At 52.4% G+C, this 559982-nt stretch overlaps 16 protein-coding genes, 1 long non-coding RNA gene and 1 pseudogene across 20 annotated transcripts; 10 read left to right on the top strand and 8 right to left on the bottom strand.

The window, feature by feature from the left end:
* Positions 1 to 4632: 4632 nt before the first annotated feature.
* On the bottom strand, positions 4633 to 208293 carry KATNIP (katanin interacting protein). Its single transcript, XM_054714549.1, has 29 exons — positions 208273 to 208293; positions 172723 to 172778; positions 140893 to 140969; positions 130535 to 130704; positions 128800 to 128897; positions 118651 to 118782; positions 115587 to 115715; positions 95462 to 95729; positions 88048 to 88179; positions 70518 to 70696; positions 69455 to 69520; positions 67660 to 67766; positions 65803 to 65905; positions 61591 to 61806; positions 50830 to 50967; positions 34920 to 35793; positions 29077 to 29796; positions 28135 to 28334; positions 26167 to 26245; positions 20821 to 20998; positions 16361 to 16526; positions 13233 to 13390; positions 11756 to 11820; positions 11100 to 11210; positions 9407 to 9546; positions 7694 to 7795; positions 7059 to 7219; positions 6886 to 6974; positions 4633 to 6297 (listed from the first exon to the last, which is right to left on the bottom strand). The coding sequence occupies exons 1-29, from the start codon at positions 208277 to 208279 to the stop codon at positions 6242 to 6244; spliced, it is 4977 nt and encodes a 1658-aa protein (XP_054570524.1). The 5' UTR covers positions 208280 to 208293; the 3' UTR covers positions 4633 to 6241.
* A 238-nt stretch (positions 208294 to 208531) lies between these two features.
* On the top strand, positions 208532 to 295374 carry GTF3C1 (general transcription factor IIIC subunit 1). The gene is made up of 37 exons (XM_028134129.2): positions 208532 to 208781; positions 216577 to 216786; positions 220959 to 221135; positions 222025 to 222168; positions 230188 to 230284; positions 234282 to 234405; positions 251502 to 251669; positions 253475 to 253590; positions 254696 to 255011; positions 255578 to 255792; positions 258264 to 258400; positions 260157 to 260310; positions 263515 to 263618; positions 264339 to 264523; positions 266161 to 266436; positions 266671 to 266816; positions 269229 to 269326; positions 269833 to 269929; positions 270043 to 270220; positions 273443 to 273593; positions 273988 to 274123; positions 274582 to 274663; positions 274798 to 274986; positions 276431 to 276588; positions 278651 to 278793; positions 280759 to 280840; positions 282543 to 282655; positions 284229 to 284291; positions 285030 to 285123; positions 285975 to 286147; positions 287321 to 287608; positions 288248 to 288507; positions 289771 to 290051; positions 291220 to 291766; positions 292433 to 292478; positions 293324 to 293516; positions 294327 to 295374. The coding sequence occupies exons 1-37, from the start codon at positions 208561 to 208563 to the stop codon at positions 294534 to 294536; spliced, it is 6372 nt and encodes a 2123-aa protein (XP_027989930.2). The 5' UTR covers positions 208532 to 208560; the 3' UTR covers positions 294537 to 295374.
* A 5312-nt stretch (positions 295375 to 300686) lies between these two features.
* On the bottom strand, positions 300687 to 334816 carry IL21R (interleukin 21 receptor). The gene is made up of 9 exons (XM_008157684.3): positions 334691 to 334816; positions 314774 to 314836; positions 312822 to 312924; positions 310305 to 310504; positions 307405 to 307550; positions 305545 to 305722; positions 305004 to 305103; positions 303631 to 303712; positions 300687 to 302049 (listed from the first exon to the last, which is right to left on the bottom strand). The coding sequence occupies exons 2-9, from the start codon at positions 314820 to 314822 to the stop codon at positions 301276 to 301278; spliced, it is 1632 nt and encodes a 543-aa protein (XP_008155906.2). The 5' UTR covers positions 314823 to 314836; positions 334691 to 334816; the 3' UTR covers positions 300687 to 301275.
* Positions 310294 to 312172, top strand: LOC114228404 (uncharacterized). Its single transcript, XR_003614547.2, has 3 exons — positions 310294 to 310428; positions 310805 to 310919; positions 311032 to 312172. It is a non-coding gene; the product is annotated as an uncharacterized LOC114228404 (long non-coding RNA).
* Positions 334817 to 374490: 39674 nt separating the features above from the next.
* On the bottom strand, positions 374491 to 411322 carry LOC114228405 (interleukin-4 receptor subunit alpha-like). Its single transcript, XM_054714551.1, is given in 11 exon segments — positions 374491 to 376185; positions 376187 to 376981; positions 377785 to 377834; positions 379148 to 379226; positions 381000 to 381099; positions 383105 to 383261; positions 387655 to 387806; positions 389033 to 389184; positions 390763 to 390904; positions 392413 to 392500; positions 411239 to 411322. Coding segments are annotated over 10 exon segments (2442 nt in total). The 5' UTR covers positions 392483 to 392500; positions 411239 to 411322; the 3' UTR covers positions 374491 to 375440.
* A 23403-nt stretch (positions 411323 to 434725) lies between these two features.
* LOC103300821 (interleukin-9 receptor) lies at positions 434726 to 441648 on the bottom strand. The gene is given in 9 exon segments (XM_028134164.2): positions 434726 to 434770; positions 434772 to 435275; positions 437412 to 437496; positions 438685 to 438790; positions 439214 to 439415; positions 439838 to 439983; positions 440885 to 441063; positions 441168 to 441315; positions 441582 to 441648. Coding segments are annotated over 9 exon segments (1482 nt in total).
* Positions 441649 to 446012: 4364 nt separating this feature from the next.
* POLR3K (RNA polymerase III subunit K) lies at positions 446013 to 450687 on the bottom strand. Its single transcript, XM_008157683.3, has 3 exons — positions 450500 to 450687; positions 449795 to 449882; positions 446013 to 448244 (listed from the first exon to the last, which is right to left on the bottom strand). Exons 1-3 carry the CDS (start codon positions 450608 to 450610, stop codon positions 448117 to 448119), a joined length of 327 nt encoding a protein of 108 aa, XP_008155905.1. The 5' UTR covers positions 450611 to 450687; the 3' UTR covers positions 446013 to 448116.
* A 141-nt stretch (positions 450688 to 450828) lies between these two features.
* Positions 450829 to 453266, top strand: SNRNP25 (small nuclear ribonucleoprotein U11/U12 subunit 25). The gene is made up of 5 exons (XM_028134217.2): positions 450829 to 451110; positions 451899 to 451989; positions 452198 to 452303; positions 452580 to 452654; positions 452921 to 453266. Exons 1-5 carry the CDS (start codon positions 451069 to 451071, stop codon positions 452976 to 452978), a joined length of 372 nt encoding a protein of 123 aa, XP_027990018.1. The 5' UTR covers positions 450829 to 451068; the 3' UTR covers positions 452979 to 453266.
* Positions 453267 to 453988: 722 nt separating this feature from the next.
* Positions 453989 to 468894, bottom strand: RHBDF1 (rhomboid 5 homolog 1). Its single transcript, XM_054714552.1, has 17 exons — positions 468768 to 468894; positions 460344 to 460684; positions 459192 to 459405; positions 458594 to 458803; positions 458395 to 458517; positions 458159 to 458316; positions 457518 to 457775; positions 457307 to 457418; positions 457109 to 457183; positions 456861 to 457022; positions 456197 to 456297; positions 456011 to 456074; positions 455552 to 455646; positions 455252 to 455327; positions 455081 to 455181; positions 454814 to 454967; positions 453989 to 454683 (listed from the first exon to the last, which is right to left on the bottom strand). The coding sequence occupies exons 2-17, from the start codon at positions 460658 to 460660 to the stop codon at positions 454264 to 454266; spliced, it is 2640 nt and encodes an 879-aa protein (XP_054570527.1). The 5' UTR covers positions 460661 to 460684; positions 468768 to 468894; the 3' UTR covers positions 453989 to 454263.
* A 5362-nt stretch (positions 468895 to 474256) lies between these two features.
* On the top strand, positions 474257 to 482997 carry MPG (N-methylpurine DNA glycosylase). Its single transcript, XM_008157681.3, has 4 exons — positions 474257 to 474379; positions 476365 to 476586; positions 479163 to 479367; positions 482559 to 482997. The coding sequence occupies exons 1-4, from the start codon at positions 474356 to 474358 to the stop codon at positions 482933 to 482935; spliced, it is 828 nt and encodes a 275-aa protein (XP_008155903.2). The 5' UTR covers positions 474257 to 474355; the 3' UTR covers positions 482936 to 482997.
* NPRL3 (NPR3 like, GATOR1 complex subunit) lies at positions 482975 to 521681 on the bottom strand. 4 transcript variants are annotated; one of them, XM_008157677.3, is made up of 14 exons: positions 521268 to 521681; positions 517148 to 517217; positions 512282 to 512320; positions 508563 to 508692; positions 507169 to 507243; positions 502723 to 502876; positions 500766 to 500847; positions 492613 to 492750; positions 491259 to 491415; positions 488422 to 488528; positions 487763 to 487892; positions 485586 to 485775; positions 484782 to 484974; positions 482975 to 483886 (listed from the first exon to the last, which is right to left on the bottom strand). In XM_008157677.3, exons 1-14 carry the CDS (start codon positions 521383 to 521385, stop codon positions 483721 to 483723), a joined length of 1749 nt encoding a protein of 582 aa, XP_008155899.1. In that variant the 5' UTR covers positions 521386 to 521681; the 3' UTR covers positions 482975 to 483720. The 4 variants fall into 4 exon arrangements, with proteins under 4 accessions (XP_008155899.1, XP_008155900.1, XP_054570528.1 ...); XM_008157678.3 differs by lacking the exon at positions 512282 to 512320; XM_054714553.1 differs by lacking the exons at positions 507169 to 507243; positions 512282 to 512320.
* Positions 521682 to 522432: 751 nt separating this feature from the next.
* LOC103300784 (60S ribosomal protein L9-like) lies at positions 522433 to 523381 on the bottom strand (annotated as a pseudogene).
* A 4637-nt stretch (positions 523382 to 528018) lies between these two features.
* Positions 528019 to 529067, top strand: HBZ (hemoglobin subunit zeta). The gene is made up of 3 exons (XM_008157676.3): positions 528019 to 528113; positions 528585 to 528789; positions 528939 to 529067. The coding sequence occupies exons 1-3, from the start codon at positions 528019 to 528021 to the stop codon at positions 529065 to 529067; spliced, it is 429 nt and encodes a 142-aa protein (XP_008155898.2).
* Positions 529068 to 533535: 4468 nt separating this feature from the next.
* LOC129148668 (hemoglobin subunit zeta-like) lies at positions 533536 to 534387 on the top strand. The gene is made up of 4 exons (XM_054714144.1): positions 533536 to 533559; positions 533610 to 533692; positions 533904 to 534108; positions 534259 to 534387. Exons 1-4 carry the CDS (start codon positions 533536 to 533538, stop codon positions 534385 to 534387), a joined length of 441 nt encoding a protein of 146 aa, XP_054570119.1.
* A 698-nt stretch (positions 534388 to 535085) lies between these two features.
* HBM (hemoglobin subunit mu) lies at positions 535086 to 535864 on the top strand. The gene is made up of 3 exons (XM_008157675.3): positions 535086 to 535250; positions 535425 to 535629; positions 535736 to 535864. The coding sequence occupies exons 1-3, from the start codon at positions 535159 to 535161 to the stop codon at positions 535862 to 535864; spliced, it is 426 nt and encodes a 141-aa protein (XP_008155897.1). The 5' UTR covers positions 535086 to 535158.
* A 2032-nt stretch (positions 535865 to 537896) lies between these two features.
* On the top strand, positions 537897 to 538758 carry LOC129148685 (hemoglobin subunit alpha-like). Its single transcript, XM_054714210.1, has 3 exons — positions 537897 to 538027; positions 538208 to 538412; positions 538531 to 538758. The coding sequence occupies exons 1-3, from the start codon at positions 537933 to 537935 to the stop codon at positions 538657 to 538659; spliced, it is 429 nt and encodes a 142-aa protein (XP_054570185.1). The 5' UTR covers positions 537897 to 537932; the 3' UTR covers positions 538660 to 538758.
* A 3681-nt stretch (positions 538759 to 542439) lies between these two features.
* LOC103300780 (hemoglobin subunit alpha) lies at positions 542440 to 543301 on the top strand. Its single transcript, XM_054714211.1, has 3 exons — positions 542440 to 542570; positions 542751 to 542955; positions 543074 to 543301. The coding sequence occupies exons 1-3, from the start codon at positions 542476 to 542478 to the stop codon at positions 543200 to 543202; spliced, it is 429 nt and encodes a 142-aa protein (XP_054570186.1). The 5' UTR covers positions 542440 to 542475; the 3' UTR covers positions 543203 to 543301.
* Positions 543302 to 545208: 1907 nt separating this feature from the next.
* Positions 545209 to 545883, top strand: HBQ1 (hemoglobin subunit theta 1). The gene is made up of 3 exons (XM_008157673.3): positions 545209 to 545303; positions 545438 to 545642; positions 545755 to 545883. The coding sequence occupies exons 1-3, from the start codon at positions 545209 to 545211 to the stop codon at positions 545881 to 545883; spliced, it is 429 nt and encodes a 142-aa protein (XP_008155895.2).
* Positions 545884 to 559982: the final 14099 nt, after the last annotated feature.

Raw genomic sequence — 559982 nt, forward strand, 5'->3', positions numbered from 1 at the left:
AGCACTTCCAGGCAGGCTGTCGAGTGCCCCAGTGGGTCCCCACGGAGGGTGACTGGGAGGCTCGCTTCATGCAGGGAGCACGTGCCACTCCCGGATCTGGGAGGAGGGAGAGCCAGCTGGTTTGAAGGCAGGGACGCCTGGGTGAGCACGGAGAACCTGGCTGGGGAAGCGAAGGCCCCTCCTCCGGCCCCTGCCGCTTCCCCCGCTCAGCCCCGTGCCCGTGGACATGTTCTGGCCGCTGCGTGGCTGAATGGTGCTGGCTTCGTGTGTGCGCGCCTTTCATCTTGACCCCCATACGTTGGCCTGATCCACAGCCCAGAGCGGTTCTCATGTTCTGCTCTGGGGACTTGCACCCAGTGTCCCTGTGGTCACGTGCCCTGGGCTTGAGCGCACACGCCAGCCTGGACACATCTAAGCGCAGGATGCCGCTCTGCATGTACACGTGTACTAACATGTGTCCTCAGCATTCGTCATGCTGTGTGCCCCCGTTGGACCCATACACTTGGGTGCACGTGTGTCTGCACTGACCCGGTGCCCTGAAATGGGGCTCTGCCCTCTCATTTGCCCATATCACCCCTGTGTCCCCAGATCGGTCCTTCCCTAGGCGGAGGGCTGATGGGCAGGCCTTTCCAGTCTCGGGCGGAGGGACATCAGCCAGTGGCTGTGATGAGCAGTCATCCCGCCACCCCCACCGAAGCCAGCCGCCCGGCCTCCGGTAATGGAAACGTCAACTTGATTCATGGGCATTCGTCAGCGGCAGCCAGGCCTGAGGACAGGCATGCTGGGGGGCCCATCCCCTGGGAAGAGCCGCTGCTGCCAGTGCTGACCCCTTGCTTAGGAGGAAGTGAGGGTGGAGGAAAGCATCTGGGGCTGCCAAGTTAATTCTGACAACAAAAATGTCACTTCAGACTGTGAGAAGCCCTGCGGAGGTGAACCGAGGAGGGGCCTGATTGGGACCGGAGGGGGAGGGCAGGCCTCTCAGCGGAAGGGCCATGGCAGCAGGGACAGAGGATGAGGAAGGAGGCGGCAAGGGGTGTGGGCAGAGTCACAGCATGTGCAAAGGCCCTGGGGTTGAGGGCAACGCTGAGAGGCTCTCTGACAGGACAGGCTGCTTGGAGCTTGGGGCGCGAGGTCTGCTGCTGAGGGGTCACTGCAGCCAGGGTGTGGGGATCTCGTGGATCATAACAAGGAGTGTGGCCTCACCTGGGGCCACGGAGCCATTGACAGGAGGGCTCTTTGTTTGTTTGTGTCCAGTCACAATATTGTATTTTGGACCAAAAATACTAAAAAAAATTGAACTATATTAACTGAATCTCAAAGAAAAGTGAACAGCAACACAGTAGAAGCTCAGCATGGGTGATAGTAACAGGGGTGCAGGGGGTGTTAGGAGGTGGGCGTGATCAGCTCTGCAGCCTGGGGGTGGGAGCGGGGCAGAGGCGGGGTGACCAGGGAGGGAGCGGAGCAGGTCCCGGTGGACAGTTGGGGCCTAGGGGTGCCGGCACTGGGGACGGGAGTTGCACAGTGTGGCTTGGAGATGAGTGGGGAGTGAGGGGCCTGGGGCGCTAGGCCGGCTGGGCGTGGTCAGAGGCGCCTGCCTGGGCTCTGACGCTGTGCAGTGGGGACACGGTGGGCCGCACGGGCCTGTGGGAATCAGGAAGAGGTGCCCTCGCGTGGGTGAATCAAAGAAGTTCCTGCCCCCAAACCACAGGAGGTGCGGCCCGGAGCACACGGCTCGAGGGCTGGGCTTCCACTCCATCGCCCTCGGCCCTGGCTGTGGCGAGAGCAAACCGCACGGCTGCTCCCGTGGACGGCCGGCGTGGGACTGAGGACAAACAGCCAGCGGGGAGCATCAGTCCTGAGGAAAACCAATCCCCGCGTGGGATTTACTGCGTGGACAGCCAGGAAAGCACAAGCCGACCTCTGCCCTCCCCGCACGCCCAGCCCCTGCTACCCGGGCAGCTGCCTCCCGGGCCACACTTCATCCTGGGCTGACGCTGTCTGAGCCTTGCCTTGGGGGAGGCGGGGCCAGCACCGCAGAGTGGTGGGGGCTGGACTTGCTCCTGGCCGGCCAGCCCCGGCACGGCTCCCCGTCACCAGTCACCAGCGTGCTGGGGAGGGCACCTCCGAATGAGGCCTCCGCCCAGCAGGATGTGCGCCTTCAGCGACGCAGCCGCAGGGCACCGCCCGGGAAGGGCTCCGTGTTTGGGGGCGGTCATCAGCTTTGTTGTTAGGATCACAAATGTGGCTGCCACAGCTGTCCCTTCCGCAGGGCTGGGGGCCTGGAGGTGCTGGCATCCATGCCACACGTGTCTAGCCATGCAGACAGCCCCACGGCTCATGGGGACACGTGGCCCATTGGGCACAGGCCCCACCTGCCTCCTCCAGACCCCACCTGGGCCTGTGGCCTGACTCGGTGCCGGTCTTGGGTCCGAGGGCCCGGAGAGCCCTCTGCATGCCCGAGTGGCTGGGGCCTGATTCCCAGGGGCAGAGTCCTACCTACTCTGGGCCCCACAGTGTCACTCATCCCCTCCTGCTCCCCCATTCATGCCCTGCCTCGGTCTCAGGGGCGAGGCTCAGGTGCGTGTGGGCTGTGAAGGCAGTGCCAGCGAGGGAAGCAGTGGGGAGTGCGGTGGTCTGGGCCCAGGGCCCTCCAGTTTCTCCAGAGACCTGGGGAGCCACACAGACCAGCACAGCCAGCCCCGCCTGCGAAGGCGGAGCCACCAGACTGTGGCCTGCCCTTCACTCAGGGCTGGATGGGGCGGAGCCTCAGAAAGGGACCCTCCTGGCCCCAGGAGGGATGGAGGTGAGGCCTGGCCTGGGAGGGATGTGGGCAGCTGCCACCTGTCAGGGCAGAAACGGCGTGGCAGGCTCTGGCTCCTCTGAGCTCGGGGAGCCAGTGCGGGACCGTCTGGAGACAGACAGACAGACAGACAGACAGAAGCAGGCCCTTCACACTGCTGGACAGAGAAAACAGGCCCCCAAGGGGACAGAGCCTGGGGAGGGGTTCCTCTGGGAACCCCAGCCTGCTCTTCCCTGACCTCTTGTCCGCTGTGGCTGATTCCTTCCCAGGAATCCACGCCTGGGCTCGCTGGCACCCAGGGCCTGGCGGCTGCAGCTTGGGGCCGACTTACTCGGTGCGTAGGGCTGGGGTGGGATGGAGGTGCGGAGGGGGAGCGCGGCCTCCCACCAGGGTGAGGGTGAGGGTGGGGCCTGCCACCTCGAGCATGTGCAGGTCACCCCACTGACCCGGCAGCTCTGGGGCTGGGGGGCAGGGCGAGGGTCCAGGACTGATCTTCCTCCTCTTACCCGCTGGAGGGCCGAGGAGGGTGGAGCCACAGGTGAGGGCTGCGCCCTCTGGGGCCAGGGACGAGGGCAGGTGGGAGCTGGGTGGCTACACAGCACTTGTCACCGTTTTGTGGGACACCCCCCGGGGGAGAGTTTGCTGGGTTAAGTTGAGCCAACGTTTGAAAGTTAGATTTCACATTAAAAGGAAATAAAGCACCCGAGCGTCTGGCTTCTCTCAACTGCAAAGGCCCGGCGTCGCTGGGCCATTGGTGTGCGCTGCCCTGCGGACCAGGCCTCCCAGCCAGCTCTGCTCCGAGCGACAGGGGCCCGGGCCAAGGCACTGGCTGCTGGCTGCGAGACCTACTGTGGCTGAGAAGTGGGGTGCCTCACTCGGTCTCCCTCCCCACAGGGAGGGTCTCCCACATACAGCCCCAGAGGGAGGAGGGTGGCTCTCCCACGCCAGGTCTGGGCAGAGCAGGCCCCGCTGTCGCCCCAGGAGCTCAGAGGGGCAGGGGCAGGGGCAGGAGTGGCTGCAGAGGCCCTGCCATCCTCCGTCCATGGGGTGGGACGGACAGAGGGACGCCCTCACCTGGCACAGGGAGCGAGGTGGGCTTCCTCAGGGCCTCTGGCCCACCGCCAGGCAACTGCTGGCACCCACGCCGCAGTGCAGCCGCCCACCCCTCACCTGAGCCTCCTTTCCACTCAAGCGCTGCTCTATCCAATGCCAAGCGCTGCCACAGGCAGGGGCGTGGGGCCCGAAGTGGGAGGCCAGGAATCAGCTCTGGTGTGGGCTCCGAAGGCGACTCCGCGCCAGAGGCCGGGGCTTCGTCGCGCCTCGCTCTCCCCTGGTTGTCCCGGGGTTTGGGCCGGGACTGGTCGTCTCAGAGCTGTGCCTCTGCGCGTCAGGTTCCTTGTCGACAAGAGAAGGGCCCTGCAGTGCCCACCCAGGTGCTGCTCCATGAGGCAGATGGGTGAGAGCCAGGCACGGGATACCGCTAGGCGTGTGGGCTCCTAGCACCACATACGCATGGGCTTCTCACCCAGCACCAGGACAAGGCACGGGATACCACTAGGCGTGTGGGCTTCTCACACAGCATCTGGACCAGGCACGGGATACCGCTAGGCGTGTGGGCTCCTAGCACCACATACGCATGGGCTTCTCACCCAGCACCAGGACAAGGACCCCCACTCGCAGGTGGGGAAACGGAGCTCAGAGAGGGACATGCCCGCGCCCCTGGGCCAGCCTTCAGTGGACTCTGGCTCAGTTCCGGGAGGCAGCATGGATTACCTCTGACCCCAAACCCAGTGTGGCAACGTGTTCTTAATAACATCTCTTATTGATTTTGCAAGAGAAAAAAATAGAAATTTATTTTAGAGCTAACGCCTGTCAGCCTTTCTTTCCTCCGAAATTGCATGGTGCACACAATTACTATAAACATCAGCTGAGACCCAGGGGCGAGTGTGCGGGGCCTGGGCAATGTTCCCGGAATCTGACCCGTGCCCGTGCCTCGGGCGCGGACGGACAGCGGCTCCCTGGGAAGGCCTGGCACTGTCTCGGGCACCGGGAGTTGGACTGATCAGCCCCAGCGGCGTCAGCTCTCCTGGGAGCCCGGTCCCAGAGGCGCCCCACGTCTGGGAGGTGAGCAGAGAGGTGGGGGCTTGGAAGCTACAGAAATGATGGATTTTCTTGGGGAGAAACAAGTCCTTATCTTCACATGGACCCCGCGCTGCGAATGAAAAGCGCATTTGCACAGCTGCCCGGGGAGGCCGCGCAGCTCGGGAAGTGTCTGCAGGCTCTCGGTTGCATAGGAACGCCTCGCAGTACAGTAATGCGGCCGGGCTGGGCGCCAGGAAAACAACGGATTAATATTGGGAACGAGAAATTACCCACCACTGGGAAAGCAATTAGGTCCCTGATCCGAGCTCGTTACATAGATGGAAATAGATGTGGTCCGGGCTCTGCTCGGCGGGGCGCAAGGCACGTCTCCAACTTGCTGGGAAGCCGCTGGAAGAGGGAGGGGCGTGGGGGCCTGGGCAACGAGAACCCCGCTCCTGGCTCCGAGGGGGGCCAGGGACCAAAGAACCAGCGAGAGAAGCCTGCGGACTCTAGCCGGGCAGGGAGCGGTGAGGCCTCACGGGGAAGGTGAGCCTCTGGGGCTGAGGGTGGGGCCGGCCTGGTCCTCCGCTCCCTGCCTTTCAGACAGAGGCGTCTGGAGGGGCCCCGCTGGCCCCTGGGTCTGCAGCTGCCTGCCTGCCGGTCCTATCTGGGCAGGACGAGTGCCCGGCATGCCAGGTGGGCCCGGCGCTGCACGGTGGGTCCACTCCCTTCCTTTCCTCAGCGGGACACGTGCCCTTGGCCAGCCCCTTCTCAGCTCGGCGAGGGGACAGAGCCTGCAGAAGCGGTTCCTCTGAGGGATCTGTGGTTTCCCGCGGGCGCCGGCGGGACGAGTGAGGGTGGCAGCAGTCCTGGCTGGACATGAGGGTCCAGGGAAGAGTCCACCCTCCCAGGCAGCTCCGCCAGCCCCCAAAGGAGGCAGGGATGTGCCTGGGGAGGGGCTGCTGGTGGAGCCCCTGGGCTCACCCCTGGAGCGCTGGTGTCTGAGGCCTGGGCTCCAGGCTGGCTCAGCCTGGCTCCAGGCTGGATGGAGGCCTCCCCAGCCCACCTCCCTGTCCCGGCCCAGCCAGACCTGGCTCAGGGAACCGGGACGGGGCTGAGTGGATGCTGCCCGCTGTGCTGGATCTTACGGGAGAGCGGAAGGCCCTGCCCCTGCAGCAGCCCTGCCTCCTCCGCCTGTCGCCCGTCTTCCCCAGGCCCTCCACCCTCGAGTCCCTTCTCCCCAGCAGCTCCCCTCCAGCGCTGGGGTCTGGGCTGCACTGAGGCCCGAGGGGGCATGGTGCTGAGCGGGGCCAGTGAAGGAGCCCACGCGGGCTGAGGACCAGTGCCCCCTCCTTCCGGTCAGCATCGCCGCCGTCTTGCTGTCTCCTCGCTCAGGCAGGTTTTGGGGCGTAAGGCTGTGGAGGGAGAGCACAGGGGGGTCAGGGTACCCAGCTCCCCCCGAGGGCTGCCCCACGTGCTCAGGCTGAAATCTGAACTGCCTGCGTTTCCACCCAAGGCCCGTGGAGACGTGGACACTCCTGCAGCTCCCAGCGCCTCGAGCCGGCACTCCTGCACACTGACCCCCAACCTGGACAGGCTGGCCACCCCTCCAGCCGCCGCCCTGCTGCTTCCTCTTCCTGGCCAGCCCTGCATCTTTCAGGGTGCGGCTCAAACACCACCTCCTCTGAGAAGCCCTCGCCCTGTGTATCCTCCATGGCTCGCCACGGCCCAGGGAGCCCCCTTCGATAATGCGCTTCTGCCCTTCACGGCCTTGCCCTCTGCACGCGAGGCCTGGGTCCGGGAAGCAGTGCCAGCCACGAGGGGCCCGCAGGAAGAAGGCGCATGGGGCTCCGGCCCTGCCTCCTCAGCCCCTCCAGCCCCAGCCAGGCTCCTGGGTGGGGAGGGGGTCTGAGGGCGGGCAGGCGCCAGAGGGATGTGATGCCGGCAACTCGTCCCTATTCAGCCCAGACTCCTGAGGGGCTCAGGCAGAGAACCGAGCGGACCTGGGTCGACGACGCTCTGCTTCCTCTTGGCGTTGGTAACGATCTGGTTCTCGTTCATCATCTGGACGTCCTGGTCCTCCACGTGGCCGCTGCGGAGGGGAGACGGGAGACGTCAGGCCCGCTGTCTGCCCTGTTCTCGGCAGGGCTGCCGGGGCTGCGGGCGGCTCGCCCACCTGATGGTGGTGTGTTTCTCCTGGTGGTAGATGTCCATGTCCTGGGTGAAGAGGATGGTGTGGTAGGGCAACGTGGGCTCGCACGTGGGCAGGATGCCCCCCACCAGGTGGCCCACCATGGCCAGGATCCCGTTGTACACGAGCAAGTCGTCCACCAGGAGCTGAACAGAACAGGAGGGGCTGGCGGCACGGCTGGGGGGGCCCCTCCCCACATGTGACTGGGCAAAGTGCGTCGCTGCACAGAGCCTGCCTGCTGTGGGCCTGGGGAAGGCCCAGGCCGCCGGCCGCCCGCCGCCGAGGAGCTGAGGCGCCTTAGCATGAGGCAGCGCTGGGCAGCCCCAGGCCCACTTTCCCCAACCCAGGCCCCGGCACAAAGAGCTCCCTAGGTCAGTCCGACTGGAGGAGAGAAGAGGAGCGGAGAGAAAAGCCACTTTCTGTTTTCAGGGTGAGGATCCCAGCCCCTGGGAGGAGGTTTCCGTTCACGGTTGGCTGGGAAGCCTCCCTGCACGGAGGACCTGGCATTGTGTCTAAGGCTGCAACAGAGGAGCCAACTGAACCGCATCACACGGTAACTGCCGGTGGCCTAATTACCAACGAGCACAATTCTCTCAAAACACCCGCTAATAAGCACTCACGCCAAACTCCTTCACCCCTCGATGGGGTGTTTTCGCATAATTCCACAGTTTGATCATCGACACGGTGGTAGGCAGATCGAAAATCACATACACCCGGTTCACCTGTCGGGGAGAAGAGCTAATTAACAGGCTTGTTTGCAAACAGAGGCTCTGGGCTGGGTGGGGGCGCCTGGGCTGCTGGGCCACGGCGCAGGGGTTCCCACGGCCTTTCATCTCCTCGAAGCCCATCGACAGTCAGGTCACGTGTGGCTGCGTTTGCAACAAAACGCTGAGCTGGCTCGCGGAGGCCGGCTTTCCTGGGCTGGCGTGGCCCCCATTTAAACCCCGCCGAGAATTGGGCACCTTCCCTTGCCCGCAGGTCAGGCCAGAAACACAGTCTGGGGCAACGAGGCCAAGGCACAGGCCTCGACCCGAGTGCAGGAGCACTGCCCGGCAGTCAGCACAGCCTCCACCCGTTTGTCCTTTCCCGATTGTAAACGGAAAGCACAGCGGACAGGCCCTGAGGCACCACTGGGTGATTTTCAGGACCAGCGGCTTTGAATCTCTGTGGGGAGCGGGGAGGGGGTGGCTCAGATCAGCGGCAGAATCAGCTGGTAAAGTGGCACCTGATCGCCTCCCCTTCTCCCTTCCCAACAGACTCTCGAGTACCAGGGGCTCCTTGGAAGAGAGAATGAAGCAACGCGCACCCAGCGGGCCCCGGGCCCCGGCTGCTTTGCCCAGTGCGGCCCTGTGCTCACCTGTGGCCATCCTCAGAGTGGGAGTGAAAGACGAGGGCGCGTGCACTGGCCACACTCAAGCTGGCAGCAGGCTGGGCTGCCTGGGGCCACGACCTTGTGGCCGGGTCTAAGGCTGATGCATCTCTGCACTCCCCTCAGTAATGGGGGGCTGGGGCTAGGGCGCTGGCCTCCACTCAAGGGAAGCTGATGGACCCTTGATGGTGGGGAGGGGGGCAATTTGGGGGAAGGACCTTTGGAAAACCTCCCTCCCAGAACTGAGAGAAAAATGTACCCCCTTACCCTCCTGCCCAACCCCATGGAGTGGAAAGGGGGACGTGTCAGTAGTCACACGGTCACGCAGACACTGCCACACATGACTGGCTGGGCATCAGGCCCTGCGGCTGAGGCTGGCGGGTGCTAAACCACCTGTCCCAGCTCCTGGCTGTCTCCTCCCGCCCTCCCGCCACCATCCAGGCCCTGTGGGCGAAGCCCACCCCAGGTTCTCCGTCAGGCATTGGAGCAAAAAGGTCAGGAGGACCAACTGCAGGGTCTGTGGTTGGGGAAACTGAGTCAGTTGGCTGGAGGAGATGACCAGGCAGCCTTGGTGCCAGAGAGAGGGCATGATTGAGGTCAAGTGCCCGGTGACATAAGGAAGGAGCAGAAAGAGTGAGTGTGGAGAGGAAGGAGCTGGGAGGAGGAGGCCAGAGAGAAGCAGAGGCAGAAGAGGAGCAGAGAATGATGCCCGCAGGGAGTTGCACTGGGGCCCCCAGCTTCAGAGTCCCATGTGGTCCTTCATCTCCCCCGTGTCCCTTAAATGACCCTCCTGCCCCTCCCCACAGCAAAGAGAAAGAACCGCTGGCCCAGAAGAGCTGACTCCTGCATGGTTCCCTGTATCCTGACTTGCTGCAGATGAACTTGGCCTGGAAGGAAGATGTGTCCCCGAGCCCGGGGACAGGAAGTCTCCATCCACCCAGGGTCGAGAGCCTCCGGAACCCACCAGGCCAGGCAGGATGGGGGCCAGCCACATGTGCCGGCCATCACTGGTGTCGTTCACTTGGTCGATGAGTTTGTCAGGGGTCCGCACGTCCCCACACACGCCCTCCAGGGAGTTCACGCTGTCGGGGAAGGCAGCGATGTCTGAGGAGGCCTCTAAGCTGCCATAACGTGAAGAAATGTGCTTGGACCCGCGCCACCCGCCAGCCTCCATCACACTGTGGGCTCGGGGACCGGCCTGGCAGGCAGAGCAGCCTGAGAGGTGACAGCCAATTGGACAGCTTCTGGGGAAATGCGAGCGTGAGGCTGAGGGGAGGGGGGCTGAGTGAGGATGGGAGCCCCAGTTTCACCAACTGCTAGAGGAAGGAACAAGATACGTGGCTGCCGCTCTGGAGAGTGGAGGGCAAGCTCTGCGAAGGGTTTCTCTTGCAAGGCGATCGGTCACGGCTGGGCTCTGCCTTGGGTTGTGAGGACCGGGCAAGGCCGGAAGGGCTGGAGGGGCCTGGCTCAGCGGCAGCCGCTCCCTGACGGGCATTAACCTGGGGCCAGAGAACCTGATTCCAGCTCTGGCTCTGTCCTTCTGACCCAAGGTCTTGGGCAAGTCTCGGACGTCTCTGGGCTGGTTCCTCATCTATAAAATGGGTATAACCTTCTCCAAGTCCCAGAACTGATGCGAGGATCTCAAAGGACCCCGGATGTGAGCTCTCCCAGTAAAACCATGGAACCTAATGATCAAAACCAGCAAGAATCATTTATCCCAGGTGAGGAGGATGGTGACACCAGGGAAGGCAGAAAAGGATGCCACTGGAACCCAGGGACCCCAGAGATGCAAGGCAGCTTTTGGGGTTTGACCTGCCCTGGCAGGCCCCTAACTGTGGGGTGTCGGGTTCCCAGAGGGGTCAGGCGGGGTCCATCAGAGAGACATGGCAGCTCAGTATCAAGAGCATGGTCTCTGGAATCAGACTCCCAGCTCCACCACGCACTGGCTGTGTGACCCTGGGCAAGTTACTCAACCTCTCTGTTGTGAGGGCAAATGAGGTACCATGCGGCAAGCCCTGGCACAGAGGAGCCCTCAGTAAATATTAACACTGGGTTTGGGGGCCTGGTAGATAACAATAAGGACTGAGGGCTGAGATCAACTAGAAAGACATGGTTGGCGGGGATATTCCTGTCCAGCCCTCTTTACTGTTCATGATTGTGGCCTGGCACTGCCAATTTCTCAAGAAAAGCTAAAGATAGGGATTTTCACATGAAAACTAATTTTTTAAAAATACTAATTTAAAACAGTTAAAAACTCATTGGGTAAATCCTTGTGTGGCATTCCATGATCACAGGGTTCCAGGGTCAATACATTCAGGACACACTGAGGTGAGCACAGTGTGACAGGTCGCTCCCTACAGGCCTTGTCAGAGCCTTTAGAACTCCAAGGGGCCTGCAGCTGGTGGGCCTCCCAATCCCGCCACCGACTCTGTGCTGTGGAACTCCTGCTGCGGGTCCTGGTTAGGCAGGGCCGGAGCCGCTCGCTGCTTTGCCCACCCCCACGGGTCAGCGTCTGACTGCAGGCCGAGCCCACTGGCACGTTTATTCCCAGGTCTGGCCCCTACAGCGCCATTTCCCTCCACAGACAAGGCTTCTGCTCCTTCCACCCTCTGCGCTCCCTGCAGTTGGGCGGAGCCCCTCCTGCCCAGAAAGGATACTGTTTTCCGACAGAGGGATCTTCTCTCCCCGCTCATCGTACAGTTCGAGGCCGGTGAGACCAATGTAATAGGGGTCACCCCAACTGGTCAGGAGCTGAAACTGAAAAATGACTGGGGCACGCTATTAAGGAAAAACAGGCTTGATTTCCTGAGATCAAAGGAAAACAATGACAAAGATAACACAGGGGTATAATGTTTTGGTTTGTACAGATGAACAAGAGCAAAAAATGAATTTTTCTCTCACTGAAACTGAATCCTGGCAAACTGATGTGGCATCAGACTCTCTTTCATTTGAACTGTGTGTGTGTGTGTGTGTGTGTGTGTGTGTGTGTGTGTGTGTGTGTGTGTGTGAACTGAAACCTTTCTCCGGGCCCAGGAGACGAGGAGCAGGAGGGAATAGTGCTCTCCAGGAGCTAAAAGGGTGGGGACACATTTGTGTCACAAACTCATTATATGGTGCTGAACAAACTGACCGGCCTCACACTGTCTCATGCCTCAGTTTCCCTGACTGCAAAGTGCCAAGAGCAGAGAACCTGTTCCCTCCCCGTCCGTTCAAGTATGTGGTTGTCCCGAGGAGTAGGGCACGTGAGCTTTACAGAGGATGGGCTGCGGCAGGGCTGCAGGCCAAGGGTGTGCGGAGGGTGGGAGAAGGATACAGCCACAGGGCATCAGCGGGGCCTCGTAGTCCATGCTCGCCCGCTCCAGGCTTTTTGTGTCGAGCCTAAGGAAACACAAGACAGAACACAAGGGCTCGGATGGCGGGTCAGCTATTCCCAGTCACAGACTATTCCAGAGGGGAGGGTGGGGAGGGGGGGCGCCACGGCGAAGCTCCTGCTCGCATGGAGCTCCCGTTCTACTGGGGAGGCTTGGACACAGCCAACTCGGACACCGGCTTGACTGACGTGGACTCTCCTATGCCTTAAACTACCCGAGTGGTGGTACTCACATCCCAGGGTGAATGAGGAAAGTGGAGCTCAGAGCAGTGAAACCTCCTTCCTGCTCAAGGCCACACAGCTGGCAGGAGGCAGAACTGGGGTGTGACCCGAGGCTGTCCAGCTCCAGAGTTCCCTTAACCACACCACCTCCCGAGAGGCACCTGACGGGCCCCGGGGTGGAGACGGGGCCCCGGGCAGGAAGGCGATGACTGAGCTAAGGAGGAAGCCGTGGGAAGAGTGAGAGCCATGGCTTCCCAGCACAGGGGCAACAAGAACGAAGGCCCTTAGGTGGGAAGGGGCTGGGGGCGCTGTTTGCCACAGGAAGCAGCTGGGGGGGAGGAGGAGGAGCTGCAGTGGAGAGTGGGGGCAGGGCAGGGAGAGGAGGCCGGAAGGTGGGCCGCACCCTGAAGGCTTGGGCTTCTTGATCCTGAGCAAGTGGCTTCACTAGCTGGGCCTCAATTCCCCATCTGTAAAATGGGCAGAATCGCCCCTACCTGAATGAATGTGAAGCATGTGGCACAGAGCAGGTGCTCTGGAGGGAGAGCCCTCTCCTCCTCCATGCTCCTCCCCACGGGGCTTCTCCCTGGTCTCAGCCAGCGCACTCCGCCCGGCCTGGTTTCCCTCCATTTCAAGGGCAATGTTATCATTATGACTGTTCCCAGTGACTGGCCCAAGAGGTGGTCCCAGCCACCGTGGAGGGAAACTCATTTTGTTTTGAGAACTTGGCCCCTGGCACTGGGACATCAGGGGGTTTAAGTGAGTGGCCTTAATGTGGCATTTACAAATGGCTATGAACTGAATGCAGCTGAGAATGGGGCCAAGAAATCCCAGTGAATCCATGAAATGTGAGGCATTGTTTTCTCTGAATCTTTCAAGTCAGGAGCTGAGAGGCCAGAGAGGGAGGTTTTCCCTGAACCAGCCAGCGGCATTTCTGGAGCCAGGCGGCTGGGATGCTCTTTTCCCAGCAGGAAGCCTAACGCAGCATTTAAAAGCTCCAGCACTCCAGCCTGTGAGAAACCCAAACACCAGACCAGGTGGGTACATCCCACAGGCTTCCGGGAGAGGCTTGGCTGAGCTTTAGAAACAGCCAAGTTGAAAAGCAATGCATTTGATCACCATTTCAAACCGCTTTAGGCGGACACTTCAGAGCGCAGGCAGAGCCCGCGCGGCGGAGGGAGGGTGTGCGCGCGCTCCTCACCTCTGGGCCGGCTGGGGCAGGAGCCGAGCCTGTAGGTAGTCCACAAAGAGGATTTCTTGAGCAAAATCAAAGTGGCAGTTGCCGGGCCCCTTCCGGATGAGAAAGCCCTCTGGAGGGGAGACGCACAGGCCGTCCAGGGAGACGTGGGCGATTTTGGCCTAGAACACAAAGGAAGGCCATGCCTGCAGGGGCCAGCGTGGGGGCAGCCGCGTGTGCTCAGCTGCTGCTGGAGCTGCTGTTTGTGACTCAGAGCCCGCCTGAGAAAGAGCTGCCTCCCAGACCAGTCCACTCTCCAGTGGCATCCATCCCTTCTGTGCCCGGCTGTGTTGGGTGCTGGGCAGGCAGGAGACAAGGCAGGTGAGGCCCTGCCAGGGTGGACACGTCACCGTGGCCTGAGGTGGTATGACATAGTGGTCAAGGGCATGGACTCAGGTGCTCTGACATCCTTCCCATGCCTCAATGTCCTTATCTGTTAAATGGGCTCAATAATGAGTTCACTTATGTAAAGTATCCAGGACAGGACATGCCTGGCACAAATACATGCCGCACTGCTCCTTCCGTCAGCCCTGGCACACATCTCACCACGTGCCCCTAGCTGTCCTTCAGGGCAGTGTCCTTGGTGGTTTGTGGGTCCGCTTTGGTGGCAGAGCCCACAGCTGGACCATCTCTCCCTCTGCCCCAGGGCCTGGCACACAACAGGTGCTCACTAAGAGCATGCGGAATCACTTGGATTTGGGCCAACAGGTCCCCCTGTTCTAGGCCAGATTTTGCCAGCCAGGTGGCTGGGACCTAGTGGTAAATCTCAAAGCCCCAATGGCAGGGTGTGAGGTGGCTCAGCTCTGAGTGAGCAGAGGGGATGATAAGCCAGCACCGCCCTCCAACCACACATTTTGGCATCCAGGCTCCATGGCACCTCACTCCACCTTCATGACTAGCTATATGGGACCAGCTGCTGACCAAACGGGTGGAACTTTACTGGGAGCTCCGGGAGACGCCGCGGGCCCTCGCCCAGAGGGGACGCCTGTGCTCCTGGAGCCCTTTGTCCGTCAGCATTAGGGGAGCCCCATATGCAGTCGGTTAGTCACAGGCACATAAACCTGAGCAGGGCAGGGTGACTGCTTTGGCTGGATATGAGGGCCCAAAAGCTGTCCCCCTGTCCCCCTCTGCTTTCTTCAAACCCAATTCCCACCTGCCCGAGGCGGGACCTGTGGCCCTGGCCTGCCAACTGAGCACTCGCACCCCTGCCCTGGGCTGGTTCAGCCTGAGTGAACGGGAGCAACCAGCACCAGTCCTGGGTTAGCTGGCGCCCCGAGAGAGGAGGCCTCTCCTCTGCTGGGCTTGGCACTTGCAAAAGCCTGGCACTGCCAGGTGTGCCCGTGGAGAAGGCCCCCGAAAGCAAAGCTGGCAAGAGAGCCAAGCAGAGGCCCAGCACGTCCCTGTCCTCTTCCAGGGCCACCATCTCCTCCAGGAAGCGTCCCTGACTGCCCCAAGCCACTGCTGTTCCCAGGCGGGGGGGGGGGGGGGGGGGGGGGGGGAGAGGGTCTTTTATCACCTCATCTTAGCTAAGGACACTGGAGCTCAGAGAGGCTAAGCATCTGCCCAAGGACTGGAGTGATCGAAGCCCCGGCACCAGGAGCCCAGGCCTGGCTCTAACCCCCGCCAATGGCCCAGAGCCGGGGTGCCCTGGGGGCAGCCATCCAATTGGTTTGGGGGGGGGCACAGTTTCTTTTTTCCTTTTTTTTAAAAAATATATCTTTATTGATTTCAAAGAGGAAGAGAGAGATAGAAACATCAATGATGAGAGATAATCATTGATTGCCTGCCTCCTGCACTCCCCCTACTGGGGACCGAGCCCGCAACCCAGGCATGTGCCCTTGACCAGAACTGAACCCAGGACCCTTCAGTCTGAAGGCCGATGCTCTATCCACTGAGCCAAACTGGCTAGGGCTGGGGGGCAGTTTCCACCACACTTGCTCCAGGATCCGCCCTCTCCGACAGGGCCCATCTCCCGCCTCCCACGGTGGCCCCGAGCATGGTCGGGGGGCCAGACTGGGAAGCAGGGCTCTCTGCCCAATGTTCCCAGGACATGAAGGTCAATGGCAAAGCCGGATTCATTCAAGAGAATGTAGAGACCCAGAGGCACGAGTTGAAGCACAAGAATGTGTTTATCTGACTTGTAAACATGCTGAACCTGAGAGCGCACCTACACAGACAAGGCGGGCAGGGAGGGTTTGCAGCTGCTCCAGAGACAGCGCCAGGGGCGGGCTGCCACCACTGCGGTACCCCAGTCCTCCGACCCCCGGGGCCTGCAGAGAACTCGGTGGCGTGCAGGACGTGGTGGGGAGCCCAGACCCGGCTCACAGGCCTCAAGGCCAAGTCCTGGCATTGTCAACCTTCGCGTGGCCAAGGGTGATGACCACCCGCCTGAGGAGGTATTGTCCTCCCCGACAATTTACAGCCGCGGGCACTGAGGGCAGGGAAAGCGGCCTTTCGGAGGTCACGGGGGGTCAGGGTCAGAGCGGAAATTCAGGCGCAGGGCCCGTGATTTGGCACCCGAGCGGCACGCTGTATTATCTGAGGTGTGCTATCACCATGGCGTCCACGCGTGGCGTTTCCTGGTTCACACAGGTCAGCAGCCCGTGGGGGGCACGGCTGCTCTCCCCACACTGCGGCAGGGGCCCTGCAGCCACGGGCGTGCGCTGTGCTCAGAACCCTGGATGAGCGACTGGACTTTCTGAACCTCACTTTCCTGAAGGACGAGGGTAACAGACCTGCCTCCAGCGCCGGGGGCGAGCGCCCAATGGAATGATGAGTTCCTGAGAAGCCCTTAGCCAGGGCCTGCCCACAGCGCCCGGGGACAGGGCACCACTGACCACCCCCGAGGGCTGGGCCCGAGGACCCCAGAGCCCCCAGAGCAGACAAGGCGCCAGTTTCCCGAGTCCGCCCAGGCTCTTCAGGCTGCGTTTGCAGTTTGCAGGAGGAAACCACAGCCTGCTCTCCCGGCCGAAACCCCCATGGCCTTTGGGAAAGTTCTGGAGGATTTATGCTCCTCTCTGGCAGCCACACCAGCCATTCATCAAGGCGCCGTTTCCTTGACAGTGGGCTGAGCGGCCACCTGCCCCCCTTACCCCTCGATAGGTGTCCTCGGGAGATTTATTGTAGTTCCAGAAGCGCAGGCCCGCGATGCTCTCTGCTCTGTCGAAGCGGATCGTGACCACGTGGTCCAGCCCCGGCGAGAAGGGGATCAGCCACATATGCTCATCCTCCATCGTGATGTTGGCTCCATCAATTAACCTGCACGCAGCAGAGGGAGCGGTGAGGGGGGTGGTGGCCAGCGCGGGGTCGACACCCTCTCACCGCCCACTGCACCCCTGCCTGCTGGAGCCTGACTGACTGGAGTGAATTCAGGGACGTGAGCCTAATTAATCAACAGTGAGAGGCTACCTCTCCACTGTGAAATGAGACAAAAGAAAACAGGAAGAAAAACAACAGTTTGTGCCGTTTAAGGTGCGGTGAAGCCATCATCCGAGTTTCTTAAAAGGGGGCAGATGTGCCATTTTCCAGGACCCTCAAACCAGCGATCCCATTTCTAGGTTTCTTCCCAGGGGACATCTAGTCCACCTGCTGGAACGCCTGTCTGCACGAGACATCCCTGATCGTCTCATTATTTACATTAGAAAAGAGAGAACTGCGGCCTCAGAGCAGGGGGAGGTTAAGTAAACCTGTTCGGTTGTTCAGTGCCCACCACGGGGCGGGCGCAGCCACAGGGGAGAGGCGGGCTGCGGGCGGCAGGGCCCTGCTCTTCCTGCTGGGAAAGGAGGACCAGGACCAGGAGAGACTGCGCGGTGGGGGCGGAGGCACCCATTTCCCCTGTGAAGGCTGTGTGGACTCCGGTGCGTTTGAAAGAATCTGTCCCTTCTTTCTTGTGCTGGGAGGGACACGGGAGCCCAGCGTGAACCTGGCAGCTCGGGGGTGGGACAAGCACGGGGGTAGGTGTCTTGGGGGAGCTGTAACCCCGCCGCCTGCCGCATGAGCATCACGGGGAGCTTCCCGGCAGGAGGAGCCCCAGCCCTCGATGCTCCCCGCCGCTGCTCTGAGCTTGTCATCTTGCTCAGGTTGCTCTGTCGGGGCCACTTTCCACTTCTCCTGCTCCAACATCCTGCCTCATCCTCCTCAGCTCTGCCCGTGTTTGTCCCCAAGACCGTCCTGCCCGACCTCCCTGGACACCCAGGCCCCGCCCTCCTCCTGGGGCTCTGGCCACGGCTGGCACTGCCACCGAGAGGCCTGGGGACAGGGGCCTTCCTCACTCTCCTGGTGACGTGAAGCTCTGCCCTGTCTCCTGGTTGCACTGGATTGTATTTTTCACCTGAGCACAAGCTTCTTGATTTTTCAGAGGAAGGGGAAGGAGAGAGAAACATCAATCAGCTACCTTCCCATATGCGCCCCAACCAAGAACTAAACCCGCAACCTAGGGATGTGCCCTGACGGGGAACTGAACCCACAACCTTTCGGTGTATGAGATGATGCTCCAATCAACTGAGCCACCCAAGCCAGGGCTGTTTCCTTGACTTTAAAATAAACTTTTATTTTTTTCCTTTTCTACATTTAAAAATTTTAGATTTGGAATAAGTCTTATAGTCAAAGCGTTCATCCAAGGAGGTAATGTTCTTTGCTTTTTCTCTAAAAGGCGGTTATTAAATTGATGGATGGTGTGTCTTACAATGGCTGGCATCTTAAACCAAGGAAATTCAGCGAGTTAACAGTGGGGGGTGTGGAGTCAAGCTGACTGAGGACTACACCAGAGAACCTTCTATTTCCTTCCAAAAGCAATTCCCTCTCTGTCCTAGGCTTGTGGCTGCCTCCAGAGCAAGACTGCTGTCCAGTTCTGAGAGGAGAGAGAACTGCTGACGCGTTCACAACTGATGCGTGTGGGAGGGCCATAGACACCCTCAAGGATACCCCAATGACCCTTCCCAGCTCTGCCCACCAAACAGCCTTGAATCAATGACCAACCCAGTAGCCATGAGCAGCCCTAGAGGCCAGATTAAGGTCTCTAAACACCGTTTTCCACTAAAGGAACCGGGCTTTGTGGACAAGTGGCTGAATCCATATCTGGGACAAGAAATATACAAGATGAGTATACCTGAAACTTATATAATAAAATAATTTTTAAAAAGAAATATATAAGCCCTGACCGGTTTGGCTCAGTGGATAGAGTGTTGGCCTAAAGACTGAAGGGTCCCAGGTTCGATTCTGGTCAAGGGCATGAACCTTGGTTGCGGGCACATACCCAATAGGGAGTGTGCAGGAGGCAGCTGATCGATGTTTCTCTCTCATCGATGTTTCTAACTATCCCTCTCCCTTTCTCTCTGTAAAAAAATTAATAAAATATATATTTTTAAAAAGAAATATAAAAAATGAGCCTGGAATGACCCGTTATATCAGAAAGCAGGGAAGTTGCCAGAGACCACTGTTTTAAAAAGGATCCAGGAGCCCAGCCGGCGTGGCTCAGTGCTTGAGCATCTACCTATGAACCAGGAGATCACGGATCGATTCCCGGTCAGGGCTCATGCCCGGGCTGTAGGCTCAATCCCTACTGTGGGGCGTGCAGGAGGCAGCCGATCAATGAATCTCATCATTGATGTTTCTCTCTCTCTCTTTCTCTCTCTCTCCCCTTCATTTCTGAATGAAGATAACATATTGATTTCATTTCTGAAATCAATAACATATATTTAAAAAAAGAAATAAAATAAAGAGGATCCAGGAGCTCCCAATGTCTAATACAGGGGTGGTCTGGCCCTGTCACGGATCAGTGTGATTAGTTAAATGTTTGACCGCACATAGCAGGCTAATTTTTACGTTGATAATTTTGTGTGGCCCGCAAATGACATTATAAATATCCAAATGGCCCCAGGTCTAAGAGCATCCAGTCAAGCATCAGTAGGATAAAAACTACAACAGATTGAAACCCTTCCAAAACAGGGCATTTAAATCGATGATTATGATAACCAAAATAACCAAATGTGCCCTGGACAGTGTGTTCAGTGGTTAGAGGGTTGGACTGAGCACCAAAGGGTCAGGTTCGATTCTAGGTCAAGGACATGTACCTGGGTTGCAGGTTCGATCCCAGGCCCCAGTCAAAGAGCGTGGGGGAGGCAACCAATCAATGTGTCTCTCTCACATCAATGTCTCTCTCTCTCTTCCTCCCTCCCTCCCTCCCACCCTCCGTTCCTCCCTTCTACTCCTTCTAAAAATCAATGGAAAAATATCCTTGAGTGAGGATTAACAAAAAATAAATAAGAACAAATAACCAAATGTATTAAAGTATGCTAGAGAAACAACTTGTTTTTTTTGAAAACTAAGAAATAAAAGGAAGGAATCAAACATTTAGGCTGCCTTTCCTGTTTGACTTATACCTCAGAGTAAACAAATAATTGAGGGAAAATTTCTCTTTACTGATGAAAAAAAGAAGACAGCATCAGTGTATCACCAGTTTGCAACCCCTAATAAATTAAGGGACCTAGCCACTGAGCTTTGGCTGCCAGTCACAAAAAGCCTGACAACCCCTGAAGGGAATAAACAACATCCACACCCCAACAATCCAACCTCAGTCTGATCAGGCCTCTGGATCTAAAGGACGTCTTATAGGAAACACAGGGCCAGGCTGTGCCCCTCCCGCCATGTCCCTGTTCTATATGATGAGGAAACCAGGCAGGGGAAGACAGGATCAGTCAGTGCTTAAGTGCACGGGCATTGCTCTCCCATACCTGCCCCTAATCATGACTCGGATACCCGGCTGGTCTGAGTGACCTTCGGCCAGTTTTTAACCCCTCTCTCCCTCAGTTCCCAGGGGTACCTATCATATTAGTAAATGGATGGATATCTGTAACCTGCTTAGCACCTGGCGTTTAACAATGGCTAAAAAACATGGCAACTATAATTTCAGTTATTATTTCTATTGTTATTGAAGAGGTTAAGAAACTTACTAGCTGGCAAGGGGCAGAGCCAGGATTTGAACTCTCATCCCTCTGACTCCTGGACTCCTCTGTTCGCAGGGCCAGGCAGGGCCGCTGCCCTGAGGGGACAGTGCTCCTGGGCAGGTTATGGGCCCCATGGATCAAGGCTCTATTTCAGGCTGTCCTCTGACCGACTTGACCCGACCTGGGCTTCTGAGACCTGACCATGCAGAGGAGCGTGCGGGGACTTCCTCAGCAGCCACTTCAGTCTCAGGAGGGGACAGCTTTCTCCCTGAGAGGCGAGGCTGCTCACGAGGAAAGGCAGGGTCATCCCTGCAAAAGCTCCCTGAGCAGCCACTGTGCTGGTGGCCGGAGCTAAGCCTGGTGGAGAGAACAAAGCACAGCTCTGTCTGGAAGCAGGAGAGCCTGGCTTCGAACCCGGCCTGCACTCCAGCTGTGCGGTCCTGGGGGTGCCCTCCCTTTCTGAGCCTTGGGTTCCTTAACTCTAAGATGAGGTGACCACAGACCTTGGGGTGGCTGGGGGCTGCTGTCTGACATTTGAATCTCAAGTCTAAGATGCAGGACAGGCCCCGGTCCTGCTGCCATGAGTTAAGCTTCTTGCAGACACCTACTTGTCCAGGGTCCGGGAGTCATCCGTGTACTCCGGGAGGTCATTTAAGTCCCTGGGGGAGGCGGAGATCTGGTGCAGGCTGATGGGCAGGGCCTGGCCATCCTTGCCCACCACTTCCAAGCCCGTGAGTCCCAGGTAGTGCAGGTCCCCCCAGGAGGCAGTGAAATTCAGCTGAAGGCCTGCAAGAGGAAGGAAAGTGGTGTGAAGGAGGAGCCTAACATGAGAGGAGAGGAGGAATGGTCTTTAGCGCCTGCATTGGGCCAACTGGGAAACCCAGACACAAAACCCCGCCCCTTTCCTCAGGCTCAGCCCCGCCCCTTTCCTCAGGGTGCCTGGGGCTGGGATGCTGCTGACAGTTCACAAAATGTTTGCCGGGTGAATGGGCCAGTGCTGTTTAAACCTGTGCAGTCCTGGGTCCTTTCTCTACCCCTCAATCATGTCACCCCACTTGACGTTTAACAGCCTGGAGTGGCTTCCCATGATGCTTGGCCAACAGGCTTGCCCATCTGGCTTCTATTTCTCTAACCTCATCTTGCACCAGGGGTTCCTGGCCCCACTAAGATGGCATCCCGTCACTTTATTCTTCTCTCCCGTCAGGGCCGCTGCTCATGCTGCTCTCTCTGGAGCGCACATGCCTGGCCCCCTGGTGCTCGTCCTTCAGATGCCAGCTACCTCCTCAGGGAAGCCCCTTTGACTACACTGACCCTCCATTCACAGCTGCTGAGTCACTGTGAACTTGCCCTTCCACGCCCTGGTCGCACTGCCATCTTGCGACCCCTTGGTTCAATATGCCAGACAGTTAACCCGAGGACAGAAACCCCATCTGTTTTGCTTTGTCCCCAAAGCCCGCCACAGTGCCATTCAGTACAGGGAGAGTGATTAAACAAGTGTAAGTGGAGGCAGCTACAGCACTAAGCCACAGCACTAGGAATGGATGTTTTATGCAAATCGGCTGCTACCATGAGGATTCAGGGTAAAGGAAGAGGCCACTTCCACTCTTTTGCCCCGCCCACCTGCTCCATTAGAGACCACGCAGATTTTACAAGGGCCTCCTGTGCGCCTGCGGCACAATGGCTGCAAGTCGTCCACTGGCCCAGAAAGCTCCAACCAAATGCGCCTCTTGGTCGGGCCTGTCGGGCTTCTGGCTGGAACTTCCTTACCTACTGGTCTCCCATGAGGGTGGGACCACGCCTAGTGAGCTCCCCCACCTTGGGGGCCTTGGAGCCCATAGCACCCTTTCGGATGGCTGTGCTCAAAAGACTCATGCTCTCTGCAACGTGTGCAGCATGCCCGCCCTGCAGCGCTGGAGAAAACAGCCTGGATGTCCCGGGTCCCACCACCGGCTCCGAGGAGGAGGTGGAGCCCAGGGAGGTCTCTGGACATCCCTGTGAGGCCAAGCCAGGCCACCTCCCTGGAGCTCAGCTCCCTCTCCTAGGCCTCAGACCCTTCTGCTCGCCTGGGGCCAGGGTAACCGAGCATCTTGGGGTCAGTGAAGAAGACCTGTGACCAGCATGGTATGGGCACAGGCAGCTCTCACAGCATTGGCAGACTGCAAAATGGCCACAAACCACCCCCTCCCACCAGCCCCTGCCTCTGCAATGTGACTCAGCGCTTCCCCCAGCCAGAGGTGGAGTCTCTTCCGCTCCTTGAGCCTGAGCCCGGGGATCCGCTTTGGCCCGTGAGACAGAAGCAGAGGTACTGCAGGCAGAGCTTGCAAAGCACATGTGCACTGGGGTTGTCCTCTCTCTCCACACTTGGGGTCTGGCGACAGGCAGGAGACAGGTGAGCCCCTTCGCCCCTCACTGGCCAACAGCCTCCCAACTGCAGGACATGAAGGCATCCGAGATCATTCAGCTGCCAGCCCACTGCCAGCTGAGCAGGCTCATGAGCAGGCCCAGGAGATGCCAGCCAAGCCAGCTCAGAGGAGAACTCCCAGCCACACCACTGACACTCTCCCCTCTGAGTCTGCTCAGATGCCCTCTCCTCCGAGAGGCTCTCCCCCACAGGAGCTCAGAGAGCACCACGCCCTGAACCCTGCCCTGCCCTTGTCACAGCACCTGTCCCTATCTGACAACGCGTTCCAGGTTCACTTGCTGATTTGTTTTTCTCAGTCTTCCCCACTAGGATGGATGGCAGCTCCCTGCGGGCGGGAACTCCATGCACTCTGTGCACTGTTGTATCCCCAGAGCCTAGAACAGTGTCTGAAAAACAGATGGTCAGTGGAGGCCTTTTTCTTTTGAAATAAGTGCCTGACTGAAGAGTAGGTTTCGGTGGATACCTGCAGGTAAGTGAATCCACGTGAAATCATGGAGTTTCACCAAATTCAGCATTAATGATAAACAGGTATTTACTGATCACTTACTACGTACCAAGTCCTGCCCCTGGACCCGGAAATACAGGGTAAACACAGAGCAAAATCTCTGTAGGAGCTTCTACTGCAGTGAAGACACACAACACACACCTAATGAACCAATAAAGATGATTGTTCCTCAGCGCGCCGAACGCCATGGGGAAGATCAGAGAGCTGGGCTAGGGCGTGGCTGAGAAGGAGCGGGGCGGTCAGGGAGGGCTTCTCTGAGGGCCGACATTCGAGCTGAGACCTGGGGGATGAAGCAGGCTGCCATTCTTCAGCATGTCTGGAAGGACACTCCCAGTTGAGAGGACAGAAGGGCCATGACCCTGGGATGGGAGCCACGTGGCTGGTGGCTGGAGCCAGGCGACCGAAGGAGAGGGAGGTGGAGGGAACGACTCAGAAGCGCTGGCAGCACGTGCTTCAGAAGGTCGGGCCAGGAATGGCCACGCCATGGAGTCTGGGGTTCTCCTCTGCACTGGGGAGTAGGGGGGTGGTGGGGTCAGGTTTGAAACAGGGGTGCCCCACGTGATGTGATCTGCATCTCAGAAAGTGACTCGGTTGGACCTTAGGAGACCAGGGAGGAGGCTTTTGGATACGGATGGCCTGGACCAGGCGGTAAGTGTGACTGCAGGGGACAGGGGACGGGTTCGGGTCAGCTTTGGAGACAGCACTCACTGCCAGACTCTCAGTGGCATGTAGGGAGTGAGGGGAAGAGAAGATGCTTTTGACCCAAGTTCCAGAGTGGGTGTGGGTATCGCTCCTGAGACGGAGGCAGCCTGAGGTGGAGGAGGGAGCAGGTTTGGGTGAGGGGATCAGTGTAGGGACCAGTGCCAGCCCCACTTTGTGAAAACAAGACTTGGCATCCCAACTTGCCCTTCCTTTGCCTGGAAGAGGCTCTGCGAGGCCATTGGATTCGGGGCTGCTCGCCTGTCGGAGCTCACATCCATGCTCCACATTCATTTTCCTTTGGTGTGCCCATCAGTATTTATATACAAGGAAGTTAATTTTGTTATTTCTCATCCATGTTTCAACTCTCTCAGCTCCTTTCCTCTTCATCACTGCTGATATTTGCAAAATGTCCAAAACGCCTGTCATCTGCAGATTTGCAAATCATATATCCCTTTTCAAAAACATTAACAGGAGCCTGGCCAGTGGCTCAATGGTTAGAGCATCGGCCCAAGCACCGAAGGGTCTAGGGTTCGATTCCCGGTCAAGGGCACATATCTGGGTTGCAGATTCACTCCCTGACCCTGGTCTGGGTGAGTGTGGGAGGCAACCAGTTGATGTGTTTCTCTCACATCAATGTTTCTCTCTTTTTCCCCCTCTTCTTCCCTTCCACACTCTCTGAAAAGCAATGGAAAAAAATATCCTCATGTGAGGATTAACAACAACAAAAACATGAACAGGACTGGCTGTATGTACCAAGCCAGTAGGCCCTGGCTGGTCCAGGGGGTCAGGATTTTGGTCAGTGTGCGGGAAAGCCAAAGGCTCAGAGGCGGGAGACAGACATCAGGGCCCGAGCGTGCAGAGGGGGCTGGCCAAGAGGTTCTCTTGCCTCTGAGGTTGCACTTTCCTGCAGCAAAAAGGCCTCGGAGCCCACTCCAGGCTCCCAAAGGCACCGAGATCACGTTTCTGAGAAAGGTCAGGCGCTGGCTCAGTGGGAAGGACATTTACAGACGCATCTTTGGGGAAATCACCAGATGAGGGGGACAGAGGCTGCCCCTTCCGTCTTCTCATCACTGTACTGACCGCCCCTGGAGCAGTGCGGGTGGCTGAGCCTCAGCACGGGCTCCAGGGACGCCCTTGAGCCAGGGCTGGCCATGCGTGGTTTCCATCTCACACCTCCCTCCCCGCCCGGGGACCAGTGATTGGTTTAAAGGTGTTTGGGCACGTGATCCAAGCCGGGCCGAGGAGAGTAATTCTGGGAGTGCTGACCTTTGACAGCCACAGCTGAGTCCCCCCACTTATGGCTACCCTTGGCCTTGCCCCTCTTCCAGGCAGCCCATGTCCAGTGACATGTTGGTTTAGGCGTGTAAAGGCCTTGTCCCCTCACTCAGCTCAGGACAATGCAGGGCTGCCACAGCTCAAGCTCCCTGTGGAGCCGGCAGAGGCCTCCATGTGAGTACGAGGCTCAGCTTCTCCCTCTGCCCCGTCCTGCTTCCTGTCCTCCCCAGGAACATGCCCCAGTCAACTCCACCCCAGAGTCTGCTTCCTGGAAACCCAGTTGTAGTCGGCCCTCCACATCCAGGGATGGAGAGGGAGGAATGGAGAAGGAGGGATGAAGAGGGAGGGCACGCTGGGCAGAGGGCAAAGCTTGGGTGGGGGACAGGTGGGGGTTCAGAGACGGGTATGAGGAGGAGGACCGGCTGAACCTAGATGTCTGGCTTCGTTCTAGAGATGACGGGGGAGGCGGCAGAGGGAGCGTGACAGAAGTTAACTGGAAGGAATGAGTGCTCAGGGGGCAAGAAAGAGCAGGTGAGATGCAAGGAGCAGGTGAGCCACGAGTCTCATTAACAGGGACCAGGAGGGAGGCTCGCGCAGTCAGCAGCCACCTCTGGCCTGAAGATCCAGGGTGCAGGCAGAGGGCTGGCCTGCGCGCGCGTGGAAGAGGAGGGGTGGCTGCAGGGTCACATGGGAAAAGACGAGAGAAAGACAGTGAAGCCCAGATGGGATTTGCTCAGAGGCCACCAACAGGCAGCCAGCTGGCCGATACACATGTGTTTTGTTTGGCTCATTAGTTGTTTGAAAATATTATAAAATTAGTCACCAACATTTAAAAAGCTCAAGATTTCACATAAAAATCCAAAATCCGACTTCTCAGAAGAACTGGCTGCTGCCCACCCGGCGCAGGGAGCAAGCAGGTGTCTTAGCTCCTGCTGGTTTCAGCCCGCCAGCCGCACAGCCCACATCTGTGCAGACCCTGTCCCAGGGACCAGGGCGCCCGACCCCCGAAGGCCCCCCTTCCCCTGACACTGCCCAGGACAGGGTACTCACAGATCCCGTGGTAGACGCCCGGTTCCGGGGTGGTGACTTCGGGCACAGGGGCACTGGGTGGCAGCTCCACTTCCGGGACCTGCACGCCGGTTAGGGGAGAAGCAGAGGCAAGGGGTGACCCACAGAGCTGGCTGGCAATGTGTCCAGCTCATGCCCCAGGGAAGTCCCCGTGGCCCTTCTTGTGTTTTCTGTCTCTGTGGAGGCTCGTGACTGGTAACATGAACAGGCCCCGGAACCCTCGTGTGTCTGAGTCCTTGCCAGAAGCTCTTGCTGGTAGGGGAGGAGTTTGACGCTACCAGGGAAGGAGCCATCGATGTCTGTCTGGTCAGCTAGAGGGAGGGAGGGAGGGAGGGAGGAAGGAAGAAGGAAGGGAAGGAAGGGAAGGAAAAGAACTTCAGCTATAGAGCGTGGTTCTGGGCCTGGGCACGTGCACTTTCAGAGCTCCCAGGCTAGCCCCCGGGCAGCCAGGAGAAGGAGCCCGTGGTCTGCAGACGGCCCAGGGGGGCTGCCAAGCCTGCTTCTTGGGTCTCATGTGTGAACTTCGCTCAGGAGACCTCTGCCTCGTAAGCGTGGGTCAAAGCGCCTTCACTGCTTTACGGACAGCAAAGCTGCGATGCGAAAAGAAGTGAAGTCCAGATCTGAGTCTGGGTGAGCGTGGTGTTCCAGCCCCAAGGGCCACCTGACGAGCGCCAGGCCCCGCCCCTAGCAACAGCCTCTCACTGGGCGGAGGGTGGGGAAGGCCTTGAGGAGCGCCCCGACACAGCCAGCCTCGGGCCACCAGGGACTGTCACCGCCCTGGTGCCCACGCGCCTTCTCTTGCCCTCCCTGGCACCCTGCCCCCCCCTCCTAGGACGACCCCTGTGGATGCACTGACCTTGACACTCTCTAGGGGTGTGACCCTGATGTCGACCGCCCCCCACCCCATGAGCTCAGGTTTTCCTCTAAGACGAGAGCGTCCCTCCCTGCCCCTCATGGCTGGGTTTCCGCGCTGGGAAACCACTGGGCACATGAAGGCCCTCAAAGTCAACCCCCAGCTGGACCCCCGGATCACATCCAGACAGCAGACATGCTTCCTGGCCCACGAAGGTTGGAAGACATTTGAATCACTTGCTAACATCTTTAAATTGGGGTATTTTTACATAAAAATCCAGATACCTGGCTTCATTTGAAAAAGTCAGAACAATTGTCACCACGAGCTGGCAGTCTCGTCGGCGGAGCGGCAGCGGCCTCCCTTAGAGGTGGAGGCTCACGCCCTGAACACACTGCGTGGTCATGACCTGCGGTGGCCGGAGCCGTCCTCTGCTCCTGGACGTCCCCCCCCCCTCACCCCTTGATTGCGGGGCCTCGAGGACACCCTGGAGACCTGGGTGACTTCCCTCCAGTGCTGCTCTTCACTTGGCCCTTGGCCTGAAGGTCATCTTTCATTAAAAAAATGTTCACAGTTAAAAGCAGACTTTGGAGTCCTGTGTTGAAGCTCTAACCTTGTCACTCCCGCTACGCGCCCTGGCATGACCCTGAGCCGGGCTGAACCGGGCCAGTGGTGTCAGGAGGGACGCACAGGCCAGCTCACAATTCGCAAGCAAGAAACAATCGCCAGATTGTCATTATTTTAATTCTAAGTCTGCCTATTAAAGGCATTTTCCGTCCTCCCATCAAAAACAACCGAGAGATCAAAACGCAACCTCCAGCAGGAAGTTCCCGAAGACCTTGAATGACAGAGGGGACACAGCATGATTTCTCCCAGCTTTGATTAAAATCTGAATACTTCCTTTACTTTGGTGAAAAAATAAATAAATAAAATAAAAATCATTAGAGAATGAAATATGACACCCAGGACCGAAGACGAAGTGGAGAAATGGGAAATGTCAAAACAGCAGCACCAGCAGCGTGAAGAGATCCATCTTCATTCTCCTGCTGGGAAACCTCTCTGGGCGCTCGCCCGCCCGCCCGCCCGCCCGCCCGTCCTACCTGGGCCCACAGGCCGGCCTGGGTGTAGGGCCGCTCCTCCGTGCCGCCGTCCGCGGTGCTGGGCCTCCTCAGGGGCTCCTCGCACGGCAGGCTGCATGGGCCCCCCGTGTCCACGTCAAACGTCTCATCCGAGCGGAATATGGCCTCGAGAATGTCCTCGTCGGTTGTGAATAAGATTGTGTCTCCAAAGTGCTCTGGGGCTGAAGGGGTTAGCAGGAAGACAAGGGTCAACTCTCCCAAATCCCACTGAGCTGTAGGCCAGGGCCCAGACCCATCAGCTCTGTGCTATAAACCCCGAGCCACGGACAGTTCTCCATCTGTGCAGGGACGTGTCTTCTTCACATCGGCAAATGGATCGATGTACCGTGAGAACCACACAGGTCACAGAGCTAACAAAGGGACCTATCTGAGGAGAATCACTGAAATACCACGCGTGGGTGGGCACCGGAGCAGATGCTGTGGGTGCTCACAGATCCCCGCTGACCCCCGGCGGGGAGGGCTCGAGCCCTGTTGGAAGGACATGGGCGTTAGGCCCCTAGCGGGGAGCCTGCAGGGCTCCAACCCCCACCGCCTGCCTCAGGCAGGACAGACCCTGCAGTTCATGCTCCAGGCTGCCCTCGGTCAGGCTGCAGTGGGCTTCCCCTGACACCACGTGCTCAGCTCCCCCTCCATGTGCTGCGCCCCTCCCTGCACCGGGTTCTCCAGAGAGTGCTCCCTCAGTCAGCACCTCGCAGGAGGGTCCCCCTTTCGGGCTCAGGCCTGTCCCCAGCCGAGGAGTTTAATGAGGTCAGCGCTTGCACACCCACGCTGCAAAGGCGGCGAGCGGGCCAGGCCTACGAGGGGAGAGACCCATCGCACTGACGGCCAGTGGCTTGGTTTTCCCTCAGAGCCTCAGCGAGCAGCAGGTAGGGCTTCGGGAACACCCTCACAGACATACTGTACCTCCCGTCAGGGTTCCGGAGGCCTTGGCGATTTCTCCGTTAAAGATGCACTGTGCGTCTAACAGGATCTCGACGTCCCTCACCCCGCGGAAGGAATGTATCCGCGATTTGTTGTAATTCCAAATCCTGACCAGGGCGACGTGGCAAGGATGCGAGAAGTCGATGGAGATGGAGTGGGACTTGCCCGGCGTGAAGGGGGCCAGCCAGACGTGCATGTCGTCCTGCGTCCTGTTCACCCCGTCGACGAGGTTGCCGACCACGCGGGGGTCCTTCCCATAGGCTGGTAAAATGTTGATGTCAGGGGGGTCCGCTTGGATGCTCGCGATTTGCACGGGCTCCCCCTTGGAACTGAATATTTCTATTCCGTTCAGGCCCACGTAGTGCCTGTCCCCCCACGTGGACTTGATGTCAATGACCAAGTGCCGCCCATAAGGCAAGACGGGGATTCTAAAGTCGCTGGGGTCGCCTGCGTCTCTGCAGTCGTCCGGCCCCGCCCGGGCCTCCGGCTGCTCCCTGCAGGGGGCTGGCTGGGCGCCCTGCCGGCCGCTCCTCTGCTGCTGCAGGAACTCGTCCAGGATGTCCCCCTGCACCTCCATGTTGGAGATGCGCCCCCGGTGGGAGCGGTCAAAGGCGCTGAGGGAGCTCCAGGACTCGTGCAGCGTGTGCTCCTGCTCGCTGCGCCACTGGGGCCGCGGTGGCGGCCTGGTGCACCAGGCGTCTCCTGAAGAAAGGGCACAGGAGGGGTGAAGCCCATTAGTGACAGGTGTGGAAGTGGGACCCTTACTGTCTCATCCAGTGGCTCTCCGCTGGGTGGAGCTGCCCTCAGGGGAACATTCTAGAAAGTGGTGAGGCTGCTGTTGGCTGTCTCAATGCCCACTGAGCCTCCTGGCATGGCCGGTGGGCAGGGCTGTTAACACCCGCACTGTGCGGGGCCGTCTGGGCACAGAGCACGGTCTCCTGTCACACACATTCAGGCTGGTAGAAAATTGTTTCTGGTTATTCAAGTCTGGGGCCTAGCTGTTTTACAAAAAGCAAAGTACTTTTCAATCTGCACTGAATTCCTGAGCATGCAACCTCATGCACATCAAGGGAGGCCTACATGGTTGTGTCGGAGCCTTTGCTGGAAGTTTTCCCACTTCAGAACCTCACACAACCAGAGCGAAGCCGCTGCCTGTGGCCTCAGAGTCAGCCACCCAGGGGCCTGCGCCTCGGGCTACCAGTCACGTGACGTGCACGGAGTTTTCAAATGCTAGTGACAGGCAAAAGGCTCGGAAAAGAAGGTAAAATGAAAAGAGCCCGCTGTGCCATTTTAGAGGCGCCCATCCTCGTGTGGGCAGCTTGCACCGACGTGCTAGTGTGATCTTTCGGGGTGGGAGTAGGAAGGGCTTTTATTTTCTTGTCCCCTTATCTTCTGAGTTCCCTACATGTATTATTTTTATAATCAGAAAAATGCTGAAACAACCCAAGTGCATTGCACGGCAAGGACTTCACTTCCACACACAGCCTAGCTGGCTCCAGGAGCCGCAGCCGTGCCCAGGGCTGGCGTCTGAAGGCCCCGCTCCCCTCGCAGAACCCAAGAGCCCCAGTGCACGTGGAACAGGGGCCATCCTCGGGGCCATGCCATGGCTAAATGCCATCGGAGGGTGTCATTCTGGAAAAACAGCAGCTGGCACTGACATTCTGCTTTTTCTCCTTTCATATGGTGCCGTGTCCTGCACTCCATTTTCTGCCTGTCTCCTAGGGGCCCTGGCTCCATCAATTATCGCTTCTCTCCAGAATCTTCAATCACTCCTTCCCACCACTGCCCTCTCAGCCTGCAGGCAAGCATAAACCTCCACCCTGAAGGCAGAGGGAGGCCTCGGATCTGCGCTCCCTCCGCCCACTGCAGTGGCTGCGCCCATCGCCTCCTCCCGTCCCCTGCGACCTGCTTCCTCTGTCCAGTTACTGTTTTGCTGCCTCAAACTCCTCTTCCGCTTCTCTAGGAACAACACCCTGATTTTCCCCTGGGGACCCCCCACCTACAGGCCATTCGGATTAAGCAAATGTCAACAGCATCCTTGCAAGCTGGGCTCATGACAGGAACCAGGGGAGAGAGGGGCTCTGTGAACTGGAGCTGCTGAGCGTGGATGGAGCGGCGCTGCCTGTGGCCACCTTGCTGCCTGCGGGGGGCCGGCCTGAGAAGGAAGCAGGGCAGGAGCAGGGCAATGAGAGGCTCCTGGGGCATCACTGGGCCCTGGGATCCAGCTGTGTCAGAGGTCGCGTGCCTGGTGGCTTTCCATCCCTCCATCCATGAATCCCACAGCCCTCCACTGCAGCGGCGCCCTCCAGGTTCACAGGGACTCCACGCACGCAGTCTTCTCTCAGGGCTCGCTCCAGGCTGCTGTCCGAGGCCACGCTCCCCTCGGGCTCAGGGGACACTGCGCTGCCAGGTTCTCCACGTCCCGCCCGCAGCTCCTCCCTCCTCCCCACTCCCTACGCCTGGCCCTGGCTCCCACGCAGGCACTGCCACCCCAGGCACCACTGCCCAATGCCCCTCAGGGGGTCCAGACATGTCCACACTGTCACTTCAGACTCCATGTGCCTAAATGGCATTTGTCACATCCCCTCTGAGTGCCATTATCTCTGCCATGCTGGGAACAAGGAAAATCAAAGAAAATCCAACTTCTCACTACGCGCCAGAGCCCCGAGTTGGCCCCATTAACTTCCCCAACCGCCTTCCACCCTTCTCCCACGCCCTCCTGCTCCAGCCACGTGGCCCTTCCTCTCTGTGGACACGCCAGGTCGCATCTCGTCCCAGAGCCTTTGTCCTTGCTGTGCCCTCTGCCAGGAATGCTCTCTTCTCAGATCCCCAGGTAGCTGGCTCCTCTCGTCACCTTCCTCATGGAGAGGCCTGCTCTGCCCTGCTGCCTGCTGTGTCCCAGTGCCTGGCACAGAACCTGGCACGAGGAAGTGCTCAGTAATGTGTGCCAGCAAAGGGATGGACAGCTGGCATCACCATTACACCCGTGTTCAGACCTGGAGGCTGAGGGACTCCCTCTCCACCTGTCAGTTCTCCTGTACCTGTCCTCACCCCGCCTTCCCATCTGCCATTAAAAAACACCCAGGAGTTTCCTCCATCCTTTCCTCCAGGCATGAGGCTTAACATCTGCAGGAGGGACTTCCCATATGGATTATCAGTGCTCTGCTTACTGTGATTTGATCTCCACGGACTGAAATGAATGGCCTGGGTCAGTCCGCAAGGGCCCTGAGGAGACAGCACCCGTGTCCCGTGTCAGGGACTCCCCTGTGTGTCTGCCTGGGTGTAAAGAAAGGCAGGGCTCTGCTTTCACCTCACATCTGCTTTCTGACCTCTGCTCCCCAAGATGTACTCTGGGTTTTAAAAGCAGAGGTGTAGATCTCTGCTAGGCCTCGCAGATGGGACCACCGCTGAGGGCCTGTTTCCCTCTCTGCTGGAGAGCACTCTACTCACGAGTCCTTGGGGTCAGGGAGCTGCTGGGGTCAGTGTGTGGTCCTTGGCCAACCCCCACCTGCAAGTCTGAAGGGCAACAGAAAGCTGCTGCTTCGTGAGTCTGTAGTCAACACAGTCTGGGAGGGGCCATCGATATGAGAAGACGGGACCGAAGATGCAAAACTATTCCTTGGTTGAGACTAACATGATCTACAGTTCTGCACTTGAGTTTATAAAAATCAATGGCACCACCATGAGGTGTATGTTAATTGCTACTAAAACAGGAAATGAGAAAGTACATAGTGAGATATAACAGAGCCATGTTTATTCTCAGTGAACTGCCCTCCAGTTGTAGCTGATGGAACAAGGAGTGGACACCTGACCTGAGTCGGCCAATCAACTTCTCCACTGAGACTATGGAGCTGGCTGCTGGTGACAGACCCAGAACATTGAGTCACCCTAGGGCTGCCAGGCCATTTCCTGCTGTGTGCACAAAGGCACAGAAAGCCGACCCCCTGAGGGAGGGTGAGGGACAGGGGCCAGCGGGAAGCAGAGGTAGGGCCTGGATGGACAGGGAGAAGCTTCCTTGGTGCCGGCCAGTATCCTGGTTCCTCCTCCCAAACCCATGCGGTGAGCAAGCTACACTTCCTGCCTCTGGGGTCCAGAAGCGCCTCAAGCATTCCCCAAATATCACCTCCTTTACTGCTCAAACTGGGCTGACAGGATTTCATTCACCTGTAGCCAACTGACCCCTGATAAGGACACTTCCGAAATGCAGATGTCATTACAATGAGTTTCTCTGTTGCACAGAAAATCTCCAGACTGTCTTATGGAGCCAATTCCAGGCCCAGGGAGGAGTCTGGCGGTCATGCATCCTAGCAGCACCTATGGAGCTGGGCCTGCACCTTTCCCGAGGGCATGGCATGGGCTTTAGCTCTATGGAATGGGCAATTTAAAATTTCGAAGCGCCTTTCCCTTTTAGCATGACTGGTTTAACAAGCATTAAATCTTAAGGGCTCAGATCTTACTGTGTCACTGAGCCAACCAGTGAAATGCCTGGAAAGAAATTAAAGGGAGGACATGTCAGAATAAAGCCATCACCCCTAACTCCCAGAGGCTCTGTGGGTCTGTTTACCAGGGAAGCTCAGAACTGCCTGGCTGCCCCGGGCGGGGGCTGATGATGGCTGTGCAAACAGGGCACGTGGGGTAGTGCTTCAAGCACGGACGCTGGAGCAGGACACAGGTTCAAAGTCTGCTCTGCCCTGACTGGCTGTGACCTGAAGAAAGTTGCTTAAAGCTCGTATCTCCTTTAGCTGTAAAAGGGGCTGGCAGGAGGATGAATGAGCTGGTCTGAGTGGCGCCTGGATCAGAGTCTGGCGCCCAGCAGCCTGCCCCGTAGCCACGCAGCCATCCCACACTCGGAGGACTCACCGCGAGCAGACACCTGGGCCTGAGATCCCATCACAGGTAAGACAGTGTCTGCCCTCAAGGAGCTCCTTGGCTCTCCTCTCCTCTCCCTTTCCGCTCTCCCCGATACCCACACAGGGTAAGTTCTGGCTGGGGAGCCCCACAGGAAGACACTCAAGTCTTACGGACTTGCTCCGTGTCCTAAGCGACATGTTTCTTCCAAACTCGTCACATTTCTAAGTACAAATCTATATGTAGCAGAGTTTGAATTCAAATGTTTTGACACTTGTTGCTATGCTACACTCCCAACAGCCAAATCTGAGTGGAAATATTCAGAAGTCCAGCCTCTGGTACCCTCCTTTCACAGACTTAGAGATGATCTACTGGAAAGTTCACAGAGCAGTAGCTAAGTCACCAATGGTGAAAATTAAAATAGTCTACATTTCTGATTTCTCTAATAAAAGGAAAAGAGATCTGGCACATTGGCCTTACAGTCCTGAAAGCCAAAAAGAGCCCAAGTGAAGCAGCGTGGGCATGCGCTCCAGTTAGCCACAGTCCTCACCACTCCCTAATGTCCTTCCAAAAATCCAGGCAAGAGTCAATTGCTATTTATCACCATACTTGCGTTATTTTTCTTACAGTATAGTTAAGGATGAAGTGAAGTAATTAGAGGCCAATGTCTATCAGAGGTAGAATAACAAGGTCTAGGTTGGAAAAGTCATGTATTGAAAGAAAAATGAGCAAAGGGACGTATCTTGGTGGCAATGATAAATATATCTATGAGTTTAACATGCAAAGTATGTCTTGCCCATTTCACTCATTGCTGCCTCCCATGTGGCTCCTGAGACAGTAAATTTGTGACCCCAGGTTAAGAAGAACCCCTTGCTTTGCAGATGAGGAAACTGAGGCTCGGAGAGTTGAGTGGCTGGTGCCAGTCAGCAGCCTCCTGCAGGGATGATGAGCCCCAGTCAGACTGCTCCCGAGCTTACCTCTGCTGGCTGGTTGCCCATCACCGTGACTGCTGCCGAGGGCGTCCTTCCGGCCCCTCCTCCCACTAGCAGGGCGCTCCCTGTTGGAGGGCTTCTCAAAGATGTCAAAGTCATCCCTGCAGACGTTGGGGGTCACCCTCGGGGCTCTGTCCTCTGAGATGGCATTCCGGCTGCTGGCCCGTCCTGGCTCACGCCTGGGGCCTTCATCCCCGGCCTCTGCAGGACCCTCCCTGAAGATGTCCTCGTCCTCTGGCACAAGCCCGTCCGTCCCTTCGGGTGGCTTCTCAGGACGCAGCCAGAGGGGTTTGGGCTTCTTGCCTCCCTGCCTCCTGCCTTTCCCTTCAGGAGAGGGTTGTAGCCAGGCGGGGGTTTTCCCTGGCGGCTCAGAGACCTTTCTGCCTGGGAGGTTTTCCAGCTGCAGAGTCAGCGAGAGCTCCTGGTCCAGTGGAGGGCACTCCACTGGGGGTCCGGGGGCAGGGGCACGCTCGCCCCCCATAGAGACTGTGGCTGCTGACGAGCTGAAGTCATCCTCTAACTTGGACAAACTGTCTTTTATGCAACCAGGAGAATTGATCCTTTCACCAAATAAAGTTCCTGGTGAAGAAACCGCCACATCCCCTGCCTCTCCGTCTGGCTGCGAGCAAGTGGCGCTGAGCTCCTTGTCCCTAGCGGTGCCCACCATCCTCTGGGCACCTCTGCCTTCTTCCAAGGGGGCATTAATGCTGTTCTCCACCCCCTCAATCTGCTCATTTTTCAGGCTGACTGGGATGCTCTGGTCGGCTGGGGCCTCTCCACCTCCTTTGTCTAACTGGCCATCAAAGATGAGGCTTTTGTTGACATAAAGCTTCACATTCTTCACACCAATGTCAAGATCCTGGAAACAAAAATTAACAAAACAGAGACGCGTGGTGTCAGACTGATGTATCAAATTTTAAAGCAGAAGATGAAGAGAAATTGAATGCTAGAAACACGGGCTTGTGAAACCACAGCACTGGGATGTTAAACAGGCTCAGTCTCCTTCCTGTGTGAGGCTTACACTATAAATCAAAGGACCTTCACAAAGAGGTGCCTGATGGGCTCTGTCATCGTACCTCCTGCTGGGACATCTGTAACCACCGCTAATTGGTCTCCCTGCTTCCTGTTCTGCTGCTCCAACCTCCACCTCCCGTCGCCAGGGAGGTAGTTTCCTGCCAGAGCAGATCTGGCCGTCACCCCCTGGTGAAACCCTCGGTCTTCACTGCTGAAGCGGCTTCATGCCAGTGTGTCCTGGGCCTCACCAGGAAAGCCAACGCAGACCTGGCTCAGCGGGGTCCTGAGAGCAGAGCAGAGCCGAGGCAAGGACTAGAGTGCAGGCTGCTTACTTGCTAAGGTGCTCCCAAGAGTCAGGGCCAGAGAAAACCCCAAAAGGCCTTTGAGCTGGTCACTGCCGTGGGCGATTGGGGCTCTATTCCACTGGGGACCTCCGAGGAACCCACAGAAGGCACTCAGTGTCCAGCCAAGGCGGAGGCTGGGCGGTTATTTACTGACTCCCTTCCCTGCTGTTGAAGGTTGCCTTGGGCACTGTGGCTTCGAAGTCCCTCCCCACCTCCCCCAGCAGAAAGGCAGAGAGCCTGGGAGCACCAAGGCTGTGCCTGTCAGCCTGCCTGGCTGTCCCACCTGGGCTGCCACACCTGGGCTGTCCCACCTGGGCTGTCCTACATGGGCTGTCCCACCTGGGCTGTCCCACCTGGCCTGTCCCACCTGGGCTGTCCCACCTGGCCTGTCCCACCTGGGCTGTCCCACCTGGGCTGTCCCACCTGGGCTGTCCCACCTGGGCTGTCCCACCTGGCCTGTCCCACCTGGGCTGTCCCACCTGGGCTACCCCACCTGGCCTGTCCCACCTGGCCTGTCCCACCTGGGCTGTCCCACCAGGGTTGTCCCACCTGGCCTGTCCCACCTGGGCTGTCCCACCTGGCCTGTCCCACCTGGGCTGTCCCACCTGGGCTACCCCACCTGGGTTGCCCCACCTGGACTGCCCCACCTGGGCTGTCCCACCTGGGCTGTCCCACCTGGGCTGTTCCACCTGGGCTGTCCCACCTGGCCTGTCCCACCTGGGCTGTCCCACCTGGCCTACCCCACCTGGGCTGTTCCACCTGGGCTACCCCACCTGGGCTGTCCTACCTGGGCTGTCCCACCTGGTCTGTCCCACCTGGGCTGTCCCACCTGGGCTACCTTACCTGGCCTGTCCCGCCTGGGCTGTCCCACCTGGCCTGTCCCACCTGGGCTGTCCCACCTGGGCTGTCCCACCTGGGCTGTCCCACATGGGCTGTCCCACCTGGGCTGCCCCACCTGGGCTGTCCCACCTGGGCTGCCCCACCTGGACCCCACCTGGGCTGCCCCACCTGGGCTGCCCCACCTGGGCTGCCCCACCTGGACCCCACCTGGGCTGTCCCACCTGGGCTGCCCCACCTGGGCTGCCCCACCTGGGCTGTCCCACCTGGGCTGTCCCACCTGGGCTGCCCCACCTGGGCTGTCCCACCTGGGCTGTTCCACCTGGGCTTTCCCACCTGGGCTGTCCCACCTGGGCTGTCCCACCTGGGCTGTCCCACATGGGCTGTCCCACCTGGGCTGTCCCACCTGGGCTGTCCCACCTGGGCTACCTCACCTGGCCTGTCCCACATGGGCTGTCCCACCTGGGCTACCTCACCTGGCCTGTCCCACCTGGGCTGCCCTACCTGGGCTGTCCCACCTGGGCTACCCCACCTGGCCTGTCCCACCTGGGCTGTCCCACCTGGGCTGTCCCACCTGGGCTGTCCCACCTGGGCTGTCCCACCTGGGCTGTCCCACCTGGGCTGCCCCACCTGACCTACCCCACCTGGGCTGCCCCACCTGGGCTGCCCCACCTGGCTGTCCCACCTGGGCTGTCCCACCTGGGCTGCCCCACCTGGGCTGTCCCACCTGGGCTGCCCCACCTGGGCTGCCCCACCTGAGCTGCGCTGGAGGAGAGCCCAGGAGATGTGGTGTGGGCACTGCACGTGTAACAGGTTCTTCTGATGATTCCTTTGCACAGGAATGTGGAGACCCTCAGGCCAGTGGGATGAACTCTAACCCTCTCAGCATATGACAGAGGGGTCCCTGGCTAGGCTTCCTGTCTCCTTCTTCTCCCCAACACTTCTCTGTTCATGCTGAGAGTGAAACCACACCTCCGCCAGCTACTGCCCTGCCATCTGTCCATTCCCCTTCACATCAAAACACTTCTGAAAAACTGCTTGACTGAGGAATATAACACATACCTCACACAGAAAACTACAATTTTAAAGTGTACAACTTGGTAAGTTTTAACATCAAATCAACTTTCCAATCAAAATAATGAGCACATTACCCCCGAAGTTTCCTTGTACCCTGGGTAACCCCCAGCCCCTCCCCAGCCAACCACCGTTGGCTTTCTGTCGTGATAGATCAGTCTGCCTTCCCTTTTTAAGTAAAAGGAATCACACTCTACGGACTCTTCTTGGCCTAGCTTCTTTCCTTCAGCATAATGACTTGAAGATCCATCCACGTTGTGTGAAATAATAGCTTTATTCCTTTTTCTTGCTGAGGTACTTCATTGTCGGGGTGCCCCACCATTTTTTTTGCCTTTACAGCAGACCCTTCGAGTCACCGTCCCGGCTGCTCCCCTCCCCCCACCACCCCTGTGGCCCTGGCCCCACTGCAGTCGGGCCTTTGCCTCCCTCTGCATGAACCCACCTTGCCAAGGGCACCAGTACCTGGGTGGAAACTTCCTGTGTGTCTGGGACGGTTCAGATTTACTCCGCTGTCCTGGCCCAATCATTCACAGAACCCTCTTCTCACTCACAGTGTCCTGGTTTGGACGGTCAGTTTTAGGGCCGGCAGGGCCAGATCCACCGGGAGCTCTCAGGCTCAGGCCGACAGCTGTCAGCGGCACCTGTGCCATCGCCGCTCCTCCTCCCGAGTGTTCTTCCCCAGCTTGCAGGCCGCACCTGGCTGGGGTTCCTCCTGCCTCAGCTGCCCTGCCCGGGCTCCCCTACTCCCACCCCCCCTGCTCAGCCTCCCTGCCTGGGCTCCCCTGCTTCCCTCACCCTCCTGCTCCCCCCTGCTCAGCCTCCCTGCCTGGGCTCCCCTGCTTCCCCCACCCCCCGCCCCCCCTGCTCAGCCTCCCTGCCTGGGCTCCCCTACTCCCCACCCCCCTGCTCAGCCTCCCTGCCTGGGCTCCCCTGCTTCCCTGCCCGGGCTCCCCTGCTTCCCCCCCTCAGCTGTCCTGCCTGGGCTCCCCTTAGCTGGGCCTCGAGTGGCTGGTGGGTCCTGGGCCTCAGATTCCCGCTCTCTCACTAGGGGGTCTCGTCTAGGCCCAAGGCCTTCCAATACCATCTTTGTGTTGATGACTCATTATCATTTTAATCTCCAACCCTGACCTCTCCAACAAGCCCCTAGTGACCACATGACCTCTCTTCTAGGATATCTAACAGGTGTCTCAACCTTAACACGCCCCACACAGAATCCTTACTTCACTTTCCCAAGCCTGGTCTCCTCCCATCTTAACCCTTTGCACTCGCTTGCTTTTTTCTCGATTCCTGCTGCCGATGCTAACCGTGTCGAGTCACACTCTACATCTGAGTGCAAAAGGTTAAAAATGGTGGCCCCATTCAGTCAGTTGCCCACAGCCCAGGAGTCCTCCCTGACCCTCCTGCTCGCTCACTCACACAGCCCGGGTCCAGGATCCCATGGCTCTAACCTGCACACCCCTCCAAACCTGCCCTCTGCTCCCCGAGTGTGCTACCTCCTCGCCAGGCCACCATCTCTCCAAGAGGTTCTACCGTAACCTGCCGGTGGGCCCCCCTGCTTCCACGCCACTCCATCGCTGCGAACCCACCCCAGGCACACACTTCCTCCTCTACACAGCAGTCGGTCTTTCTTTTTAAAACAACTTATCAGGTCACGGCGCCCCTGCTTAAAACCCCTAATGATTTCGTACTACACATAAGCTCCACCCACTTCAGTGGCCAATAGACTTCCGATCTGCCCCCTGGTGACCCCTCTGACCCGACCCCTGTCACTCTCCCTCCACTCCCAACACACGGACCTGGTTGTTGTTCCCTGATCCAGCCAACTCATCCCACCCCGGACAGAGCACTTGCCCGGAATGCTCTTCCCAGAGCCCTGCAAAGCTGGCTCCCTGTCCTCTCAGAGACCTTCCCTCCCCTCCGGCCCTCTCCATCTCAGCATCCTGCCCGATTTCGTTCTGGTCTCTGACATGGTCTTATCGCCTTTTTACGTTATTTATTGTCTCCTCCGCTCAAAGGTAACCTCCAAGGCACCAGGGGCCCTTGTCCCATCTTGTCGAAGGCCCAGCAGGCACCTGGCACACAGTAGGCTCTCAACAAGGACTGTGGAATCTTAAGTGAACAAACACAGAGGCAGCATGCTCTCTAACAATGTCCTGAAAACAGCCTGCAGAGACGTGGTCACCGCCGGCGTCACTCCCGGCCATTCTCCGTCCGCTCTTGGGAGATGGGAGCTGAGAGCCAACAGGTGCCCATCTACATCGCCCCCGCCGCCCTGAGGGGAGGTGGGCAAGCTCTCACACCGGGCACCGCCGCGGAGGCTTCGGGGCGATGTGGAGTGAGACCCACCACCCTGTGCCGCACAGGCCTGGCTTCGACCCCCTGCTGCAGGATGGCAGCTGCTGTTTGCCGACTGTCCAAAGTCGCGATTCTCAAAGCACCGCTTCTGCCTTGATGTGGATGTGCTGTCTGCCTAGCAGAGGCACAGAGCAGGCGCGTGATGGGAATTAATCAGGGAAGAGCTATCTGAGAAGGACAGCACGGGCAGCTCTCAATGACTAGTTCCGCAAAATTACCGCATGGAAACATCTGGCGAGACAGAAACACTCGTCTAAGAGGAGCTGGGTGGAGGGAGGCCTTCCATCCAGCACAGGCATGAGGTGGGCAGCCTGGTTTTCATAACGGAGTCTGGCTTCCAAAATGGGCTTGTGTCCGTTCATGAACCATCTGGAGCACCACCTGACCTCCAGGGCCTGCTGCTTGGCTCCCGCCAGGAAGCGTGGCTCAGAAGGGACTGGGAGGGAAGCAGGCCAGGGCAGGGGTACAACCTCCTATGCCCACAGGGCCAGGCAGGTAGGAGGGAGGTGAGCTAGGGAGGAACCAGAGGAAGTGGTGTGTTGTGGGCAGCTGGGAGGCTCGTGTGGCCTGATGCTGCTCATCTCCGCAGGTCCCAATGTCCTGCAGGCCAAGCGAGCCACAGAAGGGGGTGGGTTTGGCCTGAGTGGGATCCTAGGAGGGGACCAAGTAGTGGTCACTTCCCTGGTGACGCCAAGTGGAAAAACGAAAAGGCTGTCCTGTCCCACAGTCCTCAGAACCACTGCACACGGGGCATAGGGCCCGTCTTACAGATGGAGACTCAGGCTCGCCCTCCTTGAGGTCACGCAGCCCTCCCTGAGGCCACTCTGGATGGCACGCCCGAGGCCTCGCTGCTGCCTCCCGGAGGTCATGCTGGGCCTGGAGAGGCCTCAGGCTGGCCACCGGCAGAATCACCTGATCCAGGGGAACTCAGCCCCACTAACCTTTCTTAATCATTCCCTGGGGACCAGCTCTCCGACCCTGGCTCCCTCCTCAGGCCACGAGGCCATCACTGTGGGCACAGGGTGGGAGTGTACATGCTGTGTCTTTCCAGGCCTTTCCTCCACCTTCATGTATTGGCTGACGGAACTGTCATCGCACCTCTTGGGCGGGGCTAGAAGCCATGGACAGGTGCGTGCAGGTACCGTGGAGAACCAGGGCGGAGGATGTGGCAGGTCCGCACCGTGACCCCACAGTAAGGCTCTGTATTGGGGATGTCTTTGGAAATGGAGGGAGGGGGAATTCTCTTGCTCCTAAAGAACCAGCCTGCTTCCTGCTTTCCAGTAACCAGGACTCAGTCCTGACGTGCATGCATGTGCGTGTATGCACGTGCGCGCGTGCACACATGTATGTGTGTGTCCTTGTTGTTTCCTTGGCACTGAGAGTTCCTTCTTGCCTAATGAGAGCTATTGTTATGCCTGCGTTGGCGCTGCCTCAGGTCCTTTTGCAGCGGATTTTCTCAAGGACATCATGGCGCGGGGAAACGGGAACATCTCTCTGGCCCATCCTGCCATATCCTTCCTTATAGTTGACCAGAACAACCATGTGGGACAGTAAGGCAGTTTAATACAACAACTGAATATTATTTTGATCTAAGACATTTACTGACGGTCAGGCCACTTTCCTCCCTGGCCCAGTGTCAGGGAGCACACGAGCTGCTCAGCAAAGACCGATGGGCCAGTTCCATTGCCACAACAACCCAAGCGAGGTGTGGACTTCGCACTCACAGGTCCTTCCCTGGTCCGAGGACAAACACCTGCCTGACACACAGCTGACAGATCCCAAAGAAAACCACCTGCAGCAAAGCACTGGCCGGGCCTGACTGCCCGCCAGGGAACGTCCATTAAAGCAAGCCCGCCATGTGCGGCTCCACCTCGGGGGAGGTGGGGGCCACGCACGGTCTCAGGACCATCCAGGTGCCCTGCACTCCGGCTCTGTCACTGGCTGGATCCCACTGGCCGCTCACAGGGTGGACATGAGCTTCTGGCCTTCACTGCTCTGTGCCCAGAAGTGCTGGCTCCAGAACAGGAGGCCTGGCGTGGGGGGCAGACTGGGAGGGACTTACCCTGCCCCTGCCCATGGATTTATCAGGGCCTGGGGGACTCTGGGAAGTGAGCTGCTGCCCAGAGAGCCACCCTCAGGCCTCGAGACCCGGCTCCTCCCGGTCTCCCCCTCCTTCCTCATGCTGAGTCATGGGTCCCCCTCTGGGCTCTGAGTTGGGCTTGCAACCTGGGTCTCTGCACGTGTCACCCGGCGAGTGTGTACACGTCCAAGCCTGTCTCCACTTGGATGGAGACCCGCAAGGATGAGGGGCAGGCCTATTCCTATGCTCATTGAGGCCTTGCTCTGGGACTAAACTTGTTCCATCCCAGAGCATCTGAACTGGAATATTGTTTATGGGGAAAGACCTCAATGACCTTTTACATGTTCCCTGGGAGAAAGACCAATGAAAACCACTCTTTGTGACACAGAAACCTAAAGAAGATGGTGAGACACTGGGACACCTGACAAGCTACCTTTAACCTACTTCCTGGGCCTCTGGGCCAACCACTGGGATTCCCAGCCCCACATCACAGATCAGGGCAGTGCCTGGGGATGGGGCCTAACAGCCTGGGTCACCAACTGAAGGCCCAACGGTTGAGTCTACGCTGGTTTGGCCCACAGAGCAGTTAAAAATGTCAGAACTAGTTGATAATATCCAAAACTTGAGTGCTTTCACAGAACAATGTGCCTTTCTGGCCTCTCTTGAGAATTCTGGCCACCTGGCATCATGAGCCAGTGCCCAAGTGCCGAGTGATGCTGCCCCAGGCAGGGCATGGCTCTCCAGCGACCACATCTCTCTCCATGGAAAGGCAGGGCTGTGCGGCCGGTGCCCGACTGCCGTGGGTGACGTGAGCAGCAGTGAACCCCTAGAATGGAACTGATCGCAGTGCCCATCTCAGAGGACGCCGTGTGGGATGAATGAGCTGAGATATGTGAAGGCCTTTGAGCACTGCCTGGCACCTACGTGTGCTCAAGAAATGGGAGCTACCATCACTGTCTTGTACCCAATCCACTGCGGGGGTGCATGTACCTGCCAAGCCTGGCTGCTCAGGGCTAGCGTGGCCAGGAACCCTGCTCCCCCAAGGCCTGGGGCAGCAATCTCCCCAGTTCCCGGTGAAGGCTGGCAGCAGGCACAGGAAGAACCCCATCCACTCTGGGGTGGGGCCTTGAATTACTCTCGCTGCCTTAGGTCACGACTCTTCTAGATCTGGTCTAAGACCTCAGCATGCAATTCCTGCAATTTCATTCAATCCACCAAATACCACAGGGCCTCTCAGGGTCCCCGCCTGAGTGGGATGCAGAAGAAGAAAGCAAGTCCACACTATGGGACCTGGCCTTGGGGTGCAGGGGTCCTGGCCATGCTAGCCCTGAGCAGCCAGGCTTGGCAGGTACACACATCCAGGCAGTGGGTTGGGTACAAGTCAGTGATGGTAGCTCACACTTCTTGAGCAATTTACGTGCCAAGCAGTGCTCCAAGGCCTTCACGTATCTCAGCTCATTTATTAAGGAGTCTACGCTCGTCTGTATAACAGGGAGTCACAAACTGAAACGCTTGTGGCACCACAGCCGTGGGGGGCGCGGGGACTGTGGTGAGCTTGAGAACCACCACACCGCGAGCCCAGAGTGGATGCCATGCTGGGAGTGTGGCCAGCTCACCACCAGCCGGTTTTCCAATGTCGTCTGATGTTCCACAAGCTGGACAACACGGTAAGGGCCAAACGAGTACCTCTCAGGATGGACTGAGCCGGGGCACCCGTTTGGGTCACCGGGGGCTCAGGAAACAGGCGCCCCGTGCCCAGAAGGGTGTGGCTGGAGATCGGAAGGGCCTGGGCAGACAGGGTGTGTGGGAGCTTGTGTGTGAAGCGAGTGTTAGCAGAACCTTGGTGCTTCTGAAGGCAGGTGTAACAAGACGGGCTGGCACTCCAGGTGCTGGGGGTGGCAGGAGCAAAGCACAGCGGAGAGAGGAGTGTGGGGGCTGGAGGGAGATACAGTTGCCTGAGTCCACAGGTTGGAAGAGCCAGAGAGCCAGTGCTGGGCCGTGCGTGCAGGGCCCAGGTGAGCATCACAGGGAGAGCTGACGGGGTGTGAGGACAACTGTGCGCTGCGCCGAGGGGTGACAGGAGCGGTGGGGACGGTGGCTGTGACTCAGCTCCACCTAAGCTCCCAGGTGTGCACGTGGCCTGGCGTCGCCAGACCTTCCAGTTTCTCAATAAAAGTAAAAACTCCATGTTATCACATAAAGCCTCCCGATATTTAAATGTTGGCAATTAATGAAAAGGATTTTGGAGACGCCACGTGAGCCCATTGGAGTCTGAGAGCTGCTGCTGGAGGGCCGGGCTCAGCCTCGGCGTCATGGTTTTCCCAGGATGCCCGAAAGCATGTGCTGGCAGGGGACTGCGGCCACCCCGAGGCACCCTGCAGCCATCACCAAACTGACCCCACTGAACTATACTTTGCTGTCGATCCCCCGTCCCTTCTGCCTGGGAGTGAGCCTGAGGGAGCAGCCTGGTGTCGGATCTGGTCCCAAGCATGGGGGCACTGATGACTCTGCTGGTGGGAGGGAGGCCCTGAGCAATGAGTGCGGAGAGCGGGGAGACACAAGGCCGCTGCCTACAGTGATGAGTCCCCACCAGGCGGCAGGCAGAGGGTGAACGAGGAGCTAGGTTTGGGAGGAGACAGGTTTGGACAATGGAAATGGTAAGACTTAGGACTGGCAGTGAGGGGCGAGAGGGGAGGAGGATTCAAAGGTGGGAGTCAGGCGCTGCTGCAGATGGCAAAGGAAGTGGAGGCCAGGATCGGGAGCGGGGGGGTGAAAGGGGGGATGCCAAGTCCCTCCGGGTATTTATCCAAATGAAATGAATCATTGTTTTGAAAAGATAACTGCTCTCCCATGCTCACTGCAGCACTATTTTCAACAGCCAAGACATGGAAACAGCCTACGTGACGGAGGAATGGGTAAAGAAGATGTGATATACAATAAGCATGTCTATGTTTATCTGAATATAGGTATATACATACATATGTACACATGTACATGTACACAACATGGAATTATTCAGCCACGAAAAGGAGGAAACCCTGCCATCTACAACAACATGGATAGGCCTTAATGGCTTCATGATTAAGTGGAGTAAGCTAGAGAAGACAGATACCGCATGATCCCACTATATGTGGATCCGAAAGACAAACACAACAAAAAACCAAACTCATTGATACAGAGAACAGGTGGGTGGTTGCCAGAGGCAGTGTGTGTGTGGGGGGTGGGCGGGCAATGGGTGAAGGTGCTCAAAAGGTACCAACTTCTAGTTACTATAAGATACGTGAGTCCTGGGGAGGCATGACTGCACGGTCACTACAGTTAATAATACTGCAGCATATATTTGAAAGTTGCTAAGAGAGTAGATTTTAAAAGTTCTCATCACAAGAAAAAACATTTTTGTAACTATATGGTGGTGGATGTTAACTAAACTTTTTATAGTAATCATTTTACAATATATACATATATCAAATCACTACACTGTACACCTAGAACCAATATAATGTTATGTGTTAACTGTATCTCAATTAAAATAAAATGAAATGCAGTTTCTCAGTAGCCACATTTCAAGTCCTCAGTAGCCGCCCTGGCTAGTGGCTCCTGTTCTGGACGGGGCAGATATGGCGCTTCCTCACATCACTGCAGAAAAGTCTACTGGGCAGCGCAAGCCAGACCACCACGCCATGTCACAGAAACATACCACCAGGGGAATTAACATGCATTCATTCATCATGCATGCATCGTAAGCTGCTTACGGAGCACATTTCTGTGCATAAAATACACGAGTGTCCGTCCTGCCTCACTCGCCGTTGTGGCCAGGCGGAGGGGCATCCGAGGGTGATGCCGTGGTGAAGATGGTGACGTGCCTGTTTTACTGAAGGCTGGTAGCAGGTCACGAGCAGGTTGTCACAAAGGAAAGTGGAAGGGTGGTGGGAGCTGCGGGAGCCCCCTTTGGACGGTTATTACATACTATAAAGGGAGACAGATGTCACTCTGCGGGGACGCAGTGCTGAGAAATCCAGCGAAAACCCAACAGACCTCAGCTCCCTTCCAAGCGCTGTCGCTTGCCACTCACTAGCTGGGCAGTCACTTAACCTGGGGAATTTAAAAATCTGTGACAAGCCTATCATCACGTCCTCCTCCCGAGCCAAGGCGGACATCACGCATCACTCATGCAGCTTCTCCTTGATGAACCAGAAGGAAGGTTCCAGATCTTTCTTACGACGGGCAGCCATTTCCAAGCAGAGTGGGCGAAAGAGACCCCATCTCTGCCTGGTGGGATCTCACTGAGCAAGCCCCAGATCTCCGTCTACATGGCGGGGCCTGACAACACGGACCTTGCAGAATCGCTGGGGTTCACTGGGGTGCTCAGGCATCAGATGTTCTCTGCGTGCCTCGCCCCTTCTCCCTCGCGCCCGTCTGCACACGCAGCCCTGGGAGAGGCAGCTGTGGCCAGCGCCGTCAGCGGCGTGCTGCCTTCCTGCAGGGATCCGAGCCTCCCGCCCTCCTCTCCCCTCAGGCCCGTCCTCTGGGCCAGCTCTCTCACCGAAGCACCTGCCGAGGGGAAAGGTGCCCATAAAAGTTAGCCTGAGGGCGTAAGGCAGTGTATTCTCTGGAACCTTCTTTTCTTCTATTCTAAATAAGCTGTGACTGGATTAGCTCTCGGTTCTCACTTTTCTTCCTTGGATTCCATACACAAAACACTGTATTAACAAGCCGTGACTCCCAGGCTGAGCTGTATTTCCATGAACTCTCATTCTGTCTCTCCTGAAACACACAGCAGCAGCATGCTGCGGAGAATATGAAATCAAGCCAACCTCAGCTGCGTTCCTGCGTGCGTTCTGCCCCCGTTCGTTCTGGCAGCAGGTGGGTGGGTGTGCCTGAGGTAGCGGCGCCCCTGCCACACTCCACTGTGTGTGGGAATGCCTGCGCCTCTCATCCCTCCAGCCCTCAGCTCTGCAACGCATCCGAATGCCACTCCGATGCCTCCTCCTCTCCTTTATGCTCAGCACACAGGGAGGGCAGAGTGCAGGTTACAGAGGCAGGCCTCGGCCCAAAGGGACCACGTTTACCTGCTCTGTCATCCAGCACAGAAAATCCGTTTTGCTCGGCCTGAGATACATATTAACGTCAGGGCTGAGCGACAGGGCGCAGGCCTGGGCAGCCAGCAGTTTCATCGCCCATTCCAGAAGATGCTGAGGACCACCGGCCAGGAAGCACCCCACGGACTTGGGCGTGAGAGGACACAGCCCTAGACGCTAGGTGCGCGCTGGGGCCATGCCGTGCTGGGGCTGCATTCAGGGTCTGGGGAGAGCCCCTAAGCACACAGGTTTTGGGGGGGTGGGGGGAGTAGGCCAGCCTGCGGGGCAGGGGAGGCTGACACTCTCCCTGCAACTTCCTCAGTTATTCCAGTGGTTTGGACTTTTCTTAAATTTTAACTTTAGGTATTTGTTTTTAAAAACTCCAAGACAGGAATCAGAGAAAGCTGTTACTTCTCTGAGCAGCGTCGTGGGTGAACAGAGCCATTAGCCTCCAGATCCCCAGAGCCTTGCACGTATTTGTTTTCAAGGTGGCTGGCCGCTGGGTGGGAGTCTCAGCAGGAAGCAGTAGGGAGGGCGGACAGGAAGGAGGCAGAGGCACAGACCTCTAAGCAACGCTCTCAGTCTCTCATCGGGATGTCAAAAAGGGCAAGACAACTGCTTATCATTCCTGGGGATGAACGCATTCATTCATCTGACAACCATGCATGTCTATTTTGACAGGGCAGTGGGGAGACGATGCAGGCCCTGCTCCCAGGAGGCCCCCAGTACTGTGGGGGAGGCAGGCATCGATCCTAGAACAGGGTGAGGGGGCATATTCGTGAGGTCCAGAGTAGTGCAAGGGTCAGGCTGGCTGCCTGGAGACAGTGACCATCTGGGTTTTTCAGGAATACGAGCTAGAGGCAGGCATTTGGAGCTGAGCAGGATGGGAGAGGCCTGGGTGTATCTAGCATGGAGGTTAGTGAGGAGCTCAGGTATGTGCTCCTTCAGGTACCTTCCCAGACCTCTCCCAGCCTGAGGCAGCCCCACCCCGCCCAACGTGCCCCAGGGGTGACAGTGTGGGGCAGGCCAGCTCCAGCCCAAAGATGAGTTCGATTTGAATTATATTATGGTTTCAACAGAATTTAAATTAGCTACTGACATTCACAAACCAGAAAGGCTCATAGCAAAATCCAATTCTCAGCTTCCTGGAAATGCTCAGAGGACCCAGCAGCGCTGGCTGGCCCTCCTACATGGCAACCATTAGTTGAAGGTCAAAAGTGGCCTGTATGTATGGCTGGCATGGCTCAGTAGTTGAGCATCGACCTATGAACCAGGAGGTCACAGTTCGATTTCCGGTCAGGGCACATGCCCAGGTTGTGGGCTCAATCCCCAGTGTGGGGTGTACGGGAGGCAACCGATCAATGGTTCTCTCTCATCATTGATGTTTCTATCTCTCTCTCCCTCTCCCTTCCTCTCTGAAATCAATATACACACACACACACACACACACACACACACACACACACACACACACACACACTAGAGGCCCAGTGCACGAAATTCGTGCGGTGGCGGTGGGGGGGGGGGGGCGTGCCCCTCAGCCCAGCCTGCACCCTCTCCAATCTGGGACCCCTTGAGGGATGTCCAACCGCCTGTTTGGGATCGGACCTAAATGGGCGGTTGGACATCCCTCTCACAATCCAGGACTGCTGGCTCCCAACTGCCTACCCTGCAGGCTTGGTCCCCCCCAACTGCCCTCCCCTGCAGGCCTGGTCCCCCCCAACTGCCCTCCCCTGCTGGCCTGGTCACCCCTAACTGCCCTCCCTGCTGTCCTGATCACCCCCAACTGCCCTCCCCTGCAGGCATGGTCCCCCCAACTGCCCTTCCCTGCAGTCCTGGTCCCCCCAACTGCCCTCCCCTGCTGACCGGGTCTCCCCCAACTGCCCTCCTCTGCTGGCCTGGTCACCCCTAACTTCCCACACTGCCCTCCCCTGCAGGCCATCTTGTGGTGGCCATCTTGTGTCCACATGGGCGCAGCCATCTTTTGTCTTGGTGTGATGGTCAATTTGCATATTACTCTTTTACTAGATAGGAGATATATATATATATATATTAAAGTGGCCTGTGCTTGCCAGTCTACCACACTCCCCACCATGCCCTAGCATCCTTCTAACAATATTGAGGCTGAGTTCAGAGTGGGGTCCCATTTAGCATCTCACTTGTCCTATAAATTGCCTTATAGTGGAAAGGGAAGTAGGACAATTTTCATCCCCATGTCTATCATAAGAGGGGGAAGAAAACAGGCTGAGGGTTCCCATCCTTCCTCAGTCACTGAGCTCCCATTGAGTCCCAGTAGCTTCTGTCTGAAACTCTCAGCACCTTGGGCTCGTTACCAAGGTCTTTGTCACACTACACTATTCCTCATTTATGTGTCTGCCAGCTGTCAGATGCAGAGTATCTCCAGGGCATGACTGTGTCTGACATCAGAGTCCTCACAATTGATCATAAAGCTTGATGGCCCCTAGTTATGTCTCAGTAGTAAATGTCAAATGAAGGGATGGATGCAAATGGATGCATGAAACACAGTCCAGTGAAGAAAGGTGAGGGCCTGGGTGTAGGGGTGCTGGGAGGGCAGAGGAGAGGAGGAGTTCTGAAACCAGAGGAGCAGCCAAGCACAGAGCAGGGTGCACGCACGAGGAGCGCTGGCACCTGGGAGCTGGTTGGACACGCCGCAGCGGGGGCACAGCCCTCGGCCTGTGGGGAAGACCCTGCGTTCTAGCAAGTCCCACGGCAGTCATCATGGATTACAGTGTGAAAAGAGCTGGCTAAGCAAATGGGCATGAAGTCTGACCTCAGGGGTTCAAATTCTTACTGTGACGCTTACTGGCTGTGTGACTTGTGACATGTTACATAGCCTCTCCGTGTGTGTTTCATTAGTTAAAATTGAGCCTCAGTTGGTATTTTTCCAGTTCCCCCAAAGGGTGACCTAAGTACCCCTTCTAGACCTCCGAGCGCAGACTCTGCCCCAGTGGCTGTGACACCCCCACAGGCACTTGCCACCCCAGCAGGGCCTCCCGGCACCCATTTTGCAGTTTCAGGAATCAGGCTATTAGGTAGCACTAGGTGCTCCTATAAGCCTAATGCCCAGGGAAGCATCAGAGCCTGGTACTTACGCCATCAGCCGTCCAGTAGTTCCAAACCTTGATCCTGGCCAGACCAAAGGCACGAAGCCTTCTCGTGCTGCGGATAACGAAGAAGAGCTGCAGTGGCGGGTGGAAGGGGCAGGTCCACAAGGAGGAGTCTTTCTTGCTCTGAAACACCAGCAAGAGAGGGGAGCAGTCAGTACATGTCTGCTTCCCCAGGCGCACCAGTAGCGACTCCACCCTAATAAAACCCCAGAGAGGGCTGAGGGCGGGCAGCCAGGCCCCTTCTCCTTTACCAGGTTAGGGAAGTTTTCTGCCATTCTTTCTTCAACGACATTCTCTATCCCTGTCTCCCTTTCTGCCTCTCTGGCACACCTACTATTCAAATATTATTACATTACATATTGTCCCACAGCTCCCTAAAGCTGTCCTCCTGTTTTCTGTTTTTCCTCTTTGGTTCTCTGATTGATTTTTTTCAACTCTGTCTTCTAATTCATTGATTCAATCCTCAGCTTCCCCTAACTTGCTGTGTATTCCTTCCAATGTGTTATTTATTTGTGCTATGTCATTCTTTATTTCTATTTTCATAGTTAGTATGTCTTTTCTCATGCTGTTGAGCATATTTACCATCATTTTTCTGAACTGTATATCAGATAAATTTCTTATCTCTATTTTGTTTAGCTCTTCTTTTGGAGAATTCTCTTGTTCTCTCACTTGGGGGTTGTTTCTTGGTCTCCTCATTTTGGCTGTATGTTTGGGTTTGTGACTGTGTATTAAGTAGATCTGCTATGCCTCTCAATCTCTAGTGCAGGACAGTGTTAAACACCGTTTCTGACTAATTAGATCAGGCAAAGACTCAAAGCCCCCAGAGACTGCTTCTACCTACAGACTGGTAGGATTCTGACTTGAATGGCTCCAGGCAATCATCTTCAGGTGTGGTGAGAGTTTTTTTTAACAGGATGGGGCAATTGCTTCTGCCTGGAGGCTAATTGCTATTCTCTTAATAGTCCTTGGAAACTCTGCACCATGGCACAAGGTGTTTTCTAGTAGGGTGGGTCAACTGTCCTCCCCCCAGGCAAAGCTGCCTATATAGAAAATGTCTGCATGAGAAAGATGATACAGCATGAGGGAATGACTCAGCACAAAAAACTGGGGTGTCTGCCTTTTGAGCTCTTATCCCAGATCCCCTGATCCTGGCTTCTGCTCACACAGCTCCAGTCCACTCTGCCCTCCCTCTGCCAGAGCACAAGGTGAGTGGCTCCACAGGAAATTTTGTGCATTGGTCCTTTAAGAGGGTGCCTGAATTTCTAGCCATCTCTCCCTGGCAGACAGCAATCCCACTACTTTTCATAGCCAGATATTATGAGGGTACCCTTCTCAGTTCTGGTGCTCTCTGCTGGGGGCCCAGCTTGGGGATTAGACCCCAGAGTGCCAGGCCCCTTCTCTACAGAATCCGGGGGTGGGGGTAGGTCTCCTATCTCTCCCCACCTGGACTGACCCTCACCCTGGCTTAAAGCTGCCACTCAGGCCTTCAGCCCCACCATCAGACTGAATTTAAAATGCAGGGCTTTGCTGTGCTTGGCCTTGAGGAAGCACTGAGGGTGGGGGCTCTAGAGAGAAGGGCAGGACAAGAGCCACCACTTGCCTTATCTGATAAACCTGGCAGAGTTTTGTTTTCTTTTGTAAAACCTTGTCAAATAAAAAACATTTTTAAATAGAAATCAACTGGCTCAGGAATTTGTTGGGATGGGGCCGTGGCACTGAGCGTGGGAGTCCTCCTGCCCCTCTCAGGACTCCAGAGTGCCGCTTCTGCCAGCCAATGGCCAGCAGGCCTAGGCCACACTCAAGGCCAAGGGCGGAGAGCAGGAGAGCCTCGCTGTCATTCTCCTTCACACCAACAAAATTCTGTCGTGAGTGCTTTTGGTGCAGGTGGAAAAGCCAAATCAGGGGACTTCTCTCAGCTCTAGTGGCCTCTCTTGTATCTTCCAATGCCCCGTGTCCTCTGTCCAGACCAACCTCTCAGCTTCTCCCAGACAACTCCACACCAGCACAGCCTCTTCCTGTCCTCCTCACCCTGGGAATTTCAGCTCAAATGTGCTTTTGCCCCCCTGCCCCCTACCCTCAAGGCATCGCTCTCCCTCCAGGGGTGCCTGCAGCTCCCTGAAATGCCTGAGGCTAGCCTTCCCCTAGGTGCCCCCACAATGACCTGCCTTCAGGTTCATGGCCCTACCCCCCACTCAGCTGGGAGCTCTTTAAGGGATGTGGTCACATCAAATTCATTCCAGAACCCTTAACATTCAGCATAATTCCTTGGCACATCATAAATGCCAAAAAAACTTTGTTGAACGAATCAATAAATGGATAAGTGACATTTACCTCCTAATATCAGTCCTCTCATTGAAACTTTAAAAAGACTGTAAACTGAATTTGGCCTACACAGCTATTTTATTTGGCTCGTGAGTGTTCTAAAAAAAAAAGGCACATTCGCTGCCAACACTTGACGATGGGGAGGATTCCGCTCCTCAGGCTGCTTCCTGCTTCTCTGCAGACCTGAAAGCCTGGAGTCGCAGCACGGGGTCCCTGACACCCATCGGCGGGTGCTCTCTGTGACCTCAGTCCCCACCACTCCCTACCGTTTCATACCCACTTCACTTCCCTCATTATGCCTCTGCCGGGACCTGCAGGCATTTGAATTTAGGGTCTCTGCTTAGGGGCTGAACAGTTGCCAGTCCCATGCGCCTATAAGCCACCACCACATCCCTGACACTGGCTGAAGTTGTCCCTTTTATTAACAGGAGCATCGCCACAGACTCCTGTCACCAGGACCGAGCCTGCGAAGTGACAGAGCCGGGGAAGGAGATTGGCTGACTGGGTTTTGCCGGCCCCAGGAGATGGAGGCCCCGCTCCAGCTGCAGGGACGAACAAAGGCGGCTTGTTCCAGTGACAACAGTGCCTTTCAGGAGGGCGGAGGCTGCTTTTGTTGAGGGGGAGAGATGAGTTCAAGGGGTTCTGACTTGTTCTGGCAAGTTTCTCAAGCTTTGCAAGGACTTCCAGTGCCCTGGCGGCTGCGAGGGCTCAAGATACACGTCTAAAATCCAGGGGGTAGTCTCATCCCTTCGCTGAGCTGGGCCTAAACTGGGTCACTGCGGCTGTTTGAAAAAGGCAGAGACTGAGGCTGACCCCGGGGTTGCCGATGATTTCCCTCACTTTCTGTCAGCAGGAGGAATAGCAGGAGGGCTAAGCGGGAATCTAGTGCTCACAGTCAGAGAACGCGAATCCAGAGGGAACTCCGAGCCTCGTTAGCAACCCAGCTTCTGATGTTTCCTTTCACAGAGCCGGAGAGGAGGGCTGGCAGGAAGCTGCTGGCGACTGACCCACAGCGTGCTGGGCAAACCCCAGGTGCCCGTCAGCAGGCAGAGCGTCTGCGCCCGCCCATCACAGGTGGTGAGGATGGCATCAGGAGAAACAGGGCACCTTCGCTTCGTGCTGCCACTGCTCTCTCATGCCTGAGAGGCGAGTCTCTGGCACATACGGTGCCACGTGGTAGAGTGCGGACTCACACCCAGGCTCTTCTTCGTTAATTCGTTAATTCGTTTGTCTTAGTCTGGATTCCCCAGGAGCAGACCCCGAGGCAAGGATTCCAGCGGAAGGCGTTTATTCAGACAGGGAAGGAGACTGAATGGAGCACGGGGAAGAGAGAGGGGAGAGGCAGCCCATAGTGTGTTACCAAGCCACTCCTGTGGGCCCTGGAGCTCGGCCCACCTGGAGTCTGGAGCTGTGTGGAGCTCAGAGGGACTCCCCCACAGGACAAGGGAGTGGGGTGCTCTCTCAAGCCTGCTCTTCCCCACCAGCTGGCACCTACTGCATGCGAGGCAACGTGAGCCCTGGAGGCCAGAAAAAAATCCTCCTTCAGAGAAGCATCGGTGCGGGTGGTCGAGCAGCGGATGGTGTGCCCCGAAGTGGGAAGGGCAGGGGAGGCGCCAGCACTGAGCTCAGCAGGCGCTGAGGGGGACACAGGTCCCAGCTCTGTGCTGGTAGGGGAGGTAAACAAGTGAAAACACAAGAAAAAACAAAGCATGGGTGCATTTGATGATGAAAATAAGAGAGAATTATTAATGGCCAATGGAAGGGCTGTTTCAGAATGCATGGTCAGGGAGGGCCTCCCTGAGGAGGTCACTTTCTAACTCCAAGACAAAGGTGCTTTCTCTTCCAGCTTAACCCAACGCAGATGCACCCGCCCGCAGGGAGATGCCGACGGCCCTCGGAAGTCAGCCCAATTAATAAAGCACTGCAATCAAAAAGGAACGAACTACTGATATACACAACGATGTGGATGGATGTCAAGGGCATTATGCTGAGTGAAAAAGTCAGTCTTCAAAAGATTACATGCAGTAAGCTTCCATTTATTGAGCATTCTTGAAATGACAAAACGTATAGGGAACAGATCGGTGGTCACAGGTGTTAGGGACAGGTGAGGGGAGATGTGACTAAGGGTTGTTGCACGGGAATTCCTCTGTGGTGATGAAGCCATTCTCTACCTCAGTGTGGTGGCGGCTATGCAAATCTACATATGATCAAACTGCAAACACACACACACACGAGTGCATGGCGGTCTGCACATTAAGCCAGTGTCAACCTCCTGGTCTGACCAGGGTCTGTGATTACAGAGGATGTTATCAGCGGGGAAGCTGGGCAAGGGCGTCTGGGATGTTTCTGTTCTTTAAAAAAAATGGAGATATAATTGACATATATAAAATCACCACTTAAAAAAAAAGAAAAAGAAGATCACCACTTAACGACTATATTTTAACTTTGTCCATAAAATCATTCAATCATTCTTTACTTACATACACTCTGACTCTATTCTATGAAAGCACAGACAAAGGAAAATGATATTTCTTTTGATGTCAATTGTGTAACATCTACATCTCCTATCAATCAGTACACTGCATGACATTTTACAGAGACAGAAACTAATCAGTGTTCTAGCATGCAAGGCAGCACTATTATGGGTCAAATAAAAAATTAATAGTAGGACTGTGGTCATTGTTGTCCTAGAAACAGTTCAATTCCAATCTGCCAGTGCACTTTCTACAACTTCCCTGAAAAATGTTAGTTTTAATGTGCTCTTTAATATTATTAATATTGTAAGACTCAGATATATTTGTATGCCTTGAAACTTTACAGTTTATAAATTGTTTGAATTGTAACATCACTTTCACTGTAATTATTTACTCATACATACCATTTTCTATGAGAAATAACAACATATACGTTTAAAATAAATATACCCCTTTAAAATTGAAAAAAAAAGAAAAAGAAGATCACCACTTAAAGGGTACAATTCAGTAGTTTTTTTTAGCACATTCATAAGGTTGTGCAACTATCACCACTATTTTTTCCACTGAACTTTATCACCCCAAAGACACCCTACCCTGTACCTTTTAGCAGCTGCTCCCCATTCCGCCTCCCCTGAGCCCATGGCAGCCACTCTCTGTCTCTGTGGATTTCCCTGTCCTGGACATTCCTAGAAGCGAGTCATACACTATGTGCCTCTGTGTCTGGCTTCTTTCACTCAGCATAATGTTTTCAAGGCTGCAGTATGTGGCACAACTTCATGCCTCTTTATGGCTGAATAATATTCCATCGTGTGCAGACACCATGTGCTCTTTACCCACTCATCAGTGGGTGGACATTTGGTCTACTGTGAACAATGCTGCTGTGAATATATGTGTACACGTTTTTGTGTGAACATGTTTTCAAATCTCTTGGGTATATATATCTAGGTGTGGAATTACTAGGTCACATGGTAACTCTACATTAACTTTTTGAGAAAATGTCAAACTATTTTTCCCAGTGACTTACACCTTACTTTTTTTAAAAAATCCTCATTGGAGGATATTTCCCCCCCCCCCCCCACCCCATTGATTTTCAGAGAGAATGGAAGGGAGGGAGGAGAGGAGGACAGAGAAAAAAATTGATGTGAGAGAGACACATCCTTCGGCTGCCTCCTGCAAGAGCCCCAACGGGGTCCAGGGATCAAACCCACAATCAAGGTACATGCCCTTGACCGGGAATTGAACCCAAGACCCTTCAGTCCAAGGACCAACACTCTAACCTCTGAGCTAAACCTGCCAAGGCTATACCTTACTTTGACATTCTCACCAGCAAGATATGAGGGTTCCACTTGTTGCACATACTCACCAATACTTGTTTCCCTTTTTCTTTTCTTTTTTTAAAGTATAGCCACCCTAGTGAGTGTGAAGTGATGTATCTTTGTGGTTTGGATTTGCATTTCCCTAATGACTAGTGATGTCGAGCATCTTTTTATGTGCTTGTTGGCCATTTGTATATCTTCTTTGGAGAAATGTATTTTGGCCATATTCTAATTGGGTTGTCTTTTCATTGCTGAGTTTAAGAGTTCTTTACATATTCTGGATACTAGACTCTTATCAGATATTTGATTTGAAAATACTTTCTCCCATTTTATAGGTTGTCTTTTCACTTTCTTGCTCGTATCCTTTGAAACGGAAATGTAATTTTATGAAGTCTGATTTATCTATTTTTTCTTTTGCTGCTTGTTCTTTGGGTGTCATATCTAAGACTCCATTGACAAATTCAAGGCTATGAAGATTTACACCTGTGTTTTCTTCTAAGAGTTCTATAGTTTTAGCTCTTAATATTTAAGGTCTTTGGTTCACTGAGTTAGTTTTTATACATGGTGTGAGGTAGGAGTCCAACCTCATTCTTTTGCATGTGGAAATCCAGTTGTCTCAATAGCATTTGTTGAGAAAATTATTCCTAACTGATTGAATGGTCTTGGCATCCTATTGAAAATCAATTGACTACAGATGTATGTGTTTATTTCTGGACTCTCAATTTGATTCCATTGACTTATACCCATCCTTATGCCAGTATCACACAATTTTGATCACTGTAACATGGTAGTTAGTTTTGAAATTGGAAAGTGCGGCCCTTACAGGTTTGGCTCAGTGGATAGAGCATCGGCCTACGGACTGAAGGGTCCCAGGTTCGATTCCGGTCAAGGGCATGTACCTTGGTTGTGGGCACATTCCCAGTAGGAGGTGTGCAAGAGGCAGCTGATTGATGTTTCTAACTCTCTATTCCTCTCCCTTTCTTTCTGTAAAAAAATCAATAAAATGTATTTAAAAAAAAAAAGAAATTGGAAAGTGTGAATCCTCCAGATTTTTTCTTCTTTTCCAATGTTGTTTTGGTTCCCTCAAATTTGGGTCCCTCAAATTTCCATATGTATTTTAGGATCAGCTTGCCCATTTCCACAAAAAAGACAACTGGAATTTTGATACGACTGCATTGAATCTGTAGAAAATTTGGAAACCATTGCCATTTTAACACCATTTAGTTCTTCCAATCCATGAACACTGGTGTCTTTTCACTTATTTAGGTCTTTAATTTCTGTCATTACTATTTTGTACTTTTCAGTGTAGAAGTCTTGCATTTATTTCTTTGGTGGAATTTATTCTTAAATATCTTATGCTTTTTTATACTATAAAAATACAATTGTTTTCTTAATTTCCTTTTCAGATTGTTCATTACTCGTGTATAGAAATACAACTGATTTTTGTATATTAATCTTTTATCCTGTAAACTTGCTGAACTTAATTTTAGCTTTACCAGTGATTTTTGTGGATTCTTTACGATTTTCTATATATAAGACCATATCACTTGCAAATATGGTTTTGCTTCTTCCTTTCCAACTTTTTTATTTTCTTACTTAACTTCCCTAGGTGGGTTCTCCAGTACAGTGGTGAACAGAGGTGATGAAAAAGCATCCTTGTCTTGTTCCTGATCTGGGGTTACGTTTTCAGTCTTTCACATTAAGTGTCACATTAAGTGTGATGTGGGTGTTCATAGATGCCCTCTACCAGGCTAAGGTTGTTTCCTTCTGTTCTTGGTTTGCTGACTGTTTTTATCATGAAAGGGTGTTCAGTTTTGTCAAATGCTTTTTCTGTGTCTATTAAGATGTAATGTGGTTATTTCCCCCTTTATTCTATTAATATGGTCTATTGATTGATTTTCATATGTTAAACAAACCTTGTGCTCCTGGGATAAACTCCATGAGGTCTTGATGTGTAAATATTTTTTTAAACTGCCAGATTCAACTTGCTAGTGTTTTGTTGAAGATTTTACATCTATATTCATAAGAGATGTTGGCCTGAAGTTTTCTTGGGAAATCTTTGGTTTTGGTATCAGGGTAATCCTGGTCTCATGAGTTGGGAAGTGTTCCTTCCTCTTCTATGTTTTAGAAGAGAATGTAAAGAACTAGTATTAATTCTTTAGTTAGTAGGATTCACCAGTGAAGTCATCTTCTGGCAACTCCCTCTTCAAGTAGCTTCTCTTCTGAACTCAGCCCTCACTCCCAATTACCTCTGTCCAGCTCTCAGCGGCCCCACCACTCACAGCGGTGCGGCCTGAGCAAGTCACCCATCTTCCCTGAGACTTGCTTTCCAGCTTCATCAGATGTGGAGAGTGATCCAGGGTCCATGGGAGGATTAGATGAGGGGTGTCTGGCTGGCATACTGTGGGTCGTTAGAGTCAACCCACAGTGAATCTAAGAGGCAGTCCTAGGCCTGGCACATGGGACCACATCAGGGAGACCCCAGGCCAGCACAGCAGGGGGAACCCAGCCCCCCCACAGCTGGACCCAGAGATCCAAAAGCCAGGGCAAGGTAGCTGCCTATGTCCCAACCTCAGGCCCAAAAGAAAACAATCCAAACCCACAAAAACCACGGGCTGGAGTCCTCGCTGCTCTCACACAGCAAAGCTCACCAGCCTCTGCTAAACAGAGGAGAAGGGAGAGCAATCATCAGAATCGGTCCCCGTCAAACTCAGTGATGCTTTTTATAGGCCCTGGTATGCTCTGCTCTGCACAGCAGCTTCCAAAATGCCACTGCTTTGGGCAAAGGGGGTTTGGAGAGGTGGCAAGGGCTGGGGCTTGCACACATGGGAGCCCGGGGACTCAAAGCAGCAAGCAGAGCAGGGCGTGCAAGGCCAGGGCACCCACACAGCTGTGACCAAGGGGACCTGTTTCTTTCAAGGTTCAGGGTCACAGAGCTGCTGCTCTTCAGGAGGGTGCAGACACCACCCGGTCCCACCTGTGGAGGTTGGGGCCTCTCGGCCATCCAGCACCTGTTCCACCTTTCTTTCAGTAACAACCCTGAGCTTCTTCAGGGAGGGTTCCCCCTACCCGCGGGCATCTTGGTTGCATTGGCATCAAGGTGGCCAGCCTCCTAGCCAAGTTGGAGCCTTCCTCTCCTGGACTCATCACGCAGAGTGATGACAAACCAACTGTCCAATTAACCAACCAACAAAACACTGTCCATCTCCCCCAAAAGACGAACCCTCGGTGCACATGCATCCAGGACGCTGCCTGCAACTGCCATGACATGGGCCTGTCCTCTCCCGGCCTGGGGGCAGTGAGCATACCAGCTAAAATGAGCCAGACTCAGTTTCTGTTACTAGAAATTAGGAATCAAAATTAGAAATCCATCTACGCACCTCCCTCTCATTTTACAGGCGGCAGAAAAACAGACTTGGAGAAGGTGCCCAAGGCCATACCTGGAACTCCAGAATTAGGGATTTCAAAGCCCCCTTTCTTGTTTCCTTTCCTTTTAAATGGGAATAGTAATATCCACTTCTTAGTGTTATTAATACTGTTAATAATAATAACAGTGAAAACACTGACAGCTGATTTTTGGAGCCTTAGGAAGATCCAGACCTGGTACTAAGCTCTGAAAATTCACATTTGATCCTTACAACATTGTGTCAAGGTAGGCATTCTTATCACCCTCATTTTACAGATGAGGAGACTGAAGTAGAGGTGAGGTGAGCTGCCTGGGGTCACGAAGCTGAAGTGGGAAGCTGTGAAGCCCGGCCTTTCCGCTCCTTGAGCCCGTGCACTCTTAGGTATAAATCAGGTCGCATGGCCATGCCTGGCACAGCAAGAACTAAGCATGTGGTGGCTGCTTTCAGTTTCCATACTTTACATGTACATGGGAGGGAACTTAAGAGGTGCCAAAGAGCACCCAAGGGAAAGTCTTCCCTGGCCCCTTTTGTGGCCCAGAGGCACCTCTGTTCCCAATCTCCAGCCCCTCCCGGAGATGAAGGATGGGAGGCACGGCACAGCCAAGATGGCGCTGCCGGGCATCCTGTCTCAGGCTAGCTCACAGCCTCGTGCCCAACTTGCAGTGGCAGGAGGAGAAAACGCCAGTGCTTTTTTAAAAAAACCTGTTAGATATTTAAAGACAAGGAACATTCCCGTTGTTGGGTACATGAACGCCATGCTCTAGGGAAGCAGGACTGTGAGGGGGTGGGCCTGGGCCCTGGACCAGGCTGGCTGCAGCATGTGCACTTGGCCCCACCACCGTCCAGCTGTGTGACCTTGGCGAAGTCAAAGCCCTCTCAAAGCCTTCGTTTATTTAGCTACAAAACAGCTACGTTTACCTCAATAACCTCTGAGGTCCCATGTTTGGCAGTGACTGTTGTAAACTGCAAGATGGAGAAAAGGGCTGAATTGGCTCCTCGTCCCCTCTCCCAAGAAAACCCCGCAGAGCAGAGATCTGGGAAGAGTTTGGGGGACAGTGTGGAGCCCTCCACCTTTGCCACAGCTCCTTCCCACACGGTCCGGATGAGTAATAGGGGAAACTGCATTGTCCCCTGCTCACACCCCACCTTTAGCGAGGACGCGTCATGGGCAGAGAAGATGCATCCTAATGCAAGGCCAAGCCTCAATGCAGTGCCGCCTCCACTTACAGCCAAGTTCCTGTTGACCAGCTGGCCCAGGTCCCCCGGCGTGTCCGCGTTACGGATATCCACGTCATGAGGTGACACGTACAGCTTTGTGTTGTCCAGGTCAAAGAACTCGACTTCGGTGAGGCCCACCCATGACGGGCTGCCCCAGTTGGACAGGATTTCCATCGTCACGTAGATGGCATCTTTCATCTCTTCTGCTTTCACCCCCAACTTGTCCTTAAAGGAGAGAAACATGATGCCAAAGATGAAGCATGGCAGGCCGACTCCAGCCCCAGCACCGAGCCACAGGCCATCCACCCTCCGTGCCGGAGGGTAAGAGCAGCACCCTGGACCGACAGTTACTATGTACCTATGGTTACCATGAAGATTAAACAAGCACATATTTGTGAAGACTGAAACACAGCTACTGTGTACATGGGCACCTAGTGTTTCCTGCTTAAAAGGCAGCATATTTGGGGGCGGGGAGGGGACCTTACAATTAATTTTTTATTTCTATTAATTTTATCCTATGCTGGTTTGTAAAGAAAACTTTTGGATTTATGTTAATCTAAGAATATAATTCCTTGTAACATAAAAAAAAAAAGGCAGCATATTCTGTCTGAACATCACGCATGCCTCTTCCGCACTACCAGGTGTTCAGTCCTATAGGCATGTCACAACTTCCGCTGAATTGGGCAGGTCTCCCCACATTCATGCTGAACCCTAACCCCAGTAGTTCAAAGTATAACTGTATTTGGAGATAGGACCTTTAAAAAGTAATTAAGTTAAAATGAGGCCATTAGGATGGGAATACATTCTGACCAATGTCCTCATCAAAGGAAATTTGGACACGTGAGAAGACACCAGGGATGCTCATGCACAGAGAAACAGCCACGGGGACACGGGGGGAAGGTGGCCATCTGCAAGCCAAGGAGAGAGGCCTCGGGGGAAACCAAACCTGCCAACACCTCACTCGTGGACTTCCAGCCTCCAGAAGTATGAGAAAATGAGTCTTATTTAAGCCACCAGAGTGTGGTATTTGTTAGGGCAGGCCCAGCAGAATAACGCAGTAGATAATACAAGACCTGGACAAGCCACTTGACATCTCTCAGTCTAGCTGAGGAACCCGAGATGACTCCATCCACCTGCCACCAAGACTAAGTGAGATATGAGTACCAGAGCAGACCCTGTCCCGAGTCCTGGCCCTGTGTGTCCATTCCCCCATTTCTCTCCTTCATTGTTGTTTTTTTCCAAGTAGGCAAAATTCATCTTTATTTATTGGTAATCCTCACCCCAGGATATGTTTATTGATTTTTAGAGAGAGAGAAACATCAATGTGAGAGGCACTGATCGGTTGCCTCCTATACACACTCCAACCATTGACCCCCAACCTAGGTATGTGCCCTGGCCGGGAAATGAACCTACAATATTTTGGTGTGTGGGATGATGCCCCAACCAACTGACCCACCTGGCCAGGGCTCTCCTCCATTGGTTTTGATGCCCGCCTCCCTCATGGGCAGGCTATTCGATCTGAGAGGCTGCGTGGATGCCATCAGTAAATGGCCACACTGTGGAATGGCCTCCTGAGGCCCCTTGGGTGGCCACGGATCAGTCACTCATAAAGTGGCACATCCCCACGTGCACATGCCCCCTGGTAATTAGCGCTGGTAAAAATCGGCACTGGTTCTGTGAGCAGGGAGCTGAGCAAGTGAACAGCAAATGTTCCCTACTTATTTTTTTTAATTAATAGCCAGCCACACGTGCTCTGGCTCTCAGCATGTGTTTGGAGGAGCCCTGATTGCCACACGCTGGGGACGAGGATGGGAGGGAGGGAGGTCAGCTCATGGCTCCCAGAAGGAACACGGGCGTTTTTATTAGCTTGGCCCACAGACCCCTCAGCCTCCTCCTCCTGTGCTGGCTTCCTGCTCCTGTGCGGTGCAGGGCCGGCTGAGCCCTCCGCTGCCCTGGGTCCGAGTCCAGGCTTGGCCAATGGTGATACACCTAAGCTGGCCTGGCTGAAGTGGGGGCTGGGAGGTTAACCAGCTTGTGCTTGTGAGAGGCACTGCCAGGTGAGCGGTGCAGGAGACGGTGTGGGAGGCCGTGTGGGAGGCTGTGCGGGAGGCGTGAAGGCGTGGTTCGGTGCACCCTGGTTGTTGGCTGCAGGGAGGAGGGCCAGATGGCCGGCGAGCCGCCTCGCAGAGGGGTGGCTAGATCTCACACCAAGTGCAATCTCAGATGTGCAAGTTCCCGCAGGGAGTTTCCGAATGAAGGAGCTGAAGGGCCTATTAACTGAGGAAGTGTCACATCTTATCAGTGCTGCAACTCCACGGCTACTCCTGCTCTGAATCGCGAGATTTAGGTCCCTCCAGAGGGTCTGAGACCAACACTGGGGTGGGGGGGGGAGGGAGGAGGGGGGAAGGCTCCGGGTCCCTGGCACTCGCTTCGGCTCTCTCATCAGGACCACTGGATTTTCCTGGGGGGAGTTACCCCTTCTCTTTCCTCAGCCCTGAGGTATCGCATGAACCCTTTCCCACCCCAGGAACCAGTGTGTCCGGTCCCCTGGACCAGCAGAAGGAATGGCTGAGTGATCTGCGGGGCAGGGTTGCCCTTCTCTCCTGACAGGGGTCTGCGGGTGAGAGGTGGGAACCGCTCCAGCTATCAGGGGCCACAGGGCAAGAGAAGAGGGCGTGGTGGTGGGAGGGGCTCAGGGATGCAGCTGACACTGAGGACAGTGTGCGCTGCTGGACCAACCCCACCTGGCCCCCCTGTGGCATTTACTACAAGCCCCGGTCATTTGTCTCCGCTTTGTTCTGGGAATCAGTTTGCCTTAAGTTTTCTGACTCCTGTAATACAAAGAGACTCGATCAACCCAGGCAGGTCTCAATGTGGCTGGTTTCAGCACACTTAGCACCTTTACAGCTAAGAAGGCAACTTCCAAGCAGGGGGAACAAAGCTTTGACTTTTCTAGATCTTTCTAGATGGCCAACTTTCCACTGATGTGTACCAGCTCCTCCCTGCCTTGTGCCAGGCGTGGAGCGTTCACTCCCCTGTCCCAGCCCACAGATGGCCACGCACTCCCAGGACCAGAGAGTCAGACACTTGTCTGAGGTCTCTCACCCTTAAATGGTGGTGCCAGACGCACAGCTGAGACTCGTCCCGGGCCGGGGGGGGGGGGGGGGGGAGGACGCGTGTGTGCAGGGCTTTCTGCGGTTGTGAGTCTTACATGCGACTTTGAGAGGCTCCATGTTAAGTCCTCATTGGCCAATCGTAAGACTGGTGACCACCAACCAAATAAGAGGGGCTTGGGTACAGGGAGGGGTGAGGAGGATGCGCCAGGACACTCACCTGCTGACACAAAAGAAAGAACTCCCATCCCCTGCCTCGCTGGGCGCCCCTGTGCAGCGGATGTCCCGCTCCGTGTCTGTGCCGTCACGTTGAACTAGACGAAGACTAATGTCACCTCTTGCAGGTACCTTGCAGCTTTAACATTTTCTATCTGGGTAATCTCCATAATGATGATTTCCATCCTTTTATACTACTGCATTATGCTGATATATCACACTTTCCTGATTACCTCCATTATTAAGACACATTTATGTTATTTTTGGGTTTTTTCCTCATTTTTCTCTACTTCCAATAACCCAGCAGCAGACACCTTTGTGCCTATAGCTTTTTATTGCTGCTGACTTCCGAGGGTGAGGAAGGGGGATTACTGGGCTGGAAGACAAGCATTGCTAAGGCTCTTTCTAAGCTTCCTAAGTCCAGCCCGTCTGCTTTTCCAGAGCGTCCACCGTCTCCTTGCTGCCAGCAGGGCAGGATGGCCGGCCTCTGTAACCTTGCCAGCACCAGAGGTTACCCTTAAGGTCACTTACTCACTCGGATGTCCCACGGGACATGCAGGCTGCTCGAGTTTGCATTTCTTGGCTACCAGCGATGCGGGGCCTTTCCTTGGGGCTCGCGTGCTGTGTATGTTCCCTGTGTGGAGAGCTGCAAGGCCTTGCTCCACCACACCTTTGTCTGTGTGCTGGGGAGGAGGGGACCTTTGTCTGTGCTGGGGAGGAGGCGACCTTTGTCTGTGCTGGGGAGGAGGCGACATGCACGCGGCAGAAAGACGCCGAGGTGGCCGCCATCAGAACAATCCCACGGAACAGAAATGATCGCACACGGGCCCTGCCAGCCTCAGCTCCAGGAGAGGCACTGAGGGCATTTACATCCCTGCGGGCCCGTTCTCACCTCTGAGGCCAGCACCTGCTCCTCGGCTGGGGAAGCCACCTGGCTGACATGGGCAGAGTCGCTTTCGATGGCCCGGAGGACTTCCAGAAGCTTCTGCTGCTGCCTGAAATGGGACTTGTTTTAGCAAGCAGGTAACACATGCTACACACAGAGGACATTCCCAGCAAAGCCCCACTTCTGTTCTACCTCAGAGACGTGGGACAACGTGAGGAGAAGGTACAGTTGACGCTTGAACAATGCAGGGGTTAGGGGCACCAACCTCCCAACACATACAGGTGGAAATCTGTGTATAGCTTTTGACTCCCCCCAAACTGAACGACAGTCCCTCAGTATCGGTGTGGGGTTGGTGCCAGGATCCCCTGCAGATGGCATACTCCGTGGTCCTCAGGTCCCTATATGAAACGGCACGGAACAGTGTGCCCACTCGGCCCTGCCTCCATGCACTCCCAGCCTGGACCACAAACACTGCTTTCCATCTGCAGTTGGTGAATGCATGATGCAAAACCCGGGATATGGAGAGCCAACTGTGCACTTATTGAAAAAACCACGTATAAGTGAACCCACGCAGTTCAAACCTGCGTTGTTCAAAGGTCGACTATACTCACCCCACATATAGTTCAAAGGGGCACACGGGATGTTTTCCTCTATAAATAATTGTAAAAGTAGTGATGAGACCAGTTAAGTAAAAGAAACCATGTGGGGCAAGATGGCCAGCTGAAGCTCACTAGTAACTGGTAAGAGTCTACAACAGGCCCTGGCCAGTGTGGCTAGGTGGTTAGAGCGTCAGCCTACACACCAAAGGGTCCTCCTGGGTTCAATCCCAGTCAAGGGCACATACCTGTCTTGCAGTTCAATCCCCAGCCCTGATCAGAGCGCAGGTGGGAGGTAACCCATCAATGTGTCTCTTTTACATCAATGTTTCTTTCTCTCTCTTTCCCCCCTACTCCCTCCCTCCCTTCCACTCTCTCTAAAAATCAATGGGAAAAAATATCCTCAGGTGAAGATTAACAACAACAAAAATCTATAACAGGGGTCCACGAAGTATAGCCTGCAGCTCAAATGCAGCCTGTGGCCTTTTAGATGGCCTGCAAACTAAGAACGGTTTTTACATTTTTAAAGGGTGGTTAAAACAAACACACAAAAGGTGAAAAGTATTTGCTATTTGGCCTTTTACCAAAAAAGTTTGCCAACCCCTGGCCTAGAGACCACTCTGCACCTTGGGTTTCTGAGGCCCCGGGTTCCAGACCCAGCAGTGTTGTCTGCAAACACCCCCACGTGTGCTGTGTAAGGCTGCACACCCCTCGCCCCCAGCCGGCACGGGCAGTGGTGCAGCCACAGTGAGCGGGCTCCGCACGGTGCCCGGGCATGGCTGTGGGCCAGTGTGTGCTTGTAAACATAGGCTCAACCTGGTGCAGCTTTCAGAAGATCAGTTTTGCCTGAAAACTAGAGGAAAGCCTTTATTTGATAATGAAACTTGACAGTTCCAATAACCGATGCTGCATGTTAATGGAGCAGAAGGCTGCATCAGAACAAGTGTTAACAGAGAAAAGAAGGGTGCTGCTCTGGACCGCCAGCCCCGCCTCACCCCAGGCCATCTGGGAACAAGCTCAGCACTGCCCTGGGGGGGGTCTTCCATGGGCACCTTTGAGGAGGGTGAAGTGTTCCCAGGTTGGACTGAACTGAACAAGCAAAGAGACACTTGCCTGAAAGAAATCGTCACTTCTGCGTTTAGGGCTAGAGTGGGGGTGAGGGAGGGTGCAGTCTAAAGGAGCGTTTTAAATGGTCTGCAGTAAGCTAGGCCCTCCCAGCTGCACTGCCATAGGTTTCTTCTTTTTGTTTTGAAGTCCTCGCAAGTACCTGCTCCCCAAAAGGCCGATTCTGTCAATGGCTGCGCTGACTGCTCTGGCTCCCCCTGCCGCCTGGGATGGCTCCTCCGTGTTGGTCTCCATGGTGATGGGAAGCAGCTGAGGATGGAAAGGCTTATTAAACAGATGTCTGGGGTGACACTCCTGGCCCAAGATACAGCAGAGCCATGGTCAAAGGGACATACTTCTCAGGTCACCAGTCCCATTGCAGGAAGCAGGGGACAGGAGTGATTGTGACAGTGTCTGGCCGGTACTGATGAGATCAAGAACTCCCTCCCGTGAGCTTTGCCAAAAGACAGGGATGTCAGTTTCTTATGATCTGGGAAGTCCCAGGAAAGGATCTGCTTCAATGAGCTATTGAAAAATTTCTCTCCGTGTGCACTCTCTCTCAGGCCCGTGCCTTTCCCCTCTTCTTCCCTCAAGGTGCGTACCTTTTCTCTTTGCCCCTCTCTTTCTCTCCGCCCTAAGCTCCAAAGAACCTTAAAAATAAAAAAATTAGATCCTGGCCGGGTAGCTCAGTTGGTTAGGATATTGCCCCGATACACCAAGGCTGTGAGTTTGATTCCCAGTCAGGGCACATACAAGGATCAACTAATGCATGCATACATAAGTGGAACAACAAATTGATGTTTCTCTTTCTCTAAAATCAGTAAGTGAAAAATAAAAATAAATTTCATCAACACCTTTCCCCATCTCAGAACAAGTGAGAGGGATACAAAGAGAAACAAACCACCACAGTGCTCTCGGTGCTGCCTGAACACCATTCTATCCCAGCTGGATGTTCTATCTGCGACAAAGTAATGGGACTCCATGGAGAATTCTAGTAACATCATTAGGCCCTTTCGCCTTTCCCCCTTTTTCAAAATATATCATCTAAACTGGAAATGTGCTCTGCTCTCTATCTGCAAATGCTTTCAGTCACTGGAAGCGCTATGGGTCGGGGTCAGGTCATCCAGAAACCTTGGAGCACAGGGCGGGCAGTGTTGCAGACCTGTCCGGACATCAGCCAGGGACGGTTTGAGATGACCAGGAAACAGCAGAACAAGTGAGAGGGATACAAAGAGAAACCTCCACAGTGCTCTCGGTGCTGCCTGAACACCATTCTATCCCAACTGGATGCTCTCTCCTCTCCTATCCCCCACCTCTCCCCAAAACCAGGCTTCTTCCTGATCTGCCAACTCATTCTCACTTCAAAGCTGCTCCCTGTTCCTCCTACTTGAAATGCTGTTTCCTGTTGCTGGCTGGCTCCTTCTTAACACACAGGGCTCAGCTCACATGGGACAACCTCCAAGGGGCCTCCTTGGACCACCTGCCGGAGAGAGCCACCATCCCATACCCAGTCAGCTTTGTCATCTCTCTGAAGTCACCTGTTTATTTATGGCTTCATTTGCTTGCTGCCTAAAAGCTTCTCAAGGCCAGGGGCTAATCTGATCTGTATTCTGAGCACACAGCACAGACTGGAGCACAACCTAAAAGACATTCCTGGGCATTTTATTAATTCCCGTCTGTCTTTGCCGAGATAGGTCTAATTGACCTAGGTAGATAGGGCTAGAATTTATTTACTCAGAACACTAAGATCTGTTTTTGGTGTTGTCTTGTCAGGAAGTAGAAATGTAACAAGAAACTGGAGTCAGCAGGCCTGGCTAAGCCCCTGCAGGACATGGAATGGGCAGGACAGCTCCGTGCCCAGGAGCAGCGAGGACCTGCTGGGTGATGTGAGGAAAGCTCTCTGGAGCACCAGGTGCTGTGGGCATGGGTTTTGCTGTTCCTCTCGGGCCTCCACTGACCTCTGGGCTCTCCTCCTGTGCCTTCAGCAGACCAGTCCACGGTTTTGCTGGGGGTTCCTCCACGCCCTGGAATGATGTAATCACATGACCTGAGGTCAGAACAAAGCCATCCACTGTCTACGCCTCACTGACAGAGGAGGGTGAAGAGGGGCAGGGACCGTCCTGTGATCTCCTACACACAGACACCAGGAAAGGACTGAGCTCCAGGAAAACACAACAGGTGCCGCTCGATGAACGTCCCAAAGAACAGGCCACATTGGAGGCTGCGAAGCAATGGGTGGTGTTGACGGGCTCCAGGCTTGCAGGCAGGCAGACCTGGGCCCCCTCCAAAGACATGGCCTGAGTGAGCCACCCTGCTTCCCTGGTGCCATCAGCACCTCTGTAGATAGAGTGATGAAACAGTGCTGCCTGTTTCAAGGTTACTGTGAGCATCCGTGGGACAAGCTAAGGTCAAAGGTTTCAGCAGCTGAGTCAGAGAGCGTGCTTCTCAGAAAGGATGTGTACGCCGAAGCACGTCAGGGCCTCCGGTACACAAGGGGCCCTGCTCACCCCACTGTTTCTCCTGCTTATTGCTCAAAGCCCAGGGCAGGAGGCACAAACTCAAACACTGTAGGGCCAGGGAGGTTTTCTGAGCAGGTGAAGCAGGCGGGCAGGACTGCAGGGGTGGGGAGGACCCAGAGGCCTGTCGGGCTCATGCTCTGGGAGTGACATCTTTCCAGAGAAGCCAGGGCTTGCCGTTTACTCCATCCTTTCTCTTACCTCCAGTTTGCAACCCTAGTCTAAGGTGTCAGGTTTGCAGAGAAATCGGCAAGGATTAGAGGCATATTGGCATTCAACTTGGGCTTTCTGCAGTAAATGGAAAATGGGAAGGTGGAGGAAATGGAACCTCTGGCAGGCGGTGAGGGACTGTGCAGTAAGCAATGAAAGTGCAGGTCAGTGTGAGGTCAAAGATGCCCACACGTCACTCTCTCCTCACCACGTGCTCGGTGCCAGCGCTGCTCAGACACCTGGCCCCGGAGTAGCAGAGTCCTCCTAGGTCCCCTCCCCCTGCCAGGGAACACACCGGCACCTGCAGCTGGCTGCTGGGGGGCTCGGCCCTTCTGCTCAGGATCGCCCTCTGCAGGGCTTCATTCTCCACCTGGATGGCTCGGAGCACAGCTGATGCGTCTTCCTGGCGGTCCTCAGCCTGGAGCACAGGTTTTCGGGCTGCTGATAGGGGTCGCTCCCGTCGGCTTCCCGGTCCTGGGGGCAAAAACAGGGGGTCTCCCTTTAGATTGCATTCTCAGAGTGCAACTTAAAAACTATCAGACTCAAGTTGAGAACAATCTATAAAACAAATGTCAAGGTCATGAAAGACACAGACAGCCTGGAGAGCTGCCACATGAAAGGAGACTGGCAGACATACCACTGCAGGCAGTGGCCATTCTGGGGCTGGACTGGGGGAGCTAGCTGTAAGAGCACCATTTAGCAAGGGGAGGAATCCAAACCTAGTCTGTAGCTTAGATAACAGCATTGTCTTAATGCTAAATTAGCCTAAATTTCATAACTTAAGTGTGCTGTGGTAACATAAAACGAATGCCCTTGTTCTCAGGAGATACAGCCAGCCCCCTGTATCTGTGGGCTCCACAGTCGCAGATTCAAATGTGCACTATTTAGTTAGGCCTGTGATCATTGCTTCTGTACTAAACGTGCTCAGTCTTTTTTCCTTGTTGTTATTCCCTGAACAATAAGAATAATAACTATTTACATAGCATTTACACTGTGTTAGGTATTATAAATAATCTAGACATCATTTAATGTATACAGGAGGATGTGCATAGGTTATATGCAAATATTACCCCATTTTACATAAGGGATTTGAGCATCGGATTTTGGTGTCCACAGGGGTCCTGGAATCAATCCCCCCCAGATACAGAAGGGCAACTATGCATACTGCAGTGTTCAGGGATAAAGGGGAATGATGTATTTTTTTAAAATCTCAAATATTAAAACACACACACACACACACACACACACACACACACACAGCAATCATAAAGCAATTGGGACCAAATGCTAACAACTGGTGAGCCTGGATGAGGGGTTTATGGGAGGTCATTTGTACTATCCCTGCAACTTCCTTTAAGTGTGACATTATATCAAAATAAAAAGTTATTAAAAATTAACCTCTAACAAAGTATCTATAAGGAATAATACATAATATCATGGAAAAAGATGAATATTTATTTGTTAATCCTCACCAGAGGATATGTTTATTGATTTTTTAAAGAGAGAGGAAGGGAGGGAGGGGGGGGATGGAGGGAGGAGAGAGAGAGAGGAGAGAGAGAGAGGGAGAGAGAGAGAGAGAGGGAGACATCTATGTGAGAGAGAAACATTGATTGGTTGCCTCCTGTATGCTCCCTGACTGGGGATTGAAACTGCAGCCTAGGTATGTGCCCTGACCAGGAATCGAACCCACAACCTTTTGGTACGTGGGACAATGCTCCAACCAATAACCCACTTGGCCAGGGCAAAAGGATGAGTATTGTGAAATATTTCTGCTTTATTTTGTTTTTGCAGGAATAACAAGAATTACAAAAAAATTACTCTTCAATTTAAGAAAAATAGTATTGCAAAGGTACAGTTGATTTTGGAAGTTCCAGTAGTGGAAAATTGGCTTTATAAAGTATAAAGTGATATGCAAAAAACATCCAATAAGACTGGCTGAATAAAATACATTATGGTATATCCACCTAATGGTAGAGTACTATATAGCTGTAAAAAGAAAAGCATGCTAAAATAGCTACAGCATAATACGATGACTTGAATTTGCCTCATAATCATCTGGGGAGTAGAGGAAATGAAATTAGCTGGTAATGGACACATGGGGCTCACTATAACATCCTCTCAATTGTTTATATTTAGATTCTTTCTATGTTTAAAAAAAATCTCCACTTAAAAGTAGAACTGCTTGCCCTGGCCAGTGTGGCTCAGTTGGTTAAGTGTCGTCCTGTGCACCGAAAGGTTGTTGGTTGATTCTGGGTTGTGGGTTCGATCCCAGGCAGGGGGTGTGCATGCAGTAGGCAGCCAATCAAGGTTTTCCTCTCATGTCAATGACTCTCTTTCCCTCTTCCTCTCTCTCTAGAAATCAATTTAAAGAAAACAAAGAAGACCCTTCAATGATTTCTTAAAACAACACTGCTCAACATATTTCTATTGGGATCTTGAGAGAGGCTTTTACCTACTGAATTTATTGAATGCTACTCTGCCAGGTCTGTTCTTGGCACTGGGGACATAGCAGTGATCAGACAGATCAAGATCCCCCACCCTTGGGGAGAGAGACAATAGCTAGAGAAAGATAAATAGTACAGGGTGTTAGCAGAAAATGACATGGAAAAACAAGACAAGCAGAGCAGGGTAAAGGAGATGGGGTGCGGGGTGGAGGGTGGGCGTCAGGGAACACCAGGGAAGCATGGCCCAGGCACCAGGGCAGAGCGAGAGGCCTGCGGGGTGTCCGTGGGCAGCAAGGCACCTCGGGCTGGGGCAGAGGGAAGGCCAGGTCACACAGTAAGGCCATTCCTCTGAGTACAGTGGGAAACCACGGAAGGGTTTAGAGCAGGGGATGACCAGAGCTGACGTAGGTGGAGAACAGACTGGAGGGAGGTGAGGGTGAACTCAGACAGGCCGGTCAGCGGCCAGTGCAGCTGTGCAGGGAGGCATGGGAGCAGAGGCAGAGGGATACGGAGCGCAGATTCTGCACATCCACTGATTTTCTGACAGCGTAGGTGCGGCTGGGGGAGAGAGAGGAGCCACGGGTGACTGGGTTTGGGCCTGAGGAAATGGACAATGGACTTGCATTCAATTGAGCTGGGGAGGGCTGTGGGGAGCAGGTTTAGAAGAAGGAGCAGGGCTCAGGTTTGGACAGGTTGGGTCCGGGATGTGTTGGCATCAAAGTGGAGCTGCTGAGTTGGCACGGCGGGGGTCATATATACATGACCTGGTATAAGGCTTGTTGAAAAACAGCGTCCTTCCATCCTCATGACCTCCAGAAACCATCACTGTTGATTCCTCTTGGAGCACTTGACCTCTGCTATGTGCTGTTAGAACGCTGTGTCTGAATGACAGTTCAAGGAGCAGCATAAGAGGGGCACTGGCAGGGGAGGGAGGGGACACGGCAGCTCCACGGGTGACCTCCAGTACAGCCAGGCGCTGGGTGATGGGGCTATGGGTTTTTACGGAAAAGCCAAACTAAAATGGGGCACTACCAATTTCTACCGGGTACCCAGGAGAGGGGCTGTGAATGCAAATGCCCAGGGACCAGAGGCAGGCGCCCCGAGTAAGACTGAATGTGGGGCTGGGCCCCCCTCAGTCAGGAGCCAACGCCCGGCTCCAGGCGACACCTGCCATATTGGCCTGTGCTCCTAGTATTTGCCATTTTATTTTTTCAGGAAAAGCTCAAATATGAAATTTTTGTGAAACCCCCTTAGTTTTATTTGTTCATAACATACTCCAGTTTTAAGAAGCATGATCAATGGAACCCAGGGGCTGGGCTGGTACTGTCCAAGCTGCTTCCCTGGGGGGGAGAGGGGTGGTGGTGGTGGTGCCAAGGGCACCCAAAGGAGCCCTCGAGCACCCATGGATGGCTGGCCTGCGTGGTAAGCAGCAATGGGCCATTCTATGACTTTGATGGACTCTGTCATTGCCCACTGCTGCTCCTGGGGACAGAAAAGTAATGAGCTGCTTGCTGCTTGCAAGGTGACCCGGGGATTCTGCGCACCCGGCCAAGGCTGCATTAACTTTCCCTGCTTGCCTTCTTATCAGCTCCTTGGCCTGCTCTGCAGTTAGAGGGATGAGAAGGTAAAGAAACAGGGCAGAGACAGTCCAAGCTACAAGGAACCCGGTTTAACGAGCTGCAGGAGGGGGATCCTCAGTGACTGAAACATGGCGGGTAATAGGGTGCCGAGGGCTACGCTGCGTCTTCCTCACTCGGGGCGAAAGGAGATCCGGCGTCTGAAGGAGCTGGGAGGCCAGAAGGAAGGAGTGAAGGGACACTAACGGACTTGGTCTTGAGCTACAGCGGAGCAGGGCTGAACTCCTGCACTGCAAACACACGACGCCCGAGGGGAGCTGAGCGGAACCCCTCCCAGCAGCGCGAAGGCAGCAGGACACCGGCTCTAGACCTGACCACGCTGTGGGATGCCATACTGCTCGGGGCTCAGGGCTACAGGGGTGGGTGCAACAGGCACACGCTGTCTTCATACTGACAACCTCTGCTATGTGCTGTTAGAACGCAGGTGCACACAGGACATGCCAGCAGGTGGTGAGTGCTGGGGAAACAAACAAAGCAGGCGAGGGCGAGAGTAGCCAGGAGGGGCAGGATGCTGAGGGGAAGGAGACACTCGGTCAGGAGGTGACATCTGAGCAGAGACCTCGAGGCAGGAAGCCTGAGAACACCCATTCGGAGAGGCTGTTCCAGGCCACGGCCCTGCGGTGGGCAGAGGTGGGCTCAGCGAAGAGTGCGGAGTGGCAGGGGAGCTGGAGCGAGGGACGAGGAAAGCGTGGTGGGCAGTGAAGGTGGAGAAGTCTTGTGCTCAGTCTCGTGCAGCCATTTAAGCCCACAGGCCTGACACTGCTTCAGGAGGCCACGCCCATCTTGCTTACAGGCACCTGGCATTATGGTTTTTGTCAAGTGAGCGATGGAAAATGATTTCAACCCCAAACCTTGTCAACCTCCGTATTTGTGCATATCACTAAAGCATATAGTTTCCTCCATCACCTGACCCTTCAGACCCTACAGAGCAGCAATTTTCAACGGGTGTGCCACGGCACCCTGGTGGGTCACAAGATTTCTGAAAACATGCAATCCTGACTATGAGTCAGGGGCACTGATCTATTTTCCCTTAGATTGCCAAATAAACAAATGACAACAGCCGTCCAGTGTGAATGAATCAAAATTATACTTATTTTAGTCATATAGGTAAAAAAATAAATATGTTTTGGTGTGCCGCAGAATTTTAGTAATTAGTTTATGTGTGCCATCAGATGAAAAAGGTGGAAAATCCTGCTGTGGATGATTCTATAAATAAGGGACTGAGATCCTGTATACAGCTAAACAAATGCGCAACACTGACACTGGGGGGGGGGGGGGGGGGGCAGGCCCCGCCCTGGCGGAGAGCTCGGGCAGCACCTGAAACTCATGAGCTCCTTCTCCATGTCCGGCATGGCGCATTTTAAATCAGTTTACAAAGATCTGCGTGGTGACCTTGGCCTTTGTACCGCCCAGGGGCCCCAGTGGTCTGGGCCCGGGTGAACAGCTGCCTGAGGTCACCAGCTGTCCTTGGCCCTGCAAGCCCACGCCGCCTCTTCTGGGAAAGGACACCGTGGAAGGCGGTCTCTCCCCGTGGACCCAGCTTTGTCCGCACAAACCCTTCTGCTGTGGCGTCTTTCGTTTGGGAGGGGAGCTCCTCCGGCAAATGATCGTCAGCGCTGCTGTGCCCTTAGAGTCATATTATGCTAAGAAGATGCTTTTCAAAATTAAATCGCCCTTTCTCCAAGTGAAGGTCAACTCCGCAGCTCCGCTGCCGGAGCTCTCCCCACCCGCGGCTTCCAGACGTCTGTCCACGGGGCCGCGTCGCCTGAATCACTTTTCTGCTGACCGCCTTGTGCTTACTGTGATCCTCACGACACATGAGGTGACACTTTAACTCTTTGTGAAGCTGTCCCTGCTCACTCGGGTGAGCCATTTCTGCAGCAGCTTGAGCACACCGGGGGCGGAGGGTGGGAGGGGTGTTCTCATCCTGGATCTGGAAAGTGTGCACTTATTCACACAATAAATTTGTGCCACCAGCAAAAGCCAAATTGCACATTTTAATTTATCCCAAACCGCTATTTTCTGGTTGAAAACCATCCCCCTGCTGTTCGCGTCACTTTCCCTTCGCTTCACTGGGACTTGGCCTCGTCTCTCTCGCAGAGAAACAAAGAGCGTGTCATTCAGGAGATTTACCATGAATACAACACATGTCACCAAGACAGGCACCGGGGCTGTTGGTCGGCTGACCAGCCAGGTAACTTGTTCCCGGCCACCAGCTGTGACTCGAAAAGCTCAAATTCAGAGTCTTGGCCAAATCACCTGGCAATCCACTGAGACATGAAACCTGTGAAAGAGTCTAGCATAGAGATCATAAGCCAGAAGTCCACAGGCCAAAACCAGCTAGCAGGTGTGTTGTGTGACTTCTATGTGTGTGTTTTTTTATTGGAAATAAATGCCAAGAATTTTTAAAAAAAGAAAAATTGGGATTCCTGGCATCTCTTGAAAAACCATTCGATCTGGCAACCCTGACTGGCATTCCCGCGTGACAATCACAAGCAGGAGCTGGGTAGCAGTGCCCCTTTAGACAATGGATAAGCTCTCAGTTTCCACAGTGCACCCCCACTCCCTGTTGTATATAGTTGAGGCTATATACAACTTTGTGTGACAAAAGGTCCAGGACAACAGCTGAGCAGAAAAGCCTGAATGGGAGTGGCAGGAGGAGCCACTTTTGTCTTGAGATGCCCACATTCTCATTTCAAATCCAACTGGGGGGCAGAAGCAGTTCACACTCTGGGACAGTGGTCCACCAGGGTCCTGCGTACTGAGTGCTGGGGACTCCAAAGCTTCCGTGCATTTTGAGATTGCTCCGCCTCCTCAGAAAATGTGCGTCCCCTGGTGCAGTGGTCGGCAAACCGCGGCTCGCGAGCCACATGCGGCTCTTTGGCCCCTTGAGTGTGGCTCTTCCACAAAATACCACGTGCGGGCGTACACGTACAGTGCGATTGAAACTTCATGGCCCAAAATGCGCAGAAGTCGGTTTTCGGCCTGGGAGAGTCTATTTTGAAGAAGTGGCGTTAGAACACTCAAGGGGCCAAAGAGCCGCATGTGGCTCGCGAGCCGCGGTTTGCCGACCACTGCCCTGGTGTAAGAGACTGACAAATGGCCACACTTTCGTGCCCTCTGGACGCGGGCCACTCAGCACGGTGATGGTGCAGCCTCTCCCGCCAGGAGATGCGGTCAAATTCTCTAGCTGGGCTTGGCCTGATGCCTTCCTTTGGCCAATAGGCCGCTGGCAAATATGACCAAGCAGAGTCTTTAAAAAGTACATACACACTGGGGTGTTCCTCTCTTGCTATCCCGAGACCATCACATCCTGGTTGATGAGACTACATGGAGCAGAGACAAGTCTCCCAGCTGAGGTCCCGGGCCGGTTGGGCTGCCAGAGGGGGAGACCATCTGAGGCCAGCCAGCCCAGCCACCCACTAGCTCACTGCAGAACCGTCAGCCCACCTGCAGACCCTGAGCAATACCAGGGCTGTTGTTTTAAACCACTACATTTTGGGGTAGACTATTAGGCAGCAATAAATAGCTGATACACACAGCTCGCAAAGGCCTGTGTTCTCATCTCTAAAGCTTTTTTGGCAACCTCTCCATTCGCAGGTACTGCCTGTGATTCTTAACACTTCTGCTGTCTCTTCTTCAGCCCAGGAACGCACACGATTTTCAAGGAAGGCAATCAGGGCTCCCCCTACCACGCAGCTAAATGACTTTTTAAATTTATTATTGATTTCAGAGAGGAAGGGAGAGGGAGAGGGGCATAGAAACATCAATGATGAGAGAGAATCATTGATTAGCTGCCTCCTGCACATCCCCTACTGGGGATCAAGCCCATAACCCAGGCATGTGCCCTGACCTGGAATCAAACCTGGGACCCTTCAGTGCACAGGCTGACGCTCTATCCACTAAGCCAAACCAACTAGAGCCCAACTAATGACTTCTACTCTTCCCTCCTGGATATTCCAGTCCTCTGCTCCATACCCTGCCTCAGAAGAATTTGCAGCAAAATGTCATGTGCGGTTAATTTTTATATGAAACTAGAGGCCTGGTGCACGGATTCATGCACCGGTGGGGTCTCTCGGTGTGGCCTGCGGGGATCGGGCCGAGGCACGTGGCCGGGGAGGAGCCCAAGCCCGAGCCTGGCACCATGCCGCTCCCGTTCATCCTGGCCCCACTGTGCCTGCTGCAGGCTTGCGCCCAGTCAATCCTGATCTGGAGAGGCTCACGGCTGGCTATCTGGTGCCCATCGGTCAGCTGAGCAGCACTCCCACTGTGGGAGTGCTTTCACCACTAGGGAGCAGCTCCTGCATTGAGCATCATCCATGTTTTCCTTCAGGAAACGCACCCCCCCCCCCCCCCCCGCCCCGTGCCATCGCCCCTCACACACACATACACACTCTTCTCAGTCTCTGTGGTTTGGATAGATCTGGCCCCACTCCTGGCTCAGCCTGGCCAATGAGAGAACTTCCTCTCCGTGACCACGGAGATTGGAGACGGCTGGGGGAGAGCTGGGTCTTGGACTCTACTGAAACTATTAGGAAAAGGAGCAGTCTCTTTCCCTGGGGGTTGCTAAGCCGTGAAAGGAGCCTGGAGCCACTGTGGGCCATCTGCAGGCTATGCCTGAGACTAGAGATGTGGTTCCCCAAGTGTGGTCCCTGTAACATCAGTGTCACCTGAGAACTTGTTAGGAATTAAAGTACTTAGGCACTGAATTAGAAACTAGGGCTGGAGCTTAACAATCTGTGCTTTAATTTGCTTTGCAAAAAAACATCTAATGCACAATTTAAGTTTGAGACCTACTGGGCTAGAGGAAAATAGAGGTAAGTAATAAAGAAACAGCTTCCTGGTGAGAACCATCTGAGCACCTGGATGCCACCACGCCTGAGGTCAGATCTAGAGTCCTGGACTTTCTGGGTCTATGAGCAATATATTTTCCTTTGTTACTTCAGCCAGTTGGGATTTCGGTCACTTGCTATTAATAATGAACACTGACAAATATAAGACTTGGCGGAATGGTCTTTCTGCTACAGGTTTTCCTGGGAGAAATGCTAACTGCAGGCCTGTCAGGGTCTTCGAATTCCCTCGCACTGAGGGGAGTTACTTTATTTCTAGGGTTGGCATCTTGTCTGGGAAACTGGTTCAAATATATCACTTCTCTAGAGCACTCTGACAACTTGGACAGAAACTTTCCACATTAAAGACTGATGTTCTTTCTCCCTCAAGAACGTAACAGGTCTCCAGAAGTTTCTTGGGAGGCTTATGGACAGAGACCAGAGTAATGCAGCACATGAGGCCTTTTCATTAGCAGCTGGGACAACTACAGTGATAAAGGAATTAAGCTCTCGTGGAATTGCACATTTAATTGACACAACTCAAATTTATCACCTTGGCCAAAGAAAAGGGGGCAAAGAGAGAAATGCCTCTTTAAAGAGTGCAGGCAATTGGTTACATTTCTGGTAATGGCAAGTGATTTAACCCAGACCAACTCTTCCCTGGAGCACAACTAGAAAAGTTGGACCAAATATTATACAATCTGTTTGGAAAAAGTTATGTTTGAAGGCATGGAAAGCAAACAGGGCTGTAACAAATTATAAGGACAACGGCAGGCTGGAGACAGAAACTCAGAGACGTGAACCCAGCCCCTGGAAGATGTTTCCCCTTAAGGTACCGCTGATTCTGAAAAGAGCTGCCGCAAAGCTGGGAAGCTGAGAAGCCCAGGCGACAAAGTCAGGGCTACGTCTAAGTCAGGGTGGCCTGGAAAGAGCCAGGCGTGAAGGGCACAGAACGGTTAATATTGTGTGAAAATCCAAAATACTACTGACTGTGTAAAATAATAAATGATGATGATAGCATCATCTAGTGAGGTTTACAATGTAGAGAGAATTAAAATGCATGACAATAATAGCATTTCAGTTGAGAGGAGGGTAAATGGAGTTTCAGAGCTGTAAGTTCCTTCCCTTGAATGAGAAGTAGTAAACTTGCTAATTTAAAGTAGACTCTAATAGGTCAAGAATGCATGTTGCAATCTTTGGTAATGACTAAAAGAATAATAAAAGAATGTGTAACTAACAAGCTAATAGAGAGGAAAAATAGGAATAATATAAAGTAATCAGTTCAAAAGAGGGCAAGAAAGGGAAGAAAAAAAACCATAAAACAGGCAGAACAAATAAAAAGCAAATAGGATAGTAGATTTAAACTCAAATATATCAGCAATTACATTAAATATAAATGGACTAAATGTGCCCATTAAAATGCATAGATTGTTAGAGGATAAAAATTTTAAAAGCATTACACGCTGCTTAGAAGAGAAAGTTTAAAAGTGAAAAAATGAAAGATACACAATGTAAACACTAACCAAAAGAAAGCTGGTAGACTTTAGGGCACAAAAAGTATTACTAGAATGAAAAAGAGACAACACCTGGTGATAAAAGGTTAAGTTCGCCAGGAAGAGGCAAAAAGGATGATTTTTGTATGCACCAAAAAGATAACCCCTACTGATATACGGTAAAGCATGTCAGCAGTCCAGACTTCGCCTGAAAAGGGGTGAGGTGGTTTGATTCCTCTCAGGAAGTCTCAGGTTCCTTATGCCTCTGGAGATGTCAGCATCCCAGTGCCCTCAGCATAATGCCAGTGTTTAAAAAGACCCATTTCCCCTGCAACCCAGACCCTAACCAAAGCTGACTGCTTCACTGGGGCTCAGCCAGGAAGCTGGGCAGTTGAGGGCAACCTGGCCTGCAGGGGAGGACAGTTAGAGGCGACCAGGACAGCAGGGGAGGGCAGTTAGGGGTGACCAGGCTGGCAGGGGAGGGCAGTTAGGGGCAATGGGGCCAGCAGGGGAGGGCAGTTAGGGGTGACCAGGCTGGCAAGGGAGGGAAGAGACTCTCTTAGGCTTGCTGAGAGGTGATGTGTCTGTATGGTGGTGTCTATACGGAGCCCTATGTGCTGCACTGGATCATCAGCTGGGTTCTGGCCACCTGCACTCTGTGTGACCTTTAGAAACTAATCCTCACTTTACACTTGGCACCACTCTAATCTCTTTTCAGTGTGAGGGTGGTGACAATGCTGTGGTTTTCAACTTTCCTTTCTTCAAATTTGGCTTATGTTGGAGCCAAGTATACTTAACAGATAAAGGCTGAGCCCCAAACCCCTTCAAAATGAAGACTCCACTTCCTCAAACAGTGTCCTCTTTAAGAGAACAGATGGACAAATTGCTCTAAGAACCAAGTACCAGGGACAACTGGCAATCTGGTTTATATGAGATGGACCAAGCAACATGCATTTTTATGTGAATATACGCTTCTTTGCCATGCTGGCCAGAAAGTTCAGAGTCATAACCGGGACCCCCTCAGGCATCGATCGGAGTGCTCATCTTATTTTCTTTCTCATGTTTTTTCTTCACCCTCATCTGCTCAGGTACTTATTAAAGTCTTGCACTACATACCATCTGGAGAAAGGCAGATTAGAAATTAGTTAATTAAGTTCTACTTCCAAAATGCTGCCTATGAACATGTGTTAAGAGTTGTTGTGTCTCCTCCAAAAGATGTTGAAATCCTAACTCCTAGTACCTATGACCTTATTTGGAAATACGGTACTTGCCAATGATCGAGTTAAGATAGGGTCATTGGGGTGGGCTTTAATCCGGTATAACTGTGTCCCTATAAAAGGGGGAAACAGGGACACAGAGACAGATGCACACATAGGACAGTGCCACGTGAAGGCTGAAGTTATGCTGCCACAGGTCACTAGGAGAGAGGCCGTCAACACATTCTTCCTGGTGCCTTCAAAAGGAACATGGCCCTGATGACACCTTGATCTTGGATTTCTAGCCTCCAGAACTGGAAATAATAAGATCCTGTTCTTTAAACCAGTCACATCGCGGATCTTTGTTACAGCAGCCCTAAGAAACTGATATAGCATTCCAAACGATTTTAGTTGATACAGGGCTTAACTTTTAAAATATTAAGTATTAAGTCATATATTTACTGGAGGCCCGGTGCATAAAATTCATGCGGGGGAGGGGGGGGCAACTGCCCTCCCCTCTCCAATCTGGGACATCCCTCTCACAATCCAGGACTGTTGGCTCCCAACCGCTCGCCTGCCTGCCTGCCTGATTGCCCCTAACTGCTTCTGCCTGCCAGCCTGATCACCCCCTAACCACTCCCCTGCCAGCCTGACCGACGCCTAACTGCTCCCCTGCCAGCTTGATTGCCCCTAACTGCCCTCCCCTGCAGGCCTGGTCACCTCTAACTGCCCTCCCCTGCCTGCATGGTCACCCCTAACTGCCCTCCCCTGCTGGCCCAATTGCCCCTAACTGCCCTCCTCTGCCAGCCTGGTCACCCCCAAACTGCCCTCCCCTGCAGGCCTGATCGCCCCCCAACTGACCTCCCTTGCAGGCCTGGTCCCTCCCAACTGCCCTCCCCTGCTGGCTTGATCGCTCACAACTGCCCTCTCCTGCCGGCCATCTGTGGCGGCCATCTTGTGTCCACATGGGGGCAGCCATCTTGGTGTGTTGGAATGATGGTCAATTTGCATATTACCTCTTTATTACATAGGATTATTATATAGGATATTAATGAGCATTAGAAAAAGCACAACAAATGCTTCAAGCCTGGGTTTAGGTGTGATTGCTGGGACTAGGCTGATGTGAGTATATAGTAAGCACATGACATGTTAGCTGGCTCAGGAAGGGCCAGGCAGTGGAGAGGTCAAGACCAGGGACTCTGCAGCCAGTTCAAACACTGGCTTCACCACTTACTGGCTGTCCCTGAGCCTGGGTTTACTCTGTACAATGGTGTTGACAACAGTGGTACCTACCACACAGGTTGTTTGGGTAAGTAAATGCAAGATTGCATTTGCCTGTACAGAGCATGGCCTGGGAGCTGGTTCGGAGCTTTGTGAATGCTGGTTCTTCATTTTTATTACTCAGACAGGCAAACTTTGGTGGTGGTGGCCTGCCATGAAGGACGGAAGTCCCAGAAAGCCCAGCAGGATGGCTGGCCACCGCCAGGCTGCTCCCACATACCTTGGTTCCATTTCTTTTTGACAACTTGTTTTGGAGGAACTTTCTGAAAAGCCATTTTTATTTTTTCAGAGTGAACACCAGCAGTACAGACTGGTGTCTTGTCAACGTGAGCAGCAGTCAGTGGAGCCGGCCCAGGTGTAGCAGAAACGTCACAGGGGACTGCCACCCACACTCTCCACCGTGGAGCTCTGAGAGGGACCTGGCCTGCAGCTTGCCCGTGGCCCCTTCTTTCTCTCCTTCCCAGCTCCCCAGCTCTTCACCTGACCAAAACGGATAGATGCCAAGTTCACCAGATTTTCCTAACACCTATGTACAAACACGACAGCTCTTTAACCTTATCAGCTGCTGTGACCTTGACATGCCCTTGTCAACATGTCACTTGGACAGTGAGTCCCTCCCCACCCTACCTTCCTCAGGCCCCATCAGGCCTCTTTCTAGGCTCTGGGTTTTGCCAAGAAGTCCCCAGGAACCAGCTTGATCCTCACTTTGCCCACTGGATCCTGGCTCTCCGTGGTGATGGGTGTGAGGACCCTGCCCTGCCTGCAGGCTGGGTTTTCCTGCCATTCCCACTGGCCCCAGCAGAGGCAGCACACAGACCAGAGGCCCAGCCTGCCTGCAGGGTCAGACCCAGACCCCAACTCCAGCTGCTTGAATCTCCTTTGCTGGTGGCACAGATTTAGAGCCCTTCCCAGCCAAGTGACAAGCCAGGGCCCCACATCACAGCCAAGTCTCAGCAAGCTCCCCACCACCCAGGTTCTTGCCCCAGGTTGTTCAGGATAAAATGTCACAACTAGTCATGCTTACAATGGACTCCTCAGCAAGCCCATTACTGTCCGGAGTCCAGCCACTGGTGACACTCAGAGCCACCACTCTCTCCACCCTGCAGTGGTCTCTTCCTTGGTCACCCCACTTCCACCCTGGCTCCCAACAGGCCATGCTTCATATGGCACCAGAGGGATCTTGTTACAGTGTAAACCAGGTCACGGCAGCCCCATCTGCAAAGCCACAGCGGTCTGCCTGGCACCGGGTCCCTCTCCTGGTCTCATTGTGTGCTCTGGCCCCTGTCCACCACTGTGACCTCCTCTCAGCCACCCTCCACTCACTCCCTGTGCTCCACCCTCCAGCCTTCTTTCTGATTCATGAGCTAACTGAGCAGCCCTTTCCCACCTCAGGGCCTTTGCACAGGCTTTCCCCTCTACAAAGGACTAGTCCTTGAAATAATTCAGGTCTCAGCTCAAGTCTTTCCTCCTCGGAGATGCCCAGCCATCACCCTGTTGCTGTCTTGGTAGTATCGTCCCTACCCCACCTTCATGATTGTTATCTATCCCTGCCCACTGACACATAAACGCCATGAGAGCAAGGTCAGTGTATTGCTCACTGGAACACCAGGGCCTGGACCAGGGCTGGCACATAGTAGGTGCTCAATACCCAGGTTCCTGGTGAGGTCTGAGAAGATGACAACCTGTTGCCAACCCCACCCAGGAGTGGACTGGGCTGAGCTGGAGCATGCCCTAACCTCATGTACCAGGGCACATCCCTGGGACACATGCTGCCAGCCCTGGACTGCTACCTCAACTCCCCAACCCAGGGCTCGTGTACTGAACTGAAAACCTGCAGCTTTAACTGCTTGAGTCACAGTTAAGCTTGGAGGGGCTCCACACCCAGGTGCCTCCAAAGCCACCTGTGGCCAGACGGCCCCAGGCAGGCAGCCTGACAGAGCTAGTCAGAGCCCGGAGCTTGAAGCCTGGGTGTGAATCCTGGCTTCGCAGTCCTGTCTGTTACTCTAAGCAGGTAACTCTCATGTCCTCGGCTCTGGTCTCCTCATCTGTGAAATGGGAGAACAGGTAACAGTCTCCATAAGGAAGTTCTGAGAGTTTGCTGCCTGTCACCCACTCCCTCTGCCTCTGCGACAGCACCAGTGTCTCCTTCACAGGACCTCCCGGACCTAAGCCAGGCAACGAGAAGCAGCTCCGAGGCTTTGCTGACAGTTGTGAGAACAGTGCCAGCTGACCCTGGCCGAGCACTTGCCCGGAGCCAGGTGCTCCTCGAAGCAGTCTATCTACCCAGCCCTTTAACCTTATAGCAACACTTGCAGAAGGGTGTTACTCTCATCCCTGTGTGGGGGAGGGGAGAATGAGGCCCCGAGAGGCTAAGGCAGTGGTCGGCAAACTCATTAATCAACAGAGCCAAATATCAATAGTACAACGATTGAAATTTCTTTTGAGAGCCAAATTTTTTAAACTTAAACTTCTTCTGACACCACTTCTTCAAAATAGACTCGCCCAGGCCGTGGTATTTTGTGGAAGAGCCACACTCAAGGGACCAAAGAGCCGCATGTGGCTCGTGAGCTGCGGTTTGCCGACCACTGGGCTAAGGAGTCTGCCCAAGGTCACAGAGCAAGACGGTGGAGGGCAGGGTTTGCACCAGGTGGTCAGGCTGCAGAGTCGGCCATGCTGGTTTCCGCCAGGGCTGCTGGGCTGGTGGGCTGTAAGCCCAGAGCTGCTGGTGGCATCGCACCACCACTGTGCGCTTGTCAGAGAATGAAGGGCACGGAGAGGAGTGCAGAGCCGAGAGCTGGAGAGAGGCAGGTGCCGACACTTTAATCACCTGGATCTGGCTGTGCCTAAGCATCACCCACATATGGACATTTTAATTACATGGGTTGATACAGACCAGGGATGGGAAACCTTTTTTTCTGCCAAGGGCATATTTATAACATCATTCGCGGGCCATACAAAATTATCAACTTAAAAATTAGCCTGCTATATTGAGGCAACATTTAATTAACTCACACAGACCAAATGGATGCTCCCCATCCCTGATAAGACTCTGCCTTACAGCCACTTTATTTTTTTTTTTAATTATCTGTCATCTAAAATGTCTTGTCTTGTTCAGTCTTTTCTCCCAGGTGGGTTTTGGGTTGTGATAGGGTTAATCAGAGAATGCCTGGGTGCTGGCACTCAGAGCCAGAGAGCTGGAGTCCACACCCAGAAGCATCCTACAACCAGAGGGAAGGGAGAGTGTGTATAGCCCAGCTGCCTCGCCCCCGGGGTGGGAGCAGCGACCAATGTGGGGGCTTGTGCTCAGCCCTGCCCCCAGATCCCCAGCCAGGTGGCACTCTACCGCCCAGTTAACTTGCTTGGTGATGAAGCCAGTTTTGGCTCCTTCCCTTTCCGTCCCCTACCAGGAGCCATCTCCCAAATAAATTACTTGCTCTTGAATCCCTATCTCGGAGTCTGTTTCTGGGAGAATCCAAACCAAGACAATATTTACACAGCATGGAACAGATGCTCACTAAGTCAGTGGTAGCTCTTGCTATTTCCTCCCCCTCCTTCCATCTGCCCTGAGCTGCTGGGAAAAACTCCAAGCTCAGGCCTCAGGCTCAGGTGCAGGGCCCACCTCTGGACCATGACTGTGGGGGAGGGGCTGGTTGCCACCAGCAGGTCACTGGGCCTGTCCCTCCAGCTCCCCAGTAAACATTAATGAAATGCCACAGCCACAGAGGTCAGGGCCCCTGACGCAGCCTGTCTAACAGAGCTGGCTGGCTGGGGCTGGATTTTGCCCAGGACACCCCAGGGCCCCAAATTCCTGACCAGGATGCCTTGAGCTCTTTGTGATCCTTTGGTCATAGAAACCAGAAGCAAGTGCCCCCCTCCCTACCACCCAGAGCCACTCCAGCCACTGGATTTGACCCAGGGTACCAGGCAAATGATTTCTCTGCAGCCTCAGTGTGTGCAGTTAGGGACACAGCAGTGAAGTTACTCCACCGGCGATGGAGGCCTCCACCTGCCACTTTCCAGCTGTGTGAATCACCTGCCCTGTGCCTCAATTTCATGTCTGTGAAATGGGGATAATCACAGGACTTACCTCGAAGGCTAGTTACAGGACTGTAATTTACTTACATGGTTTGCTTACATAAATTACATATATAATTTGCTTGCATAGGATATAACCAAGAGCTTTCGACGGTGGCTGGGTCACACTCAGTGTAGCCTCTCATTTCATTAGAAGAGCAGCAGACTGACTCTTCACCATAAGCTCCTTTGCACCTTTAGGACCTGGTGCCTTTTGCATGTATTTTTACCCACATAAAGTAAGCAAATTAACTGAAAAATAAAATCTCAATTATAAATTTTCAATTTCTTGTCATAGAACAAGAAAGTAGGTGTGATATTTATGTGTTCACTCATCTAGGCCTCAGGGAGCCCAGGTATTTGATCAAACATAACTCTGGGTGTTTCTGAGATGAGATTTTAGATGAGATTAACATTTTAATTGGTAGAATAAAGCAGATTGCCCTTCATGGTGTGGGTGGGCCTCATCCTATCAGTTGAAGGCCTGAATAGAAAAAGACTGACCCTCCCTGAGGAGAGAATTCTCCAGCAGACTGCCTCTGGACTTTCTCTGCAGCACGGGCCCTTCCTGTGCAAGGGCCTCTGAACTAGAACATTGGTTCTCCCTGCATCTCCAGCCTGCCAATCCACCCTGCAGATGTGACTTGCCAGCCGTCATAACTGCATGAGACAATTCCTTATTCTCTCCCCCACCGCCCTGCCCCCATAGGTTCTGTTTCTCTGGAGACCTTGACTAATAATACATTTGCAAAAGGTCAGCTCAGACCTTGGCAGAGAGGGTAATGAAGCTAGGCCTCCTCCATCACAGCACCCTACTGAGAGGGACCCAAGCCCTGGCCCCGCCCTGCTGGGGGGCCCCCAGAATTCTTACTTGAACATGGCCTCTCCTGGTCTGGGAACACAGTGGGGGGCTGGGGAGTCAGGTTTGGCTCTGGTTTGCTGGGAATGAGGACCTCAGCATTGTCCTTTCGCTTAGCAGACAAATTCCTTTCCTTTTTATTACCTGTAGGAAAACAATAGTTTATATGTCAAATACAGAATGCAAGCAGAGTTGGGACATTCTGCTCAGGCATCTGTTTATTTGTTCGTTCATTTATTCATTCAACAAATATTTACTGAACCCTACCTCCTGCCAGGCATCATGCTAGCTTGGAGTCAGAAATGTGGATAACGCAGACAACGAAACAAGTTTGCTGAAAGCCACCATGCATTTTGGCAAATAAATGAAATATTCTAGGACACACACAGGTTCTCAAATTTTAACATTTATGAGTAGGTGTTGGGTTTAACTGGCAGCGTGGCAGATAAAATAATGGTGCAACCGAGGCCCCTGGAGCTGAAAGAACGCAGTAAAGCACACGTTACAGCCTGCGAGGGAAGGATGGCTGGATGGAGCAGCGAGCAGGGCTGGGGCGGAGTGCTCTGGGGCCAGGGCATGAGAGCATGCAGCATGGAGGACAGCACCAGGTGTGCAGCAGACAGTCAGGAGCACCCCCGGGTGGCTAGGATGTTACCAGGGACACGAAGCTGGGGAGGGAACAGCATGTGCGAAGGCCTGACAGCTGGAAGGCATGTGGCAGGTGAGCGGCTGGGGCCTGGGCTGGTGAGTGGACAGTGAGGGCCCATAGGCCACGCTTTAGAGTCAATGTTTCCCAAAGCGGGGCACCTGGACCACTGGTGGGACAGATTATTCCAGATGCCACGTGGACAAACAATGTTTTAAGCAGTTATATGCCTGAATGTGTGTGGGAAAAATGTAACCATCATATCAACCCTTGATTTCACAAACATTACTGCTGGAACAATCCTAGAATTGTGAAGAAAAGAAAGGAGGGGAGGGAAGGAGAAAAGAAAGGTTCTGGCTAAATAACAGCGAACAGGCAGTTTGTGGAGATGGCAAAAAATTGTGAAGAGGGTTTGCAAATGGCTCAAGTTTAGGGAAAAGGGCTCCAGGGCCTCAGCCAGCAGAGTCAGAGCCGAAGGAGGAGGACCACCGGGCGGCAGGCAGTGATTGCACAGCATGCAGCACAGGCAGGGGAAGAGTTAGGCACTGGAGGCTGGACCCCTGGCCTGGAAGGCAGGAGACCTGGAAAGTACCTATTGAATGAGGTGTGATATGTACCAGCAGAGGAAGTCCTGGGGCTCATGGTGGCCCCAAGGAAAGGGAGTCCCAGAATCAAGGGTCCCACAGGATTCTTGGGAGCTCAGGGAAGATGTTGGGGACTATGTGGAGTAGGTCAGACTTGCCCTAACCCCTCCCCGCTCCCCTCTTGACTTCAGAAGGGCCCATGTTTCTCTGCACTTTTGCAGTAGCTGCTCCCTGTTGGCCTGACAGCCAGTGCCCAACGCAGCCCAGTGTGTGACGACCCCCTGTGTCCAATGGGGCAAGACAAAGCATGGGAGGGGCAAATGCCCACAAGACTGGCTCCCCAAGTGCTGAAAACACGCTAGTGATGGTAAGAGCGACAGGCTCTTGAGAGCCCAGGCACCATTAGGTCCTTGGCACACGTGTCTCATCTGCCCCCCAGCCATCCTAGCAGATAGACCGTGGGCAGGATAATGGCCCCCAAAGATGGCCACGTCCAAGCCTGGAACCTGTGAACATGTTAGGTTACGTGGCAAAGGGGACTGAGCCAGGCTAGTCAGCTAAGGTTAAGATAAGGCGATCATCATGGATTATCCCAGTGGACCCACTGTGATCACAGGGGTGCCTGGAAGAGGAACAGCTTCAGTTTGGGATGAAGAACTTCTGAAGACAGTGGTGATGACTGCACAACAATGTGAGTGCGCTTAACAGCAAGCTGCTCCTAAAAATGATGCAAATGGTAGATTCCACGTTCCGTATATTTTACCACAATAACAACAAAGAGAACACACACACACACACACACACACACACACACACACACACACACACGAGGGGCAGCAGAAGAGGAGGCCCAGGGGGAGGTGTGACTATGGAAGAAAGGCACAGAAAGGCAACGTTGCTGGCTCTAAAGATGGAGGAAGGGGCCTGAGCCAAGGAAAGCAGGGCCTGTGGAAGCTGGAAAAGGCCCGGAAACAGGTCCTTGCCTGGAGCCCCTGCGGGAACACAGCGCTGTTGACACTGTGATTTTAGCCCAGTGAGACTCACATCAAATTTCTGACCAACACGACTGTGAGACAGTAAATTTGTGTTGTTCTAAGCCTCCATGTTTATGGTAATTTATTACAGCAGCCAAAGGAAACGAATACATACTATTACAGAGCAGGACTCTGAGGCCAAGCCATTTGTTCAAGGTCAAGCGATGACCCAGCATTTGACCAGGACTGTCTGGCTCGGAGCCCTGCCCTTAACTACTTTATTCCCTATCTACGGTCCGCCTCCTCTGCATAGACAGTCCTGTAGAAACTGTGGCCAGGAGGCCTGCCTTAGCCATCAGAAGTCTGAAAAGGATACTTCCCAGGCTCCAAGGACCCAGCCTCTTGGAAAGGAACTGGGATCACTGCCGGCCTCATCTGTACCACGCTCCCTGGCCCTTCTTCTGTCCCGAGGTACACCAGCTCTTCCCTCTCCAAGCCCTTTGTGCTTGCTGTTCCCTGCATGGGATGCTGTTCCCACGGCTGCTTCCTCCTCCTCATTCCTGTCCCAGCTGAGACGCCCCCTCCTCTGGGAAGGCTTCTCTGGCCCCTACCCCCAACCAGTGGCCTGTTTTAGAATCTTCACAACTTCAGGGCTCTGAATTCCTCAGCTAACCCAGCCCTCCCCTTTCCCAGTTATCAGAAAATAACGTCTGCCCTTCCCTGTGCTGCACACTCACTGCCTCCACTCACAAGGAGGACAAATGGGATGGGTCTGGGGCCGGAAGCCATCAGGGCTCAACCCTCCTCCCTCCTCCAGCCGCCCCACCGTTCTCAGGGCACACGGCCTCCCGCTGCCATACTGATGCCGCCATGGTCCAGTCCGCCAACATCTGTGTGGTAGGGGTCTGTCTGCTTCAGGGGGCAGTCCCTAATAGCCACCCATCCAGCTCTTATCAGCAGGAAAGGCAGTAATTCGCCTTCCTTCTGTCAGAGCCCTGTGCCTCTCTCTCATTTGTCTCACAACTCAGAAGGAAAACCAGAGGGTGGGGGACTTCCGGGCCGGCTGTCGCTTTGGAACCACCTGGTTTATTTGTTTAGCCCAGTGGTGAAGAGCGCAGGCTCTGGGCTCACAGTGCGGAGACTGGACCCCACTCCGCCCCTTCCAGCTGTGACCTTGGAAGCTACGTGACCGCTCTGTGCTTTAGCTTCCCCGTCTGTAAAACAAGTCCTTGCCTGGGGTTGTGGTGAGGATTAAAGGAAGGACTAAATGTACAGCCCCTGGAATAGTGTGCTTGGTTCATGTTAATAAGAACTCGAGAAATACTGGCAATTGTTATTTATGTGTTTTCCCTGCTAGGATGAAGAGCTGTAGGAAAAGGGACTGGGCCAGCTGTCCCAGCACCCTGCCTGGGAAAGATGTGTGTCCAGTGAATGAATGAATGAATGAACGGCTCAGAACAAGCACATCTCTCCAGATTCCAGCTGACTGATCTTGAGTAAAAGCTTAGGGTTAGTTCAGAACTCCAGCCCCACGTGGGGGTCTGCAGAGACCTGACAACAGGCCGGCCGTGGGCCTCCCTCCTGCTCTTCTCAGGGCATCTGTCTCCTGCTGGGGCTCAGGAAGCCACCAGAGGGGGCTAACGAAGAGATGCTGATGAAAGGGGGCAGCTGTGGTGGCAGGAGGACACAGCATGCCCCCTCTGTGCTCACAGATCAGGCATCACCATGGTCCATGCAGGGCCTGCCAGGCAATCTAACTGTGAAAAGCAGTAAACTGTCAAGAAAGTAAAGTTCCCTCTTTGTTCTAGGCCCCAGTACCCCTCTCACACTGCATAGGGTCCACCAGCTCTCCCTCTGGGGCTGGTCCTCACACCAGGAAGTGACTTTCATGACCCCTCCCCCTCCATTTCCAGGATGGGGGCTTGGTCAGCCTCCTGACAGAGCCCCCTCCTGGTCCTCCCCACCTCCCCACCTCCCCACCCTCCCCACCCCCTGACAGCAACATACCCAGTGGGGGGACACACAGAAGCCTCAAGGAGGCTTAGTGGGCACAGCTCCTTCATTTGTTTGACAAAGATTTTCTGAGTGCTGGAATGTGCCAGGTGAGGGCTGCAGGCCGGATGCAGTGGAGGGTAAGAGCTGGCCTGTGCCCTAGCAGAGCTCATGGGCAGGGGAGAGAGACAGCTGGTCAGCGAGCCCTACAGCTGGGGTCAGCGAGCCCCACACCATGATGATGCTGTGGGAGTAGAGGAGGCACCGAGAGTAGGCCGTGCTGGGAGCGCAAAGAAGGCTTCTCGGAGGAGGCAGCCTCTGAGCTAAGTCTTGAGGAGAAAACAGGGAGCCCAGTTTCAGGGTTCAGAGGAGAGAGGAGAGGAAATGTGGTGATTTAGTCCGAGGGAACAGCCCACGAGGGGTTTGCAGGTGAGAGACACACGTCTGAGGGACAAACGTTCTCTCTGGTACATCAACCCCTGGGTGTGGCTGCCTGTTATTATGTTCCCATCAGCCTTCCGTCCTCCCCAGCCTGTGGTCCTCCCGGCCTGTGGTCTCCCCGGCCTATGGTCCCCCAGCCTTCCGTCCTCCCCAGCCTGTGGTCCTCCCAGCCTGTGGTCTCTCCGGCCTATGGTCCCCCAGCCTTCCATCCTCCCCGGCCTGTGGTCCCCCAGCCTGTAGTCCTCCCGGCCTGTGGTCCCCCCGGCCTGTAGTCCCCCAGCCTTCCATCCTCCCCGGCCTGTGGTCCCCACAGCCTGTGGTCTCCCCGGCCTGTAGTCCTCCCGGCCTGTGGTCTCCCCGGCCTATGATCCCCCAGCCTGTAGTCCTCCCGGCCTGTGGTGTCCCCGGCCTATAGTCCCCCCCAGCCTGTAGTCCTCCCGGCCTGTGGTCTCCCCGGCCTATGATCCCCCAGCCTTCTGTCCTCCCCAGCCTGTGGTCCCCCAGCCTGTAGTCCTCCCGGCCTGTGGTCTCCCCGGCCTGTGGTCCCATCAGCCTGTAGTCCTCCCGGCCTGTGGTCCCATCAGCCTGTAGTCCTCCCGGCCTGTGGTCCCCCCGGCCTGTAGTCCTCCCGGCCTGTGGTCTCCCCGGCCTATGGTCCCCCAGCCTTCTGTCCTCCCCGGCCTATGGTCCTCCCAGCCTGTGGTCTCCCCGGCCTGTGGTCCCATCAGCCTTCAGTCCTCCCCAGCCTGTGGTCCTCCTGGCCTGTGGTCCTCCCAGCCTGTGGTCCCCCTGGCCTGTAGTCCTCCCGGCCTGTGGTCCCCCTGGCCTGTAGTCCTCCCGGCCTGTAGTCCTCCCGGCCTGTGGTCCTCCCGGCCTGTGGTCCCCCAGCCTGTAGTCCTCCCGGCCTGTGGTCTCCCCGGCCTATGGTCCCCCAGCCTTCTGTCCTCCCCGGCCTGTAGTCCTCCCGGCCTGTAGTCCTCCGGGCCTGTGGTCTCTCCGGCCTATGGTCCCCCAGCCTTCTGTCCTCCCCGGCCTGTGGTCTCCCCGGCCTGTGGTCCCATCAGCCTTCCGTCCTCCCCGGCCTGTGGTCCCCCCAGCCTGTAGTCCTCCCGGCCTGTGGTCTCCCCGGCCTATGGTCCCATCAGCCTTCCGTCCTCCCCAGCCTGTGGTCCTCCCAGCCTGTGGTCTCCCCGGCCTATGGTCCCCCAGCCTTCTGTCCTCCCCAGCCTGTGGTCCTCCTAGCCTGTGGTCTCCCCGGCCTATGGTCCCCCAGCTTTCTGTCCTCCCCGGCCTGTGGTCTCCCCGGCCTATGGTCCCCCAGCCTTCTGTCCTCCCCAGCCTGTGGGCTCCCCGGCCTATGGTCCCATCAGCCTTCCGTCCTCCCCAGCCTGTGGTCCCCCTGGCCTGTAGTCCTCCCGGCCTGTGGTGTCCCCGGCCTATGGTCCCCCCAGCCTGTAGTCCTCCCGGCCTGTGGTCTCCCCGGCCTATGATCCCCCAGCCTTCTGTCCTCCCGGGCCTGTGGTCCTCCCAGCCTGTGGTCTCCCTGGCCTATGGTCCCCCCAGCCTTCTGTCCTCCCTGGCCTGTGGTCCCTCCCAGCCTATGGTCCCCCCAGCCTGTGGTCCTCCTGGCCTGTGGTCTCCCTGGCCTGCGGTCCCCCCCCGGCCTGTGGTCTGTCATGGCAGCCCGAGTGGACTGATACAGAGCCTGATTCACACATCCCCCATTTCTCTTCCTAGCTTCACTCATGCTGCCCCCCTGGCTGGGCTTGAAATCTGGTTCCTGATAGGGCACCCCAGCAGGAGGGAGAGAGGCCGCCAGCCGCCAGCCAAGGTGGAGAACAGGACTGCAGCAGGCAGGCCCGGCCCATGCCCACTGTGTTTCACTCTACTTTCCCGGGTACTGTCTGAAAAGCCTCCTCTGTGGACAGCTGTGGTTTCCGTCTGCCCATCATGCTCTCCCCGTCTTCAGATCTGCCTTGATTTTCCTTTGGAAACTGTTATCAGTGCATGTGGTTTGGGTGGTGATAACCACACCCATAGCTGGACCTGGCCAATCAGAGCCATAGTAATTGGCTCAGAGATGTGACCCACTGTGGGCTTAAAACCCAGGGCTGGGACTTTTGCTGGAGCTTTTAGGAAGAAAAATCCACTTTCTGATGGAGTTGCAAAGCCATGAGAAGCAGTGTCTCAATTCTGTGTCTGTATGCGGAGCGCCTACCTGAGAACTGTACCAAAACAAGACAAAAGGGGGCAGAGGTGAGAGGGAGAAAGGGAAGAAGAGAAGGGAATGAACAGAGGAGGGAAAGGCAAAGGAGAGAGGGGTGGGGAGGAGAGGGGAGGGGAGGGGAGGGGAGGGGAGGGGAGAGAAGGGGAGGGGAGGGGAGGAGAGGGGAGGGGAGGGGAGGGGAGGGGAGGGGAGGGGAATGGAGGGGAGGAGAGGGGAGGGGAGGGGAGGGGAGGGGAGAGGAATGAGTCCTGCTAAGCCCTGGACTCCTCCGTTATCCAAGCCAACACAGTCCCTTTTGCTTAGGCCAGTTGGCGTGTAGATGCTGCTAAACATCACACGATGCACAGGGCGCCCCCACAACTGCCAGACATGTACCACCTGGAATTTCAGGGTCATTTGAGGCCTTTGCCTCTTGCAACCAGCAGAGACCTGACTGATACATCTCTCTGGCCTGTGGGACGGTCTATCCAAGCTGAACTCAAAGTATGGCTGGAAACTTAAGTCCTACTCTTGGATGTAGAGACACCAAAGACAAGGAAACACCACACAAGGCAGAGCTTACCTCTGGAAGCCGGGTTAAATTCCAGCACCACGAGGGTGTCTGGGCCCCGGGGAGGGGATCCTGCCGTCTCCTGGTCCTCAGGAACATCCTTGTACATGGAGTCCCCCCTGGAAAGAGGGGTGCCATGTCTGGGACTGCCCACCAGGGCCTGGTCCTCAGGCTCAGGCTCAGAGACCACATCCTCTTCAATGGAGTCATACTCGTCACTGGAACAGTCCTTTTGCTTCTTTTGTAGATTTACACTAAGTTCTAGGCTTTTTCTTAGCTCCTGCCAAAGGTCAAGAAAAGTGAGAAATGAAATAGGTCACTTTGATTAAAATCATCTGAAATAGATCATTAGAACCAAAGAAATATCCCCGCCAAACTAACATTTACCCAAATCATCTCAACCCACGTGTTGTCATCACTTTGAAGACAAGAAAACAAAAGGCAGGGACACACAAGCAACTCTGAACAGAACAATGTTTACAGTATTAACTGTGCTGTTCACATGCCTGGCATGCCACTAAGAATGTGTGTGCATGCACGCGTGCATGTATGTGTGTGCACATGTGTGTGTGCATGTGAGAGAGAGAGAGAGAGATGTTTTGGTTTGGGGCTTGTTAAAACAGATTGTGGGGTCCTGCCCACAGTTTCTGCTTCAGTGGGTTCTGGACAGAGCCGAGAATTTGCATTTCTAACAAGGCGATGCTGGTGCTGCTGGCCCAGGGACCGTATCTGAATATGAAATCCCAAAGGCCTCCAGATGAGCCTGAAATTCCAGACGGTAAATGACTGCTGCATGGTTGTGGGGGCTGTCCTGTGTACTGAAGGATGTTTAGAAGCACCTAAATGTCACAATATTTAGTACTTAGCTATAACTGCTTGACAATTTTTTTAATGTGTTTTGTCTCAGAAGATTGTAGATTTATAATTTTAAGGCCAAGAATTAAAATAAGAGTGATCAGAAAATTCATCAGCAAAGCCAGGATACTTCTGAAAAAGAATATTACTACATTTACACTATGTACTATTTGGGCAAACCAGAATGTTTGCTTAGCCTAGCTATACCACTCCTGTAGCCCTCATAGTATCTAACATACGTGGGAGGAAAGGAAAGCAATCAATAAAGGTTTGGTGGTTTAATAGTGGCTGGGGTAGGCTGAATATGACTCCCCAAAGATGTCCAAGTCCTAATCCCTGGCCCCATGATTCAGTGAGGGCTTCTGAGGAAGTGAGAAGCACTGTGGAAAACGGATCATCTTAGAAAAATAATCCTACACAAACCATGACAAATATGCACATTAACGGTGCCGCTGGTGAGGAAGCGAGGAGCATGCTATGGGAGCTAGAGGAGAGGGCATCTGTTATACAGCGGCAGAATCGCAGCTGAACTGTGTTCTAGTTATGTGGTAAGTGAAACTCTGTCAATGATGGGCTTGGATATTTAGCTGAAGAAATTTCCAAACAAAGTGTGGAAGATGCAGTCTGGTTTCTTCTTGCACAGGAAAAAATGTGAGAGGAAAGAGACAGTCTGAGGGGGAAATTATTAAGTAAAAAGGGACTGGGATTTGATGATTTGGGAAACTCTCAGTCTATTTGGGTTGCAAAGACATTAAATTAGGAGATTCCCTGTCAGAAAGCATGCTCTGGAGAGAAAACCAAGGGTGTGACTGAACAACCTTTGGCTAATATTGCAGAGGATCCAAAGTTTAGGGCATTCAATCACACTGAGGGCTCTTTGAAGAGATCAGACATGGGCTCGTGGATCCCCTTAGATATCTCAGCAGGCGCCAGGAGTAGAGATGGGATTATCCAGGAAAGATCTATGGAGGAACCTCTTGTCTAATGGAATGAATTCTAGAGGCATACATAGGAGACCCATATGGTTTTTTAAAATGTCATCCAGCAGAAACACTGCCAGCTAGAAGTGAATGAGAGAGAGAGAGAGGAGAAAATAAAAGAAGGCTGTCAGACACCCAAAATTCGACAGGCAGGAAACAGGTTGATAACACTACTTCGCTGCAAGTACATTTACCCTTCAGGAAAGAAGAAGGATGACTCCAAGAGTGGAGCCACGGGCCCTGAGGGTGGAGCCCTGAGCCACACAGAATTATTCTTGGGCCTTGAGACCTCATGGAGTTGGCCCAGTGGATTTTATGATGGCTTGGGTTTGATGACATCTTTCCTCCTTTCATTTTCTCCCCTCTGTAATGGGGACTGCCGTTGCATTTAGGAGCAGATAACTGCCTTTCTAGTTTCACAAGCACACAGATGGAGAGGAATTTGGCACTAATATGAGTTATACCCAGAATCTCACCCGTACCTGATTTAGATGACAAAGAGGAGACTTATACATATTTTGGACTTGAGTTGATACGGTAATGGGTTGAGACTTCTGGGAAACTTGGGATGGGATGAATGCATTTTGTATGTAAGATGGAAATAAATCTTTGGGGGCTAGAGGAAAGACTGCTGTAGGCTGAATAAGTTGCCCCCAAATATGTCCACATTCTAAACCCTGGGACCAGTGAATATCACTTTATATGGCAAAGGTGTTAGGGCAGAAATAGAACATAATTATCCTATCTAATAAAAGAGTAATATGCAAATTGACCATACCTCTGCCACACCCACCAGCCAATCAGGAGTGAATATGCAAATAAACCCAACCAAGATGGCTGAAGCCATGGAGAGCAGGAGGGAGGCTTGGGTTTCCCTGGCGATGGAGGAAGCCAAGCTTTCCACCTGCCCTTGCCGGCCCAGGCCTCTGCTTAAGGCTACAAAGTTTCAATTATAGAAGGTAAATAAATCCCAACAGAAATGGCTGCGGCCACAGAGTGAGCAGAAGGCTTGGCTCTGCTCCAGGCTACAAAGTTTCAATTGTAGAAGATACATAAATCCCAGATACCAGGGCCTCTGCTTGGGTCACTGGGGTGCGTGGCCGGCCGACACACCACCACATGCCCCTCGCCCAGGCCGCCCCACGCCCCAAAAGAACCCCCACCCTGATCCGGGACACACTTCAGGGCAAACCAGCTGGCCCCCACCCATGCACCAGGCCTTTATCCTATCTAATAATAGAGTAATATGCAGATTGAGCATCACTCCAACACTCAAGATGGCTGCCCCCATGTGGTCAAAGATCCTTCCCCCATGTGGACACAAGATGGCCACCACAAGATGGCCAGCAGGGGAGGGCAGTTGGGAGGCACCAGGCCTGCAAGGAAGGGCAGTTGTGGGTGATCAGGCCAGCAGAGGAGGGCAGTTGGGAGGCACCAGGCCTGCAGGAAAGGGCAGTTGGGGGGGACCCAGGCCTGCAGGGGAGAGCAGTTGTGGGGACCAGGCCTGCAGGGGAGGGCAGTTAGGGGGGACCAGGCCTGCAGGGGAGGGCAGTTAGGGGCAAACAGGCTGGCAGGGGAGCAGTTAGGCATCAATCAGGCTGGCAGGGGAGTGATTAGGGGGTGATCAGGCTGGCAGGCAGAAGCGGTTAGGGGCAATTAGGAAGGCAGGCAGGCGAGCAGTTGGGAGCCAGCAGTCCTGGATTGTGAGAGGTCAGTCGGACATCCCTCAAGGGGTCCCAGATTGGAGAGGGTGCAGGCTGGGCTGAGGGACACTTCTCCTCCCCCCGTGCACGAATTTCGTGCACCGGGCCTCTAGTAAGAAATATTCATCATGCTCTGTTAACCGTGATTGTTTTGTTCTGATTAAAGAAGGCACATTCTAACCTGGTTGGGAGTTGCTCACCTGGAAATGCTGCCTATTATAATGGAAAGATTAACCTTTTGCACTCGGATGTCGAGTGTGACTCGACACGGATAGCATCGGTAGCAGCTCGAGAAAAAAGCAAGTGAGTGCAAAGGGTTAACAACCTTGGCCTAGCCAGTTTGGCTCAGTGTATAGAGCCTCAGCCTGCAGACTGAAGGGTCCCGGGTTCCATTCAGGTCAAGGGCACATGCCCAGGTTGTGGGCTTAATCCCCAGTAGGCTGCAGGAGGCAGCCAATCAATGATTCTCTCTTATCATTGACTAGAGGCTCAATGCATGAAATTCGTGCACTTTGTGGGGGAGGTGTCCCTCAGCCAGGCCTGCACCTTCTCACAGTCCAGGAGCCCTCAGGGGATGTCAGACTGACGGCTTAGGCCTGCTCTGCCTGGGGAGCAGACCTAAGCTGTCAGTCAGACGTCCTTAGCACTGCAGCGGAGACAGAGAGGCTCCCGCCACCACCACTGTGCTTGCCAGCCATGAGCCCGGCTTCTGGCTGAGCAACACTCCCCTAGTGGGAGTGCACTGACCACCAGGGGGCAGCTCCTGCATTGAGCGTCTGCCCCCTGATGGTCATTGCATGTCATAGCAACCGGTCATTCCGCCATTCAGTTGATTTGCATATTAGCCTTTTATTATATAGGGTGTTTCTATCTCTCTCTACCTCTCCCTTCCTCTCTGAAATCAATTAAAATATATTTAAATATATATATCTCCTTTATATAAAAAAAGAAAGATTAACAACCTTGTTGCAGAAACCAGAGCCATCAGCCCTTTGAAGACCCCCAGCCCTTTGCATATCACCAGCCCCTTGAAAACCCCCAGTCCTTTGCAAATCTCCATCCTGCATTACCTGTAAACTGCCCATTTGACATACCCTTTTGCCTACTTCCCCATGTGATCTTTTGTCCCTCTACCCCAGGCATCCTCAAACTACGGCCCGAGGGCCACATGCGGGTGTTTTTGCCATTTTGTTTTTTTACTTCCAAATAAGATATGTGCAGTGTGCACAGGAATTTGTTCATAGTTTTTTTTAAACTATAGTCCAGCCCTCCAAAGGTCTGAGGGACAGTGAACTGGCCCCCTGTTTAAAAAGTTTGAGGACCGCTGCTCTACCCAATATAAGCTGCTGGCTTATAGGGAGGTGCAGAACAGATTTTTGTGGATGACCTGCTGCTCTCCCAAAACTCCTGCAGTACTGGAATAAACATTCACATATGATTCAACCCTGTCTCTGCTGAATTGGCTCCAGTAGTGACAGGCAGCCCAGACCCCTTGTCCGGTTACAAAGGGACTTTGCAGATGTAATTAAATTAAGGATCTTGAGATGGGGGAGATTATCCTGGATTATCCAGATAGGCCTAATGTAATCAGGAGGGTCTTTGTAAAGGGAGGCAAGAGGATTAGAGTCAGAAAGAGAAGGTATAAGGATGGAAGCAGAGGTCAGGGAGGAGGAAAGATGTTACACTGCTGGCTTTGAAGGAGAAAAGGGATTCTCCTCTAGAGCTTCCAGAAGGAATATAGGTCTGCTGACATCTTTTTTTTTTTTTTTTTTTAATTTCAGGGAGGAAGGGAGAGAAACATCAATGGTGAGGGAGAATCATTGATCGGCTGCCTCCTGCACGCCCCCCAATGGGGATCAAGCTGGCAACCTGGGCATGTGCCTTTGACTGGAATCGAACCCAGACCCTTCAGTCCACAGGCCAATGTTTTATCCACTGAGCCAAACCAGCTAGGACCTGACATCTTGATTTTAGACCAGTGAAACTGAATTCGGATTTCTGACCTCCAGCACTGTAAGATAAACCACTAAGTTTGAGGTATATTGTGACAACAGCAATAGGAAACGAACAGAGCTGTCTATCTTTCACACCTCCTCCCTCCCATCCTGCCCAATACCAAGTACCCTGGTAGTTACTGAGCAAACAGAGCACTGCCTGGCATATAGTAGGTGCTTGACAAATATTTCCTAAATGACTATTTTATGCTGGTGACTAGGTAGTGGCCGTAAGAAGGGGTGGAGAGCACCCACGTGCCTTGGAGGTGGCATAAGATTGAGACCCTTAACAAGTTACTAACTCCTCCAATCTGCATTTTTCATCCATAAAAATGGGTTAACAAATCCCTGCCTCACAGAATTGTTTCATTAAAGTAGCGGTCTGAATCGGGGATGATTCTGACGCCCAGAGGATATGTGGCAATGACAAGAGAAGTTCTGGATCACAACAGGGCAAAGGGAGTGCCAGTGGCATCTAGTAGGTAGAGGCCAGAGATGCTGCTGAACATCCTAGAATGTACAGGACAGTTGCCCACAATGAAGAATTATCTGGCCCAGTGTCTAGTGGTGAGGGTGAAAAGCCATGCACTAAAGTGAGCACATATTCATCAATGGCATTAAAAAAGACAGTAACAAGGCCTTCCAGCTGAGGGCACTGAGGTGATCCATGCAACCTTCCCGGAAGCCAGACTGAGGTCACGGCTCATGTCTTCAACGTCTGACTGCGGTGGGGAGGTCGAGGGATTTCCTGCTCCTCCACAGGGAAACTGAGTTCCTGGGTGACCTGAAGTTTCACAGCTTCAGTTCTAGGCTCTGCATAGGTGGAGGCAAGGCCAGTGAGACAGCAGGGGCAAGCCCTCTCTCTGGAGCCCCGATATGCTTGCCAGTCATTGTGGAACAAAGCAATAAGACGGGCGCCAGCTAGCTGGGACGCTCCTCGTTGGGAGACTGCTGTCACTGTCCAGGAAGTCCCAGTCATCCCAGGGCCCACAGTCATCCTCACCGATGTCTAAGGCAGAGTGAGCCACCCAGCACAGCCAGCTCCAGGAAGGATTTGGGACATTAGGATTCTCGAATCCATGGCCAGCTGAGCAGGCTCCCTGCAGCCTCTTCATCATCGTCACAATGTTGCAACCCCACATTTTAAGTGACTGAATTTTTGGAGTCCCCCCAAACTGGAGAACTGAGGCCTACAGCCTCTTAGCTGACCCAACCTGCTAGAGTGATTGAATGGCAGAGCCAGGCCTTGTGCCCTCAGCCACGGCTCCTGCTCCCTCTGGATTACCCAAGTGTGAAACTGACTCTCCTGCATTGCCATGGCCCCGTCAACCGGGAGGGCGACGTGGCAAGTGCTATTGTTAATGTACCGCTCATGCAGGCATGCTGCGGTGCTGCGCTGGGCGCTGATGGGGAATAAGGTGGCAAAGCCGCAAGCAACCGCTGCCTAAAGAAAAAGAGACGGCATTCCAGATGTGGCCGGAACTGTGAGGAAAGGGCCTGACTGGAGACGGGTAGAGAGTGGGTGGGCAGAGGGAGCCTGAGGAAAGCTGGCCAAGGAAGGCTGGGGGATGAAGAGCCACCCAGTGAGTGTCTGGGGCACAGGCAGGGGGAACAGCAGGGCCAAGGCCAGCAGGTGGCAGTGACCGGAGGGTGGTGCACTTCGAGTGAAGGGAGGGCAGGGAGCAGGGGCCACCCAGGGCATGGCTTTGTAGGCCTCAGGGTAAAGTCTGGACTTTGCTTTATGGACACGGAGAGGCCACTGAAAGGTACTAAGCAGAAACAGAAATCTGATTTCTGTTTCTACAAATCACTATGGTGCTTGGATACCAAGTTGGCACCAGGGTGGAGAAAGGGTGAAGTTGCAACTGCGGCAGCAGGTGGAAGATGAAGGTGGGAACGGGAGATGCATTTTGAGATGTATTTTGGAGGCAGAATTGACAGAAATGACTGACTAGCAATATATATATATATACATATATATATATACACTCTTTGACCAAGCCCCTCTAAAAACTTATCCTTCACTCTCAAGTATATAGACTGTTGGAGCATCTTTATAACAGAGAATGATCCAAATGCTCACCAGTAAAAGGTGCTTAAATTAATCGTAGGCAGGCACTGCCAGAGCCTTGGACAGCCCTTCCAGAGAACAAGGCAGATAGTGTCCACTTCCTCAAAAAATAGCAAGATACACATTTAAGTGAAGAGAAGCATGTCATTATAAACCCAATTTTAAAAATAATTATTCGTTTCTGTGCATATGAAAGCTCTGGAAAAATCATCATTAAACTATTAACAATGTTCTCTCTGGGGGTGACATTATGGGGACTTTCTTTTCTATTTTGCTTTACTTAATTTTTTCTTATAAGCCTATTTCTAATTTTATAATTAGAAAATAATGATATATTTACATTTATGTTTAAATCTTGTCCCAACTCTTGCAAATAAATACATTCCCCACAGTAGTGGGAGGGACAGTGGTGGAGGCCCCTGGGTGCCCATCCCTGGAACACGTCTGTCCCCAAAGGAGAGACTCAGAAGCTGCGAGCAGCAGGTCTGACTTTGTATCCAGTCGAGTGGTCCAGACTTAAAAACAACAGGCCATCGATCCAACAGGAAGAAACTCAGGAAATATAACCCCGTGAGCCTGTCAGCAAAACACCTCCCGGAAGACAAAATCCAAACGATGGAGGTGCAGTCAGAATGAAGAGCACAGCCCGGAGCAGCGGGAGCGGACCTGGTGGTGGGCGTGGAAGCTGTAGAGACGGAGTATCCTAGACAACTGTGCACATTTGCGTCACGGAGCAAAATGCGATGTTCAAAACCCAAGCCCTCAGCTTAGCTAGCAGAAGCCAGAAGAGGGCAGGCAGAGTGGTACAGCCCTGCCTCATTTTCCGAGTCAGTGAGTCAATTCAAATCCCTCTTAAATGGAAACAGAGTTTAAAAAGATGGGCAACTCTGACCTCAATGTTTCTTTCATAATTTGTTAAACTGGTAAGATATTTTCAGAAAAATCTCTTGTAATAAATTTCAATTTCAATAATTCCTCCTTTTCCAATTTGATTTTACTTCTGTTCAATTAATACAAATTTAAATGCCATAATTGTATTTACAAAATATCCATTAAAAAGAAGCATAAATTCTGCATGGCTGGCATCTTCTTCGCAAAAGAAAATAATACGTTTGCTCACACCGGATGAGCAAACCTTAGGAACCTCTGCCCTTATAATGCCCATGTGGTCTAAAACCTTCTGTTCCGAGGGTGGAGGGGGATGAACTAAGGAGCAACACTCCCTGGAGAAAGCGCTCAAACCCTTCTGTCTGGGAAGATGTGGACCTGGGGTGGAGGCTTTGAAAGCCCACTTGCCGAGACTTCAAAGGGACCCCAGGCTGGAGCCGCCACCAGTTGCTTTGAAGCCGTCATCCAGAAATTTCTCTGTGAAAGTAACTTTATAGCTATGCTTTACAGCCTTGTTATGTGCAGTTTCAATGTTTAGTGTTTAAAATAGTTAAAGCCCTTTCAACAGAAAGCCCTTTGCCAGGAGCCCAGGTCGGAAACGTGCTGGAGGGAGTGGACGATGGGACTGCACACAAGCCGGCCCCCTCGCGGAGAGCCAGGGAGGAGGCCAGGGAGGAGGCCAGGGAGGAGGCCAGGGAGGGGGCCGGGGGCCGGTCACTGACTGAAATGTAGCAGGGTTTGCTGGCCAGTGGGTCCGGGCCTCTCATGCCTGACCTGCCTCGTTCTGCTGGGCCAGGGAAAGAGCGAACCTGGGCAACCATAAAGCTGTTTGCAATAACAGTGATAATAACTATAACACCCACAGCAGCAGCCACCAATTACCAAGCTAAGCTCTCTCCACACCTTATCCCACGGCAGCTGTTCACCACCCCAGCGGTGTCCTTTTCTTACAGGCCCAGGGCACCTAAGTACAGCCCAAGGTCACAGGGCTAGCAACAGCGGAGCCGGTTTGGATGAATAACTGTCCGACTCCAAACCCAGGCTCCTTGCCACCTGCCCACATTTATTCCTTTCCTGGCACCTGCACATTGGAAGCAAGCGGTCTCTGAGCAAGAGGAAAGTCAGGGCCCAGTGACTGTCCCCAAGGAGGAAAGTCAGGGCCCAGTGACTGTCCCCAAGGAGGAAAGTCAGGGCCCAGTGACTGTCCCCAAGGAGGAAAGTCAGGGCCCAGTGACTGTCCAGGACTTGAATGGAACTGATGAAACCTGGGGTAACAGCTTTGGACACAAAGCTGCCTTGAGGCCATTAAACATGTTAAATGTGGGTTAAGTGTTAGAAGATGAAGCACTAACCCTCTAACTACCCTCAGAAAGGGTCAGCTAGGTGTAAGTTCAGGACCTGGGTTCGGGGCCCACTCCAGCTGCTCTGTGTCCCCAAGCAAGTCTCTGAGCTCAAGCCCCCACCTCTACTGTGGGAATGGGCCCTGACAAGCTGACAGGTTGTTGAAGGGACACAATGAGAGAACAGCTATGAATCAGTGTTTCAGGATTGCTCTTACAGAGGTCTGGTTTTCACAGCAAGTTTAAAAGCGAGATGACTGCATTTCTTCTCTGTTTCTCAGATCCTATTGACTTTGCCCACAAGAAGATCAAATGTTTAGAGCATGAAGCGCAGCGGGTACTTTGTCCCAAGAGGAAGCAGCAGTCCCCGGGGAGCCGTCACTGGCCTGCAGCCAACACCCCTCCTCCCTGCCAACCCCCAGCGATGTCTCTCATTTAGTTGGCAGTTTTATAAAATTGGGATCTGAATGCCTTTAGCCCGGCATGCACTGTTAGTTGCAATAATCCCCACTAGCTCCTATTGCCTTATATGAGCCATTTTACTCATTTATATTAACCTGCCTGGCCCAGAAAGGATTTTCACCCTGCATTGAGGGGGTATAGACTAACTTGTTCTCCTTTTCTTTCATTCATTCATTATGCAACAAATGTTTATTGCTGAATGTCTTTGTCCCCATTAGCAGGTCTGACTGCTAAGTACTTGGACAGAGTAATGAACCAAACAGATAGAGTCCTTGTTCTCATGGAATTTATAATCTGGCAACAAAGACAGCCATTCTGGAAGAAATTACAAGTATAATGAGCATCAAGAACCCAACCTAGGGCTTACCAGCCAATGCCTCACGCCTGGTGGGTCCTAGATCACAAATTTCCCAGAATAAAGTGACTTGAGCCCTAACTTTTTCATTTAAAGCTAAATTTATTTATGAAGTACTTTGGAGCAGTCTCTAACATCCCATCACTATGAAGAAAAAACATCCTTGTCTTAGGCAGTGGCGTGATGTAAGAGCAAGGGCATGGGCTCAGCACACTGAGGCTGCCTGACTGTTACCTGGCTGCAAGGCCCCGAGTGCCTCTCCTCCCTGGCCAGAGCTGAGATTGGCTATAGGAAATGGAATGGGGATGGTGGGATAGAGACCAAACAATAAAGAATGCTGCTGGCAGACTAGAAATTCTGAGGAATTCCTGAAAGACAGAGACAGAGATCACAGGGCATTCATTGGGGCTACTTTTAAGGCTGCTGGCTCCCGGCTGCATTAAGTACAGAGGTGCTCACCCACCGATGGAAGCCTGGAGTGTGGGTACTGAGCCAGAAGGCAGGACAATGCCCCCCACAAGAGATCACCATCCCAAAGGCAGACTAGGAGCTCCCAGACCTGGGAGGGAAGATAAGGTGCACAGCTTCCAAGAGCATGTTATACCCGACTCCACAATCACCAGGGCTGGGTTACATCCAACAGAATGAGCGGAGGAAGTGGGAGTCTCAAGAATGAGCACACATTTGGGAAAAATCAACACCCTGAATGATAGCCACCAAATGAATAAAAGAACCAATACCGAAAGAAAGAGAGTTAACAGTATAGAGGAAGACAACACAGGACATTCATATCCCTGGAGAGATTTAAGAGGACCTTTCATCCATGAAAAAGAAACAACTAGCTCAATCAAAATCAAGCCAAACAATTTTATAAAAACACAGTACAAAAACACAAAAAGGAAGTTTGAAAGAAAAATTAAGTCAGTTGCAAAGACAGATCTGGGCCAACATTTGTCCACCAGATGCTCCAGAGGACAGAACAGACACAATGGAAGACAGTAACAATCTTCTATATATAAAAAAGCCTAAGCGACCGTTACAACCAAATGACCGAAACAATCGGAACGACTGGACGACTGGCCGGTAGCTATGACGCGCACTGACCCAGACCTTGCTGCGGGGGCTCTGACAACTCCGAATCTGGTTCACCCGTACCCCGGATCCAGACAGGAGGGAGGAGGGAGCCCGATTCCTCACAGAATCAGCCGTTGGTTAGCTAGCTGCCAAGGCCAATCTCCCACGGTCCCTCCCCGCAGCAGACCTGCCCTCCCAATCGGCCCCGATTGCTGGCCAGGCCAAGGGACCCACCCGTGAATGAATTCATGCACTGGGCCTCTAGTAATGATAATAATAATAATAATAATAATAATATTACTATTTTCCAGTGCTAAAGAAAGACACAAGCCTTCATATTGAAATGGCCCATCTACTATTTTAAATGGGATGAAGATAATGACACTGATCTAATCTAATAATAGACAAATATGCAAATTGACCGCACCTTCGCTACACCTAAGCCACGCCCACCAACCAATCAGGATGAGTATGCAAATTACCCCAACAAAGATGGCGGCTAATTTGCGTATCAAGACAGTGTCGAAAGAAGCCAAGAGCTGCAAAAGGGAGTAAAGCTTCAAAGAAGCAAGCAAGCCAGGGGGGCGGGGGGAGGAGAAGGGAGGAGCGAAGTCAGGGCCGTGGGCAAAGGGAAACGAAGGCGGGCTGGAGGAGAAGGCGGGGCCGGCGGCAAGGGCAGAGCGGAGGTGGGGCCGGGGGCGAAGGGAAACGCGGGCGGGCTGGAGGAGAAGGCAGGGCGGGCGGCAAGGGCGGAGCGGAGGCGGGGCCGGGGGCGAAGGGAAACGTGGGCGGGCTGGAGGAGAAGGCGGGGCTGGCGGCAAAGGCGGAGCGGAGGCGGGGCCGGGGCCAAAGGGAAACGCGGGCGGGCCGGAGGAGAAGGCGGGGCGGGCTGCAAGGGAGGAACGGAGGCGGGGTAGAGTGAAGCAGGAAATCCTATTGCAGGATTTTTCCTGCAACGGGAACGCTAGTATATTCATATGAATAAAAGGCACTATCTATTAGAAATTTTAAATATATGATGGAGATTTTAAATATACAAAGCAAAAAAAAAAAAGAAATATAAGAGAAAATTGACAAGTTCACGGAAATCAACTGGATTAAACAGAGAAAAATTAAGTAGGATCTATTGCAGTTTGCTAATGAGCATATGAACTTCCCAGAAGTCTTATAAGAAATGCAAAATCCAAGCATTCCAGATCCAATTCTGTGTCTTTGAGAGCAGTATGAGAATTCACATCATACCTAATAATAGACAAACATGTAAATTGACCGTACCTCCGCTACACCCACAGCCAATCAGAGTGAGTATGCAAATCAACCCAACAAAGATGGTAGTTAATTTGCATACGTAGGTGCCCAACGCCTGGGTCCCGGGAACTTTCTTGGCACCCAGGTCACTCCGAGGTAGGCCCCGCGGGGTCCTGAGCAACCTGGGAAGGGCCTGAGCCAGGGGGCTCCTGGGCAGGGCCGAGCCTTGTATCGGAGCCAAGGGGGACCCTGCCCAGGCCTAAAGCCCTGGGCAGGGGCAGAGCTGGCGATTGGAGGGAGCTGGGGGGCCCCAGCCCAGGCCCCAAGCCTGGGCCATAGGCTTGGGGCCTGGGCAGGGGCAGAGCCAGCGATCAGAGGGAGCCTGGGCAGGGGCGGAGCCGGTGATCGGAGGGAGCTGGGGGTCCCCTGCCCAGGCCCTGAGGCTTTAGGCCTTGGCAGGTGTGGAGCCGGCGATCGGTGTGAACTACAGAGGAAACACCTTTTCTGACCCTCACTGGCTAAGCTCCCTGTATGCCACTGGTAATATTCTTAGTAACTTGGGTAATAAGAATCCAAAAAGGTGATCTAGGGTTTTTTCCACCACACTCCTGGAGAAAAAAACGAAGGTCTGCTGCTAGAGGGCTAAGAAATGTCATATCCTGTCCTAGCCGGTTTGGCTCAGTGGATAATGCCTAGGCATACCGACTGCAAGGTCCGGGTTCGATTCTGATCAAGGGCATGTACCTAGGTTGCAGGCTCCTCCCTGGCTGGGGCCCAGGTCAGGGCTCATGCAGGAGGCAACCAATCAAAGTGTTCCTCTCACTTTGATGTTTCTCTCTCTCTTTTCCTTTCTCTTCCACATTCTCTAAAAATCAATGGTAACATATCCTCAGGTGAGGATTAAAAAAAAGAAAGAAAGAAATGTCATATCCTATGAAAGACACATCTTGAAAATGCCTAAAGAAAGTTGCCATTTTTTCATGGTGAAGGAACTAGAGTCCTTGTTGATGAAAACACCTTGGTGGCTGCAGAGACTAGCAGTGGCTGCAGCAGCGGGGTGATGCGGCTGGTGCCTTCCCCTGATCAGCCCGGTCGCCTCCCACAAAGGGAGGCCAGACTGCGGCTTAGGCCCGCTCCCCACAGGCCATCAGTAGGACATCCCCTGAGGGCTCCCAGTATGTGAGAGGTGGCAGGCTGGGCTGAGAGACTCCCCCCAACCAGTGCACGAATTTTGTGCACCATGCCCCTAGTTTTTAATAAGCAGCCCAGGTGATTCTGATATGGGTAGTCTGGGACCATTCTTTAAGAATCACCACGGTAAATAATTCAATGAATAGCTTGGTTTAATAGATAGATTGAGAATTTGTACCAAAAAGAGAATTATTATTCTCTCGAAATACCATGGAACATTTATAAAAATGATCTGGTAGACCACAAACAAAACCTCAGAAATGTCCAAAAAAACGTTCTCTGAAACCAAACAAGCCATTCTCTGATCATAATGTAGTAAAACTAGAAATTAACACAAAATAAAACAAAAATAGATAAAAAAAACTATTTACTTGGAACATTTGTAAAAAACTCTTCTAAATAGAGGAGGAAAAAAACCTAAAATCACAAACTAATTAGAAACAAATGACAATGAAAACACTAAATAGCAAATCTGTGGGATAAGAACAAAGCAGTGTTCAGAGGAAAATGTATAATCTTAACACTGATATATTAGAAAACAAGACTGAATATAAATAAATTAAACATTTAACTTAAGAAGCCAGGATGTGTAGTGGGAGTGGGATAGAAGCAAAGCAATAAATTAAACCAAAAAGTTTACAGAAAGAATCAAGATAAAAGTAGAAATGAACTGAAATAGAAAATAAGAAATGAATGAATGAATGATAAAATAAATTTAAAAAGTAGCCCGGCCTGAGTGGCTCAGTGGTTGAGCATCAACCTATGAACCAGGAGGTCAGTGTTTGATTCCTGGTCAGGGCACGTGCCTGGGTTATGGGCTTGTTCCTCAGTATGGGGCGTGCAGGAGGCAGCCAACTGATGATTCTCTCTCATCAATGATGTTTCTATCTCTTTCTCTCCATCTCCCTTTCTCTCTCTGAAATCAATAAAAACATGTTAAAAACAAAAACAAAATAAACAAGTATATGTGCTCAATCAAAAGCTGGGCACAGTTTGACTGGATGGGTGGAGAGAGCTATTCATATTCTACTCAGTTTACTTCTGAATTGTTTGAATCTTTTCTAATGTGAAAGCACTCATGTATTAGATGTTATACGAAATTATGAAAAATAATGTAAAAGTACCTAAGATATTCCATGTAGCCGATAAATGCAAGAAATAAAAGACATTATTTATTCCAATATTGATTCACAGGTCATTCTTTATTTTTATTAGGATTAAAAAAGATGCTGTAGTAAGTCAGATACCACCCGATAGCTTCACTTACAGAAATGTTCTATTGGGTGAAAGGATCCCCACATCTCTCCCTCCGGACCTGCCTTTCATGGGCATTTAGTGCTTGTTCAGCATCGTTCCACATGAATCATTCATGCACCTCACTGAATTGTTCCTTGTGCTGTCCGACTCTCCTGCCCAGAGCACTCCTAAGCCATCAGCCAGGTTGTCCTTTCATCTGAGCTGTCCAACTGGGCATCTCTGGGTGCATTCAGGGCACCACGCCCTTGATGGCTCTGGGTACAGAGGGGCTAATAAAGTGCCACTGGGAAGGAGAAAGACCTCTTCCTCTTGTCGGGAACCAACAAGGCTTTCATTGAACCAGGAGTTTCAAGCTGATGGTCTGAAAGCCAAATCTGGCCATTTTCTATCTTTGGTCCACAGAAAATTGTGAATTTGTTACCAAGTTTTTTAAAAAGGGGGAGAAATTGAACACAAAGAAACCCAGATACCTGGCTTCTCTTAAAACTGGAAAGCCTCATACCACTGTGCCTGTTTCCCCACAATGACAGTCAGCAGAGCTGTGTCAAGACTCTTTCCGGCATCCCCAGCACTCTATGCCAAGGGCTGTGCTTGTTATCCCGCCGGCCTTGCTCATGTCACTGAAAATATCCATTTTAATTGGCACCATGTGCCAGTGATCCCAATATTTCAGGATCCAAACTCCATTTCTCAAACTGATTCTTCTACCTCAAGCAGCAAAAAAAATTATTTGTCAGATTATGTTTCCTGACTCACAGTTTGGAAAATACTGTCACCGTAATTATGACTCAGTGATGTGATGACTGAACTCAGCTTGTGTGGGCTGCCCAGGGTGCCGAATCAACATCTATACCACACCTCACTCATGGATTCACTCAGCCAATTATTCAATCTGCTTGCCTAATAAAGATTTATTTGCAAACTAAATCTATGCCAAGCACTTTTCCAAGGACTAGAGACAGAGCAAGCAAAGAGACAGCACACATCTCTGCCAATATGAAGCTTAGATCTAGGGTAGAGAGAGGGTATTTCAAACCCCACATATAAAATTTATAAATGAGCTACAGGAGTCCTTGGATGAGTGGGGGCTCCATGAACGATTCTACTCCTATGGATTTTATAACAGAAATAGAGTTTGCCTATAAACTCAAGCTAGGATTTACAATTTCAGAGCTGACAAGCACAGGAAATACCTAATATACCCCTTCTTGTTAAAGGGGAGGCAACGGGGCCTCCGAGAGTGACTTAGCCAAGGCCCCTTCAGAGTTTACGGAAAAGCTCCAGGCTTGCGAGTCTCGGGCACCTGTTCTTTTTACTCCCTAAAACAGGGGTTACAAGCTCCAACATCTTCAGAAGACGTAAACCAGCAATGTGAGTCTCAGAGTCACCAACAGAGAGCGGTGAGGACCAGGACAAACAGGAGGGAGCATTGACTCAAAATAAAACAGTAATAATCACAACCACAGCACAACACCAGGCCAGTCTACACATTGTGAGCTGAAGCCTGGTCCTAGCAGGCATGGGTCCGGGCCCTCCCCATTTGGTCACACACTGGTCCATTCATCACTATGTTTCTACCCTTATCTTGAATTTGAGCATAATTTTTTCAAGTAATAACTAGTAAGAATCCTTTCCTACACTCCCGTTTTCTCGGGACTGTGTTTTTCTCAAGTTGAAATATATTTTTCATGTAACCAAAGTGAATAAAAATATGAAGGGTTCATATTCAATTTTTACTTAATTACACAAAATTTATTTTCTATTTATCTAAAATTAACATCTTTAAATAGTCAAAACCTAAATAAAATAATTTTCCATAAAAATATTTTTAAAAGATATTAAGACTTCCTTGCTTTCTTAAAAGAGTGTGTTGCATATAATTTAGTCTTTTCTTGACACTAATAGTCAATATCTGGATAGAAATTGATCTGTAATGCAGGAGATGCTGTCTAGAGCTATTATTCTTTTGTATCTTTCATTTTCTATTCTTTTAAGTGCCATCTCCTACCCAAGTTTCCTGAAGTGCAGGACATGAATCTGAAGACAAGGGCAGAACCCATCCCATCCCTTCCTGGCTTTTGTAAACCTTGGTGGATTTTTGTTGTTTTATTTTGTTTTTTTCACTATATTTTTACTTTGATTTGTATGGTGTAGATGAGATTTTAACTTTGAATTTTTAAATCTCTTCTCTAGTCCCAAATCCAAGCCACAAAGTCCAAATTATCTCCAAACTGCTTCCATTGAGCTGGACTCGACTCATCAAGCCTCTGGTTCAGAATCACTGGGAGTTCTTTGGTTAAAATGTATAAATTCTGGTAGCTTAAAAATTAAACCTAAAATATGCCTTTTAAACCAGTGCCCTTAGTGATTGCTGTGCATTTGAAGCTTTGAGATCCACAGCCCTATCTTTTCCTTGAACTGCTGCAAATATTGCTACAAATTATCGTCACGTGGGGTGCTTAACACAAGGTATAATGCCTGAGCCCACACCCAGGCTGAGAATCAGAACCTCTGGGTGGTAGGACCTGGGCATCTGGGCTTATTTTATTTATTTTTTTCTTTTTACTATTTTTTCTTTTGAGCTGGCTATGTATTTCATGCACCATTTGTAAGAAACAATACACACAGATCTCATGTACGCTGCAGCCAGTTTCCCCATGGTAACATCTGCGTGACCATAGCACAATAGCACAATCAGGAAACTGGCATGGATACAATCCCACTCAGCTTTTCTAAACTAGCTCTCCTTTTCGACTTTTCTCTATTTCTTCCTTTGCTGATGCTTAGCTCTAATGAAGCTTTAAAAAAAGTTTTTATTTGGGAAAAATTTAAAACAGACAATTGATCAGAATAGTATAATACCCCAAACCTCTTCACCTACAGTCACCAAATGTTAGCATTTGGCCCCATTTCTCCCTTTCTCCCTTCTCCCTTTCCTCCTCCTCAATAGGTATAACCTGTTCTTTCCTCTGGCCCACTTACGCGCTAGTGTAGACAGCATGACCGCTCACGCCTGCGCGCTCCGGCATGTGTCTCCTGAGAACAAGAGCCTTCTCTCATATAACCACAACAGAATTACCGAATTTGGGAGACTGCACAACACTACAATATTATTTATAACATAATGCAGTTAATTTTCAATTTCTCTGAATTTCCCAAAACTGTCCTTAAATTTATAGCAATTCTCCTCCCAGGACCTCACATGGCGTAACTGCAACGTCTCTGTACCCTCCTTTAGTCCAGAACAGCCTTCCTGTCTCTCCTGCCACCGATATATTTGAAGACTTCAGGCCCATTTTCTGTAGATAGCCCCTCAATTTGGGCTTATCTGGTTGTTTCCTCATTGAATTTCATTTTTGAAAAACATTTTCATCAACATTCCCAGCAACGAGGTCACAGGGGAGAGACTTGGCAGAGGAGAGGTCTTCTCGATCGTTGTTTAAAACAGTTAAACATAACTGATGGATGACCCCTCTGAACACCTCGCTCCCAGGCAGAATATCAATAATATTTACCACAGACCGTGCCCCTGTGGAGAGCTGGGCATTTTCAGAAGCAAAACCAGGTCAATGCCATTCCCAGCTTGTTAATCCCAAGGAACAGGAGTCCTGGGGTCTGGGTTTCCAGTCTGGGCTTCTCTGAGGCCTGGGCGAGCAACATCATTTCTCTACTCCTCAGTTCCCTCCAACTATAAAATGGAATGAAAATACCTGGTACTTAACTCACAGGGTGATGCAGTGATGGATGTTATGTACTCAACACAGGGCTCAGCACTTAGTAAGTGTTCATTTAATGTGAGCCTTTACTATGATTATTTCTTTATTTTGGTTAATCCTCACCTGAGGATATTTTTTCCATTGATTTTTTTTTTAAGAGAGAGTGAAAGGGAGGAATGGAAGTGGGGAGGGGGCAGAGAGAGAGAAAGAGAGAGAGAAACATCAATGTGAGAGAGACACATCAATTGGCTGCCACCCACACATGCCTAGGCCGAGAGCTGGGGATTGGACCTACAACCCAGGTGTGTGCCCTTGACAGGGAATGGAACCCATGACCTTTTGGGTCCTTAGGCCAATGCTCTAACCACTGGCCAGGTTACTATTTTTTTTAAATAACATTATTTCTCTTAGGAATATTTTTTCTGATATATCTCCTCAGGCAAAGGCAACAAAAGAAAAATAAACAAATGAGGCTACAGCATTTGTAGAAGGGGGATTGAGAGGCTGAATGAAGAAGTTGAAGAGATTAAGAAGTTATAAATTGGCAGTTACAAGAGTCACAGGGATATAACCTACAGCATAGGGAATATAGTCAATGAAGTTGCAATAACTATGTATGGTGCCAGGTGGGTGCTGGAAATATCTGGGGGAACACTTAGTCAAGTATATGATTGTCCAGCCACTATGTCGTACACCTAAAACTAATGCAAAATAATACTGAATATAAGCTGTAATTGAAAAAGAAATTTTTAAAAAATAAATCTATATGTATATGAAAAGCAAAATAAATACATAAAAATGCCACTAAGCCAAATCTCTCGTGTATTGTCTTAAATCTTCTGGTGTGTTGGCCAGAGGTTTTTTTGTTAAAGCCAAATCCTGTTGCTATCTGTAGTTTTCCCAAGTATAAAAAGGATCTCTCGTGGGGCCCACCCTGCCCCGCTGCTGGGCTACGGAAAAGACCCTGGCCCTTCATGGTTAGGATGCAGGAAAGCCGTCTTACCATTACATCCTGGATAGTTAAGAGGATCCTTGCTTTGTCCGTACTGCTTGGAAGGTCGGAATGTCCATGAGCGTTCTGAAGGGAGAAGTTAACATCACAGGGTGTGGTGCTGGTAGGAGGTTTGGAATCCTAGGGACAAGCAGAGAGAACTGGGTATGGTAAAAGCATCCTGTGTCCCTAAAGACGTGCAGGGCCCTCGTTCTCTCTATTGGCCTCCATGCCTCCATCTCTCTCCTTACGAAGCCGTTCTCTGCTCTCACTCCCTCAGCTGATCTGATCAAACTCACCCCTGCTCTACCGGCACCACTGGGGAACAAACCACTGGGACCAGGATTCAAACTCGGGCCACCAACTCCCAAAACGGTGCCCTGAGCTGCGTGGGGACCAGCACAGAAAGATGGCCACACGCATTGAATGAAAACGATGAGATTATCAAATAGTATGAAAGGTATAGTCCTCTTTATGTAAAAATAACAATAAAAAGCAAAGGGAAAAAAGGCACTCACTCAAAGGTTAATTACATGGTAATCTGAAACAGAAGTACCCAAACAATGGAACTGCCCTAAAAATGCTCCCTCATATTTTCAAGGCTCACCATTGAAATTAATGCGTACTGAAGGGACCGCCCAGGAGCCCTGATGGGGACAAGGCGGGTGGGCTGCTTCACTGGGGATGCTTCAACAATGGCACAACTGCCTAAATCCACCTACTACCAACTGGTGGGTGAGCCGTCATGGGCCGCGCAGTCTACGTCACGGGCCGTGGCAGACCTGCTGGTGGCACATTGGGTGTGACAGGTCTTTAAGTTGTCTATATGTATCAGTAAGTAACAATGGCTTTAAAAAACTAAATTGCAACTGTGGACAAAGATCCAAGTCACCCCACTCGAGGATCCGCACAGGGAAAGCTCAGAGAAGGATTCCAGAAGATGCATGCCTTCTTGTCGCCTGTCCTACTCTCAGGGCCTGAGAACTCATCTTGGGGAACTGCACTCACTCAGGGGGAATGGGCCAGGACCGGCACATTCCAGAAACAGCCTCCTCTGACATGTGCAGTTTTCAGTCCGCATGGCTGCATACCTACCTGTTCACAGTAATGATCTCAGGGCAGTGAGATTATGAAAGAACTTTTATTTTCTTTATATCATTTGAATTTTTATATTAATCATGCATTATCAGGGGGAAAAGTGTCTCAATAATAGAAATATTTATACATTTAGTTTCATTCTTGTTACTTAAATGAAGCCAACATCATTTAAATGGAGCCTTATCATCCACTGCAACATGACTAAGACCTGCCACTTTGGTGGAACTCTTTAGAGCAGGGGTCCTCAAACTTTTTAAACAGGGGGCCAGTTCACTGTCCCTCAGACCGTTGGAGGGCCGGACTATAGTTTAAAAAAAACTATGAACCAATTCCTATGCACACTGCACATATCTTATTTTGAAGTAAAAAAACAAAACGGCAAAAACACCCGCATGTGGCCCGCGGGCCGCAGTTTGAGGACGCCTGCTCTAGAGAGAGGGGCCTCCTTTTACAGGAGTTGCTAAACTGCAAACAGAACTCCCTATGATGGCTCCCCCCACCCCCAACTCAGAGTAGAACCCCTCGTCCTCACCGCAGCTCCCAAAGTCCTGTGGTCTGAGCCTTGGCTACCTCTCGGTCCTCGCCTCCCCCCGCCCCCTCGGTCACTCAGCTCCTGCCACAGTGGCCCTGGCTCGGAGCCTCCACACCTGCTGCTCCGCGCCTGGAGTGCTCTTCTCCCAATGGCTCACTCCTCGGCTTCCACGAGGCCTCTGCTCACGTGTGACCTCATCAAGGCGAAGCCCCTGCCCAGCTTCCCCCTGATGAGCCCCATCACGTCAGCTCCTGGCATGTGATACGCCTGTTGATTGTTTTACCCTCAGTGCCAGGCCCTGTGGTGAGGACTGCGCACATGGGAGCACAGGCCCGTCTAAGGGGATTGGTGCTCCTCAGCCCAGTCACTGCTGGTGCGTAAGAATGTGGCTCCCAAATCTTCCGATTTTCCAAGAGAAGCCCCAGCTTAAGACTTTGACATGGAATTTCCTGATTCTTAAATGTCAGCGAGTAATTCACACCTTGGAAAGCATGAGGCAAGTCCACGGGGTGGCGGCCAACAGGGCATGTCTGCAGCACGCCGGCCGTGAACTCAGAGCCGCCAGAAACTGAAGTCCACGGGGATGTGCTGGAGGGTGAACGGCAGGCGTGTCTCAGCAGTGAGGGCCAGGTGAAAAGCACGCGCAGACGTGCATTTCCTTTGCTCCATTTCAGGCCGCACTGCGAGCAGGGGGAGGTGGCTGAGTAATCCAGCCACACGCTTTTTTTTCTTTCCCTGTTCAGATTGCATCTCTATGGCTTCTGCCTTGGCCGAAAACTGGCGCTGCCATTTTACTCTGACTTAGCAGGAGAATAACTCCGTGGGGAAACTGACTGTGAAGCCTACGGAGTGCCCCTCATGGGGGGAGGAAAGGAAAGAAAGATACAATCAAGCACTCACAGCGGAGAAAACTCAGGGCTGGCGGAGCAGGGCACTGCCGATTCCGAGCACGCGCACACAGGAATGCTAATGGGGCTTAATCGCTTGTGAGGGGCAGGCTGCCGTGTTCAGGGAGCTTGGGAGCTCGCAAAGGAAGGAATACATGTTCTTGTAACAGGAGGTACCAAATGGTCAAAGGAGAAGAGGGAACTACCATGCCTCTTGCTTGAAGGGCATGTGCGCATTCTGTGACATGGGCTGGGGCTGGGGCTGTAACAGACGAACTTGGCTATAAACCAGCCGGTTGATGCAAAAGCAAGTGAGTGAGTGCTTGTGTTGTGTGTGTGTGTGTGTGTGTGTGTGTGTGTGTGTGTGTGTTGTGGGAGGTAGGTGTTAAAGGCAATAAAGTCCACAATTTGCTTATTGTAAAATTCCATTTCTATGGCTGGGCTAGAGACACAAGGTCATCGGTCATGCGGTAGAAAAGGACTCTTTTCCCGGAAGGAAGGAATAGTAACAGCAAGTGTCCCCACAGCTGCCGAAGCACCAAGCCGAGGGCACTCCTACCTGTGGGTGACCCCCGGAAGCATCCTTTGCAGTGACAGTCGTGTCCCCATGTGGCTCAAAATCTTCAGAGTAGTCCAGAGGAGGTTCGATATGGAGCCGCGAACCAGCTTCTGTTCTGATCTGCACAGATTTCTACACACAAAAATTCAGACCATTTCAGACACGGTAGTACAGACATCTGGATGCCCCTGGGGCGAGCACGCGGGGGCTGGCTGCAGGGCTGTCTGTGCACAGTGCCGTGGTCCTGCGCTGGCCCAGCAGCGTCCCCGGGCCACCCAGACAGCTGAAGCCCCCTCTGCTCAAAAGTCTTTACCGGTTCCTACTGCCCGAAGTGGGTTCAGGAGAAATTTTTAGTAACTTTTTAGCTTGAAATAACTTATCTATAGAATTTTGGATGTTAAACTTCTCAAATAGCTTTGTGATCAAATGTTCAGGAAACCTTGGGCATTTTTTAAGACTTCTCAGGGCCTTTAATGTGCCCCTCCCCGACCCGCCACACACACTTGTGGATATCCTAAAATAAACCCAGCGAGCAACGTCTCGCACACTTTCTGGGCCATGGAAACTGTATAGTGGGCCTCTCTTCCTCCCAGCATTCCGTGCGCCATTCTCTGGGAAGCCCACTGGGTGGTCTGATGTGGCAGACTGCGGCTGTCCCCAATGTCCATGTCCCCTCCTCCCCTGCAGCTGGGGAGCAGTGTGAACACTTACATCCAGGCCAATACGGGAGGGGGGGGGAGCGGGCGGGAGGGGGGAGGAGAGGAGCAGGAGGAGGGGTGTGTGCATCTTTGAGTGATGCCCCTGAAGGGAGGGGACAGTGTCCCTTGCCCAGCTGAAATGTGGAGGCGGTGGTGAGCGCCAAATACTGAGAGAGGAAGCAACAGCGAGAGGAGCTCAGGCCTGGGTTCCTCCGTGACCTCTCGGGGCAGGTGGCTGCCCCGCTGACCTGTCCTGTCAGAGAGACATCAACCCTGGGCCTCTCTGCTTTAGCAGCCAAACCTGTACCTAAGCCACGCACCTGGCACGCAAAGCTCTCTACAGCCGGCCCCAATCTGTCGTTCCTGCCCTGATTCCTGCGCATACAGTCACGCCCCTGACAACTGGGCCACACGGAGCTGCTGGTTTTTCAGCCCAGCATCTCCCCGTCCTCCTTTCGGGTCCACTCCCCTTGCCCCTAGTCCACCCAAGGCCCAAGGGCAGAGATGGGACTCGGGCCTGGTTGGCAGTCCATTCTGCCCTACCACACGCCCTGGCCCCTGGTCAGGGGTGGGAATGGACCTAAGGCAGCCAACGAGTAGTTAGGAGTGCTGCTAGAGCTGCGGAGAGCAGGTGCCCCACCCCCGGGTGCTAAGCTAAAGGGAGGTAGACAGAAGCTGCTGGGGCATCCTGCCCCTAATGCGGAGACAGAGAGTGGAGAGAATGAAGCAGAGTCCTGATGGGTTTGTTCAGACCCGAGTCAAGCGAAGACACTGCTTCCACACCCCCTCCCAACCCCCAATGCTGGCACGGAGCAGGCAGCGCGGGACTAGATGGGCAGGGCCGGGTATAAGCGAAGCGCCCAGGGAGCAACAGCTAAGGAGGTGCTCCCTCTCAGGTGCCCTGCACGCACACAAATCCAAGAGGGAGAGTCTCCTTAAACTTCAGCCCTGGGCCTCACCCTGGTGCGGTGCTGGTGCTGAGAGAAGGGACAGGTCCACAGAGTGGAGCGAGAGTGACTTAGACCCGTGGTCGGCAAACTGCGGCTCTTTGGCCCCTTGAGTGTGGCTCTTGCACAAAATACCACGGCCTGGGTGAGTCTATTTTGAAGAAGTGGCGTTAGAAGAAGTTTAAGTTTAAAAAATTTGGCTCTCAAAAGAAATTTCAATCGTTGTACTGTTGATATTTGGCTCTGTTGACTAATGAGTTTGCCGACCACTGCATTAGTGCAAACCATCGCCACTCCGAGTGTGTGGGGTGCATTTATTTGCTCCTTTGGTCCTCACGGTAACCCAAGGGGGAAACCAAGGCACAGGTCTTTAAGCCACTTGCCCAAGGTCACACAGCTGGGGGACCACAGAGCCTAGATTTGAACCCCAGCAGTACGGCTCCAGAGACCGATGTTGAGCAATGTCTCCTTTCAAAAGTAAATCTCTTAGGCTTTGACAGGCATATGGTCTCTGTCACAGTATTCAACTGCCCCATTATAGCTTGAAAGCCACCGTGGATGATGCCTAACAAATTGGCATGGCTGTGTCTCAAACACACTTTATTTGCAAAAACAGGCGTAGCCAGATTTGGCTCAAGAACTGGTGTTTGCTGACCGACCCCAGCTCCAAACCGCCACGCTAAACTTATCACAGGGGCGAGGTTCCAAGACCCCAGCGATGCCTGAAGCTGCACAGAGCACTGAGCAGTTGCGTTATTCTGTGCATACACGCCTATGATAACGTTTCATTTATACTAAAGTAAATTAGGAACAGTAAGGGTTTAACAATAACGAGTAATAAAATAGAACAATTATGACAATATACTGTAATAAAAGTTATGGGAATTATGACATGAAATAAGGGTCACTGGAACACAAGCAGTGTGGTGCCTCCACAGTGGATCTGATCACTGAGACGGCTAAGTGACTAAGAGGCAGCCAGCCGGTCACAGCACGAGGTGCCGGACAAAAGGATGATTCACGTCCGGAGAAGATGGAGCCGGACAGCATGAGATTTCATCTTGCTACTCAGAGCACTGCACGATTTAAAATTAGGAATTGTTTATTTCTAGAATCTTACATTTAATCTTTTCGGACCCCAGTTGACCAGGCGGGACACATAAACATGCCCAGCCTGTGCTTTACAGGGGCCTTTGGAGAACAGAGGGAAATTAAACAATTCCCTGAGACTCTAACACTCAGAAGAGGAAACAGGGACTGAGCTATCGATCATTAAAGGAAAAGATCGTAGCGAGAATACAGGGCCTGAAAAAGGCAGGCGGGTGCCACCCTGCCCGAGAACAGGGAGGTGGGAGGCGTGGAGAGGTTGCCACGGGACACTTTCCTCCTACAGGAGGTCCCCAGCTGTTTCTGGAACCGTGCTCTCCACTCTGCCTGCAGCCTCAGCGTTTTGGGCTCAGGCTCCCAGTGTGGCCTCGCTGCCTCGGGGGCTTTGCAAACTCACTCTCAGAGCATTTCCTAGCGTCAGCAGCGGGTCCGTGGAGGGTAAGCACTCTGCGGGATAGGTAAGCTGGGCTTTCCTGCCTAGGGCCAGGATGAAGCTGTAAAAGCCTTGAATTTCATCAGAAATGAATTTTCCATGACACCTTCAAAGAGAGTGTGCTCCTCCCTCCTTCCCAGGAACCACTCAATAAGTGTCCAAATGCTGAACCCGTTCAAGAGAGGAGGAGGAAGGGGAGGTGGGCATGCGGGAAGCCTACTGGGCACGGGGCCCGTCCAGAGGCACAGCCAGGCCCCGCCCTGGGCCACTGTTCCTTTACCTAGAGAGGGAGGGCTTGGACTAGGCCTTGCTATTCCACGTGCCAGCACTGGCCTCCCCTGGGGATTTGAGAAATGTCGAATTTCAGGCCCCATCTCAGAGCTGAGAACAGAATCTCATTCTGACAAGACCCCAGATTCTACGCACACGGACGTTTAAGTAGCGGGGTGGGGGGGCTCCAGAGGCTTTGTGGCGGCGCTGTTGTTTCCGCCGGTCCAGCATGCGTCTCCCAGTCTTCTGGTAAAAGCACCCTGGTTTCCTTTTGGTAAATCCTCCCCTCCCAGACCCCAATTCAAGTGTTCCCATGGAACAGTGACCAGGGGTGGGTGTAGCATGTGACCCAGGCCTGGCCCATCTGAGCATTAGATCCCGCTGGCCCACGTGACTGGGTGATTGGTTCAGGGGAATAGCAGGGTGACAGTGTAAGCGGGAGCTGCTGGCGACCATCTTGGTCCCACACAGGGCAACAGGGGAGCAGCAGAGTTGAAAGATGGAGAAGAGCCCTGCTCCACGGTCTGAGCACCTGGATCCAGCAGTGCCTGAATGGGGTTCCCACTGGCAAGTAAGAGAGCTGGAACTCACGCAGCTCTGCTGGTCTGCCCTGAATTATAAACGTGAGAAAGACCTTCCACATTCTAGGAGAAACGCTCACGTGCCCTTCTCTCTTCTGAGGCTTTCTCCTCCCTCTTTCCCCAGAAGTACCCCTCTCCCTTCCCAGGAGCTTAGCACAACTGCTCACCCGCCAAGATGTGAGGAGACAGGTTTGCAGGAGGCATTAAGGCATTTAACCAGCAAGTCCTTACTGAGTACTGACTGCATACATGAAAGATACAAAAAATTTCAAAATCAATGCCCTGGCCCGAGGAGTCACACAGCACACATAACAGAAGGAGATGTTTATGAAGCAACATGTGACAAAACTAAATGCTGAGTGGGTACCAGAGAGGGGAATAAATAGTCCCTCCATCTGGCTGGCGCTCCCATCTCAGCCCCAGGAGGCACCTCTGCCACCCCTGGGAGGTGGAGAGCGGCTCTGCCCACATGGCGGGCCCACCTCCCCATAAAGAGTACAAGGCTGGCAGGTTCCAGCCCCAGGCACGCCAGCTCCCTGCCTCCCACCTTCACGCCTCACAAGGATGATGCCTGGCTGGCTCCCTGCCTGGTACACTGTTTTACCCCCAGTGGGCGTTGCTAAGCAGCTGCTCTTTCCTGCCCACTTGCAGGGCTCGGACTTGGGTAGAGCTTTGCAATAGCAATCATAGACTAGGACAGAATTTAAAAGCCCCGCCCCCAAACACCCATGTTTCAGTCTACCAGCCCGAGGCCAGCGTGTCCTTCCTCAGCCACTCCTGGCCCGCCATGCTCAGAGTCACATGAGTGTCAGCAGCGTTCTAGGAGGTATGCACTAAAGCTCACTGTCAATTAGAAGAAAGATCAAGGCCGGCCTGCAGGATGGTGCAGCTGTGCAGTATCAAATGGCGCCCTCTAGAGGCAGGAGAGCTCTGAAGACAATGACAAAGGCAGGTTTGGGGTGGGGAGTAAATCTACCTTATTTGATATGTTCTTCCAGATTTGTCTGATCTCTTACAAATAACAGCCCTCAACACTCTGTGTCATGCAAGGCCACTGTAAAGGCCGACGCTTTATGGGCTGTTTCATTTATTGTCCTCACTGCAGGCGTTTTCAAAACTGAGAAAGGAAAACAAAGGAAAAGGCGTCCCAGGCTTCACATGCCCACTGTGAGCTTTCCTGGGGACGCCTGGGCTGCCAGCCACAACAGGAAGCCAGGTACACCGCGGAGGGAGCAACGCCGCTGCTGTAATAATGGCAATGAACTTGCTTACCCGGCCTTTCAGGAAAGCCCACCCCACAGTAAATTGCTGGAAGGCCAATCCCTTCACTACCAATTTAATGCTAAGAGCCGACGACTTTCATCAAATCTGACAACATTTTAGTAAACGACAGCTCTGTTGATTAGGCTGCTGTCCACCCACGTATTACAAGGCCAAGGAAGCCATAAATCTTAATCCTCGGATAGCAGCAGAAAGATCTAAGGCCAAGAAGCGGTGGGGGGAAGGACAGTACCGACCAGGGCCCATTTATCACCGCCAGGGCTCCACAGTGCGGGTGGCAGCTCGGAAGCCCAACAGAGCAGCACCATTCACCTGGCTGGTTCCCCACAACTGGAGAGTCCCAAGAAGGGTTTCGCAGGTGGAGCTGGGCAGCCTCTCGGCCAGCAGTTAGCTGACTCTGTGACTTGGTGGTCCAGGGATCCTCAGGCCGGTGAGCCTGAGGCAGCCCCTTCCAGCAAAGGCAGCTCTACCCAAAAGTGCTTCCTAGTTGCTGGGCAAGATCCTAAGAAGGAAAATCTGTCCTGTTCGAGGAGAAGGTTTTGAGATTGGTCAGTAAAAAGGGGATGTGTGACTCAAAGAGTTTAGGGGAGACACTGAGAAAGACGGGCAAGGAAATAGGTTGGAGAGGCAGGAATGCAGCGGGGAGGAGGTGGAGCCAGCCGGGCGTAGACTGTAACCGCTGTGTCCCCGCTGACCAGCCAGTGCAAATGCACAAGGTGACTGTGTGGCCACACCTGTCCCTCCTGCTCGTACGGGAGTAACTGAAGGACTGGGCAGGGTTGTGGTCCCTCTCCTGAGGGGGTGGCTTTTGAGAACTGGCCACCTCTAGCCATTGGAGAATGCTACCTTGACCCCTGGCTGCCTCCAAGGACAGTGGAGCCTGTTCAAAAGGGTGGAAATTGTCTTCATCTCTATCTTACACACCCCAAATCTGCCCCCAAGTACTCTCTACCATGGAGAACTTGCTTCGTAACGCCACTCACTACCTAGGGCCAAAGGAAACCAACCCAGTCTCTCTTCCTAAGACAGTAACAGTGCAGCTGGCACATCCTGTCCATTTGCTGCCCTCCTCTGTGCACTGGCCACCCGGCCTCCTTTCAGCCTGACCCCACTTCCTAGTGTCCCCACTGTGCCACTCACTGGGGCCCTCTTCCCCCAGACCTTCCCAGAGCAGCTCCCTCTCATCTTCAGGGGTCAGCTCCGGTGTGGCCCCTGGGAAGCCTCTGCAGCCACCCCTCTCGAGCATCTCTTCCCCCAGACACTGTCATCTCATTGCACTCTTCCGTCTCTTTCACACGCTTGTTTATTTGTTTGCTTACTTGCTTCTCGTCCTTGGCCTCTCCACCCACACCCCGTAAAAGCAAGCTCCAGGAGAGCGGGCCTGGCCTGCATCACTCACCGCTATGACCACAGTACCGACAAGTGTCCAGGATTTAGTAGTCGCTCATAAGTGATCACAGAATGAATGGAGGACCGATGAGTGCGGAGTGAGGAGCTCTGGTGTCCCCAGGCAGACCGCCCTCCGCACCTGCCCTGCACTGACTACAGCAGTCATGTTTGACTGATGCTTCCTCTGTGCCGGGCGCTGCTTGAAATGCTCGCCAAACACTGGCTCATTCCATCCTCGTTACCAGCCCTGTGAGACAGGAACCATCATCAACCCTACTTACACTTCAAAAACAAGTACCGCGAGGTTTAGCAACTCATCTAGGACCGTGCAACTAGTCAGTGATGCAGCCAAGGCCTTGAACCTGGGCATCGGGGTGCCGAGTCTATACTCTTAACCACTTCTCTGGACTCGTCTGTCACCTGCGGCCAAGGGCTCCTGCCTGAAGCTGATGGACCACCTGACACACTGTGAGCACATCTTTCCCAGCAGCCCTGGGAGGCTTCATTGATGAGGAGCCCAAAGTTCAGAGAGGTCACACTGTCAGCTCCAGGGCACATAGCTAGTAAGGAATTAGTCTGATTCCAAAGCCCTTTCCCTCCTACTCCTTAGGGGTCACAGGTTCAAATATCCCAAAGAGCCAGGGAAACGGAAAGATGTAAGAGAAATAGTAGCAGAGCAGATAACAAAATCCAACTCACTGGGCCTCAGCTCTGGGACCCTAAGGGAGCGGTGGGGACTGCGATGGGAGGGGGCCCAGCCTGGGGGCCAGATCTTTCCATTTTTCTAGAGAAGCAGGAATAGAGCTTCTTAAAAATTACATAAAATCTTTTGGCCCAGCCATTGTTGCTCAGTGGTTGAGCATCAGCCCATGAGCCAGGAGGCCACGGGTCAATTCTCAGTCAGGGCACATGCCCAGGTTGTGGGCTCGATCCCCATAAGAGGTATGCAGGAGGCATTCCTCTCCATTCCTCTCTCTAAATTCAGTAAAAATATATTTTTAAAAATTATATAAGATGTTTTTAATTTAAAAGTTAGCAAGTGACTAAGTCTTGTTAAACTATGCGAGTTCAAAAACATGTTATCTGGGGCAAGTTTGGCCACAGACTTGAGGTTGTTAACTTTGGATCCACCAGCCTGGTCCTCCGTGTGTTTGAAAACAGCGGTCGCATCTCCCTCCCAGTTAGCAGTTCCCACGTCCTCACGGCCGGGTCTTCCAGGGCAGGAACAGAGGCTTATTTGACTTTTAACTCCAGAGCCCCGCCCATGGTAGTAACTGTTAGATTAACGGATGATTTCTTTCATGACACGCTTCTGGTCCACTCAACTGCTGAGTGCTTCCTGGGGCCTATATCTCTGAGGGGGGGTCCCAGAGCACTGTGCGGTGGTGCAGAGTTGGTCTGGTCGGTAACGGTGGGGGTGGGTTGACCCCGGCACCCATTCCACTGTCTCCTAAGGTGCCTTCCTGTTCAGTAGAGGCGGAAAGCTAGACACTGCGTCTCGCCAGACTCCCTTCAGCTGGGGTTCTGGATGCGCCTCAGGTGAGCCCGTGAGATGGCCTCACACAAGACGGAAAGCCGCAGTGAGGTGAGGCTGTCTGTGCTCGGCACAGAGGTGGAGCACTGTGACAGCGGCGATGGGCTTTGCAGCAACACCCCACCTTGGCTCCACAGCTGTCTCTTCACCGTGGTGCCCTGGCAAGCACAGCATCACTCTGAGGCCAGCGGCTGTGGCTTCTTCATTCCTGGGTCACCGCTAAGGAGACGCATTCCGAATGCTGACCCCACACCTTCCCTACTGTGCCCCCGGCAGCAGCTTTTCTGGCAGGTCCGGCTAAGATGCTGAGCGCCATTCCTGGAGGCCCAGCTCAGAGCCCATCCTCTGCCAGCCCAGGGATTTTGTAAGCACTTGATTCCCTGCATCACATTCATTTCTGATTAAAAGAGCCTGAGTGGTCTCTATTGTTAGGCACTGGCTGACCCCTCACTGATACGGTGCAGAAGGACAATTACAGTGTTCATGGCATCAGGAAGCCAGGAAATTAGCCATGATTAGGCCCTGTGAAGTGTGGGACCACAGGGAGAGACTGGGAGGGATGCTAATTAATCCTAGGCCAAGTCTTTTAAATTGCACAGATTCTGGGGCAGCCATTAAGTCACAGTCAGGATGCAAATATGGCTCCTGATAATAGAAGGCTCTCAGAACAACTAGAAGGATGGTCTGAAGTGGGAAGTGGAGAAAGACCTCATTAATGAGAAAGTAGCATTTGTTACTCGGAACAAAGGAGGCCTCCAGCTCCGCACCCTGCAGGCCCTGCTCCCTGGCACTAGAGCTGGCTAGCAGGAACCCCCTCCCCCATTTAGTCAGAGCCCCACCAATGTCTCTGCAGAGAAGCAGAGGGCCACTGGAGTAACAGATCCAGGGTTGAATCCTCCCTCAGTAGCTGTGTGACTCTGAGCAAGTCACCTTACCTCTCTGGGCCTCAATTTCTTCCGTGGCACAATGAAGACTTACAGACCTACAGGGTTATTGCAGAGATGGGCCAAATCTACGAATTTACTCGTAGATCCATACATACAGTTCAAGGCAAATGTTATAAGCAGTACTTCCCAATCTTGGCGAGCACAGGATTAAAAAGTATATACACACCATTGCTCAAGCCTCACCTCAGACCAAATGAGTCAGAATCTCTGGGGGTGGGGCCTGAGCATCAGTATTTTAAAAACTCCCATGTGATGTGAACGTGCAGTGGGGGTTGTGACAAACAGGTCCCTGGTCAGGTATGAGTAACTGCAAGGTAAGGTATAAGGACTATACGGGCAAGAATACTGAGCTCAGGCCAAAGCTCTGGGTTTGAGTCTCCATTCTGCCCCTTCTTAGTGGTTGACCTTGGAAAGCTCACTAACTTTTCTGAACATTCATCTCCTCAGCTCCCTTAAAAGAGGAAGGAGTTGCCCTATAGATCTCCTGTGAGGGCAAAGGAAGGAGTCACACGGGAACTGAGCCCACACCTGGTACCAGTAGGGGCTCAAAAATGCAAGCTACTGGCAGCAGCAGCCTCAAGGCAATCAAAGTGGCATCTCAGGTCTGTGGGGGAGGTGCTGTCTTTTTACCCACTGCATGCCTGGCATCTAAGACCATGCCTGACACATAGTAGGTGCTCAATAAAAAACAGCTAGATGAACAAGTCATCATGACAGGGCTGTGAGTCCGACCTGTGATGGCCCAGCAGGGAAGAGCATGCCGAGAGAGAGGCTGGAGGATCCCCCGGCCCTCTGCCCCCCAGAGGTCAGTGCCACATGCAGAGAGGGCAACGCTGCCGTGAGTGCCCAGCCAGCCCACCCACTGCCCACCGAGATTCTGAACGCCCCGCCGTGATTATGTTTCTGTTCCCTCAATAGCCCACTCCTTATTCTGAAGTGCGAGCTGGGGCCACGCTCTTGACCTGGTGCCATCCGCGGCGCTGGGCTTTGCTGGGGGCTGTCCGTGAATTGCGTCTTAAAGCTTCTTCAGCTTCTCGAAACAGGGTTCTTCGTCCATAATCTACACCAGAGATGAGGGAGGAGAATCGGTGAGGCACAGGGGGCAAGTTCACAGTGACGTCAGTTTCGTAACTTACATTTAAGTACACGTGTGTGCCCACAATCCTGTATATGAAGTCATTTGCTATAGCACCATTTGTAGCAGCACAGCATTAGAAAAGCTAAATGCCCAGCAAAAGTGAAATAATAGTATCCATAATAATAAAAGCATAACATGCTAATTAGACTGATGTCCTTCCAGACGTCCTTCCTTCCAGACAAAGCTGCGGCTGGCAGGGGCCGGGGCCAAGGCCCTTCACAAATTGTGTGCATTGGGCCTCTAGTATGTATAATAATGTAGAGCCCAGTGGAGCAGGTCTATATTCAAAAGGAACACTCTCCAGGGATAGAAGCAGGATACAGGACAGTGTGCACAATAGGCCAGCATTTGTGTAAAGAGGCGGGGGAGGGGAGAAGTGTGTTGAATGAGTGAAGGTACTGCTGGCGGCCCCAGTAGAGACTCCTGTCATCTGCCCTCCCTGAAACCTGGACTCAGAGAGGCCTGCTTCTCCTAAGTAGCAGCAACTCGCCAGGTTCCTTTGCCATGAAAGCTAGGAGAGTCATCCCATTTTCCTCTTTGCCCTGGGGGCTAGGAAGCTCATGCTAAACTCCAAAATGAAGTGCAGTAACTCTCCTAGGGAAGGTTTCAGGACATCACTTTCACTGTCTATTAATGGCTGGGGATTTTACCATGCCTGTGGTAACAACACAAATCAAGATTACTGTGTGCCACAAACATTTCTTTTGCCATTTAACCTCCCTGGCAAGCCTGTAAGGTGGGCATAACGATTCCCATTTTACAGAAGAGGATACTGAGGGTCAGAGAGGACCCAATTGCCAGAGGTCTCAGAGCTAGAAAGTGGCAGAACACGGTTCCAACCCAGCTCTGCCTCATTCCAGCTCCTCTTCTTGTAACTCGATAGTACACTAGCCTCTCAGGCAAGGCAGGGCACTCTGGCACCCTGAGGTCAGGCACCCTTGTTAGTCCGATTTTTCAAGATGAAGAAACAAAGGCTTAGAAAGACAAAATGGCTCTCCCAAAGTAGCATGGCCACGGGGGGCCTGCCTCCATGAGCTCTGCCACTTCACTCATTCAACCACTGAGTCATTTTTATGTTGGGCCCGCCACCGGGCTGGCTGCTTTCTATTCTCTTCCCAGACTTTCTGTGCTTTTTACTAGAGGACACATGAAGCCCGCTTATAGTATGCCGAGTATGGAGTAACTAAATTCAAAAGTGAACAGTGGAATCAAAACAGGGGTTAGGTACAAGACACTTCGAGTGAAAATCAGGTATAATCCACATTATCTTAGGCATTTCTTCAAATTATAGGCACTTGAGAACTGGGAAGTGTAAAAGCAGGAATCGACTGCTCTGGCCACCTTTGCCCTGGGGCAGTGGAGGCCAAGACTAGTTTTAAAAGAAATAGAAAAGGATTTCTCTCTCTCACTCTCATGCTCTCTCTTTCTAGCCAAATGGGTATAGTTAACTTGCATAGGTTAACTAGTTGTTTGCTGGTAAGTTTATGTGCATACGATGCAGCTCCACTGCTTCTAATGAGCTAACAGAACTGCTGCTTGGACTGAAGGGCTGGGCTCACCCTGTGCCCCCTCGGCCTGCGAGGCACTTCTGGAGACGTGGGAGTGGACGGCTCTCCGTGGTGACGACTTCAGCTCCGAATTGGCCCCGTTGACGTAGACGGAGAAGCCCTGCTCCAAGTGCTCCAGTCTCAGCTGCACAGGGTCCTTGGCTTTCAAATGCTTTAATATCCTGGAAGAGAAGGATCACCTGATCTTCTTACAGGAGTCTGGGCCACCCCCACCCCCATGCGGAAACTGAACTGCTGCTCTGATCCTCAGAGGCTGGGGTGTGGATCTCCAGCTGCTCGCAGACCAACAGCCTGGAGGAAGCCCATTACACCCAGAGGGAAGCAGGAGGAAGACTGTTTCCCGCCCTGCAGGGATGTTTCTGATTTCATTCTGAGGCTCAAATGTGCGCACGTTAGCAACAAACCACGGAGCACATCCTTGCCCCACAGTGGCTGAGACAGAAAGCGGGCATGCGTGCGCACTGCTACCACACAGCCCGCACTCCCAGGGACCATCCCAATGCCACGCGTTTCCTCTTGTGGAGACAGCGGCCCTCGGTTCAGTGTGTAAGCAAACGTGGATTAGGGTCTGAGCCTTTGTGAGAGATTTCACAGACACACCAACAAGTCAGAAACCACTCGGCCGACCAGGCAGGCTGGTTTTTTGCTTCGGTAAATAAATGTGCTCTCAAACACTCGCCTGATGTATCAATTGTCATCATTTTATATTCTAATGCATCATTTTATATTCTAAAAATATATCAATGCGTGATTTTGTTCAAGATTAATGATGTGATTATCATAGGCTACAAGGCTCTTGGCCTGAGCACGACCAGATGGCCAGTTCAGCTCACGCCTCGGGCTGGTCCTTTCCCCACTCATGCGCCACAGACGGCATGAATGTCCTTTTCAGCCCCTCCAGAGCTGCTCCCCCTGACACCAAACCCTTCAGTCCCATAACAAACCCCCTCACGTACCCCATATCAACTAGACATCCGCACAAGAAGAAATACAACCAACCAACATGGCAGCAGGTGATTAAATAAGTTCCTTCCAAACTAGCAAAAGGTAAATTTTAGAAAACAATAGTAACCACATATAGGGTGTGTACCACATGCCAAACTCTGTTCTAAGCGCTTATATCAACAGTTGAGTCGCATTATTCTTGGTATTTACATTCTATAAAGTTGCTGCAAACCCTGAATTAGCAAACAGTGAACACAGCTCCTAGGGGAAACGCAGGTTTCGTTCCTGAGAGCCGCTGGTCAGTGTTTCCACCACCTGAGCAATGCATAACCTTGCAGTATGCGTGTTTCTGTAGGACGGCACCTTATTTAATAGAGTCGACTGACTTAACATTGAACTCGTGGCGAGCAGCACTCACACTCACGCCTGGATGAAACTTACCTAATGTGTATTTTCTCTGTAAGAAACATCAGCCTTTTCATACTTAACAACACTAGAGAGCACTTCAGCACTATGCCTGAGGCCCGTTTAAACAGCGGGATCACCAACAAAAAGCACACGAATGTGGAAAGCGCGGCCCTAAGTATACCGCGGGAAGGACCCTGTTCACAGCGTAAGAGCTGACACAGAAGGCAGGGTCGCCTTCTTCTACCGCTCAGCTGACAACGTGCAACTAAAATTTTCTGCCACTCTGCAAATGTCTCTGAATTACTGTAAAAGCACTGAAAGTATTGATTTTGGAGTTGCAAATAAATTCTAGCGAGCAGATGAATTCACAAACATGGAGTATTGTGAGCCATGAGGATTGGCACAACCACCTATTGGGTAATTGCATTTATTATCCCCATTTAATAGATAAGGAAATGGAGGCACAGAGAGGTTAAGTAACTGGCCCAAGGTCACACAGGGGGTATGGTGGTGTCAGGTAGGAAGTGAGACATGAGACATGGGGTCTGCCCTGGGGTCCTGAACAGGGGTCAGAACAACATTGCCTTCAGACAGCCAGCAGGCAGGTTCAGAAACAGCTGGTTCATGGTGCAAGCTCAGAGGAAGAAGATATGACCTCAATGCCAATGTGACCTTACTAGACCCATGGTCGGCAAACTGCAGCTCGCGAGCCACATGCGGCTCTTTGGCCCCTTGAGTGTGCTCTTCCACAAAATACCACGGCCTGGGCGAGTCTATTTTGAAGAAGTGGCGTTAGAAGAGTTTAAGTTTAAAAAATTTGGCTCTCAAAAGAAATTTCAATCATTGTACTGTTGATATTTGGCTCTGTTGACTAATGAGTTTGCCGACCACTGGTCTAGACTAATTATAATAAAATTTGCATTTCAGTTTTGACCCCACCTCCTGTGGGTTTTTCTCTATACATTATGGGTAAGGGCATGCCCAGAAAAAATATAGTTTCTGTCAATCATCCCTGAATGCAAATCAAAGTCTCCACCCAGAAAATCCCTCTTTAAAACCCAGGAGTTGGGGGCCATATGTGCTCGCACCTACCTCTCTCTCTCTCTCTCTATCTCTATCTCTCTCTCTCTCTCTCCTCTCCCTCCCTCCCTCCTCCCTCCCTCTCTCTCTCTCTCTCTCTGTCTCTCTCCTGACCTGCTCCTTGCTTGGAATGCAACTTCAATAAACCCCATTTTGTAACTGATGGGGGTTTTCATGATTCAGCTTTACTATTGCACCTGCTTTTGTATCCCGTGAAATGAGTTCAATTTCACACCCAAAACATGAGCTAAAACCACCTATGCTCTTACAGTACAGCTGTTTATAGATTTTGTTTGCTTTTGTTTCACTTCTCAGTTGGATTTAACTTATACATATTTTATACCTCTTCATAATCTTTCTCGGAAAGGGAGAATGGAGAATACAAGTATGCAAAGTTTCTTTCAGGCCTACAAAAATAATGAATATATGCCTCATAAATGGTAATAAAACTTAATTATCAAAGTTTTATAATTCATTATTAGTTAAGCTGTTTTAATATTTTCAATTAAAACTCACAGTGCAAGCCTAAATTTAAAAATAAATAAACCCCATTTTGCTTTGCTTTGCTTTTCGTTGACCTTAAAATCTTTTCTGCATTGACGAAAAGAACCGAAGTCCCAACCAGTGACCCATCGGTAACACTGGCAGGACTAAAACGCAAACCTAAGCAATTTGGCTCCAGAGTCTTCCCCACACGAAGACAACTTCTACAGGGAGTGGGATGAGGTTGAAACAGCAAAACACAGACACTGGTAGTAACTCACAGAAGCTTCTCAGAGGTAACATAAAAAACAGAAAATGCCACACGCTAGGTCTTTGCTCAGTAAGTACATTCTGGCCAATTGTTCCTGATCGGTCACAGCAAACCCTGGAAGCAGCCCGCAGGTCCAAGGGCAGGAAAGGGAGCCCGGGCTCGCACGCAGCCATTATAATTATGAAGAATCTGTCGAAACATGGGCTGCTGTTGGGCTGCTGTTGCGATCCGTTCAGTGATGAAAATGGCAGAATAAAAGTGTACATATGTGTTTAAGTGCAAAGTTGGAAAAAGGTGTGTTTGTGGACCCAGAATGGAAGGTGATAAATGTAAAAATTAAATCAGTTGTTAAGGTAGGGTGGTGGCTTTATGGGTGATTTCTTTCTTTGTTTTTAACTGTTTCTTGAGCTGCTACTACATCCATCTTTTCAACCATCGTGGCAAGAACATTTATTACAGACGGCTTATCTCCTGTCAGCTCGGGAGCCTGGGAGATGCCTGACAGTGGGGCAACAGCGTGAAACAGAAGGAAAACACAAGTAACCAGGAGACAATTTCCAAACACAGCAAGAGCCACACTCTCTGGAGCCAACAGCCACAGGGCTCCCTTGGAAAGCACGGGCAGTCTCCAGGGAGAGGGCTGCAGGGAGCCCTTGCCGCGGGAGGCCCCAACATGGGAGGAGGGAGCTGGGGGGTGAGGGGGAGCGGGGGTCAGAATCTGACCACCTGGCAGAGTGCCTGCCTCAACTTCCCTCTGGAGACCACGCTGTTTCCTGATGCTACCTCAATGGTTACGGCGGCAGCCCGTTCCCCAGAAGCTGAGGCTGGCCCTCCACGTGGGCCTCTCTTTAAGCAGGATGATTTATGAAAATGTGGATTATGAAGCTGATAAATGAGGAGATAATTATTCAAACTGTGAAAGGAATCACTAAAGGAACTCCTCTGCTGCAGCTGAGCACATCAGTAATATTCACTGGATCAAAGAAAAATGGTTTTTCAAAAAAATTGATAGACTGTTTTGCATAAAAAACTGCCCTAGGTGAAGGGGATTCAAAACAATCAGGTTGATTCCCTGCCCTTTGGGAGATGGAGGCCCTGCCCCTGCGGCCCAGTCCCACCCTGCTCTCTTGCAGGTCTGGTTGGTCTCACGTGAGGCGCAGTATCTGTGAATCCCTCTACTCCCCCTCCCACCCGTCAGGATTCAACCCATGGGCTGCAGGTCCATGCTGAGTACCAGGAACAGTGAGGGACTCTCTCAAGACCTCTTTCTGGAACAAGTGGCCCCAAGGAACTCCAGGCCTAGCAAGGAGGGAAGGCACAGGTGCGCTTCCTAACACAGCCCCGGGTACCCAACGCACAGCGCAGGCATCATTTCCATTTTGTCCCGCATCGGTCATTTGTACAGAGAGCTTTATTGTGCAGAAGAGGAAGTGGAGACAAGGTGTTGTGAGGAAGTGATGGGGAACATGACACGCTTGACGGCTGGGTGGTCGGGCACAGGCAGGGGCCCAGGTGAGAGGACTAGCCGGGCTCAAAGAGCAGGCAGTGCGCTGCTCATGAACCTGACTGGGCTCGGGACGGAGCTATCCCCGTCTGAGCGCAGAGGTTGCTGTGTGACTGTGGACTAGCCCAGTGGTCGGCAAACCATGGCTCACGAGCCACATGCGGCTCTTTGGCCCCTTGAGTGTGGCTCTTCCACAAAATACAACGTGCGGGCGCGCACGTACAGTGCGACTGAAACTTCGTGGCCCATGCGCAGAAGTCGGTTTTCGGCTCTCAAAAGAAATTTCAATCATTGTACTGTTGATATTTGGCTCTGTTGACTAATGAGTTTGCCGACCACTGGGCTAGCCCAAAGGTCACCTGAGGGTACTAAGGGTCAGGCATTCAAGGTCTACCGATGCCAGCTCAGGGAGAAGGCATGTTTAACATGAAAATGATGAAGATGATGATGAAGAAATCACACTTGGGTGGTGGGCTTACTATGCACCATCAAATATCTTGTCTCACTTCCTTCCTGGCCCTGGGATTTAAGTCCTCCCATTGGCCTATTTTATAGATGAATGTGCCCAAGGTCAGAGAGCCAAGGAAGCAGCCAGGATTTAAATTACGGTCTGCAAGGCTCAAGCCTGCCTGCCAGCCGCCTCTCTGCTGTTTCTTGTCTCCTCACCAGGTTTCCCGCCACAGGGCTCTGAGCAAGGAGGGTTCCCAGAGGAGCGTGGCTCTCAGCTGAGGAGTCTTGGAGGTGGTGGCGCTGGAGTCCAGCCTTGAAGCATGAAGCAGAGAGCAATGGTGCCAAAAGCCTGCCATTCCTTCCAGAAGCCGGTGGCCCCGGGCTCTGGTATTGGTTCTCCAGGAGGTCACCACCCAATCCACATGGGTGGAGGTGGCGCAGTGTTGAGGACAAAGCTCCACACTAGGGGCTCTGCCAGTGCCCCGGCTGCATGACCTGGGGCAAGCCCTCAGTTTCCTCTTCTGTAGAAGGAGCCAAGAATGCCTACACCTGTCTGGTTGTCAGAGGATGGAATGGGAGGCCAGGCTGAAGCTCCAGCTCAAGAGACCAGCCCGTGCGAGGCCCTCACTGGACGCTGGTCCTCCTGTTCCTTCCTTTCGCCTGAATCTTCTCTTAAGGCAGTGGGCTCACCTTCCATATGGGCAGGTTTTCCTCTAAGTTTCCCTCAAAGACCTTTTCCAAAAAGCAAATAATGCCACTGCTGGATTCCTGGTCCTGGCCACGCTCCACAATGAGAGGTGCGTGTTGCAGCCCCCTTGGCTGTGAGCTTCAGTCCCTCCGCACATCTCAGCCCTCTGCTTGCTCTCTCCTGAATCCCGTTGGGCATCGTTACATCTCCCAGGAAGGCGAGTGACCACACACTCAGTGTCCTCTGGAGGGTTTGTGCAGGGTGAACGGGCCTCTCCTGGAGCACATGGTCGCTCTGTGCTTCTTCGGCATACTGTAGGTGGCCTGGTGCTCCCGGCTGAGGCCTGGGGAGTTCCTCCAGGGCAAGGGCTGTGTGGCAGACACCTGTTCTTTCTTCCTGTCTGCCCAGGACCTCTCCCCCATCTTCCCACCACAGCCCTATGGACCCCCTACTTCTGGGAGTAATTCCTAGTTAAACCACTCCTTACTCCACATGGTGTGGGTGAGCTCACTCCACCCCCAGCTTAATGGGTGGCCAAGGATTGGCCAGTCAGACCATGCCACCTCACCAGACAAAGGGGTGATTAGCTCAGGAATGAATCTGGGGCCCCAGCCTGACCAATGGGAGCCCTTACCAGCACTTTTGTGGAACTATTAGGAAGTACTCTCCCTTCCTCGAGGTAGGATATAATGTGGGGTTTCCAGTGGCTGCCCTGGCCTCCGTGAGGGGAGTACCTGTCTGAGACGTCTCCAACATGGGAAAACAGAGCTAAGAGATGAACAATGACTGATTTCAGTGACATAATTTTTAAAAAATTGATTTTAGAGAGAGAGGAAGGGAGAGGGAGAGAGGAGAAAGGAGAGGGAGAGAGAGAGAAGCATCGATATAAAAGAGAAACATTGATCGGTTGCTTCCCACCCTGACTGGGGATGGAACCCACAACCTTGGCATGTGCCCTGACCAGGAATCAAACTGCTGACTTTACAGTGCATAGGATGACATTCAACCAACTGAGTCACACTGACCAGGGCTCGGTGACATAATCTGAGCACCTGGATCCAACCATGCCTGAAGCCAGAGTATCATCCTGGGTTTTTTTATTTCATGAGCCAGTAAATTTCTTTGTTGCTTAAAGTCCATTCACCTTGGGTTTCTGCACCTTCCAGTAAGGAGCACTAACAGTCTGTCTTCCTCAGCACACTGTTCTTCATGCTAGTGGTAATGCGAGGCACTGAGAAGGCGCAGTGAACTGAGCGAGTAAAAGAACAATGTCACCCAGCATTTGTGGGCAGCTGCGTTCTGGGCAGGTCTCTCCTGAGCACTCACACCACTGATACTGCACCCCCCTCTCAGGTCACAGGGCAACCAGACAGCAGCCTGGGTTTTCATCTCCCTCTAGGCACAGTGTAAAGCTCAGAGGCTGGTTTCCTACCCAGTCAGACAACCAAATTCTTAACTTCGTAATGAGCTTAGAGCACCTGGCTACCCTGGCAGGTTTCTCTCCTCTTGGTTATTTATGACAATGTCAAACAAAATATTATTAAAAACAACAAGAAAGCCCACTGCATGGGAGAACATATTTGCCAATGTTACCACCGATAAGTGCTTTATCTCCAACATCTACAGGAAACTCATACAACTTAACAAAAGGAAGATAAACAACCCAATAAAAAAATGGGCAATGGACCTAAATAGATACTTTTCGAAAGAAGACAGGAGGAAGGCCAAGAGACATATGAAAACATGCTCAAAGTCACTAATCATCCGAGAGATGCAAATCAAAACGACAATGAGGTACCATCTCACACCTGTCAGAATGGCTATCATCAACAAATCAACAAACGACAAGTGTTGGCGAGGATGCGACAAAAAAGGAACCCTCCTGCACTGCTGGTGGGAATGCAGACTGGTGCAGCCACTGTGGAGAACAGTATGGAGTTTCCTCAAAAAACTAAAAATGGAACTCACATTTGACCCAGTGATCCCACTTCTAGGAATATATCCCAAGGAACTAGAAACACCAATTAGAAAGGACATATGCACCCCTATGTTCATAGCAGCACAATTTACCATAGCTAAGATTTGGAAACAGCCTAGGTGCCCATCAGCAGATGAGTGGATTAGAAAACTGTGGTACATCTACACAATGGAATACTATGCTGCGGTAAAAAAGAAGGAGTTCTTACCATTTGCAACAGCATGGATGGAAATGGAGAGCATTATGCTAAGTGAAATAAGCCAGGCAGAGAAAGATAAATATCACATGATCTCACTCATTTATGGAATATAATGAACAACATAAACTGATGAACAAAAATAGATTCAGAGACAGAGAAGCATCGATCAGACCATTAAACCTCAGAGGGAAGGTAGGGGAGGGTGGGGGTAAGGGGGAGAGATCAAACAAAGGACTTGTATGCATGCACATAAGCCTAACCAATGGACACAGACAACAGGGGGATGAGGGCATGAGGGGGGGATGGGGGGATAATGGGGGAATAAGGACACATATTTAACACCGTAATCAATAAAGAAATTTAAAAAAATAAAATGTATTTTTAAAAAAAGAGAGAACGTACAGCCCAGCTGCACCACTTCCTGGTTGTATGACCTCGGGCTAATTGCACACTGCTCTGGTCCCACGTCCTCGTCTGTAAAATGGGTGCAACAACTGTATCTGCCTCATCAGGTGGGTAGTGTGCAGACAAAATGATGACGATGGGGGCAAGGCGCCTGGCACGCACTGGCCCTCCAGAAAAGGTGCCTTTAAAGCAACACTGATGACGGCTCAGGTGCATTCCCCGTTTTTCTTTTTAGGTGTTTCTTTTTAGTTTTGCCTTCTAATTTCCTGTCATCAAGACAGCTCCCTCTTGGTGACAACACAGCTCCCAAATTTTATAGCAGCTCTGTTTTAATATTTTTAATTGCCTTTGTGCTGCAACCTGGTCACTGGATATTCTCCTACACGCGTATATCAGCTGGTACCTCTTTGAGCATATACTTATTGATCCCTGATTAACAAGAAGCAATTTGCTCATATGACACTCTCCTCCCAGAGAAGTCACATGTATTTAATTAAACGATCACCCAGGTGTCAGGGGCACCATCCAGCCTGCCAGAAACTGAGTGAAAACCATCTGCTCCATGGCATTCATGAAGATGGAAAACCCACACAAGGCTCCTAGCTGGAGGTCCCCTGGGGGGCGAGGGGGGAACGAGCACAGAGCAGCTGGGCAGAGGACAGTGCCTTCCAGCAGGAGGCATTTCTGGCTGTTCCCATAGTTCTCTATTCAGAGGTTCCCCACTGGAGGAGGTAGGGCCTCACCTGGGAGCACCTGGATAGGTGGGCGGGTGCTGTTGTCATAGATACAGGGGTCTTAGTGGAATTTAGGAAAGGGGCCAGTGGGCAGGAACACTACACTCCTACAACACATGGGACTCTCTTTCACATAGAAACCTGTCCCATGAGACATGCCACCAGGGCCCCAGGAGACAAGCACCAGGAGTCCAGCCAGTCAGAGAAGGGCTGAATCCACGTTCAGGCTGACAAGCCCTACACATCTGGCCTGCAAGACCCAAGCTTATTCCCATAACACAGAGGCCCAGATTAGCCCCCAGTCCTTCCTCTCCTCTAGGTCTGTTTTAGGGGCCTGCACCACTCTTCCAATTGTTCTGCACTTTCACTTGAATCCATTACTAACATTTAAAACGCAGGAGGTTTCACAACACAAGTGCAGATTTCCAGCTTCTCTGGCAACCGTGGAGGCCATGACCCTGCCCCGTGTTCCCAAACAACTGGCCTGAGCTGAGCACTCTCCCACGGAGCTGGCTTCGCTCACTGCCTGGCCCCTGCTAGCATCTGAGTTTGCAAACCCAGCTTCCTGCAAGGTCCCAGGCCTGAAGACAGACCACGGTGAACTGAAAGTGAACTTCCAGAGGCAGCACACTCTCACAGCACTGAGGACACGGTGCCTCTTTTGAACCAGACCACACTGCTTTGACCGCGGTCACAAACACTGCGCCCACCTACTGCCGGCTTTTTCAAGAACCAGCACTCCAGAGCCCAAATTCATACTGACTTAACGTTAAGTGACATGGGGACCAACTTCAAACACAAATGCAAAATGACTCCACCTTTACATAACAAGGCATGATTACAGGCTCAGATTTCCCAGGCCCAGCACAGCCTGAAAGATCACAGCCTGGGCTCTCGCAGTGACTAATGCACAGGCCCTGCCAAATCCTAGCTTTTTATTACAAACCCACCTTCTCCCAGAACAGAAACAGGGAGGCAAGAGGCGGCACCTACACACCGAACTGTTTGCTACAGCTCAATCAAAAGTGCAATTAAGTCGGTGAATGGAGAAACAGGAGCTGGCACTGCAGAAAATACTCCTAGCCTCTGAGTGGGGTGAATGCACCCCACTCGGGTGAACCAGCGCTTGCGTGCTGCCGATAAATCTAAACAGGGTTCTGATTTGGCTCATATTAAGGGCTGCCGGCGAGCGGCTTTGTCTTACCGGTTCCTCTGCTGAAGCAATATTAAATACTCATCATGTTTCTCATCAAAGTCTGTCACCATGTCCTCAGTGTAACCCTGAAATGAAGAAACAGAGCGGTGTGATATGGGAAAGCAGGGAAGTATTCACTGAGGCCCAGCGAAGTGCACACACACAGGAGGTAGAGAGGCAGAAGGTGACCTTGACGCAGGCGTGGCTCCCCAGGCGCGTCACTCTGGAGCCCTAGAGCCCCAGAGATTGTCCGATGTCCCAATGGGTTGTGAACACACACAACTAATGATCTACGAAAAGGAGAAGCCGATTCCCCAGCGCCACCGTTCATTCCTCCCATGCCCTATAAAATCAGGGGCGTGGACAAGATTTGAGCTTCACTCTTTTCTCCCACTCGTGAACTTTTCTCAAAGTTATAACCAGATGCAACCCAAATCAGTTGATTAAGAGGGGATCTCATTTTTCTCTTGCCACCACAAGAGAAATGCATGCAACAATTCAGTTATTACAAATATCCATGACCCAGAGTGATGGTCCCTTGGGAGCAGACATTTGGGGATTTGTACCTGTCCTTTTGACAACAGAGCTCTGGATTCCCTTTGGGGAACCATTCAGCCCCTTCTCTCATCCACTGGCTGCCTTGGATGGCCTTGAAAGTTCTTTTGTTCTCCTCTAGGATCACATGACCTTGGCCTTGGCCTAGCCAGTCAACATAGAGCTTCCCATAGCCACAATGATTCACTGGTTTAAGGTTGAGACATGACCAAGCTGGGCTTTGCTGACACTCTTAGGGAAAAGCTGCTCTCTTCCCCCTGCAGTGCTAAGCTGATGAGATGCAGGTCTGAATTGCCTGAGAATGAAGTCAATAAGGACAGCAGATCTGAGAGATGGAGATTCCTAATGACATCATTTGAGCCCCTGGATCCACCCATGCCTGAAGAATTTAGTTATTGCCTTGCAAGTTTCAGCTGAGTTTCTACTATTTGCAGCCCAAAGAATTATGTCAAAAATCATAACCTGACCATATAATTTTATAGATATAATTAACGATACTACACGTTTAAAGTGACATATGAATATACTAGTAAAATTCCCATTATAATCCTATATAATAAAAGCCTAATATGCAAATTGTCCCCTGGGGCGGTTGTTCGACCAGGAGTTTGACCGGGAGACCGGGAGTTCAACCGCTTGCTATGACATGCACTGACCACCAGGGGGCGGCGCGGAACATGGTGGGCATCAGTGACGTGGCGCTGGCATCGGGCAGCAATGGAGGCACTGCCAGCCCCGATGGGCCCCTACAAGAGCGGGACTGCGGCGGGATGGTGGAGCAGGTGAGCGGGCAGGGCCAGGCCAAGGCAGGTACAAATCCCCAGGCTAGGATGGGGATCTGGAGGGCTGTGATTACTCGCCAGCTACCTGGGATTCAGGGGTGACGGGGACAGAGGTGTGCTGAGAATGCGGGGTGTCTGCAGAGCTCACTCTCACTCCCCTTGCTACCCTCCCCTGGGATGCCAGGGCTCGCACCAAGGAAGCCCTGCATCCATACAGCCTCTTCTGGGTGGGACCGCAGGGGCTGGTTGGGCTCCCCATGGGTTCGCGCAGGAGCGGGTCTGCAAGGCCGACAGGGAGAGAGCACGCTGCCCGCCCGGCTTCTGTGCAGCACTGCTGGACAGCCCAGAGGCCCACGCTGCACCCTGGCCTGCTGCAACTGGGCGCACTCACTGCATCTCCGCGTGGGGACTCGGGTGCCATGACTCAGGCGGAGGGAGGCCCATGCGGGCCGGGGGCCCAGGTGCTGCTCAAGGCCCAGAGGTCAGTTGGGACCTGCCCTTCCACACCAGACGCTCACGCTTCGATCACTGGCCAAGCCTAGGGACCGCACCCGTGCATGAATTTCGTGCACCAGGCCTCTAGTTTGATATATATTCCTCAAGATGTTTTTCTTTGTTTATAATACACATATATATATTTATAAATACACACACAAACACACATCCTTTTAAACAAAAATAGGATCACGCCATAAACAATTCTTTACAATTTTCTGTGTTCCTTAAATAACTTTTTGCCAAGAAATGTATTAAAGAGACAATATCAACTTGGTTCTAGTCACAAATTATAGGGATTAAGTTTGAAATGGCCAGTAAGACATCTGTAATAAAAATTCAATTGTGTGAAAATCCAAATGATTAACATGGAAAGAAAAAAAAAAAACTCCATTGTTCTCTTCTTAACTTGTTAAAATGTGACTTTAACCCATTATTCTACCAGAACCCTACCCAAGGATGACTGAAACCTCCTTAACCAAATGTAACAGCTCTTCCCTTCCTCATCCCATTCAGCTACTATGGGCCCTGGGGAACTGCTGACCACTCCTGGCCAAGCTCTCCTCTAGCTTCTGCAGTTCCAAATGCGCCTCATTTCCCCCAGCCTTCTGCCTGGGCCTCTCGGGCTACCCTTTCTCCTTTGGCCTCAGATGTGGATGGTCACTGTCCATCTCACCTTTCTGGGCCTCTCTTTCTCTGTCTTTACTTCTCTTTCTGATCCCAAAGAAATGGGCTGTGGAACCCACAGAGTCACTCCTAGTGCAGGGCTGAGGCTTAAGGGCACTGGGTGTGGGAGGGGCCCAGTTCCTTCCAGAGTAACAACAAGTGTATGGCGGGACAGTTTATGCAGCATTTCCATATACATGGCTCTCCTTTGATCTTCACAGCAGCCCTTGGAGTAGTTATTATTACTCCACTTAAGATACAAGGAAACCCCTTCCAGGCATCTTCCAGGAACTGGGATCCTCCTCCAAGGCAATTTACATAACCATTTTGAAATATTTAAATGACCGCTGATATATTACAGTATGGAATGAAACAGTCTATGACATTTTTAGATGAAATATGAGACTTCAAAGAGATCTCAGCTTGTGGTGGGCTGCCCTGGGCCTTCATCTCTTGCCCTCCAGAAGGAGGACGTCATCAGAGACTTGAAGAGCACAGGCATAAATCCAGCCAAACCTTTACCAGCCTGCGCCTCTCAAATGCTAATGTGCGCACCAATCACCTGGGGATGATGCTGAAATGGCGGGGTGGGGGGGTGGGGGGCTTTTCTAACAAGCTCCCAGGCAATTCCTGTGGGCCACACTTTGAGTAACAAGGCCTAGATTAGTCCTTCTTATTCCCTGCTATTTACAATACACTCACCTCTAATAGGAAGTCTTTGGACTTGAGCTGGGAAGAACTGCCAGCTTTGGAGTCCAGCCTGGCTCCAAGCTGCAGCAGTGCCATTAGTTTCCCCATCGGTGACACGGAGCGGACCACACGCAGTCACAGTGGACAGGACTAACTTAGCACAGTACCTGGCACCTAGAGAGCTCTCAGTGAACATTAGTTACATTCACATTTACAGAGCCCATTATTTAAAAAGCACCACCCCGGCCCCTCCTTACCCCCACCCATGCTCAGTCCTTCCCTAATGCCTTAATCATTCTACTCCTTTTTCCAGAAGTCCACTCCAACCCCCTCCAGTCTCCACCCAAAACCTCTTCAAGGCCCAGCTAAGTTCCGGAAGTCTCCCTGAAGCCTGCCCCTGACATTCTCAACTCCCTTCTCTTCAGCTCATTCTGAAACCCTGTAATCCTATATAATAATCCTATATAATAAAGCCTAATATGCAAATTATTCCCTTGATGGTCTTTCAACCAAGAGTTCAACCACTCACTATGATGTGCGCTGATCACCAGGGGGCGGCACAGAACATGGCAGGTGTTGATGACGCAGCACTGGCAGTAGGCGGCAGTGGAGGCACTGCTGGCCCCAATGGGCCCAGATGACAGCGGGACCACAGCGGGATGGTGGAGCAGATGAGCGGGTGGCACCAGGCCAAGGTGGGTGCAAGTGGGGGCCAAATCCCCCCACAGATGGTGACCAGCAGCAGCGGCGGGGGACAGGGCCACCGCCTGGCTCCCAGGTGCTGACAGAGCTGGGCGGGGGCCCAGCCCTGATTGATCACCCCACAGGCAGGATGGTGGAGCAGGTAAGGTAAGGGGGTGGCGCCAGGCCAAGGGGGGGTGCCAGGCGGGGCTGCGAGGCTAGGGGTGCAAGCTGGGAGGCACGAGCTGGGGCCCAATCTCTGCAGACCACCCCAAGGGACCACACCCATGCACAAATTCGTGCATTGGGCCTCTAGTTAGTAATAATTATATACAATGTGGAATTGATACCATTGTAATAATGTGGTTATCAATTAATAACTAGAAAGGAACAAAGGGAAGCTGCAATTTAGACACATGTCCAGTAACTTCTGGGTTATGTGAGAAGGTGCTTGTCTGTCAGTCATACCTGGGAACAGGTCATTGGCCAGAGTAGGCGTGTAGGTGTGGCCACTGCAAGCCCAGGAAGATTTGACATTTAAATTCCTGAACAATGGGAGTTCTCTCTTGGTGCTTTTGGTGCACCTAGCCCTCTCACACTCCTGGCCCTCTTGTTGCAGGGGGCACGCTCCCCTGCATTCGCCCACATGGCGCACAGCCATGTGGGCGCCACATAATGGGCTAATGGACATTAACCTAATGCTACATGGGACCCAGCTCCACCATGGACCAGAAACTCTGGACACTGGCTTTGCTTCTAGCTCTGCTGAAGCCCCAGCTGCATATTTTCCAGGACTGGTTTAAGGGCCATGGGGCTTTGGAAACCGAGGGGTATATTTCACACAAATAAACCTTCCTACCACATTGCATTCTCCCATGTGAGTCTTAGAAAATTCTCTTTCTCAAAGACATTGCAAGAGCCCAACCCCCCAGCTCCCAGCTCCCAGCTCCCAGCGCCTAGTGGGGACATACCCCACTTCCCACTAGCAACAGAGGAATCCCACCCGTGCAATCCTCCGATAACAGACTAGTGTATGACTAAGTGCTAAGTTGTTATCACTGAACTGTACATATTGCTCACTAATTATCTGGGGATTTGGAGACTTGGGTGTCATCCCTGATCTCCGCTTCTTACCTTCCCTGAGCCTCCGTTTCCTCCTGTGTAAAAAGAGGGTACTAATAAAGGCAACCACACAGGGCAGTCTAAGGGTTAGCCAGGAGCAGAGTGGAAGTAATTTAGGATCCTTTCTTTCTGGTTCTCCCTTAAAATCCCAGCCGGATTACAAATCCCTGGTGGATGAAAAGGGGCAGAGACCTGAAGTAACCACAGAGGATGGTCTGAAATGAAAACTTTTTAACTAAAAGCAGTTCTTGGTGGGTAGTCATGGTCTAGGGCAGTATTTTTCCCTAACAAAGCCTGTCTGTTTGCATCTAGGATAATATACTTGATAAGCATGCCTTTGCAATAAAATAATTTCCTCTTTCCAGACCCCTCAAAACACAACCATGACATCAAGAAGGAGACCTCAAATCCCCCTCCCTGTTACTGTTATCCTGTCAGTTGTTGACTGTTAACTATCCTGTACCCACCTATGTAAAAGATCATTTTACTTTTTATCCAATCCCAGAGGTCCCCCCACTGCTTTCTCCGGCCTCCCTAATCTATCACCAATGAATTTCATGTAACCCACTTACACCTCTTTTGATTGTAATGTATAAGATAAGGTGCAAAACTGCCATTTTCCGGAGCATTTTCTCAATCCGTTGAGGTTTTGCTTCCCAGCAATTGTCATCAGTTTGGCTCAAATAAACTCATATTCTTACAGGTTTGGGTGTTTCTCACGTTGACACCCTGGAGGGTAGGACTGTGGGAAAGCGAGGAGGACATGCCTGGGGAGCCTGGTCCTGGCTCACCACATCCAGCTCAGTGATGACAATCGCTGAGGCTGACTCAGCACCAACTGGGCCAACCCTCCCCGGACTCTGGTCAGACACCAAACACTGCCTCTCCAGCAGGCACGCTTCCCTTCACGGAGACTTCAGTTCTCTGGCTACAAAGTGGAGGCATTAACACTTCAAGCACCCCACAAAGTTGTGAGAACCTTGTAAAGTGCCAGCTTTATCATCATTGTCCTGCAGCAAGCATTTATCAAGTGCTTACTGTGGGGCTGTTACATCTGCAATGAGGGCTTACCAAAAGCTCTGACCCAGTGTGTATTCAGATGCCAACTTGCCAGGAGGCGGTACTCAACCACCAGTCAGGAGCTGTTCTGCAGGGCTCTGGCCCCATCCTGTCCTGAGAGGTAAGAGTGGCACCCCCTGCTGCTGTGGACCCAGTCAAGCAAACACACACTGGCCAGCGTCCCTAACGTTGGGGGTGGCCTGCTGGGAGTGCTGGAAACACCCATTGGAGTGACTGCACAGGGTATTTGTCTGAAAGTCCATAACTTTGATCAGATTACCAAAGGCATCTGAGACCAAAAACAGGAGACAAATGATTATAATAAAATGTATAAAACATGATGCCAAAGATCTGAATGAGGGAACTGGGAAGGCCCCCTTGAGGGCAGGGCCAGGCCCCCCAACCCCCACCACCATCCCTGGGAGTCATCTTCGAAGCCTGGCTCACTCTCCCACTCCACATTCAATCCATCACCTCCCAGTGAAAATTACCAGATATCCCACATCTGACCACCTCTCACCACCTGCCCCTACCACCCTGGTCAAGCCCCCTCTCCCACCTGCCGCTCCTGCCCTCACCTCTGCAGTCTGCTCTCCCTGCTACAGCCAAGGGGGTCCCTATCATGCTCTTCTACAAGGATCCTCGCAGCCACCATGCCCTGCACACTGGGCCTCCACTTGCAGCTCTGAGCCAACTCCCTCCACCCCACTCCAGCACCCTCAATACCCAGCACACCCCACCTCAGGGCCCTGAGTCACCAATCCGTCTAACTGGAGTGCTCTCCTTCCAGGGAAACAGCCAGATTCCTCACCTCCTTCAAGGCTTGCCTCATCTCACCTTCTCAGGAATGTTCCAGACGAGGTGCACACACACACCCACTCCCAATCCCCACTGGCTTAACACCTGCTTTCCCTTATTCATATGCCTTGGGCTGTCCCCTGCGCTAGAATGAAATCCTGTGAAGGCAGGAACTGTGTCGGTATTTGGCCATTTGTGTATCCCAAGCCCCTGGGCAGTGGGCACTCACTAAAAACTGATTGAGTGAAATAAATAAATAAGACATTTGAACTGAGATTTTAAAGTTGAAATGTTTTCTGGGCAATAAGAAAGGGGACAGGCATTCCAAGCAAAAGGAACAATATGGCAAAGGTTTGTGGGCCTGCAAAAACGTGTACCATTCATGGCCAAAAGTTGGATTTGATTAGAGCAGTGGTCGGCAAACTGCGGCTCTCGAGCCACATGAGGCTCTTTGGCCCCTTGAGTGTGGCTCTTCCACAAAATACATGTGGGCGCGCACGTACAGTGCGATTGAAACTTCGTGGCCCATGCACAGAAGTCGATTTTCTGCTCTCAAAAGAAATTTCAATCGTTGTACTGTTGATATTTGGCTCTGTTGACTAATGAGTTTGCCGACCACTGGCCTAGAGTGATGGGTGCTAGGAGGTGCCAGTTAAGCAGGCAAAGGGACTAAGGAGTTCGCATGTGATACAGAGGCCAAGCCTTGCTGCCACAGTTGTTATTTTTAGCATCTGTATCCATCCCGATGCTGGCTCCAGAGATGGAGCGGAATTCTATCAATGGCCGTATCATTCATTCTCTCTGGGGGAAAAAGAAATGGAATCGGGAAGAAAGAGCAAGAATCAGTTATGTCTAAAGGAGCCTGGCAGAGTCTGTATTTCAGAAATCACGTATTCCTCTGGGGCCAGAACATTGGAATTCTCCTAAACAGGCTGATTTAGTGAGTGCAGAGCCCGCGCTGCATAAACAAGCAGCTGAGGGTGGCGTCGGTTTCCAGGGCTGGCGAATATCTCAGTGTCTCGGGACCTCACCTTGCCGGTGTCAGCCCAGCAGAGAGCAATGCCTTCAAGTGCTTTAATAAGGAGACTGCGGACAACTGTGTCGGGGTCCCTCCACACACCCGAGGTACTCAGCCTCCCCCTCCCGAAGAGTCACATCGTAACCGAGGGACAACTTATGAGCAATAAATGAATGCTCCGTTGCCAGGGCCCTGCTGCAAGCCGCCCTCAGCGCCATTTATTATACTCTCTGTGGGTCATATTGTGAGTGCTGCAAAAAAGGCTATGCACCAGGACCGCTGGCTCCCTTGTGGAGAGGAGGAAACTGAAGCTTTGAAAGCTGGAGCAAATTGCACACCGGCCACAGAGCATCTACGTGGACAGTGGACATCAGTTGTGTTTGTCAGCTCAGCATCTATTCACTTTCTTCTGGATACACCACCTCAATTTTCCTTCGGGAAACCACCTCCCCTCCACTCTCAATCCTTGTGGTGGGGTGGAAGTAATACTGCCTGCACATGACCTAATCCTGGCCAACCAGGGTATTCTGTCTCCCTGGACATGTGACAAGATCAGGGCTAGGCATGCGCCCCAAGCCAGGCCAACAGACTCAACTCAGGGGCTGGCTGAATCTGCTGGACAAGTCCCTCTTCCTCTCCCCCTGGAATGTGAGCTGGCATGAGCTGAGAGCTACTAGCCCAGCCACTAGAGCCAAGGACCACCACAAAGGAAGTCATTTTATCAACGGATGAGGTTCGTCGTTACGAACATCCTCATATGTCCCAGGGAGAGATCTGTCCAAGAGCGACACCAACACAGGCAGCGGAACTGAGGACAGAGGGAGACAGACCAGAGAGCAACCACATCCTCTTAACGACACCGCGTTTAGCTGCCTGAAGCCAGCACTGTCTTGGCCTTTTTGTCATTGTTAATCCTCACCTAAGGATATTTTTCCATTGATTTTTAGAGAGAGTAGAAGGGAAGGGGTGGGGAGAGACATTGATGTGAGAGAGACACATCGATTGGTTGCCTTCCACATGCCCCCGACCTGGGCCGGGAAATGAGCCTACAACCCAGGTTCATGCCCTTGACCAGGAATCGAACCTGAGACCCTTCAGTGCATGGGCTGACACTCTGAGCCACACCAGCCAGGGCTATCTTGGCCTTTTCAGTCACAAGAGCTAATGCATTCTTTTTTTTTTTTTTAAAGTTGTGTGTGTGTGTGTGTGTGTGTGTGTGTGTGTGTGTGTTACACCTGAGTGAGTTCTCTGTGGTACAGTGGTAGAGCTAATACTCAAGACTGTCTGAATCCAAAGTCTGTGCCATGTCCGAGGGCTCAGAGAAGCACTTAGTAGAGAATTAAAATGATACCTTAACGAATAAGAGACGATCTAAATGTATCTTACAGTAAAAAAACTCCTATTCTTCTTCAAACTCTCCCTCAGGGTCAACTCCTCTGTCTTCCCAGAGCTTTTGTTCCCTGTGTCCAGTGCTGTGTAATAGTCTTCAATGCATAATGCAAGTTGAATGAAAAAGGATAGTTCTGAGTTGGCCTTTTACTGCTTTCACTGACAAATCAGATGTACTCTCAACCCCAAAACAGGGAGGATAAATACTCTGCGGTCAGTGTGCCTCCATAGCAAACAGAAGCCCAGCAATCAAGACCTAAAGAACAGCCGATACTACCCCCTAGAGGTGGAACGAAACACAAAACACTGCAGCAAAGATCCCAGTTTCTCCAGCCCAGGGTAGCCGTGGTAACAGTCACATGCCCTGCACACACCAGACAGAACACCAAGGAAGTTTGGTTTCTTCTCAAATACCTTAGACTCGCATTTATTACTACGCAACCCTGACAGGTACCCATACATGCCTGGAGATTTTATACTTAGTGTCAGCGTTTATAGAATCTCGATGCAGATCCAGATTCTAGGACTTCCTCCTGGACTCCATGGCGCAGGCTATACACTTAGAAAATGTTTTTTCTCACATAGCTATCTACAATATCATTTTCAATATATAACTGTCAGAAAAGAATTAACATGTCTTTTGATTCTCAGAAAAGATTTCTTGTGCTATTTGTATTATAAACTAACTTTTAGGCGGGCAAATATAGATTTTCTCTTTTTAAAATCTTAAATGAGTTTAAGTCAAAAAGAGACTATATATTAATGCCATAAATGGAACATCACGACCACGTGCCACAAACAGAAGGCAGACGTAAATTCCAACCCAGCACAATGGCACCTGCTTTCGTGCCACCCACACTGGGAAACTCGGGGCCAGAGCGTCATGTCCCCGCAGCCCTGCCAGGTGGGCAGCGCTGACTATTTTGCAAATGCACCCGTGTTCACTCAGTATTCACTGGACACCTATTCTGGAGGACGCAGTGAGCACATCACAGTCTGCTGCCAGGGCCTCACATTCTAGGGAACGGAGACAGGCGATAAAAAGAAGTACATTTGTTGTATGTCAGACAGCGCTAAGTGCCACCAAGATGAGAAGAGGGAGTGTGGGAAGGAGGGAGGTGCTGTTAGCCAGGGGGTCAGAGAAGGCCAGAAAACGACACTGAAGGAAGTGAAGGAAGAGAACCCGGTGGGAATCTGGCAAAGGTGGCAGGAACGGCCAGTGCAAAGGCCGTGAGGCTGGGGCAGAGAGAGCGAGGCGGGGAATGGAGGCCATGGGATGGGACACGAGGTGGAGACTCTAAGGAAGCCAGGAAGCCCTTGCAGGGGCTTGAGGGGACCTGACATCATCCCAGCTGGGTTCTAAGTAAGTCAAGGTGGCTGAGGCTGACCCCATCCTCCCTGAGAGCGGGGGATGGGCCTCAGGCCTGCTAGGAACCTGGAAGCACTTGTGAAGCCTGAATAGCCTCTCACTCGTAAGGAGAAGGCATGCAGGCTTCCGCACTCCCAGGCTGGCGCTAAACTGATTTAGGGCTGCAGTTACCTGTCAGAGACTCTCAGTCCCGCAGGACCGGCCGCTTGGCCTGATGGGAGGAGAGGCAGCCGAGGTGGCATTCACCTCCTCCACCTCTGCCTCCACCCCCTGGATTGCAGTGAACTTTTCCCTCTAAGGACAAGCTGGGTGGCCTGAATGGACACTACCCCTCTCCACGGGGGCAAGCGGGCCCTTCCTATTTATTCCACAAACTAGTGGCCCGGTGCACGAAATTCATGCAAATTAAAAGGGGATTAATTAGAGGAAATAATTTAATATTGTTATTTGCCCTTTCTCTATAATAGAAGTGTCAGAGATGAAAGAAAATTAGTAAAATGTATATGAAAACCTTCCTCCTGTCAGAGTTTGGGGCTCACCACGGGACCCAGAGTCAAGTCCCCGCCCACCCACATGTACCTCAAAATCACATGAGACCCAGACCTGGCCACCTTCCCCCCCCCCCCCCGGTGCGCCCGCCCCCCCCCCGCCCCCCCGCATTGGGCTAGATCCAGACCTGGCCAGTCCCACCCTTGTCAAGGCCTGCCAGGCAGGGGGCATAGCCTCAGGTCCCCTGGCCCAGTGCCAGGATTGGGGGGCGTGGCTTGAGGTCCCCCAGCCCAGACCGGGGTCAGGGTTGTACCTTTAGGTCCTCTGTCAAGCCCCGCCAGGTGGGGGACATGACCTGAGATCCCCTGTCAAGCCCCACCAGGCGGGGGGGTGCAGCCTCAGGTCCGCCGGCCCAGCACCGGGAGGGGGGCGCAGCCTCAGGTCACCCGTCAAGGCCCACCGGCAGGCGGGTGCAACCTCAGGTCCCCCGTCAAGCCCTGCTGGGCGGGGGTGCGGCCTGAGTTCCCCCGACCCAGCACTGGGGGTGCACCTTGAGGTCCCCTGTCAAGCCCCGCTGGGTGGGGGGGCGCAGCCTGAGGTCCCCTGTCAAGCCCAGCCAGGCAGCGGGATGCAGCCTCAGGTCCCCTGGCCCCGTGCTGGGGTGGGGGGCACGGCCTGAGGTCCCCTGTCAAGCCCCACCTGATGGGGGGTGCGGCCTGAGTTCCCCCAACCCAGCACTGGGAGTGCACCTTGAGGTCCCCCTGTCAAGCCCCGCTGGGGGGGGGGGGGCATGGCCTGAGGTCCCCTGTCAAGCCCAGCCAGGCAGGGGGGGGGCGCAGCCTCAGGTCCCTGCTGATTGCTCGTTAAGGCTCCTTATGGGAACTTGGCCTCAGCTGTGGGTGCAGCCATCTTTGTGATGGAGTGATGGTCAATTAGCATGTTCCTCTTTATTAGATAGGATATTTCCTGAGCTTCTCCTATGGATAGGGCACTGAGCTAAGTAAGGGCCAGACTAAGATGAATGCAACCTGGCTCCACCACACTCTCTGACCTCATTTACACACACACACACACACACACACACACAAGCCCCTGGCCCCAGGAGCCCTGCTGGCTGCTTCTCAGAGAAGCCATGTGCCTTCCTCCTCTTGCTGTCTCCCCACCTCTGGGCATGTGTGGCCCTTCCTGGGGCCTCTCCTGACTGCCCCAGGCCTCTTGGCCTCCTCACTCTCTGAAAGTATCTGTTTGTTGGTGGTTCCCCACTGGGATGCCAGACCCATGGAGCAGGGCTGTGCTAACTCCCACTGCTGTATCCCAGCCCCCACCAGTGCCTGACACGCATCCGGAGCTTACAAAGTACTTGTGGAAAGGAAGGAACGAGGAGAGGAAAGGAAGGCAGGAAAACAAGATCGCTGTTCTCAAGGAACTTAGTGAGGAGGCCACTGAAAGACAATGACCCCGACGCCATGGGGTAGGTGTCACCAAGAGGAAGTGCCTGTGCTGGGGTGGTGACACAGTGCACAGGTGCCTGCCATCAATTGAGGACTGGTCCCCTCTCACCCCGCCCCTCACCTACGATGTGGTCCTTTTCTCTCTCCCTCCTTTCCCACTTCCCCTCCTTTCCTTCCTATCTCCTTTCGGGTTTACTGAGTGCCTCCTATCAAACAAGTTAATTTAGGGGCAGAGAAGGGAGTGTGCTTGAAGCAAAATGGATGCACATGAGAGTGAGCAGAGTAGGAGAGACAAGAGCTGGAGCCAGGGGCAAGGGGAGCATGGGATGATACGGGGCTGGGCCAGACCACCAAAGCCGCCTGGGCTGCAGCAGGGCGCTTTCCCTTAACCCCAGACCCATGGGAAGCCACTTTGGGTTACTGGGGTAGAGGGCGGACGTTGGAATAGAGTGGAGGTGGCCCAGAGCGAGTGCTGGGGAGCAGGTAGGAGGCGGCTACAGGTGTTCAGACAAGGGGTGCCGGAACCTGGAGGAGGCAGGGAGAAGATATTTTTAAGGTGAAGGCACAGGACTTGCTAATGGCTGGAAAAAGGAGGCAAGGGAGGGGAGGTATTGAGGAGGAACCCAGAGTTTCTGGCCTGTGTAACTGGCAGCTGGTGATGGCATTCTCAGAGAGGTGAAGGCTGGGGAGAAGCAGGGCTGAGTCTGTTCGGGCACTTGTGTTGAGACTCGGAGGCACACCCAAGAGGAGCAGCTCAGGGGCTGGCAGTTGGATGTGCAGGTTTGTGGTTCAAGGCTTCATGACACTGGTAAGATGCCCCTTCTTTCCTGCTTGCCCCACCCCAGACTGCGTGACGCCCTCCCTCAGCTGTGTCCGGAAGCATCCTCACAGACGGCTCTCTGGTGGGGCACTTATCAAAGCCACCTGGACATAGGCCTAGGCACGCGTCGTGGATCCTGAGCTCGGCCCAGTAACTCGCACCCCAGCTGCCGGGAGTGGTGGAGGCCAGCAGCTCAAAGCCGAGTCCCTTCCAGAAAGCCTGTTCATGCCTACTTTCTGAAACTGGTTGATGCCAGGGTACACAGACCCAGGCTTCTTGTCTCAGCTGGAAACACCTCTGAAGGGCCACTATCCCCAGAGCTCCCTATGGGATCATCACAGCCTGCATGGAAGTTCAACTCCTCCCTCTGCCCAAGCCTGCTTTCCCCACCCCCACAGACGTTGGAAGAGTCCTCCCCATCCACCTCCTGCCCGGCTGTCTCCAGCCCAGAGCCGGCTTCCTGGGGACTAAGACAGTAGGTCTTTCCCCCTTGACCACAGCTCCTAGGCAGGGCTGAGTCTCAGTACACCAAAGGCCATCAATAAATGCACTCTGAACTGAATGGGCAATCCTGACTCAGCCAGGACTTCCCACAGGGGTCCTGAATTCAAACTGGACAGACCCAAGTCCCAAAAGTACAATGAATTCCTTGGACCACAGACCCCAATTTTTTTTTTTTTTTTAATTTGAGAGAGAAACATTGATGCAAGAGAGAAACAACAATCGGCTGCCCCCTGCATGCCCTGCCCTGCGGAACGAGCCCACAACCCAAGCATGTGCCCTGACCAGGAATCGAACTGACGACCTCCAGATGTATAGGATGACACTCAACCAACTGAGCCGCTCCGGCCAGGGCCAGACCCCAAATTTAAATTCTGAAACCTGGTTGCCATGGAGGTATGTGACATCGGCCCTCAATTCCTGGGTTTTCGATCAATAGCTGAGCAGCTAGGGAGACGGTCAGGACTCAGCTGTGGAGCCAGGTGCCAGGGCAAGAATCCTGCCCTGCTGGTGTGAGTGGAAGAAGGTACCTGTGCCAGAGTTTCCTCCACGGCCACACTGGACTGATGTCCCAGTGGTACTGTTCATAACAGCCAAAAGGTGGAAGCAACCCAACTGCCCATCAAAGGATGAATGGATAAACAGGGTGTGGTATATCCGTACCATGGAATATCCTTTGGTCATAAAAAGGAATGAAGCACTCACACGGTATGAATGAGCTTGGAAACATTTTGCTACGTGAAAGAAGCCAGACACAAAAGGCTACATATTATATGACTCCATTTATATGAAATGTCCAGAATTGGCAAATCCCTGAGACAGAAGTAGATGAGTGGCTGCCAGGGAATGAAGAGCAGCTGCTAATGGATCAGGGTTTCTAGCTGGGTGATACGTTTTGGAATTAGACAGTAGTGAGGATTGCACAGCATTGTGAATATACTAAATACTGTTTAATTGTACACTTTTAAGTGGTGAATTTTGTTTTGTGTAAATTATATCTCAATAAAAAATGCAAAAAAGGGGGATGATGACTAAAAGCATCCACCTTATACACATAAAATGATTATTAGAGCACTGCCTGGTGTATAATGCATGTTCAGTAAACATTAGTAACTAAGATGACATCAATTAGAAATATCCAGAGGTTTTAATCATGATGGTACAAAATCTGAACTCACAATTACCCTAGAGCCAGCTACCTGAGCTACCCAGAGGCATTTTATGCCACAAAGTTAACACCACCTGAAATTCACACAAAGAAAAGATGACATGACTTTTTTAAGGATGCAACTTCCCTTCTCCTCCCTTCCCGCCCCCTCCTCTCCCCCCCCCCCCCGCCCCCGCCCCAGTAGGAAGAGGCTGAGCTAGACTGTTTCTGGGGAGAGCAGCTGGGGGTAGGACTCGCTCTGCCTCCGGAGAGGGGCTGCCCTCCCACCCTGGGAACAGGCCGGGGCTGGTGACAATCAGGAGCGTCATCACCGTGGCAGGCAGAGGACGCTATGCGGGCCCTGTGCCAGAGGAGTGGTCTGCACTAATCAACACAGCGGTTTTGCAACGTCTCCACTGGCGTGTTTGTCCACAGGGGATGACTTCCAGCTGGCGAGGAGGGCTAGGAACAGAACATGGCTGACAGGGGAGAGGCCGGGGCAGGCTGCAGGAGGCGGTCCCCTCCAGGCTGAGGAGGAAGGGAAGGGTGGGAGTCTCTTCCAGCCCCCAAAGCAGCCTGTGTCCTCGCTGAATGCGCGTTCTTAAGAGCGGAACAGCAGCCCACAAATTCCACCATCTCTCAGCCTCCTGCTTGCTCCTTCCAACCCAGAGCCCGCCACTGGGCTTTGCTCTAAGACACAGATCTCCTGGCTTCCCTCATTAAAAACCTGCAACGGCTGGCTGGCGAGTGAGGTGACAGAGGCACTTTGGGGAGTCATGTGGCAGTATTCACTAAAACAAGACAAAAGCAGTCCCCACATCGCTCCCATGTCCTCTGACCCAGCCATTCCGCTCCATGGAATCTCCTGGAAAGACACACACAGGTGCGCCAGGAGGAATGTACAAAATGCTAAGCCTCCGGCAGGAAAATGGCTAAATAACCCTAGGTCTGTCCATACCTGGCTGTAATGAGATTTTTTCTTTTCAAAGGCCTAGTTTATTTTTAACGCCCAGGATGGACTTCGTATAGTTCAGGGAGGTGAGGCAAGTTACAGGTTACAAAATCAAGTTCCAGAACAACGCAGTCATCGTGACCTCATTCTGTTAAAATACACACACTCCAAAACACCACATATATTTTATGGGTACACTCGGGCACACAGACGCACAGAGAAAGTCTGGAAGGGTGCATGCCAACCTCGTGACAACAGTCATTCCAGGAGGGGCAGATGGGCTCAGGGAGAGGTAGGAATTGGCAAAAGGGACTTGAGCCTCACCTAGAAGGTCAGAAATAATTTTCTTAAGGAAGCCGTTTTCATGTGTTACTGTATAACTAATGACCTCCACCTACCCTTCCTCCCTTTTCAAAAAAGAAAAAAAAAAAATCGATGGCTCCACATCCCAAACAGACGCGCTGGACAGGCTTCCCCAAGCCCAGGTTCCCACCCGGCTGTCAGCTCCAGGTCTTGGCAGGTTTGAAGCTGAAGCCCTGATCTTCCCCGACACCTGCTCCCACCCTCTTTCCCATCTCAGGGATGACCAAAGGCTTTCTGGTTGCTCAGATCCTCTCTTTTTCTCCCACCCACATCCAGCCCAGCAAGTGCAAGTGGCTCTACCCTCGCAATGCTCAGGACCCGGCACCTCCTCTGCTCCCCCCACTGCCAGTCACCCCCTTCTCTGGGGGTCCTGCAACAGCCCACAGGGCTCCGCTCCGCCCTCACACACAGTCAGAGGGAGAACACGGTACTGCTAAATCGTTTCTGGGCTGGCCCTCTCCCACCCATGCTCCCGTGGCTCCTGCCTCACACAGACAAAAACCCAAGTCCTTACCCGACCTGGCTTTACCCTCTGTCCTCACCTCCCACCACCTTACTCCTCATTCCCTGTAATCCAGCCACACAGGCTATGCCCTCAAGGACTCTGGTCCTTGCTGTTCCCTCTGCCAAAATGCCCTCTTCCTCTCACTTCCTTGCCTTTGCTCACTGGCTCAGAGAGGCCTCCTGAGGACCCCATCCTATCTAACAGAAGAGTAATATGCAGATTGACCATCACTCCAACACACAAGATGGCTGCCCCCATGTGGTCAAAGATCCTGCCCCCATGTGGACACAAGATGGCCAGCCAGCAGGGGAGGGCAGTTGGGAGGGACAAGGCCTGCAAGGGAGGGCAGTTGTGGGCGATGAAGCCTGCAGGGGAGGGCAGTTAGGGGTGACCAGGCCGGCAGAGGAGGGAAGTTGGGGGTGACCGGGCCTGCAGGGAAGGTCAGTTGGGGGGGGGGACCCAGGCCTGCAGGGGAGGGCAGTTAGGGGTGACCAGGCCTGCAGGGGAGGGCAGTTAGGGGCAAATAGGCTGGCAGGGGAGCAGTTAGGCATCAATCAGGCTGGCAGGGGAGTGGTTAGGGGGTGATCAGGATGGCATGCAGAAGCAGTTAGGGGCAATCAGGAAGGCAGGCAGGCGAGCAGTTGGGAGCCAGCAGTCCTGGATTGTGAGAGGGATGTCCGACTGCCCACTGAGATCAGGCCTAAACGGGCAGTCAGACATCCCTTGAGGGGTCGCAGATTGGAGAGGGTACAGGCTGGGCTGAGGGACACACTCCCCCCGTGCATGAATTTTGTGCACCGGGCCTCTAGTGTAACATAACAGCCCCCCAGCACTCCCAGCCCCGCTTCTCTACTGTATTTTTTCCTCTGACACCCTTATAATTTTCTTATCTGCTTAGTGTCTGCCTTTAACCCCCAGGATATAGCTCCGAGAAAGTGCGGGTTTGTGTCTGCTGTGTTCACTGCGGAATCTCCAGGCGCCAGGGCAGGGCCCGGCACACAGCAGGTACTTGAAGGTTTATGCTAAGTAACTGCTGAATGAGTGACGTTTTCTCTATGGAGCCCGTCTGCATCAGCAGCCTCCGCGACCCCCATTCGCTTCCACACATACTCTTTGCTTCTATCACAATGAACTACTTGCTGGTCCCTCAAACTGGCATATGCGCAGGTGTCTGCACCTGTTTATCTGCCTGGCCTTACCTATCCATTAGCTTCAATGTCACCTCCTCCTGACACCCTGGCCAATCCACCTCCCCCGCCCTACCCTGCCAGTGAGTTGAAGTTCCTCCTCTGACTCCTGTACCTCCCCATTGTTTCAGAATTCATAAACTCCCACCACTGGTAGAATCAATTCCTCGGAGCTGGCTACATGGGGTTGGCATGTTTTTCCTCAATGAATCATCACAACTGATAGAGCACGAATTATTATCTCCATTTTACAGTTGTGAAAACTGAGGCACGGAGTCGCCAGTGAACAAGTACAGAGCTGGAATCTAACCCTAACTTCACTAGGCTCCAGTCCGTGCTTACCCCTGAAGTGCCACCAGGGCCCTCCACAAAGCCGGGAGTGCTGTGATGGCAGGGCCGAGGCCCCTGCCGAGTCACCAAGGAAATCAGCAAACTGGCCCAAAGGTCCCCAAGCCCTGGTCTGGGCTGTACCGGGTGAAGGCACACAGTGGGCCCTTGAGCTCCCGGCCTGAGATGCCGTCCAGCCCTCACCCACACCACCACAGAAGGCACTCTGGGACAGTGTAGCCCCGTATAAGGAGCAGAGCGTGACTAACATGAGCTTCAGCATCAGGCAAAACCGAGAAGAAGTCCTGGTTCCTCTACTTACTGCTTGTGTGGCTCCGAGCCTCCCCGTCGTTTATAACACGTGCCGCCGGACTCTGGGCATCGCCCTGCCTATGGCCACAGGTCAAGCACTGAGACTCCTGGAGGCCAGTCCAGACAGTTGTCCCACCGCTGCCCACAGGTGGCTGGACTGGAGCAGACACCTGACCCAAGCAGGGCCAACAACCCTGGGGAGTTTGGACTAAAAGGTTCAGGAAGATCTGACTATTCTCTTGAAAGGAGGAACATGAACTCGGGAGTTGCTAGTGGGATGATTTTCTGCCAGGAGAACTGAGAAACAGAGCAAGCGGGTTTGTGCCAAGTGAGAGTGACACAGATGCTGACAGTCATAGAGGTAAGAGCCAGAGAGCGACTTTCTGGGACCCCCGAGGACCCCGGCACTGGTTCACCATCTTCAAACCATTCTTGACATGTTGACACCCGGACACATCACTGCCCTTGGATTCTCTGAAGCACCCATTCTTTAGAGCCTTCTAATGAAGTAACATAGTCCCCTTCGACTAAAGTGGATTGAGGTTGTGTTTGTTTAACTGTCCTACGTGATACAAATACTTACTTTGAACCGTTATGGGAAATAGAACTAACATATGAAAACCGCTTACCTCAGTGCCTGGCCTACAGTAAATAACACCCAACTCATGGTTGCTAATAGCATCATTAGAATCAAGCCACAAGGACATGCTATTACAGGAACTGCACAAATTAATCACCTTGCCCAGTCATCTAAATAACTCTTCCCCCAAAGGGTGGCACGCCATGGCTCTGTCTTTGATCCCATCCCAGGCCATAACTTTATCAATGGCTGGATGTGGCTGTGAAAGGCTGTTTATTAATTCTGTGGATGACATTCAGACAGGAGTCACACAGAATAAACCGAATGACGAAATCTGGGTTTAGATCACCTGCTACAGGCTAGAGATGGATGAAAACAGCTTGATAAAATGCATCCCAGCCGAGGTAAAGGTCCTGTACAAGGAGAGGCTCTGGAAGGAAAGTCTGGCTTGAGAAAGTCCATGAGACAAAGGCAGGGCTTTTAGCTAATGTGCTCAGTGCGGGCTAACAGGGTGTGGTGTGGCTGCCAAACACGCCCACCCCACAGCACACCCAGTGCGTATGTTAGAAATGCTGCCAGAACAGAGAGTGGAGGGGAACTAATATGTTTTAGCACCTACTGTATGGCAGGCCCCATGTTAAACACTCAGCGCACTGTTTCAGTTGATACTCCCACTCGTCTACGGGCGAGGCGTTAGGATCATTATTCCCACTGGCTGGACAGGTGAGAAAGCTGAGGCTTAGATAAGTGAAGGGACTTGACCGAGGCAGTAGAGAGCAGTTAGTATGTGAACCCAGTTCTTTTAGAAAGTACACCCTTCCCTATATCCTACACTGATCAATTCATAGTTGGAATGTTCAGTTTGGTTCTGACACAGTGTATTTTTAGAGAAAAATGAACTTCACCAGGAAGGTGGCAACTCTAACAAGAAGTCACCTAGAGACGGATTCAAGTTGGGAAGACCAAGAGCAAGTACACACACATCAGCCTCTCCTTTCCAAGTCCACAGAAATGACACCATTTAAAATCCACAGAGCATGGAAAAACAGGGAGGGTGCCATCGGCAGATTACAAATGGTGAGAAATCCCTGAGAAATGGATGCAGACAGAGCGGGATGAATGAAAAGAAACAGGCCCCATCAGAAGTCCGGAAGGAGTGCTGTAAAAAGGGAAGGTGGTCGTGGGCTGCTCCAAACCTACAGTGGACACATTCTCCAGGGGGAGGAGAGCGCTGAGGTCAAATGTCAGAGGCTGATTGATGACTCCCACAGGGACACCAGAAGGTGGCCCTTTAATCCACACAGCTAGTAGGAGATGTGACGGGGGTCTCTGGGTCAGAAAGGCCAAACTTATCCAGAAGCCAACGGGAGATCCTGTGCTCAGAAGACAAACTATGAGCACCATCCTTCTTGCAGCAAGTTCCATCCCTCTGCCCACAGTCCCTGGCAGCGAATTAGAGTGAAAAGAAACAGCATTGACAGAGAAGAAAACAGGAGATCACAGTACATGGAAGAGCACATATTTACAAATTACTAAACACACCAGGAAAACTCACACCAGGAAAGAGAGGGACCAACCCCCAAACAGAAGAACTAACAACCAAAGAAACAGAGACAACAATGCAAGCACAGATATTTAAAATATGTTTCTCAGAGAGATAAGAAAGGGCACTGACTCCCTCAAACAAGAACAGCCTATTATGGGAAAGAATTAATTAGAAATAATAAATAAAAGATTTAATCATCACCAGGCAGGTGTGGCTCAGTGGTTGAGCATCAATCTATGAACCAGGAGGTTATAGGTTAAATTTCTGGTCAGGGCACATGCCTGGGTTGTGGGCTCAATCCCCAGTAGGGGACATGCAAGAGGCAGCCAATTCTCTTTCATCATTGATGTTTCTCTCTCTCTCCCTCTCCCTTCCTCTTTGAAATCAATAAAAATATTTTTAAAGATTTAGTCATCAGAATAGAAAATTAAAAGACACTGAATAGCAGCATATAGATATAGAGAAAATCGGTGAGCTGGAAGATCAGGCAGAAGCATTTACCCAAAACACAGGAATGAGAACAGAGTACTGGCAAAAATATAAAAGCCTGTTAATATCCAAGCTTCAGGGAGTCAGGCATTCTCATATATTTTTGGTAGGATTTGTAAAATATTAGGTTTTTCTTATGAAGCTATTTCCAGATTTCTTACCACATGGGTCAAAAAAAAAAAAAATCCCTATTTTTAAGCCAAAGGTCAGCAAATTACTGCCTATTTTGGTAAATAAAGTTTTATTGGAACACAATCATTCAAATATTGACTATGGCTGCTTTCGTGCTACAATAGCAGAGTTGAGTAGTTGTGACAGAAACAGTATGGCTCCCAAATCCCTGGTCTAGGCCATTATTAATTGGGTTTTCTGTTAATTGCAGCCAAACGCACTCTCAATTGAAGCAATGAATAGAACTGTACAAATGGAAAAAGGTCTAGGAAGATGAAGATTCAGTTGATAACTGGTTATTTCTAGGGAGAGGAATGAGATTGAGACTGGAGTAAATTTGAAGGGGAATTTGTATTTAATGCACAAACTAGAAACTTTCAAAGACAATGAATTCAAACTATTTTATAATTTAATTTTCCTAATATAAGAATAATTGGAGGTCTATACCACTGATAAAGAATAAATGGCCTGGCCGGTATGGCTCAGTAGTTGAGCATACACGCATGAACCAGGAGGTCTCTGTTCAATTCCTGGTCAGGGCACGTTGGGAGCTCAATCTCCAGTAGGGGGCACGCAGGAGGCATCAATGTTTTTCTCTCTCCCTCTCCCTTCCTCTCTCTAAAAAAATCAACAACAAAAAAATTTTTTAAATCAGTAAAAAAACATATCCTCAAGTGAAGATTAACAACAAAAATAAACGAATGATACTTTTAAAAATATGGATGAATCTCAGAGATACTTTTAATTTAAAAAAAAGTACTTACTCTGTGAATCCTAATTCTGAAATATATGTAGTTGCATTTTAAAAAAGCTAGAAGAAAATGTTAAAACAAGTGATAGTGATGATCTAGGTGGTACGATAATGACTAATTTGTTCCCCTTCCTGTGTTTTCCAATTTCTCTACACTCAGCATGCATTAGTTCTGGAATCAGAAAGAGATGAAAAAGGTCTGATGCAGGCCCCACTGAGATGGGTGCCTCCCGGTGTGAAAGACACCGATCCTGCCTCTCCCAGCTACACCAGGTGATGGAACATGGAGTGGGCAGAACCCAGTGGCAGGATTTGATGAATAATAAAGGCATACGCTTAAACAGCACTTACAGGTGTGGTTCTAATATTTTATATGTATTATTCTTTAATTATCTCAATAATCTCATGAAGAGGTATTATATTTTCAGCTCCATTCTTCAGTCAAAGAAACTGAGGCCCAGAGAGGTTATGTAACTTGCCAAAGACCACACAGCTATTAAGTGGTAGAGTCAGGATGCATCCCAGACAGTCTACCTGGCCCCTTCCCCTGCCCTTGACCACTCTTGCCATTCCATCTCCCAAGTGTGAAGCCTTCTCCCAGGGCACCAACAAAGCACAAGCAGCCCAAAGAATATTTTTTGAAAGAGTTTAGGTTTCTTTACAAAAAAATAAAAAAAAGTATCAAAGCAGTCATCCGGAAAAATAACTTTAGGACTTACTAAGCTTCCTTACACTTACTTCCGAGTTTTTGTTCTGAATTACATAATGGGGGACGAGGAGGGGCCTATAATCGCTTCAGAGGCTTCTAATCAGAATCCAGCCATCACTAACTGCATTTAGCGGGCGAAGGTGAGTATCAATCTGTCTTGGTTTCTCAGGTGAGGAAACTGAAGCTATCGTTTATTTGGTGGCCATTGCCCCGGCCTCCTATTCACCTGCCCAACCCTGTGGTCCCAGGAATGCAGGGTCCCCTCCCCCGTGGAGCTCAGAACAACAGAAGAGGGAAAGTGACCTGTATTAAGAATCCACGGAGTCCTGAGAGGGGCTGAGCTTGTGTTTATCTCCCCAACCTCAGTGAATCTTCAGATACCTGGGGAGAAAGGACCGCGGACTCCCACCTTACAGATAAAGAAACTGAGCCTGGGGATGGTTAAGTAGGTCCCAAAGGTCCCCCGGCTGCCTCCCAAAACCATCCACCTCCTCACCATTGCGCACCAGTGCACAGAGCACGGAGTTTCAGCTCGGCAGCCCTGCACTTACTGGGGAACTGGGGCGGGGGTGGCCTCACAGCTGAGCCGAGGTTTCCTCATTGCAAGGTGAGGACAATATTGCTTCCCTCACAGGGTCTTGTAGGATGGACGGGAAAGCATTTTTTAACAACTGGGCTGCTTGTCGGTTTTACCACGCTCACTACAAAGTGGCAGGGTGGTGGACAGCTGTTGTCTTTTGTCTGCCCACTATCCGCCCTCCCTTCTTCTGGTAACAGGATCCCGGTGGTCCTTAGGGAGAAAACCTCTTCCTTACCATGCGATTAATTCAGGGTTGACCCCACCCCAGCCTTGTCTTCAGGTGGGTGCACAGCCACGGGCTGACAGGAGTCTCAATTTGAACACCCGGCTGACCCTGTAGTGAGGGAGCTGCTCTAGCTTGCTGGAGTCACTGAGAGAATTATGACAGGAAGGAGAAGACGAAGAATCAGCTCCTGTCACCTCTTTAGGGTTTACTATATGTCAGGCAATCTCTAAGAACTTAATGACGTAGGTGCCACTATTGTCGCCATTCTACAGATGCAGAAACTGAGGCTCGGAGGCAGTTAGGCACTTGGGTAACTGATGAGCCAGGATTCAAACCCAGGCCATGTGACTCCAGAGCCTGTGCTTTCTCCCACGTGCTACGTGGCCTCTGTGCAGAAGCCTGGAGCTGCTGCGGCCAGCGGGCACCAAGAGAGAGCAGCCTGCTGGAGAGTGGCCCCGTCATGGAAGAAGGCAGAGTGGAGGGTGCTGAGTCAGAGCTCCTGATCCAGCTGTGCCTGCTGTGGACCAGCCCTGGTGAGGCCACCACTTCCCATCTTTGCTGCAGCTGGTTTGAGGAGGGCTTTTGTCACTTGAACTGTCTGAGAGACAGGCTTATGGACCCTAATGAAGCTGAAGTCACAGAACCATTGGCTCTTGTCAGACATGGGGACCACCGAAGTGACGGAAGCCCAGAGGAGAGCATGAGTATGCGAAGGTCAGCAGTGGTGACTTGGGACTGGACCTCACATGGCCTCACTCATGGCCCTGGCCGGGCTCCTGCAGAGGTGTCCCAGCCTGAATGAGGGGCAGTTCTCACAGGCCCACTTTCACCCAGGAGACATATCTTTCACGAGTAAGCCACAGGAACCTCCTTGTCTCAGATAGTATCATTCTCTTTCACTGTATTCCATAAAGTGATTTTGGGGGTGGGGAGGTAAAGGGAGACACCTTAAATGCAATTTCATGCCTAAGATTCAAGGATACAGGAAACTCTGATGATGCTCTGTTGAAGGGCACACTGCTGAGCCGAAACAGGCTCGGGAAGGAAAAGCTGTCAAAATTAGCTCTTTCTCATCCCAAATTGGAGCTCTCTGATCGGGGTTTTTCCTAGAGTTTAATTTTGTGTTGGAAGCTAAGCTGATACCAGGAAGGTTTTAGGCATGTCAATCTCCTTCCTGGCATTTTATCAGAAATTGGTGGATTTTGCTTCATGGCTGGCATCTTGGCCTTGCTGTTGTGCAGCTGGGGTGATGGGGTTATGTCTGCACACAGCAGCCTGGCTGCAGCCTGGAGTAGGCTGGTGAGTCAGGGGCAAGTCATTCTGATGGGAGGGCTTAGATACTGTTTCATCAGCCCAGTTCATGTCCCGCTTTTCTTGGAAAGACTTCTCGCCCACCTCTGACTCTGAAGGTATTAGCTTTTTAAGCAGGCTATTCTAACCTTGCCAGTCCTAAATTACAGTGTTCATCATTATTGAGCAGCTAGTATGTGCCATTGCCGTACTAAGCACTTCACGCATATTAACTCACTGAGTGCTAACCACAAGCCCGAGATGCAGGCTCTGTAGGCAGTACCCTTACTCTCTGCAAGAGGACGTCGAGTCACAGACAGAATAGGCAACTCTCCTGAGTGAGGACACTGGCCTAGGACCCAGGCTGTTTGGTTCCAGGGTTCCAGGCTCAACTGCTTTGCTGCACAGCTTCTAACCCTGCCATGTGACTTATTCGCCCTGCAGCAATCAGTTGTCAATGTTACCAGGACCCTCACACTCCAAATGCTCAAAGCTACAGAGACCAAGACTCAAGAAGTGGAAAGACTGACAACACTAACTTTACAACTGGGAACACGTTTGGCAGTTGGATGTAAAATGGATTTAATTCGTCTCTGCCAGAAATGTGAACTAAAAGGAAAAGTGCAGATGTGGAACGTCAGCTGTCATATCAGGCAGGTCCTTGTAATGCAGCACCACCAGCTTGCACTGTCTTTCTCTCTCTCTTCCTTTCTATTTAAATTTTTAAACAAAGCAGTTGAGATCTTTAAATATGGAAGAAGCAGCTCCTGACTCCCCAGAAGGCTGAAGTGACAAGAATACTGAGAACTGCGCTAAGGAAAGGGACGGGCTCCCTGCTTGCATGTTAGTGGACTCTGAAACTTACGGTAAGTCACCAGGTTCCCCCCGCCCTGCCCTCTGCAATTAGCCACATGCTCAGAGCTGAGGGCCCATGAGGGATGGTTTTCAGAAACAAGGTGCTGGACAAGCCCCCAGTCCTTCTCAGGACAGTGCCCTGCTCCACTCCACTCCCTGCTCAGAAAAGTGGACTAGGGAACAAGGGGGTGGCGGACGAATGGCTCTGGTGTGTGTACCTCAGCCAAGGGCAGCCCCACTTGAATCTGGCCAGGATTCTACAAGGGGGCCTGGACAGACAGCTCTGCCCCTCTCGTGCACTATTAGGAGACAAAATAGAAACATCAATATTAAAACAGCACATGCCCTTTGATCCATTAATTTCCGCTCTTAAGAATTTAACCTTTGACTCTTCCTGCATATGTGCACAGAGATGTCTGCTCTAGGATTGTCTTTAAAGTGCTCTTACAGTAGCCAAAGACCATTAATAGCTTAGACAGTCACCACCGGGAACCAGCAATATATTTATGGGCAATCCCTTATATGCAATTACTTAGCAACAAAACTGGATCGGAACTGACATGAAATTTATAGCCTTTTTTTATCCCACTTAGTATGAATATTCATATTTTCCTACAGATACATTAATGCATTTGATTACAGAGTGCTGTTCCAGGCCATACTGGGAAGGTATTACTTTATAACTTTATTTGGCCCCAAAGGTTTCAAATAAAGGATTATGCTCCTGTGCATTCACGACAGAGTACTATGCAGTCATAAAGAAGAATGAAGTCTGTGCATGTGTCCTGCTATAGAATGCCCTCCAAGACATGTTGGTATGTGAAAACAAAATCCAGGAGCAAAACAATGTGCACTGCATGCTATCATTGTGTTAAGAGGGGGCTGGGGCAGACAAGGTAGATATGGTCTGCATAGAATATTTCTGGAAGGACACACAACAATTTGATTACAGCAGTTGCCTATTGAGAGGTGTAAGAAATGGACCTCTGTGATCCATCTCCAGCATGGTCGGCTTCTGATGGAATTTGCTGAATTTCCCCAGGGCAAGCAGAATGTGGGGAGGAGGAAGAGGATGTAGGAACAAAGAACTGCACGTGGGCCAGCATTATGGTGGAAACCCTCTCCAAGGGTCTGCCTCATCTAGACAGGGGAGGTGGACTCAGCTAGAAAGGCCTCAGCCCAATTTTTTTAAATGGCCCAATGACAGACAGCAAGACCTAGGTGACATATGAGGAAACGGGTGATCTCGTAGTGCTCAGCCAATGAGGAACCGGAGGAGGGACTAAGTAAATAGGCTGTGTTCCCTGGCCCACGTGTGAGCCTGTACAATGGACGGCCACGCTCGCGAGTGTATTAAAGTCTCATTTTCGCCATGCTTCAGTTTCAGAGACCATCATTTGAAATTTGGACAGGTGAGCATTTCTCACAGAGGGAAACTGGGTGGGGGGGCTGGTGTCAGGAGCCCTCTAAACGTCCTTCAGTATTGATTAGCCAGATCGATCAGACTCTCTCTCTGGCCTCTGGACTGGAGAAGGAACAACTATTAGAGAGGTGCATCAAGACAACAGGTGCAGAGATGAGATGGGAACAGAGGTGTGCCCAAGCTGGCACAGTCAGCTGTGCAGGTCTCCCCAGCCCTGGATCCTGGACTCCCTCCTCGGCTGTGTTGCCAAGATCCCAATCTCCTATTTCATTTGGCAGATCTGAAAGGAGTCTCTGCTTAATAGCAGGAAGTGTTTATGATGCACATGTGTGTGCACGTGTATGCATGTGTGTGCATGCAAAAGGAAAACTAAATCTCTCCTAGGTAGTTGAGTTAAATGACTTTCTCAGTCCTCTAGAGAGTGCGCCCAGTAGATGAGTGTGCTGTCAAGAGGTTTTTCCCGAATCTCCAATCAGTTACAAAAGAAGGCAGTCCTCTGAGAGAGGTTGGGGGGCACACGGGCAAGGGGGGGCGGGGCAGAACAGAGCTCACTTGCCTGGGGGCGCTGAAGCAAGGGAGGCCCCTTCAGTAAGAAGTGCAGTTGTGCCCCTCAATGCTTGAGCATCAACCTATGAACTAGGAGATCACAGTTCAATTCCCAGTCAGAGCACATGCCTGGGTTGTGGGCCCGATCCCCAGAAGGGGATGTGCAGGAGGCAGCCAGAGAATCAAGGATTCTCTCTCATCATTGATGTTTCTATCTCTCTCTCCCTCTCCCTTCCACTCTGAAATAGATTGTTTTAAAAAAGAAGTGCAGTTCTGCTGCCTCTTCGTCCAAGGGCATGGCTCTCTCGGTTAAATACTAGACATTGTAAGGAATGATCAACCTTATGTAACTAACATTATGGAATGCCTACTATGGGTCAGGCACTACACCAGGTGCTTCAGAACACTGCAGCCTTTACGCTACAAACCAGTCGCCAAAGTGGGTATTATCAAATGAGGAGAGGGGGGTCAAGAGACTCGTCCAAGGTCACATGACTGGGCTTTGCTGCAGAAGCACCTGGTGGGTGCTAATTCACAGTCAACTCTGTGCAGTAGGAGGACGTGTTCCCAGTGCCGTACCCACAAGCCCCGGTGCTGTTGGGCACCAGTGTGAACACTGGGCAGGGGGGTGATGAATAAAGATTTCTTTCTCCTCTGTGGTTTCCTTTTCTTTAAAAACACTGCATGATAAATTTACTTCCTAACGATTTCTGAGTAAACTACAATGGCCACAATTTCAAAATCATTAATAATTCATGACTAAGGGCCATAAACACTATATAATCTCCACAGGCAGGAACCATGAATACTTGTTGAGAATACTTTTACCAGCTACATGGAATTATCTACCGACTTGAAGCCAACCATCAAAGAGACATTTTTCAGAAATGCTTCTAACCCTTCCAAAGCCTCAGTTCAAGATGCCTCTTCCAGGAAGTCTTCTCTCCCTCCCCCGGCACCCTGGGTCTCCTCTATGATGTCTGCCACCCTTCCCTTTGATTTGTGCCTGTGTAAGTCTGTGAGAGGGCTGGGAGGAAGGGAGGGAGGGAGGGGAGAGGAGGGCTTGAAAAGGGGAGTCCTCCAGCCAGGCCGGCAGGGGGTGTGCAGGGAAGCACCTGGGGTTAGTTACCACCTGTGAGCCCTGCTTCCCATCACAACCACTTGGGGAAATTAAAAGGCTCGGAGCCTGGACCACACTGCCAGAGATTCTGATTTAACTGGTTTGGAAAGAGGCCTGGATATCAGGGTATATAAAAGCTCTGGGTGATTCTGCGGCGCAGCAATGTTTGTGAACCACTGCCATTAAGCACTCAGCATGGGGCCTGCAATGCAGCTGCTGAAACCCGTTTGCTGTGGAGCAGAGATGGGGGCAGGGAGGCAGCCTGGAGGACTCTCCTGAAAGGGGCACATCCGCAATAGCAGCAATGGCCCGTTGTTGCCATATAGGAACAAGGACCTGTTGTCAGTCTCCACTTTTCCAAAGAAGCCAGAAGTGTGCATTTTTACATGAAATCTCCAATTTTTACTAAATGTGGACACCTAATTCTAAAAAATTGTAATAGAGTATGGGCCAAATAAAACAATCTTTGGGCTGAATTGGGCCTGGCAAGCTCACTGAGAACAGCTGCCCATCCTCCCTTTGCTGTGTTTGCCCTTGAACACTCAGAGAAATACCCATGGAAACCACGTGTTCTCTGGCCGAGGTGTAAGGAGGCCGGTGTAACCTCACCACCCAAGAAACACGCCATATGTCATCTACCTGTTCTCACCAGCATGTCTTCTCATCTTCCATGGGGACAGAGCTTGTCTATACCTGGCATCCTGTGTAAGGCACAGTGCATCGGGAGGTGCAGATTCCACAGACTGGGGGGCTGGGGGGAGGGTGCAGAAAGAGGAGGCGGATGGAAAAGGCCTGTTATGACATATCAGGATGAACACACATCCTGGCAGCTTGGCATTGATTTCTTTCTCTTGTTTTTCTGACCAAGCAAAAGCCCTATTAGAGAGTCAGCACCCTCTTTTTCAGAGGGCCCAAAGCCATCTTACCATAACTATCTTTCAGGGTGGAAGTTGGATATTGTGATAAACAACCCCATTCTCTATTTTCCCTCACCTTCAGAAGAGGAGTGTGATCTGAAATGCTCTCAGGCAACTGATGTGATGGGAGTAGCCGGGAAAGTGGCAATTAGGGGGGTCCTGCTGCCAGGGAGCGGGGAGGGAGAGTGTTTCCACTGGTTACCTGCTCCCTGCTTCCTGGGTTCCCTGCTAACTTCTTAATGTGGATGAATGGGATGCTGTTGTTCTGTAACCTAAGACATCAATTAGGTTTACACCATTCATTCCTGGCTGAGCAGGGCTGGTCACCATCCTCGGTCACTTCACAGAGGAAGACCAGGTGCGTGCAGGCCTGAGCTCACTCCCATTCTTTGCAGGAGACAGGCACACCTGCGCCTGCTCCGAGAGAAACCTCCCTACCGGAGAGGAGCAGGAAAATCCACGCTTGTTCAGCATCGAGATTGCCCTCTGGAGCTGACATTTATTTAGATAATTCCAGCAGCATCAAACTTCCCAAGTTACGTCCCAGCCCTCAGTCCAGGCAGGTTGATCGAATAAGAAGAAAACCCACACTGGCTGTTCTGGCTGCAGCTGAGAAAAGTAGGAGAGGATGAAAGTCACAACAAAGTAAATGGGGCGTCCAAACCCAACGTGCCTCCTCAGAGCTGGCTGAGGGGGAGGCCAGCACAGAGGAAGCAGAGCCACGGCGTACAAAAAGGAAGACCAAGTCCTGTGGCCATTTTTGAGCCTCTGGGTCCAGCTGAGCCTGAGAAATTCCCTTAGAACTGTGTCACTTTACAATCAAGAATGTTAGTACCCAAGTGTTCATGAATTTCAGGATTGGTTGATATTTATGATAAGCTATACACCTTCATACCCCTGCACCCATATGCCACTATTAAGACTCAAATTTTAACTCCCATGAGTTTGAGACCTCCCTGTGTTGTAACCTATGAGTCCTTGTATCACTTCCCATCTCAGGCTCAATGACCTTGCCGCTTTCCTATTCGTGTCTCTGTGATTTTGACCGTGGCTTTTACTTGGCCTAGAAGTCTCCTACTCAGCCTTTCAGAGGCAACCTACACATTAGCTTCTCTGCACAGCCTTTCTTAATAACCACTGGCAGTTAGGTGACCCCCTTTGTGTACTGACATTCTACTTTCTTTGCCCTTCTCTCACTATATTGGCACTTTCTGTATTATAATGATCTGTTGCACATCCTGAGATCAAGGACTGCCTCACCCATGCCTTAGTTCCAGCTGGTGCCTGGCACAGAGCAGATGGGTTCAGAATGGTAGGTTTCAAGAATGGCCATAATAGTTTGTAGATTTCCTCTCAAGAAGTGAGACCTATTTCCCCACCCCTTGAATCTGGGCTGACCTTTTGACTTGCTTTGAGAAATAGAAAGTGGCAGAAGTGACCATGCCAGTTCTCAAGAGGTCCTATGCTTCCATTCAAACTCTGAAGTCTTGAACCTCCATGTGGCTAGCTTGCTGGAGCAGGAGAGAACATTGGAGGAGAACTAAAGCATCCTAACTGACAGTTAGCCCTAGGTGACAACAGTGAATGACAAATGCATAAGGGAGCCCAGCTGAGGTCAGCAGAACCTGGCCCATCAGCAGACCTGCCAGGTAAGCCTCACCCAGACTGCAGACTGCTGACCCACAGAATTATGAATAAATGCATGGCTGTTTTTAAGTTACAGTGATTTGTTACACAGACAAAGCTAACTGATACATTCAACAAGAGAGTATTACCAACAAGTGACACTGGTTGATAACTCTAGTTGCCAAGTATTATTTAGTCAGGGATTCAAGCTTGGGACTCAGAGAGGAGAGCCAGGAATACTTAATCACCAGCCTCCACGCCTCCCCGCCCCCCCCCCCCCACTTCCCTTCAAATAGCTGCCTCCCACCAGCCCTCACCAGTGACACATTTACCTCCTTGTTCTCCCGAGAGCAGGACCGGCTTCTCTCAGCCTTTCGCAGAGTCTGACCTGTAGCAGTTCAAAAGCAGAACCAGAGATTAAGGCTGTTTTAAAACAGCTAGTTTATCACTGCAAATGTTTTTTATTTGCAAACTGGATAGGCAAGACCAATCATAATCAAATGATTTTAAGAAAATGTAGCCTATTATTTTATGATGGGAAAATGGTATACTCTTGAAATAAAGCAAAGGCAAGGAAATGCTAATTCACAGCGTTACTTGACTTTAATGAACAAAGCCTCAGCTCTTTAATCTGGAGCATTATCTGCACTCTGCAAGGGCCCACAGCCTCTAGTGTTCCCAGTCGAATTGCATTTTTATTAAATTGTTTGGATTATAAAATGCCTTCCACTGTGCATACACATAACCTCTGATGTGCTGCACCAAACCCCAAACTTGGACACAGGTGACGATACAGATGGGAATTAGCAGGAATCCCCGCATTTCACATAATGGGCAATTTCAGAGAAAATTGTTGCTTATCTGAGAAAACTGGTAGCCTAACATTTGAAGGCATGCATAAATTCAACAGATCGACACCAGAATGTTTAAATAGGCTGTTCTAAATGCAGAACTTTTATGGCAGTGTCCATTATAAAAGAACTCCTTAATGAAAAATTAATGGATTGCCTTGGTTTTAAAATAGAAAATGATAGTCACTGCACATTGTCAAGGCGTCTCCCAAACTATCCAACTTCGCCCTCGAGTGGCTATTTGTGAGGGTGCCACAACCACAGGTCCCATTAGCCAAGAAGGCTTAGTGATGACCTATTGAGAGGCAAGAGATGGGGACCATTGGACATGGTCCCTTCCAGTGGGTCTACACGTGACCGGGGCCTGATGGGGGTGGGGCTCCCAGTGGGCAATAAAGCACAAGGCAGGAAACGTAGCTCTTTCTGAGAAGGTGAGAATAAGGGAAGAAATAAAGCCCAGAGATGAACCTCTGGCCAAACTAGGGCCAATATTTAAAAGGATTTAGAAAAGAGACACCTGGTGACTTCTCAGGAGACCACGGATTAGACAGTATCGTGGTACAGTAAACATCTTTTGGGTTAACTGCTCAGCCATAATAACACCCTAAACTGCCCCCTTCTCTTTTCTTCTCCTCCCCATCCCCAGGGTGGGACCCTGACCCTGCTGCAGCCAATTAGAATCGCAGCCTCGGGAATTTGGAATTGGTTCTGAGAGACGGGTTAAGAGGGCCAGAGCAGGGTTCTCTGTGTGTGAGCTTGGACACGGTGACCAGCCAGCCTTGGGATAGACCAGTGGTCGGCAAACTCATTAGTCTACAGAGCCAAATATCAACAGTACAACGATTGACATTTCTTTGGAGAGCCAAATTTTTTAAACTTAAACTTCTTCTGACGCCACTTCTTCAAAATAGACTCGCCCAGGCCGTGGTATTTTGTGGAAGAGCCACACTCAAGGGGCCAAAGAGCCGCATGTGGCTCGCGAGCCGCAGTTTGCCGACCACTGGGATAGACTAATAGAGAATGACAGACAGAACGGACTTAGCTGAAACTGACGGCATGCCTGCCTCTGCGGTCACAGAGACCCACTTAGACCAATGGTCGGCAAACTGCGGCTCGCGAGCCACATGCGGCTCTTTGGCCCCTTGAGTGTGGCTCTTCCACAAAATACCACGGCCTGGGCGAGTCTATTTTGAAGAAGTGGAGTCAGAAGAAGTTTAAGTTTAAAAAATTTGGCTCTCAAAAGAAATTTCAATCGTTGTACTGTTGATATTTGGCTCTGTTGACTAATGAGTTTGCCGACCACTGACTTAGACTATTCTGTATGTATTTTCTTTCTTTCCTTTTCTTTTTCCTTTTTTTGCCTTAAGACAAAGAACCCAGGATTTAGGGATGAGAAAGAGCCGAGGAAAACATACCACTGTGGTGGGGGATGGCGATAGTTGCGGAGGTTGTAGGTGTGTTAGGACAGGGGGGTATATGAGAACTCTCTGTACTTTCTACTCTGTTTTGCTATGAACCTTAAACTGCTCTAAAAATAAAGTTGTTTATTTTTGTATTTTTGTACTAGAGGCCCGGTGCACGAAATTCATGCATGGGGGCGTGGTGTCCCTCAGCCCAGCATGCACCCTCTCCAATCTGGGACCCCTCGAGGGATGTCCGACTGCCCGTTTAGGCCCGATCCCAGCATCGGACATCCCTCTCACAATCCAGGACTGCTGGCTCTCAAATGCTCGCCTGCCTGCCTTCCTGATTGCCCCTAACCACTCCCTTGCCAGCCTGATTGATGCCTAACTGCTCCCTTGACAGCCTGTTTGCCCCTAGCTGCCCTCCCCTGCAGGCCTGGTCACCCCTAACTGCCCTCCCCTGCAGGCCTGGTCACCGCTAACTGCCCTCCCCTGCAGGCCTGGACCCCCCAACTGCTCTCCCTTGCAGGCCTGGGTCCTCCCCAACTGCCCTTCCCTGCAGGCCCGGTCACCTCCAACTTCCCTCCTCTGTGGGCCTGGTCACCCCTAACTGCCCTCCCCTGCAGGCTTGATCGCCCCCAACTGCCCTCCCTTGCAGACCTGGTCCCTCCCAACTGCCCTCCCCTGCTGGCCATCTTGTGGCAGCCATCTTGTGTCCACATGGGGGCAGCCATCTTTGACCACATGGGGCAGCCATCTTGTGTGTTGGAGTGATGGTCAATTTGCATATTACTCTTTTATTAGATAGGATTTTTAGAAAAGAGTCCAGGATATAGGGATCAAGTGATATGAGTTGTTAGGCCAATTTTATTCCAACTTCCTTACTCTGAGGCTCTGGGGCAGGAGCCAGGGTGGACAGCTCCCACAATCACTTGCTCTGGCTATCAGAGGAGGGATACACCAGGTAATACAGGCCAGGTAATGCTTAGCCAGGATCTAGGAGACAGGCCTGGACCTGGAACAGGACAGAGTGGGCTGGAGGCCAGGGGTCAGAGAAGGAGGTTTTTAGTAGCAGAAGTAGTTCTGAGGCAAGTAAGATGCCAGAAGGGCCAAGTAAGGCCCAGAGCAAGGGTAGGAAGCAGGAAGGAAACAGAGCTAGGCCAGGGTAAGCATGGCGGACGCCCTAGTCTAGCTGAGGTCCTTCCTGTGCTGGTCGGACACATGTATGGGGACCTGGTCCAGTGGACAGCTAACCAGTTAGGGCACCCTGGATAAGTCACAGGATCCAACAGGATCTCTCTGGACCATATTTCCTTCCTTAAAAAAAAGAAATTAGACTGAATTACCTCCGGGTTTGCTTTTCTTCTATAAAATTCTGTATATAAGGAACAGGGAAAGAAACCACCATTAAGCTGGGTCATAAAAACAAAATATTAATACAAAAAACATAGAGCTTAACCACTGAAATATGAAAGCAAATCTCTCTACTGGAGTTAATTAGAAGCTTCTTTATTCATTAAATTGGAAAACAATGTGCTTATTTTCCAATGAAGATAATTTGTTCTAATTACATGCATTTGTTATCTAATGCTCCTGTCCTCACACCACTGAGCCCCCTCTCTCCTCCAGGTAACTCAATGTGGACAGCTCCTTCTTGCCAAGGATGGGAGGAACCAGATTACACCACACCTGTCTACTTAGCTTCTCCGAGTATCCTCCTACCCAGATCTCATTCTATTCCCACAATTCAGCGAGTGAGGTGGAAGGAGGAACATTAACATATATGCTGCTTGCAAAATTAAGGGGATGTTCCTCTGCCTTTTGCAAGGTGACCTGCCAGATTCAGTCATGAAACAATAAATAAGGCCAAATGTAAATGACACCTGTGTACCTCACTTTATAAAACAGATGTGTGCCTGGGGAAAAGATGAAAGAAGTGAATGCACTGAATTTTTTAACTACAATATCGTTCTCTCACTTATGATTTCAGAGAGATTTTATCTGCCCTCAGGATTTCTTTTCCGTGGTAGGAAAACTGTGGCATTCAGTTTTACTTTGCTCTAGATGCTGATAATAATATTCATCACTACCATTCAGAGGGGAGTTGTTGCTTCCTTGAATGTTAGCTTCTGAAGTCATCAGGCAAGGAGAAATCAACATCAAAATTACCGCTGGAAAGGAGCCTTACATCTCCCGCAAAGCACAGTCTCCAGGACACAGCCTTTCAGATCCATTGCTGCAGACTAGTATGCATGTGCAATATTTAATGCATATGGAAATGTATGATACATGATAAAAATATTGTTTATGATATTTCTAATTAAACTATTCATATTGTAATTACTCCCTCTATTTTTCCTCTTGGAGCTGGAGGAGAGTAGCAAGGGGTGGGGACAAGAGAGGGGCATGTAGTTCATGAAAGTTAAATGCGGGCTTGCTGCAGCCCCCCTGTACTGGACACCTAATACGTGCCAAGTCTACACAAGCTTCATGTCCCACATCCTCACAACCACTTCTTTAGATCCGGGGTCAATAACCTTTGTCTGTAGAGCTAGATAGTAAATATTTTTTACTTTATAGGCCATAAGGTCTCAGGTACAACGAACTATTCAACTCTGCCATTGCAGTGTGAAAGCAGCCATAGACACTATGTAAACAAGCAGGTGTGGTTGTGTTCCAATAAAACTTTATTCATAAAAACAGGCAGCAGAGCCTGGTTGGTGTGGCTCAGTTGGTTGGGTGTGTTCCATGCACCGAAAGGTTGTGGGCTCAATCCCAGATGAGGGACATGCAAGAGGCAGCCGAAAATGTTTCCTCTCACATTATCTCTGTCTCTGTCTCTCTCTTTCTCTTTCTCTCCCTTTCTCTCTAAAACAAACAAAGAACTAAATAAAACAGGCAGCCGGCTAGTCTTTGGCCCACAGGCAGCAGTTTGCTGATTCTCACTTTAGATGGGCAGTACTATTCCCATCGCTACAAACCAATGATGAAATGAGAAACAAAATGGGGGTGATTGAGCTGCATGCTCAAGGCCACAAACATGTAGCAGGGCTCAGTGTGCTCCTCATCACCATCATCACTACCACATCCTCGGCATGAGCAGTGTCATCACCACCACCATCATTATCACCACCACTAACAGGACCTCACCTTAATCAGAGTTTACTGTGTGCCCCTCATTGAGCTCCAGGCTAAGTACATAAATCAACTCGTTTACTCTTCACAACTACCCTAGGAAATAGGTATTATTATTATCCCACTTATCAGAGGAGGGCACCCAGCCCCAAAGAGGTTAGGAAAGTGTCCAGTATCACCCAGCTAGTGAGTAGCAAAGCTTTGATTTGAATCTGGGCAGTTTGGCCCCGGGGCCTGCATGCCTAACCAATAAGTACACTGCCCCTGTCAGCTCTTTAAAGACAAGTACAAGAAGGCCAGAATGGGCTGGGGAGGGAGTCTGACTTAAGGATCTCTTTCTGTGGTGCAGCTGTTTAATGTACTTGGGACACCTAAAGCAATTAACAAGGGGATTAGAAGAAAAAGATTCCTCAAGGGCAAAGGGAGATGGAGCTCCCTACTGGCCAGATAAAGCCAAATGTGGAAAGGCAAACTTGGCAGTCACAACATACCATCCACTCAGGTAAATGCACAGCCTTGACCGGCAGGGGTGGGCTTTGGAGAATGAAGGTGAGTCAGTGGAAATCCTACAGGCAGAGGGCCCCTGCAGGGACCTCCCATCACAGAGGAGTTCTGAACAAAGAACTTGTTTCTCCCCGCTGGGGTGATGGTGCTTCCCTTAGGTTACTAAAATAAGCTTATTTCTTCTGTTGTCCAAATAGGAGGGCTCGCAGTGCTCTCGGTCTTATATGTCTATGTAATTTAATTTAAATGACAAATGTCCCATTGAGATTCCACTTTCCCTCACCTATCTGACTGGCAGAAATCCAGAGGTTTGACAATATACTGTGGGCAAGAGCTGGGAAGCAGGCACTTTTGAGCACGGCTGGGAGGATTACAAAATGGCACAGCCCCTTTGGAGGATATTTCAGGGATATCCTCAAAGGACAAATGCATTTTCCCTCTGAGCTAGCAATATCACTTCTAGGAGTCTACCGTGAAGAAACGCCTCCATAAACAGGAAACAAATGCATGCACAAGGTACCCACTGTATCATCACTTACATCAGTGAACATTAGAAATAACACTTAAGTCTAAAAGTAGGGACTGGCTGAATAAATATGGTGAATCCACACAATGGGGTGGAATACTATGAAGTTAGAAGAAAAAATAAGCAGGCTCCTTATACATCTTTTTTTCCCTTATATATCTTATCCTATCTAATGAAGAGGGAATATGCTAATTGACCCTCATGCAGTCGCAAAGATGGAGGCGCCCACAGTCAATAAGGAGGGAATATGATAATTACTGCCCCGCCCTCAAATATGGTGGTGCCCACAGCCAATAAGGAGGGAATATGCTAATTTCCCCACCCTCAAAGATGGCAGAGCCCACAGCCACAAGATGGCAGTGCCCAGTCCCCTCAGCCCCGCCGAGGCAGCAGGCACATGGCATGGCCGGGCCCACCCCCAGGTGCCTCTGGGGTCCCTCAGCCCCCCAGCCGCCGAGGGCCAGCCTGAGGCACAGGCAAGCCTCGGATAGCCACTGTCCAGCTGCTGAGGTGCAGGCGAGCCTCAGATGGCAGCTGCCCAGCCGCCCAGAGCTGCCTAAGGCGCAGGTAATCAGGGCCGGCAGAGGCTTGCACTGCCGGCAGTGGTAGCAGCAGAGGTGTGATGGGGATGTCACCTTCTCCTGATCACCAGGTTGCCTCCTGCCCGAGGGGTCCCGGACTGTGAGAGGGGGCAGGCCAAGCTGAGGGACCCCCCCGTCCAGTGCATGAATTTTCATGCACCAGGCCTCTATTCTATACTGATAAAAGTGTAATATGCTAATTAGACCGGACATCTTCCAGGCGAACTTCTGGACGTCCTTCCAGACAAAACCACAGTGGCGGGGCTGAGGCAGAGGCAGTTAGGAGCAATCAGGCCAGCAGGGGAGAGCAGTTAGGGCAATCAGCCAGCAGGGGAGAGCAGTTAGGGGGATCGGGCCAGCAGGGGAGAGCAGTTAGGGGGATCGGGCCAGCAGGGGAGAGCAGTTAGGGGGATCGGGCCAGCAGGGGAGAGCAGTTAGGGGGATCGGGCCAGCAGGGGAGAGCAGTTAGGGGCAATCAGGCAGGCAGGCAGAGGCGGTTGTGGCGATCGGGCAGGCAGGGGAGCAGTTAGGGGCATCAGGCAGGCAGGCAGAGTGGTGAGGGGCGATCAGGCAGGCAGGCAGGTGAGCGGTTAGGAGCCAGCAGTCCTAGATTGTGAGAGGGATGTCCGACTGCCGGTTTAGGCCCGATCCTGCAGGCATTGGGCCTAAACCGGCAATCGGACATCCCCTAAGAGGTCACAGATTGGAGAGGGTGCAGGCCGGGCTGAGGGACACCCTTCCCTGCACAATTTTGTGCACCAGGCCTCTAGTCCTATATAATAAAAGGGTAATATGCAAATAGACCAAATGGCAGAACCAAACAACCAATCAAAGCATAATATACTAATGATATGCTAAGGCTGCTCAACCGCTCGCTATGACATGCACTGACCACCAGGGGGGCAGATGCTCTGACTGATAGGTTAGCTTGCTGCTGGGGTCCAGCCAATTGAGCAAGATGGGCCAGACACACCCTGGAGCCCTCCCACAGTCCCTCCCTGGCCCGATCGTGCACCGGTGGGGTCCCTCAGCCGGGCCTGCACTCTCTTGCAATCCGGGACTCCTCAGAAGTTATCAGAGAGCCGATTTCAGCCTGATCCCGCAGGTCACTCCCCTTGGGAGGGTACCAGATGCAGGGCTCATAGCTGGCAAGCATTGCTGTGGCAGCGTGAGCCTCTCCTGATTGGGACTGATTGGTAGGCACAGTGGGGATGTTATGAGCAGGAGCGGCAGTAGGAGCTGCAGGCAGTGTTGGACTGTGGGTTTCAGCCCAAATCCTGCAGGCCACCCAGAAGGACCCCACCCATACATGAATTCATGCACCGGGCCTCTAATAGATGATAATATGTTAAGTGAAAAAATCAAGGGGTGGAAAGTTTAAATAGCATGCAATTTTTCTCTAAGAAAGAGGGAAAATAAGAATGTATACTCATATTGGTTTTATTGGTACAAAAAACCACCTGGAAGGCACATGCACAGGAGTAGCTTCTTCAATGTATGTTTGTTTGTTTTTTCATTTAAGATTTTTTATTGATTTTTAGAGAGAGAAGTGAGAAGGAGAGAAACATTGATGTGACAGCGAAATATTAATCGGCTGCCTCCTACATGCCCCTCACGGGGGCTCAAGCCCATGTGCCCTGACAGGGAATCAAACTAGCAACCCTTCAATTCATAGGATACCCAACCCACTGAGCCACACCAGCCAGGGTTCAATGTATATCCTTTATAAAGTAGGTCCTCGGGTTACGTCGGAGATCCGTTCCTATGGCGTGACATAACGCGATTTTCACCGTAAGTCGGAACCCACCTACATAAGCACCTACGTCACTCACATGGAGCACATACACAGCAGTAATTAAGTGAAACAGTAAAAAAAATTTAAAGAAAGATAATTCCTGACCTTTACTTGTCATAAATAAGTAATAAAAAACATAAAGCACATAGTACATACGTCGAAATGACGGAACTTTTTTTTTATAAATAAATGGTAGATGGCAACGTAACTATGAAACATATGTCAAGTTCGACGTAACCCAAGGACTGCCTGCATTGATTTTTTTTTGCTTTATGAAAAAATTCTTTATTGTTGAATGTATTACATATGTCCACCTCCCCCCCCCATTAACCCCTTCTAGCCCACACCCCCCATCCCCGCCCCAGGCCTCCACCACCCTATTGTCTGTGTCCATGGGTTATGCATATATGCAGAGAAGATCTTCGGTTGATCTCTTCTCACACCCCCACCCCCACCTTCCCTCTGAGATTTGACAGTCTGTTCCATGTTTTTATGTCTCTGGATCTATTTTGTTCAAGTTTATTTTGTTCATTAGATTCCACATATGAGTGAGATCATGTGATACTTATCTTTCTCTGACTAGCTTATTTCCCTTAGCATAATACTCTCTAGGTCCCTCCATGCTGTCCCAAAGGGTAAGAGATCCTTCTTTTTTACTGCTGCATAGTACTTCATGGTATAAATGTACCACAGCTTATTTTATCCACTCATCTACTGATGGTACTTGGGCTGTTTCCAGATCTTAGTTATTGTAAATTGTGCTAGTATGAACATAGGGGTGCATACATTCTTTCTGATTGGTGTTTCGGGTTTCCTAGGATAGATTTCTAGAAGTGGGATCACTGGGTCAAACAGCAGCTCCATATTTAATTTTTTGAGGAAACTCCATACTGTTTTCCATAAAGGCTGCACCAGTCTGCATTCCCACCACCAGTGTGCTAGGGTTGCCTTTTCTCCACATCCTCGCCAGCACTTGTCATTTGTTGATTTGTTGATGGTAGCCATCCTGACAGGTGTGAGGTGATTATTTTTACTTTTGAATGATTTATTTGGATATATTCCCTATTCAAGAAAGTAAAATAAAGTAAAAATATTGAATGTCCAAAGCCTGATTCAAATTTTTAAAAGATACCACATAATGAGAAATGCTGTAAGCCTTCCCATCTGAGGTCTGAGAGGGGGTGGTCTGTGGGAGGGAGATGAAGTAGCCTCCATGAACCTTGGGGGCCCAAAGCTTGCTGGAAAGAGAACACAATATTTTCAGAGAACAAACTGCCTTCTTTTAAGAAATTAATCTGTAATGCATGAGAGATAAGAATGAAGTGACAAAATGGTTTCAGGAAACAATTTCTTAGCTAGGCCAATAGGCTATGGTGACCTGCTCATTTATTTGAGGGCAAAGTTTGTCTTGTGTGTTTTTTTAAATATATTTTTATTGATTTCAGAGAATGGAGAGGGAGAGATAGAAACATCAATGATGAGAACCATTGATTGGCTGCCTCCTGCACACCCCACACTGGGGATCAAGCCCATAACACAGGCATGTGCCCTTGACCGGAATTGAACCCAGGACCCTTTAGTCCGCAGGCCGATGCTCTATCCACTGAGCCAAATCAGCTTGGGCGAGGGCAAAGATTTATGAAATAGCTAGACGAGATGAAAGATGAAAAAGGAAAGGGAGGAAAATTTGGGCCTGTTCTAATGTGTTGTCTGGAAATCATGGTTTCCTAGTGCTTCCTGAGCACTACACTGTTAGGTTTGCCCCAGCTAATAGCTCTTGGGATTCCCTGTCATGTGCAACACAAAGCCACCCAAGGTCACAGAGCAAGGAAGGAGAAGAACTTGGGTTAGCAATGAGTCAGTCTAGCTGCTCAGCCAGTGTTCGCTACAGCCTGCTGCCTGCCTGCTCCCTGCACACCCTGCCCCCACCTCCACAGGCCTTCAGCCCCATCCCAGCTTCCTGAACTTTGATCCTGGCTTCAACCTACAGCCTTTGCAAAGACAAATGTGGCAGAGTAAAAGGGGGCAGGATGGGGACAGGACAGCATGTAGAGCACCTGCCCAGCTTAATGGAGAATCACTATTGGGCTCCAGCCGCAGGTTTCCAAGCAGAAATGTGGGCTCAGGTTTGTTCGATTGAATTTTTCCAGAGAAGTCCAGTTTTATGAAAAAGCTTCTAATTTTTTTAAGTGGGAAGTTTGTTTTATTTTGATAAGATTTTTAAATTAATTATTAGAGAGAGAAGAAGGGAGAATGAGAGAGAAAGAGAAACATTGATGTGAGACTGGAACATCAACAGGCTGCCTCCTGCACATTCCTTACCAGGGATTAAGCCCAAAACCCAGGCATGTGCACTGACCAGGAATCAAACCTGCAACACTTCAGTGCACAGGATGACCCCCAATCAACTGAGCCACACCAGCCAGGGCAAAGATTCTAATTTTTAAATGCTGATAAGTAATTTAAAAAGAATTTTAAGCTCTGTCAGTCCCAACAAAACAGGCCTCAAGTTTCCAACCTAAGAGGTAACTAGGCAGAAGACTGGAAAATCTCTGGCTCATCCCATTATCTCTCTCTATATATATCTATATATATATATATAAAAGGCTAATATGCTAAGTGTCTGATCATCCGACTGGTCGCTGTGACGCACACTGACCACCAGGGGGCAGATGCTCAACACAGGAGCTGCCATGACGTACACTGGCCATTTACAGAGAAACGGCACGGCGGACCTGGTGCCCACAAAGCAACACTCAGCTTCCCACAAGTGGGGCACAGGCCCCACCACCACCCTGGAGCAACAGCCCACCAAATCGCAGCCAATGCTGCCAAGACCCCATGGCACAAAATTCAGCCATCAGCCAAGCCCAACCTGGCAACAGTGGCTATGGGTGCCAGGTAAAGACACCACATAGCAACGCCTGGCTTCCTCTCCCTAGTGACGACTAGCCTCCTTGCAGTTTCTTCAGCCCAGGAACACAACTTGCTTTATAGCCAGGTGCAAACATTTCACACTTTAACCAAATGTCTGTGAAGCATTTTCCCATGCCTCATCTCATTTGATCCTCACAGAAGTCCTGGAGTAGGTAGATAGGAGACTCGGTGGAATCCTATTTTCTTTTCATTAGCCAGAAAACGGAGATTTAGAAAGCTTAGAAACTTGACACGATTGAGAAGAAGAAATGGTGAACCTTGAAAATGACTTCAGCTTTTCTCACTGTACAGAACATAGTCAAACACTGCTGCAGTTAAATATTTTACACTTTGTTCTCCCTGTGTGATCTACAGTAATAATCTGCTTTGTGTTGATATTTACTGCTGTGTTGCTGGCAATTACCTGAAAGAGAAGTTGGGGTGCTTCCCTGGGCTGGAAAAAGTTTAGCTAAATCAGAAAGCAGGCCTAATTAAGCAAGTTTATTCTATAGTAGAGGCCCAGTGCATGAAAATTCATGCACTGGAGGGGGGTGTCCCTCAGCCCGGCCTGCCTGCTCTCACAGTCCAGGAGCCCTCAGGGGCAGGAGGTGACTGGCAATCTGGGGAAGGCGACGCTCCCATCACACCACTGCTGCTGCCACTGCTGGCAGTGCAAGCCTCGGCCGGCCCTGGTTACCTGAGCCTCAGGCAGCCCTGGGTAGCTGGGTAGCCGACATCTGAGGTTTGCTTGCACCTCGGGCTGGCCCTGGGTGGCTGGGCAGCCGACATCTGAGGCTTGCCTGTACCTCAGGTGTCGGCTGGGCAGCCACCATCCACGGTTTGCCTGTGCCTCAGGCAGGCCCTGGGTGGCTGGGGGGCTGAGGGGACTGGGGGACTCCGGAGGCAGGTACGCGGAGCAGCCAGACCCACCTGGGGGCAGGCCCAGCCATGCCGTGCACCTGCCACCCTGACGGGGCTGAGGGGACTGGGTGCCGCCATCTTGTGGCTGTGGGCACCACCATCTTGGAGAGCGTGGCAGTCAATTGGCATATTTCCTCATTATTGGCTGTGGGAGCCGCCATCTTTGTGAGGGCATGATGGTCAATTAGCATATTCCCTCTTTATTAGATAGGACTAGAGGCCCAGTGCACAACATTCGTGCACTGGGGAAGTCCCTCAGCCCGGCCTGCACCCTCTCACAGTCCAGGACCCCTCAGGGGATGTTCACCTGCTGTGGAGTTGGGAGAAGCTCCTGCCACTGTGCTGTGCTCGCCAGCTGTGAGCCTGGCTTCTGGCTGAGCAGCGCTCCCCCTGTGGAAGCGCACTGACCAGCAGGGGGCAGCTCCTGCATTGAGTATCTTCCCCCTGGTGGTCAGTGCGCGTCATAGCGACCAGTCATTCCACTGTTCAGTCAATTTGCATATTAGGATCTTATTATACCTATATATATAAAGAGCCAAGGTCGTAACATCCAAAATGACCGAAGGCTTGACCAAACGCCAGGCTGCATGCACAGCAGGCGAGCGGGCTGAACTGCTGACCTCTTGTAGAGAGAGAGAGAGAGAGAGAGGTGGGGCTGATCAGCAGTGGCAGTGGTTGCTGGCAAGGCCTGGAGAGAGAAGCAGGGTGATCACTTCTCTCTGGGCCTTGCCAACAGCCAAGCCTCTCTCTCTCTCTCCCCGAGGTCAGTAGTTCAGCCTGCTCGCCAGTAGCCTGCTGATCAGCCCAGCCTCTATGATCAGGCCTGGAGATAGGCCCGGAGATGCTGACTGGCATAGAAACCGACCAATGAGAACCAAATCTGGGTGAACTGCGAGGAGCCAATGGCTGCCTAGGAGGCAGAGCTTTTGACGCTGACTGGCATAGAAACTAACCAATCAGAACCTACTCTGGGTGAACTGCGAAGGCAGAACCTAAGGTGGGGGCTGAGGCGGAGTTTTAAGGGCAACAGCTGTTTGGTGTAAGGCAGTGGTCAGCAAACCGCGGCTTGTGAGCCACATGTGACTCTTTGGCCCCTTGAGTGTGGCTCTTCCACAAAATACCACGGCCTGGGCGAGTCTATTTTGAAGAAGTGGTGTTAGAAGAAGTTTAAGTTTAAAAAATTTATCTCTCAAAAGAAATTTCAATCGTTGTACTGTTGATATTTGGCTCTGTTGACTAATGAGTTTGTCGACCACTGGTGTAAGGTGTAAGAAAGTGATTCAATTTTTTAATGACCGGTTTGGCAGTATAGTGCATATGGCTGGCTATCAGTTCAGATATAGGGATTATGTGTTTTTGTGTGCCAAGAACATCTCCTCCTGCTAAAAAAGGCTTTTCCCCCCAATTTAAGCAATCCTATCCTATATAATCTATCTATACTAATAAAAGGGTAATATGCTAATTAGACCAGGTCGACCGGCCATCTTCCAGACGTCTGACTTCCTTCTGGATAAAGCCATGGTGGTGGGACCAAGGCAGAGGCAGTTAGGGACAATTAGGCCAGCAGGGGAGGGCAGTGGGGGGCAAGATCAGGCTGGCAGGGGAAGGCAGTTGGGGGCGACCAGGCCAGCTGGGGAAGGCAGTTGAGGGTAAGATCAGGCCTGCAGGGGAGGGCAGTTGGGGGCGAGATCAGGCCAGCAGAGGAGGGCAGTTGGGGACGAGATCAGGCCGGCAGGGGAGGGCAGTTAGGGGTGATCAGGCAGGCAGGCAGATGGATTAGGGGCAATCAGGCAGGCAGTCAGGCGAGTGGTTAGGAGCCAGTTGTCCCAGATTGCGAGAGGGATTTCCCAGATTGGAGAGGGTGCAGGCTGGGCTGAGGAACCCCTCGCCATGCACAAATTTCGTGCACGGAGGAACTCCCCCGCTCTGTGCACAAATTTCATGCACCGGGCCTCTAGTAGGATATATAAAAGGCTAAGTTGATTCGCGCACGCACACTACATATAAAGCTCTTGCTGGCGCCAATCGCATACATGTGTTTCAATCTATCATTGTCGATCATGAATTTGGTTGACACTTCTATTATGGAGAAAGGGCAAATAGCGATATTAAAATATTTCTTCTAATTAATTTCCTTTTGGTGTGCACCATGCCACTAGTTTCTTCATCTCAATGTATGGGCCCTTTTATTGGAAGGGCCCATGCATTGAGCTCTTTAAGGAAATCTCATCGTAACAACAGAAATCTATTAGACAAAGAGCATGACTGTTTGGAAGTCAGGTAAAAAGACTGGCTCTAAGACACAATCTCCTCTTCAAGTCCCATGCGCACCTCCAGGCTGGTTCTGGGCCTTTAAATTACTTCTGTCTTCTGAAGGCCTGGAACAATATCTCCATCACTTTTTCTTTGCATTTCCTGTGTAACTCAAATTCCCAGGGCCCGGTTTAATGCCAAATTACCTGAGATAAACAAGTCACACTAAGATCTTCTTTTCTTTTCCAAACCTAAACAACAGCTGGCAGCTGGAAATGGTTATTTATAACCTGCACACCAACACATGCATTTGCTTGGTTTACTGGTTGAAATGCTTAGCCGTGCATTCTGTGGCCGGCCTAATAGATGGGAGGCTGGGGACAATGCTGCGCAGTGGCTAGAGGGTAGGCTATGGGGTCAGTCTGTCTGGCTCAGCCAATCATTACCTGTTTGGCAATCCTAACTGTCCCCATTCCATTACAGCAAGCATGTCAAACTCATGGCCCACGGGCCGCATTCCTCATTTATTTGGCCCGTGTTAGCCTTTGAGTTTAACATGCTTGCATTACAGTCAATTGTCAGGGTTAAGATAGTACATGTGAAACACTTAGACTAGTGATCTGTGCATAGTAGGCACTTAGCACTTAGTAGTTCCCTCACCCAGAAACAGCTGACTGTTCGTGGATCTCAGCAAGTTCTGTTGCACTGGCAAACAAACCTGTCCACTCCTTGCCATCATCCCTCCGTGAGCTGTCATCTTTTTCCCTAGCCACTTGGTGGGTCTCTTGCCTCCACTATTGCTGGGCTTTTCCCACGGAAGCCATCTAAAACTAAGCCTGTATCTCGTCTGCTTGACGCACCAGTATTTCCCCCTCCCCTTGCTCACTTTCACACACGGTCCTGCTCCTTGGACTCAGGATTCCTTCCTCCTTGAGGCCTTTGCCCTCATCCTCTTGGTCTTCTCATCAATTTGATCTCAGCTTAAAGGGACTTTAAGCACAGCACTTATTAGACCTATTTCTTGTTAATATGTTTGTGGTCTGTCTCCTCCACTAAAATATCAGCTTTGAGAAATCGGAGGCTGCTGTCTAGGGTTTTTGTCACAGAATTTCCCACACCTGGAACAGTGCCTGGAATGGTGTAGACATCAGTAGACCTTTCTGGAACCGATAACTGAGTGTATGAAATTTCTAAATGGACAATGCCGGAAGGGACAGGAGGCAGGATGACTTCTGGAACTGCTGGAAAGACTTCTTCTTCTCTCACGGTGTGCTTTCCTGACCCTTCCCCCTACTCTTTCTGGGACGGTGAAGCGAAATATGATACAGTAAGTTTAATACACCATTAGAGATAATTGAAAAATATTGATTTTTTTTTCATGTGAAATTAAGTAAATACCACACCTCTGTAATCTAATCAATGGCCTATGTGACAACATGCTTCCAGGCCAAAATGTACTTTGGTCTACTTCTGTATCCACCACACAAGGTCCCAAACCCATTCCCACTTCACACCCCACCCCACCTCATCCTCCCATCCCAGCCCCCGACAGAATACAAGTGAAGACACTGCATTTATGAAAATACAGGATGTGGCAAAAGTAAGTTTACAGTGGTGAGTACAGGCAACACAAAGTTTATTCTTGCTATTATTTATTAATTATTATATTATTTTCCACACGCACACTCTAGACCTACTTTTACTCCACTCTATATGTGTGCATGTGTATGTGTATCCAAAGTAAAGTATCTTCTGAGTATTTGCACCCTACCCCTCAAAAATAATCCTGCTGAACCTTGGAAAACACAAGAAATGGAGCATGAGATTCCCCTGGAATCCTAAGGAAAGAGATGCAGGGTTTTTTCTTGTAATTTGATAGCTAATTTTTACTGAACCTATTAAGTTCTAGGCACCATTCTAGGGTCTTTAGATGAATGAATTTATTTGATTCTCAGCCCTCTGGGAAGGTCCTACTATTAATCTCCATTTTACAATTTAAGATTCTAGGCACTGAGAGGTATGAGTTCTCAGAATTCTAACCCCCTCAGTCTGATCAACAAGCTCTGCTCCTTCTACTCCTCTCCAGAATATGGCTTGGATGGATAGCACCGAGAGAAAGGGAGAGAAAGGGAGAGAGGGAGAAAGCAAGAGAGAAGGGAGAGATGAGAGAGGAGGAAGAGAGAAAGGGAAAGAGAGAATAAATGAATCTAATCTCTGCCTTGGTTTGTCATGGTTCTAATCTGAAGGTTTAAAATGAAATCTCCATCTCAAAGGAAGCAAGCTGCAGAACTTCCCAAGGAGGGGGCTCATTAGGAGGAAGGCTTGGCAGGTGGGGGGAGGCTCCACTGGACTGAACGGATATGGGCCTGTTCTTCTCCTGGGCTTCCCATCAGGGGCACTTCACTCCTCATGCCTTGGCCTCACCCCACCTGCCAATAACAGTGATCAGACTAGATCTAAAGGCTGAGTCCAGCCCACAGACATTTGCCTGGTCTCCATGACGGTAAAAAATATATATATTTTTCAGACAATAGTTAAATTTCACTTGACATTCCCGAGTTCTAGACTATTTTGAAAAAAATAAAAAACACGGAAAGATCTGGCAACACAAGGCTTGCATTCATGCCTGGCAATAGTTGTCAGGAGCTGAGGACAATGGCCTGCCAGATGGCCTGATGCCCTCTGGATCCCCACCCCACAAATTGTCTCCCTGACAGTGAGGTCAAGTCCAAGTTGCCATTTATCAGCAGATCTGAGAAGTTTTCTTTCCCTACAGTGAAGATGAAAGTGATAGCTCATGTGTCCATGTCTCCAGGAAAAGTGAGAACCTCCACCTCCACCACCCTCGTTGTCTTGCAGCTGACACTGACATATGGACTTCCTGTGTGCCAGGCCTCTGCGTCATTTATTAATGCAACCAATTCTCACAACCCCAGGAAGAGGACATAGCTATTATCTCTACTTTATAGATGATGGAGAGAGGGAAAAGAGTACATTTCAAGAAATTAGTATACTCTCAGTGGGGATGGGAGGGAACAAGAAGAGATTAGCCAAAGAATATGTATGCATATATGCATAACCCATGGACGCAGACAAGAAGATGGGGAAGGTCTGGGGTGGGATGAGGGTTGAGTGGAGGGGAACAAAAATGGAGAAAAGAGACATCTGTAATAAAAAACATATACAATAAAATAATAATAATAATTACTTAATTAGTTAATTAATTAAAATAAATTAGTAGCCAATAGATTTCTTTACAAAAATGAAGAATATTCCCAGGTATGCAAAGTGTATTTAGGCATTGGAAGAATCTGGCATAGAGCTGCATAACGAAATAAACCCTGGCCACTGCAGTCATTTGTATTACCTGCCTGTTCCCTGCAGGCTTCTAACCTGTGACCCCTGCATGGGATCCCCAGGATCCTGAAATACATCAGTCACCACAATGGGATCCTGGACTAGATGTCAAGTCCCTTCCAGCTCTAACCTTCTATGATTTTAGGTGGGTTCATAAAATGTATCTAATTAGTTTGGGACTCCTTGGAGCAGAAACACACACACAGAACTGCAAGTTCACTCAGACGTGAGAAAAGTGTGGTGGTGCCTGCAGGGTCCTATGTTGGGGACCAGACAGCTGTGGTTGTCCAACCTCCTGCCAGGTGCTGCATTCACCCATAACTGTCCTGTCCTCAAAGGACATGTTAAGTCAGGGCTGTCTCCAGAGGATCCATCAGCTAAGGGGGGGTTAAGGTAGTATCGGGTTCCAAAATGAGGTGGTGAGACAGGCCAGTAAGCCAGGCCCAGTGGAACAGGGAAACTGAGACAGACAGCTGAAAGTCACCTCCCCAGAAATAACATCTAGGCCTCAGTTGTATTTCAGCTCGACTCAGAAAAGCAGCAAAAAGAGGTGGGGGGTACCAGGACCTGCTGTAATGAGTATCAATCCTCACACTGACCAATCAAGTGGAAACTACAACCCTGAAAGAGCATTCCTGGAAAACTGATGAATATTCTGCTGAAACCCTTCCCTAAGATGAGAGAGACAGAGAGAGATAAAAGCCTCAGGACAATGGATCCACTGTGCTCTCCCTCTGGGGAGCAGCCCCCACCATTCCCTTCCTCTCTTATTCCCCCACAGGCCTGCATCTCCTAAACTCTAAGGGTTCCCAGGAGACTTGCAACCTGGGGAGGCATGGGCAGCAGCAGCTGGTCACCGGTTAATCTCTTGACCCTGTTCCCAAGGCCCCGTTTTCTCTGACTTCCCAGAGAGCGAGGGCAGCCCAGCCTGGGCTCTCTTGTTGCTTCTTCTACACTAAGCCCTTCCTTGTTTTACTGTCTCCAGCTTTAGTAAACATTCCCTCACAGGCACCTGAACTCATGTGGTGACATTTTCCTACACAAAGTCAAGAACCCACACGCTACCGGCCACCCTGGGCAGACCGGCTCAGGGTCAGGTCTGCTTTCCAGTAACAGCAGGACATGACAGTGACAGTGACTTCCCTGGGAGAGGAAGTGGGGGGAGGACAGGAAGGTGACTGAGTAGCGGGAGAACAGAATAAACACAGAGGCTGTGGGGTATAAGAAAGGTAGCTAGGACAGGGCATATTATTAGGACTAGTTTGAATACTCCACCTGACAGTGCCTGAGGGACCAAACTTGTCCACTAGAGGAAGAGGAACCAGCCAGGTCTCTGGAGGCTTGGCCTGGAGACTTGGTTACAAGGATCTTTTCTCTGTCTGCTTTATGGAGACTGGCCAACAATTCACTAAGGGACAAATTGGTTCATCCCCTTCCTGGTTACGATGTCAACCCAGCAAACACTCATGGACATCTCCCTGTACCTGTCCTTGGGCCAAGTGTTGGACATACAAAGGAACAAAAGTGGGTCTCTACCCTCAAAGAAGAAGAAAGGCATGAAGCCCCATACCTGCAATAGCACGATGCATGAGGAGCTATATGGATCCTGCCAAGTATTAATTAATTCTGTACCACAATCTACAGTGTGGAGGTGACTGGAAAGAAGGGTGGCAGGGAGCACATCACTGGCAAGGCAGGGAGTTGGGAGAGAATATGGTGTGCCCAAGAGATAGCCAGCTTTCCAAGGTGTGTCGTGCAGGGTTTGAAATCTCAGGTGCCTGCAGGGTTGGGACAATATTCTCAATGCAAAAAGTGAGCACTTGATAACTGGCACCACCAGTCAGAAGAGGCCAAATTGTCATTACAAGTCAACTATTGAGGTGGCCACTGTTCAGTGCTAAGGACTTGGGCTGTGATGGAAGGCAGGCCCACTGGGGCCAAAGCACCGTTTTATCTGGAGACTGAAAAGGCCAGGCTTTAATGGGAAATCTCTATTTTTAAATATGGGAAAATACAGCTATAAACCCAGTTCAGCCCAGTATAAAAACTCTGGGCATGAGTGGGTGGATGACTATTTAAAGATGAGATTGGAGACCAGAAGACCAACTAAGGATACAGGCAAGGGGGGACAGCTTCCCCAGGAAAATTCTCCATTTAAATGTGCTACGTTCACAGGGCAATTGTTAAGACTACAAGGGTCAGGCAGTGGGACATCATAAGTCGTCCTGTGGCACTGAAGACAACTGGTACTTTCTTATCCTATATAATAAAAGTCTAATATGCTAAGTGTCCCGTGGTACTGTCAACCGTTCAACCAATCAAAGTGTAATATGCTAATGATATGCTAAGGATGCTCAACTGCTTGCTATGATGTGCACTGACCACCAGGGGGCAGACAGTCAACCAGTTGCTATGACATGCACTGACCACCAGGGGGCAGACAGTCAACCAGTTGCTATGACATGCACTGACCACCAGGGGGCAGGCAGATGCTCCAACCTGGTAGGTTAGTTTGCTGTTGGGGTCCGGCTGATCAGGACTGAGCAAGACAGCCCAGACACACCCTGGAGCCCTCCCATGATCCCTCCTCAGCTGGCCAACCTCCCGCGTCACTCCCTGGCCCCAATCATGCACTGGTGGGGTCCCTCGGCTTGCCCTGTGCCCTCTCACAATCAGGGACCCCTCGGGGGATGTTGGAGAGCTGGTTTCAGCCTGATCCTGCAGGCCAGGCCAAGGACCCCACTGGTGCACATATTTGTGCACTAGGCCTCTAGTACTATTTATCAGCTTTTTTTTCAGGTTAAAACTAAAAGATAAGTATAGCACAGTATGGCACCCATGAAGTCCATAGGGATTTTCAAAATTGTCCAAGTGAAAGGAGTTTAAAGACAGGAAAGGCAGTTTTAAGAAAGGAGGGTCCAGGGCAGAGGAATGCATATGTGACGGGCAGAGGCAGCTCCAAGCCACCAGTTTATTTATAAGAATGTTACAAGATAAGGGGAAGAAGAAGAGGGGGGCACTGAGGGGGCTTTGAAACTTTGGAACTGATACCATGTAAGGAAAAGAGGGGAAAGGAACCAATTAGGAAAGCATAGGGGAAGGGGTCTAATTAGAATGCAGCATATATAGACAAAGAGCTGCCAGCATTTATAAACCCGTAAACAGAGACTCAGAGGACTGTTTGGTGTGTTTTTCTTCCCATTTTGGGGGGGGGGGGAGGCTCTCCTATTTGGGGGACCCCCTCCCCAAGGGGGAGTTTATATATGCTTGCAATAAACTTCCACATTTTTGCTAAAATCTTTTAATCCGTGAATTTTATTCTTCAAACTTCGTAGAACAAGAACCCACAATGAGAGTCCAGTTTGCCATTCTGCACATCACAATTTCATACTAGAGCAGGATTGTAACTTCAAATGCCTCTGGGGCCCAGCCAGGTACCATATGCAATGAGGGAAGCCAGTTAGGTAGGTGCTGTGGTGTCCCTCCCTTCTCCACTCTGCTCCAGCTGTGAGGGAACTGAGGCCAGGCAGAATTCTAATTTGGAGTTAACAGACTTTAATTGATATTTTAAAGAAAATAACGTAATCAGATATTTATGGGAAATCTCCCAATTTTTCAATGTTAAGAACTAATTCAAAAATTTAAAAAACAAAACATTATGGGCCAAATAAACATGCCTGTGGGCTATATTTCAGCCAGAGGCTCCCAATTCGTAATGTCTGCCATAAAGAATTCATTTTTAAATTTGCTGTATCTCTATTTTTAAAGGATTAAAAAAATTTAACTTATATCCTATATAATAAAAGCCCAGTGACCGAACGGTGGAACAACCAGAACGATGGGTTGGCCAGTCGCTATGACGCAAACTGACCACCAGGGGGAAGACGCCCAATGCAGGAGCTGCCCCCTGGTGGTCAGTGCGCTCCCACAGCGGGCTAATCCCCGAAGGCCACGCCCCCCCCACCAGTGCACGATTCCCGTGCACCAGGCCTCTAGTATAAAAATAATCAACTTCACAGAAACGTTTTGAGACTAGTACAATGAACTCCTATTTACCCTTCACCTGCATTCAATCTTACTCATCTTGAAATCTCGGCATGCCAGGTCCCAAAGGCACTAAAATGTTGAGGAGTCACTGAATGAATGCCCTGAGGAAAAATAAGCAAAACACTGTGTGCCAAGTCCCATTAGCTAAAATGACAGGGTGGAATGAATGCCAAAAATATCAAGAGGAAAGAAATGAATCAGATTCAAGATGGGAACCAAGGAAGGAAAAGAGAACAGACACAAAGACTACATGGACCACACATTTATTATGCCTGCTGAACGCCTGCTTTGTTTTATTTGTTTTTTTGTTTTGCTTGGCTTATTTTGTGTAGTAAGAGAAATAGACAAATCCCCAGTAGTCCAGGTAAAAACCACACAAGAACAGAAGAGACCAGGCATGCTGACACCATACTTTCTATAAAACCTTACTGATTCAACCGTCACCCGTTTTGTAGCTTGTGATTATTTATACAAGCTAGGCTAAATTTCATCAGAGCATTATTAATTCTTTGAGAGAGTTTGCTAAGCAAATGAACAGTATAAACAGGGAAATGTTAAATATTTGCTCTGGGGGGGGGGGGAGCAAAAGCAAATGAGCAGCTTTAAAATCCTTTGTAATTATATTGATGTGCTGAACTTTTGTCTAATTATTATGTTCCTTGAAAACTGAGTAGAATTTTTTTTTAAACCATCTCGTACTTTTTAAAAATATATATTTTATTGATTTTTTACAGAGTAAGGGAGAGGGATAGAGAGTTAGAAACATCGATGAGAGAGAAACATCAATCAGCTGCTTCCTACACACCCCCTACTGGGGATGTGCCTGCAAACCAAGGTACATGCCCTTGACGAGAATCGAACCTGGGACCTTTCAGTCTGCAGGCCAATATTCTATCCACTGAGCCAAACCGGTTAGGGCAAAACCATCTTATACTTTTAAAGCACTAGAGGAAATTTGACTTTAACATAAAGGTGAACATTTTCACAGACAAAAGACTCACACGTTGCCAATTTACCTTCATGAAAACAAAAATATCAAACATTGTTTTTTCTTTTAAACCTAGAGTGAGCTAATTACAAAGATTATTGTTTTGCTAGAGGGCTTCAACAGATCCCCTCCTCCCTTACCTGTCAGTGGTTTGGAGGAAGTCCGCCCATTTGCAGAGAGCATTAGCTACTATGTAGGAGCACTTTTTATATGCTAGACCTGCTGTTCAGTGCACTCATGCATAGTCTCATTGAATCCACAATGAGGGACTCATCAATGGATTACCAAACAAAAAATAAATGTAAGCTTCATCATCATCTCCACTTTATTGACAGGAAAACTAAGGCTGAGAGACGTCAGGGTAACATCTGAGATTAAAATTCAAGGTGACTGGCTATATGGTCCCCAAAACTACCCACTTTACATCACAGTGCATCACAGAGCCCAAGGCCAAAACCAATGAGCCAGGAAAAAGGTTGTGGAAAAGGTCCATTCTAGCTGTGTGGCTCTAGAATAAGGCCTATTTTCCCTCACACACTCAACCAGAGCAGAACCCTAATAAGGATTATCTAGCTGGCTAGATTCACAACTCATCAAGGTTTATCCAATAGATATCCTATCTAATAAAGAGAGAATATACTAATTGACCCTCATGCCATCACAAAGATAGCAGTGCCCACAGCCAATAAGGAGGGGATATGCTAATTGACTGTCCCACCCTCAAAGATGGTGGCGCCCACAGCCAATAAGGAGGGAATATGCTAATTGACTGCCACGCCCTCAAAGATGGTGGCACCCATAACCACAAGATGGCAGTGCCCAGTCCCCTCAGCCCCGCCAGGGCAGCAGGCACACGGCAAGGCCGGGCCCGACCTCAGGTGGGCCTGGCTGCTCCGTACGCCTGCCTCCGGAGTCCCCCAGCTGCCCAGGGCTGGCCCGAGGTGCAGGCAAGTCTCAGATGGCGGCTGCCCAGCCACCCAGGGCCACCCGAGGCTCAGGTAACAAGGACCAACCAAGGCTTGTGCTGCTGGCAGTGGCAGCAGCAGAGGTGTGTTGGGGCGTCGCCTCCCGCCCCTAAGGGCTCCAGGACTGTGACAGGGGGCAGGCCAGGCTAAGGGACCCCCCGCTCCAGTGCATGAATTTTCATGCAACAGGCCTCTAGTGTGCCTATAAAAAGGTATATAAGTCAACGTTTTAAAAATTGAAATGGAAAAAGGGATCCTTTGAAATCTAATCTTAGGGCAAATACTTTCTTAAAGACAATGAAGTTTTTCCTTTGGAACCAATCTGAAAATGAACAGGTTCCTCCACTGGGGCATAACAATGCTCTAGGACAGCAGTTGCCAACCGGTGGTCTGCGGACCACTGTTGGTCCGTGAGGTCCAAAAGGTTGGCAACCACTGCTCTAGGAGAGCTGAGATGATAACAATTAGAGGTGATTAAGCAGACTTCTTGAAAATAGTTTAGCAATGTTTCTCATGTGTATTCCACTGATCCTACGAGAAAGAGAGATTCCCAAGCACAAAACAATTTTCCTCATAATTCTAAGCCTTTTTCACTGTGTTGATCATTTGTACTGATGATGCAAAAGCAACAGTAGGTAAAATTGCTTGTAGCCTAAGTGGATACAAGGCAGTGGCACCAAACTGTACTAGTAGTCATTATTCTTTACTTACATGTACTCACAATAAAATAAACAAAAAATATCACTTTTACTTATGGTGTCCTGAAGAAACAGTAAAAGTTACTTTATTACATCTCAGCAGCCCATGAGTACACATTTTTAAATATTTTGTGTGAATAAAATGGGAAGTACACTTAAAGTGTTTCTGCTACAAGCCCAAGTACAATGGCTAATCCCAGAAAACACTTGCATGACTGAGTTGCCAGCTGAACAAGCCATACGTTGTATATTGTATATGATGTCATTTTTTAAGAGATCCAAGAGGGTGGCAGAGTAGGTAGGAACTCACCTCCATTTACAATAGCTGAAATGTTAAAGGGTGAAGAAGAAAAAAGAGAGAACAAAGAAGAAAGGAAAAGGAGGATAGGTAGGGGGGAGGGAGAAGAGGAGAATGAAAAGGGGAAAAAAAAACCCACAGAAGAACATAATTAAGATAATAAAACAGCAGCCTGGCCAACATTGCTCAGTGGTTGAGTATCAACCTATGAACAAGAGGTCATAGTTTGATTCCTGGTCAGGGCACATGCCTGGGTTGCAGGCTCAATCCCCAGTGTAACGCATGCAGGAGGCAGCCGATCAATGATTCTCATCATTAATGTTTCTATCTCTCTCTCCTTCTCCCTTCCTCTCTGAAATCAATAAAGATATTTTTTAAAAAGAAATAAAAGAATAAAACAATAAATATAAAACTATCAATAATCACTTTAAATGTAAATGGCTTAAATGCTCCAATCAAAAGACATAAGGTAGCTAAATGGATAAGAAAACAAGATCCATACACAAGCTGTCTACAAGAGACCTACCTCAGAACAAAAGCTACACACAGACTGAAAGTAAAGGGTTGGGAAAACATATTTCATGCTAATGAAAAGGAAAACAAGCTAAGGTAGCAATACTTGTATCTTACAAAATAGACTTTAAAATAAAGGCTATAGTAAGAGACAAAGAAGGATACTACATAATGATAAAGGGAGCAATCCAACAACATTTAACATAGGAACACCTAAATATGTAAAGCAAATCTTGATGGACATAAAGGAAGAGACTGACTATAATACATTCATAGTAGGGTACTTTAACATGCCACTGATATCAATGGATAGATCTTCCAGACAGAAAATCAATAAGGAAACAGTGACATTAAGTAACACTCTAGATCAGACGGTTTAAATTATATCTTCAGAGCATTTCACCCCAAAGCAGCAGAATATACATTCTATTAGGTGCGCATGAAACATTTTCTAGAATAGAATACATAACAGGACACAAAACAAGTCTCAGTAAAGTTAAGAAGACTGAAATCATATCAAGCATCTTAGCTAACCACAATGTATAAAACTAGAAATTAATCACAAGAAAAAAAAACTGAAAAACACACAAAGACATGGAGGCTAAATAACATGTTAGTGAATAATAAATGGTTTAATAGTGAGATCAAAGAAGAAATCAATAGATACCTTGAAACAAATGAAAATGAGAACACAACAACCCAAAATCTAAGGGTCACAACAAAAGCAGTCCTAAGACAGAAATTCATAGCATTACAGGGCTATGTCAAGAAACAAGAAAGATTTCAAACAATCTACCTTTACACTTAAAGGAATTTCAAAAAGAAAAACAAACACAAAAGTGAGCAGCAGGAAGGAAAGAATAAAGGGAGTCTAAAAAAAAACAATACAAAAGATCAGTTATACCAAGAGCTGGTTCTTTGAAATGATAAACAAGATAGATAAACCTTTAACCAGACTCATCAAGAAAAAAAGAGAAAGGACCCAAATAAATAAACCAGAAATGAAAGAGGAGAAGTAACACCAACACCAAAGAAATACAAAGGATTGTAAAAAAATATTATGAGCGATGATATGCCAACAAATTGGACAAGTTAGAAGAAATGGATAAATTCCTAAAAACATATAATCTTTTAAAACCAAATCAGGAAAAATAAGAAAATTTGAATAGACAGATTGCAACTAGTAAAACTGAAGCAGTAATCAAAAAACTCCCAACAAACAAAAGTCCTGGACTGAATTGCTTCAAAGGTCATTTTTACCAAACATTCAAAGAGCTAATACCTATCCTTTGAAAACTATTCCAAATGATTTAAGATGAAGACTCCCAAGCTCATATTACAAGGCCAGCATTATCCTAATTCCAAAACCAGATAAAGACATTACAAAGAAAAAAATTATAGGCTAATATTCCTAAACAAAGATGCTAAAATCCTCAGCAAAATATAAGCAAATTGGATCCAGCAATACATTAAAAAGATTATGCACCATGATCAAGTGGGATTTATTCCAAGGGTGTAAGGTTGGTACAACATCAGCAAATCAATAAGCATGATACATCACATAAACAACATGAAGGGTAAAAATCACATGATCATATCAATAGATGCAGAAAAAGCATTTTATAAAATTCAGCACCTATCCTAATATATAAAAACCCTGGGTCGTAACAACTGGTAATGACTGAGGCTCAACCAACCAGAAGTCAGTCCTGCAGTCAGCGCTGGGTTTCTGTCGCACCCCAGTGGTGACTGCTTCCGCTGCAGGCGCAGTGCCCCAACACTGACTCCTAAGAGGGCTTCGAATCAGGGCTAGAGAGAGGCCTGAAGAGACAAGCAGGAACTGATTTGTTGCCTCTGTGGCAGCTTTTGATAAGCACTTGCCTCTCTCTTTCTCTCCCAGTCTGGCCAGAAGCCACGCCTCCATTTCTCTCCAGTCCTCCACCGGGGCTGCTGATCAGCCCCTTTTCTGAACAGGCCCCATTGATAGGCCCAGAGATGCTAACTGGCATAGAAACCGACCAATCAGAACCAAATCTGGGTGAAGTGTGAGGAACCAATGGCTGCCTAGGAGGCAGAGCTTTTGACACTGACTGGCATAGAGACTGACCAATCAGAACCAAATCTGGGTGAAGTGTGAGGAACCAATGGCTGCCTAGGAGGCGGAGCTTTTGACGCTGTCAGGCATAGAAACTGACCAATCAGAACCAAATCTGGGTCAACTGTGAGGAGCCAATGGCTGCCTAGGTGGCGGAGCTTTTGACGCTGACTGGCATAGAAACCAACCAATCAGAAACAAATTTGCCAACAGAGGAGGGCAGTTGGGGGCTAGATCAGGCCTGCAGGGGAGGGCAGTTGCAGGCAAGATCAGACTGGCAGGGGAGGGCCGCTGGGGGTGAGATCAGGATGGCAGGGGAGGGCAGTTGGGGGCGAGATTAGACCAGCAGGGGAGGGCAGTTGGGGGCAACCAGGCCTGCAGGGGAGGGCAGTTGGGGGCAAGATCAGGCAGGCAAAGGCAGTTGGGGGCATGATCAGGCCGGCAGGGGAGGGCAGTTAGGGGCAATCAGGCAGGCAGATAGGTGAGCAGTTAAGAGCCAGCTGTTCCAGATTACGAGAGGGATGTCCAATTGGAGAGGGTGCAGGCTAGGCTGAGGGAACCCTCCCCCCCCACACCATGCACAAATTTCATGCAATAGGCCACTAGTTTATGATAAAACCCTCAGAACTGGGAACAGAGGGAAGATACTTCAACATAATGAAGGTCATATATGACCCACAGCCAACATCATACTCTCAATGGGCAAAAAAACAACAAGTGTTTCCTTAATATTAGGAACAAGACAGAGATGTATGCTTTCACTACTCTTATTCAACATAGTCCTAGAAATCCTAACCACAGCCATCAGACAAGAAGAAATAAAAGGCATCTAAATTGGGAAGGAAGAAATAAAACTGTCATTATTTGCAGTTGACATGATATTATATACAGAAAACCCTAAAGATCCCACAAAACTACTACTAGAACTGATAAATGAATTAAGTAGAGAGATACAAAATAAATATCCAGAAATCATTTTTATACACCAATAATGGACTATCAGAAAGGGAAACTAAGAAAACAATCCCATTACAATTGCTTCAAAAAGAATAAAATACCTACGAATAAATTTAACCAAGGATGTAAAAGACACTGAAGAAAAAGAGTGAAGATACAAATAAATGGAAGCCTATACCATGTTCATGGGTAGGAAGAATTAATATCATAAAAATGTTTACTCCACCCAAAGCAATTTATAGATAGATTCAACACAATTCCTATGAAGATATCAATGGTGTATTTCACAGAACTAGAATAAATATTCCAACAATTTACATGGAACCACAAAAGACCCTGAATAGCCACAGTAATATTGAGAAAGAGGAATACAATTGGAAGAATCACATTATCTGGTATCAAACTATACTACAAGGCCATAATAATCAAAATAGTATGGTACTGGCATAAAAACAGATGTATAGATCAATGGAACAAAATAGAGAGCCCAGAATAAACCCACAACTTTATCGTCAATTAATATTTGACAAAGGAGGCAAAAACATACATCAAACAACAGAATAAACTTCAAATGGATTAAAGACTGAAATGTTAGGCTCAAAACCATAAAAATCCTAGAAGAAAACATAGGAAGTAAAATCTCAGACATTTCTCACAGCAATATTTTTTCTGAAATATCTCCTTGAGGCAAGGGAAACAAAAGAAAAAATAAACAGATGGGACTACATCAAACTAAAAAGTTTTTGTACAGCAAAGGAAATCATCAACAAAATGAAACGATGACCCACAGAACGGGAGAACATATTTGGCAATGATACATGTGATAAGGGGTTAATTTCCAAAATTTATAAAGAACATATAAACTCAACACTAAAAAAAAAAATCTAATTTAAAAATGGGCAAAAGCCCTGAATAGGCACTTCTCCAAAGAGGACATATAGATGGCCAGTAGACATATGAAAAGATGCTCAATATCACTAAACATCAGAGAAATGCATATTAAAACCACAATGAGATATCATCTCACATCTGTGAGAATGGCTAACATCAATAAATCAACAAGTGTTGGCGAGGATATGGAGAAATGGGAACCCTCGTGCATTGTTATGGAAATCCAGATTGGTGCGGCCACTGTGGAAAGGAGTATGGAGTTACCTCAAACAATTCTGGGAATTTATCCGAAGAAACCCAAAACACTAATTTGAAAGAGTATGTATTCATTGCAGCATTATTTATAACAGCCAAGATGTGGAAAAAGCCCAAGTGCCCATCAGTAGATCAGTGCATAAAAGGCTGTGGTACTTTTACACAATGAAATACTACTCTGCCATAAAAAGGAAGGAAATCTTACCCTTTCGAAGAGCATGGATGGACCTGTACAGCATTATACTAAGTGAAATAAGCCAGTCAGAGAAATGCAAGTACTAGAACCATATGATTTCATTCATATGTGCAATCTAATGAGGAAATTGAATAAGCAAAATAGAGACAGACTCATAGATAGCAGGCTGACAGCTTTACAGGGATGAGGTATGTTGAAGGGCTGGAGGTAGTGGTAAAGGGATACATATATATACATATATATACATATATATATACATATACATATATAGTGTGTGTGTGTGTGTATGTATATATATGTATATATGTATATATACATACATACACATATATATATAAAGCATAATATGCTAATTAGACTGGACAGCTGAACAACCTTCCGGACGACCTTCCAGATGAAGCCGGGGCTGTGAGGGCCGAGGCAAGCCGCTGCAGCAGTGAGGGCTGAGCCCCCTGTATGAATTTTGTGCACCGGGCCTCTGGTATATATATAAAAGCCTAAGCGACCATTACAACCGAACAACCGGAACAACTAGTCGACCAGTTGCTATGTTGTGCACTGACCACTAGGGGCAGATGTTGAAAGCAGGAGCTGCCCACTGGTGGTCAGTGCACTCCTACAGCAGGAGCACAGCTCAGCTGACGGACCCATCCAGGCAGCCCACCAACCTGGCAGCAGCCACTCACTCCCTCAGTAGTCCTGCAGGTCCAATCTCCGAAGAATGGGCCATGCACCAACAGACCAGTACTGCTGGCCTCTGGAAGTTGGCCTTGGGGACAGTGGCTGCTTCCCCTCCCTAGATGCTCGGCAAGGAAGAAAAAGCTAAAGGAGTTCATCACCACCAAACCAGTATTATATGAAATGCTGAAGAGTAGTCTTTAAGAAGAGGAAGAAGAAGAAGGTAAAGATAAAAATTATGAACAAGAAATACATATCTATCAACAAGTGAATCTAAAAATCAAGTGAATAAAAAATCTGACGAACAGAATAAACTGGTGAATATAATAGAATCAGGGGCATAGAAAGGGAGCGGACTGACAATTCTCAGGGGGGAGGGGGTGTGGGGGGTACGGGAAGAGATTGGACAAAAATCTTACACCTATGGATGAGGACAGTGGGATGGGGGGGGGGTAAGGGCATAGGGTGGAGTGGGAATCGGGTGGAGGGGAGCTATGGGAGGAAAAAGAGGAACAACTGTAATAATCGGAACAATAACGATTTATTTTTTAAAAAATGCCAATGGCATATTTCACAGACCTAGAACAAACTCTCTAAAAATTCATACGGAATAAAAAAAAAAGACCCTGAATAGCCACAGCAACCCTGAGAAAGAAGAACAAAGTTGGAGGGATCACAGTACCAGATATCAAGCTATATTACAAAGCCACTGTTCTCAAAACTGCCTGGTACTGGCACAAGAACAGGCATATAGACCAATGGAACAGAACAGAGAACCCAGAAATCGACCCAAGCCATTATGCTCAATTAATATTTGACAAAGGAGGCAAGAGCATACAATGGAGTCAAGACAGTTTCTTCTATAAATGGTGTTGGAAAAATGGGACAGATATATCAAAAAAAAAAGAAAGAAAGAAAGAAAGAAAGAAAGAAAGAAAGAAAGAAAGAAAGAAAGAAACTAGACCAACTTACACCATACACAAAAATAAACTCAAAATGGATAAAGGACTTAAATGTTAAGAGGGGAAACCTAAAAATCTTAGAAGAATCCACAGGCAGCAAAATATCAGACATATGTAGTAGCAATATCTTTACCGATAAAGCTCCTAGGACAATAGAAAACTAAAAAGAATATAAACAAATGGGACTACATCAAAATAAAAAGCTCCTGCACAGCAAAAGAAACATCAACAAAACAACAAGAAAGCCCACTGCATGGGAGAACATATTTGCCAATGTTATATCCGATAAGGGCCTAATCTCAAAAATTTATAGGGAACTCATACATCTTAACAAAAGGAAGATAAACAACCCAATCAAAAAATGGGCAAAGGATTTAAATAGACACCTTTCAAAAGTGGACATACAGAAGACCAAGAGACATATGAAAACATGCTCAAAGTCACTATCATCTGAGAGATGCAAATCAAAACGACAATGAGGTACCATCTCACACCTGTCAGAATGGCTATCAGCAACAAGTCAACAAATGACAAGTGGTGGCGAGGATGTGGAGAAAAAGGAACTCTCATGCACTGCTGGTGGGAATGCAGACTGGTACAGCCACTGTGGAAAACAGTATGAAATTTCCTCAAAAATTTAAAAATGCAACTTCCATTTGACCCAGTAATCCCACTTCTAGGACAATATCCCTAGAAAACAGAAACACCAATCAGAAAGGATATATGCACCCCTATGTTCATAGTAGCACAATTCACCATAGCTAAGATTTGGAAACAGCCTAAGTGCCCATCAGCAGATGAACGGATTAAAAAACTGTGGTACATCTACACAATGGAATACTATGCTGTTGTAAAAAAGAAAGAACTCTTACCATTCTCAACAGCATGGATGGACCTGGAGAGCATTATGCTAAGCGAAATAAGCCAGTGGGAGAAAGATAAATATCACATGATCTCACTCATTTGTGGAACATAATGAACAAAAATAGATCCAGAGACAGAGAAGCATCCAACAGACCATCAAACCTCAGAGAGAGGGCAGGAGAGAATTAGGGGGAGGAAGGTGTAAGAGATCAACCAAAGGATTTGTATGCATGCATATAAGCATAACCAATGGACACAGACACTAGGTGAGGGCATGTGCTGGGGGGTGGGAGTGCCAGGGAGAGGTCAACAGGGGAAAAAGGAGTCATGTGTAATAATTTAAACAATAAAGAATTAAAGGGGGAAAAAAGAATAGACAAGCTATAGTTATTCAGATTTGGGTGGTTTAGCAAACACTTTTTCAAATACAAAAGTAAACCTTTCACTTCAGGGAAACAACTGACAATATCTGTTGCTAATGATAAAATTCAAGCTTTCAAGTGTAAACAAATAGAAAGCTTGTTTGTTTAATAGCTTGAGTTTAGTAGCATCCCAACAGTTAAACTCTTTTTACAAAAATGAGATAGGTGGTGATACTAACGAATGTGCTTTTTTTGATATTACATAATAACTAGAGGCCCAGTGCACGAAACTCGTGCACTAGGGGGTGGGGGGTCCCTCAGCCTGGCCTGCACCCTCTCTCAGTCCGGGACCCCTCACTCCTTACCACCCACCTGCTCACTGCTCCTTACCTCTCATCTCGCTGCTCCTTAGAGCTGCCACAGAGGTGGGAGAGGCTCCCACCACCGCCTCCTGAGCTCACCAGCCATGAGCCCAGCTTCTGGCTGAGCTGCGCTCCCCCACTGACCACCAAGGGGCAGCTCCTGCATTGAGCGTCTGCCCCCTGGTGGTCAGTGTGCATCATAGTGACCAGTGGTTCCACTGGTCATTCTGCTGTTCGGATGATTTGCATATTAAGTTTTTATTAAATAGGACAGGGGTCCTCAAACTTTTTAAACAGGAGGCCAGTTCACTGTCCCTCAGACCGTTGGAGGGCCGGACTATAGTTTAAAAAAAACTATGAACAAATTCCTATGCACACTGCACATCTTATTTTGAAGTAAAAAAAAACAAAACGGCAAAAACACCCGCATGTGGCCCGCGGGCCGTAGTTTGAGGATGCCTGAGATAGGATATGCCATTTCATACTGTGTAATGAGATTTCCAACAACAACATTTGGAAGAATTGCATAAATCACCGAAGTAACATTTTCCAAATGACCAATGCCTAAGTTATAAAATCATACATGGGTAAAATATCCAATGGAAAAGCAAGATAGACAAGTGGATTTTAATGTAACAGAGCACAAAACAGTTAACCAGAAAAGGCAATTAAAATATTCCGTTACCACTGTATATCTGTGTGACACCTGATTTTTTCATACACTAGTACATCAGGCTGGTTGCTGAAGCCAAAATGAGAGTCTAACTATTTTCTTTTTCTTTTTTTAAAAATATGTTTTGATTGATTTTAGAGAGAGAAGGGAGAGGGAGAGAGAAACATTGATGTGAGAGAAACATAGATCAGCTGCCTCCCACATGAACCCTAATTGGGGATCAAGCCCAAAACCCAGGCATGTTCCCTGAAGGGGAATCGAACTGGAGACCCCTCCGTGCACAGAACGATGCTCAATCAACAGAGCCACACTGGCCCTGGCAAGAGTCTAGCTATTTTCTGTTAAACCAGATATTGGAGAAATTTGGGGAAATGTAAAATAATTCCACTATTCCTACTAATTGGGGGGGTGGGGGGGAAATATAGCTGTTTTTAACTAAAGGTATTATTATATTCAGAAGTAATGGGTTATTTTTAAATTAATTGTTTTAAGATTTTCTCAACTTTAATTTCTGATATGTTAAATAGCATAGATATACATAAACAAAGCTCTTTTGAGGTAACAGTATAAAGGCATCCTGAGACCAAAAAGATTTGATGATTGTTCTATAGCAATATTATACTGACCTTTCCACAGGGCAAGTTAGCAAATGACATTTTATACTACCTCTGAAGTACAAAGGGCAAAGATGTTTTAAGCACATAACAGACTGTTAATTAAATTTTTTCCACACTGCATTAAGTAGGTATCACAAAGGAACCAATTCACCAGAAGAGAGGGGCAGTGGTAAAATGAGAAAAACGATCTGGATTCCAGCACAGACCCTACTAGTCTCTCCAGACATTAGCCTTCCCATCTACAAAATGAGAATACCAGCATAGCCTATTTTTAGACTGCTTCCAATGGTCAATTCCAAGATTCTAATCAGGGACCCCTAAATGGTGGCCCACAGCTTGCATCTGGCCTTCAGATGGGTTGGCCCTCATGGTGTTTTGAGAGGTGCCCCAAAAAAGTAATTGGCAGTAGCTGAGTGAGAAGCCTCCCTTTCAGACGGATTGATTTTCAGTCACAGCCCAATCCAGCCCACTGGGCTTGCCCTTGCAGATACCTGCATTTGCAGCATCTGGAATGGAGGGTCTCTAAAGCCCCTTCCGAACCTCAAACTCCACAATTCAGCTCCAGAGACAGTGTCTGTCTGGGTTCCTTTCTCACTCTGCCACTTGCTGGCTGGCTGGACGGGGGCAAGTTATTTCACTTCTCTGAGCTTCAGTTCCCTCATTTGCAAAGTGGGATGACAACACTCAACTCAAAGGGCTATGATGAAGCTTCGCGAGGTGTTGCTTGACAGCACGAACGGAGTTCCTGGCTCTGAACAGTACTAATTATTACCGTCGAGGCACAGAAGAGAGTATTCCCTAGTCTCCGCCCACCCCTCCCAGACCAAGTCCCGTTTCCCAGCAGGTGGACTGCACGCCCCATGAGGTTTGCCGCCACACCGACTCCCATGCCGACTCCCATATCCCACAAGTCCACATCCTAGGACTCACAAGAGCCTCCTCAGACGTTTACTTCTTTCCCTACCCAGACCCCTTCACTGAGCCCCGGCCAGTACCGGGTTCCTACACGACCACTCCCCCAGCCTCTCCTCCCCATCCCGGACCACTAAGGCTTCCTTCCCCTCAGACCCGAGACCACCTTGGGGCAGGCAGTGGTGGTCCAGGGGTCTGTAGCTTGGCATTCTGCCCGCCGGGGGAGGGGGGCACTGGGGGAAGGGAAGCCTGAGGAGAGATGGGAGAATAACTCCTCGACCTCCCGGAGGAGCCAACGAACACTCACCGTCCATCCCTAGAGGCGGTGGTTCCGGGTGCTCAAACCGGAAGCGGTCTCTGCACTGTTTGCAGTTCCCCTGGTTACTGCGGGTTTGCGGACCAATGGCGGCGGAGCTTCACTGGCTGAGCCCGCCCTCCAAAGGGATGACGTTACGTAGGCGCTCTGAAACTCCTCCTCCGATCGCGGGGTCCGACCCGCCTCCGGAGTGGCCCACCGTCGTGCGCAGGCGCGCTGGACCGGGGTCCTCGGCGGCGCAGTGCGCAGGCGCCCCGGGCGCTGCTAACTGAAGTAGCAATGGACGCGCTGGAGTCGTTGTTGGACGAGGTGGCCCTGGAGGGGCTTGATGGCCTGTGTCTGCCCGCGCTGTGGAGCCGCCTGGAGACGCGCGTGCCGCCCTTCCCGCTGCCTTTGGAGCCCTACACGCAGGAGTTTCTATGGAGGGCCCTCGCCACGCACCCGGGCATCAGCTTCTATGTGGAGCCTCGGGAGCGACCCGACCTCCAGCTGCAGGACCGGTCAGCGGCTCGGCCTGGCGGGCGCGGGCGGGCGGGCGGGCGGGCAGGCCCAGAGCCGGGGTCCGATGGAGCCAAAGGGGACCAGGTTCTGATGGAAGGAAGGTGGAGAAAGGAGTGGAGCCGTCGGAGAACCGGGGGTCAAATGGGGGTGGGAGCTCTGTGTGAAGCTGATTTGGGGTCCCTCAAGCCTGGCGGGGCCCCTGCGTCTGATGGAGTTGGGGGTCATGGTCTGATGGATGTGGGAGTCGTCTGCTGATGTCCCATTATATCCGTGTGTAAGTTTGGGGTGATGGTGAGCAGGACTGGGGGATATTATTCAAGCTTCAGAGAGTATTTCCTCTAGAGTGGAGGGTGGGATTGGAGTGGGAAAGCAGTTCAGGCCAAGACCAGAGACAGGTCCTGGCGGGTAGCTCAGTGGGATGAAGCGTCGTCCCCATATGCCCCTGCCAGGGCACATACAAGAATCAACCAATGCATAAATAAGTGGAACAACAAACCTCTCTCTCTCCCTTCCTTCCTTTCATTCTAAAGTCAATAAATTTTTTTAAAACACTGGGGACAGGAGGAATGAGATCTGTATAACAAGCTTAGCAATAATAATAATAATAATAGCTAGAATTTATTGAGTGCTTATTATTGGCCTGGCACTATTCTAAGACCATGTTGTGGGAGCTTCAGGAAATTAAACCCAACTTCATCCTCACAGTGACTCTAGGAGGTGGATGCTGTTACCTTCCCCATTTTGCAGAAGAGTTAAGGAAGAGAAAATAAGTAAATAAGCTGTCCAGTTAGGGAGATTGTAAGTGACTGTGTGTTGATTTGAACGCAGGCCATCTGTCTTCAGAGTCTTTGCTCTTAAACCATGTTGTGAGGAAGAGGAGAGGTTGCGAGAGGCAATACTGTCCCAAAACAAGACTTGGGTTTAGTTGGCCAGTTGGCAGAGTATTCTGAACAGAGAACAGCAAATGTGGAAGCCTGGAGGAAGAGAAATGAGTTGTTTGGTGGAAGTGTAGAACTGGAGGGAGGGAATGAAGAATAGTAGTTGACACTTAAATGTATGCTTATTGTGAGCTGGGACTGTTCTAAGATCCTGACATATAGCAAGTTAGTTTTTACAACAACCTTAAGAGGTAGGTATTATTATCCTTATTTTCCTGAAGAGAAATTGGAGGTATCAAAGAGGTGAAGTGACTTGTTCAAGGCCATCAACTAGTGAGGGCATAACTCAGAATTTGATTACAAGAAGCTTGGGTACAAAAAAATACTCTGTCCTTATTAACCAAATTGGACTGGAGAAGTAATCAAAGGTGTTTTCAGCCCTTAAAGAGTTGATCCTTTACCAAAGGACAGTTGGAAGCCTCTGAAGGGAGGGTTAGATTAGGGGCAGCGAGGGAAGTTGAGAGGTTTTTAGTAATCCAATCATGAACAACCAGTTATGGTTTAGTTTACCATAGTGGGGTTGAGAATGAAGAGATGAGGCAGAAGAATCAAGAGCATTTGATGACTTATTGGATGTGGGGTAAAAGGAAAAGTGCGAATCAAGGATGATGAACCTCCTGTTCCTGATGTGTGGGCACCTGGGTGAATACTGATGCCCCCTTCACTGAGGTAGGGGACAGAAGAGCAGCACAGTGGTTGAGTTTGGGGCGAGGTGGGAAAGGTGTTGAATATACTCTGAGACACATTGTGTTTGAGATTCCTTTGGGTTATGCAAGTGGAGATTCTGTTTAGTAAACACCTGGCTTCAAAGGAGTGAAAGCAGGTCAGAGGGGGAGGGACTAAGCTAGGCATGTGGAGTCATCCCATATGGCTGGTAATTAAAGCTGTTGGCTAGGATCATCCATAAGAGAGAGCGTAGTGGGATTAGAAGCCTTAAAACATGGCCCTCGGGTACACCTACATTTATTTATTTATTTATTTATGTATTTATTTATTTATTTATTTATGTGTGTATTTATTTTTCTGGCAGACAGGGTAATAAAACCATAACTTTTGAGGTTATCTTGTCTACGAGAGAAATCTACAAGTTAATGTGTAACTTTATGGTGTCTGGGATCTAATCGAGTAGTAAATAGCAAGTTTATTTATTACTTTTTAAATCTTTATTGTTGAAAGTATTACATATATTCCTCTTTATCCCCCCATTAGCCCCCTCCAGCCCACCCCCACTCCCCACCCCAGGCTCTCACTGCCCATTGTCTGTGTCCATGGGACATGCACATATGCATACAAGGTCTTTGTTTGATTATCTCCTACCCACCCTCCCCCACCCCTTCCCTCAGAGATTCCGCACTCTGTTCCATGCTTCCATGTTTCTGGATCCACACCGTTCATCAGTTTATTTTGTTACTTAGATTCCACATATGAGTAAGATCATGTGATACTTGTCTGTCTCTGACTGACTTATTTCACTTAGCATGATACTCTCCAGGTCTCACCATGCTGTCTCAAAGGGTAAGAGATCCTTCTTTCTTACTGCTGCATAGTATTCCATGGTGTAGATGTACCACAGCTTTTTTATCCACTCATCTACTGATGGGCACTTGAGCTTTTTCCAGATCTTAGCTATTGTAAATTGTGCTAGTATGAACATAGGGGTGCATACATTCTTTCTGATTGGTATTTTGGGTTTCTTAGGATAGATTCTTAGAAGTGGGATCATTGGGTCAAATGATAGTTCCCTGTTTAATTTTTGAGGAAACTCCATACTGTTTTCCATAATGGCTCCACCAGTCTGCATTCCCAACAGCAGTGTAATAGGGTTGCCTTTTCTCCATATCCTCGACAGCACTTGTCATTTGTTGATTTGTTGATGGTAGCCATTCTGACAGGTGTGAGTTGATACCTCATTGTCGTTTTAATTTGCATCTCTCTGATGATCCATGACTTTGAGCATTTTTTCATTTGTCTTTTGGCCATCTATATGTCCTCTTTGGAGAAGTGTCTATTTAGGTCCTTTGCCCATTTTTTAATAGGATTGTTTGTCTTCCTTCTGTTAAGTTGTATGAGTTCCTTATATATTTAGGATATTAACCCTTTATTAGATGCATCCTTGCCAAATATGTTCCCATATAGTGGACTCCCTTTTCATTTTGTTGATGGTTTCTTTTGCTGGGCAGAAGCTCTTTATTTTGATATAGTCCCATTTGTTTATTTTCTCCTTAGTTTTCTTTGTCCTAGGACAGTGGTCGGCAAACTCATTAGTCAACAAAGCCAAATATCAACAGTACAACGATTGAAATTTCTTTTGAGAGCCAAATATTTTAAACTTAAACTATATAGGTAGGTACATTGTTATTAACTTAATTAGGGTACGTGGTATTTTGTGTAAGAGCCACACTCAAGGGGCCAAAGAACCGCATGTGGCTCGCGAGCCGTGGTTTGCCGACCACTGCCCTAGGAGATATATCTTTAAACATATTGCTACGAGAGATGTCTGAGAATTTGCTGCCTATGGTTTCTTCTAGGATTGTTACGGTTTCAGGGCTTACATTTAAGTCTTTTATCCATTTTGAGTTTATTCTTGTGTATGGTGTAAGTTAGTGGTCCAATTTCATTTTTTGCTTATATCTCTCCAATTTTCCCAACACCATTTATTGAAGAGACTGTCTTGACTCCATTTTATGCTTTTGCCTCCTTTGTCAAATATTAATTGAGCATAATGGCTGGAGTCAATTTCTGGGGTCTCTATTCTGTTCCATTGACCTATATGCCTGTTCTTGTGCCAGTACCAGGTTGTTTTGATTATGGTGGCTTTGTAGTATAGCTTGATATCTGGTATTGTGATTCCTCCAACTTTGTTTTTCTTTCTCAAGATTGCTGTGGCTATTAGAGGTCTTTTTTGGTTCCTTATAAATGTTTGGAGTATTTGTTCTAGATCTGTGAAATATGCTGTTGATATTTTAATAGGGATTGCATTGATTCTGTAGATTGCCTTGGGTAGTATAGACATTTTAATGATGTTCATTCTACCAATCCATGAACATGGTATAATCTTCCACTTGTTTATATCTTCTACCTCTTTCTACAACATCCTATAGTTTTCCCAATACAAGTCTTTTGCCTCCTTGGTTAAGTTTATTCCTAAGTATTTAAAAAAAATTTTTTTTGGAATGGTAAATGGAATTGCTTGTTTAGTTTCTCTTTCTGAGAATTCATTATTGGTGTATAAAAAAGCCATTGATTTTGGGGTGTTCATTTTGTATCCTGCTACATTGCCAAATTCATTTTTTAAATCTAGTAGTTTTTTGGTGGAGTCTTTAGGGTTTTCTATGTGTACTATCATGTCATCTGTGAATAATGAGAGTTTTACTTTCTCCTTTCCATTTTGGATGCCTTTTATTTCTTCTTCTTGTCTGATCACTGGTCTTGAACTCCCAGTACTATGTTGAATAAGAGTGATGAAAGTGGACATCCCTGTCTTTTTCCTGTTCTTAGGGGAGTTTTAGTTTTTGCCCATTGAGTATTATGTTGGCTGTAGGTTTGTCATATATGGCCTTTATCATGTTCAAATATGCTCCCTCTATTCCCAGTTTGCTGAGAGTTTTTTTTTTTAATTTCTTTATTGATTAAGGTGTCACATATTTGTCCTCATCCCCCCATTCCCATCCCACACCCCTCCCCACGGATGCCCCAACCCCCTGTTGAACTTAACCATTGGATAGGCTCATATGCATGCACACAAGTCCTTTGGTTGATCTCTCCCCCCTCCCCCCAACCTCCCCTATCCTCCCTCTGAGGCCCGCTAGTCCGATCGATGCCTCCTTGTTTCTGGTTCTGTTCTTGTTCATTAGTCTATGTTGTTCATCATTTCCCCTAGATGAGCGAGATCATGTGTCCCTAGAGATATACTTATAAGAACTGAATGTGAGACGAGCAATAATAGTTATGCTGACAGGCAAATGAATCAGTCTGTAGTGAGTTTCTTTCTGGACCAACAGTTCTTTAGAGACCCAATTTCAATGTCCACCAGTTCCTTATGTGTACATGTCAGCACTGACCCCTCAGCTCTGGATGGTGGACAAATGGTGGTAACGTAGGTCCGACTCCCTCTGGTTTGGTCTCGGCCGGACCCAGGGGCACGGCTTCACCCGGACTCAGGGGCACGTGGCCTCACCCAGACCCAGGGGCGCGTGGCCTCACCCGGACCTAGGTGCGCAAGGCCTCTCCCGGATCCAGGGACACATGGCCTCACCCAGACCCAGGGGTGCGTGGCCTCTCCCAGACCCAGGGGCGCGTGGCCTCACCCGGCCCCGGGACCCAGCCTCACCCGGATCCAGGGACACATGGCCTCACCCAGACCCAGGGGCGCGTGGCCTCTCCCAGACCCAGGGGCGCGTGGCCTCACCCGGACCTAGTGCTGAGAGATTTTATCAAAAATGGGTGTTGGATTTTGTTAAATGCTTTTTCTGAGTCTATTTATACAATCGTGATTTTTTAAAAATTTGTTTATGTGGTGTATCATGTTTATTGATTTGCGAATATTGTACCAGCCTTGCATCCCTGGAATAAATCCCACTTGGTCATGGTGTATGATCTTTTACTAGTAAATCCCATTTGGATCCGATTTGCTAATATTCTGTTGAGGACTTTTAGCATCTAATGTTCATCAGGGATATTGGCCTTTAAGTCTCTTTCTTTGTAGTGTCTTTTATCTGGTTTTGGAATTAGGGTAATGCTGGCCTCATAAAAAGAGTTTGGAAGTGTTTCTTCCTCTTGGATTTTTTGGAATAGTTTGAAGAGTATAGGTGTTAGTTCTTGTTTGAACATTTGGTAAAACTCCCCCGTGAAGCCATCCGGACCTGGGATTTTGTTTGCTGAGAGTTTTTTTTTTATTATTACTGCTTCTATTTCATCAGTTGTTGTTGGCTTATTCAGGTTTTCTGATTCTTCCTGATTCAGTTTTGGGAGATGGTATTTTTCTAGGAATTTGTCCATTTCATCTACATTGTCCAGCTTGTTGGCATATAGTTCTTCATAGTATTTCCGTACAATTCTTTGTATTTCTGTGGTAACAGTCATTACTTCACTGCTTTTATGATTTTATTTATTTGGGTCCTCTCTCTCTCTCTGTTTTTTGATGTGTCTGGCTAATGGTTCGTCGATTTTGTTTATCCTTTCAAAGAACCAGCTCTTGGTTTCATTGATTTTTTTGTGTGTGTTCTGTGTTGTTTTTTAGACTCTATGTCATTTATTTCTGCTCTAATCTTTATTATTTCCCTCCTTCTACTTACTCTGGGCTTTCTTATTGTTCTCTTTCTAGTTCTTTAAGTTGTAGGGTTAAATAATTTACTAGTATTGTTGATTTTTCTTGTTTTTTGTGGTAGACCTATAGGCCTATGAACTTCCCTCTCAGGACTGCTTTTGCTGTATCCCAGAGATTTTGGATTGTTGTGTGTTCATTTTCATTTATTTCTAGGAAGTTTTTTATTTCTTTCTTGATCTCTTGGATAACCCATTCATTGTTCAGTAACATGCTATTTGGTCTCCATTTGTTTTATTGTTTTTGAGTGTTTTTAATGTAGTTGATTCCTCATTTCATTGCACTGTGATCTGAGAAGATGCTTGATATGATTTCATTCTTTTTCAACTTGTAGAAACTTGGTTTGTATCCTAACATGTGGTCTGTCTTTGTGAATGGTCCATGTGCATTTGAGAAGAATGTATATTCTAAGGTGCACCTACCTTTAAAGGCTGGATGGACAACTAGGAACCTTCAAAAGAGGACTGGGAAGATGTGGCTGGAGAGAGAGAGAGCAGCAGCCCAGAGTGGTGTCCTGGAAGCTGGGGAAGATGTGATTTGAGAATGGAGGGGTAAATAGTGCAGAGGTCACAGAGAGAGCAAGGAAGAAAGGGTTGAAAAGTGTATATGGGCCCAGCCAGTTTGGCTCAGTGTTTGAACATCGACCTGTGAGCCAAGAGGTCATGGTTCAATTCCAGGGCATATGCCCCAGTTGCAGGCTCAATTCCCAGTAGGGCGAGTGCATGAGGTTGCTGATCAATGATTCTCTCTCCTCATTGATGTTTCTATCGCTCCCTTTCTCTTCCTCTCTAAAATCAATAAAAATATATATTTAAGAAAAGTGTAAAGGGGATTTAGCTTCAACTAGTGTAGGATGTGAGCAAGATTTCTAAAGAGAACTTGACAAACTTGGCTGACTGGATAAAAGAAAAATCCACAAGTCAAAGATGTGTCTCTGTTGTTTATGAGAGGCAACTGGGAGAATGTGGTACCGGGAGGACAAGGAGGGACTTGTGGGAGGAAAGAAGAGGCAGTCATAACTTCGGTTTTGATTTCATTGAATTTGAGGTATGTAGTAGACAATTGAAGATGGGACTGATGTTTGGGAGGAAATAGAGTATTAAGTATTTAATAGTGAAAATTGTTAACATACAGGTGATAATTGAAACCAAAAAAACGGATGAAGGTTCTAGAGAGATCATTAAAAAGAGATGGAAAGATGACATCTTATGGGAGGAAAACCTTGGAATCATTAAGTCCAGACGTGGTGGTTTGGAGACTAGGCACCAGGTTTGTAGGGAAACCAAAAGGCCATCGCTCGGGCCAGGATGGTGATTCTCGTTCTAGCATTCAGCTTTGGGAGTGGCTTTGGGACTCCTAGAAAGGTCTCTGCTTTCTGGGGCAGAGAATACTGCTTGTCAAGATGATCTGCATTTCAGAAAAACAGAGTGGTCTCACTCCCCCTCTCTGATCTCTTCAGGCGGTTCTCAGAACACGCCAAGCATGTATTTCTGAAGCTGAGCTATGTCTTGATATTTGTGCTTTCCTCCTTAGGTATGAAGAAATCGATTTGGAAACTGGAATTTTGGAGTCCAAGAGGGACCCGGACCCTTTGGAGGATGTCTACCCCATTCATATGATCTTAGAGAATAAGGATGGCATCCAGGGCTCATGCCGGTACTTTAAGGAGAGGAAAAACATTACCAATGACATCAGAACTAAGTCTTTGCAGCCCCTTTGTACGATGGTGGAAGCCTTTGACAGGTAACGAACTTGCACCGTCAGAAACTCACAGGACTCTTCCTGCTTTGAAGTCTGAGGGGTAGTCAGTGTGCCAGGATTGGTCTGCGGCCTCAGTGTTGCTCAGAGGGCATCATCCCCACACTATGCCAGTCCTCTACCTTCTTCACTCTGCTCCTGTTGGGGCTAACTTTGCTCAGGGGCACCTGCCATCCTTTCCATTTGTGTCCATAGTCCTAGCACAGGTGGGCCGAGCAGGCAGCTGTCCTTTGGATTAGTGTCTTTCTTTTTTCTTTTTCTTTCTTTCTTTTTTTTTTAATATATTTCTTTATTGATTTCAGAGAGGAAGGGCGAGGGAAAGAGAGAGAGAGAAACATCAATGATGAGAGAGAATCACCGATTGGCTGCCTCCTGCATACCCCACTCTAGGGATCGAGCCCATAACCCAGGCATGTGCCTCTGGTCAGAATCAAATCCGGGACCCTTCAGTCCCCAGGCTGACGCTCTACTCACTGAGCCAAACCGGCCAGGGCTCTTTTTCTTTTTGTAATATATTTTTATTGATTTCAGAAAGGGAGAACGAGAGAGAAAGATCAATGATGAGAGAGAATCATTGATCGGCTGCCTCCTGCACATCCCATACTGGGGACCGAGCCCACAACCTGGGCATGTGCCCTGACTGGGAATCGAACTGCAACCTCCTGGTTCATAGGTTGAGGCTCAACTACCGAACCCTATTCGCTGGGCAGATTGGTGCCTATCATTCTCTGTCCAAGCTGGACTCTGTGCTGCCCATTGGTCCTTTTGTGAGTCTCCATTCAGGGCCCCGGTTTCTGAGACTAATCCAAGTTGCCCCCATCCCCACCTTCCTTTCTACTTCACTGAACATGGAGAAGCTACCTGAGTGAAGTCTCCTAACTTCCACCTTCTTCCTCAACTTGTAGACTTTCCCACATTTCTTTCCCCAACCCTCATCTCAGGGGAGATGAAAAACTGGCCATGTAATGAATTCATTTCTTCCCCCTTTCCTCCCCTTCTTCCTGGCCCAGCTCTTTCCTCCCCTCCTCCCTGGCTCATGCTCTTTCCTACCTCTGCCAGTTAGCTCCTTTTCCCCCTTTATTTTCAGTACTGCTTGTCTGCTGGTGCTCTGTCCTCAGCACATGAATGTGACTTGCCTTTCTTACAACAGGACTTTCTCTTTACCTCACATTCCCTACAAATGTAGCTTTCCCTCTGCCCGAGGCTGCAGCCATAGTTTTTGGAAGAAGTAGCTATACTCACTTCACTCTTTCCCCCTTCACCTCTTCTCCCCTCCTCTGTCCACTGTGATCCATTTTTTCCTTTATGACTTCACCAAAATCTTATCCTCAGATCCCTATGAACAAGCCTGGGATACTGTTAGACCAGGCTTTAAAGGGCCTGGTCTACACTGTCAGATCTTCACATTGCCACCTCCTCTTCCAGTTAGCTCCTTTTTCTCCTGTGCCCCCTCTTTCAGAGCTTCTATTTGAAGAGGCACTATGGTCATTGCCAAGTTGGGCAATGAGAGAGAAACACTGATGTGAGAGAGACACATTGATTGGTTGGTTGCCTTCCGCACACACCCCGACCAGGGCTGCGGATCAAGCCTGCAACTGAGGTGTCTGCCCTTGACTGGAATCAAACCCAGGACCCTTCAGTCTGCAGGCAATTGATGCTCTAGCCACTGAGCCAAACCAGCTAGGGCTTAAGGATTTTTTTATTTCACTCTTTCCTCACCAGATTATAAACTCTTGAGGGCAGGAAGTGTGTCCATCTCGTTCATAGCTGTATCTCTAGGATCTAGAATATACCTGGCACAAAGTTGGCTCCTGAAAACGCATGTTGACTAATGGATAGCCTGTTGGGTTTGAAGTTGTAACCTGTGTCATGGAATCTAAATTCCCAGCATGGCATTGAAAGGCCATTCAGGATGTGGACTCAGCTGGCCTTGAGTTTTCTTTCATTCTGCTTTCTAGCTTACACCACACTTTAGCCTCCGAATATGCCACATCATTTGCCTCCCTGAATAGGCAAGCTCCTCCATCCTGTGAAACCTTGCAACATCTGCTTCCTTAACATTTGCCCACCCAGCTTACTGCTAACTCAGGAATCACCTCCTGTGAAAGTTTTCCCAAATGACTATGCACACGCTCTAGTCACACACATAGGCTTGAATTGGGGCCCTCATGTATGTCATTTAAAAGCCTTGACTGCCAGAGCTGCTTCGCCAGAGCAGTTATCACATTAGTCACTGAGTCATTTTCCTGTCTTTCTTTCAGTAGACTGAGCTCCTTGAAGGTAGCTACTGAAAGACTTTATTTATCTTGATATCTCTGGTACTTTGCATGGTGCTTAATCGGTATTTGAACTTAGCAGGAGTCATTGCATCAGCTAATTGAAATCAGTGGACTTTGATAATACAGGGTAGTAACTAATCTGATTAATTTTTTAAAGAAATTGTTTTTAACCCTCACCTGAAGATATGTTTATTGATTTTAGAGAGAGGGAGGGAGAGAGAGAAACATTGATGTGAAAAAGAGACATCTATCAGTTGCCTCCCGTATGTGTCCTGACAAGGGATCGAACCCACAACCTTTTTAGTGTACAGGACAATGCTCCAACCAACTAAGCCACCAGGTCAGGGCCTGAGTAATTTTTAAAGCAGAAAATTAGTTCCTTAGTTTTCAAACTTCTTTTTCCTAACTGACTTCTTCCAATTTAACTTAATGAGCCTGCTTTGAGAGGAGAGAGCACAGATCCTAAGTTTGTGACATGCAGACTCTCACATATGTTCACAGCCACATCCTTTTGAAGATGGACTATGCAGATTTCTACACTTTTGTGGAAGATTAATTATAGATTACAAAGTGAAGGAAGCTGCAGTTAAAATGAAGACAACCTCTTCTTTTTTCTTGTTGTCTGGGTGGAGGGAGAAGCGAAGGCATCAGAGTGGGTGGGTGGGAGGAAGGAGAACAGTCAGACTGAGTGATGTGACTGAAGGCAGACATTGTGGTCGGGATCACAGGCTGTGCCGAGTAGACGCTAGCTCAAGGCCATGGGCCCTCACCTGTGGACCCTTGGTGACTCATCCAGGAAAGGGAGCTCCTCCGATTGGGTGTATCTCGATGCTCAGGAGTGAGTAAGTGGGGGGTTCTTTGCCTGCACACCTCGTGTGATCTCTGCCACAGAGCTTGGACCCCAAGAGTGCATGAGTGGAATGGGCCAATCTGCCCAAGATATGCATTTAAGTTAACAGACAAGGCACAGTGGTGGGCCTGTGAGGCGTCAGCAGAGAAGTCAGTATTCTCAGCCAGGGTATCCAGTGCCTTGCTAGGAAGTGTTGTTGGCCACTTTTTCAGGCATTTTTCACTTACCAAGTCAGTGGGAGAAACTAATGATTTGTCCAGGGTCTGATCTTTAACAGACAACATACAGGCCCAGCGATTACACAGTCCAGTGGTTTTGACTGAAGTTTGCTTTATCTGTCTAGTTCAGTAGGCTAGTTCATTCACGTAACAAATATTCACAGAGCTCCTACTGTGACCCACATTCATTCTAAGCTCTGGGTATGTCCTGGTGCCCCTCTCATAGAGGTTCTTAATTGAAGAGGGGGAGACAGACAGGTCTCTCTCAAACATTATATATCACCATTTCCGAGTGCTTGGTGCCATGAAGAATGTGGAAATAATGGTCAGAGGTGGGGAAAGGACTCTGGTTACCATTTGGGGGAAGGCCTGAGGAGTTGACATCTGAGCAGTGACCTGAATGATGAGAAGGAACAGTCGCTTAAAGACCTTGGGGAAGAGCAGCCGGGAAGAGGAAACAGCTTGTTTCAGGACCAGCAGGGTCATTGTGCTCAGGGGCAGAGCCATGGAAGGGGTGTAGGGCAGTCCAGTCCCATCCCTGGTGGGGAGTTGGGGTTTTGGTCTGAGTTCCTGGCCAGGCCTGGGAGGGTTTAAACCAGGAATGATGGCATTGGCTTTGCTCACCCTGAACACAATGCAGTAGTACTAAGACTGAAACTGGCTTAAATGGGGGATTCTGAACCTCACAGAAAATGATGATTCTCCAAGCTTCTGCTTTTTCATGTTTCTATTTTCTTAAAATCAAAAAGTTATTTCTTCCTGTGTTAAAAAAAAAAAAAAAGTTAAAAGTTAAATCTTTCTGATTTGCAGGTGGGGGAAGAAACTGATCATCGTTGCCTCCCAGGACATGCGTTACAGGGCCTTGATAGGCTTGGAGGGTGACCCTGACCTGAAGCTCCCCGACTTCTCCTACTGCATTTTGGAGCGATTAGGCCGGTCCCGGTGGCAGGGGGAGCTCCAGCGAGACCTCCACAGCGCTGCGTTCAAGTAAGGCAGCGATTTTCAACTGGTGTGCTGCAAGAAGTTTTAAAACATGCAATACCTGACTATTGAGTTAGGGGCACTAACCTCTTTTCCCTTAGATTGTCAAATTAAAACAAGGACAACAGCCAACACAATAGTCATCCTGTGGGGATGAATCAAAATTATACCTTTTCTGTTTTTTTTGTTTTTTTGTTAGTGGCAAAAAATAGTGTGCTGCAGAATTTTAGTCATTTGTGTGTATCATGAGATGAAAAAGGCTGAAAATCACTGAAGGAAGGGGATGATTTGCTTCTCTGCTTTAAACAATAGGGCTCACTGGTCATTATGCCCTGTGTCTAAACGGGAGCCTGCTGACTTGTCTTCCCTTTTCCTCTTAGCCTTGTCCTCTCGGCAGTCCCCAGTCTATGGTGATTGGGAGCACAATGCTTTCTTTTTGAAGAGACCCTGGGGTGACCATATAACTATTGTCCAAACCAGACATTGAGAATGGGAGGTGGAGCTGACCAGAAGGGGCGCTAAGGAAATGGGCATAAGTTAGGACCATCTGGCAAACCAGGATGTGTGCTCACCCTAGTTATTGGCCATTACAGGATTAGAGGTCCATGTTTGGTTCTCTCCTCCTATTTGATCATGTCCTTATTGTCTCCCACCCCAGCCATCCCTTCCCTCTCTATTTGCCCTGGCCTCTGCCTCCATCTCCCCATCTACCTCTCCTGGAGGTCTGATCCTGCTCCTAGGCTGAGGTTCTTCCAAGACCATTGTCTCATGATGGCTGTTCTCTCAGACTAGCTGGATAGGAGGTGTGTATCTCTGGCACTTATGTCCAGGTGAGAGGCTCTCTACATTGGTGGGTGAAAGCAACCAACAAAATGACACTCATCTTCTCCTCCAGGGTTGATGCTGGGAAGCTCCATTATCATAGGAAAATTCTGAACAAAAATGGGCTCATTACAATGCAGTCACATGTGATCCGATTACCCAGCGGAGCCCAGCAGCACTCAATCCTCCTCCTCCTGAACCGGTTTCATGTGGACAGGTAAGTGTTGTGAGACCAAAACACTCTATACATCTATATTGCAGCCAGGTATATTATGTCTTTAAAAGTCAGAGGCCACATCAGAACACTGCTTTAGCTTTTTAAAAAGGTATTTACTGTGTGTTTCTGATTATGAAAAATAAGTCACGCTTATTTAGAAAACCTGGAAATTATACAGAAAAGAAGGTTAAAAATGCCTGTAACCCCACAGCTTAGCAATAGGGACTTAATATTTTGGTGAAGTTTTGGGGGAATGTAAAATTAAAAGTAAATAAGTCAAATTTGATATTATGGTGACAGAGTTGAGGTTGAATTGTATCAATTTAAAATTGTCATGTTTTTGCAACATGCAGCCATCTTAACCTGTAGATGAGATGGTGAGGTTCTCCTCAGTGATCACTATGTTGCCATTTAGCTGTGTGTCATAGTCAGGCAATACATCGAGCTGATAAAATAGTCCATTCTGAGAGCCAGAGAGTCTGGGAGTGGGTCTCTGACTCTTTAATCCTCCCTGTTGGGGTATAGAAATGGGGGAAAGAAATGTTCCGCCACCCTGCAGAGCGGTCTCAGCCTGCACTTCACCACCCCATTCCGTCCTTTGTGGGAGGGGCAGAGACCAGGGTGGAGAAGGGTTAAGCTGGTGCAGGGCCTGGAATGAGTGCCCTTGGGAGAGTCAGTGCGAGCCCCGTGCCTGGCCACCAGTCCTCCATGCTGGAGGAGGGCAGTGTCAAGGGAGAGTTGGAGGGCAGTGAGCAGACCCTTTCCTGGGCCACAGGGACTGACTATGATTTTCTTACCCCAAATGACAGAGGTCTTGCCCCCTACCCAGGGGCCAGGTGCTCCCCCAAAGGGAGGTAGGATAAACACTCCAGGTTAAGTATAAGCTTTAAAGTTTGCAGTACCCACTACATAGCACAGGGATGGGCCAAAAGGAAGTGCTTAATATGCATGTGTAGACTAACTATTGACTCAGGATTTCCAGGAGTGGAAATATCACTCTGAGTTTGTCTTCGAATCCATGTCTGAGAAATAATACATTAGAGCCCTAGCCGGTTTGGTTCAGTGGATAGACCGTCAGACAGTGACCCCCAGCCAGGGCTCTGGTCGGGGCACATGGAGGAGGCAACCAATCGATGTGTTTCTCTCACATCGATATTTCTCTCTGTCTTTCCCTCTCTCATCCACTCTCTCTAAAAAATCAATGGGAAAATATCATCGGGTAAGGATTAAAAAAGAAAAAAAAAGACCGGAAGCAGTCAGTTCTGCTGCAAACAAGAGAGGCACCACGTTGGGAGGCCTCAGAGACTGGGCACAAAATTCAGACCAGAGCCAGGAGCGGGATTGCTGTGCTCAGTCAATCAATGGATGTTTGGTAAGGATTCAAGAAGACAACTGTCTATGAGCCAGGAAGAGAGCCCTTACCAGACACCAAATCTGCCAGAACCTTCATCTTGGACTTCCCAGCCTGCAGAACTGCTCATGACCATGAGCCCTTTCCCAAGGAGACTGGCGGCCAACAGCAGGTTCTGAGAGATGCGGATATCCAGCGGCAGGAGAGAGAGAACTACATAACCAGACATCCGGAGAAGAGAGACCATGGGGAGACAAAGAAACAGCCTGCATAAGAAAGAAAAGCAGGCATCACCAGAAAAGGAAGTAAACGAATTAGAGGCCAGCAACCTATCAGAGAAAGAATTCAGAGAAATGGTCATAAGGTGGCTGAAAAGGATGGAAGACAAATTCGACAATATGAGTAATAACCAAGAGGAAATGAAGAAGAACCAAGAAGAAATGAAAAATGACATCGCTGCTGTAAAGAACTCAATAGAAAGCATCAAGAGTAGACTAGAAGAAGCAGAGGACCGCATCAGTGAGCTAGAAGACAAGATGGAAAAAATACCCAAGTAGAGCAGCTTCTAGAAAAGAAAATGAAAAAGCAGGAGGAGAGCCTAAGGGAACTTTGGGACAACACAAAACAAAACAACATCCACATAATAGGGGTTCCAGAAGGAAAGGAAACTTAGCAAGGAATAGAAAACCTGTTTGAAGAAATAATGACAGAAAACTTTCCTGATATAGGGAAGAAAAAACCCACAAAAATCCAAGAAGCTCACAGAGTCCCAAGCAAAATGAACCCCAAAAGACCAACGCCAAGGCACATTATAATTAAATTGGCAAACACCAACGACAAAGTAAGAATCTTAAAAGCGGCCAGAGAGAGACAGAAAGTTACATACAAAGGAACCCCCATCAGACTAGCAAATGATTCCTCAAACTCATCAGGCCAGAAGGGAATGGAATGAAATTACAAAGTCATGCAAAGGAAGGGTCTCAATCCAAGAATACTGTACCCAGCAAGGCTATCAATCAAAATTGAAGGTGAAATAAGAAGCTTCACAGACAAAAAAGGGCTAAGGGAATTTATCACCACCAAACCAGCAATGCAAGAAATGCTAAAGGGTCTGCTGTAAAAAATAAATAAAAATAAAGAAATAGAAAGCGAAGAAGAAACACAGGAGTATAGAATAAAAATGGCGACAAATAAGTACCTATCAATAATAACTTTAAATGTAAATGGATTAAATGCCCCAATTAAAAGACATAGGGTAACAGATTGGATAAGAAAATAAGACCCAGCCCTGACGGGTTTGGCTCAGTGGATAGAGCGTCGGCCTGCGGACTGAAGGGTCCCGGGTTCGATTCCGGTCAAGGGCATGTACCTTGGTTGCGGGCACATCCCCAGTAGGAGGTGTGCAGGAGGCAGCTGATCGATGTTTCTCTCTCATTGATTTTTCTAACTCTCTATCCCTCTCCATTCCTCTCTGTAAAAAATCAATAAAATATATTAAAAAAAAAAAAAAAAGAAAATAAGACCCATATATCTGCTGTCTACAAGAAACCCACCTCAGAAAAAAAGACACACACAGACTGAGGGTGAAGGGATGGAAAAATGTTTTCCAGGCGAATGGAAATGAAAAAAAAGCTGGGGTAGCAATACTTATATCTGAAAAATTAGATCTCAAAGTGAAGGACATAACAAGAGATAATGAAGGCCACTTCATAATACTAAAGGGAGCAATCCAACAAGAAGAAATAACTCTGGTAAACATATACGCACCCAATACAGGAGCACCCAAATACATAAAAAAACTCCTGGAGGATATCAAGGGAGAGATTAACAGTAATACAATCATAGTAGGAGACTTTAATACACCACTATCAACACTGGACAAATCCTCTAAACAAAAACAATCAGCAAAGAAACATCGATCCTAAATGACTCACTGGACCAGATGGAATTAATTGACATCTTCAGAGCATTTCACCCCAAGCCACAGAATATACATTCTTCTCAAGTGCACATGGGTTATTTTCAAAGATAGACCATATGTTAGGACATAGGCACAGTCTCTCCAAATTCAAGAACATAGAGATCATATCAAGCATCTTCTCAGATCACAATAGCATAAAACTGGAAATCAACTACAATAAAAACAATCCAAAGAAATCAAACACATGTAGACTAAACAGCATGCTATTAAACAATGACTGGGTTACCAGAGACATCAAGGAAGAAATAAAAAACTTCATGTCAACAAATGACAATGAAAACACAACAATCCAAAATCTGTGGGACACAGCGAAAGCAGTCTTGAGAGGGAAGTTCATAGCTCTACAAGCCTACTGCAAAAAAACAAGAAACAATGGTAATAAATTATCTAACCCTACAACTCAAAGAGTTAGAAAGAGAGCAACAAGAAAAGCCCAGTGTAAGCAGAAGGAAGGAAATAATAAAGATCAGAGCAGAGATAAACGACATAGAGACCAAAGAAACAATACAAAAGATCAACAAAACCAAGAGCTGGTTCTTTGAAAGGATAAACAAGATTGATGAACCTTTAGCCAGACTCAACAAGAAACAAAGAGAGGACCCAAATAAACAAAATCAGAAATGAAAGAGGCGAAATAACAACAGACCCCGCTGAAATACAAAGGATTGTTTCAAAATACTATGAACAACTCTATTCCAACAAACTGGACAACCTGGAGGAAATGGACATATTCCTAGAAAAATATAACCTTCCAAAACTCAATCAGGAAGACTGTAAACAGCTCAATAGGCCAGTAACTATGGAAGAAATTGAAGCAGTCATCAAAAAGCTTCCAGCAAACAAAAGCCTGGGGCCAGACAGCTTCACAGGAGAGTTTTACCAAACATTCAAGGAAGAACTAAAACCTATCCTTCTCAGACTATTCCAAAAAATTCAAGAGGAAGGAACACTTCCAAGCTCCTTCTATGAAGCCAGCATCACCCTAATACCAAAACCAGATAAAGACAACACAATGAAAGAGAATTATAGGACAATATCCCACATGAACATAGATGCCAAAATCCTCAACAAAATTCTAGCAAATCGGCTCCAGCAGTACATCAGAAAGATCATACACTATGACCAAGTAGGATTTATCCCAGGGATGCAAGGATGGTACAATATCCGTAAATCAATAAAAGTGATACATCACATAAACAAACTGAGAGATAAAAATCACATATTCATATCAATTGATGCAGAAAAAGCATTTGACAAAATCCAACACTCTTTCTTGATAAAAACTCTCAACAAGGTGGGAATAGAAGGATCATACCTCAACATAATAAAAGCTATATATGATAAACCCACAGCAAACATCATACTCAATGGACAAAAACTGAAACCATTTCCCCTAAGAACAGGAACAAGACAGGTATGCCCACTCTCACCACTCCTGTTTGACATAGTACTGGAAATATTAGCCATTGCGATCAGACAAGAAGAAGAAATAAAAGGCATCCAAATTGGAAAAGAAGAAGTAAAGCTATCCTTGTTTGCAGATAACATGATACTGTACATAAAAAAACCTGAAAGACTCCATCAAAAAACTACTAGACTTAATAAATGAATTCGGCAATGTAGCAGGATACAAAATTAACGCCAAGAAATCTATGGCCTTTCTATACAACAATAATGGACTTATAGAAAGAGAGACTAAAAAAGCAATCCCATTTACCATCGCACCAAAAAAATTAAGATACCTAGGAATAAACTTAACTAAGGAGGTAAAAGACCTATACACGGAAAACTACAGGACACTGAAAAAAGAGATAGAGGAAGATGTAAACAGATGGAAGAACATACCATGTTCATGGATTGGTAGAATCAACATCATTAAAGTGTTCATACTACCCAAAGCAATCTATAGATTCAATACACTCCCCATTAAAATACCAACGGCATATTTCACAGATTTAGAAAAAAACTTTCCAAAAATTCATCTGGAATAAAAAAAGACCCCGAATAGCCACAGCAATCCTGAGAAAGAAGAATAAAGTAGGAGGGATCTCAATACCAGATTTCAAGCTGTATTACAAAGCCCCTGTTCTCAAAACAGCATGGTACTGGCATAAGAACAGACATATAGATCAATGGAATAGAATAGAGAATCCAGATATCAACCCAAACCAATATGCTCAATTAATATTTGACAAAGGAGGCATGAACATACAATGGAATCAAGGCAGTCTCTTCAATAAATGGTGTTGGGAAAATTGGACAGATACATGCAAAAAAATGAAACTAGATCACCAACTTACACCATACACAAAAATAAACTCAAAATGGATACAGGACTTAAACATAAGACGGGAAACCATAAAAATACTAGAGGAATCCACAGGCAGCAAAATCTCAGACATATGCCGAAGGAACTTCTTCACTGATACTGCCCCTAGGGCAATGGAAGCTAAAGAGAAAATAAACAAATGGGACTACATCAAAATAAAAAGCTTTTTTACAGCAAAAGAAACTATCAACAAAACAACAAGAAATCCCACTGTATGGGAGAACATATTTGCAAATGTTATCACTGATAAAGGTTTAATCTCCAACATCTACAGGCAGCTTATACAACTTAATAAAAGGAAGATAAATTATCCAATAAAAAAAATGGGCAACGGACCTAAATAGAATCTTGTCAAAAGAAGACAGAAGGAAGGCCAAGAGACACATGAAAACATGCTCAAAGTCACTAATTATCCGAGAGATGCAAATCAAAACGACAATGCGGTACCATCTCACACCTGTCAGAATGGCTATCATCAACAAATCAACAAACAACCAGTGCTGGCGAGGATGCGGAGAAAAAGGAAGCCTCGTGCACTGCTGGTGGGAATGCAGACTGGTGCAGCCACTGTGGAGAACAGTATGGAGTTTCCTCAAAACACTGAAAATGGAACTCCCATTTGACCCAGTAATCCCACTCCTAGGAATATGTCCTAAGAAACTAGAAACACCAATCAGAAAGGATATATGCACCCCTATGTTCATAGCAGCACAATTTACAATAGCAAAGATTTGGAAACAGCCTAGGTGCCCGTCAGCAGATGACTGGATCAGAAAACCATGGTACATCTACACAATGGAATACTATGCTGCCATAAAAAAGAAGGAATCCCTACCATTTGCAGCAACCTGGATGGAATTGGAGAACATCATGCTAAGTGAAATAAGCCAGTCAATAAAAGAAAAATACCACATGATCTCACTCATCTATGGATAATAAAATTATAAGCTATTGAACAAAAAGATAGATACAGAGACAGTAAAGCATCAAACAGAAGGTCAAATTACAGCGGGAAGGTTAGGGAGAGGTGGGGGAGGTAAGAGATCAACCGAAGGACTTGTATGCATGCATGTAAGCATAACCAGTGGACACAAAACTCTGGGGGGTTAGGGCATGTATGGGAGTGGGGGCAGGGGGGCAATGGTAAGATATGTACACATATAATACCTTAATAAAAAAAAGAGAAAAAAAGAATACATTAGAGAGAATTATACTTTGATAATTCGCATTTTAATTATTTAATCATAACATCCACTGGTTATATATTTTATCACTGAACTCATAAATGGCGTGTAGCCTGTGATCCACAAAGAACATGGGGTGACAGCTGTAGGTAGAAGAGAGAACAATGGACTAAGTCAAATTCGTATTGAAATCTTTGCCCCTGGCCTGGCTGGCGTGGCTCAGTTGTTGAGCATTGACCTATGAACCAGGAGATCACGGTTCAATTCCTGGTGGGCTGCTGGCTCGATCCCCAGGGTGGGATATGCAGGAAGCAGCTGATCAAGGATTCTCTCTCATCATTGATATTTCTATCTCACTCCCTCTCCCTTCCTCTCTGAAATCAATAAAAATATATTTTAAAAAATAAATAAATCTTTGCCCCTGACTTAGGCAGTCACCTGGCCTCTCTGGACCACTGTTTGCGCTTCTGTATGAGGGCCATGACATGGTGCTTGGTACTAGTTCCTGTTCAGTAATTCTGTGTCTTTGTTCATTCTTTCATTCCTTGAGGGGCAGTAAAAATGGAGAAGTGGCTGTGGTCTCCGGATCCCATACAGAAGCCCTCCCTGCCTGTAGCCTGTAGGCAGTTACAGCCCAGCTCTCCTTCCCATGCTGCACTGGCCACAAGGCTCCTTTCTGCACCCTCCCCCAGCTCCCTCAGGCACACCGTGAGAGCCCTACTCTCTTGAATAGTAGCTTCCTTTGGTGGCCTTTAGCTTGGAAGCATTTTCTGTGACATCTGCTTCACAGTAAACATGCAACCGAAGGAGGGATCTGTCACTCCAGTGACGTCAGGAGTGGAAACCTGGGCTTCAGAATCCGAGTGGTGTTGTGATCTAGTGAGGAGAGCACTGGATTGGAGAGAGGCGGCCTAGGTTCACACTCTTTATAGAATAACCTGTCCTTCCCCACCAAGTGATTGACAAGGAAATATCAATCTAAACTTTAAGGTTTTATCAAAATGGAATGCATTTTAAAGAATCATTTCAGTAGTTTTAGTGTAGAGTCTGCCACTAGTTAGGCGCCCTTGGCCATGAGACCAAACCGCTCGGAGCCCAGCCTTGAAACCTTGCTTTGAAACTAGGCGGTCTTTAGTAGTAGGTTTGAAAAGTTGAACCGTTTTGTTTCTCACAGGAGGAGCAAATACAACATCCTCATGGAGAAGCTTTCGGTGATGCTGAGCATGCGGAACAACCAGATCGAGACACTAGGAAAGCTGCGGGAGGAGCTGGTGAGCTGCCGGAGCTCCCGGGTGCTGGGCTGGGCTTCCCTACACCAGAGCACGGAGATCTTTAAGTGTAGATCGAATGAGTTGCAATTGAAAGCCCTGCTATGGTCTTGAATCCCTAACCATGAAATAAGTGGGGTTTTCCTTTGTTTTATAAAACAGAAAATTCTCAGTCCCTAACTTGCATCCTTCTTGCTCTTGACTGACTTCCATTTCCCCCTGGGGTTTTTGCCCTGAGGCCTGCTGTAAAAGTTCAGCTGGAGTGGTAAACCTGGGCCTGTAGATTTACTTTCATAATTAAGCTTGTAATTTTGTTCCCAGTGGTTTTATAGTGCCATAGCAGTGACTTTACCAAGAAGGAGGTGAGATGACATGGGGAGAAACGCAGTCACTGACCTGCTTCATCTTTGGGCCCTAGAATAGAGGCAGTGAGGAAGGGAGAACGAGAGGCAGGAAGCATGGAGGTGGTGCTGCTTCCAGTCGGATTTGAACAGTTAAGAAAAAGCCAAATTAGAAATGGGAGAAAAGCAAAATTGCCCTGTAGGTTAATAGGACTTGAAACTTGAAATTTAAAGTCAGGATCTTTGAATAACAGGAATCAGAAGTCCTGCTCACCTTGTGCTGCCTCAGTGGAGCTCTCCTTGTTCAGAGAGGAGGGATCTGCCCCTCCTGCTGGATTCATTGCACGCCCAGGGGTCTCACGCAGAGCTGACAAACTGCGGCGTGTGGGCCACATTTGGCCTGTATATTGTCAAAAATAAATTTGACCTAGCTTTTTTTTTTAATTGAGATTTCACCTAAAAGAAATCTAGGTTTCCAGCTTCCCTTGGAATATCCAAAGCTCTGACAGGCCTGAGCCTTCAGGCTCTCATGACAAAAGGTAGCTGGAGCTAGCTGTGCCCTGGCCAGCTCCCCGCAGGCCCCCCACCCTGTCACCTTTCAGACACCGAGGCTGAGAGTCAGTGCGGTTTGTCCTTACGCGTGCACTGCTGTTTGTGGTAGGAGAGAAATATTTTTCTATCGGAAACTCTATCCATAGTAGAAAAATACAAGATAGACTGTTAAGGCCTCTTAAGAGACCCTAATAGAAATGAAGACATTCCCTGCATGCTTAATGAATGAATATCTGCCCACTTTGTTCTTTGTATTTCTTGTCCTGCCCATGCAGACACTGGAGACTGAAACCCTTTGCCCACTGAGTCACTTGGTGGGTGGGAGAAAAGGAGACTGAGCTGGGTTGGGCTGGTCTCAGGTCAGCACTATGGACTATCTAAGCAGCAAGATTTAACTGTTACAGGACATTGTTTCATTCAGTCCTTCAACAAAAACTTAAGTGTTAACTTTGAGTCAGAACCATGTTCCACACTAAGATGAGAGCAGTGAATGAGGACGACAGTCTCACACTGTCAGGGAGCACTCTGACTGGAGGGGCAGCGGTGAGCACTCACTGAGGCTAGAGTGCTACCCAGAAAGATATGTCTGAGCCGGCGAACGGCGAGGGAGCTTTCTGCAGAGCTGGGAGACCTATAGAGCAAGTCCAGAGCTGGGCGTTGAAAGTGAGTGCTCCCAAAGCAGACGGGAGAAATGGCCTTGCGGGTGAGGGAGAATGGCTCGAGCAAAGTGTGGAGCTGTGGAGGCTGTGGGACTTCTAGAGGTCAGCTGAGAGGGAAAGTTGGGGCCACATTGAAAGGCCTAGAGTACCAGGCAGGGGAGTTGGGACTTTAGCCTTTAGCCTGAAGTGCTGTTCAAGAAATGTGAAGAGTGTTGAGGAAATGAACTGGTGAACTGAAGAGAGATGGGAAGTGGGCAGCGAGATCAATGCTCTTGCCTCAGGCCCGGTGGGCAATTGGCTGGAAATGTTTGGGAGCCATTTTGGAGGTGACACTAGCGGGACTGGTGAGTGACCAGAGCCAGGATGTAGAGCTGAACGAAGGAGTCCTGTCTGGTGTGCATGAGCACCGCTCAGAGAAGTAGACTGGAACTTGAGGGCCAGCTCATGAGACCAGGGACTGTGCCTTCACAGCGGACCCCCCACCATGAGGAGAGTGCCTGGCCCACAGTAAAGGCTAAGTGAATGGTGTGAAGGAATGTATGAAAAAAGTCAAGTACAGAAAGAGATCAAGTTTGGGTGAGGATGAGATAGACAACAAATTTGATTTTAGGGTTTATTGAGTCTGAGGATCCTCTGGAACATTCATTTGGCAGCTGGAAATAGAGGTCAGAGTGACCTTGGCAGGATTTAGTGAATACTTAGCCTGTAGATGAGGTTGATGACATGAATATAGATGCTAACTTTAGGGGGAAGATGGTGGAGGAGGCTCCTATTCTTTCTCTCTTTGCCGGGCAGACTGTAAGTCCTGGATGGCAGCCCCCAGAAGGCAGGACTACATCATTCTCCCTGCTTAGTATGGGCCAGGGCCCAGGACCATATGTCGAGGGCTGGGGTTTGATGGATGAGTTTCCAAAGGGTCTTTCCACGATGCTGGGGGCTCAGCTAGATTAATGATAGATGCCATTTCCAAGCAAGGGGGTTTGAATGAGCCATATGTGTGTCATCTGTATTTCTTTGATGGCCATATGTTCTGCCGCCCAACAGCTAGAGTGCTGGCTAGTCTGGGAGCTGATTTCGCATTTGCGGCAGCAGCAGCCCACAGACATTTGCACCCTCTCTTTCTCCCAGGGTGTAAGAAGAAACCTGTATGACCCAGCTAACAACTCTTAGTCCTGAGTGCCTCCTGCTGTCCAGTCCCTACCTTACAACAGTGGTGACTTGCCTCACTCTTCCAGGGTTGCAAAGTCAATTGGCAGCAGCGGCCGGGGAGGGTGTGTAAATGTGTCAGACAGGTTAGGCGTAGAAGTGGAGAAGTATGGATTGATACTAGTATGGATTCAAGAAATATTTCATTTTCTTCTTAACTGTCATGAAAGAAAAGCAGCACAAAAATGGTGATAAATGGAAACTGACCTTCAGCCTCACTGTGCAAGGGCCGAGTGGGAGCGTGAAGGCGCTGGTACCATGGAGACCGGGGCCTGTCTGGAGGGAGCAGCTGTCCTCGGCTTCCGCTGGCTGCTGCTGTGAACAGTCCTAGGATTTATTGCCAGATCTTGTTTTTCAAGAGAAGCCAGAATGTGGATTTTTATATGAAATCTTTCACTTTTCAATGTTGGCATGTGAATTACTTTTATGTGAAAAGACATGGCCAGTACAGAGGCTCATTGCAGGTAACCGCTGCAGTTCAGGTGCACGTACAGTCACTGAGGTTTATCACTTGCAGAAATGTGACTAAGGAGCAAATGGGGAACTACACAGATAGACTAAAATTTAAAGAATGGTTTTAATATTTTTATCTACTTGTTCCACTGCCTGTGGGAGGTGTGTATATGCATTCATAATTAATACACTTATTTGATTGAAGTCAAAATAGTATGAAAAGGTATACAGTGAAAAGTCTCCATTCTCTACCTCCCTCTGCCTCATTCTCACCCCTGTATATCCTTCCAGGATCTCTAAGAAAATCCCTTTCCCCCTCTTGTAATCAAAAGGTAGAACTGTTAGTATATTGCTCTGGACCATTTTGTGCCCTTGACAGTATAGCTTAGCAGTCTTTCCTCATTAATACCGCCAGTGTGTTCTCATTCAAGATGACCAATTAATTCAGGTCTCCAAATTGTGCTCATTTACATGATTCTTTATTTTTTTATTTGTATTTTTTTAAATATGTTTTTATTGATTTGAGAGAGAGAGAGAGGAAGGAAGAGGGATAGAGAGATAGAAACATCAAGAGAGATACATCATCGATTGGCTGCCTCCTGCACACCCCGCCACTGGGGACCGAGCCCGCAACCCAGGCATGTGCCCTGACCTGGAATCAAACCGTGAGCTCCTGATTTTTAGGTCAGTGCTCAACCACTAAGCCACACCAGCTGGGCTACATGCTTCTTTAATAGTTTTCAACACCTTGCTTGTACCTAACAGTAGCTTTAAATTTTGTTTTGGCAGGGGCTGTGCGAAAGGACGTTTAAGCGTCTGTACCAATACATGCTGAGTGCTGGTCTGGCAAAGGTGGTGTCTCTTCCCTTACAAGAGATTCACCCTGAATGTGGACCTTTTAAGACAAAGAAAGGTAAAGGCAGTCTCGGCTCTCTTCTCTGGGCTTCATGAACGGCTTTCACTCCTCCCTTCTAAGCTCCAGCCCGTCTCTCTCCTCACGTCTGCCTGCTGGGGGATGATTTCACATATTTTTCAGCTCTATCTCTCTGTGCCTGGTTAGGATCTTCTATATAAAAAGTGCTCAGGAAATGTTTGCTGAAGGAAAGTTTCTTACTTCTGGGAAACTTCTCTATGTGGCTGTCCCTCTAACATCTCAGATTCACGGTGGACAAAGAACCGGGTCACCTTGTCCATCTACACTGAGTGCACTGTGCTGCATGGTCCCGTTATCTAGGCAGTGCCACCATTTCACACGTAAGACAATTAAAGTGAGAGATGCTGAGTAACTTACATAAGGTTGAGCAATCTGTAAGCAGGAGAGGTAGGACTTAAACCTTTTTAAAAAGTTAAACTAAGGACAATGGCCTATAAAACTTTAAAACCTTCCTTCGTCCTTTATTTTTCCCTATTCCTGATTTTTATCCGGTGCCGTTCACCTCTCATTAACCAAAGTCATGGAAAAAGCTGAGGGTCAGAGCTTTCAGTAAAAGATGGTAGATTCTTCCCAAATTCCACTCTAGGGATGATACGGGATATAAAAGGTGTAAACCCACAAGTGCAAAGAGAAGAGGACAGGATATGACAGAGAGAGGGTCGTCAACGACATCTTGGTGCTCAAGGGCAGATGGACAAATGGTAACTGACTGAGCAGACTGGGAGAGCTAAATGCTTGCGAAGGGCAGTAGCCAGGAACTGACACCTCAAAACCTGAAATCAACGAAAACTTCGAGATCCCGGTGCCTTTGAAAGCGCAGGAGTGGATGGAGCTGGACACAGGAGAATTGGTCCGTAGTCTGTGTGAAAAGCCGTATGTGCCCTGCGCCCCCTGCCCTCCTGTGCACAGCCAAGGAGGAACCCTTTCCCACAGGGACACAAGTCTGGCTTCTCCTGAGAGAAGATGCACCAGAAGGATTCCAGCCTCAGACATGGGGACAGGGTGCTGTGCTGAGAGCGGGGGTTAGGCGACAAGTGACAGTCTCTGTACACTAAACGGCCGGAGGCTTTTCTGTGGAAACTGACCCGTCCAAGAGAAAAGTCAACTAGATAATGAAATTTGGAGGTTTCCCATCAAAATAGCTGGCCCCTGCCTGCTCCCCTTTCACGGAAGCCCACTCAGTGACAGCCTCTTCTCCTCCCTGCCCTCCAAACACCTAAAACCGGGCTTTGGGGCAGCATTTTAATGCTTTGCCCAACATTTGAGGAAAGCTCTAGTGTGAATGTAAGAGAGACAGACAAACTTAAGAAATAGAAACAAAGTGAGGAGCAGAAGAAAACTTTAAAAAAAAAAAAAAAAAGAATTCTCAGAGAGAAGAGAGGAGATTGCATCCATGAAACCATAGCAAGAGGCTATAGAGAAGGGACCTGCAGAAAATAAAGAAGAGCTCTTGGAAATAACAGAAACATGACTATTGCAATAAAAGATTTAGTGGAAGGGAAGATAGAAAGATTAAATTGAAAAAATTATTCCAGAAAGAACAGAAACTCAAATGGGAAATAGGAGAGCTAAGTTGAAAATAAGAGGCTGAGTCTAAAAGGTTTAATTAACATCCACACTACAGGGGCTCCAGAGAGGGGCGGGGTATGTGCAGGGGACTAGAGCAGAGGAGAGGATGAGAAATGACACCAGAAATTCTTCCAGATCTAAAGGACAAAGGTTCTAGATCACAAGACCCACCCAGTACCTAGCATCATGAGTGGAAAGAGCCCTGCACGAAGACGCAGTCCCTGAGCTTCGGAAACCGGGATAAACAGCCTTCGGGGAGGAGAGATCCCACTGCCCAGTAGTAACTGACGCTGGAAGGCCTTGGAGCAAGGCCATCAATATTCTGAAGGAAACAAACGCCCGATCTGCCATTTATTGTTCAGCTTTGCCATTAACCAGGTGTGTGAATAAGGACATTTTCATGATGCAGATCTGAAGCACTGCATCTCCCATCTCCCATGTTCTCAGGAAGCTTCAGGAGGACGTACATCAAATGATGGGCTAAGCCAAGCGGCAGGAAAACATGGGTCCAGGAGGTGGCGAAGGGAAATCACCAAGACAGGCTCTGAGAGCAGCCTGTCCAGATGGTCCCAGGAGGGATGGCAGTCATGCAAAGTCCATGCCTCATGCGTGTGAATGTGTCTTGTGGAAGTTGCACTTTGTCAGAGTCTGAGCATGAATTTAATGGTAGGTACATAGAAAACCAAGTGAATGGGGCAGCGGGAGACTTATTATCCCCCAGGAAAACCAAAAGATGTATAAGAACAAAAAGCTGAGGGCCTGTGTGCTTGCCTTTGTCAGCACAGAAAGTGCCCTGTGGAGGGAGACCGGCTTTGTAGCCACAGCTCAGGAGATGTGCTCTCAATGAGGACAGACCGGGCACTGAGCTCTGCCTGCAGGAGGTAGGCATTCGTATTTGAGTGGCTGTGAAATACCAGTCTGAGGGAACTCCGTCTCTTCATTTCCTCGCATAGTTAGTGGAATCACTGCCCACCCTCTCTGGTGTCCCTGTGTCTGAGAAAAGTCTTGAGGAGGAGGTGGTAGCACAGAGATGTTTCCATACAACAGGTGTATAAGCAGGAAGGCGCGCCTGGGAGATAGGGACGCCCCTCTAAGCACACCTCAGTGCTGAGTAAACGAGAGACTGGTTGAATGACTAGAATTCCTTGGGAGTGTGCGGCATCAGCAGGAAACGGGGATACTGCTGGGCCCCGTGGCAGGGCAGAAAAGACTCCAAGAACTGAAAGGGGTGCTAGGACTTAACTGTTAGAGGAGCCCCCGGCATTTGACTTGGAGGTATGATTATCTGAATGCTTAAAATAGTTCATCGTTTTTACTTTCTGGCCTGTTGCTAGAAAGGCATTAAAAATAAACACGAGAAATTTTATTTTTAATGTAAATAGAAGCTCAGAAGGAAATACTGTTAAAGAACCTCTCGTGCTGTGCAGGCAGCCATGGAGCAAAGCAAAGTTTCTTCCAGGCTAAAGGTCCCTGGGCTAGAATTCTGTTCTTTCCTTTCCTATTGGGGCAGTGGCCTCTCTCCACCTCAGTTTTCTCCTCAGGATTATCTGGGGATAATAATATAGCTTACCAGGAGACAGTGTACACAGAGCAGGGCCCACCGCTGGTGGCCCGTGGGCCATGTCCAGCAATGTATTCTGTTGGGCTCACAGTGTTTGTTTTAATTGAATTAGTTTCTGGCATTTAAAAATCAGAACCTTCACCTAAAAATCAGCCTTTCAACTGCTCTGCAAAAATAAACCTAGGCAACACTGAACTGCATTCCTTAATAGCAGTTGGCAAGGCAGAGAGGTGTGCCCCCTCTCTCTGGGGCCCACCTCTCCCGTATAGCAAAGGCACCCTGCTTTCCGCTACAGAACCCACAATTTCTTCATTCTGTTATGTCACCCGCCTGACCTTGAAGGTATGTCCATGCTCAGGGCCTGTCGCACAGTGAGGGTCCTTGTTACCTTGAGGTCTAGTGCTGGGAAGATGAGCCCTCCGAGCAGGAGGGTCAGCATGGCTCAGCACAGCCTGAGTACCAAGGAGAGTGGTGGCTTCAGCTCTTTACTCGGGATTAAGAGGACAGGCACCCAAGACAGCGACATTCAGAATTTTCAGATTGTCACTCATGCACAGTGAGTCCATTCGGACTATTCAGGAGGCTCATCTCATTCCCATGGGGATTTTGTCACCTCCCCACCCCCACCCCCCTGCTGCTTGGGCTCACCATCAGTGGTCTCCTCACCCTAGGTGGTGAGCTCCCTGAGGGTGGTGGCCACGCCTCCCATATTTTCTGTCCTTAATGCCTATGCAGTGTCTGCTTGGAACAGTGTAGGTGCTAAGTAATGTTTAGCTAATTTAATTTAAGTAGGTGCCACTTCAGTTACTTTCCTGTGCAGGAGACAAGGGATGAATGCAGTGTTACTTTTTCTTTGCCTTCCCAGTTGGCAAAATTAACATAAAACCTTCCCTCTAAGGCATTATGGAGTAGACAAGACTTAAATAATAAAGAAAGATGATGTATTACTTCATGTAAATTCACAGGTGTGCCTGGATATATATGCGTTGTTTCCAAATGCCCATAAAGAAAGAGTTTGAACTTAGGCATATTTCAAATGCATTACAGAAAGCTACAGTGATCTGTTTTGCAAAAAACAAAAAAACCTTTGTAATGAAAACAGTCAACCTGAATTGATCTGTTTTGTAAATTTGGATTCTTTTCTTCAAGTGTTTACCAGTTATTCTGTGTTTATTAAATTGTGCCAAGAAAAGGAGGGAAGAGAAATAGAAGTTAACTTGACAATCCCTCAGAAAAGGGTCCCAGTTGGAAGCAGTTGATGGAGCTGCCTGGGGCTGATGCCTGAGGCAGTCCTTGGAGCAGGTTTTCCAGGTTCCGGGACTGGCAGTGAGCTTTCAGAGGGTGAGGGTGGGTCTGCTTATGATGTGGACTTTTCCCACAGCTGTTACGCTGAGATCCTTAAAAGAATAAAAATCAATTTCAACAAGATTTTCAGAAAACAAAATGAATATAAAAAATTGTTGTATTTCTATGCACTGGTAAATGAACAACCCAGAAATGAAATTAAGAAAACAACAGCATTACAAAGAATAAAATACTTAAGAAATTTAACAAAAGAAGTACAAAAAGGAAAGCTATTAAACATTGTTGATGGAAATTTAAGATCTAAGAAAGTGGAAAAGCATTCCACATTCATGGATTAGAAAACAACATTGAGATGGCAGTACTCCCCAAACTGGTCTGAAGATTGTCAAAGTAAATGTCCAAACCTGTAAGAATTTTTATGCGTTTATTTGAGCCAAACTGACAACAGTTGCTGAGAAGCAAAATCTCAAGGTGTCAACGAAAGAAACACTCAGACCTGTAGAGAATTTTTGCCAGTTTATTTGAGCCAAACTGTCAACAATTGCTCGGAAGCAAAATCTCAACAGATTAAGATAATGCTCCAGAGAATGGCAGTTTTGCACCTTATTTTATACACTAGAGGCCCAGTGCACGACATTTGTGCATTGGCGGGGAGGAGGTCCCTAAGCCTGGCCTGCGCCCTCTCACAGTCCGGGACCCTTCAGTGGACATCCCCCAAGGGGTCCTTAGCGCTGCTACTGCCAGCGCCGCTGCGCTCAGCGAGCCCGGCTTCTGGCTGAGCAGCGCTCCCCTGTGGGAGTGCACTGACCACCAGGGGACAGCTCCTGCATTGAGCATCTGCCCCCTGGTGGTCAGTGTGTGTCATAGTAACCGGTCATTCCACCATTCGGTTGATTTGCATATTAGGGTTTTATTACATAGGATTACAATCAAAGAAGGAGGCATAAGGGGGTTACATGAAATTCACTGATGATAGATTAGGAGACTGGAGAAAGCAAAGTGGGAAATCTCTGCAAGTAAAAAGTAAAAGGAATAAGGGAAAAAATAGTAAAAGGAATAAACACATACTTCTTTTACATAGGTGGGTACAGCATAGTTAACAGTTAATAATTAACATGATAACAATGAGGGAATTTGTGGTCTCTGCCCTGGTGCAGTGGTTGTGCTTTGAGAGGTCCAGAAAAAAAGGAAATTTCTTTGATATTCCAAGGCATGTTATCAGGTATGTTAGCAAAAAAAGACTATAGGCCCAGTTAAGATAAAGATTGACTTTTTTTTTAATATGTTTTTATTGATTTCAGAGAGAGAGAGAGAGATAGAAATATCAATGATGACATAAAATCATTAATTGGCTGCCTCCTGCACGCCCCCTACTGGGGATTGAGCTCACAACCCGGCATGTGCCCTTGACTGAAATCGAACCTGGGACCCTTCAGTCCGCAGGCAGACACTCTATCCCCTAAACCAAACCAGCTAGGGCAGTGGTCGGCAAACACATTAGTCAACAGAGCCAAATATCAACAGTACAACGATTGAAACTTCTTTTGAGAGCCGAAAACCGACTTCTGCGCATGGGCCACGAAGTTTCAGTCACACTGTACGTGCGCACCCACACGTGGTATTTTGTGGAAGAGCCACACTCAAGGAGCCAAAGAGCCGCATGTGGCTCGCGAGCCGCAGTTTGCTGACCACTGAGCTAGGGCAAGATTGACTTTTGTTAGGGAAAAATACTAGCCTAAGTCATGACTACCTGCTATGTTTTAGTTTTAATTTCAGACCATCCTATATGGTTACTTCAGGTCTCTGAGTTTGTAAGGCCATCATGCAGGCCTCCCCTGAGCTTGTCAGGTTTAATATGTGGCTCCTTTTTCATCCACAAGATTCAATGCAATTCCTATAAGAATCCAGCTGACTTCCTTATAGAAATGGACAAGCTAATTCTAAAATTATTGTAGAATTGCAAGGGACCCAGAAAGCTAACACAATTCTGGAAAAGAAGAATCAAGTAGGAGGACCCACACTTCCCAATTTCAAAATGTATACAAAGCAACATTAATCAAGACAGCGTAGTATTGACACAAGGATAGACAGAGATCAATGGAATAGAATTGAGAGTCCAGAAATAAACCCACACCTCCATGGTCAACTAATTTTCAAGAAGAGTGCCAAGACCATTGAATGGAGAAAAGCCAGTCACAACCAGCCATCCTACCTAATAATAGAGTAATATGCAAATTGACCGCATCTTCGCTATGCCTAAGCCACGCCCACCAGCCAATTAGGAGCAAATATGCAAATAACCCAACCAAGATGGCTACAGCCACTGAGAGCGGGAGGGTTTCCGCGGTAACAAAAGAAGCCAAGCTTTCCACGCCTCCTGTTGCCAGCCTAAGCCTCCACTCAAGGCTACAAAGTTTCAATTATAGAAGGTGAATTAACTCCAACAGAAATCGCTGCTGGCCACGGAAGCGAGCAGCAGGCTTGGCTTTGCTCCAGGCTACAAAGTTTCAATTGTAGAAGGTAAATAAATTCCAGATACCAGGGCCTCCTCTTGGGTCGCCAGGGGGCGTGGCCGGCCTGCAAACCACCACAGGCCCCTCGCTCAGGCCGCCCCAAGGGAACCCCCACACTTCAGGGCAAACCAGTCAGCCCCCACCCGTGCACCAGGCCTCTATCCTATCTAATAAAAGAGTAATATGCAGATTGACCATCACTGCAACACACAATATAGCTGCCCCCATGTGGTCAAAGATCCTGCCCCCATGTGGACACAAGATGGTCACCACAAGATGGCCAGCAAGGGAGGGCAGTTGGAGGCAATCAACCCTGCAGGGGAGGGCAGTTAGGGGTGACCAGGCCGGCAGAGGAGGGAAGTTGGGGGCAAACAGGCTGGCTGGTGAGCAGTTAGGCATCAATCAGGCTGGCAGCGGAGTGGTTAGGGGGTGATCAGGCTGGCAGGCAGAAGCAGTTAGGGGCAATCAGGAAGGCAGGCAGGTGATCAGTTGGGAGCCAGCAGTCCTGGATTGTGAGAGGGATGTCTGACTGCTCGTGTAGGCCTGATCCGGGATCGGGCCTAAATGGGCAGTCGGACATCCCTCGAGGGGTCCCAGATTGAAGAGGGTGCAGGCTGGGCTGAGGGACACGCCCCCCTCCATGCACAAATTTCGTGCACCGGGCCTCTAGTTACTATATTATTCCCTTTGTGGGAAAGTGCAGTATAGGGAATCGAGAAATTGCCCTGGCCGGTTTGGCTCAGTGGATAGAGCGTCAGCCTGCGGACTGAGGGGTCCCAGGTTCGATTCCAGTCAAGGGCATGTACCTTGGTTGCTGTCACATCCCCAGTGGGGGGTGTGCAGGAGGCAGCTGATCAATGTTTCTCTCTCATTGGTGTTTCTAACTCTCTATCCTTCTCCCTTCCTCTCTGTAAAAAAATCAATAAAAAATAAAAAGAAATAGATTAGTAGGTACTTAGTACTTAGGGTTAGGGCATTAGCTAAAGGGTTTGAGGTGATGAAGATGCTCTAAAATTGACTGGTGACAGGTGCACATACTTGTAAACATACTAAGTAACCATTGACTTGTACACTTTAAATGGGTGAGTTACATACTTGAAACCTATATGATCTTATTAACCAACTAGAGGCCCGGTGCATGAAATTCGTGCACGGGGTGTGTGTCCCTCAGCCCACCCTGCACCCTCTCCAATCTGGGACCTCTACCGGGATCGGGCCTAAACAGGCAGCCGGACATCCCTCTCACAATCCAGGACTGCTGGCTCCCAACTGCTCGCCTTCCTTCCTGATTGCCCCTAACCGCTTCTGCCTGCCAGCCTGATCACCCCCTAACCACTCCCCTGCCAGCCTGATTGGTGCCTAACTGCTCCCCTGCCAGCCTGATTGCCCCTAACTGCCCTTCCCTGCAGGCCTGGTCCCCCCCAACTGCCCTTCCCTGCAGGCCCAGTCACCCCCAACTTCCCTCCTCTGCAGGCCTGGTCACCCCTAACTGCCCTCCCCTCAGGCTTGATCGCCCACAACTGCCCTCCCTTGCAGGCCTGGTCCCTCCCAACTGCCCTCCCCTGTTGGCCATCTTCTGGCAGCCATCTTGTGTGTTGGGGGCAGCCATCTTGTGTGTTGGAGTGACGGTCAATTTGCACATTACTCTTTTATTAGATAGGATAGAGGCCTGCTGCATGGGTGGGGGCCGGCTGGTTTGCCCTGAAGGGTGTCCCAGATCCGGGTGGGGGTTCCCTTGGGGCTTGGGGCGGCCTGAGCAAGGGGCCTGTGGTGGTTTGCAGGCCAGCCATGCCCCCCGGCAACCCAAGCGGAGGCCCTGGTATCTGGAATTTATTTATCTTCTATAATTGAAACTTTGTAGCCTTGAGTGGAGGCCTGGGCCTGCCAGGGTGTGCAGGAAGCTTGGCTTCCTCCATTGCCGGGGAAACCCAAGCCTCCTGCTCACTCCGTAGCTGCAGCCATCTTGGTTGGGTTAATTTGCATACTCGCTCCTGATTGGCTGGTGGGCGTGGCTTGTGGTTGTAGCAGAGTGATGGTTAATTTGAATATTACTCTTTTATTAGATAGGATGTCACCCCAACAAACTTAATTTTAAATAATAGATGAGTTGTATGGTATATGAATTATACCTTGATAAAGTTATTAAAATTCAAAATAAAACCAAGAAACATGTAATAGGGTACAGCAAATTAAATTAATTAAAATGACAAAAGGAGACATTTAAAATATTATAGTTGAAGTATACAAGCTAAGAAAAGAGGAATGAGCCATATTAAGAAGGATGAAAATGCAATAAAATAAATATAAATGTTTAAAAGAGCTTTGAAACCAGAAATCTAGAATTTAAAAAAATGAAGGTTAGAAACAAAAAAAGATAAACAGAAAGAATAGAAAAAGATTGGAGGAAAATTTGAAGCCTAGAATATTAATGGTGCTGGGGGAAAAGAGTTAATAATAGCATGAAATCTTTAATTAAAAATGACAAAGTTGAATAAAGGACACTGGCTAAAAAATGAGTAATTGCTATCATTAATAATTAAGATAAATAATCTATATATATAAAAGGCTAAGTACCACTGTCCAACCGACCAGTTTTAAAAATAAACGTTAACTCGCGCATGCATGATACATATAAAGCTCTCGCTGGCACCAATCTAGACAGAGTAGGAATATTCCTACCTGAACCCGTTTTCAGACATGGTCAGTTATATATGTTTCTTTCTCCCGAGTTCGAAGAGCGTGTGACATTAAAGTTAAAGTTGTAAATACTTCATCACAAGGGAAATTAGTCAAGCACTCTGAAGGTGTTTTTACTCTTAATGTGGTATACAGGGAGATATTAGAATAAGTTTAATCAATTTATCAGTCATTGTTTTTATCAGTGTTTTTATATCATGTTTTTGTTCTTTTATGTCACGTTTTTGTTGTTTTTATATCATGTCTATGTTGTTGTTACGTTATTGTTTATTAATCAATTTATATATTTTCATATACATTTTACTAATTTTCTTTCATCTCTGACACTTATAGAGAAAGTGCAAACAACGATATTAAAATATTTCTTCTAATTCATTTCTTTTCAATGTACACGAATCCGTGCACCAGGCCACTAATATAATAATAAGATTTTTAAAAACCACCACTTTCCCAAATAGGCCTGTCTTTCCCACCTCTGTGCATTTGCTGGTGTCTTTCCTTCTGCCTGGGATGCCTTTCTTCTGCCTAGACCAGTGGTCGGCAAACTCATTAGTCAACAGAGCCAAATATCAACAGTACAACGATTGAAATTTCTTTTGAGAGCCAAATTTTTTAAACTTAAACTATATAGGTAGGTACATTGTTATTAACTTAATTAGGGTACTCCTAAGCTGGCCTTTATTAAAAACTCAAGGGGCCAAAGAGCCGCATGTGGCTCTCGAGCCACAGTTTGCTGACCACTGGCCTAGACAATTCTCTTGTATCTTTTAATATCCCACCCAAATGTCAGCCTCTCCCCTGCCCCGGCCAGCCCCATCCTGCCTCTTTCTTGTTCGCCAGCCAATTGCATGCTGGCAGTAAAGCCCTGAGCACTCTGCAGCTTGTTTCTCAGTGGTCACAGGGCCAGCTCACATGCTCAGCACTTCCACACATTTACCATGCAGTCCTGACCCCAGGTTAGTCTAAACCTGCTGTTAGAATTATCCCCACTGCATAGATGAGGAACCTGAGGCTCAGAGAAGTTAGCAGCTTACCCAGGATAGAACCAGAACTCAACCCACTGTCCTGCGCTCCCCGGCCTCTGACTCAGATGCAACCCTTTGCAGGGGCAGGGATCCTGTCTCATTTATCTCTATATGTTCTGGGCCCAACGCAAAGTAAATGCCGTGAAAATGAATTAAAGGCCCCACACAGTCTCCTGACATTTTCAGCCTGGGTGATTAGATAGGACTCTTGGTCCTCAAAAACTGTGTTTTTCTAAGGTTTTAATAATTATAATAGCAATGGTAAAAGCAGAATCAAGCACTGCTTATTGAACATTACTTGTATGCCAGATGCTGTCCCAAGTACTCTGAGAAAGATACTATTCTTATCCCCTTTTATAGCTGAGTACCCTGAGGCATAGAGAGATCATTCCACAGTTATACTGCTGGTGAGTGGCAGAGGCAGGTCCACACCAGACAGACTGACTCCAGAGCCCACACTTTTATTTATTTACTAGTGGCCCGATGCGTGAAATTCGTGCAAGAGTAGGCCTTCCTTCCCCTGACTGCCGGCACCGGCTTCCCTCTGGCACCCAGGACCTGGGCTTCCCTCTGGCCGCCAACAGGCAGCTGTGACCCGGGCTTTCCTCTGGCCCTGGCTTCTTCCGGAAGGACGTCCAGAATGACTTCCGGTCTAATTAGCATATTATATTACCCTTCTATTATTATAGATTTTTTTGTTAATCCTTACCCAAGGATATTTTTTCCATTGATTTTTAGAGAGGGTGAATGGGAGGGAGGGGATGGGCGGGGCGGTGAGAGAGGGAGAGAGAGAAACAGAAACATTGATGTGAGAGAAACACATTAATTGGTTGCCTCCACACTGTCTCAGTCTGGGGGCAGGGATCAAACCTGCAACACAGGTATGTGCCCTTGACTGGAATCGAGCCCACAATGCTTTCGTGTGTGGGTTGGTGCTCTCACCACTGAGCCACAACTGCCAGGGCAGAGCAGATACTTTTAACCTATTCCATCACCCTGGGGCGGGGCTGCAGCACCCTCCTCCATCGTCTGGGTGCTGCCCTGAAGTCTGTTCTTCCAGCCCCTGACCAGCCTCTCTGCAGTTACCCATGGCAGCACCTCAGATTGTCCCCTTGGCTGCTTATCATTCCAGAGTCCAGACTCTAAATGACTTCCTAGCACTGACCAGCCTGGACCTGGACCCTGTTCAGAGTGTGTGTGTTTGGGGAGGGAGAGGGAGGGATAACACTGAATTTCCCAGTATCTGCCTGGCTCACCAGTGGGACTTCCCCTTGGCTGGTGACTCTTCAGGAGGAGGACTACCCTGGTGCTCCTTGTTCCCACCAGGCTTTTGTTCTTCTCAGGGTGATCACAGGTATGCGTACCGTTTGGCTAGGAGGCCAGGTGATAGTTTTCTTTGGGAATGTGAGAAACACAGGCTATTGGTTCCACTTCACAGCCACTCTGGGTTTTCCTTTACACCAAACAAACAGTGCTTTCTGATAAAAATTTGAAATTCTAACCTCGCCGGGTAGCCTAATGTGGAAAAAAGGCCACTTGCTGGGCCCAAGACATTGATTAGATCACTCGACCCCGCTGAGCTTCAGTTTCTTTTTTCTTAAAATGGCAGTAGTAACTTGCAGAATGCACATGGTAATTAAGTAAAATAGCTTCTGACAACACCTGACACAGTGCCTGGCTTACAGAGGTGTTGGGTAAAGATTCACCCCTTCCCTTCTCTTCTGGGTCTTTAGAATGTGAGTGAAGCCATCCTTCCTTCAGGCTAACGAGCCGATCCTGGGTCTCTGACACAATAGAACTGCATGATTCCTTTGTGTTGAGTTGCTGAAATTAGCACACCACATTGTTAAATGCCTGAAATTCCTGGTGCTTGAAAGTTTGTGCCTCTGATCTGGTTGTATCTCTCCTGGCTTTTGTTCCTGGAAAGAAAGCCCTGCACCCAGTTGTCAGGGGCTGCCACTAACAGGCAGCGACTCTTCCAGGGGTGGCTGGTTCCTGAGATGGAGAGAGAGGCTGTGTTCACCTTGCCTGGGTGTGCTGGCCAGGGTCTCGCCCTTTGTGCTTGGCTTTAGCTGACTTGTGGTCTGGACCAGGCTTCATTAAAAAGATAGTATGAGCTGAAGGGATTTTGATCATGAAAACTGAAATGCTGAGGCTGATAAAACTGGAACTGTGGGAAAGCTATAAAGCGCCGGTGAAACGGATTCCAAGTGGCCTGGACATGAAGCACAGACTGCACTTGGCCCGTCCCCTGCCGGCCTTCTTCTCTCTGACTGTTCTCCCCACCCCATCGGGCTGGACACTCATTAGCCCTAGTTACAGGCGAGACGCTTGAGGCTGAGGGAGGGCAACCAGCCTGCCCAGGTTCACACACCAGCTCTGGCAGGAGAGTCCAGATTCTTCTGTTGTTGTTAATCCTCACCTGAGGGTTATTTTTCCATTGATTTTTAGAGAGTGGAAAGGAGGAGGAGAGAGAGAGAGAAACACTGACGTGAGAGAGACACATCGATTGGTTGCCTCCCACACGTGCCCCAACCAGGGCCTCGGATCAAGCCTGCAATTGAGTTATGTGCCCTTGACTGGAATCGAACCCGCAACCCTTGGGTCCACAGTCCGACACTCTATCCACTGAGTCAAACTGGCTGGGGCAAAAGTCCAGATTCTTAACCACTGTGCACGCTGCCTCTCTAACAGGCTTTTCCAAGTATGATGAGTATGAAACGGCATGGGGAAAGTGAAGTGTCTCCAAGGACAGTATGTTGAGAAAGACTAGAGACAGACACAGCTGGGTGGCCACAGAAGAATGTGAGTGCCATTGGGACACGCAGCAGAGAAGTCAGCTGTGATCTGTGGGGTCTGGGATGGGCAGGGCTGCAGACCCACGGGCCCAAACCTCACCACAGCCATCTGGACGAGTCACGCTGGGCCTTCTGGAAGCACAGCCACCTCACCAAGGCCCAGCGGGATGCTTGAGACCACCCTCCACTCAGGGCATGCTCGAGACTCGCCTCTCCGGAGGCACATGCTCCTTGACAGTCCTCGGGCTCACAGTGCCCAGTGTGATTGCAGGGAACAGCTCAGTCCTTGTGTGTCACCTCCCTCAAGCCCAGCCAACAGCCTGCCTGTCCACGGGCCTTCCTGAACCTCAGGCGCAGGACCAGAGCAGGAGCGAGTTTCCACATTATCTTCAGGAGCCAGGCCACTACGTTAGGCCTGGGGCTTTTCTACCTGGCAGGAAGGCACCAGCTGTCTTTACAAATACTAGCTCTGCCACTCCATAGCTCCATTACTTCGAGCAGGTCACTTAACCTCTGTGCCTCAGCTTTCACATCTGTACAATGGGGCTTACAGGGGCCCGCCAGCCTCGGATTGTGAGATTTGCTGGGTTCCTTCTTGTAACACAGTGCCTAGCCCACAGCAATGCTGGGTGTTCGGGTTGAATGATTACTGTGTGCCAGTCTCTGTACAGACATTATCTGGGGTCATCCTACCTCTAACCTGTGAAGCAGAGAGCCTTGTCATCTCATTTTACTGAGTGGGAAACAAATCTATGCTAAGTCACTTCCCAAAGTCACAGAAATGAGAGATTGTAGAGCTGAGATTGACCCACATCTTCCTGGTCCTGAAGCCCATCTGTCCCCACACTCCTGGCCCTCCATCCGTCTGGCTGTCCGCAGAGGTGGCAGCTGTGCGTTTGGAGAGACTCTGGGGGATTGGCATTGGTGGCAGTGCTGTGGGACCAGAGGGTGGGAAGTCGTCACCTTGATGTGGAGCAGAGGCCTCGGAGGCTGGGAGGGTCTTTGTCACCCTCGGGGTCCGTGAGCATATACTAGTAGCCATGTTTCCCTCTTCCACGTGTGTCTGTTGGGAAGGCTGTTCTGTGTATCTTCTTGGCTAACGAGCCCCTTAAGGAAGTTGAAAAGGGGTGGGAGAGGAAATGCGGGGCTGTAGCTGAGTGTGCCGGGCTGCGCCGCTAGGTGCTGCATCGGGTCACGCTCACGCAGACACCACTGTCCCTGACCCAGGTCACATGGGCGCCTGTCAGGGGCTATTTTGTCATCCAAGGTTTAGGGCCTGAGCTCCCAGGCAGACTGCCTGGTAAAACCCAGTTCCTCACTTGCTACCGGGTGGGAGTCTCCCTAAGTGTGAACGGGTGGGAGCACCCATCCCAAGGCTGTGGTGAGGACTGGCTCGTGTGACACATGTGCAGATCAGGGTCCAGGACATGACTGTCCTTGAGAAATGGTCGGAGTTTGACTATTAGGAGCAATAGATTGCTCTGTGAGCACCACCTAGGAGCGAGAGGAGGAGGTGCAGGGGTTGGGAGTGGCTCAAGTAGAGGACAGCGGGGAAGACCCAGTGGGGAATGGCTTGGTGAACGGTGTTCTGGTCATGTGTTAGCAGCAGGTGCCTCTGTCCCAAGGGAGGACCCAGTCCCGGTCACCTGGGCCTTCAAATAGTTCTCATCTATGTAGATGGGCTCAGGAGTCCCATGTCCACAGGATTTTTCTCCTGGTTGCTTAAGGCTCCCATCCAGGCGAGAGAAATGGAGGGAGAAGGCAGGTACCTAGGCAAAGGCAGAGCCGAAGAAAGCAGGAGGGCCTGGGAGGACCCGCCAGGCTCAGGGAGCTGGGGCTTAAGGAGGCCTGCGCCGAGGCATGGCTTCAGGTTTCTCCTGTTAAAAAGCCGTGAACTGGGGGGATTCCTGTCACTTTGAGGTGTGGAGGGGAGTCAGCACTAGGCTGCCCCGAGGACCGTCAAGGCTGCCCATACGCCCTCTGGTAGGTTGGCCTCAGCAGACCTTTCTCTGAGAATAAGATTGACGAGTTCAGGGCCCTGAGATGCTTTCTTATTTTTGAATTTCACTGTGAGCCACGTGCCCTGTCCCCACCAGGCTCTTCTGACCACGCTCAGCATCGGTCTGCGGCGCTCTGCTGTTGGCATTTCCGTGGCCACAGCTCCTGCACAGGAGGCGCTGGGTCGCAGACCAGCTCCAGTGCCACCCTCTGCGGTGGTGCTGAGGATCTGCACCTCAGGGTGCTGGTGAAGCTGGTGGAGAGACCTTCCGTGTCCCTGCTGCAACAATGACTACAAGCTGAGTGACAAAACAAGAATTCATTATTTCACAATTCCGGAGATCCGAGTCTGAAATGGGTCTCACTGGGCTGAAATCGAGCTATCCACGGGCTCTGGGAGAGTCCATTCCCTAGCCTTCTCCAGTTCCTAAAAGCCACCCACATTTTTTGGCTCAGGTTCCCTTCCTCCATCTTCAAAGCCAGCAAAGCGTAGCACCTCCAGCCTCACTCTTCTCCTCCAGCGTCCCTCTGACAAGGGTATTACATTGGGCCCATCGGATAATCGAGCGCCGCCACCACCACCGCAGAAGCCTTCATGGCGCCTGCAAGTCCCTTTTGCCACAGAAGATAACTTGTTCGTAGGTCCCAGGAGTTAGGGCGCAGACACCTGGCCAGGCAGTGTTCTGCCTCCACACTGGCATGTGTCATAGGACACCGCAGTGCAGAGTCGTTCCTCCCAGGGTGGGGACCTGCCATCCTGCCTGAGCAACTTGGCCCCTGTCGCTGGCAAGCTGTTGGATGCTTGGTAAGATAATTGGCCCTCTGTACCTCAGTTTCTTCATCTGTAAAGGGCCTTCTAGAGTTGTCAGGATCCAATAAGTTAGCACATGTAGAGCATCAAAACATTTTTGCTTTTCCTCGCGCCTTTATCTTGCTCCAGCCACGGGCACACACTGTCATTTTTCCTGCGTTGTGCTTTCAGAATAGGTGCGGTGTGGTGGTTTGAAGCCAGCCCAGTGTGTGGAAGCTTCTCCGGGTACCACCACTTAGTCCCCGTCGTCCTTTTATATTATGCATAAAAGCTATTGCTGCACAGAGTGCTGTGTGGGCCTGTTATGATGGCAGTTTTCACCTCATTTTGAGCTATTGTTCTGGACTAAATTTCTGTACTTAGAATCACTGGGTTAAAGGCTTCCTGAAATGCCCACCCTTTATTGGTAGTGGGTATGGCTCACTCAGAAAAGATGGTTTTCATCCTGTCAGCAGTACTGCCTGCGTGCCTACTGTGCTCCGGGCACTGCTCTGGGGGCTGGGGCGAGGACGTGAAAAGACAGGCCTGGAGCTGTCTCAAGCTGAGGCTGCTGTTTACCTAGTAGGACTGACAGGCACCTCATTACTCCTCTCATTTGCATTTCTTTGTTCACTAATTCGGTTCAAAACAAAGAGCAGTTTTATGGAGTAAATTTTCAGATCTTTTACCCCAAGACGTGTGGTTTTAAAAGTGTCAAACTCCATGCTGTGCCGGACCTCTCTCTGGGTCTCTCTCTGCTGAAGTCCCCCTCCCCCAGCACGGTTCACTCATTGCTGGAGGCCGCGCCTGTGTTCCCAGGGACCGACGTCATGGTGCGCTGCCTGAAGCTGCTGAAGGAATTTAGACGGAAGATCGAGGACGACCATGACCAGGACGACGATGAGGACGAGGAGGTCATCTCCAAGGCAGTGCCCCCGGTGGACATCGTGTACGAGCGGGACATGCTCACGCAGACCTACGAACTCAGTAAGCCCTGTTCTCACACCTGCTTGTGTGCGGTTCCTGAGCGTTGGAGGCAGAAATGTTTTGCCCGTGTGTCCAGAAGGCTTTGCTCTTGAGGCTGTAGCACAGCAGGAAGCACCATGGGTCCCTTGAAGGGTGTAGGCTCTTGGATCAGATTTGAGTTTGAATCCTTGCTCTGCCACTTGTTAGCTCTATGACTTTAGCAAGTTCTCCAAGCCTCAGTTCCCTCATCTGCAAAATGGGGATAATACCCACCATAGCATGTAATGAGGACTAGGATTAAAACATTTGGTGTAGTGCCTGGTATGTAGAAAGCACTAAAAATATTAGCTGTTAGTGTTACTACTCAAAGATTTGAGAGCCACATACCATCTTCTAGAATTGATCTGGAGTCACTGCAGGCTGAGAATTCCAGTGGTAAAGGGGGGGGAATATGTCTCCCCTCATTCCTTAGCTTTCCTCTGGATTCCCTAAAAGCCATGTAAGACAGCAGTGCCCCATCATAGTAGATGTGGCTGCCAGTCCGTGTAGGGAGGGAACAGAGTAGAAGGTGAGGTGGCTGCCGGAGAGCTGATTTGGCCGCAGGACAAAGACACACTGGCAAGTCAGCACAGCATTTTTGGCAGGTTGAGGGGCAGCTTTTATCAGCTGTTCACTTCTCTCAGAATGGGTTCCTCAGAACACAGTTTGGGAAAGATCACTCTGGACCTTCTTCGCCCCACCATTAGCATGTTACTAGTTCAGTTTGGGAACATATTCTGGTCACCTCTTTTCATTCTGGTGTTTCTTTTTCTACATATACAATACAGCAAACCTCCTTTATCCGATTGGCTTTATCTGGTAGCCTCAAGTGTGTGTGAGTCAGGAAATAAAGGGGAAGATACTTCTGAGCAAAGAGCTGTGCCAGGAAGTCTGCCCTGCAGTTCGAGTGTTTTACTTATAGGGACTTCCTGCCGCCCACCGTGGCTCCTGCCAGGCTCCTTCCTAGGGTTGCCAGCCTCCAGTAGCCCAGCCCATTCAGAAGGGCTTCTTAGAGATACAGTAACGGCGCTGGGCGTGGCCATGTAGCAGCAGGAGCCAACAGACTAGATGGAGCCACTGCTAAGGCACAGCCACCTGCTGGCCATGTAGACGGGGCCACCTAGCATGATCCCTTCCAGAGTCCTGCTGGTTGACAGCTGGGACAGGACAGTGCAGTACTGGTCCACAATGCCTCTGTGTCCACCGAGAAAGGCCAGGAAATTGCTAAAGTTCTTAATTAAACAGTATTGAGATGCTTTTTAATGGGTTTCATTTCGTTTATCTAAAAAAGTCCATTCATGGGAAAGAGCTAACTTACTGCCACTGGAACTTAGTACATCAGCAGCTGATCACTTGCCGTTTGGATGATGAGCATTTAAAAACTGGCACTTAGCCCTGGCTGGCTTGGCTCAGTGGGTAGAGCATCAGCCTGCAGACCGAAGGGTCCTGGGTTCGATTCCGGTCAAGGGCACATGCCTGGGTTGCAGGCTCGATCCCCTCTGGGGTTGTGCAGAAGGCATCAGTCGAGGATTCTCTCTCATTGATGTTTCTCTCGCTCCCTCTCCCTTCCTCCCTGAAATCAATTAAAAATATATTAAAAAAGAAAACTGGCGCTTAGTGGTGGTGTTCCGAGTGTTGGGAGGGGAGAGAGGAGGCATTTGTTTTATTCTGTGTGTTGGTTTCACTGCACTGAAATGCCTGCTTTAAAAAGGTGGGTGGGAATTGACGTGACTGGTGCGGAATGGCTCCTTTGCAGAGGTTGGGTTCAAGTATATTGTTTCACACAGTTGAGCGCAGAGGCACAAAAGGAATTTCCCAGGCTGAAATCCGAGTGGCCATGAATGTGGGAAAGCTGGAAGCAAGAATGCTGTGTCGTCTTCTTCAAAGATTCAAAGCTGTCAAGGTAACGTCGCGGGTCCTCCGCGCCATTCACTGTCTGGGTGTGCGCAGTGTGATTAGGAAGGAGTGTCTCAGCGGGTCAGCAAACGGGACGGGCCTGCCGTCTCCCAAGGCGGCACATGCTGCCCGGGGCCACATACTGTGGTTTTGTTGGTTCTCACTTCTCAAAAACTGAAGGAGTTGTCAGCAGGAGATGTGGCCGTACCCCCCTTCCGTGTGGGGCACCAGCTGCATCGATGGAGCCTCCGGCCGCCCCTGCAGACAAAGCAGGCGCCCTCCAGGGCTCCACAGGCCTCCTGGCCCCTCCCTTTTATGCTACTTATCTGGCTCCTGGGGGCTGAGCTGGCTAACGAGGCATGTCTGGCATTCTCCTTTCAGAACTCAGACCTGCTGTCTCAGCCCTTCGTGCCTCATTCTCTTCTTCTGAACTTTTTGGCCACTTTGCTGGAGGACAGTATTAGAGTCAAGCTAATGATTGCAGTTATTAGTCAAGCTAATAACTTGGCACTGTCCGTGGCATGTGGTTGGTATATAAAAAATGCTGCTCTTCCTGGCATTTAGGGTCCTGGGAGAGTCCCTCTGCCCTGTCCTAGAAGATAGAGTGCGTGTGGATTGGTGATGACCTCATCACCAGTTCCCATGCAGTGGCTGAATGGAGCTGGTGACCTCCGGGCCCTGACTCGCCAGTCTGTGGTCACAGTTCTAAACCATCGAATTGTACATAGCAAACCCTCACTGCTTACTAACCATTTCTTTGGGGCCTAGTCCTGAGCCAGGCACTGGGGGCACGTGGAAGACCAAGTTAGGGCCTGGCATGAACTGGACTGCCTGCAGGTCCCTAGCAAAGCATGTCTCCCATAGCAGACACACAGGATTGCGATTGAGAAAACTCTCCGACAGGCCTGTGGACGCAGGAGCTGAGGGTGCCGCGGCGGGAGACCTGTGAGGGAGCATCCATAGGCTGACTGGGGCCCGGGCAGGAGGTGGAGGAGACACAGGCGAATGCAGGCGTGATAAGGAAATGGCCACCGCAGGCCCAGGGGCCACCTGAATGCCTGTGTGTGCAACGCCCTCTTTTGAATGTAATGAAACACATCTCACCTTCCCAGGGATTCATGGAAGACGAGGGGCGGCAGCGGACCACCAAGTACATCTCCTGCGCGTTTGCGGAGGAGAGCGACCTGAGCCGGCAGTACGAAAGGGAGAAGGCGCGGAGCGAGCTGCTGACCACCGTGAGCTTGGCCTCGGTGCCGGAGGAGTCCCTCCCGCCTGAGGGAGAGGACACTTTCCTCTCTGAGCTGGACAGCGAGGAGGAGGGCAGCAGCAGCGGCAGCAAAAGAAGAGGCAGAGGGTCACAGGGAGACATGAAATCCTCCTCGAGCTCCAGTCTCGGGACCCAGCCTCATCACTCCACCCCCATCAAGGGTACGGTGCTCTCGAGTGGGAGCAGGGGAGCGGGCCGGGTGCGTGTGCCCTCAGTCTGAGCTGCTGCCCATCCCGCCTTGCTCTGGGTTTCTTCAGAAAACACCCATTCAGTTCAGCAGACACTGAGAATGTCCTCAGTGCCGTCCTAGTCCGGGACCTGCTGGTGTCACATACGTCACGTCATAAGTTTAGAGGAGACGGCCGTGCAGTCTGGCTCCTGGCTCCTTGGCAATGCTTTCTTTGAATTGTGTTTTCACTATTAAAGCGATGGAATCCCATAAGCTCCCTCAGTCCATTCCCTCCAACAGCCTAAGAATCCCTCAGGCTTTTAGTTTAGTTACAGAAGACATTTTCCTAATGTGTGGAGGGTGGTGCTGGTGACAGATTTTCAAATCAGGTGTCCAGCTACGGGGACCCGCCCTGCTTACTGGGTTCACTGCCCCATCTTCAAACTGAGCTCATGGATCTTCTAGCCGGGCTGGGTCTGGTCTGGCTGCCAAGTGTAAAGGCCCCTCTTGCTCCCCACTTGATGTGGCCGCAGTTCATTCTTTCTGCTCTGCCTCCAGGTGGCTGGAAAGTAAACCTGCACCCGCTGAAGAAGCAGCTGACCTCCTCCCCCGGAGCTGCTGAGGAGAGGGCCTGCCGGGGCTCTGTCGGGGCCGACAGCCTCCTGGACACCAGCAGCTCCTCAGAAGCCACCTCGGCCTTCGGCTCCCACTGCGTGGAGAGTAACAGTGGCGACATAGCTGTGATCGAAGAGGTCCGGCTTGACAACCCAAAGGTGAGCGTGTGTGCGCAGTGAGGGTGCGTCTTCTCCAGGAAACAGCCTGCGGTGGGTGGGCGTCCGCCTTGTCAGCTCTGTGCTTAAGGATCACAACCAAAGCAAAGGCCTCAGATGCCGAGTGCTGGTCCTGCCAGGCCGCAGGCGCTCGTCCACACACCCGCTGCACGCAGCCTTGCCCCGCCCACCACACGTCACCTGCACTCATATCTCAGTTGTTAAATTCCCAGCACCTTACACTTCCTCCTTAAGTTTGTGTGGAGGGAATGTATGTGGCCATTTTAGATGGATGGTTCTCACGCTGGCCCAGTTTTTGCACCCCAGGGGACACTTGGCAGTGTCTGGAGATGTTTGTCATTGTCAGGAGTGGGGGGAGAGGGTGCTCCTGGCAGCTAGCAGGGAGGGGCCAGAGATGCTGTTACATATCCCAGAATGTACAGCACAGCCCACAGCAGCGAGTCCAGCCAGCCCAAATGTCAGCAGTGCCAGGGCTGAGAAACTGCCGTAGACAAAAGGCCAACATCATTACTATAAAAAGAGGTAAACCATAAGATAGATGTAATGAAAATAAAACTATATTGGTACATCTGGGCCAAATACTGTTGTATGTCAGAGGGTTAAAGACACAGTACAATCAAACCAATGCTTTTTCATCAATGTGATTAGATTAAAAGACAAGTGATTCAGTTCACTGTCCTTAGCCACCTGAAACTGCCTCAGATAATGGTGGCGCCTCCTGCACATTAGAAACACAGGGTCAGAGGAGGAGGCTCCCAGCAGAGAACAGACCTGTGATCAGGGCGGCTTTGGATGCTGCCGCTGCTGTTTTGTTCAGGCTTCACAGCAGCCTGTGAGGTCAGTGTCAGCTCTGGTCCGGGAGGAGGACAGTGGGGCTCTAGGAACTGGGAGAGGTGCCTGCCCAATTCATGACACTGAGGATTAGACCCTGCTGTGTGCAGTTCCCACCCCCTCCCCTGCCTCCCTTTCTGTATGGAGCCCTGTGCTGTTCCTCTCCCGACTGCAGAAGGATTGGGGTGGAGAGTGGGAAAGGCTTTGGATTTTTCTAAAACCTTTCGGCCCTTTCCTAGGCATTGGATGCCACGCCTCCTCACTGTCGAGTCATGACTGGTATTGTCTCTAACCAAAGAACCTAGGCCAGCCTGCCTCCTCCTCCTCCTCCTCCTCCCATTTCTAATCAGGCCCACGCATCTCCCTCCACGTCCTGGAACTCCTGTAGCTGGTTTCCTCGCTCAGCTCTTTCTCTTCCTCTTAGAAGTTTGTTCCCAAAGTACTGGCAGGATCTCGTCCTTTCTTGTACTTGCTGAGGAGAGGGGTGTGACATGGACTACCCGCAGGCCCCTAGCAGAACCTGTTCTCACGTGGCTCTCCAGCAGCCCCATGCAGGTGGCCATATTTACTCATGTTCTCCAAATGTTTGCTCTGAAATGCAAGAGAGAATAGAGGTCTTTGTGCCTCTCCTGGGTCCTCGAACCTTTCTGCCTGAACGGAAGAGCTGTGCCTCCTGGAGCTCCCACAGAAGGCAGGGCGGGGATCTGTTGTGACACCAACCCTGAGCGGCCTCCTCCAGCACATTCTCGTCCTCCTGAAAGCGCCACTCCAAGCGAGGGGCATCCAGAGAACGAGCCCTGGCCTGCCGTGTGGCACTGATTTTTGCCAAGTGGTTTGCAAGGAATATGTTAGAGTTGGGATTTCCTTTCACAGCAGGTGCACATTTCGGCTGTACCATATTTGATCTGAGAGAGCTGATGGAGCAAGTTCATTTAGGCTCCTAGAGGATGGAAAGGAGCCGTGAAAGAGAGTGAGCATTTTGGCAGGGATAAGAGGGAGAAACTGATCTTTTTTCTCCTTCCTCTTTCCCTCGCCTCATCCTAATTTCCCTAGGGCAGCCTGCTCTGAACTCAAGCCAGCCTCTGCTTCTGTCTTTTATTCCCAAAGAGATTTCCTGTGACTTCCTGGACTTGGAGTCAGAAGCCCATGGGGCATAACTTGTCCTGGTGCACATTCCCACTCTGCGACCTGGACGATTACTTTGCCTCACTGAGCCCTGGTTTCCTCTTCCGTAAAACGGGAGTTTTTGATGAACAGAAGCTTTATAGAGTGACTGGCATGGAGCTGTGCTCAGCATGTCAGTTTCTTGGGGAAGGACCCAGGGAAAATTGAGCGTGTGCTTTGTGCTACTCCGGGGGGTGCCATAGTACACGCCTCGGCTTCTGTCTGAGCCCAGCTGATCTCCATAGCCTTCCAGGGCCGTCTGCTGCAGATGCCTTCATTGTTACCTGGCCCCGAAATAGTGGGGGGTGGGTCCTGTCGGGGAAATAGTCCTCTTGGCTTCCTTCTGGAAACAGGGCATAGAGATTCCCTAAAGAGGGAAAGTACGCGACAGGAGTGGTGTCTGCCCCCCAAACTGTGCTGAGCCCGTCGTATTCTTGTGCTTTTGGTCCCTGTTGTAGGAGAGTGGCAGTTCCCAGAAGACTGGGAAGCACGGCCCAGGCCAAGACAAACCCCACGAAACCTACCGACTGCTGAAACGTAGGAACCTGATCATAGAAGCCGTCACCAACCTCCGCTTAATCGAGAGCTTGTTCACGTAAGGAGGAGTCTGTCGGTCTTACACCAGTGATAAATCTCATGCCCGTTAGTCATCACACGTGCAGAAATGGCCGAGAGCCATTTGGATCTCCCTCCCTGTTTAGATCACGGTGTTCCTTGTAGTAGAAAGGATTTCGTTTGTTCTTGTGATTTGACAAGTGTGGACATTGAGGTATATCAATACACGACAGGGCATGGAGCCTGAGCGTGAGCTAGAAGTCCTGGGGAAACTGCATGCATCTTTCTCCCTCCTTGGAAATTTCATGGCAGCAAAGGGGTAAGAAGAAACTTAGGCCGATAACAGCATCGGCTAGAATCTTACATGAAAGCAAAAACAAGAGACACAAGTAGAACTTCCATGCGTGGGGTGCCTCTGTTCATGGAGAGGCTCTGCGCTCTGGTTCGGTCCTTCCGACTGCTGTTACCACCACCTCCTGGGCGGCATCTTCATGGCTCCTGAGGCACCCAGCATGAAAGGCACCTGAGTCAAGGACCTGACTTCTCTAGGCAATGGGGAGGCCATCTGCAGACACTACTGCCGAGCTCCCTTCTTTGGTGCAGTGACGGGTTTGGCCAAATGTTCCTACTGTCCCTGCCATTCCCATCAGTGATCTAGAAACGTCACCATAGTGACTCGTTAAGATGTAGAGCAGGGGTGGGGAATGTCCAGCCCCTGGGCTGTATAAGGCTCACGAAATCATTGGGTCTGGCTCTGCCGAGGCATTAGGAGTGAGTTAATTAAATGTTTTGCTACATATAGCAGGCTAATTTGTTGTTATTGTTAATCCTCACCCAAGTATATTTTTCCATTGATTTTTAGAGAGCATGGAAGGGAGGGGGAGAGACAGAGAGAAACATCAGTGTGAGAGAGACATCGATTGGTTGTCTCTTCCACACACCCCGACCAGGTCTGGGGATCAAACCTGCAACCAAGATACTTGCCCTTGACAGGAATCGAACCCAGGACCTTTCAGTCTGAGGGCCAACGCTCTATCTACTGAGCGAAACCAGCTAGGGCTAGCAGGCTAATTTTTAAGTTGATAATTTTGTATGACCCATGAATGATGTTATAAATATCCAAGTGGCCTTTGGCAGAGAAAAGGTTCCCCACCCCTGCTCTAGACAGTAAGGTAAAAGAGGAGAGGAATCAAAAAGAGCTTCCGATCTAGGTGTTAGCAGTGGTAAGTGGAACATTCCTCACTGGGTGTTAAATTGGCATAGAGACTTCGCCCAGAGGTTGCCATCATGGCTCCCAGTTTCCCTGCCATCACATCGCAAATCATGTACCGTATTTTCTGGCATATAAGACGACTTTTTAACCCAGGAAAATCTCAAAAGTCGGGGGTTTTATACGCCAGAAAATACGGTATTTGGGTTTTAAGCAATCTGATATACATTGTCAGAGATTTTTCTAACCTACCGTATTTTCCGGCATATAAGACCCCCAACTTTTGAGAAGATTTTCCTGGGTTTAAAAGTCGTCTTATACGCCGGAAAGTACGTAATCTCTTGAGTTCCTGGTGAGAAGCTCAGAATGTGAAGCTGCTACAAATGGTGGCTTGTCTTTAGCCAACTATTTATCCAAGAGAGATGATCTTAATATTTCAAGGATTCAACCTTTCAATGGTGAACCCCCTTTTAATTCTCCCCCAATTTCTGTTGGGTGCCATTAGGCATGTCTCGGTTGCCTGGGTTGAGAACGGCCTTCTGTGTTGAGGTGGGGGATATTAACTGCTTATTTTGTGATGCCTCAGGATTCAGAAAATGATCATGGATCAGGAGAAGCAGGAAGGCGTGTCCACCAAGTGCTGTAAGAAGTCCATCGTCCGCCTGGTGCGGAACCTGTCTGAGGAAGGTCTCTTGAGACTGTATCGGACTACGGTTATTCAAGATGGCATCAAGAAAAAGGTAACCACGGGCTCTCCTGATGCCTACAGAGCCAACTGCTGGAAGTTTCCTTGTCCAGCTTCTCATATCCTTGTAATATCTCTGTCATTCCTTTGTTGTCAATAACTCGGAATTTCCTGTTATGCCTCCTAATTTGGGGAACAAGATTCATCCCATCTTTCTGTGGAAGCTGGAAACAGAAGAGAAAAATAATGTAATTGGATCCCAGAGCAGCATGTGCCGCCCACGGCAGGGGTCCAGCCCTGCAGCAGCCTTGGAAGAGAGGAGGGGAACTGAGGCATGTGGACATTCAGCAGAGTAGCGTGGGGAGTAATTAAGCAACACGTAGGAGGTGGAAAATTTAGACTAAGCAGCAGAACATCTTCCACAGAGATCTGAGGAAACATCTCCCAGAGGACATGATGGCTGTGGCTCCATTAGCTTGCACTGCTGTGCTTATCCGATGGGGAACAACACATCTCTTCTGTCTCAATTTATCTGTTTCTCTAAAATTTAAAGTTTGGGGCCATTCCCATAGCAACTGTAGCTCAGTGACTTTGCACACATTCTAAGGCATCAGTTTTTCAGGGTCAGAATAATTTGAGAGCCCAGCTGGGCACTGGGACCAAAGGGAATGGTGCTGTGAGGACAGTCACTTGTAATTTCCGGACCTTTTTTTCTGACTGCACCTTAAATCTCTGCCTTAAGAGAGTTCTGCTTTGATGTTTTGTTTTCTTAATAAGCTGGCAAGGTCATTTCAGTTTTTTTACTTTCACTTATTTATTGAGACATTGAAATTTGAAAACACAAAGCAGTACAAAACATGACTTCAGAAACGCATTTTCTACCATTCTAAGTTGACAGCACTCATCGATTTTTATGTCTACTGTGAGTCCCCTTGACCTTGTTCCTCTCCCATCCCCAGCAGCCTGCCACTCAGCCGCTGAAGCGGTGGCAGGAGGCCTTCTGCTGATGTCTCTGTTGAAGGACAGAAGCTCCGGCCCATCAGTTGCAACACCTCTGATTTCTGTTGGTCTTCACAGAGCAGAGGTTTCAGAGGGGAAAGACCTGTCAGGGCAGAAAACCTTACCCCCTCTAACAATGGAGAGGGGCAGTCTGACAAAGGTACCCCCTGTATTTCCAACTCCTATTTGGCCCCATAACTAACTACCAGGCAGAACTGGGGTGAGTGGGACGGGTGGCGGTGGGGAGCAAGTGCAATAAGGACTCAAAGATGAAGGTGCCCAGACCTCGGGCCTCTTGCCACAAGTACACTGGAGCCTCGGTTCTCGAACTCAGTTCGTTCCGGAAGGCTGTTCAAAAAGCATTTTGTTTGAAAACTGAATCATTTTTCCCTATTAGAAATAACGTAAATTGAATTGAATCATTCCAGACTCCCAAATGATTTCCTGTTTTAACTTCCCTTACATACAGTATATATCTAATGTCTATTTAATCTATAAACACTACTTAAATTTATCGACCACCCCCTACTGGCCTTCTACCCCTACTGGCCTTAAACGAATCACTTTCAGTACTGGTTACAGGAGTGGATGTTAGGAGGTTAGTATGCAGCATCTTCACTTTTTCACTTACTATTGCCTCTGAAGTGCTCTCACAGGCTAACTATTTTTTGTTTATCCAAATCAACAGCAATTTTTCTGCCTCTTCATTTGCCTATAATCATTGTTTTGTTAGCACTTTCACACTCTTAACAACATCAGCACTCTTGATGGCCTCTTTGTTTTAAAATTGTGCAAAAAAAACACAAAAATATTCACAGCACAATTTCCTGAGAAGTTAACAAGAGGAGGTTTAGCAGTAAACTGACTCAAATTCTCCTTTGTGGCCTGAGAAACACTTTTTGTAATGCTAATTTATCAACAAGAAGGAGTTGAGAACCGAAGTTTTGTTCAACAACCGAAATATCCCCCACCCTCACCCCACTCCCAACAACTTGGTAGCGAACCATATTGTTTAAGATGGGAGACATTCGAGAACCACTATAGTGGAACCACTACATGGTACCCACTTTTCCAGCTGGAAAGGGTTGCAGTATTGTACATCTGCCTCCAGAATACGCTTAAGTGTCTCAACAGCACTTTCTCTGGCCCCCGGAGCCTGGGCTGCCACAGGCTGCCTCCTGGTCTCCTGGAGCATGTGGATCAGAGTTGCTGTGCCCAGCATCGGCCTTTGCCCTGGCTTCCGCATCTGGCCACCTGCCCATTGGGCCTGTGGGAAGCTGGCTGGGCCATTTGGCTGTGGAAAGTGGGGAAATAGGAATGCTTTGGATTTGTACCATGCTTTTAAATTCCCTGGGTGTTACCTAGCTGTCTCTCACTTGAGCCTCACAAAACCACTAAACAGTTGGCAGGGCATAAGGGAGGGGTCCCCATTTCACAAATGAGGAGCAGAGGAGACTGAGCCACGGCAGCTTTTGATGTTTTGTTTTCTAAAACATCAGGCGTTTGCTGCCTATTCCCTGTGACCCTCTTTCAGGTCATTTTTGGCTCAAAGCCTGCTGATCAGAGTTAGCCATTTAGAAAACCTTACTTGGCCCTCCCCTGCCAATGACAGAGACAGAAAGGAAGCCTGGCTGGCCAGGTGCCTGGCCATTGTGCCTGCCATCCCCTGCACAGCTGTCACCCCACACCCTCTGCTCAGTTCCAGGTCATTCCCATTCGTCCTCCAGTTATCCCTAGTGAGGTGGTAACCACCCTAACTGCTCAGCTGCAGCACCTTGGAAAAGCTAAAACAACAAAGCAGCTCTAAATCCTCTGCCAATCTGTTTAGAAGCGCACCTGGCAGGAGTCCCACGGCGGCGCTCAGCGAGGGGAGATTAATGAAGGCGTTTACCTTTTCCAGATGGAAGCCCTCAGCATTCACAGGCACTTCTGGGACATTCTCAGATAGCAGGAGCAGGGCACAGGGAACAGCCTGCCAGGTAGATGTGAGACCAGTGGGCCCTGACACCCAGCGAGGGCACTGCAGGAAGACGGCTCTTTCTAGGGCAGAATTCCTCTCCTGAGCAGAACTTGATCGCTTGATGAGCGGAGGGATTTTGACAGTGGGAAACTGTTCACAACGCACTTTGCTTCAGTCTCATAACGGTCTTTAGGAAAGGTTCATGAACGGGGTAACCAGCGCTCCACCAGGGAGCCGAGTTGTGGAGCTAAGTCTCCCTGAGCTCTTCCCACCCTTGGGGACACTGCCCTCTCTCTGCAGGTGGATCTGGTAGTGCACCCGTCCATGGACCAGAACGACCCTCTGGTGAGAAGTGCCATCGAGCAGGTTCGTTTCCGGATCTCCAATTCAAGCTCAGCAAACAGGCGAGTAGCAGCACCACAGGACTCGTGTGATCTCAGTGAATTCACTGGGTTGGGCTTTGTGGTCATGACCCCCGAGACTGACAGGGATCAATTTCTGGATTCTTTAAGAAAAAAGAAAATCCTCGCATTTTTTATTCTATTCTGATTGTAGACAGAGCACTCCAAGTCACAGGCCCTGTGATGTGAAACCTGCTCAACCTCATAATGGCTCAGAACAATTCTAGTTGCCTTCCTGACATCTTCTCTTGCTCTGCCCATAAATCATCTAATGGACTGAAAGAAACTGAGGGATGGGAGAGACTTCATAGCTGGGTCTAAACCACAGGTGATCTGTGGATGAGCAGAGGCCTGGCTCTGGCTTACAGGTGCTGGTTTGTGCGTCTTGCCATACATCGGCCACATGTACTCTGAATCAGATGCCAATTAATTTCATATCAAATTCCTGATTTCTAGCATTTATGAAAGTATCAGAGGACCTAGTCTGTCAGGCTCCCTTTCTCACAGGTAGCAGCTGCCCCTGGTCACCACAGTCCTCACCATTCCCAAATGTCTAGTGACCTGGCACATTTTATTCATTTAAAACATCTGCCAGGCCTCTAGAGCAGTTGAGTTTGAGGCCTCAGGACCAAATGGCTTCATCTGATTCATGAGGACAAAATGTGTCCTTTCTCTCAGCCCTTGGTTTTCTCACCATAACATTGGCTCGCACTTGGTCTGCAGGCTTAAAGCGCCCCAGTCTACAGTGCCTAAAGGGGAAGCCAAAGAAGAAAGTCAAGGAAAAGAAGACCCGAGTGGATCAGGAGATTCTCAGCCGAATGATTGCTCTAAACCAGAGAGTGGACGGGTGAAAAAAACTGATGAGAAAATGGGCATAACCCAGCTTAAAAATTACAACCCTGTAGTAGGTAAGAAGCAACTTCTTGTCAATGTCTAATTGTGTTTCATTGGTTGTTTGCATGATGCCCTTTGAGTCACTTGGTGTTGTACATTTAAGCACTGGACTGCAGTCAGGGAATAAGGTCTGAATTGCTGGCTGGGTCATGTGGCCTGGTCACATGACTTCCACCGGCATCAGTTTCCCTATCTGCAAGATGGAAATGATTCTTGCCCAATATACCTCACAAGGCTGTTGCAAGACTCAGATGGAACTATGCTAGATTCCCGCCCTGGCTAGTGTGGCTCACTTGGTTAGAGCATCACCCCATATACAGAAAGGTTGCAAGTTCGATTCCCAGTGAGGTCACATACTCAGGTTGCAGATTTGATACCCTTTGGGGGTGTGCATACAGGAGTCAGCCAATCGATGTTTCTCTCACATCAGTATTTTTCTCTCTCCCTCTCCCTTTCTCTCTAAAAAAAGAAACTATCCTAGATCCCAACATGAGGAATTATTTACAAAGATTAATTTCTTTTGCTGACTACCCTTGGGCTGGAATATTCTATTTCAGAAAATCGCTACCTCTGCTGACCCCATGAGCCTTCTGGTAGTTTCAGCCATTGGCGAGTTTGCACATTCATATAATTTTCTCAGATTCAGGTCTCTAACAGAGCTGGCTCCTCCCTCATCCCCCACTAAGCTGCTCTAATGTAAATGTGTGGGGTCAAGTGCAGTGGCAGGACTTTATAATCGAGTGCTTCATTGTTCCTCTCCTAGTCACAAACGCGTGTTGGTGGTGAGGGCAAAGGCAGCTTACCAGGGCACGGGCTCTGTCAGGCAGAAAACGTGTCCTGGTATGGGATGTGGCAAACTCGGGACGCCAGACAGAAGAGTCACCTGCGTGACTTCCCTTTCCGAAGGCTGCAGTCACACAAGCATGGCCTTTACTTTCCAGGCTTCATAGTCAGAGAGTGCAGACGGAGAGGAAACACGAGCACGAGTGTGTGCAGCTGCACAGCACCTGCACTTGAGCAGATGGGCTAGGCTTGCCGGGAGGAGGGGCCTCTACTCACGGTCCTTACCGCCCTGTTCCTTTGTCTCCCTTGACTCACCTGCTCCCTCTTGCTGGGGAAAGCTAAGGAACACATTATTTGTATCAACAAAGAAATAAGCTACTTTAAAAGAACCTAGATTTTGCACAACCCCCATCAAGACAAGAGTTCTAAATGGAGGTATGTCGGACCCTCCATGGTGGCTCCCTCCTCATTACACTCTGGCTCACCTCCTGGGCTCTCCTTCCTTGCTCCACCCTGTCATTCCAGCCTGTGACCCTTCTCGAATGTGTCAGGCACCTTGCATTACCCTGGGTTGTACAGCCCAGGTTATCTGTATGGCCTGCCCAGTCACGGACTTGTGGACTTCCCTCAAGGCCTCTCCCTGTCCCTTCCTCGCTTCATTTTCTGCACCAGCTATTTCCATCTGATGTCTTATTTCAGGATTTTGGTATTGTCTGCCCTTTCCCACTAGAAAGTAACTTCCACGAGAGTAAGAATATTTTCTGTGTCCCTGGCCCCTGAGACATAGTGGCAACAACAGTTTTTTAGGGAATTGAACTGATTGGAATCTGGGCTTTTCAAGCACTGCCTTCCCCCTTTCTTGCCTCAGTTCCTGGACTTGGGCGATCTATAGGATTTCTGCCCAAAATGGCTCGCCTGCGGGTGGTCCACAGGTTTCTGTGGTACCTGGTCTACGGGCACCCTGCCAGCGACACGGAAGAGAAGCAGGGCTTCAGCAGTGAAAGAACGGGAAAGCAGGAGCCAGGCAGGACCGGAGCCCCGCCCTCCTCCGGAAAAGACTTGGAGACCTCCTTTGATGCCCCACCGAGCGACAACCAAGATGGAGAAGTCCGGGAGGCTGAAGTGGAGCTCCCCACAGAGAGAGGTGAGATGACCAGGGCAGGCCAGCAGCAGTGGGACCCAAAGGGGGGGTCATGATGGTTTCTTATTCTTGTGGTCGGAACTGGCAGAATCTCTACACTGCCCTGATACAAACTTTCTGACCCTCTGGGCTTCCTGCCTGACAAGTAGATTTTCTCACGTTTGTGTAAGAGAGGACCAAGACCTAGGAGGTGATATTACCATCATGACTTGGACCCTGTCTCTGGTTTTCTCATAGTGTATGTGGATGAAGCCTCGTGGACACGCTACGTCCCTCCCATTCCAATCTACAGGGACTTCGGCTTCGGCTGGGCTCTTGTCAGCGACATTCTCCTCTGCCTGCCCCTCTCCATCTTTATCCAGGTTGTGCAAGTCAGCTACAAGGTACTGGCAACTCGCAAGCTATCACAGGAGCTAGTCCCGCAGCCCCAGGCCAGAGGGCCCATACTCACCTGGTCAGCAAAAATGCTTCAAGACTTGCAGTTGCCCGGATGGATGGATGGTTGGATGGATGGATGGATGGATGGATGGATGGATGGTTGATTGGGTAGATGGAGAGATAGGAGATTGGATGGATGGTTGGTTGGTAAGTCAAAGACTTGTTCTTCTAGATAGATCAACCATAAGACAAACAAATATCATGGTGTGACAATACAATATGTATTTAGAAATTTGGTTTCTATAGAAAAAGAAGGAAATAGAAGTTACCCATAACTTTATCACTCAGACAGCTAGTGATTTTGGTACATTTTCTCCTAGTCTTTTTATCCTATGCCATGTTTGTGTGTATATGCATGTATATGTGTATATTAGATCTCCCATTTGTGTGTGTTTGTTTTAACTGAATTGAGACTATACTTTATTTACTCTTTTATGTGTGTTTTTCCACTGAACAATATATTGTGTTTTCCACATCATTGAGTTTTAACTTGATATTAAGTAAATTCATCGTATTCTTTCTTATGCACATACCCTAATTCATTTCATGAGTCCTCTATTCTTAGACATTTAAGCTCTAGTTTCTTGTTTTTACAAATGACAGGTGATAATACCTTTTGGTAGACATATTCGTGGGAAGTTCCAAAGTTTTTTCTTTATGGTAAGGACAGAAATGGAATCACTGGCTTCCAGGGAAATCAGCATTCTTCTTCTCTTTTTAATATAACTTACTAAGTGATCACCCCAATAAATCTAGTACCCACCCATCACCATACATAGTTATTGCAATATTATTGACTGTATTGGCTATGCTGTACTTTACATCCCCCTGACTTTTCTGTAACTGTCAATTTTTACTTCTTGATCCCTTCACCTTCTTCACCCAGCTCCCTAACCTCCTCCCATCTGACAACTGTCAGAATGTTCTGTTTCTGTTCTGCTTGTTTGTTTATTTTATTTTTTAGATTCCACATATAAGTGGAATCATATGGTATTTGTCTTCCTCTGTCTGACTTATTTCACTCAGCACAATACCCTCTATGTCAGTGATGGGCAACCTTTTGAGCTTGGTGTGTCAAACTTCGCCAAAAAACTGAGCATAACTCGAGTAGTGTGTCACTTTGAGGAAAAAACATTATTTCGCAAATGTTTCATCCTCAGGAGCAGCAAATGTTTCATCCTCGGCATGCGGCCGCCTCAGCAGCCGTGTGTCATCAGAAATGGCTACACGTGTCAGTGCTGACACGCATGTCATAGGTTCGCCATCACTGCTCTATGTCCATCCATGTTGTCGTAGACGGCAAGATTTCATGCTTTTTTATGGCTGGGTATTCCATTATATATGTGTACTTCAGTACCCATTCATCTATTGATAGACACTTAGGTTGCTTTCATATTTGGCTAAATAATGCTGCAGTGAACATATGGATGCATATGTCTTTTTGGTTTATTGTTTTGGGTTTCTTCAGATAAATATCCAGAAGTGGAATTGCTGGGTCCTTCTTTTTCTCTTGTTAGATAGCCTTTGTTTTGTTTTTTTACAAGTCAATGATTTTTTTTTTATTGAATTTATTGGAGTGCCATCCTATCTAATAATAGAGTAACATGTAAATTACCATCACTCCGCTACGCCCACGATTGGGCGGCGGGAGGCTGGGGGGCGGGAGGCTGGGGGGCGGGACTCGGGGTGGCCTATCTGGCCATTGAGAGGCACAGATCCGCTGCCACTGAGGGGGGCTACCCTGCTGTTGAGAGGTGCAGGGGGCGGGACTCCCGCCCCCTGTGCCTCTCAACGGCCAGATCCGCGGCCGCTGAGGGGGCCTGCCGTGGACACCCAGCTGCGCCTCTCAACAGCAGGGTAGCCCCCCTCAGCGGCCGCGGACCATCAAAAGTGGGGGAGCTGGGTGCCTGTCTGCTCCGGCCCAGGCCTTTCAGAAACCTCTGCCATGATTGAAAGCAGAGATGTGGGAGGTTTGGGGGAGGAAAGAAGGAGGAGGCACCATCACCATAGTGCTGACGGGCAGGTTCAGAGAAGCTGCAGACCAGAAAATAGTAATGAGTTTTGCCCAGCTGGTGTTTCTCAGTGTTTGAACATCGACCCATGCACCAAGAGGTTGCTGGTTCAATTCCCAGTCAGGACACATGCCCGGGTTGCTGGCTCGATCCCCAGTGAGGGACATGCAGGAGGCAGCCAATCGATATTTTCTCTCATCGATGTTTCTATCTTTCTCTCCCTTCCCTTTCCTCTCTCTCTAAAATTAATTTTAAAAGATTAAAGAAAATAGTGGTAAATGTTTTTTCACAATTCTAGCAATTCACTCTGGTCTTGGTTGAGCTGAACCCTAAATCACCTTGTAGGTGGACAACCTGGATGAATTCCTGAATGACCCTCTGAAGCAGCACACGCTGATTCGCTTTCTCCCCAGGCCTATCCGGCAGCAGCTCCTGTACAAGAGGTGAGTCCCGGAACTGACGTGGAGAGGCCGAGGGTCCCTGCACTCCCCTGGAAGTTAGGGACTGAATACTCATTAACCAGGAAGAGGAAAGGTTTCTGCCTTGCTGGTTGTAGAGATCCGAGGTTTTCATGAATTCAGCCACCTGTGAGCCTTTTAAAGCCCGGGCAAATGAAATGCATGCTGGTACATTTTATACTTGATTTTAAGGTTCTTTTAAAGTAAATTCTGCTGATAAAGTCTGCAAGCCCTAATGTGGTTTTGTCCTTTTGTTACTTTTACTTTCTAACCCAAAACCCCAGTGTACAATTGATGCTTCATTGCCCTTGTTGGGTGTGGGAAGGGCAGTTCTGGGCTCCAGTACTTTGCAGGCCCAAGGCCAGTCCTCCAGGTCCCACCAGGTAGAAGAGGAGAGTAAGTGAGGTGCCCTCCTTGCCCCAGATGCAGACCCCCTGACCCCAGTCAGCGTATGGTGTGATTGGATCCTGCTCCTCCCCTCTGTTTTCCAGACGATACATTTTTTCAGTGTTGGAGAACCTGCAGAGGCTGTGCTACATGGGGCTGCTGCAGTTTGGTCCCACAGAAAAGTTTCAGGATAAAGATCAGGTAACATCTTTCAAGCCCAAATTGAAGTGGTCCTGACTGTTAAGCAGTTTCCAGACGGCTCACCTGAGGCTGATTCTGCGGTCTCTCCCGCCCCATCCCTGCCTGCCTTGCAGATCTTCATTTTCTTGAAGAAGAATGCGTCTATCGTTGATACCACCATCTGTGACCCACATTACCACCTTGCCCACAGCAGCCGGCCCTTTGAAAGGCGTTTTTATGTCCTGAATTCAATGCAGGATGTGGAAAACTACTGGTTTGATCTGCAGTGCGTCTGCCTCAACACCCCTTTAGGTACCATCTGTCTTTGCTGGTCCTCACTGTTTTCCCCCCTTGCTGTGGAACAACTGGAGTTAGAGCTGGAGAGGGCAAGATGATGCCTCGTGGTTTCCAGGCTGCTCCCCGAGGCCTATCATGTCCTTGGGGCTCCCTTAGAAAGAAGTGTAGCAGGCCTTGAATGGGGAGGTATGCCAGTCCCCACTCCCCATTCAGCCCAAGCAGCTCCACTTGGTCTTTACTTACGTGTTCATTCAGTAGGTATTTATGAACACAGCGTGCATTTCCTGTGCCTGGACACAAGCAATGAAAACACACCTCGTCCCTGCCTTCGTGAGACTTCATTCTTGGGGAGAAGACACACACACACACCCAGAGTGTGATGAGTGCCAGGGAGGAAACACACAGGGTGATGAGCCAAGGGCATTTGAATGAATGGTCAGGCAGCCTTTCTGAGGAGGAGACATTTGAGGCTGAGCCAGCCGTGTCCAGAACTGGGGAACAACATTCCAGGCACGGGAGCAGCAAGTGCAAAGGCCCCAAGTGTGGTTGGAGAGACAGGAAAGGCCAGCGTGGTGGGAAGGAGAGTGGCAGCTGAGATTGGGAAGTGGGCAGGAGGCAGACCCTGGGGGCCATGCAGAACACGGTAGTTTGGATGTGTTCTAAAAGCAGCAAGAAGATGGTGGTGGTTGTAATCAAGCCTCTCAGTGCTTGCTCTGGAGAACAGACGGGACAGGAGTAGAAGGAGAAAGGCCAGTTGGGCTGTGACTCATGCCCCAGAGAGATGCGCACTGTGATGGTGATAGAGGGGCCGATGGGGAAGGCTGGGAGGAAGAACTGGCAGACTTGCCGCTGGGTGAGTCGGGCTTTGGGTGGGGCCTTTGCTCTCATTGTTTTCCTCTCCAGAATGTCCCCAAGCCCCTGCTCGCCTCGCAGTGGCCACTCTGTTTCACGTGGCTCCTCTTCGAGAAAGCCTTCCAGCACCTTTGCTGTCGTCGTCTTATTTCGTTCTGTGGATCCTGCGAGCACAGGCCATTGGCTTGCATCCCCATGCTGTCTCTCAGGGCCTGGTACACAGTGACTCCGTAAATGTTCATTGAGTGGCTGGAGGGTTTGTGGGAGCTAGAGAGCCGCCCTGCAGCCCAGCGTGCTTTCCTCGAAGCCAGTTTTCAGCTGGTCTTTTCTTGCCAGTCCCACCAGGAGAAAAAGGATGGGCATCAGGTGCACCCGGGAGAGACATCTGATCCTCTTTCTCCTGCCACAGAGCTGCAGATCAGTGTTACACGCCGGTTTTTGCACAGCAAGGATTACATACTTGTTCAGTGGAATTGTTCAGGGTCAACAGCGTAATGAGCACTTGTATTTAGAGCCTTTAATGGGTCCAGACAAATTTTAGGACAGTATGTGTCACAGACTCCTCTGGCATTCACTAGTGAACTAGGCTTTTACTATTTCAGATTTTAAAAGTTATCTAATTCCCCTGCATTTTATACCTAGGTGAAAATTTGTGAACCAGTGTGTTATTTGCACCAAAGATTTTCAGGCTTAACAGTTGGTAAATTTCCATCCATCCCTTTTAGTGTTTGGGAGCAGAAATGTGGGAGGCTTATTGAATCCATTAATCAGACCTTGATTGTCTTGTCATTTAGCGAACATTTGAGGGGTTCCCCAAAGATGAGGGGAAAGCACCATATAAAAGACATGAGCATCCTTTAGAGCAGGGGCTCCGGACACAAGTGTGCGCAGCAGCACCCGGGAGCCTGAAGTGCAGGTTCCTGGGCCCCGTGCAGAGGTTTGGACTCAGCAGACCTGGGCTGGCCTAAACCTGCATTCCTAGCAAGCAGCTGTGGTGCACAGAAGCATCACCTAATTCCCTGGAGGTTCAACTGTCCATTCAAATGCATGATCTTGGACAAGCTCTTTGTCACCTCCTGACTTTAGGGGACAGTGTGTTTCACAGTGTCTTCATTTCTAAACTGGGAATACCGCCACCACCTTATGGGCGGAGGCGAAGCTTCACCCAGATGTCTCAGTAAACTTGGCTGAGAGGTGGGGGACATGGCCTCTCCCCACTGCCCCTTCCCTCACCCAGGCCAAGTTCTCCAGATGAGCATGTTATGAGAGGGTCTTTGACACTCTGCAAATTATCATCACCATCCCTTGCCCTATTCAAGCAACCGTTTTAGTAGTAATTTATGTTTTCTTATGAGAAATGCAGTCTTCTTTATTATGGAACTAGAGGCCCGGTGCACAAAATTCATGCATGGGTAGGGTCCCTAGACCTGGCTGGTGATCAGGGCCTATCTGTGGGGCGACCAGTGGGGTGAATGGGGGGCCCCCACTGGCACTCTCCTTGGCCGGCCTGGTGCCAGCCACTTGCCAGGCCTGCCCCCCGCTGCCACCGCTCATTGCCTCCCTCTGCGGGAGGTGACTGGCAGGACGATCAGGGTGGGGGTGGCACTGGCCTGCTTGCTGCCCAGCCCTGCCCCCTGCTGCCGCCGGTCGCTTCCCTCTGCAGGGCGACCGGCAGGGCAATCGGGGAGCCCCTGCTGACACCTGCCTTGGCTGGCCTGGGGCCTGCGGGCTGGAAGCAGCTCCTGTGTTGAGCATCTGCCCCCTGGTGGTCAGTGCACGTCATTTCAACCAGTTGTTCCACTGGTCATTCCGCCATTAGGTCGATTTGCATATTAGGCTTTTATTATATAGGATAACTGAATGTAATTGCTCCACTCAATGAATGCCCTCTGGGGCACTCAGGAAACAAGTGGCTGCTCCTGGCTCTCTCAGGGAAACTGATGCCACATCCAGCTATCTGTCTAGTCCCTGCTGACCCTGACCCCGCAGCCACAGCCAAGTGCGGTCATTTTCATTTACTGCTTCCTCTGCTGGCACACAGCATGTCCACAGGCCCGCCAGGGGGGAGGCATATGGTTCTGCTCATACCTCCCCGAGCCTACTGTGTTCTTTGGTCACCTACTTGCCCACTCACCTTAATGGCGTTCAGCCAGAGTGCAGGCCCTTTTCTCAGTCCCCCTCAGTGTTTAACTCTTCCTCCGGCTCCCTCTGGCACCTGTTACAAGGCATTTTGTGCAAAGAGGTTCTACCAGTTTCGTGCTTCTCTGTTTGGGGGACCCTAGTCACAGAAAGGGAATCCGTTCTTCTCTGGCCACCCAGCAGCGCACGGTGGCCCACCAGCACCAGCAGGAGGGTGGCCTCAGTAGGGCTTGTTTGGTTTTCCAGGTGTGGTGCGCCACCCGCGTAACAGGAAGGACAGCAACCCAGATCAGGGTGGAGATGACAAGGACAGTCTGCAGAAGGAGCAGAAGGAGCAGGAGAGCGCCATCCACAAGCACAACCTGGAGCGCAAATGCGCCATGATGGAGTACTCCACGTGCGTCCCTGTCCCTTGACGCGCTGTCCCCACGTGCAGGGTCAGGCAGTGCTCATCCCACAGGCTCTGGCTCCATGTTGAGCTTCAGCCGTCAGACCAGGAGTGCCTGAGTCGTCAGTGCGGCTGCTGCAGACTGGTGGCCACCAGCCATATCTGGCCCCGGCCATACTCTAGTTAGCCCACACATTGTTTAAAAAAAAAAAAAAAGAAGAATCAATTGCCAAAAATTCAAAACTTGGGGAATTTTACCTAAAATGTTGGGGTTTTGACAAGTTCTTAAATTCTGTCAGGTGTTTTTCTGGGGAGGTAAAAGCTAGTTGTGGGAAATCCCCTCACCTGCTCCTCGGACTCTCCAGTTCTAAGGAGCACCCTTTCTCTATATCTCCCATCTCAGGGGCAGCCGTGAGGTGGTGGATGAAGGTTTGATCCCTGGGGATGGGCTGGGAGCCGCTGGGCTCGATTCCAGTTTCTATGGACACCTAAAGCGCAACTGGATCTGGACCAGCTATATCATCAACAAGGCCAAAAAGGTGGGCTTTTGAGGTGTGGGTGCCCACATCCCGGCCACCACCCCCAGGGCTGCCAGCACCACACATCCTCTTGTCCCTTTCCCAGCTCACAGTCCTGAATTGGTAAAACCAAAAGTGACCAGAGGCACAAATATTGACTTCCATGTGTATCGATAGCCTGGACTGTTTTTCTTCTCAGCTGATTCTAACTTACTCTGTGATGTGGACAGGTGTTCCTTTTTAAAGGAGGACCAGAAAGTCTGTGAGACAAAACTCACACAAGAGGGGTGCGTGTGCAGTTAGGAAGTGGCTGGACAGGAGATCCATGTCCTGCAGCACCCCTGCCAGCCTCCCGGCAGGCACTGCGCAGCCGTCCTCGGCTTCTCGGTCACACACTCGCACTCCTTGCCTTTGTGGCTCTGGGCTCCTGGGGTTCATGAAACCGCATGCTTCATTCCGGTGCCGCACTTGCCTTGTAGGAGAACGCCGCTGCAGAGAATGGGCTCACAGTGAGGCTCCAGTCTTTTCTGACCAAGCGCACGTTGCCCCTTGGTGCTGGAGGTACGTGTGCGCCAGTTCCGCCCAGAACAGGCATGGTACTAACTCAGGGCCAGCATGGCCGCCGCATGTTTCATTTGGCTGCTGGCCTTTGCAGAGCTCATCTTGAAATGCTCGTCTCCTGTGATTACTTCTAGGCAATGGCAGGTTGGACATCTGGGGAGAAGCCAGAGCAGGGTCCGAGCTCTGTGCTGACCAAGACGAGCAGTTTGAGATTGACCAAGAGCCCGTGCTGGACAGGAATCAGAGAGTGAGGGGTGGCAAGAACCAGAAGCGGAAACGGCTGAAGAAGGACCCTGGAAAGAAGATGAAGAGAAAGAAGAAAGGTTATATGACGTTCATTTGTGTTTGCTAGGCCTTGTCTTTGCACATTCAGGCTCAGAGACGTGCAGCGGGCTGGCGCAGCTGGGCCTGAGCTCTGCCCTCAGACTTGGGTTTCCATTTGCCCTCAATTTACAGGGCTCACTCTGTGATTGCCCTATTTTCCCAATCCAGCTGCCAGACAGAGATCCTGGAATTTCCTTCATGCTGCCCCCTGCTTTCTCTGTATTGTATCGAGCCTTTTCACTTTGTGACTGCCTCGGTAAAATTTCTGATTTCATCTCAACTGAAAAAAACCTTAGCAAAAGTTCGTAGCAAAATCTTCATCATAACCAGCTAAAATCCTATTATTCTTTTGGTTTACCTTTTAATATCTGCATTTACGCTAATCAGGCCAAAGTCTAAGGCTTGTATATTTAAATTAGAGGAAAGACGGGGCCTGGAAGCCTGCAGTCTTCGGAGTTCCGGAAGCTCTGCGGTCCCCTTTGACTGCACTTTGGCTTCTTCATCTGGGCAGTGTTTACAGCGAAGGAGGGCAGTGAGGAGAAGGGTCTGCCTGTCTGTCACCCAAGTGGTCTGTGTGTTTAGCAATGATCTGATTTTCCCACCCTACTTTTCTTCTGCCTTAATTTGGAAGATCACTTCACAGTCTTTTGGAATTGGCAGTGGCATATGGCAGATCCTGTCATTAGCATCTCCCCCAAGAGGAGGAGACCTTGGAAAACCCAGTGGTTACGAGCTCAAGTTCAAATCCTTAGTCTGCTACTTAGTTGTGTGACTTTGAGCAAGTTGCTATATCAGATCCCTCAACTACAGACCCGGGATAATAACTATATCTCTCCATAGGGTTGTTGCAAAGTATTATAAGTTCATATATGTAAAAAGCTTAAGTCAGTGTTTGGCCCATATGAAATATTCCATCCTGTTAGCACTGTTATTCTTTATTTAGTAGCTCCGTTGTGCCAGGTGCAACACTAGATGTTTCCGTCTTGTTCGGTCCTCAAGGCAGCCCTGTAGGATGGGCCTTGTCCCCATGGTGCACCAGAGTTCGCACATCTCTGAGGTCACAGAGCAGCAGAACGGTGGGGTTCCACTCATTTGTCAGGCGTGCCCTGAGCGTGCTCCACAGGCTACTGTGGAGGCGCCGTGCCTTAAAGGGCTTAGCTCCACAGTAGGGAGGCTTGGAGATTGGCAGATAACTAATAGGAGGCTGCATTCAGGATGCCCAGCCCGTCACCGTGAAATTCCACCCAAGAGAAATGGTGAAAAAAAATCTGTTGGGAGGGGCTGTGTCTTTTGTGGTTAGTGATATAGCTTCCGGACACAGTGAGATTCTGATAACTGATACCCTTGGTCAAGTCTTGCTAGCGGGGCAGACCTTCCCCTCTCCAGAGTGACAGCTCCACACCAATTGTTCTAGGCTCACTCCCTTCTCCCCTATGTCCTTAGAAGAACTCCAAGAAGAAAAAAGCAAAAGTCTGCGTTACCATGATGAGGCCGACCAGAGCGCCCTGAAGAGGATGACCCGGCTGCGTGTCATGTGGTCCATGCAGGAAGACGGGCTGCTCATGCTCTGCCGAATTGCCAGCAATATCCTCAACACCAAGGTACTCGGCCACCGTCCCCGCTCCTTCCAGCCTCCCACCAGCTGATTTGCTTGTCCCTCTCAGGGAGCTCTTTCCTGTCCGACCACATAGGAACTTTGTGGCCCATGGGGCCGCTCATCTCATCTATCCCAACTGGTCTCTGGGAAAAGCATTTCCCAGAATCCTACGAATTAACACCACTCCCATTTTTGCACATTGCTTTCCAGCCTTAGGCTAATCCATACGAATCTTTGCCTGGCTGCAGGCAAAGCCGACTAGAGCTGTTCTCTCTTCATCAGGAATCTAACTAACCCTTTCCTGTTCGCCTCCTCCCATCCTCATATGCCTGAAAAATGCTGGTTCCTCTTCCAATAACTGCTTCTCGTGTATGGGAAGGCTTCACCGAGCCTGTCTAGTGGGAGTGATCACTGTGCTCGCCCTCTGCCCCTTGGACATACACTTCTTTAAAAGTTTCTTATTGATTGGTTGGTTTTAGAGAGAGAGGGAAGGAGAGAGAAACATGGATTTGTTGTTCCTCCCACTTATGCATTCATTGGTTGGTTTTTTGTGTCCCCTGACTAGAGATTGAACCCGTAACCTTGGTGTATCGGGATGATGCTCTAACCAACTGAGCCATTCAGCCAGGACATATATTTTGGACATATACTTTCATGCTGCCTCTGTTGCCTCTGGCACTTCTTGGCCCACTGGAGTGGCTGTTACTCAAGGCAAAGAAACTTGTTTCCATCGCTGTAACCCCCAGCGCAGTGCCTGCCACACACTGCCCGTCCGGTCGGCATTTACTGAGTAGTGTGGAATGGTGCAGTGGCCTCACCCGACTCCAACTTCCACATGGTTCACTCCTCTGCCTTCCGCACCACAGTCCCCACACTCCTGTGTCCTCCCTGCCTGTGTCCCTGAATTCCCGGTGGGTGGGAGGGACTTGCTCCCTGTCTAGCAAACTCTCCCTCCTTCCTCTGATGTCACTGCCTCCAAGAAGGTTCCACAACCCAAACCAGAGTCCATCTCCTCGCCATGTTCCCCAGAGCAGTCCCACCACTTATGCTGTCTGATCCCAGTTTGCAGCAAGGCATGGGAGAGCAATCCAGGTGGGGAGTGTCCCATCAGGCTGGTTCCCAGCAGCCACCAGGAGAGTGAGCTCTGCCATCGTCCAACCCAGGGGCTTTGGCAGGCAGTAGTACTTCCAGGTAGATGGTGAGGCAGCGTCCTCAGAGCCCCATTGGCGCTTCCTGCTCTCAGCCATGACAGCCAAGCGAGGTCCACTTCGAGGTCCTGGGCCCCATTACTCTGTCCACAGGCTCATCAGATCCCTTGACCACCTTCCCTGGCTCTCCCCCTCAGCCCCCTCCTAAATTCTAACCCAAAAACCTGAGGTGACTGTTTCCGTCCCCAGTTTCTGTTCTCTGCCCCTATAATGGCGTTTTTCATCACAGCATGGGTGATGGTTGTCTCCCTCCACCCACCCTGGATGCCGCTGGAGGAGCCAGGAGAGGCTGCGCCTTGAGGGGAGGCGGACCTCCACTCACTCACTTGCACTTACACCATATTCGTGGGCCCCTTCATTCTGGGGCTCTGAGAAAATGCCTCGACTTCAAGCTCCTTCCTCTTCTCAGCTCTGCCTTCCTGTGTGCTGAGGTCCTGAGTCTGCTGACCTAGTGCCTTCTGGGTCTGCTTGTGTAACAGACAGAATGTTTTGGAGCACGCATACCCTGTAGCTAAGCCTGTGAAACCCTCTAACTAAGCACCTTTCATATGTTCATAACCTCCCCTCGCGTACTGCCCTTCTAGTCAGTACTACACCCTGCACCCTCTGAGCACCAATCTTGTCAAAAGCACCTTCCCCACAGGACTCTGGGGACGTGTTTATTCCTCTCTGCCCAGCACCTCACTCTGCCAGGCACACTGTTGGTGCCAAGTTAATGTGACTGGTAAACAGGTGGCCGTGTGGAGTGCCCACTGACGAGGGAGGCTCCACAGAACGTCTTTGTCCACTTGTGTGTGTCAGTGGCCAGGCGTGGGCTCCGAGGAACTGACCTCCCGTCTGGCTCTGTGTTTGATCCAGGTGAAGGGCCCGTTTGTCCCCTGGCAGGTGGTGCGGGACATCCTGCACGCTACCTTTGAAGAGTCTTTGGATAAGACCTCTCATTCGGTTGGCCGGAGAGCTCGCTACATAGTCAGAAACCCACAAGCCTACATGAACTACAAGTAAGCCTTACTGAACGTCTTCGCTCCAGGACACTTCGAATGCTCTGGCTCACTCTGCTCCTCCCTCATCCGTTTGCGTCAGGGTCGGGGTGGAACCCTGAGAGAGCACGCGGAGCTGCCCAGTGCACGCCAGCGTCTGCCCGAGCTGGTGCTCATTAGGGAGAGCGCCCTTGGTTTATTGAGGGCTGGGCCCGATTCTGGCACTTTCTCACGCAGAGTATTGTTTAGATGTTAGGAAAGCCTTGGGAAGGAGGTTACAGATGGAGAAACAGGCCAAGCAGGCTGGTGACTTACTAGATACCACACACTTAGCACGTGGAGAAGGCGGGGCATCTGCCGATGTCACCATTGTTTCGAGCACTCCAGGGCAGCTCTCGGTATCCCTGTTAGTCACAGACCTCACTGCGGGAGCTAGCTAGGCAGGACTGGGGTCCTTGGATCACACGTACTCAGCCGTGTCTGCAGCAGAGCTGGGTGTTCCCTAAGGGTTTCCCAGCCGGAGCCTGGCTGTGTGGGGTGTGAGCTGGCTGGGTCGCATAGCACTCCCTTGTGGTTTGTCTTTTGCCAGCGAGGCGGCCCCCTCCCCCCATCTCCTCACAGGGCCAGGCAAAGAGCCAGTGCCAGCCTCATCAGACTCCTCCTCCAGCTCCTCCACGGGCATGGGTTGAGTGGGGGGCACCAGAGAGCGTCCAGGTGTTGGGGGAGGTGCCCAAGCATAGCAACCAGTGTGAGAGTGGGGCCAAGGGGGGAAACATGGAGGGGTGGGAAGTGCCGCCTCCACCCCCTGGTAGAAGAGCTTGGCTCTGGGTTGATTCTGAGCCATGGGCTGCCTGCAGTCAGTCAGGCCTAGCCCTGAATTGTGGAGGAAGCTCAACTCAGCCCAAGTTTCTCAGCCTTGGCACTGGGCCATCGGGGCCAGATAACTGCCGTGGGGCTGTCTGTGCGCTGTGGGATGCTGCTCAGCCTCTGCCCAGTAGATGTCAGCACCTCCTCATGTGTCTCCAGGTGCCCTGATTGCGGGGGGGGGGGGGGGGGGGGGGGGCAAATCAGCCCAGTTTGGAACCGTTGGGTTACACACACCAAGGGGCTTTCCCGTGTGAAGCCACTGTCCCCTTTTCTATCCGAAAGCGTTCTGATCACCTGGTTCAAACTCTTCTTTTTCCCGAGTAGAAACAGGCCCAGGGAGCATGTGAGTTGTCCATGGCACAGGGAGTTGGCAGTGAAGTGAGATCTGGGCCCGGCAGGCGGCAGGGGTGGCAGGCCTGGGTCTCCATCTTCACTGCAGTCAGAACTGTGCGACCTAGGACGGGGTCCTCCACTCAGGCCATTTCCTCTTGGGAGCAGGATAGTAATTCCAGTAGTAACCACGCCTGCCCGGGCCTTGGCACGTGTGTGACCTCGGCGTCCCTCCACCTCACCGAGCTTACAGTGGAATGACAGTGTCTGCCAGCTCTTAATGCAGGTTGAAGTGCTTGGCTCATAAGAGGCCAGCAAACTCTGGTTGTCTCTTCCTCCAGTTCCTCTGGGCAAGTCAGGCTCTCTACATCCTGGTGTCTGAGGGTTTGTGGAGTGGACAGATAGTGCTTGGGAGGAAGTTGGAGCTCTTGACAACGATGAGCACCAGTGCCGGGGTAATATTTTTAAATTTACAGAACACTTTCACACAAGTCGTCTCACTTGGTCTTGGCCAAGTTCCTGTGAGGGCAGTTGGGAGTCACTGGTCTCAACTTACACATGGAGGACAGATGCTCAGAGAAGCAAGGTGTAAAGTATGAGCAGTAATCAAGGTGTAACCTGATTCAGGCCTGGCTTGAATCAGGTTTGGCTAAGCCCAGACCCTTCATTTTTACAAGCTTTGGCCACACAAGAGGTACACAAGCAAATCACGCTTTATGGTTAGGTGAAGCCGGAGATCTGAGGGAGGAATCACTGCAACACCAGCTTCCTGTGGTCTTCCCTCTGCAGGGTGTGCCTGGCCGAGGTGTACCAAGATAAGGCCCTTGTTGGAGAGTTCATGAATCGGAAATGTGACTACGAAGACCCAAAGGTAGGCCCGGGCGGTGGCTGGGCTCCGCCTGCTCTCAGGCAGGCTTTCGAGGTCCTGGTCTGTGGCCTGGGGCTCTGGTACCTTGCCAGCCTCGCAGACATGGGGGTTTCCCGCTCTTTTGGGAAATTGGCTGGTCAGTTCTTTGGCTTTGGACATCATTGGATCTGGCTCCAGCATCAGTTTTAACAAGCTGATTAGAATTTGACATGCAGCTTTGCAGTACTGCTGTGCCTTGGGCCTACTTTGTTAAGGAAATAGGACAGCTCTTCAGAAGTTATAAGCAGCTAGACTTCCTGGAACGCTTGCAGATAGGATGTGGGACTCTGCGTGGGGCTGGGACAGTGGCTGACAAGGAAGGGCCTGTCTTTACAGACCCAGATGTCTCTGCTCTTCAGCTCGGAGCCTACTGAGTCCGCGCTCACTGAGCTAACATCAGTGTCTGCTGTGTCTGTCAGGCCTTGGCCCAGCGAGGCCAATCAAAACGGAGGTCCAGCCCTCCCCTCAGGAAGCCTGGGGTAGTGGACTGCGCAGAACAGTGCAATCCCTGAGAGGGGAAGGCACAGGTCCGAAGGAGAACCAGGAGTGCTTACGATGCAAGGACAGAAAGACCGTCTCAGAGGGGCTCGAGGCTTTGTCTTCCCGTATGCCAAGCAGTCTAGAGGAGGCAGTCTGGGCAGGTGCAGTAAAGCAGAGATGTCACCAAGGACTCCGGTCCATTCTGTCACTGTACTTCTAGTCCATAGCAGTCGGCTCGCCATCCTCATGCCAGTCCCCTCGGCGTCGCAGCTTGCCTGGAGCTCAGCTCCTCAGCAGATCCAAGGGCAAGAAGAACTGGGGAGGGGCTGCACTGGGCCTTGCATCATGGAGGGTACAGCCTTTCCCTGAGACCCCTGAGGTTGCCGGCATTGGCTTAGCCCTGTCCTGACTCATCCAACTGGGCTGAGGGTGCATCCTCCCCAAACCAGGTTGGAGCTGGGTCTGCTCCTGAGAAAGATTGGGACGGAGGAAGTAGGCTACCAACAGCATCGTCTGCAGAGAGCTTTCCAAAAGTGTCGGCACTGAACCCAGACTCTAAGATGAGGGGCCAGCTAAGGCCAAGGCCGTGAAGGAAGGGGGGTGAGGTGGCCCGTGGGTGTAGTGCTGGGAGGGCTGCAGCGAGGTGCAGCCTGGAGGGAGGGAGTTCATCCTGGTGGGACACATGGTCGGTTTGTTGGCCACACCATGGAGGATAAACTGGGGGAGTGAGACTGCAGGTAGCAGGGCAGTGAGCAGGCTGTGTTGCGATTCAGTCTGGAATGGGATGGTCACAGTGCAGGTGTAGGGGACTGGTTTGGGTCCATGATTGATTGGAGGCGGGAGGAGAGGAAGGAGGTGGACGCAAACAGAGTGAGCGAGGGAGGAGCAGACCTGGAAGGAGGAGGTGATGGGGGTACAGACCTGCTGCTGGGGGTTGGGGTGGGACACGGGGAGCATCCTGGGGACTGTGTGGATAGTTGGGGTCTTCCTGGGGCCAGGGGAGAGCTGCCAGTGCCGTCGTGAGGGCTGTCAGTGTGTCCTCCTTCCCCGGTGGACTCAGTGGGCGTGGGAGGCCAGGGAGGCAGCACTTCTCAGGGGAGTTGGTTATAAGATTGTCCTTGACATCTCTACTGAAGCCGCCCTTCAGGGAGGGAAGCCATAACATCTCATTCTCTTACGTTAAAAGGTTTGTGCCAACGAGTTTAAAGAATTCGTGGAGAAGCTTAAAAAGAAGTTTAGTTCATCCTTAAAGAATCCTAACCTTGAAATCCCAGACACACTCCAGGAGCTGTTTGCCAGGTGAGGTTCTTCTGGGGGTTCAGTGTGGTCCTCGTGAGGCAGGAGGAACTGTCACCAGCTGGGGCTGCCGCAGGCCAGTGGTCGCTCGAGGCCTTGCAGCTGAGCCTGCTGGGTTTCCTGACTCTGGGCCATGTCATCCCACAGTGACTGAAAATGGGAGGCCACTGCCCCACTTCCAGCACCCCCATTCATTCTCCCTTTCAGGCCTGCTGCTGACTTAATTCAGGTCAGTGTGCTTCTGACTTAATTCAGGTCATTGTTTTAGCCCTGGCCCATGTACTCAGTGGTTAGAGCATCAGACCACACACCAAAGTGTCTCGGCTTCAATTCCCTGTCAAGGGCACATGCCTGGGTTGCAGGTTTGACCCCCAGCCCCAATCAGGGCGGGGTGGAAAGCAACTAATCAATGTCTCTCACACATCGATGTTTCTCACCCCCTCTCCTTCTACTCTCATAAAATAAAATAAGAAAAAATAAATAAATAAAATATAAAAATGAAAATTGCTCATTTTATATCAGTACAAGGAAACTCTGAGATGTAAGGAACTTGCCCAAGGTCACAGTGCCTGTGAGCAGCAGGGCCAAGATTTGAACTTTGGTGATCTGACTTCAGAGCTCCGGCAGTTTCCAGCTCAGCCACTCGGCATCTGGAGAAAACATACAGGGTTTGAGCACAGAACCCTGTGAAAGTTTAAAACCCTGTGTCTGAACCACGCCTATTTCCTCTGCTTAATCCCAGTGGGAAACTCCCCTTCACCATCCTCATTAATGCAGCAGTCTCTCTAGGAAAATGTATTTCTGAATTCCTTCCTGTAAGGAGATGACGTTCACCGATTAGTTCCAATACCTGTTTCTGTTGGAGATCTCATTTTCAGCAAATAATGTTATTGGGCCTGCTATATGCCAGGTCTAAGGATTCGTAGTCATTTTCAGAGTTGACACCCTTGAGCTATTTGGGGAGTTTTCGTTTTTTAATGGCAGTGAACTGTGCCCCCGACTCCCCAATGGCACAGTTTATATTCACATGTCCTGTTCACCTCTCTGTAGCTTTAAAAAAAAACAGAGAAATAATCTGTAATTTCAACACCTGATACAGCCATTCCCTCTTTCGTTTTCTTCCAGTCTTCTTTCTTGTGCTTGTTTTTAATGATAATGAGCCCACAAGTTTATATCCTCCCTTGACAATTAACCGTAGCTCCCTGCCTGTTAACATTGTCTTGTGTCGCTTCATAATTGTCAGTAAATGAACATCAACCCCTCTACCCTTCACTACCCTTCCACTCCCCCCGCTTTACCTCTGGTAACCACCATACTGTTGTCTGGGACTCTGAGTTTTTGTTTGTTTTTCTTGTTTGTTCATTTGTTGCTTTCAGTTTTACATCTCACATATGATGAAATCATATGGTTCTTGCCTTTTTCTGTCTGACTCATTTTGCTTAGCATGATATTCTCAAGTTTAACATTTTTTAAACATTTCAGCCAATAAATGGCCATCTGGAGCCAGCTGCAGCTCGGTTAGTGAAGGTCTGCTATGTTGCATGGACATGCTCTGTTTTTGTTGTTTCTTATGCAGATACCGAGTTTTGGTGATCGGAGACCCAAAAGATCAAATCAGGAAGGAGGACAAACTTAATAGGCAAGTACTGACATACCGAGTGCCTTTCCTCAGCTGTCTGACTGGGTTGCCTACAGCCTAACACAGGGGTCATCTAGGGCCAACTCCAGCCTGCCCCCTGTTTTTGTAAATAAAGTTTTATTGGAACACAGCCATGCCCATTCTGTATTGTCTGTGCTGCTTTCCTCAGCGCATCAGAGTTGAGTGGTTGCGACGAGACCAGATAGCCCACAAAGACTAAATTATGTATCTGGCCCTTTACAGGAGAAGTCTGCTGACCCCTGACCTCCAGTGTCACTGGCCTAGGCTTAAGGTGGGCTGGGGAAAGGGTCTGAACTCTCAGCCCATGAGATTTCTAAGCAAAAGTGGTTAGAAAGCCCAGCTTTTTTCCCCGTCTTGGATGAGCAATATTCAGTTTGATTTTAACTCTATATTTCAGTGAGAAGCCTATTCCCTTTAGAGAAAAACTTGTTTAAAACAAATAAAACATAAGCAGTTAAAACACATTTGTTAATTGTCGTGAAAACCTATTTCCAGGTTATGTCACCCCCTTCTCCCCTAGGCTGACATGTTTTTCCTGCAAAAATTGACCAGTTAGTAAGGCTTAAAGCCCATCATGTGTTCTGTTTTGGTTTGTAAGTAGTTTGGGTATTCAGGTCACTTCTGTGAGATCGGACATGTTTTTCACTAAGAACTGATCTGTCCAGCCTGCCCGGTGCTCTGTGGCCTCACGTTCCCGTGCTACCCCTTCTCTCTCAGCGTGGATGACATCCACTACCTGGTGCTCCAGAACCTGATCCAGAGCACGCTGGCCCTCTCGGACAGTCAGATGAAGTCCTGCCAGTCATTCCAGGTGCGTGTAGAGGCCCGGCACAGCTTGGCAGCAGGCTCGGGGACCAGGGCCCCTGCAGAGGCCGGCGCCACGCCATGTTTTGCTCTTTCTCTTCTCAGCTGTGTGGTCCAGGGGCCCTGACTTCACCTGAGACTCTGGCCCTCACTTCTTTCATCTTTAAAGTGTGGGCAAAGGACCCAGTGACCTCCAAAATCCAGTGCTTTGATGAGAGGTGGACTTGTGAGGGGCCGAGGCTGGGGTGGGCAAGGTCCCGTTCGCAGGGGTCCTTGTCCAGCATAAAGAGGGTGGACGTTCTACCTGCAGCGAGAGTCTCTGAGGTTTGAGGTACAGACACATGTGTGATCTAGGCATCCAAGGGCTACTTTGCTGTGGAGAAGAATCAGGTTGGAGGAGGCAGCATGTGCAGAAGCAGGGAGAGCAGTTGGCTGGAGGCTGCAATGAGAAATGATGGCGGCATGAACCAGGTGGTGGCAGTGTAGGCGGCATCTGGGAACATATTTTGGGAGTAGAGCCACCAGACATACGATGTGTGTTGGGCGAGAAGTAAGAGAAAGAGCGGATCCCTGGTTGGTGACTTTGCATTGATTCCTGGTGTCTTTGCATCTTAAGAAACAGGTGTGGGGTGCAGAGCCTTCCTTTTTCTCCAGTCACCTGTCCTGTTTCAGGGGTGACGGTGGGAGTAGAACTTGACAGGCTCCCCCCTCACACGCCCCCAAGTGTCAGCTCTGGCCTCCCCGCCCCTAGTCCCCATGCCAGTTGCTTCCCCTACAGACAATCGGCTCAGGCTCTTAAGCACCTGGCCGTCCTGCTGTGCCCTGCCCGCCGCTCACCCATGACTTGCTGTGTTGCAGACGTTCCGCCTGTACCAGGAGTATAAGGACCAGATCCTGGGGAAGGCCTTCGTGGAGTGCCAGAAGAGGAGCTTGGTCAACCGGCGCCGGGTCAACCACACGCTGGGCCCAAAGAAAAACCGGGCTTTGCCCTTCGTGCCAATGTCCTACCAGCTGTCCCAGAGCTACTACAAGTGAGCACCGCCAGGAGCCCTGGGTCTGGCCTGGGGAAGGGCAGGACCCGTGTCAGATGCTGAGCTGGTGTGGGCGTACGGTTCACACTAGTGGTGTTTTGTGTTGGGGCATTTATCTTTTTGCCGGTGGTCTCCTTTTGTCCTGTCAAACTGGATAAGACAAGTTTCTGATGAACTACTTATCCGGTTAAAAGTGCACCCTCCTGGTTGGGCATAACCTCCGTCCCTGGTCCTCTCACTCAGGGCGCACAGCCGCCCGTCTCGCAGGCTCACCGGCTGTGAAGCCAAGTGTTGCTCAGAGAGACAGCCGGCAGCACAGCAGCGACCTGAGCGCTGGGGTGCCCTGCTGAGGGTCTCCTCCATGGAGCCCCTCCTGCCTGAAGCACCCCTCAGCTCACTCATGGCTGCAAGCCTGGCTGGTCTGGCATTCTGTGCCCCCAGCAGAGAAGTCCGTTATAACAGTCCTGGGAGTTCTCCCTGGCAGCTCTCCCGGGCCGGCTTCCCCTCTCCATGCTGGCCTCCTGACCAGTCCTCAGACCTGCAGAGGCTGCATTCAGAATCAGAACAGCCAGCTGGGGATTCACTTGTTCCTTTCCTAAATGCCATTCTGCGTGGCTCTCGATCCCCTTTCCTTTCCGGAGAGCAGCCCGGGCGGCCGAAGACGAGTCCAACAGGCCATTTGACCGTGAGCCCCTTCTCACCTGTGAGCTGAGAAGCAGTGGTCACGGATCAGGAGGACCTGGGGCCCCTCCCTCTGCCTAGACCCGCCGTCTCTGCTGTGACAGAGTCTTGGGAGGTTGACTTTGGGCAGAGGCAAAGGCTTGACTCTCCACAGTCGCCTTTGGAGATGGCGGGATTGAGCACACGCATGTCCCCTCCCCTCTGTATGGTTCAGGGCTTGCCTTGTGTAAAGATTATTACAAAAAGTACATCATCGCCCCAGTTTGGCACCTGTTTATAGTGAGTGCCTGGGAGGCACAGAGTTGGATAAGAAGACATGACCTGCCTTGAAGGTGCTCGGGTGAGTGGGGAAGGACGCCGAGGGCTGAAGTGCGATGCGTTTGAGGGGGAGGGAAGCTGCATGTGGTTCGACCACAGTGGTCTGCAGCGCACACAGCTTCCAGGTGAGGGCTCCCATCCCGTCCTCAGCAAGGCCCTCCCTTCTCTCTGTAGGATCTTTACGTGGCGATTTCCGAGCACCATCTGCACCGAATCATTCCAGTTCTTCAACAGAATCCGGGCTGCCGGCAAGTTGGACCAGCCTGATCATTTTTCCTTCAAAGACCAGGACAGTAACGACTCCCCAGATGACCTGGTGGCATTTTCTTTGGACGGCCCTGGAGGACACTGTGTGGCTGCCCTGACCCTCTTCTCACTGGGCCTCATTTCCGTGGATGTCAGGATCCCCGAGCAGATCGTGGTGGTGGACAGCTCCATGGTGGAGAACGAGGTCATTAAGAGGTAAGGGCTGAGCCTCGGCCGTCTTTCCCTCATCCCTGTGGTGTCTGCACTTTCATTTGCTCGGTCACCCGGTCTGCATTCATGCAGCAAGCACGTGCTGGCTCTTCCCGTGTTGTGTCAGCACTGGGCGTTGGCCAGCAGAGCGTAAGTGATGCCTGCGGACTGGGAATTCCGGTTCCACATCAATGCAGGCCCTTCTGCTGGGGCCTCTGGCGCCCGGGGAGCCAGGAGCGTGACAGCTGTGCCAAAGGGGGGAAGGACATGGTATAGTGGCAAGGAAGGTTGACAGAGAAGGAGGGAGTGGCACAAGTTCCTTGATGGCATAATAGCTGGACTGGGATTTAATGGGAAGTAGGCACTTTTGTGGACAGAGACTAGAAAGGTTTTTCAGGCAAAAGGAACAGCCTTGCAAAGACAGGTATGTGAAGAGGAGTCGGGTGTGTGGGAAGGTGGGTGAGGGAGAATCTGGAGCCCATGCCAACCTTCATAGCCAGGGCGAGGGGTGTCCACAGGGACCACGGCTGTAGCTCAGGCCTGGTCACAGGCACTGTCTGCTGCGATTGTGTGCCCCGGGAGGGAAGCAGGGCAGCGGATGGGCAGGGCCGGAGCTCGGTCGTCGAGGGCATTTTCTTCTCCCAGCCTGGGGAAGGACGGCACCTTGGAAGAGGATGAGGATGAAGAGGAAGACTTGGACGAAGACCCGGGGGGCAAGCGCCGGAGCATTGAGGTGAAGGCCCCCCAGGCCTCCCACACCAACTACCTGCTGATGAAGGGCTACTGTGCCCCCGGCATCGTCAGCACCCGAAACCTCAACCCCAACGACAGCATCGTGGTGAACTCCTGCCACGTGAGGTTCCGGCTCCGCTGCAGCCCCAAGCCCACCCATCTCAGGTCCTCGGGTAAGCGCTGCCCCACACCCACCCATCATCTCAGGTCCCCTGGTGAGCGCTGCCCCACGCCCTCCCAGCTCAGGTCCCCTGGTGAGCGCTGCCCCACGCCCTCCCAGCTCAGGTCCCCTGGTGAGCGCTGCCCCTGGCCCGGCCTGGCCCCAGGCCCTGATGCCCACCTCCCAGCTCTGAAGGCTAAGCTGGCCGGGGCCACACAGAGGAAAGCACCTCCAGCCTGTTGGCCAGCTCGAGGAGCACGTGTCCCAGACGCCTTGCTGCTGCCAGTCACGGGGAGCCCCCAGCTGCGCTGCCTTCTCTTCACTATCGCCCAAGCACCTGCTCCCAGCCCCAGCCCCCACACCCCCAGGCCCTGGCCTCTTCTGTGGGGCAGCTTTGTCACTGTTTCTGTCTTTAGTTCTTCTTCTGGTTCCCTTTATAACTCTAAATGATGACTTTGTTTGAAATTTTTAAGTATTTTGAGTTCTTGTTGTGAAAAATGTATATTCCCCTTACATTTCATTCTCTCTCACCTTCTTTACTCCTCATTTTCAGACTTCTTTTTAGTTCCATTGATTACCTTTGAAACTTTAAATAACTAACTTGGACCTCTGTTTCCTTACCCTCAATTTTAGGCAGTCTCTCCCCTCGACATAAAGTGAGGATGTTAGAGCCCTGCCTTCCCTGCATGTCTCGACCTCCTTCCCACCCCTTTCCTGCCTCTGTCTGACTTGCTTTATTTTTATGAGTTGAGGTGGATGGTGTTTACCTTGGGTTTCATAACCACAGTTAGTATCCTGTGCTTTGTCTGGAGCTTGACCCAGGCAGGGTAGAGGTGACCTAAGACTGTGGTCTTAGCAGAGACACCTTTGCAGGAAGCAGCCTGGCTAGTGTACGCAAAGCAGGGACTTATGGAAGGTCCCAAGTCTCTCACAGGCTCTGAGGGCTGTGAGCACAGAGTCGGGAAGGGTGGGGTCCAGGGTCAGCGAGTTGAGGACCTCCCCTCCAGAACATTGGGGTCACAGTTTTCGGACCCCACCCCGCCTCTGAGTCTTGAGCAGGAGAATTATACTGGCCACGGAGGAATCCAGCCCTGGTGGCTGCAGTCAAGGACCCAGGGGCATGCCGCAGGGACCTGACTGCCAGGGCTCGCCTGTGTCCACCGTGGAGGTTTGGGGAGCGGCGAGTTGCGGTGGAGCGTGCCCTGCTGCGGTGCCACTGATGCGCTGGCCTGGGCGGGCCTCTGCAGGGCTGACCCTCGTCCTCCTGTCTTTGCAGGCCCTGCTCTGGAAGAGCTAACAGTGGGCACTTCCTGCCTCCCTGGCACGTTCACCAGGCTGATAAATAGCCAAAAGGACACCTGCCGCTTGGAAGAGTTTGTGCACCAGGTGGAGCTGTCTGGCTATAGACCTGCTGACGTCTCTGCCGCCTTGGAGGTCCAGGGGGCCGTTGCGGCCACAGGATGCTTTGGGGTGGACAAGGCAGAGCTGAGGAGACGCTTCTCCGCCTTGGAGAGGACAGATGGTGAGCGCACCAAGACCTTCACAGACTACGTGCAGGTGAGCGGCTCGCAGGTAGCCTGGGCAGCCGAAGCACAAGTTGCCAGGGGCACACTAGGGGTGCGCTGGGTTTGGGGCGTAGTGTATAATGTTTTTAAAAATTGAATTCATTGTCAACATTTAAAAATAGGAGACTTGCCTGTAGCCCAGCTTCTCCTGAACGTTAAAAGGTCTGTCCAAACCGGGCCCTGCTCCTCAGCCCACTGGCTGGAGCCGCTTTTCTCACCACTTTACCTGCCCAGACCCATTTGCTTCATGACCTTAAACCCAAGACTGTCCCAACAGAAGGGCCTTTGAAATGAGGGCCATGGGCCTGGCTGCCCTCGAGCACTGTCAGTGGTTGGAGGCAGTCGTGATGTCTCGGGGACGCCTGCCTCGCGGTGTCCTGGGGGAGGAGGAGGAAGGCCAAAGCCTGTTATCCAACAAGTTCTTACGCATGGGAGTGCAGCAGTGAGAGGTGATGACCGCTGCTGTTCGTGGGGTTCGCTTATTCATGGACATCTTGGTGCACCTGGAGCCTGGGGGGCGGGGGGGACTGTCCCAGGACCATCAGAGGTGATGCTCAGGGGGCTCCTTGAGCTCCTGGTGCCTGGCCCAGAGGCCCGAGGGAGAGTACCCACAGCTAACCTTCACCAGACCCACTCGGCCTGATAGGAGGCCTGGTTCCAGGCAAATTCTGTGAGCCCCAAATAGTGGGTTTTTAATAGAAAATCTAAAAGAAAGATGACGGTGACACCATGTGCCACTCCAGGGGGTGCAGCTCCTGGATAAGGACAAGGACTTGGAAGGCAGGGCACGGAGAAGATGAGGGGGTTGTCGTTCATGTGGAACAACAGTGGTTTTTGCAGAACTTGGTAACACTCGGAGTTTTGACTTCTGTGGGAGGACGCTGGCCGGGCAGGAGACCTGTAAGTCACATCAGGTTCAAAGGTGCGGTTCACACATCTGACTTGTTTTACAAATAGGCACACAGCCTAGAGGGAAGGGACTGCCCCAGGGCCACACAGCCCGCGTGGTGGCTGCCTGGGGCTGGAAGCCCGCCTCCTCCTCGTGTTGTCTGCCTGATGGCCCTGGGCACTTGTTCAGGACACTGGACATCAGGCAGGGGACACAAACCCTGATGATCTGGGGTCCCGCCCAGACCCAGCGTGTCTCCTGCTTTTCCTAGGACCTCTTGGAGCGACATCAGGTGCTGGAAGTCGGCGGCAACTCGGTTCGCCTGGTGACCATGGCCTCTGCCCAGCCCTGGCTCCTGCACTCGGTGCGGCTGAGAGGGAAAGAAGAGGACGCAGAAACTCAAAGAGAAGACCCCCAGGCCAGACCCCTGGAGGGACCTTCTAGCGAGGACGACCCTGAGAGGCAGGCACCACCTTCTCAGGGCTCCCAGGGCAGCAAGAGGCGTGCCAGCTGGGCCAGCACCGACCCGGCCATTTCGAGTGGGGAGACCGACCCCGAGAGTGCCCAGAGGCCCCCAGCAAAGAGGCCCACGCTCCAGGACCTGCGCTTGGGCCCCAGCCCCAGGGCCGAGGAGGGGGCAGAAATGCCGGCACCTGCTCTTCCTGTAGCTCCTGAAGACACAGGTGCAGGGGACACCCTCCCAGGAGCATCCAAAGCCAGACAGGAGGACCAGGAGGGAGTCGGGGTACCCGGCTCCACAGGCCAAGAGCAGCTGAGCTGTCAGGCCCAGCTTCCAGAGGGCTCGGAAGACGCGAGAGGTACAGAACCTTGTTCCACTCCCCGGCCCCCCGCACATCTGTTCTGTCCCTGGACCTGACCGTCCTCCGAGACCGGGAACCTTGACTTCAGCTTTGCATCGGCTCACCTGCAGGGAGAGGACTCAGTGCTTCCACTAGAGGGCAGGAGGCTCTGCAGCTCCTGAGCAGGCCTGGGGGTCCTGGGCAGAGGCTGGTGGCCCTGGAGCAGGCTCTCCACGTCCCGGGGGAAGGGGCAGTGACAGAAATAGGAGGGTGTCCCCTTCCTTCAGGCCTGGCCCTGGCTGACCCTGCCATTTCCCTGTCCTCATCTCAGCAGGGGCCTCCTAGGTGGGTTCTCGGGATGTTTTGTTTTGGGGCTGTTTTTCCGAGGGCTTTACACACACAGCTCTGTGGTCAGTGCTCTTGGTGGAGGACGAGGCGTGACTCGCCTCCGCTGGGCTCTGGGAACAAACCCTCACGTGTACCCGCGGTCCATCCCAGTGTGGTTCTGGGTGTGCTGGCTGCGGCCTGCGTGGCCGCCACGCCGAGGATGGAGCTCCGTGCGGAACAGGGTTGCTGTCCCTGCCTTCACAGCGCAGCCCCACAGCCCAGGAGTGCTTGTCGAGTGGATGGGGTGGAAGAGACAGGCTCCGCCCTTTAAAGTCTCCCGTCCTTTCCCTCTGTCAGGTTCGGCAGAGAGCTCTGCGGCCGGCAGTGTCTCCCAGGCAGCACGGTGAGTGTGGCCCCGAGTCAGGAGGCCTGGGGCAGCAGTGACTGGGCAGCGTGTCCTTAGGGTCCCAGACAGGGGGCCACGGTAATGATAACATGAAGGCCTTTCACAGTATTGATCGTTTGCCCAGCACAGTGGTTCTCGGCCGGGGGACACGGAAATGTGTGGGAGCGTTTGGTTGTCGGGCTTCCTGGGGGACGAGTCAGGTGCTCCCTGCATGCAGCGACGGGGCCAACCTGCTGGGCATGTGCAGTGTCCGGTTTGTCTCGCAGTGAGGGGCCCCTCCCACCTGAGTGCATGGCCTCAGCTTGACGGGATGTGTGTGCTCTTGGCCCCTGAGAGCTCAGGCTCCGTGCACCCAGGGCCCGGCCACAGCCGGGTGTCCAGCTGGTCCAGAGCCTGGAGTGGCAGACCAGTCCCTGGTTAGGGTCAGCAGAAACCTTGGCTCTAAGGAAAGTGTCTGGAAGCCCCTACATGACACGGTAGAGCTACGGTGAGACCTCAGTGAGCCTGGCCTGGGTGGAGGCAGCCGCTGGCCCGGGCCCAGCTGGAGAGGGAAACCTGGAAGTCAGCTCTCTCCCTCCCTGCCAGTGGTTGCAGCTGAGTCTGAGCAGGTCCCACACGGTTTCTTTCCTCGGCCGTGCTCATGGGCCCTGAGGTGGGACCCCTCTGCCCAGGTGAGAGGGGAAAGGGTGGGGGAAGAGCAGAAGGTAGACCATGCTCAGCCTGTAACCTGGGCCAGACCCTGGACCTCCTGAGCCTCAGTGTCCCGTCTGCACTGGGGGCTGCGTGTGAGTGGGCTATCTCCCCTTCCCGCTGAGCCTGACGCCCGCCTGCCCACCCTGCAGGGACTGTGAGAACATCTGCTTCATCAGCCGCCCGTGGCGCATCGTGGACGGCCACCTGAACACGCCGGTGTGCAAGGGCATGATGGAGGCCGTGCTGTACCACATCATGAGCAGGCCCGGCGTCCCGGAGAGCTGCCTACTGCAGCACTACCAGGGCGTCCTGCAGCCCATCGCCGTGCTCGAGCTGCTCCAGGTGCGCCCTCCTGGGCCCTGGCGGGTCTCAGAGGGATGGGGAGGCGGGCGTGCTGGATGAGCTCCTGGGTGCGGCGGCCACGTAAGGCGCCACCCACAAGGGGCCACAGATGCAGAGATTGGCCCACCGGCCTCCTGGCAGAGCGCCAGGCTCCTCAGAAGAGCCTTCTGCTCCGGGTGTCCCCCTGTTAACGTGCTTCACCTCTGCTCAGCCCTCACAGAGGTCTGCCCTCCGAGGCAGCTCTGCCGGGCAACAAGTCCCGCGTGAGTCCCGCCCTCTAACACCCTGCACCAGCTCTGCTTCTCAGCACTCTTCCCCCGGACGCCTGAGTCCCGGCCCGGGCTGGCACTCCCAGCAGCCTCCACCGGCCCCAGGCTGCTGCTCAGCTTAAACATGGAGTCCCGGCTCTTCTTTCTGACCCTTTCTCTAGAGCCAGGGTCACGAGCTCACGGGCCCAGGGGCAGCCCTGGTGGGTGGCAGGGAGAGCGGGAGACCGCCTCAGCCTCCTGGGGCAGCTGCGTCCCCGCGGGCCTCATCGCCGCCCTGTGCCCACGGCCATGTGTGCCCAGGGGCTCCAGCTCCTCACAAGCTGGAAACTGGAATTTCCTGAGCCTTGAAGCATGTGTAGGCCAAACAAAACCCCATCTGGAAGCAGCTTGGCCCAGGGGAATGCTGGTCACACTGTTCTCTCTCTTGCCTCCTGATAAGTCCCTACTTGTCACTCAAGGCCAATGCAGGTGTCCCCTGTTCTGGGAAGGAGCAGGCGTGGCCCATAAATGCGCCTCCCACCCTGTGTGTCTGGTTCTCCAGGGCCTGGAATTCCTTGGCTGCATCAAGAAGCGCTTGCTAAAGCCCACGGCTGTCTCGCTCTTCTCCAAACCCGTGGTGGAAGAGGCAGAGCCGCCCTCCAGCCCGAGCGAGAGTTCCATGGTGTTCTATGAGCCCACGCTGGACTGCACTCTCCGGCTGGGCCGCGTGTTCCCCCACGAGGTCAACTGGAACAAGTGGATCCACCTGTGAGGCACCTGTGGCCACCAGGCCCCTCCCATCAGGCCGCTGGCTCCAGGGATGGGGGGCCAGCTCTCCTGGGGAGGGGCCTTTTGCCTTCACCGAGCCGGCCTGGAACTCAGGAAGAGGCCACCCGCCTGCTCTCTGCCCGCCTGGCCAGGGAACCCTCGAGTTGTAGGGAGCGGCTGCACGGAGACTTTGGCCCCTGCCCGCGCTCTTCCTCTTGTGCCAGGGCCTCGGCCGTCGCTGCAGACACGTTTCCGCTGCCAGCGAGCTGCCTGCCGTTCTCCGAAGCCCGGGTGGTGTGAGTCTGAGGCCCCAGCAAACTTCTCCACAGGCTTCCGAGGTGTCTGCCATTTAGGAACAGCGCTGCTTGCTGAGGCCTTGAGCCTCCTGTATGAACCTGAGTTGTCGGCTGCTGGCCAGTGGGGGTCCTGAGCTCTGGGCTTGGGTTTGCCCTGTCCGTGCACACTTTGTGTCCCAGATCCCAGCACACGGCAAACTCCCTGGCTCCAGGAGCCCAGGTGCCCCTGAGCGCCGGGCCTTGTGGGGACATGGCACAGAACAGAGGCCGTGTGCCCTCCGCCACGGGCCCCGCAGAGACTTACTCCTGTCCGGGCAGGACGTCTGGCCCCTGAGGCTGGGGCTGGCCTCCCGGAGGAGCCTGCAGGCCCCCGGCGGGCCTCCAGCTGGTGGGCACGCCCTCCTGCGGGCAAGAAGCCCAGAGTCCCTGTAGGTTTGGGGTTGGTTTCATTTTTCAGCATCTTTCTTCATTTAAAAAAGAAAGACAAATCCTTTGGCATGTGTTTATTTATTGTTCAGTTACTGTGAAGTAAAACACATTTAGTTTTGTGTGCTTCCTGACGCGTCTGTTCCTGGGGGAGTTCTTGTCTTCAGCTGCTTAACAGCTGGGAGTGGGAGTTCCCCTGAAATCAGAGGAGAGGGGAGCTGTGGCTGAGCACGGCCCCCTGCACGCCCCGCCCCCCAGCCAGCCCGCTGCGCTGTTCCTTAGCAGCAGCCACGCAGGTGTGCGGCAGAGCTCGCAGGCCTGGGGCATGGAAGTTCTTTTTATTTTAGTTGCCAGCATTTTAAAAAAATTGGTTTCACATTTTTAGGTCAGAAGTTGAGACATGCCCCCCACACCCCAGTCAGCACGGCTCCCCCGGGGTCTGTCCTCACAGCACTGAATCGTCCGTTCCTTACAAAACCAGCCCACCGGCGCACGTTGGCGCTGCGGCCCTGGCCTGGCCGGACGTGAGGCCGTGCTGCTGTCCTCCCTCCACCGGGACCTGGTCACCCCGGGCCTGACTCCCAGGCCAGGAACAGGAACATGGCGTCTGGAGTCCTGAGGGTGAACCAGCACAGCCAAGGCCGGGCCAAGTCTTAGCATTATTTTTCCTTCCTTTTTCATTTTTATTCAAGTGTGAAAAGACAGTGTTTTGGGTGATTTTTTTTCAGATCACGTAGGATTATGGATGTGGTCTGCTTTATAAACATCAAATACTTCCCAGTGCTGGTGATTTGGGGGTGCCTCGTGTGCCAGAAGGAAGGTAGGTTGGGCATTTTGACGCTCACATCCCAGAACGTTCGTTACTCAGTGTCTCCCTCCCAGGAGGGCAGAGGCTGAAGAACACCGAGTGCACACGGCAGGGTTCAGCGGTTCATTGCCTTTCCCGAGCCCCGGTTGAGGGGCACTTCGGGCACGTGGTGGGGAGATTGGACGTGGGGATGAGGATGCACCTCAAGTGGAGCGATAGGGCTTTCCTGTGGCGACCTCTGCGCGGTCCACAGCCAGCCCCCCTCCATCCCTCCCTCCCTCCGTCCAATCCTGCTGCTGCCAGCCGCCTGCGCCCTCCTCCTTTCGGGCTGCCCACACCCCTGGGCTGAGTGACCTCTGTCCTCTCACTTCCGCTGACCACCCCTCCTTCCCGTAGGCCTTTGAGCCACTCTGCCAGGGTTTTCCAAAGGTGCGCGTGCATGTGTATGTATCCCTATATGTGTGTATGTGCATGGGTGTGTGTGCCCCCGTGTGATCTCCCCCCCTTAGTGATCTCACCACCTGCACTGCCCAGGGCCCAGTGCAGGCCCACCCATCCAGGGAGAAGTCAGCCCTTGTTGAACGCAAGAAAAGAACCTGCCAGTTCACCTTGGTCCCCGTCACCACGTTCCCATCGCAGAGGATTGCTGTGGCAGTTGTCTAGGGCCACCTGATAAGCCACCTGACAGCGCCGGCAGGTGCAAGGGGCGTCGCCTGGGCAGCAGAGCACCAGCCGCGTTGCAGTGGCCACCAGCAGGCAGCAGCAGCCCGGCATCTGTTCCTGCTGCTTCGCCGTGGTCCAGGTTGTAGGCGGAGCTCAGTAGAAGCTTACAGGCTGGTGTGATCTTTCCACAAAAAATGATGCCAGTGATAACATTTTCTTACTTGAAATGTGCCAGACACTGTTTCTGGCACTTGTCTCAACAGGCAGGCAGACAGAAAGGTATGTCCAATCTGTATACCCATTTCACATCTGAGGAAACTGAGGCCCATGGAGGTCCAATAATTTTGCAAGGTTGGAAGCTGGTAAGTGGATCTGCTGGCTTTCCAGCTCAGACCTTCCTACCTCAAATGCCGCCTCCTTGACACCACTTTCCAGGGACAGGGTTTGCCCTGGGGTAGGGAGCCAGCATTGTGCTGGGAGACCCTTAGATAGCAGAATGCAAAGGTTTTTTCCTCTGGAACCATCAGTTTTTGAAAGAAGACATTTGTTGCCAGTAGGTATGGGGAAGACTCTCAGCTGCCCCATGGGATGAGCAGTGGGGGGAGGGGCTCGTGCCATTACAGACTCCCAAGGAGACCTGTTTTCATCTCTCTGTCCCATTCTGTGACATTCTAGGTCTGGGCCCTCCCTCCTCCCAGCCCACTGCCATTTCAGTCACTACCCTGCTATTGATTCACTCATTCAATATTTATTAGTACCTGCTATGTGCCACACTATTCTAGACTCTGAAACAGCAGGGAATAAAATAAACCCCTGTACTAGTGGGACAGAGTGAAGATGATAAATGAGTGGAAGCGTCATAAGTGTGGGACAAACTAAAACCAGGGAAGTGGGGGGCTGCAGTTTTGAGTAAGGGACCCGGTGCAGGTCCCACTGAGGTGACGTGAGCAAAGTCCTGACTCCTTTCCTCTCCCATGTCCCTCTCTGCTGAGAACTTAGACTTCTGGCTCTGGTTGTAATGAATGGGCTCCTGGGGCGGAAATGCATGTGCTCCCTCTTTCATCTTCCACGGGGAGGCCTCTTCCTGACTCCCATGGTGCATCTGGGGCCAGTGCAGTTGGGATGGGCCGTGAAGGGCTGAGCACATGGTGCCAGCAGCCAGACTGGGGACCCGCGTCCCGGATAGGAGTGGGGCAGAGGCTTCCCCTCCAGCAGGCGGAGGTGAAAGGAGCCCAGCGCGCAGTGAGTCCTTTAGTCAAGGGTAACAGGAAGGGCCAGGTCTCCCTCTCCCACAGCAGCTGTCCGGGACAGCCAGATGGCAGCCCCAGCTGAGAGCTCCCAGTGACTCGATGGGGGAAGGTCGGGAAGCTGGAGTTTGGGGTTCTTCAAGTCCTGGCAGAGGGCCACGTCAGGCTCAGCATTCTGAGAACTGTCTGGGAAGAGCTTGGGGATGCCTGGGCCTTCCCTGCTCATGTACCTCAAGGTCCAGGGGACTGTGGTTTCAGGCATGGCTGGCTCCAGGAGCTCCAGGGAGATTCCCAGGGCTATGTCTCCGTCTCCCAAGTCTGCTTTCCTGGGTGCTAGGAAGCCTGTTTCCTCCCGGTGCCCCCAGCAGCTCAGCAGTCCCAGGAGACAGGGTGCATAGACCAGCTTGGGCCACAGGTCTTTCCCTGACAGGGACTGTGGCCACGGGGGACGGAAGGCTCTGTTGGCCAGGCCTGGGTCCGTAGCCACTCCACAGCCGGAGTCAGCCGTCCCCATGAGGAGGCTGCACAGGGGGAAGCAGCAGGCACCCACCGGTGTTCGCTGAGTTTCTTACCTCCTGACCTAAGTCCCTATGAGCAGAGCACAGTGAGGAAGAGCTGGCCTCGGGATCAGGAGACCAGAGCTCAAGTTCCGACTCAGCGTTACTCAGTGTGTGACCTCGGGCAGGTCACGGCCCATCCCACACCTTCGCTTCTTGGGCAGATGGCTACCCTGCCCCTTCAGAGCTGCGGATGGAAAGGGCTGGGCCGGGAGCAGAATGTGGCATCTGTGCAAGGGGTGTTGCCTCAGTCCTCCTGCCTCAAGAGCAGGTCATTAGCAATTCTGGCCTGGACTTTGGGTGACAGAGACCACCTTCCCCACCTCCAGGTGCTCAGGGCTGGGTCACACCTCCAGGCCTTTGCTCAAGCTCCTCCATCTGCCTGATGGCTGGTGCACCTCACAATTCCTATTTGGTTTCCAAAGTCCAACCAACACCGCACCCTCCCTGCAGCCCCCACCCTCCCCTTCTGATGCCCCTCTTGGCTCCCCTCCGTGGTGTCCCAGGGCCGGCCCGGACCAGCTAGGAGAGTCAATAGTGCACACCCCTTCCCGGTTCCATGTGTGGTCACTAAGTCGGTACTTGAAATGGGCCATGGTGGAAGTATTTACACCATGGAAATGAGCAAACGCTACAAATCAGGCTTTATTGAGTGCCTCCGATGTACCAGACTGAGGAGAAAGCAGTGAACAAAATAGTCCTTCCCTCATGGAGCTTCTATTGGATCTATCGCCTTTGTCTCTAGCATCTGTTTATCCCCACCCATCCATCCACCGAACTGTTCTTCAAGCTTTTGCATCTGTCTCTCCATCACTTATCCATATTCACCTGCCAATATGTCTGCAGGTCCAGCCATCATCCAGCCATCTAGCCTCCTCCGGCACCTCCACCCACCCAGGTGGGCCAGCTCCTGTCTTCATGTTGCACCCATGCGTATGATCTGAGCTCCGTCAAAGATGGAGTCAGTCAAGAGCTGTGTCTGGCCCAGGTCAGAGCCCCGGGCCGACCCCAGGACCTGGCATCAGTCAGCCCCAGGAGTTCCCCTCCCCCTCCCTCCCCCAGCATACAGCTGTGTGTGTGGAGAGCTGAGCAGCTGCCCTAGGGGACCAGGTGGCTCCTAGGACCTGTTGCCCCCAAGAGGGTGAGAAAGCCACAGCACACCTTGGCTCAGGTGTCTCTAGGGTGATGGTGGGGTGGTGAGGGCTGTTCACACATTTGCAGGGGCTGTGGTTTCACATTTGTGCTGCCATCGAGCCACATACAACCTAATCCAGGTTAATAGTTCCACTATGAAAACCATCCATGTTCTAGAACTTTCCACACCACGGACTCGTGTATTCTCTCAGCGACTTTTCCCAAACACCCAGTTTTACAGATGAGTCACAGAGAAGCTTTCAGATGGACCATCTTCTAGCTGAGACTTGCCTAAGAGGAGAGACAAGCCAGAGCTGTCTCCTTCAGGCCTGGCCCTGCAGCCCGGCCAGGGAGGATGACGGGCGGGGTCCAGGTGGGGTTCCAGTCTGGGTGGGGATTCCCCTCAGGCCCCTGGTGTGGCCTCTGAGTCACCTCCCAGCTGCCTTCACCATTTGGAGGGTCTTGAAAAGCCACCGCTAAAGGTCAAGGCCCTTAGGGGGGAAACAGTCTATTTTCTTTTAAAAAATAAAAGCGAGTGGAGTGCGATGTGTAGCGTTTGTATTCACCGCCTGGTTCAGTACGCGCCTTCAAGACACGGCTGAGAACTATTTTCTTGGCTTCTTAATTCACATTTCAACAGGCTTACAAATCATCAATAAGAACTTGACTCCCCTAACTCCCCAAGATGAGTACATGAGAGTGCTGTGTCATGACTGCCAATTCCGGCTGCCCCTGGCCCCACCTGAGTGCCAAGGGGCTCACTGGGCCTGTGCTCCCCACCCTGCACCGAGCACTCGGCACCCTGCCCAGCAGCCCTGTGCTCAGTAAGTATTTCTTGGGTGCATAAAGGGAATTTAAATATGGGCAGAAGGAGCCAGAAAAACATTTTGGTGGGTGGGAGGCTGTCTTAAGAGACGGCTGACTGATTTTAAGCCCGGAAACACCTCCTACCCCTCCCCCTCTCTCCCCGCAGTGCCCCTCTGCAGGGCGGGGTGGCCACAGGCCCAGGCTGTGGCGGCTTTCTCGCCCCCACCCACCTTCAGCACAAGCCTTGGTCCCACCTCAGAAGGAAGGGAGCTGACGTTTATTGAGGGTCTGCTCTGGGCTGCACACTAGGTGGGTGACTGCACTGGTTTCTCCCCAAGGTCAGCCATGCCATCCACATTGTCCAGATGGGAAATCCCAGCCCAGAGCGGGGAGCAACCCCTCGAGGTGGCACAGCCAGGAGGCCTCACCCTGTCCCCAGGTCTTCCCACCGATAAGGAACAGTCTGGCCTTCGTGTGGCTCCTGGAGGGGCAGGACCCGGGGGCGGGGCTTGGTGTCTGTCACAGGCAGTGTCCTGGTCCCAGGAGGCCTGTGGGCAGCTCGGACCAGATTCTCGAATGTGACCCAGGGGCCAGCCCATGTGCCCTGCAGGGAGGGAGCCTGCCGCCGGGCGCACACACGTGCGTGCTGCTCACACCGTGCGCCCCCCGAGCCACACACACAGCATCACCTCCAGGCTCAGGGCCCCGGGAGACCGAAAGGCTGCAGGCCTCTTCCCACCACGGCCCAGGCGACCATGCCTCGCCGCCCCGGGGCACGGCCAGTTCTGAACAGCCGCCAGCCTCACTAGCTGGCCTGGGGCCCCGGCCCTGCAGGCGGAGGGGCCATGACCACCCACTGGCGGAGGTAGCTCCTGGGGGGCCCTTCGTCCCTGGAGCTGGTGAAGTCACACTCCACGGGGCTGCCGCAGTCAGAGCCTGCGAAGCCGCTGTCAAACGTGTCCATGTCCAGGCCGGCGGGGGGTGAGCCCGCCTCGCTGTCAGACACCCCTCTGGGTGGCCCACCACCCCAAGGCGGCCCTGGCGCCCAACCCGCCTCATCTTCAAGGGGCAGCATCAGTTTGTCGAGGAGGCTGCCCAGGGGGCCCCCCAGCCCGGCAGGGCCTCCAGCTGCAACACAGCCGCAGGACAGGACGGTGGCCCCGGGGCCCAAGAGCGGGTCCTCGGTGCCCGGGCCAGGCTCCAGGCCAGCGTCCAGGTTCAGGGCTGGGTAGCCATCTTCCCCACAGGTACAGGGCCAGGCGCACGGCTCCTCTGCACCCACCACGGTCACCGTGTCGATGGACACCAGGCCATAGGGCCGGTCCCCCTCCTGGCTGTAAGCTGAGCTGCCCGCACTGCCAGCGCAGGGGGCAGGGCCCCAGGAGCCCGGCTCGGGCTCAGGCGCAGGGGCGCCGTCGGTTTCCACCAGATCCGCCGGCGCGGGCAGCAGCGTGGTCTCCAGCCCCTGGGCTGCACTCAGCGGGGGGCCGCAGTTGTACATCTCCAAGGGCGAGGGCACCCCTGGGCTCCAGGGGCCCAGGTCCAGGCTGGAGGCAGTGAAGGGCGTGCCCACCCATTTCTGTGAGAGAGAACGGGAGAGGGTCATGCATGGGACGGGGGCCAGGTAGGGTATAAACTCAGACCCTGGGTGGCTCGGTGGCCTGCAGGGGCCAAAATTCCTCAGTTGTGGTCACATGGGGACAGGAGACCCTGAGGTCTGAGTGACAGAGCCCCCACCTGTCCCTGTTTTATTTCTTAAACCCCAGCATTCTCCTGTTTGTGTCCTCACTAGAGTGGACACTCGGCCAGGGCACAAGTCCTGGTTCTTCTGGTCACAGCTGCATGCCCGAGGCTCACACAGTGCCTGGCACACAGTCAGTGGCCAAGAAATGTTTAACTGAATGAGAGACTGAATGGAATGGCCTATGTGTGCAGGGTGGCCAAGGGCTGTGGGGTCATGAGGGACTAAGGCAGCGGCCCCTAAGCGCTGAGGACCCCCCTCTTGACACAGGGTCTCCATCCAATCAGCAGAGAGAATCCCCGAGAACTGGAATCTTCTCGACTTGAGCCTATCGCCCTTGGAAAGCTCATCTTAGTTACTTCTCAGTGTGGCCTCGAGCCAGTTACTTACTCTCTCTGGGCCTCAGTGTCCTCATCTGTGAAGTGGGCCTGAGCATAGTACCCACCCCTCAGGGTTGCTGTGAGCACTACATGGGTTAATAGCTGCCCAGGACACAGCGAGTGCTATGCGTACTGGTAAAGTGGATACAAAATAGAGGTGATGTCGGAGGCTCCGGGACGGTGCCGAGGAAAGAGAAGGGTCCATCCACGTGGGCCGGCGTCCACGCTCCTCCCCTGCCCACTAAAGCCACTTCTGCGATCTGAGCAGGGTCTCCTCACAGGCCCCGGGGTGGAGCGCCCGCCCTGCGGGGGCTGCGGGGAAGCGTGTGGGGTGGAGCCCAGAGCGCTCAGCGCAGCTCCAGGCAGCTGGCAGGAGCTCAGTCAATTCGCCAGCCCGCATTTCCTGACTTCCAGGCTCCACCTCACCACATCCTCTCTGTGGGAGGCTCCTCCCGCCACCCAGGGTGGGTGTTGAGCGGTAAATGGGCCCAGAGAACCGTGGGCGCTGCGGTGGCTGTCGTGGTTGAAGCTTGGCAGGGGGTTGGTGCACTTTGCAGGCGGGTCTGTCCCTTTCCAGAACCTGCTCCCTCTCCACCCCCACACCAGGGCATCTAAGAACCAGGAAGCCAATTTGTGGCCCAAGGGTGCACCGGGCCCAGCCCACCCCCAGTTGGCCCCTGGGGCTGGAAAAGGCTGCATGATCTGGATGAACTCTGCCCCGGAATTACTTCCTGCACTTGGCAGATGCCAAGGCCCAGGTCTGGCTTCTGGCCTGGCTGGGCCTGCAGCTGGGGCTGGGGCTGGGGCTGGGGCTGGGGCAGGAGTGGCAGTTGGGGCTGGGGCTGGGGCTGGGGCTGGGGCTGGGGCTGGGGCTGGGGCAGGAGTGGCAGTTGGGGCTGGGGCTGGGGCTGGGGCTGGGGCTGGGGCTGGGGCTGGGGCAGGAGTGGCAGTTGGGGCTGGGGTTGGGGCTGGGGCTGGGGCTGGAGGTGGCTCCGGAGAGGGTAAGAGGCGTCAGGGGGCTGGCCGGTGGGGCTCTCACCTTGAAGTTCCCGCTGTGGCTCACATACAGGTGCTGGAAGAATGGCTCTGGGCTGGGCACCTGCACCCACACCTTCCACAGCCTGGGAGGGCAGAGAGAAGGTAAGCCCCCGATCTCGCGGAGGGCAGCCCGGCCTCCCACTCAGATGCTCCCCAACTTTGTCCTACAGGCATCTTAGCGCCTCCCAAGACACACCCACGTGCCTCCTTTCCACCCTGCCCCCCACCCCCCCGCCTGCTCTGAGCTGCAACGTCCACATCTGTAAACTGAGGCAGCAAGTTGCCCACGGCTCCTGAAGGCACAAGGGCTCCGCCGCCCATTATGTGCTTGGTGAATGCTACCCCTCTGAGCCCCGACTCCTCCTCCTGGACCAGGTGGGCAAAGGGCCAGCTCCTCAGGGCTGTGGGGGATTCGGGGGGTGCGCCCGGCACCCAGCACCAGGAGCGCCCTGAGCCACGGCACTGCCTCCGGCTCTGAGTCTCTAGACCGAGAGGACGAGACTCAGCACCGGCAGCCGGCCCGCCGCAGCCAGCCGCGCTCTCGGAGGCCAGGGGAGCCCAGGGTGGACTTGCCGTCAGCAGCACCTTTCTCTCAAGGACCATGTCCAGCAGAAACCAATACATAACAAATAAAAGCAAAACCTCGGGTGGAAGCAGAGGGGGTGGGGGTGGGTCACCCCACCTGGCAGTCCCTCGTGCCCCCCAGGTCAAAGCTTAAAATTCACTGACACAATCACAGCTGAGGCCACTGTTAACAGCACAGGGTTCGGCCCTGGCCCGTGGCTCAGTGGTTAGAGCGTCGGCCCACACATCAAAGGTTCAATTTTTGGTCAAGGCCACAGACCTGGGTTGCAGGTTCGATCCCCAGCCCCAGTTTGGGCATGTGTAGGAAGCAACCAATGGATGTGGCTCTCTCACATTGATGTCTCTCTCTCTCTCTCTCTCTCTCTCTCTCTCTCTCTCTCTCTCTCTCTCTCCTTCCCTTCCAGGCTCCCTCCCTTCCACTCTCTCTAAAAATCCAATGGAAAAAAGATCCTCCAGTGAGGATTCACCAAACAAACAAACAAAAAAAGAGCACAGGACTCAGAGTCCGCCTCCTTCATTCCATCGCCGTGTGCATCGGGCAAGGTCCTCGCCGACTCTGGTCTCAGTGGCCGGATTTGTCGAATGGAGGCCATTGCTTGCATCGAGCTCATGGGGCTGCTGTGAGGGCTGAGTGAGTGCCCAGCACGTGGGAAAGCGGGAGCTGGTCATTGTCACCACCACTGTCATGATCACTGTCCATGACGGGTGTGACCCCGGCCCTGGGCGAGTCACAGAGGGGCTGTGGCCCAGGCTGACCCCACCCCCACCTCCCTGAGCCCCTGGCCTCACCTCCAAGGCAGGCGGATCTTCAGTCCTAAGTAGACAAGGATGGGGAGCGTGAAGACCAGGAAGAGATAGAGCAGGTCCGTGTGCCAGCTTCCCTTCAGCTCTGGGGAAGAAGCGCATGCTGGGTCACATGGAACCCACCTCTACAGAGGCACGTGGCATGGGTGTGGTGGGCAGGGGGTCTGGGTGGAGTGGAAAGGGGGGCCGGGAAGGCTTCGGGTGCCTTGAAGTGAGATGGATGGGGGTTCAAATCCCCCTCCCACCCCCATCCCGGGTAAGTGACTTTATCTTGCTGGGCCTCGGTTTGCTCATCTACAAAATGGGGATAATGATGCTTACTTCACAGACCAATAGGAATACACACAGCCTGCCAGGAGAAGCCCCTGGCACCCCACGCGGGCCTGGCAAGCAGGGGCTCCCGAACTGTCAAGTGGCTACACCTGTGGTGCTCAGCTGAGTGGATACCTTGCACCATGCTGGACGTCTCAGGGCTCAGGACAAGGCTTGGCACAAAGAGTGGGTGTCCACCCCGCTTCCCACCTACCTTCTGGCTGGGTGTGAAAGAGGACCGGGTCACTCCACTCGCTCCAGGCCCCCTGGAAGGAGGAGCTGGGCTGGGGCCCCGCCCGCACCTGCAGCTCATAGCTGGAGCCTTTGTGGAACTCCAAGGGCAGCAGGGAGACACTCCTTACGTCCACGGAGATCAGCTTTCTCCCCGGACGCTGCAGGCACAGGGAAGGATGCGCTGTCAGGGCGAGCAGGCGGCCCGGCCTCCAGCAGAACCCCTCCCAGCCCTCTCCTGAGGTCTGCACGCCCTCCCCGAGAGCCAGGCCCCAGCGGGAGTTCTGGCCGCCGCAGTGTGGGCAGCGCAGAGCCGTGGGCAGTGCAGAGCTATGGGCACGTCTCGGCCTCGCCTCATCACGATGCTTTATTCACTGCTCTCTGATCCCACAGCAGGGGACCCTCCCTGCTGGGACGGGGGCTGTCCCAGGAGCAGCGATGGCCACTCCTGGCAATGCTTAGCTGGCAGCATTCCGGACAGCGGGCATTCCGGACAGTGGGCATCTGAAAGGCTCCCACCACAGGCGTCTTAGCCATGGAAACCTTCCAGGGGGACATTCCAAACAATGAAAACCTCCCACTGGGACCATTCAAAAGGGAGAGGAGGCTAGAGCGCTCCTAAGCAGTGGCCACATGGGACTCTGGCACCTGACAGAGGACACCCTGGGCCTTCACCTGACAGAGGACACCCTGGGCCTTCACCTGACAGAGGACACTCTGGGCCTTCACCTGACAGAGGACACCCTGGGCCTTCACCTGACAGAGGACACCCTGGGCCTTCACCTGACAGAGGACACTCTGGGCCTTCACCTGACAGAGGACACCCTGGGCCTTCACCTGACAGAGGACACTCTGGGCCTTCACCTGACAGAGGACACGCTGGGCCTTCACCTGACAGAGGACACTCTGGGCCTTCACCTGACAGAGGACACGCTGGGCCTTCACCTGACAGAGGACACCCTGGGCCTTCACCTGACAGAGGACACCTGGGCCTTCACCTGACAGAGGACACGCTGGGCCTTCACCTGACAGAGGACACCCTGGGCCTTCACCTGACAGAGGACACCTGGGCCTTCACCTGACAGAGGACACGCTGGGCCTTCACCTGACAGAGGACACGCTGGGCCTTCACCTGACAGAGGACACGCTGGGCCTTCACCTGACAGAGGACACCCTGGGCCTTCACCTGACAGAGGACACCCTGGGCCTTCACCTGACAGAGGACACCCTGGGCCTTCACCTGACAGAGGACACGCTGGGCCTTCACCTGACAGAGGACACGCTGGGCCTTCCCCTGACAGAGGACACCCTGGGCCTTCACCTGACAGAGGACACCCTGGGCCTTCACCTGACAGAGGACACGCTGGGCCTTCACCTGACAGAGGACACCCTGGGCCTTCACCTGACAGAGGACACCTGGGCCTTCACCTGACAGAGGACACCCTGGGCCTTCACCTTGGAAACAATGTCCTTCTGACCCTGGACTTTTTGGTTATGGAAGCTTCCGGAACTCCTCACCTACGGCCGTCCTAAGCGAAGTGGGGTGGTCCCAAATCCCCACTTCTGAAACAACCACTGTCGCTAGACGTGAGGCGGGGCCTGCAGAGGCGCCAGCCCCTTCCTCTGGCAGCTGGTAGAGAGGAGGCGGTTTTAAGGGGTCTCCTACCCCAGGGAGAAGGGGAGGGGCAGCATGAGTGCGTGCAAGAGGGGCTCCATCCTGGGTGTGTCCTGGGTGTCCATTCTGGGCTGTGAATGACCAGCTCACCTGTCTCCCGGGCACTCCCCTCCCCCACCCGGATCGCTGCACTCCCCCCGCCCGGCCCCCCACTCTCTGCAGTCTCACCTGCGTCCAGGGGTCTCCCCGCTTCCTGTACTGCAGCTCATACTGCAGTTTGCCCTTGAGTGGGTACGAATCATAATTGGAGCTCCAGGAGATGTTATAATGTCCCGAGAAGGTCACAGTCACGTTGAAAGGAGGCGACAGCTTGACTTAAAGAAAAAAGCCAGGAAGATAAAACAGGTGAGATCTGTATTCGCTGAACGTGCTCTGGCGGCCCACCCTTTATGTGATCAGGGTTAGTGGCCCCGGGTGGCTGGGTGAAGCTTCCCCTGTCTCCGGGCCTCAGTTTATTCATCTGGAAAATGGGCTGCTTTGGGGTTGCAAATTCACAGGCGGCAGGTGACAGATACGGGTGAAGCAGGTGTGGGCACTGAGCTATAAAGAGCCCGCCCAGCGCACAGTGGCCGGGCAGGGATGCAGACCAGTGGCCAGGACGGGAAAACCCTGAAAGCCCAGATTATTGTAAGAAATCTCTCAGATGTTCACGTTAGCTACTTGACCCAGAACCTTCCTAAGCTACCTGTTGGCCACACCCGCAGGTTGTCTAGTTCTGCCGTCAGTGAGGGGGTCAGCTTTGAGCCCCATCGGCCCTGAGAAGTCCGAAGACTCGAATCAGCCAGCGTGGGGCTGATGACTCTGCTCTGCAGAACTCGGCTGCAGTTAGTGACGCTGAGTGTCTGTCCTGCTGTGGCAGGAAGCAACCAGCTGAGAGCACGACCCTCAGTGGCCCGTGCGTGTGCCCACCCTCACCTCACAGACACCTCCTGGAAAGGGTAAGAGCGGCGATCTGGACCACACACGCGACCCCGGGGGCCCCTCCCAAATCTGTTTTCAACCTGAGCGGGACAGGCCACAGTCCGTGCCTTCATTTCCTCTCTGGGCAAAGGAATCAGTTCCTATCACACGGAGTGAAAGTTCACGGGCCAAACTAAGCAGAGAAGGAGGTAACGTCAGGGGAGCCGGGCAAGCTGCTCCTGTAGAGGAAGCGGGGCCTGGGCCCACCCCCGCCTCCCCCGAGCTTGCCCCTCCCTCTCGGGGATCTTAGCTCGGGGCGGAGGGTTAGTTCTCCTGGGTCAGTGCTGTGCCTGCACCCGGAGGACAGAGTCCGGCACACAGTAGGCCCTCACGAAATGTCCGTTAAATCCAGGTGTTCCCAAAGGAGCCCCGAAGCTGCCTCCGACTCCGCCGCGCTGAGGTCGAAGGCGCACACTCACGCCCGTGCTGAGCGCTTTGTGGGGGTTGCTCTCTCTCTCAGCCGTGGGCCCCTCTGAAATGGAATAGCCCCTCAGCCCTTCTCTCTCCTCCCAGGCCGGCGGGCGCCTGGTTGTCAGCTCCTTGGGGCCTGGCTGGCTGGTAAGGACCCAGTCAAGGGGGAACTCGGGAGATGCTGGCACGGCCCAGGGCCCAGGAGGAAGAGGCGCCGGGAGGCTGCCCAGGGCCAGAGCACTGCCTCCTCCTCAGACCCTGGCAGGAGGGGGAGGGAGGGCAGGAGAAATGCCAGGTGCAGGGGCAGCCCTGCCCTGTGCCCTCCTCTGCCCGCCCAGCTCTCTCGGGGAGATAGGAGGGCACCCCTGCTTGGTAAACCACCACACCTGGATCTAAATGGCTGAGTGAGTGTGCACGTGTGTAGCCGTGTGCATGAGTGTGCATGTGTGTGCATAAACATGAGAATGTGGGCCTCTGTGTCTGTGCTGTCTAGGCCAGGGGTTGAGGGGGTTTATGAGTGTGAGTGTGTCCGTGTGTGTGTCTGTGTGTGTGTGTGTGTGTGTGTGTGTGTGTGTGTGAAAGTCTGTGTGTGTGTGTGAGAAAGTCTGTGTGTGTCTGTGTGTGTATGTCCGTGTGTGTGTGTGTGTGTGTGAGAAAGTCTGTGTGTGTGTGTGTCCATGTGTGTATCCGTGTGTGTGTCTGTGTGAGAAAGTCTGTGTGTGTCTGTGTGTGTGTGTGTCCATGTGTGTGTCCGTGTGTGTGTGTGTGTGTGTGTGTGTGTGTGAGAAAGTCTGGGTGTGTGTGTGTGTGTGTGTGTCCATGTGTGTGTCCGTGTGTGTGTGTCTGTGTGAGAAAGTCGGTGTGTGTCTGTGTGTGTCCATGTGTGTGTCCGTGTGTGTGTGTGTGTGTGTGTGTATGTGTGTGTGTGTGTGTGTGAGAAAGTCTGGGTGTGTCTGGGTGTGTGTGAAGCTTTGCTCACATGCTCTGTGGTGTGACACACACTCAGCAAAGTGGTACAGACCTGGACCACCAGAGTGCGAATGACAGACACCTGCTTATCCCCTCGCCCCTCCACTGGGACCTGGAGGCAGGAACTGCCCAACCTCAGGGCCTGCGCCTTCCTGAGGGCAGGATTCCCTTGGCAGTTCGTTTTTCATGCCTCTGGGGACAGGCTTCTCACTCCCTAGCTGGACACCCCACTTCGCGTACACATCACACGAAAGCTGCCTCCGGCCCTTCCCTGCCCCACCCTGGCCCTGGACCCACAAAGACAGCTGCTTCCACCAGCCAGGTCCCTTCTGTCCCGGGCCTCCTCCCTACCCCCTGGAGCTAATGATGGGAGAAAACTTGGGGGGATTTTCTCTTGTGACTCAGTGTCCCCCACTTGCCTCATAATGGGAGAGAATCCCAGAGGTCAGAGCTAAAAGGGCTCTCATTCTATAGTGCAAGGTCACCGGGGCTGAACCAGAGCTGCAGCCCCAGGCCCCGGTCCCGGCAGCTCCTTCACACCCCGGCTGCCTGTCTGTGGGCCAGGCCAGGCCCAGCTGCCACCCCACGCCTGGCAAACACCGCACCGACAGGGCCGAACACCAACGAGAGGCAGGGCGGAGGACAGGCCAGTTTGCGGGGGCCGGGGGAGCCGGCCCAGGGAGCATGGGGCCCAACCCCTCCTGGGTTCTCCTCCAAGGAGTACTCACTGCTCTCGGCCAGGACAAAGCTGCCACACTCCTGGGAGCGGTTGCCAGACTGGTCTGTCATGTTGACACTGAAAATGTCGTCGGCCATGAAGCGGAACACATCCATGTGGCACGTGTATTTTGCGTGAGTGGCATTGTGCGTGGACGGGTGAAGGCTGCAAGAGGTGACCTCATCCTCCAATTCTCCGTAGGGGTCTTCCCTTCAAGGACAGAGCAGCCAGTCACCGCTAGTGGCCGGCGGGGCTCAGTGCACGGGAGGGGCTGGAGGTGGGGCTGGAGCTCACCTAGTCCAACCGACCCTTCCCCGGGGAAGGCAAACCCTCCCCTGGAGCATCCCTGGGGGATTAGTCCAGGCTCCGGGCGTGCACGCCTTCAAGAGACCAGAACTCACTATATCACTTAGAGCAGCAGCTCTCAACTTCAGAAACGGGGCCATTCTTGCCTGAATGTCTTCTAACTCTGTCCCTGTCCGGTCCATCTCCTGGATCACTGTCCTGCAGGAAGGGCGCTGAGCATTCCAGGCCTCCTTCCCACTCTCCTTCCCTCCAAACTCCACCGAACACCGAACCAAGAGCCACACAGAGCTCCGTCCGGCTCTGAGGAACTTCCAGGGAGGTAGTTAATATGGGGTTGGGGAAAATGTGCTGGCTTTTTAACTCCCACTGGGCAGAAACAATGGGTTTTGAAGAAGTTCACCAGCTTTTTTTTTTTTTCCCTACAAATTCAGGCTCGGAACATGACCACCCTCCAGGGCCAGTACGGATGTGTGGGTTCAGATCGCTGCTAAATGTTGGCTGGAATAGAAATGTCTCCTGAATCAGTGCTCTCCAAGCCTCCAGCCTGGACACTGCGCTGGCTGCCTGGTGGGGTCCTCGCCTTGCCCGCCCGCCCTGCGATCTCTTTCACTTGCACAGCAGCCAGGGGGGCCTTTAAAAGCTCCCTGTCACTCCCCTGCCTAACACTCCGCAGTGGCTTCTCACCGCCCACACCACAGAGCCCGGCCGTGCCAACCCCTCGCCTCCTGTACTTGCTGTTCCCCCTCACGCTGGCTCAGCCCCCTCTGGCCACACCGACCTCCTCACTGTGCCTCCAACGCTCCAGCTCTCCCCGCCTGGGCCTTTGCACATGCAGTGCCCTCGGCCTGGAAGGCCCTTCCCCCGCTCACCGCTGCCTCCTCCTCACCCACAGAGGCCTGCCTGGCCCCTTGGGCCCTCCCCCACGTCACTTGCTCTCTACCCCGCGGTCCAGCTTCCTGTTCTTGACAGCACTCATTGTACTCAGAAAGCATCCTGCTGGCCGCCGTGTGTGTATCTGTCTCGCCAGCCACTCCCGCCGCCGTGTCAGCTCCAGGACACCTGGGACCTCGCGGCTGGGCCTCTGCTGAGTCACTGGTGCCGGCACGCATCAGGCAGGAGCGGAATCAAAGTGTTCTGTGTGAACGGATGAGTGAGTGGATGATGGCCAAGTCCCTCCGTGACCACACTCCACGCAGGCTCCTCTGAACTCTCCTCAACGTGGCCCTGACTTTTGGGTTCCCGTGTCTGTCTCTGCATCGTCTACTTTGAGCGAGACTCCTGCTCAGTCAGTCCAGCCCGAATCCCCACCCTCAATACCAAAGTGGGTTCCTCCTCCTCCACCAGCCCCAGGTGGTGTCTGATCCCCCTGGGCTGCCTCAGCAAGAGCCCTGTTAGGTCGGTTTAGCCCGACGCCCTCTGACCCCTGATGTTTCCTCCTAGTGGTTTCCATGCACTGACCACTCCCTGCTCCTTGGCTATAAACCCAACTTCCTCGTTGCGTTCCGAGTTGAGCCCAATCAGCAAAACCCTGTGCAGTGGCCCCCACGCCTGTCACGGTGGTCTTAAATAAAGTCTGCCCCACCGTCCTTGAACAAGTGTCATGAATGATTTTTTTCTTTAACAGTATGGACTTATAAGGACCCATGGAGCTTGGAGTCAGGTTGCCTGTGTTTGAATCCAGGTCCGCCATTCACTGGCTGTGTGACCTAGGGCAAGTTGCATAACCTCTCTGAACTTCAGTGCCCTCGCTTGTAAAATGAGAGTCAGAATGGTGAGGACTGGGGGTGGCCATTCATGCGAAGCACATGGCGGGCTGCCTGGCATGTACTAAGCGCTCAAAAACACCGTGTGGGAGTCCGGTCACCTCGGCGTCTCAAAGCCATCGTCAGGCCTGTGTGAGGGACAGAGAATGGCCTTAGAGCTGGGCAGAGCTGCCCTGCGCCTCTCAGTCACTCTCTGGACAGGTCCCACGAGCCCTGGGTGGTCGCCTGCAAGATGGGCACAGTGATTCCCATCTCACCGTCTTTCTTGGGGTGAAACCAAATGCTGTGGGTGAAGTTGCTGAGTGAGCCCCCAGGAAGTGGCAGCCCTTGTTGTTATTGCTAAACTACCTGCCTGGCACACAGTAGGTCCAACTCAGCTCCTGGTCTCCTGCGGTGCTGTCCTGGGACCACGCTCCTCTGAGGAGCACTCCTAGGGCTGGTGAGGCCCAGCCACTTACCAGGTGAGGGTGAGCATGCTGGGGTGGAGGGACCACGTCTCCAGGAAGCAGGTGACCGTCCGGAAGTAATCGGTGTAGCAGACAAGGTCTGAGCAACCCCAGGCTGCAGGGCGAGGGAGAGAGAGGCCTTGGAAGGGGCTGGGAGGGGCTGCAGAGCTCCTCGCCGCCCCCCCCCACACCGCCCCCTGCCGGTCCAGGGCTGGAGGATGAGTGGAGGTGGGGCCCCAGGCCCAGGATGAACATGGCGAGTCAGGGACCACTAAGATGTGGGACTGAGGCAGGAGGTCCTTGTCTCCTAAGATTCCTTGTCTGAGCCCCCAGAGTTTCAAGGCCAGCGATGGGGACAAGACACTCCTGATGAGACGGAATTAACTAAGTGGGTCATGATCTAAACTGTGTTCAATATTCACCAAAATAAACGTAGTAAGTCTTCGTTTTGTTTTAGAAGATCAAGTGCCCATGCTGCTCTTCCCCGCTCCCTCCCACCGCTCACCAGAAACGTGTCCCCTGCTTACGTGGGTTCATTTCAATGGCCTTTCCTCACTTTCCCGTGACTAATGAAGACCCAGGTCAGGAGCGGGGCTCCGAGCCCGGAGCGCCGCTCTGGAAAGTCCCAGAGTCCTCCCTCCCCCCACACGCGGGCAGGCACTGCTAATGGACAGAACACTGTCTCCCCGGCGTGGCCTCGGAGGCCTCCCCCGGGCCTGGGCTGGGAATGACTCCCGCTCTCTGCTCCCCTCCGGGAGGAGGCAGGCCCGGCCCCGGGCACTTTGTGGAGGACAAGGACTGCTTTTGGATGGAGGTGACATCAGGGACCAGAGGGAGTACAAAGCCCAGCCACCTGGTTGGCCCTGCCCCGGGGCCGGAAGCCTCGGGCTGTGCCTGGCCTGCGGTTGTCAACGCGTGGACACGTGCCTCAGGCCGCTCGGGCCGCCACCTATAAACGGGGGACATGGTCCCTGGAGGGCGTGGAGGTGAGCAGGTGCTGCAGCCCGTGCTCAAGGAAAGCAGCAAAGCCAGGTGACCGCGGGGATCAGCAGACCTGTGACCTGACCCCAAGGTTGCCGCCACCCGTCTGTGGCCGTGACCTGTCCCTGACCATCTCGGAGCCAGTTTTCCCAACTGAGAACTGGGCGGCGCTCGGCATGGCCCTGGTGGGCTGTCAGGAGCATGGGCTGAGACGGTGCTCGGCACCCATGCACAGCGGGGCCCACAGGTGGTGCTGTGGAGGGTACCCCAAAGGCCTGTGAGAGCCAGGGCAGAGTGCGGCCACTCAGCAAGGCCCAGGACAGGAGCCTGACACCTGTTTGCTGAAGGAGCTATTCGAGGCTCTGGGTCTTTAAGTAAAAACCGGAGAGGAATGCTGGTGGTCAGCGAGTGGCTGCGGAGGGCCCCCTGCCCCTGGCCAGCCCCGTTGGAGCCTGCGTGCTGCATCGCCCCTCCTCTGGGAAGGCCTCCTGGATCTCTCAGCCCTGACTGTGCCCCGTGTCTAACTCCTGGCCTTCCCCAGCTCCGTATCTGACATCCCCCCGCCTCAACTGTAGCTTCTCCGGAACCTTGGAGGTTCTGGCTACTTTGGTCCCCACCCCCTCTTCCCACGGGGAGCATCAGCACCTAAGGGCAGCCCGGTGATGGTTGAAGAAGTTCCCCTAGGAGAAGCTGAGGTGGGACCAGAGGCAGGACTTCCTCACGGGGAGTGGGGGCTGGAGCCACGGCAGGGCCACGGGAATGCAGGATGCGGACTCCCAGCGCCCCAGTGAGCCTCAAAGACCCAAGCTGGGGCCGGGCTGCCCGAACTTGGCTAATGAAGCGCTCTGGGTGGGTGAATTCTGGTTCGTGGAGAGCTGGCTGCTCCACCTGTGTCCGCCTCGAGTGGACACGTGCCATGGACTCTGACCCGGAGCCCACAGGCCCGCCCGCCCTCCCGCTGCAGAGGCGGGCCAGCTACTCACCGCCCTGGAGCACCAGCAGGAGCAGAGGGGCGGCCCAGCCACGCGGCATGCTGACTCCGGGGCCTGCAAGAGACGCACAGCAGACGGTGGGCCCCAGCCTGGGGATCAAGGGACCCTGGACAGCCTCCCTCTGACCCCATCCCTCCCTTGGAAGACTTGCCTCAGATTCCTGAATGTGTCTCAGAAAAACGAGATTTTGAGGAGCCCGAGGACACTCTCAAGAATTCCTGCCCCTTGGAAACAGCTCCCCGTGGATCCCCCTCCCACTTCTCCCACCTTCTTCCTGTCCCCCTTATACAGTCACAAATGACAGGTGAGTTCAAAGAGGGAGGGGCTCGCTGCTCTCCCACACACACTTAGTCTACGCTGTGTGTGGGATTAAATGTGGGCATTTACGCAGCTAAGGAAGAAGGAGCAGGGAGGGGACACTGGCTTGGAAAGTGATATTTAATGAGCAGCAATCCTGAGTGCTCCCTCCCTTCAGACACTCCTGTTGACGTTAGCCTTATAAATTGTCTCCTTACTAAACAACAAACCTAAGATTCACCCAAAAAGAAGACCCCTATTGGGGACCGAAGATAAGGTTCGTCCCGTGAGCCTTTACTCAATCCAAAGCCCGGGTTAGCCCACGAGGCAGCGCCCTGGAAACCCAGACCCCGCCAGCCAAAGGGGACCTGGACGCCCTGGTCCAGGTGAGATGGAGAAGAGGCCTTTTTGGAGGACAGCAAGCCTATCCAGGAAGAGTGGACTCTGGTGCCCTTGGCAGAGGAACAATCCACCGGGCTGGCAATGCCAGCCTCTAGCTGGTGCTTGGCCCATTGCATCCCCAGTTCTGTGTCTGCTTGGGGAGGTGCCAGCCAGAGGCCAGTGGGCCCGTCTGCCAGGCCAGGATCCCCACCCAGACCACCCCCACGGACAGGGGAGTGGCTGGAACTGGAGCCTACAGGGATGACCCATGCCGGGAGCGAGTCACACACCTGGCTTCTTCCAGACCATCCCCGAGCCCACAGAGGGGACCCCTCCCCCCCCCCCGCCCCACCTGGCTTCCCAAGATCCTACTCTGGCCCCATCAAGAGCTCGCTCTGAACTCCCTTCCAAGTCACCAGGTAGTCAGCAGTGAAGGGCACAGAGAGGGTCGGGTTACCAGCTGTGTGGCTCTGGGCCAGTCACTTCCCCTCTCTGAGCCTTGTAGCAAACAGTAAAGCCCACTCCCAGGATTCTTGTGAGAATTCAGAAAACCCTGAGCATGGCCCTGACACCCAAACACTCAATAATAAACAGCCGTGATCGATACAGAATCTAGAGCTTCAGAAATGAAGGAATTCCAGGAGGATCTAGCCAAGAGCTCCCCAAATTTCTCACTTTCAAAATGTTGGTCATATTTGCAGATCATTTGTTTATTTAATGTTTTCTATAAATGAAGTTATTATATTAATTAATTCCAACCTCATCCTAAGCAATAACCTCCATAGTTGTGTATTTTCCCCCAACACACTTTAAAATGAATAGCGTTGCTATTAAAATACGGTAGCCCGGCGGTGTAGCTCAGTGGTTGAGCATTGGCCCATGCACCAGGAGGTCGCTGGTTCAATTCCTGGTCAGGACATATGCCCAGGTTTCAGACTCAATCCCCAGTAGGGGGCGTGCAGGAGGCAGCTGATTGATGTTTCTCTCTCATCGATGTTTCTATCTCTCTCTTCCTATAAAAATATGTGGGTTGTTGTTGTTGTTGTTTTTAATATATTTTATTGATTTTTTACAGAGAGGAAGAGAGAGGGATAGAGAGTTAGAAACATCAATCAGCTGCCTCTTGCACACCCCCTACTGGGGATGTGCCCACAACCAACGTACATGCCCTTGACCGGAATCGAACCTGGGACCTTTCAGTCTGCAGGCCGACGCTCTATCCACTGAGCCAAACCGGTTTCAGTTGTTGTTGTTTTTTAAAGATGATGTTGCAGGGAAACCCTTGTAAAGCTGCTTTGGAGAACACTGATCTGGCCCCAAGCCCAGCAGGAGTCCTGTTACCACACCTGGAGGATTGGGCCTCCCACCACAGGAGATGGAGCCAGATCTGCACCTCACTAGCGTGTCCACACCTTGGCCCCAGCCCAGCACAAGGGCCTGCATAGCTCTGTACCGTCTCTCCCCAGCGGCTCTGCCTTGACTGCAGGATAAAGCACAAATCCCTTCACCCAGATCCAAGGGACCCCTCAGCCAACACTCCTCAGTTCTGCACAAAGGACACACGGGCCCTGGGGATGGAGGGGAGCTGCTGCTCTGTCTGCCTGGCATCTCTGCCCCTCTTATGAGGCGTTCCTCAAACTGGCTGGGACTCCATAGGGTGGGCACCTGACCCAGGCCGGGCCAACAAAGCACCCACCAGCCTAGCCCCTGGGACCGGGCCAGAAAGGACAGCAGCCCAGGCATGCCAGTGAGCTGTCCAGGGAATTTTCTCTAGAACTCTAATTGAGAGGGACTTTGGGGGTGCCACTGGAAGCTGGTACCCATCTCTGTCACCTATCACAGAAAGGTTGCATGGAAATGATGGGTACTGAGAAATACGGACTAGAGCCCCCGTGGCTTCATTTGAGGACCTGGGTCCAGCTGTACGTGAAGTCCATGCCTGGACTTTTCATTTACATAAGCCAAGGGGGCATAAAAACCATTTTGCTCAACCACGTTGAATTGTGCTTCTGTTGCTTGCCACCAAAGAGACCTGATACGGTGGAATAGAGTAAAGGGCCCAGAATTTGAAGCCAGAGGATCTTGGAGTTTCTCTGGTCCTTCACTCTCTGTCCTCGGTTACCATCTCTGAAATGGGGACAACAGTGCCCACTGCACCTGGCCGTGAAGGGGAGTCCGTGGGAAAGCTGACGTGGCCGTGCTCTGTGACTGTAAGTGACTATACGGGGGTGCTGGACTCCTGCTATGACTGTCCCACTGATCTGAACTACCCAGAATCCTCCTGGCACCCCAGGCCCATCATGCCTCTCTGCCTTTGCATGAGGCAAATTCTCATGCTGTCTTCTCCTTGAACACCCTTTTCCCTCCCATCTCTCTAGACTCATTCTTCATGGTCCGCCTGCTTTATCCCTGCATCCATGAAGCCACCTTGAAATGTTCCAGAACTCCTACCTCTCACTGCAGTCAAGGTTTCCACCGTGCTGTTTTCTATCTGCCATTTACCTTTATTTTACCTCCTGTTTCCACCCCAATAAACACGTCTTAAAGGAAGAGGCAATTATCACTACCATTGACAGGTAATTAGCACGAAACGGAGAGGCAGTGTGTACCTCAGTAGTTAAAACACAGACATGGGGCCAGCGTGCCTCGGTTCAAATCCCAGCACGGCCGTTTGCAGGCTGTGTAGCCTTGAGAAGTTTACTTCCTGGGCCTCAGAGTCCTCAGGGTGAAATGGAAATAGTAATAGCAGTACTTGCATCATAAGGTCCTTTACATTAAATTAGTCAATATTGGTAAAGCATTTGGAACAGACCGTGGCATATAGTAGATGTTATCTATGTTTCTTAAACAAAACAGTCAACTTACCATAAAACCAAATACAGTGAAATATTAAAACTAAATACAAGGAAAACAAAAGACAGCAGTTGAATTTTAGGAAGATACGACCCCTGCTTAAGACCCAGGACCTGAGATTTTGTTTGCCTTTGCTTGAAGGGGGGTGGAAGAGAGTCAGAGAGGCGTTTCAAACATACCGGCACCAAACTGCGATGCTCACGCCCTCCGCCACCAGCGGATTGAAAGGAGGTTGCAAAGGGTCTAACTCCTGCAGAGGGGCCCGGGGATGTTTACCACCAGCTAAAACAAGCCGCTCACTCCTGGGAAACACCAGCCATGACCGATGAAGTCTTCTCCTCGTGTTCCCACCCAACCGAGTGGGAACTCCCCCCATCCCACTGTGCTCCCTGCCCTGAATCCTCCTATCTGTGGGACTTCTCACTCGGGCTCCTGAGGGCAACAGCCACTTACTTCCCAGATGCTCACCAGACCACAGGTGTGCTTCCTCAGCGAAGGACAGAGGGTGCCCTACGAGGCTGCCTGCTGAGGGGCCCTGCGGCAGCACCTACCTGTGCGTCTCCTGCAGAGGAGTGAGGAGCACCTGGCTTGGAGCCTGCCAGGTCCCAACTGGGTGTCCTTGGGCAAGTTCCTGACCCTTCTGGTTCTCTGTTTTCTCCTCTATAAAACGGGGTCATGACTCTTGGCTACAAGTTTGTTGCAAGCACTAAATGCATCATTGCAGGTAAAGCACGCCGGCACAGTCCTGGATGGCACGGTGCCCTGGACAGGCGCTTATGCACCAGGCTCCAGTGCCGAGAAGTGGTTTCTGGGCTTGTGGTAATGCATCTTAAAAGTTGGCCAGATTTCAGAAGATTCTGAGGAAGTAGAGAAGCTTGGGGGTAGAAAAGTAGGTGCTGTGGAGAATATAAAGTGCTTACCTTCCCAGTCAACAGAGAAATGTAAATAAAAAGCACAATGGCATGCCATTTCAATCTTGTCAATTGGCAAAACCTAAAGTCTGACGACACCCCGTGTAGCTGAAGACATGGTGTAATGGGAACTCTCGTTCACAGTTATCGGAAATGTAAATTAATAAAAGTGGTCTGGAAAATAGTTTGCATGATCTCATTAACATGAGCAAGCACTTGCCGTGAGACCCGGCAATTTCACCCCCATGTACATTACAAAAGAAACTCTGCCACAGAGTTTTAAACATACGCAGAAATGTTTATAGCAGCATTGATTTCAATAACGAAGACTGGAAACAACCTAAATATCCAACAGCAAGAGAATGGAAAAGTAAATAGTGGTAGAATTGCTCAATGTGAAACTGAATCATAGCTTTACACCACAAAACAAATGACTCTCACAAACAAAATGCGAAATGAAAACAAGTTAGAAAAGAACACCATCTGTGTCACACTCAGCACCAGGAAAAACTGCTCCATATGTTGTTTAGGTGAACTTACATGTGTCCGGAAAGCATAGAGGTGCCCAAGCAGATGATAAACATCAAACTTCAAATAGTGTAGAAAAGGAGGGGATGTGATGAAAAGGGGTCTTCGGGGGTCTCAACACTTTGGTAAAACTGAGTGAAGCTCCCATGCATGTTGATTACTATATTATTCTTCAGACCTTTCTGTATGTCCAAACTATTTCATAGCTTTTTAAATGTAAGTGAATCTTAAGTTTGTCAAATAAAATGTGGAGGGGGACTTTCATTTCTGGCTACAATGGAGTAGCTGGTATCAGACTCATTCCCCTACTGAGAACAACTACTAAGCAGGAAAAATACTGTGAGAAGGCATGAGAGAGCAACCAAGGTAGACAGTACTTGAGAGGACAGGGTGTCAAAGTGGAGGAAAATGCATTGAAATTCTGTGTGCAATTTCCTCTCAAATAATTCGCCAAGTCATTGCTAATGAGTTGCATACCAAGAAACCTAGCAGAGAGCATTTGGTAATAGGCTAAAAAGCTAAGAAGAGATTTTGGCAATTTCACAATGCTGAGGGAGGAATTGAAGTTCAAGGCCTAGCAAGAAAGATGGGCCCTGGTAAGTACCCATCTTTCAGAAAAGGTTATGCCTTAAGAGTAAGAAAAAAAAATCAGAAATAATTTAGCCTTGACAGCATCAAGGGGATCTGCCTATATGCTATATGTCTACTAGAAGAAAATGAAAACCTATCTGGAAAAAGTTAGATTTATCCAAAGCCTTTATATTTTTCATACAAAATGTTCAGCATTCCCTTAAGTTGATGAGGAAAACCAAGAAACAATATCAAATGACCAAAAACCAAGAGGAAAAGAGGCAATGGAAACGCACACAGGTGATTCAGAAAATGGCATTATCAGACACGATTTAAAATAGCTATGATTAGTATGTTTAAGAATTCCATCAGAAATATTAATTTATTTAAAATCAGAAACCCTAGAAATGAGAAATACAATAATTGAAATTGATAAAAATTGAGTTGATGGATTTAGCAACAGATGAGAAACATTAGAAGAGAGGATTGGTGAACTAGTAGATCAGTCAATAGAAAATGCCAAGATAGAAATATGCAGAGAAAAAATATTTTTAAATACAGAAAAGAGCAAAAGAGGCATATCAGACATAGTGAAAAGGTCTAAAATACATGTATTTGGAATTGAGAAAGAACTACTCAGAAGCAATCATAGAAAACAAGTTAAGTATTTTTCAAAACTAGAAAAAGACATTAAGCCACAGATTCAAGAAGTTCTACGAAATCCCAAAAGGAAAAATAAAAATAAAATCACATCTAGATACATCATAGAAAACTGTTTTTAAAAAATTAAAGATAAATACATACTTAAAAGCCAACTTAAATTTTATATACAGCAAAAATATGCTTCAAAAAAATAAATTAAGCTCAAAATGATAAAGAAATCAATTAAAACTCCACAGTTAACATCATACTTAATGATGAAAAATTGCAAGTTTTTCCTCTAAGATAAACAAGACAAGAATATTCACTCTCATGACTTTTATTAAACATTGTACTGGAGGTTCTAGCCAAGATGATAAGTCAAATAAAAGAAGTAAAAGGCATCCATATTGGAAAAGAAATAAAGTGTTCCTATTTTAAGATTATATAATTTTGTATATAAAATCCTAAGGAATTCACACCAAAAAGAAAGAAAGAAAGAAAACAAATAAACAACCAAATACAATAGTTCCTTAGATATGACACCAAAAGCACAGCAACAAAAAAAAAAGAAAAAAGATCGATTGGACTATTTAAAATTTTAAACTTTTGTGCTTCAAAAGACACTATCAAGAAAATGACAAGACAATCTACAGAATGAGGAAAATATTTGCAAATCATATAATTGTTAGGTGTTTTGTATTCAGAATATACAAAGAACTCATTAACTCAAGACTTAAAAGATCAGCCGAAACTGTGCTCAGTGGATAGAGCGTCGGCCTGCGGACTGGAAGGTCCCAGGTTCAATTCCAGTCAAGGGCATGTACCTTGGTTGCGGGCACATCCCGGTGGGGGGTGTGCAGGAGGCAGCCGGTCGATGTTTCTCTCTCATCGACGTTTCTAGCTCTCTATCCCTCTCCCTTCCTCCCTGTAAAAATCAATCAAATATATTAAAAAAAAAAGACTTAAAAGATCACCCAATCTTAAAATGTGCAAAAAATTTGAGTAGACATTTCTCTAAGGAAGTTATAGTAATAGTCAATAAACACATGAAAAGATAATCATTAGTCATTAAGGAAATGCAAATAAAGACCTCAATGTGATACTTCATACCAACTAGATGGCTATTTTTTTTTAAAAAAGGAAAATAAAAGTATGGACAAGGATGTGGAGAAATTGGCATCTTTATACATTGATAATAAGAATGTAAAATGCTGTGGAAAACAAATTTGCAGTTACTCAAAATGTTAATATAGTATAATGTTATCACATGACCAAGAATTTGACCTCTAGTATGTAGCAAAAAGAGTTGAAAACATATGTCCACAGAAAACACCTTGTACACAAATGTTCACAGCAGCATTATTCATAATAGTCCAAAACTAGAAGCAACTCAAATTTCCACCAATTGGTGAATGGACATACAATATGTAGGATAGCTACAATGGAATATTATTCAGCCATAAAAATGAAGTAATGATATATGTTACAACATGCATGAGCCTTGAAATATATGCTAAGGTAAATAAACCAGAAGCAAAAGCCACATATTGTGTGATTCCATTTATATGAAATGTCCAGAATAGGCAAATCCATAGAGACAGAAAGTAGATAGTGGTTGCCAGGGACTAGAGCTTTGAAGGGAGAGGAATGGGAGTGACTCTGTAGGGACATGGGTTTTTGTGTTTTTTTGAGAGATGAAAATGTTCAGATAGTGGAAATGGTTGCCCAACTGTGTGAATATACTAAAAATCACTTAATTGTACACTTAAAAGAGTGATTTTTATATGTAAATTAGATCTTAACATTTTTTTAATTGAAAGCAAAATAAATATATTTTTCTGACCAGGAAAAGCTGATAGAATTTGTCACTGGTATACCCGCAACAAAATATATACTAAAATGAGTTATTCAGGCAAAAGAAAAAGAATCCCAGATGGGAAGAAAGCTACCATAGGAAGAAATAAAGAGCAATAGAGAGTATTATAAATATAAATAAATATTAATTGCTTAAAATAGCAATAATGATAATATTATGAAGTTTAAACTATATGTAGAATTAAAATACATGATAATTTACATATTTTTTTAATGATACCCCAAAGGTCAATGAAGTTAAAGGTCACTGCATTGTCTGGGAAGTGTTGAAGGTACTAATATAAGATAGTCTCTAAAAATATCAAACATGCATGTTGTAATCTCTAATATAAGCACTAACAGAATTAAAAAAGGAAGTATAACTAACAATAGACAAAAAACATAGAATAACAATTTGTTTAAAAGTTTATTCTTCTAAACAATGGGACAAAGAAGGGAAAAAAGGAACAATGAATAGATGAGGCAAAAGGAAATAAATAGCAAGATGATAGACTTCATCTCAAACACATCAGTACTTTTATTAAATATAAGTAAACTAAACACTTGAATTAAACACGTAACCTTATACCGAAACTTGACATTAAAAGAAAATTAAATTATAGGTCAAACACTCTGATAAATATACATATAAAAATTCTCATGCATAATATTAACAAATCAAATCTAATGATATATGCAAAAGTAGATAATACGTCATTATCACATGAGGTATATTTCAGGAATGCAAGGTTAGTTCAACATCTGAAAATCAGTATAGTGGTTTCCTTTAGTCCGTGGTTCCATTTTATGCAGTTTTATTTATGCATGGTCAACTGCAGTCTGAAAATATTAAGTAAATAAATCCAGAAATAAATAATGCATAATTTTAAATTGGTGTGATAAAAGCTCACACTGTCCCACCTGGAATATGAATTATTCCTCTGTCCAGTGTAGCCACACTTTATATGCCACCTGCCCATTGATCACTTGGCCTTCTCAGAAATCATCAGATCCACTGTCATGGTATTGTACCGCTTGTGTTCAAATAACCCTTATTTTACTTAATGATGACCCCAAAGCACAAGAGTACTGATGCTGGCAATTCAGATATGCCAAAGAGAAGCCAGAAAGTGCTTCCTTTAAGTGAAAAGGTGAAAGTTCTAAATGTAATAAGAATCAAAATCATATGCTGAGGTTGCTAAGATATACAGTAAGAATAAATCTTCTATCCATGATATTGTGAAGGGGGAAAAGAAATTTATGGTAGTTTTGCTGTCACACTTCAAACTGCAAAAGTAATAGCCACAGTGCATGGTAAGTGCTTAGTTAAAATGGAAAAGGCGCCCTAGCTAGTTTTGCTCAGTGGATAGAGCGTTGGCCTGTGGACCAAAGGATCAAGTTCAATTCCAGTCAAGGGCACATACGTTGGTTGCAAGCTCCTCCCTGGCCCGGGACCTGGTCAGGGCATGTGCAGGAGGCAACTAATCGATGTGTTTCTCTCACATCGATGTTTCTCTCTGCATTTCCCTCTCTTTTCCACACTCTCTAAAAGATCAATGGAAAAATATCCTCGAGTGAGGATTAACAAAAACAAACAAACAAATAAATAAATGAAACGGAAAAGGCACTAAATCTGTGGGTGGAAGACACAACAAAAAATGTGCTCTAATCGATGGCAACATGTTGCATCAGAAAGGACCCCCGAAATGAGTGAACCAAGTCATTTACTGCAAGTAAAGGGATGGTTACCCTGATTTAGGAATAGGTTTGGCATTTTATCATCTCACATCATCACAAAAATAAGGTAACTACAGTACAATAAGATATTTTGAGACCAATATGCATAAGGAATGTTGACACAAAAAATCCTCAACAAAATACTAGCAAACCACATGTAACACCACATTAAAAAAGAATATGAATAAATGGGACTTAACCTTGGGATTCAAGGATGGCTCAACATACAAAAATCCACTACATTAACAGAAAAAAGGACAAAAATGACATGATTATTTTAAATAATGCCGAAAAAGCATTCGACAAAATTCAACATCTGTTCATGATGAAGACACTCAGCAAACTAGTAATAGAATAAAATTACCTGAACATAATAAATGCCATAAATGAATACACTGTTCGCCTCAATGGTAGAAAGCTGAAAGCTTTTCCTCTAATGTAAAAAACAAGGCAAGGCCTGGCTGGTGTTGCCCAGTGGTTAGAGTGTTGGCCCACTCACCGAAGGGTCACAGATTCGATTCCTGATCAAGAGCATGTACCTGGGTTACAGGCTCGATCCCTTGTCCCAATTGAGGCATGTGCAGAAGGCAACCAATGGATGTGTCTCACGTGAATGTCTCTCTCTTTCTCCTTTCCCCCTCCCTTCCACTCTCTCCAAAAATCAATGGGAAAAAATATATTCTCAGGTGAGGATTAACAACAGAATGAAAACACAGAAACAAGGCAAGAACGCTCACCCTTGCCACCACTATTTATACTGGATGTCTTAGCCAAAGCAATTAGTCAAATAAATAAATAAATAAATAAATAAATAAATAAATAAATGGCAGTCAAGTTGGAAAGGAAGAAGTAAAATTATCTCTGTTCACAGATGGCATGATCTTAAATACAAATAACCTTGAAGATTCCACATAATAAACCTGTTAGACTAATTAACCAATTCAGTAAAGTGGCAGAATACATAAACACACTCAAAAATCAGTAGCAGCCCTAGCTGGTTTGGGTCAATGGATAGAGTGTCGGCCTGCGGCCTGAGGGGTCCCGGGTTCGATTCTAGCCAAGGGCACATGCCTGGTTTGCAGGCTCGATCCCCAGTGGGGGTAATGCAGGAGGCAGCCAATCAATGATTCTCTCTCATCATTGATGTTTCTATCTCTCTCTCCCTCTCCTTTCCTCTCTAAAATCAATAATATATATATATATATTTTTTTTAAATCAGTTGCATTTCTATACACTAGCAATGAACAATGCAAAAAGGAACTTAAAAAGCAATGCCATTTACAATAGTATCAAAAAGAATAAAATACTTAGGAGTACACTTAATCAAGGAGGTGAAAGACTTGTACACTTAAAACTACAAAAGAAACAGCTGAAAGAAATTAAAGAAGATACAAGTAAATGAAAAAATATTCCATGTTCATGGATTGGAAGACTTAATATATTTTAAGTGCCCAAAGCAATCTACAGATTCAATGCAATCTCTGTCAAAAGCCTAATGACATGATTTGCAAAACTAGAGAAAAATCTTAAAATGTATATGGAATCTCAAAGGGCCCCAAATAACCAAATCTTGAGAACGAAGAATGAAGATGAAGGCCTCAGACTCCTGATTTCAAAATATATTACCAAGCTACAGCAATCCACGTAGGTATTGGCATAAAGAGAGATAAGTAGGTATTGAGACCAATGGAACGGAATAGAGAGCCCAGAAATAAACCCCGTGTTCATGGTCAGATGGTCTTTGACAAGGGTGCCAAGACCACATAACGGGGAGAGGAGAGTCTCTCAGCAAATGGTGCTGGGAAACCTGGAAATCCACGTGCAAAAGAATGAAGATGGACTCTTATCTTACATCATATACAAATTAACTCAAAATGGATTAAAAGCCTAAATGTAAGACCTGAAACTATAAAACTCATAGAAAAAAAATATAGGGAAAAACTTCAAAAAAATTGGGCTTGGCAATTATTTATCAGATATGACAGCTAAAGCACAAGCAACAAAGCAAACATAGACAAATAGGATGGCATCAAACATAGAAACTTTTGGGCAACAGAGAAAGCAATCGACAGAGGATAGTGCAACCTACGGAATGATAAAAAATATTTGAACACCCTATATTGAATTTATAAAGAACTCCTATCTCTCAGAAACATACAAAAACAAATGCCCAATTGGGGAAAAAATGGGCAAAGGACTTAAATAGATATTTCTCCAGCGAAGACAAGCAAATGGCCAACAGGTGTATGACAAGACGCCCAGCATCACTCGTCATCCGGGAGATGCAGGTCAAAACCACAGTGAGCTGCTACTTCACACCTGCTAAGATGACTACTGTGTTGGGGAGGATGTGGAAAGACTGGATCCTGCTGGTGGGATTGTAAAATAATGCAAATGCTACAGAAAACAGTATGGAGTTTCCTTTAAAATATTAAAAATAGAACTACAGTGTAACCCAGCAGTCTCATTTTTGGGTACATATCCAAAAGAATTGAAAACAAGATCTCAAAGAGTAATTTGCACACCCATGTTCATTGCAGCATGATTCATAATAGTCAAGATTATGGAAGCAACCTAAATTTCATCAGCCAATGACCTGATAAAGGAAGTGTGGTATGCATGCAATGGAATAATATTTAGCCTTTATAAAAGAAGAAAATTCTGCCAGATGCTATAACATGAATCAATTTCGAGGACATTATGCTAAGCGAAATAAGCCAATCATGAGAGACAAGTACAGCATGATTCCACTTATCTGACGTATCTAAAGTAATCAGACTCATAGAAATAGAAAGTAGAATGGGGGTCGCCAGGGGCTGGAGGGAAGGGGTCTAATGGGGAGTTGCTCCATTGGGATAGAATGAATGATGTAGAAGTTTTAGAGATCTGCTGTATAACAAAATGCATATAATTAAACTGCACTGTTCTGTGTTGTACACTTAAATATTGTTAAGATGGTAAAAAAATATTGTTAAGATGGTTTATGAAGTTCAAGGCTAGGAATTCTGCTTTGCAGCACAGTACCCCTTCTCGCGGGACTAGCAGATGGCGATGTCTACAACCATTACAAAAGCAAAGGTAGGAAGTCCCCAAGTGGTAGGTAGATGAAGCGGGCTGGGTTTTTCAGCTATTTCTTCCTACATCTGGACCTCCAGCTTGCAAAAGTATATTAACAAAGTTAATAAAGTGTAAAAAAACTATTGTATTTCTACACACTAAGAGCAAACATGAAATTTTTGAAATTATATAACATTAGCATAAAAATCAAATTTCCAAGAATAAATCTAATGAAGGATGTACAAGACCTCTACACAGAAATCTACACGATATTTGTAAGATAATTTTTTAAAATATATTTTATTGATTTTTTACAGAGAGGAAGGGAGAGGGATAGAGAGCTAGAAACATTGATGAGAGAGAAACATCGATCAGCTGCCTCCTGCACACCCCCTTCTGGGGATGTGCCCGCAACCAAGGTACATGCCCTTGACTGGAATCGAACCTGGGACCCTTCAGTCTGCAGGCCAACGCTCTATCCACTGAGCCGAACCAGTCAGGGCTATAAGATAATTTTTAAAAAATATAAATAAATGGAAGGATATACTATGCTCATGGATTGGAAATTTTAATACAGTCAGCCCTCTGTATCTGTGTTTCACATCTGTGGATTCAACCAACTGAGAATCAAAATTATTTTTTAAAATCCCACAAAGTTTCAAAAAGCAAAACATGAATTTCAGCGCTATGTTGAATCCACATGAATGAACTGATGTGTAGGCATACCTTGCTGTCGCTTCTATGCAAATATAGGTTATATGCAAACACTATACCATTTTATATAAGGGACTTGAGCATCCCTGGATTTGGGTATCCACGGGAGATACTGGGACAAATTCCCGGTGGTTATCGAAAATGTCAATTCTCCCCAAGTTGAACTATAGTTTCAATGTAAACCCAAGGTTCAAAAAAATTCACAGCAAGATTTTCTTTGGTGGAAATTGACAATCTAGTTCTACAATTTACATAGAAATGCAAAGAGCCAAGAATAATTTAGACAATCTTGAAGAAAAAATATGGCATTGTTGCAAGGAAAAACAAATGAGCCAATGAAAAAATAATAGAGTCCAGAAATAGATTCACATATATAGCCACTTAACTTTCAACAAAAGTACCACTGCAGAGCCATAGAGAGCGGGATCTTAAAAATGAGGGCTGATTAATTGGGTATTCATCTAGAAGAAAATAAACCTTGACCCTCTGCTTCACATCACCCATAAAAATAAGTTACAGATGGGCTGTAGGCCTGTGTGAAAGCTAAAACAATAAAGCATGTAGAAGAAAACTTAGGATATTATTTTCATGATCTGAGGGCAGGCAGCACCTCTTTAACAGCACATACCAAGCTCTAGCCATAAAGACAAAGACTGATAAATTGAACTTCATTAAAATTAGGAGTTTTTGTCCATTCTAAAGATTCCATTAAGAGAATGGAAAAAAAACAAAATGGGAGGAGATTCCATCTATATCTATACTCACACACATATACATACATATATAGGGTGTCCCAAGAATATACACACACACTTTGAATAATTATAAAGGCAGTGTTTATTAAAATGCATTTCATTTTCAAAATGGAGCTATCAGCTGTTAAAGTGTGTATACACTTTAACATGCTGATATATATATATATATTTTTTATTTTTTAATGTTCACCCAAGGATATGCTTAGAGAGGGGCAGGGAGAGAGAGAGAAACATCTGTGTGAAATAGAAACATTGATTGGTTGCCTTCTATATCTGTACCCAGAATATAGAAAGAACTCCTACAAAACAATAATAAATAACACAGTACCCAATTTTTAAAAAATAGACAGAAAGCTTAAACAGACATCTAAACAAGACATCTAAATGGCCAAAACAAGACATCTAAATGGCCAATAAGCATATTGAAAGGTGTTTAAACTCATTATTCATCAAGGAAATGCAAATTTACATCCCAATATGATAGAACTGCTCATCAACCCAGAATTGCTAATATTAAAAAAAAAAAAAGACAGACTATTCCAAGTGCTTGAAAAGATCTGGCGTAACCAGCACTCTCCTTCTTGACCCAGTTTTCCGGTAAGAGTGTAAATTGGTACAACCATGTCAGAAAGTGTCAGCTGAACGGGACACCCAACAATTCCATTTCTAGACTATGCACCAGTGAGAAGTGTGTATATACGTGCACACGCAGAATGTGCCAGGTGTTCACAGCAGCGTTATGTACCACCTCCCCAAACTGGAAAGAACCCGAGTGCTCGGTTTCTCTGTATCTTCTTTCCCTCACTGATGATCAGGAGGGGACTGGGAGTGGAAAGTGAAAGGTGAGGAGCTGATGAAGTACACGGCCCGTCTCCCATGGGGACCAAGAAGCAGTGGAGTGGGTGATGAGGGACTCCCCAGAGCGCCAGAAACAAGAGCCCGCGGGTCACCAGAAGGGGAAGTGCCAAGCCCGAGGGACTTCCCGAAAGGGAACGCAGAAGGAAGGGCTCGAGCTTACCCCTGGTCATCAAGGACTCTGCCCACCTTGCCCCCTACGGCTTCCTTCCTGATCTCCCTGCTGCCAGCAGCGACCCCTCCAACCCCATCCTCGTTCCTCTACGGCATCTGTGGCTCCTCACTGACCTTCAGAGAAAACGCCACATTCCTGCAGTCACGAGCTCTCAGGATCTACTCCCCAGCATTCCCTCCACCCCGTGTCCGTCCCGGACTCCAGATGCACCAGGTCCGGACGGCTTCACCGAAGCCCATTCATCTGGCTTCCGTGCCTGTGCACGTGGGTCTCAGCCACCGGAACTCTCTGCACGCCGAGGCGACTGTCAGCCTCCTACTCAGTCTTCCAAATCCAGTTCAAGTGTCATCTCCCCGTAAACCTTCGACCTCTCCAGAGACTGAGTCACTCCTTCCTCTCAGGTCCCTGCCTCCACCAGGCGACGCTGCTCAGGGTGCTTTTGGCGACATTCGAAGCAGCATCCAGGCAGGGGCCACGTGTGGCTCGGTTACTGCGGCTCTCTGTGCCACAGATCCCTCTGTTTGTCTCCCTGTCCACACGTGTCATATGAGGATCGGTTTAGGAAACGATCCTGGTTTTGTGTTCATGACCTATCTCCATCCTCAGAGCATCAGCTCCCAGTGGCTGGGAAATGAACTTGAGTTGTTCACCGCAGTGCCAAGAATGGGGCCTGCAACATAGTAGGTGCTCAGCAAGGAGCTGAAGAAGAACGGGGAATGAATGAATGAATGAATGAATGAGGCTGAGAATCATTGTGTCCAGTCATACACGGAGCAGCCCTGAGGCAGACCCCAGAGAGGTCTCGGTTTCCCCATCAGCTTCATCAGCCTAGGAACTGCCCCCCACCCTGGGCAGCACCCTCAGTTCCCAGGGTCTGAGTGACCATGGCTGCTGCCATCAGGTTAGTTAGTAACAAGGCACCTCAGACAGGGGCAGGGGGTTGCCCGGGGTCAGCAGCTGGCTCCCACCTAACGGAGCTCTCAGGCTGAGGAAGAGCCAGCCTGCTGGCCCTGGATCAGAACGGAGGCTCTGCCACTCACTCACAGTGGGACCTTGGGCACATCTCCTCCTTTCTCTGAGCCTCAGTTTTCCTCATCTGTAGAATGGGGCAGTGCCCTGTGCCCTGGCCTGGCTGAGGGGGTATGAGGCAGGTGTGGGCACACTGTAGGTGTGTGGGTAATGTTAGTTACTTTATTTTTTTGCCAGTGACGAGGGGCGGGTTGTGGGTGTCTAGGGCAGGTAGGCCAGGACATTGGCATTATAGCTTAGTCAGGAGGAGCTGAACCTGAGAGGCAGCGTCTGTCCTTTCCGAGGATGTACAACCTCGGAGCCTCTGGAGCTCTCAGCCTCTCTCTCCCGGCCCAGCCTGGATCCTTGTCCATGACGCCTGTTCTCACCTGAACAACCTTTTCCTGCAGCACTTCTCCCAGCCTGTGCAACCTCCCCTAGCTGAGACGCACCCCCACTCCCAGCAGCCGTCTCCTGCCTGTGCCATCTCTCCCTGCCCTACCACCTCCACCACGCCGGGCAACCTCGCCCAGACTGTGCCACCTCTCTCAGCTCCTGCAGCCACATCGCACTCCAGCCCCCCTTTCCCCAGACCAGGAGGGGCTGGTTGTAAGGCAGAGAAAGAAAAAATGCTTTCAACCACAACTGCTTGAGGCCACGAGGTGGGGGGGGGAGGGGGGGCAGTTGGGGGCAGGCCTGGCAACCTGCCTTTATCCCTTTCTTGCCCAGCAGGTCCCCAGGCCCCCACCAGCCTGCCCTGGCCCTGGCGCCTGCTGGAGAAGGTTTGCAAGTCCTAGTCCCAGTCTACATCATCAGGCAGATGAGGAATTAGAGGCCCAGAGAGGTCCAGAGCCTTGCCCGTGGGTGCACAGCGAGGAGGGACCAGGGCCGTGCTGGTACACTTGCCTCACCTCCTTGGGGACAATTTGCATAACCAGATCCTCCCTGGGGGCTTTGGGGACCAGCAGGCTGGGTTCCTACAGCAGGTGTTCTGGCCATTCGGGGCCCTCAGGGGGCCCCCTGCCCACACCCCAGGGAAGTGAATATTCTCAGGTTGCTTCAGAATTTCCACGTTTACTCAGAGCTCTCATTTGAGCTGTCATAAAAAGTCCCTCTGGCTGGGTGCCAGGGCGAGGAGTGGGGGGTGGCTCCTCCCGGCTCCCCCTCCCCCACCCCTGGGCTTCGGCGGCCCGGAAGGGCAGGGAAGAAAGACGCAGGTGAGGAAAGGGCTGTTAGGAAGTCCTGGTTCCCCTGTCTCCACAGCTTTCTTCCCTCTGCTTGTAAATGACTTCCTGGGTGACCCTAGAAAAACCCACCCTCGCTGAGCCTCAGTTTCCCCATCTGTGAACGTGGGGAGTAGAGTCATCGTAAGAGCTATCACTTATTGAGGGCCTGGCCCTAGCCTATGCCGGAAGCTATGCCGAGTGTCCTAGCTAATGACAAGGGGATTATTGCCAATAATATTGAAAGTAAAACATCAGAGCTACCATTCCTTGTGAGCACTGCTGTGCTCTCGTCGCCTCGTCCTCACACTGGCTGGCTGGCTGTGCACCACTGCATCCCGGGAGCAGGGCAGTGCCGGGCGCACAGTAGGTGCTCAATAAATACCTGTTGAACAAAACCTCACAACAAGCTCAGGACAGGCGCTCTGTGTCCATATAACAGATGAGGAAACGGGTTCAGAGAGGTTCTGGCTTCCTCAGGTCACACAGCTGGGACTCAAACCCAGGTCTGGCTGCTTCCAAAGCCCCCGGCAGCCGGCCATGAGGCACTGCTCCCCTCCCCAGCTGCGGAGAAGCTGGTGCCTCCAAAGCCTCGGGGGGCCGGCGTGCCTCTTTCCACCTTCTCTTGAACTGGCCTCCCCCAGCATGCCCCACCCCTGCCCACAGCCTTAAGGGGCTCCAACCCCCCTCTTCCTCTCTGGGGGGCGGGGGGCGCGAGCCTGCAGTACATCCGAGGGCGCAGCCTTCGCCTTGCTTGCCCCTCTCCGAGCCCTGGGTCTCGTCCACCTCCTAGCGTCCCCCATCCAGACACCCTGCCAGGTGTGGGGTGGGCAGTACCAGAGCTTCTGGTACTGGGGGTCCAAACCCAGCTCTGCCTCTTACAGTCACAGTTGACCTGGGGCAAGGTTCTCCCCACTGAGCCGCAGTCTCAGCTGTGAAATGGGCTGAATGAGGCCAGCAGCCTCACCTGTGTTGGGGGGATTATGGGAGGCCCTCGAGCGCCTGCAGCATGCTGAGCGCTGAAGCCAGGAAGGCTGGACCAGGGTGCCAAGGGAGGCAAGACTGTGGCTCCCGAGGGGGGCCCTGCACCTTCTACTGCCCGTGGAGAGCGGTCCTTCCCCCTGAGCTCCAGGCTCCTCAGGCTGTAAATTCCCCTCCTGGGGAGGCCTCCAGCCAGCAGCTTTCATATTTTTATGACTTCAGATCCTCACAACCAGCCCCACAAGATGGAGCAGCCTTTGTTCCCATTCTACAGATGAAACCACCAAGGCTCCATGGAGCTAGAAGAGCCACAGAGACTTGCCCAAGCTTACCCAGCCCCGCATGGCTGGACTCTGAACCCGCCAGGTTTTCCCCGCTCCGCCACGTGCCTCTGAAAGCCCTGCACTTCCCCCCGGGGAACGCAGGTGTTCTCCCCCAGCGGCCCTGACCCTGTGATGCCCCTGCCCGGGCCATGCAGGGGCCCCCCCTCCCCGAGTGGCCCCTGCCTTGGTAATGCCCCCTGCCCCCTGCCCTGGGTCCTCTGCTCCGGCTGAGCAGCAACTTGCCATCCTTCCATGAGTCCTAGGTTCCCACTCCAGCCGCTTGCTGACCCGCTCCCCTGCCAGGCATGTGCCTGTCCCTGCCTTCACCTCTATTTCAGTCAGAAATGGACCCTCTCTTCAAGGCTCAGCCTCAGCCCCCAGCCCCGGCCCTCTCCTCGCCTCCATGCGGCGCACAGCACCAGTTTGCCCCTCATCGCCTGGCCCCCGATCTTTCATGCAACAGATGAGGAGACAGCACGTGGAGGGCAGGACCAGCCCCCAAGCCACCTGCTTCCCCCGCAGGTGAGTCACCTTGGGAAAATCTTTCTGCCTCTCAGAGCCTCAGTCCTTCATCTGTGAAATGGGCACACCAACTCATTTTGAAGCATTAGATAAAATAAGGGAGATAAAACACAGAAGTTGGCACACAGTCGATGCTTCCCACTCACCCCCAAAATGGGCCCCCTAGCAGCGACACAGGGTCACACCCAGCCCACCCCTGCTCAGCTCAGCTGCCCAGAACCACGGGGACTGTCGAGTCACATTTCATCTAGAACCGGCTTTCCCTCCCCAGCCCCTTGCCTTTGGGAGGCTGGTTTTACAGAGAGCCCCTGGGCCACCTGGCCATGCCCTGCCCCAGGCCCGCAGGCCGCCAGCAGACCCACCCAGAGGCCCTCCAGCCCCCCTGAGCCGGGCTGAGCCGGAGACTCCAGCCCAACGCTGCTGGCCTCACTCATGTCCCCAGCTGTGCTGAGGGCCCAGGACCCCTCTTCGCCCTTCCACTTCAGGCAAGGACGGGGCCCTCCGGGGCAGAGAAGGAGTTACCTGCTATTCCAGCTTCTTCCTCAGAAGTCCATTCGGTGAGCTCAGGGCACTCAGTGGTTCCCGGGGGGCAGCCGGGTTCCGGGTGGTGGGAGGACAGGCAGGGCTCTAGGACGGGAATCCACAGCCCACACCGAGTCATCAACCAGACAGGACACAACCTGTCCCCTGGACAGACGGAAGCTGGGCCCTGGGCAGGCAGGCCACGCAGGGGTCAGTCACGTCCCAGAGAGGTCATACACGGACAGAAGAGGGTCATCATGGGGCAGGGACCGATGGGCTGCACAGGGATGGACAGACAGCCGGCAAGGGCTAGCCAGGCAGACAGACGGGAGGCAGGCCGGCAGTCACTTAGGCTCAGGGAGCAGCAGGCAGGCATTGGAACCCCGAGCCCATCAGTCACTCGGCAGAGGGCCCCCAGCGGGTCCCTCAGAAGCAGCCGCCGACATCGCTGCCCCAGAGTGTGTGCAGGGTGAGGAGGAAGAGGAGGAAGAGGAGGATGTGGTGAGAGCTGCCCACTGCCCCGCCCACAGAGCAGCTGGCTCCTCCCCAGAGGGCGTGAGAAAGAGGTGGGAGGGTCCCAGCTCCCAGGGAGGGCCCACTGCTCCCCAAAGGTCATGACCAAAGGCAGGCAGGAGGGCTGTGGTGGTGCCATACTGGACCGGGAGGCCCCTGGTGGTCCTGAGAGTCCAACTCTCAGCTCGGAGAGAAGACTAAGAGCCCGGGTGCCCTGGTGCAGCCATGGCAGTGACCCCACCGCAGCCCCTCTTCCAGTCTGGTCTGCGTCGCTGGGCATGCTGCCTGGGGGCCCAGTGGAGGTCTGGGACCCCCCAGATTCCTTGGCCCCTGTTTGAAACCAGCCTATGGCTGCCGTGCTGCAGGGAGCAGGACCCTGTCTCCACGCCCTTGAGGAGACAATCCCTTGGGCATATGACATCATCTCTCTGAATGCCTCCCTTTGCCCATCTGTTAAATGGGACACCTGGCCATGGGACGGGGGGAGGGCAGCCGTGACACATGGGAATTCAGGAGGAAAACAGAGAAAAGGATTCTAAAGAGGGTTTTCATCTTGCTGACGAGCCGGGGGCCGATGAGGGGGTCAGATCTCTCTGGCCGACCCTTGAAAAGCCAGGGGACAAAATTCAGCAAACGCCTGCAGCAGCTTAAGGAGAGCACGAGGATGGCGGCTGCTGTTGCTACTCTTACTCTTCGACAGTTTGTAGGCTCCTGGGTGAGCTCATTGTATCCCACAAACCCTGTGAGGCAGACAAGGTTATTCCCATTTCACGGATGGAGAAACCGAGGCTCAGAGGGCGGAAATGTCACACAACTAAGACGTGTCCCCGCCAGGGTTTGAACCTGGGGAGTCTGCCTCCTCAGCCTGAGCAGGCTGTGCACGGGCCCCAACAAGGTTCTCAGGGCGGGTGGGCTGTTTAACGATGTTTGGATGACACAGGTCGGCTCAAACTCGCATGTCATCTCTTCCCTACTGACTCATTTTTGGGAAACAATTTGCAGCTAACCCACATGTCCGGTCCAAAGGAAAAAAAAAAAAAGAAGAAGAAAGCATCTTGCTATTTATTTCTTCCATTTTTTTCTTTTTCTGGTTGTTTTTGAGGAACTTGGCTGATTGGAAGGATGTGCGCGTTCTCTGGAGAACAAACCTTGGGAGAAAGCCAGCTCTTTATTTTCTTTCTCTCCATCTTCAGGGCGAGGTTTCTGACACCCGGTATCAGATGTTTGCAACAGTGGAAAGATCCAGAGCAGGGGGAGTAAAGCTTACTCTGTGCCCAGGACTTGCAGGATACAGTACCTCACTCAGAGTAAGTCAAGAAAACCATTATTATTAGCATCACCGTCATCATCCTTATTTTACAAATACAAAAGCTGAGGCCCGGAGCAGTGCAGTGACTTGCCCAGTGTGACAGGCAGTCGGACAGGCGTGAGCAGGGCAAGGACGATGGGCAGGTACAGAAGGTCACCAGGGTGGAAAGCCCCGGGTGCCTAGCAACGGGCAAAACTGGGAAAACAGGGACCTCGCCCCCAGGGTGACCTTTCCTCCCCAGCACATGGCTGTTCGTGTGGTTTGGACACTCCCCTGACCTTTCCTTACCTGGCATGTTGCTAATCATGCAAGTTAGATCCCCTTGGCGAGGGGGGGAGGGGTGGGGGGCGAGGGGGGAGACAGTCCATGGGGCCAGAGAATAGCCCTTAAGCATTAGCCCCAGGACAGTGAGGCTCTGACCCGCATCAAATACATCTCGGCCTCAGTTGTGTTTCAGCTCCAGGCCCAGAGAAGCAGCAAAACCAGACAAGTGACACCGGGGCTGCCTCAGGACCAGCCGCATTGACTCCTGACCCCCTGGCACCGACCCATCAGTGGAGACCAGGACCCTGAAAGCGCACAGCTGGGAAGCTGACGAAACTCTATTTAGATCCTCCCCTGGGACCTCCCCTAAGATCCCTGCCCTTAAAAGCCCTTTGGACGGAGGACCCCCTACCCCCCCCCACCCCCACCCCCCCCCACCCCCCCCCCCCCCCCCGCACGGAGGCCCTCTCTCTCCAGGAAGCACACCTGTGCCTTCCCCCTCCCCTCGTCTTCCCCCCAGGGGTTACCCTCACCTTTCTGTCTCCTAGGCTCCAAGGGCCCTCCTTTTGCCTCTGCAGCTTGTTCCAGAGCCCATTTCTTCTACCGCTCACTTCTTCTGCCTCTAGGACTTTCTAAATTAACTTTCTCTTACGCTTTGTCTTGGCCCTGAATTGTTTCTTAGCCAGAGCTCAAGAACCCAGGATGCTGAACGGAGGTCCAACCATCAGTAACACTCTGGTGCTGTCCTGCTGACAGCACAAGGCCACGCAGCTGGGGAGCGGCAGAGCTGGGGTTAAACTCAGTCCTCGGGGCTCCTGAGTTCACATTATTTACCTACTTATTTTTATTTTTTAATATATTTTTATTGATTTCAGAGAGGAAGGGAGAGGGAGAGAGAAACGGAAACATCAATGATGAGAGAGAATTATTAATCAGCTGCCTGGGAGCCCGCAACCCAGGCATGTGCCCTGACTGGGAATCGAACTGTGACCTCCTGGTTCAAAGTTCCATGCTTAACCACTGAGCCATACCAGCCAGGCTGATCTTAACATTCTTGGTCACTCATTTCGCTTCTGGATGTATATTAACCCACCTGTCTCCCTCTCTCCCCCCTTCCTGCCTGTCTGTCTTCATCCCTTCCCTCCACCCACCCACTCACCTACCTACCCACTCATCATCCTTCTTTTTTATTTAGAGAGAGAAACATCAATTTGTTGTTCCACTTATTTATGCATTCATTGGTTGATTCTTGTATGTGTGCTGACTGGGGATTGAACCCGAAACCTTGGCATATCAGGATGATGCTCTAACCAACTGAGCTACCCAGCCAGGGTCCCCACTTATTCATTCTTCTATCCACCCACCTGTTCAACTACCTATTCTCTCCTTCCTGCCTTCTACCCACCAATACTGAGCAGGCCCTTGAGTATGCACTAGGGATACTGTTAGGGTTTGGCTAGTGACACAGACTGTGAAAGAATTCACAACTCTGCCAAAACCGGTTTGGCTCAGTGGATAGAGCGTCGGCCTGTGGACTCAAAGGTCCCGGGTTCGATTCCGGTCAAGGGCATGTACCTTGGTTGCGGGCACATCCCCAGTGAGGGGTGTGCAGGAGGCAGCTGATCGATGTTTCTCTCTCATCGATGTTTCTAACTCTCTATCCCTCTCTCTTCCTCTCTGTAAAAAATCAATAAAATATATTTAAAAAAAAAAAAAAGAATTCACAACTAAGGGAAAGATGCAGAGAGGAAGTTTATTTTACTTTCCAAAGAGGAAAGGGCCCAGTACTGCTAGTCAATACAGGTTGGGAAGAAAGGGTGGCCTGCTCCTTTAAGCAGTGGCTGTTGCTAAGTGACCAAGGAAGGGAGTGGGGATTACATTGAAGTTGAGCAGATACCAGGGGGGCGTGTCTTGAAAAGTTGCAATTTGTTTGCTTTCCAGGAGACAGTCCAGCAGATGTCCTAAGGAGGTGTCTTATCAGTATTTTTCCCCAAGTCTGTAAAACATGCTTAGAGCAAAAGTTATGAAGAGTTCAAAGAGGCTTGTTTGAAGGGTTGGGGGTGGGCGGGGGTGGGGGGAGAGGGAACTTTCTACTAACTAGAGATTCCTTGGTGCAAATTATCCCTGAGTTGTGAAAACAGCAGGGAGGAGGGGGATGCAAGAATGCAGCCTTGAGAGTAGCTTCTCTTGTCCCACAGCTTGAACAGAGGAGTTGTTTGAGTTGGAGGAACCAACAATCTTGGAGTTTAATTACCAGGTGCTTCTCATTAATTGTGGAAAGCCATAGCAAAAAAAAGGAAAGACCTTTTTCTGTTCTTACAGATACCCCGAAGAAATATATACAAGTGGCAGCCCACATGGAGCCTGTATTCTAGTGGGAAGTAACAGACACAAAGAAATAATGGACAAACTAAACAAATTTTCATAGGAACTAAACTAAGTGTCATCGAAAACCGATGAGAGGTCAAGGTAGAGACATTTAGGGGCACGCTGGATGATAAGAAGGACCCAGCCGTAGGGGAAACCTTGTAGGCAGAAGGAACTGCAGGTGCAAAGGCACTGAGGTGGGAAGAAAATGTGGCTTGCTCCAGAATCCTGAGAACAGAGTGGCAACATAGAGTGAGCAAGCAAAGGGATACTCGGGGCTGGGGTCACGGAAGTCACACATCTTGCATACCACATGGGGCTTTTCAGGACAATGCAAGGAAGGTAGGCTTGGTTCCAAAAGAAATTGAGTGTCATCTGAGGTTTTCATCAGCGGAGTGGCTTAATTCAATTCACATTTTCAAAAGAGTGCTCAGGTCATAATTCAGCAAGTGGATGGGATGAGGCAGAGGCCACTTAACTCCTTGTGTTTAAAAAGTAGATGCGTTTGCTGTGGTACATTTACACCGTGGAATCCTATGCAGCTGTAAAAAAAGAAGGATCTCTTACCCTTTGCAACAACATCGATGGACCTGGAGATTATTATGCTAAGTGAAATAAGCCAGTCAGAGAAAGACAAATATCATATGTGGAATCTAAAGAACAAAATAAACTGCTGAACTGCATGGAACAGACTGGCAGATCTCTGAGGGAAAGGGAGAGGGGAGGGCGGGAATAGATTAACCAAGGAACGTATACGCCTATATATGCACAGCCCTTGGACACAGACAATAGTGTGGTGGTAAAGGCCTGGGGTGTGGCAGGGCCTGGGTGAAGGGGGGCAAAGGAGGAAATGGGGGATGTCTGTTATACTGTCAACAATAAAAATAAATTTTTCTAAAGGGAAAACAAAAAGTTGATGCTTTTGAAAGTTGAAATTTAACAGCTACCATGTCCATTGCAGGGACATGAGTCCCTTCAGAAATAGATCTGGGCTGAGAGAAGAGTCCATTGAGGGGCCCCTTGGGTCTGTTTCTGTCTCGTGTGTGGCCCCCAAGGTCTCAGAAGGAGGATGTAATAGGATCTCTCAACACCCTCCAGCACCTCTTAGTATTCAGAGATGGCCACTGGGGAGGAAGTGGTTACATTTGCATTTCAGCCAAGGGGCCTGGGGGTGGGGGTGGGGTGGGTATAATTGAGACAACCCCACCTTCAACCCATTTCCTCCTTTTTATTTTAAGATTTATTGGGGTATAATTTACATAGCACAAAATTCAGCCATTGAAGCACACCATTCAATGGTTTTTTGTTTGTTTGTTTGTTTAATATATTTTTATTGATTTCAGAGAGAAAGGGTGAGGGAGAGAGAGATAGAAACATCAATGATGAGAGATAATCACTGATGGGCTGCCTCCTGCACACCCCCTACTGGGGATCGAGCATGCAACCCAGGCATGTGCCCTTGACCGGAATCGAACCTGGGACCTTTCGGTCCACAGGCAGATGCTCTATCCACCGAGCCAAGCCAGCCAGGGCCATGCAGTGGTTTTCAGTAAGTTAACTGAGTTGTGCGCTCACCACTGAGTGGAACTGTAGAACATTTCCTAAAAGACCCGTTGAGCCTGTTTGCAGTCAGTCTCATTCCCGCTCCCAGCCCACTAGTCCCCTTTCTGTCTCCACTGATTTTCCTTTCTCTCTGCTGGACTTTTCATACAGATTGAACCATCCAACATGCGGTCTTCCATGCTGTTGTTTTTCAGTTGTTGTTTTGTTTGTATGTGTTTGAGGTTCATCCATGCTGTGGCTTGTACTTCATTCATTTGTGTCGCTGAATAACGTCCCATCGCGTGGACGTGCCACACTCGGGTTGCCGGCAGCAGCTGGTGGACACTTAGACTGCGCTCAGGTTGTCTTTGCCGTGAGTAACGCTGCGTGCACCTTGCCGGGCAAGTCTTTGTGCAGACACGTGTTTCCAGACCTTTTGGGTATCTACTCAGAAGTGGATGGCTGAGTCATACAGCAATTCTATGTTTAACTGATTGAGGAGCTAACAAATTGTTTTCCACAACAGCTACACCACATTACATTCCTACGGAGAGATCAGACAGAGGCGAAAACCAGGACTACCGGCTTCATTAGAGGAGAAGGACCTGCCGGGCTGTCTCTCAAGGGGAGGGCAGCAGCACGTGCAGAGGGGAACATGCCTTTTGAGGGGAGGAATGGGAAGGAATGGGGGCTTCGTGGACTCAGCACGTGCTGATTGGAGGCTTAATGTATGGTCCATATAAGGTACATAGTTAGTCACTCGGGTACTTAGGGACAAGGGCTTAGGGCAGTGGTCGGCAAACTGCGGCTCTGTTGACTAATGAGTTTGCCGACCACTGGCTTTGGGTATTTGGCAGGTGTTGATTGGTGGTTCAGTGTATAGTCCATATAAGGTGCCTGGTTAGGTACTCATGTACGTCCAGGCCACAGGTGCAGGTTACGTCATACTCCGCCCACCAGTTGGGGGAGAGGAAGATCTATCTCCTACCAGCAGCCTATGTACGTTCCAATTTCTCCACATCCTTGTCCACACTCGCTGTTTTCCTTTTATTGAGCCATTCCGGTGGGTGTGAGGTGGAGTCTCCGTGTTTTGCTTTGCATTGCCCTAATGGCTAATGATGCTGAATGGACATCTTGTTGTGTGTTTGGTAGTCGTTAGTGTCCCTTCTTTGGAGAAATGTCTATTCACATCCTTTGCCTCTTTTAAAGTTAGGTTGTGCTATAGACAGAATGTTTGTGTCCCACCCTCACCCTGCGATTTATATGTGAAATCCTGACCCGCCAATGTGATGCCATTAGAAGGCGGGGCTCTGAGAGGTGATTCGTGGGGCAGAGCCCCCAGGAGCAGGATGAGTGCCCTTCTATCTGTAGGAAGCTTTGAAATTGGGAGTGTAGTCCTCCAACTTTGTTGTTGTTTTTAAGATTGTTTTATCTATTCTGGATCCACATAAATTTTAGGATCAACTTTTCCATTTTGAAGGGGGGAAAAAAGGCTATTGGGATTTTGATAGGGATTTCATTGAATTTGTAGATTGCTTTGAGGAATGTTGCCATCTTAAGTCTGGGATATGGGATGTTTCTTCATTTATTTAGATCTTCTTTCCTTTCTTTCAGCAATGTTTTGTAGTTTCCACTGCATAAGTCTTTCACCTCCCTTGTCAAAGCTATTCCTAAGTGTCTTATTCTTTTTTATGCTCTTGCATATGAAAGCTCCTGCTTAATTTCCTTTTTAGAAATTTTATTGCTAGTATAGAAACACAACTTTTGTACGTTTATCTTGTACCCTGCCATTTTGCTTAATTTGTTTATTATCCTGTATAATAAAAGGCTAATATGCGAATTGTCCCCTCGACTGGGAGTTTGACCAGGGGGTGGGGCCAGCTGGCCAACCACCCGCAGCCCCTGCCCATGGCTGGCCCTGCCTCCGATCGGCCCCCTCCACCTGGCCAGCCCAGCCACAAATTCGTACACCAGGCCTCTAGTTTCTAATAATTTGTTGATCGTTGAAGACTTTCTAGGTATGGTATTATGTCATCAGTAAATAGAAGTAGTTTTACTTTTATTAAAGATTTTCTTTCTTTCTTCCTTTTTTTTTTTTTTTTTTTTTTTGCTGAATTGTTCCCATTAAAATTTTCAGCACAACACTGAATAACAACCGTGAAAGTGGGCATCCTTGTTCCTGAGTGAGGGGAAAAGCTTTCAGTGTTTCATCCATTGAATGTGATGTTAGCTGTTGGTTTTCATATATGGCCTTTATCATGCTGAGGTATTTTTCTTCTATTCCTAGTTTGCTGGGTGATTTTATCATTAGAGAGTTGAATTTTGTCAAATGCTTCTTCTGCATTGTGAGAAATGCTCACCTGTCGGAATTCAAATAACCGACTCCGAGACAGAAGTATGGCGAAAACCAGACTTTTAATACTTCCTCGAGAGCGGGTGTCTGGTTCTACAGGCACACGTGAAGTAGCGATCACAGCCTATGTGTCCCCCTAGGGTGTGAGAGTCCCTCCTCCAGTTCCTCATTGGCTGAGTGCTATGGGGTTAATAGTTTCCTCATACGTGGCCTAGGTCTTATTGTCTCCTATTGGGTTATTTTTTTTAAATGAGCTGAGGCCTTTTCTAGTTGTCTCTACCTCCCCCTGTCTAGTTGAGGTGGGTGCCTCAGTTTCCACCATGATGCTGGCTCCCGTCCACAGTTCTTTGTTCTTATATCCTCCTCCTCCTTCCTACGTTCTGTTTGCCCCAGGGAAATTCAGTAACTGCTTCCGTTCAAAGTTAACTATGCTGGAGATGGATCACAAAGGCTTATTTCCTGCATCATTTCAGATGATCATGTGGATCTTCTCTTCATTTTATTGTGTTGAACTACATTTTTTTCTTCATTTTATTAATGTGGTGTATCTGCTTCACTATGTTGTATACCGGAATCACTATGTTGAACCACCCTTGCATTCCTGGGATAAATCCCACTTGGTCATACTGTATAATTCTTTTAATGTCTGGTAGGATCCAGTTTACTGTTATTCTTGCAGTAATTGTTGAAGAGTTTTGCATCTATATTCATAAAGGATATTGGTCCGTAGTTTCCTTTTATTGTGGTGTCTTTGGCTGGCTTTGGTACCACAGAATGAGTTAGAAAGTGTTCTCTCTTTTTTGAAAAATATACTTTTATTGATTTCAGAGAGGAAGGCAGAGGGAGAGAGAGATAGAAACATCAGTGATGAGAGAGCATCATTGATTGGCTGCCTCCTGCATGCCCCCTATTGGGGATCGAGCCCACAACCCAGGCATGTGCCCTGACCAGGAATCAAACCGTAACCTTCTGGTTCATAGGTCGACACTCAACACCAGCAGGGCTGGAACTGTTCTCTTTTATTATGTGAAGGAGCTTGAGAAGGATTGTTAATTCTTCTTTAAATGTTTGATAGAATTTACCAGGGAAGCCATCTGACTTCTTTATGATGTTTTTGATTACTGATTCGATTCTTTACTTTTTGTATTTCTATTAAAATTTCTATTTGTTCTTGAGTCAATTTTGGTTATTTGTGTCTTTCTAGGAATTTGTCAGTTCATCTAGGTCATCTAATTTGTTGGCATACAATTAGACATGGTATTATTTCATAATCCTTTTTATTTATGTAAGATTACTAGTAATGTCCCCACTTCCATTTTTTATTTTAGTAATTGGCATTTTATCTCTTTTTTTTCATTAGAAAACCTAATGGTTTGTCAATTGTGTTGATTTTTTTAAATAAACAACTCTTGGTTTTGTTGAACCTCTCTATTGTTTTTCTATTTTTTATTTCATTTGTCTCTAATCTTTATTATTTCCTTCCTTCTGCTAGCTTTGGATTTAATTTGCTCTTCTTTTTCTAATTCCTTAAATTGTACAGTTAGGTTGCTGATTTTCAGTCCTTCTCACTTGTTAATGAAGGCATTTACAGCTATAAATTTCTCTCTTAGCTCTGCTTTCACTGCATCATATACATTTTGGTATGCTGTGTTTTTATTTTCATTCTTCCCTAAGAATTTTCTAATTTCTCTTGTTATTTCTTCTTTTACTCATTGGTTGTTTAAAAATGTGTTATTTAATTTCTACATGCTTATAAATTTCCCAGTTTTCCTTCTGCTAATTGATATTAAGCTTCATTCGTTGTGGCCAGAGAAGATAATTAGTATGATTTCCATTTTTTAAAAATATATTTTATTGATTTTTTCCAGAGAGGAAGGGAGAGGGATAGAGAGTTAGAAACATCGATGAGAGAGAAACATCGATCAGCCGCCTCCTGCACGCCCCCTACTGGGGATGTGCCCACAACCAAGGTACATGCCCCTGACCAGAACTGAACCCAGAACCCCTCAGTCTGCAGGCTGATGCTCTATCCACTGAGCCAAACCGGTTACGTCTGATTTCCATTTTTAAAAATTTATTGAGTCTTACTAGACTTAAAGATTGATCACTTCCCAAGGTATAAAAATGTCTAATCACTATGTTGTACACATAAAACTAATACAGGGTGGGGCAAAAGTAGGTTTACAGCTGTAAGTATGCAAAACAGAATGTATTCCCGTATTATTATTTATTAATTATTGTGTTATTTTTCATATGAACAATTGTAAACCTACTTTTGCCCCACCCTGTATAATATTGCATGTCAATTGTAATTGAAAAATAAAAATAAATAAAAATTTATCATCCTGGCCAGCATGGTTCAATGGTTAGAGCATCAGCCTGTCCACCAAAAGGCTGCGGGTTTGATTCCTGGTGAAGGGCATGTACCTGAGTCGCAGGTTCGAGCCCCAGCCCCAGTCTGGACATGTTCAGGAGGCAACCAATCAATGTGTCTCTCACATTGATGTCTCACTCTCTCTCCCTCCCTCCCTCTCTCTCTCCCTTCCACTCTTTCTAAAAATCAATGGAAAAAATATCATCAGGTAAAGATTTAAAAAAAGAACAATGAGGAAGAGAGTGCCTGGGAGAAAAATTTAAAGATCTAAATAAATGGAGATATAGTCTATGTTTCATGGATCAGAAGACTCAATATTTTTAAGGTAGCAAATTAATCAATAGATTCAATACAATCCTTGTCAAAATCTCAGCAGGTATTTTTTGCAGAAATTGACAAGCTAATCCTAATATTTATATGGAAATACAAAGGACCTAGAGTAACCTAAATAATTCTGGAAAAGCAGAATAAAGTTGGATGACTTTCACTTCCCAATTTCAAAACTTACTACAAAACTATTGTACTCAAGACAGTGTGGTACTGGCATATGGATAGACATATAAAGCAATAAGACAAAATAGATCATCCAGAAATATATGAACATTTATAATCAATTTTCAAAATAAGTGTCAAGGTAATTCAATGAAGGATAATCCTTTCAACATATCAGACTGGGACAATTAGATATCCACATACCAAAGAATAAAGTTAGATAATTATTTCACATCATACACCAAAATCATTAACTCAAAATGATTCATAGCTCTAAATGTAAGAACTAAAACAATACAACTTTTAGAAGATAACGTAAGAGAAAACTTTTGTTACCTTGGATTCGGCAAAACATTCTTAGATATGGCACCAAAAGTGTAATCCACAAAAGAAAAATATAGTAAATTGAACTTCACAGAATTTTAAAATGTTTATTCTTCAAAAAACACCATGAAATATCACCAAGAAAACATGGCAGAATAGGGAACTCTAAGAATCAGTCCTTCCACTGAAGCAATCATTAAGTGACAAAAACTGTCAGAATAAACTTTTTTGGAAGTCTGGAATCAAATCAAACCTTCTAGAGATAAAGAGAATAAAGAGACTGGTCATCTTTAGGTAAGAAAGTGTTGTGGCATTTTTATTTACTTGATTGCCATCTCCCATTCCCCAAGTCAGTGGCGGCTGTGGGAACAGTAGCCTTGATGTAACTTGCCAGGATTAGAAAGGGCAATAGAGACCTAGTTCTCAAATAATTGTGGATGTACAGTTTGATCTGTCTTATAATCCCTGAGGGATTGGTTCAGGAACTTGTTTTGCTGCCCTTGAAACTCTGAGGGCTGGAGCAACTTCCTACACAGTGTCTGTTGGAAGAATTTGAAGACATGTATTATCCAACTGGGGAAGGGATGATGGACAGGGTAAGCCGCAGACAGACCAAAAACCTGGGAAGGGAAGGAGAAGGCTGAGGATGACAATACATGGCTTTGAAAGTCTCCCACATATACCAGGGAATCTGAGTGCAATGCCTAATCCCATGTCTGAATGCATGCAAAGAGAAAGCTGAGCAACACCCCTAGTTGGCTTTTGGCTCTGCACAACCAAGTGAAAGAGTTGTGGTCAGTCTAGCTAAGCACTAAGGACGTATCTCAACTCAGAGACAATCTACAAAGACTGAGAAAATACATGTTCTGTTTTGTATGGCTCTTCTTTTTGGCTCAAGGTGTTTAAGAAAATCTCTCTCAGATCACTGACTGCTGAGATGACGGAACAGAGACTTCAGTGAACATGCATGACAAAGAATATAGTATTTGCAAAAATTAGTTGAAAAAGTCACTGAACAAATGGATGACTACAGGCCACAACAAACAACAATGCAAGCCCTGTTAAGGTGAAAGGGTGGGCAGAATCTTATTTTCAGAGTTCTCGCATTATACTATTCAAAATGTTTAGTTTTCAACAAAAACTTATAAAGCTGACAAAGAAATAGCAAAGCTTGGCCCATTCATGAGAGAAAAAATAAACAGAAACTATCCCTGGGGAAGTCTAGACATTAGAATTACTAAACCAAGTTTTAAAATCAATTGTCTTAAGCATGCTCAAAGTGTTAAAGGAAACCATAAATGAAGAATTAGGGGAAACTAGAGTAATAGATGAATAAGTGGAGACTATTAATAAAGAAATTGAAATTGTAAAAGAGAACCAAATATAAACTCTGGAGCTGAAAGGTGTAATACTGAAATGAGAAACTTTCAAGAGGGGTTCAACATCAGATTTAAAGCAGGCAGAAGAAATAATCAGTGACTTAAAGATAAGCAATTGAAATTATGCAGTTTGTGGTGCATTAAAAAAAAAAAGCAAAGAAAAATGAACAGATCCTAAATGACATAAGGGACACAATTAAGTGTATCAACATTTTAAGAATTTCAGAGGAGAGGAGAGAAAGGGCCAGAAAGAATATTTGAAGAAATAATTGCCAAAAATTTCCCAAATTTAAGAAAGCTATGAATCTAATAAATTGTTCAGAAAACTTCAACTAGGATAAATGCAAATAAATCTACATCAAGACACATTATAATCAAACTGTTGCAAATAATCTTGAAAACCAAAAAGAGTCATGACTTGTCATGTACAAGGGATGCTCAATAAGATTAACAGCTGATTTTTCTTTGGAAGCCATAGAGGCCAGAAGGCCGTGGGATGAATGTTTAAAGTGCTGGAAGAAAAAACTGTCAACCAAGAATTCTATACCTGGCAAAATTATCCGTCCAACATGAAGGAGAAATTAAGGCATCTAAGATAAACTGAGCGAGTTCATCACTAGTAGACAGAGTCTTTGTATGCTATGAAGCCAAGTTGGTATCAGTTCAAACTAGATTATTACAAATTTAGTATAATTGAAATCCCTACAATAACTAAAAATACACAAATAAGGAAATGAGGAGAGAATAAAAATGGTACTTTAGAGAAAGTCAATCAAACACAAAAGAAGGCAGAATAGAGGAAATTAATAACAAAAAGATATGACATATATAAAACAGACAGCAAAATGGCAGACATAAGCCTATTATAAGTCATAACTTTAAATGCAAATGTATTAAAATCACTGGTTAAAACACAGATGTTGACAGAATAAACAAAAAACATAACCCAACTATATGCTGTCTACAAGAGAGTTATTTTATTTATTTTTATATTTTTTTTTATTGATTTCAGAGAGGAAGGGAAAGGAAGAGACAGAAACATCAATGATGAGAGAGAATCATTGGCTGCCTCCTGCACTCCCCCTACTGGGGATAAAGCCTGCAACCCGGGCATGTGCCCTTGACTGGGGTCGAACCTGGGACCCTTCAGTCCGTAGGCCGATGTTCTATCCACTGAGCCAAACCAGCTAGGGCCAAGAGAATTATTTTAGACCCAAAGACACAAATAGGTTAACAATAAAGAAATGGGAAAAGCTATCCTATGCAAATAGTAACCAGAAAAGAGCTGAAGTGGCTATAATATCAGTAAAATAGGCTTTATCCCAAAAATTGTTAAAAGAGACAATGAAGAACATTATATGTTGATTAAAGTGTTAATTCATCAAGAAGACATAATAAATATATGCATTAAACAGCAGAGCCCCCAAATAAATAAAGCAAATATGGACAGAATTGAATGGGAAATAGTCAGTTTTATAATATTTGGAGACTTCAGTATTCTTCTTTCAATAATGAATAGACAACCTCAATCGAAGACTAATAAGGAAAGTGAGAACTTGAACAACTTCATAAATCAACTAGACCTAACAGACTTATATAGAGCATACAACCCTCAGCAGCAGTGACCTCCCAGTGTACATGGAACATTCTCTATGACAGACCATTTGTCAGGCCACAGACCAAGTCCAAAAAAATTTTTTTTAATCCTCACTGAGTGAGATATTTTTTCCATGATTCGAGAGAGAGTGGAAGGACGGGGGGAGAGAGAGAGAGAGAGAAAGAGAGAGAGAGAAGCATCAATGTGAGAGAGACACATCTATTGGTTGCCTCCTGCACTTGCCCCAACTGGGGGTGAGGATCAGACCTGCAACCCAGGTACGTGCCCTTGACCTTATGGAGCACGGTGCAGCCTTAGACTCCTCCCTCTACACTGTGACACGGGAGAGAAACCTTCCTTCTTTAAGACACTGTCAGCCTGGGTTTCTGTTGTAGACAAGGGAACTAATACTCAGGTATAGATTTAGATACGGCTATGGATATAGACATGGAAGTATTTGTAGATAGAATCCTAACTGAGGGACAGATGCCTGTCAGGGCCTGTTACTGAGGAAGAAGGATAAAACTGATACAGGGTCGGCAACTAGCAATCTCTGTTATATCCAAAAAAATAAAGTAAAACAACTTTATTATTCAGGACCCATTATTATTTCAGTTGTTGGAGAAAACCAAATCAAGCAAGTTTAGCAAAAGTGAGAATGCACTGTGTCGGGTAGCCGAGGCTCAGGAAAGACGGAGCTGTTTGGGGACACAGTCAGGGCTTGGGTGCTAAGAGGAGCCCTTTGCCCACCTCTGCCGCGCGCAGCGCACCCTCTCCCGCTGTGGGGGGGGGGGGGGGGCGGGCGCGGGGAGGGGGGACTTTCTCGGAGCAGCAGCAGCCAGCCAGCTCTGCAGCAGTGGGGAGGAACTGCTCCCACGGCTCCTGCCGGGAAAATCCCGGCAAGTATTTGCAGTGGCTGGGAGTGAATCACAAGCCCGTCTGTGCACCAGTCTGTGGTCAACGAAGGCTCCGCCTGAGCCACCCGGCCGTCCTGGACCAGCCATGTGGCCAGAGGGAGGGAAGCCTCTGAGGGGGTAGCCGCCAATGCATCCCTGTGGTTATCACAAAAAGAAGGGGGTGCGGATACGGGGCCATGATGCACAAAGACAATAGTCACTACATATGCTAATAGTATCGCCATGGGCTGAACTGTGGCCCCCAGATTCATATGTTGAGTCCCTAACCCTCAGTGTCAGTGCATCTGGTGACAGGGTATTTAGGCGGTAACTGAAGTTAGATGACGTCATAAAGGTGGGACCCTAATCTGATAAAACCGTGGCCTTCTGAGAAGCGTAAGAGACCCCAGAGCTCGTTCTCTCTCTCTCTCTCCCTCACCCTCTCCCTCTCCCTCTCCCCGCTCCTTGCCAGGTGAGGACACAGTGACTATGGCTGTCTGCAAGCCGGGGGAGAGCCTTCCCCAGAAGATTACCACATTGCCACGCTGATCTCAGCCTTCCAGCCTCCAGAACTGTGAGAAAGTTAGTGTCTGTGGTTTCAGGTCCCGTCTATGGCATTTTGTTATGACAGCCTGAGCAGGGCGAGCCAGATTTCTCTGTATTAGTCGGGGCTCTCCAGAGAAATAGAACCCTGACTAATACAATTATTAATAACAAAAATAACAAAATTGTTTGCATTTTTAGGGAACTTACCATCTAGCAGACACTGTTGAATTGTAAGAACCTTTTAATATCCCCGTTTGAGACACGAGGAAAGAGCTTCGGAGATGAACAACTTGCCCCTGGTCATCAAGCCAGCAAGTGGCCGAGTCAGGGTTTGAACCGGGCCAGTCTAGTCCAGGGCTACTTCTGGAGAATGGGAATATCAAAAAACACACAATGTGCTTTTCTGTACTGTTTTTTAAAAAATATATTTTATTGATTTTTTACAGAGAGGAAGGGAGAGGGATAGAAAGCTAGAAACATTGATGAGAGAGAAACATCCATCAGCTGCCTCCTGCACACTCCCCACTGGGGATGTGCCCGCAACCAAGGTACATGCCCTTGACCGGAATCCAACCTGGGCCCCTTGAGTCCACAGGCCGACGCTCCATCCACTGAGCCAAACTGGTCAGGTCTTCTGTATTGGTTTTTAAGTGATATGTGGCTTCTAGAATCTAGGGGGAACAAAACTGTTCCCATATTGGAGATATTCTTAAAAGGAGGTCACAAGCATCAGCCCTGGGGAGGGGGCGCAGTGTGGAGGGGAGACACTAAATCTATAGGAGTGGTGGTCCTTCCAAAGACACGAACCCAGGACGAGCGCAGTGTCCTTGACTGCAGGTCACACAGCAATGTCACGTGGACGAGGGTTAGAGCCACTGAAGCAACATGTGCTTGGGGGCTTTTGCCAACGTCAGTGCGTTGCAGCCACGAGAAACCCGAAGTCCCTGAGACTGCATTCGCGGGTGTGGTGCCCGGACAGGGAGGTTGGCCTCGCCGCGTGGCCACCCCTGCGGTCTCTGTGCAGTTCCTGGCCTTCATTTCAAGAACATTGGCAAACGAGAGCACATTCAGAAGAGACGACCAAGACGGGGGTGGAGAGGGGTGTGAAAGGGCCTGAAAACCATGAGAAAGCAGCAGTGTTTCGCTTGAAGGAAAGACTCCGAGGGTGGGAGGGCGTGAGAGCTGACCTTCGGGCGCAGGCCAGGGAGGAGCGGCCTAACGGGGGAAAATGTGAGCTTCCTGTCCCGGGTGTATGCAAACCAAGGCTTCGGCCACCTGTTGATGTGGGTGAATGGTTAGATCGGTTGAGCGTGTGGTTGGACCACAGGGCCATGAAGTCTCCTTTTTTAAAAAAAACAAGTATCTTTTATTGATTTTAGAGTTAGAGGAAGGGAGAGAGAAACATGGATGTAAGAAACATCGATTGCCTGCCTCCTGCATGCCCCCTACTGGGGATGGAGCCGGCAACCCGGGCATGTGCCCTTACTAGGAATCCAACCGGCAACCTTTTGGTGCCTGGGGCAACGCTCAACCAACTGAGCCACGGCAGGCAGCCGGGCGAAGTCTCCTCTTATGCCGAGTGTCTGTGTGTCTCTGGTTTTTGGAAAGATGTGGGAAGGCTGACCCTGGAGGGAGAGTGTTATGGACTGAATATTCTTGTACCCCATATTTGGTAGGTTGAAGCCCTAACCCCAGTGTATCTGTATATGCAGATGGGGCCCGTAGGAAGTTATTAAAGACTGGGTTAGTGTCCTCATAAGAAGAGACAACAGGAAGCTCCTTCTATCTCCACCCCTCCCCCCCTCCCACGGGCTCCGAGGAAAAGCCATGTGAAGGTGCAGCAAGAAAGCAGCCACCTGCAAGCAAACAGCAGTGCAACGTCAATGCCCTTGACCTTCCCAGCCTCCAGAAGTGTGAGCGGCCCGGTCTGTGGTATTTTGTTATGGCAGCTCAAGCAGACTAAGACAGAGGGTGACTGCCAATCAGGCGCCCTGCTGGCTTCCTCAGGGCATCTGGGGACGGATGCCCCAGCCTGGCCTCCCGGGACCAGCCTCCAAGGTCCGGAGGGCCGGCTGATGAGGGTCAAGGAGCAGTTGCTGTCCCCTGCCTCCCTGTGCCCTCCGATTTTTCTCAGGTAACAGAACAGACATTCTCTTCAGTGTCAGAGGTCTCAAATCCTGGGGGGAAAGGACACACAGGAAGCGCTAGGGATGGTGGCACGTGGTGAGTGGTGAGCGGTGAGTGGGAGTGACTTGGGGTGGGAGGGGTTGCCAGCCCTGACTGACTCTGGTAACTGTATCCCGATTTTCTTCTGCTCTCAGTCTCTTTCCCAGGGGAGCCCATGACCCTGGCCTAGGCCAATCCACTGCCTACCGGGCCACCTGAATTGCTCCAGTCAGAGTATACGTCCCAGTTAGAAGCAGTGCGACCCCGTGAAACTTCTGATGGGACAACTGGGGCAAAGGCCCAGACTTGGAGCCGAGGATCTGTGCTCTCTGGGCCACCGTAGGTATCTGGTGGCCTCTGTGTGCAGCTGGCCTCCTTATGGAGTCAACACACAGGAAATGACTCGAGAGATGAATTGAGTCACCAGGAATCAGGACCTCTTGATCCAGCTGTGCCTGCAAGCCAGACATTTGAGTGAAATTAGAATAGCTCCCTTTTGGTTTCAGCTGGTTTGGATCCGTTTTCTTTCACTTGAAACTGAAAGAGTCTTGACAGAGACATTACTATGTGCCTAAACGCGCTGCAACCATGGTCTGTGCCGAGTCCCACGAGCAGAAGCGAGGCAGCTGCTGATTTTACTCCCAGAGGGCTGTGGACTGAGTGGCCAGGGAAGGCTGCACAAAAGAGAGGCCAGGTAAACTGGACTTGGAAGGAGGAGGTTGAAAAGATAGGAGAGGCCATTCGAAAACTTTTCAAACCTCTGGATGGAGAAATTAAGAAATATACTTCTCAATAACCTGAGGGACAATGGGAACATTAGAAAACATTTTTAACTGCATGATATAAAAAGTACTTATTAAAACTTGTGGGTGGCAGCTAACACAATACTTAGAGCAAACATTGTAGCCTTAAAACTCATAAATTAGAAAAGAAGAAAAGCTAGCAATGAACGCTTCTGACATCCGGCTCAAGAAGATCGAAAAAGAGCAGCAAGATAAACCCAGACGAAAGTGAAGGAAGAACAATAATCAAGATAAAACAGACGGAAAGAGGAAGGAAGCGTGCCCTGGAGAGGATCGACAAAGCCCCAGCTGGGCGTCGGTAAGCCAGAGACACGAGGCATGACCGCTCGTCTGTTCGGGAAATCAGTGCCGGGCCGGCAGGCTGGGCGCAGGAGGTCACAAGAGCAAGAGGGAAGTGGTGAGGCCGGCGCCTGCAGGGGACGGTGGTGCCAGAGCCAGAGGAGCTGTCCTACCGAGGCCTGGGCCGGGACCCACTCCATGGGTGTGGAAGCCACGGCAGTTTCTCCGCCGGGGAGTGCGGGGGGGGGGGGGCGGCCACGCTGCCTTTAGAGACCCTCTTCAGACGGGAGCCAGGCCCTCGGTGCCTGGACTGCTTGAAAAGGAAAAGAAAAGCCACAGGGAGGGCGAGTTCATTCTTCCAGGAAAACTGCCACCACAGCTGCCCGCTGCCACGTGGCAGGGCCCAGTTCCCTTTCCGAGCGGGCTGCAAGCACCGGGGCTGGTCTCTGAGAAGGCCCTGGAGGGTCGGAGCCGAGTCTCCCCACCCCAGCGCTGTCCACGTGTGGCGGGAGCATCCTGCGCGGTGGGGCCGTCCCGTGCACAGTAGGTTATTGAATGTCGAGCAGCATCCCGGGCCTCTACCCACTAGATGTGAAGGCCAGCAGTGTCTCCAGGCACTGCCGGTGTCCTCTAGGGGGCGCCACCGAGTTGGCCTTGTGGTGGGAGGAGCACTAGACCCACAGTCCTCCCGCTGACATCTCAGTGAGGACCCCAACCCTTAGCATGCCCCGGGCCAGGCTTTGCCTCTCTTGAGCCTCTCCGCCCCGCCTGCTGAGTGGGGCTGGGCAGACCCACACGAACAGCGTGATGGGAAGCGATGAGGCCATCGTGCCTGGCAGAGTCGAGACTCAGCAACAATAGAGGTTCTGACTATGCTCCTCGGTGACAGTTATGCCCCCTGCCCCCTGGACCAGGCCAACGGGTGGGGTGGACTGTGTGTGAGCTGGGTCCCCAGCATGACCACACAGGGTCACCCTCTCCTCGCTCTCTCTCACCACCCTGAACCCACCCATCAGGAAGTCCTGCCGATTCTGCCTTCAGAAGGCACCCAGAACCCACGGCCACAGCCAGCACCTGCCCCAGCCACCAGCCTCCCCACCTGCACTGTGCAGCTGCGGCCTGGCTTTCCAACTTCTACCCTGGTGCTTCCGACAACACCCGGTCTCCTCGCTGCACAGGCAACATCTTAGTGCAAAAATCACAACAGGTCACTTCCGGACTGTGAGCCCTCCAACGCCTCCTATCATTCGTAGAATAAACCCCAAGTCCCAGCTGTGGCCAGCAGGCCCTGCACACTGTTCCCACCTCTCAGAATGCAGCTCCACCTCACCCCCTTGCTCTCTGCCCCAGGCACAGCCCCCTGCTGCTCCTCTACCACAGGGCCTTTGCACTGGCTGCGTCCTCCACCAGAACACTCCCCTTCCCTCGCCTGTCCGATAGCTGCCCAGCGCATTCCCTCACTGCATTCAAGCCTGTGTTCGCAGTGTCCCCTCCTCGGTGCGGCCTTCCCTGACCTCCTCCTGCAGCAGCCCTCCCGCCCGGTACTGTGCCCAGGCCACCCAACCTTACGCAGCGTGCTGCACGCACATCTCTTGGCTGTCTGTCCCCCACGCTGCAGCTTCAGCAAAGAAGGGATTTGTCTGTTCTGTCCATTGCAGAACCCACAGCCCCCAAGGAAGTGCCTGGCATATAGTAGGTGCTCACTAAATATCTGTTGAAAGGTTGAATGAGGCCCGGCCAGTGTGGCTCAATGGTTGGGCATCAACCTATGAACCAGGAGGTCAGGGTTCAATTCCTGGTCAGGGCACCTGCCTGGGTTGTAGACTCGATCCCCAGTGGGGGGCGTGCAGGAGGCAGCCGATCAATGATTCTCTATCATCATTGATATTTCTATATCTCTCTCCCTCTCCCTTCCTCTCTGAAATCAATTAAAAATATATTTAAAAGAGAGAGAGAAAATACATAAATAAATTTTTTAAAGAGAGAGAGAGAGAGATTGAACGAGTATTTCAAGGCCCTCCTCTCCACAGTCAGCTTCACGCCAGCCCTGAGCCAGGCTGACCTACAAAGACAGGTGTGGCTCTGCTTCCCTCAGTCTCACCTCCCCTCGCCCACCTCACGTATGTGCCCAGCCAGGCGGGCTATTCCTTCAGGCCTTCGCATGAGCTGGGCCTCCACCAGTGCCTTCCTCCCCTCCATTTCCTGGAGGACCATTTCTGGTCCTTTCCCATTCAACAGAGATGTCGCCTCCTGCAGGGAGCTTCCCTGATGCCCCAAGTCTGGGTGAGTCCTTCCCGGGGACCCGCAATTCCTCATCACATCACGACCTCACTGCATTGCTGATGCTTGTATGCGTGACCTCAAGTTCCACGTGGACAGGGGCCTGTCTTGTCTCCACCAGAGCCTAGAACAGTGCAGGGACTCAGAGGTGTGATTTGAGTGAATCAGTGGGTGACCAAACACTCTAAACTAGCTTCAGTGTCACTTCCTGTCCTCCGGGTCCTCCCAGGTCACTTCCTGTCCTCCGGGTCCTCCCAGGTCACTCCTGTCCTCCGGGTCCTCCCAGGTCACTTCCTGTCCTCTGGGTCCTCCCAGGTCACTTCCTGTCCTCCGGGTCCTCCCAGGTCACTCCTGTCCTCCGGGTCCTCCCAGGTCACTTCCTGTCCTCCGGGTCCTCCCAGGTCACTCCTGTCCTCCGGGTCCTCCCAGGTCACTCCTGTCCTCCGGGTCCTCCCAGGTCACTTCCTGTCCTCCGGGTCCTCCCAGGTCACTTCCTGTCCTCCGGGTCCTCCCAGGTCACTTCCTGTCCTCCGGGTCCTCCCAGGTCACTCCTGTCCTCCGGGTCCTCCCAAGTCACTTCCTGTCCTCCGGGTCCTCCCAGGTCACTTCCTGTCCTCCGGGTCCTCCCAGGTCACTTTCTGTCCCCTGGGTCCTCCCAGGTCACTTCCTGTCCTCCGGGTCCTCCCAGGTCACTTCCTGTCCTCCGGGTCCTCCCAGGCCACTTCCGGTCCTCCGGGTCCTCCCAGGTCACTCCTGTCCCCCGGGTCCTCCCAGGAGGGACAGGAGGCCTCCTCCTAAATCACTCTGGTGGGACCAGCCTGCTCTGATGCCTTCAGGGTTCTGCTAATCCCTCCATGTACATAAAGCCCTTGTTAGACCCTCGAAGGCACCTGGCTCTGTTTGTTTTATGGGCGTTCGTGGACTAATCTGGCCTAATGGGTCCCTGATGGGCACACCCAGAACCACCCCTGAATGGACTCACCGTGGACACATTCTGGGACCACCTATTCCTTGGAGTGAGTGCCACCCCGTCATCTCATTTCTGCCTCCCAGCCCAGTGAGTTGGCCCGGAAGAGCCTGATCTCTCCAGGCTGGGGGATGGAGTCAGCGACCGAGGAAAGACCACGTCTCCTTGGTGAGTGGGGAGGAAGGTGGCTTCACACACAGGCACGCACTCCAGTCAGTGACCAGAGTTTCCCACAGGCCTTCCCCACCCCACCCGGCCCCAACCATCTTCGTCCGAAGCCTGATCATTCCCCTGGAACCCGCATTAATCTGGGTGCCCAGCAGGTAGGGTCCTGATCTCTCTAGGGCTGGGGTGGGGGGCATGTTGGGGGCGGGACACCGAGTTGCTTGTACAGACAAATGCGACACACAAATAAAAGCAGCCGCAGTGGCCCGGACGTGCACTGGGCCGGGTGCTAGTATCCCATTTAGTCCCACTAGGAAGCAGGTGCTGATATTGTCCCCCCCCCCCTCACAGGTGCAGAAACTGAGGCTCAGAGACTAGTAACTTGCCCATGGCTGCACAGGTAGGAAAGAATGAAACTGGAATTTGTATCTGGACCGTTTGGCTCCAGAGCCGAGCTGTTGGCCACTGCACCATCTGTCTCACCCATGTGCACATCCAACCCCAGCCCATAGACACAGATTTCCTCTCAGCATGAGATTCATCCCAAGTGGTCACGTAGGGCATGGAGGATGTACCCCCCCTCACTCACACACACTTTAAGCACATTCACACCCAGGCATGCATGTCCCTGCTCACGCGCTTACATAGAAAGCCTGTAACACCCCAGCCATTCAAGTTCACACATGTCAAGTACACACACATTGTCACATAAGCACACTTTCATATGAACCAGTATTTATTGTGCATCTACTATGTGCCAGGCATATAACAGTGAAGAAACAGAGCTCATACCCTGCCAGCGTGTGCAATCTAGCAGAGGCACATGTGTGTACAGACATGCACGTGCGGTGTTTAAATCAGACAGACATGTCCTGTTAGAGAGTGCTTACTGCGTGTCATATGCAGAGCTGGACTCTCCCGTGCGCCAGGATCCCTGTGAGGACAGCCCACCTGTGAGAATACACCTCCCTCCCTCTCTGCAGGAGCTCAGGACACAACCTGGGTCTTGGCAGGGGTGGGTGGGGTGCAGGGGAGAAAGATCGGTTTGTTTTCAGCACCCCCTGTAGTCTGAGGCTCCCCGAGCCCCCATCAAGCCCCTGGAGACCCGACCATGATCCAAGTGACAAATACCACATACATTTGCAGACATGTGTACAACCCACATGTGCTCATGTGTGTGCTCATGTGTGTGCACGCTCCTCCAGAGCTGGCAGAGCCGCAGCCAATCAGGAACCTCTGCCCTAACAACCCCCACATCCCCCTGCCCCTCATCTTGCACATTAGGGAGCAGTGGCCCAGAAACACCTGGGCTTCCAGGAGGCTGCGCTCTCGGGGAGGAAGGGCTGCAATGACTCGGCTTCCAGGCAGTTGTGTGAGTTCTGCAAAGACTCCCTTCCTCAAAGAGGCTCCTCTTTTCTGAAAGCTCAGGCTGCCGTGGTTTCCCCGCATTCGCACGGGGGGAAAGCTCAAACTCACAAAAATACTTACCAAGAGCCGTCCGTCAGTCAATCAACAGGCATTTACTGACAGCGGCAGCTTTCACACTGGGCTGGGCACGGTGCGGGGAAAGAGGGGGAGGGATAAGCACGGGCCTTGTCCTTCCAAAGGTCAGGGGCCACGAGGAGCTGTGGTTAGCGGGAGGCCCGGGTGGGTGGGGCTGTGAAGGTAGTGGAGAGTGGTCCAGGCACAAGGGGCCGCGTGCGCAGAGCCTGGCAGTGGGAAAGCATTCCTGCGGCCCCCCCACACTGGCAGTGTGCTGCTAAGCCAACAATGAACAATAAAACCGGCATGTGGTGTCTGCTGCTTTCTGCAGTGTGAATACTCCCCCAGGCCCATGTCACAGGACGCAAGGTGGAGAAAGGACGTGTGCGACTGGCTCTCAGGAGCTGCTGCGAGTCGGCCTCGGCACCCCGCTGGTCCTCGTCCCTCTCTCCCCAGGGACACATGGAGGATGGAGCCAGAGCCTTGGTGCCCCGGGCAGGGCAAGAGCCCCAGGGACGCAAACAAAACCCCCGGTTCGTTCTTCAATGCAAGTTCTGATTTGTGCTTTCCTGAACTCAGCACCCACCCTGTGCTGAGGTGGCATCTGAGCTGAAATGTGATGGCGTGAGGCAGTGAGAAGGGTAGGTAAGAGTTATTTCCAAGCAGAGGAACTAGCATGTGCGATGGCTTAGTGACCTCGTGGACTTCTTGGTTAACCCAGCAAAAGCATCCTGTGTAACAGACTTCTTAAATGAGCCAGCACCGTCTAAGTGCCATACACGTCTTCGCTGATCTAATCCTCAGATGACCCTATGAGGTATGTACTGTCTTTAACCCCATTGTACAGATGGGGCAAGTGAAGTCAATGTGCCCAAGACCGCTGGTTCGCTTCGCCTGCCCACCACACCACCTTCATGCATCTGCAGCGGGTGAGGCTTGGGGAAATTTTAGGGGGTACCCAGACACGGCAACCAACTGTGAGTTTAGTTTGGGGTTTAATTAAATGTCAGAGTGTGGGAAGTGATGGGTTCGGCTGAAGCATGCTCCCCGACCCCCTTCGCACACAAACAAGGCGAGAGAGCTATCCCGTGTGCGAGTGTTTACCGAAGATGTCGGTCAGCCAATCAGCAAACGGGGACTGGCATCTTCGTGTCTCGGCCCTTATTCACTTTTTGCTTTGTGTTTTTTTGTTATTTTGTTTTTTCACTGAACACTTCGTCTGGGCCAGGCTGGGAGAAGAAATAGATTATAGTTCCTACCCTCACGGAGTCTAGCAGGAGAGACACACAAGTAGTGACTTGATATGTGTTCAAATTATTCCATTATCAGAAACAAAAACCAAAATTAGATATTACAATAAGTGCTAATCAAGGAACATGTACAAGAGAGGGAGCAATTCTGTCCTGTGTCGGGGGAAGGTTCACAGAGAAATGCCTGCTGCAGCTGGGTCTTGATGATGATGTTTCACTAGTGGTTACCAGGGAACCGGGGGGTGTGGGGGAGGGACGGGGAGGAGTTGGGGGTCACTGCTAACCGGTGAAGGGTCTTCTTGTGAAGGGTGGCGGTGGGTGATAATGGAAATAGATCATGGTGATGGGTGTACAACGTTTGAAATATACGAAAACCCACTAAATTGCATATTTTAATGATTAAAATGGAAATTTTTATGTCATATGAATTCTATCTCCATTTTAAAAAAAGATATTTCAACCAGGAACCTTGTGGTTGCAAGTGACAGATTAACTTTTTGTAATGGGTTTCCTGGCTCAAAAAAAAATGTTTTAAGTTCAAGAATGTAGTTTCAGGCATGGATGAATGAAGGTGCGCAAATGACTTTTTTCAGACTGGAAGGCTCCACCTCTGGGCTCTGCTTTCCTCTGTGTTGGTTTCATTCTCACGCAGGCGGTCTGAGTGAGACTCAACGGTGGGGAAGAGGCTCTGAGAAGCTCAGGTGTATGGCGTACCAGCGTGGAAGCACGGAGAGAAGAACAGATCTTTTCCCCAGGGGTCCTGATGATCATTCTATGAAAGGCTCTTATTGGTCAGTTTTGATCACATGCCTGACCCTAAACCAACAACAATATAAATAGGGGGAATATTCCAAGCCTGAGTCATGTGCCCTATTGAAAAGCTGGGAGTGAGTTGAGTTCCATGAAAACAACTTGAGCTAAAAGTAGGAAGACCAGGTACTGTCATCAGAAGAAGAAGGAGTGGATGGTGGGTAGGCACAGCCAGAGTCCCTCTGCTGACGACAGAGGTGCCTGATGGAGAAGTGGGGGCGGGTATGCTTAGTGTAAGGAAGGGCATGAGTAAAGGCTTGGGGTTTACAAATGTGTAGGGTAGTCTGGCTACAGTGGCCAGGTCATGGTGTCTAGGGGAGACTGGTCATGGTGTCTAGGGGAGACTGGTCATGGTGTCTAGGGGAGACAGGTCATGGTGTCTAGGGGAGACTGGTCATGGTGTCTAGGGGAGACTGGTCATGGTGTCTAGGGGAGACTGGTCATGGTGTCTAGGGGAGACAGGTCATGGTGTCTAGGGGTGACTGGTCATGGTGTCTAGGGGAGACTGGTCATGGTGTCTAGGGGAGGCAGGTCATGGTGTCTAGGAGAGACAGGACATGGTGACTAGGGGAGACTGGTCATGGTGTCTAGGGGAGACTGGTCATGGTGACTAGGGGAGACAGGTCATGGTGTCTAGGGGTGACTGGTCATGGTGTCTAGGGGAGACTGGTCATGGTGTCTAGGGGAGACTGGTCATGGTGTCTAGGGGTGACTGGTCATGGTGTCTAGGGGAGACTGGTCATGGTGACTAGGGGTGACTGGTCATGGTGTCTAGGGGAGACTGGTCATGGTGACTAGGGGAGACAGGTCATGGTGTCTAGGGGAGACAGGTCATGGTGTCTAGGGGAGACTGGTCATGGTGACTAGGGGTGACTGGTCATGGTGTCTAGGGGAGACTGGTCATGGTGACTAGGGGAGACAGGTCATGGTGTCTAGGGGGTGACTGGTCATGATATCTGGAGAATGGCCAGGTCATGGTGTCTAAGGATAACCAGGAACCATTCTGACACCGATATCGATGTGTGTACATGTGCATTTGTGTGTGTGTGTTTGTGTGTGTGTGTGTGTGTGTGTGTGTGTGTGTACCACAAGAACTAGCTCAATTCTGACACTATCTGTCTGGAGATAGGGTCAGATCCCACAGGTTGAGGGCTCAGGCCTACAAGTCTCCTCCCCTACACTGCAGGCACCATCAGCAAGTCCAATGGCAATCCAGGCTGTCATCCGTGCTTCTGACCAACTGGCAACAGATGGAAGCTTCCAACAACCCCCTCTGGAGGTTACATTAATTCGCTGGAGCAGCTCACAAACGCAGAGAACATGTGTTTACTGGCTCTCTGGCTGATTATGAAAGGACGTAGCTCAGGAGCAGCCTGATGAAGAGAGGCACAGGACACACCGTGGGCAGAGACTCAGAGCTCCCATGCCCTCACCAGACTTGCCAGTCTCCCAGCTTCTCCACCTGTTTACCGCCCGGAAGTCCCCCAACCCTGTAGTTTGGGTTTCTATGGAAGCTCTGATTAAATCAGAGCTCTGCAGGCATGGCTGATTAAATCATTGGCATTAAATCAATCTTCACCCCCCCTCCCCTCCCTAGAGTTTCCCTCTAATCACATGGCTGGTTCCCTCCACAACCAGCCCTTGTCCCTAGGTGACTTAGGGGCTTCCCAAAGGTCACCTCATTAAAATAGCAAAAGACACTGAAGGTTCTCATCACTTAGGAAATTCCAAGAGTTTTAGGAGCTCTGTCCCAGCAACAGGGGCAAAGACCAGATATATATTTCTTTTTTTTTTTTTTAAGAGAGAGGGGGGTGGGAACATCCATGTGAGAGAGAAACATCAATTGATTGCCTCCTGTACATACCCCAACTGGGGTGGGGATTGAACCTGCAGCCCAGGTATGTGTCCTTAACTGGGAATCTAACCCTTAACCCTTCAGTGCACAGGCTAATGCTCTAACCACTGAGATACACCAGCCCAGGACAGGTATCACAATATCACACCAGGTCATGGATTCTAGGGATGTGCAGGTCAGGGGTCTAGGAGTGCCTAGGTCATGTGTCTAGGAGTGACAGGTCACAGTGCCTAGGGGTGGCCAGGTCATGGTGCCTAGGGTACCTCAGTCATTGATTCTAGGGATGAGAGTGTAATCACAGAATCAACTCAAAATGGCTCTATCCCTTTTAACAAAATACTGGGTTGCTTTTCAGAAAAACAGACCAAAACTACAAGTCAGGCAGCTAAAGTACCAAAGTCTCCCTCTCTCTCTCTCTCTCTCTCTCTCTCTCTCTCTCTCTCTCTCTCTCTCTCTCTGTCTCTCTCTCTCTCTCTCTCTCTCACACACACACACACACACACACACACACACACACACACCGTATTGAAGGCCATGACCAGAACTTGAACACCAAACCCTTTCAGAAGCGAAGAGTCCATTTCCCAGGCAGATCCCGTGCTGATGCCCCTTTACCATAAATGGCCAAGTGCCAAGGTCCCCCAGTTAGGACTTGCCCCACCAGCCCCGCGGGTGTGGCTCAGCGGGTGAGGGTTGGCCCATGAACCAGGAGGTCATGGTTCCGATTCATTGTCAGGGCACGTGCCCAGGTTGTGGGCTCAATCCCCAGTAGGGGGCGTGCAGGAGGCAGCCAATCAAAGTTTCTCTTTCATCGATGTTTCTATCTCTCTATCCCTCTCCCTTCCTCTCTCTAAAATCTATAAAAATATTTTTAAAAAATAATAAAACTTGCTCCACCAACACTTCCGCATACCTGTTCCCCCAGCCCCTGAAACACCCTTAACCTAGTCCAGCAAGATGAATTTGAGGATTAGGTCTCTCATCATCTCGATTGGGGCCTTCTTGATCAATAAATCTTTCCTTACTTCAAACTGACATTTTTTTCAATGTTTTCATTGCTTTTGAGAGAGAGAGGAAGGGAAGAGAGAGAGAGAGAGAGAGAGAGAGAGAAACATTGATGTGAGAGAGTAACATCAATCAGTTGCCTCTTGTGTGCACCCCGACCAGGGATCCAACTGGCAACCTGGACATGTGCCCTGACCAGGAATCAACCAGCAACTTTTCGGTGCATGGGACAATGCCCAACCAACTGAGCCACACCGGCCAAAGCTAAACTGACATCTTAAGTTCTGGCCTTTCGAAGAATCTGGCACACGGACTCTGGGTCAGTAACAACAGGCCCCGGAGTGTAGGGGTGACAGGTCACAGTGACTAGAGGTAATAGGTCATGGTGTCAGGGAGTGAAAAGGGCTGAAGAATGAGAAGGGAGGGAGCCAGGAGCCAGGAGCCAGGAAGCAAGGGGTGTGGACTCTGGTCTGCAGACGGGTGTCTCCCGAACTCTCGTCCCTCGTGCGCACTGCCACGGTTATTTCTTCCATATTTACATTTTCTCCGTCATTATTCCCTTCAACCTTTTCTTCATACTGACTTACCTGTTTTATTTAAATAACTGTCTCTTAAAAAGAAACATTGCCATTGTCACGAATGGACAACCAGGGTTCTTCATTATTAGTAGAAGGGAACTGTAAAACAAACACAACAAACCCAAAAGTGAGTGATTAAGTTCTAGCTCCATGTGGTGTGGCCTGGGGAAGGCTAGTCAGAAGGGGAGAAAGAGAATTGAAAAAGGAATCACTTTCTCAGTTTAATGCCTTAGACACCACACCCATATGCCACCTACAGTCACCTCAGGGAGCCCAGGGGTGTGTCCCTCACCTGGGTTACCCCAGGGGCGTGCGTCCCACACTTGCCTAATGGCAGCCAGGAGGCTGTGTGAGCCGGAAATAACACGATCAGAAAAATAGCTCCGGTCCTGGTGGGGGGAATGTTGAGAAGAAAGATGCTATTGACTCCCGGCACTTGAATCTCCTTGGGGCAGGGAGGAGGCGGGCAGGCTGGGAGATGCCTGCTCTGGAGCTTTAGCAAGTGAGACCAGGGCCTGGAGGAGGAGGTGTGGGAGGACGTGGAGGGCTCAGTTCTGGGTATACTGGGTCTGAGATGTGAGCCATCCATGTGGAGATTCACTGATTTGTTCAGAAAGTATTTATTGAGCACCTACTGTGCGCCACACACTGTTCTAAGGCCCTGGGATACAGCACTGAGCCAGCCAACCAAAGACCTCTGTGCCCAAGGAGTCTACCTTCTAGTGGGGGGTGGGGCGCGGGCGACCTGATAGGAAAGAAAGGACTTAATAAAATACACACTATCTCATCACATATGTCACATTGGACATGATGTGCATGGATAGGATGTGAAATGTCCGGGGGGGGGGGGAGATGTGGACACAGATGGATATATGGGTCTGAAGTTTGGGCCAGAGATCTGGGCTGGCAGATCTATTTAGAAGACACCATTCATTCATTCAGCAAGTGATTATTGAGCACATTCCATGTGCCAGCCGCCGTGCTGGGTGCTGGGTGCTGGGTGCCACAGTCCTGCCCCATGAAGCTCCAACAGTTTCAGTAAAGGTTGTAGTTAACCTTATGGAAACAAATGAGATTGCCCATGGAGTGTGTGCGTGTGTGTGTGTGTGTGTGCGTGTGTGTGTGTGTGCATGTGTGTGTGTGCATGTGTGTGTGTGTGTGTGTGTGTGTGCGTGTGTGAGTGTGGGTGGCCCGAGATGTTTAAGGGAAGGCAGAGGAGAGACCCTGGGAGGTGAGCCTGAGCAGAACCAAGCAGCCAGCAGCAGCCGCAGAACGAGGGGCAGAGGTTCAGGGACGAGGGGGAGGTCGCGCTGCAGGAAGATACGGACTGAAGCAGACCTGCCTGCCCTGGTGGGAGCGACGGTGTCTGAGGGCCAACAGTTTCGTGACAGAAGTGACGGCAGCTTCTGCACAGAGGGCTGAGGAGTGGGTGTGCAGGGAGGAAGTGGGGACAGGGAGACAGCTTTCGAGAACTGTCTGGGCAGAGAGAGAGGGAGCGGGAGGGAGCGGGAGAGAAGGAAGTGTGGCGAGGGAACCTTTGGCTGTTTGCAGATGGAAGGACTTGACAGGTGACCACAGTGATGGGAAGAAGCCTGCAGAAGGAAGAAGCCGAAACACAGGGGGTGATGGTGCTTGGGGTCCAGAGGGAGTGGCAGGTCAGCTTTGTAGAGGGATGACCCTATGGCAGTAACGGCTATGTAATTTGAGGGGCTCGGTGCCAGATGAAAATGCAGGCCTTTTTGTTCAAAAGGTACTAAGAACCCAAGATGGTGACTCCTGTTGCCGTATCAGGAGTGGGCAGCAGGTTTGACTTGCTGACTTGGCTGAATTGTGGCCTCTGGCCACCCAGCAGACACCCTGCGGCAGGATGGCACCAGCCACCACGCAGCTCAGGGGGTGAGCAGTGACGTCGACCCTCCCGGCGGAAGGCAGTGTGGCTGCTGGGCAGGGGTGGGCAGGGGGAGGTTGACGGGTGTCCAGGGTGCCAAGGGGTGGAAGAGCAGGTGGCCAAGAACCTGTCCAGGGAGGCAGGCAGGTGGTGGAGGTGGGGCCACGTGGGAGCCGAGACTGCGAATCCTTGCCGCATGCTCCATGTCCAATTGGCCTTTCCTTACAAACACAGATGCACAGGTAAAATCACTAAGAATTTCAAGTCAGGGGCCTGGGAGCTTCAGCGTCCACGAGCCGCTGTGCTGGGGCCGCCCACGGGGCCGCGAGCCCCGCATTCAGTCTAAGGGACGGTGGATGCCGAGGAGGTAGGACTGGCGGACATTCGACAGAGTCCTCTGGAACTGGTGTCTGAGGGCCAACAGTGAGGGAGCGGGAGCGGGTGTAGGGACAGGGCTTGAGGAAAAGCAGGCTGGAGTGTCTAGAACCCGAAGTCAGGCGCACGGAGGGATGTTTCCCATTGCTGCTGTGACAGATTGCTGCAGATGCGGTGGCTTGAAACATGAAAATGTATTATCTTACAATCCGAGGGCTAAGAGGTCGGAACGTGGTCTCACCGAGCCAAAGGTCAAGGGGTCCCAGGACTGCATTCCTTCCGGACACTCGGGGGCAGAACCTGGCCCTGGACTTTTCCAGCTTCTGTGGCTCGTGCTGGTTTCGCATCTTCCCCGTCAGCAGCATAGCATTTTCAGTCTCTCTCTGTCTCAAACTCTCCGACCTCCCTCTTTCACTCACAAGCACCCTCGTGACTACATGGGGCCCGTCCAGATAACCGCTCCAGGTCAGCCGATTAGCAATCTGGAGTCCACGTGTTCACAGCTCCGGGGCATTAGGACGGGCCTGTGGAGGCCCGTTATTCCACCGGCCGCGATCCTGAAGGTTGCTTTATGGCTGCAAAAGCACAACCACAGTGGTTTCAAGCAAACAAAACAAAAGAGCAGGCTCATCGTCTCTTTAAGAATCCCAAGGTTGGTTTGATCCCGTGATGCAGTGATCGGGGATGCAGGCTCTTCTCCTCTCCGCCTGTGCCAGGCTCAGAGCACTGTCTCTCATCTCCAGCTCTTCCCCTCACGGTCACAAGACGGCTGCCAAAGCACCAGGCATCACACCCACAGCAGAAGGAAGTTTGCAAAGGGGCCTTCCAATGCTGCTCTCTTTGATTAAAAAAGAGAACTGTCAGCTTGCCCCGCGGTCCCATGGTGGAGAGGCAGGACAGACAGACCAGATATGCTGACCAACTCAAGCTGAATTCACCGGCTGCAAATCAGGAAATGCCCGTTCCTGGAGGGGGTGGGGTGTCCGTGAGGGCCGGTGGCCAGCCTCAGAGACCGGTCTATGACTGGGGTCAAAGATTAGTCTGTGGCCAGGGCTAGGGGTCAGCATGTGCCTGGGCCAATCTACAGCCACGATCACAAATGAGTCCACAGTGTGGGTCCGGAATCCGTCTATGGCTTGAGTCAGAGGCCATTCTGCGGCTGGAGTCAGGTATCAGCCTGCAGCCAGGACCAGACGTTTGGCTTAAGTCTCTCTCTCTGGACCTCTCTTGTCTCCCTCTCCTCCGGAAAGACCTGTGGGAAGCTCGGCCACCTGTCTATAAGGAGGACCGCAGAGTCCGGGCAAGATCCTATAGGTGGCGTACGGTAGAACCTAAGGGGCGAGAGGAAGACGGCGGGGCGAGGCGGGGGGAGTGTGTACAATGCATGTGGCCACGTGGTGAGAAATGCAGGATATAAACCCCTGTGCGCGCACAGTCACCGGCTCTGCACACGGGTAACATCTAGAAGTCCCGTGGACGGACGCAGACACGAGTTGGTGGGATGACGCTGTCGGGACCATTTGTCTGGGGTTTCCATTGCTCCCGTCTTGTCCTCTCTGCGATAAAGTAACGTGAACTTTAGAATGTCGTTACTTCCTTTAGGTCTTATGCCCTCGCCTCCTCAACACCCACAGGCCAACTCAGAATAAGGAGCAGCATGCCAGCGAACACGTGGACAGGCACTACTGTGAGCCTTACGTGCATTCACATGCTTAATTCTGACCGTGTCGGCACTATCGTTATTCCTGTTTTACAGATGAGGAAGCAGGCACAGAGCGGCTCCACGACTGGCCGCCCTCACACAGCCGGTCCTTGGAGCACCGGGCTCCTGAGGTGTGTCAACTAAGCCCTTTCTCCAGGTGCTGGGGGTGGAGGGGTGGGGGCTGGGGCGGTGAGGGGGATCTCCCAGGACTAGTTTTCTGGGCTTGGCAAGCCCTGGGACTGGACCTGGACCTGGAGCTACTGGAACCACTGGGGCCAGAGTGGGCCACCAGGGGGCAGCAGGGACCAAGGGGCTGGCCTCCAGCCAAGCCAGCCAAGCTGGCCTCTCTCCACTGGCCAGCGGCCTGTAGTTGTGGTGGGAAAGGGGGGGTTTTGAGGAAGCCTGGCACATCCCGCTGCTGTCAGGGGCCTCAGGCAAGTTAATCACGAGAGCACCGGCACCGCCTGGCCTTCACCCGTCGTGACATCTGTCCTCACCCACCGCGGCGGCTGCAGGTGCTTCTCTGTGCTTGATGGGGACGAAACAGGCCCAGAGAGGTCTAGTACCTTGCCCATGGTCACACAGCTCCACTGGCAAAGGCAGGTTCAAACAGAGGCAGGATGAGGTAGAGCCTTCCTTCTCTGAGTCTCAGTGTTTGTTCTCATCTGAAAAAGGGGTGTAAGACTATGGGGGAGGGGTGGTTAGGAGTCAGGGTGCATCATGGGCAAGTCCCACACGCGGTCTCCGCTGCTGTCAGGGGCCGGTGAGGTCATGCCTCCCTTGCAGTAGGGGCTCAAAAAACCCTTGGTGTCTTTTTAAATTAATAACTTTTGTAGGAAAATAACATCAGAAAATTTATTCAACAGGATGCTAACAGAGACAGATACGTCTTCAGAAACAGTCATTTGTGAGCCCACAAGCCACCAGGTGCTGGGGCGGGGGATGGGATTTCCGGTGGCTTTCACTTTCCTATTTATACCTTCAGGTTTTCTCTGAATCGGAGAAGGCTGGCACGTGCCAATTTAATAACCAGAAAGAAAGCAACAAGTAGGTTCTTTGTTTAAAAAAAAAAAGAAAAAAGAAATAAAAAAGCAGATGCACCCACCACCTAGGAAAAATCTCTGTAAAATTAAGTGTGCAGAGCAAAGGCACAGGACCCCGAAATCAACGGCTCTGGAGGCCTCCTGGGGTCAGCTAAGGCCTTCCTCAGGGCCCGCTACCCACACCCCGGCCACGCCCAGCCCCCCTGGGCCGCGCCACCTCCGGTCCAGCCTCCAGGGGGCGCTGGGAAACTCCGCAGCCAGCATCGCTCAGCCCACACCCTCCACCTACTTCCAGCTCCGCCGGAGGGGGAGGGGGGGCATGAGCTGGGCGCACCCGATCCTCTGACCCCGCCCCCCTCGTGACTCCCGAGTCACTTTTGGTGCAGTCGGCTGTCCCTCTTCTCTCTCCCTCCGTCTCCCTACGTGGACTGAAATGACCTGCTAGCCCTGCTCTGTCCAATACGGGACTCACCAGCCACAGGTGGCTGTTTACATTTACCGGGGAGTCTAATAACATTTAAAAATCATGTCCTCAGCCACACAGCCTCATTCCAAATGCCCACTAGCCCAGCGTGGCGGGTGGCCTCCGAATTGGACCGTGAGCGTTCCCACAGTAAGAAGTTCTGTGGGTCAGCACTGCCCCACACACTCCGCTGTCTGGCTATAAGACCGCTTCCTAAGGTCGTTCATGGAACCTGAGTTCTCTCTTCTTTTCTGACTTCCTTCCTGTAAATTTAAAATAAAACTTTGATCCATGCTCATAACTTGAGAAATGTATTTTTGGTTTAACAATTGCCTGTCAGGGAGTACTATTTGAATGAAGGAGTGGATCCCAGGCCTGGGGTGGGGCAGTCCCGACCCAGGAAGGGTAGGCATAAGCCAGAGAGGGTGGGGGACCCGGGGCGGGGGGCAGAAGCTGGGCTCCCCTGTCAGGCTTAACCAATGGCAGTGGCAGCGGAAGTGGGAGCCCACAGATACACAGGGGAGTTCAGAGAAACCTGGAGCAGTGGCCAGGGCTGAGAAGTCTAGATTTCTAAGCTGTTTGTACCTTTAATTCTTGTCACCTGTGCCCCAGCCAGGCTGGAGCAAATCCGAGACGTGGTGAAGACGATTACGTGGAGATTATCTTCAGGAACTCTCCCCGACACGGGTTTTATTATTATTTTGTAACCGGACACCCAGTGGGTCCGGGCTGCCTGTCACTACTGAGCCCATTAAGCAGAGATAGGCTTGAATCCTGTAGGAGCGTTTATTCCAGTCCTGCCGGCAGGATGGGAGAGCAGCAGGTCACCCACAAAAATCTGCTCTGCACCCCACCATCAGCCACTGCTTCTATTGGGTAGAGGGACAGAGATGACGTGGGGAAGTAGGAATGACAGGCGTGGGGAAGTGGGCGGGCTGTGATGGTTCCAGGTTCCAGGCAATGTGGGCCGGCAGGGGCGGGGGTGCCTAGGAGAGCGGGTACCTCTGGCGCCTCCGGGACTAGACTGTTGAATCTTTCCATGACAGGCAGGTCTCAGAAAAGCAGGATGGACTGCATTCTGATGTCAGCGCCCATGTGCCAGGGCAGACAACTCCCAGCCAGCTTAGAATGTGCTTCCTCTGGTCAGAACAGAACAATCACGGTTAACAGAGCATGGTTAATGCTTCTTGTAACTAGAGCTGGTCCCCACTATTCTGTTTCTGCCCCTAACACTCTGTTTCCCAATGAGAAAACAAAGGCACAGGTAGGATTAAAAGGGACCTAGAAGGCAGCGAAGGAGTCTAGGGGTTTACGCCCCAAAGACCCTTGGGGTGTCCTGCCATTTGGAGACCAGGGCTTGGGAGGCCAAGGACCAGATTTTAAGGGAATTTGAAAAAGTATTTTATCAAGAAAATTCCAAGGAAGGCCCTGGCAGCCAGCCACTCCTCTGTGCAAATCCACTCATTCCCGGTGGGAGGGCCTTTACTCCTGCGTGAGAATACCAGCAACGAGGACGTCAGCCAGCGGCTGCTGTCGGGGGAGCCTTAGTCCTCTGCAAGGTGAGAGGGAGCCCTACTGGAGGACGTCCAGGGGCTCCGTGTCCTCTCATTGGCTCCTGCTTGTGGGCGGGTTACATTGGGGACTGGGGAGATTAAAGAGAGACGGGTGTCTATTGGGCCATGTTTCTCAGGGGGTGGGGCTAATGTTCATTTAAGCCAAATATAAATTCCTCACTCCATCCCCCATTGTACCTTCCTCCCCGCACTGTCCCTGGTTCACTGTTATAGCTGGTCTTTCTGTGAACACGCCAAACTCCGGTGCCTCAGGGCCTTTGTGCCTGCTCTACGCTCTGCTCAGGTAGCTCCTCACCTAGTCCATCCTGACTTCTAGTCACTGAGGGCTCAACTCAGGTCACCTCCTTAAAGTCCTCCCTTTAGCTCCCGTGTCTCAGACCGTTTTCTGCAGAGCACTGTCAACTGACGGTTGTTGGCACCCCTTCAACAGCAACAGGAACCCCCAGTGTGGGGGGTGGTGAAGAAGGAGACTTTATTCAGTGCAAACAGCTCAGTTATGGTTCAGCACGGCTGTGGAACAGCACGGCTGGAAGGCAGCCCTGGAGCCAGGCCCCTCTCTCAGACAGCTCTGCTCCTGATGCTCCACTCTGTTCCAGAGAGACAGCTTCAGTGTTCCAGCTCAACCAGGCAGACTCAGTCTTCAGTGGGAAGGGAAAGTGCCTTCTCAGAGCCAGAGGGGAGCTGGTTTATATGGACAGAAGTCCCTGCCCTTGATCCCTGATTGGTCTATCCACATGTAAATGAGGACTTCAAATCCTCACAATTTGATTGGTCCAAAAGGCACTGTCCTGATTGGTCAGAATAGAGCCACTCTGGTTGGTTGGAGCTGCACAGCTCCAATGGGATGGGGGGAACCTCAGTCTTATTGGTTGAAATAGGATTCCAGGAATCCTATATAATAAAAGGCTAATATGCAAATCAACTGAATGGTGGACCGACCAGTCGCTATGATGTGCACTGACCATCAGGGGGCAGACGCTTAACACAGGAGCTGCCCCGGGTAGTCAGTGTGCTCCTACAGGGGGAGCACAGCTCAGCCAGAAGCCCTGAGCCGGGCTCACAGCTGGCGAGCGCAGCAGTGGTGGCGGGAGCCTCTCCTGCCTCCATGGCAGCGCTAAGGATGTCCAACTGCTGGGCTGCAAGAGGGAGCAGGCGGAACTGCTGGACTGCAAGAGGGAGAAGGTGGAACTGCAGGACTGCAAGAGGGAGCAGGTGGAACTGCAGGACTGCAAGAGGGAGCTGGACTGCAAGAGGGACCTCCCCCTCCCTGCCCCCCACCCTGAGCACGAATCTCATGCACCAGGCCTCTAGTTCCTTTATAAGGCTGGCTCAGATGGCAGAAACACAGTGCAGGCAGACAGTTCAGGGCAGGCTTCTCCCTGAGGTGCAGTTTGCATGAGAGATCTGTGCATGGCTATTGCTGCTAGGGTCTGTGTGTGTGTGTGGTGGGGGGGGGGGGGGGTAAATTTGAACCCAGTTAGCCACCAGGAGCCCTTCTTAGTCTTCTTTCTTAGGGTGCACAGCACCCCTCAGTGTTTGCAATTTTTCCTTTTGTCTGTTTCATATCTGTCTCCCCGACTGAACTGTAAGGTCCAGGAGGGAAGCAAGCTCATCCCACTGTTTCCTCAGCACCCAGTGCAGTACCTGGCGTAGTAGGTGCTCAGTAAACATGGGTGGGGCGTGGGCTTTCCTGCGACCTGCTTTTCTGCTCTGCTTCCTCCTCCCCCGTGTTAAGCTGGAGAAGGGGGTTGGGGAAGTAGGAACAGTGGCCTTTCTCCAGCTTCCGTGAGCCTGTGAGGGCGGGTTTAAAGGCAGGGAAGAGACGGGAGGTTCTCTAATTCCCCAGCCCAGCCTCCCCAAGCCCAGTTATTTCTGTCACATCAGCCTCAGCCGACAAGCTGGGTCTCCTTCTTATAAAATCCCGAGGAGAGAACAGTGACTCCTGCCTCCATTCTGTTGCACCTCAACCCTACTGCCCCTCCACCACTCACACAAATGAATTTTCTGTTTGCTGCTTAATTTTTAAATTGGGTTTTCTGAGACGCTGCTCAGACAAAGTGGGTTAGAGCTGACATCTGAATAGGTGCCGTGCTGCACAGGAGACGGCATCCCATGGGGCTGGAGCTCTGCAGTCAGACCGGGCTCCAGGACCTCCTCGCTGTGTGACCCTAGGCCAAACCGCAGCCTCTCTGGGCCTGCTCCCTCAGCTGTAACACTGGGATGAACGGACCTGCCTGCTAGAGCTGACACCGTGGGTATACAGCACTTAGCATACTGCTTGGCACTAAAGAGCTATTTTTATTTTTAATTCTTATGTTTTGTTAGGAAGGCTCCTGAAGGCAAAGTCCAGAGGGCTAGCTCAGGCTCTGCCATTCACTGTTGACCTTAGCAAATCCCTTTTCCTCTCTGGAGCTGTTTCCCCACCTGCAAACCGTGTGTGTGTGTGTGTGTGTGTGTTGTGTGTGTGTGTGTTGACTCCAGCAGCTAAAGAGATCGTTTTGGGCTCAGCACAAAGGAGACACTTGGACAAACATCAGGCTGCACGTAAGGCAGTGAGCGCCCCGTCCCCTCTAGCGCTCTGTGTAGAACGCCAGAGCAGGAAGGAACCTCAAACGGCCAAGCCTCTCATTTGAAAGTGTGACAGAGACACAGAGTAACAGACCTAGGAGCTTACGATCCCCTGCCTGCCTGTCGGAGGCCCAGTCCATCACGCCACCTACCTGGATGTGCAGAACCATCACCTACACAGAGCCTGGGTGACAGACATGCAGGGGTCAGCCATGGGCCTGCTGCCAACGAGCTGTGTGCCTTGGCCAAGCGTGGAGCTGCTGCCAGTGCCCCTGCCAGTGGCCTCCACCAGGGGCAGAGGGGAGTGGTGGACGAACACCCCAGCCCCCACCCCCACTTTGCAGGGACACCTCTAGGCATACACGGTGCATGGCTTTCCAAAGCCCCTGGCAGGATCAGGCAGCAGCCGGCCGGCTGGCGCTGTTTGATAACACACCCTCTACTGCCTCCTGCCCTTCCCTGCCTCACTGCCCCGCTCCCCACGGGGGCTTCCTGGGATCCCCTCCTAAACCAACTCATTGCACTTGAGTCCCTGTGTGGAGTCAATGAGTTAATAAAGATAAAGTACTCACAATGGCAGCATGCTTGTTTCATAAGTAAAAAAAGAGATAAAGAATCTTTACTTATATAAAACTCCACCCCCTCCCGTTCCAGCCTCCTCAGCAAACACCAATATTAGGTTTAAACAATCTTTGAGACGCACACAAACACACGTTACTCAGCGTGAGGCCCGGGCCGGCGTGCAGGCGAAACGTGCCTGGTGTCGGCGTCTGGAACGCCCAGCTCAGCCGGATCTCAGGGCGAAGCTCTCCCTCTGGTCTCTGTGGCTGCAGCCACGGTGTCTGCGGGGCACAGACTGGCCCCAAGGTAGCTGGGTGTGTTTATTCCGGGGATCCCACGCTTACCAGGGGCCCCAGCCAACTGTCACTGCGTGGTAATCACGGTTTTTCATGTGCTTCTGCTTCCCCTGCTTGACTAGGCCCCCTCCACTGCCCAGATCCTGCTCCGTGTCGGCCTGATGAGGCTGTTGAATGAATGGCACCTCTGGGCTAATCACCACGCTTCCAGGACCGGGCTTCCCATCAGCCCCCCAAAGCCTCCCGAGGCGCTCCCCGTTGCTTGGTTAGTTTCTAGGCTCCGCGTCCAGTCCAGTGACATGGCAGCAGCGAGGCCCGGGACCGGGCAAGACGTGGGCAACCGAGTGACCAGGTGGACAAACAGGCCTGGGGCGGCGTGACGGGCAGTGGCTGGAGAAGCGTGGACCCATCAGGTGGCCAAGAGCTCGTTCACAAGCCGAGGTGCCCGGAGCCCCCGGGTCCCTGCAGGTGGCTCTGTGGGCCCCGCTCCCACACCTCCCTGCCCGTGGCATGCGCTGAGCTGTCCGTGTTGAGAACAGGGTCCGCCTCTGCAGCCCGGGGTCAGACAGCCTCACTTGACACGGGCTTCTCCGAGTCTCTCGGCCACGCCAGCCTGGCTGCCCTCCGGGGGGTGGGGGGGTTCGCAGGCAGGGCTGAGGCGCGCACAGCAACGAGGGCGCACACCTAGGACGCACTCAGGCCTGTGGGCCCCGTGGAGAGCATGGCCACCATTTGGGGGGTCTGGCTTGAGCTCTGAGCATTGCTGGGGCCAGGCTGGAAAAACAGGGGGGCCTTGCCCTCCTCCGAGACACCCAGGGGTGCCAGGGAGGCCGGAGGGAGGCTGGCCTCCAGCAGAACCCCGCCTGGCAGGGGGCTCCCCAGGGGCTCGGAGCTGTCTCCACAGCGGCAGCCACAGCAGCGGGGGGCCACGCCGTGGGCCTCGCCCCGCTCCTCCTGGCCGTGACACTGCTTCAGGTGGCCGCACAGGTGGCAGGTGAGGGCCGAGTAGACGATGCCGCTGCCCAGGTCGTCCCCGAGGGGGGCCGTGGCCTGCTCCAGGGCCAGCGGGCGCTTCTGGCTGTCCTTTCCCTGTGCCACTGGCTCCAGACCGGGGCACTCCGGGGAGCCAATGAGGAGCGAGCTCTGAGGGCTGGGAGGTGGCCCCATGTCCAGCCCAAAGGTGCACAGGGGGGCAGGGGCAGGAACCCCAGGGCTGCCAGAAGTGAGGCCCTGGAAGGGCCTGTAGCACCCCTCCCCACTGCTGGCCTCAGCCCCAGGTGGTCCTGGGCACACGGCTCCGCTGGCCAGCAGGCTGGAGAAGGCCTTGTACCCGGCTTCTCCGGAAGCGCCGCCCGCCTCGCCGCCCTGGGCGCAGCCCTGCCTCACCGCCTGCGCGAACTGCCGGTAGCCCCCGGGGGCCGAGGGGGGGGGCGGCCGCCCGGTGCTGGAGGACGCACTGCCGGAGGCCCTGCTCCCAGGTTTCTGGCTCAGGCTGGAGCGCAGGGGGTGGCCCAGAGGGCCGGGGAGCAGAGAGGACGTTGGGGTCCCTGTCTCCCTGGTATTCGGCCAGCTGCGGGTCTGAGTCGAGCTCTCCGGGACCCGAGGGCGGGCGCAGCAAGCTGCTGAAGCTGCGGTACGAGGGGTTGTCGGTGATGACGGTGGCGGGCAGCTCTGCGACAGCCAGGCCGGCTGGGCTCTGCGTCCGAGTGGCCGGGGGGCGCTCTGGGTCAGAAGGCTGCTCCCTGCCCTGAAGTGAGGCCTCCTGAGGCGCCTCCCCTGGTAACTCAGCCCAAGGCTTCTGAGCACTCACACCTGCTGAGGGAGGAAGAAGGCAGGACTCCCCGGAGCCTGGCGGGCAGAAGCCCCCGTCCGCGCCCCCGAGGAGGTCCAGGAGCAGGCTCTCCGTCAGCCGGGCCGCGATGCCCGCCCTGCTCTCCTGGAAGCCGGCCCCGCTGCTCTCCGGCGAGGGGCAGGAGCTCCCTCCATCTTCCTCCTCCTGCTCTTCCTCCTCACTCTCCACTGGGGCCTCTAGCAGCTCCACGCACGTCACCACGCTGATGCTCTCCGGCCAGAGGACCGCGCTGCTGACCTCCACGGGGCGCCGTGCTGGTTGTCCAGGGCCCTGGGCAGGCCCGCTCCTGGCCGCCTTGGAGGAACTGTCACCCCTTTCCACGCCAGGCTCCAGTAAACAGGGCAGGAGCTTCGTCAGACAAGTCTTCCAGTATCTGCAAAAGCAGTTTGGTCAGGTCAGTGTCTCCATTTGAAAAACTCCTCTTCATCCCTCAAAACCCAGCTTGAAGCCACCCTGGACTGATGCCTACCTAGTGCAGACGGGCCTCCTGGCTTTCCAACCACTGCCTCTCCATCTACCCCATCCTGCCCCGGGAGCTCCTGGAAGGCAGGGCCCTGCTGCCTTCGGGATGCCTGGAGCTCAGCACTTAACCTGGGCCCCCTACAAGCTCCGACTACTGAATAAATCAGTCTTTGTCAGGGATGATGGATTTAAACACACATCAACACGCAGCATAGGGAATGCCCACTTAGGACGGCTGCCGGGTCCAGGGCTCCCCGCGTCCTGAGTCCCCTGTGGTGCCGGGTCTAAACTTTAGCTACTGCACCGTGGGAGGCCCAGAGGCCCTGGGGGCGGCGCTAAGGAGGCTAATGTGCTGGTGGCATCCTCAGGGTGTAGGATAGTGGTGTTTGCCAACCAGTATGCAATTATGTCAGCACTTTACCACGGGCACCGCTGCCCGGGTACTTGACTCTACAGCCTCGCTCAGGCCAGAGTGCACCCCCAAGGGGGCTCAGCACCTGCCTGACCCACCCAGGGAAATTCAGGGGCCCCGCCAGCAGCCACCTTCCCACACCACTCCTCCCCCTGCACCCTTCAAAGGAACAGTGCTGAATGCCAAGGAAGAGAAGGCAGACATGGAGGGGCGAGGGACCCCGCTCTCAAGATGGGGCCCACTGCGCCAATTCCACCCCCTTCCAAATCCACACGGGCTCTGACCGAAGTTCATATACGTACGGGCACTTGGCTGGTTCCTGGCCCCCAGTGGTCTTCCCCGACAGTGGCACCTGAAACACCGAGACAGCCAATGAGCAGAGCGGAGAGGCCTCCCGCCAGCCTGGCCTCCGTGTTCGCCGTGGGAGGACTGTCGGCCCTGCCGTCGCCTGGGCCGGAGGTCAGACCAGGCCACAGCAGCTCCCGGAGCCTCAGTCCCTGGGAGTGAGTGAGGCCGCCCTAATTTAAGTTGCTGTGGCTGAAGGCAAAAATGGCCACTGTCGTCGGCAGCTCCTCCGTCCCTTGGGTCTGGCCTGGCCCTGTGACTTGCTTTGGGCAACAGAAGGTGGTATGTGACCCTGTGCCCACGGCCAGCCTGCGGGAGGGTGACACACGGCTCAGTCACTCCGCGGCCCAGGCGAGAGCCAGACCACCGCCGGACCGGAGCGTGAGGCCGCTGGGGACGAGCCCGCCCAGGGAGCTGCCCTGCCCGGCCCAGATCCCCCTCCCGACCCCACTGCTGAGCGACCTGCAGAAGCAAGAGCTACAGATATGGCTCGTTTCAACCAAGTTTCGGGATAATTTGCTGCACAGCAAAAGCTGACTGACACGTGGACGACGCTGACTCTGTGCAGGGCCCGGTGACACACGCTTCACATGCACCGTCTCGGTGAATTCCAACCGTTACATGAGCACTGCACAACCCACACGAGAAAACCGAGGCTCCGAGAAGTTAAGCCACTCGCTCAAACCCAGTCCACTCTGCCGGTGAGTGGCAGAGCCAGGGTTCACAGTCAGCACCACCGACTCCAGAGCCTGCCAGAGGGTCGCTGGAGACCTGAAGGACCGGCACCCGCCCCTCCTTCCGAGAGAGCCCCGATGAGCTCAGGCAAACCACACGGGGCCGCCGCTCAGGGCTGGCCGCCTGGCTGGCCTCACGGTATTCCCGCTCCCTGCAGGTGAAGGTTAGGAACGAGCATGTGATGCAACTCAGGCCAATGAGAAATGAGGGGACTGGCTGGCACTTTGGCGGCAGCTTCCTGCTCGTAAGAGGAGCACACAGGAGCTGAGTCCCCTCTCCCTGGCCTGTTGGCCTCCTTCCCGGGTGCAGGTTCCTCCCCAGGGGACGACAGGCAGGTGACCGCAGGGGCCGTCTCCTCCCAAGGGAGGGAACCCACCCAAGGCTGAAAAGTGGCTCTGGAAGCCGAGGGAGGGGGCAGCCTCTGGGCCCCCGATGACCACACTGGGCTGCAGAAGCAACCTGCGCTGGGACCTTCCTGACGGCTCGGGTGCAAATCCAAAGCCAGTGAGTATCTAACATCCCAGACGCCTGAATCCTAGTTCCTGCTAGGAGCAGTCCACAGCATCGGACCAGCCACTCTCCTACCTGAGCCTCCCGGGTGACAACCGCCACGATGGGGCTGCGGGCCGGGTTGGGGATTTGGTCCCACCATTCTTTCTTAATCCTGAAAAAGAAAAGGGAAGCGCGTTGGTCCCTCCTCCCAAAGAAATGATCACATCGCCAGTTCTTCCTAGGGGTCAGGACCATGTTGATTGGTTTTGGAGGTCTCACCCTACGCCCAGGGGACAGGTCCTACTGCCAACCCCATTCACAGATGAGCAGACTGAGGCTCACAGGGCTGGAGGGACAGCTGGCCGCAGAGGAGCCGGTTCGTGCCCCAGCATTTTGCTACCCAGAACGGAGCTCCCGACTCCCCGCCTCTGTCCTCAGTGGGAACAAGCCCAGGGAAGCAGGAGGGACTCCAGCTGCAGAGAATTCGGGGTGTGCCCATCAGCAGTCCCCCACGGAGCACTGAGAGCCAGGCCAGGGGAGGCCTGAGAAGCCGAGGAGACCCTGGGAGAAATAGGTTCCTTCCCTCCCCTGGTCGGCCTGGAGCCATGGAGTGTCAGCTCTGAGGGAAGGTCCTCAGATTGCCCTGGATCAGCCTCCGCCAACTCCACTCAGTCAGTCACCATGCCGTACTGAGCACCTACTATGTACCACTCACTGTGCCAGGCCTCGGGGACACAACAGTGAACAAGACAGACAAAGCCCCGCCCTCACGTAGCTGACCCCTAGAAGAGGAGACAGACAGAAATAACTACAGGACATTAATTACGGCATCCGGTGCCATGAGTGAAAACGAAGAAGAGAAAGGAACAGAGAGGCATGGAGGGTGTGATCCAGGAAGGCCTCCCTGAGGAGGTGGCCTCTGAGTGGCGACTGAAAGTGGAAGAGGAGCGAGTCATGGCGATGCAGGGGAAAGGGCTTTCCAGGTAGGGGCACAGCGAGTGCAAAGGTTTGGAGGGAACTTGCTTGGTGCGTTCAAAGAACAGCAAGAAGGCTGGAGTGCTGGACAGTGTGTGGGGCTGGGAGGACAGGCGATGGGGAAACTGAGGCTCAGAGAAGGGGAAAAGACCAGCCCACAGTGGCTAGGAGGTGTCAGTGACAAGACACGGAGAGGAAAGCTTGCAACCCCTGCACACTTACTGTGTGCCCAGCGGAGTGCGGGACACTCGCTCAGTCAATCCTCGGCCATCACTAATCCTCACATAGTGAGGGAGGACTCACTAGTCCCATTTCAGAGATGGGAGGACTGAGGCTCTGAGTCACCCTGTTTCCTGAAAACCAGGCTCCTTCTACCTCCACCCCACTGTGATCCAAGACTCTCTTAGACTCTTAGGACTGACGAAATGTGTTCTCGCTCTCTCTCAGCCTCCAAAGGAGGAGCCAGTCACACAGCTACCAGCGCCAGGGCCAGACCCGAGCCCAGGTCTCCCGACTGTCAGGGCAATCGGCTAGAATTCCTCAGTCTATTGGCACCTACCCCCAACTGTCTGGACCACACCCCGGGCATGATCCACCGCCCTTTCCCAAGGATAGGCCCCTCCCAGCCCCACCCTGGCCAGCTCCTTCCCCCAGGCAGGCCTCAGCTCAAATATCCCCCACCCCGACCCCCACTCTTCCCCCCGACACAGCGCCCAGGACATCTGTGCCCAGCACCCGGTTTATTTCCTTCAGCGCTTGGGTTGCTGTGGGAAACGCCGTGGCTGTCTGTAGACCTGACATCGGTCTCCCACAAGGAGCAGAGTCCTGTGGGTTTTGTTTCAGCTGTTGCCTCAGTGCCTCGCACACAGTAGCCGCTCAATAAACATTTAAGGTTGAACGAGGACTGCCAGCTGACAGATGAGGAGGGACTCTGCCCACTCCCCACCCCGGGGGCTGGCCCAGGACTCACTTGAGGATGCTGAAGTAGCAGGACAGGCAGACGACCATGATGACGATGCAGGAGATGCCGACGGCAAGCGGGAGGTGCTGCTCCCAGGGCCGCTCGTAGTCTGGAAGTGGGAGGGAACCGTGAGCCCGCGTCGTGCTGAGTACAGCCGGGTCTCCATTTCCCCGGCTGGAGACCGGGGCCTCAGGACAGTGGCTCCCAGATCCCGCATGATCGGGCCCCCCCAAGCCCTCCCGCCTCAGCCCCTGCTGCCCTCCCCTTGCACCCTGAGCCCTTGCCACACCAGCCCCCTTGCTGCCCCCTGCTCCTCCACGCTCAGTGCCAGCTCAGGGTCTTGAACTTGCTGCTCTTTCCTGAAGCACAGAGGTCAAGGGCAGTGACTCTGGCCCTGGACGACCTGCGTTCAAAGCCTGGCTCTGTCGTGTCCTCACTGGTGACCCAGGACACGTCCCTCACACTCTCGGTCCTCTGTTTCCTCACCGGTACATTGGGGTTAACAATAGTACTCATCTCACGGGGAGTTGTGAGGGTCACGCGACTTACTACCCACGGCACTCAGAACAGGGCCTGCACCACATAGCTGCTATCACCTTCACACAGCGGGCTCCTCTCCTCCTTCACCTCACCCTCGCCAGCTCCAAAAACTCCCCCCATGCCCTCTCTACCATCACTCCGTCCCCTTTCCCTGCTTTACTGTCTTCCAGACCCACTGCCACCTGGGTCTGGGTTGATCTGATTTCCTCTTTTCTGTATGTTTATTTTCTGTCTCTCCCTCCCCCGAGTGCCAGTTCCAGAAGGGCAGGATTTCTGTCTGTTTGTTCCCTGAGCTGCTATATGAACCTGGGAAGGTCCACATGTAAGACTTCATTTTATGTGAGATAATTCAACATTTCTATTGCAAAAGCCATGTGATCAAGTTGCAAAGAGTTGCTTTGGGGGTGCAGCTACAAGTGAGGGCTACATTCCCCAGAATCCCTTGCAGCTACGTGTGGCCATGTGGCCAGTTTCACCAATAGAACTTGAGAAGGAATGATGTGTCACTTCAGGCTAAGGCTTTTTTAAAAAGTGTATGTTTTAATTGATTTTAGGAGAGGAAGGGAGAGAAAAAGAGAGACAGAAACACTGATGAGAGAGAAACATTGATCAATTGGCCACCTCCTGCACGCCCCCCACTGGGGATTGAGCCCACAACCCGGGCTTGTGCCCAGGACAGGAATCGAACCAGTGACCTCCTGGTACATGGTACAATGTTCAACCAGCCAGGCCAGGCTAAGGCTTTTAAGAAGCAGGGAGGTCTCCCTGCTCCCCTTCCCCTTTTGGTTGGATGCAGACAATGGCAGGGCCCTTCGAGATCCTTAACTTGGGGTCCACAGACCTCCAACAAGGTTGCAGACAGAATTCAGAGGTCTGGGACTTGGGTGGGAAAGAAATGACATCTTTATTTTCACTCACTTCTGACACCTCGCATTTCCTCCCATTAGGAATGGAGGGAGCATCATCAGTCACTCGGCTGCCAACAGACATCACAGCTGTTCTCCTACCACATTGCAGCTGCCAGATCACAAAACGTCACTTATCTCACCCGCTTTCCAGTGACAGTATTTATGACAACTGCCCTTGCTCCTGTTTCTAATGTGTTAACAGAGAAGCATATATTCCCAGATCACAAACATATTTAAGGTATTTTATAATTGCATTTCAATAAAACTAGTTTCCCCTGTAGCCCTCTGTGCTTTATTTTATGCCTTTAAAAACATTATTCTGAATGGGTCCTCAGGCCTCCCTGACTGCCCAAGGGTCCATGACACACAAGGTTAATCATCTCTGTCCTAGAGAGAGATGGAGCCACGGGAGGAAGACCACCCACAGACCAGCACAGTTCAGCTGGGCTGTTACACAAATGGAAGCACATTTCCACATGGGAAAGCTCGGACCTCCTGGAGCCTCGCCTGCCCGCCGGGGCCAGTGCGCCCTGTCAGCGGTTCCTCTGTTGCCTGCCGTGGAGGCGTCCTAGGACGGAAACCCGGACGCTCGGCCAGGGCCAGTGTCTGGGCACAGCGTGAAGTGGGGAGGATTCTAACTGCTCAGCACTCTCCACGGATACTCACCGTGAAGCCACTTGACAGGGGGGCTCCACTCGCTCCACATGCTGTTGTAGCTCGGAGCCCAGGCTCGCACCCGCGCGCGGTAGCGGGCCCCCGGCTTCAGGGTGCTGGCTGGGAAGCGGAGGGTGGGCTCCTTGTAGGTCACATTACGGACTAGGAACTGGGGGAGGAAAGGAAGACATTACCGCACAGCTGGGGGCGGGCGGTACCACCCCCACTCGGGCTGCTGTCCTTGGCTGGCCCCACGGTGTGTAAGAGCCACCAGCCTGGTATTTGGTCATTCCTCCAACTCAGGCAGTTTGGCACCTCCATGGCTGTGACCGGACTCGAGTGAGATGGGTCAGGAAACCGGCCCACCCTACCCCCACTGACCAGCCCTATGTATGACATGACTGGGGCGAATCGGAACCTTTCTGAGTTTTAGTTTCCTCATCTGTAAGTTGAGGGCAAGGGTCCCTACTGTCACTTTCGGACTGTGTGACCTTAGGTTAGTGACAGAACCTCTCTGGACCTCAATTCCTCTTCTGCAATGAGGGTAAAAGTGCCTGCCTCCCAGGGTTGCTGCGAGGATTAAATGGGTTGATGCAGGAAAGTGCTTAGGACTGGACCTGGCACGGAGGGAGCGTGATGATCTTTCCCAAGCGCAGACAGAGGCACCGTGCCCCTCGCTCCCTCACGGGCTCTCTAGACTAGAGCCTCAAGTCCAACCCAATCACATGGCCCCGAATCTCAGCCCCGCCCACCAGCCCAGGCACATGGCCCCGAACCTCAGCCCCGCCCACCAGCTCAGTCACATGCCCCCGAACCTCAGCCCCGCCCACCCAGCCCAGGCACATGGCAACGAACCTCAGCCCCGCCCACCCAGCCCAGGCACATGGCCCCAATCTCAGCCCCGCCCACCCAGCCCAGGCACATGGCCCCAATCTCAGCCCCGCCCACCCGGCCCAGGCACATGGCCCCAATCTCAGCCCCGCCCACCCGGCCCAGGCACATGGCCCCAATCTCAGCCCCGCCCACCCAGCCCAGGCACATGGCCCCAATCTCAGCCCCGCCCACCCAGCCCAGGCACATGGCCACAATCTCAGCCCCGCCCACTCAGTCCAGTCACATGACCCCAATCTCAGCCCCGCCCACCCGGCCCAGGCACATGGCCCCAATCTCAGCCCCGCCCACTCAGCCCAGGCACATGGCCCCAATCTCAGCCCCGCCCACCCAGCCCAGGCACATGGCCCCGAATCTCAGCCCCACCCACCAGCTCAGTCACATGCCCCCGAACCTCAGCCCCGCCCACCCAGCCCAGGCACATGGCCCCAATCTCAGCCCCTCCCACCCGGCCCAGGCACATGGCCCCAATCTCAGCCCCTCCCACCCGGCCCAGGCACATGGCCCCAATCTCAGCCCCGCCCACCCGGCCCAGGCACATGGCCCCAATCTCAGCCCCGCCCACCGGGCCCAGGCACATGGCCCCAATCTCAGCCCCTCCCACCCGGCCCAGGCACATGGCCCCAATCTCAGCCCCGCCCACCCGGCCCAGGCACATGGCCCCAATCTCAGCCCCGCCCACCCGGCCCACTGGGAAGACTTCCCGGACTGTAGCTGAGTGGACAGGGTAAGATGACGATTAGTGTTGTCTGCTGCCTGTCGTGTTAAAAAAAAAATGGTGTCTGACAAACTGAGGGCCCCAGGATCCCCCCTCGTATCTTGCCCTTGTGCGGTCCCTCCTCTTGAGTGTAGGCAGGACTGTGACTTGTTTCTCACCGACAGAACGTACAAAGGTGATGGTGTGTGGGACCGCACATGTGATTACATCATGTGAGACCGTCATTCCGACTCCCCGGGACGCCCTCTCTCCCCTGGCTGGTGGGAGAAGGCCACGAGGGAAGAACGGAGGGTGGCCTCCAGCTAAGGGCCCGCAAGGACCTGAGGCTCTCGGCCCAACAGCCCACGGCACACGGATGCGGCCTACCTCACAGGAGCCCAGGAGCCATCCTTCCCTGTGAGCCTCAGGCGACACCACAGCCCTGGCCACGCCGTGGTTGCTGTCGGGGACCCAGCGAGGCCGTGCCCAGACTCCTGACCCCCAGAAACAATGGGGCAGCGGATGTGAGCTGTTTAAAGCAGCTGTGTGTGGTGGCGTTATGTGCAGCCATGGAAGGCTGAGTGAACGTCACACCTGCTTGCACAGACGTAAATCTGGAAGGACACACCTCAGGCCTCTGCCGGCTCCAGCGGCCTCCCTTCCCTCCTCACACAAGGCAGAGCCGGGGCCAACCTCTGGGAAGAGGAACTGGAGGTTGAGGTTGGAAGAGAAACACATTTCCATCCTAAGCCTTTTCTACCATTTACATTTTTTTATGTCATATAAATATTACTTTTAAAAAAAAAAAAAGATGAAATAAAAATCTGTTGTTCAAGATAAATTCTGCCGGCAGGTGGGTGGCCTGAACCCTGTGCCTCGGGCTCCTCCCCTGCCGGTCCCTCCCTTCCAGGCTCTCCCTCCTCCTCTGGCCGCTGCAGCTCGGCTTGGAGGCTGGGAGCGAGTTGGGGGAAATGTCTTGTGTGAAGGGAGCTGAGGGAGGCTGCACGACAGGAGGCAAAACCTCGCAGGTTCTGGAGAAACGGGGGAAGCGGAGCTTTTGGGGGGACAAGGGGGGCAGGGGCTGTGGGAGACGGGGCTGGGACGGGACGACGCTGTCTTCCTTTCTTTCTAGACCTGAGCTGTTGGAGCTGGCAGCAGCAGCTGGATCTGGTTCAGCAAAGGAATCGGACACCCTGGAGAGAGCGGGGACTGGGCAATGTGTCCGGGGAAACGAGAGAGCCGGAGCCTGCGAGGGCCTGCCTGTGGCGGGCTGGTGTTTAACAGAAAGGCCGCCCTCGGGGAGACGCGTCTGAGGACCATCCTGGGCAGGGCCAGAGCTCGGCTCTGGAGTTGAAGTCCTGGCCTCGAAGCCCAGCTCTGCCTCCAGTTGAGACGTGGGGAGGGGTGTCTCAGCAGCCTCTGCCCCACCAACAAGAAGCTGGACCTGACTTCTGAGGCCTGGGGCAGCCCCAGCTCCTACGTGCCCATGAGCCCCAGCCCAGGCACATTGACCAACTCTGTCCACTGCCAGAGCCCGGCCAGGCCCTGTTTCCCGTCCCCAGTCTCCTTGGGGGATCCATCCCTGCCTTCCCTCCCCTCCCCTCCGGCTCACCACCCCATCAGGCCTGGGTGGAGCTGACCCCACCTGCCCCTGGCCGATCGGAGCACAGCCAGCACCCTCTCTCCTGCCCACAGCCTGTGACGGGTCGAGATTGGCCAATGGCCCAAGCCAGGCAAGTGAGCATCGAACTGGTCCCGGGACGTTTACTGAGAATCACCTGGACACAAGAGCACTGCCCACAGTGGCTTTGGGACCAACGCCTGGAGCTCCTGGGCGCGTCGGCCACATGAGGGAAGAGCCTGCCTGAAAATGGAGCCAACGCAGAAGCAAGCAGGGCCGAGCGACGGAGAGATTCCTGGGACCTGGGTCCAGCCGTGATAAGCAAATAAGTAAATGTCTTTGGACCCTTATCTCGCCACACACCCCCCCCCCCCCCCCCCCCGCCCAGCCTATACCCTGACCAGGCACAGCACCTGGGAGGACTGATGGAGAAAGCCCCGCCTCTCCCCACCTGCTCCGAGCCTCGCAGTGTGTGCGCCCCATTCCTGCCCCTACCCCACGGCCAAGGAGGAACCACGCCTGAGAGATGGAAATGAGCATCACCAGCTCCCGCGTGCCAGGAAGAGAGGCAGCAGCAGCAGAAGCCAACGTGGGGGCTTCGTCTGTCTGGGCCCAGGACACGGGCATGGCTCAGCGCGGGCCTCGACACTCTGGCGGAGGGGTTACAGGCCGGGCATGGGGGGCGGGGGGAAGACGGGGTTTCCAAGGCCTGGCACTCGGGAGAAAAGGAGGAGGATGTTTATAACACCTTTGTGCTGGGCATGGAGCTCCGCTGTGCCATCCACTTCATGCTCTCATAGCCCTGGGGGTGGTCCTCTATCCCCACGTTGCAGATGAGGAAACAGGCATCACACAGCGGCAAGTGGCAGGGCAGGTACTGGCACCCAGTTCGGGGGAACACCGGCCCCAGGGTGACCCCTACCCCGACCTGCAACTGAAATAGCGGCCCCGCCGTCCTGTGTCCTTGCGTCCGGCCGCTAGTATCTACTTGATAGGCCAGCACTGCCTGCGCAAGCGTCCATGGCTCATCTAGAACGGAACCGGCTCTGCTGGGCCCGGAAGGCAAGTATCAGCCGCCACGAGTGTCACATGGAAGTCACCGCAGTGAGACCCGGCGACGGCCCTAAATTATGGCTGGACTGTGTCCCAGGGAGGCTCTGAGCCACGCCTCCTCCTGTGGCGGGAAGGGTTACTAAGCTGGTCAGCTCTGCTGAGACGCCTGCCTTGACCAGTCAGGGTTGGGATAGAGACGATGCTGAGTGAAGGTGTCACGGTGGGACTCGGTCATTTGAGAGGGTTCCCGAAATCTCAGTGTCCCAGGAGGTGGTGCAGAACCCCCACGTGGCCACTCACCTCCGTGGGGTTGTCTTCATTTGAAATGTTGACCAGGTAGGAGAGCTTGGAGTGCAGGCTGCCGTTGGGAGGGTACGGGTTGCTCCAGGTCAGCTGCCACATGTGGGAGTCCATGGCGTTAACCGTCAGGTTTCCGGGGGCCCTGGGTTTCACTGGGGAGAAGCGGGGCCTGGTGAGGGCTTTTGGACCCTCGGAACCCGGGCCACTGAGGTTTTTAGCCAACACCACCTCTGCATACATTTGTAGGCACCACGCAGATTCAGTCATAACAGTTACAATCCCAGCACGCACACTGCCAGTTGGGTCAGCCAACCGGTCCTCCAAGGTGCACAGTGCAGACTAACTGAGCCGACATGACTGGTCTGTGTGCCCAGGGACTTCAGGTCTCAGCAATGGGGCTGTGAGCATCCGTCAGTGGCCTAGGGGCATTGGGGCAAAGTCGATCCCCACGGCCTCCTCCCACAGAGGACCCTGAGGCTCCCTCAAAATGGCACCCCCTCCCTTGAAGTGGACAGAAGTTCCCAGAGAAGCAGCACGCCACAGTGGCAGTTCCTCTGCCAGGATTGCCCCAGTCACCCCCTGAGCTCCCGCTCCCACAAACAGAGGCCCTCTGCCCGGCCGACGTGGCTCAGTGGTTGAGCATAGACGTATGAACCAGGAGGACCTGGTTCGATTCCCAGTCAGGGCACATGCCCGGGCTATGGGCTCGATCCCCAATAGGGGGCATGCAGGAGGCAGCCGATCAATGATTCTCTCTCATCATGGATGTTTCTATCTCTCTCTCCCTTTTCCTTCCTCTCTCTGAAATCAATAAAATTCATTTTTTTTTAAACAAATAGCTGCCCTCCCACACTCACACCCCCACACACTCTCCCTCTCACACACTCTCCCACTCACACACTCACCCTCACTCCAGACCTGCCCACCACCATGTTCTATTCTAAATGGTGTTTTGAACACCTGTCACTACCCCCAGCCAGCTCCTGGGGAATGCCGGCAGGGACTCCGGGCAGCAGCATAAGGTCAGCCTTCCATGGACTGTGTGAAGCAGCAGCAGCTGAGCAGTCAAGGGAGGGTGGACGACGGTTCCCAGCTCAGTTTCCGGTCTGCAGCAAGCACGCCTTCCACCAAGCAGCCTGCTCAACACCCAGCCAGGGCGCTCACATTCAGGGGTTGAACTGTCTGAGCTGAAGGGGCCTGGTGCTGCTCAGCCCAACCCATTTCAAAGATGGGAGGACTAAGGCCCAGACAGGGCAAGAACCCCATCGAGTTTAAGGAAAGGCCACTTGGGCCCCTCCCCCAGATGGAGCCTGCCTGGCCCACCCCAGGGCCGGGACTTAGAGCACCCGCCCCGCCCCCCCCACCCCACCCCGCTCACCATGCTCGCCGGGCCTGAAGGAGCCACTCCACAGCCGCTGCTTCCCAGCCCACAGGTCCAGGTGGTAGATGTCCCCACTGCTCACGTTCTCCATCAGCATGTCGCACAGGCACACGGCGCTCTCTCCATTCACAGGGACACACGTGTGGTTTCTGCGGACACGGGCTGTGTCAGGCTGGTCGTGCACGTATGGGTGTCCCCGTACAGGCCTCAAGGAACCACATGCTCTTCTAGTTCCTGGTCACCTGCCTCAAGGACCAGGTCAGGGGACTGGGAAGCAGAGCAGCCAGCGTGTGTGGTGGGGACAGTGGGCTAGGACTGCCGTCCCTGCTGCCACAGCCCCTCACCACACCCACATGGGCTCTGACACACCCCTGGCTGTGCGGCCTCGGTCCCAGGACTCGGCTCATCCCTGAAGGCCAGCGAAAGGGAAGAACCGTGGCAATGAAGATTTTGTTACAGCACGTGTGTGGGGGAACATACCTCGGGGCGCAGCCTCTCCCATGCACAGGGGACTGTGGCACATGCCCCTGCCCCTGCACATCATCCTACCGTGACGCCCCAAACAGCCAACCCAAGTCTCCTGGGCTAGGCCACGGGCGGCAAACGTTTTCCGTAAAGGACCAGACAGTGAGTATTCAGGGCTCTGAGAGCCAGACCATTTCTGTCCCCGCTACACACTCTGCTGGTCAAGAGCAAATGGTTAAACACCCCCCTAAGGAGAGAATGCAGAAAGGGGGGGGGGGGGCGGGGAGGTAGGAAAGGGAAAGGGGAAAGGGGCAATTTTACTCCCTAAGCAGAGAAGCCAGCAGCCTCAAGGCTTAACAAGATAATGATGTCAGGTGCGTCTCATGAATTCTGGGGGGTCCAGCAAAGTAAAAGGGGACCTTGAGGATTCATCTGCACCAAAACAGTCAGCAGAGGAATTTGAAACCTACAGACAGGGGGGTATACCTCAGACCCCCACCCAACTCACTCTTCAGATCAGCTGAGGCCCGTCTGCCCTTCGTAAGCCAGGAGCATAGGTTTGCTTGCCTCGCTTCTTTAATAAAGGTGCATGCTTCAATTGTCTTAATAAGACCGTGCGATCAAGGCCTCTCAGATAAATTCATCGATATGAGAAGTCAAGGAGGGAGGCTGGGAGCAGCCCTCTCCCCCGGCTCGGGGGGCTGTCCGGGGGCACCTCTGGTGTCGGTGAGAGGAGCTTCTAACAAAACTACCTGCCACTTTACTCTCCCTCACACGCGGGCAGGGGAGTTCTCTAGAGAACACGTGGCCTGCATGGGGTCACTGCTCTGATGGCTGCGTGCTGTTGTGATTTAAATGTCCTGGCTTCATTCCTAACAGGGTCCAGAGCGATCGCTACAGGCTACCTGCACAAACGCTTTGGGGGTCCGCGCTAATTGTGAGCATGCTAGAGTCCTGAGACTAAGTGCCTGAGAACTGCCCGGTCCAATATTCCGCCCACATCCACATGCACAGGCCTGGGTGCGTGCGGTCAGAGCGTCATGACACACCCACCGTATCACACACTGCGCCCCGGCGCCCCAGCTCTAACCCGGGCCCAGTAAGAACCGCAGGGAACCGCATTCAGCACCCGGCACTCCAGGGCACCACCGGGACCAGGCGAACTCAGGCCAACCTCCCCGCCTCCCCTCACCGCCCCCTGCTTCTTCTCCCCGCCCACCCCCGGCCCCCGGCCCCCCTGGCCGCCGCTGGCACAGGCTTACTCCTCCGGGTTCAAAGAATCCAGCTGGTAGGTCAGGCGGAGCTCGGAGCTGCAGTTGGTGGGGCCGCCCACCCTCCACTCACAGGTGGAGGTGCTGAGGTAGTCGGAGAAGCAGGTGGGCCGATGCCGGACCGGAACACTCCCTGGGGAGACACAGCCCATTACAAAGCAAGGGAACCACCGTCCCGGGCCCGCCGTGTGCCGGTCTTCACAGAGCCTCCGGCTGCACTGAGGCGGCTCCTGAAGCTGAAGAAGTTCCCTGGGGTGCAGGGCCCACTGAGGGGACACCCCAATGACCTTTATGCGCTGCAGCTCACCTACTTGCCTTTGGCCAAATTAAAGGGAAAGTACGTGGCAGTGTGAGGAGGGCGACCCGCCCACAGGCACCTGCCCTGCAGCGGCGTGCGGGAGGGGTTATCCCTGTGCCGTCCCGCCCCCCCTCCCCCCTCTGAGCTCAGGAGGCTGATCCCCAGCGTCTTGTCACCCAGGTGCCCGTGGCCTCTGGCTCCTTGTTGGGTTCGGCCAATATCAAAGGGCGGGATGAGAGGCTGGGGTGCTTCGTCCAGCCACTCAGTGGCAGAGCAGATTTCAAAAGCCCAAGTGAGAGCCACGTAACACCTGTCCCAAGAGATGCGTCTTGAAAAAAATCCCACGGCCTGCTGAGCTTGGTATCCCTCTGACTTCCGGAAGTTCATATGCACATCGGGTGCCGACCGGCTGAGAGCCATCACCCAGCTCCAGACCGCCCAGCATCTTGCTCCAGTGGCCGGCACCGGCCCAGCACCGCGGCCCTCCATTTGCACTGGTTCTCTGGATAGAGGACTTCCCATGTTAAGGAGAGTCGGGATATCTAGTAAACATCTCAGACTCTCCACATCTGATTCCCCGATCCCCAAAGCACAGATCCCTCTGCCTCTCAGAAATGACAGCCGCGCCCTTCCTGGTTGCTCAGGTCAGAGCTCTCAGCGTCATCCCTGACCCTGCTCCCGCCCGCATGCCAATCTCTCCAAATCTCTCTCCCAGAAGGGCCCAGAAGCCAGCACCCTCCCTCTCCTCTGCTGGGCCAAGGCCCCCCCCCCCGCCCCCCGGCTTACTGCGGCGCCTCCTCCCTGGCCTCCCGGCCTCCACCCTTGTGCTTACAGACAAAGGGATCCCTATTTGTGTAACAGGTCATGTCGCTCCTCTGCTCAAACCCTCAAGGTCCTTCCTGACTTGGTCACCTGCCTCCCGGCCCCACCCCAGCTCCTCTGGTTTCTCCAGCTTTCCAGGCAGGCTCTCGGCTCCGGTCCGGCCTCCAATGAGATCCTCCCCCAGATATCTGCATGCTCCCCCGCCTTCAAGTCTTTGCTTGACTGCCTGTCACTCATGAGGACTCCCCTGAGCACGTGTTTTAAATTGCAATCCTCCCCTTGACCCCGCTTTCCCAGTCCTCCCTGCTCTGCTCTGTATCGTCTTTTTCCACCACCTTCTAACAACCCTAGAATTAACTTATAATTAGGGCCATCTGTCATCGGCTGTCTCCTCCCACTACAGTGTAATCTCTAAGGCCAGGGATCTTTGTTTTGTTCACTGATTGGGCCTGGCAGGTAGACAGTCAATACATGTTTGCTGAATGAATGAATGAATGAATGAATGAGAGGTGGTGACTTACCAGAGCCTGCCGCCCACACCAGGATCAGGCAGCTCACAGGGAACGTGAGCCCAGCGCCAAGCCGCCCCATCGCCAGGTCCTAAGGCACCTACGGAGAGACAGTGAGCCAGGTTAGTGCTGACTCATGGTCCCGCCACCCCAGTCATCCCGAGTGCAGCCTTCAGAACTCGCCTGACTCCAGACACAGCCGTCCCCCACCCTGGCCATTTGTGTCTCTGGCAACGGTGAGCCCTCCATGTTCATCAGAGATCTGTTCAATCATGAAACCCGGCCCAGATGCACGAAGCCCCGAGTGAGAGCCAGGAACACCTGTCCCCAGAGATGCTTCTTGGAAAAAGCCCAGGGCCTGGCCGAGTGTGGGTCCCTCGGACTTCTGGAAGTTCATACTGCATATTTGCATATAAACGTCCTGATAAGTCCCGCAGTACAGAAGTTTCTTCCTTCATTTAACCCAACACTTACCAAATTTATTTACCCAGCCTTCATTTGTGTGTGTGTGTGTGTGTGTGTGTCAAAACCCCTGAAGGATTTTTAATTCCTTGAAATATAATTTGGAAATGCTAACCTAACTATTCAACCTTACAGAGCTGGTTAAATAGATGATGATATACACATGCAGTGAAGTATTAAGTGGCCGCTAAAAATGATGCTGTTGGGTGTGTTAAAATGGTGGCCCCAACTCTCCACTCCTGTGTCCATGTAACCTTGCAGTGCCCCCCCCCACCCACCGCTCTGGCCAGGGCGTTCCCCGGCATTTGGACTCTGGGCTCGCCATGTGACCAGCTTTGGCCAGCAGAATGTTAGCCAGAGTGAGGCATGCACAGGCCTGCTCTGGCACAGCCACTGCCTGGAGAGCGCGCCTGGCCTCGCCTGTTGGAGGACGGTGACAGGCAAGTCCCAGCGATCCCCTTCCGCATTGGCAAGGGGCGGCTGCCCAGTCCTGTGGAGCTCACCCTCCGCGGGGCTGGCAGCTGACCTTGCTGACCCCAGTGCATGAGCGAGCCCACGCGGGCAGGCAAGCCGAGGCTGCGCCCACAGGCTGGAGCTAAGAGTCCCTTACACGGCCCTGCGGCCCTGTGCGTGCTGCTGACAGAGCACACGACCCCCGCCCCGACTTCTGACCCCACGGAGGGCCCTCTGTGCTGTGGCTTATGTCCCTGTAATCACGTACCGGCCTCGCTGTGTTAACGACATCCCACAAGACGTAACTGGGAATAAAGATTGGAAGGTGCAGACACCCAGAGAGAGAACACAATTCAAATCCCCCAGATCACAAGGCCAGCAATGCCCCTCACATGTTAGTCTCTAGTCCTTCAGATTCGCTGCTATGAACATAGGGAGGTGAATATGAAACCTATTTACCGAACTAGCAGCACCTTCTACATATGTAAGCTTGTGTTTTAAACTCAGGGCATCGTGAACATCACACAACAAAACTGAGCCCACAGCCGCGGGCCCGTGGTGCCCACTGTGGTGGGTCTGGCACTGGTTGAGCCTTGCTTACTCTGTTACCTTGTTCCGCACGGGGTGGTGTCTGCCCGTCCCTGGGGGACCCCACCACACATCTCTCCTGGTATCTCCTTGCGTCCACACCTGCTCCGCCACGCGCTCCTGTGGCCCCTGAGCAAGCAGCTCGCCCTCCGACCTCAGTCTCCATCGCACCGGGCGCTGTGAGGACCAATGAGCCGACACACCGAGGCCTCAAGCCCCCTGGCACAGGAAGGGATGGGGGAGGGCGCCAGTGGTTCTCATTAGGAAGATGCTCAGAAGCAGATCCCATTGGGCCACGGAGTGCCACTCCCCACACTCCTGGCACCTCATGCCAAATGCCCCCTACAAAGCACCGTCCTGGGGTGTGTTCCAGGCAATGCTGACAGCGCCCACCCTCGTTCCTGCTTGGGTCTCTGCCTTGGGGTCATATTCAGAAAGGCAGCTGCCAGGCCTCCTCCTGCTGCTTAGTACCATGTGCTGTTCAGACAGTCACCGTCTCTGGGCTCTGGGCTCTCCCTGCACCGGGAGTGACAGGCAGGAAGCTCGCAGCTGCCCTGCACAGAGGAGGCGTGTCGGGAGCACGGTGTGGGGAGCACGGTGTGGGGAGCACGGTGTCGGGAGCACGGTGGGGGCTGAAGCCACAGCAGAAGCTCCAGCCCGTGTGAAGCTCTCCAGGGGCTTCGTCCCACGCGAAGGCTCTGCCAGCGGCCGCCTCCCTCCCCCAGCCCAGCCGCTGTGCACCTGGCTCCTGCCACCTGCTCGCCTCCACTCCTGCTGCTCCTCCGACACACCCACTCATGCCCATCCCACCCTTCCCTCTCCCGTCCTTTCCATTCATTTCCCTCCCTCAGCCTCTCTCTCTTATTTATTTACTCACAGGAATAAATTACCCCTCGGTACTCCAGTGTAGATTTCAGGGAAACAAGGACATTCTCTGCATAGCCCCAGTGCAACCAGCAAAATCAGGAAATTACACAGATGCACGACGCAATCTAATCCGCTGACCCTACTTCCATTTTGCTAGCGGCCTCCACAGCGCCCTTCGTCCACCCAGGACCCAGCCGGGCATCGGGTCACCATGCGCCCCGGCGCCCAGGCCATGGCTTCTAAATCCTTTTCTGCTCTGACAGGAGCCAGCGCCCCTTGGGGAAATTCTGGCTCCAGGAGCAGGGAGGTGCCAGCCGGGATTGTCGCTGTGCCAGGAAGGAAGGAAGTGCTCAGGAATGCTGGGGACACGGTAAAGGACAGGAGTCAGCTGGAACGGTGCCCACTGGCCCACATGGGCACAACTGAAGCATCACAACAGACATTACAGAAACCACTGTAACCCCGGGAGTCAGAGCAGGGATGCAGGAGTCTGCAGGGACAGGTCACAAGGGGGAGCAGGGACAGCTCTCGTCGCCACAGTAGCCTCTAGCTCCCACCAACCTCATGTTAGTGATTTACTAATTAATGAGTCAGAATAACTAACATTATAATTTTATATAATCTCTCTATATATTAAACTCTAATGTGCAAATAGACCAAACAGTGGAACATCCGGTCACTATGATGTGCGCTGACCAGCAGGGGGGTGTGCAGACCATGATGGGAGTCGGCTGCAGTGGGATGGTGGGCAGGTGAGTGGGGGCGCCAGACCACGGTGGGGTGCCAGTCGCTGTCATCGGGGTGAGCCTCTGGTGGTTACTGAAAATTCTTTGCTCCCGTGCCGCGGTCCCGCTTGGTGCTCACACCTGCTGCCAGTGCCAGCCCCGCTTGCACCCACAGCTGGTGCTGGAGCCACCGCTCGCACCTGCTGCCAGTGCCCAGCGCTGGTGCCAATCACTTGGCGCCATCAGTGGCCCAATCGCCCCTGAGGGCTTCTCTGCCTCCCCCTGCTCCTGAGGGGCGATCAGGGCAGCAGCCACTCACACCTGCTCCTGGCACCAGCCCCAATCACTCCACGCCATCAGTGGGTGCAAGCAGGGCCAGTGTTGTCTGCAAACCCCCATGAGCCACAGGTGAAGCATCAACTTAAACAAAAACACCAACTAAAGCCATGTGAACAGAGATATGAGATCCAGGACAAGGGAGGTGACGGTGCCCAAACCTCTGTGCTTCCCTCTGGAAGAAATGCTGCTGACTTGCAGCTTGTTGAGAGGATGACAACGGGCACAGAGGCCCCAAGGCCAGAGGGCAGCCTCATCGTTCACTTAACTACGATATTTACCACATCCCTCTGCACAATTTGGTATTTTTCTTTTGTTAATCCTCACTCGCAGATATTTTTCCATTGATTTTTAGAGAGTAGAAGGAAAGGGGAGAGACAGAGAGAGAAACATCGATGTGAGACACATCGATTGGTTGTCTCTCACAGGAGGTACATGCCCTTGACCAGAATCGAACCCACAACCCTTCAGTTTGCAGGCCAACGCTCTACCCACTGAGCCAAACCAGCTAGGGCTCTCTCCACACATTTTAGTCATATTAATTCATTTAAAACAGCCCCATGAAGTAGGTGCTATTACTCCCCATTTTCAGATGAGGAACCAAGGCACAGAGCGGTGTGAGCGACGGCCCTGGCTGCAGTGTGGCAGGCCCGGCTGTGAGCAGGGCGCTCAGGCCCCAGAGCCTCAGCGCCCAGCCTCTCCCTCTGTCTGCCAGCAGAGTCCTTCATGTCCTGAGGACCACAGGCCCATCTGAACATGGGTGCAAACTCCAATCCCTCTTTGTAGACAAGTGCAGGCATTTAACTTTGCATTCCACCTTAGGGGTCCACAGATCCCCTGAGCCCCTCCTCTGGGCAATGAGCAGATTTTGAGGGTCTTGGAACAGGGTTGTGGCAGGATTTTCCTCAGCCCAGAGTGAGGCTGAGAGAATAATGGGACGGGGCCACGGGGCCGTCCACAGTTGCTGCAGACCTGGGTCACCCCAGCCTTCTCCATGCTGCTGGCACCCAGGCCACGAACTGCCCCTCAGGCCTTCACTGGCCTCCGGCTCTGAAGGTGTCTTCACTCCGAGGCACAGCTCCCCAGGAGTCATCCCCACACGGAACACAGTCCACGCCCGGGAGCGAAGGCGGCCCATCCAAAGGGACGCTCTGCCTGACTCCATGTATGTAACGTGTCAATGTGGAACGCTCCTGAACGGCAGCATGGGAGAGGGAGAGCAGGTTACTGCGGGTGAGTGGGGGCAGGCAGGCAGGCGGGGAGGGCGGTGTGGCTATAAAAGGCATCACAGGGAGGGATCCCTGTGAGGACAGACCGCTCTGCGTCTAGCCTGTGCGGGGAGACACAAGCTGTGCGTGCGATGGAACTGCACAGAATGAAGGCCTGGAAAGCGGGGGAGTGCAGGAAAGCGGGGGGAGCTGCACCAGGTCCTGGCTGTGGCCATGCACCTCCGTTCTGGAAGGTGTCACCTGCGCGAAGCTGAGCGTACAGGGCGTCTCCGTATCATTTCTTACCCCTGCATGGGAGCCCACAGCTGTCTTAAAGTGAAAGGTTTCAGGAAATAAGAAACCTCAAGCCCCTGCCACCCATCCACTGTCCCCTCCCCCTCCCCCACAAGTCTGCATCCCACTGGCCTCTGACACTCCCGGCCCTTCTGTCCCGTGCAGCCTTTGCACCCAGAAACCCATCCCCTAACCAGGGCTGCCCCTGGCACTCATCGCAGCCCCTGCTTACAGCTGCCATGTACTTATCGCCGTCTCTAATCACATCTCTGAGATTACACGTGTGAGTGCCGGTTTTATTTCAGGAGGCAGATGGCAAAGATAGAAAGATCTGACTGCAAAAAAAAATTTCCAACTTCCCCAGGTCAAAACATGCCATTAAAAAAGCAGCAAGCAAGCAAAAGACGAGAAAGAGATAGCAATATACATGATGGAGGGTTAATGGCCTTAATATATAAAGAGGTCTTACAAAGCAATAAGACAAGCATGCCTGTAAGAAACAGAGGCAAAGGAGAAACAGCCCCTCTCGTTCTGCTGCGAGGCCCTGAAGTGGGGGTGTGAAACATGGCCTGTGACGTTTAAGTGATGTGTCTTCACATGTAGAGGAGAGTGCAAACCCAGGAGGGCCGAGCTGTGGTCTGCCGTGGGCATTGCCTTGTCCCCGGTGCCTAAACAGGGCCTGATCCGTGCCCAGTGTGTGCTCAATAAACAGCTATGAAATGAGTGGTTGGCTAACCTTCAGCAATAACAAAAATCAGTCATCTACCCTTAAACATGGGTATGTACCGAGCTTTTGCCCATAATGATTGCTATGCATTCGTAATGCTTATCACGTGCCCGGCATTGTTCTCAGTGCTTACAGTGTGTTAACCAACTTGGTTCTCACAGCAACTCTACGAGGTAGGTACCATTAAAATCCCCATTTTCCAGATGAGGAGACTGAGGCACAGAGAGGTGAGAGCACTTGCTTGTGGTCACAGCGCTAGAGACTGACCCTGGTCAGTCTCAGTCCAGAATCCAGGGGCCTAATCACTGTGTCCTGCTGCCTGTGAAATGCATCCCCTGCAACCCTGGGATGTGGTGTCATTGTCCAAAGAGAAAAACCGAGGCCCAGAGAAGGGAGGCGACAAGGCCAAGGTCACGGAGTTGGGAAGCAGCAGAGTGGGTGACAGCCTGAGCTGGGAAGACAGCAGTTCAGAGGGAGCGCCCCGGCAGAGAAACCCCTCTCACTCACGCTTTACCGGGGCAGGTGAGCGGCGAGCCTTGCAATGTCCGCGGCCAGCACCGTCCGGAAGTGACCGAGGCGCTTCCTGAGCCCAGAGGGTGTGCGGGCCTCTTGCTCCTCTCCTCACTGCTGACCACAGACCCCCGAGAAGGGCTGGATCCGCAGACAGGATGCAGCCAGGCCCATGACGAGAGGCCTGTGGAGGAAGCCAGCGGCACTCGGGGGCCGCGGGGGCCTCCCTTGGAGCCACTGGTCCCTAAAACTCCGCAGTCCTAGGCCGCCGGGAGCTGCCTCGGCCTCGGGGACAGCGGGGCGGTACGGCAGGGGGCCAGGGACACACTTCTCCCTGAGGCAGCAGCCTTCCCGGAACTGCTGCCTGGCCCGGGTTCCCAGAACCAGCAGCCGCGTCAACAGCCCCACCCAGGACAGTGAGACAGGCCAGGCCAGGGCCCCAGATGGCGTGGGCTCAGCCTGCCCGCCCCTCCTCCAGCCCAGCCAGTGGCGGGAGGGCTGGCGGCATGCTGGCTCTGCTGGAGCAAGAACCAGGAGCAAGAATCAGGAACTCAGCCAACGGAGCCCACCAGGCTCCTGCGTACCTACTGTGTGCTCCAGGTCCTCACCCATTCACCCATGCCCTTGTGTGTCCTGGTTGCAGGTGTTTTCCGAGCACCTACTATGTGCCAGGTACTACAGATGCGAACAAGGCCATTCACTCATTCATTCCTTTCTTCCTTCTTCCTTCTTCCTTTTGACAAATATTTGGGTGAGAAGAGAAGTTACTGGAAGGTCTGAGCAGGGACGTGACACCGGGACTTTTCAAACCATCCCTCGGGCTGTGAGGTGGGAAAGGCCTGCGGCCCAGGGCCGACGCAGGGCCCGGTGAGGGGACCGCTGCACTGGCCCGGGAAGCAGGTGTGGGGCTCGCACAGGGTTGTGGGGAAGGACTGGGGAGAGGGGCTGGGGCCTGGATCTGGCTGAAGGTGGCGCCCACAGGGTGGAACTTGGGGTGGGTGAGAGGAAAAGGGGAGGAGCGAGGCCGGAGCCTGAGCGGGTGGAGTGGCCGTTTACCCGGTGGCGTGGACCCTGGAGGAACCGCGTGAGAAGCAGGCCGCAGAGAGCAGGGGGCAGCACCCTAGGAAAATGTGAGAGGCAGCAGGAGGCGCCGTGGGTGAGGGGCACGCTGCTCCTCCGGGGGTGACCCGGGGAGGACGAACAGAATTCTCCAGGGGAGGCGGGAGTGTGGAGAGGGAGGAGAATGTCCCAGAGGGCACCGCGTCTCCCTGAGGGCAGGGGACGGTCCTCATCAGAACCTGAACCCCGAGCCGGGGCTGGCACACAGCGGCACTCGGTACATGGCCACGTGCACGTCACTGTGTCCTCACTGAGGCCGTGCACAGCCTCCCTCCATGCCACGTGCTGTTCAGATGCTCTAAGGCCCACCCCCCCTGAGGCGAGTATGATTATTAAACCCACTAGAGGCCTGGTGCACGAAATTCGTGCATGGGGAGGGTCCCTAGGCCTGGCCAGCGATCAGGGCCATCAGGTTCACCACCTCCCTTCCTCCCTGCCTCCTCCTTCCCGCACTCCCTCAGCACCCCACCGCATCCGCTAGTCGCCCACCATGTTCCGCGCCACCCCTGGTGGTCAGCATATGTCACAGCGAGCAGTCGAACTCCCGAGGGGACACTTTGCATATTAACCTTTGATATATATAGATTTTACAGATTCTGAAGGCTCCTGGGAGAGAAGAAGGAGGGAAGGGACAAGTGAAGAGGGAGCGAAGGGCCAGGAGGACGCACAGCCAGCTCTCACCACATAAGCCAGCCCCTTGGCTGCGGCGCTGGGTAGGAGAGGTCGGCATGGAGCAGGGGGTCAGCAGGGCCAGAGACAGCCTGTCTGCAGGCATGGCGAGCAGTCCTGATGCCCCCAGGCAGTGGAGGCCCTGAGGGAGGTTCAGCAGGAGAGGCTGCTGTCCGGAAATCCCATCCACCGGTGTGAGCCAACAGGGGGCAGGAGGACGGGAGCTGGAGCTGGAGGAGGTGGCAGGCTCCGCCCTGCCTGGGAGTGGGCGTGGCAGAGGCAGTGGCTGCTGGTGGCAGCTGGGGGCGGAGGTGACCTTGGCGGGCAGTGGCGCTAGGAAAGGAGCCAGCTTGCTGGGAGAGACCACACACTCTGCCACACTGCAGACACGTGACTTCACAAGGGCAGTGGCCCTGGAGCCATCCAGGAGGCCCACGTCCCGGTGGCCGGGAGGCCCATGTCCCGGTGGCCGGGAGGCCCAAGTCCCGGTGGCCGGGAGGCCCAAGTCCCGGTGGCTGGGAGGCCCAAGTCCCGGTGGCTGGGAGGCCACATGTCCCGGTGGCCGGGAGGCCCATGTCCCGGTGGCCGGGAGGCCACATGTCCCGGTGGCCGGGAGGCCACACGTCCCGGTGGCCGGGAGGCCACACGTCCCGGTGGCCGGGAGGCCCATGTCCCGGTGGCCGGGAGGCCACACGTCCCGGTGGCCGGGAGGCCCATGTCCCGGTGGCCGGGAGGCCCAAGTCCCGGTGGCCGGGAGGCCCAAGTCCCGGTGACTGGGAGGCCCATGTCCCGGTGGCCGGGAGGCCCAGGTCCCGGTGGCTGGGAGGCCCAGGTCCCGGTGGCTGGGAGGCCCATGTCCCGGTGGCTGGGAGGCCACATGTCCCGGTGGCTGGGAGGCCCATGTCCCGGTGGCTGGGAGGCCACACGTCCCGGTGGCTGGGAGGCCACATGTCCCGGTGGCCGGGAGGCCCATGTCCCGGTGGCTGGGAGGCCCATGTCCCGGTGGCTGGGAGGCCCATGTCCCGGTGGCCGGGAGGCCCAAGTCCCGGTGGCCGGGAGGCCCAAGTCCCGATGGCCGGGAGGCCCATGTCCCGGTGGCCGGGAGGCCCAGGTCCCGATGGCCGGGAGGCCCAGGTCCCGATGGCTGGGAGGCCCATGTCCCGGTGGCCGGGAGGCCCAGGTCCCGATGGCCGGGAGGCCCAGGTCCCGATGGCTGGGAGGCCCATGTCCCGGTGGCTGGGAGGCCCAAGTCCCGGTGGCCGGGAGGCCCAAGTCCCGGTGGCCGGGAGGCCCATGTCCCGGTGGCCGGGAGGCCCATGTCCCGGTGGCCGGGAGGCCCATGTCCCGGTGGCCGGGAGGCCCAAGTCCCGGTGGCTGTGAGGCCCATGTCCCGGTGGCCGGGAGGCCCATGTCCCGGTGGCTGTGAGGCCCATGTCCCGGTGGCCGGGAGGCCACACGTCCCGGTGGCCGGGAGGCCACACGTCCCGGTGGCTGTGAGGCCCAAGTCCCGATGGCTGGGAGGCCACACGTCCCGGTGGCTGTGAGGCCCATGTCCCGGTGGCCGGGAGGCCACACGTCCCGGTGGCTGTGAGGCCCATGTCCCGGTGGCCGGGAGGCCCATGTCCCGGTGGCTGGGAGGCTACACGTCCCGGTGGCCGGGAGGCCACACGTCCCGGTGGCTGTGAGGCCCATGTCCCGGTGGCCGGGAGGCCCAAGTCCCGATGGCTGGGAGGCCCAGGTCCCGGTGGCCGGGAGGCCCATGTCCCGGTGGCCGGGAGGCCCAGGTCCCGGTGGCTGGGAGGCCCAAGTCCCGGTGGCTGGGAGGCCCATGTCCCGGTGGCTGGGAGGCCCATGTCCCGGTGGCTGGGAGGCCCAAGTCCCGGTGGCTGGGAGGCCCATGTCCCGGTGGCTGGGAGGCACATGTCCCGGTGGCCGGGAGGCCCAAGTCCCGGTGGCCGGGAGGCCCAGGTCCCGGTGGCTGGGAGGCCCAAGTCCCGGTGGCTGGGAGGCCCAAGTCCCGGTGGCTGGGAGGCCCAGGTCCCGATGGCTGGGAGGCCCAAGTCCCGGTGGCTGGGAGGCCCAAGTCCCGGTGGCTGGGAGGCCACAGGTCCCGGTGGCTGGGAGGCCCACGTCCCGGTGGCCGGGAGGCCCAAGTCCCGGTGGCCGGGAGGCCCATGTCCCGGTGGCCGGGAGGCCCATGTCCCGGTGGCCGGGAGGCCCATGTCCCGGTGGCCGGGAGGCCCATGTCCCGGTGGCCGGGAGGCCCATGTCCCGGTGGCCGGGAGGCCCATGTCCCGGTGGCCGGGAGGCCCATGTCCCGGTGGCTGGGAGGCTACACGTCCCGGTGGCCGGGAGGCCCATGTCCCGGTGGCTGGGAGGCCACACGTCCCGGTGGCTGGGAGGCCCAAGTCCCGGTGGCTGGGAGGCTACACGTCCCGGTGGCTGCCACACGTCCCAGTGGCTGGGAGGCCCAAGTCCCGGTGGCCGGGAGGCTACACGTCCCGGTGGCTGCCACACGTCCCAGTGGCTGGGAGGCCCAAGTCCCGGTGGCCGGGAGGCTACACGTCCCGGTGGCTGCCACACGTCCCAGTGGCTGGGAGGCCCAAGTCCCGGTGGCCGGGAGGCCCATGTCCCGGTGGCTGCCACACGTCCCAGTGGCTGGGAGGCCCAAGTCCCGGTGGCTGCCACACGTCCCAGTGGCTGGGAGGCCCATGTCCCGGTGGCTGCCACACGTCCCAGTGGCTGGGAGGCCCATGTCCCGGTGGCTGCCACACGTCCCAGTGGCTGGGAGGCCCAAGTCCCGGTGGCTGCCACACGTCCCAGTGGCTGGGAGGCCCATGTCCCGGTGGCTGCCACACGTCCCAGTGGCCGGGAGGCCCATGTCCCGATGGCCGGGAGGCCCAAGTCCCGGTGGCTGTGAGGCCACATGTCCCAGTGGCTGGGAGGCCCATGTCCCGGTGGCCGGGAGGCCCATGTCCCGGTGGCCGGGAGGCCACATGTCCCGGTGGCTGGGAGGCCACACGTCCCGGTGGCCGGGAGGCCACACGTCCCGGTGGCCGGGAGGCCACATGTCCCGGTGGCTGGGAGGGACCCACAGGTCCCGGTGGCCGGGAGGCCCAGGTCCCGATGGCCGGGAGGCCCAGGTCCCGGTGGCCGGGAGGCCCATGTCCCGGTGGCCGGGAGGCCACATGTCCCGGTGGCTGGGAGGCCACATGTCCCGGTGGCCGGGAGGCCCATGTCCCGGTGGCTGGGAGGCTACACGTCCCGGTGGCCGGGAGGCCCATGTCCCGGTGGCTGGGAGGCCACATGTCCCGGTGGCTGGGAGGCCCATGTCCCGGTGGCCGGGAGGCCCAAGTCCCGGTGGCCGGGAGGCCCATGTCCCGGTGGCCGGGAGGCCCATGTCCCGGTGGCTGGGAGGCCCATGTCCCGGTGGCCGGGAGGCCCATGTCCCGGTGGCCGGGAGGCCCATGTCCCGGTGGCCGGGAGGCCCATGTCCCGGTGGCTGCCACACGTCCCAGTGGCTGGGAGGCCCATGTCCCGGTGGCCGGGAGGCCACACGTCCCAGTGGCCGGGAGGCCCATGTCCCGATGGCCGGGAGGCCCAAGTCCCGGTGGCTGTGAGGCCACATGTCCCGGTGGCTGGGAGGCCCATGTCCCGGTGGCCGGGAGGCCCATGTCCCGGTGGCTGGGAGGCCACATGTCCCGGTGGCTGGGAGGCCCATGTCCCGGTGGCCGGGAGGCCCAGGTCCCGGTGGCCGGGAGGCCCATGTCCCGGTGGCTGGGAGGCCCAAGTCCCGGTGGCCGGGAGGCCCAAGTCCCGGTGGCCGGGAGGCCCAAGTCCCGGTGGCTGGGAGGCCACACGTCCCGGTGGCTGGGAGGCCACACGTCCCGGTGGCCGGGAGGCCCATGTCCCGGTGGCCGGGAGGCCACACGTCCCGGTGGCTGGACTCAGGAGGAAGCTCGGGCTGGAGACAGATGTGAGGCACTAGCTGTGGCTGAAGGCCGGCGGCTGTGCAGTGAGCCACGACTCTGAGAGGAGCAGGAGAGGCTGGAGCTGGGGCCTCCTCCATGGCAGGCGGGCCTGAGCCCTGGAGGGAGGCGCCATCTTGGGGACAGGCTGGCATCTTGTGCCAACGGCCACTTTATGGCAGTGTGTGCCCTTGTGCCGGCTGTGGACAGGCTGAGTCCGAGCAGCCAGTGGGGCCCCTGGGGAGGCACAGGCGACTCCATCTAGGATTCTGGAGGCCACGCCATCGGCAGGAGGCCCGGAGGCCCGGGGGGAGGCTGAGCCAGCAGCCCTCCAAGCCCCCGTCCTGCTTCCTTTCTCTGCACAGCACTTACCCTGCAGCACATCACACACGCACCCTTCCCGGCACTGTCCAGATGCCCACCGGATGCCAGCTCCCACAGGGCCAGAGCCTGTGCCCGCCACCTTCCTGCTGTGGCCCCAGAGCCTGTGACGGGAGAATGACTGAACACACTCCCCCTGGCCGTGCGCAGGGCGCCTGGGCAGCTGGCATGGTCCCCCTCTCACTGCTGGATAACACTGACCCCTCCTGGCTCGGAGTCCCCTTAAGGCCCTAATGCAGGCACATGGGCCACCGGAGAGCGGACCTCTGGGGAGACGCTAATTGGGGCATTACCACAGTTATTACTCATTTCCTTGGAGACAAGACACATGATGTCAGGCCTCGGGGCGCTGATCAGAAATTGGCTGTGTTAGCGACAGTCAGTCACTCGCGAAGTCCCGACTCTCAGGGGGCCTCCTCCCTGAGGTCCGCAGACGTCACCACAACTGCCCGGCCTGTCCCCTGTCCCTCCAGCCATTAGAGGGACAGGAGAGGCTGGATACTGGGGCCCCCTTCATGAACCGGCGGCCGGTCCCCCTGGAGGAGCCATCTGGGCACAGGCTGGCTCCACCTTCCCAGTCCGTCCGAGGACCATGGCAGGTGCTGGCTGTTATTCTCATCCCATTGGGGGGTTGGGAGGGAGGGTAAGAGGGGGAGGGGGACCAGGGGCATGAGCTCCAGATCCAAGGAGGCGAGAGTCTCTCTCCTCTCCAGGCTCTGTGGGAAGTAATGAGTTTTATAGGGAGGGGACTCTGACCACCCGGATCATGTCCAAGGCCAGACTGATCTCTTTACCGTCCCCTGAGTCAAGAAGAATGACTGAGAACTCCGGCTGTGTCGTCTGAGAGAGAAGTGCTGGGCAGTTGTTGGAGGGCGATGGTCATCCCTCCCAGGGGCAGAACCGGAGCCAGGACGTGAAAGCTCCTGGGAAGCTGATTGGCTCCATCTCAGGAGAGATCTTCTGCCGGGGCTGCCCAGCGGCGGGGCGGGGCCGCGGAGGCCTCTGCTCCATCCCTGCGGGCAGGCTGGGCTCGGAGGGCTGCCGGCCGGAGACTGGTGTCTCTCCTCCCGAGAAGGGCCTGTCCCCTCCGAAAAGGCACCACACGTCCTGGCTGCTCGGGAGCCGCGGCCTTCCTCCCCTCTCAGTGCCTGCGCTCCCTTATCTCCCACCAAGAAACCCCGTCTCTGCCTCCACGCCTCGTGGGGACGGCTCAGCACAGCGGCTACGAGCAAGTGAACGATTCCCGGTCAGCGGCCTGGGCTTGAATCCAGACTCTGCCCCTCCTCAGGGAAATGGGGAGGCACCCAGTGCTACCCAGCACAGTGCCTGCTACGGAGTGGGGCCTCCACTGGTCCTGTGCCCTCCCCCCCCCCGACCCCGCGTCCCCTCTGCTTGGGTGTGTCCTCACTGTCTGGCCCTGGGGAAGGTGCTCACTGGTAAGTGACCGTCTGTCATGCCACTCCTGGCCTGACCACGTCCACGGGGCTGCGGGCTGGCCCACCGCAGGCGGGCACACCAGCAGTGATGGCAGCAGCAGGCGGCCCTCGGCACTTGAGCCCCGTTTCCATTATGTGTTTAAACTCAGTGGTGAAGCCTGCGGACCCTGGAGCGGCGGGTCACAGCCCTGCCCGCCACCTCGCAGCTGTGCCTCTGGACGCGTGCGTTACTAGACGGTTCTCTGCCTGTTTCCTCGTCTGTGACGTCTGGAGACGAGCGGGTCCTGCTTTGAAGGGCTAGTCTACCAGTCCAGTGAGATCGTGCAGGCACCGGGCTGCTGGGGGCCCCCTATGGCCGCCCCCTCTCCTCCTGGCTCAGTTCCAGCCAACCGCATCAGCTTCCTTGTTGTGGGTCCAACACACCGAGTGTCCCCACCTCGGGGCCTTCGCACTTGCTGTTCTCTCTCCGGGATAGTCGGGATAGTCGTGTGTCTTCTACTTCAGGTCTCAGCCCAAAAGTCAGCCCCTCGGGCTGTGTCCCCAGCCCCTGGCATGTTCGCTGAGTGCATGAGCCCCGCGCTGGCCTCAGGACCGTCAATCTGAGCCTGTGAGCTGCTCTGCGGGCTGGAGGCTGCTAGTCCCTGCACACGTCCTCCCCTCAGGACACCTGCCCCACAAAACGGCTGGTGACCGGCCCGGCAGGCCCAGCACCCAGGCCGCTTCAGCCCAGACCCGGGCTTTCTTCAGCAACCTGGAGGCGAGGGGCCCGGGGCCCAGAGTGAGGATGAGTCCACGGAGCCCCGGCTGAACCTGGGGCACCAGCGCTTCCTGGAAAGGCTCAGACGTGTGAGCCGAGCGGCCCACGGAGCAGGCGAGCGGCGGCGGAAGCGGGTGGGCGATGGAGACCTTCTCTACTCCCCCCCTGCCCGTCTTTAATGTCCTCCGCAGGGAGGCCATGGCCCGCGTCACCCTCTCCCCTTCCCCTTCGGGCGCTGTCACTGCGACAGGACATCGCAGGTCCACGTTCCCTCAGCGAAATCCTGGGGCCAGAAGCCCTCCGATTATACAAAGGTCACCGTGAACAAATACCCGCCGACGGAAGCCCCCCTCCCCCCCACGCAGCACCCGGGACCCAGCACAGGGACATCCCTGCAGGATGACGCGCTCAGCGAGGGGGACAAATAAAGGCCCCAGTGGCCTCAAGCTGAGCTCGGGTCAGGTCGTGAAAAAACTTGCGGTTTTCCGAGCCGGTGGCTTTAGGAATTACAGATAAGGGTGGGGTCTGTGAGCATGTTTGTAGGTATGGCCTGTCTTCTCAGGTGGAATTTAAGCTCAGGAGGGCAGGGACCTTCCAGTGCTCTGTCGGCAGCACCTGGCACCTGCCTGCACAGGTCCGTGCCCAATACACATTCAAAGAAGAAATGAATGAGGAAGGCAGGTGTTGGATATGGAAAGGTGACTCTGTCCTAAGTGGGGCAGAAACTGCAATCACTGAGTCATGGGCAAGGTGCCTATAAAAATTATCTTGTGAACACCCTCCCCCGCCCCCCCACCCATTTTACAGACAAGCAAACCGAGGCTCAGAGAGGTTAGGCCGCTGCCTCCAGTCACAGATGGGAAGCAGCAAGCTCACATCTGAACTGGGGCCCTGCCTTCAAGCCCATCTCTGTGCCTCCAGCTCAGAGGAGCAGAAAGACTTGCTGGAAGTCACACAACAAGCAACGGGAATACGGCCCATCCGACGCTGGCTCCTGCAGGACCCTGCAGCCACCGCTGGGTTCTCCCATCCCCTCTGGCAAGGGCAAGTTCATACAACGGCCCCGCAAGCCATCGGCCTGTCTTCCAGACCAGCCAAGGGAAGTCTGGTCTCACGTGGCCAGGTATGTCTCCACAGGGCCTGCCATGAGGAATGCTGGGAAAGATGTCCCTCTTGGTCACCCCAGCTAACTGGGACGGGGAAGAACACAGGCTGGGGAGGGAAGTAGGTTCGAATCCCTCCCTGTCAGTCCTACACGTGGGACCTCAGGCCAGGCCACCACACACATCGCTGATTCTGTTTCCTCACCTGCAAAATGGGCGGACTAACCCCCATCCAATGGGGTTAATCTCTTAATATTTAACAAATCCATGGTGCTTACTCTGTTCCGGGCATTGTTCTGTATGCTCGACACTTATTTTCAGCATCACTACAACCATATAAAGTAGTCACTATACTTTCACAAATGGGGAAACTGAGGTCCTGAGAAGTCAGCTACGTAGTAAGTAGCAAAGCACTCTCAGCCCCAGGCAATGGGGATCCAGAGCCCATGCTCTGAACCTCTGGGCTGTGCTTTTTTGCTTTTTTTTTTTTTAGTTGTTAATCCTCACCCAAGGACTTACTTTCCATTGATTTTTAGAGGGTGTGGGGGGGAGGGGAAGAGAAACATTGATGTGAGAGAGACACACAGATTGGTTGCCTCCTGCACGAGCCCTAACCGGGACCTGGGCATTGAACCTGCAACCCAGGTACGAGCCCTCGACCAGGAATCGAACCTGTGACCCTTCCATGTACGGCCACTCTAATCACGGAGCGACACTGGTCAGGGCAGGCTGTACTTCTTGACAGTAACAATAGACATGAGTGTTCACTGTGGATGGACTACGTGTTGGAAACTGTTTCATAAGATGCCCGATTTTACAAATGTGAGGAATGGCGCACCGAGGGGCCTCCGGTCCCTGCCCCCTCCCGGTGCACAGGAAGCAGCTGAGGGCAGTGAGCTGTTTGATCCAAACGCCTCCATCCTGGGGCGGGTCAGGGGGGAGGGGGAGGAGAGGAGGGTCCAGGAAAGGTCCCCTTCCCACTTCCCTGACACCTCACTCCAGCTCCTTTCTGAGTCAGAGCACCAGGAAACGGGACGCTGGGCGGACAACGTCCCTGGCTGCTGGGCTTTCTGCAGCCCCGGGCTCCGCTGTACAAACACCAGCACTCATCACTGCTCTGATGTGGAAATCCTGAGGTCACCCACACCTGCTGGGAAATGGGTGTCGTAACCAGGGCGCCTCGCTAGTGGGTTCCCCCCGCTGCCTTCCCTGGGCCTCCCTCCAGATTCAACTCCCAAGGCCAGGGGGAGCCCAGGAGTCTGCGTGGCGGCTCTTAGGGCTCAGGCAAAGGCAGGACACACCGGCCCACGCCTCAGCAGGGCACTCGAGACCTTCCACAACGTGGCCACGCCCGCCTTCCATCCCCTCTGGCTTCTCCCTGCTCCCAGCACCCCACACCACACCTTTCACACTTCCCAGCCTTTGTCCACGCTGTTCCCACTGCCAGCATACCCTCCCCCCATGCTCCCCTGCCCGGCTGCTCAGGGTCCTGCCCCGTGAAGAGCTGCTCACCCCCCCTGTGCTCGCCCGCCCAGAGGGAGGCCTCCTCAGGGCAAACACCAGTGCCCAGGGCAGCACTGGAGCAGTGCCAGGAGGAGCCCTGTGAGTGCTGGGAGGGAGGGATCGGCTGGGCTGGCCGCTCCCGTCCACCCTCAGCATCCTCCTCTAATCACAGGTTGGACTAGCCGAGTTCAGGGCCCTCTGCAGGACTCTGGAACCCCCTGGCCATATGGACACCCGAGCCTCAGTTTCCCCAACAGACGTTAAGGTTTTAATAAAGGCGCTGATGTCCCAACAAATGCTCCAGCTCCTAAGAGGCCACCGATAGGGGAGGAGCTGCAGGGTCACAGCTCACAGAGGACTGGGGCCCAAGCAGGTTAGAGCTGACCTGGGGGCGAGCTGTGAACCCTAGCATCCGCCACCGGTCCCTGGTCCCAGTCCCTTCTGATTATAGAAAATACTAGAGGCCTGGTGCACAAAATTCATGCACAGGGAAGGGGGGGTCCCCAGGACCCCTTGGGGGATGTCCAACTGGTGGTTTAGGCCCAATTGGGCCTAAACCAGCAGTCAGATATCCCTCTCACAATCCTGGACTGCTGGCTCCTAATCACTCACTTGCCTGGTCGTCCCTAACTGCCCGCCCCCGCCAGCCAAGTCGCCCCTCATTGCCCTCCCCCCTGCCCTGCTAGCCTAATTGCCCCAACTGCATCCCCCCCACACTGGCCTGGTCTCCCCTAACTAACCCCACGGGTGGCCTGGTCGCCTCTTACTGCTCCCCCACCCCCCGCCAGCCTGGTCGCCCCACGTAGCCTGCTGTTCAGTCATTTGGTCTTCCCTCACTAACCCCCCTGCTGGCCTGGTCATAGGAAGCCATCTTGTGCGGGTGTGAGGGTTAATTTGCATATTACCTCTTTATTATATAGACTTGTTTTTAAATCCAGATTCCTGAATTTATTGAATCTATCTTGGGGAAGGGGCCTGGGAGCCTGCAGTTAACAGATCCCCGGAGAATTCGTTCCTGGGGAAGTTTGACAAATACCATGGCCAGGTGGAGGCAGCGGGCTCTGGCGGCAGACTGCCCAGATTCCCACCCTGCCCCACGCTTTCCCGGGGGTTATTTAAGCTGCCTGTGCCATCGCCCCCTAACCTGGAAAATGGCCGTGATGCATGGCACGAGGAGAAAGTATTCTGACTTAACTCCGAACACTGTCAGCGCCCAGGACAGCCCGCACAAAGGTGTCCCAGTGCTGGGTCCACCCAACAGCATTCAAATGAGGAGGCCCAAGGTGGAAGGCCGTGTTTCCCCAGATTCTTGGACCTGGCAATCAATTCACAGTTTTCAGGACTTTCCCAACCCTTCTCTCCCCTCCGGCCTCACCAGCTGCGGTGTCCTGGCCGAGGTGGCGGCCCAGGACCTGCCTTACCCCGCGACCCTGGCGTTCCTAAACCCCGAGAGACTGTCTCAGATGCACGAGTTTGGGGGGCCCGCCGGGTGTCCGAGCATCCAGGGGTCAGCCTGCCTTCCCAGCTCCCCGCCTCGGCTGCCCTTGGGCGACAAGGATGGAGCGGGCCGCTCTCCGAAAGGCGAGAAGCCCGAGGGCGGTCCGGGTGCAGGTCGGGCGGTCCAGGGCCCCCGCGCCTGGCCCCACCGGCGGCGGTCCTCGCACTTCCCGGACGCCGGCCACGCGCCCCCGGCGAACCCCGGCCTCCGCCCCGCACGGACCCCGCGTCCTACCTGGGCGCTCCAGTCCATTCCCCAGCCGGCGCCCGAGCGGGAAGTGGGGACCCTGGGGTGGCCCAGCCGACGGCGCTGCTCGGGGCTTTCCTGGGGCGGGACCGCCCGCCCCGCCTCCCCGCGCCCGCCCCGCCTCGCCTCCCCGCGCCCGCCCCGCCTCGCCTCCCCGCACCGCCCCCAGATTTGCATGCACCTCCCCGCGCCGCCCCCAGATTTGCATGCACCTCCCCGCCCGCCGACGGCGCCGAGTCCGCCATAGGAGTTGGTTATTCCAAATAAAACTAGGTCTGATGCCAAGCCCTCCTGCCCCAGAGTATAATCATTTACGTTCTGTGGCTGCGGGAGCCGCTCCCTGCCTCCAGAGTGAGAGTGCGGAGCGGCATGCGCAGGGCAGACACTCATGGAGAGCCCTCTGGGCTCCGATCAGAGCAGCGCCGGCCAAGTGCCTGCCCTGGTGGGCGGGGTCCTCGCTGCTCCTTCCCAGCTTGGGCATGAGTGCCCAGGCAGCGTGGGGGGGGGGGGTTTATAGGGGGACGGGAGGGCACTCCCCTGGGTCCTGTCACCGCCCTGGGCACCGTGAGGCAGCACTGCACTGCCACACAGCCCAGAATGCCTGCACCCCTCCTCCCAGCTTGGGGAGCTCGCCCGCTCCTGAAGCCCCTGGGAGCTTTTATTGGAAGCACAATGTGGGTCTGGCTTGCCTAGGGGAGGGGCCGGGGGGCTGAGGCCAGCGGTTTCTTACTAACTCGCGCCCTGTTACATGCATGGCACTTATCTCACCACTTGGCGCTGATTTAGCTCCCGCCCGGGCCTTCCTCTGAACTGCGGGTCTTCTGAGGCCAAGGGCTGCCTCACTGACCCTGCTCTCCTAAAGGGTGAGAGTGAGCTTCCTAACTGTGGATCGATCGGGGGAAGTTTTAAAAATCTCTGTGAGCCTCAGTTTCCTCGCCTGTAAAAGACCAGTCTCGTAGCTGTGTGGTTGGGATGAACCAAGGTAAGGCATGCTGACCCCTTCGAACACTGCCTGACACGTCCCGGTAGCTCCATGAATATTAGCGGCCATATTACTTTTATTCCCATCACTGCTACTTGCAATGGATGTTGGTTGCCTCCCTAACAGTCGTCCCGACTCCTTTTTTCCACCACAGAGACTGACAGTGCCACGTGCTCTCCTTCCCGTCCTTGCTTGGGGCATGAGCATGTGACCCAGTCTGGGCCAGGGTACTGGGACGGAGGCATGCAAAGCCTTCTGGGAAAGATGACCTCTCTGATCAAAAGACAGAGAGGCAGAAATAGACTTTGGACATAGTCGTGGAGAGCGGCGATGCCTGGAGCTACGGCAGCCACCTCGTGGCCGCGAGGGCAGAGCTAAGGCTAAAAGCCGACATGCGGAAGCTGTCAGAGCAGAGAGAGGGACGGCGTGGGGCCTTTACAGCATTGCTGAGTTGCTGCCCCCACCCTGGGACCTTGTACCTGAGAACACCTTGTTCAGTTACATCTGAAATGTCCTTATTGTAAAGGCCACTTGTCGCTGGGTGAGCATCAGCAGCTGAAATAGAGTTCATTGAATACGTTATCACAGAAAGTGATACTTGGCAACTCTTGAGAGAAAGTGGCAGTGCCAGGATGGAGACCCTGATCACCGAGGCCCAGGTGAGCGGGCTTTCGATGCGTGCCCCTGGTCTCCAGCCCCCACCCCCTCCAGACTCACATTAGGGAAAGAGCTGGCTGCCAACTGCGGTCACGGCTGGGTAATGCTTCTTGTCCACCGGCACGTGTGCTGGCTCGGACAGCGGTGCAGTCTGCCCGTGGGAAAGTGGGCGGACACGTGGCAAAAGCGAGTGCCAAGGAAGGGAAGAGTCCGAAACCCGGGGCTTTGTTTTTGCTCAGTCTTATCCCCTGTTCATTGAATACGGGCATCGCAATCTAAACTGCAACCTTGGGTTCAGTCAGCTGCTGGCTGGCAAAGAAACCACTGCCTGCCATCTGGCCTTGCTTCGCCGGTGTTTCTAACTTAGTTTTGGTCCGTCATTCATTCTCTTCTACTGGGGACTCTGCCTTTCTGTTGCTGAGAAAAGGGGGAGGAGGCTGTGCTTCTCTTGTTTCTGGTTAATTTTGTGGCTGGAAAAGTGTTCTGGGAAAGGCACCGGCACAGCACAGTTTTACCACAACTACCGGTGCGCCGGCCACGCAGGATGCAGCAGGGATGACTGGTGTGAACCTCGAAGAGGTTCGTGTAATACTTACATTCATGCTTCTAGGTGTGCTGGTCCTACGGCAAGTCAAAAACTAGCTAAAAAGTGGTGGGTGGTGGGGTAATTTTAGGAATATGATTGGCCACCTGTAGCCGACAGTGTCCTCTCTGTGCCCGATGCTTCCTGAGCCGGTGCTCTCTGCTGGTGTCACCACGCTTCCGCGACTCTGACCGTATTTCATCTCCACCTCGCGCGCTGTCCGGGGTCAGCAACGGCGGCGGCACTGAGCGCACAGGCCTCTGCTCCGGTCCTCGCCTCTCCTCCGGCTCAGCGGCCGCTCCTTCCTCACGGAACGTTCTCCTGCGCTGACTCACAGGACTCGGGACCGACTCTCCCATCATGTTCTCTGACTTTTCATCCTGTTCTCTAAGTGGAATCATTCCCCGCGTCCTCCCTGTTCAGCTCCTTCAGGAACTCCCTTTCCCCTCACTGGGTGCACGTACACATGCACAGCTTCACGTGTGTGTGTACGTAGTCAGCGGACATTCCCCCGGATCCACTGCGCCCGGTCCCCCCGCCCGGGAGGCGCCTGGAGGAGCCCTTGGAGATGCGCGTGCTGGGGACCACGTGTGAGCAGAGGCCTCGGCGACAGCGTGGCTTTGACTGCAGCGCCGCGCTGATGCCCGTCCCTTCATCGGGCCCTGCCCGGGCTCCCACGTCCAGTGTTGGGCGCCCACACCGTGCAGGCATTTCCCCCGCTACCCCTCTGACCCCTCACACCCCAAAGGCCTGCGACCAAAGTCACCACCCTTCTCCGGCCCTGCTCCCCTCTGCGTGCTCAGCCGCAGTGCAGGCGTCGCCTCCAGTTAGGCAAGTTGGAAACGATGCCATCATCTCTGACTTCCCTCTCTGTCTCTGTCTCTGTCTCTGTCTCTCTCTCTCCCCGTCTCTCTCACGTAGACAGCCAGGAGCGGCCGTGGTCTGTCCGCTCCACCTCTGCATTCCTTTTGGCATCTGGCCTATTTCCCTCTCCCACTGCTTCTGCCCTGGTCCAGGCCCTAACTCCCTCTCGCCCAGACTAGGGGGACCTCCTTCCCCGCTTTCTGTTGCCGGTGGCAGCGGCTGTGCAGAGCCTACCCAGCCCCATTGCTCCCTTCTTCCCTCCACTCCATCCAGCTGCAGGGGCCCTGCCGGAGACTGACTCGTGATTGGCAAAGCCAGTGACAGCGATCCTAACCCCCCAGCAGATCCCCGCTGTCCCGGCTCCTTTGCAGCACGGGGTGGCGAGGTGGTGACTCCGTCTGGCCGATAGACACGCGGGGGAAACCCGGGAAGAGGCCCGCGGAGAGGAAGGCCTCCGCTCACTCCTCCCACCAGTGCCATCACCAACGCCCACGAAGCATTTACGCTTTAGACGTTTACCCTCCAGGCTGGCATGTAAGGCCTGGACCACCAGCTCTCCACTCCTTTCCCTCCAGCTTTTCCCACTTCTCCCCACCTTCCTCACAAGGAGCCTGGGGGTGGGAAGGCCAAGGGCAGGTATGTCCTCCACGGTAGCTGGTCCCAAGGATGGCCCCGCGTGAACCATCTCCCGGTTCACAATCCTGTGCAGCCCCTCCCCTGCGTCTGCCCTGGGCCTGTGAAGCAGTTTCACTCCCGGATGCAAAGGGCGCGCCGCTGTGCCACGTGGGCCACAGAGGACACTCTGCTTCTGCCCCTCAGCAGCCCCAAGCCACCGGATGAGCCACCAACGGCGCCGAGACCACCGAGCGGTGACGAAGTGCCGCCCGACCACAGCAGAGACGCGCGGAGGGAGAGTCCCAGCCAAGGAGAGTACTGCACCCCTGACAGCCTTGAAGCATCTTCCCTCCCTGTCTCCCGTCGTTTCACTCTAACGGTGCTTCTGAGTATTCAGCGTTATCCAAGACAGGCTAAAGCGCTCCAGAGCAGGAATAACTGCTAACGTGAATGTTGAATTTCCAGTGGGCACAGACCTGTCTGTGTTACCCACAAGCACAAAGAACTGCTGTGTCTCAACTGACCTTACACCCCAGGGTGGGCAGGAGGCTTGCCTTGTAGTCTCCTTAGAAGAACTCCAAATACCCCCAGGTATGTCAGGACACCCCTTAAAATGCAGTGCAGATGCTGATATGTGCGTCCTCTGTGCAGTCCAAGCCCTTTAACGACCAGGCAACTCCGTGTTATTTTTCTAATGTGATTAAAGGTTCAATAGGGTATGTATGCGACAAGAGGCAAAGCCACCGTTCTACATCATGAAGCTCACGGCAGCCCCCAAAAGACACTGCAGGCAGCTTGCCAAAGGCCCTAATGAGAAGCAGCTCATTGAGCCGGCTGGCTTGGCTCCGTGGTTGAGTGTCGGCCTATGAACCAGGAAGTCACGGTTCAATTCCTGGTTCGGGCACATGCCCAGGTTGTGGGCTCAATCCCCAGTAGGAGGCGTGCAGGAGGCAGCTGATCAACGATTCTCTCTCATCACTGATGTTTCTATCTCTCTCTTCCTCTTCCTTCTTCTCTGAAACCAATAAAAATATATTTTAAAAAGAAAAGCATCTCTTTGAACTATCTCTGGATAAGGAAAGGAAAAAGTCAAAATCCCAGAATATTTTCTTGGGTTTTTTTCTAATCCTCATCTGAGGATATTTTTTCTATTGCTTTCTAGAGCGTGTGGAAGGGAGGGAGAGAGAGAGAGAGAGAGAGAGAGAGAGAGAGAGAGAGAGAGAGAGAGATCAAAGTGAGAGAGACCCATTGATTGGTTGCCTCCCGTACCCTGATGGAACCTGCAAACCAGGTATGTGCCCTTGACTGGGAATCGAACCCATGACCCTCTGGTGCATAGGCTGAGGCTCTAATCATTGATCCACACCGGCCGGGGCCAAACCCCAGAATATTTGATCCTCTTGGTGCTGCTGCTATGAGGGCTGACTGAAGCCAGGCACGCTGGGCCTTCTGGAGCTGGAGCTATGGAAACCTTGGTTCCTCTGCTCCAATAAGGCTTTGCGTGATGAGAGCAGGGTGCGAGTGTCTATTAATTCCTGCGAGTGTTCTGTGAGCTTACAGTTCAGGACTCCCAAACAACAGGCGAAGGGGGATTTGACCTAGCTGGCGCAGAGGTGATGGGTCCAAAAAGTAGTTTGTTTCCTAAAAATAAATCCTCATGGCTTCCTAAATTACTGACAACGTGTATTCCAGATGGAAGTCATCAATCAGCAAATGACTGCACGATTCTTCAGCCAGAAATATTTCCACATAAATTCTAACCCTGAACCCTAACCCAAACCCTAACCCAAACCCTATACCCTAAACCCTAACCCCCTAACCTTTAACCTCAAGCCCCATACCCAAACCCTAACTCCAACCCCAGCCCTAAACCCTAACCCCAACCCTAATCCCTAATCCTAAACCATAATAATAACCATAAACTCCAACCCCTACCCCTAAACTGCTATCCCAAACCCCTAATCCTTACCTCCTAACCCTAACCCCAATGCCAAAGCCTTAAACCCTAAACCTAAATCCTTTTTCTAACCTCCTAATCCTTATCCCATCCCCTTTCCTTAATCCCTACTACTTACCCTAACTCAGACCCCAGAACCAGTACCCTGGACCTGGACCCCAGAGCCAGATCCTGGAGCTGGACACTGGACACCAGACCTCAACGATGGACCCCAGAGATGGACCCCAATAAAGTCAATAAAAATGTTTTTTAAAAAAAAAAGAAAATGTGTTTCCCACTTGGCGTATACTTTCCCGTGCTCCCCCAGCGCTGTTTACCTGGCCCACCACACTCCACGGGGCAGTGGCTCGGAGCCTGCCTCTGTCTTCCTTCCCGAACCTGTGAAATGGGCTCATTTGACTGATGTCACGTATCCTGTGAAGATGTGCCCCTGCTACGGAGCACCCTGCAGGTTTCCTGGACGGTCTCCGGCGGAGAGGATGTGGTGGATCCACGAGAACTCAAGGTCCAGGCACCGCAGTCAAGTTTGGTGCGTTGTGGGGTTGGGTAAGACCTGCGTGGTCTCTGAGACAAAGCACAAGCTTATACCCAGACACGTGAAGGAGGCAGGGCTCGTGTGGGAACTCCGGGACATTGGTAAATTTCATACCCCATTTAGTGCAGTGCCTTCACCATTATAGCACCTAGTTAAGAAGGGACGTATGGCCCCAGCCAGTTTGGCTCAGCGGATAGAGCGTCGGCCTGCAGACTAAAGGGTCCCGGGTTTGATGCCAGCCAAGGGCACATGCCCGGTTTGCAGGCTCAATCCCAAGTAGAGGGCATGCAGGAGGCAGCCGATCAATGATTCTCTGTCATCGTTGATGTTTCTATCTCTCTCTCCCTCTCCCTTCCTCTCTGACATCAATTAAAAAAAATTTTTTCTTTAAGAAGGGGCATAGTCATATGTGGGACGATACCGAGTAACAGGCTGCCTTTGAGGAAGCAAATATGCTGGTTGAACAGATTAAAGCTCTTGGGATCTCAGGTGGAGTTGCCATCTGAGCAGATGTGTCAGGGACCCCGGGCTGGACGTGACGGCAACAGCAACAACAAACGCGAAAGGAGCCGACGCCCCTTCGCTCTCGGCCCCCATTGCAGAGAGGCCAACGTTAGACGCACCCGGTGGGACAGCAGTTACCGGCCATGAGCACAGCTCTCCTGCAGGTTCGGCCTCTTCCCGACGCGCAGCCAGTCGCGGCCCGTCAGGAGGTGGCTAGAGGGTTATTCACGAGACCTGCTCCGAGGCCACCGAGGCTCTGCCCGCGGAAACGGCTCGCAGCGCAGTGCTCTTCCCACAGGCCCTTGGGGCAGCGAGTTAGTTACATGCCACGCTGGGGCCAACGTCTTACAGGCCCACTTCAGTCCCCACTACTCTTCAGAGCTCCTGACACGTCAAACCAGGGGCGGGGACACTAGGATAGGGCTCGGACTGGCCACTCCCCTGGTTGGATAGGATACTGCCTGCCAGAGAGTGAGGACTACCCCGGCCAGCCAACGTGGCTCCCGCGGACCCTGCTGGACCCCGGCCCAGATGCTCTGTGTATGACTGCGGGCACTGGCCGGTACTAGAGGGCCCTGGCTGCAGTTGGCTGCTGGGCACGGTCTGTGCCGCCCACTCACATTGCACATAACCCGGCCCCCTCCCCCCGCTGGGCGATGTGCCGGGATGTACGGCCAGCCCGGGACCCACCGGCTGCACACGTGTGATGGATACGGATGAAACTACTGCTGTTGTCATGATTGCAGGGGAGGACCGCCCCCCACCAAGTGCTGCTGAGCCTGGGTCTTACCGCCCTTGCTTGCTCTTCCCGGGAGCCAGTACCGGAGTGCCGGGAGTCCCTCCTCCCCTGAGCTGCCACTTCAGCAGAAACACACCACCAACCTGGCCGCTGGGTCTGCGCTGCCGCCCGTGCCCCACGTGGGGGGAATGCCTGGGACGGTGCTCCCTCCCGTGTCTGCTGGGAACAGCGGATGGGACAGGCTGCCCGAGGGAAGCTGAGCAGTTTGACTCCCAGGACCAGCGCGAATGGTCCCTCCTTTAATTCTGAACTTACTAAAGAGTAAGTCTCTGATCTAGTTAGACATCACACTCACTCTCCCACGGTCCTCGCTGCTTGTCGCACGGAGGATGGCGCAGGTGCGTGTGTGCTGCTGGAAGCCTGGCTGTGTGTGCTCCGTGTTGGAGAGAGCGGACTAACCACACATACCTGGCCAGGGGCACCTGGGTGGTTCCCACCCACTGCTTGTCGCATGATGTGCAAGGATGCTCCCTCCCTCCCTCCCCGGGCACCCCAGCCTCCCGGGCCCCTCTTCTCACCCTCAGGCCTAAACCGGCAGTTGGACATCCCTCTCACAATCTGGGACCACTGGCTCCTAACTGCTCACCTGCCTGCCTGCCTGATTGCCCCTAACTGTCCCCCCTGCCAGCCTGGTTGCCCCCAACTGCCACCCCCGCCAGCCTGGTTGTCCCTAACTGCCCCCCTGCTGGCCTGGTCACCCCCAACTGTCTCCCCTGCAGGCCTGGTCACCCCACACAGCCTGCTGTTTGGTTGTTTGGTCGCCCCTCACTAACCTCCCTGCCTTTCTGGTTGCCCCATGCAGCCTGCTGCTTGGTCCTTTGGTCGCCCCTCACTAACACCCCTGCCGGCCTGGTCGCCCCACGCAGCCTGTTCGGTCATCTGTTTGGTTGTGATGGTCGCTTAGGCTTTTATTATTATAGACTAGAGGCCTGGTACACGAAATTTGTGCACGGAGGGGGGGTTCCCTCAGCCCAGCCTGCACCCTCTCCAATTGGGGACCCATTGGGGGATGTCCAACTGCCAGTTTAGGCCTGATCCCTGTGGAATCGGGCCTAAATTGGCAGTCGGACATCCCCCTCGCAATGTGGGACCGCTGATTCCTAACTGCCTGCCTGCGTGCCTGATCACCCCTAACTGCCTCTGCCTGCCAGCCTGATCACCCCTAACTGCCATCCCCTGCTGGCCTGATCACCCCTAACTGCCCTCCCCTGCAGGCCTGGTTGCCCCCAACTGCCCTCCCCTGCGGGCCTGATCTCGCCCCCAACTGCCCTCCTCTGCTGACCAATTTGGTTCTGATTGGTCAGTTTCTATGCCAGTCAGCATCAGAAGCTCCGCCTCCTAGGCAGCCGTTGGTTCTTCACAGCACCCACATTTGGTTCTGATTGGTCAGTTCCTATGCCAGTCAGTGTCAAAAGCTCCACCTCCTAGACAGCCATTGGTTCTTCACAGCACCCACATTTGGTTCTGATTGGTCGGTTCCTATGCCAGTCAGCATCTCCGGGCCTATCTCTGGGCCTGATCAGAGAGGCGGGGCTGAGAAAGAAAAGCCTGGCTGCTGGCGAAGCTCAGAAAGAAAGAGGGAGAGAGAGAGGCAAGTACTGATCAACAGCTGCCACTGAGGCTGCAAATCAGACCCTGCCTCTCTCTCTGGGTCTCAGTCCCCTGGGCAGTCAGTGCTCAGTCGCCAGGCTGCAGCAGGGCAGTCAGTGCTGGGTAGCCACAGCAACCCAGCGCTGACTGAAGGACTTCCAGGTTGGTCAGCCTTCGGTGGTGATCGGTGGTTACAACCCTGGCCTTTTATATATTAGGATACTATCACCAGTTTGATATTTACTTTGGTTGTCATGCCATTCTGGCTGTTACTAACAAAAATATTTATGGCCACATTTTTGGGAACACAGGTAATCAACTAGCAAGCCTTGCTATGCTTGCTAAGGGCAGTGAGGTTGGCCAAAGGTCACAGCATGAAAGGACACGAAGGTGGAGATGGTTTCTGTTCACCACTACATCTGCACACCCCAGACATCTTGGTGGCCCACACAATCTTATCACCCATCTTCCTCAGAGTCCTTGGGGCCAGATAGCAGGAGGTGGCCCGCATGCTTACCCCAGAGAAGCAGAAGCAAAGCAAGCCTACCAGGCATAAGAGTATTCCCGAATAGCCGCGTCCCCTTTCCCAGGGAGAGAAGCGAGCCAGTGACCAGATGCATCAGTGAAGGAAGGAAACCCGGTCAACCTTGTCTGTAGTGTTTTGCATTTGGGCTAAGAGGTCAGTAACGTTACATTCATAAGAGGGGGTGTCGGGACGACATTCTGGCTCAATGACAGCCCAGGGCCCATGCTGGGCTGCAGGGAGAGAAGATAAAGCCGTTCCACGTTGCAAAGCCAGGTTTTTCACTTAGGCAGCTCCTTGGCAGCAAGGAAATGCTCTGTTTAGAATCATATGCCAGTTGCCGTGAACTCAGCCAAGGCTTGGATGTCTAACTTGGCACTGATACCGGCGTCCTGGGGAAGAAAGTGGGAACCGGCCATTCCCACCGTGAGACTGTGAGCCCGCCGAGACTTTATTTTTTATTTAATAAAATTTAAATTTATTGATTGATTTTAGAGAGAGAGAGGAAGGGAGGGAGGGGGAGAGAGAGAGAGAGAGAGAGAGAGAGATCGATTTGCTGTCCCACCTGTTTCTGCACTCACTGATTGATTCTTGTATGTGCCCTGACCAGTGATTGAACCCTTGGCACAACCTTGGCATATCAGGACGATGCTCTAACCAACGAGGCTACCTCGCCAGGCTCCCACTGAGACTTTAGAGCAGGTAAGTTTTGGGGGGTTCTCATACATGAACAGTGGTCAGTGCATCCTTAGGGAGACGCGGCCATAAATGTGTGCCACATATGGAGACGCCTTCTTTGGGTGCCAGAAAGGCACCAGCCTTTAAGATTTGTTCTCTCCTCCTGTCCAATCAGGGTCTAAACCCTTACACATGATTGTTATTGTTAATCCTCAACCGAGGATACTCTTTCCATTGATTTTTAGAGAGAATGGAAGGGAGGGAGGGAGGAGGGAGAGGAAGAGAGAGAGAAACATTAATGTGAGAGAGACACATCAATTGGTTGTCTCCCGCAATCACCCCAACTCCAAACCAGGGCCTGAGATTGAACCTGCACCCCAGGTATGTGTCCTCGATGGGGACTCCAACCCGCGATCCTTCATGGCTCGGGCCGATGCTCCCACCACCAAGCCACACGGGTCAGGGCCCCCGTGACGTTTTCCCATCTGGCCATAGGTAATCGTAATTAGCTTAGTTATTGCTCATCCTTATCAGAGAATCTAGGTTTCACTTCTGAGTCTCCCGGCCCGTCCTCCTCCCCTTCCTGCTCCACTGTTACCTGTGCCAGGTGGGAGGCAGGCGGAGGAGGAGGGAGATAAGGCACCAGGCAGTGTGCAGGTCATGACTCTGGGCCAGTCGTTTCCTTCGGTGGGTCTGTTACCTCATCACAGACTCCCTGGTTGCGGAGCCCTTTGCCCTCACTCCACTACGCCTGGGACTCCACCTCAGGTCTGCAGCACCCCAACCCTTCATGTTCTCAGAACAGGTACAGTGTCAAAGGGGGCTTCTACAGAGAGGCGTGGGCACAGGTCAAGGAGCTCTGTCCTCACTTGAGGGGGGTTCTCATACATGTACGGTGGTCAGTGAGCCTGTTTCCAGGCAGTGGTGGAGGGTCTGAAGATGGGTCCTTCTTTGGCAGTGTTGGTGGTGACATTGGACCTCGGTTCTTTTAAAAAATAGGTTTTTATTGATTTCAGAGAGGAAGGGAGAGGGGGAGAGAGATAGAAACATCAGTGATGAGAGAGACACATCGATCGGTTGCCTCCTGCATGCACCCCGACCAGGGCGGGGGATTGAGCCTGCAACCAATGGACCTCGGTTCCTGAGCTCAGCAAAGAAAGATTCAGAGCCCAGGACTCAAATGAAAAGGACACGTGTATTTAGAAGCCACAGAGGTGGAAGAAGTGGCCGCAGAAGAAATGGGCTCAGGAAACAAGTTACAGAAGCAAAGGAAGGGGCCTGGGAGCTTCGGAGAGGGCGAGGGAAGGTCACGCGGATTGGAGAGGGTACAGGCTGGGCTGAGGGGACACACTCCCCCATGCACGAATTTCATGCACCGGGCCTCTAGTTGATTATAAACAATTATCTGTCACAAGACGACCAGGAGGCATGGCCCCTGGCACTACTGCATTCTTCATCCCTGTGTCCTGTCAGACATTAGTACCCAAGCTATACTATTTTTTTTTAAATACTGTAGCCCAGCCGATGTGACTCAGAGGTTGAACATCGACCTATGAACTAGGAGGTTATGGTTTGATTCCCGGTCAGGGCACACGCCTGGGTTGCAGGCTCAATCCCCAGTGTGGGGCGTGCAGGAGGCAGCTGATCAATGTTTCTCTCTCATCATTGATGTTTCTATCTCTCTTTCCCTCTCCCTTCCTCTCTGAAATATATATATATATATATATATATATATATATATATATATATATATAATTTTTAAGTACTGTAATAGGAGTCTGTTAGTGGAGAATAAGCTTCACAGAACCGCTGTTCCGCTCCCACCCAATCTTCCTGTAAGTAAATTGTGCTATAGTAAGTTCTGGTCCAGTCTGTGGAGGTGCCTGCTTCATCCTTCGGTCCGAAGACACCTTCCCATACAGTGGCCATTGTTCCTCTGCCCCATCGTCAGACAACGAGGTTTCCTCGAGATGAAACACTCCTGTGTCTCAGAAGAAGCTATGCAGAAATTGAAAAGACAGCCCACAGAATGGAAGGTGTATTTGTACATTATATATCTGATACCCAGAATACGCAAAGAACTTCTACAACTCATCAACAAAAAGACAAAAAACTGAATTTTATTTTTTTAAATTTCTTTATTGATTAAGGTGTCACATATTTGTCCTCATCCCCCCATTCCCATCCCCCCTCTCCCCACGCATGCCCCAACCCCCTGTTGAACTTAACCGTTGGATAGGCTCATATGCATGCACACAAGTCCTTTGGTTGAACTCTCCCCCTCCCCCCACCCTCCCCTATCCTCCCTCTGAGGCCCTATAGTTCAATGGATGCCTCCTTGCTTCTGGTTCTGTTCTTGTTCCTCAGTCTATGTTGTTCATCATTTCCCCTAGATGAGCGAGATCATATGTCACTAGATATATACTTATGAGAACTGAATGTGAGACGGGCAATAATAGTTATGCTGACAGGCAGATGGATCAGTCTTTAGTGAGTTTCTTTCTGGACCAACAGTTCTATTGAGACCCAATTTCAATGTCCACCAGTTCCTTATGTGTACATGTCAGCACTGACCCCTCAGCTCTGGATGGTGGACAAATGGTGGTAACGGAGGTCCGACTCCCTCTGGTTTGGTCTCGGCCGGACCCAGGGGCACGGCTTCACCCGGACTAAGGGGCACGTGGCCTCACCCGGATCCAGGGACACATGGTCTCACCCGGACCCAGGGATGCTTGGGCTCTCCCAGACCCAGGGGCACGTGGCCTCACCCGGGCCTAGGTGCACGAGGCCCCACCCGGATCCAGGGACACATGGTCTCACCCGGACCCAGGGACGCTTGGGCTCTCCCAGACCCAGGGGCACGTGGCCTCATCCGGGCCTAGGTGTACGAGGCCTCACCCGGATCCAGGGACACATGGTCTCACCCGGATCCAGGGACACTTGGCCTCTCCCAGACCCAGGGGCACATGGCCTCACCCGGGCCTAGGTGCACGAGGCCTCACCCGGATCCAGGGACACATGGTCTCACCCGGACACAGGTGCGCTTGGCCTCCCCCAGACCCAGGGGCACGTGGCCTCACCCGGGCCTAGGTGCACGAAGACAAAAAACTGAATTTTAAAGATGCACTTGAATAGACCCTTCTCCTGAGAAGACATACAAATGGTCAGCAAGCGCATTAAGAGATGTTAAGTGTCACTAATCATGATGAAATGCAGATGAAACCCACAATGTGGTAGCCCTTCACACACCCTAGGATGGCGATGACCAAGAAGCCTTAAACATCGCTTGTGCAAATGTAAATGGTGCAGCCTATGTGTCCAATAGTTCAGCTTTTCCTAAAAAAAAAAAAAATACCTTATGGTTCACTAACTCCACCCCTAAATATTTTCCCCCCCAAAACTGAAAAGGGTGTTCAAACAAAAAACGTTCACATGAATTTCATAGCAGCCAAAAGGTAGAAACAACTCAAAAACCCATCAATGGGTGAATGAAGAAACAAAAGGTGATAAATCCATAAACTGAATTATTATTCTGCCATATAGAGGAATAAAGTAACATGGGGCAGCCGCTGTGGAAAACAGGAAGGCAGTTCCTCAAAAACTTACACACAGAATTAATGTATGACCCAGCGGTTCCACTCCAGGGGATATGCCCAGAAGGTTGGAAACCAGGGACTGCAACAGATATCTGTCTGCCCTTATTCATAGATGCATTATACACAACTAGTGGCCCTGCACACGAATCCATGCGTGAGTAGCTCACTGCTGCTTGCCTCAGCTGGCCGGCCTGCCCACGGCCGCTCACAGCTCTCCGCCACCACACGTAGCTCGCTGCCCCGCCCTCCTGCTGATCAGTTGTTATGTGATGGCGTTCCAACCAATTTGCATATTACCCTATTATAAGTATAGATATCCAAACAACCCCAGTGTCCACTGATGGGTGAATAAGCAAAATGTGTTTTATACACAATGGAATATTATCCGCCTTAAAACTGGGGCAATTCTGACACCTGCTACAACCTGGATGGACCACGAAGTCACTGTGGTAAGGCGAATAAGTCAATCACAGAAAGGCAGATTCCACTTATCTGAGGTATCTAGAGAGATCAAATCCAGAGACAGAAAGGAGAGTGCGGTTGCCGAGGCGGGGGAGGGGGGGGGGGGGGGGGAGTTAGTGTTTAATGGATGCGGAGTTTCAAAGAAAAACAAAAGAAGTTCTGCAGGTGTATGGTGTTGATGATATTTGTATAACAATGTAAATACAGTTAATTCCACAGAACTGTGTACTTCACATGGTAAATGTGTTGAAATATATTTAATCACAATGAAAAAAGTGAAGTACTGATACATGCTAGGACATGGATGGACATTGAAAGCATCCTACGTGAAAGAAGCCCGCAGAAAAGGCCGCCCTGTGCCACAGGAGCCATCTGTGTGCTTTAAATCCATCAAGTATATGAAAATGAGGGAAAGTCTCAGGAAGGTAAAACGGGGTCACAATGGAAAGGGGCGTCTCCACACTGTTGGGGCAGGTGGTGAAGGGAAGGAGGACTCTGAGTGGGTTATAATGTGGAACCACAGTGATGTCCTCAGCGGGGTAATGTGGTAACGCCGCAGGCCCGCACGCCTGTTCAGGATAAAACGCTGGAGAACTGTGTGACGTGGCAGGTGTGGCAAAGAAACAATAGCTACGTGCCCGGCCAGCGTGGCTCAGAGGCTGAGCATCGACCTATGAACCAGGAGGTCACGGTTCGGTTCAATTCCCAGTCAGGGCACATGCCCAGGTTGTGGGCTCGATCCCCAGTGTGGGGTGTGCAGGAGGCAGCTGATCAAAGATTCTCTCTCATTGATGTTTCTCTCTCTCTCCTTCTCCCTTCCTGAGTGGAGAGAGCATCTGTACTGCTGTTGCAACATTTGAAGTTACTGGGAAGTAAATTACTTTTTGAAACAGCCATGTCAATATCATGCCAGGAAAGCAGAGAACACACACAAAATCAACATGCAACAATCAGTTGCCTTTCTACACACTAATCGTGATCCATCAGAAAGAGAAATTAAGGAAACAATCATGTTTACAATGGTATCGAAAAGAACAAAATACTTGGGAATAAATTTAAGCAAGGGGGTGAAAGACCTGTACACTGAAAACTATAAGACATTGATGAAAGCAATGGAAGAAGAGAAGAAGGCATGAATAAATGGAAAGATACCCAGGGCTCATGCATTGGAAGAATTCATAGTTTTTAAATGTCCATTCTACCCAAAGTCATCCACAGATTCAGTGCAATCCCAACCAAATTTCCAACGGCATTTTTGTTACTGGGTGGGGTCCGGGCCCGTAGCGTGTGGGTTCTGGACTTTGTGCAGGGCAGATTTCACAGCACGAGTCCGGGTGATTTTGAGAGTGTGTCTATGAAAGCTGGGGACAGTGAAACTGAGGAGGGGGTGGAGATACAAAAAGCCACAGGAGAGAGAGAGAGAAAAGGGGCCTTGGAGACAGGTTCAGGGGGTAAGCACCGGGTGAGCTGCACTGCCCGCTGCTCCCCTGGTTGCAAGTCTCGTGGGGACCCCTAGAGTTTAGGAAAAAGAGGGCAGAGATACAGGCATGGGTGTGCTCCAGCGAGAGTGCACGTGAGTCCTTCGTCTAGAGGCTTTTTCTCTTTCTTTGGCCAGTGGGAATCCTAGGGGAGGCCTCAGGGGAGGGTCTCCGTTTAATATTCATCAGCTTCCCAGGTGTATCCTTCAATATGCTGATTCATCAAAGTGCGAGTACAGCAGGGTCAGAGGTTATCTTCTCGTTAGTTTTGTTTTCAAAGAAGATCACTGAAAAGGGACCAGGACCGAGGCCGGACTGCTCCCGGACAGTCTGGAGTGTGTACACCATCTGCTCCTAAGTGTCCTTGGTTAGGGAAGATAAAGCCTTGTGACTCATTAGTTGGCTGTAAATTGCTCCAATTGTTTGGCCTTGTTTAATTATTTCGTCTCCGTTTTCCCTTCTTCGACTAGTCAAGGAATGTCCCTAGCTTCTTACTGCCTCATTTTCACAGAAATAGAACCATCCTAACATGAAGCAATCTTGAGAGAGAAAATGGCTGGAGGCATCACACTCCCTAACGCCAAACTGTATCACAAAGCTAGAGCCACCAAAACAGTGTGGCGTTGGCATAAAACAGACGCATGATCAACGGAGCAGAGTGGAGAGCCCAGAAATGAACGCCCAGAAATGGCGCTGGAACACTGGCCGGCTGGACGCTGCCTTACACCACACAAAAAACTACCTAAAACACCACCGTTTTCCACAGCAAGCACTTCCTCTGCTGAGTCACCGGACGACAGACACGCCTTCGCCCCCTCAGCATTCCTCCTGCACAGGAAGCTTCTCCTCACCTTTTCCTCCCTCACTGGCGCTCCCCAGCCAGCCCTGAGGACAGTCACAGCTCCCCCTAACAGCCTGAGGAGCCCCACTTGCCTCAGCTTGCAGAAGCCCAAGTCCATGGGCAGAATGCACTAGCGCCCCCAGGTCAGAAAGGTGGGCTCTGGCGCCCCCTGCTGGCCAGTGGCGGCAGAGCAATGCAAAACACTCCTAGCTCACACCCAGTTCCGTGAAGGCCAGGCTCCTGGGCAGTCCTGCGGAACCCATTAACTTTGGAAATGTAAACGGAAATGAAGCCAAATATCCCATGACTTCTCCAACATAAGTTAAGAAACATTTTGGAAACCAAATGGAATAAAATGAATGTTAACACAAACTTTACAACTTACACCAAAATGCACACAACATTGTCCGTAGACAAATTTAAAATGCAAAACTATCAAGAAGCAAACCGACAAGAAGATCTACGTGACCTTGGCTTTGGTGATATGTTTTAGCACACAACACCATAAGCCTAGTCATAAAAGAAAAAATAATAATAATAATGTGGACTTTATAAAATTAAAAGCTGCTAATCTGGGAAAGACCTTGTCCAGAGAACCAAAAGACTAGCCATCTTTGCAAAACACGTATCTGATAATGAACTCTAAACAAACAACCCCATTAAAATGGGTGAAGATCTGAAGAAACACCTTGTCAAAGAAGGTATTGAGACAGTAAAAAAGCATCCAAAAATGAGCTCCACATCATATATCCCTAGGGAATTGCAAATTAAAACACCTGTTGGAAATGCTAACCTCCAAAAAATGGCAATACCAATGCTCCCGTCAGAGGACCCCGGGAGGATGCCGTGGCCTCGGCGTAGTCATGAGCCCCTGCGCAAGACATCGTCACCAGCTAATACTGGTGCCGCCTGCGGCCTGTCGGGGGCCAAGAGCCACCTGCCGTCTAACAGCCGAAGACACACGGGCTGGTTTGTTCCAGGGCACCACCCTGACTAACGCAGTCTTATTTGTGGCTGTCCCATGTGTCTTCATCGTGCTGATCTTTCCACAACCAGTGCAGTGTGGGGTGCAGTGTGGGTGCAGTGTGGGATACAGTGTGGGTGCAGTGTGGGGTGCAGTGTGGGGTGCAGTGGGGGTGCAGTGGGGTGCATTGGAGGTGCCATGTGAGTGCAGTGTGGGGTGCAGTGTGAGTGCAGTGTGGGGCTGCAGTGTGGGGTGCAGTGTGGGGTTAGTGTAGGTGCCATGTGAGTGCAATGGGGGGGCAGTGTGGGGTGCAGTGTGGGGTGCAGTGGGGGTGCAGTGTGGATGCAGTGTGGGGTGCAGTGTGGGTGCAGTGTGGGGTGCAGTGTGGGGTGCAGTGTGGGGTTAGTGTAGGTGCCATGTGAGTGCAATGGGGGGGCAGTGTGGGGTGCAGTGTGGGGTGCAGTGTGGGTACAATGTGGGGTGCAGTGTGGGGTGCAGTGTGGGGTGCAGTGTGGGCACTCTGAGCAAAGGATCAAGGGGTGCTTCTCACCCTCCCTGCCTGCTCCCCTCTCTGGGGTAATAATTTAAGCAGATCTTATGCAAACTGGACCATTAAATACTACTATTTTTTAGCTCCTTCTAAACTGTTCGGGTGTATATTCATGTCACGTTCTGGGGACCCTGTGAGGGGGACTTGAGGAACACAGGGGGGCCACATGAAAAGCATGTGTAGAACAAGTTGGGGGCCCATGGGGTACTTAGGGGTCATGAAGGTGTCACGGGACTGAACCAGGTCTAATGAGTCAGTAGTTACATCCAAAAGACAACTCCAAGATGATTTTAGGAAAAGGAGCTTTATTGCTCGGCAGCTCACAAGAACACACGGGGGTCACTCCTGAAGCAGTGTGTCCCGGACAAAGGGTCAGATCATCCTCATGCAGGAAAGTCATGCCTAACCCTCAAGGTGAGCTTCCTCATCGCAGGGAGAGGTGGGGACACTCCTGCACCTGCACAGTTAGCAAACATGCCTGCACATACGTCACCTGCTCAGAAACGGCGGGAAACCCCTGCCCCGGGCGGGATGTTAGTGTTTACTGAGGGCGTAACGAGGGCAGTTCATGAGGCGGTCGGCAGAGGGTCCTCCGGGCTGCGGCAGCCGCCCTGGGGGTCTGAGCCAGGTTAGCCCCGAGTTCTGCAAGCATCCCCAGGGAGTCCCTGAGAAGACGTGTCTGGCAATCGTCAATGTCAGGGATGGCAAAGGCATGTGGGAAAGTTTAACTAACTGAGTCTCAACGCTTCTGTTAAATCAGCAAGTCCCAGGATGCGGCTAGCGCACCTTACAACAATTAGGGTGCCCTACGTGGGTTTACAGGTTAGTCTAAGCTAAGTTAAGAATTCTAAACAGAGGTTAGCCCTGGCCGGGTGGCTCAGTTAGCTGGAGCATCATCCGATACACCAAAAAAGTTGCAGGTTTGATCCCAGGTCAGGGCAAATTTGGGAGGCAACAATCTGATGTTCTCTCTCACATCAATGTTTCTCTCTCTCTCCCTCCCTTCTTCTCTCTAAGAGCAAATAGATGATAGATAGATAGATAGATAGATAGATAATTGATAGATAGATGATTGATAGATAAATACATAAAAAGTCTATGCGCCGAAACGGTTTGGCTCAGTGGATAGAGCGTCGGTCTGAGGACTGAAGGGTCCCAGGTTCGATTCTGGTCAAGGGCGTGTACATTGGTTGTGGGCACATCCCCAGTGGGGGGTGTGCAGGAGGCAGCTGGTCGACGTTTCTCTCTCATCGATGTTTCTATCTCTCCATCCCTCTCCCTTCCTCTCTGTAAAAAATCAATAAAATATATTTTTTAAAAAAAAGTCTATGCTAGGCTACCTGCAAATCTCCCACATGCACTTCCATGTGGTCCCCATATGGCATATATATATATGTATATATATATATATATATATGTTAGGCTACATGGGGGTACATAAAATTTACATGGGGACTTGTGAGGGGTACTTGAAGGTCACAGGGTGGCCACATGAGAGGCATGGTGAGGACAACATGGGGGTCTGTATGGTAGGTAAATGGGAACATGGGCCCCTTCTCATGCTCCAACTCCCCCCTCACCCTGTGGGGACATAGGGAAGGCCTATAGGCCTGTGAGACCTTGGGACCTGGCCAGCAATTTGGTCTAAGGAAGAGAAACTGCTTCTAGATGTGAGCCCGGGCTGCAAACAGCTAGTGTTTCATCTCGCACGGCTGTGCCAGGCGGTCCCCCGCCCCTGCACGCCCTGCTTCTCTGTCCTCCGTACTCCATAAAGCCCTGCGCTGGCAACGTCCGGTGGTGGCAAAACAGTAGCGCCGCCGGCCACTCCGGTGCTGCCTGTCCACGGGCTGGATGGGACGCAGCGGGACAACCTCACCGGCCGCCGCCGCCGTGAGCACAGAGGCCCTGATACCCCCACGTCCTCCACAGCCGGGCCTCAGGGTGGCTGCCTTGGAATCCACAGACAGTCTGCTGAGGTCTGCGGGGACCTCAGCGCTGGGCCTCACTGGGGCTCATGAATCCTACTGCCCAATGTGATGGGGTTGGAAGGTGGGGCTTTGGGGCCCTGGCCTGTGTTGTTCAGTGGTTAGCACGTCGGCCAAGCACTGAAGGGTCATGCGTTCAATTCCCAGTTAAGGGCATGTACCTGGGTTGCAGACTCACTCCCTCCCCAGTCAGGGACTGGGTGGGAGGCAACCAATCGATGTGTCTCTCTCTCCCCCCCTCCCTCCCCTTCACTCTCTCTAAAAATCAATGGAAAAAAATATCCTTGGGTGAGGATTAACAAAACAAAAAAAGAAGAGAACTCTTACAACCAAACACAAAAAAGGAAAAACAACCCAATTTTCTATTTTTTTTTAATATATTTTTACTGATTTCAGAGAGGAAGGGTTAGAGAGAGAGAGACAGAAACATCAATGATGAGAGAAAATCATTGGTTGGCTGCTTCCTGCACGTCCCACACTAGGGACTGAGCCCACAACCCAGGCATGGGCCCTGACCGGGAATTGAACCCTGACCTCCTGGTTCATAGGTCAACATTCAACCACTGAGCCACACCTGCTGGGCCATCCAATATTTTTAAATGGGCAAAGGACTCGAATAGACTTTTCTTCAAAGAAAATACACAAACAGCACATGAAAAGATGCTCAACATCACTCGCCATCAGGGAAATGCAATCCAAACCACAATGAGGTTCCCAGCCATTAGGATGGCTACGACCAAAAACACGGCCCTCGCAGGAGTTGGCGAGGGTGTGGGGAAATGACGCAAACGGAGAACGTGGCAGCCACTGTGGCCAACAGTTCGGCAGTTCCTCAAAAAGCTAAACAAAGAAGTACTCTATGTCCCGGCAATTCCACTCCGAGGAAGATACACAAAGAATTGAAAACAGGTATTCACACAGGAACGTGTACAGGAATGCTCCCTGCAGCACTCTGACCAGATGGGCCCACTGGTAGCCACGTCAGGGCCTGCAGGGTCTTTTGAACTTGGCTCTGCTGTGCCCCGGTCTCGATGTCCCGCGTGGCTCCGAGGGTCTCACCTCGGGGAGCGGGTGCGTGTTTTCTGAGCACCACGGTGTGCTGGCCTCTTGCTCAGGTGAGCTCACAGCAACGCTATGAAGTCTGGTGAGTCCCAGGTACTTACTGACGGGGCAGGCGTGACTCAACGACGACCCCGCATCCAGCCTCCCAGGGGCCTCACCCAAGTTCCAGCCCAGAGTCAGGTCTCCAGGGGCTACCTAGAGCAAGTGTGTGAACCCGTGAGCACCGCCCCTGGCCACACAGGAAAGGGTCCCGCTGTTGGGGGGGGGGGGGTCCCCAGTCCAACCACGCGGGTGGCCCAGGCCCCACGTGCAGCTGCACGCGCCGCGCCGATGCTGTTATACGCGCACCAGCCTGGGCCCCCCAGGGGTCGGCTCCAGGAAGTGGATTCATGATCGTATGTTTGGACTTGGTTAGAGCTGAGGATGCCTGCGTCTCACTTCCATCCACACCCCTCCCACTCACTGGACACTAAAGATGCATGTGGGGTCCTGTTCTGTCCCTGCTGGCCAGGACCCGGCTGGGCTGAGGCTCCCCCACAAAACCTGGGGGCTCCACAGGCACACAGAGGGGCCTTTTCCCTTGGGGGGCCTGGGCAGAAGTCTTCATTGCTGCCCAGGCCACAGGGGGCGCTGGGGAGACGCTCAGCACCAGAGAGAGACAGGCCTCCGTTTTATCCTGCTTCTAAACCGTCAGCACCTCTATCCAATTGGAACAGCCTCGTCCCAGCCCTCACCCGGCAGACGGGCCCAGCCCAGCCCAGGCCCAGCAGCCACGGGGACAGGGTCTTCCTCCTGAGGCCCCAGGAAGGGACAAGGCTGCCCTGGGAGGGACTGCAGTGCCGGGGCCAGGCGTGGAGGTCGCTGGCAGAGGCAGGGCACTGCTACGGATTGAACTGTGTTCCCCCAAAATTCGTATGTTGGGGTCCTGATCCCCAGTTCCTGGGCACGTGGCCTTACATGGAAATAGGGTCTTTTTATTTATTTATTTTAATCCTCACCCGAGGATATTTTCCCATTGATTTTTGGAGAGAGTGGAAGAGAGAGAGAAAGACAGAGAGAAATATCGATGTGAGAGAAGCACATCGATTGGTTGCCTCCTGCGCGTGCCCAGACCAGGGCCCAGCCGGGGAGCAGCCTGCAACTGAGGTGCATGCCCTTGACTGGAATCGAACCCGGGACCTTTCAGTCTGCAGGCCGACGCTCTATCCACTGAGCCAAACTGGCTAGGGCGAAATAGGGTCTTTTTATTTTTTTAAATAATTCGTTATTGTTGAAAGTGTTATATATGTACACTTTTTCCCCTATTGACCCCACCCCCCACCCCAGGCCTTCACCACCGAAATAGGGTGTTTTTAGATGACCAAGTCAAGATGCAGTCATTTGGGTCAGCCCTAACCCACAGTGACTGTGCTGCTATAAAAAGGGGAATCAGGACAGACACACACCCACAGGAAAACCCCTGTGGGGATGGGAGCCCCGGCCCCCGCCGAGACACTGCCCGTGGCTGGAGAGAGACCTTCCCTGTGTCCTCCTGGCCCTGCGACCCCTGGAGACACATCTCTGTTCTCTCAGCCACCTAGTGTGTGGCCCTCTGTCACGTCACTCCCAGGAGGCTGATGCAGGCGCCCTCTGCTCCGTCCCCCTCTCTCCACAGGGGGTCCTGCACAGGCCAGGCCACTGCTGGGTGCTCACTTCCAGCCGATGCTGGCCACAGCTCTCAGCCTCCGGGCCGTGACCGATGAGGACCGGAGGGCAGGGTTGGCCTCAGCTGGAGCTGATGCTATTCCAAGAGCCCAGAAAGCCCAGGAGTGGCCAGCCCCCCACCCTGCCCCTCTCTGGGCCACCCCCACCCCCAGCAGCAGTTGTGACAGCTACTACACGCCCTTTAACCCCAGTAGGAGAGAGGCCTCCGGAAGGCACAGAAAGAGGACGCTCCGGCTGGTCACAGCATCTCCCCTGTGTCCCCTGGGCCCAGGCTGGCCCTTTAAGGGGCCAGGGCAGAACAGCCCTCTTCTCAGAGGAGCCTGGGATGGAGCCAGAAAGCAGAGGGAGGACGGGAGGGGGTGCAGAGCCCCCGCCCCCCAGGTGCTAAGTTGCGAGGAGGGAGGAGGGGCCTCCTGCCTCCATCCAGACAGGGTGCCTGGCCCCTCTGCAGGCGGTCCAGTGCCAGCCAAGGTCCGCTCCAGAAACTTCAGTCCATTTTCCCCAAAGTGGACACGATGCAGCTGGCCGAGTCGGGCTCGGGGCCTTTCAGGACGGCGCCCACTGTCTGCCAAGGATGGGAGATGGACACGCCCTGGGGTCCGCACGCGGCCTGTTCCCCAAGGTCTGGCCCCTGACCGAGACCCGCTCCCACAGAGCTGCCTCCTTGCCTGGCAGCCAGGCTCTGCTGGTCGCAGGAAAGTCCACAGGCCGAGGCACAGATGGGCCCAGAACTCGGCAAGTTTCCTGGGAAAGGTGGGGGGTGGCACCCCCCGTAGCAGCCCAGGGCACAGTAGTCGCTGCTGCTGCTGCCCTCTGACTGGGGGGGCGCCAGCCTGGCGGGGCTCGCGGGCACCCACTCCTCCTGCGGCAGGTAGGCAGGCAGCCGCTCTCCACACTCCAGGGCTGCAGGCAACACATCGGCCGGGAGCGCAGTGCCAGGGCCCTCCTCCTCCAGGCCCATGGATGGCCAGGGATGCGCCGGCTCATAGATAAGCAACGCAATGGCCTCCCGGGCGCCGGACTCCGAGGCTCCTTGGGCGGCACCGACACCGCCCTGGCTCGGCTGCGTGCCGGCTCTGTGGGTCCCTGTCCAGGTCTGGAACAGAGCAGGGGGCTCAGGCAGGGCCACGGACTCACCTGGGAGCAGCCTCCCCTCCTCCTCCAGGAAGCTCTCCCGACACCCACACCCAGAGGCCAAGCAGCACCTGTGCCCCAACGTCCCGTCTTCCCCCCACGTGCCAGCCCAGCCTCAGCATGGGACCCCAAGTTCCTTCAGGCCCCTCCCCTCCCCCAGCACAGGGCCTGGGGCTCACAGCAGCCTGAAACGGGGCCGAGGGAGAACCGAGCCAACCTCTGCCTGCTCCTGGCACTTTCAGCAACTAGAGCTCCCCGACCCCCACTCCCGCCCTCACACACGCACCAACACTGGAGATGCTGTCGGGACTGGAGCCTTTGGGTTGAGGCAGGCAGACCTGCACCCCTTCCTGGGGCCACAGGAGGCAGCCCTTCCCTCCACCCCCACCTCCAAAAGGAAGCTGCTCCCTGGTGGGACCAGGAGCCTCCAGCAGATGCACCACACACACCACATCCTCCGTCACTGCACTGCCGGGCTCCCCGTGGCTGCAGACCGCCCCGAGGGCTCTGTCCCTGCACTGCCGGGCTCCCCGTGGCTGCAGACCGCCCCGAGGGCTCTGTGACTGCACTGCCGGGCTCCCCGTGGCTGCAGACCGCCCCGAGGGCTCTGTCACTGCACTGCCGGGCTCCCCATGGCTGCAGACCGCCCCGAGGGCTCCGTCACTGCACTGCCGGGCTCCCCAGGCTGCAGACCGCCCCGAGGGCTCCGTCCCTGCACTGCCGGGCTCCCCATGGCTGCAGACCACCCCGAGGGCTCCGTCCCTGCACTGCCGGGCTCCCCATGGCTGCAGACCGCCCCGAGGGCTCTGTCCCTGCACTGCTGGGCTCCCCGTGGCTGCAGACCGCCCTGAGGGCTCTGTCCCCAGGCAGGTGTCATGGTTCTACCGAGAAGGGGCTGGGTGCCTGCAGCCCAGGGGCAATCAAAGTCTTCGTCTCACGCCGAAACCGGTTTGGCTCAGTGGATAGAGCGTCGGCCTGCCGACTCAAGGGTCCCGGGTTCGATTCTGGTCAAGGGCATGTACCTTGGTTGCGGGCACATCCCCAGTATGGGGTGTGCAAGAGGCAGCTGATCAATGTTTCTAACTCTCTGTCCCTCTCTCTTCCTCTCTGTAAAAAATCAATAAAAAATATTTAAAAAAAAAAAAAGAAAGAAAAGAAATGTTTAAGTGAAACTAATCTAGGGCTTTAAAAAAAAAAAAAAGTCTTCGTCTCACTCAGCCTTTGTCCCCAGCTGCCTAGGGGACCTTGTCCGGTCCACTGCCCCGGGGAAAGAGGTGGACTCCACCAAGGACAAAGGGCTCTGCTTTAAGCTTCAAATGATACTTTTGGACAACTTGTGACGGGAGGGGGCTCTGGGAAGGGCAGTCTGAGGACCCAGGAAGCACTGCCTCCGGTCCTTCGCCCAAAGTGAGGGGCCTGAGCGGGTGGGAGCGCCTCCTCCCCGACCCGTCCCGCCTATGCCCGGGGAGCAGGAGCTCCAGGCAGCAGGGAGGGGACAGGTCTGTTCCCAGCTTGTCATTGCCCTGCGGGACCCCCCAGGGCTCCACAAAGGGGGACAGTGAGGGTCCACTCTGGCCCAGGTGCCAGTGAGCTACCAGGGCGGCCAGGAAGGGCCAGTCACCCCACTATGGCCACCAGAGCAGTGGCCCCCGGGCCAGCGAGGGCCCCAAGGACAGCTCACACACTGGAGACCCTCCCCACGGCCGCCAGCACAGACACCAGGAGGTGAAGAAAGGACGAGACGGCAGGAGCAGACAGCCCGGGATTCACCTCCAGGGGCCGCTGCGAGCAGAGGGCAGATAATGTCATAAGAAAGTTCACATTTTTTCCATTAACAGTGGAATTAGACATGAGAACAAAAAGAAACAGCAATAGAAAATACAGTTCCTTTTGTTTTTTTTTTTTTGTTTTTTTTTTGGGGGGGGGCGGTTGCCCATTGGAGACACTGTGTATGAATTTAAACCCACTCTATATACCCAAAAAGCTCAAAGCACTGAGAAAGGTCCCCATGCTCCCCCCAACCCTCACCCAGAGCCCACATCCTGAGCCAGCCAGGCCTCTGGGCAGCCCCCGCCCGCCCCGCCCTGCGGCCACGCACCTGGAAGTTCCCGCGGTGCACGCTGTAGAGCGGCTGGAAGAAGGGCCCTGGGGACGGCACGTTCTGGCGGAGGGTTCTCTTCACCCTGAGCCGGGAGGGCACGGTCAGGGGCCTGCCCAGCCCCGGGGAGCGGGGCCCCTGCAGGGAGCTCAGCTCTTCCCACCACAGGCGGCCAGCGCTGCCCCCTGCGAGCAGCTGCCACACGCCCTCCTCCACCACGTCCGAGCCTGCTCTCGGGGAGACCCAACCCCCGGCCCTGTGCCCCCTCGCCGTGGCACTGATGTATACCAACTCATGTGTCCTTTGCAGAGTGCGTTTGATGGTGAGTTTGGGGCTGGGGGCAACCAGCTGTGACTCAGAGGGAGCCAGCACCTCCAGGAACCCCAGCTGCCCTGAGCAGGCAGGTGGCGACCCCTTCCCTCCCCACACGCCCAGATCTGCCCAGTCTGGGCCGACTGGCCCTCCTGCAAGGATGCAGCACAGAGTTCCAACCCAAAAGGTCCAGATCACCTTTACCTGCCTCCCCTGGGACCCGGAGCCTCTATTCCCCAGCTCAGGGGTGGCGCCAGGAGTCACAGCTCACCTCTGCCCAGGTGTCCCCTCGGTTCCCCTTCCTACGACCCTGGCAATTCCCTCCACTTGGCTCTATCTTTACCTCTTTCCCCGGCTCTTGGCTCCAAGGACAAGCCCAGCACCCTCCTCTACCTCTCGGCCCCGCCCATTGCCCCCAGCACCCCTCTTCCTCACCACTCACCCACCCCATTGCTCTCTCGGTCCGCATCCTCTCTCTACACAGCCACACCTGGCCAGTCTCCTGTGCACCCCGTCCTTGAGGAGGCCCGTGCCCTCTAATGCCCTGACAGGTGTGATGGCCCGTCTCCGTCTGTTCTCTGAGGCCACCAGGCTGAGAACAGGGTCCTGTGCACACCAGGTGCCCGACGCTGTGTGTTCACAGGCTGTGTTAGCAAGGAGCACACCGCCCAGCACCTCCAGGGGCTGGAGACAGGGCCTCAGCGACTTGGACCCGGTGACTTTGGGTCCCTCCTCAGCTCTTCAGGGTCACACCGCCCCCCCGCGACACACACACCCACACACACACACACACACACACACACTTCAACCCTGGCAACTTGGACACGCCCCGCCCCATCCAGGACCTGACGGTGGGAAAGGGAGGAGCCCTGGGGAGCATCGCTGGTTTGCCCTCCGCACCCCACCTACCACACGCATTGACACGCACACACATCCACATGCACAGCCCTTGGGTACCGACCTGGGTGACAGCTTGAACAGGAGGTAGGTCAGGCTGGTCAGCAGGAGAAAGATGGACATGGCGACCCAGGTGCTGTCGGGCTGCCTCAGAGGTGAGACCAGGGGGCCTGAGAGCAGGAAGGGCCCAGAGCTGTGAGCAGCCTCCGCACCAGGATGTTCCTCCAAACCCACGTGGCAAAGACGCTCTCTCCCCCCGCCCCGCCCCCCACGAGTGCCCCGGGCCTGCGTGGGAAGCTGCAATGGCCTGGAGGTCTGCGCGATGCCTGCTCAAGCGTCTTGGTGACTCGTGCACCCTGGCCTCACCTTCCCTTCTGCAGGGCCATCGGGTCAGGGAGCCGCCCAGCACCCTGTGCACACAGCCCTGGGCCCAGGACTCCAGGTTCCTGGGACACCCTAGCTCGGCTGTGTTTGCTTCCTCCCTGCACACCTCAGACCTCAGGGCTGTGACTGCCTCAGGGACGGTCCCAGGGGAAAAGGGGGGAGGGGAGGCCCAAGCGGACTCCCGAAGGGCGGCAGCCGCGAGCACCCACCTTGTCTCTGGGGAGACAGGAAGCTCACGGGCTGGCTCCATTCGCTCCAGTGGCCCTCGTAGCGCTCCTCCTCCGCCATGGCGTCCTCCAGGGCGGCCATCTGGACACGCAGCCTGGCCTCATAGGTGGAACCAGGGTCCAATTCAACAGCCTCCAGGGTGAGCCCGGTCACCCCAACAATGTGACCCTTGTGCTGGGCCCGCTAGGAGGTTGAGGACAATGAGCAGTTGCTGAGGGTGAGACTGGGCACGCCAGCCCTTGAGGACGCACACACGCACACTGAGGCACACTCACCACACTCATGTACACACGGCACACTCACACATGTACGCACGCACACACCACAGGCACACGCCTACACTCCCCTACCTGTGTGCTGGCTCGCACATGCGCACACACAAACACGCTCACCACCCTCGCTACATGCATACACATAGGCATGCCCTGTGAGCACTCACATATATCATGTTCAGGCATACACAGGCACACTCGTACACAGACATACAAACACGTGCATGCTTGCACACACGTTCTCTTGGCTCTGGTCACCTCCCTTCTCATCAGCCTCTCCCTGTGTGGAATGAGGAGAGACCGAGGCCCCCAGCTGGCCAGCCCGAGCGTTACCTCCCAGGCCTCCTCCTGCCTCTTGAAGGCCAGCTCATAGCTGAGCAGCGAGGCCAGCGGCTCCAAGGCAGGGCTGACGCCCCAGGTCAGGACACAAGAGTCAGAGCTGACATTGCTCTGCAGGTCGGAGGGAGGGTCCAGCTTCACTAGAACAGGATGAGGCCACGTGAGTGTGTCAGCCAGCCTGCCGAGGACTGGGGTCTGACGGGCCCCTGCAGCCTGTCCAGGGCTGGGGTCTGACTGGCTCCTGTCCAGGGCTGGGGTCTGACGGGCCCCTGCAGCCTGCCCAGGACTGGGGTCTGACGGGCCCCTGCAGCCTGCCCAGGACTGGGGTCTGAGGGGCTCCTGCAGCCTGCCCAGGACTGGGGTCTGACGGGCCCCTGCAGCCTGCCCAGGGCTGGGGTCTGAGGGGCTCCTGCAGCCTGCACTGGGGGTCTGAGGGGCTCCTGCAGCCTGCACTGGGGGTCTGAGGGGCTCCTGCAGCCTGCCCAGGGCTGGGGTCTGAGGGGCTCCTGCAGCCTGCCCAGGGCTGGGGTCTGAGGGGCTCCTGCAGCCTGCATGAGGGTCTGACGGGCTCCTGAGGCTGAGCAGGGCTGGGGTCCGATGGGCTCCTGGGCGTGTTTAAGGCCCTCGCAGACCAGGGGCCTCATGGGAGGCTGCTCCAGGGAAGCCCCAGGTGAGACAGCACAGCAATGGCTCCTCCAGCCCCTCAGCCAGACAAGGCGACTCTCGCGGCCGGCTTCCCTGTCCCTCAGGAGCTGTGTCATGGGCTCCTTCCTCTGTGACGGACGTGCATTTCGAGCTGCAGCCCAGGCCCATCTCGAAGCTCTGCGTCTTCATCGTCCTTTGGAACCCCTCCCCTCCCGGGCCCAGCCTCTCCCAGCCCGGGCGGCGGGGCGGGGGGGGGGGGGGGGGGGCCATCTCTGGCAGGGCCCAAGGGCACTCAGGAGGCACGGGACTCCCCACTGCAGGGCCCTGCCCCCAACAGCTGGGCAGCCTGGATGTGTTTCCGGCCGCGGCGGCCAAGGTGCCCACCCCAGGCCTCACCATGTCTCCGGGGCAGGTACTGGGGGTCCACCAGGCTGACCTGCTCCTTCCCAGAGAGGTGCCGGTGCAGAGTGACGGTGAAGTTGTCGGACGGCGCGATGACCTCCTCGGGCGGCAGGACCACGGTGCACGCGCTGCCCCGGAAGACACACCTGTGCCTGCTGCCCGGCGCGTGGTTGCTAGAAAGGGTGTGCATGAGCGCCGGCCCGGCCCCTGCTGCGGTCATGGCGGCCCTGCCCTTACCCCTGCCCTCTGCCCAGGCGGGCCTGGCCCGCACCCTCACCTGGTGAAGAGGAGCCAGGGGCTGGGGCCCGGGCCCAGCTCTGGGGCCGGCCAGTGGCAGTCAATCCTGAGGATGTTGTTGGTGAGGCAGGTGACAGTTCTGGGGCCCAGCCCTGGGAGCAGCGACCGCTGGGAGTCCACAGAGGCTGCTACGGGCAGGGAGCGGGGGGAGGGGAGGCTCCAGAAACTGACCCCCTAACAGGGGGGTCCCCAAAGAAGGATAGCAGGAGAATTCATCGGGGCAGGGCTGGGAGGTCTGGATGGCCATGCTCTGGCCCACGGCACGTGGGTGGGACTAGAGTCCAGGCTGGTCCCTGGAGGGCAGGTCCTAGCACAGTTCGGCCACACCCTCCCCGAGGAGTGGGACAGGCAGCCTGCCCCGCAGCCTCCCCCCACACCTCACTAGTGCCCTCACCGCCTCCTTCTCCGGGCACCAAGACTCCCAAGCCGACCCAGCTGCAGACCAGGAGCCAGGTGCCCATCCCTCGCGCCAGGGCTTCACTCTCCAAGGTCCAGCCTGCAAGGGATGCCGCCCGTGAGTCCCTCCCTGTGAGGAGCGCTCCCCACAGTGCTCTGAATGGGTCGCCCCCTCACACTCACCTGTCCTGTGAACACGATTGGGCACCCCTGTCCGAGCTGCACCGACACGCCACCAGGCTCAGAGGGTCAGTCGACCTGACAAGGACTCGAGGCTGCAGCAGACAAGAGGGGACCCTCACACGCAGCCTGGAAGGCTCCTCTCTGGGACCACTGTCCTCTGCCAGCCCAGTCCCTGGCCCTGGCCCAGGTCCCATCCTGAGCTCTGTGGGGCCATGCCTGGCGGTCTGTGTAACATGCATTACCCACTGGAATTCCCACGAGACTTGTGAGGCAGGGAGCTGACTCCCAAGGCGGGGAAGTGCCTTGCCAAGGGTCACACGGCCAACTTCTGCCATAGCCTCTCTCCCTGCGTCCCCTTCAATTAAGGCCTGTCCCAGCGCTCTGCTGCAGGAGGGCGGAGGATGGCCGTGAGGTGTCCATGCAACAGCGGGCACTTCCTAAACTCTGTGTCACACCCCACTCAGAGGTGCTAGCCCAAGCCCCCGGGCCCCTGGGAGAGCAGAGGTTAGTGGAGACTCGGGCCTGGGCGTGAGGCAGTCCCTGGGTGCTGTGCAGGGAAGCCGCTGGTACCCTATCACCCCGTTTGCAGCTCCAGATGGCGCACTGATAGCCCCTAGGCAGGAAGCAGCGTCCGCCTGGTTATGCAAGCCTGATGGGCGATAAGGAGGCCGAAACGCTGCAGACACACGCCGACCTCAGCACACACGCCCCAGGAAGCAGACACCCCTCCGACCCCAACCGTGTCCCCGCAGACTATCTCTGTGCCCACAGACCAGACCCTGCTCAGATCAGGAAGATCTCACCCTTCCCTAGAATGAAGCGCCACCGGCACCCCTAGCCACAGCGATCGTCTGCAGGTCTGCCCGCTCCTGCTCAGTTACAGGTGGAGCCGCCTGACCACAACGCACTCTCGGGGCGTGTGAAGACGGGATCCGAGTGAGCACCAGGCCCCGGGGAGCTCGGGCCCAGCAGGCCCCAGGCCCCAGGCCCCAGGCCCCAGGGTGGAGGGACACGTGCATCTGTGCAGACCAGGTCGGCCCGGCTCAGGCTAACCCAGGAGCCAGTGGCTCAAGAGCATGGAGTACAGTGGCTCCAAGCTCAGCAGGCCTGGGGGCCAGGACTCACCCTGGGGAGCAGTGGAGGGTTGAGTGGGATCATCCTGGGGGGGCTATCCTTGCTTTTCCTTGGCAGAGAACACCTCTGTCTATACCTAGAGAGCTGGGTAGAGCGCAGCCACCACCCTCCCACAGATGAGGAAACTGAGGCCCAGAGAAACCAGGCACCTGCCCAATCCTTGGCACCTGGCACCTCCATTCTTGGCTCCCATACAAGCCTGTGAGCTCACAGGGTACCACTGGTCTCTCTCTTCAGGGCTCCTCAAGCGAGAGGCGGGACATTATTGAGGCAGGGCCACCCCCACCCTTGACAACAGACACGGGGCCAGGTGGTGCAGAAACCCCGCCTGCTTCCTGCCTGGTCCTGTAGGAGGCATTGCGATGACAGCGCGAGGCCCAATCACATCTCAGGGATGGCTGTAGAGCAGCAGGAGAAGTTCCCTTGGACAGAGATGCTCCCTAAGACCTCTAGTCATGGGGAACCCCTCCCCATAGATCCCCATCTCCTCCATGGCCTCGGGGTCAAGGTCAGCTCGCCTGCCATGGTTTCCTGGCCCATCCCAAAGTCATGGGCTGGCTTGCAGCTGGATCCCTGCCTCAGCACCCACGGACACCACAGGACCAGGGTCAGGTCTCCCGACCACTCAGTCCCTCACCTCCCTGGCCCAGCCAAAGCAGGCAGGCTGGGGGCTGGCGGGAACCCTGGGATCCTTGGTGGCTTACCGCACCCCCTCCGAGTCGGCTTCACACCAGTCACTGCGCCCACTTACTGCCCCTTTAACACCGAGTCTGTTTTATAGTTTTCATGGAGAGGGAGCGATATCCCCGTTACTCTCCCTGGCAGACAGAGCGGGGTGAGGTGGAAGCTGCTAATTAAACGGGCACTTGTCCTCTGTCTTCTCTCTGCCCTTCCTGCTTGGGAGGAGGAATAAATTCAGGCCACAGGCCCCCCCCCAAAACTGCTGGAGCCTGGGGGACGTGGGGACTGTGCTAGGAAATGGCGCCAGAAATGGGAGTCAATCCCAACTCCCCCTTTGGGTCACACAAGCACATGTGGGCCCCCCAGGCCCCAACTGGGCTAATGGCCCCCATGGCACCAATGGGACCCCGGATGCTGCTGGGCAGAAGCTGCCCAGGACGCTGTGCTTCCTGTGGGTGCTCAGTGGGTGGGAAGGGCAGGGCGCAGGAGAGGTCAAGGCCGCTGGGTGAGTCCAGAGTGCGCACGAAGACTGGAGGAAGGGGAGGGTGGCCGCCAGGACCACCGACCACATCCTTCCTGAGAACAGCGAGTGGGAGGGGCGCTCCATCAGGGCGCATGTCCGGGAAACATGGACACGCCGGGCAGGAGCTATGGGAGAGGTAAGGGCTGGACCCACCGGGCCTCGGGTGGATAAGGGTGCACAGAGGGCGGGACTCAGGGCAGCGGGGGGGCGGGGGGAGGGGGGAGAGAGGCTGAGGATGGAGTCAGAGGGGCAGAGGGGAGCCTCGGGAGCTCACGTGGTCCCTGCTGGTCTGCTCTCCAACCCTGGCTCCCTGCGGGCCTTCTCACACGGACCCCCTGCCTGGCCTCCTTCCCCATCACAGGCCTCTTCCTTCAGGAAGCCCTCCCTGAGCACCCCAGTCCGTCTCCCCAGCAGACAACAGGAGCAGAAAGCAGGTGGCAGCCATGGGTCAGGGCTAGAATAAGGCTGTTGACACAGTTCTCTTTGGGGGGCTTGGAGGTTAAACGGGGAGACATAACTCCCCTCTCCTGCCGGGACCTTCCCCAGCGGCCCTCGCTGCCCCTTTGCAGCACCCCCACATCAGGTGAGAACCTGTCTGATTTATGTTGTGCCCCCTGCACCCACCCTAAATGTTCAAGAAACGCACCCCGAAACCCCCTGCAGAAGCTGCCCTGCTTCTAGTTAGTGCGAATGCTGTGGGCTCCTGGGAAGGGTGCTCGGGACATTCTAGATCAAGAACCTCGCTCCCTTCCTCTGCTTGGCTGAACAAACCCTCCGGAACCCCACCCCCACCGCGCCCCCTCCCTCAGCTCTAAGGGGGGCTATTATCCCCAGACTTCCCGCTCCTCTTTGCCCTAAAGCCCCAAAGGCAGGAGGATCTGGGCACCGCTGGGACCAGCCTCTGGAACGCCCATTCGCACCCACTCGTGCCCCCAAAGGTCGGCTCAGCCACGGAGGGAGCAGAGCCTCTTCCACAGAGAAAATGCCTGACAAACGCAGTGCCCAGCGGCCCCCACAACCCACAGGCCTGGGCGTGACAGGCTGCCAGCCGTGGTCAGCAGTGCCCCTCTGCTGTCCCCGGAGGTGCCTGAGCCAAGGACACCGGAGGAGGCAGGACTAGGGTGGTGCTCCCCGGCACCCCACTTCCAGGTTCCTGCCCAGGGAAGGCGGCTGCCGGCCCTCCCTGTGTCTGAGGTTCAGGCTGACATGAGTGGGTGGGAAGTTCCCGTTACACACTCACCTTCCCAGACGCATCTGCTGGGTCCCATGGCCAGGACAGTCCCTGTGCCGGCGGCAAAGCCCCTCGGCCTGATCCAGGAGATAAGTGCACCGTGACGTAGCCCCGCGCGGCGGGCTGACACAGGCCGCCCACACCTAAACCACGAGCGCAGTGAAGCAGCTGCCCTGGGAAGGGGGTTGGGGGGTGACTGTCACCACTAGTCACAAGCCCAGGAATCATGAGGTGGGACCACTTTGATTCCCTGCGGTCCTGAAGGTTGCCCCGGGGTCTTTGGCGCCTGGTCCACTGATTGGTGGATGAGGGTCTGTTGTGTCGAACCAAGGGACACCACTGGGTGCATTACATCGGTCCCAGGAGGCGAGGACCGTGGCCAGGCACAGGGCAGCGGCTGGTCCCCTTCCAGGCTTTTCTGGGACCAGAGGTGCAGACTGCTCTCCAGCAAGGCAATCTGGGAGCCATGGGGATGGAGCGGGCGGGAACATGAAAAAGGCAGTGTCCGTGAAAGGAAACAACACAGAAGGAAATAACACAGGCCTTTTATCTCACCCCAGAGGTAGCCCTTGTGAGAAGGCAGGCACAGTCCCGCCAGACATTGCTAAGCTCGGATGCACATTTTTTAAAAATATTTTTTTATTGACTTCAGAGAGGAAGAGAAACATCAATGATGAGAATCATTGATTAGCTGCTCCTGCACGCCCCCTACTGGGGATTGAGCCCACAACCTAGGCAGAATCAAACCTGGGACCCTTCAGTCCACAGGCTGATGCTCTATCCACTGAGCCAAACCAGCTGGGGCTCAGGTGCACATCCTTAATGGACTCATACTGTGCTCTGAGCCTCGCAGCCTCCTTGTTCCTCTGGCTATTTTCAACACTTTCCAGGTCAGCACAAAAACATACCTTGTGCCTTTAATGGTAGTACATGCTATGGTTTCATAATCCCGCCAATGGCTGTTGGATTGTTGCCTATATAAGCTATTTGAATTTTCATTGAGATATAATTTACGTATAACATTCTATTAGTTTCAAGTGCATAGATGCTATTTTAAATGAAGGTAGTGAACAATTCTGGGCATGGATCTTTAATCACCAGAATGAGTACTTCTGTACAAAAAATGGCTATGGTGGAATTGTGGGTCTAAGGTTCAGCATTTTAAAAAATCTACAGCTACCACTCTGGCCGGTGACTCGGTTGGAGCATCGTCCCATACACCAGGAGGTCGTGGGTTCGATTCCCAATCAGGGCACATATCCAGGATGAGGGTTCAATCCCCGAGTCAGGATGCATACAGAGGCAACCCATTGATGTAGCTCTCTCACATCAATGTTTTTCTCTATCTCTCTCATCTCCCTTTATCCCTCTCTAAAATCAATTTTTAAAAAATAATAAAAATAAAAAATAAACCTCACCATTAAAAGAAAAAAATCCAGATACTGCCAAGTGGCCCTCCAAAAATGTACCAACTTCTATTCCCACCAGAAGTGTGAGAATGCCTGTGACCCTCACCGACAGCATATACATATCAGTGCTTTTTATCTTTGACAATCTGATAGGCAACGGTATTTAATGTTGTTTTTCTGCACTTGGTTGTTGGTGAAGATAAGCATCTTTTCACATACTTACTGGCTGTGTGTTCCTTTCCGTACCAAATAAGTCACATTTCAGTGTGTGTACATGCCTACGTTTATCTGTGAGAGTGCCTGTGTGCGCACATGTGTGTGCATGTGTGTGCTGTGTTCTGTGCATCAAAACTTCTTGGGCAAGGCCTGGGTACCTCAGAGTTGCAGCTCTCTGGAGTCTGAAACACCAGGACCCACGGAGAGATGGAATCACAGGCTCAAGCCCAGGAAATACATTACAAATTATCAGGGACATAATCACATTTCTTTCTAATATTTACATTTCTTACTTTATTTGTATTTATTGATTTTTAGAGAGACATCAATTTGTTGTTCCACTTACTTATGCATTCACTGATTGATTCTTATATGTGCCCTGACTAGGGATCGAACCTGCAACCTTAGCTTATCAGGACAATGCTCTAACCAACTGAGCTACCTGGCCAGGGCACTAATATTTAAATTTCAATCAGCTTGGTCCCCCCCCATTTTACCTATTACAGGACATACTTTTATACTCACTGGAGCCATCCCTGTGCTAGTATCTTTATCACGAGCGCTTCCTTTTGCCTGTCTATCAGGGTCTCCCTCCACCTTGCTGAAGCTAGAATTTACTGCCTTAAAACCAACAGACCACACTGCCTGTAACCGGTTTAGTCCTAAGTACTGTAGTTAATTTTGGAATCATGATTTGTGGTTTGACATCTACTTCTTAAGTCATTTAAAACACTGAGAAGGCAATATTAAACTTTTCATTTTAATTAAATATTCAGAATAAATTTTGATTAAATAAGCTTGCACTTAACAGTTAAATATTTAGGAACTAATGTACTAAATTAGTAAGTTTTACTTTATTAGTTATGCAAACCATATAAATATTTAAGAGTGTTGGTTAATGGTAAAAGAATGTCAATTGCCCAATAAATGTGAAAGATGAATGAACAGGACCTTAAACAGAGTATAATTAGTTGTGGATAATCTTCCCCACACACAAAATCTCCCTGGACATCAATGAGTTCATCCACTGATTGGCAGGTGCGCTATCCATTTCCGCCACACCAGCAAAGGCCCGCAGGACACAAGTGCTCGCTCCCAGCTGGGAATCCACTCTGAGGAATAAGGTAAACAGACACCACAGCTGGGCCGGCCTGGCCTAGTCCCTCCAGCGGTGTCCGCACTGCGCGTTGCAGCACTTGTAGAAGGTGGTCATTGGCTCGTCAGCAGAGCGGGTCTGAAGCTGCATGAAATAGGCACGAGGATGCTCACATTTGGGACATGGCTCTAGAAACAGGAAAAATAAACAAGTGACCCGCATTAAAAAAATGTTTGTGACCAACACACCTGCCAGAAGTAGGTGTGAGGCGAAAGGCAGCAAAGACCTTCCTCGCTTATCTGGTGTCCCCTGTGCCCTGATATAAGGTACAAACAGGGGTCTCGTCTCGTTCCCAATATGCCCTCACACTGAGGGAACCCAGGAGTTTGAAAACACTCCTCCTCCCCTCCCTGGGTCCCACTTTTCCTCTCAAATCTGGCTGAAGGCTGGTTGGAAACGTAACACAAAAGGTGACTTATGGCTGTTGTGTGAATGACAGGGTCCACGCCTGCAGATTCCTCCTCAGAAGTGCATCTCCATCACCTGGGCAACAGACAAGCCCTCTCAGCCTCCCAGAGGAGACCCCATGGATGACAATCCACTTCCTCTTGTATTTAGAGATCCATCTTGGCAGTTAGTATCTCAGCTGTTCTTACTGAGAGCTCACCGTAGTCCACACCTTTTCAGAGTGCGTCAAGGCACGTCTTTACCTTCAGAGTGATCTCGCTTTGAGAAACCAGCCCCGCTCTTGATGAAAATACCTCCAAACACTCTCAAACCACCATTTTGAACATTTGATACATAACTCATTCTTTATATATATATATATATTGTGATTGATTTCAGAGAGGAAGGGAGAGGGAGAGATAAAAACATCAAAGATGAGAGAGAATCATTGATTGGCTGACTCCTGCACACCCCCTACTGGGGATCGAGCCCGAAACCTGGGCATGAGCCTTTGACCAAAATCAAACCCAGGACCCTTCAGTCCAAAGGCCAACGCTCTATCCACTGAGCCAAACCAGCTAGGGCTATAATCCATTCTTTAATGACAAATTCTACCATTGCTAAATTTTTAACGTAGCAGATTTGGATGATCGTCTATAGGGGAAAGAGAGAGTACTAATCATGGCTTAGCTCTTCCTCCTATCAATACTGGCTGTGTCTAAGGCTCTCTGTCCTTCTTTGGTCACATCCACCTCTATCAGAAATAAACCAATACTTGGAGTAAACATTTATTTTGCTGAGACCGTAGTTTAATGCTCTCTGGTATTAACTTTTAAAACTCTGCATTAGAACAAAAAGAGAATTTTTTTCCCCCATAGACTGATTTTTATTACTCCTGTCATTGTTGCTATCAAAGCTACCACATGTTCAGTGCCTGTTATGTGCCAAACACTGCATAATTCACTTTGTGCTCTTACAATTTATGAGTTTAAATTAGCCCCAGAGATGTCAAGGGATCCAAAGTCATAAAAACAGTAAGCAGGAGCGTGAAGGGGGCATCCAGCATATCAGCTGGTAGTAAGAAGTCACCCTGCGTCTCTAACTCGGGTCTGTGTGACTCCGAGGCTTGTGCCAATATTACCTGTGCAACAAGTAAGTTATTAAAAATCAAATGCACTTTCTCTTTTTAGAAGCCCACCTCACACAAGCAGGCACAGGTTCTGACATGGAGCAGCAGTCAGCAGCCTCAGACTTATCCACAGCTCCGTGATGCACAAGGTCTCCCTCTCACCTGCAGTGGAGTCCACGTTCTCCCAGGCCGCTGCTCCACCAAGCACGTCATCCACTTCTTTCAGCTTTGGATACTTCCGATTTGTTACCTACAAACAACAGCAAGTCTTCAACTCTGCAAGTCAGTGAACAGTACAGATCTGGGCCATCAAACCAAACCTCCACACCTGCCCGCAGTGTCTCTCTCCCCAGACGTCCCTCCGTCAACAGACTGGAGAGATACTAAATGTGAAGACCTACTGGAATTGAGGCCCTGGCAATAGTGCCCCGTGACGGGAGACCCGCCAAGAGGCTGGTGTTGCTGGGGCCAAGCAGCACCTCAGTGCGTGGAATCGGAGAAGCGAGGCTCGGGAGAGAGTTCGGGGTCCGCTTTCACTCTTGCGCTGGGGACTGACTGCCGAGGGTTCTGAACACAGGGCGGACTCCTCTGACTTAGGCGCTAACGGGACCGCCCGGGCCGCTGTTGTGACCACAGCGAAGGGGGCAGCTGTGTGAGCACGGAGCCCGAGGGGAGGCAACGGCGATAACCTAGGGTGACGGCACAGGGGAGGGGCCAACGGCCGGATTCTAGGGGGACTCCGAGGTAGAGACGACGGGAAGCGGCTGACAGAACGGGCGGGTGGAGGCGGACTCGGGACGGTGGGCGTGGAGCGCCACGGGAGGCCTGCAGGAGACGCGCGGGCCCCCGCCGGGCTCCGGGACCCACCTTGCGGGTGATGTTGTGCACGTAGGGGCAGGTGTTGCAGGCGAAACGGTGGCAGCGCTGTCCCTCCTCCACGATGAGCCCATTCCCGCAGCCGGGGCAGAAGAGCAGCATGACTGCCGCCCGCCGACTCCCGCAGGCGCCCGCAGCCCTGCTGATCCGCAGGCGCCGACACTAGGCCCGCCTCCCGCTCACATTGGCTCGGGACGCCGCCCTGCCCTCAGCCCACCAATAGGCACGCCGCTTCGCGCTCCCAGCGAGCTCTGCGGCAGGTCGCCTCGCGCTTATTGGCTCTCGCGGCAGCCCCGCCCCCACACGCCCACTGGCGGAAGTGCGTGCTGCGCTCCCGGTTGTGCGCGCCTATCCTCGCTCCTGCGGACCGCGGCGCGTGGGGCAGCGAGGCGCCCTGGAGGAGGCGGAGGCGGCGGCACGGCCCGCGGCGCGTGGGGCAGCGAGGCGCCCTGGAGGAGGCGGAGGCGGCGGCACGGCCCGAGGCGCGTGAGGACGATGAGGACGAAGAGGAGGCGCTGCCGCACTCCGAGGCGGTGGACGTGTTCCAGGAGGGTCTCGCCATGGTGGTGCAGGACCCACTCCTCTGCGACCTACCGATCCAGGTGCGCGCGTTCCCTACGGGGCTGAGCGCAGGGGCGTGGACAGGTCCCGGTGCTGATGGGGCTGCGACCCAGAGGCCTCGTAAGGCACCTCTGGGTGTAAACGGGGGTCTTAACCTGGACCGGGCCTAGGGTGAGGCGAGCGAGACTCTCGCCTTGGGCGCGGAATTTAAAAGCCTCCAAAACACCTCCAGCAGCCAGGATACATGACTTTTTTTTTTTTCTTTCGGGAATACGTGACATTTTAATACAGTATGTTTATAACTCAGGTTGGTGTAAAAAAGCCTATGGCAAACAAAATAATAAAGACTATGTCAGTATTACTGGCTTTTCCCATCTCAAACTTCAATGTTATTTTGTCCATCATGGAGTTTAACTTCTATTTTCTTAAAGATGGTATTACAACGTTTGGTATTGCACTCCTGCCAAAGCCTTGTCCGGAGGCCCTGGCCTGGGTCCTGATTAGTGATCAGGACTCGGAATGAACTGACAAGCACAGTGTTCCTCCTACCCAGCCCCTGGGTGAGAGGATCCAGGGTGTTGGTTCTTGCCTGTTTCTATGTTCCTTTCTTCCAAGCTTCTGTCCACTTTGGACTTTAAATAGAAAATGTGGATGACACATGAGATCAAGGTGCTAAAAACCTGGGAAGCCCTAATGTATAAGCAAGAATCCCTTCCCGTTCTTGTCCTTCCTAAAGTATGGCACCACTTTTTGGACACTCGCAGCTTATTCCTTGTTGTTTGGGGTGTTAAAGAGCCAGGCACTCACCTCCACCCTTGGTCTTTTCTAGGTTACTTTGGAAGAGGTCAATTCCCAAATAGCCCTGGAATATGGCCAAGCAATGACAGTCCGAGTGTGCAAGATGGATGGAGAAGTCATGCGTAAGTGCTGCCCTCCTCCCTTCAGGCCAGGCGGGCTGAGCTTCCACAGGGGCTGGTCAGTGGGATGCCGAGCGGCCATCCACAAGCCCATCTGCCTGGACTTGAGCCTCAGTCGGCTTAAACAAGGCTCGACAGGGCTTCTGGGTTCCTCTCCCACCATCTGAGGCTGTGGCTGTGGGATCTTCTCTCACGGTGCCCCTCGTTGCAGCTGTGGTTGTGGTACAGAACGCCACGGTCCTGGACCTGAAGAAGGCCATCCAGAGATACGTGCAGCTCAAGCAGGAGCGTGAAGGGGGCATCCAGCACATCAGCTGGTAGGTGAAGCCGCGCTCCTTGCAGCCCTCCAGGAGGGTGGTGTGGGACTCCCCAGGAGCTCCGCTGGACTTGTGCTTCTTAACCACCTGGTCTCTGCTACAGAGTACTGACGAGTGAAGAGCCAGCTCCCTGTCACAATCCTTCAGACAGGGCTGGCGCTCTGTGCCGAGGGGCTAGGGGCTCGCACCGAGAGCCCTTCTCACACAGCTCCTGCTAGTACACCCCCGCCACGCAGCTCCCCCTGCTCACGGCTTACCTGAATCCCTCTCGTACAGGTCCTATGTGTGGAGGACGTACCATCTAATCTCTGCGGGAGAGAAGCTCACAGAGGACAGGAAAAAGCTCCGAGAGTGAGTTCAGGCCACATCCTTGAGCTGCAGAGCGTGGCAGTTCAGGGCCACACAGAGCCAGGAAGAGGGAAGGAGGGTGTGTGTGGAGGTGAAAGGCTGCCTGCTGGCCCGGTGTGGGCCTGTGGGAGGATGGCACTGCCCCGCCTTGCCTTCCTGCACACCACACTCGTCCCACCGGTTCTTTCTTGGTTTCTCAAGCCTCAGGTGAGGGGTCGCAGACAGAGCCTTCTGTAGTTAGATACTTGACCCTTTTCCTTCTCTTTCAGTTATGGTATCCGGAATCGGGATGAGGTGTCCTTCATCAAAAAACTGAGGCAAAAATGACCCTCCAAACAAGGACCCTCTGCCGGTGGCCAAGCTCCTCCCCAGCAGGAGGAAGCCTCGGGCACTGTCCCCTCTTCACAGAAGAGTGTTGAGATGGACTCGCCCAGCTGTGCACAGCTGGAACTGCCGGCGTGAACCCTAGGCCTCGGGAGTGGGACTGGGACTGGGTGAGCCAGTGCTCAAGACCCAAGTTTGACCCCTTCTGGGCCCAAACACCCTAATTTCATGGCAGATCCCACAGGCTGTGGGCCTGACCCTCTGTACGGAATAAATCTCTTTTGCTTTCTAGTTTGAAAAGTCAAAAAGCCACAGTCCCGGGACATGAGGGCCTGGCGCAGCCCCATCATGGGGGAGGCAAGGGGCAGAGAATGGCCTCTGTCTAAGATGGCACACCTCTCTGTTACTATGACTCTATAGCAGGAGAACAGCGGAGCAGCTGGCTTCTGCTCCTGCTTGTGGAGAAACAAGCCTGGGTGCGAGAGCACAGCCATGGACAGGCCTCCGGCCTCAACCCACGGGTTCATCTTCCTCAGGGCCAGGGGCAGGGAAAAACCCAGCTCCCAAATTTGACAGCCCTCCCCCGGCTCCTCCTCCGCTGATCCCGACACTAGCAAGGGGCCCTGGGCGGAGCCCGCCTGCCTTCGCACAAGAAGTACCGCCACTGACATCACCGCGGCCTCCAGCCCGCCACCGGGCCAATGCTGCCTCCTGCCGGTAAATTGCCGCCTGCTTTCCGCACCTGCTCACTGCGCCCTGGCCCCAGAGCCGGGAGAGGCGCCCCCGAGGCTGCTCCTGATCTACCCAGGATCACATCCCCTCCCCAGCTCCTGGAAGGGGAGGTAGCCTGGGGCTGAAATTGGTATTGGGGCCCTAGGTGTGTGTGGGGGGAAATGTGACAGCTCATCCAGGGGTCTTAAGGAAAGGGAACAGGGTGGGGCCACCGGGCTTACGGACTTCAATGGGGGATGTGTCTGAGACACTTCCTGTCAGAAAGGAGGCGGCAGCTCTGGTCAAGTTAGTGGCAGCTAAAACGCTCCCAGTCCATTTATTGGCCACATGAGGTGGTCGTCAGGAGACTAGTTAGAAGGTAATCACAGGAACTAGTGTAATAAATGCCCGGAAGTACGAGAGGTTCAACAGCAGTGAACGAGGCACAGAGGTCTATGTCCAGGAAACGGGCAGGACGCCCACAGGGCTTGCTGACAGTCCCGTGGCGTGGGGCTCGGTGGGCAGTCTGCCTGGCTCCAGCCTGCTGGAGGCCCGTGGCCCCAGCGCCCCCACCAGCTCAGTGGAGCTGGGCGTCCAGCTCGTACTTCTCACAGAACTTGTCAGTGAAGGGGATGCAGGTGAGGAACTCGCACCACTCGCAGCGGACGGGGTAGAAGTAGAAGAGGACCACCAGGCCGGCCAGGAGGCCCAGGAAGACCACCTGGAAGACGATGATCTGGCAGCGCTTCCGGTACAGGTCAAACCTGCCAAAGCTGATGTAGGGCAGGAAGGCAAAGGAGAGGAAGAGGCCGCTGATGAAGCCCGAGATGTGGGCAAAGTTGTCGATCCAGGGCAGCAGCCCAAAGGTGAAGAGGAAGAGGACCACCGCCAGCAGCTTGAAGAAGGCACGCCAGGGCCGAGCCAGGATCTGCCAGCTCTGGAAGAGCTCCACGAAGAGGCAGGCCAGGATGCCAAACTGCGAGCCGGCCGGGCCCACCTGGAGGCAGTGGGGATGCTGAGCAGGACCCCGGGACCCACAGCCACCCCACCCCTCATGGCCCAGAGCATAGCAGGACTGAGGAGCCGAATGGAGACGCTCCCGGGCTGGGTCCCTGGGGCAGCCTTACCTCCGCCCGGTATGGCAGGAAAATGGCACTGGCTAGGTTACCAGTGACGCCACTCAACAGGTAGATGATGGCTATGCGGTGCCAGCCTGCTAGCTTCTCCAGGTCCCGCAGGACAGTCATCTGGAAGCAGACCGACACCAGGCAGTGCAGGATGCTGTGGGGGGAGGGGACACTCAGCTGGGAAGGCCTCCCCTCCATCCCCTGGCCAGCCACTCCTGGGGTCCCTGAAACCACCCAACCCTCCTCGGCCCGTCTGGTGTCACTTGCCCAGCGTGCAAGAAGAGGGACAGCCACAGGCGGTAGAACTGGTCGGGCACCTCGGGGTTGAGGAAGGGCAGGAGCCCGCACACGTCGTCCATGCAGTGCACCTGTGCAGAGTGGCCTGTCAGCACGCTCCGTGGCCGGGGGCGAGGGGACGCACACACCCTGGAGGCCTACCTGAGAGCAGAGCGTGGCCTCCTCGTGGAAGTAGCCCCTCATGAAGTCACAGTACTCCCGGGAGGTGATCTCACACCTGCAAGGTCAAGCCCGGCTTGGGGACTGGCAGAGGGGCTGGGGCCCGGGGGCACAGGCACCTGAGGACACCACCCAGGCCTAGGCTTCAGCCCCCTCGCCCATCTTTGTTGGCCCTGGATAAGCCCAGAGACTTTCTCGCCCCACACCCCTTCGTATCCCTTATTTCAGGACTTGGAGGAGGGCAGAGCCCCAGAGCAGTGCTCCGGGCCCAGGCACACCCACCTGCCCTTGGTGCCGATGCAGCAGGGCCGGCCCGTGATGGCACAGTCCATGTGGGGGTGGTTGGTGTGGTTCCCGGCGCTGCTTTTGGTGCAGATCTGGATCACAAAGGGGATGAGTTGGGTTGTGGCCTCCTCCAACCCTGGGCCCCAACACCGTGCTTGGGGGATGGGGCCAAGATGGACAGGCTCCTACAGTAGAAAGCAGGCCCTGACTAAGCCTCAGCTTTCCCATCTGTCAAACTGAAATGTCATTGGACTCCCAAGTCTCTACCTGGTTCTGCTCTGACTACCTGCTCAGAGAAGCAGGGGTGGAGGGGCAGGCCAGGCAAAGGCCGGAGGCACTGCATCTGACAACAGGGTGGTCCCATGATGGGGCCTCTTGGTATCACAAATGAGTGAAGTGTGGATTCCCCCACATAATAGGGGTGACCCCCAGAGCCAACCATCTATCCCAGCTCACCGGCCACTTGGTGATGTCATCTGGCCACTCATGGGGGTCCTCAGAGGAGGGCTCATCACACACCCTGCACGAGCCCAGTGTGTGGTCAGGCCCTGCTTTGTGCCCTTCCGCCCAGCTCCACAAGGGGAGCAGCTACACCCTCCCCCCACTTCCCAGGGAGGCATGAGCGGGGCCAGCAGGACTGACCTGGGGTCCTGGTGACAGACAGAACCGAACTGCCTCTTGTGGCCGGCGAGGTCGGGGGCGCTGGGATGGGAGGGCCACTTCACCCACACTGCCAGCGTGGACTGTGGGGAGAGAGTCAGTCCGGTCAGAGCCCATCCCTCCCACAACACAGTCTCCAGAAGGCAGGAGTCAAAAGCAAAACCACTGAGAGCCCCCTGAGCCCACAACCCAAAACCCATAAATGCACACTCCGGGAATGTGTGTGCACGTGCGAGTGTCTACTGTAAGCTCAAGAGCGTAATTCCTATTAGCATAAGATTAAAAACGACCAGTGTCCAAAACCAGGGACTGGCATAAACTTTGGTACCGCCTCATAAAATGACGTAATAAAAACTTGAATTTTTTTTTTTGTAATTGTTTAGTGGAAAAAATAAGGCAATACCACTTATATGAACTTAAGACGTGCCCCAAAACAAGACACACGGAAAGCACACCCAAATCAAAGACGCGCAATGGCTGTCTACGGGCTGAGGCGGGGGCGCTGGGGGTGAGAAGTAATGAATGACGTGAGGGACCTTGCACAGAGGGGTGGTGCCATGGGCCAAGACCCAGGATAAAGGATAACCGGCTCCATCGGAAGTCAGCACGGGGTGCGGACAGGGGCTGCCTGCGGCGGGGCACCCACCGAGCACTCCTCCTCCGAGGTCTGCACGCAGCCCGACCGGTCGTTGCGCACGCAGCAGGCCGAGTGCTTCTCCCGCTCCCGCGCGGCGCGGATGAAACTATGCACCTGCGGGTCCTGGCGCATGCAGGGCGAGAACTTGGCGCCCAGGTGAATGAGAGCCTCCTGCGGGGAGCGGGATGTGCAGCTGAGGCCCAGCCCCCTGCCAGCGCAGGGTCCTCGCCCCATCGCCCTGCCGGCCCCACCCTCACCGAGCTGGGCCCGATCCAGAAGTTCTCCTGCTGCACATACTTGACATTCTCATAGACCCCTCGGTTCCGCAGCACCTGGGAAGTTGGAGAGAGAGGTCAAAGGCCGCCCACTCCGGCCCTTTCCTCCCAGAGTGGGGAGGAGGGCGTCCAGAGCCCAGACTTCACTGGTCTCGGCCCAGGGAGTGCGCGGGGGCTCACCGAGTCCACGGTCTCATGCTGCGAGAAGCCCACAGGCGCGATGCCATAGATGCACACGGCGAGAATGGTGACGAGCGAGTGCACGAAGGTGAGCCAGTAGGTGAAGAAGGGCCTGCGGCAGAAGCATCAGCAGAGGTGGTGGCTCCAACCTGGGGCCCCCCACCCCCAACCCGGAGCCTTGCCTGCCATGTCACATCCCCTCTGCGCCCACCTGTGGTCATCCATGTCCTCGATCTGGCGTTTGACGTAGCTGTCGATCCGTTTGCGGTAGGTGCGGTTGGTTAGCCGGCCCACCATGCCCAGCCCATAAGGCCGCTTCTCCCTGGCGAAGAACTTGCGCACTGGCATCGCGATACGCTGGCCCCGCCGCTGGCCCGCTGTGCTCACCACCTCCTGACGCAGCCGCACCTTGGGCTGCGGGGCCACAGTGCCACCCTCCTTCTGCTTCCGCCAGCCGCGCTCCAGGGGCCTGGGGGAAGGGGCACAGTCACCTCCCACCCCAGGCCGGGTCCTGCTGCATCTCCGTCTGCTCCCAGGTAGAGGTGAGACACTGTGCACCCTCCCCCTCACCAGTGAAGAGCAAACCTGAGCCCCTCCGAGAGGGCAGGGAGGGGGGACCAGACCTATGAGCGGTCCCCTGGCTTCCCCGCTGCATTCCCACCAGCTGAGGGCTCTGGGATTGCGCTCCTGTTCCACAGTGGGCAGCTGAGACTCGAACGGTGCCCAACCCTGGGTCCCCGCCACAGTAGCCAAGTGGACCCCTTCCCTCAGCTCTCCAGGCAGTCCTGCCCTAGGGTCCCCGCCGCTCCTGACCTCCGTGCCCCTCTCTGCTCCCTCACCGCTGCCACTCACAGCATCAGGTGGCTGCGCTCCAGCTCCGTGCGGTCCAGGGCCCCTCCCGTGAGGTCCGCCTGGTCCGGGGCCTTCTCCCAGTCCTTGAGCGCTGCCTCTGATGGGGACTCGAACACCTCGTCTGGATATGTGGACAGCTCCTCATGAAGGACACCTTCCTGAGCAAACACGAGTGGTCAGCGCGAAAGGCACAGACGGAGGACGGCGGAGGCCTCGGCTGACAGCCTGTCTCTTACCCGGGCAAAGAAGGAGGTGTCCAGCTCATCGGGGAAGTCCGCCGTGTCCTCCTCCAGGAAGCTGGCGGGAGTGAAGCTCCGGCGCTGCGCCCTGCGCAAGGTGCCGTCCCTCACCGAGCGACCCTGCCAGCGAGGAGGTGAGCGTGCGGCCTGCAACGGGGTCAGCCCCCCGACCCCCCATCCCAGCCCCTGCACCCACCTTCACCAGTGCTGCGGCCGCGCGGAAGCTCATCTTGGCCACAGACTCACGCTTGCGCCTCCGCGGAAGCCGGTTGAAGCCTGAGCGGGAGCTGGAGAAGGAGCAGAGGGAGGCGGCACCGGGAGTGACGGGCGTGTGCGGGGTACTCAGGCCGTCGGCGGTGTCATCCGCCATGCGGAAGGCCCGGCCCCGGGCCAGGGGGTCTATGATCTGGTGGAGGGGAGGAGACGCAGGCGTCGGGGGGCTAGGTCACCACCCCAGAAGCTCCTTCCCCACCCTGTGGAGAACACAGTGGGTACCTGGACAGCTATGGGTACCACCCCCACCCTACCGCACCCAGAGGAGTCCCTCTCCCCACCTGTAGTGCCTTTACACTGCTGTTCGCCCTGGGATGCTCTCCCATCCAGAGCTGGCCCCATGGTACAGTCCCAGGCCCCCTTCCCAGAAAGTACCTTAGGTGTCTTTATGGGACCCCCTGACCACCCTCCCAGACCATGAGCTCCAAGGAACCTCCTCCGCTCCGGTTGGCTATGTCCCCAGCCCCAGCCCAGGGAAGCAGAGAGAGAGGCCTCTGGGGGGCCGCGGGGGGCGGGCATACCTTCTGCATGCCCAGCTGGCATGGCCCCACATACAGCGGCGGGGGCGTCTCCGTGCTGGTGAGCGACACGTTGTCCTGGCTGGGCAGGTCCAGCTCCCGGATGACCTGGGGCTTCAGCTTCCCATAACGCTGGCTGCAGTGGCGGATGCTCTTGCGCTGCCACTTCTGGGTGCTGTCACTGTCCTTGCTCACTCCGAACCAGTCAGCGGTGCCCCTGCCATGGGAGGGACTCAACCAGGGGGCGCCAGCCCTCTGCCCTCCCAGCAGGGGCCCCAGAGCCCTCCTCCTGGGTAGCATGCTCTACCCCAAGCCTCCAGTCACTCCAGGATCTGAGGTCCAGTGGGCTGGGTTCAGTTAAGAGGATGAGTGGGTTCCAGCCCTGGCTACCCCCTAAACAATTAGCCAACTCCAAATTCCCACTAGAACCGCAGATAATAGGCCTGTCCAGGTGAGTATTTTACCCAGGCTCACACCCCATCCCTGAGAGGGGGTTTGTGGGAAGACACTGAATCCAGAGATGGTGCTCAGAGCTCAGCCCTTAGCTCATCCAGAGAGAGCTTAGCCCTGGGCAGCAGTTTGACCTTTAACACCACAGAACTCAAGAAATGGGTAATGCAAGCCCAGGCAGGTTGCCCACAGCCCTTGGACATGCAAGCAAAACACTGCCAACACCTGCTGTGAGGAGCCCCAGGGAATGCAAACCGTGCTGGCAGCTCCCAAGACGTCCCAAGCCATGCACACGCCAGCTGGTGCTAACACACTCACACCCTGCAAGTACCTGAGCAGGGACCGCGAGAGAGACCGGCGCTGTGGGAGGGCCCTGCGGGCAGCAGGGGAACCCAAGAGGGGCAGAGTGTGGACACGCCCAAAGCGCACCTGTCGGCTGTTCAGGGACCAGAGCATTGAGGTGGGGGAGACAGAGAAGGAGAGAGCAAGTGCTGGGGGAGCAGAGAAGGGTGGTAGGTGAGAGGGGTCGGCCCCCAGAGCAGGACAGGGGAGGGTGACATGGGGAACAAGACCGAGGAGAAAGCTGAGACAGGGGAGGCCCTGCCCCATTCCCAGCCTCGGCACCTAAAGAGGACCCCGTATGCCTGCCTCTGTCCCCCCAGCCCCAGCCCTCACCCCTGGAGCAGCCAGGGCAAGGCGCAGTACCTGCGGATGGTCTGTGTGATCGACGTCTGGCGATGCAGCACCGGCCGCCGGGGCTCATGGTAAGGCGAAGGGACGTGAGCTGTCTCAGCCGGCATGCTCACACTCCGCAAGAAAGCCTGGCGCCTCAGGGGCTGGGTGACGGGGTCATGGTGAGGGGGCTGGGCAGGATGGACCCACAGCCCGTGCTGGCCAGGGCCCGCCTGCAGGAAGCTGGGGTCCTCCGCCGCCGGAGGCACCGCCGCTGGAATGTCCAGCTTCAGCCAGGGGGGCTTCTTGCGCTGCAGGCTGCTCGTGCTGTCCCTGCGGGCCTCGCTCATGGTTCCAGGTGCAGCACGGCGGGCCTGGGGGTGGCAGCGAAGGGTGGGAGGTGAGAGGTGTCTGAAGGTTCCTTGGCCCAGACCCAGGAGAAAGGAGAAGCAGTGATAACCCAACAGGGTGGTCAAGATCCAGCTGCTGACGTCCTGTGTGCTCAGCACTGTCGTACACAGTCAGTCCCTGCCTTGTTCATCCTGATAGACATTGATCTCCACATACTAGGTCCTCAGACAACATAAATTCATGTGACAATACTGGAGCACCTACTATGAGTCACTCCTAAGTGCTTGGGACACATTAGTGGAGAAAAGAAGAAACTAAAAACAGACAAAATCCCCACCTTCCTGGAGCTTATAGTCCAGATAAGCAATCTATATATATAAAAGCCCACGCAATCAGCCGACTGGTAGCTATGACATGCACTGACCACCAGGGGGCAGACGCTCAACACAGTAGCTGCTGAGCTACAGTGACTTGGCAGCTGCGGTTCTCCAGTGATGCAGCCGGGAACCAGAGAGGAGGGAGCCCGATTCCGGGGTATGTCACCCAAGAACCGCCCTCTCGCAATCTGGGACCCCTCGGGGGATGTCGGAGAGCCGGTTTCAGCCCAATCCCTGCAGGCCAGGCCAAGAGACCCCACCAGTGCACGAATCCGTGCACCGGGCCTCTAGTGAATCTATAAGTAGGTATTTTGTTTATGGATGCAAAGTGAGACAGGAACAAAATCAGCACATTACAGTTGCCGAGTGCAGTGATGCCTCCTCCTTGTGAGGTAACATCTGAGCAAAGGCTTGAAGGAAGTGGTCAAGTTAGCAAGGCTTGGGGTGGGGGCGGGAGGGGGTATGACAGCGAGAGGGGGTTGTTCCAGGCACAGGGAATAGCCAGAGCAGAGATCTGAGTGAGCATGAGGGCACTGCCAGGTTGAGGAGCTCACCCATCCGTACACAGGGCAAATCTGAGACCTCACCCTCTAACCACCAATGCCATCTGCTCCAGAGACAGAGGCTCTGCCTGCTATGCCCACAGGTGGGGTCTGCAAAGGCTCCAGGTCACAAAGGACACAAAAGAGTGTCCACGTGGCTTCCCAGGGTCTGAGAGCTGTTACCACAAACAGGAACCTCCTGAAAACCACCTGGGCGCAGGCGCTGCCATGACCACCAGGGGGTGCCATGCGCCCATACATACCAGCAAAAAAGCTCAGCCCTGGGAGGGCAGCTTGTCCAGCATCAAACCTAAGTATGAGACCCACCCCCAAATCTGTCCCTTCGGCGCAGGGTAAGGCCCAGGCCCAGAGCAGAGGCCAGGGTTGGATGTGGACCGCCTCTCCCTGACCATGTAACCGTGAGGCAAAGGTCATGGGACCATGGCCTCCTTGGCACCCTGTTTCCCCCTTGACCAAACGTCACTTTCAGGACAGATCCGAACCCTCCTCCCCAAAGGACCACACGGGATCTGAAAACAGGGGATCCAAGATGGAGAGGGCTCCCTGAGCACAATGGGGGACATGGACACCAGGGGAGTGGCCGAGCAATATCTAGGGCAGAGACCCCAAAATTCCTCAGCCTCCTCAAAGAGCTTCAGACCCCGACAGGTCTGTAACCCACCCACCAACACCCCTAGAAACAGCTTCCACATCTGAGCCTCCCTCCCAACTGCGCGGAGTAAATATAGAGCAAGTCCCGCCCACACCTTAGAAATAAGGAAACTGAGGCCTAAAGAGGCTTGATTTGCCCAAAGGCACCTACCTATTCAGGGTAGCATCACTGGGGACAGGCCTGGGATGCTGCTCACACCCCCTACTGGACTTACACAGACAGAGAAGGGCCAGGTCTGCGCTCAGAGCAACTCTGGCTCTAGAGTGACCGGGAGAGTCCCAGGAAAGCGCTTGCACAGGGAGGCAGGATGCTGAGCAGAGCTCCTCCTGCCCCACAGACCAGGGACAGGCCCAGGACAGTTCCCACAGCTGCCACTAGCACTACACAGACCAAAAACAGCCTGGACACTGCCCACAGCTCCTCCTGGCCCTACATCGACTGGGGCCAGGCCAGGATGTGGCTGGCAGCTCCTACTGGCTTTATACCAAACAGGACTGGGCCCGAAATACTACTCACAGTTCCTACTGCCTCTACCCTGACCAGGGCCAGGGCCAGGGCCAGGACACAGCTCACAGATCCCATTACCCCTATAGTGACACTACTCACCACTCATACTCCGACTGGCCCTATGCCAGTTAGGGACAGTCCCCGGGCGCCGCTCACAGCTCCCACTTACGCTACACCAACCAGGAGCCGGCGTGGTGGGAAGGAGTCCTTCAAGGATGCCTTCTCTGAGCTGACTATGCACCCAGGGGTCTTTCCATCCATGCAGCCCCTCAGAGCCAAGCCCCTGTCCTCTGTCCTCACCCGTCTGATTCAGAGCAAGGGCTGAAGCATTTGTTTGCACATCACTGGGAATCCCTTCTGCCGATGCTGATGCCCACAATGTGGGGTCAGATGGACGGGTCCCTGCAGGGGGTCGGAGGCAGGCAGTGGGGGGCGGGAGGGACAGTGTCCAACATGAAGGCATCCTGAGAATGGGTCTCTGGGAACTGAACCAGGAGATCAGCACTCACCCAGCTCACACCACAAACCCAGCCCAGACCTGTGTGTTCCCTGGCATGGTCAGCACCCAGCAGCCCTCCCTTCACAGATCCCCCTGTCAGTAAGGCAGTGGCTGGGAAGGACAGTTCTGGCTTCCAAGCACTGGTGGTGGGATGTCAGGCAATATCAGACAGACGGCGATCAGACAGGGGCTCCCGGAACCTGCAGTGCCCTGACGGCATCCCCAGTGTGCGCTCGGAGCCAGGTCAGGCCACGCCTGCCACATAGGGATCCAGGTGATGTGACCCCAGAGGTTATGCTGGACCCTGTGGGGCCTCGTGGGGAGGGACCAAACAGGATGGGAGCCCCCTGAGCATTTCAGATGGGGCAGCTGTGCTGGCTTCAGTCTGTCCCTGCCACCCAACCACCATGCGCCTCAGGTAGCCTCAGTGTTCTCTCCTGGAAAATGGGCCAATACCGCTGTGGAGCCATTGTGAGGTCCAGAGAGGAATGGTGCCAAGGGTGGCACCTGGGACCACTGCTGGGAATCTACAGGCTGGGCGCCGGGGAGCTGGCCTCTCCGTGCCTCCCCAGCAGGCCTGGCACTCCTGGGTGACCAGCTGGTTCTCCGCTCAGCAGCACAAGGAATCTTTGCCAGCTTGTACACTGGCTCACCCCACCACACACATCCATGACTCTCCATGGCTCCCACTGCCCCCATGGCCTCTCCTGACACCGGGCTCCCTGCCATCCTAGGGCCCTGCCTTGCCCATGCACATGCCAAACCTCCAACATGTTCCAGAGCCACAGCTAGTCAGGCTGCCCCACCGGGCCGCTCGGGAGCTCATCGCCTGTGTGCTGTCCTCTCACTGCCGGGTCCACAGTGGCCGGGAGCACTGGGCACTCTGGAGCACGAGCTAGCAGGACCGATCCCCATGGTCTGGGTGATGGGGGAGGAGGAGGGGACCGCATGCCCAGGTCGGGGCAGAACAGCACAAAGAAAGAGGTGGGAAGAGGGTGGGGAGCGAGCACAGGGCGCGGCACAGGCCCACAGTCCGTCCAGGAACACAAGAGCCGCTCATGATGGAGGCACCGGCTCCCTGCCGGTACACCCCGACCTCCCGGTGTCCCTCGCCCCCCTCAAATCCCTCCTGTGTGGGGGGGGCAGAGGCAGGAGGAGCTCTGTAACCCACGCAGCTCCAGGACGCCCAGCCTACCCTACCCCCGTGTGCCCAGTTCCCATCTGGGCCTCAAGTGGGTGGGATTCACAGGGGGCTCCACACTAGGACCCAAGGGTGTGGGGGAGGGGCAGGCCCAGGCGGACAAAGAGTCTGGACGGGGAGGGCACAGTGCCCGCCCAGAGGAGACAGTGGCTCAGTGTCCAGCCTCCCCCGGGCGTACAGTGGGCTCTTGTTCCCAGACAGCCCCTCATGGTGGAAATCCCAACAGCATCTCCGCTCCGCTGACCCCTCAGCGCAGGGAGAAACCACAGTCCAGGGGCAGCCTGCCTGCCGGGGTCACACAGCATCTGAGTCACTCTGGCAACACCCCCGGCTGCCCACCCGGCCCAGCCCAGCAGGAGACACCCAAAGGGGCATCTGGAAGTAAAGCAAGGATTGCTGGCAAAGCAAATGCCAACGGTGGGGACCCAACCCAGCAGGGGGGCAAAAACCACACTGCACCTCAGGGCGCTGCACCCTAGGCACTTGGAACAGCCAGGACGAGTGTGGGGCGAGAGACGAGGCTGAGGGATGAGGGCCCCACAGTCACAGGACCACTGGGCTGCTTTAAGCGCAGCGAGAGGGGTGGGAGCTGCTGCAGCCATCAGGGCAGAGGGCGGGTGGGGCGCAGGGGGAGGGTCCCACTGGCCCAGGTTCCTGCTGTGGGCTGACTAGGGACCCTTCAGGCTGGCTCTGTGCAAGGGTGCAGGAGGGGCCGGGAGCAGGAGCCAGGGCAGGGAGGCAGGGCCCACAGCGCGTCCTGCACAGAGTACCTGCTCAAGAAGCAGAAAGGCTGGCGATGCCTGCCTGCCGGCTCCAGGTAACATCCTGACAGGCAGCCAAAGGAAGGGGAGCCCAGGGGCAAGAGGGCCAGAGCCTGCGCCACGAGCAGGAGCCATTGCGGGAACTGGGGACGGAACCCTCAGAGATGCCGTCTGGGAAGGCTGTGGCCAAGAGGCAGGAGGAGACTGGGAGAGGTTCTGGCCTGCCCAGGCCTGGCCGGCGGCCACGGGTGATGTGAAGCTGGATCCTTAGGTGTGAGCAGCAGCCACCGCTGCACTCAGGCCTTCCCCGCACACTCGCAGGACGATGCTGGCAGAGGTCGCTGAAGGCCAAGTGGATGGCCCGGCCCCAGGACCAGACCTGCCAAGCCTGGGCTCCCTGTCCTGCCCAGCCCAGGGAACCGCCCACCACTGAGGTCAACTGGAGCAATGGGCCCCACCCCGGGACACTTGCCCCAACGTGTCCCCAGCTCACCTGAGCACAGTCCCAGGAGAAGCCAGCTCCTCCAACCTCCCCACTAGAGCCCTGATGGCTGACCCTGTCTTCTGTTTGACCCCCACCCAGATCTCCCCGGGGAGCAGGGATCAGCAGCTGTCGCAGCCTGGAGTCCAGTCCTCCTCCACCACGTGCTACTGGGCGGCAAAGTGAGGGCCACCTCTCTGAGCTTCCCATCTTGGGAAGGATATGGGCCAGACCCAACCCTCCCAGTTACCCCTCTACCTTTCTTGGAAGAAATGAGGTTCAGGGGGCGGGGGGGGGGGGGGGCGGACAGGCCAATAGCCTGCGTGGTGCCCTCTTCCCGTGAGAGGGAGGACACATCAAACCCTGCCTGCCCATGTCACCGCCGCCTTCTGTCACCCCAGAGGGGCACGCAGAGGGCCAATAACGGAACAAGAGTCTTCCGGCTATAGGGGGCCCTGCAAGTGCCGGGACCTGACCTGGGAGGGTGGTAACAGGGTAGGAAAGGAAGCACTAGCCCTGGGTGGGAGGTACTGTCCAAGGCTCAGCGGGCACATATGGCCCAGGGGTTACCAATGCCAGAATCAAGCCTCTGACCCCGCTGGGTCTGACAGAAGCAGATATAACCTGGGGATGGGGAGCACTGAGGCTCAGAGAGGTCAAAGGTCCCACCTGAGCATGCCACAGTCAGCAAGGGGGTAGGGGCAGGGACATAGCAATAGCAACTCCGGGTGTGACAATCTGGAGTCTAACTGGATCTCAGGAGTTGGGTGAAATCAGCCCCTCAAACTGCAGGGAAAAGGTCCAGGTCGCATCAACACGTCTGGCCACCAGTCGGAGCCCCCAGCAGTGCCCCTGACTGGCCACACAGTACTCTCTGGTGCCGACACTGTCGGGCTTAGCAACACCCTCCCAGAGCACAGCGGCTGCCGGACAGGGCCGGAGCGGCCCCCCGAGGGGAAACCGAGTCCCCGAAGTCTGTTATCAGAGCAGAAATGGCTCCAGTCAGCACTATCCTGACACACCTGCTTCCAACCAAAGATCCCTGACCGACCTTCTGATGTATCACAGGCCTTGGGAGGGGTCATCTGTGTCCATCTTACAGATAAGGAAACTGAGGCTCAGAGAGGCCAGTCAGTGCCCAGAGTTGGTGCCCCTGGCTCCTGCAGCCTCCAAGGGGGGTTAAAGCCGTGGGCCACGCCGGCCCAGGAGGTGTGTGCCTGCCTAGCTGGCCCTGGCCACACCCCCAAGGTAAGGGGCAGACCTCACTCAGGGTGTGCGGGGCTGTCAGGCCCCTCTGGGCCCTCACTCCACCTTCTGCAACCCAGAGCACCTCAGTTCAGGGAGGAGGAAGTCACCCGCAAACACACGCAACCCAGAAAGCAGGCAGGAGCCAGGAATCCGATCCTTGGACAGAAAGGTGATCCTGTTACAGACACTAGTGGGGAAACCGGACCTGGCAGGAGGAGCCCCTCACATCCGGGGAGAGCAGCAATGGGGTGGCAGTAGGGGGTACCCTGAGCAGCAGTTGGAGCTGAGAAGACCCTAAGAGGGCCCCAAAAGGCAAGGAGACCTGGGTGATTCCCTCTGAACCAAGGGTGCCCCTAGAATGCATGCTCCCCAGGACAGAAGCTTGTCCGGCCAGCTCTCTGAGGCCGGGTGAGGAGTGTGGGTCACAGCAACGCTCCAGTGCTGCTGGCCTTGGTCAGCCCATCCGTGCAGTGGGAGGCCCATCAGCCCCTGGAGGCTGCTTAAAGGCCTGGGCCCTGACACCTTCAATCTGAGGCCACTTGACTCCTGTAACCCCCTATTGGCCCCTTTCCGGTTCTCAGGGAAAAGGACCCAGATTGCCCAGAACAATTCCTGGTGGCAGGGGGCTCAGCCTCAGGAACCTCTTGGGCCCCAGCCAGCTGCTTGGTTCCCTAGCTTCCTCTCAATCTCTGGGTGGGGGTAGGGGGCTGAGGCTAGTTCCATGGGGGTGGAAGGAACCCAGCATATAGCTGGGCCAAACCTGAAAAGCCAGTTTCATCCTGAATCTTCTCTGCCAGGAAGTCCCAAGATGGGGGGGGGGGGGGGGGCGGGGGGGGGATGGGGGCCTTTCCTAGCACAGAGCTAGAGGGCCTCCAGACCCAGGCCCCGCCCATCCAGACAGACACACATACACACACAGCCCGAGTACACACATAAGGAACTCTGGTCAAGAGCATCTGGGCCTTGGGCAGGCATGGCTGGGGCCCCCCCTGCCCATTCCCCACAGACATGTCCCCAGCAGGTCAGACAGACAGCCCCCACCCCCTGCCCTTAGGAGCTGGGGCCCCTCCATCTCCCCAACTCCCCAGCCAAGAGAAGGCCTGCTTCAAGGCACCGTGTGGTGGCCTCAGGCTCGGCCCTGGCTGCTCCTCCTGGCCGCTGAGCACAGGGTAGGGGTGTCTTTGGGAGTAGCTCCCATAGCCCTGCAGTTTCAGTGTTTGCTGATGGGGGAGACAGGGGCCAGTCTCCACCGTCCCTAGCTCCACAGCTACTAGGACTCCCATCCCCAGGGAGCACAGCTGGGACAGGGATGATCCCAAGAAGATCCACCCTCTGAGCTGGAGTTTCAACTTGGGAGACACCACCCACCGGTGGTGGCCGGGAAAGAGAACATAAGGGGGGAGGGTACGACTCAGAGGAGCCTGGAGACAGCCCGGACTCCGAGCCCTCCCGCTCCCAGGACCCTCAGCTGTTGGGCGGGGGCTGGAGCCGAGCTGTCCGGCCTGGTCAGCCCGCTGGGACGTGCTAATCCGGCCACGGGCTATTTTTGCGTGCGCCGGGTTTGGAATCCGGGGCTGGGCCGCCTCCGCGGGCGGCTCGGGAAACTCCGGTACGGAAAGTTCGGGCGCCTCGGGTGGGCACCGGCCCGAACCCCGGGCCCGGGCCCGGGCCCGATCGGCCCCCCGAAACCGACCAGGCTCCGGCCGCTTTGAGCGGCTCCGGCAGCAGCGTGCTGAGGACCGGCCCGCGCGCAGCGGATGCAGCTCCGGAACCCGCCCGGCCCGGGCGCCCTGCGCCCCGCCGCCGCGCTCACTCACCGCCGCCGCCGCCGCCGGCACCTTGGGTCCTGGGGGTCCTGAGAGCCTCGGGGAGGGGCTGCCACCGCCGGCCGGGAGGGCTCCCGCGCCGAGTCCCCGCCCGCGCGCCCGCCCGTCCGGCCGGCCCGCCCGCCCGCCGGGAATGCCAGGGAGCGAGGGGCGTGCGCGCCGGGGGCGGGCCGGCCGGAGGGGGCGGCCTCACTGACTCAGGGCTCTGGAATGCGCGCGGCCCGCCCGGCCCGGGCCCGAGCCACCTCCTCCGGGAAGGCGACTGAGCTCCGCTCTCCCCAGTGTTGGGCTGCGGGTGCACCTGTGGCCGGGGGTCGTGAGCGCCGCAGCTATGGACAGAGGACCTGGTGGCCCAGCTAGACGGAGCCTAATGGTCAACTACTCAGCCTCTCCCTCACTGCAGAGTGACTCCTGACCTTATCCTGCCTAGACTTGTGCTCCAGAAAGCCGGGGGCTGGGGGGAGATACACGACACAGTGTCCCTGGATGTCCTGTAAACCAGACCAGGACCCTCCCCCAAAGCACACACTGACAATTACTTGCCTACACTCCCCCAGTCCCACGTGAGCGCTCACACTTACTCTGCACACATTCACACTCATACACACCCGCTCATGTATTCGTGCACACAGTCACGCTCGCATATTCATTCACACACACCTGTTTACACACTCACATACATACACCTACTCCTACATACAATATACACTGTCCTGCCCACTCTCACATTTACATGTGTGCACATACCACATTAGACAATTCCATTCATGTGTTTTACACACCCATGCACACCCACACTCACTAAAGGCAGGAGCAGAGCAGTACCCCTTCCCCGGCCGCTGTGCTCCCCACCGGGAAACCTGCTCTCCAACAGGCACTCCGAGCCAGCCTGAGCCTACAACTGAAACCCCTGGAGCAGAGCAGCAGTGCAGGGTCTGGCGCCCACTCTGTGCTCTCCCCCGTCAGAGCTCCCCAACCGCCCTGGTGGGCTCATCCCTGCACTCTCTGAGTTGGCCACAAAATGGCCCATCTGATCCTAGGCTAAGTCTGCTGGTGGGAATTTCCCAGCATTCCTTCCTCTCTCCTGACATTGAAGGAGTTTGTGAGTCCTAGTCACCCAAAAACCAGGGAATGGGGGCGGGGTGCCAATAGCAGGGTGTAAGCAGGAGCTGTGAGTGGTGGAGGGGTGCAGACTCCCCTGGATGGTTGTTGATACAATGGTCTCCCTCTTTTCCTCAGAGAAAACAAACTGGGGCCACCAGATGTCAGAATACCGTGGGCACATAAGGCCCAGCCCCTCAAGCCTCAGAGGGCCCACATGTGTCCTCGGGCCCCTTGCTGGTCTGGGACCAGGGGGCACTCTCCCTCTCTGTGCCCGACGTCTGCCTGCATGCATCGAGCTGCTCCGTGGCTACACAGAAAGTACAGCTGACAATGGGAGGCAGCAGCCACCTTACAGGTTGGCCCGCCGCCTGGGGAAGGGACAGACCCTCCAGTTGTCTCCTCGCCCATACCATGGAACAGTGATGGCTGCTCGTTCTGGGTCCTCTGTGAACATAGGCCTGTCAGCGTGATTCTTTTTTTTTTTTTTTTTTTAATATTTTTATTGATTTCAGAGAGGAAGGGAGAGGGAGAGAGAGAGATAGAAACATCAATGATGAGAGAGAATCATTGATCGGCTGCCTCCTGCACGCCCCCTACTGGGGACCGAGCCCCGCAACCCAGGCATGTGCCCTTGCCTGGAATCGAACCCAGGACCCTTCAGTCCACAGGCCGACGCTCTATCCACTGAGCCAAACCAGCCAGGGCTCAGCTTGATTCTTAGCTACAGGGACCCAGTGAGAGCTTCGGAGGGGCCAGAGGGGGCTCCTTCACAAGTGGAGGGAGGGGCCTACAGCTGCCCTGGGGACGCAAGGCAAGAAGGAGGCTGCCCAGTGCTAATGCCCTCGGCTCCTGCAGCCACACGTCAACCCTCCCTTGCCAGGCTCTCAGCCAGACAGGACGGTCTCTCCATGCCCAGCATTCTTGACCCCTGCCAGGGATAAACAGTCCCTGCCCACCAGACGGGGCTGGCAGAGTGTGCAGCAGTGTCCTCCTGGACTCCAGGGCCTGGGCTCACCTCCAAAGCATGTCATGGCTGGGCATCCAGTGCTGGCAGGTCCCTTCCTGCGGGGGATGCTGCAGGGTGCCACCAGGCCGGCTGCACGGCCCAGACATTCACCCACCGCCGCCGGGGGTACCAGCTCTAGCTGGCTCACAGCTGAGGGCCCCCTGAGGAGCACCCCTTATGCTCCCTCCCCAGAGAAGGTGGTCTGTGTTCCAGTGACAGGTAAACGGCCTCCCCCCGCCCGGGTTACCTCCGAAGGGCCCCTCCCTTCCCAAGCTCCAGTGGATCCACAGCGGCCTCTGTTGCAAACCCTTCTCCTCACAGGTGTTGCTCCCAAGGCAGGCCCCAGTATATTCTGGAAGGCAAACTCAGGAATCCCAGGTTCTCTGCCCACCCTGGCCTCCTGAGCAGGGACCCCGGCATCAGGATAGTATGAGCAGAGAAGGATCAACACATGTGGGCTCAGGCCTGGACCTAGTCCACACGGACACACGTATGCACACACATCTGCTCTGCCTCACCTCTGCCCACTGCCTTATGCCCTGGTGGAGAAGCCCCTACATGGAGACCCTGCTCCCAGGGCTTCCAGTCCCTTTTCACCCAGCTCTGGAGAAACGGAAACCAGCTGCAACTGCCTAGTGTGTGGGTGGGTGACTAGGATGGTTGAGTGTCTGCTCCCCCACCCCCGCCTCCATGGATGTGTACTTGACTCTGGGACCTGAGGGGTTGGGAGCCCTGACCAGTAGGAGGAGACCCTGCCAGCCACTCTGGAATCCTCTGCTCAGCAGGCCAGTCCCTGGGCTGGGAGGTGGGGGGCTGGGGGGGCCTGGAGAATCGGGGGACCAACTCCTGGCTATTTGGGGAGGTGGCCGAAATGGGCCAGGCCAGCCAGGGGCCTGAAGTCACTAGCTATTTCTGAGGCAGCTGCCCCTCCCTGTGTCTCAGGGGATGGCCAGGGGTCCAGTGAGTACCTGGGCCCAGGGCACAGCTGCATTGGCAGCACAGCCCAGGAAGGGAGGATGCAGCCCACACACACCTCCTTCAGCTGCCCTCCCTACCCACTGGACTCTGACACCCCCACCCGTCAACTCTCGCTTCGAGGTGACAGCGGCCGTACACCCCTACCTTAGAGAGGACACAGCCGGTGCTGGGGCTGGCGCTCTGGCCGCTGTGCTGATAGAGCCGCTCATCCTTTCTCTCAAGGCTCTGGGGACTGGCGGGCCCTCCACAGGCCATGAGCTGGCCCAGCAGGGCACAGAGCAGCTCACCCCAGCACTGATCCTATTGAGAATATTGAGGATGTCCTCACCTCCAACTTCCACTGACATCCTCCAGCATGCCTCTCCCAGCCCAGCGCAGGGCACACTGGGGACTGAGCAGGCCCCCGTCCCTCCTCTGCCCAGCACCACCTTCTCTCACTCCCAGCCAGCCTGTCCTGCTGGCCACAGCGGGAATGCGTAACCCACCACTTCCAGCCTGCGGTGGGGCCTCAGACCACAAACCAGGAAGTGGGGGGCGGGAGGGAGGCGCCCCCCTTGCAGAGGTTGCGCAAGCCCCTGCCAAAACATCTGGAGAAGTGGGTTGCTGGCGCTGGCCCTGCCTCCTCCTCCTCCTGGGAGCCAGGGCTGCTCTCTACGCCTCTTTCCTCGTCCTCAATAGGGATAAAACACCCCTCTGGGAATGTGCGGACTCCCCGGATTTCTACAACGACCAGGCACCATTTGTGAAATAAGAATAAAAATGAATGCCCTTGCCAGGGGGATGAAGCCTAACTGAGGTCTTAGATTCCCTCCCAAAGTGAGGAAGGGGGAGCGGGGGAAGGGAGGAAGGAAGGAGGTCTGGGCACACGAGAAGGCTGGAAGGGGAAGTCATTGTTTAGACAGAATGGCTGCAGGGATTGAGGAGGAAAAGAAAGGGGTGGGAGTCACATCAGGCGGCCTTGCAAGCATGGCCTATGAGACATCGCCCACCCCCGGAAGCAGCTCTAGTGCCACCAGCCGCTGGGTGGTTTCCAGCAGGCTGGAAGCTGCCGCCCCTCCCTCCCCAGGAAGTCCCGGTTGGGGCCCTGGCCCGAGAGCAGGAGGCTGGAGGGCTGGAATTCAGCCCTGGGCTGGTCAGAGAAGGAACCGTGGGGAGACCAGGGTCCTCCCAACTGGACTTGCCCTGAAGTCAGGTTCCATGCTCATCTTAGGGCCCCAGTGACATGATTCATCCAGCACCCCACCCCCCACCCCATCTGACATTACCTTATGCCAGTTGCTCTCCCGGGCCCCATGGGTACACCCCCGCAGGGCCAGGCTTTTCCCAGGACAGAGGCAGGTTGTATAGGGGTTGGGACTGTGCCTGCCACCGCAGAGGGGTCCTGAACACCCAGACAAACCCTAGCATGACAGCGCGGAGGGGAGGCTCTGTTGGGTGTTAGGAGCTAACAGTGTGCCTTCTCGCCCCAGGGAAATTCCCCAGAACAATCCTAAGCCTGAAGAGCGACTACCCACAGCCCTTCCTTCCTCTGGGCCTGGCGCTGCTGCTCTCCCCAGATTCCCCTTCCCCTCCCGCTTGGGGCACAAATCCAACTTGAGAGATAATGGGCTGGGTGGGCAGCTGGTGCTGGGCGTGTGAAGAGGCCTCGGAAGCGGAGGGCAGCAGTGCTCCCCATGCTGCCCCTAGCTGCTGCCCGCACGGTGGCGTTCACCGGTCCCCTTGGGTCCCCACAGCCCTAGTCCAGGCCTCAGCCTGCTGAGGAGGCTGGCCATGCTCCAGCAGGCCCACTTCAGGGCGGGCGGGCGGGCGGGCTCCTCTCAGCATCCTCGCGGTGGGAGGGGTCGGGACTCCACTTCGGAGACAGAATCCCCAGACGTGTGATGACCCTGGCGTGGGCTTCCTGGGAGTCTTTCCACCCAAATGACTCCCTCCGAAGGCAGGTCCCAAGGACCCGGTCTCCCACACACTCCCTCCCGTGACCTCCACGTGCACCGCCACCGTCTGCAGGCCCTTCTCCAAAGCACTACACCTCCCACAGGAGCCCCTCGAGGGTCCAGACAAGGCTCATGACGGACCAGTCCTCTTGGTGGCATCACCACCGGCTGGTGGAGGAGTGGGCTCTACGGCTACGGGGGAGCGGAGCGCAGGCGGGGCGGAGGCAGGTCCCTGGGATCGGCGGTCTCGCCCAGCCCCAGCCGCTTCCTCCCCCTCTCACCCCGCAGAGCCCCAGCACTCCCGGGCCTGCGTCCAGGATGGGCGGTGAGGCGCCGGGCCAGGGGATCTCCCGGGAGCCTGGGTCCCGCGGAACCACCTCGGTGTGGCCCCGCCCGGCCCCTCCTGCGGGGCGGAGTCGGCGCCCGCTCCCGAGGCCGCCCTCCTCTGCGCAGGCGCCGGCCCCACCCCCGGCGGCGGCGGAGCTTCCGGGGGCGGCTGCAGGGTGGGCTCCGCCGGGGGTGGCCGGTCCCGCAGGAGTCCGGGCCCCGGCCGCGGGATGCCCGTGCGGAGCGCGGCCCAGGTGAGTGCGCGCCCAGGTGAGCGCGTTTCTCGCTCCAGGCCCGGCCGAGGGTCAGTCTCCGAGGGCGGGAATCTTACCCGGAGGCGCACCACCCGCGGAAAACCGGTAACGGGCGCACGGCGGCCCCCGACTGGGTCTGCGGTTCCTAGGCGAGCGCCTGCCGGCGGGGTCGGGCTCCTGGCCGAGCTACATTTGCCAGAAAAAAAAAGTCGAGGCCCGGTCCGAGGTCTCCAGGGAGGTGTGGGAAGAGACCCCAACACCGGTTCAATGCTGGGCACTTGGGCCCAGCTCAGATGCTCCCTCCCCGGGAGCCGGCCGGCCTGGCCTCGCAGTTGGCCCTAGAGTCTGTCACAGCCGGATCGGTGCTCTCCCTTTACTACCTAACTCCCGGTTAGCCCAGGTTTTGATGCAGGGCTGGAGGGTCCCTTGGAGACCCGCATCCAGGCCAGGCCCCTCAGCCTGGCAAGAAACTCTTATCCCCAGGCTTGGCCCGGAGGTATCCCTAGTGGACTGTGCTCCCGCCCATCTTTGAGTGCTTGCTGTATGCCAGCCAAGTGCTCTCCTGGCTTCTCTCAGGGCAGATGTGGTTGGTTCCCTTACCGTAGATGAGGAAACAGGAGGGTACCTTAGGTCATTTTCTGGTGCTTCTCACCCAGGGAACCCTCATTCCTAACCAGGGCCAGGCGATGCGAGTGAGGCACCCAGGTGCACGGTTTGAGACCCCCCCTTGGGTGCAACAGCAGGGTCACCCTCGGGTCAAACAGCCTGCATCACCATCTCCACGAAGGCCTGAGGCAGTTTCAAATCCTAGGTCTGTGATGGGGAAGCTGAGGCCTCTCTGAGACTCAGTTCCCGGGCAGCCATCTGAGTCCCCCACCACCCAGGGTGGGCCAGGGCAGGGACCCAGAGTGACCCGAGTGCCATGGGGCAGGCCGGGGGCCAAACTCGGGGTGAGAGCCGGGGCCTCAGCGTCCCAGAGTCTGAGCCCCTGGTGGGGATTGGCAGATGAGCTGGGCTGCAAAGACGGTCACGTCAGCGTCCATTCTCAGCAGACTGGCGGCCTCCACTTGACATGGAGCGTCAGCACTTATGTTAAAAATAATGGGTCTGTCACATGCTAGGGAGACACAGGCCCTGCTGCCCACCTGCTCCTTCATCTCCCCCTGCTCTGGGGAGGTCAGCCGTTCCCAGAGCAGCCAGGGTGTGTGCTCAGCTTTCCTTGGTGGGAGCGGGGTCCGTGTGGCAGGTAGGAGGCAGAAAGTGACCCTCCTCATCCCTCAGGAGACCTCACCTTTGCCCTACTTATTCTGACATCCTGGGTCATGAGGCAGAGGACAACTGGGGACTCACTGGGGTGGGGAGGGGGTGTCATGAGCTTGGAGTTGGGCCAAGCAGGTGGTCAGCCTGGTGTTCACCCACCCCTGTGTGTCAGACCTTCTAGGCCATTCTGCGGCGGGGTGTGGCACAGTGGATGTGTCAGCTGGTGGGGGGCGGGGGGGTGTTGGGTGTCACACCCTCAATCCATTCCCCCACCAAATTCCTGGTTAAGGTCTGAAGGGTTCCAAAAGCAAGCTCAGAATCCATTTGGGATCCATAGGATAAATGGGAATCAGAGGATACCAGCCCTCCTGTGCCAGCCGTGGGTGCCCACCGTCCCCTCCCTGGGCCTGCAGCCCGTTGCCAGAGTTGTACATGTCCTGCATGTGGCGGGTGTGTGAGGCATGGTCACCCTGACCCTGTCCCTGCTGCCACCAACCTCTCCTCGCATGCACTCTTTCCCCACGGCCTCCTGGGACCCTCTTGAGCCAGGCACTGAGCACATCGGGTCTGGCATTCTGTTTGCACAACATGGTCGCCCTCATTTTGCAGATGAGGAAACTGAGGCAGGCAGTCAGATACCGTCCTGGAGCTGCAAGCCTGACTCCACCGCACAGCCCTCTGCCCGCTCCTATTCAGACGCTTTATTTGGTTCTTTCCTGTAACAGCTTTCCCGCAAACTGGGGCAAAAAAAGCAGCGACTTCTGGAGGCAGAGCAGCATCAGAGCCCGCCAGATGGAACCCCGACACCCTCCCCCAAGGAGCCCCGCCTGGCTCTGGGTCCCCAGCGCAGTATCTATTTCTCAAGCCCAAGAGACCCCCCTGCTCGACTGGGACTAGACTTCTTCGACCAGCCTGCAGTCCCCCTGGCCCGGGCGTTTCTGGGACAGGTAATGTAGCTGTAGTGACGTGGCCTCTGCCGAAGTGGCCGTCACCGTGCAACGTCTGTGGGCACCAGACCTCTCACCACCGGCTCGCGGCCCTGACTTGGCCCTGCTTGTCCTCAGGCAGTTAGCTGCTTTGCCCACACTGGTAGCTTCACCTCAGTCATCTGGGACGGGGTGGGTCCGGAACCAGTGGGGACGAATGCTGAGATTGTGAGGACACTGGCCCCCACCTGGCATTGCCCTCAGGGCAGGTTTCTTTCAAGTGCTGGCCCCGGTGTCTGTGGGGGGCTAACTTTGTCCCCCCCGTCCCTTGGCACAGTGCCCCTCTGTAGCTTGTCTGTGTAGTAGTGAGAGCTTTTAGCCACATGAGAGCAGTGGCCATGGCCTACGGACTGCCCAGTGTCAGGACTGCCTTGACACACCACTTCCTGCTCACCACGGCAGCTCACAGTGCGAGTGCTGGCTCCCCGCCAGCCCTGTAGCTCAGAGCAGGCTCGGGGTCTAGCCTGGGAAGCAGGGATGGTGCAGGGCCCGTGTGCCAGCAACAGCAGAGTTGGGGCCAGCTCTGTCTGGAGCAGCATGTGGGTGTTGTTCCTGGGTTTTGGTCCTCTTCGAGACTCCATGAGACCACCTTTAGGTTACAGTGGCCAAGCGGATCCGTTTCTGTGACTAATAGAAAAAGGCACCCGGAGCTGGGTGCTGAAAGGAACAGATCCTACCATGTGAGCTAGTGGAGTGTAACCTCAAGTAGGACTTCCTGGGGAAGGGCCAGACCTGTCTTTCAGCTGCAGGGGCAAAAGGTCCTTCTAAAAGAACCCTACATAATGAGGGCGTATGCTCTCACATACAGTGGCTGATGGGGCAGAGGAGTCCCTGCATCAGGTCAAGGGCCTAAGGGCCTCAGCGTGTCAGTTTCCTTAGGCCCCCATCATGTCCGCTCGAGCCCCAGGGCAGAGAGGGCAGTCTCCAGCGGAGGCGGGTTTCGCACTGTGTCCTGAGGTCAGGGAGGACAGCCTCTTAGAGCCTCCCAGTGGATGTCCTTGCAGACCACGAGGCCAGGCTCGGGTCATCCCTCTGCAGGTCATTGCAAGGAGCAAGGAGTTGCCATGACACCCAGACCGCTCTCAAGTCGCCCTCTTGTCTGAGAAGGTGTTGCCTCCCCCAGGACCCTCCACCAGCAAGGAGATGTGTTTGTAATGGGCATGGGAGGCAACCAACATCTACTATCTGGAAGTTTTATCAGAATGAAATTCAGAGGGGAAAATTCAAGTTGAAAAACAACAGTGAGAAAAGAGCCATGAGAAGCTCCCCTCCGAAGGGCAGGCCCCCCGTTGGCCTCTGGAGGTGTGGAAACAGGAGAGCGAGGCTCATGGAGGAGCCCCCTTGACCCCCTGGAAGGATGGAAGCGAGGCCTCATCTGAGATGGAATGGGACTTCCTCTTCGTGCCTGGAGATGGGCTCCCGGGGGAGCATCAGCCCCCTTCTTTCCTCCTCTGTGTCTCAGGAAGGCCTCCTCCAACACTGCCCCAGCGTGTCCAGCTTCAGCACTCGCCTCCCTGTCCCATGACACGGATCCTGGCCGCAGACACACTGGCTCCCTGGGCTAAGGCAGGGGTGGCTCAGCTGTCCAACTGATTGCTCTGGCCTAAGGACAGGGCAGGTGCTGGGCACATCCCTGGGGAGGTGGCTGCCCCCAAAGCCCCACTGTGAACCGTGGTCGAGTCAGGCCTGGAGCTTTGGACTCTGGGCCATACTGTGCTGTGCAGCCCGGAAACAGTCCCCTCCAGAGGGCAGAAAGGCTCCGGCTCGGGAGCATTGACTCCGCATGCTCAGCACTCACAGGTCTGGCTCCCCTGGGCGGCCCTCCTAGGTGCTCTGCTGGCCTGAGGGCACCCGCTGCCCCCTTCGCCCCCCTCCCTCCCGTGACAATCCCTGGCAACTGCCCCTGTCCTCGGCTGGCCCCTCTGTCCCCTCCTCCCCACCCCTGCCCAGGGTACTGTCCAAGCCAGCGGCAGCCAGGCTCATCTTCCTGGCCCACTGCCCACGTGACCCCATTCCTTGTGGAGCTGGCTACACCCAGGCCAGGGTTCGGCCAGGAGCACGGCGGGCAGCCAGTCCTGCTGCTCAGAAAGGCCTTTCAGCTGGTGGCAGGAGCTGAGTGTGACAGTACTTTGTGTTTAGTCCGCAGGCAGCCATGGTGGGACAACACTGGGGTGTCCTCCATGCTGCCCTGCCCCAGCCTAAGCATGTAAGTTCAGGGGGAGCCTGGGGGGAGGAGGCGGTGTGATGGAGGGCCTGAGAGGACATGGAGTGGATGAATTCACTAATGCTGGTTTGCAGCCCAGCAAAGGCCAGAGCTTGAAATGGCTGCAACCTATGGACAAGACACTCAGTGAACAAGGTCTGTGGTCTAGAGGTCCACCAAGACAGAGGGACATTGGGGGCACACTGAGCCAAACCGGCTAGGTCTGCCCTGGCTGGCCTGGTGTGCCCAGAGCTAGGGAGGTGCGGTCCAGGCTGTGGACTGTCAGGTGGAGGGAACCACCCTTCGTGTCCTGAGCTGACACTGGTGCCCACAGGTCTTGGTCCGGCGACTTGACGATGGCACAGAGCTCCGTGGCCGCATTGTTGAGACTGAGGCATATTTGGGGCCAGAGGATGAAGCTGCCCACTCGAGGGGTGGCCGGCAGACCCCCCGCAACCGCGGCATGTTCATGAAGCCGGGGACCCTGTATGTGTACTTCATCTATGGCATGTACTTCTGCATGAATGTCTCCAGCCAAGGTGAGCAGTGCTGGGGGCTGGAGCAGGAGGCCTGGACACAGCCCCCTCGGCTGGCAGACCCTTGGGAAGACCAGGGTGGGGCAGGTGTTTGAGCAAGCAGGTGCCATTGCTGGGCTAGGTCAGGGTTCAGGAACTCTGGCCGTAGTCACAGGGTGGTCAGAGGGGCCGGGGACCCCCATGAAATAGAGGTCATGGGTTGACCCGGACACACAGCACACAGGTTCCATGAGGCCACCGCTGGCTCCAGAGCTCAGAACCGGTGTCAGGATGGCAGGGAGCACCCCCAGGGCCTGTTCTCACTCTGGAGCTTGTTTTGGTCGTCCTGTGAGGTAGGGCTGAACTCAGATAAGGAGAGAGACTGAGTCCAGAGGTGTCTGGGGCTGTGGTCAGCAAGGGAGGGAGGAGCCAGGGCTTCTGAGGGTGGGCAGGGCAGATGTGGGAGGTGGCGTTGTTACTTTCTGGACACATGACCAAAAGGCCAGGGTAGACTCTGGCTGGTCGTGGGAAAAGGAGGGTGAAATCCATTTGAGTTGAGTAGGGCTCTGGCAGGAGCCTTGCCAGGCTGCCAGTTATGGGGTCTGAATCAGTTCTCAACCGGAGATGATTCTGCCACCCTGGAGGAACATTGGGCATTGTCTGGAGGCATTTTTGGTCATCACGGCTGGTGGGTTGGTGCTGAACAGCTCACAATGCATAGGAGACCCCCCATCACAAAAAGCCATTCGCCCCAATGTCAGTAGTGCCAAGGGGGAAGATGCTGGACTAGAGCTCCCAGAACCCACTCAGCTCACTCTGTCCGTGTGGCCTCTGCACTTTGTGAGCAGGTGGCTATGCTTTCCGGATGGTCTGTGCTCGAAAGAGCCCACAGCACCATCTTATCAGAGCCACTGCTGACGGGAGCAGGGTCTGCCCAGCCCACACTGGCTTCCAGTCCCCATGTCTGTCTGTCTGCCAAGCCTCATGCTGGTCCCAAGATGAATGAATGCTGAGGAGGCCAGTGGGGATGGGTTTGGTGTGCTGTAAGTCAGACACACTTGTTGAATGATTCCAGGGCCGTGGGAGCTGTGACTGCCTAGAGGGCAGCTGGGGGTGTTCATTGCCAGAGCTGCAAGGGCATGAGGGCTGGATAACCCGGCTGGCCCTGTGCCTGGCACTAAAAGGGTGTTGAGGGAAACTGAGTGGCTGGACATCAGGATGGCGGGGAGCACCCCCAGGGCCTGTTCTCACTCTGGAGCTTGTTTTGGTCGTCCTGTGAGGTGGGGCTGAACTCAGATAAGGAGAGAGACTGAGTCCAGAGGTGTCTGGGGCTGCGGTCAGCAAGGGAGGGAGGAGCCAGGGCTTCTGAGGGTGGGCAGGGCAGATGTGGGAGGTGGCATTACTACTTTCTGGACACATGACCAACATGCCCCAGGAACACCTGGTTCAGGAGAGCAGCAAACCACATGGGTACAGAGTCAGGGCCAACGGTTATCCAGGTGCATCAAGGGAGAGGGGGCCAAGTTGGAGCTCCACGCCTGCCTGCCCTCAGGGTGGGCGCAGTGCAGAGATGACCAGGAGGCAGTTCGTGGGACTGCCAGGGCCAACAGGTGGTGCAGGTGGAGTAGAGGTGAGACTGGAGACTCGGTGGGAAGAAAGTTAGGTGTTCTGATTTTATGTCAGATGCGTCCCAGGAGAGGGGGCATGGGATAGAGCGGGTAGGCTGCTCCTTCAGCCCATTTGGGAGGTGAGAGAGTGAGGGACGTGCTACACCTACAGCAGCTCCGCATGGACAGAGGAAGCCCTGAGGCTGGTGGGCTGGGCAGGGCCCAGCAATTAGAGGGACTGGAACTTCAAGTCTTTGCTTGCCCTTAGTATATCTTTACTTTTTGTTTGTTTTTGTTCATCCTCCCCTGAGGATCAAATTTTCCATTGATTTTTAGAGAGTGGAAGAGAGAGACAGAGAAAGAGAAACATCGATGTGAGAGAGACACATTAATCGGTTGACTCCCGCATGAGCCCCGACCAGGGCCAGGGATCGAGCCTGCAACCAAGGTACGTTCCCTTGACTAGCATCGAACCTGGGACCCTTGTCTGCAGGTCAGCGCTCTCTCCACTGAGCCAAACCAGCTAGGTCTGCCCTTAGTATATCTTTTTTCTTTTTTGTTTTTAATATATTTTTACTGATTTCAAAGAGGAAGGAAGGAGAGATGGAAACATCAATAATGAGAGAGAATCATGGATCGGCTGCCTCCTGCACGCCCCACACTGGGGATCAAGCCCACAACCTAGACATGTGCCCTGACCAGGAATCAAACTGACCTCCTGGTTCATAAGTCAATGCTCAACCGCTGAGCCATGCCAACCAGGCTGCCCTTAGTATATCTTGAGGTTCTTTGAAAACTGCCTGGTTAAAAGCATCTGGTCACAAAAACCCCACCTGCCAGCTGCTGGCTGTGCAGGGAGTGTAACTGCTGCATCCACTCAGGGTTCTCCCAGCTGCTGCTGAGGCCTGTACGGTGAGGCCTAAGCGTGGGGACTGGCCTGGCCACCCCTCAGGCTGAGCTGCTCAGACCCCCAGGTAGAAGGGTAGGCCAATGTGAGTCAGCAGAGCTGGTGTCTCAGGAGAGTGGCCTTGCTGGGATTGGGGCTTCTCTGGCCAGGGTCCAGGTCATCACTGCCCCTAGCCATGCAGGGCCAAGGGAATTTGGACAAATGTATCTTCTTGGGCCCAGGGTGTCAATTTGCTGAAGTATTCTGGACTGGTGGGCCAGAAAGGATCCCAAAGTGGGGGTGCTATCAGCAGGAACCTCCTCCTGTCCTGTTAAGTCTCCCAGCATCCTATGCACACTCTGGCTGCTCTGAGCCAACCTTCTGGCTTGCCCAATAGACACTGAGTGTGTAGAGGCAGATGGGGGAACCCTGGGCCTGGGTTTCCTTTGCCAACCTCAAAGATGCTGCTGGTCACCAAACCAGAGGAAGCCAAGAGGAGGCCAACTGCAAGCCCTTGCGATGCCTTTCACTGGTTCTTCCGAGCTGGTGGTCGGCCCTCTGGCTTCATGGAGGCCCCACCGGGGCCTTGTGGGTGCAGGTGTGTAGGAAGTGGGTGTGGACTGTGAATGAGTACAGGGTGCTCAGGGAGGCAGCTGCATCATCCCTGCAGCACTGGCTGTGCCCAGGGTAGGGAGAGCCAATCACTGTCTGTCTGTCCATAGGGGATGGAGCATGTGTCTTGCTGCGAGCACTGGAGCCCCTGGGGGGCCTGGAGACCATGCGGCAGCTTCGCAGTTCCTACCGGAAAGGCAGTACCGGCCGAGCCCTCAAAGACCGTGAGCTCTGCAGTGGCCCCTCCAAGCTCTGTCAGGCCCTGGCCATCGACAAGAGCTTCGACCAACGAGACCTGACCACCGACAAGGCTGTGTGGCTAGAGCACAGCCACGCGGGGCCCAGGGAGCCAGCTGTGGTGGCAGCAGCCCGAGTGGGCATCGGCAACGCAGGAGAGTGGACCCAGAAGCCCCTGCGCTTCTATATCCAGGGCAGCCCCTGGGTCAGTGTTGTGGACAGAGTAGCTGAGCAGAACACACAGGTCTAAGCAAGGGCCTGCTAAGGACAGACTTTTTAATTGTTTACAAACCAAATAAATGCTTTATTTCTAGAAAACGGGTCACTTGTGTCTCAGCCAGAGCCCCCCTCAATGATCAGTTCCTCCTCCAGGATGTGGGTGTCAGGGGCTGCGTGTGCAGCAGGGCACCTAGAGCCAGGCCCAGCAGGGGCACTGCCTTCCTCAGGCCCGATGAAGGCCCACTGCACCCCCACCTTGTGAGGGAGGACTGGGAACACCAGTGCAGAGCCACCCCCACGGGGGAGCCAAGTAAGCATCGTGGACGAGCCCAGGCCCTCATGCCTCAGGTGGCAAAGGAGAGCAGATGGCTAAGGCATGGGCCTCCTGGTGGCTGTGGTGAGGGCCGGGGTAGAGATGACCATGGAAGGCGCACAGCAAGCTGGGAGGAATGGGGCGGTGCTGGGCCAACAGGCCAGGCCAGGCCTGGGCCCTCAGTCTTGGAAGGGCAGGACTGGAAGGGAGGTCAGAGAAACACGTGGCCCAAATCTGTGTGGGAAGCATGCAGCCTCACTCAGAGCACGAGTCCTGGCCGGCTCCCCCAGCTCAGAGCCTCACCTCAGCTCAGACACCGGGTCTGTTTTGAGGACTAGACAAGTGAGAATGCAGAGGGTAGCAGCCCCATGAGGCAGCTGACCCAGGCTGAAGTCGGGTCTCAGGGCTAGAAGGACTCAGGCCAGGTCGGGAGGGAGCCCTGGGGTGGGAGATGCTGGTGCCCCCATGCACTGCAGCAGCCTGCCTCTGATCCTCGGCCAGGCTCACGTCAGCAGTGCCTGGAAGACGGCGATGACTGGGTCCTCATGGGTGGTCACCACCAGCACGCTGCGGAACTTGTCGAAGAGCATGAGCAGCTGCGAGCGCCTTGTGTTCTCGTTGTACATGATCTCCTCTAGGTGGTGGCGGCCACGGAAGTACTGCAGGAGCCTGGAGGGGAGGGGTGGCACAAGCCCAGGCTGGCCTCTGTTCCAACAGCCGCTGAGCGGCCCACAGGCCAAAACAGAGCTGGTGAGGGCGTCTCAGAGGCCCAGGAGGCAGCTGCCCATGCCCACCCCAACCCCCCAACAGGAGCAGGCAAGTGTCCTGGGCCTGTTGCCCACCATGGTTCTCTGACGTGGGTCTGTGAGAACACATTCCTGTTCAAACCCCAGAGCCCACTTGAGCCCGAGGGTCGCACCCATCCTCAGCATTGACATGGGTGGGCAGTCAGGGGGACAGGTCTGTGGAGGCTTCTCTTTTTCATTCTACTTGGCAGCGAGTCCCATGTGGCTCTGATCCAAATGGGGTCACTGCTCTAGGGGGTGTCTCAGCCTGGGACTGAACAGAGGCCCGGACCAGCTGCTTGAAAGAGCTGCCTGGCGTGTGGTTCTTAGCTGGGGGCTCAGTCCCTGACAGTCTGACCTCCTCCAGAAAACCATACATCTACAGTGCCCCTAATTGGGTGGGTGTGACCAAGTCTGTGTCACCTATAATGGGATCTGGATCCCCCGCCCCCAGGCTAAGTCCTGGGAAAAATCACTGCCAAGCCCATGAGGATGAGAACTTGCTGCTGCTTCCTAGGAAGTGACCAACGCCCAGGAAGTCCTGGAGAGACTCCTGAAGACAGAGGCACAGACCGGTGTCTCAGCAACAGACTGAACGCACGCCTGGCACGCACAGGTAGCAGGCAGGGACACCCAAGTGTATGAGACATCCCCTCGACCAGCGAGTGCTATTTGTCATCAATGGATTTAAGTTGCGGGTTGTTGGGTATAGCCCCATCCACTTCCTGTCCTGACCCTCCCTAGACTTGGACCTAGCCCACCTGTGGCCCCGCTCCCACCTGGCAAACATGCGGAGGTCCTCGGGGTTCTGGGCTGCAGGCACACTGAGGATGGCTGCCCGCTCGTGCTCTGACAGGCTGGCCAGCAGGTTCTCTGTCATCCTCTTGTTCAGCGGCGAGTCTCCACTGGGGAGAAGCTCTGCGCTGGAGTTGTCCATGCTGGGGCTAGTGAGCGTCATGTCGTCACTGCTGGCTGTGGGTGGGCACGGGTCAGAGAGCAGCCCACCCCCCAAGGACATCCCTCCCACCCAATAGGCATGAGGGACTGGACAGGTCTTCGCCCTGAACCTGAAGCCGGAGGCCAAGCCTCAGCCTGGGGAGGCACCGCCCGCAAAGCCTTCCAGCCCCTCCTCTTCCCCACGCCCAGGGACTTGGGGCGTGGCAGTGGCTGCTGCCTTTGGGGGCACGCTATGGCTACCCGGCTCTTTCAAGAAGGGACAGGGCAGTCACTGTCTCCTCATAGGCCCTGGGGCAGAGGTTTCCATTGTCCCCCCAGTGATGGATGACAGGGCAGGCCGGGGGCAGGCTACTCCTGCCTTGAGCAAGCCCCTGCTCAAGAGCCCAAAGATACAGCCTCCTCAGAGCCACAGAGGAGCAGGAAAGCGGAGACGGCTCTCCCGTCCTCCTTAGGAAGGCTGCATGGGGACTCAGCCGCCCGCATGGGAGGCAGGGTGTGCATGGGGGCCATTCCGAGCAGCGCCCTTGTTGGACCTCTTGGCCACCACTCCCCCAAGTGTTCCCCAGGTGCTCGACCACCGCCCCCCCAACCCCCACCAGATTGATGCCCTGGGAAGGGATTCCTACTTGGGGAGCCAAAGCTGAGGGCATTGGGTGTGCTGAGGCTGCGGCCGCTGACCCTGGTAGTGAAGGGGACCTCATCCTCGCGCAGGCGGGGCTCGTCCTGGCTGGGTGAGGCCATCAGGCAAACGTAGGTGTGCAGCTGGACCAGGAGCCTGTGCTGCAGCATCCACACTACCATCTGAATGAGCTGGGTCTGCGGGACAGCAGTGTGAGGCCTGGGGCACTGGGGGAGGCTGACCCCACCACCACCCTGTTCCCTTCCTGAGCATGGCCTAAGACACGACCCCACAGGTCACCCTGGCGATCAGGGGGGTGCATGAGCTCCAGGGGCCCTCAGGAAGGAGCTCTTAGCTACTGGCTGGCTCTGCGAGCCTAACCCCAGGGAAGGCAGCGAGGCTAGGAGAGCAGCGAAGCCATATTTGCACTTGCTCCCACCCACCCCCCCGGGCTGCCCTAGTGTCAGGCCTTTCTTGCCCAGAGCTGAGGAGCAGGGCCTGTGACATGGAGGCCCATGTGCCCTCCCAGCTCAGAGCTACCCCTCTGCTACCCTGTCTCCCCCAGGCCATTGGGCCCTGCCACACAAGCCCCACCACACACAGCTGGGCCTGTGGGACCCCTTCCCTGTGACATTGCAGAAAGAAGCTCTGGGTAGCCGCCCTGAGAGCAGCAAGTCCTCTCCGCAGCTCAACACAAAAGCCTTCCCGGGGACGGGGACCTCTGCTGAGCTGTACGGTGCGCAGGGCATGGCACCCACCCCTCTCCCACAGGCTGGCACCTAAGTAGGAGCAGTGAGGAGCCCTGTGTGGGCACAGCTCCAGCACAGGTGAGCAAGAAAATGCTCCCAGATGGAGTCCGTGTTCTCAGACACACACATCCACTTGCTCATCTTTGGAGGTCCCCTCCTGGGAGGGGCTGGCTGACCAGGCATGGAAATAGGGGTGTACCACGGGCATGTATGACCTGGTAAAACCAAATAAAACTGAAAAGAATTGTAAACTGAATTTGAAATTAAATTAAGAAATAAAACAGGCTCCAAAGCACTGAAGAGCATATTCCAGGCCTACAGCTGGAGGGGTGAGAGGCAGGCAGCCTTACCCCAGGGCTGTGCAACCAAATCCAGCTCTCTCGGCCCCATGACAAGGCATGAGGCTGCCCCACAGGCCTGGCCTGAAAAACCCACCCACTTTCCATCAGGAAGTCTCTGCTGGAGAGGGGGAGGGTGCAGATGCAAGATGTGTCTTTCTTTCAGCTGCCACCCCTGGCACAGCTCCTGGAGCCCAGAGGCTCCATGAAAGACGGCATTTAGAGCTCTGTCTCACTCCGCATCTAAATGAACTGCGGAACCAGGATCGCCTTCTCATTCACAATTTCACAAAGGAAAGGGCTTGCTTCTAAAAATTGGTTTTGTCTAACAGATCTGCTGCTTATTAAAGCAAATACTTAACTTTCAAGAACACCTGGCCCCATCTCTGACACCTGCCCCATCTGGCCCTGCCCTGGGTCCCTGCCCAGAGCCCCAGGTGTCCAGTGAAGGGAAGATCCAGGCCACACTCAACCCTGCCAGACATAGATGGAGCTCACCCATTCACTCCCCATGCCTCACACCTCCTAGGACCCCCCCCCCCCGCCCAGCCCCTCACCCTGATCCAGATCACCAGGTGGGTTCCATCCTAGGCCTACCCTCTCCAGGTCGTCGTGGATGAGATTCTGGGTACCAGTGAGCCTAGACCCAGGGGCCACCTGGACCACGACGGAAGGGAAAGGAGGGCGGGCCCAGGCTCAGTGACAACAAAACCACCTCAGCATCCTCCATCTGTGGGACCCAGGCCCAGAAAGGGGCACCAGGTGGCTCTGTCCCCAGGAAAGATTAGCACTGTCCTGACTGGGCCTCTTCTGGGGTTTTAACACTAACAACAATCCACTGCAGCCAGGGTGGGCTCCATGGGGGCAGGGGAGGGGGAGGGAGTTGTGACTGCCTAAGTGCTGGGTCACTGGTGAAGCATCTGCAGGTGGCCTGGCTGGGGAGCCAGCTTTTTGTTACCCTGGTAGGGCATGCACCACCTACACCACAAGGCCCCTCCCATCCCCTGAACCAGAGCTAAGGGTGCAGCACAGAGGGCCCTTAGACCAGGAGCCAATCTGGGTGGGTGGTTCCTGGGCTCCCAGCTCCTGTGACTCACCTCTTGCACAGGGGGGGCGAGGGGGTTCCTAAATTCTGACAAGGAGACGGGCAAGGAGAACTTAGCAAGGACAGATGGCAGGTCATGAGACGGGAACTGGTGGGAGAACTGCTCAGCCAGTGGGGAGTACCTGGAGACAGGTGAGACAAGTGTGTCCATGAGCTCAGCGACTTCTCCATCATATTCACAGCACTTGGGCCCTGCCCTGAGCCTGTGGTAGGCAGCAGGGACATGCAGCACAGTGGGGAGGTGAGAATGGGTGCAATGGCATAGTGGGAAGGTCAGGATGGGTACAATGAGGACAGATCCCAGCTGCTTTCCTTCAAGGGGTGGCAGAAGCCATGGGCACAGGCCACCCCACAGCCCCTCTAAGCTCTGGAATAAAGGCCAAGGCTCCTGGCCACCCATCAGGCACCCCATACAGAGCTCACTGGCTGCAGACATGGCAGGCATAGGCCCTTCCTGAAGCTGTAGGTGCCAGGGGCGCACAGGCCCATGTGGTGCTGGACCAGGCCAGAATTAGAACCTGGGCACAGCAGAGGCCAGGCATCTGGTCCCAGTGAAGTCCTGGCTAACCTGGAGAGCACCCCCTGGAAGGCCCTGCCAGCCACAGCCCCTTCCCATTCGAACTCTGGGCTCTGGCAGCCAGAGGTACTCACAGACACACGCTGGCGTTGGGAGAAAGCATGTAGACGTTGTTCTCACACAGCGGGTAGATGATGATGGCCTTGCCCCAGTACACCAGGTGAGCTGCAAGCTGGAAAACCTGCAGGCAGGGGGGCTGGCAGCACTGTGCTGGGAGGCTGGCCCGCTGGGGCTTCTCTCTGACTACCCAACCTCCCCAGGGGGCTGGGCACAGCCAGCACACACAGCGTTCTCTATGTTCAGAGCAACACGGCTTTGATCACTGGTCCCTGTGCGGTTTGGGACTGTCAATTCCTTTTAGGGCCCGTACCGTCCTGGCTGGCACGGAGGGAAGGTCCTACGCACACAGGGACGTTTGGGACACCCAGGATCACAGGGTAAACTCAGCTGAGCCAGGGGCTCGGCTGGCCATCCTGGCAGAGGCAGGTTCCCTCTTTACCATCACTGAGTGCCTCCACGGGGGTGAGTCACCCCACCTGCATGCAATGCCTGCGACACTGCCAAGGACACCTCTATCACCTCATTTCGGCACATGGGACCTCCAGTGGCACCACCAACTTGAACACAACAGACATTTCCGTTCCATCACTGACCCTCTTCTCTCATCCCAAGCCCCACTGACATTTACTCTAAAGCAAGGACAAGTCCACTCTCCTCCATCTCAGCCACCACCCCACCCAGTGGTCTCCACCTCCCTCGTCTCCCCACAGTCAGAGCACCATTCTGGAGTCCCGAAGTCTACCACCACTAGCACATGCCTGGAGCCGAGGTGCTGGCAGGGCAGCCCCCTCCAGGCTCTCGGGAAGAATCTGTTTTTGCCTCTGCTCGCTGCAGCATTCCTTGGCACGTGGCCTCATCATGGTCACAACCCCACCTTCTCTTCTAGAGTCAAATTTCCCTCTGCCTCCCTCTTACAAGGGCCCTTGTGATGACACTGGGCCCACCCGGATAATACAGGACCATCGCCCCACCTCAAGGTCCTTAATCACACCTTCGAAGTCCCACCCAGGTCCTGGGGATTAGGAGGTGGAGGTCTATGGGCATTGTTTAGGCAACCACAAGTAATGTACAGTGTGATCCAAATTGTGTTATTCTAAGATAATGCGTGAACCTAGGAGAAAACCCGGAGGAATCTACAGCAGTTATGTCTGGGATATGGGATTGTGCGGACTTTCTCTTTTTGGGTCTGTAATTTGTGTCCTACTTGAACTTTTGTAAGAACATATTAATTCTATCATGGCTAGAGCAATCCCATTTACTTGCAGACAGGTGACATTCACACCTGACGCCGACACGGCTCTCCACTGGGCCACCTGCCGTAGGAAGCTGGACTCCCAGAGCGTGGTGAGTCCACCACCGGGGCTGGGCCCCAGGGAGCTTCCATACAACCACACCAGCAAGGAAGCAAGTTTCTCCCCATGAAGGCCGGGCCAGGGAAGCAAAGGAGTCATCATCAAAGCTTTGTCTATGTCCAAAGAGACTGCGAGCAAGGGGGAGGCGCGGTGTACAGACAGACTTCATGTTGGGCAGCCTCAGTGGACAGAAGGTCAGCTTCTTTCAAAGCTTGAAATGGGAGCTGCAAAGACGCAGATATCTGCCACTGGCCAGCACTGGTCAGCACACAGCTCTGCAGCACATACAGAACAGTGAGCACATTTAAGGTTGTTTCGTGTCTGCTATGAAGGCAAGCAGGATGTGGTCCTCAATAGAGCCCCTATGAAACACCAAGGCAGAACCCAATAAACATTCTCACAGGGGCCGACAGAGGCCGTGAGGTACCGAGGATGGAAGGCCTTGTTCTGGATGGCAGAATCCAAAATGACTGCTTTGGGGAAACAGCCTGAGAGTCCTTGTTGGACAAGCTTTCCTCAGGGGCCCAGGTGGGCCAGGCTCTCTCTCGCCTGTGCTCCTCCTCAGCCTAGCCCAGTGGTCGGCAAACTGCGGCTCGCGAGCCACATGCGGCTCGTTGGCCGCTTGAGTGTGGCTCTTCCACAAAATACCACGTGCGGGCGCGCACGTACAGTGCGATTGAAACTTCGTGGCCCATGCGCAGAAGTCGGTTTTCGGCTCTCAAAAGAAATTTCAATCGCTGTACTGTTGATATTTGGCTCTGTTGACTAATGAGTTTGCTGACCACTGGCCTAGCCTGAGAGAACTGCCACCCAGTGGCCGTCGCAGGAACTACACGTCCCTGGGACAGACCAGGCTGCCCTCTGGTGGCCACATGGTGCTCACCAACACCGGAACCAGAGGAGCCCCTGCCCTTGGCCTGCAATTTCTTCCTGTGCTTTTCCTTGGAAGCTCCTGACCCCTGCCCAGGCTCCAACCAGATCCACCGCCAGGGCGAGGGGGCCTCCATCCAATCAGAAAGGGCATCCCACAAGCACATGCTTCAGCACTGCAGGGGAGTGGTCAAGGCCATGAGGTTAGGTCCTGGCTCTGTATGTGGGCAGGCCCATATAGTGTCCTGCTGTCACTTCCCCTACTTTGAGCATGCGGTTCTGCTTTCTCATGTGACCACATGCTGTGTACCTCTGCTCCAGCCCTACTAGCCACCCTGTCCTGGCATCTTCCCAGCACCGCAGGGCCTCACTCCTCTCTGCTGCAGCCTCACCACCCTCAAAGGAAGAGAAAGTCAGTCCCGAATCCAGACCTGACTCAGATTTCAGAACCTCCAGCCAACCCCGGAGCCACCTGTCACTGGCTCTTATCTGGATGGAGGCAGCCTGCTTTCCTGACACCCCAGCACCTCCCACCTTCAAACAAGGGTCCTCTGCTTTGCTGTACCCAGACCCTTCTCCCACCTATCCTTCCCTATCCAGGGTGTCCCCCCAGGGCCCTCGAGCAATACCTGCAGCAAGGCCAGGTCTGCATCCTGGGCCAGCTGCTGCAGGTTCTTCACGGCAGACGTGGTCTTGATCACACGCACCAGGGCCGGGGAGCAGTCGAGTGGGAGCTCGCCCAGCAGGGACTTCTCGTCACTGAGCAGCAGCAGGGCATGGTACGGGCTGTGGGGCAGAGTCCGGTCAGAGGACATGTGAGACACAGGCCCCCTGCCCCAGGCGTGCACTGGAACACAAGGTGCAGCTGGGGCCCAGGCACTGAACCTCAGAAGGAGAGGCCACAGGAGGGATTAGAGACAAGGGCAGTGGTAAGTCCAAGGGCCTCTACACATCTGCAAGGATCCCTGTCACTCACAGAAAGAAAGAAAAAATTACAACAAAAAAGAAGAAGGTCTGCCCAGTAAGGGTGGCTCAGTTGATTGTCGCCCCATGCACCAAGAGGTCCCCGGTTTGATTCCCAATCAGGGCACAGGCCCCTGTTGCAGGCTCAATCCCCAGTAGGGGGCGTGCTGGAGGCGGTAGATAGATGTTTCTCTCATCAATGTTTCGCTCTCTCTTTCTCCCTCTCCCTTCCTCTCTCTATAAAATCAATAAAAACATATATTTTTTTAAAAAACTGAGGAAGGTCTGACAACCAGATTCCATCTCCCACTTCTGGGATTGCCCTGCAAACATTTGGGATTGAAAAAATAAATGAATCTTTCCTAAAGAAAAGAGTCCAAATATGGGAAAAGTAAAATCGCTGCTGAGACTATGAATAGAACTACATAAAAACATGCTTAGCAAGGAAACCAGGAGGAAAGATATTGACCTGGAGCACAGACTGGGGGAGGGAGAGAGAATGAGGCAGTGCTTGGCTTTCTTCCACCTGCACATTTTCTGTAATGTGCCAGATTTCTTTTTTTAGTTAAAAAATATTTAAGGAAACTGAGGACTTGGTTGGGGGCTGAGGCAGGAGATTGGGCTCAGCTCTTTCCTTGCAGGGAATCTATTAAATTAAGAAACAGGAGATCCCGCAAGTTCAAATTCAAATGTAAGAAGAACTGGTGAGCAATACCATGAAGACGATATCACTCCAATGGTACGTCTTTTCCCCAGGATGCTCGACTTCACAGTACCCAGGACCTCAGCACGGAGCCCGCCCACCCAGGCAGTGCCCAGACGGCCCAGGGAAAACCTGGAGCTGATCATTTCTATACAAAACCAGACACAAAAACATGTGCTTTTACTTCTATAAACAGGAGAGCCTTACCTGCCAATTTCTGTGGCAGGAAGAAAAGAACTTCTGGAACGAAGCAATTGGTGAAACCTCCGGCAGAGAGAAGGGGCCCTGAAGGGAGTGTGCATGGGGCTGGCACTCACCGAATGGCCTTCAGGCTCCGCTCGATGGCTTCCGGGGGGATGAGGCTTGCAGCAGCGTAGTGGATCTTGTGGGGCAGGCAGAAGCTCACCTCCAGCCAGCTGTTGATGTGCAGCCGCACCACGCCAGACGTACACAAGCTGCAGGCGGCAGGCTCCATTTCTGTCGGTGCCATGGCCCATTCACACAGCAACTTCTACCCAGGCACACACATCACACAAAACCCGCCTGAGGCACTTCTTCCCAGTCCACTGCTCCTGTTGCTCGGAGGAAACTACAAGTGGAGGCCCCCAGGGCAAGAAAGCATCTTTCCAGACCTCAGCATGTGGAAGAGGAGAACGTTGTATTGCTGGCTAGCCCTGGACACTGTAGTCCAATCAGAGTGTGAGGGCACAAGGGAAGCCTGTGTTCTCTCACAGAGGCTCAATGCCACTGATGAGGGGGTGTTCTTTCTCTCGCCTCTTCCCGCACCCCTGATGAGAGCCCCATCCCCATCACAGGTGGCAGGCAGGCAGGGCAAGGCCTGTCTCCCAAAAGGAGCCGTGGGCAGCGGAGGAAGGGTGGGGGTGCCAAGTCCCATAGGCCATCCTGTCGGGGAGGAGCACATAGTGCCCACCTCCCTGCAGATGCCAGAGCGCCCAGGTGCACCTCAGCAACTGTCGAAACCAGCCTCAGTGATGGCAATTTGGTTCTTTCAGGCCCAAACCTAGCTCAGACCAAACACAGCAGCTCTGTCCCTGACTCCCCGCTTCTCTCACAGCCTGCCTCAAACCATCAGCAAACTTGTCTGCACCACCTGCAGGGACCTACAAAGTCCAGTCCTTCTCAGCACTGACCCCCTGTATCCGCCCTCCCCCACAGCCCCATGGCTTCCACCTCGGCAGTTCCAGCCAAGACCCCCAAATGCCAGGAGCCTTGAGTGATGTGCCCACGTTCTCTGACCTTGTCCCTACCCCAGGTAGACCCAGCTACACCAGCCACCCTGCTGTTTTAGGGCACTTGTACTTGCCCTTGACTGTAAGTCTCCCTCCAGGTGCCAGGAGCTCCTTCCCTCCTTCAGGTTTCAACTCAAGTGCCACTTTCTCAGTGAGGTGAACCCTGGCACGGGCCGCAGCCCCCCAGGCAATCTGACTGCTCACTGTTCACCTGCCTTGAGCACTTGGCCACAGGACACACCTACTTGTCTGCTGGGTAAGCTGTTTCCTCGACCAGAATGCAGTCAGGAGGTGGCCTTGTGTTTCGTTCACTGCTCACAGCATGGGTGACTCCGTGTGGGATACTTGGGGGGCACTGAGAAGCACCTCACAAATGAAGGAAGGAGAGGGGCCTGAGGAATGCGCTTCCTGCTCTGGTGGACTCCCTCAAGCAGCCCTTGCCCAGAGAGCGGGCTCCCGGCGGCGGCAGGAGAACCACATACAAAGGGGCTGTTTCCAGCAGGAGCTTCTGAAACTCCCCGGCAGGGAAGCCGGCTTGACCTCCTCCCACAGCCTGGCTGCTCAGCCCCTGCACTCAGTACTGGAAGCACTTGGTGTTTGACACAAAAGAGAGGCAACTGCTTGAGCCAAGTCCCCACTGCCGATCCTCGCTATCCCGCAGCAGGTGGATGAGAGGGGACCTGAGCCCACTGTGAAGGCCTGGCCTGCCCTGCCTGCCCTGACCCAGCTAGGGTAGGCGGTGCTCTCTCCATCATATTCCAACCCTGAAATCCTATTCCCAGTTGGCTGGACAGACCAAGATGCCCACATCCAGCCGAGTGTGGGGCAGGCCAGTGGCTTGGGGAGGTTTGGTGGGAGCACTTCACCCAGGTCCCAGACCTCTCTTGGGGGCATTCAAGTACACGATGCTGGGAAGCAGCTCTATGGCCCTCACTCCCCACACCCACCGGCTGTTCTTACAGTCTCTTCCCTGAAGCCTCAAGCAGCAGACCAACATTCCCATGCTTCTCCCCCCAGGTCTGCCGGAGGGCTGGCTGAATCTGTGGTCAGCAGTTTCAAATGCAAAAGTAAGTCTGTATTCTCTCAAGCAGGGAATGGGTAACGGGCAGAGAGCACAGTGGGAAGAATACAGAGCACATTTATCACCCTCAACTACTCCTAGGATTTCTGCCAACACCAACCGTTTGCTCACTGCAAACTGCCCCACAGCTCCCAAACGCTCCCTGCCTGCCCTGCCTCGGGGGCATTGGGAACACCCCTGCCGCTCTCCCAGGATCTCAATGCCACCAAGCAGCACCCCTGGCTGCAGAGGCTGGGGGGCTGGAGGCTGTGGCAGAGTCGGGAAGACCACGGTTTGGTCGCTGCTGCTGCGCCAGCCCCACAGGGTGAAACGTGTGGACAGATCTGATGTGTCACGATTTGGGGAACAGACGCAGGGTCTTTCCCCAAGGCCCCAGAGGAAGATCCCACTCTCGGCTTCTTCTAGAACTGAGTGCTAAGCAGTACATCTCGGCAGACGAAGGCTCCCGTAGTCGTGCCCTCCCTTGGCCGAAGGTCTTGCTGGCTGGGCGTCAAACCCTGACACAGCCCAGCCTCTTAAGGAAGCGAAGGTCACGCCATGAGAGAGTTGCCCGGGGGACCCAGGTTAGTTGCTCCACTTGATTAAGTGAGCAATATTTATGCTCTCAGCATCCACATACAGAACAGAGCAATGAGGAAAACCAGGGGCTGTAGGGAGAATGAAATAGCCAGGCTCCTCCTGTTTCTGGCTGGGTGATCGAAAATAAAGGTCTTTCTATTTTTGAGTTGTCCTCTTCAGCATATGGCTCAGAGTAGCTGGTCAAGCACCACAGAATCAGAATTGAACAGATTCCTACCATTTTGAAGGTAGCTGGTTTTGATCCACCCAGGTGCCCAGTGATGCCACGTGCAAACTGCCAATGACCTGACATGGGCTGAGGCTGCAAGCACTGGTTCAGGCTCCTGGGGTAAAACTTAACAGCTTTACATTTGGGGGGCTCTGACTCAGTGGCGTCGGGAAAGCAAACTGTATGGAACATAAGAAGCTGGAGAGAGCTGTAGGAAAGGGAACAAGCAGAGGAGGGTGCGGGGGTGTGCAGGGGGGACAGGTGTTTGGGGTTTGGAACAAACCTCATGGAGAGACAACAGCAAGTGCCTGATTTGGGTGCGGGGGGAAATGAATTAGGCCCATAGAGCAACTCCACATGTCAGCCATCCCAAGCCATATCGTCTGGTATACAATGGCATGAGGTCCTTTTTTAGGGGGGAGGGAGGAAAATAGCCACATTGATTTCCTGGTTTCCATGAGGATGTTTCTACACTTTTCCAAGCATTTGCTCACCTGCCAGCAACCTCCTCCCCTGGAACACTTTGCACCGATGGTGGTGCCTCTCTACAAACAGCATGGAGACCCTGAATGCCACCCCAGCAGCATCTCAGAGGGCCAGCCGCAGACCCCAGAATTCCTGGGAAACCCTAGAACTAGTCAGCAAGAGAGAGAATGGCCCTCAAGCTCCCAGAGAAGCCCTGTAAGCTTCCCACATCCAGAGGTGAGCTGCAATTGCCCTGAAATCTGTCAGGAGGAGGAAGAAAAAGGTTTGTGCCTGTTTGTAAAGCACAGTTTTGTTTTGTTTGTAAAATACAGTTTTAAGACATGACTAGCAGAGTAGGACTTTGGGCCCTAAAAGTTCCTACTAGGCTTGTACTTCTCTTTGTAGGGCAGCTAATAGTTTGATCTGGAATTACTGTAGGAAAAACGCTGCCCCCATGTGAGGCTTATCCAGCCCCTCACACAGCTCTGGGCCAGGAGGGAGAGCCAAGCCCTATCTGCGACAAGAGATACACGCACGCTCCCACCAGACCCAGCCCTGGAGCGATGACTGTGCATGAGGCTACACACCAGTCCAAAATATGCTTATCTCTCACCCCCAGATAGAAATGTGCACAAGCTTATCCCATTACCCTCAGATCTCAGCATCTGAGAAAGCCTTTCAGTTCCTAACCTCTGGCTAACTACTGACTCATGCTTTAGTCACCCTTCTTCCTGCCCCAGGCCAGAGACCTTCAAAGCTCGCCCTGACCTTCTAGTCCCTTTGTCTCACGCAGCCGGGCTTCCCAGTGCATGCAGTGGGACCCTGCACCTGAGCCAAGAGGTCTGGGTGGGCTCCAAAAGGCCCACCTTGAAATTTCAAACCAAAGTTTCAATGCAGGTACACTTCGTGGAAATAGGAACTAAAACTCCCAGGGTATTCGTGGGGGTGTCTGTGGGCCTACATCTGCTCTGGACAGGCAGCAGTGTGAGGCAGTGAGGAGCGGGCAGAGTCCCCAGCCTCGCAGGCCCCACTACAGGCCCGTTAACAATGGAGAACCAGTCAGGCAAACACTTCGAGTCCCACGGAATCCACAGAGACGTGACTCCTATTTACTCCTTTCAACTACTAGTGGGTGAGCTGTGCTTCTCCACACACCAAGCACAAGGGCTGCGTCAGGACGTGAAGGGATGTCCCTGACCTCGTGGGAGACACAACCTGACGGTCACACAAAGGAATGGCATGCTATCACTGAGGTCACCAAGTTCCACAGGAAGACACAGGCACTAGAATAGTCGGGGGCCTCTGGAGGGATTCACACTGCCAGCCTACATTCGCAGATATTTAGGTCCTTGGGCAAGGGGCCACCAGGCCGCTCAGCCATACCATAACCCTGGATTTTATTATTATTTTAAAATATATTTTTATTGGTTTCAGAGAGGAAGGAGAGGGGGAGAGAGAGATAGAAACATCAATGATGAGAGAGAATCACTGATCGGCTGCCTTCTGCACACTGGGGATCAAGCTTGCAACCCAGGCATGTGCCCTGACCAGGAATCGAACCGTGACCTCCTGATTCATAGGTTGACGCTCAACCACTGAGCCGCTCTGGCTGGATCCCTGTATTTTAATTAAAACACCAAACTCAGAACAATTCCTTTGAGAAGTCCCATCCCAATCTCCAACACCGCTAAGTCTCACAGCTTCCTGTCTCTCATTTCGGCTGTGAGAAACCCTTTCCCAGGGATCTGTCAGGAAGTCGCTATCTGTTGGTTATGCTGCCTGATCAGTAACAGGAACTCAGCCTCCCTTTCTTAGCTCCAAGGTGCAGTCCATTCCGCAGGAGTGGGGGAAGGCCAGGCCAGACCCTCAGGGCCAACATGGACCTGGAAGGCCACAGGCCACAGGCCAGGGAAGCCCCTGGGGGCCATTGCCGTTGCCAGGTTGGGATAGTTACAAGGGTGGACACAACTGCCCCTGGCTCTCCTGGGGGCGGGGCTTGGACCAGGACTGGTCAGAGTGGAGTCTAGAAACAGGGTGGGCTGCGGGGTTCGCCTGGAGGAAATTCGATCCTGGGCACTAACAACAGATGCCTGGGTTAAAGGAGGGAAGCTAAGTGCTGGACAGTGGATTCTGGGAGCTGTTTTTGCCAAAAACCAATTCCTGCCCTCCCCTTTCAAACTGATGCCCACTAGGGGGCACTGGCTGCCTCAGGCTCTGAGCTGCAGCAGGCCCGGACACAATCCAGGATCTCATCCCTCCAGCTTTCCAGTGCAGTTCAAACATAGGAAAGCACAGTCCCTTCTTCCTTTAGAAATATAACGTCTTCTCCTAGTTTGCTTTTCATTTTAATTCCAGGTTAGCCTGAATTCTGCTGTAGTCTAATCCTAGTTGAGATCACTTCTTGGCCTTTTGGCTAATATCAAGTATAATCCAAATTGAGGCATGCAAATTCCCACTCAGAGTAAGGCAACAGCAGTTTCCAAGGGAAGGGGTTTTTTTTACTGTTTTTTAAAAATTTACTTTAGAGAGAGGAAGGGAGAGGGGAAGGGAGCAACATCAATGAGAGAGAAACACTGATTGGTTGCATGGGACAACATTCAACCAACTGAGCCACATTGGCCAGGGCCTAGAAAGGGATTTTGATATCAGTCAATCCAAGACCAGAGGACAGCAATTCTTCTACCGCAGGGGAAACTCCAATGTGATCATGTGGAATACAAAGACAGGGTCGGACTACAAGACCAAAAATCCCATTCTGGGTCAAGTTCTCCGAAGTAGGAGGGACCAGAAACCAAAACCATCACTCAGCAAGGGCAGCTTCAGGCTGCCCTGATGTTCTCTAACGGCCAGAAGCCACACCCAGAGGTCACCAAAATAAAGACCAGGGAAGCACAAGCTGCCCTCACAAAGGGCAACTCCCCCTCCGTTAAAAGGTATGTACACCTCCAACAGAACAACAAGCAGGGGCTCTGAGCAGAGAGCCACCAGAAAAGAAAACAGGAATGGTTTAAACCGTGAAGACATGCATAAGCTGTGTTGAGACACTATGCTCTACCCCTCACATTGGTTAAAACCAAAAAGCTCACCAAGACGCTGTGTTGACAGGTATCTCACGTGCTTCTGGTGGGAGTGTAGATTGAGGCACCTACCCCACAGAGGGAAATGCATTTACCTATTCGCCCTAGCAATTCCACTTTTAGGAATTTACGTTATGGATATGTGGGTACAGATGCAAAATAACACATGCATGTGGTTGAGCAGCATGTCTTACAGCAGCAAAACGTGAAGCCAAGTAAATGCCCAAGGGAGGGGGCTGGCTAACTATGCAGCAGAAAAAAAAAAAAAAGTTCTTATTTATCAGCACAGGCAGAAGTCTAAGTTATACTGTTAAACTGAGAAGGCGACAAGCTAACTGGATGCACAGTGTGCTACCAGTACGTAAAGGGAGACAGTGGATCACTCTTTGCCTGGATGCACCTTAAACCCCTCTGTGAGGGAGGCTGTCTGCTGAAACGCATCCTGCCGCCAGGACGAGAACCTGGTCGGAGTGCGGCAGGGGACAAAATCAAAGCTCAAAATTTCAGTCTTGATGAATATGTGACCTTTCAAAAAATCAAGTTTAAAAAAATTACCGTCCTAACCGGTTTGGCTCAGTGGATAGAGTGTCGGCCTGCGGACTGAAGGGTCCCGGGTTCGATTCCGGCCAGGGGCGTGTACCTTGGTTGCGGGCACATCCCCAGTGGGGGTTGTGCAGGAGGCAGCTGATCAATGTTTCTCTCTCATCGATGTTTCTAACTCTCTGTCCTTCTCCCTTCCTCTCTGTAAAAAATCAATAAAATATATTTTTAAAAAAAAATTACCAAAATGTTCATAGTGGTTATCACTATGTATAAAATTATAGATGACTTTTATTTTGTTTATGCTTTTCTGTATTTCCTAAATGTCCTTAATGTTAGTAAAATCAGAATAAATTAACATAAAAAAGGGAAAGGATTCTGGACAAACCACTGCCTCTGGGCTTAGATGACACGTGGTGTCGCCGCCCCAGTTCTTACATCAGGACCATCTCCGGTGGGAGAAGAGTCCACTGGACTGGAGTGGAGCCTCGGAAGGCCAGGTGGGAGCGCTGAGCCGCCGCACGTGCAAAGGAGAACGTGGAAATGTAAGGGAATGAGGGAGGAAGAGGAGGCAGAAAGAGGCGATGGAACTGGAAGGCACCGAGGAAGCCGCGCCTACATGCCGTCTGCCTGGTGCTGTGTGGTACCCTGTGAACCAACTGGCCGGTGCAGGGCAGGAAAGGCAACTGCCAGGTGGGCTGCCCCTTGGGCACTCGCCCCACCAAACCTCCACCCCCACTGCAGACTCAGGGCCAGAGCCCCAGGGTGCTCTTTAAAAAGAAAGTAAGCTCTTCGCTTATCCATGTTTAAGGAGGAGGTGCTGAGCCACAAATACAATCAGAACAACTGTGAGGTTTCCGCTGTGTCTCCAACACCTGCTGCACTCATACACTTCGTGTTCCAAGCCCCCAAGTTCCTCAGGGCATGGCCAGCCCCATCTCCATCCTCTGAGCCTGTTTCCTCAGGGGTAAAGGGTGACAGCAACACACACCTACGGAAGGTGGACTCAGAACTTGGCACTGTGTCAGGCTCAGTAAAATCACCTTGCATTGAGGACTCAAATGCACTTTCAGGCTCTCATGCATAACTTCAGGCTCACTTTCTGGCTTCAGTATGGAGGTGACTGTTCCAGTCAGGCACACACCAAAGGGGATTCAGTGGCACAACGTGAGAGCAGCACCCAACAGAGGGAGTCCCATTATCAGACACCGCTCAGGCAGTAAGGCCCACGAGAAGGAAGTGCATGGTATGTGCTGCTCGCCTGTCTTACCTGTCGTAAGCTTCCTTGAGGTCCCTGGCCAGCTTGCACTTGGGCAGGATGTGATGGAACGGAGACTGCGGACCATCATTTGCTGCAAGAATTGAGACACAGAAGGATTTAGAATCTCCAAAGCAAGGAAAATCCACATAGGCTACAATAGAAAATACCTTTAAAAACAACTTAAAAAGAATTTTCAGTAACTTTAAACCAATCATCAGGATATTCACACCTGCTTCTTCCTCTTCTTTTTTAAAATATATTTTTATTGATTTCAGAGAGGGGGGGAGAGAGAGAGACACATCAATGATGAGAGAGAATCATTGATCAGCTGCTTCCTGTCCACTCCACACTGGGGATCAAGCCCGCAACCTGAGCATGTGCCCTGACCGAGAACAGAGCGTCACCTGGTGCACAGGTTGATGCTCAACCACTGAGCCATGCCAGCCGCTGCTGCTGCTTTTTTTAATAGCTTATTGATTTTTTAGAGAGAGAGGAAAGGAGAGGGAGAGAGAGGGAGAAACATCAATGTGAGAGCACAACATGGATTGGCTGCCTCCTGCACGTCCCCTACAGGAATAGAGCCTGCAACCTGAGCATGTGCCCTGACTAGGGATCAAACTGGCAGCCTCTCAGTGCACAGGACGACGCCCAAACAGCTGAGCCACATCGGCCACGGCTCACAACTGCTTCTCATAAAATGTCTGCATCCAGCTGAATTAGAATTATACGTAGGCTGCTTTGTTCAACTGTCTTTATAGGAAATATCTGTATTTAAACTTCAGGACTGGCGCCACCTGACGCTATAGTCAGAGGAATCACAGGAACAAACCTTTTCCCTGACTGCTCCTGAAGACTACCTCTGACCACCAGCGCCATCTTCTGCCTCATCCCACTTCCCCCCACACTTATGCTAATACAATTCATTGTTCTGACTGAAAGTCTTTTTCATTAATCTTGTCTCCTAAGTATCTAACAAAACTATTTGTACTAAATTGAACTTTTAAAATTCCTGTGATAAAGTCACAGACTCTAAAGAAAATGTTTTAAGAAATAAAACTTCATTGTCAAACATAAAAAGTAAAGTTTTACTGAAAATGCACCTGAGTGGGATAGTTCATGCATGGTAATCGCTGCTTTTACTTACTGCTAAAGTCAGACTGGGTTCACCTTCAAATGTGTTCTTGGTTTTCGCTCTTGTTACCAAGGTGCTGACCTGAGAAGACGGGGGTGGGGTCTGTTACAGGTAGGTGTCTCTCCACACTTTCAAATGTTGATGGTATGTCAAAAACCACATGGTAATGTAACTATTTTTAATAGCCCGGCCGGTGTGGCTCAGTGGTTGAGAATTGATCTATGAACCAGGAGGTCACAGTTCAATTCCCAGTCAAGGCACATGCCCAGGCTGCAGGTTCAATCCCCAGTGTGGGGTGTACAGGAGGCAGCCAATCAATGATTCTCTCTCATCATTGATGTTTGTATCTCTCTCTCTCCCTTCCTTTCTGAAATCAATAAAAATGTATTTTTAAAATTATTTTTAATAACTTTCCAGCTGATAACTCCATTAGGTCCTCCTTCAATTTAGTTGAAAGCAAAGAACTGAAAAGCACCCACCCTGCCAGCTCACTACTCCCGCTGGCCCCTCCACAGGTCCTCCAGCCTGGGACGCAGGGCCAGCAGCACCAGGGCCAGCGGGCAGTGCCTGACCTGCGTGAAGAGCCATCACGAAGCATTTGTGGGGAGGAAATGCTTCGGGCTAAGGAACCAATGTTAGCACATCAGGTCGGGAAAGGGGTCTATAGCTGTGCCCCCGAGAGTCTTCCTTTGCACTGGGGCATGCTCAGTCCAGGCTGAGGAGTATGGAACTCTGAGCACCTCAGCTTCCATATCTTCCAAACCACAGCAGTGTCCTGCCTGGAAACATGCCTGCTCTGTGAGGCTGGGTAGGAGAGGCGCCCGCTGCACTCACCATCGGCCACAGCAGACACCTCGTCCTGCAGCGCGAGGATCAGCTTGGCCTCCCGAGTGAGGTACTGGCAGCGGCGCTCCTCGTGCTGCAGCACGGTGGCGATACGTCGGGAAAGGTTGTGCAGGCAGTTGATCACCGAGGGATCCGCGTTGGCCTGTGGGAGAAGCCAAGCTTGACTCAAATGCAGCATACGCACTCAGATAATGCACCCACAAAGCAAAACCTGAAACCACGAGAGGATCCTCTACTCCTTTCCCCCAGGCTCCTCGCCAGGTGCCACTGTCACCAATTTCCTGAGTCCCCTCTAGGAGCTGTCCATAAATGCCAGCCCGCTCAGTATCCTATATCGGGGATAGCTGCCTGGATGGCAGCACAGAGATGTCTCCGTGGGGTCACCCAGTGTGGGGGGTAGGGAACCAGGCATTTCTAACAAGTAGAGAAAGGCTCCCACCCTGCAGGGCACCAGGGCCATCCAGGAAGGTAGGGCACAGATCAGGCACCCACTCTGGGCCTGGCAGAGGCAGCCAGTGGGATAATGGAAGGTACAGATCTGTCCAACCACCTGCTGTGTGACCCTGGGTCACAAGGCTCCCATCTAAGAAAGGACAACAGTGGCACCTCCATCACCAATTAGTCAGAAATGTCAGGTGCTCAAAACAGAGACTACCCAGAGCAAAATCCCTGGCAGTGTGTGCGGTCACCAGTGTACTGCTGACTGCTGGTGGACCAACTGGCTATGGGAGAATTCAGTCACACATCCCCTCTTATAGGGACACAAAGTATAATAAACAGAAGCACCAGGCTAACTGTTCACTGAACATTTTCTATCCTCAAGGTTAAGTGGCTCTTTCTAGCAGAAATGACCTTGGCTAACAGGAGAAGCCAGCTGGCTCCAGCCACTCCCATCCCCTGTGTTAACTCTAGAAACTATCAGGGGCTGCAGTCGGGCCAGGCCAAGGGTGGAGCAGGTGGCTGTGGGGTCTGTGAAGATGCTCCTTGGAGCAGATAACTGGCCAGCCATGACTCAGTGCTTCAGGAGGCCCACAGGGCAGCTGAGTCATCCTATGGGGTGGAGGTGAGAAAAGGAAGAGGGCGAATGGTGCTGCTGATTAGAACCCCTGGTGCTGCCTCCCTCTCGTTTATCTGCCGGAGAGGGCCCTGCCCACCAAGTGTCCACAATAAACACCTTCTTCCCTGGGAGCTGGGAGAGATTTTCTAAACGTGTAGATTTCATGTTCACAAACAGAACTCACACCTGGCAGCATATCTGTGCTGGGAAGAGAACCAAAGGTTGTTCCCACGCTATGCCCACCACTGGCAGCAGCCCTGTCCCTCAGTGTCAAGGGCATCCCCTCAACAGTGCCCCTGCAAGATGACAAAACTGCAGGGTCTGGGTTTAGAGTATACAACTGCCTCAAGACACTTTCGGAAGAATCTGTGTGGAAATACTCCCATAGCAAGGAGAGGTAGGAGAATGATCTTGAGCACATGATCATTCCCTTGAAGAGTAATCAAGTCACACCTGAGAAGGTGACTCTCTGCTAGAAGACGCCCTGGCTGGGGCATGACAGCGCTGTCAGATGCTCAGGGCCCGTTTGTTCCACATTCCCAGATACGCAAGGTGGTGCTTACCCAGGCGAGGCCCAATGGCCAGCACTGATGGAGTGTGCCAGGGTGTCCTGTTTGGTTGCACAGGCCAGCACTGTTCAAGGTGCCTGCAGAGCCTGAGGCTGTGTGGCCGGCCACACTGAGAGAACTACCACCTAGGACATGGCAGCCCTGAGTGGGAGCTCTTAGAAATGCCACACTTTCCCCATATGTGCTGTGAGGCAGCATGGAGTTCAGGGCATCACCTGTGAGACTTGCTTGTCCCCAGAACTGATACCCAAATGTAATCAAGCATTTAGTTTGCAAGAAATACAGGGTCAGAGAGCAAGTCTGACTGTCTGCACAATGAGATGAGTCCAAACATAGAACATTTGATGGGACAAATGGGGGAGAGAGTCCTAGACTGGCAGAGATCTAGAGACACAACAACACATGTTTGTGCGGGCTGGGTCTTAATCCTGGTTCAGACAAGACAACCAGCAAAAATGCTGTGGCAACTGGGGAAAGCTTCAATGGACCATGTACTAATTTATACCAACTTATTGCAAATTTTCTCAGGTGTGAAAAGGGTATTCTGGTATAAAATAAGTGTCCATATTTTTATAGAGATGCCTTCTGAAGTATGTAGAAGTGAACAGACATGAGGCTAGGGTCTGTCTTGAAATACGTAAGTAACAATGTAAAGGGGGGGGGGGGGCGGAGCGTGTACTAGAACCACGGTGCAAAGGTGATAGTTGTGGAATCTCAGAGACGGGCGTACAGGTTTATCAAACTGTTGTCACTAACTCAGGGTTTAAAACTTTTCAAAATAAAAAAAGTACACAATTTACATGACTACTGAAAAGAAAACTTGTCTATCCTAAAATATCAACTCTTTACATTATTTAAAATTCCTCCCACTCTTCAACATTATGGCCCACGCTATCTGAAGTCCTATACTATCTTTGGTAATCTATACTCCTCCAGGTCCTGATATCATCCCCATTTCTCATCTTTAATGGCCACAAACATGCCAGTGTATAGCAACCACCATCTTTTCCAACCTCAACTACTGGATACCAGAATTATTTCCAGTCTAATTATTATTATAAAAATCTTTTCAAGACTTTATAATATGCTTGTTTGCTTGACTGCTATACATTTTGCTATCACATGCTGCCCAGAGATGAGAGCCTGCCGGCAACATCTGGGGTGGGGTTGTGGCTGCTCCTCACTGCCCATCCCACAGGGGCTATCAGGACTGACAGGTGGACAGCATTCGTCATGGGTTTTGTTGGCTTGTTTTTTACTTAATTTAAGTTCTCTTTGTGGATGTGTTTGTACTATGTTATTATATAAGTAATTCAAGAATATTGTGAAGATGCAAATACTACGGAAGTGTATAAAGTAGGAAGAAGATCTCTTAGAACTTCATGCCCCCACCACTAACAAATAATTTTGTTCTAACTTGTAGTTCTGTGTTTATCAACAAGGTAAAAATTTAAAAATTAAGTTTCATTCCAATGGATCTTTTCTCTAGCATTATTTTGATTTTGAACTGTTCATAGTGAGACATGTAGTCTCCATACCAAAAAAAGGCACCTTGAAAAAAAACCCTGGAGACTCAGAACGGCACCTAATTTTATAGGTTCCCTTTCTACTCGGTCTCACTTCTGCCACTCTGAAGGTTTTCGGAGCATCACTGCTCCTTGTCACTGAAATCCAATCACTTTCTCACTCATATTTCTGCACAAAAGCTGTCGTGCAGATCACGTGCCCAGCTAGAAAGAACTTCTGGATTCTTTGGTGAAAACTGATACTGGTAATTTCAGAGGAATGCCATTATTTAACAGTCACTGAATACCAATTTCCTAGGTATTCCATTAATAATATAAGCCAGTCCTTACCCAGGAATGCCTTTTATGTTTATTTGGATCCCTTATATTTTGACAGCTTTACTGAAAAAAATTTCCTGTAATTACTAAAAACACAACTTCAGACAACACTGAGAACTGCTTTAAGAACATTTAGGCTTCATTATTTAAAGAATGGAAAATAACAAGTGTAGTCAGGATGTAAATTGGAACCCTCATGCATTGCACCTGGGAATGTAAAACGGTGCAGTGATGTGGAGAACAGTCTGGCAGTTCTTCAAATGGTTAAACACAGTTATCTTATGACCCAGCAATTCCACTCCTAGGTATATACCCAAGGGAAATGAAAACATGTGTCCACACAAAAATTTGTATACAAATATCTTAACAGCATTGTTCATAATAGCAAAAAGGTGAAAAAAAAACTCAAATGTTCATCAACAGATGAATGGATAAACAAAGTATGGTCTATTCACACAATGGAAAACAATTTGACCACAAAAATGAATAAAGTACTGATATACATGACAAGGGATAATCTCAAAATCACTATGCTCATCGAAAGAAGCCAGACACCAAAGGTCACATATTGTAGGATCACATTCATATGAACCATGCAGAACAGGTAAATCCACAGAGACAGGAAGTAGATTGCTGGTTTCTAGGAGCTGGGAGAGGGCAAGGGAGAGAAAGGGAATAACTGAGCTCCTTTTAGGGTAACAGTAACATTCTGAAACTAGACGGTTACACAACAGTGTTACAAGATGCCACCAAACCATATACTTTAAAATGGTAAATTTTATGTTATGTGTATTTTATTTTTTTAAAAAAGAGAGAGAAGAAAACAGTAAGAGTAGACCAGTGCTATGCCCACTGCAGGCTAAGCACTGAGTCAATGACACACTCACCAGAAATGAGCTGCTGTAACTCCCCTCACCCTCCTTCCTGATTTGCCCATGCTCTTCAGCCATTTATAAACACTCACCCTTAGTGCAAATACCACATTAAAAAGAATCATGGTGGGAGCTTCCCTCTTCGGGGATGGGTCTGTTTTGGAGACCTGTAAAAGACGCATAATTCTATTGAATGAGAGCCACCACTTTCCAAGAAGAGCTGTTTAGAGCTATTCTACTTTAAGCATGGGGAAAGGTTCCAAAATATAGCGGAACCAAAAGGGAACAGAGCCCCATCATCAGCACCTTTGCACGAGCTAGTGGTGACGGCATGGACAGATGAGTCCCCACTGAGATAATAGGAAGGTCAGTGCTATGACCCAGCATGATGAGGCTGCCCCCGTCAATGGAAGTGGGCTGAAGTGCCCAGAGGAGACAAGATGGAGAGGGGCCCAAGCAGATGGAGTGTTCTCTGCCCAGACATCCCCACTGCCATCCCCAGTGTCCACTTGAGCTCCTGAGGCCATCTCTGCCAGGTATGATAAGTACTCAGGGCGATTAAGAGAGAGGACAATGCTAGAGCCAGCAGAGACAGGGCTGCTGCTCTGGCAGCCAGCCAACCAGTCACAAACACCACGCTGATTTCAAGTGTAGCCACCAGGGGGCATAAGAGGCCAGGGCTCCAGCTCTCCCTGGGCTATCCCAACTAGCTCCTCACCATCCTGCCTGTCACTCTAGTTTTATAGGCCAGGACTGCTGGCAGGCTGCCAAACCGCCCCTCCAGCACCACAGGTCACAGTGAGGGATCTGATCCCTACCTGCAGGGGTTTCAGTGAGGAGGGACGGTGCTGTCCCTGGGCCAGGTGCACCCACACAGTCTCATGTTTTAGCACCTCCAACCACCTCAGCTCTTTCCACCAGCTTGGTCATGGAGGATATTTGAAGACCACATCGCAGACTCTCATACTTCTGGATCATATAAATGGAGCTAAATCTTATACTGTCATATCAAAATCCTTCAGACTCTGAGTGCTGCTGCTGCTGATTCTGCCTGTGTGCCAAGGACTGACTGGCAGGTTCTGGTGTGCAAATTCCTTTGGGTCACAGTGCATTCTATCTTGTTAAAACTCCAGTACTGTAACATTTCATTCATCAGAGAATGTATATAAAGGATTTAGCACAATAGTAAGAGCTAAAGTAATAATAATATTGGCCATGAGATCACTTAACAAGTGAGAAGAAATGCTTGTACCACTTTACCAAAGCGAGGGGCAGGGACCGAAACTCAGGGGGGCAAGGATACCTGTCTCTTTCTCCGGGGGTCCCTCAGGATCAATGAAGTGCAGCTGATAGCAAGCAGCTGTCAGGTCTGGCACTCACTCGCTACCTTTACCAGAGCCAGTGGCAGCCACAGTTCCCTGAGGCCCAGACCAGGATGGGCCATGCCTGCCCAGGGAGAGCCTTATATTCTCGGGGAGGCCCTTACCTGCCCCAGCGCATGCTGTAGGAGTGTCGGGTGTCCGACAAAACGCACGTTATCGATCTTCAGTTCGAATTTTTGGCCACACATTTCAGACTTGGTTGCCAAAATTGTTGCCAGAATGACATCTGAAAACCTTAAAATTAAAAAGAGGTAGAGTGGAAATAAATGAATAAAGTGTCACAGCCCCACACCAGCTGCCCTCAGGGGATAAGGATCTCAGTATATGGCAGCTTTGTGAGCAAAGTGGCTTGACCCCCACTGATGACCTGGAAGCTTCTATCAGTTGCCTTCTGAAGCAATCCCCAAGATTTGGGACATAAAATCACCAAAATTACAAGGTAAAAGGCATGAGAAGCATAGACTGAAGGCACATGCTGTCAATTTCTTGGCATGCTCTATGAAATTCAGGAGAGAAACAGGTTGCAGTTTGCTTTTAAAGGTAAAGGGAGGAATAATAGCTGAAGCTGGCGCTGCCCTGAGGAGCTGCTCATTAAGGCTCACGGGTGGGGGTGGGGGGCTCTACCATCAGGTCCAGATTTACCAGGCTGCACCTCTCAACTCCCAGGAACCCCCACCCCTCAGTGCTGTGTAAAAGGCAAGAGTACAGCACTAACTGCTAATTACCTTTCTCAGCATGGCTGCCCGACCCTTCCCTTCTCCTGAACACCTACACCTTCCAGCTTTTGTTAGGGAAGAAACTGTAAAAGATGAGCAAGATACCCAGACCCACGGATATGATATGGACATAGGATGCACAGGACTGGATACCACAGAGTAGGAATGGCTGTGGCGTGGGTGAGAGCAGATTTGGATATGAGTTCACCCCTTTGCCAGGTGCATCAGTACACTTATGTTTTCTTACTGGCAACCCAGTTCCTTCCTGCCCACAGGGATCCAGATAAGGGAGAGTCACCACGGGAAGGAGAGTGCTGGGGGATGCTGTGCAGACTCTTATCTCAGAGCCCAGGCTTGAGGGGGGCCTGCACTTTAGAAACACTGATGCACCGTGTCTGAGCTGGAGCCAGAAGAGAGACAAGCCCTGTGCTCATTTCTCCACCGCAGAAAGCATTTCTAGCATCCACGTTGGGAGAGGGCACTGTGTTGGGGCAAGTGGCTCCAGCTCCCCCAGGGCCATGCTCTGCCCCTGGGCACAGACCCCTAGAGCCCTGGAGGCCATCAAAGGTAGACACTCCAGCGTGCATCCTGGACCTATGCTAAGGAGCTGCAGTGAATCAGGCACCATACTAGATACTTTTCTCTTGGACGACCTCATTGGGGGGAGGGGAGCGACCACTACCATACCTCTCCATTTTCTGAAGAAAAAAGATGGTCTGCTACAAACTGCTGCTTCAGCTGAACTCTGAAATAAGAAATGACTCTGGGATGAAAGGATCTAGGAAGGGGGTCATTGCTCTGGGCTCCTTACACATGGCAGGGCTCACCATCTAATGTAAGAGTGACCTGAGCCCTGGCCAGGTAGGTCAGTTGGTTAGAGCATCCTCCTAATACACCAGGGTTGCTGGTTCCATCCCCCGTCAGGGCTATACAAGAAGCAACCAATGAATGCATAAATAAGTGGACAATAAATCAATCTCTCTCTCTCTCTCCCTCTCTCTCTCTCTCTCTCTCTCTCTCTCTAAAATCAATTTTTAAAAAATTTTAAGTACTTGGAGCCAGCCTGCAGCAAGAACCTTGCTGTTCAACCAGCACTCAAACTGCCAGACAAGCAGCTAGGGAACTCTTTCCAAGTCTCTCCTGCTAAGGCCTTGGGGAGGGGGGTCACACTGGTTTCCAGCCCTCCCCAGGACTGCCACGGTCCTCCAGGTGTCCTAGGTTGCTCTGTGGCCCACAGACAAACAAGATGCAGAGGGTTTGCCTCTTGCACTGTCAGGACTGCACTCAGCCCTTTTGACACCAAGGTTGTCACAGAGTCTGGGAAATGTGGGACCTACAGCCTAAGTCCTTAGCTGCCTATTATGGGTCTCTTTCCGGGGATACTGCTCTCCGGAGTGATTAAACCAGAGATGGAATATTCCATGGTCTTTGACCAGAGGCATTATATGCTTTCTTTAAGAATTCTAAATGGCTCACTCTGCCCTATAACTCCCGTCTGATGGTGAGAGAGGGCTCAGGGTGATAAACAAACACTTCTGCCCTAATGACTGATCCAGTGCCAACATTTCACATCCTATCTAAACAAATAGCTCCTCCAGTCTGCCACCGAGGGACAAAGATAAGGTATAGAAAACAACCTCCCACTATTCCAGAAAGTTCACTTTTTCCTGTGATATCCAAATACCTCCATTGAAAACCTCTGCTCTGTCATCAAGACCCACACATGAGCCTCTGCCTGGCCCTCAGCCACTAGGTCCGGAACCTAAGTTAGCTTGGCTATGGGCTGGGTCCTGAGATTCAGAGGCAAGCAGTGGTCTACTGAATACCTATAAATATCAAAACCCAAAAGCATCCTTCCAAGAGCCAAATAAAAAGTGCTTCCTCCCAAGACCAGAGAGGCCAGCATCTGCAGAAGGAGCCAACCAGAAAGCCAAGTGCTGCTGAAGTTAAAAGCCACCCTGCCCGACACGGCCATTCAGGGAAGGCCCTCTGGGGCGGCCAGGGGGATGGTGTTTGTCTAAATGAGTCTGGCCCACAGAGAAATCCACTCACCACTGCAATGTTAACACTTATGATGAGAAAAAATACTTGAGTGGCTTTATACTTTATATAGTGTGTGTGCTGATATAATATACACAAAGGCATAGTTATAGCATGAGATTTGGGGAGTAGGTGAAAAGTTGTTATAAATAGCAAATTGAAACAAAAACAAATGACAATATTTGTTTGTTGTTTCCAAAATTTACAAAAATCTTTTTCCCTTATTTTGATGGTAAAAGGCCTAGTAAGTTATAGTGCACACAATAAAATAGCTGTTACAAAACTAACATTCCTGGAATAACTTAAAAATTAAAAAAAAAAAATTTAGGAAGATGAACCAGCCCAGCTAGAAACCAGGCCAAGACCTTCCACTCCTTCTGAGACATTCAGGAGCAGGGCTTGATCTGATCTCTGGTTTGGTCAAAAAAGGGGGGAGGGGCAGCATGGAAGGGAGCTTGACTCTGCACCCTCCGGTTATGGGGGCTCAAAGATGCTCCAATGCCCAGAGGGGATATCGTGTCAGGGGGACAGGAGGGTCACACCTTATTCATGCCCTCCTGAAGAAGTGCCAGATGAGCTCCATGGGTGCATTTTGCTTCTAAAGGTCACACACAATAGCATCTAACCTCAAGCATTACATCTAACACCCAGCCCTTGGGAAAGAGGCCCCCCTAAACCCCTCTGAGAAATGAAGGCAAAGAGAATAATTAAGGATCTCTCTTGGGGGCGGGGGGGGGGGCAGTAAGTTAGGGAGACAAGAAACCCTGCTTCTGCTCACCTACTAGCCTCACAGGGCTACTGGTGCCTGCCTGGAGGAGGAGGTCTGAGTGCAAGCCTGGTCCCAGAAGCCTCGCTGGTGCCAGCCAACCTTGCGTAGGCTCCTTGGGTAATGTGAAACAGATAACTCCGAGTGGAGAAAGGGCAGGGGCCGTGGGATCCGAGCGAGAGCCTGTGTGCCTCATTAGTCATTCTTCAACATTGAGGGAAATCAGGAGTTAAGCACAATTACAAGAAGAGAAGGTAGCAGAAATCAAGACAGAAAGACGGTGGAGAAGTCTTGGTCTTACCCTGCAACCAATTGCTCATCGGTTGGAGGACATGGCTCGCTGAAATGGGAACAGGACCATCAAGACCAAACAAAAACACATTGATGTTTAAAATCATGAAAAGTTATAGTTGTTTTTATTAAAACAGCATTCAAGTCTAGCAGAAGTACTACCATTAAGCATTAACTGTTGAGGTCAAGGCTATGAAACTTACCAGACAAGAAAGGATGCAGACAACTCCCCAAGCTGAAGACTTACCACACAGTTTTCTCACCTAAAGTTCAAATTCTCTCATGTAAACAGACTGGGCCAGAATGAGGGTCAGTTTCCAGAACAAGAGCAAGGCCGGAAGACCTGGGTCAGAGCCTAGCACCACACACATTGGCTAGATGCCTATGCACACTCATTGAATCTGACAAACCGCCTCAACAAATCAAATAAGATCCCCATAGGTAAAAGCCTTATGTAAAATGCATTGACTACCTCAGCCCCAATTCTTGAGATGCTATGACCACCTGCATAGCTCATCTCACTGAGTCTCTGCCCGTGTGGCCCCTTCAGCAAGGCAGTCATGGCAGATCCGTATATACTTACGTTAGAAAATGTCTAAGACCTCTGAACTATCCGACCTGAGCTTTTTTTAGAAAATACATTTAAAAGAGTTGAAGTTCCTCTACACAGGTCTATGTCATGCTGCTTTCCGAGTTTGCTGGAAACAAAAAGTAGGCCTGAGCCCCACAGTGCAGACAGCATCGGAGGGGTGAGAGCCTGCCATGACGCCATGCCATGCCCACCAGGCTGCCCTGCTGGGACTGCTGCTCCCCACAGCTCTCACCGAGAAGCACACATGACCAAAGACCCATGCAAGAGAAACACACAATGAAGAACACTTTTTTCAGCAGCTCCCAAACTTGAGCTCATTCGTTTGTACAGTAGTAAAGGGGTAAGATGTTGTGTGGACTTTCTCAAGATCATCCAGAAAGTCAGAATCCGAAGAAGCTCAAGCACAACCCCTAGAACTTTATCTCCTACACCTAGACAGGTCACAAAATCCCTTAACTTTCTGTCCTGGCTGTGTTGCTCCGTGGTTAGAGAGTGTCGGCCTGCAGACCAAAGGGTCGTGGGCTCAATTCCCAGTCAAGGACACATACTAGTAACTCCGTTGCAGGTTTGATCCCCAGACCCAGTTGGGGTGCATGCGGGAGGCAGCTGGTTGATATCTCTCTCTCCCCCTCTCCTTCCTCTCTCTCCCTCTCTCTCGCTCTCTCTCTCTCTCTCTCTCCCTCCCTCCCTCCTCCCTCTCTTCCATTCTCTCTCTAGAGATCAATGGAAAAATATCCTCTGGTGAGGATTCAAATAAATAAATAAATAAATATATATATATATATATATATCATATATCCCTTAACTTTCAAAAGGGAAGAAGCACATGGGGATTCCAAGTGTCAGCAGTGTTCCATTTCCTTACTGGGGAGGGGGGTGACATGTAAAATGTTAAACTCCACAAGCATGTTTTAGGACCTGTGTCTGCCCCTCTGAGGGAGGCAGAGCCATCAGCAAGTGCTCGCACCTAGATGCAGGTGTTCGCATGACATCTACTGGGAGGGAGAGGCATCTTAAGAAGAGGCTCACTGTCTAAGGGACATGCCCAGATCACATACTTTAGGACACAGAGTGAGAATCAGACCCGGAACCCTGAACCTGCACTTAGCCCAGCATGCTGCCCTGCAGGGACATGCCAATGTGGATACCAGTGTAGACTCAGCTGGGCCAGAAAAGGGAAGGGAGGTACCCAAGCTTGGGGACAACACTACTTATCTACATTTCTGAGTACTGACCTAAAATCCAGCAAGTAGGGGCATCTTTCTCAATACATGCGCCACCCAAGCGAAGCTGAAAAGAGGCTCTGGTGGAGCCCGTGTGTGCCTGGTATGGAGGACTTGCATGTTGTATGTCAGTGAGCACTACAGCTCACCTGGCGGAGGTCCCCCTCCAGCACAGGGCATGACTGTGCCTAAAAGCCGGACCCACTGCTTCAAGAAAGGTAGCCAAGCCCTATTCGGTTTGGCTCAGTGGATAGAGCAGCGGCCTGCGGACTGAAGGGTCCCGGGTTCGGTTCTGGTCAAGGGCATGTACCTTGGTTGTGGGCACATCCCCAGTGGGGAATGTGCAGGAGGTGGCTGATCGATGTTTCTCTCTCAGCGATGTTTCTGGCTCTCTATCCCTCTCCCTTCCTCTCTGTGGGAAATCAATAGAATATATTTAGAAAAAAAAAAAAGGTAGCCAAGTCTGAGAAGGGCAGCAGTGCCCCCTGATTCCATGCCACACAATGCCAATGGAGAGATAAAGGGTAGAGACAGAAACCTGTCAAAGCTCTGGGATGATATGTAAAGTGAAATGATTCAGAGTGTTTTAAAATGACGGCAACTCTTCCAAACCACCAGCATCTCCTTCTCTGAGGCAGTAACCAGAACAATGCTGGGAATATGGAGAGGAAGCCAGAAATAGCCATTCATGTCAGGAGGGATTGGGCCCACAACAGCCTTTCCAATGGACGCCATGCTTCCTCTCCTGATGGCTTCGTCCCTGCCAGTGTGGGGTGATTAAACCAGAGATGAATTAAGCAGGAGCTCCCTGGCTCCTAATACCCTACAATCAGGGACACTACAACTTTTCTAAACTTGAATTTCAAGACTTAGAGACAACAGACAATATCTATTTTCTTCTCTCCCTTCTAAATTCTAGTCAGGTTTTTTAAACTAATTCTTATACCCTGAAACACATCATCTTGATGATCCGCATTATAAAACCAGCCTACTCTCTAAACCATTGTTGTCCAACAGAACTTTCTTCTGGGACAGAAATATTCTAAATCTACGCCATTCAATATAGTATCCGCTGCCCTGGCAGGTTTGGCTCAGTGGATAGAGCGTCGGCCTTGGGACTGAAGGGTCCCAGGTTCGATTCCGGTCAAGGGCATGTACCTTGGTTGCAGGCACATCCCCAGTGGGGAGTGTGCAGGAGGCAGCTGATCGATGTTTCTCTCTCATCGATGTTTCTGACTCTCTATCCCTCTCCCTTCCTCTCTGTAAAAAAATCAATAAAATATATATTAAAAAAAATATATATATATATAGTATCCACTAGTCACATGCGGCCACTGAACATCTAAAATGTGGCAAGTGAAACTAAGGAAATAAATTTTCAATTTTATTTCATTTCAGTTAGTTTCCATTTAAATGGCCATACTGGCCAGTGACTTCAACCCTGGGCAGCACAGCTCTGCACCTTCACTTCTCTAAGGCAGGCCGCCACCACATTCACAAGTCACCCAAGTGGCCTGTTCACATTGTTTCAATCTGGCAAACTGACAAGCAGGAACATCTTGCTGGTTCCAGAAGAAAAGCACCTTTGAGAATGATAATCCAGGAAACCGAGAATGGTCTGATGACCTTCACTGCAGTGTTTCAGGAAGACGTCTGAGGTATGACAGGTTCTCCCAGCTGCCAGGGGCAGAGCAGCGACTGGGCAGGCCTATGTGACAAAATAAAGCTGGGCCCCTAAGGGCATTAACCTGTATCTCTGAAAATATGGGGGATGGAGGGAGGAGGATCACCAGATGCTATAATGTGCTAACATTACCAAATGGCATTACCTCATAGTGATTTTCTTATAAGCTCTGAAAATTAACTGCAGGAATTATGTGCTCCTGGCCCTCCTAAAAAATACCTCTACACAGACCATTCCAAGAGCTCTGAGTCTTCCTGTCCTGAGCAGAGCCTCACACCTATGGAGCTTAGAGGAAGAACATCAGGCAGCTGGCCAGCCCTGCTCCAAACTAGTCTGTGGCCCAGGAGAAGACAGAGCCACCCACCCCGTGTGCAGGGGCAAAAAGCTTTCTGGGTGCCTCTAACAAGTGTCTGTCCCAAGTTGCCACCTTTAAAGGACAAGACAAGCACTGGCCTCTATGTCAACCAGAAGGACCCACTGAATGTCCAACAACCCCCCACCTCCCCTTGCCCGCCTGCTGTTCCCTTTTCCAAAGCCTGCTCCCTTCAGAGACAGTCGCTGGTCACGCCGGAGGCCCCTGCCATCCTCACACACACAAAATGAAAACCGTATTCCTGGAACTGTACAACACTGTGGTAGCTGTGGTGCCTTGTCAGAGAACTGAGGAAACTGTACAAACAGTTTGCATGCATAAGGCCCAGTGTGGGGACCTCAGCTTTCCCATGGGACCGTGGAGGCTACATCCTTTAGCTCACAAAGACCCCAGCTATGTTTAGGGGAACCAGACAGAACAGGCAACTAACAATCTCCCCTGCCTCATCTGGGTCTGTGTTACCACTTACTAAGCTTTAAAATGAACATAAGAAGGCAGAAGCGGTCATTTCTCCTGTTGCATGATAGTCCTTCCCACAGAGAACAAGGGGGCACATACAAGAAGGAACAAGACCCGCTTTCACCTGTGCCCTAAAAGACCAAGGGTCAAATCAGCCCCAACCCTCTGCCCATATCACCATCTGGACACTCTGCACTGCACCCAAGCACCTACATTTGACCTCTGGGCTGTGCCTGAGGAACAAGGTCTGAGGACAGCACGGGGTGTGCTTTCCTCCACGTTCCCCTCACAGGAGATAAATGACTTACAGAAACATGGCCTCATCTCATCTCCAACCTGCATTACAGCTGGAACATGTGACCAAATTATGCAGCAAGCCAGAGATTGGCAAATCAGTTCCCTGCTCCATGCTACCCAAAACACCCACCAAACGGGAAAAAGAACACCCGGTTTCTCAGGGGAAACATAGGTCAACAGCAGGTGGGGCTTTGCACAGGCGTCGGGGCAGGACTAGCTCCACCATACAGTGACTTCAAAGCCCTTACCTGGAGTCACCGTCCTGGTCCTCGGCATGATCTCCAGTGTTGTTGACAGCATATCTGCTACGAGGCTTATCTGAGTGAGGGCAAAAAGGAGACAGTGGCTAGGAAACCAGGACCCATCCACAGACAGGAGGATTGTGGAGCCAGTAAAAGTGATGGTTTCTAAAATGTGGTACATAGCCCGGCCGGCATGGCTCAGGGGTTGAGCGTTGACCTATGAACCAGGAGGTCACCGTTGGATTCCCAGTCAGGGCACATGCTCGGTTGCAGGCTCAGTCCCCAGTGTGGAGTATGCAGGAAGCAGCCAATCAATGATTTTCTCTCATCATTGATGTCTCTATCTTTCTCCCTCTCCCTTCCTCTCTCTGAAATCAAAAAAATAAAATGTGGTACATACTCACAATAGAATACTAATCAGCCATAAAAAGGAATGAAGCTCTGGCACATGTTACAACGTGGATGAACTTTAAAACATTATGCTAAGAAAAAGAAACCAGATGCAAAAGGACAAATATTGCACTTACATAAAATATCTACAATAGGTAAATTCATAGCGACAGAAAGTAGATTAGCGGTTACCAGAGGCTGAGGGCAGGGGAAATGGGGAGTCATTGTTTGGTTACAAGTTTCAGTCTGGGGTACGGAAAATGTTTTGAGATAGTGGTGGTACTGGTTATACAATATGGTGAATTAATTATGGTGAATGTGATTAATGCCACTGAACTGTATACTTAAAAATGGTTAAAATGGCCGAAGCCGGTTTGGCTCAGTGGATAGAGCGTCAGCCTGCGGACTGAAGGGTCCCAGGTTCAATTCCGGTCAAGGGCACGTACGTTGGCTGCGGGCACATCCCCAGCGGGGGGCGTGCAGGAGGCAGCTGATCGATGATTCTCTCTCATCGATGTTTCTAACTCTCTATCTCTCTCCCTTCCTCTCTGTAAAAAATCAATAAAATATATTTTTTAAAAATGGTTAAAATGGCAAATTTTATATATATATTTTTTACCATAAAAAAATTTTTTTCAGAAAATATGGTTTCCAAGAAGTTATGATAACTTAGGAAATGCTTTAGCTACTATTAAGACAGAAAAAAGATAAGTATAAATATATTACACACAGATACACATATATCCTCTCACTATATGTCAACTAGCCTGGAAAAAGCACAGGCAAAAGAATTTTTAGCTCTCGGCCTTAGCGCCATCTTCCTAGAAAGCTCTGTGCCATGACAGCATGTGGAGGAAGAGGGAATGCGCAGGCTGAAGCGCAAAAGAAGACGAGGCAGAGGTCCAAGTACACCGCAAGCCTGTGCACCCGTGAAAGCCGCAGGAGCAGAGATAAGGGCAGCCAGAGGCCAGGCACCGGTACAAGCTGTGGGGCTGCATGCCTGCTGTCTAGCACTTCTCAGTGGGATCTAGAACATACATACATGCCGTCTGAACGCCGTGGCCGCCTTTTGAGAGACCCACCCTGCTCTTACAAAACAGTCCCTTTTGGATCTTTGCCCTAGACCTGTGACATTCTGGACTGGTTCTGTCCTCAGGTGTGGCTGAATGTAACGTGTATAATATATCAACTCTTCTGTCTTAGCTAAAGAAAAAAAAGTTTTTTTTAAAGTCCATATACTGCCCTAGCTGGTGTTGCTCAGTGGTTAGAGTGTTGACCCTCGCACCAAAGGGTCGCAGGTCGCAGGTTCTATTCCCAGTCAAGGGCATGTACCTGGATTGTGGGTTCACTCCCCACCACCTGCGGGAGGAAACCAGTCAATGTCTCTCTCTCTCTCACCCTCTCTCTCGTTCCCCCCTTACCATCCCTCACCCCCCACTTCCCTTCCACTCTCTCTGAAAAGCAATGGGAAAAATATCCTCTGGTGAGGATTAACAAAACAAAAAAATTCAGCCTGCCCTACATGGCTCAGGGTTGAGCGTTGACCTATGAACCAGGAGGTCACGGTTAGTTTCCTGGTTAGGGCACACGCCTGGGTTGCGGGCTCAGTCCCCAGTAGGGATGTGCAAGAGGCAGCCAATCAATGATTCTCTCCCATCACTGATGTTTCTATTTCTCTCTCCCTGTCTCTTCCTCTCTGAAATCAATAAAAAATTTAATAATAATAATACTGTAATTAGTATGCATGGTGCTAGGTGAATATTAGACTTATCAGGGTGCTCAGTTAATAAATTATATAAATGACTAACCATTATGCTGTATACCTGAAACTAATAAAAAATAATATTGAATAGCAACTGTAATTGACAAATAAAAAAAGAAAAGGAAAAAAATAAATATGCTCATTATCCCTTAGATTTAACCAGCCTACTTCTGGAATTAATCCTACTAGTACATTCAGCAAAATGGTAATATGTACAGAAAGGACATTCACACTGGTTATAGTAGCAAAAGATTGGAAACAACTTAAATGCCCATCAACAGAGGACTGGATAAATAAATCACAGTATGCTCATCCCATGATTCTAATAATTCTGAAACTATATCAAGATGGAAAATGAAAACAACACACACAGAACAGTGTGCAGTGTGTCCTTTCACTTGTGCCTAGAAAAAAGTAAAATAATATATGCATATGCCTGTATTTACACAGGAGATTCTGGAAATATGCACAGGAAAATGGTAACAGCTGCTGCCCCTACAAGGGGAAATGGGTGTCTTGGTGGGGTGTCAATCAATGGTGGGTAAAAAACATTCTTTTCATAACCTAAATCCCTTTGTACCTTTAAAACCTTGTACCATATTAACAAATTTTAAAATAGAATATAAATTACAAACTGAGCATTCATGATAAAGAACAGCTACAAGTAACCTAAATGTCCATCCACAGCAGCTGCATGCTACAACTAAGATCAGGGGTGATCTCTGTTTACTAAGTCATAAAGTACTCCAAGGCTGTTCAATGGAAGAGCCACTGCAGATCAATACACTTATGTGAAGGGGAAAAAAAATCCCCATATAGTACACTATTTTCCTATGGATACACAGTTGGTGTCTATGTACAGGAAGGACAATGACTAAAATGGTAAGCAGTTATCCCTGCAACAGGGGAGCAGACCTGGGGGTAGGTAGTCAAAGAAAACTTCAGGTGGATCTGTAATTTCTTATTATTTCCAAACTGAATATATATATATATATACACACACATACATACATAAACAATAAATGCAACTACTTTAAAATGGAGCTGGAGCTGCCATCCCAAAACTGCCTGTAATGTCTTATCCCTCAAATCTTTGAAATGTTAAAACTGGGCAAAATAACCTTTGGACTGAGCTTAAGCAACCTGTGCCCCAAAGAACTGACTATAAAGATACAAGAAAGCAGCCCTCGCCTGTTTGGCTCAGTGGATAGAGGTCAGGGTCCCAGGTTTGATTCCAATCAAGAGCACGCACCTTGGCTGCAAGTCCCCGGGGCCCTGGTCAGGGGTGCATGCAGGAGGCAACCGATTGATGTGTCTCTCTCACATCGATGTTTCTCTCTGTCTCTCCCTCTCTCCCTCCCTCTAAAAATCAATGGAAAAATATCCTCGGGTGGGGATTAACAAAATATATATATGCAAATACTACACCTGACTTATGACTAGCAGACTGAAAATTAAAAACTGCTCAGAATTGACTTTACTATGTTATCTGACCAATAGAAATAAATAGAAATAAATGCCCTCCTTCTATTGGTATGTTTCCCTTCCTTTTTTCATAGCTATCCAATGCCTTTGTCTCTCAATCAGAACACAATTTGGAGCATCCCAAATAGCTATTCTTATTGACCTCAAGGAAATGCTTGTTGCCTCTCATTCTGGCCTTTTGTTTTTAGGTTAACACATGTAGTGCTCACATATTTTTTGAAAAGGCTGCAGACATGGATGAAGTGTTAGCAATAGAAGCTTTTGGCTATTGAATTATTTTTTTCTCCTGTTTCTTTTTATTTGTCTACATTTTCCAAACAGTACTCTATAAAGAGTAGGCAGTGACTGTATCATCAGGAAAAGAAAAAAGTAAAGGACTCGAATTTTAACGTGCGAGGCGGTGAGGGAAGGGGCCCTGCAGCTGGTTGCTCTGGTCCAGCAGCCAGGCGCGTGCCCGGAGCGCCAGGCCCGCTCCCAGCGCTCACTTACTTGTCTGGGATGCCGGGTGCTCCTGGCTTCTCTGGAAGGGGTACCTGAACAGCAGTTTATTGCCCCTGCTCCCCGAGCTCACCAGAATCACGCTGATGGGGCTGGTGTTGTCCCCCATTCTACCGTGGGGCCCCGAGGGCGGGGGTGGAGGGCTGGGGGAGGGGGGAGGCTTAGGAAGACTTGCCGAGGGCTGGGCGGGCCTGAGGAGGACTGGACGGGCGTGCGGTGTTGGGAAGCTCTAGGAAGGCCGGGAACCCGGGAAGTGGGGGGGCTGAGGAAGACGCGCCGGGGCGGGGGAAGGGGACCTGACAAGGACGCCACCAAGGCCACGGAAGCCCGGCGCGGAGAGCCAGAGCAACGGAGCCAGCGCCACGTAGCGCGTCCCGCGAGGCTCGTGAGATTTCCACCCCAGAGCCAGGCGAAAGTGCAGTGGGTGCCAGCCCGCGGGCCGGGGACGTGTGCGCAGGCGCGAGCGGCCGTGTGCGCAGGCGCGGTCTCTCTCTGGGAAGCTACGCATGCGCATGGACCGACCTCCTTCCTGCTGCGGTGAAGGGAACCGCCCACCTGTGTGAATAGGAAACTGAAGCCAGATCAGCTCTCTGGTTCAAGGCCGCTGTCCCCGAATGATTTATTTCTCATTATAAAAGTAATACTTGCTTTGGGCAGAAAGGTTAAATTTAAAAATATAAAGTACTAAACTAAAAAAGTTTTTAAAAAATCATGTCAATGGACCACAGACCTAAACGTAAGAGCTAACACTACAAACTTCTTACAGAAAAGCATATGGGTAACTATTAGTGATCTTGGACTGGGCAATGACTACTTAAATCTGACACCAAATGCACAAGCAACTACAGAAAAGCTTAATTGGACTTAATCAAATTAAACACTTTTGTGCTTCAAAAGACACCACCAAGAAAGTAAAAAGAGCAGAATAGGAAAAATATTTATAATTCATGTATCTGATGAGGGAATTGTATCCAGATTAATTTTTTTAAACTCTTACAACTAAACAATAAAAAGACAACTAACCAATTGAAAATATGAAAAGGAATTGAATTGATATTTCTCCAAAGAATATAGACAAAATGCCAATAAGCACCTGAAAATATACTCAACATCATTCTCATTAGGATAATGTAAATCAAAACCAATTGCACACTTTATTTCTCTCCAAATCAATACATGGCTTTTATTTTATTTTAAAATATCACAAGTAAGCCCTGGCTGGTGTGCTCAGTGGTTAGAGCATTGGCCCATGCACCAAATGGTCACAGGTTGTATTCCCAGTCAAGGACACGTAAGTTGGTTGCAGGTTTGATCCCCATCCCCGGTCAGGGCTCATGGGGGAAACAACCAATCGATGTGTCTCTCTCACTTTGATGTTTCTCTCTCTCCCTCTTCCTCTCCCTCCCTCCTTTCCACTCTCACTAAAAATCAATAGAAAAAATATTCTCAATGAGTATTAACAAAAACATCACCTGGCATCTTGCTGTTCCTGTAGCTGGACAACTTAGATCTCATTCATCAGCCTGCTGAACTGTTCCTTTTTCAGAAACATAGATGCCATCTAAAATTTTTCTGATATCCTTGTTTTTAACTGTTGTTGCTTGCTGAATCAAAGCAGCTGAATTTGGTACAAGTTCAATGTCATTTCCTTCCAGAATTAACTCATCTTAAAAAAAATAATTAACTCATCTATCTGGATTTGAGATACTAAACGAGCAACACCTGACCTCATCCAAACCTTGTATTTTTCACCCAAGAAATTTCTGATTTCAACAAAAGAATCATTGTCCTGAATAACAGCACTGATGGAGAAGTGAGTACACAGACCTCATTCTGTAACGGAAGCTCAGGGTAACACCTTGATCATGTTCTGTACGTGACTGCAGGTAGTGTGAACAGTAGCCAGTTCCCTTCCATTTCCCCACCATTTGTCAACATGGAGCCGCTTCTTTTTCTTTCCGGGGAGACTGAGCTCTATAACCACGTGACTGAAGTCCCTCCACAGGGTGCCTGTGAGGCCCTGCACAATCACTGTGCGTCCCTGCAGGGTGACGTCCACATTTTCTGGGATGTCAACAGTCTGATTGCTGAGAATGGTCTTCATCCTTGCAGTAGATGTGACAAAAAATACAAAAACAAAAAATTTGAATTGCACACTTTAAATGGGTGCAAATTATATCTCAATACAGCTGTTTTTAAAATCACCCCATTCACCCCATCCAAGTCTTCCCCAGGAGGTGACTGTAGTTAACTGTCTACTGTGGCTGTTTCCAAATCTTTCTCAAGCATTTCAAATGCATGAGGGTGTAATCACTTGACTAAGGGATTGCTGAAGTAACCTCTTGCATTGAAGCTGACACAAACATGTATTTTGCAAGGCAGATTTATGGCTTGAATCTCCCAGGGTGAAGGGTACAGGATTTGAAATGTCTCAGACATTACCAACCAACTCATTGCCCTACACAAGGCTGCATAGCATTGACTTAATTTTTCCCCAAAATTCCCAAAAAGGAAAATGGTGTATTATTCTATGTTGCATTTCTTTTTTTAAATATAGTTTTGTTGATTTCAGAGAAGAAGGAAGAGAGAGATAGAAACTTCAATGATGAGAGAGAATCATTGATCGGCTGCCTCCTGCATGCCCCACAATGGGGATCGAGTCCGCAACCTGGGCATGTGCCCTGACCGGAAATTGAACTGTGACCTCCTGGTTCATAGGTCAATGCTCAACCACTGAGCCACGCTGGCCAAGTGTTGTTGCATTTTTTAAATTATTACTGAGGTGGAGAACGGTATCACTTGATTATTTGCCAGTATCTCCGAAATGCCTTCTTTTTTTCCCTATGGGTTATTTATTCTTCTTTGATGGTTTGGATGTGTTATCTTCATGTTACAGACTCTGCAAGCCTTTTTCCCAGTCTATTTTGACATTATGTATAATCAATAGTTTTCTGAGTTCTCACACAGTTCCCAGAAGTGTTTCTGGAATGGAAATGAGGGCACAGAAGGAAGAGGTGAGGCTGGGAGAGCTGGCCCGATGGGAAAGGGAGAGCCCACTGTCTGGAGAGATGGCCAGCTGTGGCAATGGAGGTATCTCCACAAGGGCACCAGGAATCCGCACATGCCTAGACATAAGGACCGGGCCTCTAGCTCCAGCCTCCTTCCTCCAACTTCCCTGGACCATGCTGCTAGCCCATCAAACAGTCCCACGGCCCCCAAACCTGGAGGAGCAGGGCTGGTGTCCAGGGACTCGGAGAGGCTGTCTCTGAGCTGGGAGAAGGCCCAGAATTGGAGGAATCCACCATTCCCCAATTACCCCTCTGGGACCACTTCCTGCTAGCTACTTTCACAATAGCATTCACTGTTTATTTTTCAGGCTAAATGGTTAATATCTTTTCATCATAGCGCGCATTGGAATCCATGAGAGATGAAAGATCACCAGGATGCCAGCACACAGGGGCTCGGATACATTGCTTCCCAGGCTGCCCTCACAGGGCTCAGGTGCAGAAATGTCCAGGGCTGTACTGAGCAAGCAGAGGTCTGACTCCCACGCCACCCTCACCAGCAGCATCTCAGTGTCTACATTTGTTGACTTGATTGGGCTGTTACAGAAATCAGAGCTCCTGTCACTCCCTGTTCAGTCCAGGCTGGTGCTGGCAGCCAGAGGGACTCTAAGGTGGGCTGGCCATGCTTTCGGCCTCAGGTTCCCCACCAGTAAAAGGGCTGGGAGCAAATGGTCTGTATGGGTGGTCTTTTTCTTTTTTTAACTTTTATTAAATTGATTAGGGTGACAATTGGTCAACATGATCATATAAACTTCAGGTGTAGGTTTATATGTTGCAAGATCTATATATTGTACTGTGTGTCCACCACCCAAAGTCAAATCTTCTCCTGTCACCACATATTAGGTCCTCTTTCTCCCCCCACCCCTGTAGGTGCAGTTTTAGCCTGAGGCCCTCACACTGTCCCCTGGACAACCATGTATCCAGGGCCAACCTCCTCTCACTACCAGGTACGTCCTCAAACTCTTCCCTGCAAACACCCCACAACTCTAAATCCTCATTTTAAATTTAAGTAACTCTTTTGTAACCTACTTTTTTGAAAGTAAATTGTTCTTGGAATCCTAAACTCCTGACCTTTCCTCCCAGCTTAGGTCCCCTAGGCAGGGCCAGGCCTTATCAGTCCTGCCACTCAGCCCGGGCCTGATAGAGCTACCTCCGTCTGTCAGAGGGCCGGGCGGGGCTCAAAGACCCTATCTTGGACCCACTTCCACCTCCACCTTCTCTGATGCAATGTTCCTGCCCAGGAGAGATCACTCACCAACAATAGCAACTACAATCATCTTGAATTCACAGTGCCATTACCCCTCCTAACAATGAGGTGGAGACTGTTCTAAACCCCCACCAGAGAGGTTAACACAGTGAAACTGGGACTCACAATGTTAATTAGCCTGCCCAGAGTCACCCAGGGGTCGCTTTCAGGGGAGGGTCTCCCCTGAGGGCCTCTCTGAGCTCAGCTCCAGCTACAAAAGTTCAGAACAAGCCTGGGGCTTTGAATTCTGTTCAGAGACCAGTAGGTCTCAGTGTCCTGGAGCACAGACTTGGGCTCCTTGTGTCACAGGAAACCAAGGCCCAGAGACAGAACAGACTTGCCCGACCCCCAAAGGGCCAGCAGCCTGGCCCACAGCAAACCTAGGTCTCCTCTCCCATCAAGGAGCGGTTCCCTCCTCCACTGAAACTTGAACATGTTTCATAACTTCCCCAAGCCTCCATTTCCTGATCTTAAAACATGTCATGGTAATAACATAAAACTTCTCTCCCAGAGAGCGTTAAGGGTCAAATACCCAACATGAAGAGTGTTTGGTGCCATGCCCAGGACTTAGAAGGCACTTGATAAATGTCAGTTAAAACCAGGCAGCAGACCTTACCTCAATCACACAAAATCAGTCCAAGGTGGACTGTCACCCAATCAAATGTCAAACAGTAGAGTTCTTAGAATGGTAATATAGACAGTTCTCTACAACTCAGCATTTGGCACAGTTTTTTTTTTTTTAATGAGGTAAAACCTGCCTGCTCAGCATGGCTCAGTAGTTGATCGGCAACCTATGAACCAGGAGGTCATGGTTCAATTCCCTGTCAGGGAACAAGTCCAGGTTGGGGCTCGATCCCCAGTAGGGGATGTGCAGGAAGCAGCCAATCAATGATTCTCTCTCATCATTGATGTTTCTATTTTTTTCTCTCTCTCCTTATCCCTTTCTCTCTGAAATCAATAAAAAAATATATATATTTTTTTAAAAGAATCAACTAGTGCAGTGGTCGGCAAACTGCGGCTCTGTTGACTAATGAGTTTGCCAACCACTGGAATAGGGGCTTAATCACAAGGAACAACAACAGCCTGTAATTATTGGAATCGAGAGTCTAGGTCAGTGGTTGGCAAAATCAGTCAACAGAGCGGCAAACCGAGGCTCGCAAGCCGCATGTGGCTCACGAGCCGCAGTTTGCCGACCACTGAACTAGTGAATACATAAATAAGTGGGACAGCAAATTGATGTTTCTCTCCCTTCCTCTCCTTCTACCTAAAATCAATTTTAAAAATTATAAACTTCCATTCAACAAAACCAGCATTAAGACAGTGGAGGCAAACTACAGACTTGGGGGAGATATGGCACATCAAACTGACAAAGAACTTATATGCAGAGTGAGATTGCAAAGGGGTGGCAGGTGGGAGTTTTTTTGAGTGATGGAGCCAGTGATTTTGGTGGTAGTTACACAACTTTACACACATGTCAAAATTCACAGAGCAGTACACTAAAAAAGTCAATTTCATTGTATGTGAACATTAAAAGGAATATTTGCCTCACTGTTAAAATGATGATATGGTGAGCAATATTGCAATCCTGCCCAGCCAGCGTGGCTCAATGTGGCTCAACAGTTGAGCACTGACCTATGAACAAGGAGGTCATGATTTGATTCCTGGTCAGAGCACATGCCCAGGTTGCAGGTTCGATCCCCAGTGTGGGGCATGAATGAAGCAGCCAATCAATGATTCTCTCTCAATCATGGATGTTTCTACCTCTCTATCCGTCTCCCTTCCTCTCTGAAGTCAATAAAAATAGTGCAGTCCCAAATAGCAGATGATATTAGGATCATTCTCCTTTATTGACCTAGCTTTTCAGGAGACACACCCAGTCAGTACATCTTTCCTCAGTGCCAGGAGGATAAAGTCATTGCTTTCTCAGAGGAAACACAAGAATCGCAGAGTCAAGGGGGAGGGAGCTGGCATGTGGCCAGGGTGATCTAGCCCCAGGATCCTACCCAGGAGCCATGCAGGCAGCACAGGGCATGTGCCAGCCCCAGGAAGGGAGGATCAGTGAGTTTGGGGCCCTGCTCCTCCGGTCTCCCTCATTTTTTAAGTCTGAAATGGACAAGGACAATGCAGAGCTGGGCTGCCAATGCAGGCATGGCTGCCTGGGCTGGCTGGGCTCCTATCTCTGCTGGACTCTGGTCAGGCTGTGACCAACGCCCCCTCTACGACCCAGGAAGGATGTCGGGGGTGATAACCCCTCACCCCACTTGTCCCACCAGGCTCTGACTGCCCATCGTCACTGGATCTGATAAGAGGCCCCACCCCAAGCCCCCACAGCCTGGCCCCCACCTGGACTCTGTGTATATAAGTGGACCCTGCGGGCTGAGCACCACAAAGGCCAGTCCTGAACATGCCCAGCTCCAGCTCTGACACCGCCATGTCTCTGACCAGGGCCGAGAGGACCATCATCATGTCCATGTGGGGCAAGATCTCTGCACAGGCAGATATCATCGGTACCGAGACCCTGGAGAGGTGAGTGCCAGACAGGCCGGGATGGGGCCAGGTAGGTGACAATGTGGGGTTAGGGAGGACAGGGGACAGAGGGGAGGGAACAGTGGGGAGGAGAAAGAGAGGGAGGATCAGTGAGTCTGAGTAGAGGCAAGTGGATGGGGAGGGAGCTGAGGACTGTGTTTCTCAATGGGACCCAGCACACAGGTCTCCACAAATATCTGTTGAATGAATGAAGGAACGGAAGAATGACAGAGATGAGGCAGTGAGGGTGAGATAGTGCCATGCTATACTGGAGCCTGGGGCAACAGGATCCAATACTGATTCTGTCTCTATTTAAAATATTGCTTTAAAATATCAAAAAAAAACTAAAAAATACAAAAAAATAAAATATGATTGACCCTGACTGCTGGATTTTCTGGCGCCGCTTAAGTGTTGCACCCAATGAAGGGTCCTACTGGCCTCACCAAGTCCTGCTCTGCTCCCGCCCCGCAGGCTCTTCGCCAGCTACCCCCAGACCAAGACCTACTTCCCACACTTCGACCTGCACCCTGGCTCTGCGCACCTGCGCAACCACGGCTCCAAGGTGGTGGCCGCAGTGGGCGACGCGGTCAAGAGCATTGACAACATCGCCGGCGCCCTGTCCAAGCTGAGCGACCTGCACGCCTACATTCTGCGCGTGGACCCTGTCAACTTTAAGGTGAGCGTGGGGACAGGGGTCCCGGCGGGTCAGGACAGAGGCCAGGCTGGGGTGCGAGGAGGGCAGGGTCTCTGCGAGAGGGGCTCCGTTCCCGACCCGAAGAACCCCAGCCCCCTCCAGCCCCGCGCTGAGCAGCCCTCCCGCCCCAGCTCCTGTCCCACTGTCTGCTGGTCACGGTGGCCTCGCACTTCCCCGCGGACTTCACGGCCGACGCCCACGCCGCCTGGGACAAGTTCCTGTCCGTTGTGTCCAGCGTCCTGACCGAGAAATACCGCTGAGCGCAGCCCCGGAGGACAGGCTGCGACCCCTCCGCTGCTCTATGGGGCCTCCCTCCTCCCCCTCCTGCTGGGCGAGCCGCCAATAAAGGAATGAACCTACTCCTCGCCTCTGTGGTCACTGGGGCCCCTGAGGGGAGGAGGGCGGGAGAGGGGGAAGGGTGGACCTCAGGGTCGCCTGGGGGGCTGCAGGAATCCTTTGCACTGACCCCAGGGTCTCTCAGAGGGCAAAGGTCAGCACCCTAAGAATGAAGGGCACTTGAGATTCGGGCGGGTGGCAGAAAGGGCACCTCAGTATTTACTTCTGGGTCAGTACCAGAGCCCACCTGGCCCCTATGTCCCTACCCCCCCCCCCCCCCCCCCCCCCCGCGGGCCCACCGTGTTACCCTTTCTTCTTCCTCTGGAATTTTTACTATTTCCTCGCTTGAGAACCAGGAAGAAAGGAGCAATGAAGGTGTTCATTCATTCATTCACTCATTCATTCACTCATTCATTCACCACCCTTTCATTCGATGGCCCATTGCTTCTTCCATAAACAAACATTAATTGGCATCTAAGACACCCAAGCATTTTTGTAGACCAGCAATTTTCAACCCGTGTGCCACAACAGTTTTTAACACATGCAATACCTATATAGTCAGGGGCACTGACCTCTTTTCCCTTAAATTGTCAAATTTAAAAATTACAACGGCCAACACAACAATAGCCATCCAGTGTAAATGAATCAAAATTATACCTTCTTTTTGTCAGATCAGCAAAAACTATATTTTTTGGTGTGCTGCGGAATTTTAGTAATTAGTTTACGTGTGCCATGAGGTGAAAAAGGTTGAAAATCATTGTTCTAAGCTATGAATGCAGCAGCTAAAATCAGCAAAACTCCCTGCCCCATGGAGCTGACAATCTAATGGGGGATACAGACATGATATACAGTCTGATCACAGTTCACAGGAATAAAAAAGGAAAAGATGCCCGGCCAGTGTGGCTCGAGGTTGCAGGTTGACATATGAACCAGGAGGTCACAGTTCGATTCCCAGTCAGGGCACATGCCTGGGTTTTGGGCTGGATCCTCAGTGTGGGGCATGCAGGAGGCAGCCGATCAATTCTCTCTCTCATCATTGATGTTTCTATCTCTCTCTCCCTCTCCCTTCCTCTCTGAAATCAATAAAAATGTATTTTAAAAAATAATCTATGGAAGATAAAATAGAAAAGATTACAAATGATTGAACCTGTGGGAATGAAGAGGAAGGATTGGGAGGGGGAAAGTCCTACAGTTTTAATCTTTGAATCATGTAAATATTTTACATCATCAAAAATATAATTAAAAAGAGCAAAAAATAAGAACACCAAAATTGAAAACCAACTTAAAAGAACCTCTGTAAGAATACAGTAATATAGCCCTAACGGGTTTGGCTCAGTGGATAGAGCGTCAGCCTGAAGACTAAAAGGTCCCAGGTTCCATTCTGGTCAAGGGCATGTACCCTGGTTGTGGGCACATCCCCAGTGGGGGGTGTGCAGGAGGCAGCTGATAGATGTTTCTCTCTCATCGACGTTTCTAACTCTCTATCCCTCTCCCTTCCTCTCTGTAAAAAAAATCAATAAAATATATTTTTAAAAGAATACAGTAATATAATCATCAGAAGGAAAGAATTATTACAAATGACTTCTGAACACAGTACCTTGGCTGTGACCAAACGAATAGCAAAAAATAAATAAATAAATAAATCCTAGCATTCCCTCAGTAGTTTATTGGTCATAATAACACAGATATTGTAATTTCATAAACTTTTATTTGAAATATTTTCAAAATATCAAAAAAAAAAACCCGGCAAGAATAAGGTAAAGATGGAGAAATGGTGACTGCTAGTTATTACAGGCTTTTTGAGGGGCGATGAAAATATTCTAAAATTGATTGTATTGATGGTTGGACATATGAATATATTAAAACCATTGGATTATATGCTTTAAGTGGGTGAATTGTATGGTATGTGAATTATTTCTCAATACATTTGTAAAATAAAATAAGACAAAACATTCCCAAATACTCTCCATTGAGATTCCTGATTTTAACATTTGCCTTCACTTTGTCTCTCTTTCTGAGCCATTTGAGTGTAGGATGCAGACATGGTTTCTCTTTAATACCCTTAACTATCTTGTGAATTTCCTAAAACCAACAAGATCACCTGCCTGTATAGCCTGAAAACAACCACCGAAATCAGGAGATTACCACTGATTCAAACCCAGAAGGCACAGATCCCATGCACATGTTGTCCTCCCCAGTCACATCCTTTACCCCCCAGGATCACACTTGGCATTCAGTCTGGCTCTTCAGTCTTTCCTTGAACAACTTTCATCATTTTGAAGAGTACATGCCACTTAGTTTGTAGAATGTCCCTCTGAGTTTTTCTGATGTGTCCTCATGAAGATTTAGGTGATGCATTTTGGCAGGAACATCACAGAAGTGACACTGTCCATGTCGATGCCTCTCATAGGGCACATGCTATTGACTTGTCTCTTTACTGGTCATATTCACTTTGACCAGTTAAAATGGTGTCTGCCAGGTTTCTCCACTGCAAAGTTAATTAATAAGTATTTTATGCTTTTTCATTGATGAATAATACATTTTTATGGGTGAAGCTTTGAGACTGTGTATACATCCTATTCTTTTTATTGAATTTATTGGGGTGACGTTGATTAATAAAATTATATAGGTTTCAGGAGTACAATTCTATAAAACATCATCTGTATATTGTATTTTGTGTTCACCACATGTCTAATAAAGGAGAAGTCCAGTATCCTTTCATCACCATTTATTCCCCTTAGACCCTCCTCTACCTCCCTTCACCCCCTTTTCCCTCTGGTAATCACCTTACTGTTGTTGTCTGTGCCTATGAATTTGGGTTGTGTGTTTTTTTTTGTGTTTTTTTCTTAATTCCTTCACCTTTTTCACCCAGCCCTCTGACAGCTGTCAGTCTGTTCTCTATGAATCTGTTTCTATTTTGTGTGTGATTTTATTTTGTTCATTAGATTCCACATATGAGTGAAATCATATGGTATGTAACTTTCTCTGACTGGATTATTTCACTTAGCATAATGCTCTCCAGGTCCATCTATACTGCCCAAAGGGTAAGATTTCCTTCTTTTTATGGCTGAGTGATATTCCATTGTGTAAGTGCACCACAGCTTTTTATCCACCCATCTACTGATGGGCACTTGGGCTGCTTCCAAATCTTGGCTGTTGTAAATAACACTGCAATAGGGGTGCATATATTCTTTCCAATTAGTGTTTTGGGTTTCTTCAGATACCATCTGTTCTTTATATAATTTCACCCACTGTCTTAGCATCCATGAATGGTTCTTGCCTACATCAATTGTTACTGTGATGGTTGCCCGGTGCAATTCTTCATCATCTTTTCTATACTTATTAGTAGGCATTCTACTGAAAAGAAAAGCTTTCCCTTCTCCATTTTTAATTTATACCATATTAACTCGGTTCCCATTTTATTCAGTGGGTTATAATCTATTACCAATCATTCTTTATTTTTATTTTAAAACTGTCCCAGGTTTGGACAGTGGGAGTCCCTTCAAACTGGCTACTCTGTGTCCTTTGACATATCCCCATCATCCTTGAGTACATTCTTAATTTCTTCTATAAGAAGCTCTAGGCTCCTCGTGTACTTTCGCTGCACCAGCATGAAATTAGCCATTTCTCCACATAGTTCTGTTTCCTCCTAGTGGAGAAGGATGTTTGCAAAGCAAGAGCTGGGAGCGGGGTGTGTTCATTGCTATCGGAATGTTATTCCTGCTCGTCTCCGTGGACAGAACTAAGAGATATATTTTTATACACACATACACATGAATAAATATACACACATGTATCTATTCTGTATATGCTAAGTATATTAGAGGCCATGACCTCATACCAGCATCTCTAATTACAGTCCAATATCACACGGCTTATCCTGTCTTCTCCCTTTCCGTGTTCACGCCTCCCCTCTGCGGTAGTGAGAAACCTGGCTCCCATTGCTCTCAAAACACTTACTATTCCCACGCATATTACCAATATCCCAATGGAGCCAACTTTGATTTCATAATTTTGAAACTATGCTATCTAAGAGTTGCAAATATAAAACCCATGCAAAAGCACATGATTTAAAACGTCTTTAGTTTAAAAAATGTATCATATCATTGTGAACGAATGTTTTAAAGGTCAGTGAAGACGGGGGACAGTGCGGAGGGCCAGTGAGTTCAGGGGTTCTCTGGGGAGGGTCAGTGAGCTGGGGAAGAGAACTGCACAGACACCTGCCCTGGCTCCCTGGGGCCTGCACAGGACAGGCACCTGGAGGAGCGTGAAGGTTCTTCTGAGGCCTGAAGTGCCTCTGAGGCAGTCAGGTTGCGACCAGCACTGATATTGGGGTCTGTGACCCTGAGGAAACCGTGGTCAAAAGAGGTTTCTCTGAAGAGCCTTCCTGGGATGCCGCATTGTTTCCGGCGGAAGGTGAAGTGGGAAGCCTGGTCAAGCCTGGAAGGAGGCCCCTCTGGTCACAGGAGGTGAAAGGGGCGGGATGCCAAGGCGGTGGGGGAAGGGCTGGCAGTGCAGACCCAGTTGGAAGCCAGGAGACCAGGCAGGAGCTGCTGTGGTCTGGAACAGGCCAGGTGGGGTAGTGGGAGGGGCGCGTGGGGCTTCTAGCTAAGGAGGGTGGAGCTTGGGTGGGAGACTTCAGGCTGGGGGAGAAGTGGGACCTGCGAGCTTGCCAGGCCTGTGGCAGGGTGAGCAGAGGGGAGGGGTGGAGAGGTGGCAGCCCCTCTTCCTGAGCTCACGTCCCGCCCCCCACCCCGCAGGCTCTTCGCCAGCTACCCCCAGACCAAGACCTACTTCCCACACTTCGACCTGCACCCTGGCTCTGCGCACCTGCGCAACCACGGCTCCAAGGTGGTGGCCGCAGTGGGCGACGCGGTCAAGAGCATTGACAACATCGCCGGCGCCCTGTCCAAGCTGAGCGAGCTGCACGCCTACATTCTGCGCGTGGACCCTGTCAACTTCAAGGTGAGCGTGGGGACAGGGGTCCCGGCTGGTCGGGACAGAGGCCAGGCTGGGGTGCGAGGAGGGCAGGGTCTCTGCGAGAGGGGCTCCGTTCCCCGACCCGAAGAACCCCAGCCCCCTCCAGCCCCGCGCTGAGCAGCCCTCCCGCCCCAGCTCCTGTCCCACTGTCTGCTGGTCACGGTGGCCTCGCACTTCCCCGCGGACTTCACGGCCGACGCCCACGCCGCCTGGGACAAGTTCCTGTCCGTTGTGTCCAGCGTCCTGACCGAGAAATACCGCTGAGCGCAGCCCCGGAGGACAGGCTGCGACCTCTGTTTGACCTCTGAGCCCTCCCCCTGTTCGTCCCCTTCCTCCCCAATAAACGGAGGAGGATGGAATGAGCTGGGTCCCGCGTGCTCAGTACCGGGGGGAGGAGGAAACAAAGCGAGGGGAGCGTCACTCCGGGGCTGGAGGCCACTCTCGGGGCGCTTTGGGGCGGTCCTTGCGCCTACGGACCCCAGGGGAGCAGGCGGGAGAGAGCCCCGCCCCCGCTGGTTTCTCTGGGCGCGTCTGCGCCTCGAGCGGGCTTTACAAACCGCCCGGAGATGACGCCTCCCGCGGCGTGATGGTTGTGCGGGAGGACTCAGGGGACTTTCCTTCACAACCTGTCCTACCGCCCGCGCTGCCTGCCGGCACCCCAACGCGGCTCCCTTCCTGGCCCTCGGGGTAAAGGGGGTTCCCTGCCCCCCGCTCTTTCTCCGGATCCGTCCACGGGCTCCCCTCTGGCGCCCGAAGCAGGAACTTTGCCCGCAGTGAAGTCACCGCAGACCCCACTACAGTCTGCAGTGCAGGCACCACGCCCAGCGCCGTCAGTGCCGGTAACCCCGGGACCTCCGGCCGCGGCCTGAGGGTCCGGGCTGCCGACGATTCCGGGCGCAGGCCGAGGGTCCCCGCGCTCCCGCGGCGCTGGGACCCATCACGGCGGGCGGGGCGCCCCGCGGTGGAGGAGGGCGGGTGCTGCTATAAGGAGCCCGGGCGGCGGCCGGCGCCCCCAGAGCACGCCACGCCCGCACCATGCTCAGCGCTCTGGAGCGCGCCCACATCGCGCAGGTCTGGGACCTGATCGCGGGACACGAAGCGCCGTTCGGGGCGGAGCTGCTACTCAGGTGGGTAGGGGGTGAGTGTCCAGGACGCAGGAAGGTGGAGACAGGGGTGTCAGGCCTCGGGCGGGCGCGGGGGAGGGGGGCGCGGAGGAGAGACGGGGGTCTCTAGGGGTCTGGGCGGTGCAGGAGCTGCAGGACCCCTCGCTGCCCGCTCTCCCCACTGACCTGCTCCCGCAGGCTCTTCACCGTGTACCCCAGCACCAAGCTCTACTTCAAGCACCTGGGCGCCTTCCCGGACGAGGTGCAGCTGCTGAGCCACGGACAGCGAATGCTCCAGGCGGTGGGCGTGGCGGTGCAGCACCTGGACAACCTGCGCGCGGCGCTGAGCCCGCTCGCCGACCTGCACGCGCACGTGCTGCGCGTGGACCCCGCCAACTTCCCGGTGAGGCCGCCCGGGCCGCAGGGGGTTCGCGTGAAGCTGAGGACTGGGGGGTTCCGGAAGGAACCGGAGCGGGCAGGCACCCTTTCACCCGCCCCTTCTCCCGCAGCTGCTGATCCAGTGTTTCCAGGTGGTGCTGGCCGCCCACCTGCAGGACGAGTTCACGGTGGAGATGCAGGCGGCGTGGGATAAGTTCCTGACGGGCGTGGCCATAGTGCTGACCGAGCAGTACCGCTGAGTCCTGCGTCCCACATGTCAATAAACACTCAAAAGGCGAGACCCTGCGCAAGTGTAGTCTTTGGGTTTTGGGCCGACGTTTGGGGCTGGGCCGAGAGGCCCCTCCCGCGGGGAACTCACTACCCGAAGCTTTGCTGCCAAGGGAACGCCCGGCAGCGACCCTGGGGGCTCTCCAGACTTGGAATGAGGACGGTTCCGGGCTGACAATCCCGGGTCTGAACAGGGTATCCCAAGGCGTGAACAAAACAGTTGCCCTCCTGTGGCGGGGGGGGGGGGGGCGGGTGGAGGGGGCAGCGTGGGTGCTGGAATGGGGGGGCGCCTCTAAGGTTTCAGCGCGCATCTGACACCGGAGCCGTATCATACCGTTCGCAAAGCACATCGCATTCACTCATTCATTTATTCTCCCTGCACCCCCACTTCGCACTGGGAGCTGCCAGCATGAATCTCAGCCTCCTTTGCAGAAAGACGTAGGCACCAGGCGCAGGGGCCAAGTTCCTGGCCTGAGGTCAAACAGAATTCGGGGCCCCAGGGCTCCTTGACGGTTTCCTTCCACATCCCTCCCCTCTCCCTCTGCTCTGACCTGGGACCTTTCCAATCGCTCTGGACCCGGAGGCCCCCGTTTTTGTAGTGTTTATTGTATGGAAACTAATACTTAATACATATTACTATCAGGTAACACAACTTTTTAGCATAGAGGGGACACAACCTTACTTGACTTTGCAATAAAAATAAATAAAAAATATTATGTTTTGCAATAATATTTGAGAACATAATACAGGGTCGGTGTCTGGCAGGAACATGACAGCCCAACCCCCACCCCACATCCCAGCCCCAGCGTCTCAGTCTCTGTGGGTTTTCTGGACAAGGCCTCCTCCCAACCCCTCACCCCAATCTCTACTCCTGCTGCTGGGAATAGAGATTGCACTCCACCCATAACCTTTTCGGACAGGGACCAGAAGCCAGGAGCAGACTCTGGTGCTCTGCAGCCTCTGAATGAGGACTGGCGGGATCTGTACTGAGGGTGGGGATGGGATGGGGGTGGGAGCAGAGCCGGCAGAGAGGTGGGTGCCCAAGTCTGAGAGGGATACTGGACCCTGACAATGGCTCAGCCGAGTTCCCTTTGCTGACCAGGAGGCCTGCCCACCACTGGGAGTAGGAGGGTGTGGAGGATTCACCCTATATTATCCTTTATTGTTGGGTCGGGGAATCTCCAGCCCATGGGCCATATAAGGCCCTCGAAATCATTTGGTCTGGTCCTGCCAAGGCATTAAGGGCGAGTTCATTAAATGTTTGACCAAATATATCAGACTAATTTTTAATATATATATATTTTTTATTTCAGAGAGGAAGGGAGAGGGAGAGAGAGATAGAAACATCAGTGATGAGAGAGAATCATTGATCCGCTGCCTCCTGCACATCCCCCACTGGGGATCCAGCCTGCAACTCAGGCATGTGCCCTTGACTGGAAACAAACTCGGGACCCTTCAGTCCGCAGGCCGAGGCTCTATCCACTGAACCAAACCGGCTAGGGCCAGACTAATTTTTTTTTTGAGGGGGGGCCAGACCAGTTTTTAAGTTGATAATTTTGTGTGGCCGCCAATGATGTTATAAGTGTCCACATGGCCCTTGGCAGAAAATAGGTTCCCCACCCCAAGCTGTGGGTCCTGGGCAAAATCTGGTGCGGAGGCAGCATGTTTCACTCCAGAAAAACTGCTCCCCTTCCGCAGAGGCAGACAGACACCTGGAGGCTTACCCGCCCCGGCCCCACGCGGGTGCACGGGGGGCGGGCGGCTCCGGAACCTGTGCGGGAACCGGACCTCTGGAGCGGCAGTGGAGGGTGCCCTGAAGAACCGGAACTCGGCCGGCTGGGGACCCCGCGGGTGAGGGTGGCCGGGACGCCCCGCCCGCTCCCTCCGTCCAGACTGTGCCCTCGGCCCCGCCTCCTGGAATCCGTCAGCCAATGAGCGCGGCCGCGGCGGGCGTGCCCCTGGCGCCCCGGGCATAAAAGTTCCTCGCACTCCCCGCCCGCAACCCTTCTGGTCCTCGCACAGACTCAGAAAGAAGCAACCATGGTGCTGTCTCCCGCTGACAAGAGCAACGTCAAGGCCGCCTGGGACAAGGTGGGCGGCAATGCTGGCGACTATGGCGCAGAGGCCCTGGAGAGGTGAGGACCTCCTTTGCCAGCTTCCACCCCGACCCCCGGCGCCCGCCCCCGCCCACCGGCCTGCCAGCAGCGCCCGCATCCCTTCACCCGAATCCCAGGCCCATGACCCTGCCCTGCACCCCCCACCCCACCCCACGCCACCCCCGCCCCCGCCCGCCTCTCACCCTCCTCTCCTCGCAGGATGTTCCTGAGCTTCCCCACCACCAAGACCTACTTCCCCCACTTCGACCTGTCCCACGGCTCTGCCCAGGTCAAAGGCCACGGCAAGAAGGTTGGCGACGCCCTGGGTAGCGCCGTGGCCCACATGGATGACCTGCCTGGCGCCCTGTCCACCCTGAGCGACCTGCACGCCTACAAGCTGCGTGTGGACCCCGTCAACTTCAAGGTGAGCTCGGGCGCCGGGCCGGCAGGGAGCTGGGCCGAGCGCTCCCGTGGGTTCCAGAAGGAGGCGCGGCGCAGGGCGGCCTCGCCCTAGCGCCCCCTTATCCCGCCTCTCCCCACAGCTCCTGAGCCACTGCCTGCTGGTGACCCTGGCATGCCACAACCCCGCCGAGTTCACCCCGGCCGTCCACGCCTCCCTGGACAAGTTCCTGGCCTCCGTGAGCACCGTGCTGGTCTCCAAGTACCGTTAAGCTGGAGCCGCGGCCAGGCCATCCCTGCCCTGGGCGGCGCCCCTTGGCGCTCCTCCGCCCGCACATCCTGATCTTTGAATAAAGTCTGAGTGGGCTGCAGCCTGTGTGGCCTTTGTTCTCTGTGCCCGGACGCGCCAGGGGTGAGGGTGGTTCTCCTTGCTTCGGACCGGACCGCGGGCCTCTCCGCAGCAGGCCAAGAGAGGGAAGGGGAGGGAGGAAGAGGGAAGGGATTAAGGTTGGCACTTCCAGGAATGCGCTGAGCCATGCTTTGGTCCTAGGAGGTGCCAGACTTCCAAGGGTCCCCTGTGGGGCAGAGGTGGGGAGTGTAAGAACTGCAGCCCACTTTGAAGTGTCTCTCACTGATCACCGTAAAACAGACGATGGAGATCAAAATAAAGCAAAGCAAAACCACCCAACTCCCCAAATATGCCTCTCCTGGAGCAAAGGCAGGTGCTAGACAACTTCTATGGGACTCACACCTCCTCCCCACCATGACCCTCAGACTAACCCAAATACCCTTGAATGTCTCACCCACTCCCTTCATACTTCCTTAGGGCTTAATAAGGTTTGAGACTGTATGTACTTGTGTGATGATCTGATGACTGTCCATGTCCCTAGGGGACATGGGATGGAATGGGGATCAAAGTCCCAAGAGGGGAGGTGGGCTGGAATTGGGATCAAAGTCCCAAGCACCCCTCCTGGGTCACACAAACCCTCTGCAGTCAGGTGGCAGGTGGCCTGGGAAGCAGACAGGGCAGGAGTTGCCTGCCGCACTCAAGGCGCACTCGGGGGAGCCCTTCAGCAGAGTCCTTGCTGCCTTGTTCTGCACTTCACGAGGCACATTAATAGCTCAGTGTTCCCAGCCCTGTGTCCCCCAGCTCATCGCCTCCCCCCACCGCCCCGCCACGGTCTCCATTCTGTAGCTGGAGGCTCCTGGGGTCTCCCAGCTGATCTGTGGAACTGTGAGCAATACTGTGGTTAGGTAGTCCCCTGTCCCAAGTGCTGAAGTCCTGACTCCACACCCACCTGCCTCTGCAGCCACCCGAGGGACACCATCTCAGCCCAGTGCCCCAGCCCAGCCCCAATCTCTAGGGCAGCACACGCTAGATGAAAGTTTGGGGAGAGTGACAAACCCCTTTGCACCACTTTTTGGGGGGACACAGAACTCTGAATAGCTGAGGAGTTTGCTTCCCCCCTCCACCATACACATTTCCTTGGCCTCACAGTCCAACTCATTTTTATTTTTTTAAATATATTTTTATTGATTTCAGAGAGGAAGGGAGAGGGAGAGAGAGAAACAACAATGATGACAATCATTGATGGGCTGCCTCCCACATGCCCCCTACTGGGGAGCAAGCCTGCAACCCAGGCATGTGCCCTAGACCAGAATTGAACCTGGGATCCTTCAGTCCACAGGCTGAGGTTTTATCCACTGAGCCAAACCGGCTAGGGCCCAACTCACTTTTATTTAAAAGGAAAAAACAATTAAGAAATAAGTTAAAATCCACTTATGTTTTCACACACACACACACACACACATACCCTTTTTGTGTTATTCAAATGAGAGAGTGTCCCTCTGCCCTGCTACCCCTCCCCCCCCCCCCCTGCTGCAGAAGCCCAAGTGAAGAGTTTGGGACTAAGCCCACTGGCTCCTATCCTGTGCTGAGGGAACACAGCTACGTTTACAACTACACTTTTTTTGTCAAAACTATCACCCTAACATAGATATTTGTCTGCAACCTGCTCTTCTCTCTCAACCTTGTCTTCTCTACATCTCTTCTGGCTAGTTTATTCAATTGTGTCATTTTCAGCCAAGTATTGGTTATTTCTATATTTTTGTTAATTTCATTTGTCAATTGATCTTTTAAACCATTTTTTTCCTTATTTATATGTGGGAGCTCTCCCCATATGAGAAGTGTAAGCTATAGACTGAGATATGTCCTCTAAGTCTTGCCTTAAAGGGGCTCAGGGAGGGCAGGAGGATTGGAGCAAGATGCAGAAGGAGGGGTTTGTCCCAGGCCGGCTGAAGAATGGAGTTTGGTGCTTCTTAGCCCCTAGGGTCTTATCCCTTTTGTTCTTCAGAGCCAGGATTGGGCCTGAGGCTGTGGACAGAATCAGGAAAAGAGTGAAGAGTAGTAGGAAGGGAAAATGGAATGAAGTGGGAAAAGGGTCCAGGAGGAACAAAATGATAAGAGCAGGCTCAGAGGGCAGAGCCCAAGGGAGCATTGCTGAGGCTTGCCTAAACTGCTTTCTTCTCTCTCCAAGTCAGTTTAACCATCAAGTCCTCCTGGACACACAGGGCAAGTCTTGAGTGAAGGTCCTAGGGGAGGGATGGAGGCAGAGAGTGGACTGAAGGAAACCCATCCCCCCCCCCCCCAAAGCTAAGTCTTCCTCCAAGCTCCCAAGAAAGGGCATATCAGTGTTTTCTCACTCCCTTTCTCTTCACCCAATTCTCATGTTTAACCTCATCAGGAACTCCCTCCCACCAACTAGACCAAGGGACCATCATTTGTCACCAGTAAGGGGACTGCACCAGCCTGAATTTCTGCCCCTTCTCATTGCTTTTCCAGAAGTCCCTCCCTTCCCCATCCTGCAGAGTCTGGCCAGCTTCTTCCTACCCACCTCCATTCTAAAGCCACAGAGGCCCTCACTCCCCCTACAAGCCATGGGGGGGGGGGGGGGACTCCCCTTCCACCCTACACGACCTAATACTTACTCATCCTCTAGTCTCACTTCCTCAGGGAAGCCCACCATGACCCTCAGACTAACCCAAATACCCTTGAATGTCTCACCCACTCCCTTCATACTTCCTTAGGGCTTAATAAGGTTTGAGACTGTATGTACTTGTGTGATGATCTGATGACTGTCCATGTCCCTAGCTAGGCTGAAAGCTCAGCTCTTGTTAAGCAGCAACTTGATCAATTCAACCACTATTTACCTAGTAAGTCTTGTGTCAGGCACAATTTGGGGGACAGGTGGGGGTGTTGTCATGGTGAACCAGAACCATTGGGTCAGTCATGGAGAGAGACAGTCATTCACAGGGATCCTGAACAGGAGAGGCCACCAGGACCACCGCCCTGGGAGAAGAAGCTGCAGCCGGGGGGGCCCCCCACCCCAGCCGTGGGAACCATGCTCCTCAGTATTTGTTTCTCCCCGGTTGGTGGTCAATGACAATGATTATTTGTCGGGGGGGGGGGGGGGGTGGCGGGGGAGAGAGATGGGGGCTGGAAGAATCAAGACTGAAGGGAAGCAGGAAGGATTCCAGGCAGGAATTCTTGTCAACATGTGAGCAACGACCTCTTTGTGCACGTGTCTGTCTTTCTGTCCTGGACTAGGCAGGCCTTTCTTCCGTCCGCACTCAATAGCCCATTCATCACCGATTCTGCCCACGTTAAACACGCCCAGCGTGTACCAGGGCGGGTCCTCAGGTGAGAGCAACCTGGGGCTAAGGAAGCTCAGAGACCCCAAAGGGTGTCATGAGCTCACGTAATGGAAGAGCCAGCATCGACCCACCTCTGCAAACCGTCCCGCACCAGCTAGGGAGCGATGATGCTACTTCCGGGGGAGCTGGATGCAGCGGTTCAGAAGCAACGCATCCTGCGAGGGAGAAATATCCTGTCCCAGGACACTGGGCGAGGCGTAGATTCGGTGCAGGGCGCCCCCTGCCGTGCTGGCCAAGCAGCGCATCCCCGGCTCCCATCCAGCCAATGAGCGCGGCCGCGGCGGGCGTGCCCCTGGCGCCCCGGGCATAAAAGTTCCTCGCACTCCCCGCCCGCAACCCTTCTGGTCCTCGCACAGACTCAGAAAGAAGCAACCATGGTGCTGTCTCCCGCTGACAAGAGCAACGTCAAGGCCGCCTGGGACAAGGTGGGCGGCAATGCTGGCGACTATGGCGCAGAGGCCCTGGAGAGGTGAGGACCTCCTTTGCCAGCTTCCACCCCGACCCCCGGCGCCCGCCACCGCCCACCGGCCTGCCAGCAGCGTCCGCATCCCTTCACCCGAATCCCAGGCCCAAGATCCTGCCCTGCACCCCCCACCCCACCCCACGCCACCCCCGCCTCCGCCCGCCTCTCACCCTCCTCTCCTCGCAGGATGTTCCTGAGCTTCCCCACCACCAAGACCTACTTCCCCCACTTCGACCTGTCCCACGGCTCTGCCCAGGTCAAAGGCCACGGCAAGAAGGTTGGCGACGCCCTGGGGAACGCCGTGGCCCACATGGATGACCTGCCTGGCGCCCTGTCCGCCCTGAGCGACCTGCACGCCTACAAGCTGCGTGTGGACCCCGTCAACTTCAAGGTGAGCTCGGGCGCCGGGCCGGCAGAGAGCTGGGCCGAGCGCTCCCGTGGGTTCCAGAAGGAGGCGCGGCGCGGGGCGGCCTCGCCCTAGCGCCCCCTTATCCCGCCTCTCCCCACAGCTCCTGAGCCACTGCCTGCTGGTGACCCTGGCATGCCACAACCCCGCCGAGTTCACCCCGGCCGTCCACGCCTCCCTGGACAAGTTCCTGGCCTCCGTGAGCACCGTGCTGGTCTCCAAGTACCGTTAAGCTGGAGCCGCGGCCAGGCCATCCCTGCCCTGGGCGGCGCCCCTTGGCGCTCCTCCGCCCGCACATCCTGATCTTTGAATAAAGTCTGAGTGGGCTGCAGCCTGTGTGGCCTTTGTTCTCTGTGCCCGGACGCGCCAGGGGTGAGGGTGGTTCTCCTTGCTTCGGACCGCGGGCCTCTCCGCAGCAGGCCAAGAGAGGGAAGGGGAGAAAAGGGTAGAGGCGGGAATGGAACCAGTCCTGCTGTCACTTCCTGGGATCCACTGAGCAACCCTCCACTCTCACCCTGGAGTGTTTGCTGCCTTTCATTCTGGAGCTTTCGCTATTCAACAGGAGTTTACGCAATTCGTTTTCCATGTTTACATTCTGCAGCGTTTACATTCAGAATGGGTGGGTCTCCAGCCCCGGACCTCTAAGCTCTCCCATGGCTCCCCCCAGAGTTAGACAGTGGGGAAGACACCTCCGTCATACTCTTTCAGGGACTAACTGAGCGCTCCTCTCTCCATCACGTGCCTCCCAAATACATGCACATCTGGATGAAACTGGATTTGAGCAGTGCAATTGCAGATGCCAGGCAATTTCCTGCAGGCACCCTTTTCTCCTGGGCCCACCTCCAGGATGCTCACTCTATATTTACTGATGTCCTGGAGCCATCACAGGCCTGGAGGCCCAGTGTTGGGGCCCAGCTGGGCACCCACTGCAGGCTGGCCCCTCTGGTTCCCCCAGTGCTGCAGGGGAGAGGAGAACTAGGGCCAAGGAGCCTGCACTCTGATGTGCTTCCTCCCCACGGAGCAGGTCTCTAATGCTGCAGCCTCAGAGTGAGGGCTTGTGGGTCTGGTCCTGGCTGCTGTCCAGTCCCAAGCTTCCAACCGAAAGCAGTGCCCTTTCTTCCCTGGGTTCAAGCGTGGTCCTTGTGGGGGGAATGAAAAAGAGTGGTCCTTGAAAAATAAGACAGCGGGTCCCCTGCCTCAGTTTGCGATGTGTTTAGCACAGCTGGCAACACAGTCTGAGCTCGCAGTGAGAGGCGGTGTTCCTTATTTTATTATTAGGAAAAAAAGAAGGAACAACCCAAACATTCATCAACCAATAGACCAACAAAATGTGATACGATAAAATGTTGTTCAGCGATAAAAAGCAAAGGCGTATAGATACATAATACAAGGTGGGTAAACCTTGAAAGTGTGCTAAGTGAAAGAAGCCAGACACCAAAGACCATACACTGCATGACTCTATTGATATGAAATATCCAGAACAGGCAAACCCACGGGGACAGGGCACAGGTTGGTAGTTGGCAGGGGCTAGAGCAGGAAGGTTACGGAATGACTGCGAATGGATACAGAGTTTCTATTTGGGATGATGAAAAAGTTCTGGAATGGGATAATGGTAATGTTTGTACAACAGTGTAAATGTAATTAAGGACACCAAACTGTCTACTTTAAAATGACTAAGATGACAAATTTTATGTTACATGAATTTTACCACCTCCACCACCACAACTACAAAAAGAGTGGTGCCACATAGGCATTAGCTATCATTACCATACACCCTAGACACTCAATAAATGTTCACTGTCCCGAAAGGGATGCCTGCTATAAATGAGGCATTTACCATTTCTTACCCATTTAATTCACAACAACCTTGGGAAGGAGAAGTTATATTCACTCTATACAATAAATGATAAAACAGACTAAGGGAGGTGTCCTAATAGACTTGGAAGGTACAATAAGCTGACATGCAATGCTAAACTCTATGCTAAAAAGTTGTGTTACCTGATAGTAATATGTATTAAGTATTAGTTTCCATACAATAAACACTACAAAAACGGGGGCCTCCGGGTACAGAGCGATTGGAAAGGTCCCAGGTCAGAGCAGATGGAGATTGGACGCTACCGGATCCCTCTGGACCAGACTCTGCAGAGTGGCGCCCCCTAGAGGCCACGGGGACCTGCTGGCCGTTTGGCGCAGGCGCAGCCATCGCCTTAGCCGGCTCTGGGGGCCCGCGGCTACACGATGGCGCTGGCGGCGGCGGACCAGGCTGCAGTGCGCGCTCTGTGGAGAAAACTGAATAACAACGTGGGCGTCTACACCACGGAGGCCCTGGAGAGGTGCGGACAGGCCCTAGCGCCCCCCGGGCTCACCTGCCTCCTGCTCGCCCTGGGGATGGATCCCTGCCCTCCCGATGCCCTCCTCCTCAAGCCCCGACTCCAGGGGCGCACCTCACTAGCCATTCCTCCCAAAGGACCTTCCTGGCCTTCCCCTCCACCAAGACATACTTCGCCCACCTGGACCTGAGCCCCGGCTCCGCCCAGGTCAAAGCCCACGGCCAGAAGGTGGCCGACGCGCTGACCCTGGCCGTGGACCACCTGGACGACCTGCCCCGTGCCCTGTCGGCTCTGAGCGACCTGCACGCGCACAAGCTGCAAGTGAACCCGGCCAACTTCAAGGTGAGCAAGTGTGGTGGGGGCTGGGCCCTCTTGCCAGGAGGGGGAGGAGTTCACAAGGAAGGATGTGGGGGGACAGATGGACCACGGTGGGGATGACTCCATCCCTCCGCAGCTACTGGGCCACTGCCTGCTCGTGACCTTCGCCCGGCACTACCCCGGAGACTTCAGCCCCGCCCTGCATGCCTCTCTGGTCAAGTTCCTGAGCCACGTGATTTTGGCGCTGGCCTCCAGCTATCGCTAAACTAGGGGTGGGTGATAGCGGGACCCCCCAGCATTCTCTTCTTGCGACTGTTCAGTGTTTTGAGTAAAGTCCCTGAAAGAAAGCCTCACCCTGCGTGCGCTCATGTGTTCCCTGGGGGTGCGCGCCAGGGTCCTGATGGGGTTTGGGAAGGTGCTGCCCTCCCACCGAAGGAAAGGTGGGGATCTGAAGAGGCCTGAGCTGCACATCCAGCCGTGTTCAGATCTGGGCGCCCCTGGACCGCATTCGCTGGACGCCCTGGGTGGCTGAGGGGGAGATTCAGGTCATCTCACCCTCGGCAGCCTGAGACGTTTCATACATCGGGTCCCAAATGCCATATAGTAAACCTCCACCCACCATGCCCTTGGCTGCAGCCACTTTAAAGCAGGCCAAAGGCTTCAGCCCCTCGGGAGTATGTCGGGGGTCATGGGCTTGCCCTAGCTGACCAGGCCTGGCCCCTTCCCAGAGCTACTCGCTTCGGGGCACTCCACACAAACCTAGGTACGCGGGACCTGTCCCTCACTCACCTAGAATTGAGGGCGGGGTACCGGGTGGCGGGGCACAGCCCCAGAGAAAATTAGGGAATGGCGCCCTCTGCTGGTGCAGATAGGACTTACACAGAATCCAACTTGCACAACAGTATACAGCGGCTCTAAGAGGGTTTTGTGGACTTTGGGGATCTAGGAGGCTTGGGGTGAAGCCCCCATTTGCCAGACTCTGGACCTGGTGGAAGGAGGTCGTCCTGCCCAGCACCCAGTAACTGAGGGGGAGCTGGACCAGAGTCCTGCCTACATCCACACTTCTAAGGAGCCAGAGATCAGAACTGCTTTCTTTAAAAAATTTTTCCTCATTAAACCAACCATGGTCACTGTAGAAACTTAAGAAAATGCAGTAACTACTCCACTTACTGTACATTCTTATGTATCCTAGTGGGTCGAGCACATCTATTATTCCTTCAATTCCCATTTGACACTGGGAAAACTATGTGTGAACAAATGGAGGACATGGGAGTCAGATACAAGAGCATACTTGTGACACACACACATATTGACAAACCACACACAAACAGATATAAACACACAATGGCAGAACAGCCCCATCCAGAAATGTAACAAGTTAAATGTAACTAATATATAGTTCCAGGGACATTTAGAGATTTTTTTTTAAGAAATAATATCCTCAAAGTGACAATGGAAAAACTGGGCACATTGGACTATCCTATCTAATAATAGACAAATAATAATAGACAAATATGCAAATTGACCATACCTCCGACACACCCACAAGCCACGCCCACCATCCAATCAGAGAAAGCATGCAAATTAACCCAAACCAAGATGGCTACAGCCACAGAGAGCAAGGCTTCCTAGGTAACAGAGGAAGCCAAGCTTTCCGCCTGCCCTGGCCAGGCCTAAGCCTCCACTCAAGCTACTAAGTTTCAATTATAGAAGGTAAACAAATTCAAACAAATGGCGGCAGAATGGAGCTTGAGAGAGCAGGCCAGGGTTGCCGCCGGCAACAGGGGAAGCAAAGCTTTCTGCACACCCTGGCCTGGCTCACCCACTTAAGGCAACAAAGTTTCAATTATAACCCCAACACAAATGGCTTCGGGCCTCGGAGGGAGCCCCAGGCTTGGCTCTGCTCTAGGCTACAAAGTTTCAATTGTAGAAGGAAAATAAATTCCAGATACCAGGGCCTCCGCTTGCGTTGCCAGGGGGTGTGGCCCGCCTGCAAACCACCACAGGCCCCTCGCTCAGGCCGCCCCACACCCCAAGGGAACCCCCACCTGATCTGGGACGCCCTTCAGGGCAAACCAGCTGGCCCCCACCCCTGTACCAGGCCTCTATCCTATCTAATAAAAGAGTAATATGCAGATTGATCATCACTGCAACACACAATATAGCTGCCCCCATGTGGTCAAAGATCCTGCCTCCATGTGGACACAAGATGGCCACCACAAGATGGCCAGCAGGAGAGGGCAGTTGGGAGGCACCTGGCCTGCAAGGGAGGGCAGTTGAGAAGGACCAGGCCTGCAAGGGAGGGCAGTTGGAGGTGATCAACCCTGCAGGAGAGGGCAGTTAGGGGTAACCAGGCCGGCAGAGGAGGGAAGTTGGGGGCAAACAGGCTGGCAGCAGAGTGGTTAGGGGGTGATCAGGCTGGCAGGCAGAAGCAGGTTAGGGGCAATCAGGAAGGCAGGCAGGCAAGCAGTTGGGAGCCAGCAGTCCTGGATTGTGAGAGGGATGTCCGACTGCCCGAGGGGTCCCAGATTGGAGAGGGTGCAGACTGGGCTGAGGGACAGCCCCCCCTCCGTGCACAAATTTTATGCACCGGGCCTCTAGTATAAAGAGAAAAATACTCGATATGGAGAGAGAAAAATATAAGCAAAGTTAAAAGAGAAACTGGAAGAAAAATATTTGCTACAAACAGCAGAAAAAAAGGTTATTACCACATCAATAATGAGAGAAAATCGTTGATCCGATGCCTCCTGCAAGTCCCTAGTAGGGATCAAGGCTACAACTCAGGCATGTGCCCTGACCAGAAATTGAACCGTGACCTCCTGGTTCACAGGTTGACGCTCAACCACTGAGCCCTAGCCATTTTACATATACACACACAACACATGGAACATTGAAAATGGGATTATATTACAAATACTTTTCTGCCTCAAGGAAACTCTTCTAAGTCACCTGGAATAGCTCTAATTCATTGTCTTGTTGTTATTGTTGTTAATCCTCATCTGAGGATATTTTTCCATTGATTTTTAGAAAGTGGAAGGGAGAGGGAGAGACAGAGAGAAATATTGATGTGATAGAGACACATCGATTGGTTGCCTCCTGCACGCACCCCAACCATGGCCAGGGAACCTGCAACCAAGGTGTATGCCTTTGACTGGAATCATAATTCATTGCCTTTAATGGTCACATAATATTCCATGGTGTGGCTATGTCATATTTTTCAAACCATTCCACTTTTATGGGATGTAACATTTTGTTTCTAATACTTTCCCCCTATGAACAACCCTGCAATAAATATCTTTGCAAGTAAAAAAAAAAAAAGTTTATTACCACTAGACCTCCAAATTTTTTTCTCACCCTCCTCTCCTCCACCTTTTTCTTTTTCTTTTTTTTATTTAAAAAAATATTTTTTATTGATTTCAGAGAGGAAAGAAGAGGGAGATAGAAACATCAATGATGAGAGAAAATCATCGATTGGCTGCCTCCTGCACGCCCCACACTGGGGACCGAGCCCACAACCCGGGCATGTGCCCTGACCAGGAATCGAACTGTGACCTCCTGGTTCATAGGTGGATGCTCAACCACTGAGCCACGCCAGCCGGGACACCTTTTTCTTTTTAAAGTCAGTCAACCCAACAGAAAAATAAGCCAATAACAGGCAACTCGCAGTATACAAATGGCCAAGACATTTGCAATGATACACAAAGCAATGGAAATGAAAATGCTCAATAACAACAATGGAGATACCTGTAATGAAAAAATATTTAAAAAGCAAGACCCAAATACACTTCTGCTAGTATAACTTAGCATATAACTTTTAAATAATATATAACTTTAATTCAGTTGTATACAGTTGTAGGCCAGCAAATGTTTAGTAAGTGTTACTTTGGAAAAGGAGAGGAGGGCTGATTCGTAGCATTTGCCAATTTCCATGGTGTAAATATTGCTATCATGGTTGATTTCAAACTATCAATATGCTATCACTGAACAAGAAATTAGAAAGAGATGCATAACAGCTGCTATTATGTTGTATTTCTATTGTCCAGATAAAAGAGATGTGAACATAGGTAACAGTAAAATGTAGTAGCATAATTAGAAAGTAATGAGTTTTCAGTATTTATGAGCTTTTTATTGTTTTTGGGGTTTTTTAGGATTTATTTTTCAATCTTTAATTTCTTTATTGATTAAGGTATTATATATGTGTCCTCATCCCCCCCATTGACTGGGGGGGGGGTTCTTGATTAAAAATTTGGTCTATATGGAGCAACAAAAATTTTCATAAAACGCAAAAATAGTATTGTAATATATTTTTTTAAATTTCAACATAAGTACAATTTACAAATATAATAAATAAAAAATTATGTATAGTATTATTTTATTCTTTGGCATATTTCTCATTTGAGTGAATTTTTTTTAGTAGATTGCTGTCATTGTTTAAAAGGTCATGAATTTGCCGTAACGTAAGTCACTTTCAAGGCCGGCGCTAGACTTTTTGCCGCCACTATAAAATATAAATAATACGAGTACTGTCTGCTAAATTCAAGAAAATTTATGTATTTATGTAATAAATAAATTACTTACCTAAATTATCTGAATAGCTGATTTGTAATGACATCACTTGTTTAACTAGCTTACTAGCACGCAGTACGATGTGTATCGTCTGAGAGACAGTTACAAAATGTTTTCGTCGTTGCCAATCCCAAAAAATGCCATTGTTCATTAAGTCCAAACAATGGTGGTCGAATTCTAACAACTGATCAACAATGCGAACTTTGATAAGCAGTTCTCGATAATCAGTTCTCAACAATTATTTGTTATTATTAAAGTTTAACATTATAAAATTAACAAAAATAATATAAAACTCATATCCTGGCTAAATAGCCACATGGCCGCTGAAAACCATATATTCCCTTCCCGTTCGCCCGCCGTTCCCTAGCTTGTCGTGCATTCTTTCCAAAAATCGGGACTTTTTTAAAACACCACAGGACGCGGGACAAATTGTTAAAAATCGGGACTGTCCCGCCAAAAGCGGGACGTCTGGTCACCTTAGCTTATATGCATGCATACAAGTCGTTTGGTTGATCTCCTTTTAAAATATATATATTTTTAAATTGATTTCAGAGAGGAAGAGAGAGATAGAAACATCAATGATGAGAGAAAAATCATTGTTGGCTGCCTCCTGCACACCCCCTACTGGGGATTGAGCCTGCAACCCAGGCATGTGCCGACTGGGAATTGAACCGTGACCTTCTGGTTCATAGGTTGACACTCAACCATTGAGCCATGCCAGTTGGGCTATTAGCTTTGTTTTTAACATGACCTATTTATTTATAAATTAACATAATTTAATTTTTAATAGTAGTTGTGTTTAACAATCAGCTCTCCGAATTCCTGAAAATTCAACATGAGATCATCTAAGCAGGCGCTAGCACACCACTGGTCTTATCCTTTAAATCCAAAAAGTACAAATTCTATAAGCTTGCAATCCTGCTTCTGGGAATTTATCCTACAGAAAATAGTGGCACACATATATGAAGATGTTATGTACAGTGATGTTATTTGCAGAACTGTTTATTAGAATAGAGAAATAATAGGAGAGAAGTTAAAAAATTATGGTAGAATCACATAGCCATGGCAGAGAATGAGTGTAGAGAGCACCTGGGAAGGCACATGAGCATTTCTTTGATTATTGTCAGCTAAGTCCAGGGGCATTAGCAGAGCCATGTCCTGGAAACATACCGTGCCAGAGGCAGGTATGTTGTCAGCCTGACCCTTAGCTCAGGTGCCAGGGGATGGGTTTCATTATCTAAGTTCAGCCAGGCACAAGGAACGAACTCAATTATCTGGGCTCAGCCAGGAATGACAATTACAAAGAAGCCACAAGAATGAAGAATTACAGCTTGATCTTTAACCATGATTTCACATAATTTCCTTTGTCTTAAACTCTAGTAAAACTTCCTGGAATCATACTGTATAAAATAAACGCACTGTACCGGCTCTGGGCCACTGTCTCTCCATCAGAGGGCCAGCTGTCCCACCCGGTCCCAGCTTTCCCTACTGTCTTTGTGTCTGTCTCTTTCATTTTCTCAATCCCCCGTCGATCCTACTCAGGACTCCTGTCCACTCTCAGCTGTGCTGGTCGCGATCCAAGAAATACTTATAATGAGTAATACTTATAAACGAGGTCAGCCTTTGGGCAGAGACATGAACAATGCCAAGACATTTATATAACAGCATGCTGCAGGTCAATGTATAGAGTATAAATCAATTTTTATATTGATATAATCACAAGAAAACTTGAAAACAATACACACTAAATGTTGTCAGAAGTTTTCCACAAGCATGGGACTAAAAGGACAGAGAAGGAAATTGTCAACAAACTTTATATAATCCCAGAAAAGGAAAGTGGTTGGGAGTATGAGTAATTTTTCATTTGTATGTAATGTTTTTCATTTGTACAAAATAATTTGCAGAAACCTTTCCCTGAATATTTGTAGCTAAAATATTATACACAAACATACAAACATAATTTTTCCTTGGGGCATTTTTATAGAAGTGGAATTTCTGGGGTAATGGTATGTCCAATGCTATGGCTTTTTGATAATATTACCAAAATCGCCTTCCTTACAGTTTTTCTTTCTTTTTCTTTCTTTCTTTTTTTTCTTTTTTCTTTTCTCTTCTCTTTTCTTTTCTTTTCTTTCTTTTCTTTTTTTCTCTTTCTTTTCTTTCTCTTTCTTTCTTCCTTTCTTCCTTTCTTTCTTTCTTCCTTTCTTCCTTTCTTTCTTTCTTTCTTTCTTTCTTTCTTTCTTTCTTTCTTTCTTTCTTTCTTTCTTTCTTTCTTTCTTTCTTTCTTTCTTTCTTTCTTTCCTTCCTTCCTTCCTTCCTTCCTTCCTTCCTTCCTTCCTTCCTTCCTTTCCTTTCTTTCTTTCTTTCTTTCTTTTATATTAAATCTTTATTGTTCAGATTATTACAATTGTTCCTCTTTTTTCCCCCCATAGCTCCCCTCCACCCGGTTCCCACCCCACCCCATGCCCTTATACTCCCCCCCCCCCGACTGTCCTCATCCATAGGTGTATGATTGTTGTCCAGTCTCTTCCCCCCCCACCCCTTTCCCCCCGAGGATTGTCAGTCCACTCCCTTTCTATGCCCCTGATTCTGTTATATTCACCAGATTATTCTGTTCATCAGATTTTTTTATTCACTTGATTTTTAGATTCACTTGTTGATAGATATGTGTTTGTTGTTCATAATTTTTATCTTTTCCTCCTCCTCCTCCTCATCCTTCTTCTCCTCTTTCTAGAATACCTTTCAGCATTTCATATAATACTGGTTTGGTGGTGATGAACTCCTTTAGCTTTTTCTTATCTGTGAAGCTCTTAATCTGACCTTCAATTCTGAATGATAACTTTGCTGGGTAGAGTAATCTTGGTTGTAGGTTCTTGCTATTCATCACTTTGAATATTTCTTGCCACTCCCATCTGGCCTGCATAGTTTCTGTTGAGAAATCAACTGACAATCATATGGATGCTCCCTTGTAGGTAACTTAACTGTTTTTCTCTTGCTGCTTTTAATATTCTCTCTTGTCTTTTGCCCTTGGCATTTTAATTATGATGTGTCTTGGTGTGGTCCTCTTTGGATTCCTTTTGTTTGGGGTTCTCTGCGCTTCCTGGACTTGTAAGTCTATTTCTTTCACCAGGTGGAGGAAGTTTTCAGTCATTATTTCTTCAAATAGGTTTTCAGTATCTTGCACTCTCTCTTCTTCTGGCACCCCCATAATTCGGATGTTGATACGCTTGAAGTTGTCCCAGAGGCTCCTTACACTATCTTCATATTTTTGGATTCTTTTTTCTTTTCCGGTTGGGTGTTTTTTGCTTCTTGTATTTCAAATCTTTGACTTGATTCTTGCGATCCTCCAGTCTGCTGTTGGATCTCTGTATATTATTCTTTATTTCAGTCAGTGTATGTTTAATTTCTAGTTGGTCCTTTTTCATACCCTCAAGGGTCTCACTAAATTTATTGGTCTTTTCTAGAAAATTCTTAAAAACCTTATAACCGTGGTTTTGAACTCTATATCCAGTAGTTTGCTTTCCTCTATTTCTTTCATTTGTGATCTGTTTCTTTGTCTCCACATTTTGGCTGCTTCCCTGTGTAGATAGAGTGGCTTTGTGTGCTAGGTGTCCTATACGGCCCAGTGGCTCAGCCTCCCCAGTTACCTGAGGTGGACAGTCTTGGTGCACCTCTTTGTGGGCTGTGTGCACAGTCTTGTTGTAGTTAAGCCTTGATTGTTGTTGGTATCACTGGGAGGATTTGACCTCCAGGCCAACTGGCTGTGAGGATCAGCTGTGTCTATGATGGGAGAACTTCTGTGCTGGAGACACCCTTATGAGGCAAGACTTGCTTCAGTCGGGCTTTGGTGCTCACTGAGTCTGCCCCCTGAGTGTGTCCCTTATGGATCTGAGGAGTTGCAATCTGGATGGTCCTACTCTGATCCCTGAGTACACTGGCTCTTGGATCTCCAAGGAGGTGCTAATTTAGCCTCTGCCTGAGGCCACCCAGCAGGAGCTATGGAGAGATCTGCAGATTCCTCTTCTTTGTTTGGGTTTTGGAGGTGCCCAGATGAGGCCCAGCTGTGAAGCAATGCAAGCTGCTTTGGGGCATTGGGCCTTCTTTTGGATGTTCTGGGTCTCTCTGACTCAGCTGCAGTTTGTTAGGTAAGTTTAGATTTCAAAGAACCAGGCCATTCATATGCAAAAGCCTCTGCACACAGCTGGGGTGGGGTGGAGTCTCAGGGCAGAGCAAACAGCAATGGCTTCAGGTCAGCCCTGCCCTAAGGGGCCCCCAGGTCTCAGTGTCCCTTGGTAATCACTGCAAGCACCTCTGAGAGAAAGCCACCCTCAAGTTCCGCCCGCTGCCAGACAGTCCAGTTTCTCCCCGTATAAGTGTGGGTTCCCCGAGTCTCGCCTGGAACTGGAATTCAGAGCAGTTGGGAGCTTGTGTCTCCCTGCGGATTGAAAAAGCCAGCTGCGTCCTCAGTTGCCAGCTCTCTCCGCGTGCGCGCCTCCATACCTCTGCACTTTACTTCCGCAGCTCCTCTGAGTCTCAGTGTGCTTTTCTCTTCCCTTCTAGTTGTAGAATTTCCACTTAGCCAGCCTTCCTGTGGTTCTGGATGATGTCCGATTTGTCTTTTAGTTGTAGTTTTGAAGTGGTTGTGCGAGGCAGCAAATTCAGGTGTTTACCTATGCTGCCATCTTGGTTTCTCTCCGCCTTCCTTACAGTTTCATTAGCAAAAGGCTGGTGCCTGCATCCCCTCCTCTGTTCTCCATGGTTGGTAGCTTCTACTTATTCGATCATTTGCAAAAGTAAGTATTGTTGTCTCCATCTCTACTGCTCTGTGGGCATCACCCATTTGTGCCCTTTGCCCACTTCTTACTGTTATTAAAGTAACCCATAGAAGCCCTTCTTCTATAGACCTGTAGAAGGCAGTCAATCCATTTTATACACTGAAATTACTGCCCATTTTTTGTCTTTTTTTTTTTTAAATATTTTTATTGATTTCAGAGAGGAAGGGAGAGGGGGAGAGAGAGATAGAAACATCAATGATGAGAGAGAATCATTGATCGCTGCCTCCTGTCTACCCCCTTCCTGGAGATTGAGCCCACAACCCGGGCATTTGCCCTTGACCAGAACTGACTGGGACTCCTCAGTCCACAGGCCGATGCTCTCTATCCACTGAGCCAAAGAGTTAGGGCCATTTTTTCTTTTTTTGATGTGTGTGTATAGGGGGTGGAGAACCTTCCTCCAGATATACCCAGCTCTTCCTTCAGGCCTCTGGGCCCTGTCACTGTTCCAAGGCTTTGCCTGATCTGAACTGCTATTTCCAACCTGGGAAAATAAGCTACTGGATAACTGGTTTAAATCTTCTTAAAGGCATCAAAGAGCAAATGAGATCTAAGGAATTTTCAGGCCAAAAACCAAGTAAAGGTGAAAAACCCAGAGAGGTGATCACAGCACTGAAACTACTTGGGTCCTGACGTTTTTGCCAAACTAGCAAACTTACAGTAAGCTGGGATTTTCTTCTTCATGGGCTCATGGGTTAAAAGCACCAACATAAGGTGATGTGACTCTTGCGTATAAAGCTAGGGCCCCAAAAAGCAGTGGACTACACCCATTGGACAATTCATCTTCCCCAAGCTTGGGGGCTGGTAAAAAATAAAAAATAAAACCATATTGTTCAGGAGAAAAGAGAACATAACCCACTGATAAATAGAAATCCCATGCTGACACTTTCTGGCTTTGCAGTCCAAATTCCTATCACTTGAGTGATCCCCCACAGATTTCTCAGGCTGTGGGTTTCATTTAAAATGATCCTGGACTTCTCTCGTAGATACCAGGCACCTGGCAAATAAATCCTCCCTTGATAAAGGCACTTCATTATAGGCCACAAAAGGCAACAGGTGTCCAACTCACAGAGCACATGGAAATAAGGCACCACATATGAAAGCCAGCAGACACACAAGTCCAAGTGAGCAGAACTGACCCACAAAAGTGTCAGGCACAGAAGATGTCAGATTAAATTACAAGTAAGCTTATTATGTATACAAGATTAGAGACAAGATTTTACATACCTGCAGGGAGCCATAAAATATAAAAAATGACATAACACACGTGAAAAAGAACTTTTAGAAATGAAGAATATAGCCATCAAAAAGTAAAATGCAATGGTTAGCCTCAGTGGTTGAGCACTGACCTATAAACCAGGAGGTCAGGGTTCAATTCCTGGTCAGAGCACATGCCCAGGTTGCTGGGGATTTTTTTTTTAAATATTTTTTTTAAAATATTTTTATTGATTTTTTACAGAGAGGGAGAGTGAGAGTTAGAAACATCGATAAGAGAGAAACATCGATCAGCTGCCTCTTGCATGCCCCCTACTGAGGATGTGCCCGCAACCAAGGTACATGCCCCCTTGACCAGAATCGAACCTGGGACCTTTCAGTCTGAAGGCCGATGCTCTATCCACTGAGCCAAACTGGTTAGGGCTGGGGATTTTTTTTAAAAGGTCAGAATAAATTATCTAGACTGCAGCCCCTGCACATCTTTCAATTTTGTGTTCCTGGTGCCTTACTTGCCTCACTCAATCCTGACTCTACTACAGAATGTACTTGAGGCAGAAAGTGACCCAGAGAGAAGACTGAGATTAACAAAGAAAGTGGTAGGTAAACACATTGTGCTCTCTTCAGTAGGGAGAGGCTGGGCCTGACTGGGGGGTCAGATTGGTCGTAAGTCACAGAAATGCTGGACCTTTGGGGGTCACGGGGTCAGGGGAGCAAGTGTCCCAAAGGAGAGACTTGAGGCCTCAGGAGGCCCAGGAAAATATAATACTGTGTTGTATTATACAGTATTATTATATGTACAATACTGTATTCTACATTTGAGAGTTGCTGACAGTAGAGTTTAAAAATTCTGACCGCAAGAAAAAAAATTTGTGACTGTGTTGTGATGGAGTTAACTAGGCTTATTGTGGTGATCATTTAGCAACGTACAAGTGTCAAGTCATTATGTTGTACACCTGAAACTAATAGTTATTTATTGATTATATCTCAAAAATAAAAGGTGGCCCCGGTCATGGTGGGAGAAATCCCCTTACCACTGCTCTGCTCCTGGATGGCACAGCACGGGTGCCCCTTACACAACCTCCCTGGGAGGGCAGCCCCACAGGTGCTCAGTGTGGAAGTCAGGCAGACAGGGTGACATGGGCAAAAGGACAAAGGCAGGCAGGAGGGAAGCTGGCAGACGCAGGAAAGAGGGAAGAGCAACCTGTTTTAGCAAGTCCTCTAATAACTCCGACACTATCAAGTCTAAGAACCATTCCATCTCCACATCCCAAACCCCACTGTGGCCTCCATCCTCTTCCCAGGGGAGGCACTTCCCCTGCTTATCCCTTCCCCACTTGCCTGAATTATGCAGGGCACCACCTCCTCTAGGAAGCTCCCCCAGATCCCAGACCCAGGCAAGTGCACCCAGCTACTGAGGAGCCTGCTACCTGAGAGAGGATACCCACATTTCCACATGATGCAGTGAGGGTCCAGGACCTGCTGGTGAAACCCAGGGTGGGTGCACCCCAAGATTAGGCTCTCTTCTGCTCTGGATCCTATGAGCTCCCATGCAGGCTCCAGGGCCAGCAGTTTCTCCAGCCCTTCCTTCCCCAGACTGCAGTCTGAGCCTGGCCAGAGATCCCCAGTGTGAGTAGGGAGGGCAGCCCCAGAAGCCCTGCTTACTCTAGCTGCAGGGTCTTCCCCAGGACAGCCTGGGGCCTCTATGCAGGGTTAGGAGACCCCACAACCCACACTAGGTGCTTATGACCATGTCTTCCTCCACTGACCAGAAGCAAGGTATAGGCAGGAGAGTCCCTAAGAATACGTAACTAGGGTAAACCTAAGGGGCCTGGAATCTAACACGACCTTGGAAGATCCGTATCTGTTGGCTTTGCCTATCCAATTCTCCTCAGGGATTGCAATGGCCCTGACCTGCACCCCTGCTTCTTCTCTGTAAACAAGTATTTCCCACATTGTTTTATTTTTACAGAGTGAGGGGGCTCAAGGTGGAGTGGGTCCCCTCTGGGCCAAGCCCCCTCATGGTACATGGGTGGCCTCCTTTTGGCACCCTCTGTGCCATGCCCCTGGGAGCTCCCACCTGGGAACTCCCCTCTGCTGAGACCCAAGGTGAGGATAAGAGGCTGTAGCATCCTCAGAGCAGCCTGTGCCATGTTGTGCAGTGGCCCCATCAGTCTGACCTCCACTGTGCCCACCCAGAGGGCAAGTCCGCTGTTCGCTGCTCTTCTGGCACCCATGAGCTTGGCGAGCGCTTGGAACCGATGAGACTCAAGGGCTTGGGGTGCGCCAGGGGCAGGTGGGTGGGTACCTTCAGCACTAGGGTTGAAAGAGCTGGGCACAAAGTCTGGATCCCATCCTCCCAGCACAAGGGCTCAGACCACCTGGTCCTGGATTAACTAGAGAGGCCAAGTGTGCAGGGAGGAGCTGTAGCCCTCTGGGCCTTTCTTTCTTTTCTTTTTTTTTAATATTTTATTGATTTTTTACAGAGAGGAAGAGAGAGGGATAGAGAGTTAGAAACATTGATGAAAGAGAAACATTGATCAGCTGCCTCCTGCATACCCCCTCCTGGGGATGTGCCCGCAACCAAGGTACATGGCCCTGACCGGAATCGAACCCGGGACCCTTCAGTCTGCAGGCCGACGCTCTATCCACTGAGCCAAACCGGTTTCAGCACTCTGGGCCTTTCTAACTGCGTCTTGACCTCAGCCCCACCTGCCTTCAGGCTGGGACCCCAGGCCTACTCCTAAATCCAGGGACATCTGCCTTTTCAAAACCACCACCCCTCCATGCACAACACATGACCACACTTAATGCCATTCAGATGTAATTACAAATGGTTACAATAGTAAATTTTATATATATCTTACTATAATAAAAAGAAACCCTGCCCTAGCCAGTGTGGTTCAGTAGCTAGTGTCAGCCAGCACACTGGAGGGTCAAAGGTTCGATTCCTGGTCAAGGATTGCAGGTCCAATCCCTACCTCCAGTTGTGAGAGGCAACCAATCAATGTGTGTCTCACATAGATGTTTCTCCCCCGCCCCATCCCTTCCACTCTCTAGAAATCAATGGAAAAAAAGATCCTCACTCCTTGGGTGAGGATTAAAAAAAAAAACAGCCCTAGCTGGTTTGGCTCAGCCTGTGGACTGAAGGGTCCTAGGTTTGATTCCAGTCAAGGGCACATGCCTGGGTTGCAGGCTTGCTCCCCAGCATGGGGTGTGCAGGTGGCAGCCCACCAATGATTCTCATCACTGATGTTTCTAACCCTCCCTCTCCCTTCCTCTCTGAAATCAATAAAAATATATTAAGAAGAAAAAAAAAAACATCCTACCTGTATACCCCCTACTCACCCGTTGCCCGAGCTAGGATGTCTTCTGCCAGCTTCAGTCTAGCCTCTGCCTGTCACACAAGCTAGGCTATACAACTGAGACAGGAACCCATTATCCAGCTCTTATTCCCTCTGACTCTCCCCTCCCAGAACCACCCTTAACGCACTCAAGGCTTTCCACCACTTTTGTCCACTTCCCAAACCCAAGAGGGCATGCCTCTACCCAGCTAGCTTGGTGTCCACACCAAGCAGAGAGCTCCAGTGACGCTGCTTTTGTTCTGGTCCAGCTTAAGCTGCAGGAAGGGGTAGTGTGGCTTGGGTGGAGGGACACCCTACTGACGATGCCCTGCTTTCCCAGCCAGGGAAAACCTGTCACAATTCATCTATCTGCACGTCCTCCTGGAAGGGGACTAACTGCAGCACGGGAGTCC

Source organism: Eptesicus fuscus, chromosome 4, assembly GCF_027574615.1.
Source record: "Eptesicus fuscus isolate TK198812 chromosome 4, DD_ASM_mEF_20220401, whole genome shotgun sequence".
In the NCBI taxonomy this organism is placed as follows: Eukaryota; Metazoa; Chordata; class Mammalia; order Chiroptera; family Vespertilionidae; genus Eptesicus; species Eptesicus fuscus.

What these genes read in the sequence shown, in the direction of transcription:
- SNRNP25 (XM_028134217.2), top strand. Translation starts at nt 451,069, where the DNA reads ATGGTGGTGCAGGACCCACTCCTCTGCGACCTACCGATCCAG. An exon ending in TCTGCGACCTACCGATCCAG is followed by an intron (nt 451,111 to 451,898) that starts GTGCGCGCGTTC and finishes GGTCTTTTCTAG; the next exon opens with GTTACTTTGGAAGAGGTCAA. An exon ending in GACAGGAAAAAGCTCCGAGA is followed by an intron (nt 452,655 to 452,920) that starts GTGAGTTCAGGC and finishes CTTCTCTTTCAG; the next exon opens with TTATGGTATCCGGAATCGGG.
- NPRL3 (XM_008157677.3), bottom strand. Translation starts at nt 521,385, where the DNA reads ATGGGGGACAACACCAGCCCCATCAGCGTGATTCTGGTGAGCTCGGGG. An exon ending in CGGAGCCTGAAGGCCATTCG is followed by an intron (nt 491,416 to 492,612) that starts GTGAGTGCCAGC and finishes TCTGCCCCACAG; the next exon opens with CCCGTACCATGCCCTGCTGC. An exon ending in CCTCAGCTTTGGCTCCCCAA is followed by an intron (nt 484,975 to 485,585) that starts GTAGGAATCCCT and finishes GCCCACCCACAG; the next exon opens with CCAGCAGTGACGACATGACG.
- LOC129148668 (XM_054714144.1), top strand. Translation starts at nt 533,536, where the DNA reads ATGCCGCATTGTTTCCGGCGGAAG. An exon ending in CGCATTGTTTCCGGCGGAAG is followed by an intron (nt 533,560 to 533,609) that starts GTGAAGTGGGAA and finishes CTCTGGTCACAG; the next exon opens with GAGGTGAAAGGGGCGGGATG. An exon ending in TGGACCCTGTCAACTTCAAG is followed by an intron (nt 534,109 to 534,258) that starts GTGAGCGTGGGG and finishes CTCCCGCCCCAG; the next exon opens with CTCCTGTCCCACTGTCTGCT.
- LOC129148685 (XM_054714210.1), top strand. Translation starts at nt 537,933, where the DNA reads ATGGTGCTGTCTCCCGCTGACAAGAGCAACGTCAAGGCCGCCTGGGAC. An exon ending in GGCGCAGAGGCCCTGGAGAG is followed by an intron (nt 538,028 to 538,207) that starts GTGAGGACCTCC and finishes CTCTCCTCGCAG; the next exon opens with GATGTTCCTGAGCTTCCCCA. An exon ending in TGGACCCCGTCAACTTCAAG is followed by an intron (nt 538,413 to 538,530) that starts GTGAGCTCGGGC and finishes CTCTCCCCACAG; the next exon opens with CTCCTGAGCCACTGCCTGCT.
- KATNIP (XM_054714549.1), bottom strand. An exon ending in ACTACTGGACGGCTGATGGC is followed by an intron (nt 35,794 to 50,829) that starts GTAAGTACCAGG and finishes TTTTGTTTCCAG; the next exon opens with GATCTTGACATTGGTGTGAA. An exon ending in GGGCGTCTACCACGGGATCT is followed by an intron (nt 20,999 to 26,166) that starts GTGAGTACCCTG and finishes TTCCTCTTGCAG; the next exon opens with GCCTTCAGCTGAATTTCACT.
- GTF3C1 (XM_028134129.2), top strand. Translation starts at nt 208,561, where the DNA reads ATGGACGCGCTGGAGTCGTTGTTGGACGAGGTGGCCCTGGAGGGGCTT. An exon ending in AAATTACAACCCTGTAGTAG is followed by an intron (nt 264,524 to 266,160) that starts GTAAGAAGCAAC and finishes TTCTTGCCTCAG; the next exon opens with TTCCTGGACTTGGGCGATCT. An exon ending in TTGTGCAAGTCAGCTACAAG is followed by an intron (nt 266,817 to 269,228) that starts GTACTGGCAACT and finishes ATCACCTTGTAG; the next exon opens with GTGGACAACCTGGATGAATT.
- HBQ1 (XM_008157673.3), top strand. Translation starts at nt 545,209, where the DNA reads ATGGCGCTGGCGGCGGCGGACCAGGCTGCAGTGCGCGCTCTGTGGAGA. An exon ending in ACCACGGAGGCCCTGGAGAG is followed by an intron (nt 545,304 to 545,437) that starts GTGCGGACAGGC and finishes TTCCTCCCAAAG; the next exon opens with GACCTTCCTGGCCTTCCCCT. An exon ending in TGAACCCGGCCAACTTCAAG is followed by an intron (nt 545,643 to 545,754) that starts GTGAGCAAGTGT and finishes ATCCCTCCGCAG; the next exon opens with CTACTGGGCCACTGCCTGCT.
- POLR3K (XM_008157683.3), bottom strand. Translation starts at nt 450,610, where the DNA reads ATGCTGCTCTTCTGCCCCGGCTGCGGGAATGGGCTCATCGTGGAGGAG. An exon ending in TGCACAACATCACCCGCAAG is followed by an intron (nt 449,883 to 450,499) that starts GTGGGTCCCGGA and finishes TGTTGTTTGTAG; the next exon opens with GTAACAAATCGGAAGTATCC. An exon ending in GAACGTGGACTCCACTGCAG is followed by an intron (nt 448,245 to 449,794) that starts GTGAGAGGGAGA and finishes TCCTGTTTCTAG; the next exon opens with AGCCATGTCCCAAATGTGAG.
- RHBDF1 (XM_054714552.1), bottom strand. Translation starts at nt 460,660, where the DNA reads ATGAGCGAGGCCCGCAGGGACAGCACGAGCAGCCTGCAGCGCAAGAAG. An exon ending in GTCTGTCACCAGGACCCCAG is followed by an intron (nt 456,075 to 456,196) that starts GTCAGTCCTGCT and finishes GGGCTCGTGCAG; the next exon opens with GGTGTGTGATGAGCCCTCCT. An exon ending in TCCCTCTTCTTGCACGCTGG is followed by an intron (nt 454,968 to 455,080) that starts GCAAGTGACACC and finishes CTCCCCCCACAG; the next exon opens with CATCCTGCACTGCCTGGTGT.
- HBZ (XM_008157676.3), top strand. Translation starts at nt 528,019, where the DNA reads ATGTCTCTGACCAGGGCCGAGAGGACCATCATCATGTCCATGTGGGGC. An exon ending in GGTACCGAGACCCTGGAGAG is followed by an intron (nt 528,114 to 528,584) that starts GTGAGTGCCAGA and finishes CCCGCCCCGCAG; the next exon opens with GCTCTTCGCCAGCTACCCCC. An exon ending in TGGACCCTGTCAACTTTAAG is followed by an intron (nt 528,790 to 528,938) that starts GTGAGCGTGGGG and finishes CTCCCGCCCCAG; the next exon opens with CTCCTGTCCCACTGTCTGCT.
- HBM (XM_008157675.3), top strand. Translation starts at nt 535,159, where the DNA reads ATGCTCAGCGCTCTGGAGCGCGCCCACATCGCGCAGGTCTGGGACCTG. An exon ending in GGGGCGGAGCTGCTACTCAG is followed by an intron (nt 535,251 to 535,424) that starts GTGGGTAGGGGG and finishes CTGCTCCCGCAG; the next exon opens with GCTCTTCACCGTGTACCCCA. An exon ending in TGGACCCCGCCAACTTCCCG is followed by an intron (nt 535,630 to 535,735) that starts GTGAGGCCGCCC and finishes CTTCTCCCGCAG; the next exon opens with CTGCTGATCCAGTGTTTCCA.
- MPG (XM_008157681.3), top strand. Translation starts at nt 474,356, where the DNA reads ATGCCCGTGCGGAGCGCGGCCCAG. An exon ending in CCGTGCGGAGCGCGGCCCAG is followed by an intron (nt 474,380 to 476,364) that starts GTGAGTGCGCGC and finishes TTCCTGTAACAG; the next exon opens with CTTTCCCGCAAACTGGGGCA. An exon ending in CCCGGGCGTTTCTGGGACAG is followed by an intron (nt 476,587 to 479,162) that starts GTAATGTAGCTG and finishes TGGTGCCCACAG; the next exon opens with GTCTTGGTCCGGCGACTTGA.
- IL21R (XM_008157684.3), bottom strand. Translation starts at nt 314,822, where the DNA reads ATGCCGCGTGGCTGGGCCGCCCCTCTGCTCCTGCTGGTGCTCCAGGGC. An exon ending in CCTGCTGGTGCTCCAGGGCG is followed by an intron (nt 312,925 to 314,773) that starts GTGAGTAGCTGG and finishes CTCGCCCTGCAG; the next exon opens with CCTGGGGTTGCTCAGACCTT. An exon ending in AGCATGCTCACCCTCACCTG is followed by an intron (nt 310,505 to 312,821) that starts GTAAGTGGCTGG and finishes CTGTCCTTGAAG; the next exon opens with GGAAGACCCCTACGGAGAAT.
- LOC103300780 (XM_054714211.1), top strand. Translation starts at nt 542,476, where the DNA reads ATGGTGCTGTCTCCCGCTGACAAGAGCAACGTCAAGGCCGCCTGGGAC. An exon ending in GGCGCAGAGGCCCTGGAGAG is followed by an intron (nt 542,571 to 542,750) that starts GTGAGGACCTCC and finishes CTCTCCTCGCAG; the next exon opens with GATGTTCCTGAGCTTCCCCA. An exon ending in TGGACCCCGTCAACTTCAAG is followed by an intron (nt 542,956 to 543,073) that starts GTGAGCTCGGGC and finishes CTCTCCCCACAG; the next exon opens with CTCCTGAGCCACTGCCTGCT.